At 43.0% G+C, this 508,982-nt stretch overlaps 3 protein-coding genes across 4 annotated transcripts in view; all 3 read right to left on the bottom strand.

The window, feature by feature from the left end:
* Positions 1 to 7,262, bottom strand: part of ZFPM1 (zinc finger protein, FOG family member 1) — a 157,553-nt gene extending 150,291 nt beyond the window's left edge. The window contains exon 1 of the mRNA XM_060787914.2: positions 7,074 to 7,262. Coding sequence (XP_060643897.2) covers positions 7,074 to 7,113 — 40 coding nt within the window. The 5' untranslated portion in view covers positions 7,114 to 7,262. The remainder of the gene's footprint in view (positions 1 to 7,073) is intronic.
* Positions 7,263 to 22,861: 15,599 nt separating this feature from the next.
* ZNF469 (zinc finger protein 469) lies at positions 22,862 to 278,826 on the bottom strand. 2 transcript variants are annotated; one of them, XM_060787942.2, is made up of 5 exons: positions 278,671 to 278,826; positions 205,424 to 205,485; positions 110,984 to 111,104; positions 47,567 to 47,637; positions 22,862 to 37,887 (listed from the first exon to the last, which is right to left on the bottom strand). In XM_060787942.2, the coding sequence occupies exon 5, from the start codon at positions 37,680 to 37,682 to the stop codon at positions 25,503 to 25,505; it is 12,180 nt and encodes a 4,059-aa protein (XP_060643925.2). In that variant the 5' UTR covers positions 37,683 to 37,887; positions 47,567 to 47,637; positions 110,984 to 111,104; positions 205,424 to 205,485; positions 278,671 to 278,826; the 3' UTR covers positions 22,862 to 25,502. The 2 variants fall into 2 exon arrangements, with proteins under 2 accessions (XP_060643925.2, XP_060643927.2); XM_060787944.2 differs by lacking the exons at positions 205,424 to 205,485; positions 278,671 to 278,826 and adding an exon at positions 159,158 to 159,839.
* Positions 278,827 to 287,208: 8,382 nt separating this feature from the next.
* On the bottom strand, positions 287,209 to 504,784 carry BANP (BTG3 associated nuclear protein). Its single transcript, XM_060788495.2, has 13 exons — positions 504,666 to 504,784; positions 487,209 to 487,337; positions 486,957 to 487,051; positions 485,741 to 485,940; positions 455,507 to 455,629; positions 453,898 to 454,073; positions 427,557 to 427,796; positions 403,001 to 403,168; positions 388,622 to 388,752; positions 382,724 to 382,786; positions 377,083 to 377,127; positions 296,842 to 296,985; positions 287,209 to 287,957 (listed from the first exon to the last, which is right to left on the bottom strand). Exons 2-13 carry the CDS (start codon positions 487,276 to 487,278, stop codon positions 287,886 to 287,888), a joined length of 1,527 nt encoding a protein of 508 aa, XP_060644478.1. The 5' UTR covers positions 487,279 to 487,337; positions 504,666 to 504,784; the 3' UTR covers positions 287,209 to 287,885.
* Between the last annotated feature and the right edge of the window lie 4,198 nt (positions 504,785 to 508,982).

The following is a 508,982-nucleotide window of genomic DNA, read 5'->3' as shown; positions in this document are numbered from 1 at the left end:
GGGGTGCAGTGCCTCAAGACCTTGGCCTGCGCTTAAAAACAATCGGCGCCGACAAGATTACCATCTGCCAGCTGCAAAAGGCCACCCTACTGGGATCTGCACGCATTATTCACCGATACATCACACAGGCCTAGACACTTGGGAAGTGTCCGACGTGTGATCCAATACAAGAGCCAGCAGAGTGATCTTGTTTGCTGTGGACTCATCTTGTTATGTTTCAAATAAATAGATAGATAGATAGATAGATAGATAGAGTAGTAGTAGTTGTAGTGGCACACTGGGTGCAGTACCTCAAGACCTTGGCCTGCACTTAAAAACAATCGGCGCTGACAAAAATCACCACCTACATCACACAGTCCTAGACACTTGGGAACTATCAGATGTTTGATCCAATACAACAGCCAGCAGAGTGACCTTGTTTGCTGTGTACTCATCTTGTTGTGTTTCAAATAATAATAATAATAATAATAATAATAATACAACATGAGGATTTAAAGATCAAACTGCAAAGACTCTGGCACAAGCCAGTAAAGGTGGTCCCAAAGGTGATCGGCACACTGGGTGCAGTGCCTCAAGACCTTGGCCCGCACTTAAAAACAATCTGCGCTGACAAAAATCACCACCTGTCAGCTGCAAAAGGCCACCCTGCATGCATTATTCACCGGTACATCACACAGTCCTAGACACTTGGGAAATATCAGATGTTTGATCCAATAAAACAGCCAGCAGAGTGACCTTGTCTGCTGTGTACTCATCTTGTTATGTTTCAAATAATAATAATAATAATAATAATAATAATAATAATAATAATAATAATACAACATGAGGATTTAAAGATTGAACTGCAAAGACTCTGGCACAAGCCAGTAAAGGTGGTCCCAAAGGTGATCTGCACACTGGGTGCAGTGCCTCAAGACCTTGGCCTGCACTTAAAAACAATCGGCGCTGACAAAAATCACCACCTATCAGCTGCAAAAGGTCAACCTGCATGCATTATTGCCAATACATCACACAGTCCTAGACACTTGGGAACTCTCAGATGCTTGATCCAATACAACAGCCAGCAGAGTGACCTTATTTGCTGTGTACTCATCTTGTTGTGTTTCTAATAATAATAATAATAATAATAATAATAATAATAATAATAATAATAATACAACACAATATGAGGATTTAAAGATTGAACTGCAAAGACTCTGGCACAAGCCAGTCAAGGTGGTCCCAAAGGTGATCGGCACACTGGGTGCAGTGACTCAAGACCTTGGCCTGCACTTAAAAACAATCGCCGCTGACAAAATTGCCATCTGCCAGCTGCAAAAGGCCACCCTACTGGGATTTGCACACATTATTCGACGAAGCCTCACAAAGTCCTACACACTTGGAAATGTCCGATGTCTGATCCAATACAACAGCCAGCAGTGGACTCATCTTGTTGTGTATCTAATAATAATAATAATAATAATAATAATAATAATACTACATTACACTACTAATAACAGATACATAGCCACTTTGACTCTCTTTTGTGGAGAGAAAAGGCTTTCTTTCTTTCTTTCTATTTCCCAATCTTTGCTTCTTCCCTCCTCTCACTTCCCTCCTTCCTCTCTCCTCCTCTCCTTCTCTTTATCTTCCTTTCTCTTTCATTTTCTCTTTTTCCCCTCTTTCTGCTTCCTCCCTCATACACTCATAATTCTCCCATTCCCTCTTCCTTTCCGACCCTCTTTCTCTCCCTTTCTCTTTCTCCTTCCTGTCCTCTTTTTAATTCTTTCTCTCCTTCTCTCTTCCCTTTCCTTTTTCCCTTCTTTCCTTCCTTCCCTTCTCTTTTCCCCTTCCCTCCTCCTTCTCTTTCTTTTCCTTAGTTCCATCCTTCCTTTCTTTTTCCCCCTCTTTGACATTTCTTTTCCTCACACTTTCTCTTCCTTTCCTTCTCTTTCTATCCTTTCTCTTTCCTTTTCTCTCTTTTTATTTCCTCTTTCCTTTTCCCTCATTTTCCTTCCTTCCTTCCTTTCTTCCCCCTCTTTGTCCCTTCCCTCCTCCCACTTTCTTCTTTTTCTCTTCTTTTCTTTTTGCCTTTCCCTCTTTTCCTTTCTTCCTCTTTCCTTTTCTTCCTTCCTCTATCTTCCTTTCCTTCTCTTTATCTCCCTTTCTCTTTCATTTTCTCTCTCTTTATTTCTTCTTTCCTTCTCCCTTTCTCTTTCTTTCTCCCTTCCTTTCCTCCCTCTTACTTCCTCCTCTCTTTGCCCCTTCCCTCCTCCTTCTCTTCCTTTCCTTCTCTCTTTCTCTCCCTTCTGCTTCCTTTTTCTTTTCTTTCCTCTCTTCCCTTCTCCTTTTCTCCTTCTTCCTTCCTTCTCTTTCTCTCCCTTTCTTTCTTCCTCATCTCTTTGCCCCTTTCCCTCCTCCTACATCTCTTCCTTTTCTTCTTTCTCTCCCTTCCTCTTTCTTTTTCTTTTCCTTCCTTCCTTCCTTCTCTTCTCCTTTTCTCCCTTCCTCCTCTTTCTCTCTTTCTTCCTCCACTCTTTGCCCCTTCTCTTCCTTTCCTTCTCTCTTTCTCTCCTTTTCTCTTTCTTTTCCTTCCTCTCTTCCCCTCTCCTTTTCTCCTTCTTCCTTCCTTCCACCTCTCTTTGCCCCTTCTCTTCCTTTCTTTCTCTCCCTTTCTTTCTTTTCCTTCCTTCCTTTCTCTCTTCTCCTTCTTCCTTCCTCTTCTTTCTCTCCCTTTCTTTCTTCCTCCTCTCTTTGCCCCTTCTCTTCCTTTCCTTCTCTCTTTCTCTCCCTTTCTCTTTCTTTTCCTTCCTTCCTTCCTCTCTTTTCTTCTCCTTCTTCCTTCCTCCTCTTTCTCTCGCTTTCTTTCTTCCTCCTCTCTTTGCCCCTTCTCTTTCTTTCCTTCTCTCTTTCTCTCCCTTTTCCTTCCTCTCTTCCCTTCTCCTTTTCTCCTTCTTCCTTTCTTTCTCCTGCCCCCTTCCCTCCTCCTCCTCCTTCTCCTCCTTCCGCACTGCCAGCGAGGGGAGTGAGTGAGTCAAGCGGGCGATAAGATCGCAATTTCATCCCGTCCCGACAGGGCGATCTTATCAGGAGGGGACTGGCAGAGGAAGGGAATGTTTCCAGCCTCCTTTATCTCTCCTCTCATCTTCAGCTGGGCTTCTTGCTATCACCGGTGCCATCGCAAAGCAAGGCGAGGGAAGGGGCCAGAAAGACCCCAAAGGCAGGCTGGAAAGAAAGAAAGAAAGAAAGAAAGAAAGACCCCTCCTCAAAGAGAAGGGTCCTCAGGCGGCACAGGAAGGAGGGGTGGCACCCCACAGCTGTCAATCAGATATACTCCCCTCCAAAAAAAGAGCAAAAGGAGAGCCAAACTCTCCCCTAAAGCCCTGGGTTGGGGTCTTTCCTCTCCAAGACCCCCCAACCAAAAAAGAGGACACTTATATTGAGTCTGATGGGGAGAAATAAGGAAAAAGTCATCATCTTTGGGGGGGCCCTCTTTTGGGGGTGAAAGACAAGGAAAACCATAGAAAGGAGCCCAAAATAGTTGGTGTCACCCCCTCTCCAAATTATTCAAAGCAGTAGACACTCATGGCAACAATAATATCATGGTAGGAATATAGTGCCTCTATATATCTATATGGCGTAATATAATAGTAGGAATATAGTATATGTGTGTGTTTGTGTATATATGTGTGTGTGTATCTATCTATATGGCAACAATAATATCATAGCAGGAATATAGTCTATGGGCAACAATAATAACATAGTAGGAGTATAGTATATGTATATATATATATCTATATATATGGCAACAATAATATCATAGTAGGAATATAGTGTATCTATATATATATGGCAACAATAATATCATAGCAGGAATATAGTATATGCATATATATATATATATATATATATATATATGGCAACAATAATAGCATAGTAGGAATATAGTATACGTGTATATACATGGCAACAATATCATAGTAGGAATATAGTATATGCATATATATACATGGCAACAATAATAACACAGTAGGAATATAGTATATGTATATATATATGGCAACAATAATAGCATAGTAGGAATTTAGTGTCTCTATATATATGGCAATAATAATATCACAGCAGAAATACAGTATATGCATATATATATATATATATATATATATATATATATACACATATATATATATATGGCAACAACAATATCACAGTAGGAATATAGTATACGTATATATATGGCAACAATAATAGCATAGTAGGAATATAGTATATCCATATATACATGGCAACAATAATAGCATAGTAAGAATATAGTATACGTATATATATATATATATATATATATAGCAACAATATCATAGCAGGAATATAGTGTATATATGACAACAATAATAGCATAGTAAGAATATAGTATACATATATATATAATATATATATATGACATCAATATCATAGTAGGAATATAGTATACGCATTTATATATGGCAACAATAATATCATAGTAGGAATGTAGTGTATATATATATGGCAACAATAATATTGTAGGACATATATATATATAGTAGGTGTATATCTATAATAATAACAAAATAAAATAGAATTTATAATGCAATATATCTTATCAATAAAATAATAATATAATGATATAGCGTGTATTTCTATATGGCAACAATACAATAACAGTAGGAATATAGTATGTGCGTGTATATATGTATATATTACACAAAATAAAATTGTATTAATAACACAATATAATATGATATCAATAAGATAATATGATAAACTAATAATATACAATAAATTATATATATATATATATATATATATATATATATATATATAATATATATATAATTGCAATATATGATAAAATAATAATAAAAGAATAAGCTAATGATAATAATGATCAAAATAACAGAATTTATTTATTTATTTATGACATTTATATCCCGCCCTTCTCACCCCGAAAGGAACTCAGAGCGGCTTACAAGTTATATGAACATACAATATATTATATTATTACCCTAGCACAATATTAATATTATATATTACTATATTGTATTCTACCACTATACTGCCATATTATGAGTAATACTACATGTAATATATAATATATAATTACTATATTGTATTATTACTAGTATTATATTGTGTATATAAATAATTTATATAAATAGATATAGAACTTATAATAATATAAGGATAAACATTTTACTAATACATAATAATTTATAAATTATAATATATCATATTGCAATGTACAATAATATAATGATAAGCTAATAATAATATATTATAGTAATGATCACAATAATATAATATAGAATAATTAATAAACTAGTGATAAAGTAATAATAATAATTAATTAAAAGGATAAGCTAATAAGAATATATTATAATATTGATCACAATAATATAATATATAACAATAAGGATAATAAATTATAATATTGCTCACAATAACAGAATATATAACAATAAGCTAATAATAATATATTATAATATTGATTACAATAATAGAATATATAATAATAATGATAAAGTAATAATACATTATAATAATGATCACAATAATAGAATATATAATAATAAGTTAATAATAAATTATAATAAAGATCACAATAACAGAATATGTAATAATGATAAGCTAATAATAGTAATTTATAATATTGATCACAATAATATATCTATATATATAATAACCATAACATAATATATAGTAATGATAAACTAATAGTAATATATTATATTGATCACAATAATATAATATATTATTATTAGTTTATCCTTATTATGATATATTATATTATATATATTAATAATATTATATTATTACTATATCATTATATTATATTATTATAATATATTATATTATTTTTATATTGATCACAATAATATAATATATCATACATATTAATAATATTATATTATATATAAAAATATTATATTATTAATACATCATATTATTTTATTATTATTATATTATATTATTATGATATATTATATTATTCTAATCAATATAATAATATATTACTATATTGATCACAATAATATAATATATTATTATTACTTTATCCTTATTATGATATATTATATTATTATATTATATATCTTTATATTATATTATTAATATATTATATTATTAATATTATATTATATAATATTATTAATATATTATATTATTGTGATCAACATAATAATATATTACTATATTGATCACAATAATATAATATATTATTATTAGTTTATCCTTATTATGATATATTATATATATATTTATATTATATTATTAATATAATATATTATTTTATTATTATTATATTATTATTGATATATTATTTTATTTTATTATTATTATATTATATTACTATGATATATTATATTATTGCGATCAATATAATAATATATTACTATATCGATCACAATAATACAATATATTATTAATAGTTTATCATTACTATATATTATGTTATTATTACTATATATTATTACATAGATATTATATTATTGTGATCAATATTATAAATTACTATTATTAGCTTATCATAGCTTATTATAAAGATAAGCTAATAATAATATAATATTGATCGCAATAGAATATATAAGGAGAAACTAATAATAATAATAATAATATAAATAGTGATGACAATAAAGTATTATCAAAATAATGATCATAATAATAAAAATATAGTTTATCCCAGGCCTGGGCCAACTTGGGCCCTCCAGGTGTTTTGGACTACAACTCCCACAATTCCTAACAGCCGGTAGGCTGTTAGGAATTGTGGGAGTTGTAGTCCAAAACACCTGGAGGGCCCAAGTTGGCCCAGGTCTGGGATAAACTATAATATTTTCCATTAATATAAGGAAAAACTAGTAAAAACAATAATAATAGATTACAACCAGGCTCAATAGAGACCTAAATCAGAAAGAGTCCCAATGCAGAGGTTGGGAAGAAGGGCAAAAGTAGGGAAGAGCCCTCCAAGGAGAGAGAAGAGTTTGGAGCCGAGTTTGCCTTGGGAAGCAAGGGAAGATCCTCGGGAAGGGGAGAGCCCAGCCAACCGGGGGGAAAGGAAGGGAGGCTGGCTGCCTGCTTACGTTTGATCTGCCGGGGGTTGCTCTGCTTCCTCCTGGACATCGCGGCCCCGGGCTCTCATGCCCCGCGGCTCCGCACCTTCTCTCCTCTCCTCTCCTCTCCTCCTCGTTCTCCTCCTTCTTCTCCTCCCGGGCGCTTTTTTCTCAATGGAGCCCCTCCGCCCGGACGGAGCCCAGCGTTCCAAAAGGGCGTGGCTTTGGCAGCGGGAGACTCCGCCCGCCTCCTCCACTGATAGGGCAAGGCGGTCCAGCTTCGGGCACGCCTACCGCGTGACGTAACGAAAGGGGCGGGGCGGGAAGAAGGGAAGGAAAGGAAAGGAAAGGAGGGAGTTCCCTCTCAGCTTCTCTGGGCTGTGGCGGAGATGCGGTCCGATCCCGCTCCAACTTCCACGGCTCAAGGCTTGGGGAGCTGTTGTTCCATGGGAATGCTGAGAGTTGTAGTTTCACAAGGGCTCTTACTGGGAATACTGAGAGTTAGTTTCCTAAGGGCTGTCTGGGATGTTGGGAATTGTAGTCTCACAAGGGCTCTTAGCAGGAATGCTGGGAGTTGTACTTTCACAAGGACTTTTACCTGGAACGCTGGGAGTTGTAGTTTCACAAGGGCTCTTACTGGGGATGCTGAGAGTTACAGTTTCATAAGGGATCTCTGGGATGTTGGGAGTTGTAGTTTCACAGGTACTCTTGCTGGGAATGCTGGGAGTTGTAGTTTCACAAGGGCTCTTACTGGGAATGCTGAGTGTTACAGTTTCATAAGGGATCTCTGGGATGTTGGGAGTTGTAGTTTCACAGGTACTCTTGCTGGGAATGCTGGGAGTTGTAGTTTCACAAGGGCTCTTACTGGGAATGCTGGGAGTTGTAGTTTCACAGGGGCTCTTGCCAGGAATGCTGGGAGTTGTAGTTTCACAAGGGCTCTTACTGGGGATGCTGAGAGTTACAGTTTCATAAGGGCTCTCTGGGATGTTGGGAGTTACAGTTTCACAAGGGCTCGTAGCAGGAATGCTGGGAGTTGTAGTTCCATAGCGGGGCTCTCTGATATGATGGGAGTTGTAGTTTCACAGGGACTCTTGCTGGGAATGCTGGGACTTGTAGTTCCATAAGGGGCTCTTACTGGGAATGCTGGGAGTTGTATTTTCACAAGGACTCTTGCCTGGAACACTGGGAGTTGTAGTTTCACAGGGGCTCTTGCCTGGAACACTGGGAGTTGTAGTTTCACAGGGGTTCTTGCCGGGAATGCTGGGAGTTGTAGTTTAACAAGGGCTCTTACTGGGGATGCTGAGAGTTACAGTTTCACAAGGGCTCTTAGCAGGAATGTGGGGAGTTGTAGTTCCACAGGGGGGCTCTCTGAGATGCTGGGAGTTGTAGTATCACGGAACTCATCCTGGGAATGCTGGGAAGTTACAGTTTCACAAGGGCTCTTACCGGGAATACTGGGAGTTGTAGTTTCACAAGGACTCTTACTGGGAATGCTGGGCAGTTGTAGTTCCACATGAGGCTCTCTGAGATCCTGTTTCACAGGGGTTCTTTTGGGGAATGTTGGGGAGTTGTAGTTTCACAAGGACTCTCTGAGATCCTGGGAGTTGTAGTTTCACAGGGACTCTTTCCGGGAATGTTGGGGAGTTGTAGTTTCACAAGGGTTCTTGCCGGAAATGCTGCGATTTATAGTTTCACAAGGACTGGATGCAACTACACTGTGAAGTTAATGAAGTTTGACCGCACTTCAACTGCCATGGCTCATGGCTATCAAATCCTGGGATTTATAGTTTCATAAAGGGCTTTAGCCACCTCTAGGTGCATCTACACTGTGGAATTAACACAGTTTGAACCCACTCCGACTCCCATGGCTCATAGTTATGGAATCCTGGGATTTGCAGTTTTATAAATGGCTTGAGGTGCATCTGCAGAGGAATTAATGCAGTTTGACCCCACTTTGACTCCCACTGCTCATAGCTATGGGAGATACAGTTTTCACAAGGGCTTTTAGCCTTCTCTAGGGACATCCACATTATGGAATTAATGCGGTTTTGACACTGCGTTAACCACCATGGATTAAACGTGTCTGGGAGTTGTACTTTGGCGGAGGAAAAAAATCCTTGGCTGGATCTATAGAATTGACGCAGTTTGATAGCGCCATTAACTGCCATTATTATTATGCGTGCATATATTTATTTGTACCCTGCCTTATTGTTATCTCACCAATTGAAAATATGCAAACGTCAAAACAGGTTGAAATACAAACAGTATTTAAAATGGCTCGATGCGATGGGATTGTGGGACTTATAGTTTGCCTCTTTGGCAAAGGCGGCGAAAAACCTTGCAGAACTATAACTCCCACGAGTCCTTATAATTAATTGGGTGTCAATCTGCATTTATTCATAGATCAGGTCTGGGCCAACTTGAGCCATGGTCGGCAGTTCGAATCCGGGAAGAGCGGGGTGAGCTCCCTCTGTCAGCTCTAGCTCCCCATGTGGGGACATGAAAGTTAAAGTTGCAGAGTTCAGGCCTGGGCCAACTTGGGCCCTCCAGGTGTTTTGGACTCCAACTCCCACAATTCCTAACAGCCTACCGGCTGTTAGGAATTGTGGGAGTTGTAGTCCAAAACACCTGGAGGGCCCAAATTGGCCCATCCCTGGTTTAAATTATTATTATTATTATTATTATTATTATTATTATTATGAGTGTGTCCTTATTATTATGTATTATATTATTGTGATCATTATTTTGTGAATAGATTATTAACTTATCATAATTATATATATTATTATTATTATTATTAGTGTATCCTTATTATTAAGTATTATATTATTGTGATTATTTTGAGAATAGATTATTATTAGCTTATCATAATTATATTATTATTATTATTATTATTAGTGTATCCTTATTATTATGTATTATATTATTGTGATCATTATTTTGAGAATAGATTATTATTAGCTTATCATAATTATATATTATTATTATTATTATATATTATATGGTGCAAAGTGGTGTCGAACTGCATTCATTCCGCAGTGTGGACGCCCCTTTGGCCTTTCGCACATTCCTTTGCTCACTTGCCCTGCCTCCATTTCCCCAGCGGCGTTGTCTCTTCCTCTCCTCAACTTCCCCCCTCTCTCTCCCCGCTTTTTGTGCTTCTAATATCGCCCCCTGATTAATTGGCACTAATACAAATGTACACAGCTCCATAAAAAGATGTCACTTGGCACACAATGGGACTTGCATCTGCCGGCACATTATCTCGCTTCTGCAGGCATGTAATTCAGTCCGCGGGTAGAAAGCAAGCGGGTGGCAGGAGGGAAAAGAGGGGGGGGGGGGGACACACAGAAAATTATATTTATTCTAGTGTGTTATGACAATCTCTCTGCAAACACGGCTGGAGCAAGGAGACACGCTTGCACACATGTACAGAGACATACGTGTGTGGATGCACATGCACACAATTAGCGGCCTATGCTCTGGCAGCATTATGGAATGGGGAGAATAAAACTAAACCAAATATGTGTTCAGAGGACTGCGATGTGGAAAACAAGCCCTATGAGGAGCGGCTTAAAGAGCTGGGCATGTTTAGCCTGCAGAAGAGAAGGCTGAGAAGAGACATGATAGCCTTATGTGATGGGAAGTCAAAAGGAGGACGGAGCAAGCTTGTTTTCCGCTGCTCTGGAGACTAGGACGCAATGGAACAATGGCTTCAAACTACAGGAAAGAAAGGAGATTCCACCTCCTTCAAACTTGGGCCCTCCAGGTGTTTTGGACTCCTACTCCCACAATTCCTAACAGTCTGTTAGGAATTGTGGGAGTTGGGGTCCAAAGCACCTGGAGGGTCCAAGTTGGCTCAGGCCTGGATTGCCTTTTAATTAATTATTATTATTATTATGAGTGTATCCAAAGAAGTGGCCTCCACCACACTCCAGGGCAGAGAGTTCCACTGCTGAACGGCTCTCACAGTCAGAAAGTTCTTCCTCATGTTCAGATGGAATCTCCTTTCTTGGAGATTCCATCTGAACATGAGGAAGAACTTCCTGACTGTGAGAGCCGTTCAGCAGTGGAACTCTCTGCCCTGGAGTGTGGTGGAGGCCTCTTCTTTGGAAGCTTTGGAAACAGAGGCTGGATGGCCATCTGTCAGGGGCGCTTGGAATGCAATATTACTGCTTCTTGGCAGGAAGGTGGACTGGGTTGCCCATGAGATCGCCTCCAACTCTATGGTTCTATGATTCTATGAACATGAGGAAGAACTTCCTGAGTGTGACAGCTGTTCAGCAGTGGAACTCTCTGCCCAGGACTGTAACAGAGCATGATAGCCATATGTGATGGGAAGTCATAGGGAGGAGGGAGCAAGCTTGTTTTCTGCTGCCCTGGAGACTAGTACGCAATGGAACAATGGATTCAAACTACAGGAAAGAAAGGAGATTCCACCTGAACATAAGGAAGAACTTCCTGAGTGTGACAGCTGTTCAGCAGTGGAACTCTCTGCCCAGGACTGTAGCAGAAGCTCCTTCTTTGGAGGCTTTTAAGTAGAGGCTGGAAAACTCGATCTGGAGAACGAGTCCTCTGAGGAGCGGCGTAAAGAACTGGGCATATTCAGCCTGCAGAAGAGAAGGCTGAGAGGAGGCATGATATGGGCCAGGGATCAAGATGTGATTGGAAGTCATAGGGAGGAGGGAGCAAGCTTGTTTTCCGCTGCCCTGGAGACTAGTACGCAATGGAACAATGGCTTCAAACTACAGAAAAGGAAGGAGGTTCCACCTGAACATGAGGAAGAACTTCCCGAGTGTGAGAGCCGTTCAGCAGTGGAACTCTTTGCCCAGGAGTGTAGCGGAGGCTCCTTCTTTGGAGGCTTTTAAGCAGAGGCTGGATGGCCATCTGTTGGGGGTGCTTTGAATGTGATTTTCCTGCTTCTTGGCAGAGGGTCGGGTCGTTTTATATCGCTTGAAGTCCAAAACACATGTAGGGCCAAAGTTCCTTCAGTAAATAACAACAACAACAACAATAATAATAATAATAATAATAGAGTAAATAATAATAATTATTATTATTATTATTATAACTTTATTTTTATACCCCGCCAACCATCTCCCCAAGGGGACTCAAGGCGGCTTACAAGGGACTAGCCCCAAAAATGCACCCTCAGAGGGATTTTGCAGGGAATACAGAGCAAAGTGATATCAAACTGCAGTCATTCCAAAGACTGGACACCCCCTTAGCCTTTTTTGAATCCTGCTTGACCCTTTGGACACCCATTCATTCTGTAGTAAGAATACAGTTTGTATTAAGTAATATGGCTCAATGTTATGGAATCATAATAAGGTTTCCAACGAGTTTTCTCCACCAAAGAGTACAGGTACTTTCCCAAACGACAAATCACAACTCAAGTGGCATCAATCAGGTGTGATTGCCCCGACCTTATTTTCCATCTTCATCGCTATGATACTTCATTTTGTTGATGGGAAGCTTCCCAGCGGAGTGGAAATCATCTATCGGACAGATGGCAAGCTATTTAACCTCAGCAGACTGAAAGCCAAAACCAAGGTTACAACATCTGTTACAGAACTCCAGTATGCTGATGACAACGTAGTCTGTGCACATTCAGAAGAAGACCAACAAGCTAGTTTAAACACCTTCGCAGAAGCATACAAGAAGCTTGGCCTCTCATTGAACATCGAAAACCAGCAGTCACCAGCCAACCCCTCTCCAATGCCAGAGATACAGCTTAATGGTGTAACATTAGAAAACGTTGACCATTTCCTGCTATCTTAGAATCATAGAGTTAGAAGGGACCTCATGGGCCATCCAGTCCCATCCCATTCTGCCAAGAAGCAGGAATATTGCATTCAAAGCACCCCTGACAGGTGGCCATCCAGCCTCTGTTTAAAAGCTTCCAAAGAAGGAGCCTCCACCACACTTCAGGGCAGAGAGTTCCAGTACTGAACGGCTCTCTCAGTCAGGAAGTTCTTCCTCATGTTCAGATGGAATCTCCTTTCTTGTAGTTTGAAGCCATTGTTCTGTGTCCTAGTCTCCAAGGAAGCAGAAAACAACCTTGTTCCCTCCTCCCTATGACTTCCTCTCACTTATTGATACATGGCTATAAATATGTATACATCTTGGTAGCCACCTCTGCACAAAAGTCAACATTGACACTGAAATACAACACCGCCTGAGCTCTGAAAGTGCAGCATTTTTCTGAATGAAGCAGAGAGTGTTTGAGGATCAGGGCATCCGTAGGAAGACCAAGGGGCTTGTTTATAAAGTGATGTCCTCCTAACCTGTTATATGCCTGTGAAACGCGGACTGTCTACAGGTATCACACTCAACTCCTGGAACGATTCCATCAGCACTGCCTCCCAAAAAATCATGCAAATCTCTTGGGAAGTCAGGCAGGCAAATGTCAGCATGCTGAAAGAAGAAGCAAAGACCACCAGCATTGAGGTGATGCTCTTACACCATCAATTCCACTGGATTGAAGGCCATGTTGTCTGAAAGCCCAAAGATCACCATCTCCCAAATCAGTTACTCTACTCTCAACTCAAGAACAGGAAACGCAACGTTGGTGGACAGGAAAAGAGATTTGAAGATGGGCTTAAAGCCAACTTTTAAAACTTTGATTTTAATGATGAGACTTTGATTTTAATGATGAGATGCTGAGGACTTGTACTTTATGGTTTTAATTATTTTATTGCTTTTATATGGTTAATGTTTTGACTGTATTTTATTTTGTGGGGCATTGATTGCCAACTGTAAACTGCCTCGAGTCGCCTCTGGCCTGAGAGGAACGGTACACAAATACAGGGTTAGTCAAAATGCATAGGCCAATAAGCCATGTATAGTAAATAAATAAATAAATAGTGACAGAGACACCAAAAACTAGGAATCCCTGGCCCTTGACCACTCTAACTGGAGGTCAGCTGTGACCAGCAGTGCTGTAGAATTTTAAGCAGTACAAATGGAGGGTGAAAGGGAGAAACGTGCCAAGAGGAATTCGTGTCATGCCAACCCTGACCAGGACCACCTTCCACTAGGAAACCGATATCCTCACTATGGAAGAACATGTGGGTCAAGAATAGGGCTTTACAGTCACCTACGAATCCACCACCAAGATACTAGACTTGGAGGACCATCATCCTCAGGCTAGGAGGGATCGCCTAAGTAAGTAAGGCATCAATCTGCATTAATCACTCAGTGAAGATGCACAATTGGTCTCCAAAACGTACATTATCTTGGTCCGTCCTTCTCTGGAGATCTTCTTCTCGAGCTCGGATGGACAATGCCACAGAATGGGCCAATTTGCAACAAACCACCCCACTTTTGCAGCTTTTCCCCACTGGAACAAACTCTAACTCTTCCAATTCCTAGCTTTTAATTTAATTCAGCATCCTTTCCTTCCTTCCTCCACCGCTTGACCTCTTTACGGGAGTCATGTGGTCCGCAAAACTCATTATTCCATCCTTGAAACAAGAAGTTAATTAAAAACTATATATATATATATATATATATATATATATAGTTTTGATGAGTTGGCAGCCGTCTTGGGTTTGCCAGCCTACAAAGATAGCACAAAAAGTGCCAAAGTTTTAGGAAAGAGAGATTTCGTTTGGAGTTTTCTTTGATTCAGAAGCATCTACACTATGGGATGAATGCACTTCTGACACCACTTGGAACTGCCCTGGCTCAATGGGATGGAATCATAGGAACTGGAGAAGGCCTTGCAAAATTACAACTCCCAACACTGAGCAATGGAAGTCCAAGTGGCATCAAACTGCATCCATTCTGCAGTGTGGATGCATGCAGCCAGGGAGAGGTCTCGGTGACAAATGGCAGCAAGTTTAATTGGCATCGAATGAGCCCAAATTCTTCCAAAATCGGAGCCGCAGCTGTGATTTCAGAAGAGCTTTTGCTTCTCGGCATTGAAAGCAAGCTGTTCACTTGGCTTTGGCCCGAAGCCCTCCTTCTGTTGTGTTATCCTATCCATTTATTATATTTTTCCCTCCATACATTTCGCAGCAACAGAAGGCGAGAGGAGGAAAACACAGATTGCTTCCAACTTGTCAGAGGAATAGGGCTGCATCTCCAGGCGTGGGCCAACTTGGGCCCTCCAGGTGTTTTGGACTACAACTCCCACAATTCCTAACAGACAATGTCCCCTGGGCAATGTCCTTGCAGATAGGCAATTCTCTCACACCAAAAGTGACTTGCAGTTTCTCAAGTCGCTCCTCACATGAAAAAAACAAAACAAAACAAAACACTTTAACCTACAAAGCCCTGAACGGTTTGGGATCCACCTACCTGCGTGACCACATTTCTGTCTACGAACCCACGCAATCTCTTTGATCATCCGGAGAGGCCTTGCTCTGCTTCTGCCCCCTTCACAGGTGTAATTGGTGGGGACGAAGGAGAGGGCCTTTTCTGTGGTGGCCCCTTGACTCTGGAACTCGGTTCCCAAGGATATTAGGCAAGCCCCCCATTGGCAGTCTTTAGGAGGAGCTTGAAAACATGGCAAGAGTCCTTTGTCTCACCCTGGTCATTCCACAGATATATAAACCCTTTTTCCCAGTTCCAACAGACCTCACTACCTCTGAGGATGCTTGCCATAGATGCAGACGAAACGTCAGGAGAAAATGCCTCTAGACCATGGCCATACAGCCCGAAAAAAACTACAACAACCCAGTGATTCCGGCCATGAAAGCCTTCGACAATACCTTGAAAACATGGTTCTTCCAATGTGCCTTCCCTGAATAAAAGAACAATAATTCCCTATTCTGACAAATTCTCTGCAAAATGTCCTCTGAATCACTTTATTCTATTTGTTGGGACACTCAACCCTACTTTACCCTATAGAAACCCCTGTGTACATTCATTTTACTGCTGTTCACACCCAGTGTTTTAAATGTTTAATCTATTAGATTTGGCCCTACCCACAGTGTTGGATCCTTGTGCTCTTAAAAGTTTTGTTTTATTGCTGATGTGTTATTTATAATGGTTTTGTATTGTATTTTTATTTTTTCCTTTATTTTATTGCTGTGTTAATTTACTGATGTATTGTATTGTCGAACTTGGCCTCATGTAAGCCACCCTGATTCCCCTTGGGGAGATGGTGGCGGGGTATAAATAAAGTATTATTATTATTGGGTTGTTGTAGGTTTTTTGGGGCTATATGGCCATGTTCTAGAGGCATTTTCTCCTGACGTTTCGCCTGCATCTATGGCAAGCATCCTCAGAGGTAGTGAGGTGTGTTGGAACTAGGAAAAAAGGGTTTATATTTCTGTGGAATGACCAGGGTGAGACAAAGGACTCTTGTCAGCTGGAGCTAGGTGTGAATGTTTCAACTGACCACCTTAATTAGCATTTGATGGCTTGGCAGTGCCTGGGGGAATCTTTTGTTGAGAGGTGATTAGATGTGCCTGATTGTTTACTCTCTGTTGTTTTGCTGTTGTAATTTTAGAGTTTTTTAAATATTGGTAGCCAGATTTTGTTCATTTTCATAGTTTCCCCCTTTCTGTTGAAATTGTCCACATGTTTGTGGATTTCAATGGCTTCTCTGTGTAGTCTGACGTGGTGGTTGTGAGAGTATTATTATTATTATTATTATTAACTCAATGCTATGGAAATCTGCTAAAACTACAGCTCCTTGAATTCTCTGCTAAAACTACAGCTCCTTGAATTCCATCACATTAAGCCATTGGAGTGAAAGTGGTACAAAACTGCATTGACCCTACAGTGGAGATGATGCACCCTGGTTTTGGGTTTCAAATGTAAAGGAGGTTAGGGTGCCACCTACTGGCCAGGTTCTGCAATAAGAAATAGTGATGATGATGATCATGATGATGATGATGACCCAATACAACAACCAGCAGAGTGATCTTGTTTGCTGTGCACCAATCTTATTGTGTTTCAAATAGTAGTAGTAGTTATTATTATTATTATTATTATTATTATTATTATGCACTTAAACACAATCGGCACTGACAAAATTACCATCTGCCATCTGCAGAAGGCCACCTTACTGGGATCTGCACACATTAACGCACACATTAATACATCACACTGTCCTAGACACTTGGGAAGCGTCCGACATGTGATCCAGTACAACAGCAGGCAGAGTGTCTGCTGTGGACTCATCTTGTTGTGTTTCTAATAACAACAACAACAACAACAACAACAACAACAACAATTCAGACTGACAGAGTTTTGGAGCACAAGACTCCTGATCTCACTATTGTGTTAAAAAACCAAGTATGGATCGTCGATGTTGCAATCTCAGGTGACAGCAGGATTGAAAAGTAACAACTGGAAAAGTTGACACAATATGAGGATTTAAAGATCGAACTGCAAAGACTCTGGCACAAGCCAGTCAAGATGGTCCCAGTGGTGATCGGCACACTGGGTGCAGTGCCTAAAGACCTTGGCCTGCACTTAAACACAATCGGCGCTGACAAAATGTTGGGGGTCACCACAACATGAGGAACTTTATTAAGTGGTTGCGGCATTAGGAAGGTTGAGAAACACTGCTCTACTGGCATTTTGTTTCCGGACAAGATTAAAGCAGTGCTGAGGACCTCTAAAGCCTTATATAGCTCATATCTCAGCTATTTAGCACAACATATGTCCCTATATGAACTGAACTGGGCTCTGAAATATTCAGAAGTCTCTCTCTCAGTCCCAACTGCAAAAACCAAAAATTATTGGTCGAAACTGAACCGTAATTAGTATATTTAGATTCAGGAAACAAGTTACATCAGGGCGCTGCTCCTGTCTTGAGGCCCTCACTAAAAATCAGAACAATAATATGAATAACAGGGCCTTTTTGGTGGCTGCCTGAAGACCCTGGAAAGAACGTCCTTTCCATGGAGATGAAAATTGCCCTTTCCTCACTGTCCTTTGTTAGCCCTAGGTTGAACCACCAATATTATTATTCAAAGCAAAGGATGTTTGAGTTCTTATTGCACTGCTGTCACCCTGCGTAACCATACGCCCCTTTTCTGCCCCTTTGTGCCATCTCTTTCTAGCCATTCTCCCCTCCTTAAATTTTGCAGCCAGGCCACCCTCCCATTAACACAACTGGAGTTAATCCTGCAGCCGCGCAAAGCCCTCCCGTCTCCCTCGGAATTACGGATTGTGGCGCATCCTGCAATCTCCCGAGTGTCAAAAACCGCGTCCGAAGCGCTCAGCGATAAAAGCGAAGGCTCAGCAAACTCAAGGGCTTTAGGAAGCTGAGTCTGACTGATGGACAAGGAGGTTTTTTCCTTCCTTTCTTCTCATCCTCCACCGATTCTCTTTCTCCCTCCCCAAGAAAAGTAGAAGCTCAGATCTGGGCAGATCGACGCCATTGCCTGCAAATCGCCTTATTGTGCCCAATTTCTGCCAAGGATGCTGAGCAGCAAGAGATGCAAGTCGCCAACATCAACATGGGAAAGCAGAGGGGGAGGCCGAGTTAAAATGACACTGGGAGGAACATAAGATGGATATATCCCCTGTCTGGAAATATCATCTGCTCTGCTGCTGAAAAGTCATGTCAGTGGAATCAAGAACTATATTAGTGCCGGAGTCGAACACAACCTTCTTGAATGGGTCTATTTCGAGAATAACACAAATATACATGGATTCCTTGAGTTTTGCCAGCTATCATTCCTTCTGCATCCATTCATTTTATCAAATCATAGAAACTTATAGGATTGGATCATATCATGCTATTGTCTTGCAAGTGGAAACATATTGTTATTGAAACAATATCTTCCCCACCTTGGAGCAATTGCACAACACTGGCATTTCGATGGGGTGAATTGCTGCGATTACTCTTCCACACAACCTCGCGTCCTATCTGTTGCTTCTTCACTCATTCCATTCCAACAGGTCGCAGGTTCATATCCGGGGAGAGCGCGGATGAGCTCCCTCTATCAGTTCCAGCTCCTCATGCGGGGACATGAGAGAAGCCTCCCACAAGGATGATAAAACATCAAAACATCCGGGCATCCCCTGGGCAACGTAGTTGCAAACGGCCAATTCTCTCACACCAGAAGCTACTTGCAGTTTCTCAAGTCGCTTCTGACACGACAAAAAAAAAATAAACAAACAAAACCTCATTCCATCCTTGTCATAGAATTCTAGAGTTGGAAGAGATCTTGTGGGCCATCCAGTCCAATCTCATTTTGCCAAGCAGGAAAATCGCCTTCAAATCACCCCTAACAGATGACCATCCAGCCTCTGCTTTAAAATCTCCAAAGAGCTGTTCAGCAGTAGAGAGTTCCACTGCTGAACAGCTCTCTCAAACAGTTAGGAAGTTCTTCCTCATGTTCAGGTGGAATCTCCTTCCTTTCCTGCAGTTTGAATCATTGTTCCATTGCGTCCTAGTCTCCAGGGTAGCAGAAGTCAAGCTTGCTCCCTCCTCCCTAGAACTTCCCCTCACATATTTATACATGGCCATCGTGTTTCCTTTCAGCATTCTCTTCTGAAGGCTAAACATGCTCAGAACTTTAAGCTCATAGGGCTTGTTCTCCAGACCCTTGATCCTTTGAGTTCCCTCCTCTGGACACATTCCAGCTTGTCAAATCTCCCTTCAATTGTGGTACCCAGAATTGGACACAATGTGATTCCAGATAAAGTGGTCTGACCAAGGCAGAATAGAGGAGTAGCATGACTTCCCTGGATCTAGACACTAGACTCCTATCGATGCAGGCCAAAATCCCATTGGCTTTTGTTGCCATTGCATGACATTGTTGGCTCATGTTTAACTTGTCTGCGAGGACTCCAAAATCTTTTTCACACGTACTGCTGTTGAGTCGTTGGATGTTGTCATACCATGCTATTGTCTCACTGCAATCATGTCATTTAAGCAAACTGAAACATACCATTATTGGAATGGTTTCTTCCCCTCCTTGGCGCAATTGCACAACACTGGCACTTCAATGGTGTGAATTGCTATGGTTAATCTTCCACACAGCCTCATGTCCTAGTTGTTGCTTCTTCATCCACTCATTCCATCCTTTTCATAGAATCATTGGACTTTATCACACTATACTATCATCTTGTTGCAATTGCGTTGTTTAAGCAAACTGAAACATACCATTATTGCAACTGTTCTTTCACTCCTCGGCGCAATTTCACAATGCTCACATTTTGTTGATGTGAACTCCAATTTCCGCATAGCCCTGCTTCTTATCTGTGTTTGCACAATTCAGACTGGGTTGTTTTTTTAATTATTTTTATCCTCCTCCATTTTGCCAAAAACTGCGCAGTTGCGAAGTTTTAGCATTCTCTGCTTTGCAATCGTGAGATTGTAAAAAAGGAAATCGCTACACAAGGAAAAGTGGTGGAACAAGAGCAATATTCGATTGATCAATGAGTTTTTCCAATAAGACGAGACAGAAGCCTCACCAAAAAGTGCTTTTATCCTCCCACAATTGCACTTTAGCACTTTCGCGTGATAAAGTCCTTCAATTTGGAAAGGGCCGCAAGGGCAATCTAGTTTATCCCCATTCTGCAATGCAGGAGTTCACAATTAAAGCATCCCTGAAAGATGTCCATCCAAGCTTTATTGAAAGACCCCCCCCCCCCCTCCAAAGAAGGAGAGTCTGCCACAGACCAAGGCAGCCCATGCCTTGGCTGAACACTCTTCCATCCAGACATTCTTCCTAACTACCTCTGAGGATGCTTGCCATAGATGCAGGCGAAACGTCAGGAGAAATGCCTCTAGAACATGGCCCTATAGCCCGAAAAAACCCACAAGAACCTAGTGATTCCAGCCATGAAAGCCTTTGACAATACATTCTTCCTAATGTCCAACTGGAATATTTTCTCTTAAATTTTGAATCATGTTCCAGCTTTTGGAGCAGCAAACACTCCAAAACAAGTACCTTCCATAGTTAAAGATGGCGACCCTATCACATCTCAGCTGTCTCTTCTCTTAGATAAACATGCCCTGCTCACTCTTGTCTATTTCCAGAATTTTGAGCATCTCAGGGTGCATCCACACTGTAGCATTAATGCACTTCAACACCACTTGAATGGCTATGGTCCAATGCAATATAATATAAGTAGTTGTAGTTTAATGAGGTACCAGCACTCTTGGACAAAGAAGGCTCAAGATCTTGTCAAACGACAACTCCCATGAGTCCATACTATGGGTAGATCCACAGCAGTTCAAGTGTTGTCAAACTGCATTAGCACAGTGTTGATGCGCTCCTGGAATATTCAGTATGTGCAATTCTCCTCCCTTGGTGCATTTGCATCCGCAAAGCCATATATCAGGAGCAGTGTGCCGACATCCCATTCCCAAACCCATAATAATATTTCCAGCCGCTTGCAAAAAATATAGCAGCTGTAAAAAAATAAGAAAAAAAATCCCGATGCTTCCCCGCAGCTTGTGTTTCTTTCTTCCCCCTCCCTAAATTAAGCTATACTAATTATTTTCAGCCGGCGTTATCTCGCCTCCGCAACACTCTGCGCGGGTGCGGGCTCGGAGCATTTTAAGCCGCCATAAACAAAAGAGTGGTTGGGAAAATAATTCTATCAATTAATCAAATTAATCCTGCAGTTTGAGTTACAAGCCCCAAGTGGCAGGATTCTCGCCCGCGGTTATGAGCTATCTCTGGTTGACAGTGTTTTAAATGTTATGATTGCAACAGTAATTAAAGAATATAATATACCCATCGCTTGGCGGAGGCCTCCGCGTCGCAGGATCGCAAGCACTGGCCGACGGAGGTCACGCCGAGGACGAAAGGCCCACTGACCACGGGTTTCCGGAGGCCGTTGTGTCCCATTGCAGAACCTATTGAATGCACTTGCACCCCTCTATATAAACGTCAAAGTCTGTATGTGTTTTTTGTATGTGTCTGTACAACAAAGGCTATTGAGAGGTGAAGTAGCCCTCTATGATGAATCTGGATTTGTTATTGTTAGGCAAAATATTGGTTGTTGAGAGATGATGTTGCCCTCTGTGAGGTCACTGGATTGGCTGTTGTTAGGTGAAGGATTGGCTACTGAGAGGTGAAGTGGCCCTCTGTGGTGCCACTGGATTGGCTGTTGCTAGGTGAAAGGTTGGCTGCTAGGTGAAGTGGTCCTATTGGAGGTCACTGGGTTGACTGTTGATAGGTGAAGTGGCCCTCTGTGATGTCACTGGGTTGGCTGTCGCTAGGTGAAGGTTTGTCGCTAGGTGAAGTGGCCCTCTGATTTCACTGGACTGTCTGTTGCTAGGTGAAGGATTGGTTGCAAGGTGAAGTGGCCCTTTGGGAGGTCACTGCATTGGCTATTGCTAGGTGAATATTTGGCTGTTGAGAGGTGAAGTGGCCCTCTGTGATGTCACTGCATTGGCTGTTGCTAGGTGAATATTTGGCTGTTGAGAGGTGAAGTGGCCCTCTGTGATGTCACTGCACTGGCTGTTGCTAGGTGAATATTTGGCTGTTGAGAGGTGAAGTGCCCCTCTGTGATGTCACTACATTGTCTGTTGCTAGGTGAAGTGGCCCTCTGTGGTGTCACTGGGTTAGCTGTTGCTAGGTGAAAGACTGTTACAAGGTGATGTGGCCCTCTGTGATTTCACTGGATTGTCTGTTGCCAGGTGAAGGTCTGTTGCTAGGTAAAGTGGCCCTCTGGGAGGTCCCTGGGTTGGCTGTTGCTGGGTGGGTAAGAAAGAAAAAGGAGAGAAGAAAGGAAGAAAAAAGAGAGGGGAAGGGATATGAGGGAAAGAGAAAGAGAAAGAAGGGATACAAGCAGAAGGACAGTGGCAATGGCAAGTGTATACACCAGTGTTACTTGATATCTGTACACAAGGAATTCTCAAGGTCCGTCTTTAGAATGATAAAGCCATTTAATTCCTTTTTTTAATAATAAAAAATCTGAACACACAAAACAATATTGTTTTGCAAGACACACACACGGCACAAACAAACTCAGCGCATGCCCCTTTCTCCCCTTCAGTGCATTGTCCTCTTCCTTCCCCGGGGCTTTGGAAAACCATGGCCGATTTTGCCTCCGAATCTTCCTTGTAATTTTTTTTTTTTGCACCTGAGATTCAAGATGTCACCTCTGTCCAAGACCTCAAACAAAAAACCCACTAGGTTTTTTGTTTCTCCATGCAAAATATTCACTCGGTCTCCCCTTTGCAACTCCTTTTTGTGTGTTGTGAGTGTACACATGTTTCCATTCACATTTACGAAAATAAAAATAGCACCAGTTAACTGCAGAAGGGTAAAAAGCCCGTACCAGGTCTACTTCAAATACAGTAAGAGTCGTAAGGTTTTTGAGTTGTTGTCGCTGTCGGTTTTACAAAATAATATATTACAGCTCTTTGGAACACAGTACTGTCTGGAGGGGTGGTACGAGTGGCGTTCATTAAAGATTTCCCCTGACCCACTTCTATTTATCACAGGACACTGAAACTGTACATGTGGAATGATAGAAATCTCTATAGCTTGCGTGCCAATTTGCAACTCAGAATAGATAACGGTCTTGATTTTATTACAGGTGCTGAAGTGGTGTGAGGTTTGAGAATGGACCCAGTGAAAGACAGAGCAGTCCTCAAGTCCCTTTCCTTGAAAGGCCACACACCAAAGGAGACGTTCGATAAGATGAAAGAGATTTATGGGGATGATTCCCCATCATATGATGGAGTCAAGAAGTGGCATCGTCCATTCCAATGTGGTCGGACTTCAGTGCAAACAGCTCCAACTCCAGGGCCACCCCACTCTACTATTGATCAACATACCATCCAGCAAGTGGAAGTCGCCATTTTGGAAAATCAGCGCATAACCATTCACCACCTAGGCCAAAATGTCAAAATGTGGGGTCTGTGGAAAAAAAATCACCCAAGAGCATCTTCACATGCATAAGGTATCTGCTCGCTGGGTCCTCCGGCTGCTCACACCTTTCCAGAGGCAGGAACGAGTCAAACCCTCTCAGGCTCTCTCGACAATGATGTGTCACGGAAACCAGGAGGACTTTTTCAACAGACTGATTGCACAGGGTGAAAGCTGGGTCCATCACTCTGATCCTGAGACTAAAGTCCAGTGGATGAAATGGAAGCATCCTGACTCACCGCCTCCAAAGAAGGCACGTGCCCAACTCTCGGCAGGCAAGGTCATGCTCACAGGACCAGCACGGAGTAGGATTGATAGATTTCCTAGCATAGGGGACCACAATCACTGGCGCATACTAGGCTTCAGTGCTGCCAAAATTGCAGGAGGCCATCAAAACCAAGAGACAATGCAGCATGCTCCCCAAAGGTGTCTGCCTTCTGCAAGACAATGCATCAATTCACAACTCACATTGCCCAAATGGAAGAAGCATGCTTTTTTGGCTTTGACATTCTCCTGCATCCCACCCAACCTCACACCACTGGTCTTCCACCTCTTTCCAACAAGGAAGTTATTATTGAAGGGCAAGCATTTATCAGGTGATGAGACTCTGGTTTCCAAAGTCACAACGTGGCTTTTGGAGCAATGTGTCGACTTCTACAAGCGAGGTGTTGACCGTTGCTTCAAAAGATGGGAGAAGTGTGTGTCCCGAGGTGGCACCCATGGAGAGAAGAACTGGGCCAAGTTTTATTGCTCTCAGTCCACAGGAAGTGGGTCTGGGGAAATCTTTAATCAAGCCCCTCGTAAGTTGGCACAGTTTTCTCAATGGAAAATACAAACACATTAACAATTAAAACAACAAGAAGAAGCAATGTTATTAATCTTCAAGGTGCAGTTTAGCCAAGTTAGAGGAAAGGGAGCACATAGATCTCTCTCTCTCTCTTTCTATATAAAATAAACATCACAATCCCTCTCTACAGTGGTCTAAATAATAAAAGGCGATCGCTTTCCGCACAAGGGGGGAAAACCGTGGCTTGCTCTTTAATTTAATTCCCCCCTCCACCTAAAATTGTACCATGTCTTAGGCCGCTTCCCAATTAAATGAAATCGTCCAGGATTATTTGTGCAAAATCTTCAAAAAGAGGGGGAATTAAAGAAAAAAAGGGGGGAAGGAATGCTTTCTACAGTGTGCTGCACCTTATGAATAAGACGTCTCTGGAATGAAACTGATCTCTTCAAGTACTTTGTACAAAGATAACAGAGACGCAGTTTGCAAAAAAAAAGGAAGAAGGAGGGGACCGGGATTTGTGCGTCTCCATCTAACCTCAGCACTTCTCCCATGAAAGCCTTCCCTCTTGACGCCTTCGCTCTGCCCAAAGCGATTACAGCTTTGAGTTCATGGAAATCATCCGCAACATCAAAGTTCCCGCATTTGCATGATAAATCAGGTGAATTAAAGTAGATTAGTACGACACAAAAGCAAAAAAGGGAAAAGGAAAAAAAAACTATTTCAGAGGCGGCAGTGCAAGTCCGTTTTAAGCTAGACAGAGGGAAACGACGCGAAGACAAACGAATTTAAGGCTTTGATAATTTGCGGACTCTCTTGCAAAACCCCCATGAAAGCAGCGAAAGGATCACCATAAGTCACTTTCATAAATTACTCAGAAGGATCTCTTCTTAAAGGAATTTTAAAGCTAGTTAATTTCTGCCCAAACAGTTGGCTTAGGAGATTGTTCTGGGATTCCGCCGTCCGGTAATTGTGAGAGTCAGACAGCTTAGCACCTTGGATAGCTCTCTGCCGGTGGAAATGGTGGCCCGAGGGCTCCTTGCCCAACAGCGGGTGGAAAGCTTTGCTGCCCAGGATGTCCTTCTTCCGCTTCACGTCTCCATTGGCCTTCTTTGGGAAGCAGGGCTCCAGCACCGTCTTCTTGAGCTGCCCGCCACCTGCTATGGACATCTTCAACTTAGAGGACAGTTTGTTGCAATGGGCATCCCCCCGTCGGGAAGTCAAGGCCAAGCCTTCGCCATTTGGCCACTCAGGCCTTTTGAGGTCACCATCTCCACCACCATTGTCCTGGGTCCGTGCTTTCTTCTTTTTCCCACCATCGCCTTCGATGTTCTCCCGAGAGCCGGCCTTGTGCATGGCCTTATGGTCTTTCCGCTTCTTGGGGTGAGGTTTTGCCAGTCTTTCCTGACATTTGCCCAAGTCAGAGTGGCCGAGTTTGCCCACCTCGCTTCGGACAACCTTGTTCCCTGCCTCTTTCATGCCAACACTGGAGCAATTGTCCCTTGAGTAAGCGGCAGAGATATCTCTTGTAGCTTTGTCTTTAAGATATGGGGGTTTCTTACCCTCATCTTCCTCATCCAGGGGACACTGCACACTGGATGGATTCTCACCTAGTGGGACCTTTTTTGAAGGACTCTGGTTTTGGACAGGTGATGCTATCTTGTCCTTCAGAGGCAATGCTTGGAAGGTAGCTTCAAATAAATGTGGCTTGACAACACTTTCCTGAGGTTTTGCTTCACTGGGGTTCAGGCTGACATGACACCTTGTTTTAGGCTCCTTCTTGCTCTCTAAAGCAGGAGAAAATGCAGTTGCCTTTTTGCTTACAGAGGGGCCTTCTCCATGCAGGTTCTCCCAAATCTCCATGGCATCTTCTGCATTAAAGGTGGTTTTTTCTGCTGGTTCTTTGGTGTGCTTTTCAGTGGGATGAGATAGCTTTTGTGCTGCTGCTGTTTTCTTTTGGGCTGAGCTTGTGAGATCAAGACAAACTGCATCAGAAGACTCAAAGGCAGGAGAGAGATCATCTGTGACAGTGTCTACTTTGGACTGCTGTCCTTCAGAAAGTGAAGAGGCATGTCCAAGCCCTTCTGGGTTGCTTAGTTCATCCTGGGACACAAGAGAAGCATCAGGAGGCAGATCCTCAAAGAGGAACTTCTTTGTTTCAGTCAAGAGGTTGGAAAAATTGCCCAAGAGGCCTTCTGTTTTCATTGATGTCTCAGGTGGAGATGTTGTTGTGGAGTGATGCCTACTAAGAGGTCCAAGAGGCAGTAGAGTTTCACCTTCCAGTTGGAGATCTTGGGTGCAATGCGAGGGTGAGCCAGGTGCAAGTGAGCTGTTATGGTGGCCCACCTTCTTCTTTTTGGCCAGTGGAACCTCTTCCTTGTGGGGTGCCTCCTCTTTCGCGGCCTTGTTCCCCTCCTTCGCCAAGGCCCCTGGCCGCATCACTCCTCGGAACCGGAATGTCCTGCTGCTGCCCACTAGGTGTTTCTCCATGTGCCGGTCATACTGCTCCTTCTTGGAGAAGGTGTAGTTGCAGGTGCTGCAGATGAAGGACTTCTTGATGACGTGCATGACGTCGGCACAGAGCTCGCAGGCATAGAGTGTGGTGTGCTTGATGTCCGCCTCCTCCGCCGCCCCATGCTCCTGGCTGAGATGGCTCCGGAGCTCTTTGGTCTCCTGGTAGAACATGGGACACTTGTGGCACAGGTAGATCTTCTGCAAGCTGTGAACCACCAGGTGCCGCTGGAGCTTGAAGGGCTTGGGGAACTGCTTCCCGCAGTGATGGCAGTCCCGAGAGGGGTCCTTGCATTCGGGGTGCATGGGGGCCAGCTTCGGAGTCACCTCCACTTTAGGGGCAGGGTTGGGAGAAGGGGCCGTGGGTGCTTTGGGGGAGGCAACTGGTGGCTTCGTTCTGCATGGGATTTCCAGGGAGTCCTTGTTGACCGTTGTTGCTTCTTGCCCCATGGGCTCCTTGGGGCCTTTCCTCTCCTTGCAAATCTGGACTTCTGGGTTCTTGGAGGCCTTGCTGGGCTTCCGGCACATGATGGAGTTCAAGAACTGGGCAACGGCAGGGTCCTCTTCACCAAAGCAGTCGGGCAATCCCAAGACCGACTTCTGAGCTTGGCCCTTCCGGGCAAACTGAGTGGCGTGCTCTCTGAGATGTTCGTTGTACATCCAGACGTCGGAGATCTCCTTCAGGCACATCCCACAGGCCCACAGGCCAGCCTTGTTCTTGGCATGCTTCTCCTTCAAATGGTCCCTCAGCTGCTCCCTGGAGCTGAACTTCCTCTGGACGCACATGTAGCAGGTTGGTGGCGGGGAAGGGTTGTGGCTGAGCTTGTGGAAGTCCAGCTCTCCTAATGTCAGGAACCACTGGAAGCAGACCTTGCACTTGTACTGCTTATCTTTTGACTTGAGGTTCAAGTCGCTGCGACTTTTCCCCTGCTTACCTTCTTCTAGCTTATTTTTGCTGGGCCTACCTTGGAGGACTGAGGCTGGCTTAGACCCTAAGGTGCATTCGTCATCTGTGCAACTATGATGATCTTCCCCAACACTGTAGAAGCACATCTCCCTCATCTCATATTTAGTGTTTGGTGTCTCCATATCGATGGTGTGCAATACAGGGGAGCATGGGTTTTCATTTATTCTGGTTTCATAGGGTTCTTCCTCAAGATTGGGAGGTTCTGGACTGTCTCCAACAGTTAAGTGTCCATCAGTGAGCTCCATGGATGGGTTGAGGGATGATTCATCAGCAGGAACATTGTCTCCCTTCTTCTCCAGACTGGTCCAGCTCCCCAAGCTTGGAAGATCACTTGTTGGGCTCTTCTGACACAGAAGGCTTAGCATCCCACCATTCTCCAACTCTGTGACTTCATCCCTTAGTCCAGCCATTCTTTTGGTTGATCCAGATGTGATATCACTTATCATTGGTTTGCTACTGTGACACACGTTGAGCATCAAGGCATCATCGATGTAGATGGAGTCATACTCACATGGATCCTCCCTGGTGACACAAAAAGAACTGGTTTCTCCAAGATCCGAAGCCATCCGAATGGAAAAGAGGTCCATCGTCCCTTCTGGCCTGGTGGTCACCTCTGCAATGGGTTTGGGTTTCTTGATCCTCTTTCCATACACCCGTCGGCACTTTCTGTGAGCAAACTGGTCATGCCTGGGGAAAAGCTGCGAAAACGTGAAGTCATCATCAAAAAGGTCTGGCCCCACGCTGCTCCTGTCCTGAGACTCGTTCTTTGGTGGAAACTCTTCTGTGCTCCAAGGCTGAGGATCTTCCAAACAAGGAGCTCCAGCACCGGACGCTTCTTTGAGAAAGTTCTTCTCAGTTGCTCCAACCTGACAGGGCTGTTGTGGTCCCTTGAGTGCACGTCCCAAAGGACTATTTGGATTCCTGTCTATCATCTCCTCCAAAAGGTTCTCCTTCATTTCAAGTTCTTTCCCATTTGTGCCTTCACTAGGACTGGACTCTTCCTCAGATTCTTTAGTGGACCCAGATTGACAACTCTCCTCCACACACTCTTTCCCATCTGGATCTTTTGCCTGTTTTTTTGTGTTCTCCACACCCTGAAAAAGGTTCTCCTCCATTGTTTCTTTGACAGAAGATGTCCTTTCCTCAACATCTTCCAATTCCTTGACTCTTGAAGGACAAGGCAGGGAAGTGGACTGCTCTGTGGAGATGGGACTGTCTTCCAGGTCTTCCTTGATGGTGGAAGCAGTCAAAATAAGGTCAGTGGTGCTGGGAACCACATCAGATCCAAGTGCTGGGATTTCTATCTCCAGTTGGGAATTTTGAGTCAATGTCTTTTGGTTTGTAAGTCCTTTTGCTTTGACTTTCCTTGCCTTCCCCTTTACTTTCTCCCCAGAAAAACTTTCTTGCTTTTCCATTATTGCTTCTCTTTCTTTTTCTCCTGCATTTGCTTCTTTTCTGGGGTCCAGTTCACCTTCTCTTTCTTTACTGGGACTACCTGTATTCTGGAGTTCACAAGTCGAGCCTGATGAAGCCCCATTGAGGTCACCGAGGCCTTTGTTAACAACAACCCCTTGGGTCTCTCTCTTGGGTTTCCATCTTTGATTCCTGTAGGACTTTGGGAAAGGCTGACCAGCGGCTGCTTTTGCAGTGGGAGAGTCGCATGCTTTCTCTTTGATGGAGAGCCTTCTGTTTTTCTTGCTCATTTTTAATTCTTTTTCCAAAGGAACAGGAGCTGGCAACAAGGCACCCTCCGTTTTACTCAGGTGCTTCACAGTTTTGTGTCTCATCAAGCCAGTTTTGGACCTAAAAGAGACAGAACAAATATCGCAGATCGCTGATGAGCCTTTTCCTTTCTTTGTTGTCTCTGTCCCAGTCTTAGAAATATCTCCTAGCCTTCCTCTCTGGTGCTTTTCTTGCTCCACAAAGCCAGAAGGCTCTACTGCATTCTCAGTTTGTTTATCATCTTCCTTCTCCAAATCATGACCTCCACTGTCTATGCCTCGCAAACCATTCTGTGAAATGTTCTTTTCTGTCTCTAAAATCTGGCCATCATTAAAATGACTCCCATCTTTGTTAGTTGTTTCTGGAATGTGGACTATTGACATCTCTTGGATATCAGCCTTGCTGACTTCCAACTGAGTTTGATCTGCCTGCAAATAGATTTCATCCTCCTTTTCTTCTTGGGGTTTCAATATGGACTCTGTATTTTCCTTAGGCCTTGAGTCCACAGGCAGAGCAGAATCAGCCTTGAATGGAGACTGACCAAATGCAATGACTTGATGGGATGAAGCCTGCAAAGGAATGATGGCATCCCTCAAAGGGCATGTCTCGCAATCTTCTTGGCAATTTGGTTCCTCTTCTGAACAAGGGAGATCCTTATTTTTCAAAGGCAGCACATTGGATGGCTTGTAGTGGTCCATGTGTAGTTCCATGGCTCTTTCGGTTTCTATGAGAGAAGCCAGATCAATGGAGCTTGGAGATGAAACCAAAGGCATGGTGGTGCCCTTCTGAGATCCAGGCGAGTCCAAGGTTGTATCTTTCACATGGCATGGCTGCAATGCCTGAGGTGAAGTGGTCCCATAATGCTCAGTAGTGAATGGTGGAACTCCACTTTGTTCCCTCTGCACAGGATCCCCAGCAAGAGTTTTCTCAGTATGAGGGGAGTACCTGCATGCAAGAATCTTGCTGTGAAGTTCTTCAGATGGTGGCATTTCAACCTCATTGGATGCCATGCTTTCCATATTATTTCTTTGCAAGTCCTTTGGATCCATAAGGCCAGCAGTGGAGGAGAAACAATTCAGGCATGTATTCCCAAAGGGGATGGCATGCTTCTTCTTCAGGCTATGGTCTTCTGCTAAAACTGGGGTGCTTCCTGAGCAGAATTTGGTCCCATGCTGGAGACCAGTGTCCTCAAACTCAGGAAGTTCCGTCGTCAGCTGTCCTTCTGGAGGCTCCTCTCCATTGTTTTCTGCCTGGCAGGTGTTCCCTTGACCCTCGCTGCAGCCTTTGTCCCAAGAAGGGCTGTGCACAGTGAGCATAGCCGTCAAAGCACAGTCTGTTGTTTCTTTCTCCAAAGATCCAGGGCTTTTGTGGTTCCTAAATGCCAAGGTTGCTTTTTCCGGATCTTCCTCCATCTCACCAGTAACCCGACCCCCTTGTTTTCCCTCATCCATGAGTGATGAGGTTACCCCTCGGTTGCCGAGTGGCGAAAGGTTATTGTGCTCCGGGGAAACGCCATCTGTGCAGGTATTGATGTCACCTTCCTCTGAACGCTCATCTTCGAAGTGCCGTTCCTTCTGCTCCAGCTCTCCCTCTGCAAAATCACATCCAGGGCTCTGTGTCACAGCTTTGGTGGTTGCATAGGAAATTCTTTGGTCCAAATGCCCCATTAGCTTGCCTTGTTCCCAAACAAGTTCAGGTGGATCCGGTCCCTTGGTGACACTCTCTGGTTCTTCTCCCAGTGACCTCTTCCTTTTGTCCACCATAGGGCTTCCGGTTACGTCTTCACTTTGCAAGTTGTCTTGCAATTCCTCTTTCTGTCTTGCTTGGATGTAGGTGCTTGGAAGCAGGTGGGTGGTTGAACTGAGGATGGAGAAACAGGGTGCAAGCAGGTCTTCCTCGTTGTTTTTTACTGTTCGGGCCACAAACAACTGCAGCTGCTGCAGCGGATTATCTGCCTTTTCTTGCAAAGCTGGCTCATATTCTTCTATTTTCCTATTTGTCTCCTTGGAATGAGCCAGTGCTTCAAAAGTCGAGTTTTCCCCATCATTGGCTATGTCGGGCACAGCTGGAGACTGGCAAACACTTTGGTTTTCACTCTCTGTTGCTTTTTCTGGAAGCACAGAATCATCCTGACTCTTTTGGAAGCATGCTGTGATGTCTCGCATTTTGGGTGAGTTGGATTTGGGAAAGGAAGGCCCAGTTTCATCTGATTCATCGATGCTTTGGACTCCGGAAGACAAGTCACCTTTGGCCTCCATGACCTCTAGCTCAGATTCTGATTTCGAACCTGGAAGCTGGTATGATTCCAACTTGGCAATGCTATTGAATGCTTCCTCCTTTGGCAGCAGTTCTGGAAAAGCCTCTGTCCTTGGTGGCGAAGTCACCAGAGCTTTAGGGAAGAACGTGTCAGGGCTTTGCATCAAGTGACTTGTGTAGCTTGGGACCTCCATGGCTATGCCTGGGAGGGATGAATCCAGCAAGATTTGGCCAGACGTATCCCTTAAATCCTGAAAGCCATTTCCCACAGAGATTTCACCATCCTTTAGATCTTCATGGGTTTTATCTCGGTCTCTTTTGGTGTTCAGGGGCTCCACCAAAATCAGCTCTGGAGCAGATGGTGCCAAGTGCAAAGGACCAAATGGCACTGGATGATCCCATGGGTTTGCATGGCTCCCATATTTGCCATCGAAAGAGGAAAGTAATGTTTTCTCGCTTTCAGAAGTTTCACAGCCACAGCTTTTTGCAGGAACAAGGTTCGCACTCCCAAACCCATCTTCCGTCAGGAACAGCCCCTTGTCATCACTCTCCTGGTCCAACGTCAGGGGTAAAAACTGGTGGTCAGCTTCACTCCGTTCTGTGCCAGGATGGTCTTTGGAGATTTCAGGTCCTTCTCTAGACGCCTCCTCCATGTGAAGTTTACTTGTTTGCAGCTGACTTTCCAGCTCTGTAACTAATCTTTTGATCTCCAGCTCATCATCTGAGATGCTGCTCATGAATGGCACGATGTTGTAATCCATAATCCTTTCAGGCAAAGGTGTTTGGTGGATCTCACTGAGATACTGCTTTGCAATGGGCTTTTCAACAGAGAGGCCATGAAATGGGGTGATTTCTTCCGGCAAAACGGGGGATATGTCCTCCATCAAACTCCAGTCCTTTTCATGCAGGAAGGAGGGATAGTGCTGGTCAATTTTGCCCAGAGGGTGGCCGGCACATTCAAAGGGGACATAACTGTCCTTGCTTGATGCCATGCCATCATATAAGGTGGTGTCAAACTCGGCAACAAACACCGAAGAAGAATCAAAGTTTAGAGGAGAAGACATCTTTCCTTCTTCATTCTCTACTTCATAAGGCAGGATCTCATGGTGTTTCTGCTTGAATGCAATGTCTTCATGGCAGAAATATGCATTGCCGTTCTGGGACGATTCAGCGGCAGGAGGTGGCGAAAAGAGACCTGAGGACTCATAGCTACCAGGCAATTCTTTGCAGCCATAAAACTTTTCAGCAGCATCAACAAGCATCTTTGGCCTTCCTTTTTCAACTGTCCCTGCATCACAGGAATTGCCACTGAAACATCCAATGGAAGCAATGAACTCCTGTTTCTTCAAACACTTCACGTCTACTTGCTCATAGCTGGCATTCTCCTCATTGGGGAGGCTTTGGGTCCCAATGGAGGATGGGTTGAGGAATTCTTCTGTCTGATATTTCAACGTCTCTCCATTATAGGCAGTGAATGGAGGGCAGTGAGGAGCTCCTTGTAGCCTGCATTGCTCCCTGTCTTTCCGCATTGGCTCATCACTGTCATGTCTGGTGCCCTTGAGGCATTGTTCTGTAGCTTCGGGACTGAAAGGCATTGCTGAGCCCTTGCCATGGATGGCCTTGCTGGAAGCCATCTGGAGCAGGCCTTCCTCTCCATTTAGAGCAAGGGCTGAAACATCCCTTTGGTACGCCTTGACATCTGCCAGCTGAACCTTGGGAGAGTCAACACTTTCTAAGTCTCTGGACAAGTCAGTGGACATCCTACGGCTTCTTCCTATTGCTTCTTTCTCTGGAACATCCAACAGTTTTCTCTGCTTGGAATTCTGCAGGACCCTCTTTTGCTGTTCATTTTCTGTGTCTGAATCTGCCTTCTCTGTGCTTTTGGGGCTGTCGCTGGTTTCGCTGGTCAAACTGGTGGCCTGGCAGCTGCTTGAGGAAGACCGGCTGCTCCTCCTCCTGGCTCTATCCATGCCATGCTCTGCCTTTCCAGGCTCCTTGCTTGAGGCCCTTTGCGGATCTTCTCCCCTGTCTCTTTTCAGTCCACATCTCCACACAGGCTCCTTCTCCATCTCCCTTCCTCCTCTCCCTTGCCGCTTCCGGCTGAAGCTGCTTCTCAGCCTGCCCTTCAATCTGGAGCCCAGCTTCCTCCTGCAGTGTCGTTTGGCGTATTCCACTCTTTCCTCGTCTGACTCTGAGATGTATTCGTACTCAACAAACTTACTGTTCTTGGCTTCTGGAAGCATGTGATCAGGTACACAGGGAAGAGATGTGACTTTGCTGCTCTTTGTGTGCAGTTTGTGGAGCTTGTTCTTCTGCTCCACAATCTTATGGATGAGCTCTTTGCTCCAGGTGTTGCTCCGTTGCTTCTGCTTCTTGAGCTCTTTTGTGATGGAAGTGTCAACCGGCCCAGATTCACTCCCCAGAGAAGATCCTCGAGCCTTGGATTGCTTCACCTCTGGCACAGCTTTGGCTGCCGCTTTCTTGGCAACGAAGGAATGGCTGCAGTTCTTCCTTCTTATCTTCGACTGGGCATCAACATCTTCTGTCTGGTGCTTTGCTTGGTCCATGAACCTACCAGAAGCCAACTCAGGATTTTCCCCTCCATGAATCGGAAACCAGACCTCACTTTGTTCTTGATGTCCTGATATCTTACCCTTTCCTGGGTCTCCAATAGGATGATTCTCATTTTCCTCGCTCAAGGTTTTCCCATTCTCCTCCACTTGCTTTGCTTTCAGCCCCAAAGAGAAGCCCTCCTTGGTCTTGGAAGGTGTCCCTCCGTGAGCCAGTTCTTCATCGGCAAAGACATCGATGAAGCTGCTGTCAATTTCAGGGTTATCTGATTGGTATCCCAGCCCATTCAATGCTTCGGTGATCAAACTGTCCAGCTTGGCGTCGTCGATCTCCAGGTCGGAAGCGCTCAGTGGCAAAGGGTTGGGGGCTACTCCGCTGAGCTGGTTCCCTTTGAGAAGGTCATCCTTAGCATCCCCTTTGACCTCTCCATCCACCAGGAAATCATCTCCTTTGTTTAAGGCAAGCAGTTGGGCATGGGGATCCGGAGGCAGCAGCAGACCTAGGCCAGCTTGGGTGTGTTTTACGGGCCCCGGGGCCCCATGGTGTTGCTTCCTAGTTTCCAGCCCCCGAGAAGGGTCTTTGGCTTGACTCTGGTGGAGGGTGGTGTGCGAACTGCAGAACTGCCGGTGCTCCAAGAAGGAGGAGAGGTTGCTGAAGTTTTGGTCGCACTGTTTGCAGGTCAAGAAGACATCCAGCTGGTCGAGGCTCGCACTGCTCAGGGAGCTGGCCAGGAGGTGATGCGAGGAGGAATATGGCGGCGGAGGCAGCTCGGCCTCAAAGGCCTCCAGGCAGCCTTTGAAAGCCTCCAGGCTGGGCTTGGGGAAATGTCCCTCTGCAGAAGCGCTTTTGTAAAAGAGCTCATCCTTCGAGGCTTCTGGGGAGAAGGGGAAGGGGGCAGAGCTTGGTGGCTCCATGGCTTGAAAGGGTTTGTTGCCTTCCTTTGCACCACACTGGTGGTGGAAGAAGGAGGATGGGTTCAGCGTGAAGCCCTCTTCAAAGCTATTTGGGCTGCTGGACGTCGGTGAGAGTGAGGAGCAAGTGCTGCTGCTGCTGGTGGCGTTGGGTGCGGGCGACGGGAGTGGAGATTCGCTTGGGGACACAGCCAAGGCTGACGGCGGCAACACCAAACCCGGGATAGAAGGCAGCCGAGAGGAAGCAGATGAGGGCACCCCTTGGCTGACGCTGAAGAAAATTGACTTGGTGGTCCGAGAACCATACGCAGCTGGCGACTCGTCCTTTGCCCCTTCGAAGCAAAACACATTGGCTGAGTTGCATGGCTGTGGAAGCAAATCATGCCTGGGTATGACAGCTCCTTCTCCGCTCTGTAAAGCTTTGGTGGCATAATCCGTGGGGCTCTTCTGCCCCTTCCCACCCCACTCCGAAGTCGGGAAAGGCAACTTCTGGCTGGCCAGCTTCCTTGACAGCTCAATTCGGTTCTGGCTGGGCATTGCAGAGGTGAGTTGGAGATGCTGCCAGGTCTTCTTGAGCCTTGGTTCATGGCAACCAATGGCAAGAGGACTACCTGCAGAGCTCAGGTACACAGCCGAACTTGGCTCTACAGAGGAATAAGTCTTTTTGACCCCCTCCCACGGCTGCAGGAGCCTGGGGTGGGCCTGGAGAGCTGTAGGGAGGCTCTTATCAAAAGGCAGTGATCCGACGCCATTTGCGGCTGGGTCGCCGTAGGCCTTGTTCTGAAAGTGCACTTGGGGTGGAGAGACATGTGGCGTGTTCCTTCTCAGAGTGCTCCCTGGATCCAGTATCCTTGGACTAGCTACGCTGTCTTTCGACAAGGGCTGCCTCATCCCAAGGGGCTTTGGCATACTCGAGATATGTAAACTGGGTGGGAAAATGGCTGGGTTTTCTGGGAAAGTGCTTGGGTTGGGGTCGATAGCACCAGGGGGAGAGATAGCACCGTTGTGATCAGTGGAATGTTCATGCCTCCCTTTGTAGCTAGGCAAAGGCCCATGAGTCTGCGGTGGGAGGAACTGAGGCAGAGGAGCAGCGGACACAGTGTAGGCCCGGCTCTCCAAAGCCACACCATCCCCATTGCCCAGAGCCTCCTCTTTCCAGTCCCGGGAGGAAGAATGGAAGGCAAAAGCACCATGTGAAACCACGGAAACGTCAACATAGTCCTGAGCCCGGGCCTCCCCTTGGAAAGGGTCAGTGGGCGAACTGTGCAAAGTCTGGAAGGGGTATTGGAAGGACAAGGGTCCCAGGCAGTGGGCGCTCACTTTGCCACCATCAGGGAAAGGGCACACTTTGGGAGGCAAGACCCCGCCGCTAGTACCGGGGAGGCTTTTCTCTGCCAGCGACCACGCGCTGTTCCCATTGCCCTGGAACTCCAAATAATGCCCGTTGGTGCCGTGGTTTTCATGAGGAGCACCAACCGGAGCCTGGATCTTGGCAGGTGAGGTATAGTTGCTGGAGATATGGCTTGAGGGGCTGTCGGCAAAGCCCCGGGCAAAGCCGAGCTCTTCTGAATGTTGGAGCTCCCCATCTCTTTCCGGGAGACTGGGGACATGGAAGCGGTAGCTCCCCGAAAGGTGTCCTCCGCGGCCCACTGCCTCGACTTTCTTGGGTGGAGTGACCTTCTGCTGCGGGTAGGCAATGCCGATGGTCGGGTTGGGCCTGGCACTACTGATAGTCAGCCGGTAAAGCTGCTGGTGGCCACGTTCGCCTTTGCCAGACCGCCTGTTCTTCTCCTTCCCTCGGCTCTTTCCGGTGGGAGACTGGGGGCTTCCTTTGACCGCGCCCCATGGACCCTCATTGGGAAAACGAGGCCGGTTTTGGAGAGACTTGAAGTCTATTTTGCCCGTTTGTTGGGGCCGGATCACCGCTTCCCTTTGATTGTGCAACTCTTTCTCCTTAGTAAATCTGGACCCGTTCTCGGCTCCGGCGTCCAGCAACTTGGTGTCAAATTCGGCCACTTCTTTCTTGCCGAATGGCTCAAAGGCGACCTCTTTGTCTTGGGCATCGGACCCGGCACCTTCGGTGGCAAAGGCATGCTGAGTCTCTCCCATCATGGTGCGAGGGGACAGGCCTACAAAGGACCCGCTCCCCTCGGATCATCAGCATGAAAGGTCTCCGTGCTCCACGTCATCGCGGATTGTCCTCAGGCGGCAAGGAGGGACTTCAGCCACCTGGGCAACCCCTGGATCCATCCCGGCTATGGAGCAGTCCGGACATCTGAAGCACAGCAAAGGCCCATCTCATAATCCCATGTCAGACCTGCAAAAGAGAAGAGGCAGGATATTTTTAAGGAAAGGTGGATGCTTTTGATGTGCTGACTTTATTCTTTTTTTTCCTTTTAAAAAATATTTTATTATATTTCCACATGTGCAAATTTACATAAAATACAAGGAAAAGGGATAACATTGGGGTGAATTATAGAAAAAGGGGCAAGGAATAGATTAAAAACAGAGGGGTGCTAAGAGGGTTTGAATACAGGAAAAAAGGGGGATGCTTATTTTATTCTTATCATGTCCACATCTATTTCACATTGACAGTGTTGGGGAATCGGAGTTGGGAATTATGGGATGATTCCACCATAAATATAGCAGAGTGCCAGAAGTAAACTTCATAACCAGCAGAAACTTACATGTGGTGAAACTAGGATAAGCTTCTATTCTTAGGATGGCACAGGATTGCAGTCAGAACTTTAGGTTCAAAAGTATTTATTGAAGTAAAAGAAATGCATTCTAGATCAGTGTGTCTCAACCTGGGAGTCAAGACCCCTGAGGGTCGCCAAAGACCATCAGAAAACACATATTTCTGATGGTCTTAGGAACCCCTTTGGCAGAGAATGTCTGCATGTCCTTCTCTTCCTTTTTGGAAACAGACGGCGAATCCTCCCACCAAAAGCCCTCCTCCTTCCCTCTTTCTCCTTCCATTATTTCCTTCCATCCTTACATCCTTCCTTCCTTCTCTCTTTCCTTCCTCCTTCCCTCCCTTCCCTCCTTCTCTTCCATCCTTTCATCCTTCCGCCCCTTTTGTCCTTCCTTCTCTTTTTCCTTCTCTTTTTCCTTCCTTCCTTCCTTCCTTCCTTCCTTCCTTCCTTCCTTCCAGCCTTTTCTTCCTCCATATCATCCTTCCTTCTTTCCTTCCCTCTCTCCCGCTTTCTCCTTTCATTCTTTCCTTCCACCCTTTCGCCCTTCCTTCCTTCTCTCTTTTCTTCCTCCTTCCCTTCCTTTCTTCTATCCTTCCTTTCCACCCTTTCGTCCTTCCATCCTTCTTTCTTCCCTTCCTTCTTCCCTTCCATCCTTTCATCCTTCCTTCCTTTCCTTTCCTCCCTTCTTCCTTTCCCCCCTCTTTCCCTCTTTCTCCTTCCATTCTTTCCTTCCACCCTTTCGTCCTTCCTTCCTTCTCTCTTTTCTTCCTCCTTCCCTTCCTTTCTTCTATCCTTCCTTTCCACCCTTTCGTCCTTCCATCGTTTTCTTTCCTTCCTTCTTCCCTTCCATCCTTTCATCCTTCCCTTTCATCCCTTCCTCCTTCCCCCCTCTCCTTCCCTCTTTCTCCTTCCATTCTTCCCTTCCACCCTTACGTCCTTCCTTTCTTCTCTCTTTCCTTCCTCCTTCCCTCCCTTCCATTCTTCTCTTCCATCCTTTCGTCCTTCCACCCCTTTTGTCCTTCCTTCCTCCCTTCTCTTTTTCCTTCCTCCTTCCCTTCCTTCCAGCCTTCTCTTCCTCCATTTCATCCTTCCTTCCTTCTTTCCTTCCTTCGTCCTTTCCTCTCTCCCACTTTCTCCTTCCATCCTTCCCTTCCACCCTTTTGCCTTTCCTTCCTTCTCTCCTTCCTTCCTTCCTTCCATCACGGGGCAGCAAGACCTCTTAGCAGGGAGTGCTAGCATGTGGCCCCCAAGTAAGAAAGTTTGCCCAGGCCTGACCTAAGCTGTGGAGTTAATGCGGTTTGACACCATTAAATGGAATGGGATCCTAGGAGTTGTAGTTTGATGTGACCCCAGCACTCTTTGGCAGAGAAGGCTGAATAACCTTATGAAAGTACAGCTCCTATCACCCCAAAGCTGTGGCAAAGTGATATCAAACTCCATTAAATCCACAGTGCGTTTGTACATGGAACAATGTGCCATTATGTCCAAAGTATTCTGAATTCCTGAAACAAGAACAGAAAGGCAAGCTGTTCCAGGAAGAAGAAAGCCCAGCCTCCTCAGTGAAGGTCTCCCAAATAGGGGACCCCCGCCCCACAATTCCTGACATACATCTCCAATCCCTGGCACTTCAAAGGTTATTATAAGCAATTTACCTCTGGTGGAAACCTGCTGAGGGAGGCATTCCCCAGGCCTTAGAGGATATTTTTGCATGGCAGGGGGCAGAAAAAGATGACAGGAGCTCCCCGCCCACAGCTTACTCCAGGAGGAAAGCTCTACCTGACTGGCTTTGATTGCTGTAAGCCTCGCCGGGCGGATTTCTCCCCCATGGCAACCACCTCGGGCTTCTGCTGGGACCACCCATTCCTTTGGACTTCAAGGATGATAGCTTGAAGATGCAAAAGTCTTGGAAATGTGGACATCAAAAAAGTCAATTGCCATGGTTTAATGCTATAGAACCTTTGGAGTTGCACTTTGGGGAGGCACCTGCACTACTGGGCAGAGAAGGCTAAAGACCTTGTCAAACTACAATTGCCATGATCCTATAGCATTGAGCCATGGCAGTTAAAGTGGTGCCAAACGGCATTAATCCTACAGTGTAGATGCTCCCAATGCACTGGGACTGTGGCGCAACTGGCTAGGAGTCGGAGTGAGCTTCCAACCAATTTGTGTAGCTTGCTGTCGATCTTTGCAGCCCGAAAGACAGTTGCATCTGATAAGTAGGAAATTTAGGTACCGCCTACGCGGGGAGGCTAATTTAACTAATTTACGACACCATAAAAATTTCCAGCAAGCCTGCAAAGAATGAGGAAGTACACAAATCAGTGTCACAAATGGACAGTGAAGCTACAGATCCCCTAGTGGCCAGAATACCCTCATGAAAAGCACTGGGATTGTGGCACAGCTGGCTGGGAGCCAGTTGCATTAAGATCATTACTGACCGAAAGGTCATGAGTTCGAAGCCAGCCCGGGTCGGAGTGAGCTTCCAACCAATTTGTGTAGCTTGCTTTCAACCGTTGCAGCCCGAAATACAGTTGCATCTGTCAAGTAGGAAATTTAGGTACCACCTATGCGGGGAGGCTAATTTAACTAATTTACGACACCATAAAAATCTCCAGCAAGCTTGCAAAGAATGAGGAAGTACTTCATCAGTGTCACAGATGGACGGTGAAGCTACAGCTCCCCTGGTGGCCAGAATACTCTCATGAAAAGCTGGAATATTAAACAGCCTCTGTGTGTCTGTCTATATATGTTGTGTGGCTACGGCATTGAATGTTTTCCATGTATATGTACATTGTAATCCACCCTGAGTCCCCTGTGGGGTGAGAAGGGCGGAATATAAATACTGTAAATAAGTAAATAAATAAATAAAGCCACTTTGTTGCATTTGACAATATGCCCAAGGCTGAGAATGGAAAAATAATAAACTTTCTAATATACTAATAACATGAGCAACATTCCTAGCAAAAGTTGGAACGACAATGAAATCCAGTAAGAGATCCTAAACACACACACACACACACACATACTATATACTAGCTTGCATATCCAGCGGTGCCCGGGTTATTTGAAAAAGGCATTGTTTGTTCTGCAGTGTTAAGTAACACAATTTATTAGGAAAAAGCCAGTCTTTGATTTTGTTTTTTATAAATGCTCCCATTAGAAAATACATAACGGTGTGTGTGAACTACAATTCCCAGAATCGTGGGTCAATCCTCCCCAAACCAAACCTCTATGCACAGTTGGCCATGTTGAGTGTGTGTGCCAAGTTTGGTCCAGATCTGTCGTCGCCTGAGTCCAGTGCTCTCTCTGGATAAGGGTGAACTACAACTCCCATCTGCCAAGGGCAGTCACCCCCAAATCCTGCCAGTATTTACAGTTGTCCTCAGTCTCCTAAACCCCACCAGTCTCTTCAGTTGCTGATCTATTCCTCTGTGTTTGATGTGTGCCATAGGAAAGTGTAGGAAAGAGTTAGAGAGGCAGTGGGCGGGGTCATGCAATTTCTACATAGAGAACCCTGAGATGCCCGCCTGTGTTGGAGGAAACACGTCAACTCTAGGATGAAATTCTCCCCAAATTAAAGCATTCCTTGGGTGGTGGGCTGTAATGTTTGGGGAGGACATTGGCAGCATTTGGGTTACATGTTTGTAGTGCTCGCCATAACCTGCAATGTGAGTTGAGGGAGTGCCTTTGGATGCTTCTCAGAACTATAGCTTGTTCATGGAGGCCGGAGGCTGTCTGTGTAAGCAGATACCTCCACCACATACACATTTTTGTATTGTCAAAGGCTTTCATGACTGGAATCACTGGGTGGTTGTAAGCTTTTTTGGGCTTCTACAGGCATTCTCTCCTGACGTTTCGCCTCCATCTATGGCAAGCATCCTCAGAGGTTGTGAAGTCTGTTGGAACTAGGAAAATACACATTTTTCACTGTGTAGAGATATGTGTGAGTGTGTAATGTTCCTTTTTGGGAGAAACAAAACATGTGTGTGTGTGTGTGTGTGAGTGTAATGTTCCTTTTTGGGAGAAACATAACTCAGAAACCACTGAATGGATTGACATGAAATTTTGACACAACACACCTAATAGTCCACCGAGTGTCCATCAACCCTAAAACACACACAAAAAACCAGCAGAACAGACTTTAACACCCCCCCCCCCAAATAAACTATATATAAATATACATATACATATATTCATATACATATACACATGCACACATACATACAGACACACACACACATATATGCAAGCACACATATATATGCACACAATATATGCAGATACACAAGGACACACATACACAATATAAACACAGAAATACACAAATATATATATACACACAAACACAAATATATACACATATAAACAGAATAGGCCACAGCAACAATTGGCAGGGGGTGGCTAGTGTGTGTGTGTATACACACACACACACAAAATGAAAATATATGTATGTGTGTAACTGGGGTATCTGCCTTGCAAAAATACCCAGCCAAAACCCTGCAGACAGATGTCCACCCAGCCTCTGATTCATGGAATTAGAAGGGACCACAAAGGTCATCTAGTCCACTTACACAGACAGGCTCCCACTTGTACAAGTAGCTTTAACTCCCACTACTCAGTGGACACCGAAGGTCCTCCCTCCAATGACATTACAGGTTATAGTAACTGCTATGAACATGTCCAAGAGCCCTGCCAATGTCCTCCACCAACATCAAACTGTCCACCACCCAAGTGAAGGCTTTCAAAACTGGACATTTCCATCCTAGATTTCATGTGTTTCCTCCACCACAGACATCCCAGTGTTTCTTTCTCTATCGGTGTGGAATTTGCATGGCCACGCCCACTGCCTTAACCCTTCCTACTCTTTTCTATGGCACACAGCAAACAGATCAGCAACTGAACATACTGGAGGGGTTTGGGGAAAATTCACAATGATTTATAGGAGATGTAGGTATGGGATGTATAGTCCACCTGCAATCTGGGAGAACTCTGAACTCCACCAAAGATGGACCTGGAACTACCTTGGCATACAGAGCCCTTATGACCAACAAAACATACTGGAGGTCTTTGGGGAAAATTCACCTTGATTTTGAGGGAGTTGTAGTACACCTATATCCAGAGAGCACTGTGAACCCAAACAATGATGGATCGGGACCAAACTTGGCACAGATACCTGACATGGTGAAATTTGATTACTGGAGGGGTTTTTTGGGGGGGGGGGGGGGCTGATCTTCCTTTCTGGGAGTTGTAGTTCACCATCAACCAGAGAAACCGTGACCTCCACTGGTGACGGACCTAGACCAAACTTGGCACACAGAACCCCCATGACTAACTCAACCTACTGGAGGGGTTTGAGGGGACTAACTCACCATAATGGGAGTTGTAGTTTAACCTACAGCCAGAGAACAACGTTGGGTACCCAAGCTAGTATATGTGTGTGTGTGTGTGTATACGTTTGTATATATGTATGTGTATGTATATACCATATATATATTATATATATAATATACACACACACACATACATACAGATATGGTTTTCTGTGTAAGCTCGGTTTGCATGAAACCTTTTGATTCTGGTGCAAAGTCCACTGCTTCCTGGTGGCCATTCATCCTCTTATCAACCCAATCTCAGCTTAGATCTGGTATTTCAAGGCAGATTTTCAGCAAAGTGGATATTCTCCCTCCCTTTCTTTTTCCATTTATTTTTTCTCTTCCTTTTTGTTACTGAAATACATGTAATCCGCTCCATTAAAGGAGACTGTGCACCACATCTCAAGCAGGCAGTTGGCCTTTGGACTGAGACTGGATCTACACGAACTTCAAAAGCAGTTTAACTTCACCGAACTGCACCATATGTTGCAGTTTTATGCAGCTAAACCGCACTCGATGGCTGTGTAGATGAGACCTGAGTCACCTTATGCAAACATGGGAGTCACTTAGTGTAGGAGTGCAGAACATCTTGGTTTCTGTATGTTCAAACACACAGCAGAGAAATGGGGTTGGACTAGATGACCTTTGTGATCCCTTCTAATTCCATGAATCAGAGGATGGGTGGACATCTGTCTGGAGGGTTTAGGCTGGGAATTTCTGCAAGGTAGAAATGGGGTTGGACTTGATGGCCTTTGGGGTCCCCTCCAATCTTATGATTCAGGGGCTGGGTGGACATCTGTCGGGAGGGTTTGGACTGGGTATATCACTGCATGGCAAAAATGGGGTTGGACTAGATAGCCTTTGGGATCCTTTCCAACCCTGATTCAGAGGCTGGGTGGACATCTGCCAGGAGGACTTTGGCTGGGTATTCCTGCATGGCAGAAATGTGGTTGGAATGGATGGCCTTTGGGGTCCCTTCCAGTCCTATGATTCAGAGGCTGGGTGGAAATCTGTCGGGAGGGCTTGAACTAGGCAAGGCAGAAATGGGGTTGGACTGGATGGCCTTTGGGGTCCCTTCCAACCCTATGATTCAGAGGCTGGGTGGACATCTGCCGGGAGGGCTTTGGCTGGGTATTCCTGCATGGCAGAAATGGGGTTGGACTGGATGGCCTTTGGGGTCTCTTCTAACCCTATGATTCATAGGCTAAGTGGACATCTGTTGGGAGAGCTTGGACTGGGTATTCCTGCAAGGCAGAAATCAGGTCGGACTGGATGGCCTTTGGGGTCCCTTCCAACCCTATGATTCAGAGGCTGGGTGGACATCTGTCGGGAGGGCTTGAACTGGGTATTTCTGCAAGGTAGAAATGGGGTCAGACTGGATGGCCTTTGGGATCCCTTCCAACTATGATTAAGAAGTTGGGTGGCCATCTGTTGGGAGGGCTTTGTTTGTGTATTCCTGTTTTGCAGAAATAGGGTCGGACTGGATGACCTTGAGCTTGCAAACCAAGCATAACCAGCATGACATGAAAAACATGACAGATGCTCTATTTTGTCAGCTGTATCAAATAACCGATATTTATTTCTTGGCTATTTGATACAGCTTGTTTATTTCTGCAAAAATAAACAAGCGCACCCATCTCATTAGTACTGCAGACTGTTTTTCATCTTTAATAAATGGTCAAACCATCTCTCTGGCAAATAACTGTTTCGAAATAAATCCCTTTGTGATTTATTATGATATCAGCAAATGTTCCCTTTTGTATGTACCTATTTTACAGACCTATTGCCCAAGGGTCATGCAAAAAGAGGAAAAAGTTGGAAAGATGCTGATCTGGCCAGACAGACGGAGGCCGTTTGGGGCTCTGATATTGCAACACGGGTCACCCGAGGTCACCGGCCGCCTGCTGCTTTGATGGGCCCATTCTGTCGGCCACTCCACCCCATCCCTGGATTGCTGCCGGCCAACCTGGCCTTGACAGTCTGGGATTCCTCTGTGGTTTTGCATTTGGCCGGCGGAATGAAATTCCAGCTTGATACAGGGAGAGAGAGAAAGAGAGACCCCATCAACTTCTCTTCCTCCCACGTTTCCCCAGTTGACACACGGCAGCAGCGCCTTCCTGGCACACGCAAACCGCCAGAATCGGGAAACAATGCGTCACTTGTGCGCCGCTGATGGATGGATGGACTGCCGCTCGCGTTTGTCAAGGCTTCTGGCCAAGAAGGAAACAACGGGCGCATAAAGGAGCCATTCTGGAGGAAGCCTTTCTTGAAAGGCAGAAAGGGAGACCTGAAGAACTTGCAAGCTTTGCATTTGCAGTGACCCAGATACAACAGTGCCGGAAAGCAGCCATGGATCAATGCCATGGAATTGTGGGAGTTATAGTTTTACAATATTTATTATTTATTTTATTTCGCGCACTTCTACCCCGCCCTTCTCAACCCCCGAGGGGGGACTCAGGGAGGCTTACGAAAGGCACAATTCGATGCCAACACAAACAATAAGATAAAAATAAAACATATATAAACAGTAATTAAAACAATTAAAACAATCCATTATACATTATAATCAATAAAAACCAATCTAGAGCTCAATGTTTGCCATCTCAGAGTCCGTAAATTCATTCCACATTTTCAAATCCATCCATTCTAGTCGTCGCTTGTCCTTTGTCTATCTGCCAGATTACCCAAAAGCCTGGTCCCATATCCATGTTTTTAATTGCCTCCTGAAAGAGAGGAGGGGTGTCGATGACCTAATTTCCCCGGGGAGTGAATTCCACAGGTGAGGGGCCACCACCGAGAAGGCCCTGCTCCTCGTCCCCACCAACCTCACTTGTGATAGAGATGGGGCCGAGAGCAGGGCCTCCCCAGAAGATCTTAAACTCCGAGGCGGGACGTAGAGGGAGATCCGTTCGGACAGATACGCTGGGCCGGAACCGTATAGGGTTTTGTAGGTCAAAACCAGCACTTTGAATTGTGCTCGGAACTGGATCAGCAGCCAGTGGAGCTGACATAACAGAGGGGTGGTACGCTCCCTGTATGATGCTCCGGTGAGTAATCTGGCTGCCGCCCACTAGACTAATTAAAGTTTCCGAACAGTCTTCAAAGGCAACCCCACGTAGAGTGCGTTGCAGTAATCTATTCAGGATGTAACAAGAGCGTGGACCACTGTGGCCAGATCAGACTTTCTAAGGTACGGGCGCAACTGGCGCACAAGTTTTAATATCTTAAACCTTCTTTGGTTGCATCTACACTGTGGAATGAATGCAGTTTGACTCCATTTGAAATGCCACGAATCAATGGTATGGAATCCTGGGAGTTATAGTTTTCCAAGGTTTTGAGCCTTCTCTGGGTGCATCTACATTGTGGAATGAATGCATTTTGACACCACTTGAACTGCTGTGGCTTAATGCTATAGAATCCTGGGAGTTGTGGTTTTCCAAGGTCTTGGGCCTTCATTGCGAGCATCTACACTGTGGAATGAATGAAGTTTGACACCACCTGAACTGCTATGGCATCCGGGAGTTGTAGTTTTGCAAGGTCTTGAGCCTTCACTGGACGCATCTATACCATCGAATGAATGCAGTTTGAATCCACTTGAACGGCTACAGATCAATGCATTACAATCCCGGGAGCTGCAGCTTTCCAAGGTCTTGAGCCTTCACTGGCATGCCTCAATGCTATGGAACCCTGGGACTCAAAGTTTGGTGTTAGCAACTCTTTGATAGTGAAGGCTAAAGACTCTGTAAAACTGCCATTCTCTATGATGCCATAGCATTGAGCCATAGCAGCTAAAGTAGTTCCAAACCACATTAATTCCGCAGTGTGGATGCAAGCAGGGACATGCAAGGCTCCGAAAGGAGAAGGATTTAGGCATGAGACAGGCATCCGAACCCAGAACCAGAAAGAAATCCTCACAATTTGGACTCACCTTGGAAAGCTTCCGTCACTCAGCTCCAGCTGGGTCCCAGCTTAACCCTCCACGAAAGATGGATTTCTTGGCTGCAAAGGAAAAAATATGTCAGGAATGTGTGTTTGCTTTGGCTTCGGGAGTGAAACTGGGGCATGAAAAGCACGCTTCTCCTTTCGGTGCCGGACGTGCGGGACGGGGAAGGCCAAGATGCCAATGGACAGCAGCTCCTTGGCATCCCAGTTGGCATCTCTGGGGCTTTCCATGGAGACGGGACACTCCTTAAAAGAAGCCCATCCCATTCCAAACCCATGTTATTTGGCAATCAGGCTTCTGTATCCATGGAATCTGCATCTCATTGAGTCCCATCTGTCATAGGGAATAACATCCAAGGCAGGCACGAGCCAACTTGGACCCGCCAGATGTTAGGAATTGTGGGAATTGAAATCCAAAACACCTGGAGGGCGAAAGTTTGACCATGCCTCTCTAAACCCCAATGTTTTCCGAACCCCTTCTTCTTTGGGAAGATACACCAGATCCCAAATAGTCATTTGATTTTGCAACTTACAGATTTTGCAACCATGGATTCAACCACCTGAGGCATGCAAATAGTTGTTCAAAAATCCCGCCAAACAAACCGTGTCATATTTTGCATTGCATATAATGAAATTTGGAGAGTTGGTTTGGATGGCCATCAGACTTGAGCATCTCAGTCCACTATATTTCATTTTATTTTTAATGTAATATTTCATTTTATGTTTAATGTGATATTTTGTTTCGTTTTTATTTAATATTTTTTATTTTAATATTTTATTTTATTTTACATTTAATACCTTACTTTATTCTTATTTTAATATTGTGTTTTATTTTTAATTTAATATTAATATTGTATATTATTTCTAATTTTATTTTTAATTTCATATTTTATTATATTTTACATGTAATATTTTATTTCATGTTATATTTTATATTATTTTACATTTAATATTTTATTTCATTTTATATTTTATCTTATTTTAATTTAATATTAATATTGCATTATATTTTTAATTTAATGTTTTATTTTATTTTTAATTTAATATTTTGTTTCATTTTTAATTTAACATTTTATCTTATTTGATGGGAGTCCCCGGTGGCACAGTGGGTTAAAGCGCTGAGCTGCTGAGCTTGTTGGCTGAAAGGTCGCAGGTTCGATTCCGGGGAGTGGCGTGAGCTTCTGCTGTCAGCTCTAGCTTCCACCAACCTAGCAGTTCAAAAACATGCAAATGTGAGTAGATGAATAGGTTACCAGCGGGAAGGTAACAGTGCTCCATGCAGTCATGCAGGCCACATGACCTTGGAGGTGTCTATGGACAACGCCGGCTCTTCGGCTTAGAAATGGAGATGAGCACCACACCCCAGAGTCAGACATGACTGGACTTAATGTCAGGGGACAACCTTTACCTTTTTTATCTTATTTGACATTTAATATTTTATTTTTATTTTTAAATTTAATTTTATATTTTACATAATTTTTAATTTAATATTAATATTGTATTGTATTTTTATTTTAATATTTTATTTTATTTCTAGTTTAATATTTTGTTTCATTTTAAATTTGATATTGTATTTTATTTTACATTTAATACTGTATTTTATTATTAGCTTAATATTTTATTTTATTTTTAATTTAATTTGGATGACATTTTCTCCCAGGATAGGACCCAGGTCAATTTCCAGAGACAGTTTAAAACATCTGCAATACAGTTTGCAAACAATTCAAATCACAACACAAAACAATATAAAAAAATGTTTAAAAAGCAAATGCAAAAATATTCTAAAAATCCCAATAAAAGTCCTTATTTCTCAGTGTGAAATTTATTGCATGGGGGCTTTTTTTTGAGGGACAAAAACCCCTTGGTACCAATTCACCCTTGAAACATAAGGAACAATCTGCAAACAACTGCATTTAATAGGACTTTCGGAGGGTTTCTTGAAATCCTTTGCGGGATTGAAATAAAGAGTGAGTTATTTTGACATTTATTTAAGCAATATTTATCTCTCATTTGGCTTCTAAACGCTGCCATTCGCGAAAGGAATTATCTGTTACCTAAGTAGGCCGATAAATCTTCTAAGGTACAAATATATATATATGTATCTCTGACGCTGCCAGAAAAAGGTACATTTACCAACGCTTTCTCAATTATCAGCTGCATTAATCTTAATTACTTCGGTGAAAGCGGAATCCAGCATTGGGAGCGAGCGGAATCGAAGGAGTGTCTTGTCTTTATCATTCCCTATATTTGAGATCCTTTAAAGGAGATACAAGAGCTCCCCAATGGTGGCTTGCATGACTATGAAGCAGGCATGGGCAAACTTCGGCCCTCCAGTTGTTTTGGAATTCTACTGCCACAGGCTGTTAGGAATTGTGGGAGTTGTAGTCCAAACACCTGGAAGGCCGAAGTTTGCCCATGCTTGCTAAGATGTGCCGCATCCATTTTGGACTTTAGTCTGAACTGTAAAGGAGCATTGGAAAAATATGAATTACATCACCAAACTGGTTCACTGCAACCTCCACGCATGACGGACCTTTACCAAACTTGGCACACAGACCCCCTATGATACACCACACATCCTGGTGTAGTTGGGGGATGATGGACCACAGATAATGGAAACTGCAGTACTTTCAATCACTTCAGGTCCCACGGACTAGTGTGACCCCCACCAAAGACAGATCAGGACCAAACTTGTCACATAGACACCTCATGACCCACTTTACGACCTGGTGTAGTTTGGGGGAGGACAATCCACAGATGATGGGATTTGCAGTACCTTCACTCATACTAAAGTTCATATTTCCGTGCTAGAACTGATCTCGCTGTAGAATAAATGCCATACAAAAAAGACACCACCAAAGCTCTCCCGACAGATGGCCATCCAAATTGGCTGAGGGCTGATTTAACAAGTAATTGCTCCCCATGGGCTATGTTGTACTCTGAATGCATCCTACTTGGGAATTATCTGGGTTTGGAACTACTTGAACTGCCGTGGCTCAATGCGAAGGCTTTCTGGGAGTTGCAGTTTTACATGGATTTCAGCTTTGTCTTTGTAGAAGTGCCAACACTCCTGGGAAGAGAAGCTCAAGATCCCATCAAACTACAAATCCCATGATTCCCTAGCACTGAGCCATGCATGAATTGTATAGTATAGATGCATCCCATATTAATATTTCCACTGAAGTTCGGAGCTGGTTTTGCGGTGAAAGCCCCTGTCAAATATATAGGATTCAATCCCAGATTTAAGTTCGAATCCTAACTCGTTGTGAGTGTAAAAGAATAAATTAGGGATGCATCTACGCTGCAGAACGAATGCAGTTTGGCACCACTTAACTGGCATGGGAATCATGGGAGTTGTAGTTTCTACAAGGTCTTGAGCATTCTCTGCCCAAGAGGGCTGGTGCCCTGCTAAACTACAACTCCCATAATGGCATAGCTGGGATTTGATACCCAGGAAAGCATGTCTATTGTTGTTGCTGTTGCTGTTTGTATTATTATTCTGAAGTCTTAAATCTCGCTTTCTGTCCTGTTACTTAAGCCCTCAATGCTCTCCTTATCCATTTCCACAGCAACCGAGCTACAAGAGGCCAAATGTTTGGGAGTAAAGCAAGTAGTAGAAAAGAGAAATAGGACAAACAACAACAACAACAACATTGAAAGGAGCAACAGGGATGTTAGAGAAACCAGAGCCGTGAATCCTTACGGCCACCAGCTCTATTTCAGAGGAAGGAAGTGGCATATCCACCATTGCCATATAATCCAGTTTCTTGTGTTGAAGGCTTTCATGGCTGGAATCACAGGATTGCTGTTAATTTCCCAGGCTGTCTGGCCATGCTCCAGAAGCATTCTCTCCTGACGTTTCGCCCACATCTATGGTAGGCATCCTCAGAGGTTGTGAGGTCTGTTGGAAACTAGGCAAGTGAGGTTTATATATCTGTGGAATGACTCCAGATTATCTGCTTTGAATTGGATTGTATGGCAGTGTAGATCCACCCTGAATCTACCTTGCCTAAGAAAACCCTTTAAATGAATTTAATGACTTCGCCGTAAGTTGAACAGAAGACCTCCGAAGCTTTAGGTGCTCTTACTGCCCATTACAGGGAAAACTGGCTTCAGGAAAGGCAAAAGCTGCACATCAGAAGTGTTGAACCTGATTCAGCACATAGAAGATGGTTTTGAAAGGCAGCAGATTGCAGGAGCTGTCTTTGTATATCTGTCAGCAGTTTATTACACTGTAAATCATTGCCTTCTCCTGAGGAAAACTTATAGTATCACAAAGGATTACCACCTCACCCGCTTCATAGGAAATCTGCTACAAAACAGGAGCTTTTTTGTTCAGTTCCAGGGCCAGAGAAGCAGACGGTGAAAACAGAAGAACGGCCTGCCTCAGGGAAATCTACTTGCTCCATCAATGATTAACATCTACACAAATAATCAGCCACTGCCAGAAGGGACCGAGAGTTTAATCTATGCTGACGATCATGCCATCACCACTCAAGCAGGGAGCTTGAAATGGTTGAACAGAGGCTCCCTGAAGCTTTAGGTGGTCTTATTTCCTATTACAGGGAAAACCATCTGGGCCTTCTCGGTGGTGGCCCCCCGGCTGTGGAACACCCTCCCTGTAGACATCAGACAGGCGCCCTCCCTTATGACATTCCGCAAAAGACTAAAGACATGGTTATTTGAGAAGGCGTTCGACTAAGTGCTACAACAATTGGCAATGATGACTGGAACGGAATATGGATAACGAGATTGGTTTATGATTCTACGATGAGACGGCGCGGATGATTTAGTGCAATTGTATTATTGATAGTTATGTTGATATTATTGTTGTGATATTCCCTTATTGTAAACTGTTTTTATATGTTGTACACCGCCGTGAGTCGCCCTAGGGCTGAGAACGGCGGTCAACAAATGCAGTAAATAAATAAATAAATAAATAAATAAATAAATTCCTAATTCATCTCAAATGCAGCCATGTGCTTTTCATCTTAAGAACAGACAAGCATCTCGAGCTCTGAGAAAGACCTGGGAAGGAATCTCACTGGAGCATTACAGCACACCCAAATACCTGGGAGTCACTCTAGTCTAGACTGTGCTCTGACTTACAAGAAGCACTGCTAGAGTATCAAGCAAAAAGTAAGCGCTAGAAATTATATCATACGAAAGCGGACTGGCACAACCTGGGGATCACAACCACACCAGTGTAGACATCTACCCTTGCACTTGGCTACTCTGCTGCTGAGTACGCATGCCCAGTGTGGAACACATATCACCATGCTAAAACAGTAGATGTGGCTCTTAGATGTGCCACTGGATGTCTATGCCCAACACTGCTGGAAAAACTTTACTGTTTAGCTAGTATTGCACCACCTGACATCTGTCGAGAAGTAGCAGCCAATAATGAAAGGACCAAGGTAGTGATATCTCCACCTCATCTTCTGTTTGGATACCAGTCAGCATGCCAATGCTTTAAATCAAGAAACAGCTTCCTAAGCTCTACAGAGATAATCGCAGGAACACTTCAGCAAGCGAGAGTCCAAAAGTGGCATGCTAGAGCACAGACCTCAATCAGTGGCTGACACCAAATGAGAGACTCCCTCCTGGGAACACAGAAGACAGGGTGACTTGGAAAACGCTGAACAGACTGTGCTCTGGCACCATGAGATGCAGAAACAACCTTAAGAAATGGGGCCACAAAGTGGAGTCCACGACATGTGAGTGCAGAGAAGAGCAAACTACAGACCACCAACTGCAATGCAACCTCAGCCATGCCACATGCGCAAAGGATCTCCTTACAGCAGAAGCTCTCCAAATGGCCAGCTTCTGCTCAAAGGACATTTAGTATAATGACAAGTTTTTAACTTTGTGGTTTATAAAATACATTATAACTGCAGTCTCAATTTGCTTCTGACACGATAAATAAACAAACCACAAGTCAATTTCAAGGCAAAAAAACACTGTAATGTACAAAAGATGGGAAATGAATGAGATGAACTTGATCTCTTAACTATCACATTACAAAGGGCTTAAATGTGCCCGATCCCATCTTTGTTTCCTAAGAAAACCCTACATAATTCATGAAAAATTCCCAAAGAAGACATATTTTACCCAGTATTTTACTCCTTCTTTGGAGGCTGTTAAACAGAGATTTGAATGGCCATCTCTCTGGAGTGTTTTCGCTATCTAGTCCTGCATAAGAGGAAGTTGGACTAGATGATCTCTAATGTTCCCTCTGATTCTTGCACCCATTAAAAAAGCCAGCTTCCTAAGCATTTTTGACTGTAGCTTCATTATTATCCCATTAATTATTCTGACCCAGAAATTCAATTGAGGGCATTATCAGCTTTTACAAAAATAATTTTTTCAATTAAAAATAATTATTATTATAATTTGGTTTACCAAAGCAAAGTCGGGGGCGATCAAAGAAACAGGGCAGGACCTTGTTGCTAAGTAGAACAGAAATTCCTGCAGATTCAGCATTGTTTTAATGTCCAAAGTTCACAGTTACAAGGGCTGGGCTTTATATATATTTCAACGATTTCTTTTTCATTTCTTTTCCATTTCTTTATTTAAATAAAACTATTTTATTGATAACTCACCAATTTCCCCCATTGAAATGCATAGGAGGGAATAGCCATTCACCACATGGCCAGAAGATGGCGCCAAAGTCTGGATTGAATGTCTGGCATTAAATTGCTTGGAATTGGGGGTGAATAAAATATAATTCCTCCGGTTTAAAAAGGAGATAAGAAGTTGGTGATAAATTAGGTTTGGGGGTGGAAAACCTGTCCAGTATGCAATGATCTTTTGAAGGCTTTATCTGCCTTTTAACACACCCAGAAAGGTAGACCTGCACTTAGGATGTGTCTGCACTGTCGACTTAATGCAGTTTGACACCACTTTCATGGCTATGGCTTAATGCTATGCAATCCTGGGAGGACCTAACCTCTGAGTATTCATATCCTAAGAAAATTCTATAAAATTATGGGTCGCCATAGGTCCACAGAGGACTTTAAATTAAGTGTATGTATATGTATATGTACAGTATATGTATATGTATGTGTGTGTGTGTATCTATCTATCTATCTATCTATCTATCTATCTATCTATCTATCTATCTATCTATCTATCTATCTATGAATTTGTGTTTATGTACTATGTGTGTGTATGTATATGTAAGTGTGTATATATGTGTGTGTGTATGTCCCTGCTTAGATATATATAAATATATATACACACACGTATATATATAATTTGTGTTTATATACTATGCGTGTGTATGTATATGTGTATGTGTGTATATATCCATGTTTAGCTCTCGCTATCTATATCTATATCTATATGAATGATTTGGGTTTATATACTATGTGTGCATGTCTGTGTGTATGTCTGTGTGTATGTATATGTCTGTATATATGTATGTTTGTATCCATATCCCTGGTTAGCTCTATCTATATCTATATCTATATCTATATCTATATCTATGTTGTTCATTCGTTCAGTCGTCTCCGACTCTTCGTGACCTCATGGACTAGCCCACGCCAGAGCTCCCTGTCGGCCGTTACCACCCCCAGCTCCTTCAAGGTCAGTCCAGTCACTTCAAGGATGCCATCCATCCATCTTGCCCTTGGTCGGCCCCTCTTCCTTTTGCCTTCCACTTTCCCCAGCATAATTGTCTTCTCTAGGCTTTCCTGTCTCCTCATGATGTGGCCAAAGTACTTCAACTTTGTCTCTAGTATCCTTCCCTCCAGTGAGCAGTCGGGCTTTATTTCCTGGAGGATGGACTGGTTGGATCTTCTCGCAGTCCAAGGCACTCTCAGAACTTTCCTCCAACACCACAGCTCAAAAGCATCGATCTTCCTTCGCTCAGCCTTCCCTAAGGTCCAGCTCTCACATCCGTAGGTTACTACAGGGAATACCATGGCTTTGACTAGGCGGATCTTTGTTGCCAGTCTGATGTCTCTACTCTTTACTATTTTATCGAGATTGGACATTGCTCTCCTCCCAAGAAGTAAGCGTCTTCTGATTTCCTGGCCACAGTCTGCATCTGCAGTAATCTTTGCACCTAGAAATACAAAGTCTGTCACGGCCTCCACGGTTTCTCCCTCTATTTTCCAGTTGTCAATCATTCTTGTTGCCATAATCTTGGTTTTTTTGACGTTTAGCTGCAACCCGGCTTTTGCGCTTTCTTCTTTCACCTTGATTAGAAGGCTCCTCAGCTCCTCCTCGCTTTCGGCCATCAGAGTGGTGTCATCTGCATATCTGAGGTTGTTAATGTTTCTTCCAGCAATTTTCACCCCAGCTTTGCATTCATCCAGCCCCGCACATCGCATGATGTGTTCTGCATACAAGTTAAAAAGGTTGGGTGAGAGGATGCAGCCTTGCCGTACGCCTTTCCCAATCTTGAACCAGTCTGTTGTTCCATGGTCAGTTCTTACTGTTGCTACTTGGTCCTTGTACAGATTCCTTAGGAGAGAGACAAGGTGGCTTGGGATGCCCCCTTGTCTCTCTCCTAAGGAATCTGTACAAGGATATCTATATCTACATCTATATATCTCTTTCTATATAGCTATAGCTATATGAATGATTTGTGTTGATATACTGTGTGTATATCTATCTATATATGTGTGTGTGTATCGTTTGTGGGATTAACATAACTCAAAAACCACTGGATGAATTGACACCAAATTTGGACACAATACACCTATCAGGCCAACAAGTGACCATCAATCATAAAAATATTGAAAAACATAGCGTAAGGGACTTAAAAAGCCAAAAAACAAAAATACATTACAATGCATGTGCATAACCACACAAATACACATATACACAAATATATACACACATATTATATGTTGTTGTTGTTCCTTCATTCAGTCGCCTCCGACTCTTTGTGACCTCATGGACCAGCCCACGCCAGAGCTCCCTGTCGGCCGTCACCACCCCCAGCTCCCTCAAGGTCAGTCCAGTCACTTCAAGGATGCCATCCATCCATCTTGCCCTTGGTCGGCCCCTCTTCCTTTTGCCTTCCGCTTTCCCCAGCATAATTGTCTTCTTTAGGCTTTCCTGTCTCCTCATGATGTGGCCAAAACATATTATATACATATATGCAAACACAAAACACATATACACAGACTGGGCCACAGCAACGCGTGGCAGGGGATGGCTAGTAGTATACAAACACAAATTAAATCAATATTGAATTTGAGAGCAGAAACTAAAATGTTACAGTTGGGTAAGATATTTAAAGCGTTAAAGACCGATATGAGAGACCACTGCATGCTATTTCATGTATGCAATGGACTTGCCTAAATACCTTTAAAGGAACCAAAACATTGGAAGCTAAGCAGGTTCCCCCCTGTTAGGGCTTGGATAGGATACTATCAAGACATACAATGCTATCTTTCAGGGGAAGGGAATGGCAAAAGCCCCTCTGAAGAAAGAAAACCCTATGCAATTCATGAGGTCACCATACATCTACCAGCGATTTGAAGGCATGAACACATCTGCAACCAAACCCCTCTCTCCAAAGCGCATAGCAGGGCAAAAATGTGTTTTACAAAACGTGCTTTTTGCATCTGGGATTTGCAGCTGGTTGGCAGATGCTGCGACATCCTGCTCCTCTTCAAATACATTCCCTGCAGCTGCCAAGGAAGACGGTATGGAGAAAAGCTATGCGCCAAAGCCCCCGAGGGAGTCGTAGTTTGCTGGGGCACAGAAAGAAAAAACCCTTTAAAAACTACAACTCCATTGCATTGAGAAGGAGCCGTTCAAGGGGTACCAAAATGCATTCATCACACAGTGTAGAGGCACCCTGAGTTTATCACCTCTGGCTCAGCCATTCCCATACTAAATCCGCTCTGGTTTTTAGTCCAAACTTTACTTGGTGAATACGCCTGTAATGCAGTCTTCCTCTTTTCCTACTGCACATTATTGCATTATTGTCTTTTTGCTTCTAATAGCTACATCCTTTCAAACATTATGGCCTACAACTGGTGTCAACAAATGGATCTGCACTGTAGAATTAACGCAGTTTGATAGCACTTTGGCTGTCATGGTTCAAGGCTACGGAATCCTGAGAGTTGTAGTTTAATGAGGCAAGAAAAGATAGAGATCTTGTAAAAACTACAACTCCCAGGAATCGGTAGTCTTGAATCAGGGCAATTAAAATGATGCAAAACTGCATCCATTCTTTTGTGTAGATGCTCCCTAAGGTTCTAGAGACTTGACTTTGATTCGCCACTGAACGTTGGAAACCCATTTGGTGAAACTTGGGCGAGTCACACTCTCTCAGCCCCAGAAAAGTTCACAATAGGATCACTTTAAGGTCGCCATAAGTTTAAATCCTCATATTGTGTAAGCTTATTATTATTATTATTATTATTATTTGACACATAACAAGATTAGTACACAGCAAACACGAAATAGATTTTTGGACAACCCTAATAGTTCAGATTTGTGTTTGTATGTGTGTGGAGGGGGGGGGGTGCATTTCCCTTTTGGAAACCCAACCCTGACAAAGCAAATATAATAATAATAATAATAATAATAATAATAATAGGATTTAAAGATCGAACTTCAAAGACTCTGGCACAAGCTAGTAAAGGTGGTCTCAGTGGTGATCGGCACACTGGTTGCAGTGCCTAAAGACCTTGGCCTGCACTTAAAAAGAATTGGCACTGACAACATTGCCATCTGTTAGCTGCAAAAGGCCACTCTACTTGGATCTGCACACATTATTCGTCCATACATTACACAGTCCTAGACACTTGAGAAGTGTCTGATGTGTGATCGAATATAAAAGTCAGCATAGTGATCTTGTTTGCTGTGTACTAATCTTGTTGTGTGTCAAACAATGTGTGAGAGAGCGTCGTCAGAAATGCACTCTGTACATGCTCAGGAGTCTTCCCAGTTATGTGCCCCAATGGCTAAGAGCAAACACTGGCCAGGAGAAGGCAGGCAAGCACCTCCCATCTCACTCAACAGGTGAAGATGACTTGAAGGTATACAATACTAACAATTTGGTTCTGTATATCCGTTTTTTCGGTGGATACGGAGGGTCCAGTTGAACCAAGTTGGTAAAGAAACTTGGATTAACAAAGGGTTTTGATTGGATATGACGTCTCTTTTATGACCTCCTTCATGGGGAATAACTTGAAGGCACACAACAACAAAACAACAACAACAACAACAGAGATAACAGTTACACAACCTCAATGCAGGATCGCAGCCAAGTCTCCAGGTCACTATCGGGCATCGGAAGATGGCATGCTAACCGTAATTACACTGCAATTTGTCTGCTTCTCTCTTCCTTTTCCAAAAAGGAACCCTGCACAGTCATTCTGCCGGGGCATTTTGCTCTTCTTTAGATTCAGAAGTCATGCCAAATCTTTCCTGCATAAATCTCAAGATTCCTGCATGCTCTCTCTCTTTCTAGTTGCCAATCTAGAACCCATAAAAGCCCCAAATATGCTATTATTCACCTCTTATACCATTCCAGTCCTAAATTTTGAACAGTGACTCTGGGTGTGTTTACACCAGTCATAGGCAAACTTCGGCCCTTCCTCCAGGTGTTTTGGACTGCAACCCCTTCTTACTGCCTGGGGGAATCCTTTGTTGGAAGGTAAGAAGCCAGGCAGTAAGAAGCCAGACCTTGAAACTGCTAGGCCATTAAATGCTAATCAAGGTGGCCAACTGCAACATTCACACGTGCCTCAAATGGGTTAAACCCTTGTGCTGGGAGGACTGAAGACTGACAGGTCACCGGTTCGAATACAGGGAGAGTGTGGATGAGCCCCCTCTGTCAGCTCTAGCTCTGTATGCGGGGGCCTGAGAGAACCCTCCCACAAGGATGGTAAAATATCAAAACATCCGGGTGTCCCCTGGGCAACGTTCCTGCAGACGGCCAATTCTCTCACATCAGAAGCGACTTGCAGTTTCTCAAGTCACTCCTGACACACACAAAAAACAAACAAACAAACAAAAAAAAACCTGGACTGTGGCGCAGCTGGCTGGGAGTCGGCTGCATTAAGATCACTACTGACCAAAAGGTCATGAGTTCGAAGCCAGCCCGGGTCGGAGTGAGCTCCCGACCAAAATTGTGTAGCTTGTTGTCAACCTCTGCAGCCCGAAAGACAGTTGCATCTGTCAAGTAGGAAATTTAGGTACCACTTATGTGGGGAGGCTAATTTAACTGATTTACGAGGCAACAAAAATCTCCAGGAAGTGTGCAAAAAATGAGGAAGTGACAGCTCCCCTGGTGGCCAGAAGCTGGAATGTTAAATAGCCTCTGAGTGTCTGTCTATATATGTTGTGTGTCTATGGCACTGAATGTTTGCCATGTATATGTACATTGTAATCTGCCCTGAGTCCCCTGCAGGGTGAGAAGGGCAGAATATAAATACTGTAAATAAATAATAAATAAAACAAAACAAAACCTGCCTCAAAAGAGTTCTTTCTCTCACCCTGGACATTCCACATAAAACCCATTTTCCTAGTTTCCAACAGTCCTCACAACCTCTGAGGATGCCTGCCACATATGCAGGCGAAATGTCAGGAGAGAATGCTTCTGGAACATGGCCAGCCCACCTGGAGAATTCATAGCAACCCAGTGATTCTGGCCATGAAAGCCTTCAACAATACAAATCTCAATCTCTCAGCATCAGAGGAAAGTAAAGGCAAACCAGTCTTGCCATGAAAGGGTCACCATACATTGGAAATGACTTCAAGACACACAACAACAACAACAACAACAACAACAACAGAAGCTGCAAATTAATTCTGTATCTAGGCATAAGCCTCTTTTCCAAGACACTTCCATTATATGTATGCAAATACAATATTCCAAAATCTGGTGCCAAGTGTTTTGGACACTTGATATAGCAAACATAACTCAGTTTTGCATTGAGATTTGGGTCCCAACTCCAAGATCTCCCATTACATTATGTAACAAAATTGGGAAAATGTGTTGTTTTTTGCAAAGAGCATACAATCCAATCCCATTCTACCACAAAGGAAGACACCAACAAAGCCCTTCCAACAGATGGCCATCCAGCCTCTGCTTCAAAACTTCCAGAGAAGGAAGGCACTTTTCAACTAACTCCCAGATAGTTTATATTCCACTAGAGTTGGAAGGGGCCCCCAAAGAGCATCCAGTCCAATCCTATTCTGCGACAGAGGAAGACATAATTAAAGCCCTCCCAACAGATGGCCATCCAGCCTCTTTTAAAACCTCCAGAGAAATAAAGGACCTTCAACCAACTCTGAGATAATCCATAATCCACTAAAGTTGGAAGGGTCCTCCAAAGGGCATCCAGTCCAACCCTATTCTTCCACATAGGAAGATACAACCAAAGCCCTCCAAAAAGATAGCAATCCAGCCGCTAATTTCAAAACTTCCAGAGAAGGAAGGCACTTTCAACAAACTCCCAAATAGTCTATATTCCACTATAGTTGGAAGGGTCCCCTCAAAGAGCATGCATACCAACCATATTATTCCACATTGGAAGACACCACCAAAACCCTCCCAACAGCCATCCAGCCTCTGCTGCAAAACTTCCAGAGAAGAAATGCGCTTTCAACAAACTCCCAGATAGTCCAGCCTCTGCTTTCCCATGTTTTTATGATAGAACCAATTAGGAAATGACATTTATAACCCAGGAACAAAAATAGTGTTACATAATGTTATGGATGAATCTATACATATACATACTGTATGTACTCGAGTATAAGCCTAGTTTATAACCCTCCTTTTAAGCTGAAAAGTCCCCCTTGGCTTATACTCGAGTCACAGTTATTTATTATTTTATTTTGTTATTATTATTATTATTATTATTATTTTACTCTATTATTATTATTACACTTATTATTTTACTCTAATATTATTACATTTATTATTTTAATTTATTATTGCTGTTATTACATTTATTATTTTACTCTATTATTATTGATTATTATTATTATTATTACATTTCTGATTTTACTCTATTATTATTAGAAGGATATATAAGCACATTTACACTGAAGAAGGTTAGAATAATGGTTTAATCAGAATTGGGCAATCTTATCTTAAATTACAGTTTTATGTATAGTAAATATTCAAAAACATTTAGGCTACTGAGGCCTCAATTAATGTAATGTATTGGTGTCTATTTTTATTTTGAAATTTACCAGTAATTGCTGCATTTCCCACCCTCAGCTTATACTCGAGTCAATATGTTTTTCCAGGGGTTTTTTTGGTGGTAAAATTAGGTTCCTTGGCTTATATTTGCGTCGGCTTATATTAAAGTATATACGGTATATACACACAGCTATTCCAAACACTCAAATACCCAACAGTTCTGGTTCCAAGCATTTTGGATGAAGGATGCTCAGACTGTATTAAAGTGTTGCTATCCCACTCTACATTCAAAGGTTATGAAAATATGTAATAGTATAGAGATTTTATTTTTCCCTGCAGGGTGGAATGGCAACCGCTGGAGAATTTGGGGAGTTGTCATCCCAACCAGGAAAAAGCAAACCAGTTTCCAAGTTTTAGTTATTCTTAGCTCATGGAAATGCTCCGCAGGTAGTGTCATGCGGCAGGAACCGGCTTAAATTGTCATCGGCACAGAACCTACACACATCGAGAAGGAAATGAAGGCAGCGGCCTGGTTGCAAGCCCAAAGCGAAAAGGGCAGACGGCTTCCCAAACAGAAAATGTGATGGTGGTGAGGAAATCTCTCTCCTCCTTGGTCCTCTTCTAGCCATCCACGCAACTCATCAGATTTGCAGATGGTGCCAAATTGGGAAAGAGAGCAAACTAACACGCTTAAAGACAGGATCTGGACCCAAAAGGACCTTCACAGATTTGGCCAAAACCAAAAGAATTTCAACAGGAAGAAGTGTACAGTATTATAAATGAAATGCACAGATATAAAATAAGTGGCACCAGTCTTGAAAACAGTCCATTTGAAAGAGATCATTGATCTTAGAAGACCACAACATGAACATGAGTCAACAGTGTGATGCAGCAGATTCAAAACCCAATGCGATTCTAGGCTGCATCAATAGGAGGGCATTATCTAGATGGTAGGAAGTCATAGGTGTTGGACTGGGTGGCATTTGGGATTTCCTTCCAACTCTAGTATCATATGGATGGATGGATGGATGGATGGATGGATGGGAGACTGGTGGAGTCTCCTCTGGAGGTCTTTAAGCAGAGGCTGGATGGTCATTGGTCTTGAGGGATCAGTTTGTGTTTTCCTCCCTGGCAGAAGGGAGTTGGACTGGATGGCTTTCGTCAATGTCTCTTCCAACTTTAGGATTCTAGGATTGCATAACCCAACTTCTCCATGAACCTTCTAATGACAATGAGGATGGATGGACATCTGTCAGGAGGGCTTTGGTTGTGTCTTCCTGCCTAGCAGAAGGGGTTTGGACTGGATGACCCTTGGAGTTCCCTTTCAACTCTGGTGTAATATGGATTGGATGGGAAACTAAGCAGAAGCTGAATGGCTATCTGTCAGGAGAGATCGGATTATGTTTTCCTGCCTGGCAGATGGAGGTTGAACTAGAAGGCCTTTGGGTCTCGCTTCCAACTCTGGTGTAATATGGATTGGATGGGAGACTGGTGAATCTCCTTCTCTGGAGGTTTGAAAGCAGAGGCTGGATGGCTACCTGTCAGGAGGAGTCGGATTGTGTTTTCTTGCCTGGCAGATGGGGGTTGAATGGGATGGCATTTGGGGCTCCCTTCCAACTCTAATGTAATATGGATTGGATGGAGACTGGTGGAGTCTCCTTCTCTGGAGATTTGAAAGCAGAGGCTGGATAGCTACCTGTCAGGAGGGCTTTGGTTGTGTTTTCCTGTCTGGCAGAATGGAGTTGGACTGGATGGCCTTTGGTGTTCCCTTCCAACTCTAGTGTAATGTGGATGGGATGGAAACCGGATGGAGTCTCCTTCTCTGGAGGTCTTTGAGCAAAGGCTGGATGGCCATCTGTCTCGAGGATCGGATTGTGTTTGCCTGCCTGGCAGAAGGAGATTGGACTGCATGGCTTTCGTGAAGGTCTCTCTCAATTCTAGGTTTCTAGGATTCCCTAGCCTTATTTCTCCTTCTAATGTCTATGAGACTAGATGGACATCCGTCAGGAGGGCTTGGATGGTGTTTTCCTGGCAGAATGGGGTTGGACTGGATGGCCTTCGGAGTTCCCTTCCAACTCTAATGTAATATGGATTGGACGAGAGACTGATGGAATCTCCTTCATTGGAAGTCTTTGAGCAGAGGCTCAATGGCCATCTGTTCAGAGGGCTTGGATGGCGTCTTCCTTCCTGGAAGAATGGGGTTGGACTGAATGGCTCATGGGAGTCCCTTCCAGTTTTAGTATAATATGGATTGCATGGGAGCCTGGTGGATTCTCTTTCTCTGGAGATTTTGAAGTAGAGGCTGGATGGCCATCTGCTGGGAGGCCTTGTGGTGTCATCCTGCCTGGAAAAATGGGATTAGAGTAGATGGACTTTGGGGGTCCCATCCAACTCTAGTATAATGAAGACTGCATGAAAATCTGGTGGAGAAACCTTTTCTGGAAGTTTTGAAGTAGAGACTGAATGGTCATCTGCTGGGACGGCTTGAGTGGTGGTGTCCTGCCTGGCAAAAGGCAGAAAGACTTGCACGGCCCTTCCAAACCCTGTGGTGCTATGAGTCTAACCAGTGCTTTGCACCTCAACCCACGCCAGCCAGGCTTTGCCCATCAATGCACCAAAGTGTGAACCCTCCATCCATCCGTCTAGGAAAACATTTCTCGGGGTGCGTCAACACACACTTCATAAACCAGGCCCGGGTGGAGCACACAACCCACCTTTCATAAAACCCGCTATCTCCCAACAATGGCCAGCTACAGACGGGGCCCGGCCCAACCCTCCATCCCGGCAAAGGGAAATGCTGAGGATGCCAAGGGTGTGTTTTTTTCCTCAAGTCCGCAAGGAGAGAGGCGGAGGAATAAGACCGATATTCATGGGCCAGACAAGCTGGGCCACTGTTCGGCAAGGCGGCGGCCAACCCTCCCTTGCAGCCCTGTGTATTTTTCTTCCATCCGTCAAATGAAAGAGAGAGAGAGGGAAGGAGAGAGGGAGGGAAGGAGAAAATGAAAATGGAATATTTTAGAAGGCCTTCAAAAGGGGACTGGGGAAATATTTTCCTTTTTACCGCCACCGTGAAAGGCGGAGAGAGGTATTTTCGGCACAAGGATGACTCTCTGTTCCGACGTGCCAAGCCTGACGTTAGATAATGCGGCAAAGGCGAGACACATCATTTGCAGAGTGGCCACGATGGTCAGGTCATAAGAAAAGCATGCATACAATGCAGTATTTGTAAGATGGATTTGTAAGATGGATGGATGGTCAAGTCATAAAAAAGAAAGGCATACAGTGCATTATTTGCAGGGTGGGTGCTAAAGAAAGACATGCATCCAATGCATTATTTGCATGAAGAATACTACGGTCAAGTCATAAGAAAGTCATGCATCCAATGCATTATTTTTCAGATGAATGCTAAGACATGCATCCAATGCATTGTTGGCAGGGTAGATGTTACGGTCAAGTAATAAGAAAGACATGCTTACAATGCATTATTTGCAGGGTGAATGCTACAGTTAAGTCATAAACAATGCATTATTTACCAGATGGATGCTAAGACATGCATCCAATGCATTGTTGGCAGGGTAGATGTTTCGGTCAAGTAATAAGAAAGACATGCTTACAATGCATTATTTGCAGGGTGAATGCTATGGTCAAGTCATAAGAAAAACATACATACAATGCACTATTTGTCAGGTGAATGATAAGACATGCATCCAATGCATTGTTTGCAGGGTCAATGCTATGGTCAGATCATAAGAAAGACATACATCCAATATTCATAAGAAAAACATGCATACAATGCATTATTTGCAAGGTGTATGGCTACAGTCAAGTCATAAGAAGGACATGCATACAATGCATTATTTCTCAGGTGGATGAGAAGACATGCATCCAATGCATTGTTTGCAGGGTCAATGCTATGGTCAGATTATAAGAAACACATACAGCCAATATTCATAAGAAAAACATGCATACAATGCATTATTTGCAAGGTGGATGGCTACAGTCAAGTCATAAGAAGGGCATGCATACAATGCATTATTTCTTAGGTGGATGAGAAGACATGCATCCAATGCATTGTTTGCAGGGTCAATGCTATGGTCAGATCATAAGAAAGACATACATCCAATGCATTATTTGCAGGGTGCCTTCTATGGTCAAGTCATAAGAAAAACATGCATGCAATGCATTATTTGCAAGGTGGATGCTACGGTCAAGTCATAAGAAAGGCATGCATACAATGCCTTATTTGTCAGATGGATGCTAAGACATGCATCCAATGCATTGTTTGGAGGGTGGATGCTATGGTTAAGTCATAAGAAGGACATGCATCCAATGTATTGTTTGCAGGGTGGATGCTATGGTCAGATCATAAGAAAGACATATATCCAATGCATTATTTGCAGGCTGCCTTCCATGGTGAAGTCATAAGAAAAACATGCATACAATGCATTATTTGCAAGGTGGATGCTACAGTCAAGTCATAAGAAGGTCATGCATACAATGCATTATTTCTCAGGTGGATGAGAAGACATGCATCCAATTCATAGTTTGCAGGGTGGATGCTACGGTCAAGTCATAAGAAAGGCATGCATACAATACATTATTTGTGAGATGGATGCTAAGATATGCTCCAATGCATTGTTTGGAGGTGGATGCTATGGTCAAGTCATAAGAAGGACATGAACATAATGCATTGTTTGCAGGGTGGGTGCTACGGTCAAGTCATAAGAAGGACATGCATATAATGCATTATTTGCAGGGTACCTTCTATGGTCAAGTCATAAGAAAAACATGCATACAATGCATTATTTGTAAGGTGGATGCTACGGTCAAGTCATAAGAAAGGCATACATCCAATGCATTATTTGCAGGGTGAATGCTATGGTCAAGTCATCTGAAAAACATGCATACCGTGTACTATTTTCAGGTGAATGATAAGACATGCATCCAATGCATTGTTTGCAGGGTGAATGCTACGGTCAAGTCATAAGAAAGGCATACATCCAATGCATTATTTGCAGGGTGAATGCTATGGTCAAGTCATCTGAAAAACATGCATACCGTGTACTATTTTCAGGTGAATGATAAGACATGCATCCAGTGCATTATTTATCAGGTGAATGATAAGACATGCATCCAATGCATTGTTTGCAGGGTGAATGCTACAGTCAAGTCATAAGAATGACACGCATATAATGCATTATTTGTAAGGTAGGTGCTATGGTCAGGTCATAAGAAAGACATACAATGCAGGGCCTTCTATGCTCAAGTCATCCCATTTTAGCTTAGATTCCTAAAGATGGAAAGGGCCACCCAAAGGCCATCCAGCCCAACCCCATTCTGCCATAGAGGAATACTCAATGCAAACCCTCCCAAAGGATGGCCATCCCTTTCTGCTTAGTTATCTTCAGGGAAAAGGACTCCACTGATCTCAGATTCCTTAAGTCGGTCACGAAAGAGGTCACGAAGAGTCGGAGATGACTGAACGAATGAACAACAACAACAAGTCAGAAAGGGGCACCCAAAGGGCATCCAGTCCAACCCTAATCTGCAATACAGAAATGCACAATCCAAACCCTCCCAAAGGACAGCCATCCAGTTTCTACTTAGATTCCTAAAGTTGGAAAGGGGCACCCAGAGGCCATCGGTCCAACCTCATTCTGCAATACTGGAATACACAATCCAGACCCTCCCAAAAGATAGCCATCCAGTTTCTGCTTATATACCTTCAGAGAAGAAGACTCTACTGAATTCAGATTCCTAAAGTTGGAAAGGGGCACCCAAAGGCCATCCAATCCAACTCCATTCTGTAGTACAGGAATACACAGTCCAAACCCTCCCGACAGATGGCCATCCAGTTTCTGCTTCAGAGGAGATTCCACCAGACTCCAAAGCAGCCACATATTCCACAAATGGATGATATGCTCTGCATGCAAGTTAGGGTGATAAAACGCAGTAGACAGTCCATAAAAATCCGAGCGGCGGTGCTTCCACCGATTACCATGGAAACCTCCCAACCGATGGCTTCCCCACATGTTGCCCTGCAGAGGCGGCCGTGCAAACGGGATGTTTCTGCCATTAGCTAATTGCAAGACGGCGGTCAAGTTCAGCAACGGGGGTGTCTGCAAAAAACAAAACCACTGGGGTATATCACTTTCCAGGCTTGGTCAAACCCACACAAACCAAAACCTATTGATTCGTTGAAAGCCTTTTGGATTTCCAAATCTACTTCCACCTTCAGAAATGCAACTGAACATTTCCAAAACTTATAAGGGGCACCCAAAGGCCATCTAACCTGACTCATTCTTACAGATAGGAAGACACAATCCAAGCACTCCCAACAGATGGGTGTGCAAATTGACCAAGCACTGGTTTACAAGTAATAGCTCTCTATTTATGCGGGGTAAGGTTAGCGAGACTCAGAATGCATCTACACCAGGCATGGGCAAAGTAGGCTGTTAGGAATCGTGGGAGTTGGAGTCCATAACACCTGGAGGGCCAAACTTTGCCCATGCCTGATCCACACTATAGAAATTATTATATTATTTGATACACAACAAGATTAGTTCACAATAAACAAGATTACTATACTGGCTGTTGTATTGACTCACATGTCGACACTTCCCAAGTGTCTAGAACTGTGTGATGTATCGGCAAATAATGCGTACAGATCCCAGTAGGGTGGCCTTTTGCAGCTGACAGGTCATGATTTTGTCGGCGCCGATTATTTTTAAGTGCAGGCCAAGGTCTTTAGGTTCTGCACCCAGTGTGCCGATCACCACTGGGACCACCTTTACTGGCTTGTGCCAGAGTATTTGCAGTTAGATCTTTAAATCTTCGTATTGTGTCAGCTTTTCCAGTTGTTTCTCTTCAATCCTTCTGTCGCCTGGGATTGCAACATTAATAATCCATACTTCGTTTTTTAACACAATCATGAGGTCAAGAGTCTTGTGCCCCAAAACACTGTCGGTCTGAATTCGGAAGTCGCAGAGCAGTTTGACGTGTACATTTTCTATAACTTTTTCTGGCTTGTGATCCCACCAATTCTTTGTTGCAGATGGCAGGCATGTAGCGGGGGGGGGGGGGGGTGTTGAGGGGCTTCAGCCTCCCCCCCCCCCCTGAAATTCTCACGGTGGTCCACAAAAAGGCCTTACTGCTACATTATTTAAACTGTTATGTTTATTCTTATCATGACCTGATCACCATCTATATAAATAAAAATGTAATGGCCCAATTCTATCATTGCTGGGGTTCAGAATGTTTGTGATTGTAAGTGAACTACAAATCCCAGCAACTACAACTCCCAAATGTCAAGATTCTATTTACTCCAAACTCCACCAGTGTTCACATTTGGGCATATTGAGTATTTGTGTAGAGTTTGGTCCAGATCCATCATTGTTTGAGTCCACAGTGCTCTCTGGATGTAAGTGAACTACAATTCCAAAACCAAATGACACTGCCCACCAAACCCTTCCAGTATTTTCTGTTGGTCATGGGAGAACTGTGCCAAGTTTGGTTCAATTCCATCGTTGGTGGGTTTCAGAATGCTCTTTGATTGTAGGTGAACTATAAATCCCAGCAACTACAACTCCCAAATGACAAAATCATTTTTTTAGTGAAGGACATACATTGGGTTGTTAGGTGTCTTATGTCCAAATTTGGTGTCAATTCGTCCAGTGGTTTTTGAGTTATTTTAATCCCACAAACGAACATTACATTTTTATTTATATAGATAATATTATATTATTTTAATTATATTTATTAATACCCCTTTGGCAGAGAAAGCTAAATAAAGGCCTTGTGAAACTATAACTCGTAGGATTCCATTGCACGGAGACATGGCATTTGAAGCAGTGCCAAACCGCATTAATTCGACAATGTGGATGCAACCAATCCTAGGGCAGTGCTTCAGTTTGGGCATTTTGTTCCCAGGAGAACTGAGAAAACACTTCCATTTGAAGGGAAACATCAGCTCAGTGCAAGAAATAGAAGCGGCCAGCTTGTGCTTCGGCTTTTGCTCCGGCACCCTTTAATCTTCCTCACCACAGGTTTCTAAATAGAGTTGAACATGAAGCGACCAAACCAAATACATATTTTTCAAGATAGGGATTTTCTTTTCATAGGAATGTGGACTCATAGAGTTGGAAGTGATCCCAAATGTCATCATGTCTCACTTCTCCACCAAAAGGGTATTTTTCTCCCTTTTCTCTTTTCTACAATATTTATACTGTCTGCATCTACACTGTAGAATGAACGCCGTTTAATAGCAATTGAACCACCATGGCTTAATGTTATGGAATAATGGCAGTTATAGTCTGGTGTGGGACCTTGGTCAGAGAAGTCTACAGAACTTGGAAAATGACAAATCCCAAGATTTCACAGCCTTGAACCATGGCAGTTAAAGTGGAGTCAAACTGCAGTCATTATATAGTGTCCATGCTCTGGTCTTCCCTTTCCCTTTCCAAAACAAATTATCAATTGCAATGGGAATGGTGAGAAGGCTACTGACCTTAGAAAACTATAACTTTCGTAGTATTGAACCATGGCAATTAAAGTGGGGTCAAACAGCATTCACTTTATAGTTTCCAAGCTCTAGAAACTACTTCCCATTCCAAAGCAAATATCAATTGCAATGGAAGTGGTGAGAAGGCTACAGACCTTAGAAAACTATAACTCTTATAGCTTTGAACCATGTCAGTTAAAGTGGAGTCAAACTGCAGTCATTATATAATGTCCATGCTCTGGTCTTCCATTTCCCTTTCCAAAACAAATTATCAATTGCAATGGAAATTGTGAGAAGGCTACTGACCTTAGAAAACTATAACTCTTATAGCTTTGAACCATGTCAGTTAAAGTGGAGTGAAACTGCAGTCATTATATAGTGTCCATGCTCTGGTCTTCCATTTCCCATTCCAAAACAAATTATCAATTGCAATGGAAATGGTGGGAAGGCTACTGATCTTAGAAAACTATAACTCCCATAGTATTGAACCATATCAGTTAAAGTGGGGTCAAACAGCATTCATTTTATAGTTTTCCATCTCTGGTCTTCCATTTCCTTTTCCAAAACAAATTATCAATTGTAATGGAAGTTGTGAGAAGGCTACTGACCCTAGAAAACTATAACTCCCATAGTATTGAACCATGTCAGTTAAAGTGGGGTCAAACAGCATTCATTCTATAGTTTTCCATCTCTGGTCTTCCATTTCCCTTTCCAAAACAAATTATCACTTGCAATGGAAATGGTGAGAAGGCTACAGACCTTAGAAAACTATAACTCTTATAGCTTTGAACCATGTCAGTTAAAGTGGTGTCAAACTGCATTCATTCTATAGTTTCCAAGTTCTGGTCTTCCATTTCCCTTTCCAAAACAAATTATCAATTGCAATGGAAGTGGTGAGAAGGCTACTGACCTTAGAAAACTATAACTCCCCTAGTATTGAACCATGTCAGTTAAAGTGGGGTCAAACAGCATTCATTTTATAGTTTTCCATCTCTGTCTTTCGTTTCGCATTCCAATACAAATATCCATTGCAATGGAAGGGTCGAGAAGGTTATCGACCTTGGAAAACTTTAACTCCTGGGATTCCATAGCATTGAACCATGGCAGTTAAAGTGGGGTCACACTGCATTCATTCTATAGTTTCCAAGCTCCCATCTTTCATCTCCCATTCCAATACAAATATGCATTGCAATGGAAGTGGCGAGGCGTACCTCGCCTTATTTACAACAATATCCATTGATAAACATAAGCATGCCTCTCTAAGGAAGATGTATATTATTTTCCAACCAGGCCTCAGCTTTCCAGCAGAGTGTAAATATGTTTCCTTTCTGCTCTTGTGAGTGAAATAGAAACATCAATATCCCAAAGGTAATATATCAAAGATACTATTAAAAAGCCCAATATGATGCTGGGACCCCACTGGGCTTTGGATATCAAAGGCATTGTTTACAAAAGCAATGAATGGCCAACGTGTCTGTCCTAAGGCTGAACACTGAACATATAAATGTAATGAACCACCTTCCAAAGATAATGCATTCGTCACCTTCCTAGTCTCAGTTTGGAACTGCATTATACAGCCAGTATAGACCCATATAGTGTCATTATATAGTCTACATTGACCATATCATGCAGTTTGGAATTGAATTATATGGCAATAGTGTCATCGTAAGTAAAAAAATAATAATGATGAAAGCACATAACAACAATGTAGAAAGAATGCAGTTTGATACTGCTTTTAATTGTCACAGCTCAATGGTACATAATTCTGAGATTTGTAGTTTGGTCATGGGCAGAGAAGGCTTGTAATACTACAACTCCCAGGATCCCATAAACTTTAGCCAGGGTGGTTAAAGTGGGATCAAACTTCATTCGTTCTACACTGTAGATGCACCAGGTGAAGGCAACAAACCTTGCAAAACTATAACTCCCAGGATTAAATTGCACTGAGATTTAAAGTGTGATCAAACTGCATTCATTCTACAGTGTAGATGAACACAGTGAAGGCTATAGACTTTGTAAAACTCCCAACTCCCAAGAGTTAAAGTAGGGTCAAACCGCCTTCATGCTACCCAGTGAAGGCTGCATACCTTGCAAAACTACAACCCCCAGAATCCCATAGCCTTGAGCCAGCACAGTTAAAATGGGGTCAAACTGCATTCATTCGACACTTAAGATGCACCAAGTGAAGACTACATACCTTGCAAAACTTCAACTTCCAAGAATTCAATTGCACTGAGAGTTAAAGTAGAGTCAAACCGCATACATGCTACCCAGTGAAGGCTGCACACCTTGCAAAACTACAACTCCCAGGATCCTATCGTTAAAGTGGGTTCAAACTGCATTCATTCGACACTTAGATGCACCAAGTGAAGACTACACACCTTGCAAAACTTCAACTCCCAAGATTCCATTGCACTGAGAGTTAAAGTGGGGTCAAGCTGAATTCATTCTACACTGTAGATGCACCAAGTGAAGACTATACACCTTGAAAAACTATAACTGTCAGGATTCCATTGCACTGAGAGTTAAAGTGTGCTCAAACTGCATTCATGCTACACTGTAGATGCATCGGACAGATGGGAAGCTATTTAACCTCATGACAACATCTGTTATAGAACTCCAATATACCGATGATAACGTAGTCTGTGTGCATTCAGAAGAAGACCTTCAAGCCACTCTAAACACCTTTGCAGAAGCATACGAGAACCTCGGCCTCCCATTGAACACCGAGAAAACCAAAGTGCTCTTCCAGTAAAAGGCACCAGCCAATCCCTTTGCAATGCCAGAAATACAGCTTAATGGTGTAACACTAGAAAATGTTGACTGTTTCCGCTCCCGTGGCAGCCACCTCTCCACAAAAGTCAACATTGACACTGAAATACAACACCTTCCTGAGCTCTGCGAGTGTAGCATTTTTCCAAATGAAGCAGAGCATGTTTGAGGATCAGGATATCTGTTTATAAAGGTATTGTCCTCCCAATCCTGCTATAGGCCTCCAAAACATGGACTGTCAACAGACGTCACACTCAACTCCTGGAACAATTCCATCAATGTTGCCTTCAAAAAATCCTGCAAATGTCAATGTGCTGGAAGAAACAAATGCCGCCACCATTGAAGTGATGCTCCTACACCATCCGCTGGACTGGCCACGTTGTCCAAATGCCCGATCACCATCTCCCAAAGCAGTTACTCTACTCCCAACTCAAGAACAGGAAACATAATGTTGGTGGACAGGAGAAGAGATTTAAAGATGTGTTAAAGCCAACCTTTAAAACTGTGGCATAGACACCGAGAGAGGACCTGGGAAACCCTGGCCCTTGAGCGCTCCTACTGGAGGTCAACTGTGACCAGTAGTGCTGAGGAATTCAAAGAGGCATGAATGGAAGACAAAAGGGAGAAACATGCCAAGAAAAATGCATGTCAAGCCAACCCTGATCAGTACCACCTTCCATCTGGAAAATGATGTCCTCACTGTGGGAGAACATCAAGAATAGGGCTCCACAGACACTTACGGACCCACCGCCAAGACACTGAACTTGAAGGACCATCATCCTTTCAGGCTACGAGGGATCACCTAAGGCAGTGGTTCTCAACCTTCTCAACCTTCCCCTTAATACAGTTCCTCATGTTGTGGTAACCCCCAACCATAAAATTATTTTTGTTGCTACTTCATAACTATGATTTTGCTACTGTTATGAATCGTAATGCAGGATGTATTTTATTCACTGGACCAAATTTGGCACAAATACCCAAAACACTGAAAATTGAATACTGGTGGGGTGTGGGGCTGATTTTGTCATTTGGGAGTTGTAGTTGCTGGGATTTATAGTTTATCTAGAATCAAGGAGCATTCTGAATTCCACCAACAATGGTATTGAACCAAACTTGGCACACAGAACTCCCAACAGAAAATACTGGAAGGGTTTGGTGGGTGTTGACCTTGAGTTTTGGAGTTGTCGTTCACCTACGTCCAGAGAGCACTGTAGACTCAAACGATGATGGATCTGGACCAAACTTGGCACAAATACTCAATATGCCCAAATGTGATCCCTGGTTGAGTTTGGGGGAAATAGACCTTGACATTTGGGAGTCGTAGTTCCTGGGATTTATAGTTCACCTATAATCAAAGAGCATTCTGAACCCCACCAACGACAGAATTGGGCCAAACTTCCCACAGAGAACCCCCATGACCAACAGAAAATACTGACACCTCTGACACTCCCTTGCGACCCACCCAGGGGTCCCAACCCCCAGGTTGAGAAACACTGACCTAAGGCAAGGACCTAGTGAAGTCTGCACACCTTGGAAAACTACAGCTCCCAGGAGTCACTTGCACTGAGAGTTAATGTGAGGTCAAACTGCATTCATTCTATAGTGTGGAATGATGCACTCATGGTCCGATGCTTTTAATTGTCTTTTATTATTATTATTCTGGGTATGAATGCCCTTTCCTTACCCCCTGCCATTGCTTTTGATGTGGATGGAAAACACATGTTGGGTTGCTTTCTTTCTTTTTTCTTTCCTTCCTTTCTTTCAAGGAAGACTCTTCCCCGAAGGATGCAGCTGTCCAGCCCGTGGCCAGCGAGTGTCACACACAACGCAACCACACACACACACCTTTTGCCATCCAAACAAAGAGAGATAAAGAGCTCTGTTTCCTTGCAATATGGGACGATTGTCTATTGACACAGCTGGGAAGGGGAAGAAAGGAGTCCTGGGGAAGAAGAAGCCCATGCAGACATATCCTAAGAAGGGCCAGCTGCTTTGCAAAGCGTGGGCTGAACACTGCGATGGCGGAGGAGAGGAGAGCTTCTCCTTCCTTCATCAAAAGAGGAGGCCGGAAATGAACCCCAACTCTCAAGCAGTCAAATGAGGTGAAAATGCATGAAACGGGCCAAATCAAGGAAGATCTACAGTCATTTCCCCAATCTATTGTCATTGGGTTCCATTTTCATCGTTATGGGATCCTGGGAGTTGCAGTTTTTGGTGGGGGGGGGGGTGAACTTATTGGTAAGAGAGTCAGACTTTGCAAATAAAACTCAAGCAAGATGAACCAGGGTGAGATAATCTGGATAAAGCAAAATCTGGTGAATTGTTCTTCCTGCGGTGCCCACTGGGGTCCCTTCTACACTGCTAGATAATCCTGATTATCAAAGCAGATAATCTATATCATCTGCTTTGAACAGGATTAAAGGAGTCTACACTGACATAGGGCAAGATGGATGGGCGGCATCCTTGAAGTGACTGGACTGACCTTGAAGGAGCTGGGGGTGGGGGCTGGTCCATGAGGTCACGAAGAGTCAGAGACGACTGAACGAATGAACAACACACACTGACATATAACCCAGTTCAAAGCAGATCATTGGGATTTTATATGATAGTGTAGAAGGGGCCTGGGTGTCTCCAATGCAGAGCCATTGGGTTCTACTTTCATCATTATGGCTTCATCGTATGGGATTTTGGGAGTTCTGGTTCAGGGGAGAACTTGGAACTGTTGGTCAGAGAAGCCCCTTCTACATTGCCATCTAAAATCTAGATCATTCACTTTGAACCGGATTATACAGCAGTGTAGACTCATATAATCCAGTTCAAAGTACATAATGTGGGTTATCTGCTTTGATAATCTGGATTATATGGCAGTGTAGAATGGGCCACTTGACCTTTAGGGAGTTTGCAAAGAAAACTCCCTAAAGGTCAAGTGAGGTGAACCAGGGTAAAAATACATGACCTAATCTGGATCAAGGCAATCAAAATCTACCAATTTCTACAGTGACCACTGGATTTCTCCAATGCAGAGCCACTGGGTTCTGTTTTCATTGTTATGGCTTCATCCTCTGGGATTCTTGTAGTTGTAATTTGGGGGAGAATTTTGCTCTGTTGGTCAGAAAGTCTCAACTTTCCAAAGAACACTCTGTAGGGTCAAGTGAAGTGAACTATGGTGAAAATGCATGACATAATTTGGACTTTCTAGGTTGGCCATTGGATTTCTCCAGTGCAAAGTCATTGGGTTCTACTTTAATCATTATGGTCTCACCCTATGGGATTTTGGGAGCTGCGGTTTGGGGGAGAACTTCGATCTGTACTTCCAAGCATCTTGGCAAACTTTACTTCATCATCGTCACCATAGTTTTGCTTCGTCGTCATTGTACGTATTATGCAGCTTGAAGCCACTTGAAATGCCCTGACTTAATGCTTTGTAATACCGGGAGTTGAAGTATATCTCCCTTTGGTAGAAGCCACACACTCTTAGCCTCAAATGCAGACTAAGAAAAGCCTCATAATAGGGTCTCCCCATAACTTGGGAATGACCTGAAGGCACAATGGGCCTTTTGACCAATTGTGGAAGCGACACATATTCATGCCTTGTGTTCAGTCTCTGTTTGGTGTATTTTAATATGTGTATTTATAGAATGTTTACAATGTTTGTATGATTTAATTATGCTGTAACGTGCCTTGAGCCATGAGCAGAGGCAGGTAAGAAATAACAACAACAACAACAACACAACAACAATAATGCTTTGTCATGAACAACAACAACAATAATGGTTCTCCATGATGTTTTGATACACATTTCATTGCGTGTTTGGTGCCTTGGTTCCGTCGCAAAACAACCCATTCTTCATAAGTAATTGTGACACAATTACTGTAGCACAGCTAGTTAATCACCAGCAGCAACAGATCCTACCAACTGAAAGGTTGTGAGTTCGAAGCCCGGGTCGTGGTGCACACTGGACCTTCAGCCCAGCTCACTGTCTAACTAAGCAGTTCGAAAACAGCTGTGAGTAGAGAAATTAGGCACCGCTTAAGTGGAGAGGTATTTTATGGCACAATAAAAAGGAAATACCAGAAAAATGCCAGCAATCGAAGGAAGGAGGAAGTCTGTGATCAAGGGCTCTTCATCATAGAGGATGGAGCGACGGCACGCACCTGTGGCCAGAATCAAGCACAACCTCCAGGACTCCAAAGTTGGAGAAAATGGCAACACAATACCTCTATCTCTCCACAAATGTCAATGTTGACACTGAAATACAACACCGCCTGAGCTCTGCGAGTGCAGCATTTTCCTGAATGAAGCAGAGAGTGTTTGAGGACTGGGACACTGATAGAGATACCAAGGTACTTGTTTATAAAGCGATTGTCCTCCCAAACCTGCTACACACCTGTGAAACGTGGACTCTCTATAGACACCACATTCAACTCCTGGAACAATTCCATCAGCGCTGCCTCCAAAAAATCCTGCAAATCCTAGGAAGACAGGCAGACAAATCTCAGCATGCTGGAATAAGCAAAACCCACCAGCATTGAAACGATGGTCCTACACCATCAATTCCGCTAGCCTGGCCACGTTGTCCAAATGCCCGATCACCGTCTCCCAAAGTAGTTATCTACTCCCAACTCAAGAACAGGAAACGTAATGTTGATGGACAGGAAAAGAGATTTAAAGATGATCTGAAAGCCAACCTTAAAAACTGTGGCATAGACACCAAGAACTGGGAAGCCCTGGCCCTTTAGCGTTCTAATAAGGAGGTCAGCTGTGACCAGCAGTGCTGCAGAATATGAAAAGGCACGAATGGAGGGTGAAAGGGAGAAACGTGCCAAGAGGGAGGCGCATCAAGCCTACTCTACAGGGACAACCTTCCACCTGGAAAACGATGTCCTTGCTGCGAGAGAAGATGCGGATCAAGAATAGGGCTACACAGCCACTTATGGACCCACCGCCAAGACACTACACTTGAAGGGCCATCATCCTTGGGCTACGAGGGATCACTTAAGTAAATAAAGTAAAGCATCAGTTGTCTGTCCTGTCTGTTTAACGGCACTGAATGCCTGCCATGTATGTGTTCTGTGATTCGCCCTGAGTACCCTTCAGTGTGAGAAGGGCAGAATATAAATGCTGTAAACAAATAAAATAAACACAAGTCTTAAATAAAGGACTGCATTGCAGGGATTAAACTACCCTAGTGCATGATCTCAGTAACATCTTGCATTCCAGATACGATTTGCAAAACATGTCTTTTTTTAAAAAAAAATGAATCCAGATGTTGGCCGTTGCCCTCTTGTGAAAAGGTAAGAAGAAGAATGATGGGATCGTAAGGATGAAGAGGGTGGGTGTTGGCAATGCAATAATACCCATCAATGATGACAACCAGGAAAATAAAATAAAAAGTCTCCCCTCATATGGGACACGGTGATGGGAGCTTGTTCACACTTTTCTTGTCTCATCCTTATAATACAAATCAGGTGCGCGTTGATTCCTCCAGACAGACGGAAAAGGTTAGGAAGGCAGGATATGGAGCGGAGAAGGAACATCTGGTTGCCTTGTGTCCTCCTCTCTGAAAATATGCCCCCTCAAAGCATTGGATCACCAAGAAGTTAAGACCTAGGGTGTACTATATCTTCCTAAACAGACCTGAATCTTGTGTGGTTTTAGGCCTGGTCAACAATTGGATGTGATACCATTAGTGAAGAGAGTATCTTTTGGAGAGTGACTGCTGGTTCGCATTGGAAGAAATAAGGATGCATCTACACTGCTGATTTAATGCAGTTTGACACCACTTGGACTGCCATGGCTCAATGCTATGGAATCTTGGGAGTTGAAGTTTTGCATGAAAGGAAGGAAGAAAGAAAAAGAAGGAAAGAAATTGAAAGAAAGAAGGAACAGAAAGCCTTTGACAACACGAAGGAAACGAAGTTTACAAGGTCTTGGTATCTCACCAAACTACAATTCCCAGGACACAACAGCTGTCAAAGTGATGTCTGTTCGGGAAACCTACCCAAAATATCATGCAGAGCATCCAAAACCAAACATGATACAAAAGCTGAGCATTCGGCTCGCAGCTAGCAAAGCGTGAAGTGCTGTGTGAAGTGGTTGTAAAAAATTCAGAGCTTAAGAATCCAATCTTTTTTAAAAAAATCACAAAATATTGTTCACAATAATAATAAATAACTGCATTTCTTAATAATCAAGAACTGGGTCAGAACTACTCTAACACATCCATCTCTCCTATGTTTCCAAGAGAGGGAAAAAACCAATCACTGCATCTCTCCTGACACACAAGCAGAGAGAGATCTCAAAGCACACAGCACATACTCTCTATACCAGTGGCTCTCAACCTCCCTAATGCCAGGACCCCTTACTACAGTTCCTCATGTTGTGGTGACCCCCAATCATAACATTGTTTTCATTGCTACTTCATAACTGTCATTTTGCCACTGTTATGAATTTTAATGTAAATATCTGATATGCAGGGTGTATTTTCATTCATTGGACCAAATTTGGCACAAATACCCAATACACCCAAATTGGATTACTGGCAGGGTTGGGGGAGGGGGACTGATTTTGTCATTTGGGAATTGTAGTTGATGGGATTTAGAGTTCACTTACAATCAAAGAGCATTCTGGACTCTGCCAATGATGGAATGGAACCAAACTTGGCACACGAACTCTCATGATCAACAGAAAATACTTGAAGGGTTTGGTGGGCATTGACCTTGAGTTTTGGAGTTGTACTTCACCTACATCCAGAGAACACTGTGGTCTCAAACAATGATAGATCTGGACCAAACTAGTAAACACAAATACTCAATATGCCCAAATGTGAACACTGGTGGAGTTCGGGGAAAATAGACCTTGACATTTGGGAGTTGTAGTTGCTGGGATTTATAGTTCACCTACAATCAAAGAGCATCCTGGACTCCACCAACGATGGAACTGAACCACTCTTAGCACATATAACTCCCATGACCAATGAAAAATACTGGAAGGGTTTGCTGGGCATTGACCTTCAGTTTGGGAGTTGTAGTTCATCTACATCCAGAGAGCACTGTGGACTCAAACAATGATCTGGACCAAACTTGGCACAAATACTCAATATGCCCAAATGTGAACACTGTTGGAGTTTGGGGAAAATAGAGCACAGATGAGGGAGTAGTAGTTGCTGGAATTTATAGTTCACCTACAATCAAAGAACATTCTGAACCCCACCAACGATAGAATTGGACCAAACTTCCCATACAGAAGCCCCATGCCTTGGAAGGGACTCGCTGGCGTGAGCCTCCCCCCAGGCTTGCATGCTCTCCCTCACCTGTGCATACCTGTGCTGTCATGCGCCAAGCACGCCTGCTCTCCCCTCCCCTGCTTGGAATCTCAGAAACAGCCCTCTCCTTGGCTGAGTGTCTGGCCAATTGCAGCAGAGGAGGGCTTTTGGTGGGAGGATTCACCGTCTGTTTCCAAAAAGGAAGAGAAGGATAGGCAGAGAGTTCTTCTGTCTTCTCTGCCAAAGGGTTTCCTGAGACCATCAGAAATATGTGTTTTCTGATTCTCTTTGGTGACCCCTCTGAAACTCCCTCGTGACCCCCCCCCCCCAGGTTGAGAAACACTGGCCTATACTAAACTAATTAACTGTTCCTCATTGAGGACTTGAGACTTGGGAAGTGTGGGGTTGAATTCCAACATTGTCAACTTGCATTAATTCTACAGTGTAAATGTAGAAAATCTCCACTGTCCCAATTCCTGGAAGCCTATATATCTATCTCTATCATTTTTTGGCCTGGCCGCCGTCATTGTCTGCTCGGGCTGTTTTTTTAATTTGCCGCAGGGAGGCTGCACAGAGGACCAAAAGCAGACATTCCTTTATCTCCTTGATGGGATGACAAAAGGCAAAGCCAATAAAATGTATTCTCTGGAAGGAAAAAAACAGAGCTGTAAATTTAATTTCCTCTTAAAGCATTTGCTTCCACTTAGAACTCAATGGAAAGCCCAGGACTTCTGGCGAAAGCGAAGGTCTCACTCCAACAGAGCCTCAGCCTATAGATACAGAAAGCTCTGTTTCTTGGAAATGTTGGAGGGGAAGAAAAAGAAAGAGTTGCAGGGGAAGAAGGATAAGGACGGATGTTGGAGGAATTCCGTCCCTTGTAAGCCGCCCCGAGTCCCCTAGGGGAGATGGTTGGCGGGGTATAAAAATAAAGTTGTTGTTGTTGTTATTATTATTATTATTATTATTATTATTATTATTATTCTGTTTACTTCATGCACCAAAGTGCAAACAAAGAAGGCTGTGGGTGCAGTGGTTGGAGCAGAGACTGGCAATTGGGCCGGCAAAACCACCCCAAGCCTCCCTTGCCGAAGAAAACCTTACAAAAGTAATGAAGCTGACATAAGGTGACTGGACACACACATCTGTCCAAGCTAAGCAGGGTTGACCCTGGTTAGGATTTGGATGGGAGACCGCAAATAAAAACCATGTGCTGCAGGCTCTATTTCAGAAGAAGGAAAGGGCAAAACCACCTCTGATCATTCCTTACCCAATAAAACCCCACACAATTGGGTTGTTGTGAGTTTTCCAGGCTGTATGGCCACATTCCAGAAGCATTCTCTCCTGACGTTTCTCCCACATCTATGGCAGGCATTCTCTCCTGACGTTTCTCCCACATCTATGGCAGGCATCCTCAGAGGTTGTGAGGACCTCACAACCTCTGAGGAGGCCTGCCATAGATGTGGGCAAAACGTCATGAGAGAATGCTTCTGGAACATGGCCATACAGCCTAGAAAACTCACAACAACCCAGTGATTCCGGCCATGAAAGCCTTTGACAATACACCCTTACACATCATGGGGATGTCATTCATGAACAGGTGACTTCACAGGATATTTACACACAGAGAGATTGGATTGCTGTGAGTTTTCTGGGCTGTCTGGCCATGTTCCAGAAGCATTCTCTCCTGACGTTTCACCTGCATCTATGACAGGCATCCTCAGAGGTTGTGAGGTCTGCTGGAAACTAGGAAAATTGAGTTTATTTATCTGTGGAAAATCCAGGGTGGGAGAAAGAACTTTTGTCTGTTTGAAACAAGTGTGAATGCTGCAATTGATCATCTTGATTAGCACTGAATAGCCTTCCAGCTTCAAGTCTTGGCTGCTTCCTGCCCAGGGGAATCCTTTGTTGGGAGGTGATTTGCTGGCCCTGATGGTTTCTTGTCTGGAATTCCCCCACTTTTTGAATGTTGTTTTTTCTTTACTGTTCTGATTTTAGAGTTTTTAAATCCACAAGCATGTGGACAAGTTCAACGAAAGGAGGAAACCATGAAAATGAACAAAATCTGGCTCCCAGCATTAAAAAAAAACCCCTCTAAAATCAGGACAGTAAAGAAAGAACAACACTCAAAAAATCAGGGGAATTTCAGACAAGAAAGAATAATGGCCAGCTAATACCTCCCAACAAAGGATTCCCCCAGGCAGGAAGCAGCCAAGCCTTGAAGATTTTGAATGCTAATCAATGTGATCAATTGCAGCATTTACACACCTCAAAAAGACAAGAGTTCTTTCTCCCACCCTGGACTTTCCACAGATATATACCCCCCCCCCTTGCCTAGTTTTCAACAGACCTCACAACCTTTGAGGATGCCTGCCATAGATGCAGGCAAAACGTCAAGAGAGAACATGGCCATACAGCCCGGAAAACTCACAACAACCCAATTATTCCAGCCATGAAAGTTTTTGACAACACACACTGAGATGTTTAAATACTATCTTGCCTTGGAAGTAAAGCAGGGTCAGCCTTGGTTAGTACTTGGATGGGAGTCCGGCAAAGAAAACCAAGAGATGTTGGCTATATTCTAAAGAAGGAACTGGTAAAACCTCTGAAATTCATGGGGTCAGAGAAAGGCAGAATATAAATACTGTAAATAAATAAATAGTACGCAAGGCCCTTCAAGGTGCATCTACACTGTAGAATGAATGCACTTTGACACCACTTTAGTTGCTATGGAAGTGTGGGATTTGTAGTTTGATGAATCACCAACATTTTGGCTAAGGAAATGATAGACCTTGTGAAACTATAAATCCCAGGATTCCACTGTAATGAGCCATGGCAATTTAAAGTGGTGTCAAACTGCCTTAATTCGATGATGTAGAAGCACCCTATGCCCTGCTCCAGTGGTGGATGCATCCGAAGCTGCCTTGGCCGAGATTCTGGAAGCCTTGGATAGTTCAAACACAGTAAAGAGAATCCCTTAAAATAGAAGCACTTCAAAGGACCCTCGCTTCCTACCCGATAACATCAGGAGGTGGAAGAATCAAAGGCTTCTTCTTTATTCCCGGGGGCCCCCAATCCAGGAAATAAAACAGAAATAAAACTTGCTCTCTTTATGCAGTTTTCCTGCTGCTTGCAAAGGCATCCCAGACCTTGAAGGAGCCAAGCTTCCAAAAGCAGACTCTCCCGCACATCTTGGTCAACCTTTGCCTGAAGATCATCTAGAAACATCTGGCGTTGTTGGCGGCGCTGGTTGGGCAGCATGGAATTTGTAGTGCAACACAAAGCGCTACCACTTGGCTGTTGTGGTGTGCATTGGAGTCCTTTCTGACTCATAACAACCCTAAGGCAAATCCCACACTGATGTCTGGCTAGTCAACAACTGTACAGAAAGAAGGAAGCATCTCCCCCAGTAGAAGCAGTGTTTAAAGACACACACAGGCCTTCAGTCATGTTTCAACCTAATATTTTCTTTTTCATTCCTTCCTTCTTTGTTTCCTCTGCCCTTCCTTCCCCTAATCCCTTTCCTTCCTTCCCTTCCTCTCATCCCTCTCTTCCTTCCTTCCTTCCTTCCTTCCTTCCTTCCTTCCTTCCTTCCTTCCCCCACTTCCCTAATCCTTTTTCTTCCTTCCCTTCCTCTCATCCCTTCCTTCCTTCTTTCCTTTCCTCTCTCCTTCCCTCCCCTAATCCCTTTCCTTCCCTTCCTCTCATCCCTTCCTTCCTTTTTGCCTTCTTTCCTTCCTTAATTCTTTCCCTTCCTCTTATTCTTTCCTTCCTTCTTCTCTTCTTCCCTCCCTAGGCCTTTTCTTTCCTTCCCTTCCTCTCATCCCTTCCTTTTCATTTTTTCTGCCCCCTCCCTTTCCCAACCATTTCCTCCTTCCTTCCTTCCTTCCTTCCTTCCTTCCTTCCTTCCTTCCTTCATTCTTTCTGCCCCCTCCCTTCCTTAATCATTTCCTGCATTCTCTTCCTCTTATTCCTTCTTCTTTCCTTCTTTCCTTCCTTCATTCTTTCTGCCCTCCTCCCTTCCCTAATCCTTTCCTTCCTTTCCTCTTGCTCCTTCCTTCCTCTCATCCCTTCCTTTTTTCCTTCCTTAATATTTCCTTCCTCCCTCCCCCCTCCATCCCTTCTCTAACCCTTCCTTCCTTCCACCCTTCCCTTCTCTTCCCTTCCTTTCATCCCTTCCTTCCTTCTTTCCTTCCCTAATCCTTTTTCTTCCTTCCTTCCTTAATTCTTCTTCTCCCTTTCTCCATTCTCTCTTCCTTCTCTCTAGCTCCATTCACCTTTTAACAGCAAGAAAGGGGGGTGATTTGCTTTCGTGCTAGTCCTTACAAATGTTCTTCTTTTTGGGTCAATGATTCCCAAACTCCCCCAATCCTTCTCTGGGAGCTGCAATCTCCCCCCAGGTAAAGGGAAGTGGCTTACTTTCATGCCAGCCCTGGCAGATATTCTGTGTTTGGATATCCCCAGGTAACTTCTTCAATTTCTGGCTACATGGAGAGCTGTTCAGCAGTGGAACTCTCTGCCTGGGAGTGTGGTGGAAACTCCTTCTTTGGAGTCTTTTAAACAGGTTGCATGGCCATCAGGAATGCTTTGATTGTGCTTTTCCTGCATGGCAGCGGGTTGGACTAGATGGCCCCTGGGGTCTCTTCCAAATCTAGGATTCTATGACAGGCCCTCACTAACCCCTCCAGTTAAGCTACCTAAGTCCTTCCCCTTTGCTTTTTGCCCTACTTGGAAAAGACCTCAAGCAATCCCTTGAGCCCCCGCAGAAGAAATTCTCTGAAAGGAAAGGCAGACTCCCCTCTCCTTCTGGAGCACCTCGGCTCTTTGCAGGCTTTTCCCGAGGAATCTGACCTTTGATAATGAGCAACAAATTGGAGATTTACTCTCTCTGCCCGAGCCAAAAGGATTCGTCATCCAGTACTTTGGAAACACTCCATCTCAACTTCTGCTGCAATTATATAGATCAGGTCACTAGGTGAAGGGTCTAGAAAGAGCAGGACAGAACGCATTCCCAGACTTCATAGGGATATGCCAAAATGCAGCTAGATGTGAACCCTACTGAAATGAAGGATACCTTAGAATTACACTGGATGACCTAGACATTGTCTAGAGGAGATGCATTTTATGAACGTGAGAGCCGACCATAGTATCACATTGGGAGATCTTCCCAGGGAGAGCATTTTAAATCAAACCCATGAAGAATTAAAGCTGCAAATGAAGAAGGGACAACTAGCTACAGAAGGACACAATGAAGACATTGCTCCTACAATAAGAATACTTCTCCCCATGAATGAGGATCACCATGTTTTAGGCTCAGTTTCAAAGGAGCTCTCCAAAGTGCTGAACCAAGGTCCAGGATGCAATTTTGCACCTTGGAGAGCTCCTTCATATTCAAGTATTACACTTTTGAAAGATGCCAACTGAACCTCTGTTTAAAGACCTTCAAAGCTGATGAGTTACAAGCCTCCAAGGTAGTTTATTCTACTGTATACAGCTCCAACCAGTCCATACTTCAAGAAATAAAGCCTGACTGCTCATTGAAGGGAAGAATAGTAGAGGCCAAGATGAAGTACTTTGGCCACATCATGAGAAGAAAGGAAAGCTTAGAGAAGACAATGATGCTGGGGAAAATGGAAGGAAAAAGGAAGAGGGGCCAACCAAGGGCAAGATGGATGGATGGTATCCTTGAAGTGACTGGATTGACCTTGAAGGAGCTGGGGGTGGTGACGACTGACAGGGAGCTCTGGCGTGGGCTGGTCCATGAAGTCACGAAGAGTCAGAAACGACTGAACGAATGAACAACAACAATATACAGCTCTTACAAGCAAGAAGTTCTATCTAATGTTGAGGTGAAATATATTATCCTGTATTTTGAATCATTGCTCCTTTGTGTCCCGATCTCTACACCAGATTTCTCAACTTGGGGATTGGGACCCCTGGGGGGTCGCGAGGGGGTTTCAGAGGGGTTGCCAAAGACCATTAGGAAGAATATATTTCTGATGGTATTAGGAACCTCTTTGGCAGAGAAGGCTGAAGATCTCTCTGCCTGTCCTTATCTTCCTTTTTGGAAAACGACAGCAAATCCTCCAACAAAAAGCCCTCTTCCGCTGTGATTGGCCGGTCTCTCAGTCAAGGAGAGGATTGTTTCTGAGACTCCAAGTGGGGGAGGGGAGAGCAGGCATGTTTGATGCATGGCAGTGTGGTGCGCATGTGCGGGCAAGGAAGAGCATGAAAGGCTGGAGGGAGGCTCTTGTCAGTGAGTCTCTTTATGGCACGGGGGTTCCGTGTGGGAAGTTTGGCCCAATCTATTGTTGGTAGTGTTCAGAATGCTCTTTGATTGTAGGTGAACGATAAATCCCAGCAACTACAACTCCCAAAGGTCAAGGTCTAGTTTCCCCAAACTCCACCAGTATTCAAATTTAGCATATTGAGTATTTGTGCCAAGTTTGGTCCAGATCTATCATTTTTTGATTTCACAGTAGGTGAACTACTACTCTAAAACTCAAGGTCAGTGCCCACCAAACCCTTCCAGTATTGTCTGTTGGTCATGAGAGTTCTGTGTGCCAAGTTTGGTTCCATTCCATCGTTGGTGGAGTTCAGAATACTCTTTGATTTAGGTGAACTATACATGCCAGCAACTACAACTCCAAAATGACAAAATCAATCTCTCTCTCTTCCCTCCCCCCCCCCCCCCCCATATTCAAATTTGGGTGTATGGGGTATTTGTCTAAATTTGGTCCAATGAATGAAAATACATCCTGCATAGCAGATATTTACAATTCATAACAGGAGCACAATTGCAATTATTAAGTAGCAACAAAAAATATTTTACTCTTGAGGATCACCACAACACGAGGAACTGCATTAAGGGGTCACTGCATTAAGAAGATTGAGAAACACTGCTGTAGAGCAACAGCAAACAAGCTGTGACCCCTTTAAAAATATTTAAACATGGTAACCAGGTTCCCATCTCAGCCTTTTCTTCTCCAAGCAAAACATACTCAACTCCCTAATTCTCTGCTATTATTATTATTATTATTATTATTATTATTATTATTGACACAAAAACACATTATGACACTATACATTATTATTATTATTATTATTATTATTATTAGAAACACAACAAGACTGGCTTTTGTATTGGATCACGCATCAGACACTTCCCAAATGTGTAGGTCTGTGTGATGTATCGGCGAATAATGCATGCAGATCCCAGTGGGGTGGCCTTTTGCAGTTGACGGATGGTAATTTTGCCAGCGCCAACTGTGTTAAAGTTCAGGCCAAAGCCTTTAGGCCCTGCACCCAGTGTGCCAATCACCACTGGGACCACCTTTACTGGCTTATTATTATTATATTCCCCGCTTTATCTCTCCAAAGGGGACTCAAAGCAGCTAGGTATTTATAGTTTTCAAAATCATTTGGTCACCCTCCTGACTTAGCATTATTATCTTTTCTAGTGAGCCATGTCTTCTCCAAAGTACAACAGTCCCAGTGAAGTCACTTTGGATTCTTTTAATGTGTGCCTTTACCCAAACTCCCCAAAGCGGTCTCAAAACAGTCCTAGTATCCCATTTTGAAACTACCATTCCAAATATTGACCAGGTGGATTTCCAAAGAGTTTCACAGTTGAAGGACTGATCCCAAGAAGACCCTGTGATATGTACCTACCAGTGGATCTTCATGTTGTTTTGAAAAGCTCACATTTTGGGCAGGGACATATATATCCTGCCGCCAAGTCATTTATAGGCCTTTGATGGTCAATGCTGGCACCCTGAATTGACCTCAGAAACCAATGCAGTTCTTGCAAGAATGGTGTTATACCAGGCACAGGCAACTTGGGCTCTCCAGGTGTTTTGGACTCCAACTCCCATCAATCCTAACAGCCTCAGGTCCCTTCCTTTTCCCCCTCAGCCTCTTAAGTGGCTGATGAAAAAAAGGAAAGGGCCTGAGGCTGTTAGGAATTATGGGAGTTGAAGTCCAAAACACCTGGAGGGCCCAAGTTTGTCCATGCCTGTGTTATACGGTCTCCAAAATGCACTCAGAAATTTCAGAAATGAAATTGAGGGCGTGCTCTACAAAAATCAAGCACTCCTCTTTCTACCTTTGAGTTTGACATCCATCCATGTACCTTTTATATGAAATGGCTACCAATTGAGGCTTTACTCTCAACTGGTGCCGAATCCTATCTTCGGCAACTTGGAGAGCTATTTTGAATGTCCGAATCAAGAGCTGAAAGTGGGTTCAACAGCCCACCAACATGGGATTCACAAGTTGCTGTTATTCTCTTCTAATATTATTTTCTTCTCTTTTCTTTTTCATTTTCCTGACATTTTTCCTGGGCAGGAGCAGCTCCAGGAGCAGCGAGTTGAAGCAACACCTCCATTTACGGAGGAGCTCATATGAAAAACAGATGCTTGGAATCTTGTTACAAATCGAAGCTGACAATGAGGGGAGGAGAGGGTTTAAGTGAGGAGCTTAAGGGAAGGACTACCAACGCTTGGCAATTGGCCTTCAGCACCTTCACAGGTTTCATACAAGTCATGTTTTCCATTAGATAACCGCTTCCGAAGACTTCACCTCGGGGAGTCCTGCTCCGGTTTCGTTCCACAGACGGGGTCGCCTTTTGTAACAGCTGTTTCTGATCGCAAGGAGCTGCTACCGAAATGTCTTTCCACCTTTGAGCAAACGCAGTGTCTGTTCTTTCCACCACTTTCCAGACAGCAAAGAAACAGATGGATAACGAGAAGCAGAAGAGAGGACCCTCATAAGGCATCACCTTGCCAGGACCAATGACTAGTGAGAGAGCAAGCTCTAATGCTCACTGACAATTGTTCCATGCCCAAAATCCTGTTTCGTCTTGCACTCTGCTCCAACTTCCTTGACCTTTAATGTGGTGTTTTGCGCTGTTGTGCAATGGATGGATTTCGTTCAAAGTTATGTATGTGGACTTCCACGAGTGTCGCAATTTCGCATCCTATTATGCACCAGAATACGACATCATCTTTTACTTAACATAACATCATTTACACCAGTAGTTCTCAACCTTCCTAATGCCATGACCCCTTAGTGGAGTTCCTCATGTTGTGGTGACTCCCAAACATAAGATTATTTTTGTTGCTACTCCATAACTGTTACTTTGCTACTGTTCTGAATCGGCATGTAAATATCTAATATGCAGGATGTATTTTCATTCATTGGACCAAATTTGGCACAAACACCCATTATTTGAATACTGGTGGGGTTGGGAGGGGGATTGGTTTTGTCATTTGGGAGTTGTAGTTGCTGGGATTTATTGTTAACCTACAATCAAATGGCATTCTGAACTCCACCAACGAAACTTGAACTCCCATGACCAACAGAAAATACTGGAAGGGTTTGTTGGGCACTGACCTTGAGTTTTGGAGTTGTAGTTCACCTACATCCAGAGAGCACTGTGGATTCATGATAGATCTGGACCAAACACTGGTAGAGTTTGGGAAAAATAGACCTTGATATTTAGGAGTTGTAGCTGGGATTTATAGTTCACCTACAATCTAAGAACATTCGCTTAAGTGACTGAGGGGGAAAAGAAAGGGGCCTGAATTGTGAGAGTCGAAGACCAAAACACGTGGAGGGCCCAAGTTTGTCCATGCCTAGTGTAGAGCCTTCCAATGATCTCACCAAACTTCAACTCTAGATAACATTGACCCGTGGCAGTTGAAGTGAGGTCAAACTGCATTAATTCAACTGTGCAGATGCATCTAAGTCGGCGTTTGTTATTTACACATAGGGGAGGAATTGCACTTCTTGCACAGGCCAAAATATTTGCATCATGGGCATCATGGGCACTGTCCAAAATGCCTTGCACAGGTGGACCATTTTTGCCCTTTTTCAAAGTGTTTGTGGCCCTTGTTGCCACAGCTGCCTTTTCCCACTGAGGCATGAAAGGAAGGCCAGTCCGCAGCACATCTGCCTTGCTGTTTCCATTATAAGACTACTGTCATGCTCCCCCCCCCCCCACCCACCAGATCAACACATTGTCCTAATCAGAGCCTACAGAGGAACAGATGTTTAATCCATCCCATCTGGGCTTTCTGCCTCTGCTTTTGGGTTTCTGGAAGGAGGGGAGACCTTTGCAGAGCGAGAGAGAAAGAATGAAAGAAAAGACAGCACGATGACAGGCCCCGCATGGTGGGTGGCAGGACTTCCAAGCACTCAAGGCCTGGACTCAATTCTAGGCCCAGGGAGGAATCTCAGGGCGAGAGCATGGCCTTCAACCTTACATTCATTCATTGCTGTTGCTAAATGTGTCGCTTTATGGCAACCAAACCATCATCTCTTTGTGAGATGGCACATGGGGATCTGAATTCAAATCCCTACTCAGGTATGAAAACCCATTGGATGACCCTGGGCAAGTCACACTCTCTCAGCCTCAGATTAAAAACCTATGCTAAGGCTGCATTGAAGTCACCATAAGCTGGAAACAACTTGAAGACACCTAAATGAGATGGTTTATGGTAGACATATGGCTTCTGTTGAACCCAAATCAGATCACTTCCACTCTTATTGCTTCTTCCAGGTCCAATTTACTAAAATAGGATATGAGGTAGGTAAAGCAGATCCTATTTAGCCCAACTCTTTGTGCCATTATGCCATGGTTGGTCGTCTAATATTCATTCTCTCTGGCCAAGCTTACGTTATATTATATGGTTGTTGTTCATTCGTTCAGTCGTTTTCCGACTCTTCGTGACTTCATGGACCAGTCCACGCCAGAGCTCCCTGTCAGTCGTCACCACCCCTAGCTCCATCAAGGTCAATCCAATCACTTATCTATATATATAAAAATGCTCTGTGCATAATGAGTACCTTAAAAACAGAAGAACCAATGAACGAAATGATACCAAATTTGGCAACAAAATGTCTCACAACACAAGAAGTGACCATCACTCAAAAAAATATGATTTTGTCATTTGGGAGTTGTAGTTGCCAGGATTTATCGTTCACTTACAATTAAAGAGCATTCTGAACCCCACCAACGATGGAATTGAACCAAACTTGGCACACAGTTCTCCCATGACCAACAGAAAATACTAGAAGGGTTTGGTGGGCATTGACCTTGAGTTTTGGAGTTACAGTTCACCTACATCCAGAGATCACTGTGGACTCAAACAATGATGGATCTGGAATATGCCCAAATGTGAACACTGGTGGAGTTTGGGGAAAATAGAATCTTGACATTTGGGAGTTGTAGTTGCTGGGATTTATAGTTCACCTACAATCAAAGAACATTCTGAAGCCCACCAACGATGGAATTGAACCAAACTTGGCATACAGTTCTCCCATGACCAACAGAAAATACTGGAAGGGTTTGGTGGGCAGTGTCCTTTGGTTTTGGAGTTGTAGTTCACCTACATCCAGAGATCACTGTGGACTCAAACAATGATGGCTCTGGACCAAATTCTACACGAATACTCCATATGCCCAAATGTGAACACTGGTGGAGTTAGGGGAAAATAGAATGTTGGCATTTGGGAGTTGTAGTTGCTAGGATTTATAGTTCACCTACAATCACAGAGCATTCTGAACCCCACCAATGATACAATTGGGCCAAACCTCCCACACAGAACCCCCATGTGGGCCACAGCAACGCGTGGCAGGGGGCGGCTAGTATAATATAAATACAATATAATATAATAAGCTTATATTATATTATATTGTATATATGGATAACAAGCGACAAGAGACCCTTAGGCAGACCTTGTACTTGATGGGACAAACCAATGGTTAAGCTATTCGACCAGAAATGGCAAACTAAAGCATAGGATAGTATATTTGGGCAAATTGTACATTTGTGTGAAGCTCAAAGGAGTGAATCAATGACAAATCAAATAGTATAGTATAGTATATATTATATTGCTGATAAAGAGGAAATAGTCAAGGTAGATCTCGCTTACATGGGTGCTTTGAGGTCATCTAGTTGTTCCTCTTGTTGTTTTGGATGATCCTGGCTCTGTTTTGGATGCAACCTATCAACATCACGGGTGGAAAAGACGTCCATCAAGAGCCCCGGATGAGACTTTAATTACTGCTCAACATCTGAAAGTACAACCTAGCCTTCCAAGAAAAGCAGGCAGCAAGCGAGGGGAGCTGTTCCCAGACTTAAGTGCAGCCTCCTTCTTCCTCAGGAGCCAAGTTCCCTCTACGGCAGATAGAAAATTGCCACTCTTGGTTTGGAGGGCCTTCATTCCAAGCCGGAGTAATGCTTCACTTCTTTTTGGGAACCTGCCCCACCCTGCAGATGAGAGACAGAGGAAGGCCAAAGCTACACTTTGCCTTTGCAACATGAACTCAGAGTCAAACTGTAATCCTTGGAGTCGTATTAGGACCATAAAGCCCCATGGAATGGGGTGAAGGCTTCTCTCCACCTTTGTTTTCCAAATCCCAATTCTCAGCTGCCATTATCCCATCCCAACAAGACTGGCAGAAATGATCTGAAGGGCCATGGAGAAGCGCCAAGCTCAGGTCCCGGAATCATAGAGCTGGAAGAGACCCCTAAAGGCTATCCAGTCCAACTCCTTCTGCCATTAAGTAAGACACAATCGCATTGGCCGCTTTTGCCACTACATCACACTGTGGGCTTATGTTTAGCTTGTAGAAGAATCACAGATTTCTAGAGTTGGAAAAGACACTCAATTCTATCTAGTCCAATCCCCTTCTGCCATTAAGGAAGACACAATCACATTGGCTTTTTTTGCCACTGCATCACACTGTTGACTTATGTTTAGCTTTGTAGTATGAACAGATTTCTAGAGTTGAAAGAGACCCCCCAAAGGCCATCCAGTCCAACCCTCTTCTGCCATTAAGGAAGACGCAATTGCATTGGTGCTTTTTTTTGCCGCTGCATCACACCATTAGCTTGTGTTTAGCTTGCAGTAGAATCACAGATCTCTAGAATTTGAAGAGACACCCAAGGGCCATCCAATCCAACCCTATCACGCCATCCAGAAAGACAAAATCAAAGCCCTCCCACCAGAGGCCCATCCAGCTTCCGTTTCAAAACCTCCAGAGATGGAGACTCCGCAACACATATTTCAGAGTCAAACAGCTGTTACTATCAGGATGTTTTCCCTGATGTTTAAGTGGAATCTCTTTTCCTGCAGTTTGAATCAATTGCACCATTGTGTCCCAGTCTCCAGAGCAGCAGAAAACAAGCTTCGTTTTCCTTTGCGCCCAACACTTTTACCATTGCAATGTACATTGAAGAGTTTTAAATGCTCAGCGCAAAAAAGGAGGCAAAGGGATGCAAAAAAGCACAAAATAGAAACATATCTAGATGTGAATAATATCCCATGTCTCTGGAAATATTGGGGAGTGAAGGAAAACGTAATGGGCAAAGGCAGAAATCTTATTGGCGGGGCAATGCTTTCATTTGGGCTGCCTTTTATACCCAAGGATGGCAGATGAACAAATCTGCTACTAATTAATTCTATATTTAGTAGAATGGAAGTGTATTATACTATATCCATATCTTTTAAGAGGGAAAATTCAGCAAATAATAATAATAATAATAATAATAATAATAATAATAATTTTATCGGATCGTATCCGATTTGTCAGCGATCCACTCCTTTGGGCTCCACACAAATTTACCATTTGCCATCATCATCATCATCATCATCATCTCCATGGACAGTTCCTGGGAAAAATTGAGAGCAAAACTGGCAAAGAAAAACGTGGATGTGGCTCACTAATGGAACTTGGAAAAAGGAGACAGAGGGCCTGATTCTGGCAGCCCAAGAACAAGCCATTAGAACCAATACTATCAAAGCCAGAATTGAAAAGTCATATCCCAAGTGTAGACTCTGCAAGGAAACAGAGGAAACAATAGATCACATCCTCAGCTGCTGCAAGAAGATCGCGCAGACAGACTACAAGCAGAGGCATAACACAGTTGCTCAGATGATTCATTGGAACCTGTGCCACAAATACCACCTGCCTGCGACAAAGAACCGGTGGGATCACAAGCCTGAAAATATTATAGAAAATGAACACATCAAACAACTCTGGGACTTCTGAATTCAGACTGACAAGAGTTTTGGAGCACAAGACTCCTGACCTCACAATTGTGTTAAAAAACCAAGTATAGATCGTGGATGTTGCAATCCCAGGTGACAGTAGGATTGAAGAGAAACAACTGGAAAAGCTGACACTATATGGGTTTTTAAAGATTGAACTGCAAAGACTCTGGCACAAGCCAGTCAAGGTGGTCCCAGTGGTGATTGGCACACTGGGTGCAGTGCCTAAAGACCTTGGCCTGCACTTAAACATAATCAGCACTGACTAAATTACCATCTATCAGCTGCAAAAGGCCTCCCTACTCATCATATGCATTATACGCCGATACATCACACAGTCCTAGACACTTGGGAAGTGTCAGATGTGTGATCCAATACAACAGCCAGCATACTGACCTTGTCTGCTGTGTACTAATCTTGTTATGTTTCTAAGAACAACAACAACAACAATAAATCTTTCCATATATATGAGGGCCGTTCATTAAAGATTTCCCCTGACCCACTTCTATTTATCATAGGTTGTTGAAACTGCACATGTGCAATAATAGAAGTCTCTATAGGTTACGTGCCAATTTATAACTCAGAACTGAGAACGGTCTTGATGTGACAGGTGCTGAAGTGGTATGAAGTCTGAGAATGGACCCAATGGAAGACAAAGCAGTCCTCAAGTTCCTTTCCTTGCAAGGCCGAACACCAAAGGAGATGTTTGATGAGATGGAAGACATTTTTGGTGATGATTCCTCGTCAGTTCCAATGTGGTCGGACTTCAATGCAAACAGCTCCAATTCCAGGGTGGCCCCACTCTGCTCTTGATGAATACAACAACCAGCAAGTGGAAATCGCCATTTTGGAACATCGCTCCGTCACCATTCGACACCTAACCCAAAATGTCAAGATGACTGTGGGGTCCATGGAAAAAAATCACCCAAGACCATCTTTGCATGCATAAGGTATCTGCTCGCTGGGTACCCTGGCTGCTCACACCTTTCCAGAAGCAGGAACGAGTCCAATGCTCTCAGACTCTCTTGACAATGATGTGCATGGAAACCAGGACTTTTTCAACAGATTGATCCCATACGGTGAAAGCTGGGTTCATCACTCTGATCCTGAGACTCAAGTCCAGTCGATGCCATGGTAGCATCCTGACTCACCACCTCCAAAGAAGGCACGTGCCCCACTCTCGGCAGGCAAGGTCATGCTCACAGGATTTTGGGACCAGCTAGGATGGATGGACTTCCTAGCAAAGGGTGCCATGATCACTGGGGCATATGATGCTTTCACTGCTGCGGACATTGCGGGAGGCCATCCAAACCAAGGGACAATGTGGCATGCTCACCAAAGGTGTCCTTTGCCTTCTGCAAGACAACGCACCCATTCCCAACTCATCTGTTGCCCAAATAGAAGAAGCACGCCCCTGTGGCTTTGGAAACCCCCTTCTTCACCTGACCTCACACCATCGGACTTCCACCTCTTTCCAACAAGGAAGTTATTTTTGAAGGGCAAGCATTTCTCAGGTGACAAGACTCTAATTTCCAAAATCAACATGTGGCTTTTGGAGCAACCTGTCGACTTCTACAAGGGAGGTGTTTACAGTTGTTTAAAAAGATGGAAGAAGTGTGTGTCCCAAGGTGGCACCCATGTAGCTGATGTTATTTTGAAAGCAATATTAACATGTACTGTGATTTCTATTTGGAAAAAAAAATCTGAAAAAGTAAAAATACATTAAAAAATCAAGAGCTTTGATTGCACAAATTAGTTGCTGGGTTCTATCCTCCTACAAATAGCTGTTGGGAAATAATCAGCAACACTAAGCATGAGGAAAGAGGCAGCCACTACCTAAACATAAACATAAATTCGCTCTTGGCCCCTTGCTAAGCCATTTAAGGACTCAGAAGTGGGCCGTCTCATTGCTCTTAGTCCACAGGAAGCGGATAAGGGGAATTTTTAATCAACGCCTCTTGTATATATCTTTTTAAGAGGGAAAATTCAACAAATGATGATGATGTATCTGCCAGATTGCTCAAATGCCTGGTCCCACATCCATGTTTTTAATTTCCTTCTAAAGGAAAGGAGGGATGTCAGTGATCTAATTTCCCCAGGGATTGAATTCCATAGGTGAGGGGCCACCACTGAGAAGGCCCTGCTCCTCGTCCCCGCCAACCTCACTTGTGATAGAGGCGGGGCTGAGAGCAGGGCCTCCCCAGAGGATCTTAAACTCCGAGGTGGGACGTAACTATAACTCTTATCTCTTTCTATATCTATATCTATAATATTATAATCTTTTGATAGCTACCTGGCTTCCTACACCTGCTTGCATGGCATACCAAACAGTTTTCATCCAGAGTCTTCTGCATTCTAGTAAGAAAGTTGGGCTTTTTAAAGGAATTGCTGCAAGCAGCCCAATCCTAGAGATGTTCTATCAGAGCACCATGTGGAGCGGCTCATCTGCCCGCCCTGCAATTCATTTAGCGCTTGGCAAGGAGTGGAAGCTATTTTTAAACAGGTATGTGACTCTCTCTGAAAAAAAGAAAAACCCACTTTGAAGTACAGTTCAAGGCTTTGATTGAGAGAGAGGGAGAGGATCCCAAAAAGAGAGGGAAGGAAGCCTTCGAGCAGAAAATGGAGGGATTTATTGGTTAGGAACCCAACTGAGTAAAGGTGAAAAGGAATGGTGGGAGTAAAGCCATTCTATGGTAAATTCTATGGAAATGGGCATCATCATTCTGCTCCAAGACTGGAAAAGTGAATAAACGGACCAGTTTGGGATGGCCAACCCAAGGCACTAGGCTGTCCAAAGCAAACAGCCAGATGGCAGCCCCAATTGGGTAGATAGATAGATATACTATATTTATGATATATCTATCGTAGAGTTGGAAAGGGCCCCCAAAGGCATCCAGTCCAACCCCCTTCAGTCAGGCAGGAAGATAGTCAAAGCCATCCAGCCATAGATATGATATGATAGATAGACTATAGTCTATGATATCAAATCAAATCATTTATTTCGGCCATAGACCAGCACATAGTCTATGATATATTTCATGTGTGTGTGTGTGTGTGTGTATGAATCCTAGAGTTAGAAGAGACCCCCAGGGGGCATCTAGTCCAACCGCTTTCAGCCAGGCAGGAAGCCACAGTCAAAGCCATCCAACCATGGTCATGATAGATAGACAGGATATATTTTTGGTGACCTCTCTGACACCCCCTCGTGACCACCCCCTCCTCCAGGGTCCCAACCCCCAATTTGAGAAACACTGGATTATATGAAACTTATACACACAATAGATAGATAGATAGATAGATAGATAGATAGATAGATAGATAGGCAGGCGTCCTTTGTTTGGGAGGTGTTAATGAACCTGGACCCAGAATATTATTGGAGAACACAGAAATACTGGACCACTCTGACAATCACTATGTCAGACTACACAGAGAAGCCACTGAAATCCACAATCATGCGGACAATTTCAGCAGAAAGGAGGAAACCATGAATATTAACAAAATCTGTAAATAAAGAACATTATTAAAAAACAGGGGAATTCCAGACAGCAAACAATCAAGAGCCAGTTAACACCTCTGAAACAAAGGATGCCCCCAGGTAGCAACAACCAGGCTTTGCAGCTGCAAGGCTACACAATGCTAATCAAATTGGCTAATTGCAGCACTCACACATGCTTCGAATAGACCAGGGTTCTTTCTCCCACTCTGGCCATTATTCCACAGGATTATGTGTGTGTGTATATATACACACTCTGCTTTCCTCATTTCCAACAGACTGCTGTAAAAACCTCTGGCGATGCCAGCCACAGATGCAGGAAAACGTCAGGACAGGATGCTACTGGAACATGGCCACACAGTCAAAAAATACTCATAGTGACCCATTTCCAAACATGCCCCGGTCGCCCCTTCCAAGTAATTCCCCCATTGCTTTTGACTCCTTCTAGTACATCCTTGAGTATTTAATGGTCCATAAGAGAATGCACAGCGGAAACCAAGGGGTCCCTTTGGAAGGAGAGGCGTTCCAGCAAAGCTTGGGAGGTGGGATATTCTTTTTCTTCTCTCCCCATTAAAAAAAACATAAAACTGAACAGTTCCTTCATTATCTCCCTTTCCCTCTGGCTGTGAATACAGAGGGAGATGGTTGGAGGATGAATCACATCACAAGGCGCCCCAGGGTTTGGCATTTTTAATGATCCTCGCAGGAGTTGGACGCCCACCTCCCTTTAAGAGGGACTTCCTGGGAAAGCTGAGACAGATATTTGCATCTTTGTTCTCCTGGAGGGAAGCAAAGGGATTCTCTGGTGGGCTGTGAAAAACACACCAGATTGTTTTAGAAAAAGCAACACGCTTCCTTCAGTTTCCTCTTGGATGGAAGAAATGGATCACTATGTACTTGTTTTCCTTCTCCCCCTCGACGCTCACCCACTCCCCATCCTGCAAATTGTTTGCAACGCCCTTGAGTGCATCTATAGTGTAGAATTAATGCAGAATGGGAGTGGACTGGATGGCCTTTTTGGGGTCTCTTCCAACACTAAGATTGTGTGATTCTATTCTATGGATAGCATGGGCTGCTAAAAGGACAAATAAATGGGTTAAAGAGGGCCTGGACTCTCCCTAGAAACTAAAATGACGAAGATCTTGGTTTGACCATATCATAAGGTGGCAGGATTCATTGCAAAGACAATATAACCTGTGGGTCCCCAGATGTTTTGGCCTTCAACTCCCAGAAATCCTAACAGCTGGTAAACTGGCTGGGATTTCTGGGAGTTGTAGGCCAAAACACCTGGGGACCCACAGGCTGAGAACCACTGGTTTAGAAGGAGGAAGGAAGATTGCAATATATATATTATATATACATAGGTTTCAATCGAGGAAGCCATGACTTTGCAAGACCGGAGAGGGTGCCTTGGAATTCCTTCATTCATAAAGTCACCATAGAATCATAGAATCAAAGAGTTGGAAGAGACGTCATGGGCCATCTAGTCCAACCCCATTCTGCCAAGAAGCAGGAAAATCGTATTCAAAGCACCCCGGACAGATGGCCATCCAGCCTCTGTTTAAAAGCTTCCAAAGAAGAAGCCTCCACCACACTCTGGGGCAGAGAGTTCCACTGATGAATGGCTCTCACAGTCAGGAAGTTCTTCCTAATGTTCATATGGAATCTCCTTTCTTGTAGTTTGAAGCCATTGCTCCACGTCATAGTCTCCAGGGAAGCAGAAAACAAGCTTGCTCCCTCCTCTATATGACTTCCTTTCACATATTTATACATGGGTATCATGTCTCCTCTCAGCCTTCTCTGCTTCAGGCTAAACATGCCCAACTCTTTAAGCCACTCCTCATAGGGCTTGTTCTTCACACCCTTGATCATTTTAGTCACCATATGTTGAACCACATTCCCATATTGCCACCGAGTCAGCAAATCACAGGAAATAGCAAAGGACAAGAGGAATCCTCTCACTTCTGCAGGAGTCTACCGTATACCATGCATCTGTGGACAGAGGGACCACCAAACGCAGGCGCATTGCCCAAACACGAATCCAGGAACAGGAAAGGCATTGCATACTAATGCAACCAGAGAAGTCAGCCACAGCAGAGTACTTGATGAACCAACCTGGACATAGCATATTATTTGACAACACAGAAATGCTGGACCACTCTGACAACCACCATGTCAGGCTACACAGAGAAGCCATTGAAACCCACAAGCATGTGGACAATGTCAATAGAAAGGAAGAAACCATGTAAATGAACACAATCTGGCTACCAGTATTTAAAAAACCCTCTAAAATCAGGACAGTTAATAAAAAGCAACACTCAAAACACAGGGAAATTCCAGACAAGAAACAATCAGGGCCAGCTAATCTCCTCCCAACAAAGGATTCCCCCAGGGAGGAAGCAGCCAGACCTTGAAACTGCAAGGCCATTAAATGCTAATCAAAGTGGCCAATTGCAACATTCACACCTACCTCCAACAGACGTTTTTTTCCCCCACCCTGGACATCATTCCACAGATATATATAAACTCAATTTTCCTAGTTTCCAACAGACCTCACAATCTCTGAGAATGCCTGCCATAGATATGGACGAAACATCAGGAGCGAATGCTTCTGGAACATGGCCATACAGGCCAGAAAACACACAACAACCCAGTGATTCCGGCCATGACACTCTTTGACAATACATCATAGGATTTATATTGTTTTTATATTGTTTTTATATTGTTTATACAGTTTTATACTGTTTATATTGCTGTTATTATTACATTGCTGTTAATTGCATATTTATGTTTTGATGTGGGCACCATGGGGTGCCACTTTGTTAACCGTCCTGAGTCCCTCTGCAGAGGTTGAGAAAGGACAGGATATAAAAGCCCTAAATTAATAAATAATAATAATAATAATAATAATAATAATAATAATAATAATAAATAGGAAATAAGGGGTGTTTCTCCACTGTTGAAATATTCTAGTTCAACCCCACTTGAACTGCCATGGCTCAATACTGTGGAATCCTGGGAATTGAAGAATTGTAGATATAGTAAAATCCAGTTGATTACAACCACTAAACTGGCACATAGAAGGAAAGGCCCTCCTTTAAGCATCAACATGTTTGGAGAGCAGAGGATTTCAGCACTTTGGAGAGCTCCTTTAAAGTTCAGACTAAGATATATAATAGATATACACCCTTTCCCCAATCCCTTCTGCATTTTCTGCAGAGCATGATATTTATTTATCAATGAAGTCGCCAAAGCAGTTAAGGAGAAAAGGGATCCCTTTGATACCTTACTTTTTATACAAATAGTCTCTAATAATGGGAAAGATTCCTGCAGCCAGAAAGAAAGGACAATTGGGGACCTTTATGGGCAAAAGATCTAAACAGTCTTTTGTCTGGAAAGGAAGGCCTTTCCTAGGAAAACCCAGCAGTTGGAATCAGTTGATATCCTTTCCCTTGTATCCCATTTATCAGCCTACAGCAAAGGCATCTTAAGGTCACCAGAGGACAAAAGGGGCAGTGGTTAGTTTAAACTTGAGGCTTGTTTCCTGCAGTTTGCAAGGTTTATTGAGCATCTCCTAGGACAGTGTTTCTCAACCTGGGGTCGAGACACCTGAAGGGTCACAAGGGGAATTCAGAGGAGTCGCCAAAGACCATTAGGAAGCATATATTTCTGATGGTCTTAGGAACCACTTTGGCAGAGAAGGCTGAAGACCTCTCCTCCTGTCCTTCTCTTCCTTTTTGGAAACAGACAGCGAATTCTCCCACCAAATCCCCTCCTCTGCTGTGATTGGCCAGCCTCTCAGCCAAGGGGAGGGCTGTTTCTGAGACTCCAAGCCGGGGGGGGGGGGGGGGGAGAGAGAGAGAGCAGGCGTGTTCAGCGCATGGCAGAGTGGTGCGCATGTGGGAGCGAGGGAGAGTGCATGAAGATGGAGGAAGGCTCATGCTTGCGAGTCCTTTCAAGGCATGGGGGTTCTGTGTGGGAAGTTTGGCCCGATTCAATCGTTAGTGGGGTTCAGAATGCTCTTTGATTGTAGGTGACCTATAAATCCCAGCAACTACAACTCCCAAATGTCAAGGTCTATTTTCCTCAAACTCCACCAGTGTTCACATTTGGGCATCTTGAGAATTCATGCCAAGTTTGATCCAGATCCATCATTGTTTGAGTCCACAGAGCTCTCTGGATGTAGGTGAACTACAACTCCAAAACTCAAGGTTAATGCCCACCAAACCCTTCCTGGATCTTCTGTTGGTCATGGGAGTTCTCTGTGGCAAGTTTGGTTCAATTTCATTGTTGGTGGAGTTCAGAATGTTCTTTGATTGTAGGTGATCTATACATCGCAGCAACTACAACTCCCAAATGACAAAATCAATCCTCCCCGCTCAACCCCATCAGTATTCAAATTTGGGTGTATTGGATGTTAGTGCCAAATTTGGACCAATGAATGAAAATGCATCCTGCATATCAGATATTGACGTTACGATTCATAATAGGTGCAAAATTCCAGTTATGAAGCAGCAATGAAAATAATGTCATGGTTGGGGGTCACCACAACATGAGAAATTGCACTAAGGAGTCACAGCATTAAGAAGGTTTGGAACCACTGTCCCAGGCCTTGTTTACCAAATACCAAAAAAAGGTGGTCCACTGTATGGAACTATCTTGATACAGGAGATAAAATTATACAACGTGGGCATTGCTGCATTGGCATTGTCAAAGGGGCACCCACTTCATTTACTGTTTTGCTAAAAAAAAACCCATCAATGTGAGCAAATGTTTGGCTAATGGTGGGGCATTCCCAATAACATGTTCCAAATTTTCATATGTCCCAGGCATCGGAGTTTGGAAAAATTACATTTATCGGCCAACAGTCTCAGAAATCCCGGTTATTTCAGCAAAAGAAAAGATCAGGCTCTTGCCCTTCGCAGCAAAAGCAAACTTCTGCAGTGGTTCATAGCTTGCATGAATGTCTTTTGCCATCTTCAGTGGATGTTTGATAGTGAAATGTTGCTGAATATGCAAGACCATGAGGTACCAAACCCCATCTGATCTTGGAAGCTAAGCAGGCCCAGTCCTGCTTAGCACTTAGATGGGAAACAACAAATGCTATAGGTTATATTTTAGAGCAGGGGTCCTCAAACTTTTTAAACAGAGGGCTAGGTCGCAGTCCCTCAAACTGTTGGAGGGCCAGATTATAATATGAGAAAAGCATGAATGGATTCCTATGCACACTGCACATATCTTACTTGTAGTGCAAAAACCATTTAAAACAATACAATAATTAAAATGAAGAGCAATTTTAAGAAATATAAACTTATTAGGATTATAGTTGTTGTTGTGTGCTTTCAAGTCGTTTCAGACTTAGGTTGACCCTGAGTGAGGGCCAGGTAAAAGACCTTGGAGGGCCATATCCGGCCCCTGGGCCTTAGTTTGAGGACCCCTGTTTTAGAGGAAGAAACTAGCAAAGGCACTTCTGAGTCTTTCTTGCCTAAGAAAACCCTAATAATAATAATAATAATAATAATAATAATAATAATAACACCAACTTCTCAAAGTACAGCAGACAAAGAATCAGTACACAAAAACTGCACTACAAACCAGAGCTGACAGCTGGCGCTACAAAGCACTGCAAAACTGAAGGAAAAGTTGACAGGGAGAAAACCTAGTTGCTGCACGAAAATCGCAAAAACAGACTACAAACAGAGGCACAACTCTGTGGCCCAAATGATTCATTGGAACTTATGTCCCAAGGACCACCTGCCAGTACTAAACAACTGGTAAAAGGATCATAAACCTGCAAAGGTAGTGGAAAATGAACATGCAAAAATACTGTGGGACTTTCAAATCCAGACTGACAAAGTTTTGAAACACAATACACCAGACATCATGATTGTGGAAAAGACAAAAGTTTGGATTATTGTTGTTACCATACGAGGTAACAGTTGCATTGAGGAAAAGCAATAGGAAAAACACAGCCATTATCAGGACCCAAAATCAAACTATAAAGGCTCTGGCATAAACCAGTACAGGTGGTCCCAGCGGTAATAGGCACACTGGGTACCATGCCAAAAGATCTCAGCCATCATTTGGAAAAAATACACATTGAAAAAATCACAATCTATCAACTGCAAAAGGCTACTTGACTTGGATCTGCACGCATCATTCAAAAATACATCACACAGTCCTAGACACTTGGGGAGTGTTCGACTTATGATTTTGTGATATGAAATCCAGCATATAGATCGCGTTTGCTGTGACATACTGTGTTTTTGTGTCAGTAAAATAATAGTAATTTTATTTATTTATAGGCTATCCTATCTTCCCAAGGGGACTCAGTGCAGCTATGAGTCCCTATGAAATATGTGAGGTTGCCATAATTCTACAGGTGACATGAAGGCACATGCTGGAAACCAAGCAGGGTCAACGTGGTTAGTACTTGGATGGGAGACCACCTACAAAAACACTGCAGGCTCTATTTCATATAGGAAGGCATTGCTGACCTATAGGCATAGATATTCTTAGAGCAAGTCGGGACTCAATTTTCCCTTAGACTAAACAGACCAAATCATAAGAAGGCATTTAAAGTGTTCAAAAGCTATTTGAGTGACTATTGTATTTCATGGGGTCTTTAACTAAACAGCTTAAAGGCAACATATCCCGTCTGATCTTGGATGCTAAGCAGGGCCAGTCCTGGTTAGGCAAAACCACCTCTGAGTCTTCCTTGCTCAAGAAAAACCAGAGGACTTTCAAGTCCACTAGTGACTTGAAGGCGCATAAAAGGTAAAGGTAAAGGTTTCCCCGACATTAAGGCCAGTCGTGCCTGACTCTGGGGTGTGGTGCTCATCTCCATTTCTAAGCCGAAGAGCCAGCATTGTCCGTAGACACCTCCAAGGTCATGTGGCCAGCATGACTGAATGGAGCACTGTTACTTTCCCACCGGAGCGGTACCTATTGATCTACTCACATTTGCATGTTTTCGAACTGCAAGGTTGGCAGAAGCTGGAGTTGACAGCGGAAGCTTACACCACTCCCTGGATTCGAACCTGCAACCTTTCAGTTAACAAGTTTAGCAGCTCAGTGCTTTAACCCACTGTGCCACCAGGGGCGCATATCCAAGTGCATAGGAAACACGTGTTGCCATAGATCAGGCATGGGCAAACTTCAGCCCTCCAGGTGTTTTGGACTTCAATTCCCACAATTACTAACACCTGGAATTGTGGGAGCTGAAGTCCAAAACACCTGGAAGGCCAAAGTTTGCTCATGCCTGATATAGAACCTAGGCTGCGAAAGGCAGACTGAGCTGTTGCTATTTATATTCTGCTTTATATCTCCCGAATGAAACTGAAAGCAGCTTACAACAAACCACACAATTTAAAATATGCAAATATGCAAAAACATTAAACAAATATACAAACAAATGATCTTGCAGCCCGTGCACAATGTTTGGAATAGGTTTCACCTTATTATGGTAGCTCTTTTAACTCTTGTAGATGTTTAATAGGTTTGTTTTGACTGTTTTGAAGCACCCAAATCGGGGGGAAAGGGACAAACCTTGGAGTTGTAGTTTGCCTTTTGTGGAAGAGAAAGAGTTGCAAAACTAGAATTCCCAGGGTTGCGTAGAATTTAGCATTGACAATGAAAGCAATGCCAGACTGCAACTCAGAGTCCTGGGAGTTGTAGTTTGCACTTCGAGGCGGAGAATGCAAAATAATTGCAAAAATAGATCTCCCAAGTGTGCACAGAACTGAGCATTGACAACTAAAGCAATGACAAACTGTAATTCAAGACTCCTGGGAATTTTAATATTGCACTTCAGGGCAGAGAAGGTGAAATAGTTGTGAAACTAGAACTCCCAAGGTTGCATAGAATTGAGCATTAACAACGAAAGCAATGCCAAACTGCAACTCAGAGCCCTGGGAGTTGCAGTTTGCACTTTGAGGCAGAGAAGGCAAAATAATACCAAAAATAGAACTCTCAAGGGGGCATAGAATTGAGCATTGACAACAAAAGCAATGCCAAATTGCAACTCAAGAGTCCTGAGAGTTGTAGTCTGCACTTCTGGGCAGAGAAGGCGAAATAGTTGCGAAACTAGAACTCCCAAGGTTGCATAGAATTGAGCCACGACCAGTAAAGCGATGATGGACTGCAATGCAGAGTGCTGGGAGGTGTAGTTTGCACTTCGGAGCAAAAGAGTTGCAAAACTAGACCTCCTGGGTTTGCATAGAATTGAGCCATGGCCATTAAACTGCGTTGACTCCACAGTGTGGACGTAAACAAATAGTGAAGTCAGGAAAGAGTGAAGAAAGGGTTCAAGAAAGAGTGAAGCCCCAAAGCCCCAAAGCCTCAGAGTTCTCCAGCTTAAGGCACTCAGACGTTTCCCCCTCCATGCATTGCAAAGCTGGCACTTTGGCAAACCCAGAGGCCCAAAAGCAGCCGCCGGCCTTCTTCCGTTTGTCAGAGGGTGGAAGGGAAACCCGAGTTAATTGAGGAAACAGAATCTTTCCCTCGGCCTCATAGACCCCGGCTCAGTTCCCAGCAGCAGACGTTTGGAAAATAAAATACAAAATTAATTTCTGCGGGGAGTAATTTATGACACTTTTCCAGCACACACAGAATTGCCAGAGGCCCACAGGCGAAAAAGACAACACTGCGGGAAGCACACCTGATCCACCGGAAGGCAGAAAGAAAGAAAGAAAGAAAGAAAGAAAGAAAGAAAGAAGACACCGCAAGGTCATTGCCAAAGGCTCATCAATCCACGAGTGTTTTTCTCATACATTGGACAAAAATATGACTCTTTGGGATTACAACTTCCATAATCCCCCAAACAGCAACCCTGCGAGGTAGGCAAAGAATGATTTAGGGAATTGATCTGGGTTAATAACATCACTTGGATCTCTCTTTGGGTCCATCTACACCAGTGTTTCTCAAACTTCCTAATGCCGCGACCACTTAATACAGTTCTTCATGTTGTGGTGACCCCCAAACCATAACATTATTTGTATTGTTACTTCATAACTGTAAATTTGCTACTGTTATGAATCATCATGTAAATATCTGATCTGCAGAATGTATTTTCATTCACTGGACCAAATTTGGCACAAATACCCAATACAACCAAATTTGAATTCTAGTAGGGTTGGAGGGGGGATTCATTTTGTCATTTGGGAGTTGTAGTTGCTGGGATTTATAGGTCACCTACAATCAAAGAACATTCCGAACTCCACCAACGATGGAATTGAACCAAACTTGGCACACATAACTCCCATGACCAACAGAAGATCCAGGAAGGGCTTGGTGGGCATTGACCTTGAGTTTGGGAGTTGAAGTTCACCTACAACCAGAGAGAACTGTGGACTCAAACAATGGTGGATCTGGAACAAACTTGGCACAAATCATCAATATGCCCAAATGTGGTGGAGTCTGGGGAAAATAGACCTTGACATTTGGAAGTTGTAGTTGCTGGGATTTATAGTTCACCCACAATCAATGACCATTCTGAACTCCAACAATGAGAGAATTGGGCTAAACTTAAAATCAAAGAGCATTATGAACACCACCAACGACCGAATTGGGCCAAACTTCCCACACAGAACCCCCATGATCAGCAGAAGATACTGTGTTTTCTGGTGGTCATTGGAGACCTCTCTGACACTCTCTTGCGACCCCCACGGGGGTCCCGACCCCCAGGTTGAGAAACGCTGATCTACACTGTCAAATGAATGAATGCAGCTTGACACCACTTGACACCACTCAATGTTATGGAATCCCAGGAGTTGTAGTTTTACAAGGTCTTTAGAGTTCTTTAGTTGCCTACATTGTAGAATTAATACATTTTTATTGCTCTGGCTCAATGCAATGTGATCTTGAGAGTTGTGGTTTGACGCCGAAGAGTGCTTGTATCTCCCCAAACTACAACTCCCAGGATCCGGTAGCAGTTAAAGTGGGGTCAAACTGCATTAATTATACACTGTAGATGCTCTCTATCTTTTCCCTAACAATGACACCACAATGCTGGATATGAATAAATAATACACTGAAGTAAACAGGATTTTGTAAAGAAATTAAGAATTCAACATTGCTGAGAGTGAGAGATGCTGTCCATTTAGCATTTGCTTTTATAACTCTTTTGCTAGAACACCAATTACTTTTTTCATTGACAGTAAGGCGACATATCCACTCCGGGTTTTAGTCCAAACTTTAAAGGTGCCGTGATAGAGGTTGAACTTTTTGGAGGCGAGTCAACTCTGTAGACCGGATTCGAATCCTGCACATCCTTGGACACCCATACTCTCTCAGCCTCAGAGGCCCAATGCTAACTCCATGAAAATGCCATGATATAGAGCTGAGGACGTACTACAAAACTAAAAGACAACTGCCAACATTGACTATTGAAACTATAACTCCCAAAATAGTCTACGCCTGCAGATACCATTCCCATTGCTGCACAGCTGAGTGGGAAGCAAAGCAAGAGGGAATCCTTGAATGTTGCAACCACCCTTTCCTTTCAAAAAGGAAAACAAGTCTACTATTCAAAAGAAACCTGGCAAACCGCAATAGAAGATGCAACTGGAAAGTCACTTAAAGGGATGCCTTCCTTAAAGGGGCAGGAGGCCTTTTCCTTGTCATGAGAAGATGGAAATCACGTCATGCCAGAAGTGGACTATAATTAGAGACCTTGAACTTGGATGAATCACACTCTCTCAGCCTAAAAGGAAAATGTTGTCATAAGTCAGGAACAACTTGAAGGCAATCAACAATAATAACAACAACAACATTGTCACTTCCAGCCAGTTCAGATGCAAAACTTACTGCTGAACAACAACAACAACAACACTTCCAGCCAGTTCAGATACAAAACCAACTGCAGAACAACAATAACAACATCACTTCCAGCCAGTTCAGATACAAAACCAACTGCAGAACAACAACATCACTTCCAATTAGTTCAGATGCAAAATCTACTGCAGAACAACAACAACAACACTTCCAGACAGGTGCAAAACCTACTGCAGAACAACAACGACAACATCACTTCCAGCAAGTTGAGATACAAAACCTACCTCAGAACAACAACATCACTTCCAGCCAGTTCAGATACAAAAACTACTGCAGAACAACAACAACAATAACAACACTTCCAGCCAGTTCAGATACAAAACCTATTGCAGAACTAATCCTGGCTGGCTACAATTGATCTCAAAGGCTCACTCCCACAGCTTGAATCAGACTTAATTCAAACTCATTATATCCAGGCTGACTTTATTGGGATTCACATGGAAACACACAAAAACTATGACCTCCCTGCTGTCCTAAACACCTAAAAGCAAATTGGCATCAAACCTGGTGCAGATTATACACTCGTGTCTCAAAACCGAGCACCTTCAGACATCAGAACTTCAATGGTTGTGCACTCTGTACATGCTCAGTGTAAAAGGAAGAAGAGTGTGTGGCACACTGTGGAATGAATGCAGTGTGATTTCCCTTTGACCGCCATGACTCAATGCTATGGAATCCTGGGAGTTCTAGTTTGGTGTAGCACCAGAGAAGCAAAGCCAAAGACCTTGTGAAACTACAGCTCGCAGGATTCCACAGCATTAGAGCCATGGCAGTCAAAGTGAGGCCAACGTGCATTTGGTCTGCAATGCAACCCCAACTGTGCCGAACTCCAACCAACTTTGACGCTTCCAAAGAGACTCTGTACATGCTCAGTGTAAAAGGAAGGAGAAGGGTGTTTGGCACTGTACTCTTCCGTGCTGTGGAATGAATGCAATGTGACTCCCCTTTAGAATCATAGAATCATAGAGTTGGAAGAGACCTCATGGGCCATCCAGTCCAAACCCCTGCCAAAAAGCAAGAATATTGCATTCAAAGCACCCCTGACAAATGGCCATCCAGCCTCTGTTTAAAAGCTTCCAAAGAAGGAGCTTCCATCGTCACCAAGGCTCAATCCTATGGAATCCTGGGAGTTGTAGTTCTGTGTGACACCAGAAAAACCAAACCTAAAGACCTTGTAAAACTACAGCTCGCAGGATTCCACAGCATTAGAGCCATGGCAGTCAAAGAGGGGCCAATGTGCATTCGGTCTGCAGTGCAACCCAACTGTGCCAAACTCCAACCAACTTTGTCACTTCCAAAGAGACGCAACTCAAAGGCCACCCAAAGACTTCACATGGCCCGAAGCACTTTGGAAACGGCATCTTTTGCACTCTCACTTCCAGCTATTTAATTTTAGAAAATGGTACATTCAATTATAATCCACAGTGACAACAAGCAGAATTGCCCTTCCTTTGCTCCCCTTTCCAGCATCAGTTTCCTTAGGAATCAATCCTTTGCTTAATGTCAAGAGCAAACCGATTCAAGTCCAAACACCTTGAATTAATCCTGTGCATTGATATTGTTCTGGTTCAATCCAGGAGCGGAGCTTGCAGCCAGGAAGAGGAGAAGGGTTAAAGGAAAGAGGTTAAAAGCCCGAAAGACAGAGACATGGAAAGAAAGTGAGGAGGCATCTCTCAGATCAAAGGCGGCTTTTCTGCTCAACAGATGATCAAATCTATCTTCACTGTTTTATTTTTTGCAGATGAATCCAGGAGATGCCGAGGAAAGGAGGAGGAGAAGCCATTAACTCCTTACTTTCCAAAGATTTTGCTTCCTTGGGGTCGAAAGGAGGGTTTCTGGCATCTCCAAGAACCCCCCTTTTTCCCCAAACGTCCCAAACCAAGACCCTTTTTGGTACCCGGTTTCCCCTCTCTCTTTATGCAAATCCGGACCTTAATCCATCCCAGCGGAAAGATGGATATTACCCAACTGTTTTTGTTCTTTTTTCATTTCCAAATAACTCAAATACTTCAGAGACGCATCCCTGGGGCTGGTTTTCTGCAAAAAATAAAGTCTTTTCATTTGGGTTGCAAGCGTGAATGAGAAAAGAGAAGAGGAAAAAGTTCCAGTGATTTTTTCCTCCTCCTTTGCTGCCAAAAGACTGATGCAATTCTTCTTTTTTCTTTTTCTAATGCCTATATATATATGTATGAGAAATTGTGTATGTGTGTGTATATATGTGGAAGAAGAAGAAGGAAAGGAGGAGGGAAAGTGGTAGAAAGAGAAGAGAGGAAGGAAAGAGAAAGAGAAGAAGATAGAGAAGCAAGAGTTTTGCTTTGTCTGGTTCTGTTTCCAGCATCGGAAATGATAAAGCATCACACTCACCTCATGATAGATGCGATGTGGATCCGGATTGAGTTTCTATCTAGAGGATACAAGGGGTCCTTTTTTCTCCTTTTAGAGAGAGCAGCAAAAGGCATACAATCCCAGCCGGCGGTTTAGCAATCTGTAAATGCAAAGAGAAGAACTGTTTCAAGACTGACCACAGCAAGGAGGGAGCTGCAAGGCAAGGCAAAGCAAAGCAAAGCAGCCTCCTCCTCCTTCTCCTCTTCACAGCCAACCCAGCCAGTAGCAGACAGGAGTCAAGAACGGCCTCCAAAAAGGAGCAAGAAAAGGAGCAAGAGGCAACTTTGGTCCCAGATTGACAAGGAGCAGAAGTGGTGGACACCTGGAATTGGGAGGCAGCTTCTCAGCATGTGCAGAGGGCCGGGTGGGTGACACCTGGCTGGAAACACTCAATGTGTTTTTTGAATGATAATATATTTCATTTCGTATCAAATAACAGCGTGTTACAGATTTTATTTATCGTGTCAGACGCAAATTGAGAATACTGCTATAATGTATTTTAAAAACCACAAGTTAAAAACTTGGCATGATACTAAATGTCCTTTGACAAGAAGCTGTCCACTTGGAGTGCCTCTAGTGTTGCTATAAGAAGGTCCTCCCTTGTGCATGTGGCAGGGCTCAGACTGCATTGTAGTCAATGGTCTGTGGTTTGCTCTTCTCCGCACTCGCATGTCACGAACTGCACTTTTTGGCCCCATTTCTGAAGATTGGCTCTCCGTCTCGTGGTGCCAAACTGTTCAGCGCCTTCCAAGTTGCCCAGTCATCTGTGTGCCCAGGAGGGAGCCTCTCATGCAGTATCAGCCACTGATTGAAGTTCCTGGCTTTATCCTGCCACTTATGGACTCTCGCTTGCTGAGATGTTCCTACAAGCGTCTCTATAGATTTTAGGAAGCTGTTTCTTGATTTAAGTCATTGGCATGCTGGCTGATATCCGAACAGATGATGGGCCGGAGATGTCAATGCCTTAGACCAGTGTTTCTCAACCTGGGGGTGTCAAAGGGGTCGCAAGGGGGTATCAAAGGGGTTGCCAAAGACCACCGGAAAACACAGTAATTTCTGTTGGTCAAGGGGGTTCTGTGTAGGAAGTCTGGCCCAATTCAATCGTTGGGGGGTTGAGGATGCTCTTTGATTGTAGGTGAACTATAAATCCCAGCAACTACAACTCACAAATGTCAAGGTCCATTTTCCTCAAACTCCACCAGTATTTACATTTGGGCATGTTGAGTATTCATGGCAAGTTTGGTCCAGATCCATTATTGTTTGAGTCCACAGTGTTCTCTGGATGTAGGTAAACTACAATTCCAAAACTCAAGGTCAATGCTCACTAAACTCTTCTAGTATTTCCTGTTGGTCATGGGAGTTCTGTGTACCAAGTTTGGTTCAATTCCATTGTTGGTGGAGTTCAGAATGTTCTTTGTTTGTAGGTGAACTATAAATCCCAGCAACTACAACCCCCAAATGACAAAATCAATCCCCCTCCCCCCCAAACCCACCAGTATTCAAATTTGGGCGTATTGGGTATTGGTGCCAAATTTTGTCCAGTGAATGAAAATACATCTTGCATATCAGATATTTACATTACAATTCACAACAGTAGCAAAATTACAATTATGGGGTAGCAACGGAAATAATTTATGATTTGGGGGTCACCACAACATGAGGAACTGTATTAAGGGGTTGAGAACCACTGCCTTAGACCTTTCAGTACTGGCTGCTATGGAGCCCCCGGTGGCGCAGTGGGTTAAAGCACTGTGGCAGCAGGACTGAAGACCGACAGGTTGCAGGTTCGAATCCGGGGAGAGGCGGATGAGCTCCCTGTATTAGCTCCAGCTCCTCATGCGGGGACATGAGAGAAGCCTCCCACAAGGATGATAAAACATCAAAAATCATCCAGGCGTCCCCTGGGCAACGTCCTTGCAGACAGCCAATTCTCTCACAACAGGAACGGTTGCTCCTGACACAACAACAAAAAAACCAAACTGGCTGCTATTTCCCGGTGGATATCTGATAGTGCAATACCAGCTTGTTAGGAGAGTGAGCTTATTAACAAAACACCCTCCTCATAAACGTATAGCAGAGTAACTTAATTAGCAGCAGCGTACACAGCACCCGGAGCCCAAAGTGATAAAAAGAACAAAACACACACAGAGCAATGATATCTCTTCCATAGGAGGCTATTCTTTGTAGTAAAATATGGTTGCACAATTTGAAACAAGGTTTTCATAACACAAATAAACAAATGCACAGCAGCTTTACACACAGCAGCCTTCACACTGGAGCTTTCTCACATGATGATTTTCTCATACTAAGGTTTATTAGTTTTGCCCACTGATTCTAACAGGCTTTGGCCTACTCACTCTCCTCATGCCAACACTAGCTTTGGCCCAATGACTCTCAACAGGCTTTGTACTACTCACTCTCCTCAGGGCAACACTAGCTTTGGTCCACTGACTCTAACAGGCTTCGGCCTACTCACTCTCCTCAGGGCAACACTAGCTTTGGCCCACTGACTCTAGCATGCTTTGGCCTACTCACTCTCCTCAGGGCAACACTAGCTTTGGCGCACTGACTCTAGCAGGCTTTGGCCTACTCACTCTCCTCAGGGCAACATGAGTTTTGGCCCACTGACTCTAGCATGCTTTGGCCTACTCACTCTCCTCAGGGCAACACTAGCTTTGGCTCACTGACTCTAGCAGGCTTTGGCCTACTCACTCTCCTCAGGGCAACACTAGCTTTGGCCCACTGACTCTAGCAGGCTTTGGCCTACTCACTCTCCTCAGGGCAACATGAGTTTTGGCCCACTGACTCTAGCATGCTTTGGCCTACTCACTCTCCTCAGGGCAACACTAGCTTTGGCTCACTGACTCTAGCAGGCTTTGGCCTACTCACTCTCCTCAGGGCAACACTAGCTTTGGCTCACTGACTCTAGCATGCTTTGGCCTACTCATTCTCCTCATGGCAACATGAGTTTTGGCCCACTGACTCTTAACAGACTTTGGCCTATTCACTCTCTTCACCCCGACACTAGCTTTGGTCTACTGACTCTAACAGGCTTTGGCCTACTCACTCTCCTTAGAGCAACATGAGCTTTGGTCCACTGACTCTAGCACGCTTCGGCCTACTCACTCTCCTCACACAGACACTAGCTTTGGCCCACTGACTAACAGGCTTTGGCCTACTCGCTCTCCTCAGGACGATGCCAGCTTTGGCCCACTGACTCTAGGAGGCTTCAGCTTACTTACTTTCCTCACACCGACACTAGCTTTGTCCCATTGACTCTAACAGGCTTTGACCTACTTACTCTCCTCAAGGCAACATGAGCTTTGGTCCACTGATTCCAACAGGATTCGGCCTACTCACTCTCCTCAGGATGACATGAGCTTTGGCCCATTGACTCTAGCAGGCTTCGGCCTACTCACTCTCCTCAGGATGACATGAGCTTTGGCCCACTGACTCTAGCAGGCTTCGGCCTACTCACTCTCCTCAGGATGACATGAGCTTTGGCCCATTGACTCTAGCAGGATTCGGCCTACTCACTCTCCTCAGGATGACATGAGCTTTGGCCCATTGACTCTAGCAGGCTTCGGCCTACTCACTCTCCTCAGGATGACATGAGCTTTGGCCCATTGACTCTAGCAGGCTTCGGCCTACTCACTCTCCTCAGGATGACATGAGCTTTGGCCCACTGACTCTAACAGGCTTTGGCCTACTCGCTCTCCTCAGGGCAACATTAGCTTTGGCCCACTGACTCTAACAGGCTTTGGCCTACATTCTGCCAGCCAGTTTATGTCAGATAAGCAAGACTCTAATGCAGGCATCCTCAAACTAAGGCCTGGGGGCCGGATGCGGCCCTCCAAGGTCATTTACCCGGCCCTCGCTCGGGGTCAACCTAAGTCTGAAACGACTTGAAAACACACAACAATAACAACAATCCTACCTCATGAGCCAAAAGCAGGCCCACACTTCCCATTGAGATACTAATAAGTTTATATTTGTTAAATAGTTCTTCATTTTAATTATTGTATTGTTTTTAAGTGATTTTTGCACTACAAATAAGGTATGTGATATGCATAGCAATTCATTCATGTTTTTTTCAAATTATAATCCGGCCCTCCAATAGTTTGAGAAACTGTGACCTGGCCCTCTGTTTAAAAAGTTTGTGGACCCCTGCTCTAGACCATGGCCATATAGCCCGAAAAAACCTACAACAACCCAGTGATTCCGGCCATGAAATCCTTCGACAATACATAACTATTCCAGTTTTCCATTGTCCATTTCCCCCCTCCTTCCATACTCAATTACTGCCTGTCATACTTTTGAACAATTTTTGTTCTTTTTTTATTCTGGTATCACCCATTACTCTTATTAATAGCATATCTAAATCTACCTGTAATGGTACTTTATATTACATGGGCCGAGCTTTAGCACAGTGGGTTAAATCTCCAGCTGTAGAAAATCTTGCCGACTGAAAGGTTGGCAGTTCAAATCCAGATCGGGTCAACTCCTGCTGTCAGTCCAGCTTCTGCTCACCTAACAGATCATAAACAGCAATGTGAGTAGAGAAATGGGACGAGAGACAGGGCCTTCTCGGTGGCGGCCCCCCGCCTGTTGAACGCGCTTCCAAGCAAGATACGATCAATCCCATCCCTCCTGGCTTTCAGGAAGAAAGTAAAATCGTGGCTATGGGACCAGGCTTTCGGTCAGCAGACATAAACTAGCACTTTAGTGGAAATGGATTGAAAAGGCGATTTACATGAGGATATGATTCTATTTGGTAACAAATAGAATCCCTGAGTCCCCCTTTTGGGGTAGAGAAGAGACAGGATATAAATACCAGAAATAAATAAAAATAAATACCATTTTAAACGGAGAGGTAATAAAAAGGTGCCCATAAGGACATGCCGGCAATTCGATATGGAGGAAGTCTCCAGACAACAAAGCTCCTTGGCATGGAAAATGGAGCAAACAAACACATACAATTGTAAATTGCAATTCACAATATCTATAGTACAGAAAATTTTACATTAAACAGTAACTAAACTAATTAGTAATTATTTTTATATGAAATGATGCTTATCAATATATTAAAGGCACCTAAAGACTTGAGCTTCCAGAGTGACAATATCTGTATTCCAGGAGATTCTTCATTAGTTCATGATGTCAGGAATAGTAACACAATTATTGTGAAATGAAAAGTTGTTTGTCAATATTTTTAGAATACAATGAAATTACAGCTTTCAAAATGACAATTTCTATGTTGCAGGAGATTCTTCGTCAATACATAACGTCAGGAACAATAACACAACACAACAAGATCTCCCAGGTTGTTTCTCTTGTTTCGTAATATCTTCTTTGGGTGTAATTCTTATCTATGATGCTTGAATACACTAAACCTATATAAATAAAAATGCAGTGTTCGTTTGTGGGATTATCAGACCTCAAAAACCACTGGACAAATTGACACAAAATTTGGACACAAGACACCTAACAACCCAAAGTATGTCCTTCACTCAAAAAAATGATTTTGTCATTTGGGAGTTGTAGTTGCTGGGATTTATAGTTCACCTACAATCAAAGAGCATTCTGAACCCGACCAACAATGGAACTGAGCCAAACTTGGCACACAGTTCTCCCATGACCAACAGAAAATACTGGAAGGGTTTGGTGGGCAGTGTCCTTTGGTTTTGGAGTTGTAGTTCACCTACATCCAGAGCACTGTGGACTCAAACAATGATGGATATGGACCAAACTACATGAATACTCAATATGCCCAAATGTGAACACTGGCGGAGTTTGGGCAAAATAGAATCTTGACATTTGGGAGTTGTCGTTGCTGGGATTTATAGTTCACCTACAATCACAGAGCATTCTGAACCCCACCAATGATAGAATTGGGCCTAACCTCCCCCACACAACCCCCATGTGGGCCACAGCAATGCTAGTAAGAAATACAAGGGGACAGCTAGTAAGAAATAAAGCACTATACAGATAATAGATATACTAAGATCCCCAAATTGACATGATTTTGAAAAGGTTATAAATGCACACGCAAGACTACTTATATTCTTGTGAGTAGCTAAGGGCTCTGTTGTGAATGCCTGTCTTTATCTGTAACGTTTGGGTCCACTAGGTAGGAAATAAAACAATATACAAACAATAGATATACTAAAATTCCCAAATACACCAATGTTTGAAGGGATTTTCAAAACCCTGTTAGTCACACTCCTGTGAATAGCTTAGGCTCTGTAGGGAGAGGAGTTGTGTAACGAGCAGTTACAATTGTATCAGGGTGACTCTTAAGTAAGACTGAATGTTACAGGAAAATGGAACAACAGCACCTCCTTGTGGTCGGAGTCGAGCACAGCCTCCAGATGCCGGAGATGGGAAAAGATGGGACACCCATCTGTTTATGTATTATCTGTCCTTTTTAATTGTATAACGGCATTGCATGTTTGCCGTATATGTGTCCTGTAATTGCCCTGAGTCCCCTCGGGGAGAAAGAGCAGAATATGTATAATGTATATTTATTATTATTATCATTATTATTATTATTAACTATTCTTGCCATCATTTTCATTCTCTTTTCCCAGTGGGCATTCCCACTATATGTGGGAATACTATCCTTTATTTTTTTTCCACAGTGCCAACACATTGGTTTAATACTAAGAGTCTTGGTAGTGGAACACAAGCCAACAGTGTGATTTTTTTTTTCATGTCAGAAGCGACTTGAAAAACTGTACGTTGCTTCTGGTGTGAGAGAATTGGCCGTCTGCAAGGACGTTGCCCAGGGTTCACCCAGATGTTTGATGTTTTACCATCCTTGTTAGAGGCTTCTCTCATGTCCCTGCATGGGAAGATGGGGCTGACAGTGGGAGCTCATCCGTGCTCTCCCTGAATTCGAATCTACAACCTGTCGGTCTTCAGTCCTGCTGGCATAAGGGTTTAACCCATTGCACCACGGGGGCACCGATGTAAAGCAGTGTGATGAAACAGCTTTAAAAAGTCAATGCGGTTCTAGGCTGTATCAATAGATCAAGGTCCCACTCTGTTCTGCTTTGGTCAGACCTGGAATATTAACTGTTGGGCAAGTGGGGCTTATTTAGAAAAGACCCTCCTCATAAAGGCATGGCAGAGTAACTTATTAGCAGCAGCGTAATCCAGCACCAGTAGCTTGAAGTGATAAAAAGAACAAAAACAACATTTGATCCAACCCACCGCCATGCAGAAAGACACCATCAAAGCCTTCCTAACAGACAACCATCCAAATTGGCTGAGTGCTGGTGTGCAAGGAATTACTCACTCACCATTGGCTATGCAGGGCTCAGAATACAACACCACTCTAGAATTAAGGCATCCACACTGGAGAATGGATGCAGTTTGGCACCACTTTAATTGCCCTGGTTCAATCCATGCTGGGTTTTAATCCAAACTTTGAAGGACCTCTAAGATTCTGATGCTAATGTCAAGAAAGGAGTTTCAGAGCCTCGGGAGCAGCCACCAGATGCATATTGGATCTCTCATTTTAAAGTTCAGATTAAAACCCAAAGTGGATTTAGTTCGAATTAAAACACAGAACAGAATCCAGGGAGTTGTAGTTTAACTAAGGGTCACAGCTACACTGTAACATTAATATCATTGACAGCTCTTTAACTGCCACAGTATGGAGCTTCCGGTGGCGCAGTGGGTTAAACCCTTGTGCCGGCTGGACTGAAGACCGACAGGTCACAGGTTCAAATCCTGGGGATAATGTGAATGAGCTCCCTCTGTCAGCTTCAGCTCCCCATGCGGAGACATGAGAAAAGCCTCCCACAAGGATGGTAAAACATCAAAACATCCAGGCATCCCCTGGACAACGTCCTTGAAGACGGCCAATTCTCTCCCACCAGAAGCTACTTGCAGTTTCTCAAGTCGCTCCTGACACGGAAAAAAAAACTGCCACAGTTCAATGCTATGCAATCCTGGGAATTATAGTTTGTCACTCTTTGGCAGAGAAAGGCAGAAGATTATGTAAAGCTACAACTCCCAGGGTTCCATCGCATGGAGTGATGGCATTTAAAGCAGTGTCGAACGGCATTACTTCTATGATGTAGATGCACCCAAAGGCACATAAATATGACCAAAAATTAAAACAATTTACGAGCCTTCCATGCCAAAGAGTGCCAAACTACAACTCCCAGTATTCCATAGCAATGAATCATGGTGGTTGCCAATTTTCCACCCAGCCCTGCTTTATAGGAACTTCTCCATTCGTGTCTTTCAAATTGCACAAAAATAAAGGAAAAGTGTGAAATGTACAAGTCAGAGCCTAATTTTTGGGCGGAAAAAAGGAAAAAAGAAAAGCAAAAAAGAGAGAGAAGTGGGGACATTCAAAACCCCCAAACGGAGCAATTGTGGATCCCGCTCGTATGTGAACAGATTCCTTTTCGAAATCCTGGTTATTAACGCAAACCCATAAACGTAGACAGCGATTTGTCATCTAATCTCAGACCATCAAGAGGGATTTCAATAAATGTCTTAGGATAAAGATGCCAGACAAGGAACAACCAGGGAAATGAGGGAAGGAAAAGCCGCTTTCCGTCTATATGTTTGTTTCCAAGTGCCTTTGCTTTTTGCAATTGCAAGGCAGGGTGACTTTCTTGCTCTGTTTACAATATTCCTTGTTTTGCATTTTCCCTGAGGAGCATTGCTGGGGCGTCACAACAGTAACAAACATCTCTGGACCATCCCATTTCATCTTGTAGTTCCAGGTCAATGAATGTAGGGATTGTGAATCCGTTCCGTGTTTTAGTCTGAACTAAATCCACTTTGGGTTTTAGTCTGAACTTTAAAATGAGAGATCCAATGTGCATCTGGCGGCTGCTCCCAAGCTCTGAAACTCCCTTCTTGAGATTAGCATCAGGATCTTAGAGAGGTCCTTTAAAGTTCAGACTAAAACCCAGCACAGATCCACCCATTGGGGTGCATTCGCACTGTAGATTTTGAGAGTTATAGTTAACTCACATCAAGAGAAACTGTGATCCCCACCGACAATGGACTGGGACCAAGCTTGGCACAGAGAAGCCCCGTGACCAACTGAACATACTGCAGGGGTTACTGGGAATGGACCTTGATTTTGGGAGTTATAGTTCACCTGCATCCAGAAAGCACTAAACCTAGCCAACGCCAAACTTGGCACACAGCCCCAACATGGCCAACTGTGCATACAGGCCTGGTTTGGTGGTGATTAACCTCGGATCTGGGAATTATAGTTCACTCTTATCCAGAGAGCCTTGAACTCAACTAACAATGGATCAGGACCAAACTTGGCACACAGACCCGACATGGGCAACTGCAAACACTGTCAGGGTTTGGATGTGATTGCCCTGAGAATATGGGAGTTGTAGTTCACCCTTATCCAGAGAGCCCTGAACCCAGCCGACAACAGCTCTGGACTAAACTTAAGTGCTATTAAAGCAATGCCTTCTTCTAATAACCCAGCTGATGGGTACATATTGCAAATGTAATAATACGTGGGTAAAGCTACAATGCTTAAGAGTCAGGGCAGTTCAAGTGGGGTCAAACTGCATGAATTCTGCAGTGTAGATGCACCCTCAAAGAGGTCCGACGCACCCAGAGAGATGTGGCACCTCTCTTTTTTCAAAGACATCCAATCTGGGAATCCTGCTAATGAAAGGCAAACAGTGCGCAGCTGAGTCCAGGGCCTGGTAACTCAAGAAGGGCTGGCTGCTGGATGAATGGGGCCTTTCAGCAAGGGAGCGGCACACGAGCGCAAGGAATTCCAAGACTCCCGTGCATCTCCACCAGATCCATTAACACGGAGGAGACATGGCTCTATTTTAATGAATAGGGATGAAACAACGCAAATTGAGCAATAACTGCATCCACACTCCAGACTTAATGCAGTTTTGACTCCATTTCAACTGCCATGGCTGGATGAGATGGAATCCTGAGTGCTGCATTTCGACAAACCTTCTTTTTCCCAAAAAGTACTGGTTCCTCCCAAACTACAACTCCCATCATTCCATAGCATGAAGTCGTGACAGTTCAAGTGTGTGTGCGTGTGTATAATTAAAGTGAACGTATGTATGTGGGCAGCGGCATATGTTTGTGGCAGTGTCAATGTTGACACTGAAATACAACACCGCCTGAGTTCTGCGAGTGCAGCATTTTTCCAAATGAAGCAGAGAGTGTTTGAGGACCGGGACATCCATAGGGAGACCAAGGTGCTTGCTTATAAAGCTATTGTCCTCCAACTCTGCTTTATGCCTGCGAGACGTGGACTGTCTACACACGTCACATGCAACTCCTGGAACGATTCCATCAGCGCTGCTTCTGAAAAATCCTGCAAATCCCTTGGGAAGACAAGTGGACAAACATCAGCATGCTGGAAAAAGCAGAGACCACCAGCATTGAAGCAATGGTTCTCCGTCATCAACTCCGCTGGACCGGCCATGTTGTCCGGATGCTCAACCACTGACTCCCAAAGCAGTTGCTCCACTCTGAACTCAAGAATGGAAAACGGACTGTTGGTGGGCAAGAAAAGAGGTTTAAAGATGGGCTCAAAGCCAACCTTAAAAACTGTAGCATCGACACTGAAAATGGGAAGCCCTGGCCCTTGAGCACTTCTACTGGAGGTCAGCTGTGACCAGCAGTGCTGTAGAATTTGAAGAAGCACAAATGGAGGGCGAAAGAGAGAAATGTGAAAAGAGGAAGACATATCAAGCCAACCCCAACCAGGACCACCTCCCACCTGGAAACCAATGCCCTCATGGTAGGAAAACATGCAGATCAAGAATAGGGCTCCACAGTCACCTACAGGCCCACGGCAAGTACACCGATCTTGGAAGGCAATCCTACTTGGACAATGAGGGCTCACCTAAGTAAGTAAGTGAAGTAAGTAATGTTTGTGGCAGCTTTCCAATTGGCTCCCACTGCCAAAGACCACTGTGAGCCTCACCAATGATGGATCTCGACCAAACTTGGCATACAGAACCCCCATGACTAACAGAACATACTGGAGAGGTTTGGAGTGGGGGTGGGAGACTGACCCACTTGGATGGCTATTGTAGTTCACCCTGCAGCCATAGACCACTCTCACTTTAACTGCCTTGGCTCAATGCTATAGAATCCTAAGAGTTATAGTTTGCGGGGGGGGGGGGGGGGGACGGGGACAGACACCAAGCCTCTTTGGCAGAGAAGGTTAAAGATCTTGCAAAACTACAACACCCATGAACCCACAGCTTTAAGCCATGGCAGCTAAGGTGGAATCAACTTGCATTAAATCTTTGTGTAGATGCACCCTAGGGCACAATGGAGTCATGTGTGATTTCCCTCGACTACTGAAACTTCAGTCCCATAAACATAAAAGTTACCCCTTTATTTATATATTTACTCTATTTCTAAAAATAAAAAGAAATGTATAAAAAAGCAAAATTATCCTTTGCTAAGTTAAAACCCCAAGACGAAGGAGTTAGTGATCGCCTCAATACTTGGAAAGCAATTCATCGCAAGCTTAGATGCATTTCCAAGCTCTGCTGCTTTCAGCCATGAAAGGCAACTTCATCTGTGCAAATGTCCTAATTATAAAAGAGAAAACATGGAGCAGTGATCCAAAATATGGAGTATTGCTCAGCCAAATAAGATCATGGTTATATATATTTATTTATTTATTTATTTATTCATTCATTCATTCATTCATTCCTTCATTTCTACCCCGCCCTTCTCCCACAAGGGGACTCAGGGTGGCTTTACATAAGCATCAGTGATGCTGTCAACATATACATTCAATTAAAAACAGTAAAGCTTGATTAAAACATTATAAGAATCATCAAAAAATTCATTTAACATTCAGCTAACACGCCACTAAAACCAAGATCCAGCCAAACAAATCCAATGTCGTAACATCATAATGTTCAAGTTTCCTTTCCAAGCTGCCATTGTCCTCTGGTCAATGCCTCTAGTCGAATGCCTGGTCCCACAGCCAGGTCTTCAGTTGTCTCCTGAAGGACAGGAGGGAGGTGGCCAGCCTGATGCCTTTAGGGAGGTAGTTCCACAGAGGGCCACTGCTGAGAAGGCCCTGTCTCTCTTCTCCACAAAACACATTTGCGAGAGTGGCGGGATCAAGAGCAGGGCCTCCCCTGATGATCTTAAGCTGCAAGATGGTTCATAGCAGAACATACGTTAGGACAGGTAAACTGGGCCAGAATCGTTTAGTGCTTTAAAGGTTAAAACCAGCACTTTGAATGCATGACCGCATCTCCGTATATGAACCCACACAATCTCTCCGATCATCTGGAGAGGCCCTGCTCACGATCCCACCTGCGTCGCAAGCGCGATTGGTTGGGACGAGGGACAGGACCTTCTTCATGGTGGCCCCCCAACTCTGGAACTCTCTTCCCAAGGATATCAGACAAGCCCCAACATTGGCAGTCTTTAGGAAGAGCTTGAAGACATGGTTGTTCCAGTGTGCCTTCCCAGAATAGGAAACTCCTAGCATCATGTCCCAATTGCACTTTACTAGAGATTAAGATTGTCTGCACACCACACTTATCTCCAAAAACCTATCCATCTCACCTGCCATGTTCAGCATTTTAAAATTTTAATCATTACATTTGGCCCGGCCTTAGTTTTAAATGTGTCATGGTGTTATTGTCTAATGTTTATTGCTATTGTTTTAATGTTTATTGCTTGTTTTATGAGTTTATTTATTGTTGTATTTGTTATGCTGTTGTTTTATTGATGTGTTGGGCCTCGGCCTCTTGTAAGCTGCACCGAGTCCTTCGGGAGATGTTAGCGGGTTATAAATAAAGGATTATTATTATTATTATTATTATTATTGTGCCCGGAAGCTAATCGGCAGCCAGTGAAGCTGGCGCAACAAAGGAGTGGTTCGCTCCTTGTATGCTACTCCTGTTAGCAACCTGGCTGCCGACGGTTGGACTAATTGAAGCTTCCAAGTAGTTTTCAAAGGCAGCCCCACGTAGAGAACATTGCAGTAGTCTAATCGGGGTGTAACCAGAGTGTGGACCACTGTGGCCAAATCAGACTTCCCAAGAATGGCGCAGCTGGTGCACAAGTTCCATCACAGTGCGAAATGAACCTGTTCTAAACTTGGATGGACTTCTCCAAGGTGCTGAATCTATTTGGCAGATGAGACTCAGAACCCTGGATAACATCTTCATAGGTGTGTATATAGAATCATAGAGTTGGAAGAGACCACATGGGCCATCCCTGTTGTAGTTCAGCCTTTGATTGTGCCTGCACCTGATCTCTCTGGGGATTCTGGGCCTGTTAGTCATTCTAATGACACTGGAGATTCTGGGTCTGCAGGTCAGCAGGAGAGCCAGTAAGAGATTTTAAGCCCTGAAAATGAGTGGTCTGTTTCTGAAGGCCACATTCCTGAATGACAGTTTGTTAGGGAAGCAAGGTCAGTAAGAAATCGGAGTGCAGAGGATGAAACTGAAAGTCCAGTTGGACAGACTAATGAACAGTTAGATAAGAGATTTACGTTCTGTCAACACCAAGCTTCTCGGGAGGGTTTCCAAAGGTCAAGACGTATATTAGCCAATAAGTCCTTATCGGTTTCCCAGGAGAGAAGGCATGATTTTCTCTCTATATTAGCTAGCCCAACAGATGGGCCCGTCAATCCAGGAAACGTTAGTGTTTGGGTATAGAACTGTCAAGTTAAGGGATTTCTAGTTTCATGTTCCATGTTTCCTTTTGTGCATGTCTCATGATTCCAAGTTTTGAGGACTGTTTCTGAATCTCATGTTTTGGATTTATTCTGCTTTTGTATTCCTGGTTTTTGATGCTGCTCCTGTATTATGATTTCTGTGGATTATTCTTGATACTTGGACTTTGGGTTTTTAAATACTTTTTGTTGAATTGCTTTTCATATATATTATTCAATAAACTTATTTGCTATTGTACCTTGGACTGGAGTGTGTGTTAAGTCTGATTTGGCCACAGCGGTCCACGCTCTTGTCACATCCCGAATATATTTATTTACAGTATTTATATACTGCTTTTCTCACCCCTAGGGAGACTCAAAGTGGTTTACACATAGATAATGGCAAAATTCAATGCCTTACAACTACAATAGTAAAACCACACATTAGATATAAATCATATTAAAAACAATACATCATCAAGAATCAAAACAGTCATTAAAACCATAAAACAATCTCATCAGTCGAGTCGCTGTTCCAGTCCTTGTCCCTTTAAAAAGCTGCATACATCTATTGTCCGAAGGCCTGGTCCCAGAACCATGATTTTAATTTTTTTTCTAAAAGTCAGGAGAGAGGGAGCAGATCTTACCTTCTTTGGGAGTGTGTTCCATAGGCGGGGGGCCACAGCCAAGAATAGATTACTGCAACGCACTCTATTTGGGGTTGTCTTTGAAAACTGTTCAGAAACTTCAATTAGTCCAATGGGCAGCAGCTAGATTACTTACTGGAGTGTCATACATGGAGCATACCACCCCCCTGTTGTGTCAGCTCCACTGGCTGCCAATCCAATTCCGAGCACAATTCAAAGTGCTGGTTTTGACTTATAAAACCCTATATGGCTCCGGTCCAGCGTACCTGTCCAAACGTATCTCCTTCTACGTCCCACCTCAGAGTTTATGATCTTCTGGGGAGGCCCTGCTCTCAGTCCTGCCTCTGTTCCAAACACGCCCGGCAGGGACGAGGGACAGAGCCTTCTCGGTGGTGGCCCCCCGCCTATGGAACTCACTTCCCGGGGAAATTAGGTCATCTTCATCCCTCCTCACCTTTAGAAAAAAAGTTAAAAACGTGGATGTGGGATTAGGCCTTCGGGTAATTAAGCAGACAATGACAATAACAATGTTGACAATGGCTTTGAAATGGATTATGGATAAGTTTGATGGAGCATCCAACCACTGTTTTCGGCTAATAATGGCCACTAGAGTGGTAATTCTTAGTAGATTTTAGTTGTATTGTTTTAATGTTTTTAACTATTTATAATTATTGACCTTTTTTATTATGTATATATTGAGGCATCAAATTGCTGCCAATTTAAAGCCGCACTGAGTCTCCCCCCTCCCAGGGGGGTTGAGAAGGGCAAGGTACAAATATTTGAAATAAATAAATAAAATAAATAAAGTACAGAGGCGGTTCCCACCCCCTCCCATGCAGGAAAAGCACAATCAAAGCACCTCTGACAAATGGCCATCCAGCCTCTGTTTATAAGCTTCCAAGAAAGAAGCTTCCACCAGAGGTGCATTCATTCTGCAAGGTGCATTCATTCTGCAGCTCGGATGCATTCATTCCTCAGTGCAGATTCATTCATTTAGCAGTGTAGGTGCATTCATTCTGCAGTGTGGATGCATTCATTCTTCAGTGCAGATTCATTCATTCTGCATTGCAGATTCATTCATTTGGCAGTGCAAATGCATTCATTTTGCAGGGTAGGTGCATTCATTCTGCAGTGTAGATGCATTCATTCCTCAGTGCAGATCCATTCATTCCTCAGTGCAAATTCAGTCATTCCGCAGTGCAAATTCAGTCATTCCACAGTGTAGATGCATTTATTCTGCAGTGTGGATGCATTCATTCCTCAGTGCAGATTCATTCATTCCGCAGTGCAGATTCATTCATTTGGCAGTGTAGGTGCATTCATTCCACAGTGTAGGTGCATTCATTCTGTAGTGTGGATGCATTCATTCTTCAGTGCAGATTCATTCCACAGTGTAAGTGCATTCATTCTGTAGTGTGGATGCATTCATTCTTCAGTGCAGATTCATTCATTTGGCAGTGTAGGTGCATTCATTCCACAGTGTAGGTGCATTCATTCTGCAGTGTAGATGCATTCATTCCTCAGTGCAGATCCATTCATTCCTCAGTGCAAATTCAGTCATTCTGCAGTGTAGGTGCATTCATTCCACAGTGTAGATGCATTTATTCTGCAGTGTGGATGCATTCATTCCTCAGTGCAGATTCATTCATTCTACAATGCAGTTGCATTCATTCATCAGTGCAGGTGCATACATTCCACAGTGTAGATGCATTCATTCTGCAGTGCAGGTGCATTCTGCAATGCAGATTCAGTCCTTCTACAGGGTAGATGCATTCATTCCACAGTGCAGTCATTCTGCAGCGTATATGCATTCATTCTGCAGTGCAGATTCATTCATTCTACAGTGTAGATGCATTCTTTCCTCCATATAGATGCATTCATTCTGCAATGTGGGTGCATTCATTCCTCAGTGTAGATGCATTCATTCTGCAGTGTACATACATTTATTCTGCAGTGTGGATGCATTCATTCTGTAGCATGGATGCATTCATTCTGCAGCATAGATGCATTCATTCTGTAGCATGGATGCATTCATTCTACAGTGCAGATTCATTCATTCTATAGTGTTGATGCATTCTTTCCTCCGTATAGATGCATTCATTCTGCAATGTGGGTGCATTCATTCTGTAGCGTGGATGCATTCATTCTACAGAGCAGATGCATTCATTCTGCAGTGTAGAGGCATTGATTCTACAGCGTAGAAATGCATCCCTTCTCTAAGCATTTGTTGGTCCTCCAGTGGAATTCCATAGACCTGAGCTGGAGGACCTAGACATTTTTAGAAATAGTATTTTCCCTCATTTTCTCAGGTTAATAAAATAGCATTTCCCCACTTTTATGGAGATTTTACACACCTAACCCCGGTGTGAACCATTATTATTATTATTATTAATGATATTTGTTTATGTCATGCATTTTGTATCTTGATCGAAATGCAATGGCCGCTTAATGCCCACCTCCAATGTCGGATCTCACCTAGGACAACCTTAACTCCAAATTCTGGCCTCCAAGAAGGTAGGATAGGCTTCTGTAGGCAACTGTACCCAAATGCAAAGGGAAAGCCAAACAGGATTGGATTCAGTGCAGCCAAACCCCAGAGAATCCTGTCTCCAAGGGCCAACTAACAGTCCCTTTTCCGACAAGTTCCTGCGCAGTTTACTTAAGGGCCTCCTTCGCATCTTGCATAAACGCCTCTGGAAACAAGCGCCTCCTTATGCCTCTCGCTCATATTGTGAACAACTCATTCTTTTAGCCCTCACGCCTCTGGACGCCTCTCTCTACAAACAGCACACACACATATTTCTCACTCTTATTCTAAATATATATATAATTCGCACACGCTTCAGCCCTCGGCTGAGGTATGAATAGCCACAGTGTGCCAGATAGGTTGGTTTTTCAGAAAAAATAACAGTGGCTCCCAAAAATGTTTGCAGGAAAGACAGCATTAAGGAAGGAGAGGAATAGCTTGGAGAAAAGAAAGGACCCTTCATCTTCTTTGATCCTTCCTTCCTTCCTTTTCTCCCTTCTCTCTCCTTTCTTTCCTTTCTTCCTCTTCTTTCTCTCACTTTCCTTCCTTCTCTCTCTTCCCCTCCCTCCTTTCCACTCTCCTTTCTTTCATTTTTCTTTCTTTCTCTTTCCTTCCTTCTCTTTTTCTTTCCCCTCCCTTTCCTTGCCTTCCCTCCTTTCTTTCACATTTCATTATTTCCTTCCTTTTTTTCACTTTCCTTCCTTCCCACTTCCCCATCCCTCCTTTTCTCTCTTCCATCCTTCCTTCCCTCCTTCCTTCTCCTCCCTCTCTCTCTTCTCTCTCACTCTTACTTCCTCATGTCTTTCTCTCTTCCTCCTTGTTTCCTTTCTCTACTTTCCTCCCTTCTTTCTCTTTCTCCCTTCCCCCTCCCCCTTTCTTTCCTTTCTTCCTTTACTTTCTCTCAATTTCCTTCTTTCCTTCCTTTGCTTTCTCTCAATTTCCTTCCTTTCCTTCCTTCCTCTGCTTTCTCTCAGTTTCTTTCCTTCTTTCAGTTTCTCTCAATTTCCTTCCTTCCTTCCTCCATCTGAACATGAGGAAGAACTTCCTGACTGTGAGAGCCGTTCAGCAGTGGAACTCTCTGCCCCAGAGTGTGGTGGAGGCTTCTTCTTTGGAAGCTTTTAAACAGAGGCTAGATGGCCATCTGTCAGGGGTGATTTGAATGCAATATTCCTGCTTCTTGGTAGGGGGTTGGACTGGATGGCCCATGAGGTCTCTTCCAACTCTTTGATTCTATGATTCCTCCTTCCTTCCTTCCTTCCTTCCTTCCTTCCTTCCTTCCTTCCTTCCTTCCTCTGATTTCTCTCAATTTCCCTCCTCCCATCCCAGTAAAACTCCAACTTCCAGAATTCCATCGCATTGAGTCAGGACAATGCAAAGTAGTATCAAACTGCCTTCATTCTAGTGTGTAGATACACCCAGAGCTACATACCACTTGCATGTTTTTCATGCAAAATCCCAGCTTTGCTTTCAAAGGGGAAACAGAACATGTTGCCAAAGCATTTGCTGCTTGGCTAGCAAACTATTCAAGCTACGCGTGGAAACAAGAGGCTCTTACAAGTCTACCTGCCACTCATTCCAGGCTCTGCCCTGCGGTGCCCGCTTAACACCCGCCTGAGCCGTCTAGGGCCGAAAGGGCAGGCAAACTATGGGCCCTTTGACCTCTCCAGAAGCGTGTCTCCTTTATTATTCCAAGCGTTTGTTCAAGCCAAACAAGGAGGGACAGATGGAATGGCAGATGCCCTTGGAGCGAGTGTGCAAAAGCCCTATAGAAAGGAACCTCTTGTGCAACTCGCACTCTGCAGTGAAATGCCCAGCCCAGCAGAGGAGAGATAGTGTGGCTTTGTGCAGCCAGATTTCCAAGGCGACCGGACACATAGATGCCATTCTGTGCAGCTGGCCCCAGATTGGGCGGCATAATATTTTTTTTAGCACCGGACTAAATATTTTTAACATATGCAAACATGCATGACTGAAGCCGCTCCAGAGGCCGGGACGCAGGGACAAGGTCCGCTTTCTCCTCCCAGAATGGTCAATGCTTGCATTTTCACCAAAATGCAGAGGCGGGACGGTTTCTATCTGCAGGGAAATTGCAGAAGGTGTCTTAAAAGGGTGGCTTTTGTGGCCCCATGCCTCGCAGAAAGTTGTGCCAAAAAAGGAACGAAATGCCCAGGGCATTTTGACCTGTGCCGAATGCAAAGTACACAGAGAGAGGCCAGTTTGCTGAAATGGAACAGAAAATCCCCTTGTATGCCTGTGGCTTGAGACGAACACGGATGAATCGTTCACATATACACTTGTGCATGAGGACTAGCTTTGTGGAAGGCTGCACGATTTGAACGCACAAGTCCAATTTCACAGTCCTTGGCACTGCCAGGTATTCCAAAATTATCCCATTCAGAAGACATACTTGGGGCCAAGATTCAGAAAGAACAAGGTGACTTTCCCCAACCCGTTGCTTATCTATATAAATAAAAATGTAATGTTCATTTGTGGGATTAACGTATCTCAAAAACCACTAGACGAATTGACATGAAATTTGGACAAAAGACACCTTCTAACCCAAAGAGTGGCCATCACTTAAAAAAATGATTTTGTCATTTGGGAGTTGCAGTTGCTGGGATTTATAGTTCACCTACAATCAAAGAGCATTCTGAACTCCATCAATGATGGAACTGAACCAAACGTTCAGTTCACCCATACAGGACCCCCATGACGAACAGAAAACACAAGAAGGGTTTGGTGGGTATTGACCTTGAGTTTGGGAGTTGTAGTTCACTTACGTCCAGAGAGCACTGTGGACTCAAACAATGATGGATCTGGGCCAAACTTGGCACGAATATCCCATATGCCCAAATATGAACACAGATGGAGTTTGGGGAAAATAGACCTTTCCATTTGAGAGTTGTAGTTACTGGGATGTATAGTTCACCTACAATCAAAGAGCATTCTGAACCCCACAAACGACAAAATTGGGGCAAACTTCGTACACAGAACCCCCATGACCAACAGAAAATACTTAAGGCCATTGAGTCCAATTCCCTTCACCAGGGCAAGAAAACAAAGAGCCATCCAGCCATAGATATAGATAGATATATATGATTCACACAGAGAGATGTAGTATCATAGATTTGAAAGGGACCCCTAAAGGAGGACAATTATATGTTGCATGTTCCAGAGTGGGCAAAGCAGACACTCTCCACATCAACACTGACAAAGAAACAGCAAGAAATACTGTTTACCCACAAAAGCAAAAAGATATATTAGAAACCAACACTTTCTCATTAGTTTATTTTCCAGATCACCAGACTGGACCACAGCAATGCATGGCAGGGAATGGCTAGTCAGATATATAAGATGATAAATCCCATCATTCCCAGAAATCATGGTCAATGGGGTTTTAGTTCAATTGACTTAGAAGATAGCAAGATGGAGAAGCTGCTGTATAATTCATCAGTCAACAAGGCAAAGTGAATGCAGGAATACAAACACACAGAATGGAAAAGATTGGGGCCAAATTACCCTAAAGCAGTGCTTCTCAACCTTCCTAATGCCGTGACCCCTTAATACAGTTCCTTATGTTGTGGTGACCCCCAAACATAACATTATTTTAATTGCTGTTTCATAACTGTAATTTTGCTACTGTTATGGATTACAATGTAAATATCTGATATGCAGGATGTATTTTCATTCACTGGACCAAATTTGGCACAAATATCCGATACACCCAAATATGAATACTGGTAGGTTTGGGGGAGATTGATTTTGTCATTTGGGAGTTATAGTTGCTGGGATTTATAGTTCACCTACAATCAACGAGCATTCTGAACTCCACCAACAATTGAATTGATCTAAACTTGGCACACAGAACTCCCATGACCAAGAGAAAATACTGGAAGGGTTTGGTGGGCATTGACCTTGAATTTTGGAGTTGTAGTTCACCTACATCCAGAGAGCACTGTGGACTCAAACAATGGTGGATGTCAGGTGGTGCAGTAACAGCTAAACAGTATAATTTCTGATATGCAGGATGTATTTTCTGTTACGTTATTTATTTATTTATTTATTTATTTCTTGCATTTATTGACCGCCCCTCTCAGCCCGAGGGCGACTCGGGGCGGTGAACAGCAACAAAAAGACAGTGTACAATAAATCACGACAATACAAACCAGACAAATACAACATAACATATACTTATACTAAAAATCCGCTTCGTCAAGTCCTGGGGTCATAGCCAAAATTCATAGTCCTAGTTCATTCCAGTGTCGTTTCAAGATACACTCAGTTGAAGGCCTGCTCGAAGAGCCATGTTTTCAGGCCCCTACGAAACGACATCAAGGAGGGCGCCTGTCTAACCTCAGCAGGGAGGGTGTTCCACAGCCGGGGGGCCACCACCGAGAAGGCCCGCTCTCTCGTCCCCGCCAGACGTGCCTGTGAGGCAGGCGGGACCGAGAGAAGGGCCTCCCCGGATGATCTCAAGGCCCTCGTGGGCTCGTAGGCCGAGATGCGGTCTGCAAGGTATTTTGGGCCGGAACCGTTTAGGGCTTTGTAGGATAACACCAGCACCTTAAATTGGGCCCGGTAGCGAATCGGCAGCCAGTGGAGCTGGGACAGCAGGGGCGTTGTATGCTCTCTGCGTCCTGCTCCCGTTAACAACATGGCTGCCGCGCGTTGGACTAGCTGAAGCTTCCGGGCCGTCTTCAAGGGCAGCCCCACGTAGAGAGCGTTGCAGTAGTCGAGGCGGGATGTGACCAAAGCGTGTACCACCGTGGCCAAGTCAGACTTCCCAAGATACGGGCGCAGCTGGCGCACGAGCCTAAGCTGTGCAAATGCTCCCCTGGTCACCGCTGAAACCTGAGGCTCCAGGCTCAGCGATGAGTCCAGGGTCACACCCAAGCTGCGAACCTGCGCCTTCAAGGGGAGTGCGACCCCGTCCAGCACAGGCTGTAACCCTATACCCTGTTCGGCCTTGCGACTGACCAGGAGTACCTCTGTCTTGTCTGGATTTAGTTTCAGTTTGTTCGCCCTCATCCAGACCATTACAGCGGCCAGGCACCGGTTCAGGACTTCGACGGCCTCCTTAGTAGCAGGTGGGAAGGAGTGACAGAGTTGGACGTCATCTGCGTACAGGTGACACCGCACCCCGAAACTCCGGATGATCTCACCCAGCGGCTTCATGTAGATGTTAAACAGCAAGGGGGACAAGATGGAACCCTGAGGAACGCCACAGATCAACGGCTGTGGCGTTGAACAGGAGTCCCCCAGTAACACCTTCTGAGTACGGCCCTCCAGAAATGACCGGAGCCACTGCAGAGCAGTGCCCCCAAGACCCATCTCTGCAAGGCGCCCCAGAAGAATACCGTGGTCGACGGTATCGAAGGCCGCTGAGAGGTCCAGGAGCACCAACAGGGACACACTCCCCCTGTCTAGCTCCCGGTGCAGATCATCCACTAAGGCGACCAAGACCGTCTCGGTACCATGTCCCGGTCTGAAACCAGACTGTGCCGGATCCAGATAATCCGTGTCTCTCAAGAATACCTGGAGTTGTGAGGCCACCACGCTTTCCATGACTTTGCCCAAGAAGGGAAGATTGGAAACAGGCCGAAAGTTGTCCAATTTAGTGGGGTCAAGTGATGGTTTCTTCAACAGCGGCTTTATAACAGCCTGTTTTAGGCTCGCTGGAATCTTGCCTTCCCGAAGGGAGGCATTAACCACCACCGCTACCCACTCGGCCAATCCCCCTCTGGCCTCCTTCAGAAGCCAGGATGGGCAGGGGTCTAGGATGGACGTGGTGGGTCTCATTCCTCCAAGTATCTTGTCCACATCCTCGGGTTTCACAAACTGAAAAGAATCCAACAAAACTGGACAAGCAGGTGCTTGTGTCACATCCACAGAGACTGCATCTAATGTGGCGTCCAGCCCAGAGCGGATCAAAGCGACTTTGTCTGCAAAGAACCGAGCAAATGCTTCACAGCGCGCTGCCGAATTGTCAGGGCTCCCACCTGAGATGGGGGGAGTTAAAAGACCTCTGACAACCCGGAACAACTCCGCCGGACGGTTTTTTGCAGACGCAATAGTGGCCGCAAAGAAAGTTTTCTTTGCGGCTTTTATTGCCGCGGCATATGCCCTTAAAAAGGACACAAACCGTGTTCGGTTTGACTCGCTTGGGTCCGAGCGCCACACGCTCTCTAGAACCCTCTTCCTTCGCTTCATCGCTGCCAGCTCCTCAGTAAACCAAGGGGCTGGTTTAGCTCGGTTACTTGAGAGGGGACGTTCCGGAGCGATCTTGTCAATAGCCCTGGTCATCTCCCCATTCCAGAGAGCGACCAAGGCCTCGACATGATCACCTACCGCGGTGGCGGGAAACTCCCCAAGAGCCGTCAGGAATCCATTCGGATCCATTAGCCTCCTGGGGCGGACCATCTTAATGGGTCCTCCACCCTTGCGGAGGTTAGGGGGCGCAGTGAGCCTAAACCTCCGCAGTGAGCCTAAACAGTAGCATAACAGTTATGTTATGCTACTGTTATGGATCATAATGTAAATACCTGATATGCAGGATGTGTTTTCATTCACTGGACCAAATTTGGCACAAATACAAATACACCCCAATTTGAATACTGGTGGGGTTTGGGAATTGAACCAAACTTGGCACACAGAACTCTCATGACCAAGAGAAAATACTGAAAGGGTTTGGTGGGCATTGCCCTTGAATTTTGGAGTTGTAGTTCATCTACATCCAGAGAGCACTGCGGACTCAAACAATGATGGATCTAGACCAAACTTGGCACGAATACTCAAGATGCCCAAATGTGAACACTGGTGGAGTTTGGGGAAAATAGACCTTGACATTTGGAAGTTGTAGTTGTTGGGATTTATAGTTCACATACACTCCCAAAGATCCCATAAGGAACCAGATCCATTCTGATTTTGGAGACGAAGCACAGTTCGTCCTTGGAAAGGAGCTCTATTTCACAAAAAGTTCTATTTCAGAGGGAAGAAGTAGCAAAACCACCTGTGAGTTTAACTAGAAAGGGTATCTGAAATTAATGGGATCCACAGCTGCATTCCCAAACTCAAGACCCCAAAATCTGACGGATTGCATAATAGACGAACCAACCTGCTGCTCACCAATTGAGTCCAGAAGGAGATGTTTACTCTGCCCAGTTATGCCAGGAATGCTGCATTCCGCCTCCGTCCTCCTGCCAAGATCATGTCTGTCTTTCCTGCAAGGAGAGAAGGCCTTGCTTGGCATCACTGCTCTATCAAGTTCGATACCAGCGAAGCGATGCTCCGGGTTGGTATCAGCTGCGCTCTGGGTGTCAGGTTGCCCACGTATTGCCCATCCAAACCTCTCCGGAGTGAATCAGCAAGGAGATGCTTTGGGTTTGATAAGGGCCGAGACAATCAAGGGTTTGTTGAAGAGCTGTGGCTGCCGTTCCCTGGCACAAGGTGTGTTTGCCCTTCCAAGCAAGGCAAGGCCAGGTCTACTCTAAGGGACGCCGTTTCACACCTGCATTTTCTTTTATGATAGAGCAAAAGGTTTGCCAGGAGTGTCGTGCTGAAGCCTGGCAATTATGCAGTGGAGGATTTCACCCGGTCAATTGAGTACACAAAATCATCCAAGCATGATGTGCACACAAGGGACTGATTATACGATTATACGTATTTCCTTCTATATGTATATGGGCCCTCCAGGTGTTTTGGGCTCCAACTCCCACAATTATTAACAACCCCAGGCCCTTTCCTTTCCCCCCTCAGCCCAACCTGGGGGTTCTGTATAGCCCAATACTATCGTTGATGGGTCCATAATGTTCTTTGATTATACATGAACTATAAATCCCAGCAACTGCAACTCCCATATGTCAAGGTCTATTTTCCCCAAACTCCACCAGTATTCACCTTTGGGCATATTGTATATTCATGCCGAGTTTGGTCCAGATCTATCATGAATCCTCAGTGCTCTCTGGATATAGGTGAACTACAACTCCAAAACTCAAGGTCAGTGCCCACCAAACCCTTCCAGTATTTTCTGAGGGTCGTGGGAGTTTGGGAGTTTGTGCCAAGTTTGGTTCAATTCCATCGTTGGCAGATTTCAGAATGCTCTTTGATTGCAGGTACACTATAAATCCCAGCAACTACAACTCCCAAATGACAAAATCAATAACCCTACCCCGAAGCCCATCAGTATTCAAATTTGGGCGTATTGGGTATTTGTGCCAAATTTGGTCCAGTGAATGAAAATACATCCTACATATCAGATATTTACATGGTGATTCATAACAACAGCAAAATTACAGTTATGAAGTAGCAAAGAAAATAATGTTATGGTTGGAGGTCATGACAAGATCAGGAATTGTATTAAGGGGTTGCGGCATTAGAAAGGTTGAGAAACACTGATCTAGTCCAATCTCCCAAGGATGCATCTACAAGGTTGGAGCTGCGGTTGTGCAAAGGGTTAAACCCTTGTGCCGGCTGAACTGCTGACCTGAAGGTCATCGATTCTTATCCAGGAAGTGGGGTGAGCTCCCATCTGTCAGCCCCTGCTTCTCATTAAGGGACACGAGAGAAGCCTCCCACAGGATGGTAAAACATCCAAGCGTTCCCTAGCCAACATCCTTGCAGACAACCAATTCTCTCACACCAGAAATGACTTGCAGTATATTCCCAGATACTGTTTAGCCGGTATTGCACCACCTGACATCCGCTGGGAAGTAGCAGCCAATAAAGAAAGGACCAAGCAGTGATATCCACGGCCCATCATCTGTTCGGAAATCAGCCAGCATGCCAACGCCTTAAATCACGAAATAGTTTTCTAAGATATACAGAGATACTCGCAGGAACACCTCAGCAAGCAAGAGTCCAAAAGTGGCAGGCCTCCATCCATGGCTGATACCAAATGAGAGACTCCCTCCTGGGCACACAGAAGACTGGGCAACTTGGAAAGCGCTGAACAGACTGCACTCTGGCACCACAAGATACAGAGCCAACCTTCAGAAATGGGGCCACAAAGTGGAGTCCAACACATGCGAGAATATCAAACCACAGACCTCCTACTACAATGCAACCAGAGCCCTGCCATATGCACAGTGAGGACCTTGTTATAGCAACACCAAAGGCTCTCTAGGTGGCCAGCTTCTGGTTAAAGGACATTTAGTATCATGCCAAGTTATTAACTCTGTGTTTTTAAAAAAATACATTGCAACTGTACCCTCGGTTCGCTTCTGATACGATATATAAATATCTGTTGGGAGGGCTTGGATTGTGTCTTTCTGTGGTCAGAAGTGAGTCAGACTAGACTTTCTATGTTCAAATATTGTGATTTTATATTGTCTATATTTATATTGTCTATGTTTATATTTGTTTATATTTATACTGTTTTTCATATTATATTATATTATATTATATTATATTATATTATATTATAATGTTGTTTTCTTATGTGTATATTTGCATTGTTGTATTGCTGGGCTTGGCCTCATGTAAGCCGCTCCGAGTCCCATTGGGGAGATGGTGATGGGTTATAAATTATTATTATTATTATTATTATACTGCTCTTAGGGGTCTCTTCCAATGATGGAATTTGAGTATGGTATTCTCCTTCTTTGGAGGGTTTTTTCCCCTCTTGTTCCAACTAATTGCATTAAGCATTTCCAAATAACAATAAAATAAAAACTCACATTTGGGGATAGGGATAGAAGAGAAAAGGAAAATGAAGAAAGAATAATATGGGGATAGTATAGTTGTTGTTATTAGTTAGTTACACCTTTACACATATCTTATATTTGTATCTAGATGGCTTTTGGGGGGTCTTCCAATACTAGGATTCCGAATGCGATAAAGCCTCTTTCTCTGGATGAGCATCTGTTTGGATAGCTTAGATCAGTGGTTCTCAACCTTCCTAATGCTGCGACCCCTTAATACAGTTCCTCAGGTTGTGGTGACCCCCAACCATAACATTATTTTAGTTGCTACTTCATAACTGTCGCTACTGTTATGAAACGTCATGTAAATATCTGAAATGAATGATGTATTTTCATTCACTGGACCAAATTTGACACAAATACCCAATACGCCCACATTTGAATATTGGTGGGCTTGGGAGGGATTTTTTTTTTTTTGTAATTTGGGAGTTGTAGTTTCTAGGATTTATAGTTCACCTACCATCAAAGAGCATTCAGAACTCCACCAACAATAGAATTGAACCAAACGTGGCACACAGAACTCCCCTGACCAACAGAAAGTACTGGAACGGTTTGGTGGCTATTGACCTTGAGTTTGAGAGTTGTAGTTCACTTACATCCAGAGAGCACTGTGGACACAAACAATGATGGATCTGGACCAAACTTGGCATGGATACTCAATATGCCCATACATGAACACTGGTGGAGTTTGGGAAAAATAGACCTTGACATTTGGGAGTTGTAGTTGCTGGGATTTATAGTTCACCTACAATCAGAGCGTTCTGAACCCCACCAACAATAGAACTGGGCCAAACTTTCTACACAGAATCCCCCATGACCAACAGAAAATACTATGTTTTCTGATGGTCTTCAGTGATCCCTCTGACACCCCCTCACGACCCCCTCAGGGGTCCCGACCCCCAGGTTGAGAAACACTGGCTTAGATTGTGTCTTCCTATGAAACAGAATGGGGTCAGGCTGGATGACCTTTGGAGTTCTCTTCCAAGTCTAGCATTCTATGTCGGAGCCCCAAGATATCCCTTTTTCCACTTCATGGCAGCAATCCCTGCTGGTGGGTGGCATTGCCAATGCCCATCATGCTATGATTCCTTTGCAAATAACACCCTTCTTCTCCGCCTCCTCCATCCTCATTGAAACAGCCATTCACTCCGAATGACATGTTTACTTTTCCGGCTGTCCTCAGCCACAATTTGACTGTCTGGGGCACTGGGTTGTTGTTGTGACTGTTTTCTGCCTAGCATCTCATTCATTCATTTGGCTTTTAAGTCCATTGGAGATGGAAAAGCCAAAGCTCTAATTGCCGTTTTTCACTCTCCTGTAAAGAGAAAAGAGCTCCATTCCTCCTGGGTTCCAAACACTTTGTGTCCTGCCTGCCATTCAAGGCAAGGTGGGGGTTTCTTTATATGCCAGCAAGTGACATTTACGGCACAGCAAGGATTGTTGCAAAGTCACTCTTGCATAGCACAAGCGTGGAATCTGAACAAGCCCAGAAGCAAGGGATTGCCATTCATTGCTTTGAAAGATTCCTTCCCTGGCCGGGAAGAGGAAATAAAGCTTTCCAGGCAGAGGGTTTTTGCGAGGAAAGTCCAACATCAAAGATATCCAGTACGGAGGGATGCAAATGGTTGTGTTGCTCATCCTGGGATGAATAGTTTCAGCACAATTTATTTCATAGAATCAAAGAGTTGGAAGAGACCTCATGGGCCATCCAGTCCAACCCCCTGCCAAGAAGCAGGAATATTGCATTCAAATCACCCCTGACAGATGGCCATCCAGCCTCTGTTTAAAAGCTTCCAAAGAAGGAGCCTCCACCACACTCCGGGGCAGAGAGTTCCACTGCTGAATGGCTCTCACAGTCAGGAAGTTCTTCCTCATGTTCAGATGGAATCTCCTCTCTTGTAGTTTGAAGCCATTGTTTCGTGTCCTAGTCTCCCGGGAAGCAGAAAACAAGCTTGCTCCCTCCTCCCTGTGGCTTCCTCTTACATAGTTATACATGGCTATCATATCTCCTCTCATCCTTCTCTTCTTCAAGCTAAACATGCTCAGCTCCTTAAGCAGCTCGTCATAGGGCTTGTTCTCCAGACCCTTGATCATTTTAGTCGCCCTCCTCTGGACACATTCCAGCTTGTTAATATCTCTCTTCAATTGTGGTGCCCAGAATTGAACAATATTCCAGGTGTGGTCTAACCAAAGCAGAATAGAGGGGTAGCATTACTTCCCTAGATCTAGACACTATGCTCCTATTGATGCAGGCCAAAATCCCATTGGCTTTTTTTGCTGCCACATCACATTGTTGGCTCATGTTTAACTTGTTGTCCACGAGGACTCCAAGATTTATTTATTTCAAACACTATAACCCCGCCCTTCTCATTCCCTAGGGGGACTCAGGGGGACTTCCAATTGGGAACAATTTGATGCCGCATCATAAAATACAAAGCAGCAATTATAACAGTTAAAAAACATAAACATTAAGACATAAAAATTAAAACAGTATACTTACAGTCCATTGAGCTATTACCAGTCTGGTGGTTATTTATCTAGCCATATACTATTGAGTATTTTATTTATTTATTTATTTAGGGTATTTTTACATTGCCCTTCTCTTCTGGGGGGGGGGGGGGGACTCAGGGCGGCTTCCAACTGGCACATATTCTATGTCTACAATTCAACATAGTAAAATACACAACAACAGTAATTATAATTAATTAAAACATTCAGTTAAAACAATAAAATCTACAAGAAAAAAAAGCCAGCCTGGTGACCATTGTTTCTCCGAGTTCTGTAATTAGTGAGTCCATTCAGCTTATCATAATCCGTTCCAAAGCTCTAGTCGTCATTGTCCTTGTCAGTCTGCCAGATTACCCAAAGGCCTGGTCCCATTTCCATGTTTTTAATTTCCTTCTAAAAGAGAGGAGGGATGACGATGATCTAATTTCCCCAGGGAGTGAATTCCACGGGGGGGGGGGGGGGGCAGCACCGAGAAAGCCCTGTCCCTCGTCCCCACCAGTCTCATTTGTGACAAGGGCGGGGCTGAAAGCAAGGCCTCTCCAGAAGATCTTCAATTCCTAGGCGGGACGTGGAAGGAGATACATTCGGACAGGTACGCTGGGCCGGAGCCGTATAGGGTTTTATAGGTCAACAGCAGCACTCTGAATTGTGCTCGGAACTAGATCGGCAGCCATTGGAGCTGACATAGCAGAGGGGTGGCATGCTCCCTGTATGACACTCCGGTAAGTAGTCTAGCTGCCACCCGTTGGACTAATTGAAGTTTCCGAACAGTCTTCAAAGACAACCCCACGTAGAGCGCATTGCAGTAATCTATTTGGGATGTAACAAGAACGTGGACCACTGTGGCCAGATCAGACTTCCCAAGGTACGGGCGCAGCTGGCACACAAGTTTTAACTGTGCCAAAGTTCTTCCGGCCACCACCGAGACCTGGGGTTCCAGGCTCAGTGATGAGTCCAGGATCACTCCCAAGCTGCGAACCTGCGTCTTCAGGGGTAGTGTAACCCCATCTAACACAGGCTGTAACCCTATGCCCTGCTCGGCCTTACGACTGACCAGTAGGACCTCTGAATTGTCTGGATTCAATTCCAATTTGGTAGCTCTCATCTAGCCCGACACAGCAGCCAAGCACTGGTTCAAAATGCGGACAGCCTCCTTGAGATAGCACCTCATTCCATGTCTGATTGTCCCAGTTTGGAAAGGGCAGCCCCAATTCATCCTCTGAGCTGTTTGGGATGCTTTTCAAATCATTTGGTTCCTCTCCCTTCCTCTCATTTCCTCCTTCATCCAAAGGTTCATATATTGATCCTCCCAATTCCCGATTTATAGCTCCATCCATAGATTCATCCGTAACTTCATCTTTAGTTTCATCCATTAATTTCTCCTTCGTCCTTAGCTCATCATCTCATTCTCCCTTTATAGCTCTATCCATAGCTTCATTCTCCCATTTCTCCTTTTCATCCACAGCTTCATCCTTCCATTTCCCCCTTCATAGCTTCATCATCTGCTTCATCCAAGTCACATCCTCTCAGCCTTAGGGACGGATAGTGGCAAACTTCCTCCAAACGAATCTTGTCATATTCTTTTAGATCTAGAGTGGTGTCATGGTTTGAGTGCTGGATTTGGAATCTGGGAGATCCAGGTTCAAATCACTGCTCAGCAATGGAAACTACTTGGGTTGCTTTGGGCAAGACACACTCTCTCAGCCCAAGAGTAATGGCAAACCTCATGCTAGGAAAAGACTCAGAGAGGCTTGACATAAATCAGAGCCAACTTGAAGGCACACGGCAATAAAAAGGAGTTTTAAATACAATATTTCTGAGCTAGAGCGAAGAATGGGCTCAAAAAGGAGCTACGATGCCTAGAATAAAAAGAACTAAGTGACAAGAACACAATGTTCCCCCATCTCTCTTGCAGCCAATACAGAGTAAGCCATACAGTCCTATATATTCAAGATCACTCTAATGTATGTTTTGTAATGACAAGGTTCTTTTGAACCTAAGAGTTAAGCCAACGTCAGCTTTGAAGTTGCAGCCCTCAGAAAACAATCAAGCAAACAAAACCCTGTAATTTTTTTTCGGGTTCCAAAAATTGCAGCTTTGGACCCAGAGTTCAAGTCTCTGTTTTTTGTGCCTCAATGCAAATGGATGTAAATAAACCAGGGATGGATCTTTATCAACTTTTGAAAAGCCCCCCCCCCTCTCTTTTTTGCTCCAAATCAAAATATTACTATTTAGCAATGCCTGTTTCATTCAGTGCTTGATTTATTTCCCAACCTACTTTGAAACCAATGCTTAGCAGTGAATTGTTGTGAGAAAAGCTGATGTACAACTTCAAGTTTGCACTCAAAATTCCTGAAAGAAATAAGGAAAAAGAAAGGTTTTGCTATTTCATGCAGGAATGAAATCTGTTTGGAAGGTTATTCCTGGAATTTATAAAATAAATTCTTACTTATTTGCCAGAAGAGTTTCCAGCTGTAATGAATGCTTTTCTTCCATCATCATCATCATCATCATCATCATCATATACACCACAAGATGAGTCCACAGCAAACAAGACCTCTATATTGGCTTTTGTATTGGATCCCACGTATACCACTTCCCAAGTGCGTAGGACTGTGTGATGTATCAGCAAATAATGCATGCAGATCCAAGTAGGGTGGCCTTTTGCAGCTGACAGATGGTAATGTTGTCAGCACCGATTGTTTTTAAGTGTAGGCCAAGGTCTTTAGGCACTGCACCCAGTGTGCTGATCACCACTGGGACCACTTTTACTGGCTTGTGCCAGAGTCTTTGTAGTTCTATCTTTAAATTCTCATATCGTGTCAGCTTTTCCAGTTGCTTCTCATCAATTCTGCTGTCACCTAGGATTGCAACATTGACGATCCATGCTTGTTTTTTTAACACGATTGGGAGGTCAGGAGTTTTATGCCCCAAAACTTTGTCAGTCTGAATTTGGAAGTCCCAGAGTAGTTTGACATGTACATTTTCCATAACTTTTTCCGGCTTGTGATCCTACCAGTTCTTTGTCGCAGGCAGATGGTATTTGTGGCACAAGTTCCAATGAATCATCTGAGCAACAATGTTGTGCCTCTGCTTATAGTCCATCTGCATGATCTTCTTGCAGCAGCTTAGGATATGATCTATTGTTTCACCTGCTTCTTTGCAGAGTCTACACTTGGAATCTGTCATCAACTTTTCAATTTTGGCTTGGATGGCATTGGCTCTAATGGCTTATTCTTGGGCTGCCAGAGTCAGGCTCTCCGTCTTCTTTTTCAAAGTTCCATTTGTGAGCTGCATCCATGTTTTTTTCTTTGTCAGTTTTGCTCTCAATTTTTCCCAGGAACTGTCCATGGAGAGCCTTCTTTGTTCAGTTTTCTCTTCTGCTCTGCACTGCATTTTACATTATTATTATTATTATTATTATTATTATTATTATTATTATTATGCCTCTTTTTCTCTTAGTGAGACTTCAAAAGGCCCTGGTGTTGAATCCGGCTTTTGGAGCTCAATTTACAGTGGAAGTGGCCATGAAAACATTTCAAATTAAAGGTAAACTTCTAACATGGAAATCCAATTAATCCTTCGACTCTCTGAAATGATTTTATCCAGCGTTCTCTTTCAGATCTTTTTGGCAACCAAAGCAAAAAAGGAACACTTTGTGTGTTACATAATAACCAGAGGGAAAAAAATAACACTGAACCAATTCCTCAAGAGGCTGCTCACTTCCGTTTGTCAACAAGGATTTCGGAACTCTTTCGCTGGGGTCACCATACAGGAGACAGTTTGATATGTAATGCACATTGTCTTCCAACTGATATTGACTGTAAATATTTTCCAATGCACTCAAAGAGATGCTAGGAACCAAACCCCAAAACTGCAGAGCAAAGGGTTTGACCCTGGAAAACCTTGACTTTATTCCATATTTTCTCAATCTGGGGGTCGGGGCCCCTGGGGTGTTTACAAGGGGGGTGTCAGAGGGCTCGCCAAAGACCATCAGGAAACACAGTATTTTCTGTTGGTCATGGGGGTTCTGTGTGGGAAGCTTGGCCCAATTCTATCGTTGGTGGGGTTCAGAATGCTCTTTGATTGTAGGTGAACTATAAATCCCAACAACTACAACACCCAAATGTCAAGGCCTATTTTCCCCAAACTTCACCAGTGTTCACATATTGAGGATTTGTGCCAAGTTTGGTCCAGATCCATTGATGGATGTAGCTCACCTACATCCAGTGCTCTCTGGATGTAGGTGAGCTACAGCTCTAAAACTCAAGGTCAACACCCAGCAAAACCTTCCAGTATTTTCTGTTGGTCATGGGAGTGCCAGAGTTGGTTCAATTCCATCATTGGTGGAGTTTAGAATGCTCTTTGATTTTAGGTTAACCATAAATCCCAGCAACTACAACTCCTAAATGACAAAATCAATCCCAACCCTGCCAGGATTCAAATTTGGGCATATCTGGTATTTGTGCCAAATTTGGCCGAAATCTATTGTTGGTGCGGCTCAGAATGCTCTTTGATTGTAGGTGAACTATAAATCCCAGCAACTACAACTCCCAAATGTCTATTTTCCCCAAACTCCACTGGTGTTCACATTTGGATATATTGAGCATTCGTGCCAAGTTTGGTCCAGATCCATCATTATTTGAGTCCATAGTGCTCTCTGGATGTTGGTCAACTACAACTCCCAAACTCAAGGTCAATGCCCACCAAACCCTTTCAGTATTTTCTGTGGGTCATGGGAGTTCTGTTTGGTTTAATTCCATTGTTTATTTATTTATTTACAGCTTTTATATTCCGCCCTTCTCACCCCGCAGGGGACTCAGGGCGGATTACACTGTACACATATATGGCAAACATTCAATGCCAATTTGACTTACAACATATACAGACATAGGCAGAGGCTTTTTAACTTTTTCTGGCCGCCAGGGGAGCTGTCGCTTTCATCGTTCATCTGTGACACTGATGAAGTACTTCCGCATTCCCTGCATGTTTTTGCTGGAGTCTTTTTTTTATGACCTCATAAATTAGTTAATTTAGCCTCTCCACACTTTAAGGTAGTACCTTATTTTCCTACTTGACAGATGCAATTGACTTTCGGGTTGCAAAGGTTGACAACAGGCTACACAATGGTTGGAAACCCACTCCAACCTGGGCTGGCTTCGAACTCATGACCTGTTGGTCAGAGTTATCTTAATGTAGCTGACACTCAGCCAGCTGTGCCACAATCCCGGTGGTTCAATTCCATCGTTGGTGGAGTTCAGAATGCTCTTTGATTGTAGGTGAACTATAAATCCTAGCAACTACAACTCCCAAATGACAAAATCAATTCTCCCCACAACCCCGCCAGTATTCAAATTTGGGCGTATCGGGTATTTGTGCCAAATTTGGTCCAGTGAATGAAAATATATCCTGCATATCAGACATTTACATTACGATTCATAACAGTAGAAGAATTACAGTTGTGAAGTAGCAAAGAAAATAATTGTATAGTTGGAGGTCACCACAACATGAGGTTGCAGCATTAAGGAAGTTGAGAAACACTGTTCTATTCCATGAAAAGAAAGGTGTCTGGAGGAGATGGATTATTCATTTGCTTCTCCAATCCCTGACATCCTTGATGGAGTTGTAAAATGCTGTTGCACATCCCCAAATGCCTAAAAGGTGGCGATGTTGCACTCCGAAATCCCATCCATCTGCAAAGGGGGGAAAGGGGAATTTTCGGCAGCTAACTTTGGCAACTGTGGTGCATGAATTAAACACAACTCTTATTATGTGTTTCAGCAAGCCATGTGCTTTCATCTGCCACTTGAATGCCTATGCCCCAATGTTATGCGATCCAGAGAGTTTGTATTTTGCAAGGTAACAGCCAAACTCTTTAGCCTTGTCAAATTACAACTCCCACGATTCCATAGCATTGAGCCATGGCAGCTCAAGTGGTGTCAAACAGCATGCATTCCTCAGTGTAGATGCACCCTTAAGTAATAATAACGGAGGGAGGGTTTTTTCCTGAGCTCTTGCAACGCTTCTTGCAACAGCTTTTTCTAACTATCATTGCCAATATTTCCCAGAATATTTCTGCCAGTTTGCTTTTGGACTGGCAGAATCCGGAGCCAAAAGGGTTGAAATGGAGCCAAGGTTTCTTCACATTTCGTTGGCACCCAGAAACAACCAAAAGACTGAAATAGAAATTGCAAGGGCGAATGGGTGTGAGGGTTGAAGAAAGAAAGAAAGAACGAAAGAAAGAAAGAGGAGGGAGGGAGGGAGGCAGGCGAAAAATGTTGCCAGTATGATGGATGAATGGCACCCATGTATCCCTTCTGCACAGAATGTTGTTGTTGTTGTTGTTGTTGTTATATTTATACCCCACTTTATCTCCCCAAAGGGAACTCAAAGCTGTGTGACACAAAAGCATTAGTATACAGTTTTATTTATTGTGTCAGAAGCAACTTGAGAATACAGTAAGTTAAAACTAAAGGTTTCCCCTGACATGAAGTCTAGTCATGTCTGACATGAAGTCTAGTCATGTCATCTCCATTCCTAAGCCGAAGAGCCTGCGTTGTCCGTAGACACCTCCAAGGTCATGTGGCCAGCATGACTGCATGGAGCGCCGTTACCGTCCTGTAGAAGCGGTACCTATTTATTTACTCACATTTGCATGTTTTCAAACTACTAGGTTGGCAGAAGCAGGGCATAACAGCAGGAGCTCACCCCACTCCCTGGATTCTAACAGCCAATCTTTTGGACAGCAAGTCCAGTAGCCTAGCACTTTAACCCACTGCATAACCAAAGAGCCCAGAGTTATAATGTATAAAAAGCCACAAACAAAGTTAAAAACTTGGCATTATGCTAAATGTCCTTTGAGCAGAAGCTGCACACCTGGACTGCCTCTGATGTGGCTGTGAGAAGGTCCTCCATTGTGCGTGTTGCAGGGCTCAGGTTGCATTGTAGTCAGTGGTCTGTGGTTTGTTCTTCTCTGCACTCTCATGTTGAGGATTCTACTTTGAGGCCGCATTTCTTAACGTTGGCTCTACATCTTGTGGTGCCAGAGTGCAGACTGTTCAGCGCCTTATAGGCTGTCCCACTCTTGTGTGTGCCCAGGAGGGAGTTTCTCATCCAGTCACAGCAACTGATTGAGGTTCTGCGTTTTTGCCTGCCACTTTTGGACTCTTGCCTGCTGAGGTGTTCCTGTGAGTATCTCTGTAGATCCTAGGAAGCTGTTTCTTGATTTAAGGCATTGACTTGCTGGCTGATATCCGAACAGAGGATGGACTGGAGATGTCACTGCCTTGGTCCTTTCATTGCTGGCTGCTACTTCCCGGTGGTGCAGTGGGTTAAAGCGCTGAGTTGCTGTGCTCGTTGACCGAAAGGTCATAGGTTCGAATCCGGGAAGCAGCGTGAGCTTCCGCTTTCGGCCCCAGCTTCTGCCAACCTAGCAGTTTGAAAACATGCAAATGTGAGTAGATCAATAGGTACTGCTCTGGCGGGAAGGTAACAGCACTCCATGCAGTCATGCCAGCCACATGACCTTGGAGGTGTCTACGGACAATGCCGGCTCTTTGGCTTAGAAATGGAGATGAGCACCACACCCCAGAGTCGGACATGACTGGGCTTCATGTCAGGGGAAAACCTTTACCTACTTCCCAACGGATATCAGATGGTGCAATACCAATTAAACAGTATAATTTCTCCAGTGGTGTAGAGCACAGATACCTTGTGATAATGCGGCATGTCTCATTAAGACCCACATCAACTGTTTTAATATGGTGAGATATTTTCCACACTGGGCATGTGTATTCAGCAGCAGAGTAGGAAAGTGCAAGGGACGATGTCTTCACTGTGTCTGGTTGTGATCCGCAGGTTGTGCCAGTCAGCTTTCGTATGATATTGTTTCCAGCACCCACTTTTTCCTTGTTTATAATTTAAAGTATACAAATATGCAAACATTAAAATACAATGATTTAGTCTTTATTGCTGGCTCCACATCCTATCCTGGCAAAGTTCCCTTTTGTACTACAATTCTCTCAATCCACAATCCTCCTTGTTGGACTACAACCCCTTTTGGGGCTACACTTCTCGGAGCCAGAGAATTGTGGTACACACCAGAACATTTTACAGTTCTGCACACAATGGAGAGTTCCCTTGGCCAGAGACTAACATTAAGACATTTTCTCACTAACTGGAGAATGAACGCAGCTTGACGCCACTTTAACAGACGTGGCTCCCTACTACGAAATCCTAGAGTTGTAGTTTTACATTTTCCTTATGGTCTGTCCTCATGGTCAGCCCTTGGAGACGTTTCTCTGTCTTCCAGAATCCTTCTGACTTGTTAAGAGTTCAGTATTACCCCCCAAGAGTGAGGCTCAAGGCTGCTCTGCCAGGCTGAGGGAATTCTGGGAGTTGTAGTCCTTGGAAAGCAGGCGGCACCTCTTTCGAGCAACTTTGCAAGGAGGCCCTTTGGACCATTGCCTTTCCCTTCCCTTTATTTTCTCAATTGGACAATTCCTCCCCGCATGGAAGCAGATGGGGAAGGCGGCCATCCGGTCCTACTGCGGAAAAAGGATCCAGGCAATAACTGCAAACAGAACCCGGGGAGAGATCAAGCGGGGAAGAACGGCATCAAACGTGTCACTTGGAAGAGGTTCTGAGCAACCGCCGGAGATGGAGTTCACCCTGCAGAGCAAGACGCAACGAGGACCAGATAGTCCCCATATGGTCCAAAAAAGCATCTGTGGGTTGGAAGGGTCTGGCGTTTTCGATCCTGGGGATTTGCAAGGGGATTGCACTTTCTGCAAATGCATCCACACAAATGTATCTACTACTGCAGCAGTCCTGGGAGTTGCATTTTGGTGAGGCACCATCACACTCTTGGGCAGAGAAGGATAAAGACCTTGTAAAACTAACAACACCTCCTTTGGTGCCACAGCAAAAGTGATGCAAAACTGCATTCATTCCACTGTGTGGATCAGTGGTTCTCAACCTTCTTAATGTTGCAAATCCTTAATACAATTCCTCATGTTGTGTTGACTTCCAACCATAACATTATTTTCATTACTACTTCATAACCGTAATTTTGCTACTGTTATGAATCATAATGTCAATATCTGATATGCAGGATGTATTTCCTTTCACTGGACCAAATTGGGCACAAATATCCAATACGCCCAAATTTGAATACTTGTGTGGTTGGAGGGTTGAGTTTGTCATTTGGTAGCTGTATTTGCTGGGATTTATAGTTCATCTACAATCAAAGAGCATTCTGAACTCCACCAATGATGGAATTGAACCAAACTTGGCACACAGAACTCCCATGATCAGCAGAATATATTGGAAGGGTTTGGTGTGCATTGACCTTGACTTTGGGATTTGTAGTTCGTCTACATCCAGAGAGCAGTGTAGACTCAAACATTGATTGATCTGAACCAAACTTGGTGTGAATACTCAATATGCCCAAATGTGAACACTGGTGGAGTTTGGGGAATATAGCCCTTGACATTAGGGAGTTGTAGTTGCTGGGATTTATAGTTTACCTACAATCAAAGAGCATTCTGAACTCCACCAACTATGGAATTGAAGCAAACCTTGCACACAGAACTCCCATGACAAACAGAAAATATTGGAATGGTTTGGTGGGCACTGACCTTGATTTTGGGATTTGTAGTTAACCTATATCCAGAGAGCACTGTGGATTCAAACAATGTTGGCTCTGAACCAAACTTGGTGTGAATACTCAATATGCCCAAATGTAAACACTGGTGGAGTTTGGGGAAAATAAACCTTGACATTTGGGAGTTGTAGTTGCTGGGATTTATAGTTCACCTAAAATCAAAGAGCATTCTGAACTCTACCAACGATGGAATTGAACCAAACCTGGCACACAGAACTCCCATGATCAACAGAAAATACTGTTATCTGATGGTCTTTGGTGACCCCTCTGACACCCCTTCGCAACCCCCCCCCCCCCGCCCGGGGTTCCGACCCCCAGGTTGAGAAATGCTCAAATGTAGATGCTCCCTTAGAGGGCAACCACCCTGGAACTGACTCACAGAACAGCAATGCTGGAAATGTGGAAAGCATCCCTCTGTTTTCACAATCACACACACATTTTGTTTGCTGCAGGCTGTTGGTAATGGTTGCTTAGGCCAAACCCATCGCTCTCAGACGCCTTTCCCAGCCAAAGGCTAACCAGACACCTCAAAGGGTTGCCAAGGCATGAGCCGCAGGGCATCGGTGGCTGCCTCCACCCAACAGACATGCATTCACAACTATGTTCTATCCTCTGTTTGGATTTGAGAGAGAGAGAAGCCATCAAGTGTCATTTCCTGGCAAATTTCACCTTGGATGTGAATAACACAGCCACTCAATTGCAACTGGACTTTGTCCGAAACGACACTCCGGCGGCTCGTAAAAATCCCTTCCTTTGCAATGCATTCCGGCTTTTCATAAAAAAGCTTTCCTTGTCTCCACTTTGGAAAGCAACAGAGGAGGCCTGGATTCAATACAAACCCAACGTTGCAGGACTCCAGCTGCACAGGAAGCCCAGATTTGTCTCTGGTTGCAACTACACTGTGGAATTAATGCAGTCTGACACCACTTCACCATGGCTCAGTGCAATACAGAATCATAGGAGTTGTAGTTTTGCAAGGTCTTGAGCCTTCTCTGCCAAACTACAATTCCTATCATTCCATAGCATTGAGTCATGGCAGTCAAAGTGGGTTAGAAGTGCATTAGTTCTCCAATATAGAGCCAGCCTAAAATTATTGCATTGCATTGCATCTATGGCCCCATTTAGGCCCTTCTACACTGCCATATAATCCAGATTATCTGATTTGAATTGGATTATGTGGCAGTGTAGACGCATATAATCCAGTTCAAACAGGTATTTATTTACAACATTTGTATACCGCTTTTCTCACCCCGAAGGGGACTCAAAGGTAATGTGGATTATCTACTTTCATAATCTGGATTATATGGCAGTGTAGAATGGGCCCAACACTGTCATATAATCCAGTTTCTGGATGCAGATTATCTGCTTTAAACTGGATAATATGGCAGTGTATACCCATATAATCCAGTTTAAAGATGGATTATACAGTACTCTTACACCCCTTCTACACTGTCATATAAAATCCAGATTATCCACTATGAACTGGATTATATATCAGTGTAGACTCATACAATCCAGTTTCAAGATGTATCATATGGTCATCTTAAACCCCTTCTACATTGTCATATAAAATCCAGTTTATCCACTTCGAACCGGATTATACAGTAGTGTAGATTTACATAATCCAGTTAAAAACAGTTAATGTGGATTATCTGCTTTGATAATATGGATTATATGGCAGTGTAGAAGGGGCACGACACTGTCATATAATCCAGTTTCTGGATGCAGATTATCTGCTATAAACTGGATTATATGGCAGTGTAAACTCATGTAATCCAGATTAAAAATGGATTATACGGTACTATTAAACCCCTTCTACACTGCCATATAAAATCCAGATTATTCACTTTGAACTGGATTATAGGTCAGTGTAGACTCATATAATCCAGTTTAAAGATGTACCATATGGTCATCTTAAACCCCTTCTACATTGTCATATAAAATCCAGATTATCCACTTTGAACTGGATTGTAGGTCAGTGTAGACTCATACAATCCAGTTTAAAGATGTATCATATGGTCATCTTAAACCCCTTCTACACTACCATATAAAATCCAGATTATCCACTTCGAACTGGATTATACAGTAGTGTAGACTTACATAATCCAGTTAATCCACATTAACTGTTCTTAACTGGATTATGTAAGTCTACACTACTGTATAATCCAGTTAAGAACAGTTAATGTGGATTATCTGCTTTGATAATCCTGATTATATGGCAGTGTAGCGGCCTCTCATTGCATTTATTTCCACTCACTAGACTGCTTTTGCAATTTGCTTTCTTTCAATCCTTTTTACAAAAAAAGTCATTAGAGATAACGCAACTGAAATCTTGTTATTGTTTACTCTGTACACAAAACAGCTCACTTCTGCATCTGTTTTACTGGGGAAACATTGAGTTTACCAAAACGCAGAAGAAGAAGAAGAAGAAAAAGAGGAGGAGGAGGAGGAGGAAGAGGAAGAGGAAGAGGAAGAAGAAAATGCAGACTTTTCTGCATTTTGCACCTTTTTGCAGGAAATTTGTCTCAAAGTTAGAGAAATCCCAGTAGCAATAAAGAATAGAGGCGGGATCAAGAGTGAAATGAGGCTTTCCATTGGCTAGCAGCCCTGTATAGTGATTGCTATGCCCCTGGAATGCTCAAAATCAGTGTTTCTCAACCTTCTTAATGCCACGACCCCTTAATACAGTTCTTCATGTTGGGGTGACCCCAAACCATAACATTATTTTCGTTGCTACTTCACAACTGTAGTTTTGCTGGAAGGGTTTGGTGGAAGGGTTTGGTGGGCATTGACCTTGAGTTTTGGAGTTGTAGTTCACCTACATCCATAAAGCACTGTGGATTCAAACAATGAGAGAACTGGACCAAACTTGGCAGACTACTCAATATGCCCAAATGTAAATATTGGTGAAATTTGGAGGAAATATACCTTTATATTTGGAAGTTGAGGTTGCTGGGATTTATAGTTCACCTACAATCAAAGAGCATTCTGAACTCCACCGACAATGGAATTGAACCAAACTTGGCACACAGGACTCCCACAACCAACAGAAAATACTGGAAGGGTTTGATAAGCATTGACCTTGAGTTTTGGAGTTGTAGTTCACCTACATCCAGAGAGCAGTGTGGACTCAAACAATGATGGATATGGACCAAACTTGGCACGAATACTCAATATGCCCATATGAGGATATTGGTGGAATTTGGAGGAAAAAGACCTTTATATTTGGGAGTTGCAGTTGCTGGGATTTATAGTTCACCTACAATCAAAGAGCATTCTGAACTCCACCAATGATAGAATTGGGCCAAACGTCTCACACAAGAATCCCCATGACCATCAGAAAATACTGTGTTTTCTGATGGTCTTTGGCAACCCCTCTGTCACCCCATCACGACCCCCAAGGGATCCCAACCCCCATGATGAGAAACACTGTTCTAAATACAAAGCCAAAAGACATTGAGTTTGTGACGGCAATGTATTGCTCTGAAATATTCAAAGAAAGCTGGAGTTTGTGGTGTAAAAATGTATTCTACACTCACTTAATATTTCAGATAAGGGATACGTAACCTGTACTAAGTTAATTATATTTAGGAAAACTGAGAAAATTTAGCTAAGTATTCTCTGCTGGCTTAATCCTACAAATATAATCCAATTGTGCTCCGATTGTCTGCAGAATTTGCACTTGATACATAATAATGTAGTTTTGGAAGTAACCATTCTTGCAGTGGAAGCACGTTTGTGACCACAGATACAGAATAGTTACAGATGGATTTAAGGATTTATTTGCAACTAGCCGCCCCTGCCACGTGTTGCTGTGGCCCAGTCTGTGTATATGTGTTTTGTGTGAGTATATATGTGTGTGTGTATATTTGTGTATATGTGTGTTTATGTGGTTATACGCATATGTTGTAATGTTTTTTAAAAATTTTTTGGCTTTTTTAGTCTCTTCCGCTGTGTTTTTCAGTGTTTTTGTGAGCGATGGTCACTTGTTGGCCTGATAGGTGTATTGTGTCCAAATCTGGTGTCAATTCGCCCAGTGGTTTTTGAGTTATGTTAATTCCACAAACAAACATTGCATTTTTATTTATATAGATTATTATTATTATTATTATTATTATGGAGCCCCCAGTGGCGGAGTGGGTTAAACCCCTATGCTGGCAGGACTGAAGAATGACAGGTCGCAGGTTCAAATCCGGGGAGAGCGCGGATGAGCTCCCTCTATCAGCTCCAGTTCCTCATGCGGGGACACGAGAGAAGCCTCCCACAAGGATGGTAACACATCAAAACATCTGGGCAACATCCTTGCAGACGGCCAATTCTCTCACATCAGAAGCGACTTGCAGTTTCTCAAGTCGCTCCTGACACGTCAAAAAGAAAATTTATTATTATTATTATTATTATTATTATTATTATCTTATATTTATTCATCACCACTCCTTAGCTTTGTGTCTCAATCAGGTGATAAAAACAGGATATAAAGAAATACTGTAATAATGAATAATTAGCTGGGTTGTTTTCAGTTTTCCGGGCTGTCTGGCCATATTCCAGAAGCATTCTCTCCTGACGTTTCACCTGCATCAATGGCAGACATCCTCAGAGGTTGTGAGATTCCATGTTTCTTGTAACAATTTCTCCCCGTGTTGTTGTTGTTCATTTGTTCAGTCGTCTCCGACTCTTCGTAACCTCCCCGTAGAGATGTTCAATGTATTGTTGAAGGCTTTCACAACTTCTGAGGATGCCTCAGAAGGGAATGCTTCTGGAACATGGCCATTCAGCCTGGAAAACTCACAACAACCCAGTGATTCCGGCCATGAAAGCCTTCGAGAAGTAATTAACTATTGCTAATGTAGAATACGTAATTAAAGGAAAATAAAATATTATTGTTTTGCAGAAAGTCCAAAGTTGCAAAAAAGTTAATTTTTTTGGTTTTTTAAAATCAGTATTTGTCAGGTTTCCAGATATGAAAAAAGTAAGATTCAATGTGTTGTCGAAGGCTTTCATGGCCAGGAACCACTGGGTTGCTGTGAGTTTCCCAGGCTGTATGGCCAAGTTCCAGAAGCATTCTCTCCTGATGTTTCGCCCACATCTATAGCAGGGATGCCTGCCATATATGTGAGCGAAACGTCAGGGGAGAATGCTTCTAGAACTTGGCGCCTGGAAAACTCACAACGACGCAAAGTAAGATTCGTTTAGGATATATAAAAACGGCACACTGTAGTCAATTGAAATTCTTAATTAGTTCCGTCATTCATTCCTATTAAGTTTAATCCTATCCATCAGGATATAATAATGATAATGATAATACTATTTCTATGGTTGCATACTTTGATCTGTCTTTCAAAGCAATAAAACAAGGCCCTGTCTACACTGTCATATAATACAGTTTGGAAGCTATATTATAGGGTCAGTGTAGACTTATCTGATGCAGTTTAACTGTATTTAACTAATTTATATGAGTTGCAAATTGCGGCTTCTTCTACATTGTCGTATAAAATAAAGATTGTCTCCTTCCTTCCTTCCTTCCCTCCCTCTTTTTTTCTCTTTTTTTCCTTCTCTTCCTTTCCTCTTTCCTTCCTTCTTTCACTTTTTTATTTCCTTCTCTCCTTCCTTCACTACCTTTCTTTCCTTCTCTCCTTCCCTCCTTTCCCTCTTTCAATCCCTCCTTCTCTGCTTCCTTCCTTCCTTCATAGAATCATAGAATCAAAGAGTTGGAAGAGACCTCATGGGCCATCCAGTCCAACCCCCTGCCAAGAAGCAGGAATATTGCATTCAAATCACCCCTGACAGATGGCCATCCAGTCTCTGCTTAAAAGCTTCCAAAGAAGGAGCCTCCACCACACTCCGGGGCAGAGAGTTCCACTGCTGAACGGCTCTCACAGTCAGGAAGTTCTTCCTAATGTTCACATGGAATCTCCCCTTCCTTCCTTCCTTCCTTCCTTCCTTCCTTCCTTCCTTCCTTCCATCCATCCTTCCCTCCCTCCCCCTTTCTGTGTATATGTGTTTTTGTGTGTATATATGGATATATGTGTGTATATATATTTGTATGTGTACATATGTGGTTTTGCGCATGCATTGTAATGGTTTTTTTTTGTTTTTTGGCTTTCTCAGTCCCTTTTGCTGTGTTTTTCAATGTTTTTATGAGCGATGGACACTTGTTGGCCTGAGAGGTGTCTTGAGTCCAAATTTGGTGTCAATTCGTTCAGTACTTTTTGAATTATGTTAAGCCCACAAACGAACATTACATTTTTATTTATATAGATGTAGAAATGGCCTCAAAGGGGGTTGCATTAAAAGCATTTCAACACAATTTGCAGACTTTAAAACAGAATAAAACATCAGGCTACTGGTATCTGTAATGCTGCAGAACACAAAGACATCACTGAAGCAACCAACAATAAGTAAACTCTGGAAAAGTGCAAAACTTTGCAAGTGGTGCATAGCAGAGCGCAATCCTTGCGGGAAGAGCGCAATCCTTGTGGCGCATAGCAGAGCGCACAGTTTTGTGTATGGGAGCATGCTTGTTTAATTGACACCTCGGGCGCAGGCGGAGAGGCCTGTCCAAGTGTCTACCTTTCTCTTTCGCAAGAGTCAAGGGGAAAAGGGGGAGTGAAACATCTGCCGCAAGGAAATGTCTCATCAAGGAACGCAATCTAGGAACCGTGCAGCTGAGTTTTCTTTGAAAGCGCTTCCCTTTGAAAGACGCCACATGGGACCATTTCTGGGCCAAAAGCGCACCCCGTTGAAAGGAAAACAGGGTTTCTATGGAGCAGACTCCCCATTGCTTCCAAAGGGCCTGGCACGAAAGGTTGCGCAGCTTCACCTTTTGCCAAAGATGCCAGCGTCTCCGTTAAGCAAACTCTCCAAAAATCAAAGCAATTATATTTCAGATACAAACTGAAACAAAATCAAACTTTAGCTGCAATATCAACCTGTGTTTACATTGTGTTACATTTGTCTCACTTTGTATAGTTGATTGTAACAGCTGTATTTCAATATTAGTATCAAGTCAATACAGTTTGTGGCATGGTATAGTACGGGTAGAGTGTGCATCAGGCCTATTTATCCGGCCTCAGTGCCGGTTACCAGTCTACTGTACTACATGTAACAGTACGTTGCAAGCTGTAAAGCAAAGTGGGTAATCAATTATTATTATTATTATTATTATTAATAATAAAACTTTATTTATAGACCGCTCCATCTCCCCGAGGGGACTCAGAGCGGTTCCTAGGTAACACCACAAAACATACAAAGTAAAAACAACATAATATTAACAAAACAAAAAATAGCATAAAAATTGTCGCCATAACACACATATATTAAAAGTAATCCTGCTTAATTAATTATGACTATTAATGTTATTATTACAAAAAATAGCATAAAAATTGTCGCCATAACACACATATATTAAAAGTAACCCTGCTTAATTAATGATGATTATTAATGTTATTATTACTTTTATTAATATTATTTCAATATTAATATCAAGTTAATGCACAGTATCAGCGCCTGTTAACATGGTTTACTGTATTAAATTTAAACTATTATTGGAATATAAATATCAATGTAATGCAGAGTTTGTGCAGAGTTAATGCAGATATGGTATAGTATCGGTGCCTGTTAACATGGTTTACTGTATTAAATTTAACCACGAGTTGCAAGCTGTAAGGTAAAGTCGATAATCAATTATTGATTATTAATATTACTATTATTATTTCAATATTAATATCAAATCAATACAAAGTTTATGGTATAGCATCAGTACCTGTTAACAGTCTACTGTATTAAATTTAACCGTGCATTGCAAGCCATAAGAAAAAGGGGGTAATCAATTATTCATTATTATTACTATTATTATTTCAATATCAATATCAAATAAATGCAAAGTTTGTGGTATGGTATAGGATCAGTGCTGTTAACAGTCTACTGCATTAAATTGAACCATGAATTTCAAGCTGTAATGAAAAGCAGGCTATTTTTAAAAAATTTTTTTATTATTATTATTATTATTATTATCAATAATATCAAGACAAAGCAAAGTTTGTGGCATGGTATAGTATCAGTGCCTGTCAACAGTCTACTGTATTAAATTGAAAAGTGAGTTGCAAGCCGTAAGGGAAAGTGGATAATTATTGATTGATTATAATTACAATTATTATTATTATTATTATTATTATCAATATCAAGTCAATGCAGAGTTTGTGGTATGTTATAGTTATCAGTGCCTGTTAACAGTCTACAGTATTAAATTTAACCATATGTTACAAGCCATAAGGAAAAGCGGGGAATCAATTATTCATTATTATTAAGATTATTATTACTATTATTTCAATAATATCAAGACAAAGCAAAGTTTGTGGCATAGTATAGTATCAGTACTTGTTAATAGTCTACTGTATTAAACTGAAAAGCAAATTGCAAGCTTTATGGGAAAGTGGATAATTATCTATTGATTATAATTACTATTATTATTACTATTATTATTTCAATATTAATATCAAGTCAATGCAAAGTTTGTGGTATGGTATAGTATCATTGCCTGTTAGCAGTCTACTGTATTAAATTTAACCATGTGTTGCAAGCCATAAGGAAAAGTGGGTAATCAATTATTGATTATTATTATTATTATTATTTCAATAATATCAAGACAAAGCAAAGTTTGTAGCATGGTATAGTATCAGTACCTGTTAACAGTCTACTGTATTAAATTGAAAAGCGAGTTGCAAGCCGTAAGGGAAAGCGGATCATTGTTTATTGATTATTATTATTATTATTTCAATATTAATATTAAGTCAATGCAAAGTGTGTGGTATGGTATAGTATCAATACCTGTTAGCAGTCTACTGTATTAAATTTAACCGTGCGTTGCAAGCCATAAGAAAAAGCGGGTAATCAATTATTCATTATTATTACTATTATTATTTCAATATCAATATCAAATAAATGCAAAGTTTGTGGTATGGTGTAGTATCAGTGCTTGTTAACAGTCTACTGTATTAAATTGAACCATGAAACCAGGCAATCAAGTATTGATTATTATTAATATTATTGTTACTATTATTATTATTATTATTTAAATATTAATATCAAGTCAATGCAGACTTTGTTATATGGTATAGTATCAGTGTCTGTTATCATAGACTACTGTATTATATTTAATCATGAGTTGCAAGCCGTAAGGCAAAGCAGGTAATTTATTAGTAGTAGTAGTAGTAGTAGTATCAGACAATTCATTTCTGCCCCAGATCTCAACTTCATACATGTAACACGTCTTAACATTAAAAGCGTTTCGGGTTTTCAAGACAGAATACAGATGTTAATTTCTGCAATCTGGCTGAACTCTTAGTATTTATACTTAGAGGGTAACCAACCAATTTCCTAATCAGGATTGCGGAAAAATAAAAGACACCAAAAGGAAATAATAACAGAGGATAATGAATTACCTTCCTGGTCTATTTCCTTGATGAAGCAGAAAGAGGGAATGCCCCATGGAAGTCTTTGCATCCCGATCATATCTCTTTTACCTGTAAGCAGTTAACCTTGGCATGTGCTGATATTTCCTCTCATTTTTCACTGTATGGAAACCAAAGGTGCGCCGCTTTCGGACGTCTCCAAAAATAGGTCTTTCCCCTCCAAAAAAACTGTAGAAGCAAAACTTCAAACCGGCGAGTTCTCCCTGCAATCGATTCCATAATCCACCCGGCAAGCGACTGTTCCTTCCAAGAGAGAAAGCATTTTCGCTTTCTCCAACGTTTTGTTTACAAATTTCGCCTTCCTTTTCTCTTATTCCTTGCCTTTCTTATTCCTCCCTTTAAAGACTCTTTTGGGGATGGGGGAAAGCGTTGCTGGTCCAGCACAGGGGCCTGGATCACTGGCTTGGAAAGCACCGACGTGTGGCTTTTGGAGATGCTCCATGAAGGCGAGTCCCATTTCCGGACGGGAGCCCACCTGTGCCCATCCTTGGACAGGTCCGGCCACTTCTCCGCCGCCTTTTGCAGGGAAGGAAGGCTCTCTCCGGTGTCTTCCTCGGCGGATGACTTCACCTCATTAGCATGCTTCTGATAGTTCCCTCCGACTGTCTTTCTTCCACTTTTTTCCCCCCTTCCTCCCTTCCACTGACTTTAAGGCTCTCTGCTAATCAAAATGCTGGAGCGCTTAACCGTTTCCTCGCTCCTCGAGCGAGCGAGAGACACTAAAAGCCTGCCAGAGGTAACCAGAAATCCAAAAAAGAAAGAAACAAAGTTAGTTTGCACATGGGCCAAGAGCAACACTTTCTACCAATGGGTTGCTGTGAGTTTTTCGGGCTGGCCATGGGTTGTTGTAGGTTTTTCGGGCTATATGGCCATGTTCTAGTAGCATTCTCTCCTGACGTTTTGCCTGCATCTATGGCAAGCATCCTCACAACCTCTGAGGATGCTTGCCATAGATGTAGGGTGAAACATCATGAGAGAATGCTTCTAGAACATGGCCACATAGCCCGAAAAACCTCAGACTTCACAACCTCTGAGAATGCTTGCCATGGATGCAGGCGAAACTTCAGGAAATAATGCTTCTAGAACATGGCCATATAGCCCGAAAAACCTCAGACCTTACATCCTATGAAGATGCTTGCCATAGGCAAAACGTCAGGAGAGAATGCTTCTAGAACACGGCCATATAGCCCGAAAAACTTCAGACCTCACAACCTGTGAGGATGCTTGCCAAAGATGCAGGTAAAATGTCAGGAGAGAATGCTTCTAGAACATGGCCATATTGCCCAAAAACCTCAGACCTCACAACCTCTGAGGATGCTTGCCATAGTTGTAGGCGAAACGTCAGGAGAGAATACTTCTAGAACATGGCCATATAGTCTGAAAAACCTCGGACCTCGCAACCTCTGAGGATTCTTGCCATAGATGCAGGTGAAACATCAGGAGAGAATGCTTCTAGAACATGGCCATATTTCCCGAAAACCTCAGACCTCACAACCTCTGAGGATGCTTGCCATAGATGCAGGTAAAACATAAGGAGAGAATGCTTATAGAACATGGCTGAAAATCCTCAGACCTCACAACCTCTCAGGTTGCTTACCATAGATGCAGGTGAAACGTCAGGAGAGAATGCTTCTGGAACATGGCCGAAAAACCTCAGACCTCACAACCTCTCAGGTTGCTTGCCATAGATGCAGGCGAAATGTCAGGAGAGAATGCTTCTGGAACATGGCCATATTGCCCGAAAAACCTCAGACCTCACAACCTCTTAGGATGCTTGCTACAGATGCAGGCGAAACATCAGGAGAGAATGCTTCTAGAACATGGCCATATAGCCCAAAAAACCTCTGACCTCACAACCTCTGAGGATGCTTGCCACAGATGCAGGCGAAACGTCAGGAGAAAAACCTACAACAACCCAGTGATTCCAGCAATGAAAGCCTTTGACAATACATTGTATTGTATTGTATTGTATTTATTTACTTCGCTTGTATACCGCTTTTCTCAGCCCTTAGGCGACTCAGAGCGGTTAACAACAATTCCAATATACACAGTACAAAATCATTGTATGGATATGTTCCAGTACCATTCTCTCCTGATGTTTCGCCTGCATCTGTGGCAGGCATCCTCAGAAGTTTGTGAGGTTCTACCAATGTTCAGTGGGTCACTTTTGGCACAGTGAGTTAAAGCGTTGAGCTGCTGAATGAAAGGTCGCAGGTTCAGATTCAGGGAGCGGTATGAGCTCCCACTGTTAGCCCAAGCTTCTGCCAACCTAGCAGTTCGAAAACATGCAAATGTGAGTAAATCAATAGGTAACACTCCGGCAGGGAGGTAACAGGGCTCCATGCAGTCATGCTGGCCATATGACCTAGGAGGTGTCTATGGACAACGCCAGCTCTTCAGCTTAGAAATGGAGATGAGCACCATCCCCCAGAGTCGGACACAACTGGACTTAATGTCAGGGGAAAACCTTTACCTTTACCTACCAATGTTCAAGGCCCACGGCTTAGAATTCAACAACGGTCCTTTTAAGCGAGGCCCCTTCTACACTGCCATATGAAATGCAGAGAATCTGCTTTGAATTGGATTATATGGCAGTGTAGATGCATATAATCCATTTCAATATGGATTGTCTGACTTGATAATCTGGATTATATCACAGTGTAGATCCAGCCTGAGTGGAATAAGAAGGAAGACCCCAATGAACTACTGCATACCCAAAACTGCATGTCCACTGTCTATTTTGCATTTGGGATGCAATAAGAAAGTTTGTATTTACTTTGCCATTGGCACAGAATCATTCAAGCCTTTTCTACACTGCCATACAATCCAGATTATCAAAGCATAATAATAATAATAATAATAATAATAATAATAATAACAACAACAACAACAACTACTGAGATCTGCACGCATTATTCGCCGATACATCACACAGTCCTAGACACTTGGGAAGTGTCCGACGTGTGATCCAATACAACAACCAGCATAGTGATCTTGTTTGCTGTGGACTCACTTTGTTGTGTTTCAAATAATAACAATTATTATTATTATTATTATTTCAATATTAATATCAAGTCAGTGCAGAGTTTGTGGTATGGTATAGTATCAGTGCCGGTTAACATGGTCTAATGTATTAAATTTAACCACGGGTTGCAAGCCATAAGACAAAATACCGTAGGTAATCAATTAATTATTATTATTGTTATTATTACTACTACTATTATTATTTCAATATTAATTTCAAGTCAATGCAAAATTTGTGGTATGATATAGTATCAGTGCCTGTTAACAGTGTGCTGTATTAAATTTAATCACAAGTTGCAAGCTGTAAGGCAAAGTAATAAATTTATTATTATTATTATTATTATTATTATTATTATTAGATACATAACAAGATGAGTACATATAACAAGATGAGATCATTCTGCTGGCTTTTGTATTGGATCACACGTTGGACTCTTCCCAAGTGTCTAGAACTGTGTGATGTATTGGTGAATAATGCATGCAGTCCCGAGCAGGGTGGCCTTTTGCAGCTGACAGATGGTAGTTTTGTCAGCGCCAATTGCTCTTTAGTGCAGGCCAAGGTCTTTAGGCACTGCACCCAGTGTGCCAATCAGCACTGGGACCACCTTTTCTGGCTTGTGTTAGAGTCTTTGTAGTTTGATCTTTAAATCATCATATCGTGTAAGCTATTATTATTATTATTATTATTATTATTATTATTATTATTATTTGAAACACACAAAGAACAGTAAACAAGATCACTCTGCTGGTTGTTATATTGGATCACATGTCGGAAACTTCCCAAGTGTCTAGGACTATGTGATGTATCGGCGAATAATGCATGCAAATCCCAGTAAGAAGGCCTTTTGCTGCTGACAGATGGTAATTTGGTCTGTGCCAATTGTTTTTAAGTGCAGGCCAAGGTCTTTAGGCACTGCACCCAGTATGCCGATCACCATAGGGAACCCCTTTGACTGGCTTGTGCCAGAGTCTTTGCAGTTCGATATTTAAATGTTTGTATCGTGTCAGCTTTTCCAGTTGTTTCTCTTCCTCTTGTCGCCTGGGATTGCAACATCGACAACCCATACTTGGCTTTTTATTATTACTACTAGCCATCTCCTGCCACGCGTTGCTGTGGCCCAGTCTGGTGATCTGGAAAATAAAGTAATGGCTTCTAATCTATGTAATTTCTTTCTGCTTGTGGATAAACAGTATTTCTTGTTTCTTTGTCAGTGTTTATGTGGAGAGTGTCTGGTTTGCCTACTCTGGAAAATCATTGTCCTTCTTTAGGGGTCCCTTTCAAATCTATGATATTATATCTCTCTGTGTGTGAATACTATATGTCTTATCTATATCTATGGCTGGATGGCTCTTTGTCAGGAGGGCTTTGATTAGATTTTCTTGCCCTGGTGAAGAGAGTTGGACTGGATGGCCTTAAGTATTTTCTGGGGGTTCTGTATGGGAAATTTGCCCCAGTTCTGTGTTTGTGGGGTTCAGAATGCTCTTTGATTGTAGGTGAACTATAAATCCCAGTAACTACAACTCCCAAATGTCAAGGTCTATTTCCCCCAAACTCCATCTGTGTTCATATTTGGGCATATTGAATATTTGTGCAAAGTTTGGTCCAAATCCGTCATTGTTTGAGTCTACAGTGCTCTCTGGATGTAGGTGAACTACAACTCTCAAACTCAAGGTCAATGTCCACCAAACCCTTCTAGTCTTTTCTGTTGGTTGTGGGAGCCCTGTGTGCTAAGTTTAGCCCAATTCCATCATTGGTGGAGTTCAGAATGCTCTTTGATCGTGGGTGAACTATAAATCCCAAGAACTACAACTCCCAAATGACAAAATCAAAAAATTTTGAGTGAAGGACATACATTGGGTTGTTAGGTGTATCGTGTCCAAATTTGGTGTCAATTCCCCCAGTGGTTTTTGAGTTCTGGTGGTTACACAAACGAACATTACATTTTTATTTATATAGGTTATTATTATTATTATTATTTCAATATTAATATCAAGTCAATGCAGAGATTGTATCAGTGCCTGTTAACAAGTAAGCTACGGACAAAGGAGGAAAGTGGGTGATGGTGGCGGGTATGAATAAAGATTATTATTATTAATATTATTATTATTATTATTCTACATTGGAGAATGAATTTGCTTTAACTTTCTAAAACTACAGCTCGTCTAATTGCATAACACGGAGCCATGGCAGTCAAACTGGGGCCAAACTGCATCACTTCTACAGTATAGACACATCTCTTTCTCTTTCCGTTCTCCATCAGTGTCAAATGCTCGTGATTGCTAGTGTGACTCAAAACCACCACGTAACCAAGGTGTGTGTATATATGTGTGTGTATGTGTGCCTTCTTGCACACATATGGAATTGGGCTCTCTGCCCAGAATTATCCCAACTGTGGCCAACAATACCATCCAGCCTGCATTGGAAGCATGGAGAAAACCCGCCCGATTAGGATTACAACACAAACACAGGCCATCCCAGTCTCTTATTAAATTAGCACTCCTTTGTTGCAAATGGTTTCGTTCTATAAAGAGAAAAGAAAACAGCAGAAAATAAAACACAGCCGGCCCTGGGTGGCTTTGAAAGCTGATGGAGGCCTCATGTGCCGCCAGTGAGCAAGAGGCGCAAAGGCAGAAACAGCTGCGAGGGTCGGCCAAATGCGGAGCGCTTTCGGGAGGAAGAGGAATGGGGGAAAGGGAAGGTCTCTTTGGAGAGCCTTCGTTGCGACGCAGGAGATGACCCACATATTTGACTACTGAATCACAGCTCAGCTGTGCAATGCCGAGATGCTCTGGGAGGCCAAGAGCAATCCGAAGCATAAAAGAACTCTGCGTAGAGTGCTTCTAGGACATTGAGATTGTCTGGGGAGGCCCTGCTCTCGATCCCGCCAGCATCACAAATACGTTTGACAGGGCCTTCTCAGTGGTGGCCCCTCGACTACGGAACGCCCTTCCTAGGGACATTAGATCGGCACCCTCCCTTTTAACATTCCAGAAAAAAGTCAAGACTTGGCTGCTTGAGCAAGTGTTTGAAAATGCAGTGTAACAGACATAGGAATATGGAACGACTGGATGATGAGATTGGACAACGTTTTAACTAGGAGACACAAATGATTTATGTCTTATTGATCTTGTTATGGTTTTATATTATGTTATTTTTTAAAAATTATTGACATGAGAGAAGCCTCCTCGCAGGATTGCAAGACATCCGGGCATCCCCTGGGCAACGTCTTCGTAGACGGCTGATTCTCTCACTCCAGAAGCGACCAGAAGCGACTTGCAGCATGCAAGCAAAACAACCAACGGACCTTTTCAGGACCAACCATAACAATATATTATGTTAATGTTTTTAAATGTTTAAAATGTTTTTATGGTGTTGTTGGGCATTGAATTGTTGCCTCTGTAAACCGCCTTGAGTCACCTGCAGGTTGAAAAGGGTGGTATACAAATATAGTAAACAAACAAACAAACAAACAAATTCCAGTTCTCCATCCCTTACTATGCGATGCATCTATACCAGGCTTGGGCAAACTTAGGCCCTCCAGGTGTTTTGGACTTCAACTCCCACTATTCCTTCAGGACGTGGACAACATCCTTCAGTACGTAGATGACATACTCATAGAACATGCATGGCCCAACTTGGGCCCTCCAGGTGTTTTGTACGTCAACTCCCACCATTCCTAACAGCCTCAGGCCCCTTCCTTTTCCCCCTCAGCTGCTTAATTGTCTTATTAAATTTCTTATGTATTTATTTGTCTTATATGTGGAAGACTTATAGTCTAAGCCAGATATGGTAAAACTTGGGCTCTCCAGATGTTTTGGACTTCAACTCCCACCATTCCTAACAACCTCAGCACTCAGCTTAAGTGGCTAAGGGGGAAAAGGAAGGGGCCCGAGGCTGTTAGGAATGGTGGGAGTTGAAGTCCAAAACACCCAGAGGACGCAAGTTGGCCCATGTCAGAGCTATGAGTATGTCATCCATGTACTGACGGATGTTGCCCACGTACTGAAGGAATTGTGGGAGCTGAAGTCCAAAACACCTGGATGACCCAAGTTAGCCCATGCCTATGCTATGGGTATGTCATCCACATACTGAAGGATGTTGTCCACCTACTGAAGGAATTGTGGGAACTGGTCCAAAACACCTGGAGGACCTAGGTTGGCCCATGCCTGTGCTATGAATATGCCATCCACGTACTGAAGGATGTTGTCCATGTACTGAAGGAATTGTGGGAGTTGAGGTCCAAAACACCCGGAGGACCCAAGCTAGCCCATGCCTGTGCTATGAGTATGTTGTCCATGTACTGAAGGAATTCTGGGAGTAGAAGTCCAAAACTCCCAGAGGACCCAAGTTGGCCAATGCCTGTGCTATGAGTATGTTGTCCATGTATTGAAGGAATTGTGGGAGTTGAAATCCAAAACACCTGGAGAACCTAAGTTGGCCATGTCTGTGCTATGAGTATGCTGTCCATGTACTGAAGGAATTGTGGGAGTTGAAGTCCAAAACACCTGGATGACCCAAGGTAGCCCATGCTTGTGCTATGAGTATGTCATCCATGTACTGAAGGATGTTGTCCAAGCACTGAAGGAATTGTGGGAGTTGAAATCCAAAACACTTGGAGGACCCAAGTTGGCCCATGCTTGTGCTATGAGTATGTCATCCACGTACTGAAGGATGTTGTCCAAGTACTGAAGGAATTGTGGGAGTTGAAGCCCAAAACACCTGGAGGACCCAAGTTGGCCGATGCCTGTACTATGAGTATGCTGTCCATGTACTGAAGGAATTGTGGGAGCTGAAGCCCAAAACACCTGGAGGACCCAAGTTGGCCCATGATTGTGCTATGAGTATGTTATCCACGTACTGAAGGATGTTGTCGAAGTACTGAAGGAATTGTGGGAGTTGAAGCCCAAAACACCTGGATGACCCAAGGTAGCCCATGCTTGTGCTATGAGTATGTCATCCATGTACTGAAGGATGTTGTCCAAGCACTGAAGGAATTGTGGGAGTTGAAGCCCAAAACACCTGGAGGACCCAAGTTGGCTGATGCCTGTACTATGAGTATGCTGTCCATGTACTGAAGGAATTGTGGGAGCTGAAGCCCAAAACACCTGGAGGACCCAAGTTGGCCCATGCTTGTGCTATGAGTATGTCATCCACGTACTGAAGGATGTTGTCGAAGTACTGAAGGAATTGTGGGAGTTGAAGCCCAAAACACCTGGAGGACCCAAGCTGGCCGATGCCTGTACTATGAGTATGTTGTCCACATACTGAAGGAATTGTGAGAGTTGAAATCCAAAACACTTGGAGGACCCAAGTTGGCCCATGCTTGTGCTATGAGTATGTCATCCACGTACTGAAGGATGTTGTCCACATATTGAAGGAATGGTGGTAGTTGAAGTCCAAAATACCTGGAGCTGTTTGTCCATGCCTGGTATATATAGTCCTATCTGATCTTGGGAACTAATCAGCTCTTCCTTTGTAGGTCTTTAAAGAAAGGCTGGCTATCCACCTATCAGGAGGGCTTGGATTGTGGCAAGAAGGGGGTTTGATTGAATGGCCTTTAGAGTCTCTTCCAACTCCAGACACAACACTTCTGGCATCATCAAAGTCATTGCTTTCCCTTTGAAGGCCAAACCACCATGAGCCCCACTGTGCATAGCGGGCAACAACTGTGTGTCCACCTCCTCGGTCAAGTCACATATTTTATGGCGTGTGTCAATGAGAACATTTTATAGTGTGCGTCAATGAGAATGTCTCCGCGCAACACTCTCTCAGCAGGTTTCTGTGCAAGAGAGTGAGCGAGCGAGGCTTGCATGCGCTCCAGCTGCATTTTGTGGATGGAGGCCCAAAAGCATCCTGTGGCGTAAAGCCTCCCCGGTTCCCAAGAAATCTGTCAGAGTGGAAGACCTTGTCAGCCTCACACCTGGAGGAAGGATGAATGGGAGGCACGTTTCACATATGCATGCCGCAGTATGTTGCACAAGGATGGCCAGTCCAGAAAGAGATAAGGAGCAGAAAGTCCCATGAACTCAATAATAATAATAATAATAATAATAATAATAATAATAATAATAATAATAATAATAAAGGTGACAGCAGGATTGAAGAGAAACAACTGAAAAAGCTGACACAATATGAGAATTTAAAGACGGAACTGCAAAGACTCTGGCACAAGCCAGTCAAGGTGGTCCCAGTGGTGATCGGCACACTGGGTGCAGTGCCTAAATACCTTGGCCCGCACTTAAACACAATCGGCGGTGACAAGATTACCATCTGCCACCTGCAAAAGGCCACCTTACTGGGATCTGCACGCATTATTCGCCGATACATCACACAGTCCTAGACACTTGGGAAGTGTCCAATGTGTGATCTAATACAACAGCCAGCAGAGTGTCTTCTGTGGATTCATCTTGTTGCGTATCAAATAATAATAATAATAATAATAATAATAATAATGAGAAAAAATATTATAATAATTAATAATAATTAATAATGATAATGAGAAAAAATATTATAATAATTAATAATTAATAATAATAATAATTAATAATAATTAATGAGAAAAAAACAAGCTCAATGGAGGCAATACCCTCAAGGCCATAAACTCCTGAGCCATAATTGTCATAAGATATACTGCAGGCATTATAAACTGGACGCAGGCAGAACTGGACAATTTGAACAGAAAAACAAGAAAACTCATGACCATTCATAATTCACTGCATCCTCGCAGTGATGTTGACCGGCTCTATCTGCCTAAAAGTTCTGGTGTCAGAGGACTTTTACAAGTAAAACAAGCAGCTGAAAAAGAAAAAACACGCCCTGGCGGACTATGTCAAGAAAAGCCAAGAACCTGCTTTAATTGAAGTCAATAATAGGAAACTTCTCAAAACACAGCAGACAAAGAACCAGTATAAGAAAGCTACTAGGGCTGGGCGGTTTCGTTTCGTTAATTCGTAATTCGTTAATAATTCGTTAATTTTTTCAATTACAAAATGATAACGAACCATTCTGGAGTAGTTTTTTAAAAAACCAAATTTTTAAATACGTTTTGTAAATGCTTCGTATTTCGTTATTGTATTCGTTTCGTTATTGTTTTGAGGTCATTTCGTTATTATTTCCGCATGTCTGGGGCTAGTTTAATGGTTGTTTTTTGTTTAATTAGTGAAAAAAATATATAATATCACACCAACAGTCAACAACAGAGGGAGAGGGAAGCTTCAGAAGTTTTTGGAGGTTTTTTAGCGTATTTCGCGGTCGCGTCCGCCATTAATGAATCAATTCGTTATTGTTTCGGAAATCGATTCATTAATGTTTTGTAATTTTTTTCACATTTACAAAATTTCGTAAATATCGAACTTTTTAAAAGGAAAATTTTGTAATTATTTTAAATAACGAAACACAAAACCCCCCAAAAAACGAATCGATTTTAGAAACAAATTTTTCCGTTGTTACCCAGGCCTAAAAGCTACACTACAAACCAGAGCTGACAGCTGGCACAACAAAGCATTGCAGGGGAAGTTCCTTGACAAAATTGAAGGAAAAGTGGATAAGAAGACCTGGTGATGGATCCCGGATGGAACACTGAAGGAGAGAGAAGGCCTGAGCCGTTACGCCCAGACGCTTTTAAAAAAAACCTATGATGTGCTGTTCCTTATGTCTGGGTGAACTGAGCTGGATTCCTGTTTCTAGGTCCTACAAGTTGGAGCTCAGCATGGGATTGTGTTTCAGGATCAGGGTGCTTTGAATGTGGGGAGTGATGTCAATGAGTTTCAAGATGGCAATAGTTTGGTCAGTGATCTTGATGCAGAGAATGACCAGGAGATCCCTGTTCAAAGTGTATTTTCCCATGGGAATGTCCCTGAGGGGTGTGGGGATGATGGTGTGCTTTCTGAATTGTTACCAGAAAGTTCCCATGATAGGGAACATGAAAACAGCTTGGCACCTGGCCCAGCTTCAGAAATTAAGGAGAAAATAGGTAATAAGCAAATAGATAGAGGCGAGGAGATTAGTCAAAACAGGAGAGCCGAACAGTGGCTTCAGCAGTCTGTCAGGCTCCAAGAGAAAAAGATAAGAAATTCTGTTAAAACGAAACCAATTTCTGAACACTAGAGACTTAGCTAACGAGGAGATAAAAGTCCCAAGTACAGGGAATGTAGTCAGATGAAGCATCGTTTGGAATCAAGTCAAGATCTTGTTCTTGTTCATGGAAGTTTTGCTTGGGAAATTCATGTTTTAAGTGTCTTTGTTTCATGGTTTTGATTCTTGGATCTTATGCTCTATATTCATGCCTTGGGTTCATGTTTCCTGATTCCTTGCATTTTATTTGGGAAGTTCTACCTTTGTTTTTATGGACTTTGCTGGACTATTGCCCTGGACTACTTTGTTCCTGATTATCTTCCTACCTAATTGGATTACCAATTTCTTTAAAATGTTTTTTACCTTATTGCTTATTAATTATTTTCAATCAATGGTTTGTTTTCCATCCTATGGTGTGGTGTTTAAATTCAGAGGGCTTTTCCTGTCCTGGAGTGCAACACTGCATTTCTATGGGGAGAAGATGCAATGCATGGAAATAATGTGCACTTCCACATGTTTCCGTCTACTTCAATAAGCTACTACATGTGAAATGTTTCTGTAGGCTAACCTTTGCTTACATCGCAGTTGGATACGCCTATAGCACATTGTCCAAATAAATCATTCCACGTGTCCGGCGCCCCTCGAGCAGGATGTTGACCGAATCTGGGTCCACTTTTGTCCTTATAGGAAACAGCCACTGGGATCTTCTCCCTGCATTTCCTAGAACAGCGTCCTGGCTGCCTTTGCGAGCTCAGACCTTCGTGGCCAACAATTTCGCGATAAATAAACAGGAGAGACCAAAGCCGAGATTGCACGCTCTTTGAAACTACAAAGAGGCGAGGAGGAGGGAGTTAATCAAATCATGATACCCTAGAAATAATATTTATAGTTTTAAAAATTAAAAAAAACACCTTCTGCATCAGCAGGTTAAGAGAAATGAAGGCGCAGGGCCAGGTGTATGGCGCGTCCAAACTCAATTTGTTGTTTTGCAGCTGAAGGCAGGAGACCAAGTTATAAAGGGATCCAGGAGAAAAAAGCTATGGAATCCTGGGAGTTATAGTTTTCCAAGGTCTACCAAAAAAAATGCTGGTGCTTCACCAAACTACAGCTTCTAGGATTCCAGAGCATTGAGCCGTAATGGTTAAAATGATAACAAATTGCATTAATTCTACAGTGTAAATGAAGCCTACAGTCTTAGAATCATAGAATCATAGAGTTGGAAGAGACCTCGTGGGCCATCCAGTCCAACCCCCTGCCAAGAGGCAGGAGGATTGCATTCAAAGCACTCCCAACAGATGGCCATCTAGCCTCTGTTTAAAAGCCATCACACTTCGGGTCTGAGAGTTCCACTGCTGAACAGCTCTCACAGTTAGGAAGTTCTTCCTAATGTTCAGGTGGAATCTCCTTTCCTGTAGTTTGAAGCCATTGCTCCACATCTTCATCACAATGAAGCAGGGCAGTGTTTGGTAGAGTAGAGCTCACTCTGACTCAGTTTTGAAATGAAACGGATGATTTCCCTACCTTCATCACAATGTTAAATGTATCCGTGTAACTCAATTGTACTCAGCATTCTTTCAGTAGATTTGCCATCACACTGTAATCGCTAGGCAACACCTACCATCCCTTCTCCATTGTCTTCATTGTGGGGAAAACAACTCATCTCTTTGAAATGTCAGTTGTTACGTATCTTCAATTCCAGAAGCAAGGCAGCAGGAAGGGAGGGAAGGAAAATGGTGATGAACTCCCTCCCTTCCCCCCCACCTTTACTCCTGCCCCACAGAGAAGGGTGTGAATCTTGGAAAACTATAACTCCCAGGACTGCATAGTATGGAGCTATGGTATTTAAAGTAATTTCCAACTGCATTAATTCCACAGTGTAGATGCACCCAGAGAAGGGTATGGGCCTTGAAAAAACATGACTCCCAGGACTGCATGGAGACATGGCATAACAATAACAACAACAGCGACAACAATAATAATGGCATTTAAAATGTGTCCCAACTGCATTTATTCTCCAGTGCAGATGTACCCAGAGAAAAGTATGGACCTTGGGAAAGTATAACTCCCAGAACCACATAGTATGGAGCTATGGTATTTAAAGTGGGGTCCAAGAGCATTCATTCCATAGTGCAAATGCACCAAAGGAAGGGTATGGACCTTGGGAAACAATGATTCCCAGGACTGCACACCATGGCAAAGTTAAACCTCAGTGAGCAAAAGGTAATGCTTTCCTTAAGAAAGGTAGCTTCAGTTCCTCCTACAATTTTCTCTCCCACAAACTGGATGTGAGGGTGATCTGGCTGCAACATCTGTCACCCCATTGATCGCCGGGGTTGATTCAGCTGATCTGGCTAGATGGGCAGGTGTTCCTTTCCTCCCTCCAACAAATTGGGGAAATGTTTCATTTTAAACCTGGGAGCAATGAATGCCATCACATTACAGAACAGGCCAAACATCGAGATCATTACCAAAATCCACTTCCCCACCACCTCTGATAGAATTGAACCAACCGGGGCATACAGGACTTCCATGATCAACAGATAACACTAGAAGGATTTGGTGAGCATTGACCTTGAGTTTGGGAGTTGTAGTTTACCTAAATCCAGAGACTACCAGGACTCAAATAATGATGGATCTGGACCAAACTTGGCACGAATATTCCATGTGCCCAAATATGAACATAGATGGAGTTTGGGAGAAACAGACCTTGACATTTGGGAGTTGTAGTTACTGGGATTTATAGTTCACCTATAATCAAAGAGTGTTCTGAACCCCACCAATGGTGGAATGGAGCCAAACTTCCCACACAGAACCCCCATGACCAACGGAAAATACTCAAGACCATCCCGTCCAACTCCCTTCACCAGGGCAAGAAAACATAATCAAAGCCCTCCTGACAAAGAGCCATCCAGCCATAGATATAGATATATATGATTCACACACATAGTATCATAGATTTGAAAGGGACCCCTGAAGAAGGGCAATGATATGTTGCATGTTCTAGAGTAGGCAAACCAGTCAATCTTCACATCAACACTGAGAAAGACACAGCAAGAAATACTGTTTACTCACAAGCATAAAGAAATTACATATATTAGAAACCAACACTTTCTCATTACTTTATTTTCCAGATCAACAGACTGGGCCACAGCAACACCTGGCAGGGGACAGCTAGTTTAAAATATGCAAGGGTGATTCCCACATTTTAAGTGTAGCACACAGTGAAATTTAGTAAATGTGATGAAGTGGCAGTTCTTTTTTTTATACCCCCAGCTGAAGTGTTTTTGGGACTCTATACTGAAAGAAAGAGGATTAAACATTGCCCCGGATGCAAGGTTAGCAATACTAATGGATGCCACAAAGCTGAACTCCATTCACACCAATTTCCCTAGCTCTACCTGGACTTTTGTGGACTAAAGAGTAGAAAACGTTCTTCAGTTTGGCTTTTCTTGGTTGATTGCTTCCTGGCAGATGCTTGAGCCTCATCTGCCGCTTCGTCTTTTCTTATTAAAAAAATATCTGCAGCCTTCCTTCCCTTGTTCCACCAACTCTTGCAAAGCCAAGAGCGTGTTCTTCGCCGCTGTTGGCCCAACTTTGCTCCAAAGTCACGCTTGGTTGCGTGCACATTTCATGACAGCATCACGCTTGGCTCGCTTGCGCCGAAGCCCTCGGATGACCTGTGTTGTCGAAGCCGCATCGTAGCCAATGGAGGCCATGGATCATGGAAGGCGCATCCCTCAAGGATGAAGGCCCCAACAGGCTCACCTTTGCTGCTCCCCTTTGCAAGCCACTCTCTTTTGGGATGGAAATCTGGAGGCCGGCAAGCCCAGGGCGGAAACGTCTCTTGCGGATTTTTCAAACAAGAATCAGTAAACAACTCTGAACGCTTTTCGGAGCAGACTAGGAAATCAGTCCAAGATGTCTGTGCAAAACCAGCATCTGCTAAAATAAGGAATGTCCTGCACCCGACACACAGCAGCACTGACTTTTTGATCTCAAAAGACTCGTTCCCATCAGGAGCCACATCTGCCTTATTCTGGTTGCCTTCAAAGGGCCGCTGAGTCCATGGATGGTGAATCCGTGGATACAGAAGGGCAACTATAGTTTTCTTACATAGTGGTTGGTGCACTTTAGTTTTGAGCCAGTTGGGGTCCCCAAATGTTACTGAATGACCACTCCCATCACGTCCTGTAGAATAATAGGAATTGCAAACTAAGAACACGTGTGACTCTGCAGTCACAGGAACAATCCTTCAAACTTGGAAGCATGAAACAGGAACAAAGACAAGGAACTAGAAGTTCCTCAGTAGGCTTGACTAAGACTTGGTAAGCTGGTGTCCCATTACCAGCATTGACCCTAACCCTAAACTCCACCCCTGGTCTCCTAATATGACATCGTCTGTGCGCATTCAGAAGAAGATCTACAAGCCACTGTAAACACCTTCGCAGAAGCATATGAGAAACTCAGTCTGTCATTGAACATCGAGAAAAAACCAAAGTGCTGTTCCAGCAGTCACTAGCCAACCCCTTTCCAATGCTAGAGATACAGCTTAATGGTGTAACATTAGAAAATGTTGACCATTTCCGCTATCTTGGCAGTCACCTCTCCACCAAAGTCAACATCAACACCAAAATACAACACCGCCTGAGCTCTGCGAGCACAGCATTTTTCCGAATGAAGCAGAGAGTGTTTGAGGACCGGGACATTTTTATTTATTTATTTATTTATTTATTTCATTTCATTTACTTATACCCCGCCCTTCTCACCCCGGGGGGGACTCAGGGCGGCTTACAGTGGGGGCACAATTAGATGCCCAAAACAATTTACAGCAATACAAATATAACCATCACAACAATTAATTAAAACATCAGTACATAATAAAAACATAATAAAACATAATAAAAACATAAACAATCTCACGCTCGGGTTCAGAGTCCATATGTCCATTCCATTCTAATTGTTCTTGTCTAACATCAGATCCTTCAGTTAATCTTCAGACTGGCCAAAGGCTTGATCCCAGATCCAGTCTTCAGACATCCATAGGGATACCAAGGTGCTTGTTTATAAAGCTATTGTCCTCTCAACCCTGCTATATGCCTCCGAAACATGGACTGTCTACAGACGTCACATGCAACTCCTGGAATGATTCCATCAGTGCTGCCTCCAGAAAATCCTGCAAATCTCTTGGGAAGACAGGCGGACAAACGTCAGCGTGCTGGAAGAAGCAAAGACCACCAGCATTGAAGCGATGGTCCTCTGCCATCAACTCCGCTGGACCGGCCACATTGTTCGGATGCCCAACCACCATCTACCAAAGCAGTTGCTCTACTCCGAACTAAAGAATGGAAAACGGAATGTTGGTGGGCAGGAAATGAGATTTAAAGATGGGCTCAAAGCCAACTTTAAAAACTCTGGCATAGATACTGAGAACTGGGAACCCCTAACCCTTGATCGCTTCAGCTGAAGGTCAGCTGTGACCAGCAGTGCTGCAGAATTTGAAGAGGCATGAATGGAGGGTGAAAGAGAGAAACATGCTAAGAGGAAGGTGCATCAAGCCAACCCCAACCGAGACCGCCTTCCACCTGGAAACCAATGCCCTCACTGCGGAAGAAGATGCAGATCAAGAATAGGGCTCCACAGCCACCTACGGATCCACCAGAACACTGATCCTGGAAGACTATCCTACTTGGACAATGAGGGATCGCCTAAGTAAGTAAGTAAGTAAAGTAAGTCTCCTAATATACTCATGAAATCATGCCTTTTCCCATGACTTCCTGATACAGGTCTCTTCTGTAACAAATTCTGTGACCTTCAGAGATTCTGTTGAGCAGCATGAAGTTTACAAAAACTGAATCTCCTATCAACCAGCTCATTATCTTGCAACTCATTATTCTCTCCACCTGGGATTTCAGCCTCTGAACTTGTTTCCCTCACTCATCCTGCACTTGAAAGAATTTAGGGTTCACCTACACTTCAAAAATATCAGTTTGCTACAACATTAACTTCCATTGAATCTTCGGATTTATAGTTTAGGGCGGCACCTGCCCTCTTTGGTACAAAAAGTGGAAGACTGGGACCGTGTGGCTGGGAGTCAGCTGCATTAAGATCACTAATAATAATAATAATAATAATAATAATAATAATAATAATAATAACACTTTATTTGTACTCCGCTACCATCTCCCCAAGGGACTCAGTGCGGCTTACATGAGGCCGAGCTCAAATACAACAATACAGGCAATAAACAACAATTCAAGCAATTAAAAATAAAAAACATAGACAATAAAAAATATACAACCAAAACGTCATGAGTTCAAAGCCAGCCCAGGTCAGAGTGAGCTTATGACCAATTTATCTACCTTGCTGTCGACCTTTGCAGCCCGAAAGACAGTTGCATCTGTCAAGTAGGAAATTTAGGTACCGCTTATCCGGGGAGGCAAATTTAACTAATTTACAAGGCTATAAAAATCTCCAGCAAGCTTGCAAAGAATGAGGAAGTACTTCATCAGTGTCACAAATGGACAGTGAAGCGACAGCTCCCCAGGTGGCCAGAATACCCTCATGAAAAGCTGGAATATGTGTCTGTCTATATATGTTGTCTGTCTATGGCATTGAATGTTTGCCATGTATATGAATATTGTAATCCACCCGAGTCCCCTGCGGTGTGAGAAGGGCAGAATATAAATACTGCAGATAACTAAATAAATAAAGCTACAACTCCCAAGGTACCACTGCATTGAGACAAGGCAGTTGAAGTGGTGCCAAACTAGATTATGTTTGAAGTGTAAATGCATAGAACTAGTCCTTCATGGAATAGAAAGCAAACCACATTCCTGATGGATTTTTAAAAAAATTCTGCTTCTCTTTCTTTTCCAGAAACACATCTCAAGCATCAGTCTGAGCCATTTGAAGCCTACCTGGAAAACTGTCATATTTCCCTTCAAATCTGGGCATTTCTCTTCCTTTTTTTTTCAAAAGCACACTACTGTTAAAAACAGAGAAGCAAATAATTTTATTTTATTTTCTTGCAAATCCTTCACTCAACCATTAAAAGAGCATTACCAAACAATGAGGATAGATGCACTGCCAGTGGGTGAATCATCCACCAAGCTAATAGCCAACTGGTGCTTTTCCAGTTTGCAAAAGTTGCTCTCCCAGCATCCTAAGGCTGGCTACCATTGCAGTGTTGGGAAAGCCTTCCAAACGTATTAAATAACTAGCCGTCCCCTGCCACACATTGCTGTGGCCCACATGGGGGTTCTGTGTGGGAGGTTTGGTCCAATTCTATCGTTGGTGGGGTTCAGAATGTTCTGTGATTGTAGGTTAACTATAAATCCCAGCAACTACAACTCCCAAATGTCAAGATTCTATTTCCACCAAACTCCACCAGTGTTCATATTTGGGCATATTGAGTATTTGTGTAGAGTTTGGTCCAGATCCGTCATTGTTTGAGTCCACAGTGATTTCTGGATGTAGGTGAACTACAACTCCAAAATCAAATGACACTGCCCAGTATTTTCAGTTAGTCATGGGAGAACTGTGTGCCAAGTTTGGTTCAATTCCATCGTTGGTGAGGTTCAGAATGCTCTTTGATTGTAGGTGAACTATAAATCCCAGCAACTACAACTCCCAAATGACAAAATCATTTTTTTTGAGTGAAGGACATACATTGGGTTGTTTGGTGTCTTATGTCCAAATTTGGTGCCAATTCGTCCAGTGGTTTTTGAGTTCTGTTAATCCCACAAACGAACATTACATTTTTGTTTCTATAGATCTATTAGGAAGGTGGAAATTTTAAAAAAACGGATGGCTACGGCAACTTTCAGAGTACGAGAAGGTTACTTTTTGGGCACTCACAGAAACTTTGGGTGCATCCACATTGTAGAATTGTTAAAGTTTGACATCACTTGAAATGCTATGGCATCAAGAGAGTTATGGTTTTTCAAAGCCAAAGAGGGCAGACTACAAATCCCAGGATCCCGTAGCAATGAGCCATGGAAAAGTGGTGTCAAATGGCATTAATTCCTTGGAAAAAGGATACTTGTCATTCCATAACGTTGCATGAAAACAAGGCTAAGCACCACCAAAGATCTCTGTACAAATTCAATTTAGCTCATGATTCCTCCTTGCCAACTCTCATGCGCTCTGCTTATTATATCCCTAATTGATTTAGCCATTCCTCCACATGGCATGGAAAAAAACCACAGCTCCCTAAGGTCTGGCCCAAAACAAAGGCAAATGATTCAATTACGGAGGGACTCCCCAATCCCTTTGAGAAAGTTGGCCTGGCCTCAAATTTTTGCGAGCTCGGTTCCATGTGTTCTGTCTGTATCCAGAATTAAGCCTGACTGTGTCAGCCGGGCATCTGAAAGGGAGTGGCTGCGAGTCCTTGATTTGGCACGGCCCCATTCTGAGATATGCCGTTTGTGGAATGACTGTCCAAACCTTTTTGTGAAAAGGGCCAAATTTGGTGAGATGAAAATGTGTAGGGGTTGACGCATTCAGCCTGACATTCTTTGAACGTGAGTTGCTGCGAGCTTTCTGGGCTGTCCAGCCATGTTCCAGAAGCATTCTCTCCTGACATTTCACCCACATCTATGGCAGGCATCCTCAAACATTGAGGAGTCTGTTGGAAACTAGGCAAGTGCGGTTGATATATCTGTGGATGATGTCCAGGGTGAGAGAAACAACTCTTGTCTGTTTGAGGCAGATGTGAATGTTGCCATTGGCCACCTTCATTAGAACTGAATGGCCTTGCAGCTTCAAAGCCTGGCTGCTTCCTGTCTGGGGGAATCTTTTGTTGGGAGGTGCTAGCTGGCCCTGATTGCTTGTGAGTTTCAATGGCCTCTCTGTGTAGTTTCCTGTCTGGAATTCCTGTTTTCTGAGTGTTGTTCTATAATAATCTATATAAATAAAAATATAATGTTCGTTCGTGGGATTAACAGAACTCAAAAACCACTGGATGAATTGACATGAAATTTGGACACTATACCCCTAACAGACCAAAAGGACTTAAAACCCCAAAAAAGCTAGATGCTGAAAAGCTAAATGACGATGCAGAAAAAAGGAAAGGAAGAGGGAGGGAAGGAAGGGGATAAAGAAAGAAAGAAAGAAAGAAAGAAAGAAAGAAAGAAAGAAAGAAGAAAGAAGGAAGGAAGGAAGGAAGGAAGGAAGGAAGCAAAGAGCAAAGGAAGGAAGAAAAGAGGTACAGAAGGAAGAAAGGAGAGAAAGAAAGAGGGAAAGAGAGAGGGAAAGAGAGAAGGAAGGATGGAAGCAAAGAGCAAAGGAAGGAAGAAAAGAGGTAGAGAAGGAAGAAAGGAGAGAAAGAAAGAGGGAAAGAGAGAGGGAAAGAGAAAAGGAAGGATGGAAGCAAAGAGCAAAGGAATGAAAGAAAGAGGTAGAGAAGGAAGAAAGCAGAGGAAGAGGGACCCAGAAGGCTGAGAACCCCTGTTGTAGAGTTTTTTAAATACTGGTAGCCAGATTTTGTTCATTTCCATGGTTTCCTCCTTTCTGCTGAAATTGTCCACACACTTAGTCCCATCTATGCTGCCCTATAAAAATCCAGATTATCTCTTTGAGCTGAATTATATGGCAGTGTTGACCCATATAATCCAGGTCAAAGCAGGTAATGTGGATTATCTGCTTTGATAATAATCTGGATTATACAGCAGTGTAGAAGGGACTTTAGAGAATGTCAAAGTAACCCAAGAAGAGGATAAAATCCATTGAACTGTGTAGCTGTCACGTTGCCAGGGCTCTGCCCTATTTAGGTAGAGATGAACCAAACTCCCGGTTTTATCAAACAGTTTAATTAAAACAGCACGTACTTGCTGGCTGTTTTAATAGACCAAAATATAAAACATAAAGATAGCGCTTAGCCACAGAATAAACAAAAACTGATAGCAAAAGCTACACCGTAGTCAGAGGGTCCAGTCCAGTGGTCAAACACAGAGAGTTCAATAAACAAAGTCCAGGGATCAAGAGTCAATTCCATAGTCAAAAGCCAGTCCAAAGGTTCAAGGTTCCAGAGTTCCAAGATTACAGGAGACAAGTCAGGATACCGAAAATCCAACAGACCTGGGGGAAAACCAGCAGCATCCACCACCAAAATATGACAAATACTTTTCTCCTGAAGATCAGTCCCAAGGTTAGCTCCTTATATCCAGAAACACCCAGCTGCAACCCATCTCTTGCATACCTCTACCCTTAATTGCTTTCACCCATGAACTCTTACCTACAGATTACACAACCCTTTAGAACCAAGATTTACACTAACCCTTCCATCACAAACTATCAGGTTTGCCACCACCAACCACCATCAACTATGGGACATGATACATGACAGTAGTGTATCTATGGCCTCATTCTGGGATTTATATCAAAGGGGTTCTTCTGGGGCTTTTTTTTTCTTTTTCTTTTTGTCGTGTCAGGAGCAACCGCTCCTGTTGTGAGAGAATTGGCCATCTGCAAGGACGTTGCCCAGGGGATGCCTGGATGATTTTTGATGTTTTATCATCCTTGTGGGGGGCTTCTCTCATGTTCCCGCATGAGGAGCTGGAGCTAATAGAGGGAGCTCATCCGCCTCTCCCCAGATTCGAACCTGTGACCTGTCGGTCTTCAGTCCTGTCAGCACAGTGCTTTAACCCACTGCGCCACCAGGGGCTGAGAGAGTGTGACTACTCCATGGTCACCCAATGGGTTTTCATGGCTGAATTAGAAGAAATTCTTCACCCAAATGGGACAAAGAAAATATTTGGAGGGAGGAAATTACACTCTTTAGGATTAGGGTTAATTCATCCACCCTTTAGTCCTTTGGGTATATTTGCACATTGGTTTTGCTTCCAGCCTGGCTCCTTTTGGGGAAAGCCTTTTCCCCCCTCTTTAATGCATGCATGTAGTCAAATCCTTTGGCTCCAAAAGGGCGGAATGTATGTGTTGGGATTGCATCTGCTGCGACTGCAACCGCTTGCCTTTCTGAGCCTGCGTTGCAGCAAAGTGTCTCCAAAGAGCCCTCGGCTATAGCTTTGCATTCGAACCTCTCCGGAGCACCTGCTGACTGAGAAATTCCTGCCCGGGCCTGCTGTAAAGACTGCATGCCAAGACTATGGAAAGATGGCTGTGACAACATTAACACCAAAGTCAAGCCCAAGAAAAGGGAAGCAATTGGTTTTGAGTCACAAGAAAAATCAAGGGTAGGTAGAAAATCAATGCACAGAATAAATGAAGGGAAGTATTAAAAACATTCAGGAGAGCTGATAATTTAGGGTTCTTCTTCTTGGAAACTAGGCTTTCCAGGCTTAGTACTACACAGAGAAAACTTTGCCCAGCTTGTTACTGGGGCAATCCCTCGTTGTCTGCATATGATGGCCTTCCAAGTGCTGTGCCTTGGCGGTGGATACGTAGGTGATTGTGGACCCCTATTCTTGATCCATATGTTCTTCCACAGTGAGGACATCGGTTTCCAGGTGGAAGGCGGTCCCGGTCAGAGTTGGCTTGACATGCCTTCCTCTTGGCACTTTTCTCCCCTTCAACCTCCATTCGTGCCTCTTCGAATTCAGCAGTACTGCTGGTCACAGCTGACCTCCAGTCAGAGTGCTCAAGATCCAGGGCTTCCCAGTTCTTTCTTGGTGTCTCTGCCACAGTTTTTAAGGTTGGATTTAAGCCCATCTTTCAATCTCTTTTTCTGTCCATCAACATTCCGTTTTCTGTTCTTGAGTTGGGAGTATAGTACCCGCTTTGGGAGACGGTGATCGGGCATTCGGACAACATAGCCGGTCCAGTAGAGTTGATGGCATAGGAGAATCGCTTCAATGCTGGTGGTCTCTGCTTCTTCCAGCACGCTGACATTTGTCTGCCTGTCTTCCCAAGAGATTTGCAGGATTTTTATTTTCTTTCTTTACAACACTAGGAGCTTCCAGATTTCACAGCCCTGCCTCTGTTCCCACTCTCTGATCAACTTTTGTAGGTTTGGGTTTTTTTTTCTTGGAAGATGCCTGTGTCTGAGTTGTTTTAATGTGTGGAGGTTGATGCACAGCCGATCCACACACAGTCTGAAGGTCCCCACCAATGGCATGGTGAACACAATGGTGTTTCTTAATCTGTTGCAGCTTTCTTCTGCCTTCACAGTCATTGTAACATGTACCATGTTATGTTCCGCCTGATCCGCTGCTGAAGTCTTCAGGCCTTCAGATTGTACTCGATCTGGAATGTCCCCTGCAGCCCTTCCTGGGAGTACATGACTCCGATGTTTTTTCCCACAGTGTTGCACTCCAGGACAGGAATAACCCTCTGACTTTAAAACACCACATGTTGAGTAGGGAAAACAATCCTTTTATTGAAGATAAGTAAAAGCAGCCAAGTAAATCCAATTAGGTAAGAAGATAAGCAGGAACAAATTAGTCCAAGGTAGAGTTCAGTAATGTCCAAAAACAAAGTCCACACTTCTCTAACAAAATCCCGAAGAACCAGGAAACGTTGATCCAAGGCATGAGCATGTAATCACAAGAGACAAAAAGCCAAACCAGGAAACAAGAAATCCTTAAGTATGAATCTTTCAACCAAAACTTCCATAAGACGAGGACAAGAAATTAGCAGCATTGTAAATGATGCTTCATCTGGCTATATTTTCCATGCTTGGAACTTTTAAGCCCTTCCAAGCACTCAGGAACTGGTTTCGCTTTCCTTGAGCGACCCTTATCTTTTTCTGTCGGAGCCTGACAGAACGCCGAAGGCATTGCTTGACCTGTCTGTTTTGACTAATTTCCACCCGCCTATTAGTTTCTGCAGGTGCCAAGTTGTTTTCAAGCCCCAAATCCTAGGAACTCTCTGGGAGCAATTCAGGGAGTAAACCATCATCCCTATACCCTGTAGGAACATTCTCATGGGAAATTACATTTTGAACAGGTGTCTCTATGTCATTCTCTGCATCAATATCACTGACCAAACCATTGCCATCTTGAACCTCATTTACATCATTCCCCAGGTCATCCAAAGTGCTTCCCGGGTCATCCAAAGCACCCTGATCCTGAAACACAATCACAGGCTGAACACCAACACATAGGTTCAGTGGAACAAGCAAATCCTCATCATGACAAGGTGACAATCCATTGAGGGATTGCTTTCCAGGCAGTGCTCTTGCCCTGAGATTCCTCCCCTCATCTTCTAGTTCCAAGACCTTGGAGATGCCAATCACACCCCTGTTATGACATTTGGATGGCAGTGCTGAACGGGAACTTGATTGCCAGCCCATTTCACTTCTGGAAGAAAGAGAACTAGGGAAGTTACTTTTGAAAACTGTTCAGGTTTTAGTGGAACTTTTTGATATTATTTTAATTTTAGTAAGATCTCTGTACTGGCAGATGATACATTACCAGACTTAGTCAAAATCATGGCTCACTGTGAACCCGACTGAATGAATATCGAAGGTCACATTCATAAGGCTTGCAAACATCACGGCTGTTGCTCCGGTTTTCCTGGCTTCACAGTTGCAAGGATTCCGCATTGGCAGCTCCGAAATAAGTCCCATCGTCCAGCAACCTTCTCCCAGCCTTTCATCCCCATCGCACCCATTCTCTCCAAGAATAATGGAAATAGATGAATATATATGTATATATATGATTTTCCTGACTGAAGTCCAGCCTCTGCCTTTCGCCAGGGTGTTATTAAAAAAAGCAACACTCTGTGATTATGCAAGTTCACAATGGTTCATAAAGAAGGAGATGAAGAAAGAGTGGAATTTTCTGATCTCTTCCTGGCACGGGATCCAGATTTCTTATTCGGAGTGGGAGTGATGAGAAGGAGATGGAAAGGCATTCAGCGCCAGCATTTGAGCCACGTTGTTTCTGTGCTTCTTCGAAATACATTCTGCCTTAAAGAAGTGTTCCCCCATAGTCAATGCTATGGAGTCCTGGGACTTGTAGCTTGGCAGAGATCTTATGATGTTACAGGTCCAAAAGAAAGGAATATTTCCTCTTATCGTCCACCTCAGCACTTTTGATGGCACTATTCCCAGCCCTGTCTACTTGATTGTTGCACTTTCCTTGCGCTCCCTTCAGGATGTATTGCACTCATGGAGCCTGAATCTCAGCTATGTTCTTTTCTCAGCCATATTGTTTTGATGTTTACAATTGTGATTGTTTTTATATTTTATCTGATGTTTTAATTGTTTGTGTTCTATTTGGAATTTTTGGGCTTGTCCTTTGTAAGCTGCCCCGAGTCCCCTTGGGGAGATGGTTGGTGGGGTATAAAAATAACATTGTTGTTGTTATTATTATTATTATTATTATTATTGAACAATTCTGTCTTTGGCTGACAGTGCGCTCTGCAAGTTTGCATCCACTCCAAGTCCCACCACCAAGAACAAGATGTTTCTTCTGCCATTTATTTTGACCAAAAACTCAAAGCCCTGGGAAGACTGCAAGGCCACTGAAATTGTCCTTTTTTTGGGAAACTTGAAACAATGGGACAATTCAACATGGAAGCTGGAGCCCCCAGTGGCGCAGTGGGTTAACCTTGTGCTGTCACGACTGAAGACCGATAGGTCGCAGGTTCAAATCCGGGGAGAGCACGGATGAGCTCCCTCTATCAGCTCCAGCTCCCTCTATCAGCTCCAGCTCCATCGGAACATGAGGAAGAACTTCCTAACTGTGAGAGCCGTTCAGCAGTGGAACTCTCTGCCCCGGAGCGTGGTGGAGGCTCCTTCTTTGGAAGCTTTTAAACAGAGGCTTGATGGACATCTGTCAGGGGTGCTTTGAATGCAATATTTCTGCTTCTTGGCAGAATGGGGTTGGACTGGATGGCCCATGAGGTCTCTTCCAACTCTATGATTCTATGCTGGGATATGAGAGAAGCCTCCCACACGGATAGTAAAAACATCAAAACATCCAGGCGTCCCCCGGGCAACATCCTTGTAGACGGACAATTCTCTAACACAAGAAGCGACTTACAGTTTCTCAAGTCACTCCTGACACAAAAACAAAAACATGGAAACTTGTCAGCAGTGGGTTGTTGTAGGTTTTTTGGGATGTATGGGCATGTTTTAGAAGCATTCTCTCTTGACGTTTGGCCTGCATCTATGGCAAGCATCCTCAAAGGTTGTGACAACCTCTGAGGATGCTTGCCACGGATGCAGGTGAAACGTCAGGAAAGAATGCTTCTAGAACATGACCATACACCACAAAAAACCTACAACAACACAGTGATTCCGGCCATGGAAGCCTTTAACAATACATTGCCAGCAGTGGCTTTGTTGCCAAAGAGTTGGAAGAGAGGAAAAGACCTCATTTGCTGATGTGTCATTCCATCAACACATTTCAAGCGGTAATCCTTTAGGACCATGTCTCCTTTTGACAGCCCTGTCAATCCCATCCTTTCTGAGATGCTCCAGTCACACTTTGGTAAACACAAGGTCTTGGGTCAGGCCTTCTTACGCTACGCTGCCTTTCTCCTCTTGCCATTTGCTTGGGCCCAGAGTCATCTGGGAGAGCCGCGCTTTTGCTAGTGTAAACCAATGGTAAGTGATCCCTGACTTGCCAAAGTCAGCCCGCCAAAAGAAGACTCCTTTGTGGTCGGCAAATAATACTCTAGAGTCAAGAGCGCAGGCGTTTGTGTGACTGGCAGGAAGGAGGCCAAGACACAGAAAGATGGAGGAGGAGGGGAGAAGAAGAAAAAGAAAAGGAGGAGAGAGTACTGGGAGAAAAAATAAATAAAAAGCAGAGTCAGAGAGAAGGAGGGAGAGGAGAAGGAGGAGAAAGGAGAGAAGAGATGAGAGAAAGTGGAGGAGAAAGAAGGATAGAAGAAAGGAGGAGAGAAAGAAGACAAAAGGCAGATAGGAGGAGAGAAGGAGAGGAAGAGAAAAGAAAAAGAAGGTGAAAGGAGAGAAGAGGTAGGAAGGAGAGAAGAGAAGGAAGGAGAAAGAAAAGGAGAGGAGAGAAGGAGAAAAGAAAAAGGAGAAAGGAGAGGAGAGGAGAAGAGAAGATGTGAGAGAAAAAGGTAGAAATGAGAGGAGGAGAAAGAAGATTAAGAGAGGAAGAAAGAAGAAGAACATCAGAGGAGGAGAAAGAAGAAGAAAAAAGGGAAAGGCTGAAAAGAGAAAAGAGGGGGAGGGGGAGGAGGCGAGGAAGGTCCACGGTGCTTGAATGAAGGACCTTCCTTCTCTCCCTCCCTTCCCTTCTTTCCTCCCTTTCCTTTCTTTCCTTTTCTTCTTTCCTTCTCCTTCCTTTCCTTCTTTTCCTCCTTCCCTTCCTTCCTGTCCCTCCTTCCTTTTTCCTTTCCTTTTACTTCCTCCCTCCCTCCCTTTCCTCCTTCTTTCCCTTTCTTCATTTCCTTCCCCTTCATTTCCTTCCCTCACTCCTTTTTCATCCCCCTCCTTCCTTCCCTTCCTTCCTTCCTCCTTCCTTCTCCTTCCTCCCTCCCTCCCTTCCTATCCCTCCTTCTTTCTTTTCCTTCCTTCCCTTCCTTCCCTCCCTCCCTTCCTTTTTCCTTCCTTCCTTCCTGTCCCTCCTTCCTTCCTTCTTCCTTTCCTTCTTTCTATGTAAGATATAAATACAATATTAAATGGAAGGGACAGTCAAGAAGTAACGAGAGAAGGAGGGAAAGAGGGAAGGAAGGAAGGAGAGAAGGAGGGAGGGAAAGTAGGAAAGAAAGAAAGATAGAGAAGCAAGGAAGGAGAGAAGGAAATAAAAAAAGTGAAAGGAAAAAGAGAGGGAAGGAAGGAGAGAAGGAACGAAAGATAGGGAAGGAAGGAAGGAAGGAAGGAAGGAAGGAAGGAAGGAAGGAAGGAAGGAAGGAAGGAAAGATATAACCAAAGAGCAAAGAAAGGGAGGAAAGAAACAGGTAGAGATGGAAGAAAGATGAGAGATAGGGAAAGAAAAAGAGGAAAGGGAGGAAAGAGGGAAGGGAGGAGAGAAAGAGGGAGGGAGGGTTGGCCACAGCAACGCGTAGCAGGTACAGTTAGTAAATTAATAAATGTAACCCTTTCGGTGCTTGACTCACATTTTTGTAATTAAAAATATCTAGTTAATTTCTAATATTTCTGACACCTATTGCGTGGTTTTCTTGGCCAGATTTCTTCAGAAAGTTTGGCCTTCCCTTGAGGCTGAAAGAGGATGCCTTTCCCAATGGGTTTCCACAGCTGAGCGTGCCTTCGAACCAGAGAATTGGACCAGGTGGAGCTTGGGTTTGGGGACTTCCTGGTTCTTTGGGAAAGCAACAAGGAAGGAAGACAGGAGAAGGCAGTTTTCCCTGCGCTGCACAGCTGTCAAGAGAGCCTAACAGTGAAAGCATTGGGTTCCCAATTTAGGCGATTGGAGTGACAGAATGACAAGAAATCTTGGGTGCTTTTCCTGGAGGCTGTTGAAATAACTGGCAGGAGGGAATTAAGCCATCCAAGTCAGCCTGAAGGCTGATGCCTCCCTGCTGCGGGAGATTAGTTAAGTAAAACTGACAGGATTGTTTGATTCCAAAAAAGGGAAGGAATTTTTGGCACCTTTAAGGCTACCTGAAATCCATAGATTTTACTTCTCTAGAGGTTTTCTTTCTTGAAGGTTTGCAACACAAGGCCACGTGTGTGATCTCTGACGGAGAACATGAGCAGGAGCCAAAAGAAAACACAATAGCCGAGCAAAAGGACAGGGCCAGATGTGTCACAGGTGGCCACATTGCAAGTCAATTATAACAATCTTCCCAGCACAGACTGAGAATCCTTTATCCCAGTGTTTCCCAACCTGGGGGTTGGGACCTCGGGGGGGGGGGGTCACAAGGGGGTGTCAGAGGGGTTGCCAAAGACCATCAGAAAACACAGTATTTTCAGTTGGTCATGGGGGTTCTTTGTGGGAAGTTTGGCCCAATTCTATCACTGGTGGGGTTCAGAACGCTCTTTGATTGTAGGTGAGCTATAAATCCCAGCAATTACAACTCCCAAATGTCAAGGTCTATATCCCCCAAACTCTACCAGTGTTCACATTTGGGCATATTGAGTATTCATGCCAAGTTTGGTCCAGATCCATCGTTGTTTGAGTCCACAGTGCTCTCTGGATGAAGGTGAACTCCAACTCTAAAACTCAAGGTCAGTGTCCACAAAAACCCTTCCAGTATTTTCTCTTGGTCATGGGAGTTCTGTGAAGCAAATTGGGTTCAATTGGGTTCAGAATACTCTTTGATTGCAGGCGAACTATAAATCCCAGCAACTACAACTCCCAAATGACAAAATCAAACCCCTCAACCTACCCAGTATTCAAATGTGGGCGTGTCGGGTATTTGTGCCAAATTGAGTCTAGTGAATGAAAATACATAATAATAATAATAATAATAATAATAATAATAATACTTTATTTATACCCCGCCACCATCTCCCCAAGGGACTCGGAGCAGCTTACATGAGGCCAAGCTCAACAACACATCAATAAAAACAAAAAGCAATAAAAAAAGTTAGATGCAACAGAATATATACATAAAAGCCAAGATAAAATCATGTTTATCTCAATCCGCCAGTGTGGTAAGTAGTTATTAGCTAATTGCTGAACTTATATTTGGTATAGGGTGTTAAAAGAAATGAGGGAGTGCAGTCCATCCTAAACCAATAGTAAGTGCATTGTGAGGACATATTACTGGGAATTTTCCTTATTCTGGGAAGGCACACTGGAACAACCATGTTTTCAGGCTCCTCCTAAAGACTGCCAATGTTGGGGCATGCCTGATGTCCTTGGCAAGTGAGTTACAGAGTTGGGAGGCCAGCACATCCTAAGTATCAGATATTTACATTACAATTCATAACACTAGCAAAAAGACAGTTATGAAGTAGCAACGAAAATAATTCTATGGTTGGGGGGTCAACACAAAATGAGAAACTGTATTAAGGGGGCATGGCATTAGGAAGGTTGAGAGATACTGCCTTATCCTGAAATTCAAAATATTCCATGGGATCCAATACATTCCAATGATAATGACTACAGACATTGGATCTACCACTGAAATGGGATCCACTAAATTCCAATGATAACACCACTGACATCAACTAACCACTGGTATAGAATCCACTAACTGCCAGGGGTAATGCCACCAACATAGTAGTAAACTAATCCATCCATCTATCTATCTATCTATGCATCCATCCATCCATGCTTCCATCCATCCATCTATCCATCCATCTATCTACCCATATATCTATCTACCCATATATCTATCTACCTATCTACCCATCTATCTATCTACCCATCTATCTATCTATCCATCTATCTATCTATCCATCTATCTATCTATCCATCTATCTATCTATCCGTCTATCCATCCATCCATCCATCTATCCACCTACTGAACAGACTGCACTCTGGCACCACGAGATGCAGAGCCAACCTTAAGAAATGGGGCTACAAAGTGGAATCCACAACATGTGCGTGTGGAGAAGAGCAAACCACAGAACACCTGCTGCAATGCAACCTGAGCTCTGCTACATGCACAGTGGAGGACCTCCTTGCGGCAACACCAGAGGCACTCCAAGTGGCCAGCTACTGGTCAAAGGACATTTAATCAACTACCAAACTGGCAAACTTTGTGTTTTGTCTGTTTGTTTGTTTTGTTAAAAATGTAATACAACTGTCTGGTTGCTCCAGACACGATAAATAAATAAATAAAATAAATATCCACCTACCTACCTACAAAAAAGTTTGGAATTATTACTTTTTGCAAAAGCGAGAATGAAGTAAAGGAGACACAGAGAACCTCAATAGCTACATCTTCATGCAGCAACAACTTGCTCAGACTGAGATTTGGAGCCCACCTGGAGGTTATATTTAAAGGGCCAGATAGGATCCTATTGGCTCCTTTTGGTCATCTGACCTAGGGCAAGCCAAGAGCAAGCCTACAGCTCCCTCTAGTGGGTAGACAGTGTGGTGGCATTTCAAGCCCAGCTTCCACAAGCTCTGTATGGAAAGACAAATGAATGGCACTCACACCAAAATCAAAACAATATAAATCGGGGGGGGGGGGGATGCAGAAAAATTCTGCATGGAGTCAGGAGTTAATTTAAGTGTTTTTTTACTTGTTTTACTAATTGCACTATTTTTATTTATTTGTTTATTTATTTATTTAACTTGTATACCGCTACTCCCAATTTGGCTCGGAGCGGTTTATTTAATTCTATGTTAATATTTGCACTGTGTAGGTTTTGCAATGGCTCCTGTCCTTGCCTTCTTGCAATTCCTCAGGATTCGAGGCTGCGAAGTTGCAGAGCCCAAAGGCTTGGCGGCCCTTCCTCGGGCCATGTGCTCTTTCCTCCCCGCATTCCTGGAACATCTGCTCCTCGCAGGTGTCGTGCAACAGGGAAGCGCAGGCCTGTCAATCACCTTCCCGATCACCAGAGCGATGACACGAAAGCGTTCCCCACCCTTGACAGCCTCATTTTCTACAGCACAGGAAGAGTGACTGGGAGGTGTTGCGGCCCAAATGTCCTTCAATCGACTCCCAGCACACCTGGGCCCAGGTGAGGTTCCGGCCTGATTCACTCGGTGGCTCTTTCTCCCTGAAGGGGAACTCATAAGGCAGTAAATCTTGGTATAATTCATTCCAAAACACCCAAAGATCATAAAGGCACCAAATCATCTATGATTGTGAAAGCTAAGCAGGGTCAGTCCTTGTCGGTCATTGGATGGGAGACTGCCAATGAATACTGTAGGCGACATAGTATTCATTCAGTATTCAGTATATATACATTGAAGTTAGTGGTGCAGAAACCCCATCAAAAGGACTTTACTTTTTTACCTGAAAGAGTACTGGATCTTCCAATACAACTTTATAGTCGACTTCTCCCTGACATTGACCATAGAATGACACCAGAGGTCTTTCTGCTGGACATTGACCATAGAATCACACAAGAGGACCTACAATTTATGTATGTATGTATGTATGTATGTATTTATTTATTTATTATTTTTTATTTATTTACTTTAGTTATATACCACTTTTCTCAGCCCTCAGGTGACTCAAAGCGGTGAATAACATCGATACAAAACATCATGAGACAAGTATATGGCAATTAAAAACAACTGTAACATAAATCATTAAACATCCATATAACAATCATTAGCGCCTCAACAGTAAATCAGAATCCAATCTCATCATCCATTATTCCGTATTCCTATGTTCAATTACACTGTTTAATCAAATGCTTGTTCGAACAGCCAGGTCTTCACTTTCCTCCGAAACGCCAGCAGGGAGGGGGCCGATCTGATATCTGCAGGCAGGGCGTTCCACAGCCGAGGGGCCAACACTGAGAAGGCCCTGTCTCTCGTCCCCGCCAAGCGCGCCTGTGATGCAGGCGGGACAGAGAGCAGGGCCTCCCCAGATTATCTTAGTGTCCTAGTCGGTTCATAGGAGGAGATGCGTTCGGAGAGGTAAGTAGGGCCAGAACCGTTTAGGGCTTTATAGGCTAACGCCAGCACTTTGAATTGTGCCCGGTAGCAAACTGGCAGCCAGTGGAGCTGGTGCAACAGAGGAGTCGTATGCTCCCTGAGTGCCGCTCCTGTTAGCATCCTGGCTGCCGATCATTGGACCATTTGAAGCTTCCGAGCAGTCTTCAGAGGCAACCCCATGTAGAGAGCGTTGCAGTAGTCTATACGGGATGTAACCAGAGCGTGGACTACCGTGGCCAAGTCAGACTTCCCAAGGTACCTTGGGAAGTATTTATTTATTTACTATATATTTATTTACTATATATTTCGGCAACTCAAGGCTGTTTACAGGCAACAAGTCCATACACATAATATCAAAATGCAAATAAAAACATTACATTACAATATAAAACCACAACAGAAACAATAAAAACCAACATCATTAGCATCTCCTTGTTAAAACATTGTCCAATTCCATCTAGTCATTCCATTTCCTATGTCAGTTTCTCTGCATTTGTAAACACTTTACAAATGCAGAGTAACTGACATAGGAAGAAACAACCATGTCTTAACTTTCTTCCAAAATGTTAAAAGGGAGGGAGCCAATCTGATATCCCTAGGGAGGGCGTTCCATAGCTGAGGGGCCACCACTGAGAAGGTCCTGTCCCTCATACCCACCAACCATATTTGTGATGAAGGCGGGATTGAGAGCAGGGCCTCCCCAGATGATCTTAAAGTCCTAGATGGTTCATAAGGGGAGATGCGTTTGGACAGGTAAATTGGGCCAGAACCGTTTGACATAAAAGAAGATAGTTGCTATTGCCTATACAATAGTGGACATTGACCACAGAATCACACAAGAGGACTTTCTGCTGGATGTTGAACATAGAATCACACCAGAGGACCAACAAATGCCTAGACAATAATGGACACTGAGCACAGAGCCATGCCAGAGGACTTTCTGCTGGATGTTGACCATAGAACCACAACAGAGGACCTACAAATGCCAAGAGTATGCTGTTTTATATCTGAAAGAACACCTATCTAGATCCTCCAGGTCCTTCAGTGCAACTCCAAGGCCAACTTCTTGATGTTGAACATAGAACCATCTCAGAGTCCCTCCAAATGTCAAGATAATTGTGTTTTTTTTATCTGAAGGAAGACCTATTTAAAATCTCTAGATCCTCCATAACAACTTTGGGATTCACTACTACTGAACATTGTCCACAGAATCACATGAGAGGACCTACAAATGCCCAGAGAATGATGTGGAAGGAGATAGATATCCATTACTTCTTTGCACAATGTACAGCCCAACAACAGATTGAGTCTACAGTCTAGATCAGGCATGGGCCAACTTCGGCCCTCCCTCCAGGTCTTTTGGACTTCAACTCTTATAATTCCTAACAGCCAGTTGGAATTGTGGAAGTCCAAAAGACCTGGAGGAAGACCGAAGTTGGTCCATGCCTGGTATAGATGAACCTCAGGTCATAGTTGGAGGAGCTTTCCAAGGTGCTAAAACAATTGTGGGTGATGTTCAGCACTTTGGAGAGTTCATTTCAAAGCCCAAATAGGCTCACCATGCTACTAACATGGAAGCCGCCAACCCTCAGGGACAATGAATTAAAGAGTTATCAGTGTTTTGGCCACACAAATCTATTTTCCAGCTCTGGCTCATTTGCAAGTAAGAAGCTATGGATCCTGTTGGCCTTGGACCTGCCTTTCATGAAGAATTCCTTTGCTGAAGGAATGCACCTTAGCCATGTATGAAGACCCCCGTTGACCTAGAATCATAGTTTCATAGAGTCGGAAGAGACCATATGGGCCTTCTAGTCCAACCCCCTGCCATACAGGAAAAGCACAAAGTATCCTTGACAAATATTAATCCAGTCTCTGTTTAAAAGTTTCCAAGAAAGAAGCTTCCACCTAACTCCGAGGCAGAGAGTTCCACTGCTTAACAGCTCGTACGCTCAGGAAGTTATTCCTAATGTTTAATAGAATCTCCTTTCCTGTAATTTGAACCCATTGCGCCTAGTTTCAAGGGCATCGGAGAACAAGCCTGCTCCCTCTTTCTTATGACACTCTTTAACATATTTAAACATGGTTCTCACATCTCCTCTCAACCTTCTCTTCTGCAGGATAAACAGTCTGCTGGATGTTGACCATAGAATCACCATAGAATCACACTTCTAAGATGCTCCTCAGAGGGATTATTCATGATCTCCAGACCTTTGATCCTTTTAGTTGCCCTCTTCCTATGAACCGCTTCCAGCTTAGAGTCAATCTCTCTTTTGAACTGTGGAGCGAGGAATTGGGCACATTATTCCAGGTGAGGTCTAACCAAAACCTAATACAGAGCCACCATGACTTCCCTTGATCTGGACATTAGACTCCTTTTGATGCAGCCCAAAATCCCATTGGCGTATTTAGCTGCTGCATCACATTCTCGTCTCATGTTCAACATTATCCACAGCCACAACGACACTGTGACATGCCTAGAAAAATAAATAGCTTGGTGCAAAGGGAGCAACCCAAAAGGATTCCACAAAGAAGGGGATTGTACTACTTTAACTCCACTTCCTTCAGGAGAGATAAAGCAGGGTAGATGAAAGTCAAGGTTTCCCCTTGGCATTAAGTCTAGTCATGGCCGACTCTGGGACTCTGGTGCTCATCTCCATTTCTAAGCCAAAGAGCCAGTGTTGTCCGTAGACACCTCCAAGGTCATGTAGCAAGCATGACTGCATGGAGTGCTGTTCCCTTCCTGCAGAAGCGGTACCTATTGTTCTACTCACATTTGCATATTTTTGAACTGCTAAGTTGGCAGAAGCTGGGGCTAGCAGCAGGAGCTCATACTGCTCCCTGGATTCAAACCGCCGACCTTTTGGTCAGCAAGTTCAGCAGCTCAGTGGGTTAACCCACTGTGCCACCGGGGGCTCCTAAAGCAGGGTGATGATGATGATGATGATGATGGTTGGAAGAGGGCAAGGGCAGAAGAAGGACTCAAGCTGACCTCTTGCTGAACTTTTTCAAGGGGGGAGACAAAGCCACATAGCTGCTATCTCACCTGTCATCACCGTAAACAGCAAGCGGCAAGGAGCGTTTGACAGGTTTCACCTAACTGCTTTGCAAAACTGTCAATCTCCCGAACCTTGCTGTTTTTCAACAAGGGGCTTAACGGGTAGAAAAAATAGACAGCGGGACAAGAAAAGATGTGATGGGAAGAGGCCAGGCTTCTCTCTTTATCTTGGAAGGATGTGACAGATGGAAGCCGCAGATACGTCAACAATCCTCCTCCGCCTCATCCCGATTTCTCCCAAGCTTCTGGATTTCGGGGGTCATCATGGACAAACCCCAAAGAAAAACACAGGGATCCTTCTATGGCTTGATGCAAAGCCATAGAACAGTGGTTCTCAATCTGTGCATCCCCAGGTGTTTTGGCCTACAACTCCCAGAAATCTCAGCCAATTTGCCAACTTTTAGGAATTCTGGGAGTTGAAGGCCAAAACAGTGATTGAGAACCACAGTTCTATGGTGTCCTTTTTTGTGGTCACTTCCATTTCCTTTTCGTTCTACACTGTAGGTTTAATGAAGTTGGACACCACTTGAACTCCCATGGGCCAATGCTATGGGATCCTGAGAGTTGTCATTTGGTAAGGCACCTCTACTCCTTAGTTTTATTATTATTATTATTATTATTATTATTATTATTATTATCTTTATTTGTACCCCGCTAGCATCTCCCGAAGGACTCGATGCGGCTTACAAAGGCCAAGGCCTCAAAACACAACATAACAATACACAACCTAAAGCAAATCAAAAACAGTTAAAGCAATATTAAAACAACAAGCAATAAAAACAATACACCAAGACACAATAAAACTGGGCCGGGCCAGAGTAATGGGTACAGATTAAAAGTGCTGATGTGGAAGGTGATATGTAGGATTATAGGGAAAGTGCAGTGTGCCAACAATCTTAATTTCTACTAAAGTGCTTTTGGGACTTGTTATTGGAGATTTCCTATTATGGAAAGGCACATTGGAACAGCCAGGTCTTCAAATTCTTCCTAAAGACTGCCAACGTAGAGGCCTGTCTGAGATCTTTGGGGAGGGTGTTCCAGAGTCGGGGGGCCACCACAGAAAAGGCTCTGTCTTGCGTCCCCACCAGACGCGGCTACGACACAGGCGGAATCGCAAGCAGGGCCTCTCCGGATGAACGAAGTGAGTGCGTGGGTTCCTAAATGGAGATGCAGTCACATAGGTAGGATGGTCCCAAACCGCTTAATGTTGTCAAACTACAACTCCCACATGGTGATTAATATGATTCCAAGCTACATTCATTCTACATGAATACATGAATGAACACAGCTTGAAACCACTTGAACTTTGTCCTCACAAGGACTGGAAACTTGATTCTTTTTTTCTCAAATTAAAGCCAATGGCCTCAAGAGTGTATTTTGTATTTCTTCCACACAAGACCAGAACTCACCAGTCCCCATATTTCAGCTTCCATTCATACCGTGCCATGATCTGCTTTTCATTTATTTTCCCAAAGACCCCAATTCTGTCATCTGATCTTGTTGAAATGGGTCTGGCTGATTTTGATTCTCCCTCGTCTCCATTTAAAACAGGGTTTCGGCTCCCCAAGAAACGGAATGTTAAATCCTGATATTAAAGGACGCGGAGTTAGTTTGAAAAGAAATCGAAAGCTGAACATCCCCGGAGCCAAAAGCGGATACATTTCTGGACTCTTGGAGCAAAGACCCTCCTTCTCACTTACAGGAACACACTGTGAGAATGTCTGGTAGAGGAAATGAACTTTCCTTGCATTGAAATGAAAGTTTTGCTACCAAAACAAACAACAGCAGAGAGTCAATCAGATAAGGACTCCATTGGGCTAGAGGGCACATAGCGGGGTGAAAACTCAGCTCAAGGCGTAAGTAGAAAGACAGCAGTGCGGTTCTTTGTCATGCCGGCCACCATGAATGTTCAGCTGAATTCCAAGATGTTATGGGTTCAACACAGAAGGTTGGAAGGGACCACAAAGACCATCTAGTCCAAACCTCTACTATATAGGAATACTGTATGTCTGGAACTATGGACATATGGTAAACCCCATATTTTGATGATACTTGGACCAGAAACACACAATTGAATTGCACTGGTGGACTTCAGGAGGTCCACAAACACTTCTTGGGGGAAATGCATTTCGGAGCACTGGTTGAGTAAAACAGTAGATACCGAATCCATTGATAAGGGAGTTGTCCTATACTATATAGAATCTGGGCATCCAACCTCCAATACTTATTTGGAAGCAAAGGCCACCAGCACTGAAGCGATGGTCCTCCGCCATCAACTCTGCTAGACCGGCCATGTTGTGCGGATGCCCAACCACTGTCTCCCAAAGCAGTTGCTCCATTCCAAAATCAAGAATGGAAAACAGAATGTTGAAGGACAGGAAAAGAGATTTGAAGATGGGCTCAAAGCCAATTTTAAAAACTCTGGCATAGACTCAGAGAACTGGGAAGCCCTGGCCCTTGAGCGCTCCAGTTGGAGGTCAGCTGTGACTAGTAGTGCTGTAGAATTTGAAGAGGCATGAATGGAGGGAGAAAGAGAGAAACATTCCAGGAGGAAGGCGCATCAAGCCAACCCCGACCGGGACCGCCTTCCACCTGGAAACCAATGCCCTCACTGTGGGAGAAGATGCAGATCAAGAATAGGACTCCACAGTCACCTATGGACCCACCGCCAGGGCACTACACTTGGAGGACCATCATCCTCGGACTACGAGGGATCGCCTAAGTAAGTAAGTATTTGGAAGTTCTTCTCTTTGAGGTGCCCCATTCAAATTGCTCTTGCAGGAAGGAAGTCGTTCATCCTTCCAAATATTTAAGCATGTCTTCTCTTAACCTTTTCTTCTCCAAGTGAAACACTCCAAACTCCCTAAGCTGCTCCTCAGAGGAATTCATGACTTCCAGACCTTATTGATTTCTATAGTCTTGGGTTTTTTTTCCAGATTTTGAGGAATTTTGGGTATAATATTGTGGCTTGCTTTGGTATGGAAGGAGATGCATGGAGGTTACACCATTAGTACTGAATGACACCCATGAGAAGGTTGAAGTGTTGACAGAGGAGAACAGTAGGAAGAGAAGCAGTCGTTGAGAATTAATAGTGGAGAAGGAGAAATAGAGAAGAAGAAGGGCAAAGCCATTGCCTTCGACAACACACAATGCCATTGCTTTGCAACAGTTGACATTGATGCCATAGGGGTCGCCCAACCCTGAGTAGGATCCATGTCTTGTGCAACACTAAAGAAAATGCAACTATTTGAAGCATTTGCACGTCAGTGTAGACTTCTAGTTTTAGTTTTGGCCAGTTTTTGGGGAAGGGAGCTTTAGATGATGATGGCTGTGGTGGTAGTGGTGGTGGTGATGGAAACAACGACGACAATCATTCTCATCATCATCCACATTGTTCCATCTTCAGTGTTGTCCTCATGATGTACTTTCCCCCGTCCTTAATGAAGGCCTAACCCCACCGATGGTCCTTTTTGGGCTCCTCCCTCACAAATACACTTTTTCTACTCCTTTCTCATCCAGGGTTTTATCATTTTATCTTGTGTATTTGGCCCGCCCATTGTGTTTGACTTTCTATTATGTTATTTTGCATTGTTTATTTTATCTTGTTACTTTATGTATTTTATCGTGATGTAATTTTTTGTTACTTTGTATTTTATTTTGCTGTATTGTATCTTCAGTCTTGGCCTCTTGTTAGCCACTCCGAGTCCCTTTGGGGAGATGGTGGTGGGGTATAAATAAAGTTTATTATTATGATTATTATTATTGACACAAAAGCACAGTATGTCATAGCAAACAAGATCTATATGCTGGATTTCATATCACAAAATCACAAGTCGAACCCTTCCCTTCGATCATCTGGAGAGGCCCTGCTCACAATCCCACCTGCATCACAAGCGCATTTGGTGGGGATGAGGGACAGGGCCTTTTCTGTGGTGGCCCCCCCAACTCTGGAACTCTCTCCCCAAGGACATCAGACAAGCCCCAACGTTGGCAATCTTTAGGAAGAGCCTGAAGCCCTGGCTGTTCCAGTGTGCCTTTCCAGATTAGGAAACTCCTGGCATCATGTCCCAAATGCACTTTGTTAGAGATTCAGGATTGTCTGCACATTGCACCTACCTCCAAAAAACCTCTACATACCTCCTGTCAAGTTCAGCACTTTTAAACGTTGTCCATTACATTTGGCCCAGCCTTTTAGATTTTAAATGCATCATGTGTCATTGTTTTAGTGTTTTATTGTCTTTGCTTGATATTTTATTATTTGCTTATGAGTTTTACTGTTATATTTGTATGTTACTGTTTGTTGCGGCCTTGGCCTTTGTAAGCCACATCGAGTCCTTCGGGACATTTTGCAGGGTATAAATAAAGATGATAATAATAATAATAATAATAATAATAATAATAATAATTCCCAAGCGTCTATGACTGTGTGATGTATTTTTGAATGATGCGCGCAGATCCAAGTAAGGTGGCCTTCTCATGGTGGGGGGCTTAACTGCTCCAAGGATGCTGAGAGCTGTGCTGGCGGTAGTGTAACTACCAGCAGGTCCAACCAAGACAGAGAGGTCTCAGTTGAGAAGGGGAACCAAGAGCGCCTTACCCATTCGCATTATGGAGAAACAAACCAAAACGAAGTCTATACTGGCTTGGTCGACGCCCAGGATAAAAAGGACTGTGGTGGATGCTGCTGATTTTGGACATCCATCGACAAGTGGGCTACAAAATCAAAATGCAAATGAACCATCACAGAAGCGGCAGAAATATACAATTCCAGAAAACCGCACTATTATTATTATTATTATTATTATTATTTTCATTATTAGTATTAGTTTCATTATTATTATTATTATTAGTAGTAGTAGTAGTAGTATTACAATATTTATCCAAGATTTTTTAGTATTTATTGATTAGGTCTCTGGAATGTTTGGAGAACCTCAAGGACCATACTTTGGGACAACGAAGACTTCATAAAGCTTATGAGCCATGCTTCCCCACCTCAATGCAAAGCAATAACATGGTTCCAACCTGAGCGTTTTGCTCCACTTGGACCAGACTCCTCTCCTGTTCCTCCTTAGTCATAAAAACAAGTCCAACCAACACTTGGGAGGCTTTGATCCCACCGCTTCCATGTCCAATTCGCTCCATGAATGTAGTCAATTAATACAGAGGTTACGCCGAGTTCAGGGTTGCAACCCAAGGATAACTGGCGGGGAGCGAGCCATTAACAATTTCATCAGTTTGCTCCTCGGAGGACAGCACACGTTGTGAAAAGGTATCTGGCTTCGTCGAAACTTGGCACAGTTTCCACCAAAGGCTCATTTCCCCCAGACAGACTGGGTTTTCGCTCAGGAAGGGTGAAAAAAAAGATGGAAGCTGAAATACAGAAGCCTCAATGCTTTTGACAGCCCAAGGTTCGTTTCCAGACCGTTGGACACCCGTTCTGTCACTGCCAACAGGAATTGCATCTCCAGTCAACCGGAGATTGTTCCTCCATTGGAGCCACAGGTGATTCGTGAAGACTTTTCAATTAAATAATGGCCCTCGAGGCAGAGAAAGCGAAGGAAGGGGAGGGAGGGGAGTCCATGTCAGGCCCCCAAAAAGGACCGAGGCTCCCCAACTCAAAAGGGAGTTTTGGGATTCCAGGAATGCTCAAGTCCCTGCAAGCCAGTTCAAACTTCAGGTCAATGGACCCATCAACTACGATGATGGTGCAGTTGGGAATTATGTATCCCATCCTTATTGTCTATTGCTTTGGCTAATTCTAACAAGAATAAAGTTATTCTACTCCAGAAACTTGGTTTTTGTGCCGCAAACTATATTGAATTGGTGGAGACTCGTATTATAAGGTATTCTTTGAGAAACTATATTAAAATGTGCTGCAAGGATGTCCCAAAAGAACAAAGTTTTTGCAGTTTAATAAACTTTCCCATGGTTTTTATGATAGAACCAATTAGGAAATGACATTTATAAAGCAGGAACAAAAATGGTATTACATAGTGTAATCAATCAATGGGTTTGACTCATTCTAATAGAAAAATTAACGCATTTGAGATCTGGCAAAGAGTTCTGTGGAAGGTTAAAAAGATATATAAATGTATCCAAGAGCAAATCAAGCCCAAATTCTCCCTAAATTGTGTCTGTCATATTCTGGAGAAGACATTAAGGATATTTAGGCCTAAGTAGCAATTAGTATCTAAAATCTCTGCTTTACAAGGTCTATTAATTATCCATTTCATAGGAAATCTGCTACAAAACAGGAGTGTATTTGTTTAATTCCTGGGCCAGAGAAGCAAATGGCGAAAACAGAAGAATGGTCTGCTTCAGGGGAGTGTGCTTGCTCTATTAATGTTTAATATTTACACAAATGATCAGCCACTGCCAGAAGGGACAGAGAGTTTCATCTATGCTGACGATCGTGCCATCACCACCCAAGCAGGGAGCTTTGAAATTGAACAGAAGCTCCCCAAACCTTAATCCCTATTAGAGGGAAAACCAGCTGATTCCTAAGCCAAATAAAATGCAGACATGTGCCTTTAATCTTAAGAAAAGACAAGCATCTTGAGCTGAGGATGACCTTGGATGGTATCCCACTAAAGCATTCCAGCACACCCAAATACCTGGGAGTCACTCTGGACCGTGCTCTTACCTACAAGCACTGCCTGAATATCAAGCAAAAAGTGGGTGCTAGAAAGAATATCATACAAAAGCTGACTGGCACAACCTGGGGATCACGGACAGACACAGTGAAGACACCTGCCCTTGCGTTTTGCTACTCTACTGCTGAATACGAATGCCCAGTGTGGAACACATTGTACCACGTTAAAACTGGATGTGGCTCTTAATAAGACATGCCACATTATCACAGGATGTCTATGTCCCACACTGCTGGAGAAATTATAGTATTTAGCCAGTATTGTAGCACCTGGCATCCGCCAGGAAGTACCAGGCAATAAGGAAAGGACCAAGGCATTGACATCTCCAGCCCACCCTGTTTGGATATCAGCCAGCACGCCAATGTCTTAAATCAAGAAAGAGCTTCATAAGATCTACAGAGATTCTTGCAGGAACAGCTCAGCAAGTGAGAATCCAAAAGTGGCAGGCTAAAACCCAGAAACTCCACCCATGGCTTTATTTATTTATTTATCGTGTCATCAGCAACCATACCATTGTATTACAATTCTAACAGAACAAAACATACACACAGATTAAAAAGAAAAAAAAACACACACAGATTTTGCAAACTTGGTAGTTGGTTAAATGTCCTTTGACCAGTATCTGGCCACTTGGAGTGCCTCTGGGGTTGCTGCAAGAAGGTCCTCCATGGTGCATGTGGCAGGGCTCAGGGTGCATTGCAGCAGGTGGTCAGTGGTTTGTTCTTCTCCGCACTTGCATGCCGAGGATTCCACCCTGTAGCCCCATTTCTTTAGATTGGCTCTGCATCTCGTGGTGCCAGAGCGCAGTCTGTTCAGCGCCTTCCAAGTCGCCCAGTTTTCTGTGTGCCCAGGGGGGAGTCTCTCATCTGGTATCACCCATGGATTGAGGTGCTGGGTTTGGGCCTGCCACTTTTGGACTCTCACTTGCTGAGGTGTTCCAGTGAGTGTCTCTGTTGATCTAAGAAAACTATGTCTTGATTTAAGTCATTGATGTACTGGCTGATACCCAAACAGGGGGTGAGCTGGAGATTTCTCTGCCTTGGTCCTTTCACTATCTGATACCAAATGAGAGCACACAGAAGACAGGGTGACTTGGAAGGCCTGAACTGGCTGCGCTCTGGCACCATGAGGTGCAGAGACAAATGGGGCTACAAAGTGGAGTCCACAACATGCCGGTGTGGAGAAGAGCAAACAACAGATCACTTATTACAATGCAACTTGAGCCCTGCCACATGCACAACGGAGGACCTCCTTATAGCAACACCAGAGGCACTCCAAGTGGCCAGCTTCTGGTCAAAAGACATTTAGTATAACACCAAGTTTTAACTTTGTTTGTGTTTTTGAATACATTGCGACAGTACCCATGGTTCGCTTCTGACACAACAAATAAATAAATCATTCATTCATTGCAATGGTTTGCTAATGATTCCAAAATACTGAATTTTGTAAAAACCGACAAACAAATCATAACAATTTTTTTGAGATGAGCAGTTCATTTCTCAGCCTGAAGAAGTGCACAATCTCAAACTCCAGCATTTTAGTTTAGGGGATTCTGGGCATCTGAGTCCAGCAAAGTAACTTCTTCGAGGTCAGAATGTGAGAAGAGCCAACAAATCTCTCTCTGACCAAAGCATTGCAAGCAAAGCCTTCGTTTGTTAACTCTGAGCTGTATCGAAATGTGTGTGCGTGCGTGTGTTTACGAACGAGGGAATCAAAGCCTCTGTAATCAAGTTCATCTCAGACGAGAACGGTTTGATTCCAGTATCATTAAAGTTAATCCGTAATCATGTAAACAGCCCTATTACCATCCCTGGATGCATGACTCACAAAGCTCGCAAACCGCAGCCTAATCCCTTTGCTCTCCAGAAGATCTTTCGCATACATTTGTGCCTCGGGATCATAAATCGGCCTCATATGGGGCCGAGGCGGTGAGACAATTTCCAAAGTCTTGCTTTTTAAAAAATATATTATTGGAAAAACATGCAGGCAGCAAAGGGCCGATTAAGTCACCAACGAAAATCATTAACAGCCTGATAGAACCTCCAACTTTAAGGTGCTCTTCGAATCTTAGAAGGCATTGGCATTGTAGAGTTGATGCATTTGACACCACTTGGCTCAATGTTGTGGCATCCTGAGATTTGTAGTTTTGCAAGATCTTTAGTCATCTCTAGCTCCCAGGATTCCATAGCATTAAAAGTGGCGTTTAAATGTGTCTACAGCAGCGTTTCTCAACCTGGGGGAGGGACCCCTGGGGGGGGTCACAAGGGGGTTTCAGAGGGGTCATCAAAGACCATCAGAAAACAAATATTTCTGGTGGTCTTAGGAACTCCTTTGGCAGAGAAGAAGGAAGATTCCTCTGTCTGTTCTTCTCTTCCTTTTTGGAAACAGGCGGCGAATCCTCCCACCCAAAGCCCTCCTCTGCTGTGATTGACAGATCGCTCAGCCAAGTGGAGGGCTGTTTATGAGACTCCAAGTGGGGAAGGGGGGAGAGCAGGTGTGCTCGGTGCATGGCACATGTGCCAACGTGGGAGAGCGTGTGAGGCTGAAGGATGGCTCACGCCAGGGAGTCCCTTTGAGGCATGGGGGTTCTGTGTGGGAAGCTTGGTCCAATGCTATTGTTGGTGGAGTTCAGAATGCTCTTTAATTGTAGGCAAACTATAAATCCCAGCAACTACAACTCCCAAATGACAAAATCAATCCCTCCCAATTCCACCATTATTGAAATTTGGGCATATCAAGTATTTGTGCCAAATTTGATCCAGGGAATGGAAATACATCCTGCATATCAGATATTTACATGGCGATTCATAACAGTAAAAAGTTCAGTTCCATCATTGGTGGGGTTCAGAATGCTCTTTGATTTTAAGTGAGCTATAAATCCCAGCAATTACAACTCCCAATTGACAAAATCAATGCACCCAGGGAACAATATGGAGCGCCGGTGTCATCGCCAATGAGAGTGCGTTGGATTCGTCCGCCCAAAATATCTTCGTTTCGCAGCTTTTCATTAATAATCTCATTATTTACAGGGCCCATGTGCTGCATATTAGGCTCCGTTTTCCGATATTAAAAAGAGACATCTGAGGATGGTTAGGGTGTTTGTATAGGGTCCCATCTTCAGTTTTGTGGAATTTCCTGGCTGGCATTTTGTCCCGAAAAACAGCAATCCGCAAACACTAAATTTCCAGGCAACCGACTTTCTTTCTCTCTACACACACACACACATATATATATACACTTCTTATGGAAGGAAGGAAGGAGGGAGGCGTTTGGAGACTGTTTTGGCTCAAGAATGAACCCCGGGGCTCCTTGGCTTCCCTGCAAAGCAATGGGATGAGGATGGAAAGAAATTGCTTTGGATTTGGACCGTCTGGACAGAAATAGCATTTTCACACTTCCCAAGGGTTGCTACAAGGAAATGCGCGTGCCACGCACTGCAAGGCGGCGCCTGCAAAACAAAGGGTGCACCTACACTGCAGAATTAATGCAGTTTTCAACTCGACGAAACCAGGAATGGGCAACTTGGAAGTCCCTGAACAGACTCAGAAGTGGAGTGGGCAGATCAAAAGACAACCTGGCAAATTGGCACGACCTAAAAGAATCCTCCACCTTGTGCGACTGTGGAGCAGAACGGACAACTCTGCATCTGTATGCTTGTCCACTATGCCCTGCCTCATGCACAGAGGAAGAATTGTTGGAGGCTACCGACAATGCCGTTGCTGTTGCCTGTTTTTGATCAAAAAGATACTGAGCCGCTTAAGCTCCTTTGATTTATATAAGTTTTAATACTAATTTATGTAATGCTTTCGATACAAAATAAAATAAAACTCAGAGAAGCTTAAGATATTTTAAGCGGCTGAGGGGGAAAAGGAAGGGGCCTGAGGCTGTTAGGAATTGTGGGAGTTGGAGTCCAAAACACCTGGAGGGCCAAAGTTTGCTCATGACTCGTTTAAATGCATCTTTAGAGACATGGAACAAATGGATAGATTGGCATTATTTAAAGCATTGCATATATTTTTAAAAGCTTACCATTAGAGGAGTCCATGGTTTGCAAGATTTCTTATTCCAGATTTTCATCAGCTCGGAAGCATCTGCAAAAGAAATTATAGCCTGAGCATCCCTTATCCACATAAGTAATACTCCAAAATGGTTCACCTGGGTGGCTGAGAAAGTCATACATTTCCTATTTGAGTATTTGGTATATCTAGCCGCCCCTAGTCCCCGTGGGGAGATGGTGGTGGGGTATAAATAAATAACATGTGACGTAATGTAAAATAAACCATGTGTAGTTCACATTTGATCAGCCCATACGCTGCCTTGCCGGAGAAAGAAAATACGCCACACAGGTGAACAGTAAAGAACAAGTAGTTTTACTCTAGTTAAGAACAACATATGTACAATGTGATCAGTTGCATCAGCTCACATAAGGTCATTTTATGAGAGATTTAAAATAGTCTTTATTTGCCCATGTGGACAAACTCCTTCAGCAACTCATGAAGCGAGAGCACACTCCAAATTCTGTCTCTCTCTGCTTCCCTCTTCTGCTCTTGCATAGCTCAAGCCTGAACAAAAATGTAATAGTATCCAAACGTCCCAGGCTCATCCTGCTCCCCTGGCATTGCCTGGCCAATCAGCTTCAAGCATCTTATTTTACAGTTGACACTTACACATTAATTGATTCCTTGCATGCTCCAACGAAAATTCCTAACCCTGAGCAATGGGATGAAGGATATGTGACCTGCATTACTATTATTAGTAGTAATGATTCATCAAATTTGTAATAGTTGGCAAACTATTTTTCCATTGAGGCAATCTGAGAGCAGAATCATAGTTTGTTATGCACCTGCCATATACATCTTAAATGAAGAGATATTTCAGGTGACTGTGTTGCTGAAGCCTGTAGGACCGGTTTCACTAGTTTGAGCATTGGATGACAACGCTGGAGACCTGAGTTGGCATCCCAACTCAGAGATGGGATTCACCCCTGAGCATCCATCGCTGAGTCACACTCTCTCAGCCTTAGAGGATGGAGCAACAGCACTCTCCCCCCCCCCCCCCCCGGTGGCTGGATTTCAACTACAACCTACCAAGGCGCCAAAAAGCTGGATGTTGACGCTGACACAACATACCTTCTTCTCTTCTGTCTGTCTCTGTATTGTCTATCCAAAATTGGTATTGAATGTATTGTTGAAGGCTTTCATGGCCGGAATCACTGGGTTGTTGTAGGATTTTTCGGGCTATATGGCCATGTTCTAGAGGCATTCTCTCCTGACGTTTTGCCTGCAACTATGGCAAGCATCCTCACTACTTCTGGGGATGTTTGCCATAGATGCAGGCGAAATGTTAGGAGAGAATGCCTCTAGAACATGGCCATATAGCCCGAAAAAAAAAACCTACAACCCACGGTATTGAATGTTTGCCATGTATGTGTACTGTTATCCACCCTGAGTCCCCTTGGGGTGATAGGATGGAATATAAATGAAGTGTTGTTATTATTATTATTTGAAACACCTTGTGGGCAAATCATGCCATAATTGGTCCCATTTAGGGTTTGTAAATTGGGAACAACTTGAAGACATGCAACAACATACAGTTCTTGTCTCTATTCCTCCCTAATACAACTTTCTTGTAGTTTTCTTGCCCGCTTCGGGTGCATCCATCACCAAGACACTGCACTTGGAGGACCATCATCTTCGGCCTATGAGTAAGTAAGTACTCAGATCTAAAGCCCCTTCTACACTGCTATATAAAATCCAGGTTATCTGGATTTTGAAGCAGTTCAAAGCCAAAATGGAAACTTTGATGTCCTAACACTTTTGTTTTTAAAGAAGGAATCCTAAGCAATTGTAATGGCTAAATTACAAAGAGTAATTGTGCCGGGAGGACTGAAGACCAACAGGTTGGAGGTTCGAATCTGGGGAGAGTGTCGCACCTCAGGATAGATTCCCCTTGCTCAGAACACTACACACACCAAGGCTGTAGGTTTTGTAGTTTATTAAAGAAAAGGCAAAGTCTTGAACACAAAAGGAAAGTTGCAAAGGTTCAATAGCCAAACAGAGTCTTAAATGCAAAGGCAGAGTTTCCAAAGTCCAAAGGCAAATAACATGAAGCATAATCCAGAAGCATTGATCAAACAAGATTCCATGGCAGCATGACAAAGTCCCAAAAAGCCAAGATCCAAATCAAAGTCCCAAGAAGCCAAAAGCATTGCCCAAAAGCCCAGGCAATCCAAAGAAGTTATCAGGGTGTTCGCTGAAGTTGCACTGACAAAAGGTTGCCTGCAATCAGCTCACTAAATATATTTTCCCAGCATGAAAGCATTCCTTTGACCTCTAACCTCTCTCTTGTTTGCAAGCCTTGTACTACGGCGAACCCTGAATTGCAAGCGATCCGCCCTATCTAAGTCTGCAGAACCTTCAAGGTCGAATACCTCATTATCCTGGAGCTAGGAATCGGCACCCTGAGAATCGGCAGGCAGAGCGCTCACAGGCTGGCTCAACTCCTCCACCTGCACCTGTGAAGTTTCACTAAGATCAGAAACATCTTCTAAGACAACATCCCTTCCCATGGGAAACTGGAACTCCTCGTCCTCAGCATCAACATCGTCTGTATCAACAATAGGAACATGTTCAGGAATATGAAACCCATCATCCTCTTCCTGCTCTTCCTGAGGCTCCAGCTGAGCCACAACAGGGAGTGTGGTTGAGCTCCCTCTGCCAGTTCCAGCTCCCCATGCAAGGACATGAGAAGACTCTCTCAAGATTATAAAAACATCAAAAAACATCTGGGCATCCCCTGGGCAACATCCATTGCAGATGGCCAATTCTCTCACACCAGAAGCAACTTGCAGTTTCTCAAGTCACTCCTGACATGAAAAATATTTTTTTACAAAGAGTCCATTTTTGGCCACTGCTCATTACATTCACTAGCAAATGCTTCTTTTAGTTTCAAGATTTTGAAAATGGTGGTGCACATTAGAGTCGATGCCACATGAGACTCGAATCTATACAATGTACCTTTCCAAACCCAGGCCCCAGTTGCTTGACATTGCTACCTGGCTTCAAGGAGGTACAGCTCCGCTTTGGAGTGCATCCAAAGAATGCAAGGTGTGGGTCTCTCTCGCCTCCCCCATTGCGCCTTAATTCGTTTCCCTCTCTGCAGAAATGTGCGTAATAATCAGGCAAGTCTGAGCAAAAGAGTGAGATGTCTCTTTCGCGCTCGCTTTCTCTTTCAAATGGTTGCCTCGTTGAACATGAAGCCATTCATTTCTCCAAAGGGGAGCAACCGGAATGGAAGTTCGGAACAGCTGTCGAAAATCTGAATTGCACCAACGGAGATGTGTCGTTTCCAATTCCCCCGACAAGACTCACACATCAACACCCCAAGATGCCTGCTCAGTGTCAACGTTCAGCAACCATCCATGTCCAAAAAACACTTGTATAGCACTAGGCCCCACTTTGGACATATTATTATTTGGGGGAGCTGCACCTCTGCTCAGTGCGGGATGATTGGAGTCAGAGTTCCCCAAAATACTTTTTCCAAGATTGGGGTCTACAACTCCAAATATTCCGGTTGCTAGAGTTTTGGCCCCAAAAAGACCCAGCATCCATTGAATAGCGGACCCTTGCTAGTGTTTCCAAACCAGCTTAGCAAATTGTTTTCCTGGTTTGCAACAACATTGCATTAGAATGCTTTCAATGTAAGTCACTTCGAGTCTTGTTTGTGGAGAGAAAAGCATGGTATAAAAGAGGAGGAGGAAACGAAGAAGGAGAGGAGGAAGAAGAGGAGGAGGAGAGAAAGAAGAGGGAGAGGAAAAAGAAGAGGGAGAAGAAGAAGGAGAGGATTGAGAAGGGAAAGAGGAAGGAGGGGAAGGAGGAGGAGGAGGGGAAGAGGGGGAGGAGGAAGAAAGGGGAGAAAACAAAGAAGGAGAAGAGGAAGACAAAGAGGGAGAAGGAAGATGAGGAGAAGGAGAGGGAGAAGAAGGTGAAGAAGAGGGAGAAGGAGAAGAAGGCAAAAAAGATGAAGAGTTGGAGAAGAAGGGGAAGAAGAGGGAGAAGAAAAAGAAGAGGGAGAAGAGAGAGGAGGAGAAAAAGAAGGAAAAGAAAAAGGAGTGGGAGGGGGAGAATAGGAAGAGGAAGAAGAGGGAGAAGAAGGAGGAGGAGGAGGAAAAAGGAGAAGAGGAAGAGGAAGAAAAAAGATGGAGGGAGAAGGAGGAGAAGGAGAAGAAGAAGAAAAAGGTGGAGGAGAGGGAGAAGAAGAAAAGGGAGGAGAAGAAGAGGGAGAAGGAGAAGGCAAAAATCTAGGAGGAGGAGAACAACAGATAGATGGACAGAAAATGGAAGAATCATTACTAAAGCAATACAGATTCATTTACACTATGTAGTTTGGAATAGGCTCCTTCGTTCCTATGAAACCATACTGAGATGAAGAATGAAAAGCAAATAAATGGCTCAAATTGAATCGAAAAGTTTCAGACATTGCAAAGAAATAGAAGAGTTTAAAAAGAGAAAGTGTCAGTCACTAGCAATATTGTGTGTGTGTGTGTTGTTCATGATAGATAGATAGATAGATAGATAGATAGATAGATAGATAGGGGAGAGAGATAAATTATTCTGGCCATCTACAAGTCAAGATTCCCAACCCAGTTGCTGTTGTTGAGTGCCTTCATTTCTGACTTACTACAATTGGGGTGTGTCTACACTGCTGAATTAATGCAGTTTGACACCACTTTAATGGCCGTGGCTCAATAGTCTGGAATCTTGGGATTTGTAGTTCCATAGGGTCTTTCACTGTTTCTGCTGGAGGGTGCTGCTGCCTCACCAAAGTACAACTCCCAGAATTTCACAGTACTGAGCGAGAGCCATTAAAGTAGTGTCAAACTACATTAACTCTACAATGTAGACACATACATTTTTGCTATTTTCTTTTAATGTGCATTGCAAACCGGTTTGGGTTCCACATTGGGAGCGATGCATGGCAGGGATTAAGAAAATGCAGGAATTAATGAGTCCTGTGTGGGTCTTGAGAACGAAGGCCCTGCTCTTTCAGCGAACCCAATAATCACACAATGGTTGAAGTGGTTGCAGTAGCTAAATATGACTCCAAATCAAGGAGATTGTGTTTGGCATTTCGTCTTCATCAAGGCAGACATCGTCGGCAGCCAAAGTAAACCATCAACAAATCCAGGCTGCAGAACCGACAGGATTGTAATTGTCACAAAGCTAACACGGATGCTAATAGGTTTGCTTTGCATGCCATAAAATGGAGCTTACGGTTTCTGCTTTGAATTAGAACCAAGCATTGATTTCTTTCCTCTGAAATTATGCGTCTTTTCTCCCTCATTTTTGGCGTCTCAGAGCTAATGTGATTTAATGATGTGAGTGTTGGAGAGATGGTTCTGGAGACCTGGTTGTTGCTATTATTATTATTATTATTATTATTATTCTGACACAAAAACACAGTATGTCACAGCAAGCGAGATCTATATGCTGGATTTTGTATCACAAAATCACAAGTCGAACACTTCCCAAGCATCTAGGACTGTGTGATTTTATTATTATTATTATTATTATTATTATTATTATTATTATTATTTGAAACACAACAAGATGAGTCCATAGCAAACAAGATCACTCTGCTGGGTTTTGTATTGGATCACATATTGAACACTTCCCAAGTGTCTAGAACTGTGTGATGTATCAGCGAATAATGTGTGCAGATCTAAGTAGCAGCTGACAGATGGTAATTTTGTCAGCGCTGATTGTGTTTAAGTGCAGGCCAAGATCTTTAGGCGCTGCACCCATTGTGCCGGTCACCACTGGGACCACCTTGACTGGTTTGTGCCAGAGTCTTTGCAGTTCAATCTTTAAATCCTCGAATTGTGCAGGCTTTTCCAGTTGCTTCTTGTCAGTCCTGCTGTCACCTGGGATGGCAACATCCATGCTCCAAAACTCTGTCAGTCTGAATTTGGAAGTCCCAGAATAGTTTGATTATTATTATTATTATTATTATTATTATTATTTCTATCTCACTTATCTCACCCAGAAAGACCCAAAAAAGGAGCATTTTTTATTTTTATTCCACTTCATCTCTCCCAGAAAGTGATCCAAAGAAAGCAGCTTTATTATTATTATTATTATTATTATTATTATTATTTCTATGTCACTTTATCTCTCAGAAAGAAACTCAAAACAGTTATTATTATTATTATTATTATTATCCCACTTTATCTCACCCAGAAAGACACAAAGAAAGCTGTATTATTATTATTATTATTATTATTATTATTATTATTTCTATCTCACTTATCTCACCCAGAAAGACCCAAAAAAAGGAGCATTTTTTATTTTTATCCCACTTCATCTCTCCCAGAAAGAGACCCAAAGAAAGCAGCTTTATTATTATTATTATTATTATTATTATTATTATTATTTCTATGTCACTTTATCTCTCAGAAAGAAACTCAAAACAGATATTGTTATTATTATTATTATTATTATTATTATTATTATTATTATCCCACCCAGAAAGAGACTCAAAGAAAGTAGATGTATTATTATTATTATGGTTATTATTATTATTATTAGTTCTATGTCACTTTATCTCTCAGAAAAAAACTCAAAGCAGATATATTATTATTATTATTATTATTATTAATTCCACTTTATCTCTCCCAGAAAGAGACCCAAAGAAAGCAGATTTATTATTATTATTATTAGTAGTAGTAGTATTAGTATTAGTATTAGTATTATTTCTATGTCACTTTATCTCTCAGAAAGAAACTCAAAACAGATATTATTGTTGTTATTATTATTATTATCCCACCCGGAAAGAGACTCAAAGAAAGCTGCTGTATTATTATTATGGTTATTATTATTATTAGTTCTATGTCACTTTATCTCTCAGAAAAAACTCAAAGCAGATATATTATTATTATTATTAATTCCACTTTATCTCTCTCAGAAAGACACAAAGAAAGCTGTATTATTATTATTAATATTAATAATATTTCAATCCTGTTTTATCTCTCTCAGAAAGAGATCCAAAGCATTATTATTAGCATTATCGACTCTGGCTGAGAAAGGCAGCATACAAATGCAATAAATAAATAAATAAACAAATATTATTCTTGTTATTGGAAAATGGAAATCTCCAGAACCTATTGGAGATTTTATGATCTTTAGAAAGGCATGACCTTGTTAGAAGTCATAACCTTTTAAAAAATGATGTCATAACCTCTTGGTAAAAAAAGCATGTTAACCTTTTTGGGAAATGGCATTCATGCAAGACAATTAGGTTTCTCAACTGTTGAGTTGATATCCTAAATATCACTTTGAACTGTTAGGGACAAAGGTATGCCAATGCACAAAACATATACAGTATATATTTTCAGCATCTACACAGAGATGCCATTGAAATCCACAAATATGTGGACAATTTCAACAGAAAGGAAGAAACCATGAAAATGAACAAAATCTGGCTACCAGTATTAAAAAATTCTAAAATTAAAACAGCAGAGAGAAAAACAGGCAGGGACATCTAATCACCTTTCAAGAAGAGTTTGCTCCAGGCACAGTCAGCCCAGTGTATGCTAATCAAGGTGGTCAATTGAAAAGATTCACACCTAGCCCAACTTACAAAAGCCTTTTGTCTCACCCTGGTCTTTCCACAGATATATAAACCCCCTTTTTCCCAGCTCCAGCAGACCTTACCTCTGAGGATGCTTGCCATAGATGCAGGCGAAACGTCAGGAGAAATGCCTCTAGAACATGGCCATATAGCCCGAAAAAACCCACAAGAACTGAGTGATTCCGGCCATGAAAGCCTTCGACAATACATTGTTCTTTTTTAGTTGCCCCAAAACATCTACTCTCCCTTAAAATATGTTTCCCTTTAAACCATGCCCTCAAGAGACAAAAATAAGCAGACTTCTTTAAAATAACATAGTTGGTTTACTCACAAACTTCATGAATTCAGCATATAGGTACCTTGCTTATCAGTCCAGCTACTAATATGATTTGAAGTAGTTTCTCTGTGTACATAACACAGGGCATCTTTCTTAGAATCAGCATTCCAAAATCTAAAGCATCTCTTTGCTCTCCGTCTAATAGAGTCTCTGTCTAGTCCAAAAGTCCAATGGAGTCTCTAAGCATACTGTTCCTACTGAAGTCTAAAGCATACAGTTCTAAAATGGAGTCTGAGTCCTGAACAAGCCCAGATCTAATCACATGGTCTACAGCTCCTCCCACAACAAAAGACTTAAGGAAAACTGCCAACCACATGCACACATACATAATACATTAAACAATCTGAACGACATACACAGCAAATAAGGTGTGGAGGCTCGGAGAAGAGTTTTACAAAGACAGCACTTCCATACTGTGCATGTGGTCTTTCTACTACTACAATCATTCCTGCAGCTGTCCCAGAAGGGACAGAGAGTTTCATCTATGATGATGATCGTGCCATCACTGCTCAAGCAGGGAGCTTTGAAATGGTTGAACAGAAGCTCTCTGAATTTTTAGGTGCTCTTACTGCCTATTACAGGGAAAACAACTGATTTCTAATCCATCTAAAACACAGGCATGTGCTTTTCATCTTAAGAACAAATAATCATCTCAAACTCTTGAGCATGACCTAGGAAAGAATCCCACTGAAGCATTGCAGCACACCAAAACACCTAGGAGACAGTAGGTTTTTTCGGGCTGTATGACCATGGTCTAGAGGCCTTCTCTCCTGACGTTTTGCCTGCATCTATGGCAAGCATCCTCAGAGGTAGTGAGGTCTGTTGGAACTAGGAAAAAGGGTTTATATCTCTGTGGCATGACTAGGGTGAGACAAAGGACTCTTGTCTGCTGGAGCTAGGTGTGAATGTTTCAACTGATCACCTTGATTAGCATACAATGGCCTGACTGTGCCTGGAGCAAACTTTTGTTGAGAGGTGATTAAATGTCCTTGTTTGTTTCCTCTCTGTTGTTTTGCTGTTGTAATTTTAGCGTTTTTTAATACTGCTAGCCAGATTTTGTTCATTTTCATGGTTTCCTCCTTTCTGTTGAAATTGTCCACATGCTTGTGGATTTCAGTGGCTTCTCTGTGTAGTCTGACATGGTGGTTGTGAGAGTGGTCCACCATTTCTGTGTTCTCAAACAAAATGCTGTGTCCAGGTTGGTTCATCAGGTGCCATATAGCCCGAAAAAACCTACAACAACCCAGTGATTCCAGCCATGAAAGCCTTCGACAATACCTGGGAGACACTCTGGATCGTGCTCTGACTTATAAGAAACACTGCTTGAGTATCAAGAAAAAAGTGGTCACTACAAATAGTATCATATGAAAGCTGACTGGCACAACCTGGGGATCACAACCACAGACAATGAAGGCATCTGCCCTTGCACTTTGCTACTCCGCTGCTGAGTATGCATGTCCAGTGTGGAATACATCTCACCATGTTAAAACAGTGGATGTGGCTCTCAATGAGACATGCCGCATTATCACAGGATGTCTACACCTCACAACACTGGAGAAATTATACTCTTTAGCTGGTATTGCACCACCTGACATCTGCCGGGAAGTATCAACCAACAATTATTTATTTATTTATTTATTTATTTAGTTTATTTATATACCGCTGTTCTCAGCCCGAAGGCGACTCACAGTGGTGTACAACAAACAAGACAGCAAAAATTCAATAGTACAATATAAAAACAGTTAATAACCTAACACTATGCACAATTAATAAACAATTACTACAATAACCATTCACTATCATCTCATCAACAAAAGCATAGTCCAGAATCGTCGTCCATTATCACATTCCTATGTTCATTACCAATCATTGCACTAATTATTCGAACGCCTGCTCAAATAGCCAGGTCTTCACCTTTTTGCGGAATACCATTAGAGATGGTGCTAGTCTAATGTCCGTGGGAAGGGTGTTCCACAGCCGAGGGGCCACCACCGAGAAGGCCCTATCTCTCGTCCCCGCCAGCCGTGCTTGAGAAGCAGGCGGGATCGAGAGCAGGGCCTCCCCGGAAGATCTCAAAGTCCTGGTGGGTTCATAGGCAGAGATGCGGTCAGATAGGTAGCTTGGGCCGGAACCGTTTAAGGCTTTATAGGACCAAGGCAGTGACATCTCCGGCCCATCCCCTGTTCAGATATCAGCCAGCAAGCCAATGCCTTAAATCAATAAATAGTGTTCTAAGATCTACAGAGATACTCCCAGGAACACCTCAGTAAGCAAGAGTCCAAAAGTGGCAGGCTAAAACCTGGAATCTCAAGCCGTGGCTGAGACCGGATGAGAAACTCCCCCTATTCACAGAAGACTGGGCGACTTGGAAGGTGCTGAACAGGCTGTGCTCTGGCACCACGAAATGCAGAGCCAATATTAAGAAAGTGGAGTCCACGACATGCAAGTGTGAAGAAGGGCAAACTACAGACCACTTATTACAATGGAGTCTGAGCCCTGCCACATGCATAATGGAGGACCTTCTTATAGCAAGACCAGAGGCACTCCAAGTGGCCAGCTTCTGGTCAAAGAATATTTAGTATAATGCCACTTTAAAAAAAACTTTGTGTTTTTTAAATACATTACAACTGCATCCTCGGTTCGCTTCTGATACGATAAATAAATTTCTCCCAGAAAGAGACCCAGAGAAAGCAGCTGTATCATCATCATCATCATCATCATCATCATCATTAGTTCTATATCAATTTATATCTAAGAAAGAAATGCAAAGCAGCCATATTATTAGTATTGTTATTTCTTAATAATTAATTATTACAAATATAGTTACACTCCGCCTCTGGGGAAGGCAAAAGCTGCAATAAACTAGAAAGCTAATTATAAAATAGTGATTTGTAAATATTGGTGCAAACTTTGGAGGGCTTCCATGTCAATGGAATGGTGAATCCAGTCTGGGTTTTGACTACCTTTAAATAAGCTTTCTGGGATGCTGACTCTAAAGAGAAATAGAAATTGGAAAATTGGGGTGGAATCAATGCAATCTGAATCCAGTGTACTTTCTATCAAGCAAGACAATATCATATTGCATATTTAGTAGCTCTCTTTTGCTATCCAATGTTCAGCCAATGAAGGCCATCTTTGCTTTTAAAAAGGAAGCTTTGGTCAAAAGGAAATTGCAAAAAGATTGCAATTTCCCAAAGAGAAGCAAGATGATGCCAAAGACCTTCCCTTGACAAAAGACAGACAGAATCCCATGCGAAGCAACTAGGTTTTGTTTTGTTGGAAAGCAACCAGAGCCAGCTCCAGAAATAAACTAAGATTCGGGAATTGCATTTGGTAGAATAGGAATAGCAACAACAACAATGACAACATCAATCAGCCCTGGCTGCAAGGGGGGGATTCAAGGGTCCCTTTGCATCTTCCAACTGCAAATAAGCAATGAGTCAATGCTATGCCACAGTCTATTTCGCAATGGACCCAATGCCAGATGCATCTACACTGTGAACTTTACACACTTTGATCCCACTTTAACAGCCATGACTCGATGATATGGATTCATTGGAATTTTGCAAGGTCTTGATCCAATACTGCCAATACTTTTTTCTTTTTCTTTTTTTGCAGCTGCAGATCCATAAACCTAGAGTTACAGATCCGTAAATGCTCAATGTTCAGGAATGGGATGCATTTGCAATCATGGCCTCATTGCCATCACCACAAACCTACCTTACCTTTGCAAGTAGTAAGGAACCAAGGTACGATACTGGTGCATACTTTGTTTCAGTTTCAGAAAATACAGTATCTGGAAACAGATGTTTTGTAGGATTTCCTACTAAAAATCCAAGTGCAAGGTGAAGTGGGATTTTGCAGGAATATTTGATGTTTAAATGCAATGTTAATTGTATTTTAATGACACAAATACTCTAAAATGATCAAGGATTTGGAAAACAAGCCTTATGAGGAGCGGCTTAAAGAGCTGGGCATGTTTAGCCTGAATAAGAGAAAGCTGAGAGGAGACATGATATCCATGTATAAATATGTGAGAGGAACTCATAGGGAGGAGGGAGCAAGCTTGTTTTCTGCTGCCCTGGAGACTAGGATGCAGAACAATGGGCTCAAGCTACAAGAAAGGAGATTGCATCTGAACATTAGGAAGAACTTCCTGACTGTGAGAGCCGTTCAGCAGTGGAACTCTCTGCCCCAGAATGTGGTGGAGGCTTCTTCTTTGGAGGCTTTTAAACAGAGGCTGTCAGAGGTGCTTTAGAATCACTTTGGAGGACCTAGAAAATACCTAAAGTGGGTATATTATATCAGATGTGCATAAATTTAACTATAGATACTAGTCCCATATATTAAAATAATCATTTTCTCCCAAAATAGGGAACAAATGTCAGAAACCATTTGTCCTTAGGTGCAAGGACAAAATAGTCACCTATTTACCTCCATCATCATCATCATCATCATCATCATCATCATCTGTTTACTTCCATTATTATTATTATTATTATTATTATTATTATGTTTCTTATCCACCTCTTCTGAACCATACAGCTAGAAAATAAATGCACAGTGGGAAATCACTGTTTATTATCTTTCTCTGACCATCTTAGCATTCTGCAATGGGCCGCTTGTGCATTCAATATTCCTCCTGCCCCTGAATATAAACCAGGACACAAAAATGCTTCCTTTTGAGCCTCTAATTGTTGCCTGCCTCTTTCATGCTTCAAGGGAAATCTCCTCGTTGTTGTGTCTACCTTTGATTGGAACAAAAAGTCCAAATTAGCTGCAGAAGTTCCTGATATTAATGCACCAAACAGGGGGGAAAAGAGAGAGAATGAAAAAGGCCTGGAAGGGATGAATATATTTCTGCCTGGAACTGATGCAACGACAGAAGGAAGTGTTTGACTATTTGGTGATGGAATTAAATACAGTGAAGTGCCTGGATCATATTGTTAGATAGAGTTGAATGCCATTTTTTGGGGAAAGGGTGACCTATGACATCATAACCTTTTGGAAAACCAGAATCTGCAAAGCCTTTTGGAAGCGTGACCTTTTTGGAGATTAATTGGCATTCACATCACTTGGAATAATCATAACCCTTTTTATAGAATCATAGAATTATAGAATCAAAGAGTTGGAAGAGACCTCATGGGCCATCCAGTCCAACCCCCTGCCAAGAAGCAGGAATATTGCATTCAAAGCACCCCTGACAGATGGCCATCCAGCCTCTGTTTAAAAGCCTCCAAAGAAGGAGCCTCCACCACACTCCGGGGCAGAGAGTTCCACTGCTGAACAGCTCTCACAGTCAGGAAGATCATAATTTGTAAATTATGATCTTCCTGATAAGAGCTAAAAACTTATTTGAGTGAATCTTCTCTTTAGTGGTATTTCTGCAAGGCAAACTAGGTTTCTCAGTTGTTACACTGATTATCACTTTGAATTGTTTGGAACAAAGATATGCCAATGTACAAGTATATAGCAGATCTTCTGAAATGTTATTTCAGTTGCCCAAAAACATCTACTCTCCCATAAAATATCGTTGCTTTTAAACCATGCTCTCAAGAGACAAAATAAGTAGTCTTTGTTAAAAGTAACCTAGTTAGTTATAGTTACTCTCACAAACTTTGTGTATATTTAGCATGCAGGTACATTGCATATCAGTTGAAAGTTTAAACCAATCTCAACCTTTCTAATATCCACCTATTAGGAAAGTCTCAGACTTCCTAAAGCTGCAACCCTTTAATGCAGTTACTCATGTTGTGGTGACCCCCAATCATAAAATTATTTTCATTGCTACTTCGTAACTTTCATTTTGCTACTGCTATGAATCATAATGTAAATATCTGATATGCAGGATATATTTTCATTCACTGGGCCAAATTTGGTATAAATACCTGATACAACGAAATTTGAATACTGGTGGGGTTGATTTTACCATTTGAGAGTTGTAGTTGCTGGGATTTAAAGTTCACCTACAATCAAAGAGCATTCTGAACCCCACCAACAATGGACGTGAACCAAACTTGGCACACAGAACTTCCATGACCAACAGAAAATACTGGAAGGGTTTGGTGGCTCTTTGATTGGAGGTGAACTATAAATCCCAGCAACTAAAACTCCCAAATATCAAGGTCTATTTTCCCCAAACTTCAAAAGAGTTCACATTTGGGTATATTGAGTATTTGTGCCAAGTTTGGTCCAGATCCATCAATGTTTGAGTCCACAGTGCTCTCTGGATATAGGTGAACTACAACTCCAGAACTCAAGATCAATGCCCACCAAACGCTTCCAGTATTTTCTGTTGGCCATGGGTGTTCTGTGTGCCAAGTGTGGTTCAGTTCAATTGTTGGTGGAGTTCAGAATGCTCTTTGATTGTAGGTAAACTAGAAATCCCAGCAACTACAACTCCCAAATGACAAAATCAGTTGTTCACCACCACCAACAACAACCCCAAACACACGCACAGTGACTTCTAAAATGGAGCCTCCTTCTTTGGAGGTTTTTAAACAGAGGTTGGATGGCCATCTGTCGGGGGTGGTTTGAATGCGATTTTCCTGCTTCTTGGTAGGGAGTTGGATTGGATGGCCCACGAGGTCTCATCCAACTCTATGATGGTATGATTCTTTCCCCTTCCCAGCCCTTTCCCCTTTCCTCTAACCTCCGGCCAAAGAGGCCTGTTCATTGGCAGCTTCAGAATCCCAACAGATCCATAAAAATCTCAGCTGCTTGCAGAGCATGGCCATCCATCACGCTTTTATGGTTCTGAAGCACATCCATGAAAAAGAGGAAGGAGAAGAAGGAAAAGAAGAAAGGCGAGAAGGAAAGCAAAAAGGAGATGATTAGGCTGTTAGGAACTCTTGGAGTTGAAGACCAAAGCACCTGGAGGGCCCAAGTTTGCCTGTTCTATTGCCTCCCCAAATCCTTAAAGTGGGGCTGAACTGCATTAATTCTGCAGCGGAGATGTACCACTATATGCAGCAGCAACCCTGGAAAGCTTGGGACGTTGCTTTTGTTGGTGCTGCTTTGTTTTCACTTTCTTCCTTTCCCTTGTTGGATGAGTTTTGTGATAAATGGTTCCAAATAAAATAAAATAAAATAAAATAAAAACAAGGAAGCAGGGTGCCAAACTCCCTAATCTCATTAGTCACCCATGTTACCAAATGGCCTCTTTCATAAACATGGCAGGTTACATAATGCTGTTTGCAATGCAGGGCCAGAGAGAAGCGCGCTCAGAAGGAAAATCCCACATGTCATCAGGGCAGATGATGTTGCATGGCTCTAAATCCCTAAAACAAGGCCCCATTTCCAGCAAGAGAGGGGCTTTTGTGACGCGAATGGCTCTTGGCATCCCATCCGTGACCAATGCTGAAACCTACAATGCTGCTGATGTTTTGCTTTGTTTTCTCGCTCTTTTCTCTTGGCTGCTCCCATTCCATTTTTATGAGCGGCGCAACAAAAACAAAATCATTGCTTTCCTCTGTGAGTTAATTATGCACAACCGAAGGGTTTTTATGATGTTGTTCTCAAAATAAATGTCCTGAAAAGGTTGAGAAAAAGTTTGCAAAGTGAGCAAAAAAAGGGGCAAATGGTGTCACACCTTTTCCGGACTCAGGGTGCATCAACACTGAGGAAGTAATGCAGTTTGAGACCACTTTTCACTGCTTTGTCCCAATGCCATGGAATCATAAGAGCTGCTGTTTGGGCAGAGAAGGCAAAACAGCTTGCAAAACTATACCTCCTGGGATTTCCATGGCATTGAGTTATGGCAGTTAAAATGGTGTCAAACTGCATTATTTCCATAGTATAGGTGCACACCTAGAGAAAGAGCAATGCGGGGAAAGGTAGCAGAAAAAGAGAAAACTGTAGAGACCAACAGAAATTTTGCCAGACCCTGGACAGCTCCAAAAGGCAGCATGAATGTGTCCCAAGAAGGGCCCAAAAGGATGCATAGTATATTCATTATGTATTGCAAAGCATTACATTGATTCGCATTATATTGCATTGCATTGATTTGCATTGCATTAACTTGCATTGCATTGCATTGACTTGCATTGCATTATTGCTACCGTAACTATTGCAATGATTTGTATTATATTGCATTGCATTTAATTGCATTGCGTTGCATTTATTTGCATTGCATTGACTTGCATTGATTTGCACGGCATTGTGTTGACTTGTATTGCATTAATTTGCATAGCATTGCATTGAATTGCACTGCATGGCATTTATTTGCATTGCATTGACATGCATTGATTTGCATTGCATTGTGTTGACTTGCATTGCATTGATTTCCATAGCATTGCATTGATTTGCAGTGCATTGATTTGCATTGTGTTGACTTGCATTACACTATTGCTACTGTAACTATTGCAATGATTTGTATTATATTGCATTGCACTGCATGGCATTTATTTGCATTGCATTGACTTGCATTGATTTGCACTGCATTGTGTTGACTTGCATTGCATTGATTTCCATAGCATTGCATTGATTGGCACAGCATTGCATTGATTTGCAATGCACTGATTTGCATTGCGTTACTTACATTACAGCTACTGTAAATATTGCTGGTTTGGGTAAATTTGGGCAGAAGTCGGTCATGGAATTGCACTGAAGGACCTAGAAATCCCTAAAGAATTTTTTTTTCAGTTGCATTGGAGGCAAATGCAGAAATCTTCCAATAATCTCATCTAGGAATGATAACTTGTCAATGTAAGTGTTACTTTAAGTTTCCATTTCCCCTCCAAATCCAGAGAAAATTCAAGCAAATGAATACTGTTCCAAACATGAAAGATGGACCCCGGTGGAAAACTCCCTTCCATTTCAGCAAATGTTGCTGAAGCTGCAAATTAACGAACAAATGGGGTGATTGTGACTCATTTGTCAAGTTTAACAACCGGAGGGTGGGCAGGAATCTTTCATGTCATCAAGAAAAAGGGGGGAGAAATTAAACAATTTCGTACAGTTCTTTTTAATAAAGAAAAGCAAGTTGGGCCTTGCTGAGCAAATGAGGAAAAGTAATAGATATGATGATGGTTTCATGCGATCGGCAAGCCGCAGGTGCCTCCCCTTTGTTTGCTTTGGCTGGTAATTGATCTCTCATATAGTTTGGTATCTTTCTGAAGATTGCTTAAAGGGAAGAGAAAGTTTTGGCTCAACTTTACAGATAAGATTGATCATTGCAATAACACCACGGCTCCTGCATCTGGAGGAGGGCCATATAAAAGGACATGGAGGGATGGGTTCACCCCACGGGCCTTGAGTTTGACATATGTGTCTTAGAAGGTCCTTCCTTACCAACCATGGTGACCAGACTGGAAAAGAAAGAGAGCTCCCAGCATTCCTGAATGCCATAATTTTTCTTTATAAGTGAAACATCTACATCAGCGTTTCTCAACCTGGGGGTCGGGACCCCTGGCGGGGAGGTTGCAAGGGAGTTTCAGAGGGGTCACCAAAGACCATCAGGAAACATATATTTCTGATGGTCTAAGAACCCCTTTGGCAGAGAAGGCTGAAGATCTCTCCACCTGTCCTTCTCTTCCTTTTTCGGAAATGGACAGTGAATCCTCCCACTGAAAGTCCTCCTCCACTGTCTTTCAGCTAAGGGGAGGGCTGTCTCTGAGACTTTAAGCAGGGAGGGGAGAGCACGCGTGCTCGGGGCATGGCAGCATGGTGCGCATGTGCATGCAACGGAGCGTGTGTGAGACTGGAGGGAGGACCACAGGAGCAAGTCCCTTCATAGCAGCGGCTTCTGTGTGGCAAGTTTGACCCAATTCTATTGGTGGTGTGGTTCAGAATGCTTTTTGATTTGGAGGTGAACTATAAATCCCAGCAACGACAACTCCCAAATGTCAATGTCTATTTTCCCCAAGCTCCATCAGTGTTCACATTTGGGCCAAATTTGGTCCAGATCCATCATTGTTTGGCCCAATTCTATCATTAGTGGTGTTCAGAATGGTCTCTGATTGTAGGTGAACTATAAATCCCAGAAACTACAACTCCCAAATGTCAATGTCTATTTTCCCCAAGCTCCATCAGTGTTCACATTTGGGCATACTGAGTACTGGTGCCAAATTTGGTCCAGATCCATCATTGTTTGACTCAATTCTATCATTGGTTGCATTCATAATGGTCTCTGATTGTAAGTGAACTATAAATCCCAGCAACTACAACTCCCAAATGTCAAGGTCTATTTTCCCCAAGCTCCACCAGTGTTTACATTTGGGCATACTGAGTATCGGTGCCAAATTTGGTCCAGATCCATAATTGTTTGGCCCAATTCTATCATTGGTGGGGTTCAGAATGGTCTTTGATTGTAAGTGAACTATAAATCCCAGCAACTACAACTCCCAAATGTCAATGTCTATTTTTCCCAAGCTCCACCAGTGTTCACATTTGGGCATACTGAGTATCGGTGCCAAATTTGGTCCAGAGCCATCATTGTTTGAGTCCATAGTGCTTTCTGGATGTAGGTGAACTACAACTCCAAAACCCAAGGTCAATGCCCACTAAACCCTTCCAGTATCTTCTGTTGATCATGGGAGTTCTATGTGCCAAGTTTGGTTCAATTCCATTGTTGGTGGAATTCAGAATGCTCTTTGATTGTAGGTGAACTATAAATCCCAGAAACTACATCTCCCAAATGACAAAAATCAAACCCCACCAGTATTCAAATTTGGGCGTATTGGGTATTTGTGCCAAATGTAGTCCAGTGTATGAAAATACATCCTGCATATCAGATATTTACATTGCGATTCATGACAGTAGCAAAATTACAGTTGTGAAGTAGCAACAAAAATAATGTTATGGTTGGGGGTCACCACAACATGAGGACCTGGATTAAAGGGTTGTGGGATTAGGAAGGTTGAGAAATATTGATCTACACTGTCGAATGAATGCAATTTGACACCACTTTATCTTCCGTGGCTCAATGCTATGGAATCCAAGGAGTTGTAGTTTGGTGAGCCTCCTGCACTCCTTGCTTGAGCCTTGGCAGTTTCAGGTGGCGCCAAACTGCATTCGTTCTACATTGTAGATGCACCCAAAGATCCAAGTTATGGAATCTGTCCTTGGCACCTGAAAACATCAGTTCGCTCCAGGAAGGATTGGACAAACGTTTCCAGATTTGCAATGCAAACATGACGCCATCTCAGGAACCCGTTCCTCCCTTGAGTGAGAGGTGCTGAGAGCTCTTGCGGAAAGGAGACAAATGTCCAAAAGAGAGAGAGAGATTATTCTCAGACCCAAAACAAAAACGAGTTGGCATGCCAAAACCAGACGTTTCCCCATCTTGATGTTTTACAAGAAGAGAAAAGAAGGAATTTGCAATTTAGGAGAGAGGTTGCTCATCATCGGGTAGGTTTTCCAACCCAAAAAGTAATAATGAAGGAATGTCTTTGCTGGATCGCATTGAAGGTCCGGCCATCTGTCTTCAGTGGTGGTTAGCCAATGTTTACCTCGATGGCCTTGCGGTTGAATGGCTGTACGTCGGAAGGAGAGGTCCGAGTTCGAATCTCCCCACAGAGGTTTCAAACTCACCAAGGGATCCTGCATGGAAAGATGGAACGAATATCCCCCAAATAGTCCAAAAATGATTGAAAAGATGGGAAAATCTTCAGACTTTAGGTCTGTTTAAACATTTGCATACATTTGTTGCAGATGGCATTTTCTGCACGCACACAAAAAGAACAGAAAATGATATTTCTGTGCAGGAATTGCTGCCTTTCTGTCCAAAAACACGTGTGAATTTTGCAAACAGTAAGGATGCATCCACACTGGGAAATGAATGCCGTTTGACCCAACTTTAACAGCCAAGGGAGTTGTAGTTTTGCAAGGTCTTTAGGCCCCTTTGCCAAGGAGAGCCAGGCGCTTTGTAAAACTACAACTCCCAGGATTTTGTAGCATTGAACCATAGCAGGTAAAGTAATTAATTATGCTGTAACCCGCCTCAAGTCACAAGAGAGGTGGGTAAGAAATGAAATAATAATAATAATAATAATAATAATAATAATAATATTTTACTTACACAAAAACACAATATGTCACAGCAAACGAGATCTATGTGCTGGATTTCATATCACAAAATCACAAGTTGAACACTTCCCAAGCGTCTAGGGCTGTGTGATGTATTTTCAAATGATGTGTGCAGATCCAAATAAGGTGGCCTTTATTATTATTATTATTATTATTATTATTATTATTATTATTATTATTCAGTGGGGTCAAACTGCATCCATTCTGCAGTGTATTATTATTATTATTATTATTATTATTATTATTATTATTTGAAATGCAACAAGATGAGTCCACAGCAGACAAGATCACTTTGCTGGCTGTTGTATTGGATCACACGTTGGACACTTCCTAAGTGTCTAGGACTGTGTGATGTATTGGCGAATAATACGTGCAGATCCCAGTAAGGTGGCCTTCTGCAGCTGGCAGATGGTAATTTTGTCAGTGCTCATTGTGTTTAAGTGCATGCCAAGGTCTTTAGGCACTGCACCCAGTGTGCCAATCACCACTGGGACCATCTTGACTTCTTCTTCTTCTTCTTCTTCTTATTATTATTATTATTATTATTATTCACACAAGATTAGTCCACAGCAAACAAGATCACTATATTGGCTTTTCTATTTGATCACACGTCAAACACTTCCCAAGTGTCTATTACTTCGTCACACTAGAGAATGAATCCACTTTAAATCTGGTTGATGCCTCCTGAAGAATTCTGGGGTTTGTAGTTGAGGGAGGAGCCTTTAACAGCCTCACTAAAGTACAAACCCCAGAATTCTGCAAGACACAGAAACCAGATTTAAAGTGAATCCATTCTCTAATGTGATGAAGTAGCTTGACTGTGATGTATCAACGAATAATGTGTGCAGCTCTAAGTAGGGTGGCCTTTTGCAGCTGACAGATGGTAATTTTGTCAGTGCTGATTGTGTTTAAGTGCAGGCCAAGGTCTTTAAGCAGTGCACCCAGTGTGCCGATCACCACTGAGACCACCTTTACTGGCTTGTGCCAGTCTTTTGATCTTTAAATCCTCGTATCGTGTCAGCTTTTCTAGTTGCTTCTCATCAATTCTGCTGTCACCTGAAATTGCAACATCAACAATCCATACTTTGTTTTTCCCCACAATCATGAGGTCAGGAGTCTTGTGCTCCAAAACTCTGTCAGTCTGAATTTGGAAGCCCCAGAGTAGTTTGACGTGTACATTTTCTGTAACTTTTTCCAGCTTGTGATCCCACCCGTTCTTTGTTGCAGGCAGAGAGTATTTGTGGCACAAGTTCCAATGGATCATCTGAGCAATGATGTTGTGCCTCTGCTTGTAGTCCATTTGCACGCTCATCTTGCAGCAGCTAAGGATATGACCTATTGTTTCATCTGCTTCCTTTCAGAGTCTACACTTGGAAGCTGTTGTCAACTTTTCAATTCCGGCTTGGATGGCAATGGTTGTAATGGCTTGTTCTTGGGCTGCAAGAATCAGGCCCTCCGTCTCCTTTTTCCAAGTTCAATTTGTGAGCCTTATCCATGTTTTTCCTTGTCAATTTTGCTCTCAATGTTTGCCAGGAACTGTCCATGGAGAGCTTTATTTGGCCAGTTTTCTCTTCTGCTCTGCATTTTATGGTATTCACTCTGTCCTTTGCACTTTAAGCAGTTTTCTACTCTTGACTTCCCTCATGGTTGGTTCTTGGCTGCCTTTCATATTATTATTATTATTATTATTATTATTATTATTATTACTACCCTGCTTTTTGTCTCCGCAAAGGAGACTCAAAGCAGCTGCCATTAAAAGCATTTCAACACAATTTACAACCTACACATATACGCATTTTGAAACACAATTAATAAATACAAATGTATTAAAAAGGTAATAGATAACGATGGTGGTTTCATTAGATCAACAAGCTGCAGGAGCCTCCCCGTTGTTTTCTTTGGATGATTGATTTGAATGGTTTAAACCAGGCGTGGGCCAACTTGGGCCCTCCAGGTGTTTTGGACTTCAATTCCCACAATTCCTAACAGCCTACCGGCTGTTAGGAATTGTGGGAGTTGAAGTCCAAAACACCTGGAGGGCCCAAGTTGGCCCACGCCTGGTTTAAATCCATAAAAAAACTGATTAAAACCATATTCCAAGCGAAAAGATTCAAAGAACAATATATTTATGGATTTAAGTCTTTGCTTCATGTAACGGTATATGAATTTCCCCTTAACCCTGGTTTATTTCACTTTATAAACCAGAACTGCTTGCTGTCAAAGATGGAAAATCCAAGACAAACACAACTCAATCCCGCACTGAGTATTTCCTGATGATTTTCAAGGGAAGTCGGGATGGGCAAATAGAAGAACATGTTGTGTCTGGACCAAGAGAGCTTTTTGGATGGCACCCTGCATGACCTTGCATGACGGATGGGGTTTGAATGCAATGCAACTCAGAGCAGGTCAAAGATTTGGCTCATAGCGTTTCCATCGTTTTGCAAAAACGCCGGACATTAATCAACTCATTCCGCGGTCTTTCCCTGCAGAGCATTGAAGCATTCACATTTCTTTCTTCATCTTTTTCCAATGGCATTTTCCTCATTTCTAGTGAAAGTGAGACCTTCACTACACTTTTAATTCTACAGTGTAGACAAACCCTTAGTTAAACTACAACTCCCAGGGTTCCACAGCATTGAGTCAGGGCGATCAAAGTGGTGCCAAACTGCATTAATTCTCCAGAAGACAGGAGCAGAATTCAAAACGATCTTCACAGATGAGAGAGATGATGGGCCAAAATGAATACAATGAAGTTGTTAAAAAGATTTTGGAGTCCTTGTGGACAACAAGGTAAACATGAGCCAACAATGTGATGCAGCGGCAAAAAAAGCCAATGGGATTTTGGCCTGCATCAATAGGAGTCTAGTGTCTAGATCTAGGGAAGTCATGCTCACCATGCTCTATTCCGCCTTGGTTAGACCACACCTGGAATATTGTGTCCAATTCTGGGCACCACAATTCAAGAGAGACATTGACAAGCTGGAATGTGTCCAGAGGAGGGGGACTAAATTGATCACGGGTCTGGAGAACAAGCCCTATGAGGAGTGGCTTAAAGAGCTGGGCATGAAGAAGAGAAGGCTGAGAGGAGATATGATAGCCATGTGTAAATATGTTAGGGGAAATCATAGGGAGGAGGGAGCAAGCTTGTTTTCTGCTGCACTGCAGATTAGGATGTGGAACAATGGCTTCAAACTACAAGAAAGGAGATTCCATCTGAACATGAGGAAGAACTTCCTGACTGTGACAACTGTTCAGCAGTGGAACTCTCTGCTCCAGAATGTGGTAGAGTCTCCTTCTTTGGAAGCTTTTAAACTGAGGCTGGATGGCCATCTGTCAGGGGTGCTTTGAATGCAATTTTTCTGCTTCATGGCAAAATGGGGTTGGACTGGATGGTCCATGAGGTCTCTTCCAACTCTAGGGTGCTATGATTCCAGTGTAGATGCACCCTCAGTCAAACTACAACTCCTGGGGTTCCATAGCATTCAGCCAGAGCAAGCAAAGTGGTAGGTAAAGGTAAAGTTTTTCCCCTGACATGAAGTCCAGTCGTGTCTGACTCTGGGGTATGGTGCTCACCTCCATTTCTAAGCCAAAGAGTCGGCATTCTCCACAGACACCTCCAAGTTCATGTGGCCGGCATGACTGCATGGAGCGCCGTTACCTTCCTGCTGGAGCAGTACCTATTGATCTACTCACATTTGCATGTTTTCGAATTGCTAGGTTGGCAGAAGCTGGGGCTGACAGCGGAAGCTCACACCGCTCCCCAGATTCGAACCTGCGACATTTCGGTCAACAAGCTCAGCAGCTCAGTGCTTTAACCAACGGCGCCACCGGGGGCTCCATCAAAAGTGGTACCAAACTGCATTAATTCTACAGTGTAGGTGCACCCTTTATTAAACTACAGCTCGCAGATTTCCATAGCATTGAGCCAGGGCAGTGAAAATAGTGCCAAACTGCACCAATTCTACAGTGTAGATGTATCCTAATCTGTCTGCTCTCCAGTGTTCGCCGTCCGAACTTTTGTCTCCGAAATGCGGCTGTTCTCTTCCAAATGACCGCAGACATGAGTTATGCTCTTCCCTGTCTCCATTGGGGAAGTTGTAAACTTTACACAACGTGTAAATCTCGGCATGTGAAGCCGGTTTGGACGTCAATGAGGACAGGTCACCGAAGCGTGTCATGGGTTTTGGAGCAGCGGGCCTCGCAACGGGGAGCTTCTTCCATCTGGTCCCGAGCTTCCTTCCACTGAGCGACAGATCCAGGCTCTTGGTTCCCTTCCACGTTTCAGCGGATGCGCCCAGTCCCATCTTTGGGAAATCAGTGGAAACGCCATTTCATGCCCAATCCAGAATTGGGTTCCCATAAAATTCACTTTGAGTTATGGCACCACGGCTTTGCCAGAGGAGTCAGCAAACACAATAACATCCATCCAGGCCAAAGAAAGAATATCTTAATGCGCTTCCCATCCTCTTGGCCTGTTTTTGCCAGCAGCGTTGCAAAAGTTGTACTATTTGTTCCTCCCTTTTTGCAGGACAAGGTGACCAGTTCTTCTCTTTCTTTCAGTATCCAATTTTTTTCATATTTTCTCCCATTGGCAGACGCCATCCATCCATCTGTGCGTTTTGTGTGAACGGAGCAATCGTTTGGTGTTTTTATAGCTGGGAATTGGCAGCCTGCAGCCAGGTAACCCGCTGTGTGTTGGCGGCTTCTGATTTACAGCCTTTTTTCCCATTTTTGTCCGAGTTCAACCACATTTCTGAGGACACAAGTTCACAGAAATGCGTAGGATCACAACAATGATATATTCTAGAACGCCAATGACCCCTTTCCTCCTTGCATTTTGAAAAGCAATATTGCAAGATGAGCCAAAGGCCCCCTTTTATTGAAAGCGGCCGAATGCAGAATCCCATATCCCTCCAAATTGAAACATTTGGAGTCTTTGTGTGTGTCTACACTGGAAGCGAATGCAGTTTGGCACCATTTTTAACTGCCATGGCTCAATGCTATGCAGTCCTGGGAGTTGTAGTTTCTCAATGCCTTTAGCCTTCTCTACCAAAGAGTGCTGAACTACAACTCCCAGGATTCCACAACATCAAGCCATGGCTGGAGTCAAACTGCATTAATTGCAAGCAGGGTTAAACTGCATTAATTCTACAGTGTGGCTGCACCTGAATCTAATCCAAATGGGGAGAAGAAAAAGAAAGAAAAGACGCACTTGCCATTAACGGGTCCTTTACATTCAACCTCATAAGAATCATTAGCATCACTCAGTTTTCATTCTGAAAAAATATATTTCTAAAATTCAGATTATCACCAAATTTGAAAAGCCAAGAACATGATTTGTCCATCCTTTGGAGGCTTCCCAGTAAGGAATGTGCGATCCACACACACAAAAAAGTTCGAAAGTCATTACAAAACTGGGGGATGCTTACATTTCATTTCTAAAGTACTGTCTTACACCAGAGCAGAAACACCTCTGACTTTAAACACTAACCAGCTTGGTAAAACCAGCAAGCAGTTTATTAAAGAATATAAGTAGGCAAAGCAGACAAAGGTTAGTCCATGAGCTTCGAGGCAAAACAAGATCCATAGGTATAAAAATTCATGAAACAAGCATAAGAATCCATAAAACAAGGCATGAAAAATCCAATACACAAATCAGGACTTTGGCAAAAACTTGGTACATGAAACTAAGAGCACTTGAGAGCAAAACCATCATGAAATTCCAGCGTTGACCTAACTGAGGCAGCTCTTTCCCATGAATCAATATAAGGCTTTTCCAGATCCCAGAACTGAAAGGAAAGCATTTCTCTTGACCTTACCACCAGATAAAGGTTTCTTATTTCTCTTTTCCTATAAACAAACTAATCCTAGGTTTTTAAATGCTGTATGTTATTGATATTGCTTATTGTGTATTTTTTTGTTTATTTTAACTGTTTTGTATTGAATATTTGTTATTGTTTCTGTTTATTGATGTGCTTTGGGTTTGGCCTCATGTAAGCCACACCGAGTCCCTTGGGGAGATGGCAGCAGGGTACAAATAAAGTTATTATTATTATTATTATTTATCTTAGTTCCTGAGCACTCTGTCACTGTTTACAAAAACCTTGCTTTCTATCTACACTCTCATTAACTTGACTCATTAACTTCTGCATCTGCGAAATCATCTTCAGACAGTTGCTCTGACAAAGACTGTGAAGGGCCTCTCCCAGGAATGTGACCTTGTGAATCTACCAGAGATAGCTCGTATAATCTTAACTCAGGACCAGGCAAACCCTCATTTCCATTGCCAACAGACCCAGGCCCACCATCAGGAACATCATCCTCATTCCCATCATGAACATCAGACACAATCATGTGTTGAACAGGCTGACATACAATAAGTATAGCTAGTGAAAAAATTGTTACTATAACGATAGTTATGAAATCTCATTACTATTTCATTATAGTATTTGCGCATAATTACTATAATTGGGGAAACTTCAAGAGCTCCTATCTCCCTCATTTTTAAACCTATTGAAATGAAACTTGCTACAATGGGAGACCACATTGACCACTGCTAGTCCAGCAAATCTCAGAATGTTTCCCTTATCCATGGATTTTTGAGGAAGTTTCAAAGTTTTTATAAACATTTTTTTAAAAAACTACAAGAGTGATCTCCTTGAATTTCATCTACAATGCACAAGATAACCAAGGCATGAATCCCCATAAGTTTCAGAAAGATTCACACATCGACTGATTTAGGGGATTTTTAAAAGTTTAGACAAAAACAATGTATCCCCCCCCCCCCCCAAAAAAAAAATGATAACAGCAATCCCCTTGAATGCCTGTCTTTATGACACATAATTAACCACATAATTTCAACTTAGCACATATTTTTACTATTACTTACTTACTCTAGTCCTCTTTGCAGATTCAATAATTTTATTTATTATTATTAGACTGACTATAAATAGCTGACTGTTTCAGGCCTCATTGGGGCTTTCTGGTGCATTGCTTTTTGGGAAATGTAGTTTAGGGCAGGGCCTTTTGCGTTCTCTGCCACAGGCGGCCTTCCCTTCCCAAACTACATTTCTCAGAAGGCTGTGTTCTCAGTCTTCCACCTATTAACTTTGCCAGTGCCGCCCCCAGTGCCTTTGCTTATGATGATCAAGCCAAAGAAACAATATTTGTTTTTTTAAAGCACTTGATGTTCTCTTGGCTTTATCAAAGTTGCTTAATGCTTATATACTGAAAATTAAACTAGCCTTGGGAGGCATCCGAATGTTACAGAATCTTAACGAAAATGAATGGTAAGTGTTTTGATTTCTAAATTCCATTCCCATGTTTCTAATATCAATTTGTATGCACGGATTTAAGAAATTTGATCCGAAAAACGAATTAAAAACAAACATTTGCACACCTCCATTACCAGTTCTCGATGTCTATGCCACAGTTTTAAAGGTTGGCTTTAAGCCCATCTTTAAATCTCTTTTCCTGTCTACCAATGTATTGTTTCCTGTTCTTGAGTTCGGAGTAGAGCAACTGCTTTAGGAGACAGTGACTGGGCATCCGGACAACATGGCCGGTCCAGCGAAGTTGATGATGGAAGTCCATCGCTTCAATGCTGGTGGTCTTTGCTTCTTCCAGCACGCTGACACTTGCCCGCCTGTCTTTCCAAGATATTTGCAAGTTTTTCAGAGGCAACGCTGATGGAATCGTTCCAGGAGTTGAGTGTGACATCTATAAACAGTCCACGTTTCGCAGGAGTACAGAAGGGTTGGGAGGACAATGCTTTATAAACAAGTCCCTTGGTCTCCCTATGGATGTCCCAGTCCTGAAACACTCCCTGCTTAATTCGGAAAAATACTGCACTCGCAGAGCTCAGGCAGTTTTGTATGTCAGTGTCAATGTTGACTTTTGTGCTCTTAAACTGATCAGATGATGGTCAGACCATGACAATGGAAGAATGTTTTGCTCTTCCACTCTGACTGTCCCACTGTCCACAAACTACAAGAGAGGAGATTTCAAACTACAAGAGAGGAGATTCCATCTGAACACGAGGAAGAACTTCCTGACTGTAAGAGCCGTTCAGCAGTGGAACTCTCGGAGTGTGGTGGAGGCTCCTTCTTTGGAAGCTTTTAAACAGAGGCTTGATGGACATCTGTCAGGGGTGATTTGAATGCAATATTCCTGCTTCTTGGCAGGGGGTTGGACTGGATGGCCCATGAGGTCTCTTCCAACACTTTGATTCTTTGATTCTATAATTCTATGAGAGGTGGCTGCCAAGGGAGCGGAAATGGTCAACATCTTCTAACGTTACACCATTGAGCTATATTTCTGGCATTGCAGAGGGATTGGCTGGTGACTACTGGAAGAGCACTTTGGTTTTCTCAATGTTCAATGAGAGGCCGAGCTTCTCGTATGCTTCTGCTAAGGTGTTTAGAGTGACTTGTAGATCTTCTTCTGAATGAGATTAAGCACAGACTACGTTATCATCAGCATATTGGGATTCTATAACAGCTGTTGTTGTGACCTTGGTTTTGGCTTTCAGTCTGCTAAGGTTAAATAGTCTGCCATCTGTCTGACAGATGATTTCCATGTCAGTGGGAAGTTTCCCATCAACAAGATGAAGTATCATAGCAATGAAGATGGGAAATAAGGTTGGGGTAATAACACATCCCTGTTTGACACCGGATTCCACCTTAAATGGATCACTTTGGGAGCCATTGCTGTCCAAGACTGTTGCCATCATGTCATCGTGGAAGAGCTGCAGAATGTTCACAAATTGATCAGTGCAGTTCCCATCGTCCCCAGACCAGAATGACAATGGCCTCCAATGCGCTTCATGTTTCACTCACTAGAAATGACCAAGACCAGCCTCCCTGGATCATGTGGATGTTTGGTAATACAGTCCCCATCATCCCCAAACAGGACCCTGTTTCATGAATGGGATTTCTAAGCCATGGGGAATAAGGGAATGGCATGTAAGTCAAAACACAAATGGCAACAATTACTTAGGAAGACAAAGACGTCGGTTTGGATTAGGAGAGTCCGTCTGTGTTTAGAACAATCAGAAATAAGTTACTCTTAAGAAGTTTTTAAGTGGGTCGGATCCGCATGACGGCCAGCTGGGTTTAGTCACCCTGTGGTTACATCCAATGGGTCTTGGGCCCTTTTATCTTGTGAGAACTCACTGGGTTTTCCTTCGTGTAATAAGACAATGAGACCATGAACTCAGCGACCGAGGCTGGAGTGACTCATGGAAGACCGGAAACAAAAAGTCCATTTTATTCAATGGGTTTTAGTCATTCCTGGTGCTTGGATTCATCGGAAAGTCCCAAAGGTGGTGGGTTGGAGACCATTATTCACAGCTCAGGGAGCAAAGTAAGAAGGACAAAATTCTTACGATTCCTGCACTATATAAAATGGTCCAGACTATAAAAGGGGGAAAAAGTTCAAATTATGATTTTAGATCTTTTCCCAAATGAATGCCATGTTGATCTTAGAAACCAGATCTCCAGGGGAGAAGTTCATCTTGCAAGCAAAACCAATGCACCAAATCCCTGCTGCTGAATGCAACAGAATACATAAAACCCTCCAAAGTACACTTTTATAGGAATGTGTGTATGTGTGTGTATCTATGTATGTATATACTAGCAGTCCCCTGCCACATGTTGCTGTGGCCCAGTCTGTGTTTTGTGTGTGTATATATGTGTGTATATAGGTGTATATATTTGTGCATTTGTGTGTTTATATGTGTACATGTACATTGTGTATATGTGTGTGCTTGTCTATATACATATTTGTGTGTATATATATGTATGTATGTGGATATGCAGGAGCCCCCGGTGGCGTAGTGGGTTAAAGCACTGAGCTGCTGAGCTTGTTGATCAAAAGGTCGCAGGTTCGATTCTGGGGAGCGGCGTGAGCTTCCGCTGTCAGCCCTAGCTTCTGCCAACCTAGCAGTTCGAAAACATGCAAATGTGAGTAGATCAATAGGTACCGCTCCGGCGGGAAGGTAATGGCGCTCCATGCAGTCATGCCGGCCACATGACCTTGGAGGTGTCTACGGACAATGCTGGCTCTTCGGCTTAGAAATGGAGATGAGCACCACACCCCAGAGTCAGACATGACTGGACTTAATGTCAGGGGACTACCTTTACCTTTACTATGTGGATATGTATATGTGTGTCCATGTGTATATGTATATATGTGTGTATGTATATGTATGTGTGTATATGTGTATATTTCTTTGTGTTTGTGCATATGTATACATGTGTGAGTATGAATGTGTGCATGTATATGAGTGTATATATATATATGGTGTATTTTTTGGGGTTTTAAGTCTGTTCCGCTAAAGTTTTGTGTGTGCGCGTGTGTTTATGGGTGATGGACATTCATTGGGCTGTTAGATGTATTGTGTCTAAATTTTGTGTCAATTCGTCCAGTGGCTTTTGAGTTCTGTTAATCCCACAAATGAACATTACAATTTTATTTGTATACTAGCCATCTCTTGCCACATGTTGCTGTGGCCCAGTCTGTATATATGTGTTTTGTGTGTGTATATGTGTATATATGTGGTTTTGGGCTTTTTAAGTCTCTTCCACTGTGTTTTTCAGTGTTTTTATGAGAGATGGTCACTCGTTGGACTGTTATGTGTATTATGTCCAAATTTTGGGTCAATTCGACCAGTGGTTTTTGAGTTCTGTTAATACCACAAACAAACATTACATTTTTATTTATATCGATGTGTGTGTGTGTGTAGATAGATAGATAGATAGATAGATAGATAGATAGATAGATAGATAGATAGATAATGGTTTTCCCCTGGCATTACGGCCAGTCGTGTCTGACTCTGGGGGTTGGTGCTCATCTCCACTTCTAAGCTGAAGAGGTGGCGTTGTCCATAAATACCTCCAAGGTCATATGGATGGCATGACTGCATGGAGTGCCGTTACCTTCCCACCAGAGCGGTATCTATTGCTCTACTCACATTTGCATGTTTTCGAACTGCTAGGTTGGCAGAAGCTGGGGCTAACCGCTTTCTGGTGTGGAATCATTGGCAAGGCCTTAACCTAAGCTTTGTTCACGTTTGCAGCACATCATGAGCAAAGGAAGCGTTTTGATTCCTTGGGAAGGGAAGCAAAGAGGGAAGGAAGCAAGCACAGACCACCAGAACTTTATAGGCGAAGCCCCAGTTCCCAACGCAGACTTGAAAAACAATTAAGAGGGAGGGAAACAAAGGAAAAACAACCCCTGGAAGTGGCCAATATTTTTTTTGTCTCCCACTCATGTTCCTCTCCCTCCAGACCAAGCGTGAAGATTGCGCTCAAAGAGAGGAAGCCATGACTGACCCTTTTTGGCCAGGATGCATCTCCCATGGTTTCGGAGGAGAGAGGGGGATGCTAGCAGAGGAAACCAGAAAGAAAGAAGGAAAACTTTGCCCCCAGGATCCTTTTTTGCTTGCACCCAAAGGGGCATATGCATGGTGGAATTAATGCAGTTTGACGCCACTTGGACTGCCATGGCTCGAGGCTACAGGAGTCACGAATGACATAGTTTGGACAGGTAACAGCACACTGCGATAGAGAAGGCTAACAGCTTTGTAAAAGTGCAAGTCTCGTGATTCCATAGTAAAGAACCATTGCAGTTAAAGCAAGTTCAAACTGCATTAATTCTACAGTGTAGATTCACCAATAGAAGCTGCCAATGCCTATGTTGGGTGACTAGGTTCAGTTGCAGAAGTTTAGTCTCAATGAAGAAGGAAAAATAAAATATAAATAAGAAAAGGAGGAGAAAAAAAGGAGGTGGGGAAGGAATAAGTGAGGAGGAGGAGGAGGAGGAGAAGGAAGAAAAGGAAGAAGAGGAGGAAGAGGTGTGAAAAGAAAAGAAGTGGAGGAGAAAGAAGGAGGAGGAAGAAGAGGATGAGGGGGAGGAAGAAAAGGAAGAAGAAATGGAGGAGAAAGAGGAAAAAAGGAGGAAGAAGAAGTGGAGAAGGAGGAGGAAGAAAAGGAAGAAGAGGAAGAGGAGGAAAAAGAAAAGAAGTGGAGGAGAAAAAAGAAGAAGAGGAAGAAACAGTGGAGGAAGAGCAAGAGAAGGAGGGGGAAGAAAGAGGAGAAAAAGGAAGAAGAGGTGCAAGGATGAGGAAGAAGAAGAGGAGAAGGAAGAAAAGAAGCAGTGAAGGAGGAGGAAGAGGAAGAAAAGGAAGAATAGGAAGAGGAGGAGAAAGAAAAGAAGTGGAGGAGAAAAAAAAGAAGAGGAAGAAGAAGGAAGAGGAGGAGGAAAAAGAGGAAGAAACAGTGGAGGAGGAGGAGGAGGAGGAGGAGGAGGAGGAAGGGGTAGAAGAGAAGGAGAGGGAAGAAAGAGAAGAAGAAGGAAGAAGAAGTGTAAGGACGAGGAAGAAGAGGAGGAGGAAGAAGAAAAGAAGCAGTGGAGGAGGAAAAAGAAGAGGAAAAAGGAGAAGGAAGAAAATATAAAGAAGATGAAGAAGAGAAGAAAGAAGAGGAGTAGGAAGAGAACAAGAAAAAGAAAATGAAGAACAGCAACAACAAGGTTCTTGTGGGTTTTTTCGGGCAATACAGCCATGTTCTAGAGGCATTTCTCCTGACGTTTCGCCTGCATCTATGGCAAACATCCCCAAACGGGAACGTCTCCTTCTTGCTGGGGAAATTCTAATGTTTTTCCAGGAATATCTGTGCTGTTTGTCTTCCAAACCCTCCAACTCAAACACCTCTGAAATGTGCCAAGTCGGAGCCCAGTTCCTTCCCAAGGTGCCATGGATTTGTAGTTTGGGGAGGCACCAGTGCTATTTGGCAGGGGAAAGCTTTGTAAAACTACAGCTCCCAGGAATCCATAGTACATGGGGCAGGGTAGTTAAAGTGGTGCCAAACTGCCTTCATTCTGCAGTGTATAGAAAGGGTTGGGATCCTTTCAGAGTCCCATTTGGAGACGGATCTAAGGCAATGTCTTCTTTGCCAAGAGGAGATACCCAAAGTGAATGCCGCTGCCTCATAAAAAAGGGATCTATAGCATATGTGGGGTAAACACATATCATATGTTTTTCAAAAGCCATAGAATGTTGGCAGCGTTTTCAGAGAGGTTTTGGGTTTCTCCATTACACCGAAAACAATTACAGCCATGCGATCGCTATGTTGTGAATAGGCGTGATATTAATTTGGGCACCTTGCAAGGAAAGCGATACGCATACACAGATGTGTGTGTTTGTGTGCTTTAAGGCAGTCTGCTCTTCATCTATAGCAGTCTTTCTCCACCTTCCTAATGCCGTGACCCCTTAATGCAGTTCCTCATGTTGTGCTGACCCCCAACCATAATATTATTTTCATTGCTACTTCGTAACTGTCATTTTGCTACTGTTATGAATAGTAATGAGAAGATCCGATATGCAGGAAGTGTTTTCATTCACTGGACCAAATTGGGCACAAATACCCGACATGCCCAAATTTGAATACTGGTGGGGTTGGGGGGGATTGGTTTTGTCATTTGGGAGTTGTAGTTGCTGGAATTTATAGTTCACCTACAATCAAAGAGCACTCTGAACTCTACCAACAATGGAATTGAACCAAACTTGGCACACAGAACTCCCATGAACAACAGAAAATACTGAAAGGGTTTGGTGGGCATTGGGAAATTTAGTTCACCTACATCCAGAGAGCACTATGGACTCAAAACAATGATTGATCTAGACCAAACTTGGCACGAATATTCAATATGCCCAAATGTGAACACTGGTGGAGTTTGGGGAAAATAGACCTTAACATTTGGGAGTTGTAGTTGCTGGGATTTATAGTTCACCTCCAATCAAAGAGCATTCTGAACCCCACCAATGATAGAATTGGGCCAAACAATGATATATATGGACCAAATTTGGCACCAATAATCAATATGCCCAAATGTGAACACTGGTGGAGTTTGGGGAAAATAGACCTTGACATTTGGGAGTTGTAGTTGCTGGGATTTATAGTTCACCTCCAATCAAAGAGCATTCTGAACCCCACCAATGATAGAATTGGGCCAAACAATGATATATATGGACCAAATTTGGCACCAATAATCAATATGCCCAAATGTGAACACTGGTGGAGTTTGGGGAAAATAGACCTTGACATTTGGGAGTTGTAGTTGCTGGGATTTATAGTTCACCTCCAATCAAAGAGCATTCTGAACCCCACCAATGATAGAATTGGGCCAAACAATGATATATATGGACCAAATTTGGCACCAATAATCAATATGCCCAAATGTGAACACTGGTGGAGTTTGGGGAAAATAGACCTTGACATTTGGGAGTTGTAGTTGCTGGGATTTATAGTTCACCTCCAATCAAAGAGCATTCTGAACCCCACCAATGATAGAATTGGGCCAAACAATGATATATATGGACCAAATTTGGCACCAATAATCAATATGCCCAAATGTGAACACTGGTGGAGTTTGGGGAAAATAGACCTTGACATTTGGGAGTTGTAGTTGCTGGGATTTATAGTTCACCTCCAATCAAAGAGCATTCTGAACCCCACCAATGATAGAATTGGGCCAAACAATGATATATATGGACCAAATTTGGCACCAATAATCAATATGCCCAAATGTGAACACTGGTGGAGTTTGGGGAAAATAGACCTTGACATTTGGGAGTTGTAGTTGCTGGGATTTATAGTTCACCTCCAATCAAAGAGCATTCTGAACCCCACCAATGATAGAATTGGGCCAAACAATGATATATATGGACCAAATTTGGCACCAATAATCAATATGCCCAAATGTGAACACTGGTGGAGTTTGGGGAAAATAGACCTTGACATTTGGGAGTTGTAGTTGCTGGGATTTATAGTTCACCTCCAATCAAAGAGCATTCTGAACCCCACCAACAAGACAATTGGCCCAAAATTCCCACACAGAATCCCCATGTCTTGAAGGGATTCGCTGCCGCAAGTTTCCCTCCAATTTCACATGCTCTCTCTCTCCTGCACAGACACACCATGCTGCCATGTGCCGAGCACACCTGCTTTCCCATCCCCCGATTGGAGTATCAGAAACAGCCCTCTCCTTGCTGAGTTGCCGACCAATCCCAGCAGAGCAGGGCTTTCAGAGCATCACTTCAATGCTGGTGGTCTTTGCTTTTTCCAGCACGCTGACATTAGTCTGGCTATCTTCCCAAGAGATTTGCAGGATTTTTCAGATGCAGCGCTGATGGACTCATTCCATGAGTTGCATTTGACATCTGTAGACAGTCCACATTTCGCAGGCGTAAAGCAGGGTTGGGAGGACAATCATTTTATCAACAAGCCCCTTGGTCTCCCTACGGATGTCGCAATCCTCAAACACTCTCTGCTTCATTCGGAAAAATGCTGCACTTGCAGAGTTCAGGCGGTGTTGTATTTCAGTATCAATGTTGACTTTTGTGGAGAGGTGGCTGCCAAGGGAGCGGAAATGGTCAACATTTTCTAATGTTACACCATTAAGCTGTATCTCTGGCATTGGAGAGGGATTGGCTTGTTACCGCTGGAAGAGCACTTTGGTTTTCTCGATGTCCAATGACAGGCCGAGCTTCTCGTATGCTTCTGCGAAGGTATATAGAGTGGCTTGTAGGTCTTCTTCTGAATGCACACAGATGTTGTCATCAGTATATTCTATAACAGATGTTGTTGTGACCTTGGCTTTGGCTTTCAGTCTGCTGAGGTTAAACAGCTTGCCATCTGTCCAATAGATGATTTCCTCTCCGGTGGGCTTCCCATCAACAAGATGAATTATAGAATCAAAGAATCAAAGAGTTGGAAGAGACCTCATGGGCCATCCAGTCCAACCCCCTGCCAAGAGGCAGGAATATTGCATTCAAATCACCCTGACAGATGGCCATCCAGACTCTGTTTAAAAGCTTCCAAAGAAGGAGCCTCCACCACACTCCGGGGCAGAGAGTTCCACTGCTGAACGGTTCTCACAGTCAGGAAGTTCTTCCTCATGTTCAGATGGAATCTCCTCTTGTAGTTTGACGCCATTGTTCCGCATCCTAGTCTCCAAAGAAGCAGAAAACAAGCTTGCTCCCTCCTCCCTGTGGCTTCTTCTCACATATTTATACATGGCTATCATATCTTCTCTCAGCCTTCTCTTCTTCAGGCTAAACATGCCCAGCTCCTTAAGCCGCTCCTCGTAGGGCTTGTTCTCCAGACCCTTGATCATTTTAGTCGCCCTCCTCTGGACACTCCCCTGAAGTATCATAGCGATGAAGATGGAAAATAAGGTTGGGGCAATAAGACATCCCAGTTTGTCACCTGATTCTGAAGACGATTCCATATATTTTTAGGCATATAGTGAAAAGACAGTAATAATGGGGAAAAGGTAGAATGCAGGAGGGAAAGAGGAAGACTGCGTTAAAGGTGGATTGACTTCATCAAGGAAGCTTTGGGTCCAAGTACTTTTCAACACATTCCTTTTCTTTTAAAGGGGGGATTTTCCAAGCTGAAGATGATATACTTCTCATATCATGAAAAGATAAGAATAATGGGGAAAGTGGAAGGCAGAAGGAAAAGAGAGAAAATGGATAGATGCACTCAATTATTTTCAAGCTCATTCCTCATTCAGAAAGGGATTTCCCAAACTAATGATTGTGAAACCAGCCTAAAGTGTGCACTTTTTTTTGCAGTTTAATTCAGCTGACACTTCACTTCTGGACACATCTGGAGCAAAACCACAGGAAATGAATAGCGAAGGGAGAAAGAAAGAAAGGAAAGAAGAATACGCAGACTATTAATACCACGTTGGGAGCTTGGTGTGCCTTTCGCAAGCATTTCTTCTCTCTGGTACAGAGATGAAAGCGAGGGCAACGGGACAAAAACGTAGCAGGGAAGAGACAAAACATCACCCCGTCTTATCAAAGGAGCAGAGTTGCAAACTCGTAACAGCCAGCTGCAAAGAAAGAGAAGTATACAATGAATATGGACACCCCCTCCCCCCAAAAAAGAGAAAAAGATCTATATATTTGCAGCAGCAATGGAAGGCCTTTTTGGATGCCAACTGGCAAGAGATGAGTGAGGACTCAGGATCGTTTCTGGAAACATTTCGGTTTCTCCCTCCATAATAATCCGCTTTTAATGGAGAGAGGATTGCTTCCTCCGGAGAAGAATGTGGAGAAATGCAAAACAAAGATGAAGAGCGTTTTGGGGGTTGTTTGTTTCTCATGAAAACCACAAAGTCAAAGGAGTTTTTTACCCCCTCCCCCCATATAGAAGCAAGTTGTGATCCTTGCCATCATTTCATATTTTCCGGATCCATCGCTCTCTGATCCCAATTCTATGCAACTCTGTTCAAATATGTTATATTGATGTATGGCAGTGGTTCTCAAACTGGGGTCCCCGGATGTTTTTGGCCTACAACTCCCAGAAATCCTAACAGCTGGTAAACTAGCTGGGATTTCTGGGAGTTGTAGGCCAAAAACATCCGGGGACCCCAGGTTGAGAACCACTGGTGTATGGGGAACTCATGATTTTCATAGGGTTTTCTTAGGCAAGGAACGCTCAGATGTTGTTATGCTATGTCCTTACTTATGCCAACTGCAACTGCCTTGTCTTTGAATGGAAATAAGAAGAAGTAGGCAGAGCTCCAAGGCCCAGAAGCAGAAGCAAGATCCCCATTCCACCCCAACTGCCACTGATTGGGCATCAGAGGGAGACAGAGAAGAAAAAGCAAGCACAGCTCATCCTTCTAGATCCAGAAGCATCCCGACTGCCACTGCCCTGGTTGGAAGAAGTGAAAAAGAAGAAGGTGGGACCACCGTAACTAGATCCAGAAGCAGACAAGAGGCCTTCCATCCATCCCAACTGCCATTGCCCTGGCCAAAGACGGAGGAAAATAGACCAAGGAGCAGCCTTCTCTTTGTGCCAACTGCCACTGCCCTGGCTTCGGAGATAGAGAAGAAGAGGCAGGCAAAGCTCCAAGGCTCAGAATCAGAAGCAAGATCCCCTTCTACCACAACTGCCACTGCTCAGGCATCAGAAGGAGACAGAGAAGAAAAAGCAAGCACAGCTCATCCTACTAGATCCAGAAGCATCTTGACTGTCACTGCCCTGGCTGGAGGAAACAAAGAAGGTGGGACCACCAACTGCACTGCCCTTGCCAAAGACTGAGTATAGAAGACCAAGGAGAAGTCTTCCCTCTGTGCCAACTGCCACTGCCCTGGCTTCGGAGGTAGAGAAGAAGAAGCAGGCAGAGCTCCATCATGTCTAGACCTACAAACAGACTTCCCTTTCAGCCAACTGCCACTGCCCTGGCTTCAAACAAAAAGAAGAGGTAGGCAGAGATTCAAGGTCCAGAAGCAGAGGCAAGACTCCTGTTCTATCCCAACTGCCACAGCCCTGGCATCAGAGGGAGACAGAGAAGAAAAAGCAAGCACAACTCATCATACTGGATCCAGAAGCATCCCAATTGCCACTAGAGGAGGAGAGAGGGCACCATGATTAGATCCAGAAGCAGATAAGACACCCTCCATTCATCCCAACTGCCACTGCCCTGGTCACATAGAGAGGATAGATAACCAAGAAGCAGCCTTCCCTCTGTGTCAACTGCCACTGTCGTGACTTTGGAGGGAGAGAAGAAGAGGCAGGAAGAGCTCCATCATGTCAAGATCTAGAAGCAGACTTCCATTTATGCCAACTGCCACTGCCATGGATTCAAATGGAAACAAGAGGAGGTAGTCAGAGCTCCAAGGTCCAGAAGCAGAGGCAAGACCACTGTTCCACCCCAAAAGCAAGCACACCTCATCCAGAAGCATCCCGACTGCCACTGCCTTGACCCCACTGATACATCTCCATCATGCCTAGGTGCTCCATCCCAACTGCCACTGCACTGGCCAAAAGAATAGAAGAACGGGGTGGGGCCACCATAACTAGGTTCAGAAGTAGACAAGAGGCCCTCCATCCATCCCAACTGCCATTGCCCTGGCCAAAGACTGAGGACAGAAGACCAAGGAGCAGCCTTCCCTCTGTGCCAACTGCCACTGCCCTGGCTTCAGAGGCAGAGAAGAAGAGGCAGGCAGAGCTCCACCATGTCTAGACCTACAAACAGACTTCCCTTTATGCCAATTGCCACTGCCCCGGCTTTGAACAGAAAGAAGAGGTAGACAGAGCTCTAAGAAGCACCTCCTTACTTCCCAACTGCCACTGCCCTGGCCTTGGAGGGAGAGAAGATAAAGGGCTCTCCCTCCATCCCAACTCTCGTCTCCTTTTCCTTAATTATACCATAAACCTGAAAAGCCAGGAAGTGTTTTGTTGTTCTTACCCAACTGTACTTGCCCAACTCCTTACATGGCTCACTGGAAACAGTGGAGGCAGAGACCCACGATCCCTTCAACTTTCCCATTGACTTATGACAACCACATGAAATCCATTTGATGTCTTAGGCAAGGAATCCCCAAGGTGGCTTTGTCAGTTCCTTGCTTTGAAATAAAGCCTACAGCAGCTGATATCCATTGGCGGTCTCCCATCCAAGTCCTGACCAGGGCTGACCCTGCTTACCTTCCAAGACTTGGTGTCTTTGGGGGTCTCTTGGCTGCATATAAATGCACATATATGTATCACACATTGCAATCCTACCTGACGTCACTGGCAAATCTATGGGATTGAGCTCTAAGCACATAAAACTTAAGGCGTTCTTCCTAATTTATGGCAAGACGGGCAAACCAAGCAAAGCTCTGATGAAACACCAAACGCAAACCAAATACAATCAGGTGACGAATCAAAGAGTTGAGTCAGATCTTTCTCCCTCTCCATTGAGGTTTTGTGGTCAGATTTAGCCTTTCACGTTGTGCGTTCCTTTGGATCCCCCTTCTCCCCGTCTCCCTTTTTCAGCCAGGAGGTTTCCAGTAAATTTCAGCCTGTAATCCGGGCAAAGGAGGCACATTCCCTCTTTGCAAATGGACCACTTTGCTCCCAGCAAACCTTAATCCCATGAAAATGATCTATTCCTCTCTCCGTGATGCCTTTTAAAGAACTCGGGACACTTTGAACATTATAAATAACAAGAACTGGCAGGCACCGAGGTTACTTTGGAAAGGGCAGCGGTTGCAAAATCCAGGTCCTGGGATTCTCAGCCGGTCGCTTGCCAGTCCTGAAAGTGGAAACTCCATGAACGGATGGAGCAAAAAAATGCCTCTCCACACAAACATTTCCAATGTTGCGCGGATCCAACTTTCTGGAGTGGCTCTGAGAACCTGCAGAAGCTGTTCGGTTTGGGAGCAAGAAAGGCCAGGTTTGTTCTAGTCTACTCCACCTAGGTTGTACCAACCGCAGAAGGTGAGCCAGGAAAACCAACACATTTTTGTAGCTCCAACTTCCCATTTACCAGGGTTGCTGAAATTCACGGGGTTGACAAGTGACTTGGAGGAATCATCTACAAGGCTAGAAGACCCAAAAAGCACCACAGTTGATATTGGATGCTAAGCAGGGTCAGAATCAGTTAGGACTTGGATGAGAGAACATCAATGAACTAGATATGCCATAGGGTCTATTTGGGATGCCATAGACTTCCACTTGCCAAGGTTGTGGACATGCTGAGATCGTGGCTCTCCGCTTCCACTGTCTTTCCAGTGAGCCATGCAATGGGCAGGTACAGTTGGGCAAGTACAACCAAACACTTCTTGGTCTTTCAGGTTTACGGTATAATTTAAGAAAAGGAGACGGGAATTGGGATGGAGGGAGGGCCCTTTATCGTCTCTTCCTCTAAGACCAGGGCAGTGGCAGTTGGGAAGGAAGGAGATGCTTCTGGGCCTTGGAGCTCTGCCTACCTCTTCTTCTTTCTGTTCGAAGCCAGGGCAGTGACAGTTGGCATAAAGGGAAGTCCACTTCTAGATCTAGACATGATGGAGCTCTATCTGTGTCTTCCTCACAGCTGAGAGTTGTAAAACCGGGAGTTACAGTTTTTGGGCATATGGAGTATTGGTGTGCTGTCATGCGCTGGGCCTGTAATAATTGTCTTTTGAACAGGACATGCACTTCGTGCCCAGCGGGAAGCCAGGGTGCCTTGATAGAGAGGCCCTGCGGATTTTCCTCTGGAAGAGTCTTTAGAGGCTTGAAAGGTTTAACAAAGTCCTTTATTATTGAACAAATTAAGCAAATACTTCTTCAATCTTCAATGACAATCATACAAATGACTGGTGGCTTTCTTAATCTTGTCCACAAGGGCTTTGAGAATGATTTCTTTTCTTTTAAAAGGAAAACCCTTTTTTAACCTCTCCCAGGCAATCTTCTATCTAGGCTTTGCTGATGTGGGTCCTACTACCGGTTCCAAACTACTTCTTGGATCCCGAGTAGACATACCAGTCAAGGCTTTGTAGATTCTCCAGCTGGAGTTCTTTGGGTCTGCAAAACTGTTTCCCCCGAACGCTGTAAGGCTGAGAGGCTATAGGTTCCCAGCCAGAGCTTTGGGACTATTTCTCCCCGGAAGCTGTTTCCCCCGAAGTTGTAGGAAATGAAGCTTTTCTGCAGGTGGAGCTGGTCCACGTCCTGTAGCTTAATTTCCTTCTTCAAGACTGAAATAAAAATGGCTCCCTCTCCTCCCAGGGCCCTGGGGAAAGGGGCGGAACCAAAACTTAACAATGATTGATGGGTCATTGGCCATATAATTGCAAACCAAGGGAAGTCACCTTTGCAGAATGCCTGAAACCTTGGAATGCACACAGACATTTAATAGAAAACATTTAATAGAAGGAAAATGTGCTGTACCAGCACAATTGGTGCCAAGTTTGGTCCATATTCATCATTGTTTGAGTTCACAGTGATCTCTGGATAATAGGTGAACTACAACTCCAAAACTCAAGGTCAATGCCCAACAAACCCTTCCAGTATTTTCTGTTAGTCATGAGAAATCGGTGTGCCAAATTTGGCTCAATTCCATCGTTGGTGGATTTCAGAATGCTCTTTGATTGTAGGAGAACAATCAATCCCAGCAACTACAACTCCCACATGACAAAATTAATCCCTCCAAACCTCCCGCCCAGTATTCCAATTTTGTCGTATTGGGTATTTGTGCCAAGTTAGGTCCAGTGAATGAAAATACATCCTGCATATCAGATATTTCCTATAACCCCCCAGTGGCGCAGTGGGTTAAACCCCTGTGCCGGCAGGACTGAAGACTGACAGGTCGCAGGTTCGAATCCAAAGAGAGGCGGATGAGCTCCCTCTACCAGCTCCAGCTCCTCATGCGGGGACATGAGAGAAGCCTCCCACAAGGATGATAAAACATCATATCATCTGGGCGTTCCCTGGGCAACGTCCTTGCAGACGGCCAATTCTCTCACACCAGAAGCAACTTGCAGTTTCTCAAGTCTCTCCTGACACGGCAAAAAAAAATCAGATATTTATACTGCGATTCAAAAACAGTAGCAAAATGACAGTTATGAAGTAGCAACAAAATATTTTTTTAGTTTGGGGTCACCACCAAATGAGGAACTGTATTAAGGGGTCGTGGCATTAGGAAGGTTGAGGAACACTGCTCAACGCATTGATCCAGGGCAGTTCAAGCTCAAACTGCATCAATTCTCTCATGTAGATGCAGCCAAAGAGGCCCCAGATGTGAACAATACCAAATAAGCAATAGATTGGAATGCTACAGAAAGCCATCCCTATAGATATCTATTACGAAGTCCCACCCATCTGTTTCCAATTGCCCAGATGTTGGAAATGTATACAGCCTGGAACGAACCGCGGCTAAATCTAAACCGTGTTTGCAAACCACCGTTTGGACGCGTCCGTCCCCTGCATCCAATTTGCAGCTCATTTTCCTAACGGTAATCCAATAGGCCTCCAATAAGGGGCAAGAAAGAGGTTTCGTTTGTGCCTAATGCAATTTGGGATTCAATAAGTCCTCACATGAACTGCAACAAAATTCAATTTGCGAAATAAGAAAAGAAGGGCAAAAGGAAAGGTGTTTATTTTCTCTTGGACGGGAGCAGCTTGGAAGTTTTGGTAACAGTCGCCTCTTCCTTCCAAACCCATTTGTGAAGGAGATTTTAATCTGAGCTGAAGGATCCGTGGCTGCACTCAAGCGGGATCAAGGCAAAACCTTCTGACTCGGTTGCTTTCCAAAGGAGAAGGGATTTCCCATGCAAGCCTGCCTCTGCCTTGGGGTTTTGGTAAGGCCCCTACATTTCTTGAGATGGCCATGATTCCATTTTGGCAAAATTTGCTTGAGAAGAATAAAGCAACTGCAATGGTTTATTCCCTGAGCAACCCTAAAAAGGGAGTGGAAAGAAGGCCGCAAATAGAAGAACAAACAAATTAGACTTGTTTCATGGTATTGAATGCATACAAACATAAATCTATACTGCATCCTATAAACATGCAAAAAGCAGTAGGTCTTCCACTTTTGCAAGGATTTAGGGAGCCGGAACACCGCAAAAGTGGGAAAGCAACAAATGCAACATTGCCTTTATTTTTAATAAATCCAGTGATCATCAAATCTGAAAGGGTTAAACCTGGAAATGTGGAATGCTGGCTGTATATGAATACAGAACTGAAGGAAAGGAAAGGAAAGGAAAGGAAAGGAAAGAGGTAGGGAGGAAGAGAAGAGAGTACAAGGCTGGAAGGGAGGGAGGGAATTAGAGAAGGAAGGAAAAGAATTAGGGGAAAAGGAAGGAAATTATTAGGGAGGAAGGGTAGGGAGGGAGGGAGAAAAGAAAGAAGATGGGAGGAAGAAAGGGGGAGACAAAGAAGAGATGGAAGAAGAGAAGGAGGGAGGGAAAGAATTTAAGAAAGAGGGGAAATGGGAAAGGGAGGAATAGAAGAAAGGAAGAGGATTGGAGAAATGATTAGGGAAGGAAGGGGAAGGATAGGGAGAGAAGGAAGGAAGGAAGGAAGGAAGGGGAGATGAAGGAGAGATGAAAGAACAGAAGAGGGAGGGAAGGAAGTAAAGAAAGAGGGGAAATTGAAAAGGGGGGAATAGAAGAAAGGAAGAGGATTAGGGAAATGATTAGGGAAGGAAGGAAGGAAGGAAGGAAGGAAGGAAGGAAGGAAGGAAGGAAGGGGAGATGAAGGAGAGATGACAGAATGGAAGAGGAGGGGAAAGAAGGACATAAAGAAAGAGGGAAAATGGAAAAGGGAGGAATAGAAGAACGGAAGAGAATTAAGGAAATGATTAGGGAAGGGAGAAAAGGGAGATGAAGGAAAGATGGAAGAAGAGAAGGAGGGAGTGAAGAAAGAAATGAAAAGGGAGGAATAGAAGAAGAGGATTAAGGAAGAAGAGGAAAGGAAAGGATGAGGGGAGACAGGGAAAGGATGAGGAAGGGAAGGAAGGAAGCAAAGAAAGGCAAGGGAGATGAAGAAGAGATTGGAGAAGAGAAGAAAGGAGGAAGGGGGGAGGGAAGGAAGGAAAAAAACTGGGAAGGAAGGAAGGGTTAGGGAGGAAGCAAGGAAGAAAAAAAAACCAGTATGATATGGGAATAGAAATATTTTGGGAAACCATAGATCCAGAAATAGAGCCAGCCTTGTGAATTGATTTGAGTATTTTGGAAGACCTGGCTTCGAATCCCTGCTCATCCATGAAAACCCATTGGGTGACTCTGAGCAAGTCCCACTCTCTCAGCCTCAGAGGAAGACAGTGGCCAACTTTCTCTGCAAAGCCATATAGGTTCAGTTTAGGGTCTCAACTTGGAAGCACACCACTGAGATTTGGAAGAAGCGGAGAAACCCAAAGGAAAAGAAACCCAAAGACCGACGGTTGGGGAAATCCACACTGTTTCAATATTATCTCGAGTTCAGGCTTTGGAATGCTGACCTTGTGGGTCGGATGCCGGTGCCAAGTCTTTCTGTACAAAAAGAGCCGGACTTTGAATCCAAGACACGTAACTCTCCAGAGTTCAATCTCAGCCGGAACTGCCGTCAACTCCAATGTTGTTTGCGTTGATGGTTGAAATACCAATCTGGCATCTTTGCTTTCTTTCCCAAAGAAACAACGCCTCAACACCATGTTGACTTGAGCATTCAAATATCATGGGAGAGACATCCGTCTAGCCGGTTTAATATGGAATCCATTCCAAAAAAAGCCACCCAAAAATGTCAATTTCCAGAAGCAAAAGGGCTTGTCTATCTCTCCTTTCGAATGAGCAAATGTTGGCTTTGGTTTTGTCCAAACACAGAGATATTCTCATGCAGTTTCTAACTTGACTTCCTCTGATTCTTATTTTCAACGCTGAAGAAGAGCCCACCCAACGTCTTTGCAGAAAGCTCTATCTGGCCAAGATGGAACAGTCCAAATGTCCACATCCGGAACGGTCAAAGTCCGCTATGATATTACTGAGCCACACATTATTCAACATTCCTTCCAGAATAGAAAATTTAAAAATTACGACGTCTGCATTTCTGAGGGTCCGGAAAAGTTCAACCATTCTGTACGTTTATTTGTCCTCAGTTGTAAATCAGTATTTGCTGGGAATTTGGAAAGGGTTACTCTGCATCTGTGCCTAGAAACAACAGGACATACCATTGGAAGTTCTCAAGAACTTTCGTTGGTTCTACATGATTGAACTGGACTGATATTTTTTAAAAATAATATCAATAGATACTATTCTCTAAAGAACCTCATGGCAACCAGAGCCCATTTGATCTTGGAATCTTAGCAGTGCAGTTATTATTTGGATTGGAGACCACCAAAGAATCCCAGACTAGATTTTACTGGAAAGAGCATTAGAAATAAATGTGGCTATTTGGAGAATATGTATTCTCGCCCTATTAAAACATGCAAAATGTATGGTCCCCAGAAATCAACAGATAACTTGTTTGTTGTTGTTGTTCATTTGTTCAGTTGTTTCCGACTCTTTGTGACCTCATGGACCAGCCCACGCCAGAGCTCCCTGTCTGCCTCACCACCCCCAGCTCCTTCAAGGTCAAGCCAGTCACTTCAAGGATCCCATCCATCCTTCTTGCCCTTGGTAGGCCCCTCTTCCTTTTTCCTTCCATTTTCCCCAGCATCATTGTCTTCTCTAAGCTTTCCTTTCTTCTCATGATATGACCAAAGTACTTCATCTTTGCCTCAACTATCCTTCCTTCCAATGAGCAGTCAGGCTTTATTTCCAAGTATGGACTGGTTGGACCTTCTGGCGGTCCAAGGCACTCTCAGCACTTTCCTCCAGCACCACAGTTCAAAAGCATCTCTCTTCCTTTGCTCAGCCTTCCTTATGGTCCAGCTCTCACATCCGTAGGTGACTACAGGGAATACCATGGCTTTGACTATGCGGATCTTTGTTTATTTATTTATTTATTTGCTAAACTTGTATACCGCCGTTTCTCAGCCTAGCCGGCGACTCAACGCGGTTTTCAACAACTTATAACAAACAACAGTATACAGTTTAAAAGCATAAAAACACGATCCACAATACATATATCAATAAACAATCCAATTCATCTCTTGACTAAAATCGCGATCCAGTTTCGTCGTCCAAATTGCCAGTCCTTCAATCATTACACTTATTGCACTGAGTTAATCGAACGCCTGCTCGAACATCCAGGTTTTTAGTCTTTTCCGGAAAACCATCAATGAGGGGGCTGATCTTACCTCCATGGGGAGGGCGTTCCATAGCCGCGGGGCCACCACAGAAAAGGCCCTGTCTCTCGTCCCCACCAGCCGCACCTGTGAAGCAGGCGGGATAGAGAGCAGGGCCCCCCCAGAAGATCTTAGGGTCCTGGTGGGCTGATAGGCTGAGATACGTTCGGATAGGTAAGTTGGGCCAGAACCATTTAGGGCTTTAAAGGCCAGCGACAGCACTTTGAATTGAGCCCGGTAGCAGATCGGCAGCCAGTGGAGCTGGTGCAGCAGAGGAGTTGTATGCTCCCTGCGCTCTGCTCCAGTTAGTATCATGGCTGCCGAGCGTTGGACTAATTGGAGCTTCCGGGCCGTCTTCAAAGGCAACCCCACATAGAGAGCGTTGCAGTGGTCTAAACGGGATGTAACCAGAGCGTGGACTACCGTGGCCAAGTCAGACTTCCCAAGGTACGGGCGCAGTTGGCGCACGAGTTTTAACTGTGTGAATGCTCCCCTGGTCACCGCTGAAACCTGGGGTTCCAAGCTCAACGTTGCCAGTGTGATGTCTCTACTCTTCACTATTTTATCGAGATTGGACATTGCTCTCCTCCCAAAAAGTAAGCGTCTCCTGATTTCCTGGCTGCAGTCTGCGTCTGCAGTCATCTTTGCACCTAGAAATACAAAGTCTGTCACTGCCTACACGTTTTCTCCCTCTATTTCCCAGTTGTCAATCATTTTTGTTGCCATAATCTTGGTTTTTTTGATGTTTAACTGCAACCCAACTTTTGCGCTTTCTTCTTTCACCGTGATTAGAAGGCTCCTCAGCTCCTCCTCGCTTTCAGCCACCAAAGTGGTGTCATCTGCATATCTAAGGTTGTTAATGTTTCTTCTAGAAATTTTAACTCCAGCCTTGCATTTGTCAAGCCCTGCACGTTGCATGATTTGTTCTGCATACAAGTTGAATAGGTTGGGTGAGAGCATACAACCCTGCCGTACGATAACTTGTAGGCATCAACTAAAGCTTGAGCTTTCCTCATCCAAAATGTTTGGCACCAGAAGTGTCCTTCCTATCTATTGGGGATGTGAGGTCCATTAAAATGGTTCAGAAGTTATTACAAAACTTGGGGAGGGGGGCGGCGGCATTGGTGCTTTGTTTCTAAAATGTTTCTAAAGTATACTTAGTGAAAATTTCGTTACTAATTCGTTATTGTAATTGCACATAATTGAATGATTATTTGTGTTGTATGTCAGCCTATTTAGCCTCTGATTGTGTCTAATGTTCTTGATGGGATTGGAGATGATGTTCCTGATGGTGGGCCTGGGTCTATTGGCAATGGGGATGAGGGTTCGCCTGGGCCTGAGTTAAGCTCAGCTGAAGATTCACAAGGTCACATTCCTGGGTGAGACCCATCACAGTCTTTCTCAGAGCAACTGTCTGAAGATAATTTGTCAGATGCAGAAGTTAATGACAGTCAAGTAAATGAGAGTGTAGATAGGAAGCAAGGCATTTGTAAACAGAGACAGAGTGCTCAGGCGCGAAGAAGATCAGTTCATTTGCAGGAAAAGAAAGATAAGAAACCTTTTATTTGGTGGTAAGGTCAAGAGAAATTATTTTCTTTAGGTTTTGGGATCTGGGAAAGCTTTATATTGATTCATAGGAAAGAGCTGCCTTAGTTGGGTCAACATTGGAATTGTGGGAGTTGCAGTCCAAAACACCTGGAGGGCTGAAGTTTGCCCAAACCTGTTCTTGAGCCTGCTGTGCCAAAGAATGCTGGTATTCCGCCAAACTCCTGGGATTCCTTAGCATTGTGACATGGTTATTCAAGTGGAGTCAAACTGCATTAATCCTACAGTGTAGATGTATCTTTAGTTTTGGTATTACATACTTGACTCTATCTACGAGTTGGATCTGTACCAGATTGCAATGCATTGCTGGAGCATCCAAGTGCCGAAGGGACCGCTGAAAAACATATTTGGAAGAAGACAAGTTTACAAGATTCCTCCACATTTTGGCAACATCTCATTTGAACCTCGACCAAACAGTTTTGGGTCCGGCTCAAGATTGATGCAAAGGACGAAATGCCGGAGGCGACAGCATGGCAGGAAAGAGGGAATAGTGTTGAAAAACAGGTGCCTCCTCCTCCTTTTCTGGAGTTGTCCTCGGCTGACATTTTGCGGCCGCTCGGAAATTAGGAACACATCACATAAAAATATTTGCATGACTGTCTAAGCTTCCTTCCTCGCTTTGGACTGAGGCCCTCTGCCTTCGACGGCCCAAATGAATGCTGTCAATGCGCTCCTTGTACATTTTCCCCCCTCTTGAGAAATTAAAACAACTCAGTGGCATGCCTGCATTATTTGATATTTTGTGGGTTTGGACGGGTTTTTTGTTTTGCTGTATTAAGAGGAGCAACGCGATCCTTGGAAGAGGTCAGGAAGAGGAAACGGACGGTCCGTGAGAAGTTGCAAGTGGAAACGGGGACATTTCTCCCATATTTTAAAACAAACTTCCATACCCTTCCAAGATAGTGGCCAACCGTTGCAAAAGGCTGCACGCTCCCTCTTGAATGTTGCATTCATTCGCTTTGAAATTCCTCTCGTTGGATGAGTTTTAAAGAAGAGAAGACGCATTGCTGCACTGCAAGAGCGTGCCAGCTTGTCAGTCAATGGCATTGAACATCAATTCAACGGTGCACATGTTTGGAAATAAAGTCAGTCACAATATTAGAAGCAGGAAAGGATCAGAACATTTTAATAATAATAATAATAATAATAATAATAACAACAACAACAACAACAACAACAACAACAACAACAACAACAACAACAACAATAATAATAATGGATTATTGATTCTTGCAGCCCAGGAACAAGCCATCAGAACCAATGCAATTAAGGCCAGGATCGAAAAATCAGCGGATGACCCAAAATGCAGACTGTGCAAGGAAGCTGATGAAACCATGGATCATCTCCTCAGCTGTTGCAAGAAAATGGCACAGACGGACTACACACAAAGACACAACTCTGTGGCCCAAATGATTCACTGGAACTTATGTCACAAGTACCACCTGCCAGCAGCAAAGAATTGGTGGGATCATAAACCCGCAAAAGTTGTGGGAAATGAACATGCAAAAATACTGTGGGACTTTCGAATCCAGGCTGACAAAGTTTTGGAACACAACACGCCAGACATCACGATTGTGGAAAAGAAAAAAGTCTGGATGATTGATGTCGCCATACCAGGTGACAGTCGCATTGAGGAAAAACAACAGGAAAAACTCAGCCGCTATCAAGACCTCAAAATTGGACTGCAAAGGCTCTGGCATAAACCAGTACAGGTGGTCCCAGTGGTCATTGGTGGACTGGGTGCCGTGCCAAAAGATCTCAGCCACCATTTGGAAACAATAAACATCGACAAAAATCACAATCTGTCAACCGCAAAAGGCCACCTTACTTGGATCTGCACGCATCGTTCGAAAATACACTATGAAAAATATTGTATATAAAAAGACTTTTGGTTATGTCTCCAAGATGGGTAGGAATCATACATGAAAGTATTTAAACCAAGATATCTCATGATGCATATGTAAATGGTCCAAAATCTGGGGGGAAAGTCCCCAAATATGGGACACTTCCTTGGGATATGAAACACACATGAATTCTGGGTTTGGATTTCGGTCCCATCTCCAAAATATCTCATGCTGTAGATGCAAATCTGAGAAAATTCTAAAACACATGTTATCCCAAGTATTACAGATAAGGGATATCTCAGTATTTCTCCAACGTAATACAAATGTCTGGTTGCTCCTGACACGATAAATAAAATCTACCCTCCTAATGCCGCGACCCCTTAATCCAGTTCCTCATGTTGTGGTGACCCCCAACCATTACATTATATTCGTTACTACTTCATAATGGGAATTTTGCTTCTATTATGAATCGTAATGGAAATATCTGGGTTGCAGAATGTATTTTCATTCACTGGACCAATACACACAAATCTGAATACTGGTGGGGTTGGGGAGGGGATTGATTTTGTCATTTGGGAGTTGCAGTTGTTGGGATTTATAGTTCACCTACAATGAAAGAGCATTCTGAACACCAACAGTGGAGTTGAACCAAACCTGGCACACAACTTCCATGACCAACAAAAAATACTGGAAGGGTTTGGTGAGCATTGACATTAAGTTTGAGAGTTGCAGTTCACCTATATCCAGAGGACACTGTGGACTCAAACAATGATGAATCTGGACCAAATTTGGCACAGATACTCAATTTGCCCAAATGTGAACACTGGTGGAGTTTGGGGAAAATAGACCTTGACATTTGGGAGTTGTAGTACTTGCTGGGATTTATAGTTCACTTACAATCAAAGAGCATTTTGAACCCCACCAATGATAGAATTGGGCCAAACTTCCCACACAGAAACCCCATGACCAACAGTAAATTCTGATGGTCTTTGGCAACCCTCTGACACCCCCCAGGACTCCTGACCCCCAAGTTGAGAAACACTGCGATATCTAATCTGCATTCTTGCAAACACATTTCAAGCTTGCAAAAATATGTATGTATTCCTGTGATTTGTTATGCATCTCATTCTGTACCCAAATCTCCACGACTGACTTGTGGCAGTTAAAGAGGTGCGTACAAAAAGCACTGGAACTGTGCAATTACATCTGGAATGGATGCAGACTGACACCGCTTTAACTGCCCCGGCTCTACGCTATGGAATGATGGGAGTTGTAGTTTGTACTATTTGGCAGAGAAGGCTACAACTTCCGGGATTCAATTGCATTGTGCCGTGCCACTTCAAACTGCCCCCAATTCTACAATCGAGGTGCAACCTGTTTCATGTGTTGTTGCCTTCCAAATCTCAATTGGGAATGCATTATTGACTTAGTATCCTCTAGAGCAGGCTTTGGCAAACTTTGGCCCTCCAGGTGTTTTGGACTTCAACTCCAACAATTCCTAACAGCATACCATGTTCTGGCTCCATTTGAAGCCTGCTTGCATGTCAATAAAGCACCGCCATGAGATCCGGTTGTCCTTAAGCGGCCCTATGGATGTTGCGTTCCTTTCCAAGCAGGATTCCTGAGCTGCGTTTCCCCCCCTTCGCCGGAAGATTCATATCTCCCTGGCCTGCGCTTGAAAACCATTACCGCAGAGTTGTTATTCCACCCTGTGCATATATCATACCCGGCATCTGCTTACATTTAGGCTTAGCGCTTGGAGAAGGACGAGCCGCAAGGCCCCCAAAACATTATATATTTTCGGGTTATGCCCTTTCATCCAAACGCAAGAATGAATGGGACAGACGGTGAGGGATGGAGATTGATGCCGAGAGATATGCCATTTCTGTATCCCTGGGTGCAAATTCAACGCCCAGATTGGACTTTGCTGAAACTGACATTTTCAGCATTCGGATAGAAATACCAACTCCCTTCTGGCCCTGGAGATTAGGACTCAATCTATATAAATAAAAATGTAATATTCGTTTGTGGGATTAACATAACTCAAAAACCACTGGATGAATTGACAACAAATTTGGACACAATACACCTATCAGGCCAACAAGTGACCATCACTCATAAAAACACTAAAAAGCACAGCAGAAGAGACTTAAAAAGCCCCAAAGAAAAAAACCCCATTACAACGCATACTCAAAACTACATAATACACAAATATACACATATACACATATATACACACACAAAACACATATACACAGACTGGGCCACAGCAATGCATGGCAGGGGATAGATAGTGGAGCCATAAGTTCAAATTATAGCAAAGGATATTCCATTTGAACACTAGGAAGAACTTCTTGACAGTAAGAGATGTTCAGCAGAGGAACCCTCTGCCTCAAAGTGTAGTGGATGCTCCTTCCTTGGAGGCTTTGAAACTGAGGCTGGATGGCCATCTGTCTGAATATTTTGATGGTGCTTTTCTTAAATGGCAGAGGGTTGGACTAGATGGCCTTTGGGGTCTCATCCAACTCTATGGTTCTATGATTTGGGGAGGAGACAGATTGGTAAACTGGGTATCGAAAACTCTGCTACATCCTCAGTCTATCCATCTGCAAAATGGGAACAAGGGTTCATGTCAGGAATTCATCTCCAGGATGCATCTACACTGTAGAATAGTGTAGATGGGAGTCCACCAATTTGGATGGAAGTCCACCAATATTTATTTATTTTTGGTCGTGTCAAGAGCAACCTGAGAAACTGCAAGTTGCTTCTGGTGTGAGAGAATTGGCCATCTGCAAGGACGTTGCCCAGGGGACGCCTGGATGATTTGATGTTTTATCATCCTTGTGGGAGGCTTCTCTCATGTCCCCGCATGAGGAGCTGGAGCTGATAGAGAGAGCTCATCCGCCTCTTCCCGGATTCGAACCTGCGACCTTTCGGTCTTCTGTCCTGCCGGCACAGGGGTTTAACCCACTGCGCCACCAGGGGCTCCTAGTCCACCAATGGCTACAAGGTGCTGGAATTACAGAATCCAAGAGTTGGAAGAGACCCCAAAGGCCATCCGGTCCAACCCCCTTCGGCCATACAGAAAAACACAATCAAAGCACTCCCGACAGAGGGTCAACTAGGCTCTGTTTAAAAACCTCCGGAGAAGGAATCCCCATTGGATTCCAAGCAGCAGAATGTTCCACTGTTGAACAGTTCTTACCATTAGGATTGTCAAACTGAATTACTTCTACAGTGTATATCAGGCATGGGAAAACTTCGGCCTTCTGGGTGTTTTGGACTTCAACCCCCACAATCTCTAACAGCCGGTAGAGAGCAGGTGTGTTTGGCACATGCCAGCGTAATGAGCATGTGTAGGCAATGGAGAGTGTGCAAGGCTGGAAGAAGGCTCACACTAGCAGTCCCTTCAAGGCAAGGGGGTTCTATGTGGGAAGTTTGGCCCAATTCTATCGTTGGTGAGGTTCAGAATGCTCTTTGGTTGTAGGTGAACTATAAATCCCAGCAATTACAACTCCCAAATGTCAAGGTCTATTCCCCAAACACCACCAGTAAAGTAAAGACTTTCTGTATATACTTCAGATTTCAATGTTGATGTTAAAAATACATAGTATGAGTTTACATAGGATTTGTGCTACATTACAATAGTAAAGACAAACATCATATGTGGGCATATTGAGTATTCATGCCAAGTTTGGTCCAGATCCAACATTGTTTGAATCCACAGTGTTCTCTGGATGTAGGTTAACTACAACTCCAAAATTCAAGGTCAATGCCCACCAAACCCTTCCAGTATTTTCTGTTGGCCGTGGGAGTTCTGTGTGCCAAGTGTGGTTCAATTCCATTGTTGGTGGAGTTCAGAATGCTCTTTGATTATAGGTTAACTCTAAATCCCAGCAACTACAACTCTCAAATGACAAAATAAATCCGCCCCCAACCCCACCAGTATTCAAATGTGGGCATATTGGGCATTTGTGCCAAATTTGGTCCAGTGAATTAAAATCCAGCCTGCATATCGGATATTTACATGACTATTCATAACAGTAGCAAATTTACAGTGATGAAGTAGCAACAAAAATAATGTTATGGTTTGGGGTCAACACAACATGAAGAACTGCATTAAGGGGTCACAGCATTAGGAAGGTTGAGAAACACTGTTCTAGAGAGACAGGTCTCCAAAAAGGCCCTGCTCCATGTTCCCAAAACTTGGACAGATAATCTATATTTTGCACAGACAGCCTGTATAATAGCCTATTTCAGATATACTGGACCCAACTATCTATACGTTTAATAGCTGTCACCTGTTTTGGTTTAGATGCAATGTGGGAATAAGAGCTTCGTCTTCCAGTCTCTATCCAAATACAAAAAGATTCCAGTATTTCCCAAACAAAGGACTGATGCTTTATAATGTTGGATGTCTCCAAAAATCCATTCTGCATGGATAAATTGTCAGACGACAGCTCCAGATTCCTCCTCCGCCTGCCTTCAAGGACAACCAACAGCCAAGACTTTTAATGGCCCCAAACCTTTGGCAAATCCAAGCCTAATCTGCAGCCAAGGGAACGCATTTTGTCCCCTAGGAAATCAATGCACATTCTTATATAATAAAACACATTGAAAAATCAGGAAACCGGGGGAGAGTGACAGAGGAAATGGAAGGCAAAGCGATTCCATTTCTTGGCACCAGACGGAGCTTGATCTTGTGAGAAAGGAAGAAGAGATTGGAAAGCTGGTAATAACAACAGATTGGCTTCCGTCGCCGAAAAGATAAGGAGGCCATTGGAAGGAAGGGAAAATGTTGCATGCAAATAAAAAGAAAAAGTCAATGAGTTGTATATTAAAGCTTCCCATTCAAAACCACCATTTAGAGGAGTAGATCTCCACCCTTTTGGGGGTCCTATCACTACATCATAGAGTTAAGGTACCCAAGATATCATCTAGTCCAACCCTCTTCCATAGAGGAAGGGAAGGGTATTTGGAATAGAGGAACCCATTAATTGGCAGAATCATTAGTATTAAGGAAACCTTTTGGAGAGCTTACTGGCACAACCTGGGGATCACAACCAGACACAGTGAAGACATCCACCCTTGCGCTGTGCTCCTCTGCTGCTGAGTATGCATGCCCAGTGTGGAACACATCTCACCACACTAAAACAGTGGATGTGGCTCTTAATGAGACATGCTGCATTATCACGGGGTGTCTGCGCCCTACACCACTGAAGAAACTACACTGCTTAGCTGGTATTATACCACCTGACATCCGCCGGGAAGTAGCAATCAATAGTGAAAGGACCAAGGCAGAGACATCTCCAGCTCATCCCTTGTTTGGGCATCAGCCAGCACGTCAACGACTTAAATCAAGACATAGTTTTCTAAGATCTACAGAGACACTCGCTGGAACACCCCAGCAAGCGAGAGTCCAAAAGTGGCAGGCTCAAACCCAGAACCTCAATCAATGGCTGATACCAAATGAGAGACTCCCCCCTGGGCACACAGAAGACTGGGTGACTTGGAAGGCGCTGAACAGACCGCGCTCTGGCACCACGAGATGCAGAGCCAACCTTCAGAAATGGGGCTACAAAGTGAAATCCACAACATGCGAGTGTGGAGAAGAGCAAACTACAGACAACCTGCTGCAATGCAACCTGAGCCCTGCCACATGCACAATGGAGGACCTCCTTGCGGCAACACCAGAGGCACTCCAAGTGGCCAGATACTGGTCAAAGGACATCTAATCAATTACCAAGTTGCAAACTCTGTATCTTTTGTATGTTTGTTTGTTTGTTCTGTCAAAAATGTAATACAACTGTTCAGTTGCCTGACACGATAAATAAATTTGGAGAGAGTTTGGACTCGCATCAACCTGCACCGTTACTCTGCGTCTTCATTGTGTCTGGTTGTGATCCCCAGGTTGTGCCAGTCAGCTTTTGTACAACATTATTTCTGGCACCCACTTTTTGCTTGATAGTCAAGCAGTGCTTCTTGTAAGTCAGAGCACGGTCCAGAGTAGCTTCCAGGTATTTAGGTGTGCTGCAATGCTCCGGTGGGATTCCTTCCAGGTCATCCCAGGTCATCCTCAGTCCTCGAGGTGCTTATCTGTTCTTAAGGTGAAAAGCACACATCTGCATTTTGGATAGATTAGTTTGACACCACTTTATCTATTGAGCCCCAATGCTATTGAACCATGGGAGCTGCAGTTTGGTGAGGCACCTGATGAAAGCAGTAGAAGACCTTGTCCAACTACAACTCCCAGGATTCCATAGCATTGAGCTGCAGAAGTTAAAGACGTGCCAAGCTGCATTAATTCTTCAGTGTAGATCAGGCATGGGCAAACTTTGGCCCTCCAGGTGATTTGGACTTCAACTCCCACAATTCCGAATTGTGGAAGTCAGAGGCGGCCCTAGGTAATTTTCAACGATAAACAAACAGTATTTTGCCCCCCCCCCCCCAACCAATCATTGATATATATTTTCTGTTCGTCGTGGGAGTTCTGTGTGCCATATTTGGTTCAATTCCATCATTGGTGGAGTTCAGAATACTCTTTGATTTTAGGTGAACTATACATCCCAGTAACTACACTTGCTGCACTTGCTCCTTTGCCTGGCCCGCTTTGGGTCCAGAGGCGTGCCAAAAGTCACCTCTTCTCCTGACTTTCTCCTCAGCCATTGGGACAAAGAGAGAGAGAGAGAGAGAGAGAGAGGTGGAGATGCCCACTTTTCCTGAAGGAAGGCGCAAGAACAAAGGAGGGAGCGGAGGTGGGAGATACCTCCAGCTGGAGGGGCTCTCTCTCTCTCTCTCTCTCTCTCTTGGTCCCAATGGCTGAAGAGAAAGTCAGGAGAAGAGGTGACTTTTGGTGCACACGCTGGGGTCTTCAGACACGCCTCCGGACCCAAAGCGGGCCAGGCGCGGCGGCTCCGCCCCTTGCCCCACCCGCGGATTGGGGAGAGGAGAGGAGACGGGTGGAGTGCCGGGGGATCGGGAAAGGGAGCCGGTCATGGGGAAGGGATCGAACGCGGAGAACGATTGAGCGCCGGCTCTGCTCACGCACCCGGTGGCCGGGTGGAGCAGGAACGAGAGGGGCTAGGCGAGGCTCAAGGGCTCGGCCTCTTTGGGAAGAGGATCGCCCAGCAGCGAGGCAAGACAGCCGAGGCTCCCCCCGGACTGCTAGGGCTGTTGTGAGCTGAGGGGGCGCTCCTCCAGTGGTGGTCGAGGGGCATTTACAGAGGCACCTCTGCACCCCTGGCAAAAAAAGTGTTCTGCGATCGCTTACTTTGCATAATGGATGAGCCGCCCCTGGTGGGAGTTGAAGTCCAAAACACCTGGAGGGCCAAAGTTTGCCCATGCCTGGTGTAGATGCACTTGAAAGCACTCTATTGCAAATGGGCAGAATGGAGGAAAACTTTGCTATCAAGAAATAACAACAAAGTAAGTAAAGATTTCAAAACTTGAGCATCACACTTTCCCATCTGTCCTTGAGAACTTGGAGATAGCAAGGCGCTATGCAGAATGAGAGCCAATATTTAAAAGCAGAATATAAATATGTTTGACGCAGTCCTGGATATCTCACTCACCGGGGTACAAGCGCCTCATTTATCATTTTGTGAGCTTTTAAAGGTGAGATCTTATCAAGGGATCGGTTGGCCTTGTTGGACATCTCCGCACATCAGTTGCACCAATACAATATGGATTAAGCGTGATTAATGTTTAACCAATTGGCAGCAAAAAAAAGGTGTGGATACCTGTTGCAGTTTGCTCCGTTTAAAAACACACTATTTGATGCGAAAAAACTGCAAAGTGTGAAGTCAGGCTGCATAGATACTACAGACCTGCATTTCTCAATTTTCCTAATACCGCAACTCCTTAATACAGTTCCTCCTGTTGTGGTGACCCCCGAACCATAACATTATTATTGTTGCTATTTCATAACTTATATTTTTGCTACTGTTATGAATCGTCATGTAAATATCTGATATGAAGGATGTGTTTTCATTCTCTGGAACAATTTGGGCACAAACACCCGATATGCCCAAATTTGAATACTTTGAAGGGTTGGCGGGGATTGATTTTGTCATTTAGGAGTTGTAGTTGCTGGGATGTCAAGGAGCATTCTGAACTCCACCAACAATGGAATTGAACCAAACTTGGCACACAGGACTCCCATGACCAACAGAAAATACTGGAAGGGTGTTGGTGGGCATTGACCTTGAGTTTTGGAGTTGTAGTTCACCTCTATCCAGAAAGCACTGTGGACTCAAACAATGATAGATGTGGACCAAACTTGACACAAATACTTAATATGCCCAAATGTAAACACTGGTGGAGTTTGGGGAAAATAGATCTTGGCATTTGGGATTTGTTGTTGCTGGGATTTATAGTTCACTTACAATCAAAGAGCATTCTGAACCCCACCCATGATAGAATTGGGCCAGACTTCCCACACAGAACCCCCATGTCTCGAAGGGATTCACTGGTGTGAGCCTCCCTCCATCCTCATTCATTCATTCATTCATTCATTCATTCATTCATTCATTTATTTATTTATTTATTTATTTATTTATTTACAGCTTTTATATTCCGCCCTTCTCACCCCGCAGGGGACTCAGGGCGGATTACAGTGTACACATATATGGCAAACATTCAATGCCAATTTTTGACATGCAAACATATACAGACATACACAGAGGCTATTTAACTTTTTCTGGCCGCCAGGAGAGCTGTCGCTTTCATCGTCCATCTGCGACGCTGATGAAGCACTTCCGCATTCCCCGCATGCTTCCCCGCTGGAATGCTTTGCTGGAGTCTTCTTTATGGCCTCATAAATCAGTTAATTTAGCCTCCCCACACTTTAAGGTGGTACCTTATTTTCCTACTTGACAGATGCAACTGTCTTTCGGGTTGCAAAAGTCGACAACAGGCTACACACAATTGGTTGGAAACCCACTCCAACCTGGGCTGGCTTCGAACTCATGACCTTTTGGTTAGAGTGATCTTAATGCAGCTGACACTCAGCCAACTGCGCCACAAACCTGCCACAATCTCATGCACTCTCCCTCGCTCACACATGCGCACCACGCTGCCATGCGCCGAGCACGCCTGCTCTCCCCTCCGTGCTTGGAGTCTCAGAAACAGCCCTCCCCTTGGCTGAGAGGCCAGCCAATCACAGCGGAGGAAGGCTTTTGGTGGGAGGATTTGCCGTGTGTTTCCAAAAAGGAAGAGAAGGACAGGCGGAGAGATCTTCAGCCTTCTCTGCCAAAGGGGTTCCTAAGACCATCAGAAAAATATGTTTTCTGATCATCTTTGGCGACCCCTCTGAAACCCCCTCACGATCCCCTCAGGGGTCCTGACGCCCAGATTGAGAAATGCTGCTATAAATTTAATGCAGTTTCGACACTACTTTGACGGACATAGTTCGGTGCCATGGAATTATGGGAGTTGTAGTTTTGTTGGGTCTTTAGATTTCTTTGGTAAAATACGTTGCTGCCTCACCATATTATAGCTCCCATCATTCAATAGCACTGAATCGTGGCAGTAAAAAGTGGTGTCAAACGGCACTCATTCTACAGCTTAGAAATTCCTTTTGTTGTGGGTTTTTTTTCTCTCTTCACCCTCCGGCTTTAATGATATAATATTTCATTTCCTCGGGAGGAGACGGTGCAATTGAAACCATCAAAACATTGTAATAATGATTATAAACTGTTAGGCCGCAAATCACCAGCAAACCCTCCTGTTAAAATAAACACGGGAAGCAACTGTACCATCAAGTCCAGGCCTGTTTTTAATATTCAGGAGAAGTGCTGTTGGTGCTTTGAAAATGGCAATTGCACCCCCTTTCCCTCCATCTTTTACGTATTTTGGACTCTAGATCCCATCATCCCCAAAGAACATGCCAAATTGTCAAGGGCTATGGGCTTTGAAGTTCAAAACATCTGGAGAAGAATGGTTTGGGTCCATTGTGTCTACAACTGTTGGCTAAATCATGGACATAACTACCATTGAAGAACAAGGGTGCACCTACACTGTAGAATTAATGCAGTTTTATTCCACTGCCATGGCAACTGGAATCATGGGAATTGTAGTTTTACAAGGCCTTTAGCCTTCTCTGCCAACCAGGTGACACCATCAGTGAGGACAGAACAATCCATGGTTTCATTTATCCACACCCAACAAAATATGTCCTCCGTACACATTTTCAAGATCTTCCAATTTAATTCTATGGTATCCTTGGTCCAGATGTCCTTCCATTTCATTTATCCATATGTCATCTCTAGGCATTTTCTAGATCTTCCATTGTGACTCTATAGTATCCTGGGCAGGAACTCCTTCATTTCAATAGTGTTCACTCTTATCTGTGGTTACATTTACCCAAGTCTAACACAATATGTCCTTCCTACACATTTTCTAGATCTTCCAATGTGATTCTATTGTATCCTTGTGCCAGAAGTCCTTCATTTCAATAGGGTTATCCACGATTTCATTTTTAGATCCTCCCATGTGGTTCTATAGTATCATTGGGTCAGAAGTCCTTTATTTCTGTAGGTCTTGCTCTTGTCTCCATTTCGTGTATCCATGCCTGAGAGCAATAACAATCTCTCCAGCCCAAACAAATCCTTCCAAGGAAACTCCATAAGAGGGTCTCCATAAGTTGGAAAGGGCTTGAAGGCACGCAACTACAACAAAAGCATTCCCCAGCTCTGACTTTGCATCTGTTATGGATCAGGGCAGGGAATGCTGGATTTCAATCGTACTTTGGCTTCTGTTCCAAAGTTAAAAGCGAGATCCAATTGAGGTTGGGCTGATGATGACGGCGGCAGCCAAATCCACAAACCATCCGATCAGGTTGACCAATGGAGTGATCATTCAAGGCAGGTTTGGGGCCAAACATCAGACTGAACCCTACAAATGCCCTATTTCCACTTGCTGATGATGGAGAAGAACACATTTATGCAACGGTTGAAAGGGGACCCATCAACATTCATGAGGCGGTGACCTTTCCGTCTCCACGTCTCATGAGTTATGGCTTTTCCTTTGACCACTTCCACCCATTTCTTCCCTCAAAGCAATGATTTATTTGCATCCAGCGAGGAAAAACAAATGGGATGTTTTACATATTTATATCCTAAGATAAACTGATGCTTGAGCTGATCAAAGCGAGCTCAAGATCTGGAGGCGATTATGGCGGCTATTTGCTTAGCAGAGGTCGTCTTGCACACAGAGCGGGCAAAGCAGCCTTGCTTGTGGGTTTCATAGGAAGGCCGGGGAGATGGAGAAGACCAGGTTGGATGTTAAATCGAAGGGGAAAAGTGGAGACAACCCTTCACTCTTTGAGGACCTCAAAAGCTTCAACTCAGAGAACTTTCCTTGTTGTTAACTGCTGTCAAAGTTGACTTCCAGTCATGGGGATTCCATGAATGATGTCAGAACAATCATGGCTTGAGTCTACCACCTGGAATACAGCCCTACACTTTTCCTACTGCCTTTCATCTTAAATAAACATTGAGAAAATGAAGATAGGAGGGGTGTTCATTAAAGATTTCCCCTCACCCGCTTCCTGTGGATCGAGAGCAATGCAACTTGGCCCAGTTCAAAGTCCTTCTCTCCATGGGTGTCACCTCAGGACACACACTTCTCTCATCTTTTGAACCATCAACACCTAACTCGTAGAAGTTGACAGGTTGCTCCAAAAGCCACGTTGTGACTTCGGAAACCAGAGTCTCATCACCCGAGAAATGCTTGCCCTTCAATAATAACTTCCTTGTTGGAAAGAGGCGGAAGTACAATGGTGCGAGGTCGGGTGAAGAAGGGGGATACGGGAGAACTTCAAAGCCACAGGAGCATGCTTCTTCCATTTGGGCAACATGGGCATTGTGAGCTGGAGCATTGCCTTGCAGAAGGCACCTTTGGTGAGCATGCCACATTGTCTCTTGGTTTTGATGGCTTCCCGCAATTTCCGTAGCAGTGAAGCCTAGTTGCTCCAGTGATCATGGTCCCCTGGCTGGGAAATCCATCCATCCTACTCCCTGCTGGTCCCAAAATACTGTGAGCATGACCTTGCCTGCAGAGAGTTGGGCGTGTGCCTTCTTTGGAGGCGGGATTCAGGATGCTTCCATGGCATCGACTGGACTTGAGTCTCAGGATCAGAGTGATGGACCCAGCTTTCATCCTGTGTGATCAGTCTGTGGAAAATGTCCTTCTGGTTTTCATGGCACATCATTGTCAAGAGAGCTTGAGAGCATTCAACTTGTTCCTGCTTCTGGAAAGGTGTGATCAGCCGGATACCTTACACATGTGAAGATGGTCTTAGGTGATTTTTTCCACGGACCCCACACTCATCTTGACATTTTGGGCTAGGTGGCGAATGGTTACGCAGCAATTTTCCAAAATAGCAACCTCCACTTGCTGGATGGTGTGTTCATCAATAGCAGAGTGGGGTCACCCTGGAATTGGAGCTGTTTGAATCGAAGTCCGACAACACTGGAACTGACGATGCCAGTCTTTGACTACAGCACATGATGGGGAATCATCACCATAAATCTTTTCCATCTCATCTAATGTCTTCTTTGATGTGCAGCCTTTCAAGGAAAGGAACTTAGTGACTGCTCTGTCTTCCACTGGGTCCATTCTCAAACCTCACACCACTTCAGCACCATTCCCTGTTCTGAGGCTTAAATTGGCACTAACCTATAGAGACTGATATGCCGTTTCAGTGTCCTGCAATAAATAGAAGTGGGTCAGGGGAAATCTTTAATGAACGCCCTTCATATAGTCATTTTAGCCATTCAAAGGATCTTTGTCTCACAGCAGCTTTTTGGGAAGTGCTCGTGGACACTTGTTTGCTTCACAAATGGCCCTAGGGCCACCCTGACTTGAATTTATCCATCTGGATGGCAATCTTTCTTTTTTTTCCTATTGCCTTCTATCTTAAAGAAGCACTGTGACAAAGAAGATACCGCCAGAGTGTCTTTGAAATGTAGAAGCTTTGAGAGAGATGGTGGTGGACCCTCATTTGCCTCTAGTCCAGCATTATCTCTCCTAGCCCTTATCTGTAAGGCTTCCACCCCAAAATCAGAGGTACCTAGGGTTCAAACTTGTACCTTCTGAATGCAGACTCATGGTGTCATAAGGTTGTGCTTTGAACTAATCTTGAGAAGGAACTGAATGCAAATCCAAACCTCTCTCAGGATTTGTTTGCTACACTTCACTTCCATAAAAAAGCCATATTGGTGGTAAAAATGCCGCAAGTATCTGAAAGGAGAAGAGTCCTTCTTTTGTGGATAGATTCCGGCATCTCCACATATCCAATGGCAGAGCTGAGCCTAAGTAACTAACTCTACTTAAACTACATCATGGCTGAGATAGCAGCTCCCAGTAGCTGTGCCATACGTTTGCAGATGGTAGACCTGGAAGTTGGACACCCAAACATTATATATTGCGATCGCAAACAAAGGGAATAGAAGTGAGACCTTTTGCATCTTCATCAATATTCAAATAGTACAAGCGATTCACCTGGAATCCAGTTCTGGGCACCAGAGTTCAAGAATGATATTGACAAGCTGGAATGTGGCCAGGGATGATCAAAATTCTGGAAGCCAAGCGATGCGTATGTGCCTTCAAGTGTCCTGTGACCTTATGGATTTCATGAAGTTTTCTTAGGGCAAGAAGATTCAGAGATGGTTTTCCCAGCTTCTCCTTCTGAAAAAAAGAGTCAATAGTACCTGTATGTGGTCAGGGTCTTCCATTGTTTAGCTTCTAAGAGAAAGCCATGTATGTGTGCAGGTGCCTTCAAGTCACCTGTGGACGTACACTGACCCCATGAATTCCATAGAGCTTTCTTCTGCAAGGAATCCTCAGAGGTAGCTTTGACAGTTCCTTCCTCTGGAATGGAGCCTAGAGCACCAGGCATTTGTTGGAGATCCCCATCCAAGTCCTACCAGGGTTCATCCTCTCCAACTTGACCAGAGAGGAGGCAATGTCTTCTCTGTGAAGGGTGGGCCCTTCCAGCTTGCTTTTACAACTCTGCATTCCAGGCTTCTCTGGATTTTTCCTGAAAGCAGTTTCAGTGACAGAGACCAAGACCGAGCTCCAAGGCGCCTGCAATAGGACTTTGCACCTGCAGCCTCCATTTGTATGGAGACCAAATATCCGGTCAAAGGCAGCCAACTGGCAAAGGTCGCCTTGGGTTGGAGGGGAGCCTGGCTGCAAGAAGCCGAAGATAGAGTAGAAACGTTCCAAAATGACTGGTGATTCCCTTTTTCCAAAGTGCATCCCATGCCCCCAAAAGAAGCATCAGAAGCTGATGAAACAGGTGTTATGCTCGAGGATGGAGACCAGGCACATCTATTTTGGTGATCAAACCAAAAACACAACTGTTGGGTGATTATGCAAGGCAACGGAGACTTCAGGTCTAGCTGCAAATATCTGTCGTTTTTGCATTAGCGAATCCACCGTTCACCAAAAATCCAGGAGATCTGTGCTGTGTGGCACAGTGGTTTCATGTCAGTGGTTTAGTGCATCTACACTGTTGAATTAATGTAGTTTGATACCACTTTAACTGCCATAGCCCTAAACGGTTCTGGCCCAGACTACCTGTCCGAACATATCTCCTCGTATGAACCATCACGAAACTTCAGATCATATGGGGAGGCCCTGCTCTCGATCCCACCGACATCGCAAACACAACTGGTGGGGACGAGGGACAGGGCCCTCTCATCGGTGGCCCACCACCTGTGGAATGCTCTCCTCAGAGACATCTGAGTGGCCACCTCCCTCCTATCTATGGGACCAAGCGTTCGATCAGTGAGCAGCAAGTAAAAAAAGATTTTAACACTTATGGCAAGGATTTGACCTGGACTGGATTTTGGATTCTGATTTTTAATAGGTGTGTGTTAATTAATTAAATAACATAAATAAATAGCTCAATGTTATGAAATCCTGGAATTTCTAGTTTGGTGAAGCAAAACTTGGGGAAGCTCAAACAGGGAGATGTGGCCCTGCAAATAGCCTGGATCAAAGTCATCTAAGTTCAGCGTTTTGGCTAAAGCCATTCAAATTCAGACTGAAAAACAAAGCAGATGAGCTTGAAAGGAGAGCCACAAGTTGCTGTTCGTTGTAGGAATGAATAAATGCTTGCCTCCTGGAACATTTGCAGCAGCAGCAACATATGGAGAGTGTAAAATGTGTGAATTCCAGCACACCCATAAAACCAGAAAATGTGGAGCTATGAAAAGCGAACAAGAGCTCTTTTTGCAAGTTCAAGGATCTGCCAGTTCTTTCTCCTTCTGTCTTCTGACATCTCCTGCCCCGACTGGCAAGAGTTATTGTAAGATTTTGGGGTTCCTTTGGACGCCGATTCCCAAAATGCATTCTGCAAGGCGCTTAAAACTATTGCCTTCTCTGTCAAAAAGTGCTGGTGCCTCTCCAAACTACAACTCCCAGGATTCCATAGCATGGAGCCTGGGTTGTTAAAGTGGTGTCAAACTGCATTCACTCTACATGGAATTGCTCCCAGAGATGCAGAGAATAGTTTATGGGGTTGTTTGAGCCATAAATAGCATTGTAAAAATGATCAGAATAATTATTAGTGTAGTTGTAGTAGGAGTATTAGCTGTATCTGTATCTAAACATGATACTATACTCCATGACACTACTCCTGCATCTAGACACTATACTCATGCATAAATAGGAGTCTAGTGTTTAGATTAGGGGTCCTCAAACTTTTTAAACAGAGGGCCAGGTCACAGTCCCTCAAACTGTTGGAGGGCCGGGTTATAATTTGAAAAAAACCATGAATGAATTTGTGCTGGTACGACTGTACCAGGAGCTCCAAACTCCCTTTCGTTCTTTGAGCATTTGCATGTGCTTTATCTGGGCATGCATTTTGCAGTTGGATGGTTCCTTCTAGGCTGCAGTCATGGGGCTAGCCACCTGTCTATCATCATTCAGTTTTAGTTCCACCCGTTTTTCCAGGTTTAGGAGGGAAAGGGAACCATTTTAGTTCAGTCTTACAGTTGGAAGCTCAGCTACAGGACGTGAAAGTTTTCTACCTGTAGAGAAGCTTCATTTCTTACAAAGTCCGGGGGAAAACAGTACCAAAAGCTCTGGCTGGGGAATTTACAGCCTCACAGCTTTAAGAACAGTCTCTAAAGCAGTGGTTCTCAACCTGTGGGTCCCCAGGTGTTTTGGCCTACAACTCCCAGAAATCCTAACAGCTGGTAAACTGGCTGGGATTTCTGGGAGTTGAAGGCCAAAAACATCTGGGGACCCCAGGTTGAGAACCACTGCTCTAAAGAAAGGCTTTTAAGAGAAAGAGCTTTACGGCACAACCCTTGTTGGGGTTGGAGAAACGGACCTACAACTTTCGTGGGAAAAATCCTAAGAACTCCAGCTGGAAATTCTTCAGAGCCTTGGCTGGTAGGTCTACTCGGGTACCCAAGAAGCAATTTGGAGCCAGGAGTAGGGCCCACACCAGCAAAGCTTAGAAAGCAGATTGTCCAGGGAGGGGTCAAAAAGGGTTTTCCTCGTAAAGGAAAGAAATAGTTCTCTAAGCAAGTTGCCTGTCCATTGTAGACAAGTTAAGAAACATTTGTTTGATTTGTTGAAGATCTAAGATTGTTTGTTGAAGACCTAAGCAATAATAAAGAACTTTGTTAAACTTTTAAGCTTCTAAAGACTTTGTATAGGAAAACCCATAGGGCCTCTCATCCGAGGCACCCCGGCTTCCCGCTGGGCACAAAGAGCATGTCCTGTTCAAAAGCCAATTGCTATAGGCCCAGCGCGCGACAGCACAGAATTCCTATGCACACTGCACATATCTAAAATGATCAAGGGCCTGGAGAACAAGTCCTATGAGGAGAGGCTTAAAGAGCTGGGCATATTGAGCCTGAGGAAGAGAAGCATAAGAGGAGACATGATGAGGGCCAGAGATGAGGGGAAGTCCTAGGGAGAAGGGAGCAGGTTCATTTTCTGCTGCCCTGGAGACTAGGACGCAAGGGAGCAATGGCTTCAAACTACAGGAAAAGAAAGAGATTCCACCTGAACATGAGGAAGAACTTCCTGACTGTGAGAGCTGTTCAGCAGTGGAACTCTCTGCTCTGGAGTGTGGTGGAGGCTCCTTCTTTGGAGGCTTTTAAACAGAGGCTGGATGGCCATCTGTCAGGGGTGCTCTGAATGCGATTTTCCTGCTTCTTGGCAGAATGGAGTTGGACTGGATCGCCCACCAGGTCTCTTTCAACTCTAGGATTCTATGAGCCAATAGTGTGATGCAGCAGCTTAAAAAGCCAATGGGATTGTGTCTTGCTGCATTGCAGAATTGGGGTTGGACTGGATGACCCTTGGGGCCTCTTCCAACTATAATTCTATCAAGCCCTCTCTAAAACTATTCCTATCAGGTGGAAGAAATGCATGCCAAAGCGTCAACGCAAGAATAATTCTCACCCTCTTCGTTGGTTATTATTAATGCTTATGGATCCAAAAGGTTGTCTCATAATCGCTCTCATCTGTCTCCAATTAATGGGGCATTTTCAAAGTCATTATTTATACAAAGCCCCCCACTTTGCCCACAGGCTCACACATCCCCAAGGAAGGCTCTGGTGCAATTGAGCAAAAGGGGAGAGAGAGAGAAAGCAATGATCTGGAACCCAATGATCGAACTCATCCATCATCTGCTTTGGCTTAATGGGTGTCCGCTCCAGAAATGTCAGCAAATAAGTATCTTAAAATCAGCCAGGAGAAGGAGGCAAAGGATTATGCAGAGACAGAACTGCAAAATTTCCATCCTCCCAAATCTCAAATGCGCCATCTTATCAGCGTCTAATACACAAACCGTTGATAATCGCTTGCATGGCGCATCATCATTAGCCATGCTCCTTAAAGGGATTTTGCTCCCCTCCCTGTTCCCGAGCAACACACCAATCTGATGAAATTCCCACCATGACTAAACCCATGAAACGGATTCATTCTGCCCTCTCCACATGTACACAAGCCTCGGGCAATGCATTCCTTACATAATTTTTAAAAACCCAAAAGACAACAGAAAAGCAGGAACTTAAACTTGCTTGACAGGAGGAATCGTTGGACTAAACCTGTTCCATTATATCATCTTCTGTAGATCTTTGACCTCAGTTCCAAATGAAGAACTTTGGACCAAAAGCAAGGTGTTGGCTGCTGAAGCTGAGGAACAACTGCACTGCATCCTGTCAGATCCCCAAAATCTGGAGGAAAGCAGGAGTCATAGCCATCTTGAAACCAGGCAAACACGGAATGACCCAAAAGGTATAGACCAATCTCCTTGTTGTGTCATCTTTATAAAGTTCTGGCACAACAGCAATCCGGTTTCAGGAAAGACAGAAGCTGCACATCGCAAGTATTGAACTGACTCAGCACATAGAAAAGATGTTTTTGAAAGGCAGCCAATTACATGAGCTGTCTTCATATATCTGTCAGGAGCTTATGATACTGTAAATCAGTGTTTCTCAACCTTCCTAATGCCGCGACCCCTTAATACAGTTCCTCATGTTGTGGTGACCCCCAACCATAAAATTATTTTTCTTACTACTTCCATAACTGTAATTTTGCTACTGTTATGAATCGTAATGTAAATATCTGATAAGCAGGATGTATTTTCATTCACTGGACGAAATACCCAATACGTCCAAATTTAGATACTGGTGGGGTGGGGGATTGTGGGAGTTGTAGTTGCTAGGATTTATAGTTCACCTATAATCAAAGAGTATTCTGAACTCCACCAACAATGGAATTGAACCAAACTTGGCACACAGAACTGCCACGGCCAACAGAAAATACTGGAAGGGTTTGGTGGGGATCGATCTTGAGTTTTAGAGTTGTAGCTCACCTACATCCAGAGAGCACTGTGGATTCTAGCAAGGATGGATCTGGACAAAACTTGGCACGAATACTCAATATGCCCAAATGTGAACACTGGTGGAGTTTGGGGAAGATAGACCTTGACATTTGGGTGTTGTAGCTGCTGGTATTTATAGTTCACCTACAACCAAATAACATTCTGAATCCCACCAATGAGAGAAATGAGCCAAACTTCCCACAAAGAACCCCATGTCCAACAGAAAATACTGTGTTTCTCTGATGGTCTTTGGTGACCCCTTTGACACCCCCTTGGGTCACCCCCCCAAGGGTCCCAACCCCCAGGTTGAGAAGCACTGCTGTAAATCATCACCTTCTCCTTAGAAAAAATTATAATATCACAAAGGAGTACTACCTCACCTGCTTCATAAAAAATCTGCTACAAAACAGGAGCTTTTTGTTGAGTTCCAAGACCAGAGAAGCAGATGGCGAAAACAGAAGAACAGCCTGCCTCAGGGGAGTGTGCTTGCTGCATCAGTGTTCAACATCTACAGAAATGATCAGCCAGTGTCAGAAGAGACACATTCATCTATGCTGACAATTGTGCCATCACCGCTCAAGCTTTGAAATAGTTGAACAAAAGCTCTCTGAAGCTTTAGGTGTTCTTCCTGCCTATTCCTGGGAAAACCAGCTGATTCCTCATCCATCTAAAACACAGATGTGTGCTTTTAATCTTAAGAACAGACAAGCATCTCAAGCTCTGAGGATTACCTGGTGCATTTCAGCACACCAAAATACCCAGGAGTCACTCTGGGCCATGCTTTGACTTACAAGAAGCACACCTCAGCAAATGAGAGTCCAAAAGTGGCAGACTAAAATCCAGCACCTCAAGCCATGGCTGATACCGAATGAGAGACCCCCTGGGCACACAGAAGACTGGGTGACTTGGAAGGTGCTGAACAGACTGCGCTCTGGTACCAGGAGATTTAGAGCCAACCTTAAGAAATGGGGCCACAAAGTGGAGTCCACGATATGTGAGTGTGGAGAAGAGCAAAGCACAGACCATTTACTACAATGCAACCTGAGCCCTGCCACATGCACAATGGAGGACCTTCTTATAGCAACACTAGAGGCACTTCAAGTGGCCAGCTGCTGGTCAAAGGACATTTAGTACAATGGCAAGTTTTAAAACTTTGTTTGTGTTTTTAAATACATTACAATGTACCCTCGGTTCCCTTCTGATATGATAAATACATAAGTTCAAAATCAAAGGCCACATTTAGCAGTCACTGAACAAAACCCAATAATTGAACAAGCTCCCAAAAATACATGCAAATTTCGCATCCCTAAGCATGGTTATGGTGTGCAAATAGGACAAACTTCTGGTTCAGTTTTGGTGGAGGATCTAGAGATTCCAAAAGATGGATTTACTCCATAGGGATTTACTCAAAGGCTTTCATGGCCAGAATCACTGGGTTGCTATGAGTTTTCCAGTCTGTCTGGCCATGTTCCAGAAGCATTCTCTCCTGATGTTTCACCCATAGCAGGCATCCTCAGAGGTTGTGAGGTATAATGAAAACTATAGATAGATAAATAGATAGATAGAATCATATCTATCCATCAGAGATAGAAACAAGGATAGATAGATAGATAGATAGATAGATAGATAGATAGATAGACAGACAGACAGACAGACAGACAGACAGACAGACAGACAGACAGACAGATAAGACAGACAGGCAGACAGACAGATGGTTAGATGGATGGATGGATGGATGGATGGATGGATGGATGGATGGATGGATGGATGGATGGATGGGCGGGTGGATGGATGCATAGACAGACAGACAGACAGATAGATAGATAGATAGATAGATAGATAGATAGATAGATAGATAGACAAATAGACAGACAGTGTATGATTAAGGTTCTGGAAGGATACTGACCAGCTGAAGATGTCCAGAGGAGAGTGGACAAAATAGCCAAAGGCTTGGAAGCCATGAACTTCTATAAGGCGCATCTTAGGGAAGAGATGGTCGAAAGTGGACATGGGAGTCATGTTTCAGTATTGGGAAGGATGTCTCATTGAGGAGGGAGCAAACTTGTTTTCGATTGCTCTTGACACTGGGACACAATGGAGCCATGGATTCAAATTACAGAGATGGAAATCCCACCTAAACCTTAGGAAGAACATCCTGATGGTAAGAGCTATTCAGAGTGGAATATGCTGCCAAAGAATCCAGTGGAGCCTCCATCTTGGGAGGTTTTTCAACATAAACTGATGACCATCTGTTGGGAGGGCTTGGGTTGGGTCTTCTGCCTGGCAGAAAGGGCTTGCACCGAGTGGGGTCTCTTCCAACTCCATGATTGTATGGATTTCTTACTTTCGCCAACTCTTGTGGTCGCTGTCCAGAAGGAGGCAAAAGTAACCCGCTTCTGAAAACCCAACGATGAGACAAGACAAACCATAAATCTCCTGAAGTCCATGTACCCCAAACTTATCGTTTCCACAAAGGGAGAAGAGAGGTATTTATGCTAGGAAAACATGACGGCCCTTTTAGTCTTTGTAATGGAAAACAGGCCCTTCACCAAAGCAGTGTTTTCTGTGGGCAGGGGACGGAAATTGAAAACACCATGCAAACACACACAAAAGTGCTGGTTTATGGACTCCAAAACAATCACATCTTGTGAGTGCATGTATACTGTAGAATGCATGCAGTTTGTTGTCGAAGGCTTTCATGGCCGAAATCACTGGGTGGCTGTGAGTTTTCCAGGCTGTATGGCTATGTTCTAGAAGCATTCTCTCCTAATATTTCACCCATATCTATGGCAGGCATCCTCACAGGTTGAGGGGCTGTTTCCAACAGGCCCCTCAAACTCTGAGGATGCCTGCCATAGATGTGGGCCAAATGTCATGAGATAATGCTTCTGGAACATGGCCATACACCCCTGAAAAAACACAAAACCCATGAAGACAGTTTGATGCAATCCTGGGATTCCATAGCAGTATAGATTGGTGAGGTTCCCATACTCCAGAGGACAGGAGCAGAATTCAAAACGATCTTGACAGATTAGAGAGATGATTGGCCAAAACTAACAAAATGAAGTTCAACAGTGACAAATGCAAGATACTCCACTTTGGCAGGAAAAATGAAATGCAAAGATACAGAATGGGGGACAATGCCTGGCTCGAGAGCAGTACATGTGAAAAAGATGTTGGAGTCCTCATGGACAACAAGTTAAACATGAGCCAACAATGTGATGTGGCGGCAAAAAAAGTCAATGGGATTTTGGGCTGCATCAATAGGAGCATAGTATCTGGGTCCAGGGAAGTAATGCTCCCCCTCTACTCCGCCTTGGTTAGACCACACCTGGAATATTGTGTCCAATTCTGGACACCACTATTCCAGAGAGATATTGACAAGCTGGAATGTGTCCAGAGGAGGGCAACTAAAATGATCAAGGGTCTGGAGAACAAGCCCTATGAGGAGCGGCTTAAGGAGCTGGGCATGTTTAGCCTGAAGAAGAGAAGGCTGAGAGGAGATATGATAGCCATGTATAAATATGTAAAAGGAAGCCACAGGGAGGAGGGAGCAAGCTTGTTTTCTGCTTCCTTGGAGACTAGGACGCGAAACAATGGCTTCAAACTACAAGAAAGGAGATTCCATCTGAACATGAGGAAGAACGTCCTGACTGTGAGAGCCATTCAGCAGTGGAACTCTCTGCCCCGGAGTGTGATGGAGGCTCCTTCTTTGGAAGCTTTTAAACAGAGGCTGGATGGCCATCTGTCAGGGGTGATTTGAATGCAATATTCCTTCTTGGCAGGGGGTTGGACTGGATGGCCCATGAGGTCTCTTCCAACTCTTTCTATGATTCTATGATTCTACTCTTTGGCACAGAAGGCATATATTATTATTATTATTATTATTTACTTACTTACCACATTTATATACCATCCCTCTCAGCCCAGAGGCGATTCAGAGCAGTTCTTAAGGCTTAAGAACTTACAAATCAACTCTCAGGATCCCATATCATTGAGCCATGGTAATGAAAGTGGTGTCAAACCACATTAACACTGTAGTGTAGACGCCCACCTTGGCTAAAGGCCCAAAACCCTACTTTCCAGGGAGGACGAAATATCACAGTAAGACAACAAACAGCAAGAGGATATTCCCAAAGAACAAGCCATTCCAACTCAACCCAAAAGCTTTTCATAAAACAATGAATAAAACCCAAAGCACTGCATTTCTCATTTCTCTCTGAATTCTGTCTTCTACAGATGGCAGCCCTACCTTCATTTCACCAGGTCCTTAAAGCATGTGCCTAATGTCAGTTTTGCTTCTGCCTTCACTCTGCCAGGTCTTAAAAGCCTGTTGCTGAGCCCCGGGTACCAAAACAGCTGGACTCATCATTCTCCTTCATTGCTTGCAGCTGGCTGCAGAAAGGAGCATTTGCAAAGCGGTTGGCAAGGATGGATATTGCAAAGACTGGCTTACCGGAGGAGTGTGTTGTGATGCTCGGAGTGACATCTCGGGAGATCCAGGGACCCCTGATGCTCCTTGCTTGGGCTTCCTCTGACATGGGAACTCGGCTCCAGAGCGCAAGGAGGGCCGAGGATGACGTCCGTCTCCATCCCGGCTCAGCTGGGAAGGATCAAGTTCCAAGGCAGGGATTCCCTTCCCTCCCGCCCACGGCTTAACCCTCTGCCCACCGGAAGGGACCAAGGCCCAAAGGCTCAGCGCCGGAGTCTCAGAGGCCCCGAGGAGGATGCTCTTGGCAAGGGTTAAGGCTCTGCTTCTGGAACAAACTCAGCGCTGCAAAACATAAACACAAGGCTTTTGCCTCTCTGCCTCCAGATTGCCTGTCCACTTTAGGGCCACTCCAGGAATTGTCACAGGGTTATCTGAGGAACACAGGTGGCTTGGCCAGCTCTTTCCTCTGAACAGCACCTGGGATTCCATTCCTGGGGAACCGGCTCTTCATTTTAGGCACCACTTCCAGCATCCCCCAGACAGGTACAACACCTGCGATTCCTTTGCTGTCCTATTAGGGTGAGGGAAGACTCTTCTTTGTCCTCTTTTTGTCTTTTTCCTCCACTTCTTCTCCTTTTTCTTCATCTCTTCCTCCTTCTCCTCCTCCTTTTTCCTCTACTTCTTCATATTATCTTTTTTCTTCAACTCTTCCTCCTCTACTTCTTCTCTTCTCCCACTTTCTCCTTTTCCCTCTGTTGTTGTTGTTGTTCATTCGTTCAGTCGTCTCTGACTCTTCGTGACCTCATGGACCAGCCCACGCCAAAGCTCCCTGTCGGCCGTCACCACCCCCAGCTCCTTCAAGGTCAGTCCAGTCGCTTCAAGGATGCCATCCATCCATCTTGCCCTTGGTCGGCCCCTCTTCCTTTTACCTTCTACTTGTTGTTGTTGTTGTTCATTCGTTCAGTCGTCTCCGACTCTTTGTGACCTCATGGACCAGCCCACGCCAGAGCTCCCTGTCGGCCGTCACCACCCCCAGCTCCTTCAAGGTCAGTCCAGTCGCTTCAAGGATGCCATCCATCCATCTTGCCCTTGGTCGGCCCCTCTTCCTTTTACCTTCTACTTGTTGTTGTTGTTGTTCATTTGTTCAGTCGTCTCCGACTCTTCGTGACCTCATGGACTAGCCCACGCCAGAGCTCCCTGTCGGCCGTCACCACCCCCAGCTCCTTCAAGGTCAGTCCAGTCACTTCAAGGATGCCATCCATCCATCTTGCCCTTGGTCGGCCCCTCTTCCTTTTGCCTTCCACTTTCCCCAGCATAATTGTCTTCTCTAGGCTTTCCTGTCTCCTCATGATGTGGCCAAAGTACTTCAACTTTGTCTCTAGTATCCTTCCCTCCAATGAGCAGTCGGGCTTTATTTCCTGGAGGATGGACTGACTGGATCTTCTCGCAGTCCAAGGCACTCTCAGCACTTTCCTCCAACACCACAGCTCAAAAGCATCAATCTTCCTTCGCTCAGCCTTCCCTAAGGTCCAGCTCTCACATCTGTAGGTTACTACAGGGAATACCATGGCTTTGACTACGCGGATCTTCGTTGCCAGTGTGATGTCTCTACTCTTTACTATTTTATCAAGATTGGACATTGCTCTCTTCCCAAGAAGTAAGCATCTTCTCATTTCTTGGCCGCAGTCTGCATCTGCAGTAATCTTTGCACCTAGAAATGCAAAGTCTGTCACGGCCTCCACCTTTTCCCTCTACTTCACCTCATTTTTCATCTCTTCCTCGTCCTTAATCTTGTTATCCTCTTCCTCCTTTTTCCTCAACTTCTTCATCTCCTTTTTCTTCATCTCTTCCTCCCCCTTAGTCTACTTCTCTTCCTTTCTTTTTCTTCATTTCTACCACCTCCTTCCCCCTTTATCCTCTACCTCTTCTTCTTATTCTTTTTCTTCATCTCTTCCTCCTCCTTAGTCAACTTCTCTTCCTTTCTTTTTCTTCTTCATTTCTTCCACCTCCTTCCTCCTTTATCCTCTACCTCTTCTTCTTATCCCTTTTCTTCAACTCTTTCTCCTCCTTAATCTACTCTCTTCCTTTCTTTTTTCCTTCATTTCTACCACCTCCTTCCTCCTTTATCCTCTACCTCTTCTTCTTATCCTTTTTCTTCAACTCTTCCTCCTCCTTAATCTACTTCTCTTCCTTTCTTTTTCTTCATTTCTACCACCTCCTTCCTCCTTTATCCTATATCTCTTCTTCTTATCCTTTTTCTTCAACTCTTCCTCCTCCTTAATCTACTTCCTCCTCCTCTTCCTTTCTTTTTCTTCATTTCTACCACTTCCTTCCTCCTTTATCCTCTACCTCTTCTTCTTATCCTTTTTCTTCATCTCTTTATCCTCCTTAATCTACTACTTCTCTTCCACTTCCTTTTTCTTTTTCTCCTCCTCCTTTTTCATGTTTTCATCCTCCTTACTCTTCTTCTCCTCTTCCTCCTTTACTTCTTTTTTGTCATCTCTTCATCCTCCTTGCTTTACTTCTCCTTTCTTCTTTTCCTCTAGGTCTTCTTCTTATAATTTTCCTTCACCTCTTCCTCCTCCTTATTCTACTTCTTCTCCTCTTCCACTTCCTCCCTTTTTCTCTACTTATCTTTTTCATCTCTTTATCCTCCTTAGTCTACCTCTCTTCCACTTCCTTTTGCCTCTTTTTCATCTCTTCCTCCTCTTTATTCTTCTTCTCTTCCTCCTTTTTCCTCTACTTCATCTTTTTTGTCATTTCTTCCTCCTCCTTAAGCCTACTTCTCTTTTCCCTCTTCCTTTTTCCTCTGCTTCTTCTTCTCCTTTTTCTTCATATCCTTCTCCCTTTTCTTTTCTTCTTTGTTCTTTTCCTTCTTCTGATCGCCTCTACCTGGTGTTACTAAACAGTTCTTCCTGGATTGGGGAATATTCTTCTTTTTTCATATTGCTTCTCCCAGAATCCACCAGCTACCTACATCAGTTGTTATTTTGTGGAAATCCTTCCAGGTTTGAAAGAAGACTTTCTTTCTTCTTTCCTTCCTTCCTTCCTTCCTTCCTTCCTTCCTTCCTTCCTTCCTTCCTTCCTTCCTTTATTCCAACAGCCACTCCCAGAATCCTCTGGTCTGCTGACTCAGGGCAGGCTTTTCCTTATTTTTGGATTGCCACTCCAGAAATCCTCCAGCTGGCCATTGGAAGGATAGTCCAAAAGGCACCTTTTCCCAGTCTCTGGAAGTTCTAGCCTGCAGCACACACTCTCAGCCTCAGAGGGAGGCAAAGACAAACCCCATCTGAACAAATGTTGTCAAGAAAATCCTATGACTTAGGGCCTGTCCAGACATTAGCTTTATTCTAGGAGTTTCTGCAGCAAACTGGAAGGTGGCCAAATGCCGTTCCCTATAAACACGGAAGCAATCGCTACAACTGGTAAAAAGCGTAAGATTTTCAGGTGCAGGAATATCCCGGATTTAAGCCAAAAATCCGCATCTTCGAATGTCTGTATGTTCCTGCACTCGGAAATCATGAGATTTTTAATCTAGGTTTGTTCCCGGGTTTTAGAAGTTTGTTCCTGATTGGTTGTTTCCTAAAAAGAAGGCATCACTTGTGTAGAAGGCAAAAACTTTGTTTGTATGCCAGAAACTTCATGAAACATGTGGAGGGCACGGTTTCTCTGGCCAGGACAAAGTTGTGGCCCCTTAGTCAACATTGAACTTCTCTTCACAACCAGAGCAATAAGGAACAAACATGTATAATCCAGGAATGGCACACTCTCTGCACAGATGGCCTTGCAGCTTATATAACCGAGGAACAGAACTTATACAATGATTCACATCTTCGCATGTTTACATCTTGAAGGTTTTTTTTTTTTTTAAACCTATTGAAATCTCCGGCAGAAGTCCTGTGGCAGCCAACTTGGGGGGTGCAAAATCCCATGACAAAGCACCAAGTGTGGACGACAGGCAGAAATCCCATGACCAACAGCTCTGTATCTGGACATCTTCTCAGGTCCCCCCCCCCTTTTTTTTTTTTTTTGCCCCTGACTAAAGTGCGTGATTTAGTACTGCCTGGAATCAAAGTCACCCTAAGGTAAAGGTTTCCCCTGACATTAAACCCAGTCATATCCGATTCTGAGGGTTGGTGCTCATCTCCATTTCTAAGCTGAAGAGACAGCATTGTCCGTAGACACCTCCAAGGTCATGTGGCCAGCATGACTGTATGGAGCACCATTACCTTCCCACAGCAGTGATACCTACTGATCTACTCACATTTGCATATTTTTGAACTGCAAGGTTGGAAGAAGCTGGGGCTAACGACGGGAGCACAGCACGCTCCCTGGATTCGAACCGCCAACCTTCCAATCAGCAAGTTCTGCAGCTCAGCGGTTTAATCTGCTGCTCCACCACGGCCTACCACAGAGTCCACTGCTTACCACAGAGTCGCCCTAGGGTTACTATATGTAGGAAATATCTAGGAAGATGTGATTTCTGCTCCTCCCAGTGAAATTTTCCTTCATTTCCCTACGTTTCTAGCATTGCATTTAGAAAGGGACCAAAGGAATGAAAACATTGCAAATGAGTCCTGGGTGTGAATGATTTTCAGCATTGTATTCTTTGCAATGCTAAAAATCTAGGAATTGCAGAAAAATTGTATTCAGGGGTCAGAATTGTTATTTTGGGTAGGAATGACTTCATTTCTTCTCCCGATAGCTGCACCGTCTTTGTGGTTATACTTTCATTTATAATTCTTTCACTTTCAACCACTTTGCAATTTGGAAAGACTAGCATTAATGTCTTAAATCGAATCACTTTCTCAATGAACAATTTAGGGGGAGAAAGGAAAGACAAACCTATTTTCCCCTTTCCAAATACATTTAATGATCCAGATTGTGTCTGCAATAGGGGAAAAAGTGCAAGATCTGAGAAAGAAGATGGAAAAATATGTTGGATAATTATTGGCTTCTTTGGCTTTCCGTACCTTGTTTTGCAACCTGGCTGCTTATATGGTTTTCCAATTGGTTCTCTTTTAGGGTTTGGGGCTTTACTTTTAAAAATCTGGAAGAGGTGGTTTCTGAAAGTAGCAGTTTCTCAACCAAGTGGTGGGGAATCTCTGCTCCGCCTCACCACTTATAACAGGGTCGGGCATGCAAACAATTATTCCTTTTGCCTGCCTTGAAAGGAGAGAGCCTGCTTTCCGACTGCAATTTCTCCGCATCAGCAAATAGATGCGGAGTTTCACATTTACATCATTTCGCCTGGTTGCAGGGCCTGGGTTTTCCTGGCAGGGAAGATGGAATTTCTCAAGCCATTCTTCCATCCAATTCCTTTGTTTTTGAGTCCCAAGGGCAAGTGACTGGATTCATGGTCAGGCAAGAAAAAGTGGAAGCGGGATGACAAGTCCAATCTCTTATTATGGTCAAGATTGCTCCTTAATTTATTACTAAGCCCGAGCTGGAAATGACAGAAACGTTATGACCACAACACATTCTCGTTTCCAACAAATGCTTGTAGCTCTTGGTTGCCATTTCCAATTATTTGAAGCTTGAATTCTTCTTGGAAGCCAAGATGACTCAACTGTGGCTGGATCTATACTGCCATAGCTTGATGTGGCTGGATCTACACAGCTTGGAACTGCATTATACTGCATTGGAGCCAGGCTCAGCACAGCAGGCTAAACAGCTGTGCTGCAGAAAAATCCTGCTGATCGAAAGATCAGCAGTTCGAGACCAGGTGGGGTGAGCACCCGCCGTTAGCCCCAACTCAACTGTCCACCTAGCAGGTTGAAAGCAGAAATGCGAGTAGATAAAATAGGTACCACTTTTAGCAGGGGAGGCAATAAAACAGTGGTTCTCAACCTGGGGTCCCCAGATGTTTTTGGCCTTCAACTCCCAGAAATCCTAACAGCTGGTAAACTGGCTGGGATTTCTGGGAGTTGTAGGCCAAAACACCTGGGGACCCACAGGTTGAGAACCACTGCAATAAAAGGTGCCATTAAAGCAGTGTTTCTCAACCTGTGTTGTGACATAGTTGCCAAGTTTGTTCAAACACTTATCATACCTCTGAACCAATTTTAAAATACCCTCTTCATAAAAACTTGCCACCTGCTCCGATAACCAAGAGTTCATTGTAATCAAAGAAGGGCGACCAGACGTCACGGCCATCTTTGAATTGTCGTACCCACCTTACGCACTTTGCTTTCACTCATAACAGTATCACCGTACACTTCACAAATCTGTCAATGAATTTCTGCAGCAGGCAGGTTCCTTGCTGACAAAAACCGTATCACTGAGCGAACCTCACATGCGGAGGGTGAGTTGATAGTCTTAAACATTTTTAAAGCACAGAACAGAACCGTACAGGTTAGCTACAGAGCGGAAACTGAGCACAGTTGTTCCCGAGGCATGCCGGTACACGACGCACGCGCTCGTTGCGGTATGGGCGCGAACTACCAGTGTCTACAACAAAACGGACCTTACTTTAAAAATACCCCTCGTAATATTATATTATATTGTAACCCCTGGCCTTTGATCTGTGGGGTCCCGCAAAGTTCCATTCTGTCTCCCATGCTTTTTTAACATCTACATGAAACCGCTGGGAGAGGTCATCCAGAGTTTTGGAGTTGGGTGCCATCTCTATGCAGATGACACGCAACTCTACTACTCTTTTCCACCTAATTCCAAGGAAGCCCCTTGAGTGCTGGATGAGTACCTGGCCGCTGTGGCTGTCTGGATGAGGAGGAACAAGCTGAGGATCAATCCCGACAAGACAGAGGTCCTCCTGGTCGATCGTAAACCGGATCGGGGTATAGGGTGGCAACCTGTGTTGGACGGGGTTGCACTCCCCCTGAAGTCACAGGTCCGCAGTCTGGGTGTCCTCCTGAACTCATCACTGACGCTTGAAGCTCAGGCGTTGGCGGTGGCCGGGAGGGCCTTTGCACAATTAAGACTCGTGCGCCAACTGTGACCGTACCTCTTGGAGGAGGATCTGGCCAGGCTGGTCCATGCCTTCGTCACCTCCAGATTGGACTACTGTAATGCACTCTACATGGGGCTGCCCTTGAAAACGGCCCGGAAATGTCAGTTGGTTCAATGGGCGGCTGCCAGGTTGTTAACTGGTGCTCTGGAGAGGCCCTGCTCGCGCTCCCACCTTCATTGTAGGTGTGATTGGTGGGGACGAGGGAGAGGGCCTTCTCGGTGGTGGCCCCTCGACTCTGGAACTCACTCCCCAAAGACATTAGGCATGCCTCAACTCTGGCAGTCTTTAGGAGGAGCCTGAAAACATGGTTGTTCCAGTGCGCCTTCCCAGAATAAGGAAACTCCCAGCAATATGTCCCTAAATGCACTTTATCAATGATCTAGGATTGTCTGCACGCCCTTTCCTCTCCGAAATTCTATCCTACCTTTGTGACCGCAGTTCTATTTTTTGTTTGTTTGCCCTTGCAAATCAGTCTTCGGGGGGAAAGAATATAAGGATAGTGAATATTCCTAAATTACAAACGGATAAAAATACACATTCTGGACAGAAAACATTAGCAAATAGGATAGGCAGAAAGAAGAGACAATGGTGGTTTTATCTCCTTGAAAAGAAACTGCAAAATGAAACTAAAGTGATGGTTTTTAAGCAACTTTTAATGTGAATATAAGTGATTTTAATGTTTGTATATATTTATGGTTTTATGTCCCGGCATTGAATGTTTGCCGTATATATGTTGTGCTCTGCCTTGAGTCCCCTGCAGGGTGAGAAAGACGGAACACAAATGTTTTAAATACAATAAATAAATAAAAGTGAGAGGAAGAGATTGCTTCCTGAAAAGAAGACCATCAAAAGCATTCTAGTCAGCAGTAGGTGTGGAAAAAGATCTTGGAGTCCTTGTGGACAACAAGTTAAACATGAGCCAAGAATGTCATGCAGCAGCTAAAAAAAATCCAATGAGATTTTGGCCTGCATAAATAGGAGTCTAGTGCCTAAATTCAGGGAGGTGATGCTACCCATGCTCTATTCTGCCTTGGTCACACCACACCTGGAATTCTGTTTCCAGTTCTGGGCACTACAATTGAAGGGAGATGTTTACAAGCTGGAATGTGTCCAGAAGAAGGTGACTCAAAGAATCAAGGATCTGGAGAACAAGCCCTATGAGGAACGGGTTCAAGAGCTGGGCCTGTTTAGCCTGAAGAAGAGAAGGCTGAGAGGAGACATGATGTCATGGATTATAATGTGAGGGCAAATCCTAGGGAGGAGGGAGCTTGTTTTCTGCTGCCCTGGAGACTAGGATGCAATGTAATAATGGCTTCAAACTACAGGAAAGGAGATTCCACCTGAACATTAGGAAAAACTTCCTGACTGTAAGGAGAGCTGTTCAGCAGTGGAACTCTCTCTCTGGCTCAGAGAGTGGTCGAGGGAGGCTCCTTCTTTGGAGGCTTTGAAACAGATGCTAGATGGCCATCTGTCGGGGGTGCTTTGAATGCGATTTTCCTGTTTCTTGGCAGAATGGAGTTGGACTGGATGGCCTACCAGGTCTCTTCTAATTCTATTATTCTAGACCAAAGATGGGCAAAAGAAAGACAGACTTCATAAATACACATTTATTTCTTTAGAAATGCATAATTACAGTGTTGAATAGTCTTTTCTTTCCTCTTTAGAAAAATCGTTAGTTAACGTAACAAAAAAAGGGCAAAGGTTGTGTTTGTACATGAGTGTTCTCTCTTGCAAATACTTGATAATTATACTGAAAAAAGCAGCAAAAAAGCGTAACTTGAGTGATAACAGGCTCCCCACCTCTCCCTATTCATTCCTTAAATGCATCTTTCTCTCTGTCAATATAAACATAGCAATTTTTTAAAAAATCCTTCTCTCAAATGACAAAATATACTTTCACTCTTGATTTTTTTTCTCAGTGTGTTGCTGCAAGGCAGGCAGGGAAGGGATCTACAGGGAGAGACAAAGTGGCGGGGCGTCAATTCAAAGTTCTTGTCTTTCGGCAAGATTGGTTTGAGTTTTTTTCTTCAGGAGGGACCAAACCTGTTGAGGAGTCCTTTGGTCTGGAGTGAATGGGATGCCCAGGACGCAAGGCCTTTCCTATGGCACCTGTTTGTGTGCTAGGCCCGAACCATGAAATCACTGGAGGTTGAAGGAGAGCATCTGTGTCCAGGCTGAGAAGCTACATACTTGCTTGTCTTCTTGGAATATTTAGCTGCCAAGGCATGGAGTCCATATAGCTGCTCCTCTTTGTCCTGCTGACTCTGTTTCACTGGATCTGAATGGCTCCATGGTCTATCTGCATTTCTGGCTGGATGGCTGTTGGAAGAGAATCTGGATTCTGTAGTGGAGAGAAACAGAGGAGAATAATTTAATATAGGACAGTTTAGCATCAGGAGAACCTGGAGACGGTGGACTTCAGATAACAGTCATATAACTGGAAAGGATCTCAATAGCCATCTAGTTCACAACTTCTGCCCTACAAGAAGACACAACTAAAGCACTCCCAAACAAAGGCCACACAACATCTGTATAAAGACCTCCAAGAAAGGAAGGAGGAGGCGAAGCAAGAGGGAGAGCAAGAAGAATGGGAAGTCCACCGCCCCCTATGCAGTCTATTCCAATGTTGAACCGTTCTTAGAGTCAAGAAGTGTTTCTCAAAGACCTTCTGCCTCACAAGAAGGCACAACTAAAGCACTCCCAAACAAAGGCCATCCAACATCTGTATAAAGACCTCCAAGAAGAGAAGGGGGAGAAGGAGAAGCAAGAGCAAGAGCAAGAGCAAGAAAAATGGGAAGTCCACCACCCTCCAATGCAGTCCATTTCAATGCTGAACAGTTCTTAGCGTCAAGAAGTGTTTCTTAATGGCCTTCTGCCTTACAAGAAGACACAACTAAAGCATCCCCAAACAAAGATCATCCAACATCTGTATAAAGACCTCCAAGAAGAGGAGGAGAAGCAAGAGGAAGAGCAAGCAGAATGGGAAGTCTACCACCCTCCAATGCAGTCTATTCCAATGTTGAGCAGTTCTTAGAGTCAGGAAGTGTTTCTTAATAGCCTTCTGCCTTACAAGAAGACACAACTAAAGAATCCCCAAACAAAGATCATCCAACATCTGTATAAAGACCTCCAAGAGGAGGAGGAGAAGAAGCAGCAACAGCAAGAAGAACGGGAAGTCCACCACTCTCCAATGCAATCCATTTCAATGTTGAACAGTTCTTATAGTCAAGAAGTGTGTCTTAATGGTAAAGGTGGGAATCTGTCCTTATCATTTGAACCCACCGATCCATAAGCTCGCTCTATATTTTACATGAGATTCCACCAGGTCTTTAAATGCTGCAAGACCCCGTATCTGCAGAATCTTTATTTGTAGTATCATTTACCTGCACATGGGGGGAAATGTCTCTCTAGGCCAGTGTTTCTCAACCTTGGGAGCGGGACCCTGGGGGGGGGGGTCACAAGGGGGTATCAGAGGAGTCGCCAAAGTACATCAGAAAAGACATATTTCTGGTGGTCTTAGGAACCCCTTTGGCAGAGAAGGCTGAAGATCTCTCTGCCTGTCCTTCTCTTCCTTGTTGGAAACAGATGGCGAATCCTCCCACCAAAAGCCCTCCTGCGCTGTGATTGGCCAGCCTCTCAGTCAAGGGGAGGGCTCCAAGCAGGGAGCAGGCATGCTCGGCACATGGCAGCGTGATATGCATGTGAGGTTGAGGAAGAGCGAGCATGCTGGAGGGAGGCTTGTGCCAATGAGTCCCTTCAAGGCATGTGGGTTCTGTATGGAAGTTTGGCCCAATTCTATCGTTGGTGGGGTTCAGAATGCTCTTTGATTGTCAGTGAATTATAAATCCCAACAACCACAACTACCAAATTACAAAATCAATCCCCCCAACCCCACCAGGATTCAAATTTGGGCATATCGGACAGTTGTGCCAAATTTGGCCCAGCGAATGAAAATACATCCTGCATATCAGATATTTATATTGCAATTCATAACAGTAGCAAAATTTACAGTTATGAAGTAGCAATGGAAATAATTTTATGGTTGGGGGTCAGAACAACATGGAGAACTGTATTAAGGGGTTGTGGCATTAGGAAGGTTGAGAAACACTGCTCTAGGCATTTTGTGGTTACTCTAGGCTGTTCTATGCTATGCTTCTCCCATAAGTTACCATACAGTTGGGTTGGAGTACCTAGAACAGTCCTAAAAAAGATATCTCTCTTGGAAAACTACTCTGACACCACTCTAAGATATACTGGGACTGGAAGAGAAGTGATTTAGTGGCGTTCAGTCGTATCCCTGGGGCTTTTTTCCTACAGAGATCATTCTTTTTTTGGTTAAAACTATGATAAGGATTCCCTTAGACCCTAGCATTATTTCAAGGGTTCTTCCAAGGTAAAAAGTTTGAGAAAGGTGGCTTTATGAGTGTTTGGTCCAATGGTTCGTGGCTTTAAAAGTTTTGCTTTCAAAGATAGTTCTAGAGCCCCAAGAAGAAGCCTTGCTGTTTTCCTGCCTAATATTTTTTGTATTTGTGGTAAATGATTGCTTATTAATATAGGAGGCCTCTGCCAAGTTCAAAACGGCAAGGCTTTGTTCTGCAATTAAGGTCAGGCACTTTGCAATGCGTTACTGCCTCCCTCTGTCTGTTCTCCTGCCAGTAATAACATGTTGCTACAGACTCCCAATCCTATATCCACCCCTCTTCCCTATTTTACAGGTCACTTCTCTCTGTGTGTTTAATACAGTCACCAATAAGGTCATTTGCAAGAGCCATTTGTCTGGGACTCCCCAGACACCTGGAGAAAGAATCCGCCTCAAAGGCCCAGCAAAGTTCTCTTAATGATTCCAGCATTTAGCCAGATGCAGAAGGCTTTCCAGCGGAAGCCATTTCCCCTCTTGCCGGTTTCAGCGGGGAGAAGGAAAAACAAATCCTGTGTGGTATTCCAATGTTATTACTGTAATTTAACATGTCAGGAACCATTACGACTTCTGTAAGGAAAGAATGCAATCAGCGCAGGAAAGTAAACAAGGGGGTCGGCGGAGTGGTGAGCTGGCATCTGTTCGCGCCTGGAGCAATCTCTTTCCATGCCCTGTTACAAGCCAACTCCCCCTTCGATGCCCAAATTCTGCCTCTGTGGGCATCAACTCTGGTTCTTGAGTGGATGGGTGTCAATGCCTATGAATTGCACTAGATCTGGGAAACTGGAGAAACATAAACCAACCAGACGTCTCACCATGACTGGCAGTGTTTCTCAACCTGGGGGTCGGGACCCCTGGGCGGAGCTGTGAGGGGGTGTCAGAGGGGTCGCTAAAGACCATCAGAAAACACAGTTGGTCATGGGGTTTTTGTGTGGGAAGTTTGACCCAATTCTATCTTTAGTGAGGTTTAGAATGCTCTTTGATTGTAGGTGAACTATAAATCCCAGCAACTACAACTCCCAAATGTCAAGTCTATTTTCCCCAAACTCCACCAGTGTTCACATTTGGACATATTGAGTATTCGTCCCAAGTTTGGTTGATATCCATCATTGTTTGAGTCCAAATTTCCCTCTGGAGTTTCTACAAGTCCAAAACTCAAGGTCAATGCCCACCAAACCCTTCTAGTATTTTCTGTTGGTTATGGGAGTTCTGTTTGCCAAATTTGGTTCAAGTCCATTGTTGGTGGAGTTTGAGTGTAGGAGAGCTATACATCCCAGCAACTATAACTCCCAAATGACAAAATCAATCTCCCCCAACCCTACCAGTATTCAAATTTGGGGGTATCGGATATTTGTGCCCAATTTAGTCCAGTGAATGAAAACACATCCTGCATATCAGATATTTATATGATGATTCATAACAGTAGCAAAAAGACAGTTATGAAGTAGCAATGAAAATAATTTTAAGGTTGGGGGGTCACCACAACAGGAGGAACTGTATTAAGGGGTCAAAGCACTAGGAAGGTTGAGAAACACAGGTCTATAGAATCTATGCAGCCTGACACCACCAACGCCATGAAGGAGTAGCTTCGTAAGAAGCATTTCAAGGTCCTGGAGTGGCTTAGCCAGTCTCCAGATCTCAACCGTATAGAAAACCTTTGGAGGGAGTTGAAAGTCCGTGTTGCCAGTGACAGACCCAAAACATCACTGCTCTTGAGGAGATCTGCGTGGAGGAATGGGCCAACTTACCAGCAACAGTGTGTGCCAACCTTGTGAGGACTTACAGAAAAGGTTTGACTTCTGTCTTTGCCAATAAAGGATGTATAACAAAGTACTGAGAAGAACTTTTGTTATGGACCAAATACTTATTTTCCACCATTATTTGCAAATAAATACATTAAAAATCAGACAATGTGATTTTCTGGGTGTGTTTTCTCATGTTGTCTCTCATAGTTGAGGCCTACCTATGATGTCAATTACAGGCCTCTCTCATCTTTTTAAGTGGAAAAACTTGTACAATTGGTATCTGACTAAATACTCCCCCCCCCCCCCCCCACTGTAATTATGTTGGGCCAAATGCTCGCTCCCGAACCAAGTTTTCCACTTGTTTGCAAACTGACAGGAGGGAAGGGGCTGATTGAATCCCACTAGGATTGAAGAAGAGGGTGGACAAGATGTAAAGTGTACAGAGGGCAACCAAAATGGTCTAAGGCAGTGGTTTTCAACCTGTGGGTCCCAAGGTGTTTTGGCCTACAACTTCCAGAAATCCCAGCCAGTTTATCAGCTGTTAGGATTTCTGGGAGCTGAAGGCCAAAGCACCTGGGGACCCACAGGTTGAGAAGCATTGGTCTAAGGTCTGGACACAATAAATCCCGATAAGGAGTGGCTTAGGGAGCGTAATATGTTTACCTTGGAGAAGAGAAGGTCGAGAGGGAATGTGAGAGCCATATGCAAATATTGGCAAGGATGCCATATTAAGGAGGGGGCAAGCTTGTTTTCTCGTCTCCGGAGACAAGATATAGAACAATAGGTTCAAACTGCAGAAAAAGAGATTCCACCAGAACATTAGAAAGAACTTCCTAATGGCAAGAGCTATTTAACTTTGGAATATGGTGCTTGGAAGTGTTTTGGAGTCTCTTTCTCTAGAGCTGGATGGACATCTATTGGGAGGGCTTTGCATGGGAGGAAAGCATTGAGACTGGAAAATTAATGAAAGGCCATACTTGGCATGCTCTCCCTTGAGCTTACCAAATTCATGTCACATCCTTTATTTATATTGGCTCCTTCGTTGGGTTTTGGAGATGGACTCACCAGTCGCAGCGAACCTATTTCTAACCCCATCTACATTTTTTTACACACACACCTTCCTATAAGTTTCCACATTCCTTTCAGTTTATCTGCAGTATGGTATAACCCTCTGTGGTTAACCACAATATTAAAAGCTAACACAGTGCAAAGGGTCTGAAAGAGAGCAATTCCGCTCTCGCTGCCAACCAACGATGTGGGGGAGAAATGGAGAGATTTATTGCTGGATTTCAAAACCAATGGCCAGCTCTTGTCAAAATCTGAGCAGTCAAGAAGGGGAGGATGAAGCCACAGGCAAGGTGGACACACAGACATCTCATTTTGGAGTCCAGGGAAGGCCACTTAAAGAGGAATTTGGAGAGAGGAAGAGAACTGGAAGCAGCCACCAAAGAGGTCCTCTCATGAGGTATTTTCATCTGACATCCGTCAGAAAGTAGCAGCCAGTAAAGAAAGGACCAAGGCATTGATATCTCCAGCCCATCCTCCGTTCGGATATCAGCCAGCAAGCCAATGCCTTGAATCAAGAAATAGCTTTTTAAGATCTACAGAGATATTCGCGGGAAGACCTCAGCAAGTGAGTGTCCAAAAGTGGTTGGTGAAACCCCAGAACCTCAATCAGTGGCTTTTTATTTTTTGCCGTGTCAGGAGCAAGTCGCTTCTGGTGTGAGAGAATTGGCCATCTGCAAGGATGTTGCCCAGGGCACTCCTGAATGATTTAATGTTTTTATCATCCTTGTGGGAGGCTTCTCTCATGTCCCCGCATGAGGAGCTGGAGCTGATAGAGGGAGCTCATCCGCCTCTCCCCGGATTCGAACCTGCAACCTGTCGGTCTTCAGTCCTACCGGCACAGGGGTTTAACCCACTGCACCACCGGGGGCTCAGTGGCTGAGACCGATGAGAAACTCCCTCCTGGGCACACAGAAGAGTGGACGACCTGGAAGGCATTGAACAGGCTACGCTCTGGCACCACGAGATGCAGAGCTAACCTTAAGAAATGGGGCTACAAAGTGGAGTCCACAACATGCGAGAGAGAAGAGCAACACACAGATCACTGACTACAATGCAACCAGAGCCCTGCCACATGCACAATGGCGGACCTTCCCACAGTAACATCAGAGGCACTCGAAGGGGCCAGCTTCTGCTCAAAGGAAATCTAGTATCATGCCAAGTATTTAACTTTGTGGTTTTTTAAAAATACATTATAATTGTATTCTAGATTCCCTTCTGACATGATAAATAATAATCAGACCAAGAGAAAACCCTCCTTCAAAGATCTTAAACCTTTAACTGGCTCTTATAGGAAGATATGTTTTTTCTAAGATTTAGGTCATACTGGGGTTTATAGGCAACAAATAGTACTTTGAATTCTGACCCAAAAACAGATCAGTAGCTGGTGAAGCTGTGTAATAACTGCAGCTGTATATATGAGCCCCTGGTGGTGCAGCAGGTTAAACCACTGAGCTGTCAAACTTGCTGATGGTTGGTGGTTCAAATCCAGAGAGTGGGGTGAGCTCCCACTGTTAGCCCAGTTTCTGCCAACCTAGCAGTTTGAAAACATGCAAATGTGAGTAGATCCATAAGTATGATTCCATGCAGTCATGACCTTGGAGGCGTCTATGGACGACACTGGCTCTTTGGCTCAGAAATGGAGATGAGCACCACCCCCCTGAGTCAGACACAACTACACTTAATGTCAGGGGGAAACCTTTACCATCATATATATATATATATATATATAGAGAGAGAGAGAGAGAGAGAGAGAGAGAGAGAGAGAGAGAGCCTACAAAACGTCTCAAAATGAAGAAAATATGCAAGTAAAGAGCATTCATTTCATCTATACAGACCTGGATCCAATTCTTACTCCCAAATAGAACAGATTTACCAAATGAATGGAATATACATAGTGGTTAGTGTATCCAAGTTTCCACTGGACCTTCTTCAATTGGAAGTGATAAACTGGTCATAAGATAGGCGTGTTATCTTCCACAGAAACAGACCTGACATTGTTGGACTCAGCAACAGGAAAGGCAAGGGTCCATGAATCAAGGTTTGAGTATTTAAGGAGAAATTGTATACAGAGAGCCATGGTGGTGTGGTGGTCTGGACCTTGTATGTCTTTTTCAGATCTATCTATCGATCTATGCTGCCAAGTGTTTTGCAGAGAAAGGTGCAACAGATATACCTAGTACATTCCAAGTCACCTGAACATGGTGCTGTCCCTGTCTCATTGAATTATAAATCATGTCAAGATGAACCATGTTTGCTAGCCAAACAGATGGAATGCCCTTTACCAGAGACTACACACAGAGATGCCAAATTCCCAAAAGAAGGGCCAGGAAATACGAGGCCTTTGGCATCCAGGACCTGCTCCTCTCCCCCTCAGCCCCTAGTCATACACTGCAAAGTTATAATTTAGAGAGAGAGGCACCTCGAGTTGGCAAACAAGCCAAGATGTGTGTTAAGGAAAGGGGAACCGTTCAAACTTAAATAATGGAACAGGCTGTTCTGAGCCAATGGTTGCAGCCAGGTTAGAAATAGCAGGGGCTGGGAATGGAAAAGCTGACTCCCTGACCTCTAGGAATGGAGCAATAGTGTATCAGCAACACAACAGTTAGGCCGGGTGCCCATCACTCATTGTGGGCCACAACTGGTGAGCTCATCTAGGCCGCATCAAGGTCCCAGAAAGACTGAGAAGGGGAGAGAGATGGGGTCCATATCCCTTTTGATTCCAAAGCCAAACCTTTTCCCCTCCTTGGCTAAGGAAAAGTACAGGCCGTTCTTGGGCCGGAGAGTTGCCAAGCCCCAGAGTGACTCATCTGGGGCTGACTTGGTTTTCTGGCGCTGACCCCTGGCACACTTGACCCTGACTCTGGCTCGCTTGGGGGGAGAAAGCAGCTCTGGCCATCTGGGGTGCTGAGGCTGAAACCAGAGGTGGCCACAGACTCTGGTGCAGAGCCAAAGCTGTTGGGACATCAATGGCCACTCATGGTGAGTGCATCATGGCACCATCTTCTGAACATGGGAACATGCCCTTGACTTGCACTTCTTGGAGAGCCAGACAGTAGCAGCATAGGATGAGCCAGGCACAAGCTCATCCTGTTCTTGAATCAGGCCAACAATAGAGAAACCCCATCCGACTTGGGCTGTTGTGTTGGAAACACTGGTCCAAACTCTGAAGCACATCCTCTAACTCAAATGTTCCTAACCACTGGTCCCTCAGATGCTTTGGACATCTCCAACTCCCAAATCCTCTTGACCATGAGCCACGCTGTTAGTGGTGGGACTTCTTGGAGTTGAAGACCAAAGACAGAGAACCACCATTCTAACTTATGATTATAAGAGTCATAAGTAAAACATTTAAACTTCAGATTCTAACATGGGCCTCGAAGCCACCACGTTCATGGGTGATGTCAATTTCTGGGCATTTTTATTGCATCTATCCCAAGGAATTCCTAAGTGGAAGCCACTATGTGGCTGTAAAAAGCATGGAATTTGGTTTCCGGAGATTATCAGCTTCTATAAACATACAAAAGACAACTATCTTGCACTGATGGTTGTAAAAAAAACCCTTTAAAAAGCAGAGTGGTGTCTGAAGAAATATTAGGACGCATAGAGCAGTGATCAGTGGAGGAGGCTTCCTTGTTTTTCTTGACCCTCCCTATAGTTAAGGAAACAATCAAGTTAATTTTTGCAAAATAAGCAAATATACACATGTGGTATTTTTGGGTTACAGACTCCAGAGCTCCGGTTTTACTAACATAGAATTTGGTTTCAAGCCCTGACCACAGCCCTTCAGCCTTACTTACATCATAGGCTAAGTCCACCAAGAACATATGCCTGGGGGGAGAAACTCATGGCATTGTATTGACAGGACGGAGACACTTTTACAAGAACGAAGGAGAATTACAGGCCTGGAAGGAGACAAGCGCCGGAGGATGGCACCACAGCTGCTCTGACAGCTCCCAAGCGTGATTCTCTTTAGAACAGAGGGAGGATCTACGTACTTGACTGGCGGCCGAGTGGTCCGTCACGGGGGCCAGCTGGACGTACTGGACTTGGATGTCGCTCCCTTGGAGCGGAGATCCATCAACGCCACCAGCTGCGGGGTCCGAAGAGGCAACGGCAATGAGCTGAGCCCCTTGTAGCACCTGCAGCAGGGAAACCGACAGAGAAAGAAAGAGAACAGACATAATTGCAAAGGCATCATGGAACATCTGGAAGACCACAAACAGATACAATCCCACAAAATCTCAAACAGCGATTGCATTTGACCACAAGAGCTCCCAGAAGGTTTGGGAGGGGTGTGGACAGATATGGTTTGATAGACCATCCGCCCCAGAGGAAAAATAAATTCTCCTCGGCTCTACAGGCATTCCATGCTTGGTCCTCTTAAGGTCCAAAACCCATAACTTTTTGAGATTTTGTGCAGAAATTGTAATTTCTGGGCCAGTTGTTGTCAAGGTTTTTGGATTCCCGCTCACAGAGACCTCAGTCAAGGATTCTGGGAGTCAATATCCAAAACATCTGGAGGGCCATAGATCCAGAACCAAATATCGCTGAAATGTGCAGATTCTTAAAGCAAGTTGCATCTTTCATTTGCATACACAGGGCATAATTCAACAATACTTCAACATATTCCATTAAGAACAATAAAACAATCTTATGGCACTGAAAGACCAACTCAGTCATAACCTTCAACTGGTAAAGAGGCAATACTTAATATGGAATGATTTTTTTTCTTTGCCAACTATTAGACTTGAAATAAATGCACTTGGGCCACTTGGCCGCCCTGAGTCCCCCCTCTGGGGGTGAGAAGGGCTGGGTGCAAGTATATGAAATAAATAAATTGTTGATGAGTCTTAAGTAGATCCATTGACTTGCTTGTTGGATGGAAAGTCAACCTTTAGTACAGTGGTCCTCAACCTGTGGGTCCCCAGATGTCTTGGCCTACAACTCTCAGAAATCCCAGCCAGTTTACTGGCTGTTAGGAGTTCTGGGAGTTGAAGGCCAAAACATCTGGGGACCCACAGGTTGAGAACCACTGCTTTAGTAGATTCCACTGATTCATAGAATCATAGAGATGGAAGAGACCTCGTGGCCCATCCAGTCCAACCCCATTCTGCCAAGAAGCAGGAAAATTGCATTCAAAGTACCCCTGAGAGATGGCCATCCAGCCTCTGCTTAAAGGCCTCCAAAGAAGGAGCCTCCACCACACTCCGGGGCAGAGAGTTCCACTGCTGAACAGCTCTCACAGTCAGGAAGTTCTTTCTCATGTTCAGGTGGAATCTCCTTCCCTGTAGTTTGAAGCCATTGCTCCACTGCATCCTAGTCTCCAGGGCAACAGAAAACAAGCTTGCTCCCTCCTACCTATGACTTCCCCTCACATATTTACACATGGCTATCATGTCTCTTCTCAGCCTTCTCTGCTTCAGGCTAAACATGCCCATCTCTTTAAGCCACTCCTCATAGGGCTTCGTCTCCAGACTCTTGATCATTTTTGTTCGTTGGATTCAACTCCTAACTATAATGAGAACTAATACTATGATTTAGTTCCATGCCTTCCATTGCCTCCATAAGAATCCCACTAGTTCAGTGGTTCTCAACCTGTGGGTTCCCACATGTTTTGGCTTTCAACTCCCAGAAATCCTAACAGCTGGCAAACTGGCTGGGATTTCTGGGAGTTGTAGTCCAAATCACCTGGGGACCCTCAGGCTGAGATCCACTGAGAACCATTCACAGCAAGTTTGAATAAGTTACCCACCTATTCTTATCAGAGACCACTGATAGAGTACCATTTAGCCAACGAAGCCAGGCCAATCTTGTGTTTTCATGGCCAAAGAAAACATATGAATTGCATGTTATCATAATCCTGACAATCTGAGAATGACTTTCAAAAGCAAGAATATGTAATTCCTAAAAACTCTATGGGTGATTTAATTGCACTCTAACAATAACTTTTTTCTTATTGTTTTGTGTTTTTAACTGTATCTCTTTCAATTTTTGGGTCCCATCCTGAATTCTTGTATTGGGCAAAAGGAAGGAAATAAATGAATAAATCATAATAAGGTAGCCACTCTTCTAATACGAGGAAAGTTTTGAACTGAAAATGCTGCTACTACGTGAAATATAAGCCCATAAAGTTGTTGAAATGTGCCAATTCTTTCTTTTATTCCTTTCTTTAAAAAAAAGAATCACAACCTTTAACAATTCATAAAGTCTTGGAATTTGGAATACCTTTTCGTGCAAGTCAGCATAAAGCGTTCCTAAAACAGAACTTCCTTTCTTTCCCTTTCTGTCATTACGGCTGCACTGTGTCTCAGTGAATTTCCCCAAAAAAGAAAGCCTCTCACATAAAACCTTTTGTTTCCAAGCTCTGAAAATCTTGGTCCAAACCTTGAAATAAGCGAACTGGTCAAAGACATCTGAGTAAACAGGCTTTCCCCCCCCTGCCCTTCCAGAAAAGAATGCCACAATTTTTCCATCTGACTCCATCTCTGTGGGTAAGATGCTGATTCGATCCCTTCGGCTTTTATTTAAATGCCAAAAAGACGGGCAATTATTGAAACAAGAAAGGTTGGCTTTCTTTTAAAAATATTCTCCAACCAAAGAAAACAAACTGACTAAATTCTGGGAGGAGAAAAAAGCAAGATACCTTGGTCACACCCAGACACTAGAAACGTACATTCCCAAATGATCATTGAAAGAGTCTCCTTCTTTGCGGTGCAGAGTCTTGTAAACTATCTTTGTTTAAGACACACAGATAGAACACTGGGATCAAGGGAAGATCTGGGAGATTAGGGGCCATAATGGTAAAGCTTGAAAGAGAGCAGAGAAAGGGTTCAAGGTAAGATCTGGGGGATTCGAGGTCATCATAGGTAGAAGTAAGGTACAATCAGAGTGGGGAATGTATGGTAGAAGAAAGCCTACCACAGAGACTGGAAAGCTTACGTTTTGGACTACAACACACACACAAAAACAAACCATAGGTTGTTCTAGAGCATCCAACATGATACAATGGGTCCTTGGTATCCGTTGGGGTTTGCTTCTAGGACCCCTGTGGATACCAAAATACGCAGATGCTCAAGTCCTATTATACACAATACCATAGTAAAATGGCTCCCTTTATATAAAATGACGGACAAATTAAACGAGTGATGGAGTGTTGGAGGATCTGTGAAATTGTGGGAGGCCAGGGAAGGGTTTGCCCACACATCAGTGTAAACCAGTGTTTCCCAACCTTTATTTTTACCAGAGGCTACTTTGACCAGGGACCACTTGACCAGGAACCACTCTCCACCATTGGTACTAAACGGGTTATGAATCAGTTGTTGGTCAACTTTAGATTCAGTTTGGTAATTTGGGGTGCTGATTCAGAAAACTGTATTGGATAGAGCACATCAGCTCTCGTTTCTGATACAGAACACATGCCATCCAGCAGTTCCGTCTGCTCACCCACAGAAAAACCTATTTAATAATCTATAGCTGATGTGGTAGTAGTAATCTTGTGTGAGCAGTCAGCCTCTCTCCCCCCCCCCCCCAACATCCCCGTTGCCTCGGCACTATAAGAGGGTTTCGCAAGACCAGTCGCTCTTGTTGCCATGTGGTGTCAAGGCAACGATGTAGTAATGATGAGGTCATGGATCATCTTTTCGTTCTTGAGGACCACAGATAGGTAACCACTGATGTAAACCTTGGCCCAAAGCAAAATCAAGTTCTGCTTTTCAGATTTTTCCTCTGAATATTTTCAAGCCACAGCTACTTGAACCTGTGAAAGGAGATTCCACCTGAACATTAGGAAGAACTTGCTGACTGTGAGAGTTGTTTAGCAGTGGAACTCTCTGCCCTAGAGTGTGGTGGAGGCTCCTTCTTTGGAGGCTTTTAAGCAGAGGCTGGGTGGCCATCTGTTGGGGGTGCTTTCAATGTGATTTTCCTGCTTCTTGGCAGAAGGGGGTTGGGCTGGATGGCCCACGAGGTCTCTTCCAACTTTAGGATTCTATGATTCTGTGAAAAAAAACCCCATGAAAATGGAGGGCCAACTCTATATAGTTCTCCCATGATGTAGATTCATATGAAACCGACATGCTGAACGGGCGAAATAGTTTGCTTACAGTACAAATTCCAAACTTGTTTGTAAGTAAACTGAAGATATAACAAGTGGAATGTGCAGCATGATTAATGGGTGCTCCCCCCTTCCACCTCTATCCCTGCGGGAAAATGTATTATTTATTGGCTGGGGATTCTTAAAAGATAGATCCTTGTGGTTTAGGAGATTAAGCAAACGCTCGCTGGACAAATGGAGGGAGCAGCGAAGGACATGCCTCTTCATTAAAACATTTGTCTGCGGCGCAGTTAGAGAAGCAGGGAGCAAGTTCGCCATGTACAGATTGTAATCTAATTTATTTTACAGCTACTATTCAAAACGACTGCCGCGCCTGTGGAATTATTACGGAGAAGAGATAAAAACATTGGGAGAAAAATATACTACTTTTCTCCCCAACTCATCCTTTTAGTGCCGAAGAATTTGGAAAGGGAGCCAATATAGCCTTGCAGTGTATTATTTTTAAATTGATCGAGCCAAAGCGTGGGCCAACCCAGACTCAGTCACAGCCCAGTGCATTTGGTTCCCTTCCAGTTGGCACAGGAACCTCAATTTTTCCTTATCAAATGACAGAGAGGACCTTCTGTGCGGTCCAAAGGCATCGCGAAACCAACCAGCCATACAGCCTCTAGCAGACAATGCAAACAAGAATGCAGAGAGGGGTTGAGGCTTTGAGAAGCAACAGAATTGTTGTCAGAGCTGTGCAAAACGCCTCAGTCTTTTAAACTGTATTTTTACGGGGCATTGATTAAATATGGTTGCATCACACAATGGCAGGTAACCTGCTTGTACTCAATGCCAGGTCTTCAGCAGGGAAAATGCTCCCTTCTTCCAGATTGTTTTGGATCAGAACTGGAGAGCAAATGGTTGGTGCTGTCTGCTTACAAATTCTCCATGGGTGCAGTTCTTAAACGCATTCCAGTTGGGGAAAATCACTATTATTTATAATAGGAAGCATGTTTGTCAAAGTGGCAGCTCAGTCTTTCCAAGTGTGTTGTCCTCAACCCCATTCAATGGAGGCCTTAAATCTGTCAGGACGTAATTTGCTTTACCTCCGCATAGGCGAATTTGGTGTAGACTTTCTTTCCTGGATGCCTTAGCCAAAACAAAGTGAAAACTGAAACCTGTTTAAACTCTACCAAGAGGGACAACGGAAAACCAATAATTTTGCAGAGCGCTTCCATTCTCTTGACTGTTTCCTGGCACAATGAAGGTTGCCACTCCTTGCTGCCCAAGCTTATCATCTGCTTTTAGTTTCTACATGAAGCCTTAATAGAGATTGCTTTGGTAACGTCTTACTCTCAGTACACCTGTCAATCAGAGGAAACATGAAGCCCATCATGTGATGGCTGAAGATACAAAACTAATGGAAAATGCCTATTTGGGGCAATTACGGCCAACCTGAGCCAGACCCAGCTTCTGGCAAGCCGTGATTGTTTGTATTTAAACCATATGCAGCCTTCAAGCAACAATCTTTCCTATATTGCAATCCTGATGGAGAAATTTTTTTCCATCGATGATAATAACGGAATGTGTAGTCCCTGAATGCATCCCTGACTCCGGATGTTACTAAACTTGAATTGTTGAGTTGACAGCAATCAGTCTAGGAAGCAATACTTGACATGCTGTCAACAAGCCCAAATGTTTTTATTCTATGCCATCGTTGCTTCAAATGGTGGCCTATGGAAGGAAGATACAGAATGGGGGATGCCTGGCTCAACAGCAGTACGTGTGAAAAAGATCCTGGAGTCCTGTGGGCAACAACGTAAACATGAACCAACAATGTCATGCGGCAGCAAAAAAAGCCAATGGGATTTTGACCTGCATCAACAGGAGTCTAGTGTCTAAATCCAGGGAAGTCTTGCTACCCCTCTATTCTGCCTTGGTTAGACCACACCTGGAATCACACTGTGTCCAGTTCTGGGTGCCGCAACTGAAGTGAGAGGATGACTCTAAGCTGGAATGTGTCCAGAGGAGGGTGATTCAAAGGATCAAGGGTCTGGAGAACAAGCCATATGAGAAGTGGCTTCAAGAGCTGGGCATGTTTAGCCTGCAGAAGAGAAGATGGAGAGGAGACATGATGGTCATGTATAACTATGTGAGGGGAAGTCACAGGGAGGAGCAAACTTGTTTTCCGCTACCCTGGAGACTAAGATGTGGAACAATGGCTTCAAACTACAGGAAAGGAGATTCCACCTGAACATTAGGAAGAACTTCCTGACTGTGAGAGCTGTTCAGCAGTGGAACTCTCTCTCTCTGCCCCAGAGTGTGGTGGAGGCTCCTACTTTGGAGGCTTTTAAACAGAGGCTAGATGACCATCTGTTGGGTGGGGGGGGGGGGGCTTTGAATGTGATTTTCCTGCTTCTTGGCAGAATGAGGCTAGACTGGATGGCCCACAAGGTCTCTTCCAATTCTATGGTTCTATAATTCTATGACAGTCACATATATGGGGAGATATGTTTTTGGAGTTTGGATAAATCAGATGAGAGAAAGAGGAATTCAACATCTTCTGTTTGCTTTCACTTCTGGCTGTTTCCTCAAATGAGAAGTTCTTCATGGTCCCAACAGCTTGTCTTCTGATTATTGGATTTACTACAATATCTAACAGAAAAACATGGTCCTTTAGAAAATACAGCACTGCTTCGTAAACTGGAAGACCAAATTATAGATGTATTGATTCAATTAAAAAAAACCCCATGGATTTGAAGCCATGGGTTGTTCACAATATGATTTCTTGGAGGTATCTCATATATATGATCACCATAAATTGAGGATTTACTAGATGTCAACTAGAACAGACCTGGTTGACCTAGAACAGTAAGCAAGTTTTAGGTCAACCCACTCTGTCCAAAATAAAATAATCACAATGTTCTCTTCAACGGTTAAAAAAACTCTTGAAGCAAGGCATGCTTCACATATGCAGATGATCTCAGTTAAAAACAGACCAAAAGTCAATATTAAAACAATTCAGTTTAGGGCTAAATCCAATTCCTGGTGAAATCAGAAAATGGTTTCTGCTTAATGAAGAATCATCATCAAGAAGGAGAAATGAAAAGGAAATGCAACAAGCAAACAACGAAGGACAAGAGAAAGGAAACACCATGGTGGAAATCAGGCTGTAAAACTGGCAGTGATACAAAGGCACATTTTGTAATGAATCATTGATTAAAGTAGAATTGCAGTTTTAGGGTATTATCTTGTGGCTGGAGGAAGAGTGACCTCATCTCGTTGCCTTGTCTGCAAACCATTACTGAGGCTATTCTGGGGGAAGAGCTCTGCATCCAAGTTGTATTGGTAACATCCAATTCCTCATCAGGAGACTTTGGAATGCTTTGTTTTACATTTAGTTTTACGTCTCTCAGCTCAATCACACTGCCTCAAGGTATCAAAGGTTTTCAATTCTTTTTGTTTTGATCATGGTGGTATGTGCAAAAGTTTGCATCCAGTCCCCTCTTGAAAAATGCTGAGTTTTCAACATTTCCAATGAGCCTCTTTTATAGTTAGAAATTGTAACTGAAGCACAATAGTGTTGTGTAGCAAGGCACCACATTGAAAAATACAGTGGAATCTCCTAATAATCAGATAGCCCTCCTTTGAAGGGGAAAGGTTGCTGCTAGAGCCAGCAAGGTATATTGGTTTGAGGGTTGCACTATAACTCTGGAGACCAGAGTCTGAATCCCCATAGAAAACCATTGGATGACCTTGGGCAAGTCACACAGTCTCATTCCCAAAGGAAGTCAATGGCAAACTCCCCTCTGAGCAAATCTTGCCAAGAAAGCCCTGTGATCAGTTTGCCATAGGTCAAAAAAGTCTTGAAGGCACACCACAACAACAAAATGTGATGTCAGTTGTGGTTGTTGAATGCAAACATGGAATACAGAATAGGGGATGCCTGACTCGACAGCAGTACGTATGAAAAATATCTTGGAGTCCTTGTGCACAACAAGTGAAATATGAGTCAACAATGTCATGCGGCAGCTAAAAAAGCCAATGGGATTTTGGCCTGTGTAAATAGGAGTCTAGTGCCTAGATCCAGGGAAGTCATGCTACCCATGCTCTATTTTGCCTTGGTCAGGCCACACCTGGAATACTGTGTCCAATTCTGGGCACCGCAGTTGAAGGGAGATGTTGGCTCTAAGCTGGAATGTGTCCAGAGGAAGAGGGTGACTCAAAGGATCAAGGGTCTGGAGAACAAGCCCTGTGAGGAGTGGTTGAAAAAGCTGGGCATGTTTAACCTTCAGAAGAGAAGGCTGAGAGGAGACATGATGAGGGCCATGGGTCAAGAGGTGAGAGGAAATCATAGGGAGGAGGTAGCAAGCTTGATCTCTTCTGCCCTGAAGACTAGGACGCAATGGAACGATGGCTTCAAATGACAGGAAAGGAGATTCCACCTGAACATTAGGAAGAACTTCCTAACTGTGAGAGCTGTTCAGCAGTGAAACTCTCTTCCCCAGAGTGTGGTGAACGCTCCTTCTTTGGAGACTTTTAAACAGAGGCTGGATGACTATCTGTTGGGGATGCTTTGAATGTGATTTCCCTGCTTCTTGGGCGAAGGGGGTTGGACTGGATGGCCCATGAGGACGCTTCCAACTCTATGACTCTATGATTCTATCTATATAAATAAAAATGTAATGTTCATTTGTGGGATTAACATAACTCAAAAACCACTGGGCGAATTGACACCAAATGTGGACACAATACACCTATTGGGCCAATAAGTGATCATCACTCATAAAAACACTGAAAAACACAGCGGAAGAGACTTAAAAAGCCCGAAAAAATGCATTACAATGCATGCGCAAAACCACACATATACACATATACACAAATATATATACACACACATATACACATATATACACACACAAACGCATATACTGGGCCACAGCAATGCATGGCAGGGGACAGCTAGTGACTTATATTAAGGTTATTTGAGTTTTCAAATAACCTTATTACTCCAGCATCTGCTTAGAGAGCAGTGAAAGAGTTCCTTCCTAGGAGTGTACATAACTCCCTTTCTAAGTGTATGAATTTAGAGTGGAAGATAAGAGGGGAATGAGGTTCACTTGAGTAGTGGAGAAAATCTGATATCAGCCTGATGGGAACTACAAGCCATTCTGGGTACTGGAGACTGTGTATTCCCAGACTTTTACTTCTGTTTGTAAAGTTGCTTTGCTTGGAGCCACTGCCAAAAGCTAATATGTCGGTCATAGTTCAGGCTCAATTTGGCTTAAGCAGTTAAGGAGGCTTCGCCTACTCTGGCTTCAGGAAACCTGGAGGCTTGCTCATTTAACCAGGAGGCCCTTTGCTGAACTCTCCGGCCATTACCAGAAAGGAGCCAAAGAACTGGGCTTGAAATGCAGGAGTGGCCAACAGCTTCAAGCAAAAACAGCCAAAAAGCCTTAAGAAACCACCCCTGTCCTCGTAACTTTGGGAACACACAGCATGAACCAGATGCAATGACGATTCTGCATCCTGAAAACTGTCCAAAAAAATCCATAAAATATTATTTTCTAATTGTTGTTTAGACAAGATTTGCTGAAAGGATGGGTATTCCTGCAAAGTAGATAGGCTATCTCTGGGAAAATGAGAGTCCGGATACAATTTGATTCAGAACACCCAAGACTACAAGGAACAATAATGGCCCAAACAAGTCTCCCCGCCAAGTCTGAAAAAAGCCTATGGAGTGAATAATAGGCCGTGATTCAGCCAAACTGGCCAGCTAGTGAGAAACATCTGATTATGACACCATGTAGCCAAAGTACGAGACATCGGCCAAACACAAGGTCAAGATGGATCAATTCCCACTGTGCACATTTACATGAGAGCATCTTCATCTAGACCAATAAATGTGTGTCCGGGCGGAAGGCTATCAGTCACATTGCCTCTTTAATTTGCTTCTCAAGAATCCCACACAGACTTAGGGATCCGGGTTGAGGAGCTGAAAGGCAAAAAATGTGGAAGACGCCTGCAAAAGTTTGCACAAAGTTCAAGAGGAAATAACAGTCCAACCAATTTCTGTGCAGGATCTTGATTAATTTGATCATTTTGATGGGAGGATGGAGAATTAAGGAAATCTGCCAGGCAGAACTCATTGGCTTCAAATCTGTCCATCATTTTACCAAAATCACAATGAAATGAGCCTGCATTGAGCAGAAAAAACTTTTCCCTCCATAGATCAGTTGAAGGCCTGAGTAGGAAAGCAGAGAAGAATCTTGTTGGCCTTCAACATATTTTTGGATATGGGATTATTGGGAAGCCTCTGCTAAGTTCACGTCTCTCTAAATGTTTACAGCATAGCTTGGAAGTTGAAATACAATTTTTAGATATTTCAGGAATTGTCAGATCAGATCCAGGTGTCAGTGTAGCACAATGGATTGAATGCTCAATGAGAGGAGGACTTGGTGTTCAAATGGCCGGTTAGGCACTCAAATTTCAATGAGAGACCCTGGGAAAACCATCCTCTCTCATCTTCATGGGAAGGAAACGGCAAAAGTCCAAAAGCTTGCCACCCCCCCCCCAAAAAAAAAAACCCCCAGAAGACTTGTTTTTGCATCCCCTGAAGCTGGGATTGACTTGAAGGCACACAAACAATGAATCCATGGATCAGATGAGAACTTTACCTGGAGTACTTGGGACCTCATCACATTTAGAGAATGAATCCACTTTAAATCTGGTTTCTGCCTCCTGCAGAATTCTGGGGTTTGTAGTTTAGTGACGCTGTTAAAGGCTCCTCCCTAAACTACAAACCCCAGAATTCTGCAGAAGGCAGAAACCGGATTTAAATTTGATTCATTCTCCAGTGTGATTAGGGACAGTCAAAGTGGAAGAGAAAAATATTCTTCCATTGTTATAGTCTGACCATCAACTGATCTGTTTAAGATTAGCCGTGACCTCCAACCTCCGCAAGGGTGATGGACCCATTAATATGGTCCGCCCAAGAAGGCTTATGGATCCAGAAGGACTCCTGAGGTCTCTTGGGAATCTTCCTGTCCTGGAGACTGACGATCCTGTCGACGCCCTGGTTAATCGCTACAACAGCGAGTTGGCCAAGGCGATTGACACGATCGCTCCCGAATGTCCCCTCTCGTTGCGCAGAGTCACACCAACTCCTTGGTTCACTTAGGAGCTGGCTGTGATGAAGCACTGGAGGAGGGGTCTAGAGTGCATCTGGAGGATATCTCACAACGTATCTGACCAAGCACAGGCTAAAGCCGCTATTAGTGCTTACTCCGCGGCTTTGCGAGCAGCCACAAAATCATTCTTGACTGATCGCATAGCGTCTGCAGCAAATAGACCGGGTTGTTGGGGAGCTCCTCCGGCCTCCTGAGGTGGGGGAGCTTCCTGACCACTTGGCAACTCGGTGCAACGATTTTGCGCACCATTTTGCAGGCAAAGTTGTGTTTTGGTTTTATTTTGCTATAATTTGTTGTTTGGGCTTGGCCTCATGTAAACCACCCTGAGTCCCCATTGGGGAGATGGTGGCGGGGTATAAATAAAGATGATGATGATGATGATGATGATGATTATTATTATTATTATTATTGGTCCTTAGACTTGTTTCTTGGAAAGGACAAGAAGAGTCCATCTGCCAGTCTATAGAGAGTTTTAACTTGTGGAAGTATTTGCATGTTGACTAGCAATGCATCGTCATTAAATGCAGAGATCTCAAGTTCTCAACTACCCAAAGCTCTCATCTCATCTACCCAGAACTTAGCAAGATCTTATCATGCCCTGGAGATGGAGAGCCTTCTGTTCACTTTCTATCCCATTCTGCCAACTCCCACAGTTGACACTGTCTCTTTTCTTATTGAGCGGCATCTGGGGCCTGTATTTAGAATCCACTAATAATAATTTTGTGTGATTCTTCCAAAGTCCACTAGCATAACTTGGACATAAATTCATACTTATGCAGTTCTTCAGTTTATATTCAAAACACAAGGTCCAAGCCAAATTCCACCAGGGAAAAAAAGCAGAAACAAGTAGTAAAATAAGTAAACTTTACAAATGTTTTAATTTACATCATAACTGGCAGCGGGAGTTTTCGAAAAAAGAGAGAGAAGTACAAGCAAAACAGCATGTAAAATACGGCCTTTGTAGCCAAGGTAACAAAACATTGTTCCACCAGCATCCTTGAGAAGCTGGTCGAGAGATGAAGCAGAAAAGCGAGAGCAAATGGTGATAGAAATTTCACATCAACAGAAGCACGAGACAACCACAGTCATGTTTCCTTTGTACATTCAAAAGAAAACAAAACAGACAACCTCCTCAACTTTATATAAGCAGTTAGGTCATCCGCCCAATTTGGATCTTAATCAGACAACAAACATCCCAATTGGATTGGTCATAAAGGAGAGACAAAGACATAAACATCTGCAGCTTTTCAAAGAGTCTGGTCGCCACACAAGGCAAACAAGTAGCCACTGACGTGATGGCTTATCAAATGTGCCAACAGTGCCTTAATTAAATCAGTGGAATTAATTAATGGATGCTTTGATGATCAAATTCCCTTTGTGACATTGGGGAAAGTAAAATGGGATTATTTCACTGTGTCTAGAAAGCAACGTAGTTATGCTCATTTGTGACAGAAGTGGATTCTCCTCTAATATCTTCTAGATCAGCGTTTCCCAACCTGGGGGTTGGACACCCAGGGGGGGGGTCGTGAGGGGGGTTTCAGAGGGGTCACGAAAGACCATCAGGAAACATATATTTCTGATGGTCTTAGGAACCCCTTTGGCAGAGAAGGCTGAAGATCTCTTCACCTGCCCTTCTCTTCCTTTTTGGAAACAGATGGTGAATCCTCCCCCCAAAAGCCCTCCTCCTGCTGTGATTGTAGGTTAACTATAAATTCCAGCAACTACAACTCCCAAATGTCAAGGTCTATTTTCCCCAAACTCCACTAGTGTTCATATTTGGGCATATTTATTCGTGCCAAGTTTAGTCCAGATGCATCACTGTTTGAGTCCATAGCGCTTTCTGGATGTAGGTGAACTACAACTTCCTCCTTCCCCACTCCAAAGTTGGGTTGCTGTTGCTTGATCCTTGTTTACTACTATTATGCTGTTTTGTGTCTTTTAATTTGTAACTTGCTGTTGTTTTGCTTTTAATTGTATGTTGCCTAGGCTTGGCCCCATGTAAGCCGCCCTGAGTCCCCTTGGGGAGATGGAGGCGGGGTAGAAAAATAAAGTCCCCCCCCCCCTCCTTCTCCTCCTCCTCCTCCCAAACTCAAAGTCAATGCCCACCAAACCCTTCCAGTATTTTCTGCTGGTCACTGAAGTTCTGTGTGCCAAGTTTGATTCAATTCCATCATTGGTGGAGTTCAGAATGGTCTTTGATTGTAGGTTAACTATAAATCCCACATGACAAAATCAACCAACCCAACTCCACCAAAATTCAAATTTGGGTGTATCAGGTGATGTGAAATTTCTATCACATATGTGAAGGTGAGGGAGAGCGAGCAAGGCTGGAGGGAGGCTTGTGCCAACGAGTCCCTTCAAGGCATGTGGGTTCAGTATGGGAAGTTTGGCTGAATTCTATCGTTGGTGGGGTTCAGAATGCTCTTTGATTATAGGTGAATTATAAATCCCAGCAACTACAACTCCCAAATGACAAAATCAATCCCCCCCTCCCAACCCCACCAGTATTCAAATTTTGGCATATCAGGTATTTGTGCCAAATTTGGTCCAGTGAGTGAAAATACATCCTGCATATCAGATACTCATATTACGATTCATAACAGTAGCAAAATTACAACTACGAAGCAGCAACGAAAATAATTTTATGTTTGAGGGTCACCACAACATGAGGAACTGTATTAAGGGGTCGTGGCATTAGGAAGGCTGAGGAACACTGTTCTAGATGCAAAACTGAGTTCTCAGAAGACTGTGACTATATCTCTGTAAAGATGGAGAATAATCCAACTTAATGGAGAAACAAAGACAATAAGCTGGCTCTATTTTCTACATGACATTCCCCCAGACAGATAAAGGTGCCTATCATATCAGTCTTCTCCCAGTGAAATCATTCCTCATAAGGCTTGGTTTCCATATGTTTGAAAATCTTGGTCGCCCTTCTCTTGACATGTTCTAGCTTGTCAATTTATTTGTGCATTTGTGTGTCTCAAGAACGGACTATCGAAACTATTGATACAACGAGAACAATCTTTTCCTTTGGAGTGAGAGGCTCATCTCTCCTTGCGTTTTCAGACATCCAACTGGCAATCTTATCACTTCCATTATATTTTGCTATACATTTATAGCACATCTGCTTGCTCTTGAATCGTAAGCAAAAACTTGACATGTGTGTATTATCCCCTGGTGACAACAGAATGGATGCTTCTTCCACACTGGACTTTTAAACAATCCAAACATGCAATTTTCACGTTGCATAAAGACTTAAAGCCTGAATGAACCCTCACAGGCTGTCAAATGTTTTGGCTGCATCAGACTCTAAAACGCTAAGATTACGCAGATGATGATTTCCCATTTGTGAAAGCCTTGGTAGTTGAAGACATAGTCTCTCCTTCCCACCAATCAAGTTTTCTCCAACTTGGTGCCAATAACCTGACATGTTAGCATTAAACAACGCCTTAAAAATGTGAGTTGGAACTTGGTTAAACTTCACGCTGGGAAAAGTCAAATAGAAATATTCCTGTTCTGGTAAAGATTTTAGAATATAGTGTTTTCATTGCACTGAACATAGGATCCAAAATGGCTAAGAGAAATTCGTAAAATTTATCTAGCTATGTTGGTCATACACTGGATTGATTTTTGGAGAACCCCGAAACCTATTATTTTCCCCCATTATCCCACCCTTTGGGACTCTGAACTGTTTGCTAAAGACCCACATGTTTACTACCCGTGGGACACAAGGGATTGGGTTGTTGAGTGTTTCCGGGCTTTCTGACTATGTTCCAGATGCATTCTCTCCTGACGTTTCGCCTGCATCTGTGGCAGGCATCCTCAGAGATATGTTGGAAACTAGGGAAATGGGATTTATATATCTGTGGAATATCCAGGGTGGGAGAAAGAACTTTTGTCTGTTCGAGATAGGTGTGAATGTTGCAATAGGCCAACCTGATTAGCATTTAATGGTCTAGCAGTTTTCAAGGTCTGGCTTCTTGCTACCTGGGAGAATTGTTTGTTGGGAGGTAATTAGCTGGCCCTGATTGTTTCTTGTCTGGAATTCCCCTGTTTTGAGTGTTCTTCTTTATTTACTGCTATGATTTCAGAGTTTTTAAACACTGTTTGCCAGATTTTGTTCATTTTCGTGGTTTCTTTCTTTCTGATGAAATTGTCCACACGCCTGTGGATCAATGGCTTCTCTGTATAGTCTGACATGGTAGTTGTTAACAGTAAATAAAGACCAACACTGAAAAACAGGGGAATTCCAAACAAGAAACAATCAGAGCCAGCTAATCACCTCAACACAGGATTCCTCCAGACGTTAAGAGCCAGACCTTGAAAACTGCTAGGCCATAAATGCTAATCAAGGTGGCCAACCTCAACCTCACACCTACCTCAAACAGACAAAAGTTCTTTCTCCCACTCTGGACATTCTACAGATACATAATCCCATTTTCCTAGTTTCCAACAAACCTCACAACCTCTGAGGATGCCTGCCACAGATGCAGGCAAAACGTCAGGAGAGAATGCTTCTGGAACATGGCCATACAGCGTGGGAAACACACAACAACCCAGTGATTCCAGCCATGAAAGCCTTCAACGATACACAAGGGATTGTTTATACACTATTTTTGTCCTGATTAATTAACATGAGCAACCATGTCATGGAGATCAAGATCATTTTGGCCGTGGAAATATTTCTGATCTCAGAACCATGTGTTTCCCTGCCTTTATTTCTGATTATTTGTCTGTTGCTAGACAATGAGGACTGCATAGTGTTTGTTGCAAAATCATTTTGACAAAGCGTGAAAGCTTCATGCTGCTTTAACATGAACATATGAACCATATGGACCACATTCCATAGATGGTCTCAACCAGAGAAGGCCCCCTAAATCAATGAGATTTACATCAACCCACCATTGATTTAATGGGTCTACTTTAGCTAGAAGAATCAAAAGGATTCAAGCCTGTGTCTCCAAATGAGCTCAAGTGAATGTAGGTGAGATAGGAGTCCAAGTAGGATCATACAGAGGTAACACATTTGTATATGAAAGAAGGAGCATTTTGATCAAAAGTCCTGCTCCATGGATGATGCACCCCTTGGTGGAATCGTATTGCTTTTGAATATCCAATTATATTAATTCTATTTAAAGGGATTTGTTTTCCAAAAGCATCCAAAAACATGCATCTTCCAAATAAATCTGAAGTAATGCTCAATGAAACAAAAGATGGGCCAATTGTGGAAGGCAATCCTTTTGGCTGGATCATTTGCGGAAGCCAACCTTGTTGGATGAACCATTTGTGGAAGGCAACCCTGTTGGATGAACCATTTGTGGAAACAACCCTGTTGGATGGATCATTTGTGGAAGGCAACCTTTTTGGAAGGATCATTTGTGGAAGGCAACCATGTTGGATGGAACTTTTATAGAAGGCAACCTTGTTGAATGAGCCATTTATGGAAGGCAACCTTGTGGGGTGAACTATTTGTGGAAGTCTATCCTGCTGGATGGAGCATTTGTGGAAGGCAACACTGTTGGATGGATCATTTGTGGAATGCAACCTTGTTGGCTGGATTATTTGTGGAAGGCAACACTGTTGGATTAGGCATTTGTGGACGGCAGCCTTGCTGAATGAGCCATTTGTGGAAGGCAACCTTGTGGGATGAACCATTTGTGGAAGTCTATCCTGTTGAATGGAGCATTTGTGGAAGGCAACTTTGTTGGATGGATCTTTTGTGGAAGTCAATCTTTTTTATGTGCCATTTGTGGAAGGCAAACCTGTTGGATGGAGCATTTGTGAATGGCAACATTGTTGAATGAGCCCTTTGTCGAAGGCAACCTTGAGGGATGAACCATTTATGGAAGGCAACCTTGTTGGATGAACCATTTGTGGAAGGCAACCTTGTTGGATGAGCCATTTCTCGAAGGTAACACTGTTGGATGGATCATTTGTGGATGGCAACCTTGTTGAAGGAGCTATTTGTGTAATGCAACCTTGTTGGATGGAGTATTTGTGGAAGGTAATCTTGTGGGATGGGCCATTTGTGGAAGGCAAACTTGTTTCCACAGCCAACCAGTCATTATGTGTAGCTGAAGGAGGAGATCTGGATACATAGTTCCTCTGTGACTTATCACAAGTGCGGAGAAGTTCACAGCCAATGGGGCTTTGGGCCAGTTCTTCCCGGCCTGTGGCTGACCTTGAGGCAGCCTCCTCTTTAGGGCAATATATATTTGGACACCAGTTGACAGAATGGCACATCCATATTCTTAGTCTCAGGCTAAGAGGGTCTTGCAGGCATGTTAAGTTTTCAACAAGAAGATGGTTGACGTTTTTAAGGATTTTGGAACGCGATCCAATTTATTTAAGAGAAGCAGAGAGCAATATGGAGTGTGAATTCAAAGCAGACTTCCACGAAAATTCTGGACCTGAGACTATTGTTTTCTTACTGTTCACATCTGGCTTTTCCAATGCGTTGCCAGTTCTGTAACTCAGTTGAAGACCCAACTGGGAGAATATAGGAGCAGTGTTCAACTAAAAGGAAAGGCAGGGAGTGCTACTTTGGGTTCCAAAAAGCCTTGTAAGTACAGTATTTTAGCTGAAAGAAATAGGTGTCTCTTCGCCCACATTCAGAGTCAATAAAGATAAAGGTAACACCTCCCAAAAAAGGATTCCCCTAGGCAGGAAGTAGCCAAGCTTTGAAGCTGCAAGGCTATTAAGTGCTAATCAATGTGGCCAATTGCAACATTCACATTTGCCTCAAGTAGACAAGAGTTCTTTCTCCCACCTTGGACATTATGCCACAGATATATAAACCTCATTTGCCTAGTTTCTAACAAACCTCCCAACCTCTGAGGATGCTTCTTGAACATGGCCAGACAGCCCGGAAAACTCACAGCAACCAAAGGTATTACTTTTTATGTCACAATCAGAAATGTGATTCACTGGCATTGAAACAGCAGAAATTACCTTTTCTTTTGGTATCTATACAAAAAACACAGAGAAAAGTATTTCTCGCACAATTGGAGGATTACAATCTTGATATTATCAATTAATATTATCTCAATTTTATCAATGCCTGTTTTAAAACACTTCCCTTTAAATTTGATTGGAAGCTGAACCGGGTGCCAAATTCAACAAAAACACAAAGCCAGATAAAGATCAGGAATGTATCGTTGAAGGCATTCATGGCTGGAATCACTGGTTTGTTGTGAGTTTTCTGGGCTGTATGGTCATGTTCCAGAAGCATTCTCTCCTGACATTTTGCCTACATCTATGGCAGACATCCTCAGAGGTTCTGATGTCTGTTGGAAACTAGGAAACCAGGGTTTATATATCTGTGGAATGTCCAGGGTGGGAGAAAGAACTCTTATCCATTTGAGGTAGATGTGGCCAGCTTGATTAGCATTTAATGGCTTAGCAGTTTCAAGGTGTGGCTTCTTGCTGCCTGGGGGAATCCTTTATTGAGAGATAATTAGCTGTCTCTGATTGTTTCTTGTCTGGAGTGCCCCTGTTTTTGCGTGTCGTTCTTCATTTGCTGTTATGATTTCAGAGTTTTTTTAAATATTGGTAACCAGATTTTGTTCCATTAAATGCTAATCAAGGTGGCCAATTGAAACATTCACAACTACCTCCAACAGACAAGAGTTATTTCTTGCCACCCTTGACATTCCACAGATATATAAACCCAATTTGCCTAGTTTCCAACCGACTTCATAACCTCTGAGGATGCCTTCCATAGATGTAGGCGAAATGTCAGGAGAGAATGCTGCTGGAACATGGCCATACAGTCCAAAGATTTACAACAACCCAAGATTAGGAATGCTACAGCTGGTATATTTTACATTCCCCCTTTTTTCAGCCCAAGCTGAAATTTATTCATTTACCATTTGTAAACTAACAAAGCCACTCAGAGGAAACTCCTACATATAACTAGTGATTCAAATCCCGTAAAATAGAATTTAAGTATTTCAGAGAGTAAAGAGAGGCTCTCATTTGGAGTGGATAAAATCTGTTCTTCATACAAATTACAGCACAATTAGATTTGCAACGATCATATGGTTTCTGCAACTGCCCTGGGAGTGAAAAATGCCAAGACTCTATTCGATCTTGCATGCGGTAATAAAAAGCTTTAATTTTTTTCTTCTCCAAATGCCGCAGAGAACATGTTACATCTGGATGGAAAAATCACAGAGTCATTTCAAGTTTCCAAGCTGGGAGATGATTAAGGACCCCGTGATCCATGTTGAAAATGGGTATTTGCCACAAAACTCAAGCAGACCCAAAGAAAGAGCGCTGGATGGGCACATCGGAAAGAATGTTGCCAAGGCACAGAAAAGGGTATTTGGGCATACCCTCAATCGATTGTCCTTTTCTTTCCAAATAAGAGAGACTTCCCAGAAGCCTTGCCGGGAGTAATTTTTAAAATAATTTTTTATTTTTGCCAGGCTCCTTCTTACTGGATGAATTGTGACAGTTAGGAAAGCAGATTTCATGCAATCCCAGCTTTACACAACTCCCAATTGACCTGCTCTCCAGTTACAATCTGCAGAACGTCTATATTCAATGATGGCTGTCACAGCGTATCATTATCATCATCATCACCATCCCAATTTTATCTTTTTTGAGGGCAATGTGTATCCCAAGACCTGGACTGGTTTAATAACGAGTCAATACAACTTATATTTTTGATGTGTAATAAAGAGCTGAACTGAATGCCATATAATAACCAAATGAACTTATATTGACTATTTATTGTATAATAAATACCTGAACTGAATGCCATATAAGTCAGTTCAACTTACTATATATACTTGAGTATAAGCTGACCCAAATATAAGCCGAGACACGTAATTTTACCACAAAAAACCGGGAAAATGTATTGACCCGAGTATAAGACGAGGATGGGAAATGCAGCAGCTACGGGTAAATTTCAAAACAAAAATAAATCCCAATAAAATTACATTAATCGAGGCATCCGGAGGTTAAATGTTTTTGAATATTTACATAAAACTGTAATTTAAGATAAGACTGTCCAACACTGATTATACCATTATTCTCACCTCCTTCAATATAAATGTGCTTATGTATCCTTCCAATAATAGAGTAAAATAATAAATGTAAAAATAACAGTAATAACAGTAATAAATAGAGTAAAAATAAATGTAATCATAAGAATAGTAATAAAGTAAAAGAATAAATGTAATAATAATAATAAATAGAGTAAAAGAATACATGTAATGGTAGTAATAATAGAGTAAATAATGCAAATGTATAATAACAATAATAAATAGAGTAGAAATAAATGTAATAATAAAATAGAGTAAAATAAATGTAATAATAAATAGAGTAAAAGAATAAATGTAATAATAGTAATAATAAATAGATTATTGATCAAAATCAATACAGTAAGCAAAGTTTATTGATTAGTCCACTGACCGTATCAATATTAAAAAAAAATACAAATGTACATAAATAGACAATAATCACTATCCTAAGACTCCCATAATAGTGAACTAACATGCATTCAAACTTGATTAAGTTAAAAGATAATTTAAAAATATTATCATTAAAATGCCAAGGTAAAATTTCAAAGCACAAAAATTAAAAACGAATGTTAAAACAAAGGTTAAAATAGACCAGCTATTACACAATCAATACAGTAAAAATGTAATAATAAAAATAAAGTAAAATAATAAATGTAATAACAATAATAATAAATAGAGTAAAAAAATAAATGTAATAAAATAATAACAATAATAACCGAGCAAAATAATACATAATTTTGACTTGAGTATAAGCCGAGGGAGGTTTTTTCAGCCTTAAAAAGGGTAGAAAAAGTTGGCTTATACTTGAGTATATATGGTATATTGACTATTTATTGTACAATAAATAGCTGAACTGAATGCCATATAATAACCAGTCATTTCAGCTTATACTGACTATTTATAGTATTGAATAGTTAGTAAATTGCAGCCCTTTCCCAGGTTTTATGAAGGGAGCCAATACGAACACAATCCTGCAGGAAGATTGTCTATTGCAAACCTAACCAAATAAAAGCTGTGCCAGAGCAGATGAGATTTTCCAAAAGGAACGCTATATGTTTACATTCTTGCGTGATGTTTTATTGATGCTGTTATGTTTGTGCTTTATACCGTTCGATTTGGACGTCCAGAGACCACTGCAGTGAACTGGAATGGAAATCGTATAAACATTTTAAATTAAATATAAACCTTTCTTGTTAACAAGCACCTTTGGGTTGCTTTCCTAGTTTGTTTCCTGTGAAGCATCTCTTAAACCTATTTCCCCATTGTTTCAAGGCGTATTTGATAATCGTATCATCTCCATGTGTCTCCTAACATTTCATATATTCCAAATGCATCAGCCAATCTTTAATTTCAAACTCAGCAATAACTAATATCACCAAAGAACAAGAGTCAACTTTCCTTTTTTCAACACTTAGATTGATTATATGTCACATCTATATAAATAAAAATGTAATGTTCATTTGTGGAATTAACATAACTCAAAAACCACTGGACGAATTGCCACCAAATTTGGCCACAAGACACCTACTAATGCAAGGAGTGACCATCACTAAAAAAATGAGTTTGTCATTTGGGAGTTGTAGTTGCTGGGATTTATAGACTTGTATTTATATACAAGTCTATATAGATTGTATTTATATACAATCAAAGAGCATTCTGAACTTCACCAATGATGGAATTGAATCAAACATGGAACACAGGACTCCCATGACCAACAGAAAATACTAGAAGGGTTTGATGGGCATTGATGTTGAGTTTGGGAGTTGTAGTACACCTACGTCCAGAGAGAACTGTGAACTCAAACAATGATGGATCTGGACCAAACTTGGCACGAATATTCCATATGCCCAACTAGGAACACAGATGGAGTTTGGGAGTAATAGACCTTGACATTTGGGAGTTGTAGTTACTGGGATTTATAGTTCATCTACAATCAAAGAGCATTCTGAACCCCACGAACAATAGAATTGGGGCAAACTTCCCACACAGAACTCCTATGACCAATAGAAAATACTTAAGGCCATCCAGTCCAACTCCTTTCACTAGGGCAAGAAAATGTAATCAAATACTGTTTTCCCACAAGCATAAAAGAAATGACATACATTAGAAACCAACACTTTCTCATTACTTTATTTCCCAGATCATCAGACTGGGCCACAGCAATGTGTGGCAGGGGACGGTTAGTAACAAAGATAAAAATATTAAGTGTGTGCTGCCTTCAAATTAATTTGTGCATGTTATTTTTTATGCTCCCTGAAGGTTTTGATGAGATGCATTTTTAATTTATTAATATACTTTTTGTTAATTTAATATATTCATTTATGGGTGCATATATCAAACAATTGCACTGTGCAGTAATATCTAGTTACCCGATGGATGGTAAGGAGGAATAGCAGCCCAATGCAAGGGGTTGTAAAAGTAAACAACACATAGTAAAGGGCTATAGGAAATATGTATGGTAGTAATCAACTGCCGAACTCTCTAGGAAATTCCCAGTTCATGAAAATCCTCCTTCCAGACAGAGTGTGTCATTATTACGGCTGTTCAAATTTAGGAGTATTTGACGTATGGGACGTTCTACGAGAGTTTGATATGTTTATAATACGTTTCATCTGCTTTGCTTTTGGCTCCTGCCTTCGGCTCTCAACATAAATTGATGGCTGCCCTATGGCCTGCTTCTCCTTTGAGTACATGCTCTCCGTCACCCCCTCTTCTAAATGCAGCGCAAAAGCTCTTGACACAAATCCTTAGTGGATCTCAATAGTTTTAAGAAGTGGAAGAAAAAAACCTGCGAAGCCCAACAGATCAGAAAACATAAGCATGAGTGCCTTTCTGACAAAGCTGACACGATTCTCATTTTGAAAAAGAAACAGATACAAGGTTGTCTCACACTGTATTTTGGATTTTAGCAGAGGCCATTATGGTGACAAAAGAAGGCAATGTGTCCAGAGTGGAATTTGGAGGAGTTCCTTTATGGACTACAGATTTCACCACCTCCCAGCTGGTTGGAGAAATACCGTATCTACTCAAGCAAAATATAAGGCAAGGCACCTAATTTTAACACAAAAATCTGGGAAAACTTATTGACTCAAGTATAACCCAAGGATGGGAAATGCAGCAGTTATGGGTAAATTTCAAAAATAAATAGAAAGGGGAAGTTGAAAAAGTGGGGAAATGAGGTGGAAAGAGGGTATCTGGAAAAGTAGGGCAGATTGGAGTGGGAAGGGGGCTACTGAGGAAGGGGAACGACTGAGGTGTGAAACTGGGAAAGGTTGGGATGGGAGGGGGGGCTGGAAAAGTGGGAAACACCCCAGTCTAGAAAAAGGGGGACTGGAAAGGTGGAAAGATTTGAGTGGGATGGGGGCAAGTGGAGAAATGGGAAATATTGAGGTGGGGAAAGGAGGGAAAGTGGGAAATACTGGGGTGAAAAAGAGGGGCTGGGAAACTGGGGTGGGAAAAGGGGCAAGACTGAAATGGGAAAGAGGCTGGAACTGGGGAAAGACTAGGATGGAAAGTAAGCTGGAAAAGTGGGAGATTGGGACTGGGGATAGTAAAGACTGGGGTAGAAAAACTAGTAAAAGGGAAGACTGGGGTAGGAAAGGGTGGCTGGAAAGTTGGGAAAAAACTGAGGTGGAAAGGGAGGAAGTGGAAAGAACTGAGTTGTGCCACAACATGTGGCACAACTAGCTGATAGCTAGCTGCATTAAACCACTACTGACTGAGAAGTCATGAGCTTGAAGCTAGCCCAGGTTGGAGTGAGCTTCTGGCCATTAGTCTAGCTTGCTGTCAACCTTTGCAGCCCTAAAAGACAGTTGCATCTGTCAAGTAGGAAATTTAGGTATCGCTTTATGCGGGGAAGCTAATTTAACTATTTTACGACACCATAAAAAACCTTCCAGCAGTGTGCAGAAGAACTCCATCAAAGGACTCGGTGTCACAAATGGACGGTGAAGCAGCAGTTCCCCCTGTGGCTGGAATCGAGCATAACCTCATGAAGCCAGAAAAGCTGGAATGTTAAATTGCCTCTGTTGTCTGTCTATATACGTTGTATGTCTAATTGGCATTGAATGTTTTCCGTGTATATGTGCATTGTAATCTGCCCTGAGTTCCCTGCGGGGTGAGAAGGGCGAAATATAAATATTTATTTATTTATTTATTTACTTTGCTTATATACCGCTGTTCTCAGCCCAGGGGCGACTCACAGCGGTGTACAACATAGAAAAAACAAAATTCAAGACATAGTATAAAAACAATTCTGGCCCCAGAATAATAAATAAATAAATAAATAAATAAATAAATAAATGAATAAATATAAATAAGGTGCGTGAGAGAGCAGGAGGAGGAGAAGGAGTGTTCAACAAGGATCACGGGGTCCTTAAAAAGTATTCAATGCAATATTTTACTTTAATACAATGCTACTGAACTCACTGAAATTTCACCGCTGAATTCATGAATTCATGTTTGCAGCGATGACACCTGTTCCCTTTTGCAGAAAGCCAAGGTTTAGTTACTTTCACTTCTTATGCTAAGAAATGCACAAGCTTTGTGTTGCAGGGTGGACCAAGTTGCAGACAATGTTTGCAAAGCACCCGCAATGGCATGAACCTTTGGCGACCCTTGGTATTTCTGCTCAGAGTTCAAACTTTGCCGTAGTGTTAATTCTCACCATAATACACACATTCGGTCATTTGGATAATTGTGCTTTGCTCCTAATGACATTTACTGTGTTCTTTCCAGGGGCCCACACAAAGCCGCCCTCCCACCCATGGCACGCCGTGTTGACAAAGAATGCCTTTGATTGCGGGGCCAAAGTCCCTGGCAATGGAGGCCCTCCTTGAAATGATCAGCAACCGGTGGCGTTTGGTGATGAAAGAACGGGGCTCTTGCCTTTGACATTCAAGGATTAATTGCCCTCTCAAGGCAGCCTGCATGGGATGGAGGTGGTGCAACGGGTGCCAAAGAGTTATGGAAACATTACCTGTCAAGCATGAGGAAACTTGGATGACTCAATCATTGGTGAGGATAACATGGCACACACATGATTAAGACAGTTTGCTTTTCAACTCAGAAAGCAAGAACACCAACATAAAGAAACGGAATCATTCCACTCATGGAGTTATCCACAGAACGTTTGGGAACCACTATATTCTAGGACATGGGATGGCATAGCTTTTTAGGCGTTTATAGTCGGACTTTTCAATCCATGGATTTCACCATGACTTGCAATTATTTTTAAATCACAAAAAAGCAAATCATGATTTTGCCATTTTATATAAGGGATGCTATTTTGCTGTCTAATCGAAGTATAAACAGTATATATATTTATTAAGCATTTTATTTGATGTTATTGTCTGTTTTATATGTACTTTTGCTTTATTGTAATTGTTTAGGCTTGGCCTCATGTTAGCCACTCCAAGTCCCTCTGGGGAGATGGTGGCGGGGTATAAATAAAGATGATGATGATTATTATTATTATTATTTATTCTAATCCAATGCTCACCTTTTTTGACTAAAAGATCTTCCCAAAATTAAGGTGTAATATAGTAATTACTTTTTTGGCTTTCAGGATTTTGAAAATTGATAACACATTAGACTTGAGTAATAGTAGTGTTAGTAGTAATAATAATAATAATAATAATAATAATAATAATTTAATTTCTTACCTGCCTCTCCCCAAGGCTCGAGGCAGGTTACAGAACAATTAAAACACACAAACACCACAAATACACATATTAAAATGTACCTCTATAATAGCCACACACAAAAACGTATCTCTATAAAATACATCTTAAAATACACAAAACAGAGATTAAACACACAACATGCATTTAAAATTCATGCTTAAAGAATAAATACAGGAATGTTTGTCTGATCAATCTGCAAAGGCCCCTATATAGCTTGATGAATCTGGACTGAACTTAATACACACACCCATCATGATCCAAATTGAAATGCTTGTGGTGTTGGGGGGGGGCTTATAGAGGATGATGGGAGCTGTAGTTCAGCCACATCTGGAGAGCCACGTGAATCCCACCGATGATGGAGATGGACTAAACTTGGTACACATACCCTTCATGATCCAACATAAAACAGTGGTTGGTTTTGGGAGGAGGGATGATACGGGATGGTAAGAATTAGAGACCAACCACATCTGGAGGCACATTCCAGCCAAATTTGGGGCTGATGAGAGTAGCAACTAGACCATAACTTGGGCTGATGGGAGTTACACCCCATCAGCAGTTCAATTTTATAAAAGGTCCCATTATATGGGACCGTTATTCTTTTTGTCATGGGATCATTCATAAAATCAAAAAGAAAACAATGAGTATTTTGAATAAATACTAAATGCCTAAACCTGGGAAATTGTGGGTAAAATAATAATAATAGTCATAATAATAATAAATTGAATAGAATAACTTTATTGTCATTGTACATTGTACAATGAAATTATATGCTTTTCCCAGCACACACCACAAAACAACACACCTATCCCTTCTCACTCCCACCACTACTGCACAGTCTCCAATGCCACATCAATGCGAAACCACAGAGTTCAATATAACAACAAAAACAACAACAAAACACTAATAATAATGTTAATAAACATAATCACCATTATCATCGACTGGTGCATATTTGCTTTATACAAGGGACACCAATTGGAGGATCCTCAAGTCCCATTGTGCACAATGTGATATAATGGGACCTGTGCATCCATCAATGCACGTATCTCTGAAATCCCTGGAAATGAACCCCAGTGGATACCAAGGGCTTCCTGTTCCCTGCTTCTTGGCCTAAGAGAAACACAACAGAAATAAGAAAATCCTCTCATTTGCAGCTCCTATTTCCTCCCATCCTTCAAGCCATATTTCTTTTTTATGTACCTGCTCAAGATGAGTCTTCTAGGAATCCTAAGCTAATCATCCAACCCGGTGTCTTCTCTTTCTTGGCTCAGCATTGTCCTTTTTTTAAACAAGCACTTGGAGTTGCCTCCCTGAACATTTGTGATCCTTTCCTCATTATTTTTAAATCTCAATTCAAAACATTCTTTTTTCCCCCAAAGCTTTTGGAGTTTCAGCTTAATGTTATCTTAGAATCGTGTATGTTTTGATGACATGTATTGGTCAGTTTGATTTTCATTATATTGTATTTTTAGTATTTTATAGGGGTAATTTGTTTTATGAGTATATCGTATAGTATTTACATTTTATTATTCATTCCTTCCCTCTGTGCATCTATGAGTATAGGCACATATTTCAGATTGTATGCCTTTGGCAAGACCCACTGTTTTGGGTTGTTTGACTTGTAAAGCACCATATACATTGATTGTTCTATATAAATAAACGGTAATAACAAAAATAATAATGTTTTACAATGCAATTTAAACACACTGTAAATTTTAAAAGAGTAGAATAGTTGCTCTCATTCTCTTACAACAACCTGCACCCAGTGATATTTCAGTGATTTGTGTTTTTGCCCTGTTAAACCCTGATTTGAGCCGTAAGGAGAGGTGGCTATTATTGCTGCTGTTGTTGTTGATCATAAAAAGGCCAAAAAAGGTCCTGTGCAAAAGATCCAGATCTCATATATCCAGCAGGTGGTCTGCATATTGAGAAAGCCTTTTTAAAAATACAGTCAATGTGTTGTCAAAGGCTTTCATGGCCGGAATCACTGGGTTGCTGTGAGTTTTCCTGAGGAGAGTAAGTAGGCCAAAATCTCTTAGAGTCAGTGGGCCAAAGATAAGTATCGTCCCGAGGAGTGTGAGATAAACCTCTGTATGAGGGAAGCCTCATGTGAGAAAGCTCCAGTGTGAAGGATGATGCATGTAAAGCTACTGTGTATTTGTTTTTGTGTTATGGAAACCTTGTTCTTGTAAATACTGTAACCATATTATTTTACTACAAAGAAATGCCTCCTATGAATGTTGCAATTTATCATCTTGATTGGCATTGCAAAGCCTTGCAACTTCAAGGCCTGGGTGATTTCTGCCTGGGGGAATCCTTTGTTAGGAGGTGTTAGCTGGCCCCCGGTGGTGCAGTGGGTTAAAGCACTGTGCCAGCAGGACTGAAGACCGACAGGGCGCAGGTTCGAATCCGGGGAGAGGCGGATGAGCTCCCTCTATTAGCTCCAGCTCCTCATGCGGGGACATGAGAGAAGCCTCCCACAAGTATGATAAAACATCAAAAATCATCCAGGCGTCCCCTGGGCAATGTCCTCGCAGACGGCCAATTCTCTCACAACAGGAGCAGTTGCTCCTGGCACGACAAAAAAAAAAAAAAGAAAAGAAAGAAAAAGAAAAGAAAAGCTGGCCCTGATAGTTTCATGTTTGGAATTCCCCTGTTTTCAGAGTGTTGTTCTTTATTTACTGCAGCATTCACACTTGCCTCCAACAGACAAGAGTTCTTTCTCCCACCCTGGACCTTCCACAGATTTATAAACCTCCCTTGCTTAGTTTCTAATATACTTCATAACTTCTGAGGACGACTGCCATAATTATGGGCGGAACGTGAGGAGAGAATGCTTCTGGAACATGGTCAGGCAGCCCGGAAAACTCACAGCATTGTTTGCAAAGGTTTTATGGGCTCAGCTGTCATGAAAATTTAATATGCAGATTTGATAAATGTGGATTTGCTATGTGGGAATGAATGGAATTGAATGGAAGAATAAATAATAATTTTGGAGAGACCAATTCTAAAAGACCAAGGTCTGCAATGACTAAACCCACTAGCTGGACTATAATTAAAAATTGCTAATGACAGCTGAAAAAGTAAGCTGTGATATGAACTGTGACTATGATAACAGTAATGTTTGCAAGGTTTACAATATGCAGATTTGATAAATGGGGATTTGATATGTGGGAATGAATGGAGTTGAATGGAAGAATAAATGAGTGGAGCTAATCACTTTGGAGAGACCAATGCCTGCAATGACTAAACCCGTTGGCTGGACTGGAATTAAAAGTTGCTAATGACATCTGAAAAAGCAAGCTATGATAAGAACTGTGACTATGATAACAGAAATGTTTACAATGTTAAGGAGGAAGTCAACACAAGGCTAACACCAATCAAGAAGAATCAACATCTACCAGGAGGTGAAGACTCAAGACAGGACAATTATTTACTACATCAGCAGAATATTCCTATAAAAGACTCAATCTAAGAATTCTCAAGTGTGGCAGAATGCATGAGTCTGTTCCACCCGCTATGTTCTGGTCCATGGGAAGGATAAAGATAGTGTACATATGGAGAGTGGCAAATTTGCATGGGAGCAGTCTGGTCACTTAGGCCTTCTTTCTTAAGGGAAGAGGAAGAAGTGTGTTTTGGAGTCTTCGATTTTGTGCAGGAAGTCAGGTTCTGCTGTATGGAAAACAGAGATCTGGCCCTTGGCACTGTGCTTAGGGAAAGGATGAATTTTGGAGTTTTGAAGATTTGGTATTATGGAAGTTTTGGAACTATGCGTGGCAGGAAAGCAGGATCTGGCCTAACAGTTGCTTCTCCAAGGAGGGAGAAAATAATATGATAATATTTGGATGCATGAGGATGAATGCATGTGCATGTGTGTGAATTGTGATTAAATGTAATTCTCCTTTGTTTGTTTGTTAGCCATGTAATTGTAAATCGAATCTGTATGTCTGTACGTCCAATGTCATTCTTTGTGTAAAAGTGTAAAAGTTCTGTCAAAGTTCTGATCTACCCTCTCACACTGGAAACTGCAATAAAAAGAACCTATGCTTTAAAGTTATTGAAAAGTTATTCATGACACAGCAAGTGATGGTCTTTGTGTGTTTTGGACATCAACCCTTGTTTATCCATCCATCTTTACAACAGAGGTTTGCATTTATGGATGCAAACTAGAAGTCTGCATCTGGCTCAGAAATATTATCACTAGAGATAAAGGAACATTCGTGATTTCTCTAAAGGTTATTTAAAATGCATCGTCCATAGCCACGGGGGCAAAATCCCAGACAAAGAATGTCCCTTTCCAACAAACAAGGTCAACATTTCATCAAACAAAACACACTGCAAATGATCCTGCCAGAGTTTGTAAGTTTAAGCTTGATATATATATATTTCTTAGATTTATCATCTGGTACAAAAGCAAAGTACTGGCCTTAATGCTGGTATTTCTACTATATATTTGAAAATAAATATTGTAATAGGATGGCGCCAGGATGACAAATATTTGGGACCTCTGCCTGATGAATTGCAATTGCTAGCAGGGCAGCTCACAGTGAGGGATGATGGGAGCGGCAGTCCAACAGCATCTGGAGAGCCACACGTTCCTTGGTCATGGGGAACAGACATGAGATGCTCCGGGATCAAAGCCAAGCCTCGAGCACATCTGGGCTTCCTTTGTTCTCAACTCGCAGGAAATGCAATGGATAACAGCTGAGCATGCACTGTGCATTTTTAATTTTTCTCCCAATTTTCCAAAACAGTTACCATGACGACAAATCTCTCCCAAAAGAAAAGGAAGATTCTGCAGAGACAATTCTTTGAGCCACAAGAGCAAGCTAATGGAAAAGCAGTTTCCCAAACAACTGCATTTCTGATTAAGTTGCTTTGTACATCCAGTACATTTATATAAAAATGTAATTGTCTATTTGTGAATGAGCTCAAATCTTCCAAAATACTTCACCAATTGCTTCGAAATTTGGACACAACATAGCATTCGAACAGGCAAATGTTTTCATATATTCACATAACTAATATTATATAGATGTCACACCTGTGACAGTTAAACTATGCTTGGCATCAAAACCAGCGCCATCTGCTGGCTGTCCAAGCAACACAACAGGATACGACCCCATCAGGGCTGGAGCTGCCATTACGGATCAGTGGCCTGGTTGCACCCACCAAGCCTACCTGTCTGCCTCCCTCCAGAGCAGAACTGGGAGAAGAAGAGCGGTAAAAGGATGACCAGGCAGGGAGAAAAATCCAGGCTGGGGAGAGGAGCAGGGCTTGGGCCCAGGGGAGGGAGGGAAGGAGGCAGGCAAGGAGGAAGGCCCAGCTTACCTTGCCTGCCTCCTTGCCTACCTCCTTACCTGGGCTCCTGTAACCTCACGCCCTGCCCGATCTTGTCTGGTACCTCCTCACACCCGCACCTCCAAGAAGACTGGAGGCTTAGAAGGAAGGAAAGATTGAATGATAGGAAGGGAGAGAGATGGGAGAGAAGGAAAAGAAAAGGTTTCCCCAAAACACACTGACCATTATTATATAGACCAGTATCATTGCTATTATTATCATGATTATATACACCAGTATTATAATATTATTATTATGTACATCATTATTATTTCACATGTAATGAAACAACAAAAATATTGCATACCCACAAGCATTATGAAATTACCTATATTAGAAACCACCTCTTTCTCTTTTCTTATTTTTCCATTTAACCAGACTGGGCCACAGCAACGTGTGGCCGTGTACAGCTAGTTCTATATAAGTAATGCTACCCCTCTATTCTGCTTTGGTTTTGATTTTGGCCTGCATCAATAGGAGCATAGTGTCTAGATCTAGGGAAGTAATGCTACCCCTCTATTCTGCTTCGGTTAGACCACACGTGGAATATTGTGTCCAATTCTGGGCACCACAATTCAAGAGAGATATTGACAAGCTGGAATGTGTCCCGAGGAGGGCGACTAAAATGATCAAGGGTCTGGAGAACAAGACCTATGAGGAGCGGCTGAAGGAGCTGGGCATGTTTAGCCTGAAGAAGAGAAGGCTGAGAGGAGATATGATAGCCATGTATAAATATGTGAGAGGAAGCCACAGGGAGGAGGGAGCAAGCTTGTTTTCTGCTTCCTTGGAGACTAGGACGCGGAACAATGTCTTCAAACTACAAGAGAGGAGATTCCATCTGAACATTAGGAAGAACTTCCTGACTGTGAGAGCCGTTTAGCAGTGGAACTCTCTGCCCCGGAGTGTGATGGAGGCTCCTTCTTTGGAAGCTTTTAAACAGAGGCTGGATGGCCATTTGTCAGGGGTGATTTGAATGCAATATTCCTGCTTCTTGGCAGGGGGTTGGACTGGATGACCCACGAGGTCTCTTCAAACTCTATGATTCTATGATTCTAAGTAATCACAATGCAATGTCTATGTATGGCTGGGGCAGATGCACTGGGAAGAAAGCTCACTGGAAGAGAGTCAACTCCTTCGAAATAAAGATACTATGAATAGTCAAAAAGGTAAGTAAATGGATTAGAGAGCAAATCAAGCCTGAACTTTCACCAGAAGTGAAGATGCCAACTTGAGGCTGTTGTATTTTCACCATATCATGAGAAGAGAGGGCTCACTATAGAAGACAGTAGGAAGTAGGAAGCAGTAGGAAAAGAGGAAGACTGTATTGAATGGATAGATTCAATGAAGGAAGCTTTGACTTTGTAAGACTGTTGAAGATAGACTGAGTTGGAGATCTCTCATTCAAAGGGTCAGCTTAAGTCCAAGTTGACTTCACAGCATTGAACCATAATACCTTCCTCTTGTTATATTAGCTTGGGCTCAATGCTTGTGACTCTGTGCAAATTATTTTGAGGATGTTGTACCTTTCCATGATGGGAAATATTTTAGAGAAAGATATACAGCATGTATATATTGTAAATCAATACATGACCCCTTTGTCATCACAGGCACATTTGTAAGGAGATGCTCTGCACTTGTGCTTTGTCTTCCTTGGCCCAAAGGGAGTTAACCAAGGGCAGGAAGAATGGACTGTCCCGCCTTCTGTTGGACGAGTGACCTTTTGTGCCGCCCGACATTGCGCTGCAAACTCGAAGGGATTGCCCAAGAGGGAAGGGAAGCCTTTTGAACTCCCTCTCAAAGACGAAGCGTTGTTTATTTGCCGAGATGATTGCAGCGCGAGGCTTTGGGCCAAGGGAAACACGACAATGAAACTGACCCGTCAAACCAAGGAGAGAGAGAGGATTCCAGTCTGGGCTGGGGAGGCCAGAGTGCTGGCTAAATTATGTGCGATTAAACAGGCGCCCCACGGGTGTGACAGCCCTAAACTTTCTCAGGCACTACGGACCAAGCTTGGCTGAGATAGACATGATCAGGGTGAAAGAGAAAAGGAATTTTTCAAGTTATATAGATTATTATTTCCCCCAATTATATCTACCAAGCTATTTCTCCACACAAAAAAGCATACAACATTAGGAGTAACCCAAACAAGTTTGATATGGAATGGGAGATAGATTTTCTAAGGGTTAGTTTTGTTTTGAATTCTATTAGATAGCAGAAAGGACGGACCACCAAAGTGTCAAGGCAAAAGATGCTGAGACTTCTGCGCATTTCTCCCCATTTACTCATCTTGCGTGAGTCACATGGAATGCAATGCAACCCTCCCAGGCTAGTCCCACTCTGTGAGCAGCAGATGAAACTGAATGATCGAGACACATACCATTTATCCCTCTCACAATATATGAGTAACTCTGCCTTACTAATATCAGGGACCCCAGACAGTAGGGGGACTCAATATGGGCAGTCAGGTTGCTATTAATTTTGCGGGCTTAGATATTTGTAAAAGGAAAGTTACTCTACCTATGCATTATAATCAGAACATGCCTAAGTACGAAGACCTTTGTGTTCTTTGTGCTTGCTGGGTCCCACTACAACAGTGTTTATCAATCTGGGGATTGGGACCTATGGGGGTTGCGAGGAGGTGTCAAAGGAGCCACCAAAGACCATCAGAAAACACAGTATTTTCTGTTGGTCATGAGGGCTCTGTGTGAGAAGTTTGGCCCAATTCTATCATTTGGTGGAGTTCAGAATGCTCTATGATTGTAGGTGAATCCCAGCAACTATAACTCCCAAATATCAAGGTCTTTTCCCCCCAAACTCAAATAAGTGTTCACATTTAGACATATTGAATATTTGTGCCAAGTTTGGACCAAAGCAATCATTGTTTGAGTCCACAGTGCTCTCTGGAGGTAGGTGAACTACAACTCCTAAACTCAAGGTCAATGCCCACCAAATACTTCCAATCTTTTCTCTTGTTCATGGGAGTTCCGTGTGCCAAGTATGGTTCAATTCCATCGTTGGTGGAGTTCAGAATTTTCATGGTTTCCTCCTTTGTGTTGAAATTGTCCACATGCTTGTGAATTTCAATGGCTTCTCTGTCCAAAATGCATTTCGGGACAAACTTTTTTGTCAGAAGCTTTGTTAGTTGAGATACTGAATTCCTCGTTTTGTTTTTGTTCTGGAAGAATTGAGGTCACTTTACAGTCATATTTGCTGCTCTGTGTTGAGTTTGTTCAGTAGCAAGTTCCCACATTATTAGGCAATTGTTAATACAAAAATATATTAAAATATGGATGCAGATGCTGGCAGAATTATAGCAAACTTGTCAGTGGCTTTTAAATCAAGGCGGGTTAAAGAAACTCAGGAGAATTTGAGGACTAAAACCAGTAGTATCTTGTTGCTTCCATGGGATCGTAAGGATTATTCATGTTTCCATTTAAAGGGAAGCGGGACGTTTTGCAAAGCCGCTTACCGTTGCAAGGCAAGCGATAGTGACCCAATGCTTTCGGCAAAAACATGGCAATGCCAATGGGCCAATTAATATTGACGTTGTAACAGAAATGCTGTGTAAATCAAAACTCAGCCCTAAACCGGACAGAAGGCTAGCTTGAGAAAAACTGAGGCTCCCATGAACAAAGTTTATTAAATGCATATACATTGTACTTTAAAAGTTTGTGATCAGGATTCTGTTGGGTGTCATCCCTGGAATGCACAGGTCTCTTGTGTCATCAAATTTCCAGGCCTCAATGAGTAGCTAGACTAGAGATGGGATTAGGTTGAAGGATTCTTCCCCTCACATTCCTATGCATGTTTTTCCAGAAAGGGCTTTGTCTTTACTCTTCCTCCTTGCCACTGTCTCCTCCCCTTTTGATGATGTAGCAATGGAATTCTGTGAGGGAACTTCCTTTTTAAATGTTATTGCCCTTGGCTAGCCATGTGGCCATTCGCCATATTCCAGACTTTTTCTGCCTTTTCTTTCTTCCAGTGAGGATGCATTTTGCCTCTCTGTAGGCAAAATGTAGTTGCATGGACCCTTTTTGACTATTTACCTTTCTTAGAAGAGGAGACATAGTATGCTAGAGAGCTCCAAGACCTTTTCTATCTAGAATGTATTAGCTTTACTGCAATATCTACTTTTGAACTTAAACTTCTGACTCTGAAATCCTATGCCACTCTATGGAGTGAAACCTTATCCTAGGTCACTACACATAAGTTTCTGCAGGTTATGAAGTTTACTTCTGATACTCTGCTATAATTATGGTGGAACCACCCAAACTGAGGCTTGGATAGCAATGGCTCCCAAAGTGACCTATTTAAGGTGGAATCAGGTGTCAAACAGGGATGTGTTATTGCCCCAACCTTATTTTCCAACTTCATTGCTATGATACTTCATCTTGTTGATGGGAAGCTTCCCACTGGAGTGGAAATCATCTATTGGACAGATGGCAATCTATTTAAACTTAGCAGACTGAAAGCCAAAACCAAGGTTACAACAACCTCTCCTATAGAACTCCAATATGTTGATGATAACGTTGTTAGAAGAAGACCTACAAGCCACTCTAAACACCTTCGCAGAAGCATATGAGAAGCTCAGCCTGTCATTGAACATTGAGAAAACCAAAGTGATCTTCTAGCAGTCACCAGTCAATCCCTCTCCAATGCCAGAAATACAGCTTAATGATGTAACATTAGAAAACGTTAACCATTTCTGCTACCTTGGCAGCCACCTCTCCACAAAAGTCAACATTGACACTGAAATACAACACCGCGTGAGCTCTGCGAATGCAGCATTTTTCCGAATGAAGCAGAGAGTGTTTGAGGACCGGGACATCCATAGAGATACTAAAGTGCTTGTTTATAAAGCTATTGTCCTCCCAACCCTGCTATATGCCTGTGAGACGTGGACTGTCTACAGACGTCACATGCAACTCCTAGAATGATTCCATCAGTGTTGTCTCTGAAAAATCCTGCAAATCTCTTGGGAAGACAAGCGGACAAATGTCAGCATGCTGGAAGAAGCAAAGACCACCAGCACTGAAGCCATGGTCCTCCGCCATCAACTCCGCTGGACCGGCGACATTGTCCAAATGCCCGACCACCGTCTCCCAAAGCAGTTGCTCTACTCCGAACTCAAAAATGGAAAACGTAATGTTGGTGGGCAGGAAAAGAGATTTAAAGATGGGCTCAAAGCCAACCTTAAAAACTCTGGCCATAGACACTGAAAACTGGGAAGCCCTGGCCCTTGAGCGCTCCAGCTGGAGCTCAGCTATGAGCAGCAGTGTGGTAGAACTTGAAGAGGCACGAATGGAGGGCGAAAGAGAGAAACGTGACAAGAGGAAAGTGTGTCAAGCCAACCCCGACTGGGACTGCCTTCCACCTGGAAACCAATGCCCTTACTGAGGAGAACATGCAGATCAAGAATAGGGCTCCACAGTCACCTACGGACCCACCACCACCAGTACATTGATCTTGGAAGACAATCCTACTCAGACAACAAGGGATCACCTAAGTAAGTATTTTTGAGCTGAACAGCTCAGATTCCTCAACAGATTCTCTGAACACTATTGGGGTTTGTCACTGTCAGATTGAACAGTGAATTACAAAGAGTTGAGGATGCAGAGTTTTTTGGAAGGAAGAGTTGGATTCTTCACACTCATTTAGGAATGGGAGACCAATTTTCCTGTAAAATAAATGTCTCTCTTTCGGGCAATTCCTGGCTCGTTTTAGCATGAGACTGGCTCCAAATTCATTCATCTTTCATTTCCTTCTTGCTGTTCTCTTCCTTCTAGCTGGGTAGTAAAAGCACTCTCCCACATCTTCATGGCTTGTAAATCCCGATTCTCAAACTCAAAATGCTCTTTCTCTCCAATACCTGTTGAACCTAACTAGATGTTTCTCTCTTCCTCGCTCCTGGCACGGGACTCCAATAGAGTGCAACGGAGGCAGCTCTGTACGTCATAACACCTCATATATTTTTATAGAAAGAGCAGGCGGAGTGAGGCGTCTCTCGCATTTTCAGGAGCAGGCTTTCCTTTTAATTAAAACAATCTGAAACCACGATTCGTATTTGGAGACACCAAATTGGACAATTACAATTCAAAGAAAACATAGCACAATTTCCTAAAACAAAACAAGGAAACACAACAGCCAGCTCATTCCGAGTTTGTATTGAATGACGTATCTTTCCACTAGAGCACTGTTTCTCAACCTTCCTAATGCCACGACCTCTTAATACCGTTCCTCATGTTGTGGTGACCCCCAACCATGAAATTATTTTCATTGCTACCACATAACTGTAATTTTTCTACTGTTATGAATCGTCATGTAAATATCTGATATGCAGGAAGTGTTTTCATTTACTGGACCAAATTTGGCACAAATACCCGATACAGTCAAATTTGAATACTGGTAGGGTTTGGGGGGGGGGGGGTTGATTTTGTCATTCGGGAGTTGTAGTTGCTGGGATTTATAGTTCACCTGCAATCAAAGAGCATTCTGAACTCCACCAAAGATGGAATTGAACCAAACCTGGCACACAGAACTCCCATGGCCAACAGAAAAGACTGGGAGGGTTTGGTGGGCATTCACCTTGAATGTTGGAGTTGTAGTTCATCTACATCCAAGGAGCACTTTGCACTCAATCAATGATGGACCTGAACCAAACTTGACACGAATACTCAAGATGCCCAAATGTGAACACTGGTGGAGTTTGAGGGAAAACAGACTTTGATATTTGGGAGATGTAGTTGCTGGGATTTATAGTTCACCTACAATCGAAGAGCATTCTGAACCCTACCAACGACAGAATTGGGCTAAACTTCCCACACAGAATCCCCATGCTTTAAAGATACTTGCTGACGTGAGCCTCCATCCAAACACACACACTATGTCTCGCTCGCACATGCGCACCATGTTGCCATGCACCGAGCACGCCTGCTCTCTCCTCCGTTGCTTGAAGTCTCAGGAAGAGATTCCATCTGAACTTCCAGACTGTGAGAGCCATTCAGCAGTGGAATTCTCTGCCCCGGAGTGTGGTGGAGGCTCCTTCTTTGGAGTTTTTTAAACAGAGGCTGGATAGCCACCTGTCAGGGGTGCTTTGAATGTGCTTTTCCTGCATCTTGGCAGGGGGTTGGACTGGATGGCCCATGAGGTTTCTTCCAATTCTATGATTCTAACCCTTCCCTTGGCTGAGAGGCCAGCCAATCACAGCGAAGGAGGGCTTTTGGTTGGAGGATTTGCAGTCTGTTTCCAAAAAGGAAGAGAAGGAAACGTGGAGAGATCTTCAGCCTTCTGTCATAGGGGTTCCTAAGACCATCAGAAATATATGTTTTCTGATGGTCTTTGGCAACCCCTCTAAAAACCCCTCGCACCTCCTCCCCAGGGTCCTGACTTCCAAGTTGAGAAACACTGATGTAGAGGATCTTCCCTAGTTCTTCCATAGTTGCCTTCCCAACTTTTTTTCATCCTTGTGATTTCTTGACTTTATCCTCAGTTTTGATTCATAGTTAAGACAAGGTGTAGAAACCATAGGACTGACATAATCAGCTAAAGTAAAATACATGGACAAACAAACATAATATTTCCAAAGTCACCTAAGTATTGATCTGGACCGGTGCAATGGAAACTCCTCCTGACCACTGACTTGAGTACCATCATAGGGTGCATTCATTTTGATGGAACTTCAAAAAAGTTCTCAGAAACCTGAATCTGGAACGATGTTTATTAGAGAGTTTGCCTCTGTGTCTTACAAGCTCCAACTAGTTTCCAAGACATTGTCTTCCTCCTTCTTCCCTATCTTTGGATGGGACTTATTGGTCATGGTCCAACTATCCTTAGATAAGCTTCTCAGATCTGGCACCGACTTCCCACTGACCAATCAACTTATCTGTATTCTATCTTCATCCAAGAAAGTCCCTCGGCAAGTCTCTGCGTGCTTCCCACAGTTTTTCTTCCTGCTGCCAGAGAGGAATACATTATAGGCTGAAACAGAGCCATTGCCTTGAGCTGAAACATGGATTGGACAAACTCTTGGCAACGAGTTGGAAATAGCAATCTTGGTGGGAACCATGGTGCTGACGGCTTGTTCCGATAGGCATTTCCCTCGCCCAGTGATGCAATTAGAGAGAATAATGTGATCATAAGAAAAGCCATGTTGGATCAGATCTATCTGGTCCTGCACTCTGTTTCCACAGTTCCTCGTTTGCCTAAGGAAAGCCTGCCAGCAAGATAAGAACGGAGCTGCACCCTCTATCTAGCATTTCCCAGCAGAAAAAGAGACATATTGCCTCTGATACAAGGGAATGATATATAGCTACCCCGATCAGTAAGTAACTCTGGATGGCGGCCCCATCCTTCGTGAATAAATCCTTACTTAGCTGCCATGACTCCATCTTTTGGACATGAGTTCCACTCTATAAAGTTGTATTTCACTAGGAATATATGTAGGAGCCCCCGGTGGTGCATGGGTTAAACCCTTGTGCCAGCAGGACTGAAGACTGACAGGTTGGAAGTTCAAATCTGAGGAGAGCACGGATGAGCTCCCTCTGTCAGCTCCGGCTCCCCATGTGGGGAGAAGCCGCCCACAAGGATGGTCAAACATTAAAAAAAAACATCTGGGCGCCCCCTGGGCAACGTCCTTGCAGACGGCCAATTCTCTCACACCAAAAGCAACTTGCAGTTTCTCAAGTCACTTCTGACACAAAAAAACTAGGAATATATTAATAATATGTTAATATGGAGGCCAAAGTCCAGAATCATAATGCTAGGCTTTCAGCTGGAGGTGGGAAACACCCTTTATATTGCAGAAGTTCTTGACTTCTATTCATACATATATGCATTTCTGGTGCCCCCCACTGGTACCCACATGTTTGTATCTGAAATGGGATCTGTGTGGTTATGGCAGATGATGTGGGCATTTTTGTAAAGATCTGATCCATTAGCATGTGATTTAGACACACCACAAAACTGGCTAATAACTCCTAATATTTTTGCTGAGGCATGGAAGCAAAATCTCAGACATGAAGAGGTAGATGGAAAATAGGCTTCTCTTTCCTGGGTATTTGAAAATACAAAACTAAAAGTAGAGTAAGGTAATGAAAGGAATGCTACAGCAATAGAGCAACAGGTAAAGTAAAGGTAAAGGTTTCCCCTGACATTAAGTCTAGTCATGTCTAACTTTGGGGGCGGTGCTCATCTCCATTTCTAAGTCAAAGAGCCAGCGTTGTCCGTAGACACCTCCAAGGTCATGTGGCCAGCATGACTGCATGGAGTACCGTTACCTTCCCGCAGAAGTGGTACCTATTGATCTACTCACATTTGCATGTTTTCAAACTGCTAGGTTGGCAGAAGCTGGGCCTAACAGCGGAAACTTACCCTGCTCTGCGGATTCGAACTGCCTATCTTTCAGTCAGCAAGTTCAGCAGCTCAGCAGTTTAACCCACTGCGCCATCAGGTGACCAACAGGAAAGAAGTCCAAAGAAAGAAACGACAAATTTCTTGATTAATTTGTAACAATGTGAGCCAAGGAGTGTGTAGTTTTATAACCCTGGGTTAAGTATCAGGACCAATGAGGCAGTACCCTAACAACAATAGAAAAGAGAACAAATATTCATTTATTACTAGTGTATATAACTAGTGTTGTCAGGTGTCATTGCAACCACTGCTGAAGACTTTCTCCCTTCTTTCCTTTCCTTTCTCTTTCCCCCCTTCTTTCCTTTTTTCACTTCTTTTTCTCCTTCTTTCCTTCATTAATGCCTTCCTCCCTTTCCTTCATACACCTTTCTTTCCCAGTAACCTCAGAGGGCCTCTTCACCTAGCCAATCCTTCACCTAGCAACAGCCAATCCAGTGACATCACGGAGGGCCACTTCACCTACCAACAGCCTTTGTGATTCAAACAACACATACACACACATGCATATATACTTTGACTTTTGTATAACTACTTTATTTGTCTCCCACCTGCCTCCTGATACAGGGACTTAAGACCACTATATAAAGCGCATTACATAATACAACACACACTGACTTTGGTGGTCTGGAGTAAAGTTTCTGATTTCCCATGGAGCGATCAATATATACGTCTGTACCTTTGAAGTAACCCAGCATTACGCGCCGTGTTCTCCGCTGTCTCATGATTTTATCATAATCTAAAGGATCATATATCTTTTCTTCGAGGGCCAGGCGCAGAATGCCAGAGGGGGGAGGCTTTGAGCTGCGCACGCTGCAGCGACAGATGAAAGCCCTTTGCAAAGCCCGCTCACGTTCCCCCATTTATCAAGCGGCAACCTCTCCTGGAAGGCGGCCAAAACAAACGTAAAAATTGCTCATGCGACCTGAGCAGCCGCACGCAGGGAATATTTTAGCACAACTGACGAGGCATGTTTGCACAATTTCAACCATTTCAGGAGCAGGGAGGGTAGTGGGAATGCAGAGGCAAAGCCACCCAGCATTGAAAGGGAAAAGAAATAAAAACGTGAGTGGGTCAATTTGAAAGAATGCCTTGGTTCTTAAAGGTGGCACTGTTTGAGTGTCCTTCGCCTGGAATCCCAAAATACTCCAAAAGTGTCCACCTGGGTGGCTGGGATAGGGACAACGTTGACTTTCTGATAGTTTAATGCACACAGACCTTATTTTGTATGTAAAATTACTAAAAACATTATGTAATCACCTTGTCTGTCTCCTGAGGAACCTATATAATGACCAAGTAGCAACAATAAGAACTGAGCATGGAACAACAGACTGGTTCAAGATTAGGAAAGGCGTATGGCAGGGTTGTATACTCTCACCCAACCTATTCAACTTGTATGCAGAACACATCATGCAATGTGCGGGGCTTGAAGAATATAAGGCTGGGGTTAAAATTGCTGGAAGAAACATCAACCTTAGATACGCAGATGATACCACTTTGATGGCCAAAAGCGAGGAGCAGCTGAGGTGCCTTCTAACCAAGGTGAAAGAAGAAGTGCAAAAGCTGGGTTGCAGCTAAACATAAAAAAAAACAAGATTCTGGCAACCAGACTGATTGATAACTGGCAAATAGAGAGAGAAAACGTGGAGGCAGTGACAGACTTTGTATTTCTAGGTGCAAAGATTACTGCAGATGCAGACTGCAGCCAGGAAATCAGAAGACATTTCCTTCTTGGGAGGAGAGCAATGACCAATCTCAATAAAATCGTGAAGAGAAGAGACATCACGCTGGCAATGAAGATCCACATAGTTAGAGCAATGATATTCCCCATAGTAACCTATGGATGTGAGAGCTGGACCATAAGGAAGGCTGAGTGAAGGAAGATAGATGTTTCTGAACTGTGGTGTTGGAGGAAAATTCTGAGAGTGCCTTGGACCGCGAGAAGATCCTACCAGTCCATACTTCAGGAAATAAAGCCCGACTGCTCAATGGAGGGAAGGATATTAGAGACAAAGATGAAGTACTTTGGCCACACAATGAGAAGACAGGAGACCTTGGAGAAGTCAATGATGCTGGAGAAAATGGAAGGAAAAAGGAAGAGGGGCCGACTAAGGGCAAGATGGATGGATGGTATCCTTGAAGTGACTGGCTTGACTCTGAAGGAGTTGGTGGTGGTACAGCCGACAATGAGCTGTGGCCTGGGATGGTCCAGGAGGTCATGAAGAGTCAAAAGCGACTAAACAAATAAACAACAAATTATGCATATATTTACCAACAGACTCTGCGTGTTGTGTTTATATTGTCTGCTTTAATAAGGTCAATTGACTGATCAATAAAATTGTTTCATCTGTGTCTAAAATATATACAAAACATCAGTGGAGTCCGTGTTTTGAATCTTGTTGTGTATATTTAAGTATTCCAAAATCCAGAATACAGAACACTTCTGGTTCCAAGTCAAACTACAGGAAAGGAGATTTCATCTGAACATAAGGAAGAACTTCCTAACTGTGAGAGATGTTCGGCAGTGGAACTCTTTGCCCCAGAGTGTTGTGAAGTCTCCTTCTTTGGAAGCTTTTAAACAGAGGCTGGATGGCCATCTGTCAGGGATGCTTTGAATGTGCTTTTCCTGCTTCTTGGCAGAATGGGGCTGGATTGGATGGCCCACGAGGTCTCTTCCAACTCTAGGATTCAATGATACTAAGTCTTTCACAAAACGGATCCTCAATCTGAATAGACATCTAACACCTAACACAGGTAAACATGCTTTCACTTCTCTCGAAGCATGTTAAGGCCCTCTCCAAAGTCCAGGAATATGTGCAGGGTTTTGGGTTTTTGCCAAAACAGAAACTACTTTAAGAAGAGATTAAGCTGTGACTAAAGACAGAGCCCAGCACACAGTATGTAAATGCTAGTTATCGCATTTCAGTGTACAGACAATTCTTCTGCTGAACACTTTTTGAAACAGTACCACCTTTTACCATCCGTTGAAATATTTTTTTTTGTATGGATAGAAGGATCAGTGTCACCTTAGGATCACTGTAAGCCAAAAATGGCTTTAAGGCACACAATAACAAACAACAAGGAACGGGGTCTAGAATATTTATAAACCATGGTGTGAAAGCATTAGAAAGAAAGAAAGAAAGAAAGAAAGAAAGAAAGAAAGAAAGAAAGAAAGCGCCTGCACAATGCATAAAAAGCATCAGCAATCATTGTCTATTTCTCAACCTCACTCTGTCCTGGGCCTCTTTTGGCTGGGCTTTCCCATTTAGCCAATCGACATTCAATGTGGAGTTCTTGGCCCTTTTTTTGGTAACTTCTATGGGACACTTCTTGGAAGCGGTCAGCCCTAAAGCCCTCTCACTTACACCCTTTTATAGAGATATTTTCCACTTGCCTGAGCAAAGGGAAGGGTTCCTCATGTGGGATCAATTCCCTCTCCTACCTTGGGCAATTCCAAGATTCCTGCTTTCACTTTGGCACCCCACAAAGGAATGCTTTTTATGGGGAGGAAAGTGACACGGTGTGCTGTCTATAAAATAGAGCGTATTTTCCCTGCTGTGACAATCTCCCAAAGGTCAGATATATCTGGAGGGAGGAGGAAAAACTCTCCTTAATGGCAGACTCTGCAAAACGTAAAAATCAGCCACCCATTCCCATCTGTCCTAACATTTTCCCCCTCTTTGGTTCCAGGGAATTATTTAGTGGGTAAAATGGGTTTTAAATGAGTTAGGAAAAATGGCTTTTTTCTCCATGATGCGAGGGCACCAAGTTTTAGGGTGTCAATGCTATTCTTGGCAGGGTGAAGGCAATGATAAGAAAGAAAGAAAGAAAGAAAGAAAGAAAGAAAGAAAGAAAGAAAGCTCAGATTTGAGCAGAATTGCAGGAACCTAAAGCAGGAGCTGTTTGGCATCTATGTTTCCCCTTCTCCAAAGAAAGACAACGAACGGCCACATTCCAATGTTTGAGTCCCTGCTCAATAAGATAATATATGCACAAATGTTGGGCAGCCATTCGCTTTGCTTCTTCTGTCCCTCAAAGCAGATTGAGTCACAGGTTGCCATTATCCTAAATCAGGAGTCATGGCCAATGCCTTCCAAACAAGCCTGGACACAGAACTGGAGCTTCATGATTTGTCCTTATCTGGACATTTTCTGATCTGGATGTCTGTTGTACACCTCTGGAATACCTCTGACCTTAAACACCACACCTGCTTGGTAAAATCAGCAAGCAGATTATTGTAGCATATATATAGGCAAAGCAGTAAAAATAGCAAAACCGTAGAAGTTCAAAGTCTATAAGTTTTAAAGGGAAACAAGATCCAGGGCTACATAGAAATTCATGAAACAAGGCACTTGAAACCATGAAACAAAACCATAGGAAAATCCCATAGGCAGAACTTAAGCTTGGCAAAAACTTGGTACATGTAACTCAGAGCACTTGAAAGCAAGACCATGGTAAAATAACAACATTGCCTCAACTGAGGCAGCTCACTCCCATGAATCATTATAAACCTTTTCCATAACCCAAAGCAGAAAGGAAGCATTTTTCTTAACTTTCCCACTAGATAACGGTTTGCTATCTTTCTTTTGCTGGAGATGAAGTGACTGCCTCAGTCTCTGAAAGCTCTGCCGCTGTTTACTTTGCTTACTGAAAACTTTGCTTTCTGTCCAAGGTTTCACTATCCCCCACCTCATTAACTCCTGCACCTGGCAAATCAATCTCAGCATCATTTTCAAACAGTTGCTCTGAGAAAAGCAGTGAAAGGTCTCTACCTGGAATGTGGTCTTGGAAATTTTCCTGAAACAGCTTAGGCCTGTCTTCCGAACTTAACTCAGCCCAAGCAAATTAACATCCCCAGGCCCATCATCAGGAACCCTATCCCCATTCCCATCAGGAACATTAACATGACCATCATTCCCATAATGAGAATCAACATGAACCTCAGACATAATCACAGGCTGACATACAACAGTGTCTTACAGTACACCCCGAGCCTCTTATTCAATACCTGGGCAGGGACAAAGGGGCTACAGATGACTTGCACATATCTCAGATTACCAAACTGAGATTCTGATCATCCAGATGTGCAGTTTTAATCCAAGACTGATGGACTCTATTGGTCTTCGTTCAGAGTTTTACAACAGCAGTTTTCAGCTACAGGTCCAGTTACAGCAGACAGTTTGGATAAACCTGCCACAAATCAAGTTCAAAGAACGAGGCAGTACTTAGTCTAGATATCATAGTTGAGATAAAGAGGTATGTATCCTGATGCAGTACTGCTTCAGCTCAACTGACCTGGGGAGAATTCAGCAATCTGGGAGGACTGGAGCAGACAGAATATGCCATAACTACTCCTATGGATTATCTGACTTCTGTTCATGTATGCCACACATTCTTGATGGTGACTCAGAAGATGCAGCAAACTTGTTTTCTGCACTTCAATGGCTTCAAATTTCAAGACTAGAGACTCCAATTACACGTTGTCAAGAACTCTGTGATTGTAAGCGACAATAGAAGAGACTAGCTTAGAACATGATGGACTTGCCTTTGGCTTTAAACAGAGGATAGATGGTGCAGCTGTAGGTTTGGATTACAAGGTGAATGGAATCCCTTCTGACTCTGTGTGGCATTTCTGGACCAGGACCAAGAGGCCCATCTTTCAAATGTGAGAAGTCAACATGGGAAAGCTAATTTATTTGGATGTATGGCAAGGAGGTCTCCAACAATCCAATGTTTATTGGCTTGCACACAGCAGATAAAATGCTCATATCCATCCACATGCATGTGGCAAATAGTTGTCACAAACTGACCTTCATGAGCCACAAACAAAGTTCTTCTTTCAAGTGGTGGAAATTTTCTGGAGACCCTTTTATGCCAGTCCCCAAAGAGTTCCATGAGTTAACATGCAAAAAATATCACAATTGGCTCAAAGCTAGGAAAAATGACTTTCGTGCAATGATGCTGGGTTCCCCAACAAAATATCTAGGGAGATTCTGGAAATGGTAGTACAAACAAAGTACATTTCCATGCCTTGTACCAAATTGGCTCTGGGATCATGGCACCTAGATTTGGGAGGCAACTGTTTGGAAATGGCTGAGAAGCAAAGGTTTAATTCATAGAAAAGCCTTTGGCGGTTTACTTCCTGAGCATTACTAAGAACCAGTCATACATTCCAGGGCCGTAGTGGGAACTTCATAAATATAATTTACTTTAATTCAAGGTAATCCAATTTATGGTGACATTTCGGTTTTTTATTTCTGGACAGAGATTAAGAGAGATTCGGGAGTTTTTCCTCCCCTAAAAGCAAAGAAGTAAAAACAAATTATGCCTCATTTACTGCTCCAGTGGTCACTCTAACCCTTTGGGCCAGAAAATCAGATTTATGCATTTGACTATAATGAATAAAACATCATATGCAGGCTCTTTGTCATATGCAAAGTAGTTTTTCCTGTGTCGGGAGTATTTGAAGTTAAAACCAAACCCTGTTCTCTCAATTAACTGTATATTTTGTTGTTCAAAGACATCCGTTGAAAGCAAATTTGGGATATGACATGTCTACCTGGCTCTGAATTCAAACTGCTGCAGGGCTCCATGATTGGAGAGGGCTAGTCAATTGCCCTGTTGCACTTGGGGTCAGCCCTTTGCTGACTCTATTTGGTCTAACTTACCGGATGCTTTCCTTGGAACTGGGACAGGGGGGGATTTTGGCGTCAACAAGATGAATCGGAAAAAGCACAAAATTCTGAGCAATCTTTTTGGCGTAGAGTTTGAGAGCCCTGACCCAAGCACTCATTTTGTTGGCTAGCTTATGGCCATCTAAATCACACAAACTTAATCGGAGTCAACAGCATTATGCTCAGACCATGAACATATTTATTAACTTATCCCTACTGAGTGTAATTTATTGTTATGGAGACATGAAGCCAAGGAAAAGTAGACTCTAAGGGGAAAGTCCCTGAGGGATTGGCCTCTTCTCAAGGATGCTGGAATGATCAGGAATCATATAAATTCTATTTTTATGTTTGGACCATGCAAGCATTTTGCATCGCAATACACAACTTGGGCTGCCGAAGTTCCCAGGGGACTGAATCTCAAGGGTCCCTTTGTAATGCAAACAGCAAATTCTGATTTATTTTGCTGTGGATTCACTTGGAGACCAAATGGAGCACTCTGGGGTGTGTCTTCATGATGGATGTTCATGTCATGCCTTGGTCTGGAACAAGTGGCCTTGGGGGACCGGGTGGGAGGTCAGCAGCGCATTACCTGGTAGCTGCGGCCAAAGGAAAGAACTAAAAGAATGTTTGTCAAACCAGACAGAAAACTTCAGTAAGCAGAGGCCATGGAGTGGGAAAAAGGGCTTAGATGGCACTGCTGTTCCCCATAACACACCAGGCTTGCAGGTGTTGTTGGTTGCCTCCCAATTACTATTTTCTGGTCAGCACAATTCAAGAATATGGACAATATGGAACAAATCCAGAGACGGATAACCCAAATGGTCAAAGGTCTGTAAACTATGACTCTCTCTGAAGAAGTTGGGGATGTTTAACTTGGTGAAGAGAAGGTTGAGAGAGGACATGAGAGCCATGTTTCAATATTGGAAAGGATGTCCCATTGAGGAAGGAACAAGCTTGTTTCCCTAAATGGTTCGGGTCCTGCTTATCTTAACCAGCACAAGCCCTAAAATCTGCTAGAGAGGACCTTCTCTCGCTCTCAACTCCGTCACAAGCACGGTTGGTGGGGACGAGAGAGAGGCCTTCTCGGTGGTGTCCCCCCAACTCTGGAACTCTCTCCCCAGGGAGATTAGAGTAGCCCCCACCCACCTTGTCCCCTTTTGGAAAGACCTGAAGATTTGGATGTTCCAATGTGTCTTCAAATAATGGCTCAACTACTGATCAAGTATGCCTAGCCCTCATCTTTTGGTAGGATCTCCAGCACTTTATAACCAGCCTTACAGTTTATATTGCACTAGCCTTGTCCTGCCCTATTAGCCCCAAATCTGCATATGCAAACTTTTCTTGGCGATTGATTGCTTGCTGTTCGGTTATGTTTTATGATGTCTAGATTTATTGGTTTTATTGTTTTAATATATTGGATTCTTATATTTTTTTAATTATGTTATTTTGTAACTTTATATTGGGCTTGGTCCCCATGTAAGTCGCTCCAAGTCCCTTCGGGGAGACGGAGGTGGGATATAAGAATAAAGTGGTAGTAGTAGTAGTTGTTGTTGTTATTATTATTATTATTATTATTATTATTATTATTATTATTATTCTCTAAGTACCAGGACACAATGGAGCAAGGGATTCAAATGGCAAGAAAAGAGATTCCACCTAAACATTAGGAAGAACTTCCTGAAGAACTCTTTGGCCATGGATTACGTGTGGTGAAGTCTTCTTTGGAGGATTTTCAATAGAAGCTGTTGAGAGTGCTTTGATCGTGTTTTCCTACCTTGAAAAATGGAGTTGAACTGGGTGGTTCTTTTTGTTCTTTTCCAACTCTATGATTCTATGAAATCCCCTTCTGCCTCCATCCAGCTTGGGAAGAGCTGGTTCTGGAAAGTCAGATACAGCACAGCTTGAAAACGTAAACTGTGACAGAGGATCCTGGAAGCTGTAGCCCTAAAAGTAACTTTTCCAAGCTCCGAAATAAACACTGCTATTCTGAGCAGAGCTTGGAACTATTTGGCTCTCTAAATGTCCATTCATCCCTTCATGTACTTTCTGCTTTTACAAGAAGACTGAGATTATGATAAAACAGATATAGTTAAAAACCAAGATTAAAACAGTACAAAGTCAAACCAATTAAAAGCTTCCTTTAAAACAGGTTTCAAAAAGAGGTTAGCATCCCTAATCCAGAAATCTGAAATGCTCCAAAATCATCCACATAAGAGGGTAAGATTGTGACACTTTGCTTTCCGATGGTTCAATGTACACAACGCACATTATTTTAAGTGTCTCTGAGTCTCTTTAAAAGAAAAAAGTAGTAGATAAATAAATATAATAATAATATTTTTAAATATTCTGCATAAGATTACTCCTATTACTATTAATGATTTGCAAAAGGCCACTTTGCATTCCGGGGAGAGCGAGCAAGAGAAAAGATTCAAAATAAACCAATCGCAGCCCACGAATCCAAGACAAATACGATTGTAAGAAAAAAGTCCCCGGAATGCTTTCTCCAGCCACTTTAATGGCTGCCCATGGTAGAAACAGCCGTCTCTGTTGACAAGGCAGTGGGATTTCAGCCCCAAAACCCAGCAGGCTCCTTGCTTTAGGTACACTTTAAAACGGCTTCTCGTGTGAACACCCCAGCAATCACTAATAAAATGCATTGCAGAGCTGGCTGATTTGCAAAGGGAAAATATTTGCAGAACTTTGGTGCGGCGGCTCTAACTCGAGAAAATATTTTTATAGCGAAAACATTTGAATTTCCATGGGCCGAGCTGCTGCTACTAAGGCTGGCAAAGCATGGGCCATGGCAAACAAGCTACCAGTTCCTGGGAGACATCCACAAATTCTTAGTGCCTCCTCTTGAATATAATTGCCGGAGCTTGGAAATGCTATCGCTGGAACTATATCTCCCACAATATCACAAACTAGCAAGATTTAAAGTACTTGTGTGTTCTTGATTATGTTGTGGTCTGCCTCAAACCATGGGGAAAGGCAGATAAGAAATAAAATTATTATTATTATCATCATCATCATCCGCATTGACCACACTGGGAAATATAGAGAACTGCCTAACATAAGTCATCCTAACTTAGAGAATTCCCCTAGAAACCTAGAGTGATGTTCCTGACATTCAAAAACTTTATATAAGCAATAAGCCATGTTGCCTATCACAGTATTTTTATTTTATTGCACACTCTTTTGTCTGGAGGCTAAACTATTGCCTCCAGATAAAAGAAAACAAAGAAGTTTTAATATGAGGGATTCATATGTATACGCCAGAGCAGCTGTGCTGAAAATGGCATAGCTCAGTGTTTATCAGCCTTCTTAATGCTGCGACCCAATAATAATAATAATAATAATAATAATAATAATAATAATACAAACTTTATTTATACCCCACTACCATCTCCCCAAGGGGACTCGGGGTGGCTTATATGAGGCCAAGCCCAACAACGCACCACTAACAACAAAGCAATAAGCAAATAAAACAATATAATTAATATAACTCACATATAGACAATAACATGCCATTAAAAAAACAACCTATGGCCAGGCCAGATGTAATAGATTAAAATTTTAATACAGTTCCTCATGTTGTGGTGACCCCCAATAACATTATTTTCGTTGCTACTTCATAACTGTCATTTTGCTACTGTTATGAATCGTAATGTGATATGCAGGATGTATTTTCATTCAATGGGCCAAATTGGGCACAAATATCCAATACGCCCAAATTTGAAAACTGGTGGGGTTGGGGAGGGGGTTGATTTTGTCATTTGGGAGTTGTAGTTGCTGGGATTTATAGTTCACCTACAATCAAAGAGCATTCTGAACTCCACCAGCAATGGAATTGAACCAACCTTGGCACACAGAACTCCCATGACCAAGAAAAAATTCTTGAAGGGTCTGGTCGGCATTGACCTTGAGTTTTGGAGTTGTAGTTCACCTACACCCAGAGAGCACTGTGGACTCAAACAATGATAGATATGGACCAAACTTGGCATGAATACTCAATATGCCCAAATGTGTACACTGGCGGAGTTTAGGGAAAACAGACCTTGACATTTAGGAATTGTAGTTGCTGGGATTTATAGTTCATCTATAACCAAAGAGCATTCTGAACCCCACTAACGATAGAATTGGGCCAAACTTTCCACACAGAACGCCCATGACAAACAGAAAATACTGTGTTTTCTGGTGGTCTTTGGTGACCCCTCTGACACCCCCCTCATGACCCCCCCTCCCAACCCCCAGCTTGAGAAACGCTGGCATAGCTCACTAGACACATTGGTTAATAAAAGATCCCCTAAAAGGCATCAGCTCCCATCTGATCTTGAAGCTAAACAGGCTCAGCTTCAATTAGTACTTTGATGGGAGATTGACAAGGAATCACAGGCACTCTAAGTTCTATTTCCAAGGAAGGAACTGGTAAAACCACCTCTGCAGATTCCTTGCCCTTTAAAAAACCCATTAAATGTATGCGGTCATCACAAGTCAAAGCACGTACATGCTGACTACCTTCTTTTCAAGACCTATTTGAGATCACTTGGTTGTAGGTTTTTTTTGGGCTATATGGTCATGTTCTAGAGGCATTCTCTCATGACGTTTCGCCTGCATCTATGGCAAGCATCCTCAGAGGTAGTGAAGTCTGTTGGAAACTAGGCAAATTGGGTTTATATATCTGTGAGATGTCCAGGGTACTTCAACCATCAGCTTAGATTAAGAAAGACTCTAATGTCAAAAAAGAGGACTAGAGACCTGTGAACGTAGTTCTAGGTAAGACAAGGAGGTTTCCCACATTTAATAATGCATAACCTGGATATGGCTAAACAATCTCTGTTTGTCTGGTACAGTGTTTCCCAGACTCTGGTCTACTGGGTATTTTGGACTTCAACCCCCTGAATCTCTGATCCCTTGGCCAAGGCAGTTGAGACTTCTGGGAGTTGAAGTCCAAAACACCTGGTGGACTAGTGTTTGGGAATCACTGGTCTGGTAAGTCTGTTAAGCCAGGACTGTGGCATTAAAATTGCTGGGACTGAGTGCCTTCATATCCTCTCGCAAGAGAGATCTGGCAGAGGACAGAGCTGGTGGCCACGTTCTTCTTCTCTTCTTCTCGCCTGACTCCAGCCTTGGGAAGTGACCTTGCTGCAACCTCTGGTGCTCTGTGTTAATAAATCAAAGACAACTGGACAGTTGTCAGCTGGCCACTTAAAAACCCAAACCTGCAGCTTGCTAAAAGCTAATGTTTGATATATGTATATGCATGTCCCCCTTTTCCTCCCCCTTGCCTTTGCTTATTCAGGAGTTCAACAGACCAGCTGGATCACAGACTGTCATCAAAGAAGCCTTCTACAGCCAGCCAGTAGTTGATGCCAATTGTCTAAAAATAAATGAAGAATTTGCCGCTGGGGGATAATTTTGAGGACCTTTTGCAACAGATAGTAGCTTTAACCAAAAAAAAAAATGAAGTTGGATGCTCTCGTTGAAGACCACACATTTCTTTTAAAGCAACAGTTTGTTTGCCTCAAGCAAATGAAGTCCAGAACCTGGGTAGGTAAAGATTCTCACCTTCTAAAGAACTCTATGGAAGATGCTATAGCAGAGTGGTTTGAGCATTAGACTATGACTCTGGAGACCAGGGTTGGAATCCCCAACTGGCCATGAAATCATGCTGCTGACCTTGGGCAAGTCATAGTCTCCTCTGAACAAATCTTGCAAAGACAATCCTATGACAGAGTCACCTTGAAGGCACACATCATTGTCAACAACAGAACGATTGAGTAGATCAATGACTTCCAAACTCTACTCCTGCGGTGTTTAGGACTTCAGCTAACAGAAGTTTCAGTTGCTTCAGTTGCTTTGATGTTTAAAAGCAATGCTATGGAGGAAAACTAAGATCATTGCCATTTTAAAACCTGGTAAAAATGCCTCCAATGCCAGAAACTACTGACCAATCTCACTCCTATGTCATCTATATAAAGTATATGAGAGGATACTATTAAATCGATGTTATTGAACTCCAGCTTATTGCACAAAAAGCAAGTTTCAGACCAGGGAAAAACTGTGCAGCCCAAATTCTTAATCTGACTGAGTACATCGAGGAAGGAAACGAGAAAGGTTGCATTATCAAAACAGTTTTGTCAACCTGACAGCAGCCTATGACATGGTGTAACATAGGAAAATGGTGCAGAAAGTCTACCATATTACCTGGGACTGTGACTTTAGAAAAACTGTCCAGATCCTCCTAGAAAACCGCAGCTTCTATATGGAGTTTCAAGGCAGGAAAAGTTGATGGAGGAGGCAAAAGAATAGTTGACCCCCCAAGGCAGTGTTCTTGCACCGATCTTGTTTAACATCTTCACTAATGATCAGCCACAGCCACCACTCACAAAGAGCTTGATATACACTGACGACCTTGACCTAACAACCAAGCAAAAGACTTTGAAACAGTTGAAATCCAACTTACTAATGCCTTGAAAGACCAGCTACTACCAATTGAAGCTTAACCCTGCCAAGACACAAGTATGTGCTTTCCACCTATGGAATCATGAAGCCAACAAGAAATTGAAAGTTACCTGGGAAAGTCAAGAGTTTGAACATTGTTTCCATCCTAAACATTTTGGTGTCACCTTAGGTCAAACACTAACATATAGGAAACACTACATGAATACCAAGCATAAAGAATCTTGTTTGCTGTTGTTTGTGCTTTCAAGTAGTTTCAGACTTAGATTGACCCTGAGCAAGGGCTGGGTAAATGACCTTGGAGGGCCGTATCTGGCCCCCGGGCCTTAGTTTGAGGAAATTTCCTAAACCAGGAAATTCCAATTGGATGACCCCCCTCCCCACCTCCCCACCCACACAAACACACAAGGTCTTTCTCCAGGGGCAAAACAAGAATGGGCAACTTGGAAGTCCCTGAACAGACTCTGAAGTGGACCTGGCAGATCAAAAGGCAACCTGGCAAAATGGCACTACCTAGAAGAATCCTCCACCTTGTGCGACTGTGGAACAGAACAGACAATTCCACATCGGAATGCTTCTCAGCAATGTCCTGCCTCATGTACAGAGGAAGAATTGTTTGAGGCTACAGACAACATAGCCTTGGCCTTTGTAAGCCGCATCAAGTCCTTCGGGAGATGCTAACGGGGTACAAATAAAGTTAATAATAATAATAATAATAATAATAGTCGTTGTTGTCTTTTTAGGTCAAAAGATATTTAGTCGCTTGTGCTCCTTCTGTTTTTATCAGTTTTATACTAATTTATGCAATGCTTTTGATAGGAAATATATAAATAAAAATAATTGCTTTGATCAATGGTCAGGGATTGTGGGAACTGAAGTCAAAGACAGTGGGCTAGTCTTTTCACTTAATCTATCATTCCTTTTCTTCTAAGGTCCTAGACTTCCTTTGCTTCAGCAGACTCTTTGCTAAGCTGTGGCAAGATTTATGAGTAAAAGAAAATATTCCTTTTATAGGAACAAGAAATAACGGGAGGACGGTTCCATGCGGGTTTCATTCCCTCCTAAACCAAAACAGAAGCCCTTGTATAATTACTTGGGGATTATCTCCCAACTAAATACCAGAGCAAAAATTTAAGTGATAAAGTTATACAAGAGGAAGAAGTGACATTTCCCACAGTTAGGAAAACTACATGATGGGATGATGAAGTGATAATCCTCGGTAAACAGTATGATGACAGAAAAATTGTGCCGGTTTTACCCACCCAGGGCATCTGCAGAGGGACAGATCTCCCAGTACAAAATAGATCAGAGCTACATGAGTATACAGCATTTCCATTTAAAAGGCTGGAAATTTATATTCTCCATGCTTGACTGACACCGACTGCTTACTCTCCGAAATAATGCTGGCCCGCAGACGTTCTATTTTTGTTCCCTTCTCTAACATTTGCACATAATGACTGATAACCTCAAGAAACGACCCACACTTCCCTCCAAAGTATGCCAGCAGATTCCCTCCATGAAACTCATCCAAACTGCAGATGCAAGAGGCGAGCCAAAACTGTTTTCTTTCAAGGCAAACATCAAGGCAAACTGCGCTATGTGCTCATAGAGTTGATGCTTTTCCCTCCCAATGTGCCCTTGAAAAGTACATATACTTTAATAGTAGCCTTTGAAAAACAAAGGAATCGGTCCTGCAAGTCTGCTCGGAATATTTCAAGAATCTCACATGTTTCTGTGCCTCCAAATTGTTTCCAATTTATTGTGATTTTAAAGAGGACAACCACAGGGTTTTCTTGCTATGATTTCTGCACTGAAGGCTGAGACAAAGTGGGATTTGCTTAAGGTCCTGTCAAGGGGGTTTTCATGGCCAAAGGGGCGTTCATTAAAGATTTCCCCTGACCCGCTTCCTGTGTGCGAAGAGCAATGAAACTTGGCCCAGTTCTGAGTCCTTCTCTCCATCGGTGCCACCTAGGGACTCACAGTTCTACCATTTTTTCAAGAAACTGTCAACACAAGGTGCAAATCAAGGTGATCAGCTGAAACATCCACAGCTAGCCCCAGCAAACAAAAGTCCTTTGTCTCACCCTGGTCATTCCACAGATATATAAACCAATTTTTCCTAGTTCCAACAGACCTCATTACCTCTGAGGATGCTTGCCATAGATGCAGGCGAAACGTCAGGAGAAAAATTGCCTCCAGAACATGGTCATATAGCCCGGAAAAACCTACAACAACCCATGTCAACACCTCGTTTGTAGAAGTCGAGAGGTTGCTCCACAAGCCACGTTGTGATTTCAGAAATCAGAGTCTCCTCACCTGAGAAATGCTTGCCCTTCAAAAATAACTTCCTTGTTGGAAAGAGGTGGAAGTCCGATGGTGCGAGGTCAGGTGAACTGGGGGATGCGGTCGAATTTCAAAGTCACAGAAGCATGCTTCTTCCATTTGGGCAACAGGTGAGGTGTGAACAAACAATGAGCCGTGAAGCAAAAACCGTAGTCAAAAGAAGTCCGAAGTTGAAGAAAGCTAAGTCCAAAGTTGTGAGATTCCAAACTCCATGAAGGCAGCGTCGTCATCATCAAAAGCAGTCCCAAGTCAAAGAAGGGGAAATCCGCACTCACGGGAATTCAAGCTGAGTTGTAACACGAATGATATAGCAACCTGCAGATCCAGGACCCAAGCCCAACACGAAAGCGGCAGCAACAAAACTCAAGGCACGAAACCAACACTTTGCCTACTGCAAAGTTCTACCACTTTAGTGCCTACTTTTATCTTACATCTCATCATCCGATGATGAGTCGACCTCCATCCCGTCATTAACTCCCGCAGCTGACTTTGCTTCTGCACCTGAATGCTGACGCCCATCCCTCCAACTCTTCCACCTCTTGTCAAGACTTAGCGCTCCCCACGATTCCACAGTATCACCCAATTGCCAATCCCCATCACCAGAAAACCCCGCAAACGTGTCACTAGACATTGGTTGAGTACACACATCCCGAACCTCTTGCACCTTAGACCAATCCAATGATTCACCCCCATCCCCATCACTCCCAGACCCATCATTCCCAGAGAAACCCATGAAATCCTCCTCTTCTGTGGGAGCAGTAAATATCTCCAGGATCTTCTTCCTCTGTCGCTCCTCATCTGATTCCTGCTCCCGAGTAATCCTCTTAGTTCCCCTATTCACATCCACTGTATCTCCTTCCTCCTCCTCACTCATTTCAATCTCAGAAAACCCTTAGAAGGAATCTTCATTGAAAAAGTCCTTCTGGTTTCCATGGTACATCATTGACAATAGAGACAGAGAGCGTTAGGCTCATTCCTGCTTCTAGAAAGGTGTGAGCAGCTGATGGACCCAGCGAGCCTTATGCATGTGAAGATGGTCTTGGGTGATTTTTTTTTCCATTGGAATCCACACTAATCTTGGCATTTGAGGATAGGTAGCAAATGGTTGTGCAACGATTTTCCAAAATGGCGACCTTCACTTGCTGGATGGTGTGTTCATAAAAAGCAGAGTGGGATCACCCTGGAATTGGAGCTGTTTGCACCTAAGTCCGACCACACTGGAATTGAGGATGCCAGTTCTTGACTCAGTCATCTGATGGGGAATCCTCACCATGAACCTCTTTCATCTCATCGAATATCTCCTTTAGTGTGCAGCCTTGCAAGGAAAGAAACTTTCATCTGCTCTGTCTTCCACTGGGTTCATTCTCAAACTTCTCACTACTTTAGTACCTGCCAAATCAAAACTGTTATCAATTCTGACTTGTAAATGGACACGTAACCTAGAGAGATTTATATCCTTACACCTGTGCAGTTTCAGCATCCTGTGATAAATGGAAGTGGGTCAGGGGAAATCTTTAATGAACACCTCTTGTAGTAGCCATTTTTCTCTGCAGTCTTTCACCCGCAGGAAAGTTCCGGTCTCCCATCTCATTATTTGATTAATACAGAAATAATGTGTGGGCTGGAAGCTCATCCCATATCACTCAGATCTTCATTGTATGGCTGACAATGTAAGGCCCTGAGGAACTGAGTGAACAACGCAAAACGCCCAATATAGTATCAAAGTGCACCACTCTCTGACCTCCCAACCATTAAGGCAGAAAACGGGGCCAACAGCCATCTGAGCACTCGCCTGCGCAAAAGTGTACATCCTACCAACTAATCATTTTGACTGTATCCTGGATGAACTTTCGATGCTGTCTGCGCAGCACGCCTAGTGAAATATTTCTCTCTAACCCCATTTCTTTTTTCAAGTTAGAGGAACCCTGCCCACAGCTCCACAGGTGTTAATGCAGATTTCTAAACATCCCAGCTTAATCACTACATTTGCACAACAGCATTGGAAGGCCAAGGCAGAGGAGAAGGAGAAGGAAGAGAAGAAGAAAACAAACAGGATCTTGCATATATTGCACATCAGGTTTGGGTCCTCATTTCTCTCCCTCTCTCTCTCTCTCTCAGTGGTTCCAAAAAAGAAATGATTCACACACATTGGGTCTCCCCCTCCTTTGCCTGACATTTAATGCTGAAACATTTATGGTGCCTCCCATATGAAGGCTGGATGCTCCAGCAGGCCTGCAAGCGATGGGAATTAAAAGCCACAATCACGACGGGAACGTGAATCCAATAACTCCCAGCCTGGCCAGGGGAACATGTCAGATGCTTGCGACCGCACAGTTGTCTTTGTTTATACTCTTGCACAATCGGCATAGGCTTCTATCGGCTCTGAAGCCTAATGCAGATTAATGAATAAAAGCTGCTGAAGAAGTCCCAGGCTCAAGTCTGGCTGGAGCATCAAGGTTTGGGGAGGACAACTCATTTCGATGCTGAAGCTTCCTTGGAGAAGGAGACAACAATGATAATGAATGGACTATCAGTGCACCCACTGTCCTGTCCTGGAATTTCAACTTTGTTGGCACTGTTGTGGTGGTGTGTGCTTTTGATTCATTCCCGACTTATGGTGACCCTGAATAAACCTATCACAGGTTTTTCTGGGGCTGAAAGTGTGACTCGCCCAAGGTCTCCCAATGGGCTTTATGGACCCTTCTTTCCAGAGTTGTTTTGTCCAACACTCAATCCACTCCTGGCTCTTGAAGAACAGACTAAATAAATGCAGCCACAACTTGCATTTGCTTCATCTTGGGCTGTTAACAATAGGGCCTCTTGGATGTCTCTCTTCCAAAGTGCCACCAGATGTCAAAGCTGACTCGAGGCAGACAATAATAAGAAAAGTACTTTTAAAAACAACCGTTTGTACATGCGGTTGACACAGCATAGACTCCTGAACATAGGCTTAGTTAATTGAAATAACTCCACTGGCCAACACACATTTTGGTGCCTCACAGTTAGCCCTGTTTTTTGGTACATTTGCCTGCCGATTCCTAAAAGGGCATCGGTTTTCCTCTATCAGTCCTAATTTTTGAGATACAGAACAGATGCCATCTACCACTTTTCATCTGCTCACCCATAGAAAACCACAACAAACCCTATCTAAGAAACTAGAGTTGATGTGGGCCACCCAAACCAATTTTCTGGGTTGCATTGAACCCCAGGAATAGCCCAAAAAAACCAAGAAATGTTTTGTCTGTTGAGTTGTGCAATCAATATAAAGGGAACTTGCTATCGGGAGGCTAAATCATATTGGTTAGATCCAATTAATCAAGTGTTGAATGGTGAGTCTACATGCAAGGAAATCCCATTGATCTTTTCTTATCAGAACTGACAAAAGAATTTAGGCAGATGAGTACATTTCAGTCTGATCAGGTACAGTTTTAAAGAAGACCTTTGACAAGTGACCTTTTTTGGACCACAGAGTCCCCATAACAAAAAAAAGGAACTTTTCCAAGCTCTGGTTACACATCTGTAGGGCCCAAGAAGCCATAAAGGGGCGGTGAAAGGATGATGTGAATATAAAATTACCTTTCTGAAATCAATCCCTTTTTAGAGCTATTAAATACGGAAGGTGCTAAAAACACTTTTTCAAGAAAGATTGGCTGCTCCTGGAAGGGTTCTTGATGCTGGCCTCGTATGTATTAAATTCATTTCAGAGACAAGCCCACCAGACTTCAGTATAAAGCCTATTGAGAAATGTGATTAAGTGAAACATATAATAAAGCTGGTTTGCTTCACGTTTCCTTTCAGTACTATTAAGAGGTTTAAGGGTTTTGTTCACTTTACAAATGTTTCTGAATATGGATCACGTTGCTGAATAACTGCATTTTAAATTATCAGCTATAGTTATAAATCACAGGTTTTAAATGGCTCCTTATCAGCAATAAGCATCCCAAGATGTTTGAGGTGACTGTACTGGGAACGCCATAAATACATAATATATATGCTGCCATAAAACTGCATCTCAAATCACTTCTGGGCAGAAACAATACAATTTATTCCATCATAAAAGTAATCACCTCTAGCTTACCTCTTTGCCTGTTTGCCCATATGTCTATTTACAAGTTGTAGGAAAGAACTGATTTAAAAAACAGATATCTGTTTCATCTGACATTTTCAAAATCAAGCTATCTCTGGACCAGATTTACTGGCATTATTTTAGCTTTCCATGATATCCATAGAATTCTTGTCCAGCACCACATTGCAATGAGTTGATGCGCTTGCCATCCGCTTTCTTCATTATCCAGTGTTCAAAACCATATGTATAAAATGGAAATATGATGGCATGGACAATCCCTTTCATTATTATTCAACTCTGAACTTATTCTCAAATTCATGGAAGTTCATATCTGAGGTCTGAATATTGTATTAAATTAATGTCTCAGGGAAGTGGGTTGTAATGCATGAAAGCCTGGGCGGAAAAAAAAGTAAGTTGGGACCAATTCTAGCACCATATCCCATTTTAACTTTCGTGTTTACTTTCTAGGAATCTGGGGGTCTGTACTTTAGGGAGTACTAGAGATCACTGGCATTGAAGTCTAAATTGCAAATCCCAGGAGTCCAGAGAACAGAGAGCTGAAATGGAATAAAAATAGTATATCTGTATAATGTGTCTTATGGGAGCCGTTAAGACTTTGCCTCTCCTTTCCTTCCTTTTTTATGCAGAGGAAAAGGTGTCTTTGGATACGCGAAGGAATTTGGGCGGCCTGAAAACCCATTACCAATCCCTTCCCTCGCTCTCACCCCATACATTTCCGCTCCTTACTAATGGGGTCATTAACTCCAAATGATGACCCACTCGTGGCCAAACGTCATAAAACAGCAGAGTCCCTTTACCAAGAGGTAAGTAATTATTCTAGAAATGTGGTGCCATCTTACAAGTATTCTGTATTCTCTCATTTAAAAAAAGCTTCAAGTATGGGAATGCGCCTCCCCACATCTCTCGGCAAAAGTCAAGTGGGAAACATATGGGGCCAGCCGAGCCGACACTTTATTAGAACACCCACCGAGTGGGTTGAGGAGGGGAAAAGGGCAGAATTAAAACAATCAAGCCCAGATTGCGTTTTGCGCAGACCAGATGGGGAATGGGAAAAGACGCTCTGCTTGCAGGCCTGTCTACGATAATTAGTTCTCTCTAAGGAACTCCAGGGAGATATCAGTGGAATTCCACCTTGGGGTAAGTAAGACCTTGCAATCATCTCATTCTTCCTCGCATGCAGCAGGTCGGAAAGGACGGAAGGCGTTCTCCAATGTGCTATGGGCACATACGCACTGAGAAACCACAGGTGCAATGGTATTTGGGCTAAACTGCTTAGAGAAAGAGAGCCAGAGCCACAGTTTTACCTAAATCTACTCTTGAGGAAGACAATCCATTATGATCTCAGGGCTCCATAAATTAGACATCAACTCAACTCAAACCATTGTAAAATCGAAAGCAGTTGAAAAAAAAACTACACTGAACTATGTAGCAAGATAAAACCATGAAAACATACCGTATACTCAAGTATAAGCCAACCGGAATACAATCCAAGGCACCTAATTTTACCATAAAAACTGGGAAAATGTATTGACTCGAGTATAAGGCGAGGGTGGGAAATGCAGCAGCTACTGGTCAATTTCAAAATAAAAATAGATACCAATAAAATTACATTAATAATAATAAAGAGAGTAAATAATACATGTAATAGAGTAAAATTGAGTAAAATAATGGAAATGTAATAATAACAATAATAACATTTTGTAGGTTTTTAATCTGTATTACTGTTTTAATTGTTTTATAATTTTATATGGTATGTTAATTGTTATGTGCACGATGCAGCATTGAATTTTTGCCATAGTTTGTCACCAGCCCTGAGTCCCCTTCGGAGTGAGAAGGGTGGGGTATAAATATCTATATAAATAAAAATGTAATATTCGTTTGTGGGATTAACATAACATAACATAACTCAAAAACCACGGGGCAAATTGACACCAAATTTGGACACAATATGCATATCAGGCCAACGAGTGACCATCACTCATTTAAAACACTGAAAAACACAGCAGAAGATATTTAAAAAGCCAAAAAATAAAAAAATAAAAATTACAACGCATACCCAAAAACACACATATATATACGCAAACACATGTATATACACATATACACAAATATATACACACACAAAGCACATATACACAGACTGGGCCACAGCAACGCATGGCAGGGGACAGCTAGTAGTAAATATATAAACAAATAATGATACCAATAATAGTGTAAAACAATAAATGTAATGATAAAAGAGTAAAATAAATACAATAATAACAATAACAGAGTAAAATAATAAATGTAATAATAATAATAATAATAATAGAGTGAAATAATGTAAATGTAATAATAATAATAATAATAATAATGACAACAACAGAGTAAAATAATAACTATGCTTCGAGTATAAGCTGAGGGGTGCTTTTTCAGCCTAAAAAAGGGCTGAAAAACTAGGCTTATACTCACGTATATAGGGTAAGTACAGAAACTGGATAAGAGCATTCAGACTCCCAAAGCTATGTTTTTGCTTGGCATCAGAATTATGCCAATATAGGTGTCAATCAGGCTTCCAAAAGGAAGCCTTCCCACAGCCAGGGGATTGCAGCTGAGAAGCCCCACAACATATGTACATGTGCAGTACAGCACAAGGGATATATTCCTGAACTTATTGTGAAAACAGGAAACCATAGATCAGTGAACTCTATTGAGATAAGTGACTTCTGTTAGAGGTGACCATAAAGGGATCCTCTCTACAAATTTGTCAGCATGTTCTATGGTAATGTCCAGCAAATTCATAACCTAGAATGGCGTGGAAGTTCTAGAAAATGGGCTAGAGGAAATATTTGGTTGCATTTGGGTGAAACCACAGATCCTTATACCTGATCTTGTATGGGAGTCACACTTGTATAGGAGACATGCTCCTTCAAGAAAGTCCCCAACTGATTAGGAGATAGTGGGAGGATTACAAGGAAGGAGGATGACACCTTCCAGAACGTTGACTGGTTGTACTCTGGGAGCTTTAGTCTGAATGTTACTAATCTCCGTTGATCAGCTATCCCTACTTGGCAGTTTTGGATGGGTTTCTGCTTTTTTTCATAAGAAGAAACATTGAGCCTCGCTCCAAAACTGCCTGCCGTCCATAGACAAAAGACTCCTTGCAGCTCAGGAAGGTGGAAAGGCTCCGTTTCCCAGCACATCCTGCTCTTCTCCGCAGTCTCTGGCCATCTGGACAAACAGCTGAGGACCCAAATGAATGCAGCCCTTCATTTAGGTCCCCCAAAGCGACAGGACTGCACTTCCTCGAGCTCAATCTGATCCTCAAGTTCACTCGCTTATACAACGTCAGAGTGGACTTCCTCGGGAGAAAGAGAGCTAGGCAATAAGCGTACGGAAACAATGGCTCAGGGTGAGCGAAAGTAATTTCCTAGCCAGAAGCCTGCTAATGAAGAATGGAGGAATGCAAACGTTGTGCAGATCCCTCAACCGACACTCCACCCAAACATGCCTCTTTTTACGAGGCCATAAAACTTCATGCTCATTGAAAATATTTTCATTGAGCAGAAGGCATCCCAATCTGCATAGCTTCATGAACTGGACTGTGAACAAAGGCACTGCAGCAGACCCAGAGTTGCCTCCTATATTCACAGGGTTCCTTTCCCTCTTGTGCTTGCAAAGTAGGCCCTTCCATGGCTTATGATACAGCATACCCATGTCTACCAGTTTCATCAGAACTTGCAAAAGTTTCCGAGTGGGGTTGCCATCACATCCAGAAACCCCCAAAACATTAGCCATTGTGTCTTCCAAGCTCTTGATTTGATATTCATTTGGAATGATGCAATAGCGTCCTTCTTAAAACAAAGATTCAACACTTAAGGGTTATGGGTGCTGTAATCCAAAAATGCAACTTTAGAAAGTTCTGAATTAAGTAGACATTTGGAGTTTCTTCTTTTGCTCTGAAAACAAGAACCAGTACTTGCTTCTTTCTTATGGAAAATACAGTGGAGAATAAACAACAACATTGGTATCACTGGGGTCTGTTTCCAAGACTAAAATCTCTGGATGCTCAAATCTCATTATATATAAAGATATAATAATCTGGTGTTCTAATATATAGAGTTTTCTTGTCAAGATTTCTCTACTGTCCTTGAAGGTTGACAGAAAATGATTTGGCCAATGATATCCAATGGCTTTCCATGGCTGAGCAGGAAGGCCAACTTTGGATTCACAATCGTCAAAGTGTAGGAAATAGCAACCTTCCAAGCCTCCACTAACTGTTTATAAATGTGCATAATTATGAACCTATACTGTATGTACATTTTAGTTTGCCCCTCCCACACCTCTTTGGTGTGGGAGGGGCTTCAGACACAAAACTCCATTTTTGTATACAATTTGCATCAGACCTCAGTGGAGGTGGATGCGTGTTGCTGTTTAGACTTTAGTAGAGAAGTATGACTTATGGACTTCATTTTGGACCATATCTATATGCTTAAAGGCATTGGATGTTGTGTCTGAGTGTGAAAATGAAAGTGATTCAGAAACTGACAGGCAGGGAAGGGAGGATAACATGAGCTCATCCTTAGAAGCTGGCTTAGAAAGAGATATAAGGTTACTCCTGCATGGGAAGAAATTCAGGTGCAAGCAAAGCCATTGGAAGAAGAGGCAAAAGCAGGCCTTTCAAGGTCAACGGAATGCCTTCATGTATTGCAGTCCTTAAATTAGGGAGAAAGCTGTTGCCATTTTTAGATCAAGCAATGTCACTACTGGAATGGGAAACTCCTGTCTTATTCCTGGTTATGCTCTAAACTCAAGACCCAAGATTCCTTGTCAAGTTTTGTTTCCTGCACTAAGGATTTACCTATGGATTCAAACTCTTGTTTTTTTTCCTTGTTCTCTGGATTAATGTTCAAGTTTTAACTCTTGTTTTTGGGATTTGCCTTTTGCCTATGGGATTTGCTTTTTTATATATGCTCTTGGATTTCTACTCTTTTATATGCTTAAGGTGCTTCTGGCCCTTTCTTATACGTGTTTTATCAATAAACTGTTCAATACACTGGTTTCCTGGTGAGTGCTTTGAGCAAGGTGAACTCCTGCTGTGGTGCAACATCTAACAAGGTCATGCTTTTCTTGACTAGTTGTTTTCAAAAGATGGTCTCCACATGTTCATGAAGATTCACATTTGCCAAACAGATGGGACATCATTTTTGTTACAGTAAGTTGTAAAGGATCGACACCGTGTGTGTGTGTGAGAGAGAGAGAGAGAGAAAGAAAACCTTATACTGTTAATCGTTTTGTGCAGCTGCTAATCTAGGTCAGCTAGTAAATTTGAGCCACAACTGGTGGAGTATAACTGTACATGCTTTAGAAAACAGTTCAGCTATTGCTCTGAGGAGCTTGTGCTCACAGCATTTTTGTTCAACCTTTGCACTGCTCATTTGAAGGAAGATGAAGAAGCCATGCTCTTTGCATTCTGTAATTCTTATGGTCCAGGTTGCTAACAGGAGTGGCGCTCAGGGAGCATACAATTCCTTTGTTGCGCCAGCTCCACTGGCTGCCAATCTGCTTCCGGGCACAATTCAAAGTGCTGGCTTTAGTCTATAAAGCCCTAAACTGTTTCGGTCCAACTTACCTAGCCGAACATATCTCTCCTTATGAACCATCCAGAACGCTAAGATCTTCTGGGGAGGCCCTGCTCTCGCTCCCACCTTCCTCACAGATGCATTGATGGGGACGAGGGACAGGGCCTACTCAGCGGTGGCCCCTCAACTATGGAACACCCTGCCTAGAGAGATAAGATCGGCTCCCTCCCTCCTTTCCATTCAAAGAATGGTGAAAACCTGGTTTTTAAAACAAGCATTTCCAAATATGGCATAGATATATGATATTATGGACAATCGACGTTGCAACCAGACAATGATTTGAGATGGAGATGCTTTGACAATGTTTTTAACTGCCGTGTATAATTTTTATGTTTTATAACACTGTTAGTATTTTAAAGTATCTATGATTGTTTTAATTTGTTGTATCTGCACTGGCATCGAATTGTTGCCTATTGCTAACCGCTCCAAGTTGCCCTTGGGCTGAGAGGGGCGGTATACAAATGTAGTAAATAATAAATAAATAAATAAATGAGTTTGTTGCACTGCTTATTTTGTATGCAACACTGCATACAAAATATACACGTTTTGATTCTACTGGCAAGAGTAAAGTTGTTCTGTTCTTTTTCCTCTTGCCTTTGGGCAAAGTTATTGTGTCTTTTGCATTGGACCAGACTAAATTCTGCTTAAGCGTAACAATTTTTACCTTTTCAATACATTTATGGTGCATTCAGTTCCAATAGGTTAAGGAATTTCCAATGCAAAGTACTAGAATCATGCTGGCCCTTTAAGAATTTGTGAGGGGCTTTTTCAATGAGACAAGAGAGAGATGTATTATCCTGAAAGACAGGTTCAAGTTGATGCAGTTCTAGCCAATAAATATGAGGCATATGAAGGAGAAGAGGAGAGAAACAGAGCAATACTTGAAAATAAAACCCCATAACATGGCCATACAATGAGCGAAACATCATTTCCACCACCCATCAAAGAAAGGAATGTTGTCACTTTGCCTTCTTTCGACCATAAAAAAATCCAGCAAAAGAAAGAATTAAGTAAATGAACAACAGAGAGTCAATTAATTTGATCCTAGGCATAAAGAAGAGTGCCGACTAGCCAGCTTTCCTCCCTCTCCCTCTCAAGAGAAGTGTGTTCCTCATTTGCAGAATGTTCTATTATATTTTAATTAACAATAAAGTACTTCCAGGGCCTCGTGGAAAAACAAAACAAAAATAAGGCAAACAAACAAACAAAATACAAATACCCCACAACTCAATGCCAACTGCTTTATGAGAAGTATGGGATGCCACTTTAATTGTAACAAGCTTCGGAACGTGCTGCTCAACAACGAGGGAATTACAATGAATTAGAAAACAATCAGGGTGTGTGTGTGTGTCTGTGCCTTCAAGTCGCCTGTTGAATTATATTATATGGGATAGTCTGCTGCTTATGCCATTCTCCTCTTGCCCTGTCTCTTTTGGGATTACAGCTCTTAGTATTCCCTAGGCAGCATGCCCATGATGGTTCAAGGCTTCTGGGAGCATTAGCAAAGAACCAGAAAATATGCCTGAGTTCTATTGAGAAGGCATGCAGTGAGAAGCAACAGCCAAAGAGAAGATATACCATTCATTGACTGGGAAGACATCTGTCTGTCTGTCTGTCTGCCTATCTATTTTAAGTCTTGTTTTTAACTGTTTATTCGTCTAAATGTGATTTTTTTAGTTGTGTGATGCCCAATGAAGGGAAGGGGCCAAGGTGAGGAATGAGGGAAATAAACTGTCAGTTGGAACTTTGTTGCATTCCCTAATGCATGCTTTTGAATTAAAGCCTTCCAACTTTGTGAGGCATTTCTTCGCCAGAAAGCTACAGATCTGAACATCATCACCATCATCACCATCATCATCATCACCATCATCATCATTATCATCATCATTATAATGGCCCACCACCCAAGGAATGCTTTCGTTCGGGGACTAGATTTTAGGTGTTTCCACCACCATCCCAGGGTTCCTTTATCTCTCCATTGGTGTGGAATTTGCATGACCCCCACCCACTGTCTCTTCCTTAATCCTTTCCTACCCTTTGCTATGGTACACAACAAACAGAGAGGAATTGATCAGCAACTGAACATACTGAGGGGTTTGGGGGGCTGAGTCAACAGGATGGAAATTGTAGTTCACCCTGCATCAAAGCAGAGCACTGTGACCCCCTTCATTGTGGTCCATGTCCACAATTCTGGACATGGACCACATTTGCCACACAGAACCTCCATGACCAGGTTTGGAAGGAATTGACCTTGATTTATAGGAGTTGTAGTTCACCTGCATTCAGAGACCACTGAGCCTAGCCAACGATGGATCTCGATCAAACTTAGCACACAGACCCAACATGACCAACTGTAAATACTGGCAGGGTTTGGGGGTGACTGCCTTGGCATTCCTATGTGAGTTGTAGTTCACCCTTATCCAGAGAGCACTGAACCCAGCCGACAATGGATCTGGACCACACTTGACACACAGACCCAACATGGCTAGGTGTGCACACAGGCCTGGTTTGAGGAGGATTGACCCACAGTTCTGTGAATTGTAGTTCACCCACATCATTATGTATTTTCTAATGGGAACATTCATAAAGAACAAAATCAAAGACTGTCTTTTTTCTAATAAATAGTGTTACTAATTAGCTAAATGATATTACCTAGCACCCCAAAACAAACAAAGCCTTTTTCAAATAGCTGGGTAGCCAAGCTAATAAATAAATAAATGTCCAAATTTAGAAAACAGAAGGGAATGGAACAGCCAGGAAGGAAAAGTGTAAAAAAAATATTAAAGGGTATAAGAGCTTGCAAACCAGCAAATGGGGCAGAAGGTCAGCAATTTGGGTTTCCAAATGTGGAAGTGCTGAAAAGTGCGAGGGGAGCCTTTTCATCAGATAATCGCAAATGAAGAATGTGTTGTTTTTTTAAAAAGAGAGAAAGAAAGGAATCATTTCCACAGATTAAGGATAGATTTGCCTGGGAAGATAGCTTTGTAAGTGTTGCTGGTCGGCACAGAGGACAGTTTTTATTCCTTCGAAAAAGTAATGAGATGAAGCCAAGGCAGAGGCGCTACCTTTGAAGGCAGAAGAAAATTATTTCCCCCTTCATTGTAAAAGATTACCCTGCCTTATCGCATCTCTCCTCATTCAGTTTACAGCAATATTAAAACAAGATTTGGGTGAATAAAGAATATAATATACTCCAGCGAAGGAAGAGGTTCTTTTAAAGAGCGGTAAATACTCCCGGTTGCGCGGATGGAATTTTAATGGAGCTGAGCAAAAGATGACAAAGGGATTTGTCTCTTCTGGAAAGCCCAGAGAGGATACCAAGGACTTTGCTACCCTGATACTTCATCCAGGTAAACCAACGGCAAGATAGGAGCTGTGTTTTCCCACATGGTTGTCCACATAGGTTTTCAAAGGTACATATGTGGATCCCGTCTTCATTGAAAATCCAGACATTCTCATGCTCCTGCATGACAGAAACCCAAAATAATACAGGACAGACTCACAGGTTGTCAATCAGAGCAATGGTATGACGGAGGGAAGAGAAGTAACATCTCAAATATAAACAAGTAAAATGAGATCGGGAAACATTGTCAATTGAATATAAGAAAAGAAGCCAATTGAACATTATATTCATTCAATACTATTTAGGTATTTTTAATCTGTCGGATTGGTATGTATTTTAATTGCTTATATGTTCAGATTGTTTTATATTCTAATGAGATGTGTTTTATTGTTTATCTGTGCAGCATTAAATTTTTGCCAGATTTGTAAGCTGCCTTGAGTCCCGTCCGGGGTCAAGAAAGGCAGGGTAGAAATGAAGTAAAATAAATAATAAAACATTCTTAAGGCTAATTTGGGAAATGCTTTGTTCATGGATTCCTGTACGGAAAGGAGTTGGACTGGATGGCTCTTGAGGTCTCTTCCCATTTTTGTCCAACAAGTCTACCCAGTCAATCTAAATTTACTTTTGATTTTAATCTTTGTACCATATGTTTTAATACATGCATTTTAAGGTAATGCATTTCAATGAACATGAAAATACATTACTTTAATGGTCCCTGATGGTGCAGCCGGTTAAACTGCTGAGCTGCTGAACTTGCTGACCAAAAGGTCAGCAGTTCAAATCCAGAGAGCGAGGTGAGCTCCTGCTGTTAGGCCCAGCTTCTGCCAATCTAGCAGTTCGAAAACCTGCAAGTGTGAATAGATCAATAGGTACTGCTTTGGTGGAAAGGTAACAGCGCTCCATTCAATCACGCCAGCCACATGACCCTGGAGGTGTCTATGGACAATGCTGGCTCTTTGGCTTAGAAATGGAGATGAGACTTAATATCAGGGGAAACCTTTACCTTTACTATTTTAATGTATGCATTTTAAGTTGATGGGTTTTGACTCTATTGTGCCCTGCCTTGAGCTGTTAGGAGAGGCAGGTAACAAATAATAATAATAATAATAATAATAATAATAATAATAATAATAATAGGAAAATCTGACACAATATGAGGATTTAAAGATCAAACTGCAAAGACTCTGGCACAAGCCAGTCAAAGTGGTCCCTGTGGTGATCGGCACACTGGGTGCAGTGCCGAAAGACCTTGGCCTGCACTTAAATACAATCGGCGCTGACAAAATTACCATCTGCCAGCTGCAAAAGGCCACCTTACTGGGAACTGCACGCATCACACAGTCCTAGACACTGGGGAAGTGTCCAACATGTAATTCAATACAACAGCCAGCAGAGTGATCTTGTCTGCTGTGGACTCATCTTGTTGTGTTTCAAATAATAATAATAATAATAATAATAATAATAATAATAATAAAACAGATCTACTCTAGTTATATCCAGGAAATGTATTTTAAACATTTCCAGGATACTTTCTTTCATGAAGTATGGACTACTGTAGGAAAGAACAGGAACATGAAAAGTAATTAGAAGAAAACTCTAAATAAAAATAAATAAACTGCATTTATATACCACTTTTCTCACCCCGGGGGAGTGGGGGAGGGTTCAAAGTGGTTCACAGCATAATCAATGGCAAAATTCAATGCCTCACATGTATAAATATCACATATCAAATTGGCAACAAATAACCGTAGATTAAAACCATTAAAACGATACAACTATAACAGCAATCACATATAAATATATATTGAGAATGCTAAATTCTCGTGGCAATTTTTCTGTGGTGTGCCTTGAAGTCATTTTGGACTTATGGTGACTTTAAGATGAACTTTGTTTGTTCTGAGGTGGTTTGCCTTTACCTTTGTGTACAAAACCGAAACTTGCTTAATGTCAGCTGGCAGCTTTCCATGACCAACCAGAAATTGCTTTGGAAGTTGTAGTTTGAAGAGGCACCAGCACTCTTTGGCAGAGAAGACTATAGACCAGGGTTCCATAGCAGTTAAAGTGGTATCAACTGAATTCAATCCACAGTGTAGAAGAACCCGAAGTCTCCACTGATTCAGATTTGGGAATCCTTGGTTGTCCTTCCACTTTGCTGGATTGTTCCGAGTGAACTCCATATGCTAAATGCTTAAAAATTTCCACCCCAAACTGAAAGGCAGATGCAATCTGGTTGCACATTCCTGAGCGCTTACTTGGTATAGGCCTGGCTGCTTGAACGCACTCCGATACCCGGATCCGTCCCAATTTGCTGAAGTGTCAGTCCTTCCCTTGCGCTGGAATGTATCACAGTGTTCCCCACTTACTCTTCTCATTAAAGCTGAAAGAATGCTTGCAACAGAGCCATCAAAGTTTATAACCTGCAGTTGACATTTCACATTCAACTGAGTATCACGAGCCATTATACGGCACCCAGAGCTGTTCTTCCAAAGCAATAACGGAAAGATGGTGCTTTGCGCGGCTTTGCTTGCCATGATAAATAGAGTGTAAAAGGAGTAAAAATAAAGAAACAAAAGCCCTTACTGGGCAGAAACATGAACTTTTGAGAGTCTAATATATATATTTTGAATAGGTGTAATGTAAATTAACTTTTTGTCGCTGGAACACAGGCCTATTTTTGTTCTAAAATAGAAATGGCTGGGGAGAGTTTTGTAAATGGCTTCGGAAGCTTGTAAAATGCTGGTGCTAAAGAGCAGCCTGCTCTTTCTATGGACTTTTACCACCAACTTCGGAATAAGAAAAAGGACTGCACAGATAGTTGTGATGGCTTTTTTACCATATACTTTTCCCATTACCATCACGTTTGTCAGCCAGGAATGACAAACCCGATGGAGATTTGAATCCTGGTTTCTGTGAGGCATGCAATCAAATTGCTAAACTGCAATGCCTTCTTTTTGGGGGGAAATGACGTGACCAAATTTTGGATAAAATATCCCAGATCCCTGTAGTGAACAGTAAGCTATTCTGCATATGGATTCCCAACTATGAAGTGAAATTCTGCCACTTTTAGGTCTCCTTGAAGGTGTGATAGGTCAGTCCCTGATTGTGTCTGATGTTCATGATAGGAATTATATTATGTTGATGTTCATGATGGTATTGGGGACGATCTTTCTGGTGGTGGGCTGGGTCTGTTCTGGATGAGGGTTTGCTTGGGCCTGAGTTTAGCTTAGACAAAAAGCCCCAGCTGTCCCAAGAAGATTCACAAGGCCACATTCTTGGGAGAGGCCCTTCACAGCTTTTCTCAGAACAACTGTCTGAAGATGATGTGCCAGGTGCAGGAATTAATGAGGGAGAAGATAATGAAAGCTTGGACGGAAAGCAAAGTTTTAATAAACAGGGGCAAAATCTTCAGAGGCTGAGACGATCAGTTCGTCTACAGCAAAAGAGAGATAGCAAGCCATTATCTGGTGGGAAGGTCAAGAAAAATGCTTTCCTCTCAGTTTTGGGATCTGCATGAGTCTTATAATAATTCATGGAAGAGAGTTGCCTCAGTCAGGTCAACGCTGTTATTTGATTAAGGTCTTGCTTTCAAGTGATCTGAGTTTCATGTACCAACTTTTTGCCAAGCTTACGATTTGCCTATGGGATTTTCCTGTTCTCTTGTTTCATGGATTCAAGTGCCTAGTTTCATGGATTTTTATGTACTCATGGATCTTGTTTTCCCTTGAAGCTTTTGGACTATTTGATACATTGGGGATTTTTTAAACTGTTTTTGCTATTTTTACTGCTTTGCCTACATATATTCTTCAAGAAACTGCTTGCTGATTATACCAAGCTGCTGTGGTATTTTAAGGTCAGACGTGTTCCTGCTCTGGTGTACGACAGAAGAGAAGAAAATGGGATGACGATGGTTTTAACATGTGTCAAAAAGATGATGGTATAAAACAAGTTATTTCAAGAATAAAAGAGTCAAATAGCTTTTTAGTAAGGCCAATGAAGTTTGCATTTTGCACTGTCTCGTTAAGCCTCCATCCCAAACACTTCTTTAATGCTCTTCACTTCTAATTAATATTGTAATCCCTGAAATCAAGGGTCAACTCAATAAGACCCATTTGTTGTAACGTATCAACAAACTGTCCTTTATGATGCTCCCTTTCCTGCTTTTTTTCCTCTACAAAGAATGATAACAGTTTCGGATTTCCAGCTGCGGAGCTTGCCATTCTTCATTTTGTTGTTTTCTTCCTAACGATGTTGTTTGTTTCTCCGCCTCGATTATTCAAAGCAGATGTGTGCAGATGAGAAAACAGCCTCCTCCAGTCCACTGCTATGCAGCTGCTGCCGAAGCAGAGAGCTTTGAATACACAAAACGAGAGAGTCTCTGTCCGGAATATAATGGGGACTGCTACCTTCCAAATATCGGTGTGCTCATAATAGAACATCCGCAGGAGGTAAACGAGAGCTGCGATTCGGATTTCCTCCGCTTTTCTTTCAGATTTTAGGAAGGGGTCCAAACCAAGATTTTTCCAGCAGTGCCCTCTCTTGGTCAAGAACAAATGAACAAACAAACGAAAGAAAGAAAAGAAAAGAAAAGAGATGCACAGGGGAGAGCCCATGACTTCAAAGAATTTTAGCATTTTAGGAACGTTAAAACCTTTCTACCCAACAGTAAATGCTTTATTACATATTATATAATATTATATTAAATTGAGATATAATTCCCCAAATAAATACTGTTGAACTGGCATAGATTTAAAGTACAGATCTGCCTCCATCATGGCAAGAAACCAAACATTTGGGGAAGGGGGATTAAAATTCGTTGAGCCACATTGCTTGAGTTTTGGTTTGTTTTCCTAAAGACCTTCATCAAGAAGGCATTAGTGCAAGTACCATGTTTTTTTAGAAATGAAGCCGCACAAGAGTTTGTAGGGTTGAGCTAAATTTTTGCAAGTTTCTCACTTGTTTGTATTGAAATCAGCACAAAGTCTAAGTCTAGATAATGTGTACTGTCCTTTTATATTTTGCAAAGCTGAATATTGGAGCAGCCCTATTTTAGCTATACATTTTTAATAGTTCTTTTTTAAAATAATTTTTATTAAAAGTTTTCAATTTACATAAAATGGGAGAGAAAAGGGGACTGGTTGGGGTTTGGGTAGGGAAGTGTGGGGATAGGATGGAAGAGTGGGGAAAGATGGAGATAGGAGAGTTAGGTAGTCTTCCCTTCCTCTTCATCGTGAATTTGAATCTGGAGTTTTTCAGTGTTTCTTGTTATTACTATTTCATTACTTCCAAAGAATAGATATTTCTCCCTTATTCATTTTGCTTGTTTATATTAAAATCCTCATCTTCTCTTCTTTCATATAATTGATCAATAAAGTCCAGTCTGTTCCTTTCCTAGAGTTGCTTTGTCAGTATGATAACTGTTGTGTTAGTTTGTTCATGCTCATGATTTCCACCATTTTTAGCAACCATTCCTTAGTTGTTGGAATTTCTTCTACTCTCCAATAACACAAATATACAATTTTGGCTGCCGTTGTCAGATAGTTAAAGAGGATGTCTTTATTTTTTGCTAGTTTTACATCTATGATACACAACAGAAAATATTCTGGTTTGAATTTAATTTGTTCCTGTAAGATCTTCTGGGTAGCATCATGAATTGCTTTCCAGCATTTTTTTGCTTTTGTACAGTTCCATCAAGGAGCCCTCGGTGGCACAGTCAGTGAAACCACTGAGCTGTTGAACTTGCTGACCAAAAAGTCGCAGGTTCAAATCCGGGGAGCAGCATGAGCTCCCGCTGTTAGCCCCAGCTTCTGCCAACCTAGCAGTTCTAAAACATGCAAATGTGAGTAGATCATAGCTGTTGCTCTGGTGGGAAGGTAGCGGCACTCCATGGAGTCCTGCTGGCCACATGACCTTGAAGGCACCTATGGACAAAGCTGGCTCTTTTGCTTAGAAATGGAGGTGAACAACAACCCCAGAGTCAGACACGACTGGACTTAATGTCAGAGGAAAACATTTACCTTTACCTACAATTCCACCACATATGTAAGAAAGTGCCTTTTTCCGTTTCACATTCCCAACACTTTGCATCTAAATTTTTGTCGCATTTTGCTAATTTGTCAGGGATGATGTACCAGTGGTACATCATTTTATACTAATTTTCTTTTAATTCATATGAATATGTGTATTTCAGTTTAGAATTCCAGATTTCCTCCCATTTATTCATTCCAATGGTGCGTCCTACATTTGATGTCCACTTCATCATACATTCCTTAACTATTTATTTCTCCGTTAACCATTCCAAGAGTTCTTTGTATAGCTTTGTGATTAATTTATTTTGTGTCTGCATGATTTTATCACAAAAGACTCCTCTTTCCATAAATCTTCTCTTCTTGTCAATGTTGTCATGTTCTCTTATTTGCATATATTGAAACCACGAGATATTTCTGTGGGATATATTTAATTCTTGTTTTCGTTATGAAGTTTCCATTTCTTTGTATATGAGCCATACCTTTCCTCCTGTTTCTCGTCTTTGGCATGCCTCTAACGGAGAGATCCATAAAGGGGTTTTGTTATGAAAGTTACCTTTATATCTCTCCCAGACTTTGATTAGGGCTGATCTAACAAAGTGGTTGGTATTTTTTTCCCCTTTTCCCTCTTATCATACCATAGGTATGCATGTCAGCCATGTCTGAGGTCAAAACCCTCCAATGTCAATATCAATTTTTTGAGAGTCGTCCAATCTTTTATCCAATCTAATGCACTTTATAGTTCTTTATACATATGTAATCTATGTACATACATAACAAAAACGCATAGCTAAAATAGGACTGCTCTGATCTTCAGCTCTGCAAAAGAATGAAAGCTAATGCATTTTATGCCGATTACCTTGTCAGGACGTCCCTATATGATATAAATCAAAGACGCCTTTGACGTTGTGTTTAAACCTCTGTACAACTGAATAAATATAAGGCTACAACATATATTTTAATCTCAGGTGTTATTTTAGCAAGAAAAAGTGAAGCCTGGTTGCTTTTTCTTTCTTTCTGACCCAGAGTGAGCAGCCCTGGTTGTTTCCTTACATACACTAAGCATTTTTTTGCCTTACGGTTCAGCCAACTCCGTGGTTTTTATTTTCCTTTAACGGAGGATATTTTCCCCTGATCGAATGCATGGCTGTATTTGTTCTGGATTGTTCTGGATCTCAACCAAACCTCCAATCAATCATTAGGGTCAAAATAAAAATAGGTGGGAAAAGTCTCATTCAGAGCATAGAACAAGGGCAAAGATCATGAAACAGAAATGAAGATGGTTTGAGACTTTTCCCCGAGAAGGAGCCAAGCACATTGGCCTCTTGGCTTGAGCTAATTTGAAATAAACAAGCTCTCAAAGGCATTGTGCAGTGACTGGCAGGGATATTGAGACATCCTGAGGTCCGGCGGGGATCTCCCCTCCTTCTTCCTTTTGCCTTTCCCATCAGATGTACAGATTGTCCTCCGGCAGATGCTCCCACAGCCGTTCCAGACACGGCTGTGAGGTCACTGGGACGCACACAAACACGCTCCTTTGCACTGAAATCTATGGGCAGAACATACTGGGAACAGATGAAGTAAATCCGGCTCAGTTACAAGGCAGCAAGGCCCTAAACAGTGCCCAACCCACAGCAACAAACTAGGGGCCGTATCGAGGGGAGAAAGAAGGGTGCTTCTTCCTTGGAAAGAGAGAGGCACACAGTTCTTCCTTTGGCACCTGTTTGGCAAAAGTGGTTTCCATTAGACCAGGATTTGGATAGGGAAATAGGGGTTACCATTTATCCTTCAACGACCTGCAAAATGCATGCCAAGAAGTTTGAAATCTGGGATGCAGCAAGCGAACCTGGATTGGGATAGGAAAACAGAGGTTGTCCTTTGTCCTTCAATCGTCTTGTAAAGTGAGTGCCAATTTAGGATTCCGGAGGTTTCAAACATACTGGAATTCAGATAGGGAGGACAAAGTTACTCTTTACCCTTCGAATGGCCTGCAGGATGTGTGCCAAGACCTTTGAAATTTAGGATACAGACAGTTTCAAACAGGATTTGGGTTGCTGTGAGTTTTCCGAGCAGTATGGCTATGTTCCAGAAGCATTCCCTTCTGACGTTTCTCCTGCATCTATGGCAGGCATCCTCAGCGATTGTGAGGTCTGTTGGAAACTAGGCAAGTGGGGTTTATATATCTGTGGAATCACGTCCAGGGTGGGAAAAAGAACTCTTGTCTGTTTGAGGCAGGTGTGAATGCTGAAATCGGCCACCTTGACTGGGATTTCAATAGGGAGACAGAGGTCCCTCCTTTACCCTTTAATACTACATGAAATATGTACCAAGAGCTTTGACATTTGGGATTCAGAAGGCTTCAAACAGACCGGGATTTGAAAAGGGAAACAAATTACTTTTTACCCATCCTTCAGTGCCCTGTGAAATACATGCCAAGAACTTTGAAATGTGGGTTTCTGAAAGCAAAAAAGTCAGGTTCCCTTATTTATTTATTCATTCATTCATTTATTATATTTATTTATTTACTATATTGATATACCACCATTCTCAGTCCGAAGGTGACTCAAACCATTCTCTGTTCAGTGACAGCTAGGTTTACTGAGAAAAGTACCTAGGAGCTCAAACTAAAATGAAACATATCAGAGAGCTAAGGTTATAGATTTTCATGGACATCCCTTTTATCCTCTGTGTTCACGACATGCTGTTTATGGCTTCTGGGAAGCCAAAATTTGAACATGCAAACACAGAAATGCTGGAAGATACAAAAATCTGATACAGATCATGTCATGTATTAAAAGACGTGGGTTGAGGCTGTGATACAGGAAAGAAACAATAGATAATGAGAGAAAGGTCTTGACGAGCATGCATGCAACACCTCCTTCTCCCCAGGAAGAAGCCCTGAACCCTGATCTCTGTGGGCTCAGGGTGGGATCCATCCCACTCCTGTTGGGATCCCAAGTTCGCCATTGGTATGAAGGGCTGGGAGTGGGAAGGAGAGCTGCTGGAGATGAGAGGAGAGCAAAGACAGGCAACGATGAGGAAACCTCGGGGAATCTGTACCTGCTGCCAAGAACGAAACCCTCCCATTGTTCCAAGGCCTCGCGTACCCTCCATTAGTTAAAATAGAACGTCTAATTATTTCTGCAGTTGGGTATTTCTATTAAAACGTGCACTGAAATACAAAACGTCAAGCTAATAGAACACATGTGGAGGTACAGAGAAAGAGAGAGAGTTCTTTTTGGCAGGATTTTGCTGGTTCCATGGACTATCATGCCAGAAAAACAAGACAGAAATTCAATGCAAGTACCAGGACAAAAATAAAATAAAATAAATCAAAAAGTACAGAGGGAGGGGAAGACTGAGGGAGAAAGACACACAACGGGTGACATATTGCAAGAGACACTGAGAATAACAAATATTAGGCGAGCTGGCCTTTTGGGAAACCCAGAAGAATGACATTTTATAGGTAGGACTTGACAGGAGTTTCCTGCTTTTTGTGTGATCTCATGACAATTCCGCCCTTTTTGATTTGATAAAGTGGGCTGAAATCCTCATAGTATTGAGAGGGTTGTTCTCATTATCTGGTTGTCTGACTATTGGTTTCTTTCCTACTTTGGTGGCAAGGTTGGGTTTCCCATTCTTCAAGAGTTGGTGTGCTATCTGATCTGCTTTGCTACTCTGCTGCTGAGTACGCATGCCCAGTGTGGAACACATCTCACCACACTAAAACAGTGGATGTGGCTCTTAATGAGACATGCCGCATTATCACGGGGTGTCTGCACCCTACACCACTGTTTAGCTGGTATTGTAACACCTGACATCCGCCGGGAAGTAGCAGCCAATAGTGAAAGGACCAAGGCAGTGACATCTCCAGCTCATCCCCTGTTTGGGTATCAGCCAGCACGTCAGCGACTTAAATCAAGAAATAGTTTTCTAAGATCTACAGAGACAGTCGCTGGAACACCCCAGCAAGCGAGAGTCCAAAAGTGGCAGGTTCAAACCCAGAACCTCTATCAATGGCTGATAACAAATGAGAGACTCCCCCCTGCGCACACAGAAAACTGGGTGACTTGGAAGGCACTGAACAGACTGCGCTCTGGCACCACAAGATGCAGAGCCAATCTTAAGAAATGTGGCTACCAAGTGGAATCCATGACATGCGAGTATGGAGAAGAGAAACTACAGATCATCTGCTGCGATGCAACCTGAGCCCTGCCACATGCACAATGGAGGACCTTCTTGCGGCAACACCAGAGGCACTCCAAGTGGCCAGCTATTGGTCAAAGGACACTTAATCAACTACCAAGCTTGCAAACTTTGTGGTTTGTTTGTTTGTTTGTTTGTTTGTTTGTTTGTTTGTTAAAAAATGCAATACAACTGTTTGGCTTGCTCCTGACACAATAAATAAATTGTGAGGGTACACTGATAGTTTAGCACATCATTTCTCAATGAACTATAAGCATCCTTGGTTTTAAAAAAAGTCATATTCACAGGGGAAAGATTGGGGAATAATTGTGAAATATGCCCTGGAACACAGAAAGCATGTGCAAAGTGTCCCATGATCATGAACCCTCGCTAGGTCCCCAGAGAACAGCCAAAAAACAACCATGTTAGCATTTTCTGGAGTAAATAAAAAGCAGATGTGGAAAGCCTTCCTTTCTCACAATGAAGATTAAGTCAAGCAACTGTTATCATCTCCGCATCACACGTCCCCTTTTCTGCCGAGTCTGGTGACCACATCTGGTTATGCTAACAACTGATGATAAGAAAAGGCAACATCGTTCTTGTTTAGCGCGATGCCAAGAGAGTCCAAACTCATGGAAGCGTAATGTGAAGGTATACAAGGATGTCAGATAGGCCACATTCACTTAACTTACACATTTGTCTACATGAAAACATCGTATTCTGCCCAGTCTTATGAGTCAGCGGACAGCCTGCGCATCCGAATAAGAGCAGGCAACAACAGAGCTCAATCTGAAAGTCAAGAAATGCATTCCTACCTGACCATCTTGTCCGACGTGAACCTGGTGTATCTGCAGGTTACCCTGTAAAATAAAATATACCAATTTGTATTTTAATGTCCATGTGAACCACACAGAGGGCTATATGCTTAGGCTTTTCCACAATGATAATCTGTAGAAATTCACCTGCTATTCCAAGTGGTTTGTAGTTTTTGACATACTAATTTATGCAATGCTTTTGATACGAAATAAATAAATAAAATAAGTTCCTCAAACTTTCTCAAAATTAATGGCAAACAAGCATTTGCTTTAAGCATGCTCCCTACTGTGAGCCTCCAGAGTGTACCAAGAAAGACATAATCTAATAAAATAAGTAAATGTGGTTGTGTTTTTTTCTATTTGTTTACTGAATTTACATTCCAATGTAAATTGGGATGAAAATGAACAAAATTTACATCTCAATGTAAACCCTGAAAATGATCAAAATCTGGCTACCAGTATTTTAAAAAACTCTAAAATCAGGACAGTAAATAAAGAACAACATTCTGAAAACAAGGGCATTCCAGACAGGAAACAATCAGGGCCAGCTAACACCTCCCAACAAAGGACCCCCCCAAGCAGGAATCAGCCAGGCCTCGAAGCTGTAAGGCATTGCAATGATAATCCAGGTGATTAATTGCAACATTCACATCTGCCATCAACAGACAAGAGTTCTTTCTCCCACCCTGGACCTTCCACAGATATATAAACCTCCCTTGCTTAGCTTCCAATATACCTCACAATCTCTGAGAATGCCTACCATAGATGTTGGCGAAACATCAGGAGAGAATGCTTCTGGAAAATGGCGATACAACCCGGAAAAATCACAGCAACCAACTTTCAAATATTATTTTAACTACTTATTTCTCCCCTCTCCACCTGGTTATGATGGGTCCTGATTCCTATGCACAACACGCACCATTATCCTCAGTTCTAAATAATAATTCAGATGGCCAGTACTCCGTGCGAGCCTTTGGCTATTCTGAATTCTGCATCGTATCTCCTGCAGTTACAGAGAAGCTCTCAGAATTGCAACTCTTCCAAGCAAACAGTTCGGCTGCTGTTTTATGAGGAACAACTGGCCATCTTCCTTAGTATTTCAAACTTATCTTTCCATACATAGGAGCAAGAAACTTTTTTGCTGTTTTGAATAAAGGCAGAGATCCCCAGGTTGCTAAAGCACATACCCCTATGAGAAATTCTGCACTGATGCAAAACATGGAGAGCCTTGGCACTGATTCTCTGGAAGACAAGGTCTACTTGGCATAATATTTCTTCTGAGGCAATTCTTTTAGTTATTTTCTTTGCTTGTAATGCATATATCTCACTTTTCTTGCAAGGATCTCCCAAGGATTCTCACAATTTGATGAGTTAGGTCTGGCTAAGAGAGTGACTGATTCAAGGCCTTTCCAAGGGGCTTCATGCTTCAACACAGACCAGAAACTGGGCTTCCCAAGTATAAGTTTAATATTCAAAGACAAAGTTTAATACCGGGACTGTGGCACAGCTGGCTGGGAATCAGCTGCATTAAGATCACTACTGACCGCAAGGTCATGAGTTCAAAGCCAGCCCAGGTCGGAGTGAGCTTCCAACCAAAATTGTGTGGCTTGTTGTCGACCTTAGCAGCCCGAAAGACAGTTGCATCTGTCAAGTAGGAAATTTAGGTACCACTTATGTGGGAAGGCTAATTTAACTGATTTACGAGGCCATAAAAAATCTCCAGGAAGTATGCAAAGAATGAGGAAGTACTGTTGTGACTCAGCTTGACTCTGAGTCTGAAGCTGAGCCCTGTGGGCTTTGTGAGCCAGAGTTCCTCCAAGATGATGAGGAGGAGGATGGGCTACAGATTTCTGTTCATGCTTCAGACAGGGTTGACGGTGAGGCTGCAGAAGGGAAAACAGCAAGTCAGTTATCAGGGGAAAAAATGTCAGTGAGAATGATAACGAGAATGAATTCCCACACGGCCAGGTGGAGATGTCTTTGCCTCCTTTGCCTTCTCACAGTGATCCGGTCCAGCTGCTGGACCAAGATGATAAGGAGTTAGAGAGCCTTGAAGATAACAAATTAATGAGCAGGCAAGATCGTCTGCAATTAAGGGTCCGGAGAAGCTCTCGCTTGGCAAGCAAGCGAGAAGCCAACTGTGCCAAAGGTCATCGCAATGCGTTCATGTCTGCAAAGGGTATTTAGCCTTCTCACTGACACACAGGCATTGTCAGTTCAACCTGGTTCTATCCATGCAAACTTCTATGGATTAACCTTGGCCTTAAGCAGCACGCTTCTGGCTTCCTGAGTCTGGGATTTTGGGTTCTTGTGTTCAACTGTTTTTCATGGACTATTGTTTGACCATTGCTTAAAGGATTATGTTTCATGTTTTTGCCTTTGGATCTTGGGAACTGTGTCTTTGCATTTAAGCCTTTTGTGGAACTTTGCATTTCTCATACTATGTTTTGACTTTGACTTTTCTTCAATAAACTACAAAATCTACAGCTTTGGTGTGGTGGTGTTTGAGAGCAAGATGAAAACTACCCTGAGTTGCAACAAGTACTTCATCAGTGTCACAAACGGACGGTGAAGCGACAGCTCTCCTGGTGGCCAGAAGCTGGAATGTTACATAGCCTCTGAGTATCTGTCTATATATGTTGTGTGTCTATGGCATTGAATGTTTGCCATGTATATGTACACTGTAATCCGCCCTGAGTCCCCTCCAGGGTGCAAATAAATAAATAAACAAACAGACAAACAATGCTTTTTAATTCAAGGGCAACTTCGTAGCCTCATTTCTCAACAGCAGCCTTTCCCTAAACGACTCCGGCCCTGTTTACCTCTCCAAACGTATCCTCCCCTACGAACTATCAAGATTATTAAGATCATCTGGAGAGGCCCTGCTCTCGGTCCCACCGGCCTCACAGGCGTGTCTGGTGGGGACGAGGGACAGGGCCTTCTCGGTGGTGGCCCCTCGACTCTGGAACTCTCTCCCACTGGAGATCAGAACCGCCCCTTCTATCCTGACATTCAGGAAACAGCTGAAGACGTGGTTATGGAGACAGGCATTCGATAAGTGAGCCAGATATGGATGGAGGATGATGAACAACGAGTGACGACTGACCATTGTAGTTATTGAATGTAATTGCTGTTTTAATGTTTTATTGTAAAATGAATCATTGTGTTTTTATGAACTGTATGTAATATTATGGTTGGAAACCGGCCTGAATCCCTCAAGAGAGGTAAGAAGGTCGGTATATAAAACTTTTAAATAATAATAATAATTCCCTTCTACAAAACTTCTTGGTAGAAAGAGTAGGGTAGACATTCTCCCTTTCTGCAATGTTTTAGAATGTGCTGAGCTGTAAATAAAGAAGTTTTCTTGATTCCTGGCTTTAAAACCATAGCACTTTGTTGCCCCAATATACAAATCTGTAGACGTACTTCAAATCAATGTGTCTGTCTGCCTAAAATTAGTAGAGCAACCAGATAAAGCTTTGGTTGGTACAGTGCATGGATACTCTAATGGCTCCAATATCTACTCTATCAATGCTGTCATTTCTGCCAGCCGCCATGGCTTCTCCTTTTTATCGAAAAACCCTGTGTCTTAAGCAGACAAGGACTTCATTATGGAAACCACAAAAGGCAAAAGATTCTGAATTGCCGTCACTGATTTCGGAGAAGACTCCGCGTCTAGAAACATGAAAGGCGAAATGAAGCACAGGAAGGCATTTCTCCTTAATTTGCAATTAGGCCCTTGGAAACGGGCTGAATGAAAGGGAGGGCCGGAAAGGTAACTTTCCAAAGATGGTTTGCAAACAAAGAGGGAAAATGAGTCTTCTTCTACGGACAGAGAAAGCTGCCTTTCATCGCTTCAGATGCACTTTCTGCTGCCAGCGACGATCCTCTCCGTTCCAAAGGAGCTCAAACTGGAACGGATTCAAAACCAGATGTTTTCTATCCATCCAGATGAAACATGGACCTGATCCTTCTTCCTTCAGGTCCAAGGTTACTCCCTCTGAAGTCATGGGGCGGGCAACAATCGCCGGATTCTTCCTGTGTTTCGTTAACATCTCGAGAGGCACAACCTCCAAGGAGTTGTCTTGAATGCACGCGGTTCAGGGTTTGCAAAAGGTCCTCCTTTGGACCACCGCCCCCAGAATCCCTTGAGCAAGTGTCTTCCAATCTCTGGGAAATATCATCTGCTTCCCCACAACTCCATTTTGGTTTTCAAACTGTATTTCTTCCGAGATTCTGCACTGATGCTTTTCAGCAAAAATAACCAACATTGCTGAATATGTCAGAAAGGGAAACTGCAGCATGGTTGCTCACTATAAAATATTATTCTTACGTATCTTCAAGTTGCTTCCAACTTATAATGATCCTAAGGCGCAGCACAACTATAATCAGGCTTTAATGGCAAATTTTGTTCAGAGGAAGGATGCTGTTGCATTCCTCTGAGGCTGAGAAAATGTGTATTGCCAAAGATTTTCATGGCCTGAAACACTGGGTTGTTGTGAGTTTTCTGGGCTTTCTGGCCATGTTCCAGAAGCATTCTCTCCTGACATTTCTCCCACATATATGGCAGGCATCCTCAGAGGTTGAGAGATCTGTTGGAAACTAGGAAAATAGAGTTTATATATCTGTGGAATGTCCAGGGTGGGAGAAAGAACTCTTGCCTGTTGGAGGTAGGTATGAATGTTTCAATTGGCCACCTTGATTAGCATTTAATGGCTTAGCAGTTTCAATGTCTGGCTTCTTACAGCCTGTCCTATTTATTGTTGAAGGCTTTCATGGCCAGAATCACTGGGTTGCTGTAAGTTTTTCGGGCTGTATGGCCATGTTCCAGAAGCATTCTCTCCTGCCCTTTCACCCACATCTATGGCAAGCCAAATAATAAATGTAATAAAAATACTAATAGAGTAAAATAATGGAAATGTAATAATAATAGTAATAATAGAGTGAAATAATAAATGTAATAACAATAATAATAAATAGAATAAAGTAATAAATGTAATAATAAGAAATATTGCAAAATAATAAATGTAATAATAATAATAATAATATTAATAATAAATTAAAATAATGGAAATGTAATAATAATATAGTAAAATAACAATTTTAATAACAACAATAAATGCAATAATAGTAATAATAGTAGAGCAAAATAATAAATGTAATAATAACAACAATAATAAAGGAAAATTATAAATGTAATAATAATAATAATAATAATAATAATAATAATAATAAATAGAGTAAAATAATAAATTTAATAAAAATAATTTTAAAAGAGTAAAATAATAAATAACCTTGACTCGTATATAAGGTGAGGGGGGCTTTTTCAGCCTAAGGGCTGAAAATCTTAGCTTACACTCAAGTATATATGGTAGATTGGGGTATGAAAACTGCAATACAAGATGTCATTCTTAGTTTGCTTGGAAACTAAATGGGACTGGGAGCAAATCAAGCCTTAATTCTCCGTAGAAGACAAAACCACTAAGCTAAAGTGATTATACTTTGGGGGCCCTATACGCCTTCCCTCTATTTCAATGGTGCATGCATTGATGTACAGTAGCCATACTATAATAAGCAATAATCTCTACTCCTTGGTGATGGGTTAAGTTTTGCCCAGGCAGACGGCCTCTTTCAAGCTCACCTCGCTGTCCTGCGTGATCTGCACCTGCTCTCCTTGCGGCACCTGGGCGATATGAAGGTGACCCTGTGGGATCCATAGGGTGAAAGGAAAGAAACATGAAACGTAACAGTCAGAACCAGAAGCATGACACGCGCTCAATACATCAGTTTGAAAAAAAACCTCTTGTTTCAGAATACTTGCTTCACCTATCTTTCAATGTAACTCCATTTTAAAAGCATACTGAATCCAGGGAGACAGAGGACTAATATATCCAAATCTCCTCCTTCTTAGGTTCTAGAGTTTTTCTGACTGTTTGTAGTAATAATAAGAAAAGAATGCTTAAAATACGTGTAGAGCATTCAAACTGGTCTCCTGATGCACAGCCTGGAAACCATCAACTGGGGCACAACTCAGCTCCAGGTTTCAGGGTCAAACTCTTTAGCAAAGCCCCCGTGAACCCTCTCCAAAGGAAGGAGAATAAGCCTCATTTGTAATCCTTTCCCAGGATGTGAAATATGGGATAAACTTTTGAACATATATCCCACGTCGATAGTAAGAGGTGGACCTTGGCTTTTCAGTCTATTTTCCAACATCGAAACAGATTTTTGCTCTTTTCTCCTTCCCTCAATGCACTTCAGGGTCCAAGAAATGCAAAATTCTCATTTCGTATAAAGCTGCCTCTATGGCAGGTATGGGCAAACCCAAGCTCAAGGGACGAATGTGGCCCCTCAGGCTCTTTTCTAAGGCCCTCCTCTATTTCACCAGCTTTCTTTTCTTCTTTCTTTTCTCCTCCCATCCTTCCCTTCCTTCCTTACCTCCCTCTTTTTCCTTCCCTCCTTCCTTCCCTTCCACCCTTTCATGCTTCCTTCCATGTTTCCTCCTTCGTTCCCCCCTCTTTCTCCTTCCTTCCCTTTTGTCTTTCCTTCCTTCCTTCCTTCCTTCTCCCTTCCTTCCCTCCATTATCTTCCACTCTTCCTTCTATTCTTCTCTTCCTCCCTTCTCTCTTTCCTTCTTCCTTCCATCCTTTCCTTCCTTCCTTACCTCCCTCTTTCTCCTTCCTTCTCCCTTTCCTCCCTCCCTCTCTCCTTCCTTCCTTCCTTCTCTCTTCCTTCCCTCCATTATCTTCCACCCTTCCTTCCTTCCATTCTTCTCTTCCTCCCTCCCTCCCTTCTCTCTTTCCTTCTTCCTTCCACCCTTCCCTTTTGTTTTTCCTTCTCCCTCCCTTCCCTCCATTATCTTCCACCCTTCCTTCCATTCTTCTCTTCCTCCCTACCTCCCTTCTCTTTCCATCTTCCATCCTTTCCTTTTGTCTTTCCTTCTCCCTCCCCTCCATTATCTTCCACCCTTCCTTCATTCATTCTCTTTCCTTTTGCCTTCCATCCTTTCCTTACTTTTCTGCCTCCCTCTTTCACGTTCCTTCTTTCCCTCTTTCCTCCCTCCATTCCTCTCTCCTTCTTCCTTCCTTCCTTCCCTTTTGTCTTTCTTTCCTTCTCCCTTCCCATCCTCTATTCTCTTCCACCTTTCCTTCCTTCTCTTTTCCTTTCTCCTTTCCTCCTGGGAGATGTTTAGCTGGAGGAAGAGAAATTAGAGAGGGAACATGAGAACCATGGGGGGAGGGGGGCTGACTTTCTGCTGCTTTAGAGACCAGGGCATGAGGGAGCAATGATTTCAAATGGCAGGGGAAGAGATTTAACTGATGAGATTAGGAAGAACTTCCTGGAGAGTGTCACAGGCTGCCTTGGAGTATGGTGGAGTCTCCTTCTCTGGAGGTTTTTCTGGAGAGGCTGTCTACTGTTGTGCCTCCATGCATGGCAGGGGGTTGGACTGGATGGCCCTTGGACGGCTCTTCCAGTCCGAGGATTCTAGGAATCTATATCAGGAGTAGGCAATGGTTCTCTCCCATCCACCATCTCATCCTAATCAAGACCAACTCTTTTGAGATCCAATTTTTTTACATCTTTCCTTCACCTTTTGCCTTAAGGGGAGGAAGCCAACCCCGCTCTGGCCCAAGTTTTCTAACCCATGCCTCCCCTATGGTATTCCCTCCAGGCAACTGGTAAATCTAAGGGAATTTTATTACTTGAGTGCAGCAACCAAGAATCTTTATCAAATGTACCACTGATGGTGGAGGGATTGAGTCCTCCAAATAATTAGATACAGTACTGCTAATATGAGCTACTTATTTTTTATTACTACATTTAGGAATGTAGTTTCCTAAAGCTTCATGATTATTGTGCTGATATATTTAATTCGTTTCCTGCCTTTCTTCCAATATAGGACCCAAGGCAGCTGACAGAGATAATTCTATTTTTTAAAAAAAGTTAAAATAGATGTATTATTATTATTATTATTGACATTGCAACTATTAGGTGAAAAGCACAGCAGACCTCATTAAAGGACCCTTCTGCCACTATAAGTTAGGAGCCAAAGGGCTGCATAAAATGAAACTATCCTTGCTGAGAGACAGTTGGACAGAAACCTGCAAAAATCCTAAATGTCAGCTCATGTTTTATATTTCCAGGCCTATTTGAGCTATGTCTAGGCACACGCACCATATGGAATACTACCCTACAGATGCTACTTACACAGCCTCTGCATTTGTGAGAGGAACTGCCTCTGCTCTTTGCTCTCTATTTCAACTCTATCTTGCACAAAAGGACAACGTTTCCAATGAGGTGGAATGGCAGCCCTCCAAGCGCTCTCTACTGAAGTCGTGCCAGCGGAGAATCTAGCCTGAAGAGTTTTAATTTTAAAGCATCCCTACTATACCTGGAGAACAATTTTGAGGGGAAGGAAATCAAACATACGCATCACTAGATTTAACATGAAAGAGAGAGAGCGAGAAAGAAAAGAAGGTAAAAGAAGAAAGAAGAAGATGAGGAGGAAGAGGATGGAGGGAGGAAGACAAGAAAGAGGAAAAGTGGGGGAGGAAGAAGAAGAGGAGGAAGGGGAAGAGAAAGGGGAAGAGGAGGATAAGGAGGAGAGGAAGAGGAAGAGGAAGAAAAAAGAGGATGGAGGGAGGAAGACAAAGAGGAGGAGAAGTGGAGGAGGAAGAAGAGGAGGAGGAAGGGGAAGAAGAAGGAGATTGAGAGGAAGAGAAGAGGAGGACGAAGAGAATGAGGAAGGGGAAGAGGATGGAGGGAGGAGGACAAGAGGAGGAGGAGGAGCAGGAGGAGGAGAAGGAAAGGAGGAGAAAGAAGAGGAAGATGATGGAGGGAGGAAGACAAGAAGGAGGAGACGTAGAGGAGGAACAAGAAGAAGAAGAAGGATATAAAGAGAAGGAGGAGGAGGAGAGGAAGAAGAGGAGGAGGAAGTGGAAGAGGATGGAGGGAGGAGGAGAAGGAGGAGAAGGAAAGGAAGAAAAAGAAAAGGATGGAGGAAGAAGAGAAGGAGGAAGGGAAGAGGAAGGAGATGGAGATGGAGGAGGAGAGGAGGAAGAAGAGAAGGAGAGGAGGAAGTCCATCTGAACATGAGGAAGAACTTCCTGACTGTGAGAGCCGTTCAGCAGTGGAACTCTCTGCCTCGGAGTGTGGTGGAGGCTCCCTCTTTGGAAGCTTTTAAACAGATGCTGGATGGCCAAGGGAACGAGGACGAAGAGAACGAGGAAGGGGAAGAGGATGGAGGGACGGATGGAGGAGGACAAGAGGAGGAGGAGGAGGAGGAGGAGGAGGAGGAGGAGGAGGAGGAGGAGGAGGAGGAACGGAGGAAAAAGAAGAGGAAGATGATGGATGAGGAAGACAAGAAGGAGGAGAAGTAGAGGAGGAACAAGAAGAGAAGGAAGGAGAAGAGGAAGGAGATAGAGAGGAGGAGGAGGAGAGGAAGAAGAGAATGAGGAAGTGGAAGAGGATGGAGGAGGAGAAGGAAGAGAAGGAAAGGAAGAAAAAGAAGAGGATGGAGGAAGAAGAGGAGGAGGAAGGGAAGAGGAAGGAGATGGAGATGGAGAGGAGGAGGAGAGGAGGAAGAAGAGAAGGAGGAAGGGGATGGAGGGAGGAAAAGAGGATGGAGGGAGGAAAAGAAGAGAAGGAAAGGAGGAAAAAGAAGAGGAAGGGGATGGAGGGAGGAAGACAAGAAGGAAGAGGAGAAGTGGAGAAGAAGGAAGAGGAAAGAAGATGGAGATGGAGAGGAGGAGGAGAGGAGGAGGAGGAACAGGATGGAGGAAGGAGGACAAGAAGGAGGAAGCGAAGTGGAAAAGGAAGGGGAAGAGGAAGGAGATGAAGAAGAGGAGGAGGCGGAGAGGAGAAAGAAAAGGAGGAGGAAGTTGAAGAGGATCGCGGGAGGAAGACAAGGAGGAGAAGAGGAGGAAGAGGAAGGAGGTGGGGAGAAGAAGGAAAGGAGAAAAAAAGAGGAGGAAGAGGATGGAGGGAGGACATGGAGGAGGAGGAGAAGTGGAGGAAGAAGAAGAGGAGGAAGAAGAGAAGAAGAAAGAGATGGAAAGGAGGAGGAAGAAAAGGAGGAGGAGGAGAAAGAGGGCGATGAAAAAGGAAGAAGAGGAAAAAAGAGGAGGGGAAGAAAAAGAAGAAAAAGAAAACGGCAGAGACCTCCTTGTGAATCTTAACTGGCCCTTTGCAAAGCGCGATTTTACCTGCTGGCAAACTGGCAGAGACTTTTGTTTTTTTAAAAGCCCTTTGTGTTCCTTTTCATCTGCCTGTGTATGAAAGCGAGATGAAAGATATCCCTGTGGAATCCCGTCAAAGGCCTCCCTTATATTACAACGCAGCCCCAACAATCGCCCATGCATTTCAAAAGACACACAGATCCTTCTCCTTTCAAACAGTTTCATTTCCTTTGGAAGGAAACGGTCTATTTATAGGGGGAAAGTGGCATGCGGAATGTATCAAGGCACGACAATAGGGACTGTATATAAAATTAGAGCCGCAGATCCAATCCATGTTGAGATTAGAATCTCCTTCCCTTCACAATGTTAAAGCTCTCGTTCAAAGCATTCAAAACGTGGGTGTTTTTCATAATCCGATGAGAGCTGTTTGCAAGTCAACTCAGTTTGTTGGAGGCAAGTTCTCATGCCAACATGTTTTGATATGTGTTTGGATTCAAGTTGCCTGCGGGCTTATGGTGACCCTATGGAATTCACAGGATTTTCTTAGGCAACCCACCCCTAAAAGGCAAACAGGAGCTTTAAGGGGGTGGATTTCACTGCGGGAATTCAACCCATCCACAGCTATGTACTTGTCCGTCATCCGAACAGAACTATCCAAGAAATGCTGGATTTCTCTCCGATTCATTGGTGCCAAAGAGAACTGCAAGTACTTTTGAAACTCCCGAAAAGATCAGCGGGAGAAGAATGTCTTTTCTCTACTCAACTGCACAGAACATGCTTCATTTCCATGCAACATTGCTTTTGATTTAACGAAACGAAACAAAGCCAGAGAAGCCAATGGAAGCGCTTTGAGGCCCACGTTGTAATTCGGTTTTTTAAGTAATGGCAGAAGTGTCATGCTTGACTTTTAAACTTCCTGCCTTCTGTGGGTTTTGGGGTCAAAGTGTTAACTTTGTTTTAACTTTTTTTTTTAGAGAGCGAGAAAAAAAAATAGAATTTGATGTCAGTGTTTATAAGCTTTGCTTATATACATGCATTTAAGTGGATACACATGTAAGGAATGCAGCTAACAGATGTCAAAAGACAAAAAAAAAATACTTCGGAACGTACTTTGGAAAAAATGAGGGTAAATGAATCACAAATGGATTTCCAGATTTCCAGAGCTGGAGCAAAGGGGTGGGGTGGGGGGTAATAAATGCATAATCCACTATGGAGCAAGTTCATACATCCCTAGTAATGTTCCATCAACAGAGGTGCCAAATTAAGACAGTCGCGGTGTATTTTGGAACAAGAGAAATGCCGCTTCGAAGCTGCCACTAGGTGAAAGTAAAGGAGAGAAGACACCACAAAGAATGAGGACATACCACTTGGACCTGGCCATCTTCTCCAATCTGGTGGATCTGGACTTGCTGGGCATTGGCCAGAGCGTAGTGAAGGGCCTGCGGCTGTCCGCCCTGCATTTCGTTTGGGGCCGATGTTGTGCTCTGAGTGCTCTCTGGGAAAGAGAAAAGAAAACAGTCCACATTATCAGTCTTCTATGTATATAATGAAAGTCAAAGTGTGGGTGTATATGTATGCATGAATGAATTTTATTTTAACGGTTGCAGACCAGGAGAACAAGGCATTTTTAAATCAAAATAATAATAATAATGGGTTGTTGTAGGTTTTTTCAGCCTATATGGCCATGTTCTAGAGGCATTCCCTCCTGACGTTTCACCTGCACCTATGGCAAGCATCCTCAGAGGTAGTGAGTTCTGTTGGAACAAGGAAAAAGGGTTTATATATCTGTGGAATTTTTATCGTGTCAGAAGCAAGTTGAGGGTAAAGTTAAAATGCATGTAAAAACACAGATAAAGCTTTAAAAAGAACTTGGCATGATGCTAGATTTCTTTTGACCAGAGTGCCTCTGGTGTTGCTGTGAGAAGGTCCTCCATTGTGCCTGTGGCAGGGCTTAGACTGCATTGTAGTCTTCTCTCTTCTCTGCACTCACATGTCATGGACTTCACTTTACAGCCCCACTTCTTAAGATTGGTTCTGGATGTCGTGATTCTAGAGTGCACCCTGTTCAGCGCCTTCAAAGTCACCCAGTCTTCTGTGTGCCCAGGGGGGAGTCTCTCATTTGGTATCAGCCATGGATTGAGGTTCTGGGTTTTAGCCTGCCACTTTTGGACTCTCACTTACTGAGGTGTTCCTGCGAGTGTCTCTGTCAATCTTAGGAAGCTGTCTCTTGATTTAAGGTGTTGGCATGCTGGCTGATATCCGAACATGGGATGGGCCAGAGATGTCACTGCCTTGGTCCTTTCATGTCAGGTGGTGCAATACCGGCTAAACAGTGTAATTTCTCTGGTGGTGTGGATCTTAGACATCCTGCGATGATGCAGCATGTCTCATTAAGAGCAATATCCACTATTTTAATGTGGTGAGATGTTTTCCACACTGGACATGAGCATTCAGCAGCAGAGTAGCAGGTCAACTTTCACATGATATTGTTTCTAGCAACCCACTTTTATTTATTTATTTATTTACTTACTTACTATATTTGTATACCACTCTTCTCAGCCCTCGGGCAACTCAGAGCGGTTCACAATAGCAAAATTAAATGCTTAAAACATCATAAAACAGTTAAAAATAATTAAAACAATAGCATTATAACAATAAATTAAACATCATATAACATCTCATATCGACTCATAGTTAAAATCAAGATCCAGTCTCATCATCCAATTGTTCCATATTCCTATATTCATTACACTGCCTATTCAAATGCCTGCTCAAGTCTTCACTTTCCTCTGAAATGCTAACAGGGAGGGGGCTGATCTAATTTTTGTAGGAAGGGCATTCCACAGCCGAGGGGCCACCACTGAGAAGGCCCTGTCTCTTGTCAAAGGCCCTGTCTCTCGCCAAACATACTTGTGATGCAGGCGGGATCGAGAGAAAGCCTCCCCAGATGATCATAACGTCCTAGCTGGTTCATAGGAGGAGATGCGTTCAGCCAGGTAAGTTGAGCCAGAAGTGTTTAGGTTCTTTTTGCTTGATATTCCAGCAGTGCTTCTTGTAAGTCAGAACACGGTCCAGAGTGACTCCCAAGTATTTGGGTGTGCTGCAATGCTCCAGTGGGATTCCTTCCCAGGTCATCCTCAGAGCTCGAGATGCTTGTCTGTTCTTAAGGTGGAAAGCACACATCTATGTTTTAGATGGATTAGGAATCAGCTGGTTTCTCCTATAATAGGCAGTAAGAGCACCTAAAGCTTTCAGAGAGTTTCTGTTCGACCATTTCAAATCTCCATGCTTAAGCGGGTGTCGATACTAAAATGGGTAACTTAAAACATTATCCTTTAAAATCGTCCACCATTATCCACAATCTGCCTCCTTATTTTTATAGCAGCACACAAAACTTAGCCACCCTAAGAGTGATCAATGAGTCTGTATCATCGATGAGATGTTTTAGATAGTAGTCATCAGTTCTACCAGGTATCTTTTGTACAAATGGGAGTAATAAAAACAGCTCCAATATCTCTGTGAAAGTTACAATAGTCACAGCTTAAGCTGCTAAGGGGGAAAAGGAAAGGATCTGAGTCTATTAGGAATGGTGGAAGTCCAAAACACCTAGAATTTGCCCTTGCCTGGCATATATGAAACACAGATGAATTTCAGGTTCAGACTTGAGTCCCATCGCCAAAATATTATATTTGCAAATACTGAAAGAATCTGAAATACAAAACACTTTGGATCCCAAAGGGTTTCAAATACGGATACTCAGGTTAGATGACAGAAAAAAAACAGAGAGAAAAACAATGTAGATTATTTCCAAGGCTTGGAACAGTTCCTTTTTTGGACTACACAACTCCGAAGCTCCTAGGAGTTCTACACCAAAAAAGTAAAAAGAAATTGCAAGCTATAATTATTCCATAACACAAGAATGCAATTGATCCTGAGTCTGTTGCAAAAAGAGCAAAGCAAAGCAAAACCAAGAACTGTAATAAATATTTGTTAAATTATCAAACTACAATATCTTGTAAATTGATAAAACGGAAAGTATTTCTTTTTTTTTTTTTAAACGGAAAGTATTTCTAGGGTGGGATATTTATAAATAAATTTGTATCGGCACCTCCAGCTGCACAAACTCAGGTCTCCAATGCGCTCACATAACTCGTTTCCACCAGCTGCTTTATTAACCTATAAATGCTTCCAGATTATTAATTAGATGACTTTGCCATTTGTAAAGCATTTTTACGACCCCATCCAGTCACAGGCACCACAACAATGTGCTTTTCAGTCGTCGGATTACCTTGAGCCCATCCAGTGGTGACTTCATGTTTTCCAATAAGGCCATTCAAACCCTGCTATACAGCTGGGCAGTCCCTCTGTCCAAATCCATAATTCCAAATGGGCCCATTCTTCTCTCTCCCAAATTCACAACTGGCCAGCATGACCGCATCAAGAGAGGGGGTCATGCGTCAAATTATTCTCATTTTGGAAAAACCCTGTTATTTTAAATGCCTAATTACAAAGGGTCCCCTGGTGGCGCAGTGGGTTAAACCACTGAGCTGCTGAACTTGCTGACCGAAAGATTGGTGGTTTGAATTTAGGGAGTGGGGTGAGCTCCCGCTGTTAGCTCCAGCTTCTGCCAACCTAGCAGTTCGAAAACATGCAAATGTGAGTCGATCAATAGGCAACGCTTCTGCGGGAAGGTAACAGCACTCCATGCAGTCATGCTGGCCACGTGACCTTGGAGGTGTCTACAGACAACGCCAGCTCTTCGGCTTAAAAATGGAGATGAACACCAATCCCCAGAGTTGGACACAATTATATTTCATGTCAGGGGAAACCTTTATCTTTAATTGCAAAGAACAGAGAGAGATGGCAAGGTAAAGGCTACATTCCATAGACAGGAGATTCAGAGTCTGGTGGAGTCTCCTCTGGAGGTTTTTAAGCAGAGACTGGATGGCCATCATAAGGAAATAATCCCTAGCAAAATGTCCTCAGAAGCACTTTCACTACTCATTGGATTGCTCTCCCTTCATTCCTTTTAAAACCCTCCTACCAGATAAATCCTACCTCTGTTCATGTCTAGCGTTTATGTTTTAAATTTTAACTATTACATTTGGCCCGGCCATAGGTTTTTAAATCCTTGTGTGTTATTGTTTATATGTCATTTATATTAATTGTATTGTTTTTTTTGTTTATCGCTTTTCTGTTTTATTGATGTGTTGTCGGGCTTGGTCTCGTGTAAGCCGCTCCGAGTCCCTTGGGGAAATGGTGGCGGGGTATAAATAAAGTATTATTATTATTATCTGTCAGGAGGGCTTGGATTGTGTCTTCCTGCCTGTCAGAATAGGGTTGGGCTGGATGGCCTTCGGGGGAACCCTTCTGATTCTAGGATTCTATCATTCTTTAAAGTCTCAATTGGAACCAAATAAATTCTGAATTTTCATTAAAAAGACCCCTTCTTTCCTGAAACTCCCATAATTCTAATGCATGTGTTTTGATGGCAAATCCACATTTTACGTATTTTGATAGTTATGATCCCGAAGGTACAGTCTCCAAAAGAGCGGAATAAATATAAGGAACGGATTACTTTAGCATCGCCTGAACATTTCTATCTGGATTTAGTCTTAAATGTATCAGGACTGTACATGTGGCATGCATTCATTTGGGATGTTTTTGTATTAATTGCAAAATTTATCTACATGTCAATTTCAAGACACCGTAGAATAAAGCCAACGACAGATAACAACGATATGCTTCTTTCTGTGTTCCAACTCCATTTCCTGGCAGCATGGTGTTTCCAAGAAAAGAGACTCTCCGCAGGTTTGTTTGCTGACCCCCAAAATGCCCTGTTAATCTATGGATGCTCTGGAGTAACCAGACCTCCAGCATATGACAGCAGTGCTGAAAGTTGTTTGTAATGGAGCAACACAGAGAGATTCCTATTTGTCGCTGGCCAGCTGCTCCGCTACAGATGGAGAAAAGCTATTTTTTTTACTTCCCCTGAGTTAAAGCAGGGAATGCTACAAACACAACACTCAAACAAATGCTATACATTCACAAGGGCATCTTCTGAGAAGGAAGCTTGCTTATAAACAGAGTTTCAGCATCTGGTTGAAATGTCATGGCCTCAGATAGGAAAGGGGAGGGATTGGGGAGAATCTAAATGCAAAGCCTCATGTACTGTCAGATGCACCATTAAAAGAAGGAGCAAAAAACGAAAGAAATCAAAAATCTGACATATTGCATGGCTGAGATAGTGACACTTTTGCTTCCCAGTGGTTCAAAGAACAGCTGGTCCTCTCTATTCATAAATTCTGCATCCATAGGTTCAACCATCCATGTCTTGTAGGATTTATTTTAAAATATCCCAAGGCAAACCCTGATTTTGCCATTTTACATAAGAGACACCATTTTACTACATTATTGTTTATTGTGGGATTTAAGCATCCATAGATTTTTGTATCTGCTAGAGTCCTGAAAGCAAACCTCACCCAATACCATGAAATTTTGTTTTGTGCACTATTTATTTATTTATCACGTCAGAAGCAAATCATGGGCACAGTTGTAATGTATTTAAAAACACAACCAGTAGCTGGCCACTTGGAGTACCTCTGGTGTTGCTATAAGGTCCTCCATTGTGCATGGGGCAGGACTGCACTTAAGTTGATAGTTTGTTTTGCTTTGTACTCGCATGTTATGGACTCTATTTTGTGGCCCCATTTCTTAAGGTTGACTCTGCATCTCATGCTACCAGAGTGTAATATGTTCAGCGCCTTCCAGATCGCCCAGTCTTCTGTGTGCCCAGGAGGAAGTCTCTCATTTGGTTTCAGCCATGGCTTGGGGTTCCGGGTTTTAGCCTGCCACTTTTGGACTCTTGTTTGCTGGGGTGTTCCTGCGAGTATCTCTGCTGATCTTCAAAGCTGTTTCTTGATTTCAGGCGTTGTCATACTGGCTGATATCCAAACAAAGGACGGACTGGAGATATCACTGCATTGGTCCTTTCATTATTGGCTGCTACTTCCTAGTGGATGTCAGGTGGTACAATCCTGGCTAAATAGTACAATTTCTCCAGGGGTGTAAGGTGTAGACATCCTATGATAATGTGGCATGTCTCATTAAGAGCCACATCCACTGTTTTAACATGGTGAAATGTATTCCACACTGGGCAGAGTAGCATAACGCAAAGGCAGATGTCTTCACTGTGTCTGGTTGCAATCCCCAGGTTGTGCCAGTCAGCTTCCGTATGATGTTATTTCTAACATCCACTTTTTACTTGATATTCAAGCAGTGCTTATTATAACTCAAGAGCACGGTCCAGGGTAACTCCCAGGTATTTGGGTGTGCTGCAATATTCCAGAGGGATTCCTTCCCAGGTAATCCTCAGAGCTCGAGGTGCTTGTCTGTTCTTAAGGTGGAAAGCACACGTCTGCATTTTAAATGAATTAGGAATCAGGTGAATTTGTGCACGAAATTATTAAAGATATTGTATAAAATTATCTTCAGGTTTTGTGTAAAAAGTATATCTGAAAGGAATTCCATTTTGAGATTTGTGCTTCATCCCCATGATATTTAATTATCAATACATAGATCAATTCAGGGATTCCAAAAGAAAAAAAGAAAAGAAAATACAAAACCCCAAACTCTTCTGGTCCCCCCGTGAGATAACAAAGACTCAACCTGTATTATACACTTTTTCAACATCCATAAATGTGAGCGAAATGTCAGGATATAACGCTTCTGGAACATGGCCAGACAGCCTGGAAAACACACAACAACCCAGATAGATAGACATTTAGCTGGAGTTACACTTAAGAAATGTCCCTGTTCTGACTCTCATACAAATTCAACTTAAGAATAGCCCTACAGAACCTATCTTGTTTGTAACTTGGGGACTGACCATATATGTAGATAGATAGATAGATAGATAGATAGATAGATAGATAGACAGACAGACAGACAGACAGAATTTGGCTGGAGTTACACTTTAAAAATATACCTGTTCTGACTTACATACAAATTCAACTTAAGAACAACCCTACAGAACCTCTCTTGTTTGTAACCTGGGGACTGCCTGTATATGGAAAAGATGGGGGCTTCCTCAGGTCATCTGAGGATGATAAAGTAAATATCCGCATACAACAAGAAATGCGTAAACAAGGCCATTCTTATTTTGAAACAAGTATGCTACAAGGCGTAAACCAGGCTAAGGAGATTTTCTTTCTCTGCTTCCTTCTTCAAAGAAGAAACCCTTCTAGGAAACTTTGTAAACACTTTGCAGTGTCCTATATAAACAACACAGGCCCTCTCCTGCAGACAGTTTCCTAAAAGTAGAGTTTCTTATACAAAACCAGAACGATTTGTCAGACAAAAGCAATTCATGACTGTTTCCAAAAAACGGATGGTTTTCCCCCAACTTTCCAGCTATGAAAATATGAGCATTTTTCACCCAACAGACAAAAACCTCTTGGCTGCCGCCACTTCGCTTTTTCCATCTTTACCTCTCTTTGTGGCCTCTTAAAATAACTTCGCCCTAATCCTGCAACGGTTTGCAGAGGAGCTGCTAGAACCCCATAAAATCTAAAAGTCAGAAGTTGACTTCTAAAGGCCATCTGACATTAATCGGCTGCTTTGAAACAATGGCAAACCCCACTTCTGTTTAAATGGGGGTGGGTAGTAAAAAGGGTATCGCCGTTTTCACACCTAACTTATGTAGCTGTCTTTGGCAGAAAATGAGAGTGCCAGATGGAAATTATTGATGTGGATATTTTATTTTTGTAAGAGTGATGTTTTATAAGAGGATCCATCAACAAACTGCCCCTTTGTACCTCTCCCTGGTCCATCATTTCATACTCTTCTTTTATGAGTACACTTTCTTCAATCTAACAATTTCTGCCTCTTGGTTAAATAAAGAGGCAGATTTAGCCGTAACCTAGAGATATAGCCACACAGCACCGTTACAGCAGTTTGATAACACTTTAACTGACATTGATCCATCCTGGCTGTAGGAAGTAGTCCCTTGCTGCAACAGCCCCATTGATTATCAATTCCAGACACAACTTATGGTGATGACCTCTAAAGCTCTATGCATCTTAGGCCCAGCCATCTGAAGGATCATCTCTCTCTTTAGGAGCCCATTAGAGGTCATCCAGAGAGGCCCTTCTCTCTTTCCCATCACCTTCTCTGAATATAATAAAAAATTAAAACATTGTTATACCATTAGACTTTTAGGAATTGACCAGGATGAGCTTTTAAAGCTTTGCAGTATAGAATCATAGAATCATAGAGTTGGAAGAGGCTTCGTAGGGCATCCAGTCCAACCCCATTCTGCCAAGAAGCAGGAAAATCGCTTCAAAGCACTCCTGACAGATGGCCATCCAGCCTCTGTTTGAAAGCCTCCAAAGGAGCCTCCACCACACTCTGGGGCAGAGAGAGAGAGTTCCACTGCTAAAAAGCTCTCACCGTCAGGAAGTTCTTCCTAATATATAGTTAATAAAGGTTTGTATGTTGTCATTTAATCAATCTGAAAGTTCTTCTTTTGTTGTTGTTTATTTGTCCAGTCGTTTCCGACTCTTCGTGACCTTCTGGACCAGCCCACGCCAGAGATCCCTGTTGATCTCCAGCACCCCAGCTCCTTCAAGGTCAAGCCAGGCACTTCAAGGATACCATCCCTCCACCTTGTCCTTGGTTGGCCCCTCTTCCTTTTTCCTTCCATTTTCCCAGCATCATTCTCCAAGCATTCATGTCTTCTCATTATATGGCCAAAGTACTTCATCTTTGACTCTAAGAGCCGCCGCAAACTAGGCTCCTGCGGGAGCAAACCTTGCCAGCACGTCCCTGACGTCATGAGGCTGCGCCTCTCGCCCCGCCCCTTTCTCAGCCTCTTTCTCCGTGCCAGAGTGGTTTTTCCTTTGCTAGGGCAGCATTGCCAGCGTACTCTCTCAGTTGGCAGAATTCAATGCGCTCCAAGAGCAGCTCTTTAAATAGAGTTTCAGGTGCCTTGTCAAACTGCAGATCTCAGGATTCCATACGATGGGTCCATGGCAAACATAAAAGTTGCCTGAAGATAGTATAGCTACCCCTTCCTTTGTGAAAAGGTCTCTCTTCCTTTTCTTTCCTCGGAAAACACCGTGCAATGGATCTGCTATGCTGGATGGGGATGCTGGGAGTTGCGATCCAAAAACGTTGCATTGGCAAGTCTGGGCTTTAAAAAGTAGCCAATCTTGGGGAATGCCTGTCATAGCAAGAAGGCAAACCGTGTCCAAGAGCTGAGCCCTGTTTCCTAGCTCTTTGTTTATTTTCCAAAAAAAGAAAGCTGGTCTCGGAACAGGAATCTGTCAAAAAGCGTTCCAGCAGCCTCCTGCTCGCCTGCCACCATGGTCAGGGAAAAGGCGAAACCAAAACAGACGCTGGGAAGAGAAGCCCGAAGCCTGGTTCTGGGAAGCACAGCCCAGACACCGCAATCAATACCTCCAGCACAAAAAGGCAGTGGGTTTTTTCTTCTTTTTTCTTTCCTGCCAGAAACTGCGAGGAAAGGCACTCCGCTCCAATTACTACTAGTAAATCTTGTGATAGTGGTAAACTTGCACAGCCAATTAAACGAGAACAAGCTTAATTAACATCTAGGGACAGTGGGAAAGCCAGAAAGAGGTAATGGACCGGCAAGATAGGCATGACAGGTTGTATTCTTCATACGTCTCTTTCTTCCAGCTATCATCTCTCTATCTATCCATCTAATGCCGAAATAAAGTTTTTGTTTACTTCGGTTCCATGGATTGCAGCTGCCAGCTGGGGCCAATCTTTCCCCAGTGAGAACTGGAAGTATGGAAGCATCATTCACAACTACAGTTGGCCCCTTCTATTTGCAGGTTATTCTCGGATGTCATTAAGGTGCTCTCTCTGGGAATCTCTAGGCCCTCAAGCTGACTCTCCTGTCCATCACTGAGTAAAATAGGATCTAAGGAAAATTTAGATTCCTACCTAAGAGTGAATGAGGCTCTATGGAGCAAATGAATACACTCCAGGCAGAGACTCCATTTGGCTGTGATCCAGTCCAACCATCCAGGCCACATCAAGAAAAAAGGGAGCAGGACGAACTACGTTCAATTATTATTTATGTATTTGTGGACTGGATTGCTACCAGCTCTTTTATTATCACACATCTCAGAGGCTGAGTGAGATTTTCTTTGTTTCAGCGATGATTTTCCATATCCAAACTGAGCACAGAAAATGAGCACTGTGCTACCCCACTCAGCCAATGTTCCCTTATCTTGCATATTCATTCAAAGGACAAGTTTGTTGGTCCTGAACCTAAAACATTGCGGACTGGAATGAACAGCAATATGACCAATGTTATGATGACTTTGATTATAAGGGAATGCCTTTGCTTTGAAGCATGGACCTTGACTTTCTCCAGAATCTAAAATTGATAACTTATGAGTTCCTTGTCAATTTCTATGTGTTAATCTGCTGCTGTAACCAACATCCATTTCCAAAGTAGACTAAGAAGGAAGAGGAAACTACTTCATCAACACAGGGAAAGCCTTTGCAGTAACTTCAAAAGGATTTTTTTTTTAGTGGCATTGTGTTAGGAGTTTTTCCAAGTCTTATGCCACGAATCCTAGGTCTGTTTTTCTATATTGGATTATTCAGAACTCTTTGTTGGGTATCTTAAATCTTTGGGGTGAGGGCAGAACCAACAGATGTTAAAATATCATCCTGGTCTGATGTTATAGGCACAGAATCAGAAGTCTAAGGTCCCAAGATGGAGCCTGAGGAAACCCAACTGACAATGGTATTAGGGCATAGAGAACCAATTGCCTTCTTCCATCTCCTTTGCTGGTATATATGCTGCTATTCGAGAACATCAGGAGACCCTCTGCGACCTCCCTTTAAGGTCCCTCTGCTTTAAGGAAGCCCACAAGCCAGATCTGAAGGACATAATGCTCTCCTGCTGGTCTCAAACTACATATACAAAACAAAAGGGAATCACAGAGGTCCCTGGAGAAGGCCGTAGCCTTCTGCATTCTGCAAAGATCAGGACAAATAAACCCCTCTGGAGAAACCCAAGTCTCCTCCTGAGTCTGTGGCCTTAACGCCAGCCAACTTCCTCCCAGCCACTGAAACCCAATCAGCCCAACAAAGAGCCCCTTGAAGATTGACAAAATTATTACAGCTTAAGCTTTCAAGGGCTGACTTTAAGCCTTCTCGAAGAGAGCCAAATATAGCTCAATGTGTTTGTTTCCAAGTTGCTGCAAGACTGTGCTTCTTTTGTTGCAACGGACCAACGTGGCTGCCTGTTTTGCTTGATCCACCCAAAAAAAGAAATTGAGGGGTGAAGTGGGGGAGCGTTCCTTCAAAATATGTGGATCCCGGCTCAGTTCTCAGTGTCAGTTGAGCTGCCCCCAGAAACAATCGTTATTGTAGAAAAACTGCCTGAGGTTTCCAAGTAACACATTTCAAAGCCATGGTTGACAGCTTTGTTATCATAAGCAGGAGCACCCAGGCCTCCGATCCCTTCAGAGCCGAGAAATATTGCCTACTTTCCTTGCTACCTATCAGTGAGAAAGTTGCAAGATGTATTGTTCGGTGGATATGAGAGCTTACACAGAGCTGTGACTTTTACAGGGCTGAAACTCCAAGCAAAGCTTTCCAAGCTAAGAGTGATTGCTGAAGCTACCTGAACACAGAGGCAGAATTACAGATAATTTCAGAATTATAGAGAGCACTGCCAGAAGTGACTATCATGCCATCACCGCACAAGCAGGGAGCTATGAAATGGTTGAACAGAAGCTCTCCAAAGCTTTAGGTGCTCTTACTGCCTATTTCAGGGAAAACCAGCTGATTCCTGGTACATTTAAAACACAGACGTGGCAACGAAGATCCACACAGTTAAAGCAATGGTATTCCCCATGGTAACCTATGGATGAGAGTTGGACCATCATGCAGAAGTGACTATCATGCCATCACCACTCAAGCAGGGAGCTATGAAATGGTTGAACAGAAGGAAGGCTGAGCAAAGGAAGAGAAACATTTTTGAATTGTGTTGTTGGAGGAAAGTCCTGAGAGTGCCTTGGACTGCAAGAAGATCTAACCAGTCCATACTCCATGAAATAAACCCTGGCTGTTCACTGAGGGAAGGATATTAGAGGCAAAGATGAAGTTCTTTGGCCACATAATGAGAAGACATGAAAGCTTGGAGAAAAGAATGATGCTGGGGAAAATTGAAGGAAAAAGGAAGAGGGGCCGACCAAGGGCAAGGTGGGTGGATGGCATCCTTGAAGAGACTGGCTTGACCTTGAAGGCGCTGGGAGTGTCCGAGGCTGACAGGGAGCTCTGGCGTGGGCTGGTCCAGGAAGGCACCAAGAGGCAGAAATTAAGCTGCAACGTGGTTGTGGTTTATTTGTTAACAACAACTACGTAGCAGCTTAATTTCAATAATAAAACTTACAATGCCTTTGCTATTTTGCAATGCAACATTTTCTCATTTACCACAAATCACCCAGAGACCTACCTCTCACTTTTCCTTGTATACGGTTTACAGACAAAAACAACAAAATTAAAATTTGGATGGGAAAATCCCCAACCATAGACATGGATAGCATAGACATTATACTTCTTAGCTGTCATTTTGGTGAGGCCTATCGGGTAAAGAATATAACATTTTCCATTTTTAAAAAAGCCAATTTTGTCATTCTTTGCCAATGGTAGAGCGGTTAGCATTAACCCAAACCTTCATGTGGGCAAATAAGCTTATTTCCCTTCTTTTGGGCTTCTTCCCAAGCCCCTGCTTTTAATACAGGACATACAAATGTCCCACAGCCCTGCTTTTAATATAAACATGAGCCAGAAGAATCCCAAAAGGACATTCCTTTGCCATTTGTTCTTTTTGTTTAAAGCCTATGGAGGAGAGCAAAGCTGCTCACTGAGCTTTGTGACAATAGGAACATTTCAGGATGGAAAACATGGGACATCTTTTCTGAATGGAACCAATACACAGCACAGTCTTTTTTTTCTTTCTGTTTCAAACCTTTGAGGCACCTCCACGATTTAAAAGATTTCTCATAGCTGAGTATTAATGAACTATTAGCAATACTAATTGTATTTTTCTACAAAAGGGGCCCTTCATGGGGGGAAAACCCGACCTAGCTCCCATATTTGGCACAACAGTGAGCCAAATAAAACACATCTGAATGCGCTTGTTTATTTTGCTTCTTGTTGTGTCCAAGCGCCAGGCTTTCCAAGAATTTCAGTCTTTGTTCTCCAAGAAGAGAAGCAAAGGCTAGAGAAAAGAAGTCACGGGAAAGAGCTGCAGAGCTGCACCAGGTAAAAAAGCCTGTAGTTTTTCAATCCCCGTCACTCATCTGTGTCTCTTTCTGTAGTAGAAAGTCATGTGTTTGTTATGATTTCTGTTGTACTTCACTTGTTGTTCCACAGTATTTTACTTATGTCAATAGTTACTTTCTCACTGGGTATTTTGAGCTCTCAGAAAAGGTGAGACTTTTTTCAAAACACAGCAGGGCCTATACTGTCAAAGGGGCCAGGGGTGCAAGACCCTTGTAGTAGACTTAGAAAATCCGAGAAAGAACAAAGTAGTCAAATCTGTGGAACAGAGATGAGCGCTGTATGATAGTCCAGATGTTCCTGAACTAAAGTTCCCATGAGCTCAAGCTGTAAGAACAATGGTAAGGAGATTTGTGAGATGCAGTCCAGCATCACTGAGAGCAGGGTTTCTCAACCTGGAGGTCAGGACACCTTGTAGGGTCATGAGGAGGTTTCAAAGGGGTTGCCAAAGGCCATCAGAAAAAATATATTTCTGATGGCCTTAGGGAACCCTTTGGCAGAGAAGGCTGAAGATCTCTCCACGTGTCCTTCTCTTCCTTTTTGGAAACAGAAAGCAAATCCTCCCACCAAAAGCCCTCCTCCACTGTGATTGGCTGACCTCTCAGACAAGGAGAGGACTGCTTCTGAGACTCCAAGCAGGGAGGGGAGAGTAGGCATGCTCAGTGCACGGCAGAATGGTGCGCATGTATGGGGCGAGGGAGGGCATGTGAGGCTGGAGAGTGGTTCGCACCAGAAACTCCCTTCAAGGCATGGGGATTCTGTGTGGGAAGTTTGGCCCAATTTTATCATTGGTGGGGTTCACAGCGCTCTTTGATTTTAGGTGAACTATAAATCCCAGCAACTACAACTCCCAAATATCAAGGTCTATTTTCCCCAAACTCCACCAGCGTTCACATTTGGGCATATTGAATATTTGTGCCAAGTTTGGTCTAGATCCATCATTGTCTGAGTCCACTGTGTTCTCTGGACGCAGGTGAACTACAACTCCAAAACTCAAGGTCAGTGCCTACCAAACCCTTCCAGTATTTTCTTTTGGCCATGGCAGCTCTGTGTGCCAAGTTTGGTTCAATTCCATCGTTGAAGTTCAGAATGCTCTTTGATAACTGTAAATCCCAGCAACTACAACTCGCAAATGACAAAATCCGATATTTACATTACGATTCATAATAGTAGCAAAATGACAGTTATGAGGTAGCACTGAAAATAATTTTATGATTGGGGTCACCACAACATGAGGAACAGCATGAGCCGCCCCGAGTCCCTCCTCTGGGGGTGGAGAAGGGCGGGGTAAAAATGCTTGAAATAATTGTATTAAGGGGTCGAACCATTAGGAAGGTTGAGAAACACTGACTTAGAAGGTCACACACTGCCCGGCTTGCTATTCTGCACCAGGAGGAGAAGCCTTTCCTTACCTGAGCCACTGTAGGAGGAGGAAGAGGGTGTGCGTCTTGAAAAGCTTTTGACCGCGAGGCTCTGCCCTCGTTGCTTTCGCCGCCAAGCCGTTCGACATTTGGAGTCTATGCTCTGCTTGATCCGGTACCAGTCAGACTCCGTGATGCCAAACTTATAGAAGAGGTGGCCTGTAAAGGAATGGAAATCTACCATATAAAAACCACAGTCTGGGAGCTTCAATTGGTGGCATTGCAGACCTAGAAATGCATATCCGTTTGAACCAAGTCCTACCACCTCCCTCCCACATCTATTATTCCATACATAAATGATAAGCATGGAAGCTTTGATAATGGTGTCGATGATGGTAATATTTTCATTGATTTTCTGCCTTGATCACAACAATGGGACAATGGGACTCAAGAAGCCTTCCAAACTCATATTAAAACCAGTACAGATTTGTGTGTTGGACCACAATTTTGGAGACCAGGGTTCAATTCCCCACTCAGGCATGGAAAGCGAGCACGTCACACACTCTCATCCTCACCAAACTATGTGATAAGGCCATCTTGAGGTTGCTGTATGTTGAAACTTACTTGAAAGCACACAACAGAATGTAAACCTATCAAAAACATGAATCAATATGTATGCGTTTATTTGAAAAGTTAAGACCACTGAAAAGCCTAAAGGCACTGAATGAGTCAACCAGATGTCACATTCAATTGATGCCCATGGCAGTCTGTCTTTAGAAGACCAGCTATTTGTGTGGAGAAAGAGTTGGAAAGATGTATTGTCGAAGGCTTTCATGGCCAGAATCACTGGGTTGTTGTGAGTTTTCCGGGCTATATGGCCATGTTCCAGAAGCATTATATCCTGATATTTTGCCTGCATCTGTGGCAGGCATCCTCAGATGCTCTCGACTGACGAGTGAAAGGCAAGTCTACTGAAGTTTTGGTCTTCTGAGGAAAGGAAAAGTGGGCCCAATCCTTCCAGATAACTCCATGGTGGAGCACCTGTTTGGCTGCCAAGATCCCTATTTCCACCTCTAACATCTCCAATGAGAAGAAACCCTCCCCGGCCTTAATGCAGAATGCTGCATTAAGAAAGAAGATAAATGACAAAAATGCTTTCAACGTATGCCCACAGCTTTATGTAAACCTAACTGTTTTTGAAAACAGGGTTTAGAGTTTCCCCTTAACATTAAGTCTAGTTGTGTCCAACTCTGGGGTGTGGTGTTCATCTCCATTTCTAAGTTGAAGAGCCGGCATTGTCCATAGATACCTCCAAGGTCATGTGGCCAGCATGACTACATGGAGTGCCGTTACTTTCCCACCGAAGTGGTACCTATTGATCTACTCACATTTGTATGCTTCTGAACTGCTAGATTGGTAGAAGCTGAGCCTAACAGTGGGAGCTCACCCTACTCCTCAGATTCAAACCATCGACCTTTCGGTCAGCACATTCAGCAGCTCAACAGTTTAATCCACTGTGCCACCGGGGGCTCCAGATAATAGTTCAAAGAATAAAAAGGGAAACAGCTCTGAGGTGCTGGGTGTGTTTGCTTGTCCGTTGCTTTGCCGTTGCTGTGCATGATTCTCATATAGACATCATACAGAGTCTTGGTTGTTCGATCTAATATCCTAATTGTATAGTTCTCAGTTTGTACAGATTGAGCATCCCTCATCCATAAATCTGAAATACTCCAAAATTGTCCACATGGGTGGATAAGATTGGGAGACTTCTGCTTTCCAGTGTTCCGATGTACACAAACTTTGTTTCATGCTCACAATTGTGAAAAATGTTGTGTATAACATTATCTTCAGGCTGTGTGTATAAACTGTATATAAAACATAAACAAATGCCAGGTTTAGATTTAGTTCCCATCTCCAAGATGTTGTAAATATTTGCAAAAACAGGTGATTGCAAGATCCAAAAAATCTAAAATCCAAAACACTGCTGGGCCCAAGCATTTTGGATAAAGGATATTCAACCTGTATTGCATGAATCAGAGCTAGTGTGATCAAAAACCAATATTAATGTATGCTACTGAGGGTATCAATTGATTTGTGTATCCCTCCTTCTCTCTCATGGAATCTCAGAAGCATTCTCAATGGAACACTGGATCAAAACAGAGAAAACAGTACAGCTGGGGCATTATGTGTTGGAACAGCGCAAGGGCATATTCAGGCCAAGTGGATGGCCAAGAAAATGTCAACAATCAGTCACACCTGTTGCATGGCTCTTGTTGGTGATTCAACAAAACGAGTTGGGAAGTAAGCAAGAGTAGAACTGCAGGGACGTGTTTGCTACCTGAAGTGTTGGCAGGATAAAAATATATGCCGTTCCCATGATCTGGGCAAAGAAGAGTCAGGATTGCCAACAAAACCACAGAGAGATTCCAGATGTTGCTGCAACCAGGAGGCCTGAACCAAGAAGTCCTGAAAGGAAGTCCAAGAACGGAGAGGAGGAAGAGCCAAGGGTTTTTTATATGTGCCAGTGTCGAAATGGGGTTGAGGTGGAGGAAAGCGGTCGAGGGGACTCATAAAACCTTTCAGCACTCATTCTTCAGCCCCTCCATCCCAAGGAAGCGAGGCTTCTGCGGAGGAGATGCAATTTTTATTGCCTATCTGCCCCAAACCACACTCTCATCTAATGATGACGAACATCCCAGCAGTGCATCAGCTCCAAGTGGCAAGCTGTGGAAGTATGGTTCAGTTAATGTGGGTTATTCTCTCAAAATCTTCACCTGCCTTATTCTAACCAAATTGACTTTCAGAGACTTTGCATCTTATTAAACCAATAATAATGCTCTCACATTGACAATCTATTTAAGGTTTAAATTCTGTTCACAATTCTGTGGGGACGTATTTGAAAATACCCCAGTGCTGCCCTGTGGTAACTTCTTTGAGTACTCGTTCCTTGTGGAAAAACTGAAGCCACTGACTGGTTTCTTCTATGGGAAAAATCAAAAATTCAGAACTGAACTAGAGATTTTTCCTGATACCGGGACTGTGCTCCTGGAACTTATGAATGGCTCCACCTTTATTGTTTCCTTTATTGTCACAAGAAATATAATGTGCAGATTTAATAAATTTGGATTTGATTATTTATTTATCGTGTCATCAGCAACCAGAACATTGTATTACATTTCTAACAGAACAAAACAAACAAACAGATAAAAAAACACAAATTTTTCAAACTTGGTAGTTGATTAAATGTCATTTGACAGATATCTGGCCACTTGGAGTGCCTCTGGTGTTGCCGCAAGAAGGTCCTCCATTGTGCATGTAGCAGGGCTTAGGTTGCATTGCAGCAGGTGGTCAGTGGTTTGCTCTTCTCCGCACTCGCATGTCGTGGATTCCACTTTGTAGCCCCATTTCTGAAGGTTGGCTCTGCATCTCGTGGTGCCAGAGCGCAGTCTGTTCAGCGCCTTCCAAGTCGCCCAGTCTTCTGTGTGCCCAGGAGGGAGTCTCTCATCTGGTATCACCCATGGATTGAGGTTCTGGGTTTGAGCCTGCCACTTTTGGACTCTCACTCGCTGAGGTATTCCAGCAAGTGTCTCTGTAGATCAAAGAAAACTATTTCTTGATTTAAGTTGTTGATGTGCTGGCTGATACCCAAACAAGGGATGAGCTGGAGATGTCACTGCCTTGGTCCTTTCACTATTGGCTGCAACTTCCCGGCGGATGTCAGGTGGTGCAATACCGGCTAAGCAGTGTAATTTCTCCAGTGGTGTAGGGCGCAGACACCCCGTGATAATGCGGCATGTCTCATTAAGAGCCACATCCACTGTTTTAGTGTGGTGAGATGTGTTCCACACTGGGCATGCGTACTCAGCAGCAGAGTAGCATAGCACAAGGGCAGATGTCTTCACTGTGTCTGGTTGTGATCCCCAGGTTGTGCCAGTCAGCTTTCGTATGATATTGTTTTTAGTGCCCACTTTTTGCTTGATGTTCAGGCAGTGCTTCTTGTAGGTCAGAGCAGATTTGATATGAGGGTATGGATGGAACTGAAAGGTGAATGAATGAGAGCTAATAATTTTGGAGACACCATTCTAAGGATTAAGGCCTGCCATGATTAACTGCCTGCTTGCTGGACTGTAATTAAAACCTGCTAATGAGAACCTGCCATAGTAAACTGCTGACATTGATAAGAACTGTGACAAATGATTAACTGTCGTACTTTTGGGAAAAACGTTGTTTACATCTGTTTATTAAAGACAATGGTTTATTAAATTGAGAGAAGTGTTTACATCTGTTTACATTGGTCAACATTTGCTGATCAGAAACCGGATTAACTCTAAAGGCTGTTTACGTTAGTCGAAGACAATGCTCTTCAAGTCAAACCCAGAACACAATGGTTTGTTACCTGAAGACAAACATCTATGTCAGGAGGTGAAAACTCAAGATAATTTCAAACAGGACACTTTTTTGCTACATCAGCAGCAAATTCCTGTAAAAGACACTTAATACTCAAGTGTGACAGACCACAGGAGTCTGTGGTCTGTCACACTGTGGTCTCACTCACCTCTCTGCTCCATAGAAAAGACAGAGATGGTGTATGGAGAGTGTCAGATCTGCTATGGGAAAGCAGGATTCGGTACACTTTGGACATCTTTCTCAAGGGAAGAGGAACTAATGTGCTTTGGAGTCATGATACGTTTGCAAGTAGTCAGGTTCTGCTGTATGGAAAAACAGGGATCTGATCCTTAGCATTTTGGCGTTTTAGAAGCATTTTGGCATTATGGAGGTTTTGGAAATATGTGTTGGCAGGATGCAAGGAAGCAGGGTCTGGCCTAACAGGTGTTCTTCTCCAAGGAGGGAGAGAGGATATGGAAAATATTTGTATGCATGGAGATTGATGCGTGTATATGTATGTGTGTGAATGCTGAGTGAAAATGTATTTCCCCTTCTTTTGTTTGTTTGTTAGCCAATGTAACAGTAAGTTGTTTCTGAATCCAATGTAGTTACATATAATCTGTATATCTGTATATCTAAATGTTGTTATGTAAAAGCTCTGATACCCCTTCTTTTACTGGAAAATTGCAATAAAAAGAACCTATACTTTAAAGTTATTGAAAATTATTAATAATACACAGAGTAATGCATTAATGAATAATGTGTGTGTGTATATATATATATCTGCCTATCTCACACACAAATATGTATGATCCAATTTCAACATATCAGAATTTGTAGATGGAAAGAACTGACACAGAGATTTCCACCTCAATCTTCTCCACTAATTTGTGTGTACACACAACACACACTCCATAAATATATATTTTAGAAATGTAAAAGCCTTCCTGTTACATAAGCTCTTTTCCACAGTATCGCAGAATTCCAGCTGGATGGCAAGCGCCAACTTCTGTGCCGCCAAGAAAAACTAACTGAGGAATCAACAATGAAAATTTCTCCGCTTCCAAGGGAGCTTGTGGCTTTGGAAAGGCCTGGCGTGACAGAAACCCAACGGTTTCTGTGTGAATTTTATTTACATTTTGCCGACAATGGCATGGTCAGCAGCTCCAGTTCTTGGGGGATTAACTCATTCAGAAGAGGAGAGACTATGCATAAGAGAGCGAGAAAAATGCCTCAAAAGGATGGGCTCTGCAACTTTACGGAATTCAATTTTATGAGTGTTCATGAACTCGCAACTTTCCTTGAATCATGCAATGCCTTTTCCAGATGAGCCATACATTAATTCTCACGCGAAGGAACAGCTTGCGTTCGGCAATGAAGCTGTTTTTCCTCTCTCAGTGACAACTGGGATAAAGTGATTCCAGGGATGCCTTCGGACTTCTAAACCCTCTAGGAGAAAAATCAAGTGCCAGATGCTACGTTCTGGAGAGCAAAGCAGGTTGCAAACAAATTCAGTCGCTGCTTCTTCTCTTCCCACCTGATCTCTCGCAGGAGAAGACGGGAATGGGAAGGAGAAGAGGAGGGAGAAGAAGAAAAAGAGGAGGAAGAGGGTGGATGAAGAGGAGGAAGACTAAAAAGAAGAGGAGGGGCCCATCCTACCAGAATGATATACAAGACAGCAAGAAGCAAGCAAGATGAGGACCAGTTGTATACTAAACCTTATTCATTTGTTGTAAGCCCCATTCATATATGAGCAAAAATGACAACTAGGGGAATATGTTCCTGGGCTTCACAAAAGTACACAAAACTATCGATAACAAATAGCCCTATTTGTGGCGTAATGTAAAATAAACCATGTGTAGTCAGCCCACACACTGCCTTGCCAGAGAAAGAAAATATGCCACACAGATGAACAAGTAGTTTACTCTTCGTAGTTGAAAACAACATATGTACAATGTGGTCAGTTGCATCAACTCACATAATGTCCTCTTATGAGAGATTTAAAATGACCTTTCTTTGTCCAGTAGATAAACCCCTTCAGCAGCTCATGAAGCAAGAGCACACTCCAAACTCTCTCTCTGCTTCTCTCTCTGCTGCTCCAAGAACCTGCATAGCTCAAGCCTGATCAATAATGTAACAGTATCAAAAAGTCCCAGGCTCAGCCTGCTCCGTGGGAATAACTTGACCAATCAGTTTTATGCATCTTATTTTACAGTTGACACACACACTCTGATTCCATACATGCTCCAACATTGCTGACATGATGGGCTTCTGGCCTGAGAATCTTATAGAGGTGTTCTGAATGACCCAGTAAATGCCCAAAGAGACCAGGTTTGGTTAGAAATAGATAAATTAAGACGAACCAATCCTTCAGACTTTTTTTTTGTGTGTGTCAGGAGTGACTTGAGAGACTGCAAGTAGCTTCTGGTGTGAGAGAATTGGCTGTCTGCAAGGACGTTGCTCTGAGGACGCCCGGATGTTTTGATGTTTTACTATCCTTGTGGGAGGCTTCTCTCATGTCCTCATATGATATGAAGTCCTTCAAATATTAAATTCACAGTGTAAATAAAGACCAGCGTATTTTAACTTCAAGTTCTTACTGTCAGTAACTGAGTCTTTCAAAAGGCATAGCAACCTTGCAAAACTGGAAGGAAACCCCATCCAAAAGCTGGCAAACTCCTCAGTCACTGGGGGAACAACCACCATTTTTGTTGGTTTTTCAATGAGCTTAACTGGAAATTTAGGGGGCTAGATTCAGCTGAAAGCTCTATTTTTTTAAAAGGAACTGCTTTAAAAGTGAAGACACTGACAACGACTTCAATAAATCTGTCTTGGGGGGAATCCACATCAGTCCCACATGAGGCTCAAGGGAGGGATGCGGCCAGCTCAGAACCAGCTCCCAACTGCCCAGCGCCTTTCAAGATTGTTTGTGCCGCCAAGGACATTTCACGACTTGGCTGTACAAGTGTTTCACTGTAAATAAAAAGGCAGACAGCCAGCGACTGGGTAAAGTTTCCTATATGGCAAAACCAACTGAAAAACAGCAAGTCTGTTTTCAGACTTAGATAGAGAGCTGTATGCCTTGTGAGCAAACAATGCCATAATAACACACACAGTGCCTAACTCTGGATAAATTCAAGAGAAAAGCCAGGAGAGAGCCAAAGACAGAGTTGGGACAGGAAAGCAAACAGATGCAAAAAGATGGGTCTCTGAACAGTTGTGAATGAAGAAGGCAGAGGGAGTCTGCCTGCATTCGATGGCACTTTTATTAGCACAGTTCAATGCTATGAAATCTTGGGAGTATTCGTTTATTTATTTATTTCGTTTCAGGAGCAACTTGAGAAATTGCAAGTTGCTTCTGGTGTGAGAGAATTGACCGTCTGCAAGGAGGACGCCCAGATGTTTTGATGTTTTGCCATCCTTGTGGGAGACTTCTCTCATGTTCCCACATGGAGAGCTGGAGCTGACAGAGGGAGCTCATCTGTGCCCTCCCCGGATTCGAACCTCCGACCTGTTGGTCTTCGGTCCTGCCGGCACAAGGGTTTAACCTATTGTGCCACTGGGGGCTCCTGTAGTTTAATGAGGCAGCAGTATGCCTTAGTAGAGAATTTTATTTATTTTTAATTTAAAACATTTATATTCCGCCCTTCTCATCCCGCAGGGGATTCAGGGCGGAACACAACATATATACGGCAAATATTCAATGCTGGGACATAAAACCATATGTACAAACATTAAAATCACTTACATCCACATTAAAAGTTGCTTTAAAACCATCTCAAGACACCATTTTGCCTCATTGCACTTGCCCAAGGGCTTGGTCCCACAGCGAGGTCTTCACCATCCTTCTGAAGGACAGGATGGAGGGGGCTGATCTAATATTGCCAGGAAAGGAGTTCCATAACTGGAGGGCAACCACTGAGAAGGCCCTGTCTCTCATCCCCGTCAAACGCGCCTCTGATGGTGGCAGGACCGAGAGCAGGGTCTCCCCAGAAGATCTTAGTTTCTGCAGTAGTTCGTAATGGGAGATGCGTTCAGACAGGTAAACTGGGCTTTATAGGCCAAAGCCAGCACTTTGAATTGTGCCCTGTAGCAAAAAGGCAGCCAATGGAGCTGACGTAGCATGGGAGTTGTGTGCACCCTGTATGCTGCCCCAGTTATTAACCTGGCTGCCTCTCGTTGGACTATTTGACGCTTCCGAACCGTCTACAAAGGCAACCCCACATAGAGTGCGTTGCAGTAGTCTATCCTGCAACTAAAGACTTTGCGAAACTACAATTCCTGGGCACCTTTACTCAGGGAACGTTAAATTCTGCAGGTTTCTGGTATGCTGGAGCCATCCACGCTGACATCTGTCTTTTGAGCCAGTCTCACCTCCTTCTTTATGACAAAGCTGCACTGATTTACAAAGAGCGAGTTTGAAAATCAAAGCCAGGCTCTGGAAAGTCCAGTAAGGAGAAGAAGGGGTTTGGAGAGAGGTCCAACAGCAGCAACGAAAAATTGTTTCTTTTTTATGTCCATTTTTAATGCCTTGCTTTGAAGATCTTCTTCTGATGTCTTTTGCATGTGCCGGAGCCTACAAGGCTTGGCCGGCTTAACAGCCATGCCCTTCTCCCAGCCAAGATCAAGAGGCACATCTTGCCTGGAGCTCCAAAAGGCCAGGTACAACCTGCTCTTACCCTCCTTTGCTTTATGCCTGAAACTGGAGACCCCATTCCTCACAAACTGCACTGCATGGAAACACAATGGCCAAGTTAAATCCCAGCTCCCTATGAAGCAAAGAGCTCCAAGTCACCCATACAATTCACAAACACCTGGCCAAATAGGGAGTTGGAAAAGGGGATGGGAAGAGATTTTTGCCTAGTATTCCTCTCAGTGCCTCAAAGCACTGTTGTTGTTGTTCATTCGTTCAGTCGTTTCCGAATCTTCGTGACCTCCTGGAACAGCCCATGCCAGAGCTCCCTGTCAGCCGTCACCACCCCCAGCTCCTTCAAGGTCAATTCAGTCACTTCAAGGATATCATCCATCCATCCATCTTGCCCTTGGTCGGCCCCTCTACCTTTTTCCCTCCATTTTCCCCAGCATAACTGTCTTCTCTAAGCTTTCCTTTCTTTTCATGATGTGGCCAAAGTATTTCATCTTGGCCTCTATTCCCTCCAATGAGCAGTCGGGCTTTATTTCCTGAAGTATTGACTGGTTGGATCTTCTCACTGTCCAAGGCACTCTCAGAACTTTCCTCCAGCACCACAGTTCAAAAGCATCTATCTTCTTTCACTCAGCCTTCCTTATGGTCCAGCTCTTGCATCCATAGGTGACTATAGGGAATACGATTGTTTAACCATGCGGATCTTCGTTGCCAGTGTGATGTCTCTACTCTTCACTATTTTATCGAGATTGGACATTGCTCTCCTCCCAAGAAGTAAGCATCTTCTGATTTCCTGGCTGCAGTCTGCGTCTACAGTAATCTTTGCACCTAGAAATACAAAGTCTGTCACTGCCTCTACGTTTTCTCCCTCTATTTCCCAGTTGTCAATCAGTCTGGTTGCCATAATCTTGGTTTTTTTTTTTTTATGTTTAACTGCAACCCCGCTTTTGCGCTGCCTTCTTTCACCTTGATTAGAAGGCTCTTCAGCTCCTCCTTGCTTTTGGCCATCAAAGTGGTGTCATCTGCATATCTAAGGTTGTTAATGTTTCTTCCAGCAATTTTCACCCCAGCCTTGCATTCCTCAAGCCCTGCGCATTGCATGATGTGTTCTGCATACAAGTTGAATAGGTTGGGTAAGAGTATACAACCCTGCTGTATGCCTTTCCCAATCTTGAACAAAGCACTGAGAGCCCTCCTAATGTTATTGGACTCCCAGTAGCTCAGCATTTCTCACCATTGTCAAGGAATGATAGAAATTCCAGTCCAACAACACAGAAAGGGCATTCTCTTTCCCTCCCTGGACTACTGGAACCATTCATTACTTGCCCTCCAGTTCAAAAACAGGTAGGATGCCCAGTGTCCAAAACTGGGCCACTGAAAACACAGAGGATATTCCCTAGTCATTGAAATAAGTCCAGCACAAGTCCAAACAAGGTCCAAACAACTGACACTGCTCAGTGACCTTACAACCTCTGAGGATTCTTGCCATAGATGCAGACGAAACGTCAGGAGAGATTCTAGAACATGGCCATATAGCCCAAAAAACCTACAACAACCCAGTGATTCCAGCCATGAAAGCCTTTGACAATACAACTAACCCTGCTTTTTTGAATTCCCATTAAAATCAGTGTTTCTTTTGCACCTTGAATGAACCACCAGAGTTTGGGATTCCTTGTGTGTACCTCTGCCAAACATTAGAAGCAATCCAGTAAAGAGGAAGAGGGTAATTGTCTTTCTGACTTTGCTTGATACTTGTAGCATTCGTTTGGCAGTCTAAAGCTAGGGGAAGATTTCAAGGCTGGGAATGAATTCTGTTTGTGTATGAATTTCCTTTAATTGCTAACAGTTTTCATAGCTACAGAAATAGAGAGAAATAGGTGGTACTTAGGCTTTTTTTCTTCTTTGTTTACTTCTGGACCAGGCTGTGATGCACCTAGTTAGTACCCAGCTGCATTAAATCACTACTGACTGAGAAGTCAGCCCAGATCCGAGTGCAGCCCAAAAGGCAGTTGCACCTGTCAAGTAGGAAATTTAGGTACCGCTTTATGCAGGGAGGCTAATGTAACTAATTTACGACACCATAAAAAAAACCTTCCAGCAGTGTGCGTAAGAATGAGAAAAAGGACTCGGAGTCAAAAGTGGACAGAGAAACAACAGCTCCCCCATGGCCGGAACTGAGCATACCCTCATGAAGCCAGAAAGCTGGAAAGTTAAATTGCTTCTGCGTCTGTCTATATATGCTGTCTGTCTATGGCACTGAATTTTTGCCATGTATGTGTGTATTGCAATCCGCCCTGTGGGGTGAGAAAGGTGGAATATAAATACTATAAATAAATAAATAAATAAATCTGCACCGTATAACCTTTGGGTTATCCGTTTTGTATCTGATTTTCCATTTCCACCCTCAGAGACCTCCACAGAGAGAAATGGAGACAAAATTTGCTTTCCAGTCAAAGCTAGTTTGGGTAGAATTGGTTTGGGGATCCAATTCTCCCATGACTATAGGAGATGCTGAATCCTATCAGCCTAATGCTTGCCTGTTGTATATCTTCGATTGCGTAATTTATCTATACACTATCTATCTATCCATCCATCCATCTATCTATACAAACAATAAAAGTGAAAATGTGTATGTGTGTCTGTGGCGGAGGTGTCTACTTACACAGACAGCCTCCACCTCCACAAACAGCTATAATTCCCACTGAGCAGGAGACATCCATGGCCCTCCCTCCACTGACATTGCAGGTTATTGTGAGCGCCATGAACATGTAGCCCAAATTCTGCCAACGTCCTCCCTAAACACCATACTGTTCCCCCCCCCCCCCAAGTGAAGGCTTTCATCAGGGGATAATTTCATCCTAGATGTTTGGTTTTTCTTTAAAATGGACATCCCAGGGTTCTAGTCTCTCTCTATGAGTGTGGAATTTGCATGACCCCACCCACTGCCTCTCCCTTAACCCTTTCCTACTCTTTCCTATGCGACAGACTTGAACCCAGCTGACAACGGATCTGGACCAAACTTGGCACACATGGCCAACTGCAAATCCTATCAGGGTTTGGGGGTGATTGTCCTGGGAATCTGGGAGTTGTACTTCATCCTTATCCAGAGCGTACTGAACCTAGCCAATGACGGATCTGGACCAAACTTAAGTGATATTACCTAACATCACTGGGTCCCCAAGCTAGGCAACAAGAAAGCTCATTTCATGGCAGTCCTGTATGTCAGCCTTTGACAACAAAAGATCTTGCAGTGAGGCCTGGAACGATGGTCGGTCCTGGAGCAGAAGAGCAGGTTTCTTCAGCCAAATTCCTGGGGAACCTAGGTTTAATTTCTCACATTCTTATTCCCACAAGAATAGTTTTGCTTTGATTTTCAACCCAAAAGGAAAAGAAAGAGATCTGCTGGACAAGGTGCCAAAGAGCATTTAATGAGCGCTTGATTCAAAGAAGACAGCAGCAGGTAAAACATGAGAACAGTTTCATTTCTGGTTCTGCCAACAGACTCCAAGTATTCCGTGCGTGGCTTTATGAGCCGCCAGGCTCAGAAAATGGCAGGCCTGTCTGTTTCTCCTGGCTCCATTTGGCCTCTCATTACCGTTCATCATGCGGAGGCTGTTATGCCGAACCTCGTCCCTTTCCAGATTTAACACCTGGCCCAGAGATCCTTTGTGGAAAATGGGGGAGTCGGCAATATGAGCATTAAAATTACAGTCTGCATATCACGATCATTTTTATGAGCTGTATTCTGGTTGAAGGAAGCATGCCAGAAATGTTTAGGAGTCGCTACGAGTGGCATTTAAATGAGATGGACAAAGCAGGAATGCGCGGCTGGTACCACATTCCTAGAACTGGGGGTCTCCTGATCTGAGAATGTATTCCTAGGCTCTGCCTCCAATCTGGCTATGACTTCTTCTTCTTGAAGTTTCCCAAACAAACCTAGTGGACCTGGCCAAGCGCACGGCCCAAAACTGACTCAATTGCTTTATAACGTGGCCTGGACCCTTTCCCAGCACACATGAAGCAAGCAGACCTTTTGGGGCTGAAGTAAGCTCTGCAGAATCTGAGTCTCTAGATTAAGAGACACCTTTTCGAGACTTCAGCAAATGAAGGCTGCAGGCCAAACGTCAAGAATTTACTTAGAAACCAATCCCACTGAAAATCTGATCCACATAAAGTTGTGGTTCCCAAGCTTTGGTTCTCTGCGTTTTGGACTTCAACTCCCAGAAACCCTAACCATTTTGTCCAGAAGTCTGAGAGTTGAGGTCCAAAAATGTGTGAATCACAGATGATAGAATCATAGAATCTGTTGGAGCTCAGCCTATAACTGCGTTTCAGGATCAGGGTGCTTTGGATGTGGGGAGTGATGTCAATGAGTTTCAAGATGGCAATGGTTTGGTCAATAATATTGATGCAGAGAATGACCAGGAGATCCCTGTTTAAAGTGTAGTTTCCCATGAGAATGTCCCTGATGTGTGTGGGGAGGATGGTGTGCTCCCTGAATTACTACCAGAGAGATCCCATGATTTGGAGCTTGAAAACAGCTCAGCACCAGGTGCAGAAATTAATGAGCCAATAGATAGATGGGAGGAGATTAGTCAAAACAGAAAAGCCAAACAGTGGCTTCGGCGTCCTGCCAGGCTTCAAGAAAAAAGGATAAGATACTCTCAGCTAAAGCGAAACCAATTTATGAGCGCTAGAGACATAGTTAACAAGGAGATGAAAGTCCCAAGTACAGGATATGTAATCAGATGAAGCATCGTTTAGAATCAAGTCAAGATCTTGTCCTTGTTTCATGAAAGCTCTGCTTGGAAAATTCATGTTTAAGTGCCTTTTGTTTCATGGTTTTAATTCTTGGATTCTATGATTTTATATTCATGCCTTGGATTAATGTTTCCTGATTTCTTGCATTTTGTATGGGGAATTTTGACGTTGTTTTTATGGACTTTGCTGGACTACTTTGTTCCTGCTTATCTTCTTACCGAATTGGATTTACCTATTTTTTAAAGTGCTTTTTTACTTTTCTGCTTTTTAATTATCTTCAATAAAAGTATTGTTTTCCCTACTAAACAGTGTGGTGTTTAAAATCAGAGGGCTTTCCTGTTCTGGAGTGCAACCGAATCCTAGAGTTGGAAGAGACCTGGTGGGCCATGCAGTCCATTCTGCCAAGAAGCAGGAAAATGGCATTCAAAGCACCCCCAACAGATGACCATCCAGCCTGTTTAAAAAGCCTTCAAAGAAGGAGCTTCTACCACACTCCAGGGCAAAGAGAGATTTCCATTGCTAAACAGCTCTCTTTCTCAGTTAGGAAGTTCTTCCTCATGTTCAGGTGGAATCTCTTTTCTTTTCTGTAGTTTAAAGGCATTGTTCCATTGCATCCTAGTCTCCAGGGCAGTGGAAAACAAGCTTGCTCCCGCCTCCTATTACTTCCCTTCAAATATTGATCCATGGTCTCATCATGTCTCCTCTCAGCCGTCTCTTCTGCAGGCTAAACATGTCCAGAGCTTGAAGCCGCTCCTCATAGGGCTTGTACTCCAGACCCTTGATCACTGACACATTCCAGCTTCTCAGCATCTTCCTTCAAATGTGGTGCCCAGAATTCGACACAGTATATAAAGATGCAGCCTGTTCTGTTTGGGGTCAAATAAATATTCCTGTGCCCGACCAGTGGGGTCACAGCTAATACTCAATTTCAGCACGTAATTCCTCAATTCTGGCATTACAAGGAGCAAATAGAGAGGGTCGTTTTCACAACCAGGGAAAGAACACTGAAGGGAACGTTCTGGGGGAGAAACACAACCATCCAGCAGGATTCCAATATGTTCTCCATTAAATCTGTTTGGGTGGTCTGCCTCTCCACTCTAAGCTCAACAAAGTAGAGGGATATTTCATTATTGTACGGGAGCTGCTTGAATGTCTTCTGAAGAAGGCTCATACCCCATTTCTTTGCACATTGTTTCCCTGTCTCTGTGACAGCCAGCCTCTCCACAGCGGCCTTATCTTTCACACTGTCAACACTGCAACTCAGCACCACACCGTTCAGCCTAGGAGGAATATATCCTCCTCCTCCTCCTCCTCTTTTGCGATCTTGATCTCTCAGAAGACAGGCGATGTTTTTACATCACCTGAAAATCAAATACCCAGAGATGAAGTTCATCTTGACTTAGCGGGAAAGCGCTCAAAGCTTATTTTCCTTGTTCTATTTTGATAGGTTGGTGTAATCGGCACTCCAGGTTGCAGTCATCTGTCTGTGCTACTTTAAACATTGATAGGTTCCAGATGAAACACGCCCAAACGGCAGATGAATCAGGCCGATAGCAGGTTCAACGCGCGAAGCAAGCCAGGCGTCAACGCTCGAACATCATAAAGATTATTATTAATAATAATTCCATAAAGATGTGCTTTAAAATTAGCAAATTCTTCCAGCTGCGCCAACAATGGGCGTTCTGTGCTTCTGGTGTCTGCTTCTGCCATTTTCCAGTATGATCGCCAAATGAGTTCAACCGTCTGCAAAAGAATCCAAGGCTAAGCCTTTCTTAGGTTTCCAGGTCCAGCCTAACTATTATAGCCTCCTCCCTTTTGGCCTCCAGCCATGATCCTTTTTATTGCCCGGTTATACTATTGATGGTGCATTTGGGCAGAACAATGCCTGTCTGTTTTTCCGCAGAGAAACAAACAAGTTATCCCAATTTTCTTCGATCTCAAAGCAGACATAATCTATTTCTTGATGCCACAGGTTGGGAAAGGGCTGGAGAAGTCTTATTTGTTCATTTAAGGAGATGCCCAGGTATTTCAGGCTTGGCCTAAAATTTTTAAAGGCACCAAGTCCTCTCTGATCCTGGTTATTATTTGTGTGGAAGACGGCTAACAAATACCAGGTACTGTAGGCTATATTTCAGAGAAAGAAATTAGCAAAACCACTTCTGAGGATCCCTTGCCTAGCAAAGCTCAGTTTATGGCATCGATGGTGTCACCATAAGTTGACAGGTGGCTTGAAGATTCCCATCTTTCAAGCTAGTCCAGACCAACTTGTGTACCATTAAAATAATCTGACAAAATAACAGGTGGATGACACCTTAAAAAGAGAACGGGAATGGTCCACCTTTGGTTCTCCATACGTTTTGGTTCTCCATACATTTTGGACTCTAGTTCCCAGAATCTTTCCCCATGGACCATCCTGGAAGATGTTTCTGGGAACTTGAAGTCCAAAGAAAATGGAGGACTAGAAGATTTTACTGTTGTTTATTCGTTCAGTCACGTCCAACTCTTTGTGACCTCCTGGACCAGCACACACCAGAACTTCCTGTCGGCCGTCACCACTTCCAGCTCCTTCAATGTCAAGCCAGTCCCTTCAAGGATACTATCCACCCACCTTGCCCTTGGTCTGCCCCTCTTCCTTTTTCCTTCCATTTTCTCCAACATCATTGTCTTTGCCAAACTTTCCTGTCTTCTTGTTATTTGGCCAAAGGACTGCATCTTGGCATTTCATATTCTTCCCTCCAGTGAGCAGTCGGATTTTATTTCCTGGAGGACAGACTGGTTGGATCTTCTTGCGGCTCAAGGCACTCTCAGGAATTTCCTCTAGCACCACAGTTCAAAAGCGTCTGTCTTCCTTCGCTCAGCCTTCCTTATGGTGCAGCTCTTGCATCCATAGGTTACCACGAGGAATACCATCGCTTTAACTATGCTGATCTTCATTGGCAGTGTGATGTCTCTCCTTTTCACTCTTTTATTGAGATTGGTCATTGCTCTCCCCCCAAGAAGGAAACATCTTTTGATATCCTGGCTGCAGTCTGCATCTGCAGTCATCTTTGCGCCTAGAAATACAAAGCCTGTCACTGCCTCCACGTTTTCTCCCTCTGTTTGCCAGTTATCATTCAATCTGGTTGCCATCATCTTGTTTGTTTGTTTTTAAATGTTTAACTGCATCCCAGCTTTTGTGTTTTCTTTTTTTACCTTAGTTACAAGGCTCCTCACTTTCAGCCAAAGATTTAGTCTTCTGTTAATCAAAGCTTGCTCACAACACTGAAAAAAATCACATTAGTGAAAAAAAATGCAGTAAAACACCCAACAAAGCACTAGCATAAAATCATACAGTTCCCAAGGATGGAACCACAGTTTTTCTGTGACAAAACCTTCCCAAGTCTATCCAGTTGATAAAGGAGTAGGTAGCCCATGAGATACCCCAATCTCAAAGCAAATTGCTAATCTATGAAGATATCTTTCAATATTAAAACTTCTGAGCTGCATCCATTTCAGGCACATGTTTGCAGCTGTTAATACAAAAGATCACAATGACCAAACTTATATTTTCAATCATAAAGAAACCCCTAACTGTGGCCCATCACTTTTCACCCTTCAACATAACCACCATAAGAAAACTTTTTTTTTTGTTATTGATGTTAAGAGTTACTGAAAAAGGCACGTTCTGCCCCATTTATACATAGATTGATTGATTAATTGGCCAAAGCTTTTGTTCCCACGAAGCCCTCTGCCATTACAGCAAGCGACCAAATGAAAACATGTACCTCAAAAGATAAATGGTTTTGTGGGAAGGCTTATGTAGTCTATCAAGAATTTTTAATAAGCCTATTTCCCTCCGTTTGGAAAGTGTGGCTTCGGAATACTCTATACTTTTCAAAATATTTTCTATTAAATACAGATTTGGTTGGGGGCTCTCTTCCCAGAAGGAGGGAAGGGACAAGAAACTTTCCACTGACAAGCTGAAAGAAGAGAAGAGGCTCAAAGGCGACTGGCAAACGCAGCATGTGGCTGGCATTTGACAACATCTGCGGAGCCTCCAGGCAGAAAATGAAACCAAATGAAAATGAGAATGCCCTTCTAGGAAGAGGTGCCAGCCTGACCTATATACCTCCTGGACAGTCCCAGAATTCTAGAATGATACTGGATCAAAACTCCCAGAAACCAAGGTACAGGAATTGTAGACACTAGCGTCAAAAAAGTAACTTTTGGGGGATCCAGTTACAGCAATTATAAAAGCTCCAGAAGCCCCATTTTGTTCTTCTCCTGTAAGCATGGAGAGAGAGAAGATGTTTCAAGAGGGATAGATAGCTGGGCCCTAACTTTCCTATGCATGTAGGAAAGTGATTTCAATAAAGTCCTTTGTAACTTTTAAGGCTTGTCTCTGCTCCTGTAATTGCTGAAGCTCATTTGCTCTACTGCTACACTCATGGAGCTTCTGATCTGCTAAAACTGCTGCTGCTGTTGCTGATTTACTTTTAAAATGCTTTTTCCTTTTTGAAATCACCCAAGACCTACAATTTTCCAGCAATGTCAGAGTTGCAAGTAGTGCTCAAGCTGCCTTCAGCAATGAGAGCCAACTGTTGGTTGCCTTCAGAGGTTCCTCAGAGCTTGCTACCAGGTCACTTCTGGAAGCTGGTGTTTCTACCTAACCCAGTGAGAATGGCAGAGACTCCACGTTAACAACTCAGATTCAAATCCTACTATGGCCCTTCAGAGGAAGTCACGGTTTGGATCTACAACCTTTGAAGCCTATCTTTCCAAAGTACATCTTGATGGTTCAGCTGGTAATGGCAGAGGAATAATTCTGCTAGATTAGTGGTTTCAATCCTTTTTTTGTCCAGGGACCACTCTCCAACATTAGTACCAAAAGAGTTACGAATCAGGTTTTGGTCAACTTTAGATTTGGTTTGGTTATCTGGGACACTGATTCAGAAAACTGCATTGGACACACCATATCAGCTCTAATTTCTGATACACAACATATGCCACCCAGTAGTCACCATCTGCTCACCCACAGAAAACTATATTTAATAATTTAGAACTGGTGTGGTCTATCCAATGCAATTTTCTGAATCAACACCCCAAATAACCCTAGGAACACACCTAAAAATGAAGACACCAAGAAAAAATTATTTTGGTTGGACTATTATTATCCATGGAATTGGTTAATGCTCGTGTTAAAAAAAGAAGGGGAGGGGGCTGAGGTTGAAAAAAATACAATCCCTAATGGCTTTAACAACAACAACAACAAACAAACAAACAAACAAACAAAGGCACAACTCTGTGGCCCAAATTATTCACTGGAACTTATGTCACAAGGACCACCTGCCAGCAGTAAAGAATTGGTGGGATCATAAACCTGCAAAGGTAGTGGAAAATGAACACACAAAAATATTGTGGGACTTTCGAATCCAGACTGACAAAGTTTTGGAACACAATACACCAGACATCACAATTGTGGAAAAGAAAAAAGTTTGGATTATTGATGTCGCCATACCAGGTGATAGCCGCACTGAGGAAAAAAAACAGAAAAAACTCAGACGCTATCAAGACCTCAAAATCGAACTGCAAAGGCTCTGGCATAAACCAGTACAGGTGGTCCCAGTGGTCATCAGCACACTGGGTGCCGTGCCAAAAGATGTCAGCCGGCATTTGGAAACAATAAACATTGACAAAATCACCATCTGTCAACTGCAAAATCACAATGTGTCAACTGCAACTTGGATCTGCACACATAATTCGAAAATACATCACACAGTCCTAGACGATTGGGAAGTGTTCAACTTGTGATTTTGTGATACGAAATCCAGCATATAGATCTAATTTGCTGTGACATACTGTGTTTTTGTGTCAGTAAAATAATAATAATTATTATTATTATACTATCAGCTCCAGCTCCTCATGCGGGGAAATGAGAGAAGCCTCTCACAAGGATGATAAAACATCAAAAACATCCAGGCGTCCCCTGGGCAACGTCCTTGCAGATGGCCAATTCTCTCACACCAGAAGCGACTTGCAGTTTTCAAGTCGCTCCTGACACGACAAAAACAAAAAACAAAACAGTAGGCCGCAGCCCATGGGTTGGGAACCACTCTGCTAGATCCTAGCTATCAGATATCTTGCTAAATCCTAGCAAACAAGAAACATGATCGACAAGCCCACTATGAAAGATGGCTGGTTTGCTGGACGAAACATTTGTTTGCCCATTCAGAAGTTGCATCAAGCTAGAACAAAGTTGCCTTAAGTTTGTACTGTAGGAACAAGAAAATTGAGCGAGTGACTTCCCTCTTTCTCTGAGATATGAAAGGAACCCGGAGGATTTACATTTCTCATTTCAAAATTCAGGGACATGGAATAAAGAAATACAGCGGAACAAGGAATCGATGTAGCAACATTGAGCACAACTGTGAAGAGCCCTGAGGTCTTCACATTGATTTCCTTTATCTCTTTATCGGGATTCCAGATTCACTTTCTCTTGACCACCCTCTGAATCAACCTTCTTTTCAATTAGCAAAAGGTATTGTTCAAGATCCGTCCCTAGCAGGCTAAAAACCATGAACTTTAGACATTAGAGGCATATGATGACTGTCACTATTAATTTCACAGAATGGCCACATTGCTGATGACAGTGTTTCTCAACCTGGGGGTCGGGACCCCTGGGGGGGTCGGGAAGGGGTGTCAGAGGGGTCGCCAAATACCATCAGAAAACATAGTATTTTCTGTTGGTCATGGATGTTCTGTGTAGAAAGTCTGGTCCAATTCTATCGTTGGTTGGGTTCAGAATGCTCTTTGATTGTAGGTGAACTATAAATCCCAGGAACTACAAGTCTATTTTCCCAAAAAAACCCCAATGTTCATATTTGGGCAAATTAAGTATTTGTGCCAAGTTTGGGCCAGATCTATAATTGTTGGAGTCCACAGTGCTCTCTGGATGTAGGTAAAATACAACTTCAAAACTCAAGGTCAAGGCCCACCAGACCCTTCCAGTATTTTCTGTTGGACTTCTGTGGGAGTTCTGTGTGCCAAGTTTGGTTTAATTCCATTGTTGGTGGAATTTAGAATGCTCTTTGACTGTAGATTAACTATAAATCCCAGAAACTGCAACTCCCAAATGACAAAATCACACACCCCCCAACCCCACCAGTATTCAAATTTGGGCATATTGGGTTTTTGTGCCAAATTTGGTCCAGTGAATGAAAATGCCCCCTGCATATCAGATACTTACATTATGATTCATAGCAGTAGCAAGTTTACAATTATGAAGTAATAACAAAAATAATTTTATGTTTGGGGGTCACCACAACATAAGGAACTGTATTAAGGGGTCGCGGCATAGAAAGGTTGAGAAACACTAGCTTATGAGAAGCTAAAGACAGAACACAAATGCAATAATCCCCAGGAAAATTAAGAGGACATAACTGAAGTTGGCTCTTATGTCTTCCCTCAATTGGAGCATTATTTTGCAATGCTCTCTTTCTATATATATTTTGCAGCTGCAAAAGCTGCTCTGGTCCAACATGAGCAAGATTTAGCCTTTTGAAATGATATACATGGAAAACAAACATGCAATGGGCAGGAATAGCAGCCAAAGCAGCCAGATACAGTCCCTGTATTAAGCTGAACAGAAATGGGGAATCCAATCTGCGGCTATCCCGAAGACTTGCCCAACACCTGTGCTTTGAGCTGCGGCTGTTATTCCTCCCAAGTTTTATTACTTCGATCGCTCTCTCCATCAGGAATGTGTGTTACACCTGGGCATGTTCTTTAGCAACAAGACTCGCGTGAATTCGGAGTGACACCTTACACTGGAAGCAGGGTTTGGGATGCCTCATGCACGGGAAACATAGGGAACATTACAATTCTAATTGGTCCTTCAGGAACTTAAAATAGAAGCTTAAGAAAAAACATCTGCCTGGAGGTAAGAGAAAACAAACCCACTCCCAACATCTGCAGGACTGTTAAGACCAGGATTTGATCATTTGAGGCAGTCGAACATCTTTTGTATGTAGTTTCCAGCAATTTTAGATTTGCAAAGTCAAGAACCCATTGCACAGACACCACTTTCTGACACTTTAAGGGAAACCGACGCATCGGTTGTGATGGAATCCTTGGTCTGGACTACAGCTACGCAAATGTTGGACTCATGGAGCACCCGTCACAATGAGAGAGAAAGCTGGCCTCAGATTTCCTCCTGGGAAAGTCAGAATGAAATTCCAAACTGATTTGCCATGGGACTAATGCATTTGCCAGAAAGTCAGAGCAACTGTGGGAGACAACCAGCACATTGGTCCATTAAGGGAGGATTAATCTGCAAGTCTGAATTCTATGAAACACTTGGGAAGGTTGCACAGAGCAATATAGAGGATGGATGGATTGATGGGTGAGTGCGTGTGTGTGTGGATGGATGGATGGATGGGTGGGTGGATGGATGAGTGGGTGAGTAGATAGATAGATAGATAGACCCTCCCCAATGGGAATTTAAATCTATATACATTATATATTGTTGCTGCTGTGTGCCTTCCAGTCATTTCTGATTATGTCAACCTATCATGGGGTTGTCTTGGCACACTTTGCTCAGAGGCTGAGAGAGTGTGACTTGTTCAGTGACTTCCATGAACAAAAAGAGATTTGAACCCTGATGCATCTGAAGTATCCCAGTTCAATTGTCAAACTACTACACTATGTTGGCTCTCTATTTTTCATCTCTCTCAACCATCCAAGAATACAGTGTCTTTATTTGATTTACATCCTGCTTTTCTTCCAGTGTCTGCTATCTATCTATCTATCTATCTATCTATCTATCTATACCCTGCCTTGTCAGAAATGTTGAAAATTAACTAGGTATTTTTAATTACAAAAATTTGAGTCAAGCACTGAAAGGGTTAAATTGATGCAATGACTCAGCAAAAGCTGCAGTTCAATATAAGCAGGTGTGCCTGTAGCTTAGCAGCCATCAGTCTGAGGTAAACCTCAGTGGGAGAAAAAGTCTCAGTCTGTGAGAGAAGCCTCTGTGTGAGATAGGTCTTAGTCTGTGAGAAGGCCTCAGAGTATGAGAAAGCCTGGTTGAAGAAGCTTCGGTAAGAGGAAGCTCTAGGTTGAAGGCCTCATGAGTAAAGCTCCAGTATAAAAACTGCTGTGTGTAAAAAGCTACTGTGTGAAGCTCCAGTATAAGTTAGTTGTGAGAAGAGGCTCTGTGAGAGCAAACCTGTTTATCTGCATAAGAAAAAAGCCCAGTATGGAAGCAATGAAGGAAGTATAAAGAACTTTATTTGAATTATAGAAACCTTGTTCTTGTAAATAGTCTAACCATATTATTTTACTACAAAGAAAAGCCCCCTATGGAAGAGATAATACTAGTCTCTCTGTTTTTGCTCTTTTTATCACTTTGGGCTCCTGGTGCTGGATCATGCTGCTGCTGCTAATTTACTCTGCTGTACATTTATGAGGAGAGTCTTTTCTTAAGAAGTCCACTCGCCCAACATGGCTTTCCCCCGAATCCCATGATGGGATTCAAGGCAGTTGACAATAATGTAAAACAAGATAAAAATAAAATCTTATTTTAGAAAGATTGGAAAATAACAAAACAATGTTGTTTTAAAACTGGTTTAAAAACAATTAAAACATACTTACCAACAAAGGATTTAAAAATATTGTGCACCACACAAGCACAACTACGACTCTATCATTGAATTCCATAATAAAAATATCTTTGCCATCAGCATTTAAAACAAGGTAGAAGACTGATAGGATTTATGGTGAACCAAAGCAGCCTGGGAGAGGGGTTATGTGACTTATTTCCCCCAACTCTGGTTTAATATAAATCCACTTATAGCACAAGATACAAGCTCCTAAGAGCAGGTGGGAAGTTGAGGTCCATGACGTTACCTTCTATTGCAGGCGTGTGTTGGGGTTCAGCCTGGGTGTGAACATGAAACTGATTCTCTGATTGTATTTCCTGATGCTACCGAAAATGTATTTCCTGATGCTACTGAAAATGTATTTCCTGATGCTAATGAAAATGTTGATTCTGAGGTCAGTGTAGAAGAAACTCCTGCAGGTTTGGAAAGTGAAAGTACACATTCTCATGAGAATGTTTCACTCCCTTCTAGCTCTCCAGAGAAGCTAACACCTGGGATCCTTAATGAGGATAGAAGAGGACAGATTTGCATCGCAGAGTTTGCAAAGGTCAGCCAGATTGAAAGAAAAAGAAACAAGGGCTTCAAAGCCTGGAGGCGTGTCACGGAACAGATTCCTCGGCTTTAAGTGCCTCTCGCCGGGTTGACTCTTTAGATCAGGCATAGTTTTAGACTGAGGCATTACTTTGGCAGATCTCCCGTTTCCCGTGGCCTTCATCCCAAGAGGCTTCTAGTGCTCCAAATACGGTTAGTAGATTGCTAACAGGTTCCAGGATTTTACAGTGTTGCTTTGGGTTTTTGATCTAGTTCATGGACATTTCTGATTGCTGATTTTTACTGTGGCTTTTTGACTTTGCATTTTCCTCTATTTTGTAACCATTTTTCATCAATAAAAAAGGATTATTTTTCCTACAGTCAAGTGTGGTGGATTGTTACCTTAGGGTCTTGTTTCCGGCTCTGGGTTGCAATAGCGTGAGCCAACTTTGGCCCTCCAGGTGTTTTGGGCTACAACTCCCACAATTCCTAACAGCTGGTAGGAATTATGGGAGTTGAAGCCCAAAACACCTGGAGGGCTGAAGTTGGTCCATTCATGTTCTATTGCCTTGGTTCTGCTATGTTTGATGTTCCACCCTTTGGTGGAAAGAGCATTCATAGAAGTTATAATTTCATGATTACTCACAACGGATGCCGTAAATCATAAGTGGATCTAGTTGCTTCTTCCCATGCTTCCCCTGCCCGGAAAGATTGGAAATGGCCTGGATTTCCCGGTGAAAGAGATAATCAAGGAGTGTCAGGGCCATCTTCTCCGCTGTACGGCAGTTGGTGCTGATGTGGAGCATGTCGGCTGCCGTGATGGGACATCGCACCCGCATCTCAGGGTTGTTCTCATCTCCGAGCCATGTCCCACTGGGATAATCCTCTGCAAGAGACAAAAAAGGCATTTTACATCCCGTACACTTATTTTCTAATCTGGAGAACATTTTGATCATTCGTATACCTTCCCAGGACTTCTCCTCTGATATTTTTCTGAGACTCTATTAACATACAAATAATTAACAGCATCTGTATGTATTCTTCTACTTAATATGTTTGTTAACCTTTCCCCAGAATTCTGGATCCCTAAACAGCAATCAACATAAATCAAGAATTTTAATAATTAGAAAATTAATGAAACAAGATTCTATTTTTATGAGGAAGAAGCTTAAGGTAAAGAAGGAAATGGCAGACATCAGGAAAACTTCCTATTAAAAATGCCTTGAAAATAACTGAAAACTATTACTCGTTATCTCAAATAAATTAATTTCACTCTTTGTTGTTCTATCACCTTTATAAAGTAACTTCATAAAAGCCTTGCTTCCCAAAAGGTAACTGGTTAGTAGGCATGTTTGCAAATTTTTTTCCTACCGTTTCTTTCATGTCTTCTGTTTATTTGGAAGCACAAAATGAGAAGCCCCCTCCCCACACGAAAATTTGCTCGACATGAAAGTCTGTCTACAGCCTGCTTTCATATGTAGTAGTAGTAGTAGTAGTAGTAGTAATAATAATAATAATAATAATAGTAACACTTTATTTGTACCCTGCTACCATCTCCCCAAGGGACTCGGTGCGGCTTACATGAGGCCGAGCCCAAACACAACAATACAAGCAATAATCACAACAATACAAGCAATTAAAATAAAAACATAGATAATAAACATATAACATTATCAATAAGACAACATATAATTAAAACTGTGGGAAGGCCAAATGTAAAATTAAAATTGGAAATAGTGCTGAAGCATGGATGAGAAGGGGATAGTGGTGTTTGTGGAAAGACATACGAGCAGACCTAAAATGTAAAGTGCTTTAGAGGGACAAAGTGCTATGGGATCACTATTCCAGGAAGGCACACTGGAACTTGCCTCCTCAACTTGGAAAGACAGTGTGTGTGTGTGGCGGCGCATGCAGGCAGGCAAGCCCAGAGCTCGGCTGCAGGCACACTCCGGGCCTGCCTGCAAGACCCGCCATACACAAACTCTCGGAGAGTGCAACAGGGCAAGCCGGCAGCTGAGCACTTCTTACTCTAGAGTAAGAGGCACTTGACTGTAGGTACTGGCAGGTGCTTTCCAGGCTTGCCTGCACACTCTGTCACACTCACTCTCAGAGAATGTGGTGTGCCAAGAAGGCCCAGAGTAAGAGGGACTCAGTTGCAGCTACTGGCTGCAGGCACACTACGGGCCTGCCTGCACGGCCCATCACACACAAACTCTCAGAGGGTGCGGCAGGGCGAGTCTGCAGCTGAGCATCTCTTACTCTAGAGTAAGATGCACTCAGTTGCAGGTACTAGCAGGCGTGCGCGCTTTCGGCCCCAACAGACACACACTCTTTGAGAGTGTGGCATGCCGTGCTGGCAGGCCTGGAGCACTTCTGCGTGCCTGCCAGTGCCTACAGCTGAGTGTCCCTTACTCTGTAGTAGAAACAGTAGGTGCCAGGTAAGAAGAACACACACTGGGAAGGGGAGCCAGTGAGTGGGAAGACCTCCACCCATAATGGTCCCATTTTTGGACCCGAAACAAAAGAACAAAAAACAACCCTCTCAATTTTGGAAGGCTTACAAAAAACAGATCGGGACCCCCAACAAAAGTCGGGATACAAAATGGGACAAGATTTTCCCCGAATGCATATGTCTACTGGTTACAGATAAGATTGCTTGTAAGTTAATATCCCCAAGCTCTAGCTACAAGAAAGGACCAGAGCAATACAGTCAAATTATCCATCTCCGAAACACATGTATGGCCTCTAATTCTTTGTAGCTTAAAGGCAACTAGAAGATTTCCCCTGTTGCTTTTGATACAAACCATAATCTCCTGTGGCACTGGTTTGTTTAATGTATGGTTAGTGACAACAAATCTACAGGCAGAATTACATTTGCTTTCAACTTTGTTTGGCATGTGTATCGTTTCTCAGCATTTGGGGATCCAGAATACAAAAGAAAGGAAATAGAAGTACATTTATTTTCAATTTGTGATTAGAAGTTTCTCTTTTCAAACTGTTCTTCAATTGATTTGTTGATCTGCTGCACATCAGAAAGAAATCTGACTTGGTTTTTGACTTCTTTATTGCACTGAAGAAAGTGGAGATAAGCAGAGCTTGGGAATGCTCAAGAATAGCTTGCAATAAAATAAAATAAAATGTAGGTATCGCCTTAGTCAGAAAACACAAAGGAATGAGTCTCAACAGTCATGGAAGCAGGGTTGTTGATTCAGCAAGAGCTGGGGACAACTTGGAAAGAGCAGCCCCTAAGTAATAGAGAGCGGCAAGTTACTCGATTAATTGCTTACTATGTCTATTAAGGGAATGTGCTCAGCAAAAGCCGCAGTTCCCAAATGGAAATGGATTTCCGCTTTTCTTCAGACTGACGGAAGGAGAGTCTGTGTCACTTCCGAAATATGTCATTTACCACATTGGCAGATCCAGCGTTGGAAATGAATCGTCGCACTGCATCTCCCATTGGGCTGAAGTCACCATAAGGAGCAAGATGCATATTTGATTCCATTGGTACCTAATGCTTTTATAGTGCCTACTGTTGCAAGGCAGTTCATAGCATTAAGATTAGAGCAGTGGCTCTTATGAGCTTAAGTATAGGAGTATAGTATCTAGATCAGTGGTTCTCAACATGGGGTCCCCAGATATTTTTGGCCTTCAACTCCCAGAAATCCTAACAGCTGGTAAACTGGCTGGGATTTCTGGGAGTTATAGGCCAAAAACCTCTGGGGACCCTAGGTTGAGAACCACTGATCTAGATCCAGGGAAGTCATGCTACCCCTCTATTCTGCCTTGGTTAGACCACATCTGGAATACTCTGTCCAATTCTGGGCACCACAATTGAAGGGAGATGTTGACAAGTTAGAATGTGTCCAGAGGAGAGTGACTAAAATGATCAAGGGTCTGGAGAACAAGAGCTGGGATTGTCTAGCTTTCAGAAGAGAAGGCTGAGAGGAGACATGATGGCCATGTATAAATATGTGAGGGGAAGTCACAGGGAGGAGGGAGCAAGCTTGGAAAGGAAATTCCTGACTGTGAGAGCTGTTCAGCAGTGGAACTCTGCCCTGGAGTGTGGTAGAGGCTCCTTCTTTGGAGGCTTTGAAGCAGAGGCTGGATGGGCCCCAAAACAAAACAAAACAGTCCAGCCGGGACTGTGGCACAGGTGGCGGGGAGTCAGCTGCATCAAGATCACCACTGACCGAAAGGTCATGAGTTCAAAGCCAGCCCGGGTCGGAGTGAACTCCCGACCAAAATTATGTAGCTTGTTGTTAACCTTTGCAGCCCGAAAGACAGTTGCATCTGTCAAGTAGGAAATTTAGGTACCACTTATGTGGGGAGGCTAATTTAACTGATTTATGAGGCCACAAAAATCTCCAGGAAGTATGCAAAGAATGAGGAAGTGACAGCTCCCCTGGTGGCCAGAAGCTGGAATGTTAAATAGCCTCTGAGTGTCTGTCTATATATGTTGTGTGTCTATGGCAATGAATGTTTGCCATGTATTTGTACACTGTAATCCACCCTGAGTCCCCTCCGGGGTGAGAAGGGCGGAATAGAAATACTGTAAATAAATAAATAAATAAATGGCCATCTGTCGGGGTGCTTTGAATGCGATTTTTTTGCTTCTTGGCAGAATAGGGTTGTACTGGATGGCCCACAAAGTCTCTTCCAACTCTATGATTCTATGATTCTAAGTCCTATTAGTTAGTTACTCTGAATCAGAGCAGACCCATTGAGTCAATTACTGAATTTGAACCTACCACCAGTTTCAATGAGTTCGTAGCTGGAGGTCATGTATATTTGGAGGAAACTCTCCTTCTTGGCCAACTAAATGGGATTCCCAAACAAGAATAATGCCTCTGAGGTGAACAAAGGCTCCCAAGCTGTCTATCTGCCTGTCTATCTAAGACAGGCATCCTCAAACTGCGGCCCTCCAACTGTTTGGGCATTCAACTCCCAGAAGCCCTAACAAGCTTGTTCAATTGCCAGGAATTCTAGGAGTTGAAGGCCCAAACAGCTGGAGGGCCGCAGTTTGAGGATGCCTGATCTAAGAGATCCGCAGCTTCACCTACCCGCATTTGACAAAATATGTCATCTCTATGAATTTTCTAGGTTCTCCAGGCAATTCTATGATACGCTTCCACCAGAAGGCAATGAGAGTGAGAGTTTCCATTGATGGACATTGATTGCAGCAGCTTAATGTCTCCTTTGAAATAGCAGTTGCGTAGAAAGAGAGATACCTGGAAAGGGCGATTGCTTTCATACCCTGCCAGTGGACCTCCAGGAAACATCTGCTTCAAGCTCTGCTCTACTTCCCCAGCAGATGCAAGCCACTCATTTGATTCTTTTTCCACAGGTCTTTCCTTCAAAGGCTTCAAAGCCATGCAGAGTTCAGACGGGGAGCTTCTCTAAGCCGGATGGATTTCCATGACCTCCGAAGCCGCATGCTCTGTATTTCCTGCCATTGGAGCTGGCTAAATGGCCCGCGTTCCATGAGATAAGACGCCAAGAAGCAAAAGCAATAAAAGCTTAGCCCAAAAGGCCAGCTCCGGTGCTCAGGATCACTTGTCGAACACCTCATCAGAGCCGCGCTGACGTAACTGTCGCAGGACGCGGGCTTAACTTAGGTGAACTGTGATAACACGAGACACTAAATTGAAAAGAGCTTCTCAAGTTATCCAGGAGATATTTTTACAGAAATTGCTTTAGGGAAGGAGAAATGCATTTGTCTCCGTGCAAACATTTGTAGCCAGCAAAGCGGGGATGCTGCGCTCATCTTCCTCTCTGTCTAAGAACTAAGCGATCCAATCATGTCAATTCCCCATCTGATCATTAGACTAGCTATTAAGTCTACCTTGCAGAGTCTTTAGAAATAAAAGCAACTTATTTTATTTTTATATCCCTATTTCCATTACATTTCACTCTGAAAACAATTCAAAGCCTGAAGAGCGGATGGCTGGATTCCATATCATTGTTTTCCTCGGTTTGGTCGCATTTCAAATGATGCGGATTCCCTTTTTAAAAACAATTGGCACTTTCACTTGAAGCAAGCACATACAATTTTAAGTTCAGTACCATCTTCCTTTGTGAAAATCCTTTCAGTTAAAATATTCTAAGATATTTTTTGTATTTTCCAAACTGCTTTTAATCAAGGATAACAAAACTCGCTGAGCGATGCTTTCCTTTGGGACCCTTTGTGTGGTATAAACAGGATGGGTCGTGCTGGTTTTCATCCCTCTTCTGCAAAGGGAACAAGAAGTTCATTTATTGTCAGCTGGATGGATTCATGATGGACTCCAGCCTTTTTTTAAGAGCATCAAGTTCAGCTTTAGCCTTTCACGAAATGGTACGCTGCAGCCAAAACATTTCAATGGATAGAAAGAACAAAAACAGAAACAGAGAGAGACATACATTCTCTCACTGAAGGGGGTATCATAATTATTTCCAAAACGAAAAGAAAGATGACACTGATGAAAAAAAAAGCCCAGTCTGAAACATACAAATTACTATTTAAAAAGGAATGCAGAATGCTTTTGGCTTTCTTTCCCTAAAATTTGTTTTTTTAATACAAGCATCTAATGCTACTGAATAAATGAGCTTGGTGACTGAGCCAAGTTCCAAACAGTCTCAGATTTGGAAAAGCCATTTCTAGGGAATGCCATCAACATTGCTATGATATCCGGTCCAGCTTACCTGTCCAAACTTATCTATCTAAAACCATCTAGAAATTTAAGATCATCTGGGGAGGCCCTGCCCTCGATCCCGCCTTCTTCACAGACGCGTCTGACGGAAATGAGAGACAGGACCTTCTCAGTGGTGGCCCCTCGGCTGTGGAACTCCCTCCCTAGGGATATTAGATCGGCCCCCTCCCTCCTGACCTCCCGGAAAAAAATAAAAACCTAGCTCTTTGAACAAGCTTTTGGAAATGCAGTGTAATAGACAAACACAGAATTATGTAAGTTTGAAACATGGAACAGCTTAGATGATGCTATAGGAAAGTGAGATTAACCAAAAACATATATATTTTTAATGGTTTTCGTATTGTGTTGATTTTATAATGCTGTTTTAAATGTTTTAATTGTATATTGTGGATTGTTATGGCATCAAATTGCTAACAGTTTGTAAGCCGCCTTGAGTCGCCTTTGGGCTTGCGAAAGACAGGGTAGAAATATCGTAATTATAGCAAAATTATAGCAAAATATCGTAATTATAGCAAAAATATTCTAATTATAGCAAAATCTCGCTTATCCAATGTAAACAGGCCAGCAGATAAGCGAAAATGTTGGATAATAAGAAAGGATTCAGGAAAAGCCTATTGAGCGTCAAATTACATTATGATTATACAAATTATGCACCAAAACATCATGTTTTACAACAAATCGACAGAAAAAACGTTATATAGTAATTACTGTATTTACGAATTTAGCACCAAAACATCGCAATGTATGGAAACAGCTGTGGATCCAGGCGGAAGGCAGACTGTGCTGGATAATCCTGAATGTTGGATGAGCAAAGGTTGGATAAGTGAGACTCTACTGTGTATAAAAACATAATTCTGATGGCCCACCTGATGGTCCCGATGGCATTGCATTTACACACAAGAGAGACAATTTTGGATCTTTTCAGTTAAGGGATCATGATAAAGAAGTCATGGACAAGTAGGCTTTCCTTCAGAACATAAGGGATACCTGGCAGATCAAAACAAGGCTTATCAAATCAAAACTATTTTAAAGCACCCATTTCTATATTTCATTGAGTACCTTTTGATGGGTTTTCTTGGCAGTTTTTGTCCAGAGGCTGTCTGCTTTGCCTTTCTTCTGAATAACAGAATCATAGAGTTGGAAGAGACCTCATGGGCCATTCAGTCCAACCACCTGCCAAGAAGCAGGAATATTGCATTCAAATCACCCCTGACAGATGGCCATCCAGCCTCTGTTTAAAAGCTTCCAAAGAAGGAGCCTCCACCACACTCCAGGGCAGAGAGTTCCACTGCTGAATGGCTCTCACAGTCAGGAAGTTCTTCCTAATGTTCAGATTGAATCTCCTTTCTTGTAGTTTGAAGCCATTGTTCCATTGCGTCCTAGTCTCCAGGTTAGCAGAAAAAAAGCTTGCTCCCTCCTACCTATGACTTCCTCTCACGTATTTATACATGGCTAGCATGTCTCCTCTCAGCCTTCTCTTCTGAAGACTAAACATGCCTAGCTCTTTAAGCCACTCCTCATAGGGCTTGTTCTCCAGGCCCTTCATCATTTTAGTCGCCCTCCTCTGGACACATTCCAGCTTGTCAATATCTCTCTTCAATTGTGGTGCCCTGAGTGGGACACAATATCCAGGTGTGGACTAACCAAGGCAGAACAGAGGGGTAGCATGACTTCCCTGGATCTAGACATGACACTCCTATTGATGCGGGCCAAAATCCCATTGACTTTTTTTGCCACCGCATCACATTGTTGGCTCATGTTTAACTTGTTGTCCACAAGGACTCCAAGATCTTTTTCACACGTACTGCTCTCGAGCCAGGCATTGTCCCCCATTCTGTATCTTTGCATTTCATTTTTTCTGCCTAAGTGGAGTATCTTGCATTTGTCACTGTTGAACTTCATTTTGTAAAATCTGAGGCTGAGAGAGCACAACTTACCCAAGATGGGTTTCCACGATCCACTGTTCAAGCCACTAGTCCATACTCCAATTAGTCTTAACTAAAGTAGACACACTGAATCAGTGAGACATATCTTAAAAGTCGGTGTACCAAGTTCCCATTGATTCAATGAGTCTACTTCAATCGGACAAGGAGAACGAATGAACTGAATGGCCAACATGAACAGAAAAGCTGAGCCTGAAACCGGGCTCAGACAAACCCTAGATGGGCAAGGGTCCAACTGACTTAAAACTATGGCGCCTCCTTAACGGAGAGCGCTGCTGCCTATTCATTATGGGCTTTGCAGGTCAGCCAAGGGTTGCAGCTTGGAACATGGTCTAGGAGCTTTTTCCACTCACTTTCTCCCACTGATGTCATCCTTCTCCCTGGAAGCCAGGAAGACATCATAAACACAACCCGAGGAACCTAATTTGTAAGCTATTAGCATTGCACCAAGGGATTTCTTCCATTGGATGGATGATCAAAACACCTCTATCCAGGGAATACAGGTAAGGTGCTCCAAGAGCAGACACGCAATTCTGACACGTGCACCCCTGCCAAAAATCAAAATATGTCCAAACTTTCCCCCAACAGAGACAATAAACCCCTTTACACTCCATAAAGTTCTGAGGGTCTTCTCATGCTGTCTACTTCCCAGGCCTGGTGCGCCAAGACACAGAGGTGTTTATGTAAAAGAGAACTGCACAAAAGACATTGTGTGTAGACGCTGTTCTGACTCTGGTTGTCATTACTAAGTGCTTTCTGCACTTGATGTTCCCTCCTCTTTCTCTGAAAAGATCGCTATCCATGAGCATCTTGGAAAGAAACCACCGTTGCAACCATCCCATTTATTTTTACACCATAATTATCTTGAGTAGTGCTGTCAACGGCATGCAGGCGCTAACAACATAAAAACAGCCTTGTAGTTCACCTAATTTTATTTCCAACGAGATGCTTTGTGAAAACAGGGACGCCTCTCTATTTTTACATAGTATGATTTTACATAGGATTTGAGCTACATTAGAACAGTAAAGACAAATATCACTTAAGTAAAATAACATTAAATATTAAATAACCAGAAAAATAAAATAAGGCGTAAACACTAAAATAATCTGGGAATCTGCTATTGCAACACATCCAATGAAGTGGTTGAAAACCAGTATAAAAAGAGATTAGGACTAAGTATGTTTCAGTCTACTTGGAATATAAGAGGCTCATTCCAGAAGTGTGTTTAAGAACTGGTCCAAGAGTCCAGAAGAGCCTTGACTCTTTTGTGCGGGACCCCTGGCATTGGGGTCCCGCACATCAAATACCCTGAGAAGTGCATTAAATGGACTTTAAATGAACACTAAACACATGATCCATTATATTATCATTGCTGCTGTTGTTGTTGTTGTGCTTATTTATTCCCCGCTTTTTCTCTCCACAAAGGAGACTCAAAAAACCTAACATTAACTTCTATGTATTGTCGAAGGCTTTCATAGCCAGAATCACTAGGTTGTTGTGAGTTTTCCGGGCTGCATGACACGTTCCAGAAGTATTCTCTCCTGACATTTCGCCTGCAGCTATGGCAGGCATCCTCAGAAGTTGTGAGATCTCTTGGATTGTAGGCAAGTGGGGCTTATATATCTGTGGAATGCCCAGGATAGGAGAAAGACCTCTTGTCTGCTTGAGGTGAGTGTTCCAACTGGCCACCTTGATTAGCATTTAATGGCCTAGCAGTTTCAAGGACTGGCTTCTTACTGCCTGGGGGGATCCTTTGTTGGGAGGTGATTAGCTGGCTCTGATTGATTCTTGTCTGGAATTCCCCTGTTTTTGAGTGTTGTTTTTTTATTTACTGTTATGATTGTAGAGTTTTTTTTTAATACTGGCAGACAAATTTTGTTCATTTTTATGGTTCATTTTCATGGCAGTAAGAAGTCAGACCTTGAAAGTACTAGGCCATGAAATCCTAATCAAGGTGGCCAATTGAAACATTCACACTTGCCTCAAGAGTTCTTTCTCCCACCCTGGACATTCCACAGACATATAAATCTCACTTGCCAAGTTTCCAAGAGACCTCACAACCTCTGAGGATGCCTGCCATAGATGCAGGCGAAACGTCAGGGGAGAATTTATTTTATTTTATTTAAAGCATTTATATTCCACCCTTCTCACCCCGAAGGAGACTCAGGGCGGAGCACAGCATGTATACGGCAAACATTCAATGCCAGGACACAAATTCACATACAATACATAAACATTAAAAAACATTTATCAAAATATTAAAATACACCATTTAAAACCGTCCTAGTCATCCGTGTAAAATCTAATTGGCCTGGTCATCTTTCCTATTGCCGCTTTATTGCCCTGTCCCGAAAGCTTGGTCCCACAACCAAGTTTTTACCATCCTTCTAAAAGACAGGATAGAGGGGGCCGACCTGATCTCACCAGGAAGAGAGTTCCATAGCTGGGGAGCAATCACAAAGAAGGCCCTGTCTCTCGTCCCCACCAATCATGCCTGTGACAATGGCAAGATGGAAAGCAGGGCCTCCCCAGAGGATCTTAATCTCTGCAATGGTTCATAGGGGGAGATGCGTTCGGACAGGTAATTTGGGCTTCTGGAACATGGCCATACAGCCCAGAAAACTCACAACAACCCATTAACTATTCTTTTCTTTCCTGGAAAGTGACCAGGGATAGGCAGCTACCATTTTGATCAACACTGAGTTTATATATATCATGTTATTTGCTAATCTGAATAAGGATACCGCCACAGTCATGAAAAGCACTGTGCTACTTGTAAAAGGAATCACTCTCCACTCTTATTTTTCTCTTAACTCGCCTGAGTGTTCGCCACGCATAAGGCACGCACAGGCCCTTCCGTGATTCCCAACCAGGCTCCGCTTCCAAGTTCTACTGTAACCCTGGCTGCTCATCCATTCGACATATTATCTTTGGCCAAGACAAATGGATTTGCTGGTGACTTAATTGTTTTTTTCCTTACATTATGGGAGAAGATTTATGAAACTGACAAAACGATCAAGAAAACAAATCCAAGGAAAATGATCTCAACCGCTTGGAAACTGGGAACAAGAATTATTTTGGCAAAACAATATCACCCAAAGGGCTTGCAACATATGGAACCAGTTATCACCAAAAGTCCACTGGAAGGAGCACCAGATCACCCCTGGGACCAGGCGATGCATTTGCGGGAGACACATCAAGGACACACAGAGGAAGAGTCAGGAAAACAACAAGAGAGAGAGGCGCGCAGGGATCCACTCGTGATCTCCAGCTCCAACGTTCCCTTAGGCCCTATAAACAAGTCTCAGATGACAGAAGGATGAAATAGAGAAGAGTGGGGTGAGGAGGAACGAAGGCAAAAGTGATTTGGAGGAGACACGCTCCCAGTAAAATAAATCTCGCTTAGGAAAAACAATTAGCCATTATTTTCCCCTATGTACCATTCTACTAATTCACCATCTATAAGGAGATTTGCACAAAGACGGCGGCTCCTTGGTGGCCAATAATTGCGTCCAAGGAAATGGAAGCGTGATGTAAGCAATTCTCGGATAACCAAGCGCTCAACTGTTGCTCTGCTGTAATAGGCTTCTGTTTGGCAAAAGTTATTTACCTCGTGCAAAAGCACTGAGAGGTTCCCCACTGGCTGAAACATCAGCTTTATTAATGGTTTATGCAACACTTGGTGATAATAAAGATTTGGGGGACTCTGATCTGGTAGCCCATTCCTTCTGTACCAGACATACCTCTGATACAGACTAAGCATGTGGACAATTTTGACAGAAAGAAAGAAACCATGAAAATGAACAAAATCTGGCTCCCAGTATTAAAAAAACTCTAAAATTGTAAGAGTAAATAAATAACAACACTCAAAAACAGGGGAATTCTAGAGAAGAAACAATCAGGACCAGCTAATCACCTCCCAACAAAGGATTCCCCCAGGCAGTAAGAAGCAAGACCTTGAAACTGCTAGGCCATTAAATGCTAATCAAGGTGGCCAACTGAAACATGCACACCTGTCTCAGGCAGACAATAATTCTTTCTCCCACCTTGGATACTTCACAAATATATAAACCCCATTTTCCTAATTTCTAACAGACCTCACAACCTCTAAAGATGCCTGCCATAGATGCAGGCAAAATGTCAGGAGAGAATGCTTCTGGAACATGGCCACACAGCCCAGAAAACTCACAACAATCCAGACCTCACAACCTCTGAGGATGCCTGCCATAGATGCAGGCGAAACGTCAGGAGAGAATGCTTCTGAAACAGCCCGGAAAACTCACAACTCATACCTCTGTCAATTTTTTGTATTCAGCTACATTTACATTTTTTAAAACCAGTTATGTCTTTGTTGAACTGTGTTTAATGTTGAACAACAGGGATATAAAAAAGCAGGATATAAATAAAATAAATAATAAAATAAATATATTATCACCATGGATGCATCTTCTTGGCTAAAATTATTGTCCTGAGACAGAGGCAGATTATATGTCAAATTAATACATGAAATAATCATGCAAAATGACTCTAATGCAGTCCCTTGACTGGCAAGGGAGGCATTATGAAGATCAGGGGTCAGCTTTCCACCTACACTTTCAAGAACTGTTTTCCTTGGATAGCTTTTCTTTTGAAATCCAATTAATCTCAACTAGAGCTGAAGCATTGATTCCGTTCAGTAAAGTACAGTACAGCCTCATTATCCATAGATTCAGTGTCCATAGTTTTACTTCCAGTGCAATTTCATGGGATGTTTACAGCCGAACTACAGTCAAAATACAGTCAAGACCAAACAGGGCATAGGGTTACAGCCTGTGCTGGATGGGTTACATTCCCCCTGAAGACACAGGTTCACAGCTTGGGAGTTCTCCTGGACTCATCGCTGAGCTTGGAAACCCAGGTCTTGGTGGTGGACAGGGAACCATTCACACAATTAAAACTTGTGTACTAACTACGTCCGTACCTTGGGACGACAGACTTGGCCATGATAGTCCACACTATAGTTACATCCCTAATAGACTATTCAATGTACTCTGCGTGGGGTTGCCTTTGAAGACTGTTCAAAAGCTTCAAATACGAGAGGCAGCCAGGTTGATCACCAGAGCGGCATACAGCGAGCATACAACCCCCTGTTGCGTCAGCATTACTGGCTGCCAGTTCGCTACCGAGCACAAATCAAAGTGCTATCTTTAGACTATAAAGCCCCAAACCAGTGGTTCTCAACCTGGGGTCTCTAGATGTTTTTGGCCTACAACTCCCAGAAATCCCTGCCAGTTAACCAGCTGTTAGGATTTCTGGGAGTTGAAGGCCAAAAACATCTGGGAACCCCAGGTTGAGAACCACTGCCCTAAATGGTTCCAGCCTAGCTTACCTGTCCAAATGGATCTCACTCTATGAACCACCTAGAAGACTAAGATCATCAGGGGAGGCCCTGGTCTTGGTCCCGCCACCTGCACAGACACATCTGGTGGGAACGAGGGACAGGGCCTTCTCGGTGGTGGCCCCAAGGCTGAGGAACTTTTCGCCGTGCCAAAAGATCTCAGCCAGCATTTGGAAACCATAAACATTGACAAAATCACGATCTTTCAACTGCAAAAGGCCACCTTACTTGGATCTGCACGCATCATTGGAAAATACATCACACAGTCCTAGACGCTTAGGATTCGACTTGTGATTTTGTGATACGAAATCTAGCATATAGATCTCGTTTGCTATGACATACTGTGTTTTTGTGTCAGAAATAATAATAATAATAATAATAGAGCAAATAATAAATGTAATAATAATAATAATAATAATAATAATAATAACCCAGTACAATAATAAATAACTTTGACTCAAGTATAAGCTGAGGGGGGTTTTCCAGCTTTAAAAAGGGCTGAAAAACTAGGCTTATACTCGAGTATATACAGGAAATGAAATAAATATGTAATAAAATATGGTTTTGGTGATTACTCTTGGTTTCAGGTACCTATGTGGAGTCTTGGAACAGATCCCCTGCTGATATAATAGTTTTGTACCAAATATAATGACTGTGCAGGTACAGCTGTACCAGGAGCTCCAATTTTGTTTGCTTTGCATTGAATGTTGCAGTCCTAAGTTTCAGGGACTCTGCAGATAGGTGGCTTCTTTTGGCTGCAATCATAGGGCAAGCCACCTGTCAATTATAGTTAGGTTCCCTGGTCCCACCCCTTTTGGGTTTTTGGAGGGAATAGGAGCCTTTTTGGGTCAGTCCACACAGAGAAGCCTTTCGCACAGGACATAAAACGAAGAGCTCCTGAAAGCTTCGTCTTCTACGGCTTGGCCTGGGAGATATACAGCCTTCAGCTTGGCCGGGGTTATACAGCCCACAGCTTGGCCGAGGATCATACAGCCTTACAGCTCCTTTGCTGAGGGACTTCAGCCAGCCATCACTGAAACCTGAACTCCTTCTTTTCCCCTGGAAGTCTACAAAGCTCTGCTTGGTAAGGGTCACTCGCGGAAGCCAGAAGCAGTTGGTTCCGGGTGTAGGGGCTCCACGCCAACAGAGGCAAAGACAGACTGCCCAGATTAGAAGTTAAGGATTTCCCCATTAGTTAATTACAGTTATGAAGATAGTGCCTTTTCCCAGTGAACAAGATTGCAAGAGCCAATAGACTGTTAAGAAAGCTTTAAAGTACCTGTTTGTTTACACCAATAAAGAACTTTGTTGAACCTTTAAGCAATCTAAAGACTCTGTTTGGGGAAATCCAAAAGCCTTTAATCTGAGGCAGCCCCGGCGTCCTGTTGGGCACACAGAAGTTCTGTCTACAGTTTTATGCAGAGGCCCAGCGTGCAACAGCACAATGACTATATGTCGTCCTCATAGACAAGTCGAATGTGGTTTTCATGCCCAAAATTACAGAATTTGTTATGACCTGTGGATAAGAATGCAACAAACAAATCTTTTTCCTCTTGTTTCCACAAACCTTGGTCCCACTCTGCCGTCTGTGTGAGAGGGAAGCAAAATGTAAAAGTGGCCGTGACTGCAACAGGAATATTTTCTTCCTTTGCAAACAAATAGTAAGATTCCCTACAGATGGATCTTTCAATTGCACAATACTACTTTCACACACGTATGCTTTATAACAGTGAGTTCTGTCATTCGTAGCGTCTGGAAGCCATCTGGGGCTCCAACGCCACCACTTAATGGACTCAACAAAGGTGACCAAGTTTATCCCCACAAAGGCTAATAACTTTTCTTAATTTATTGACATTTTTGCTGATTTCTTTTTTGAAAATGTTTCGATCGATCTGCCTTGGCTTATTTTGAGGAATAGGAGGGAGACCTAAATGAATACTTGAAAGCTTGCAGCAGCCTCTACGAGAGAAAACTATTCATTCTCTAAAATGGAAAAAGAAGGTACTCCAAATCTGAAGTTGGATATTAAGACACAAAGGGTTATCTGAGGAGGGCACCTGCTGCTTAGGAAAACCTATCATGCCATCTTGCGCTTCAATGTAACTGGAAATAATTTGTCCATATAAGAGACCATGCCAATATGTCAAAATCCATATGTACCCCAGCTGGTAGTTATTCTGGAAGCCCATCTGGGGTACATTTGATTGGTGGAAAGTATCACAAGCACCGTTGCCGTTCTCTCCCCACCGCCACACATTTCAGAAAACTGGATAGGACCAATGACGCCTCTCTCCAAGATGAAATATTAAGCTGTAGCTCTTTTAGTCTGTTAATGTTTCAAAACTAAACAAGCTAGAAGTTACTTTTATTGATGAAACAGGTTGCGTTTTCTGCTTCAGGGGAATGCCATTCTCTCATCAATCTAAGGGTCTGGAGTTTCTGAAAGCAAGGAACATTAACGGAAAAGTAATGACTAACATAAAGAGTAAAGCAGCAGGTTCTTTTATTTATTTATTTTGCATAAAAAGTGAGTTGAGAACCTGAAAGTCGCTTCTGGTGTGAGAAAATTAGTTGTCTGCTGTCTGTTACCATCCATGTGGGAGGCTCCTCTCATGTCCCCACATGGGAAGCTGGAGTTGACAGACAGGAGCTCACTCCACGACTTGAGAAACCGCAAGTTGCTTCTGGTTTAAGAGAATTGGCCATCTGCAAGGATGTTGCCCAGGGGACGTTGCCCAGATGTGCTACCATCCTTGTGGGAGGTTTCTCTCATGTCCCCGCATGGGAAGCGGGAGCTGACAGACAGAAGTTCACCCTGCAACTTGAGAAACTGCAAGTCACTTCTGGTGTGAGAGAATTGGCCGTCAGCAAGGACGTTGCCCAGGGGACATTGCCCAGATGTGCTACCATCCTTGTGGGAGGTTTCTCTCACATCCACGCATGGGAAGCTGAAGCTGACAGACAGAAGCTCACCCCACGACTTGAGAACCCACAAGTCACTTCTGGTGTGAGAGAATTGGCCATCTGCAAGGACGTTGCCCAGGGGACGTTGCCCAGATGTGTTAGCACCCTGTGGGAGGCTTCCCTCGTGTCCCCACATGGGAAGCTGGAGCTGGCTCACCTCGTCTTGCAGATTCAAACCGCTGACCTTCAGGTCAGCAGTTCAGCCAGCAAAAGGGTTTAACCCATTGCGCCACCATGGTTCCTAGGTTATTTATGAAAGGCAATAAATAAATGACTGCCATGGTTTAGTTTCTAAATTCTGTAATATGTATAACTTCCAAACCACATGAAACTTTTCTTAGGTCTGCTCCTGTCTTCTTTGGAGTTTGTATTTCTCGAATTCCTATTCTGATAGTCGGATACACACAAATAAGTCCAAAAGGGCCTGTTAATGTAGTCTAATTCATGTGCATACTTTTGTGAAGTCCTCATCTGGATTCCTGACACTCTCACAAACCAATGAGTTTGCAACGAAAAGGACACATGGATAAAGAGGCTCCTTAGCTACCATTTCCTGTTCCAAATTTCTGCAACATATGCATCAGCATATGCATCTATCCCAATACACATACATATGCCTATTCATATTAATTGTGGCCAACAGTAAAAAAATATCCCCATGCTCCAGCTTGAACTTTGGTTTCTCTAGAGTATTGAAAAATGTTATCTCGCTGCAAAAATCCTGACTGTTTATTCTGTTGTGATCCACCAAAACCTCCGAGAAGCCGAGCCTCTATCTGCGCTGATAAACCTTGGGATGACAGAACACTCTGCTGAAATATTTGACAGGTTCTGCTATAACTTGTAAGAATTATTTGCCTAAAAAACAAACATTTACACTAAAATAAAAATGCCTGTATAAGCAAAGAAAAAGCAAGTTTCCAAGGAACGGCGAAAGCAGATGGGAGCCCTTTGCCGCACATGGAAACGGTTAAGAAATATCTGTCAGTTTTCAAAGACCTTTCCTTCGAAGGAATAAAAAAGGTGGCTCTTAAAGAACACTTAATAGTTAATTTGAAAGTTGTTCTAACCATTACTGGTGTCACTTTCTTGAAAGCACTTCAGAGGATGCGGATGTGCAATTGTTTGGTTTTCCACCATAGAAATACTAGCACAGGTACCATTTCTCTGAACTGTGGTCTTCCACTTTGGCCTACATACTCCCGTGAGGTGATCTCACCTGGCTAAAGCCTGTGTTCTTTAAAATGCATCATAATATCTCTTACGATAGAATCCTAGAGCTGGAAGAGACCTGGTGGGTCATCCAGCCCAACCCCATTCTGCAAGAAGCAGGAAAATTGCATTCAAAGCACTCCTGCCATCTCTATGCAGATGACACCCAACTCCCCTACTCATTTCCACCAGACTCCAAGGAAGCCCCAAGGATACTGGACCAGTGCCTGGCTGCTGTGATGAACTGGATGAGGAGGAACAAACTGAGGATCAATCTTGACAAGACAGGAGTCCTCCAGGTCAGTCGCCTGTCTGGTTGGGGTAATGGGTGGCAACCTGTGCTGGACAGGGTTGCACTCCCCCGGAAGTCACAGGTCCGCAGTTGGGGGTTCTCCTGGACTCAGCGCTGACACTTGAAGCACAGGTGTCGGCGGTGGCCGGAAGAACCTTCGCACAATTAAAACTTGTGCTCCAACTGCAACCATACCTCGTGAAGTTTGACTTGACTATGGTGGTCCAAGCCTTAGTTACCTCTAGACTGGACTAGAGTCCCAGTTGGGGAGATGGTGTTGGTGTATAAATAAAGATGATGATGATGATGATGATGATGATTATTATTATTATTATTATTATGACCATCCAGCCTCGGCTTCAAAGCCTCCAAAGAAGGAGCCTCCACCACACTCAGAGGCAGAGAGTTCCACTGCTGAACAGCTCTCTCTCACAGTCAGGAAGTCCTTCCTAATGTTCAGGTGGAATCTCCTTTCCTGTAGTTTGAAGCCATTGCTCCATTGCATCCTAGTCTCCAGGGCAGCAGAAAACAAGCCTGCTCCCTCCTCCCTATGACTTCCCCTCACAAATTTATTCATGGCCATTATGTCTCCTCTCAGCCTTCTCTTCTGCATGTCCAACACTTGAAGCCACTCCTCGTAGGGCTTGTTCTCCAGACCCTTGATCATTTTAGCTGCCCTCCTCTGGACACATTCCAGCTTAGAGTCAACATCTTCCTTCAATTATCCATTATGTCAGAAAAAGTACCAAGACACATTCTTGTTGGAAAGACCCCAAAGCAAGCGATAGCCTTTATACCAGGGGTTGCTAAGGCCCGAGGGCCAAATATGGCCCTCCAAGGTCATTTACCCGGCCCTCGCTCAGGGTCAACCTAAGTCTGAAACGACTTGAAAGCACACAACAACAACAATTCATATATATATATATATATATATATATATATATATATATATATATATATGCCAATTATCTATACTCATAATAAAAGTGCAAAATGTGTATGGGTGCATGTGGCAGAGGTGTCTACTTACACAGACAGCCTCCTGTCTCCACAAACAGGCTATAGTTCCATGTGCCAATAAGCCTCCAAAGGCACTCCCTCCACTGACATTGCAGGTTAGAGCAAGAGCCATGGACATGTAGCCCAAACACTGCCAATGTCCTCCCCAAAAACTCTACTGCCCACCACCCAAGGAATGCTTTCATTTGGGGAGAATTTCATCCTAGATTTGACGTGTTTCCTCCACCACAGGCAGGCATCCCAAGGTTCTTATGTGGTATTTGCATGACCCCGCCCACTGTCTCTCCCTTAACCCTGTCCTACCCTTTCCTATGACACAGAGGACTTGATCTGCAACTGAACAGACTAGAGGGGTTTGAGGGACTGAATCAACATAATGGAAGTTGTAGTTCACCCTGCATCAAAGAAGAGCACTCTGACCCCCCTCGATAATGGACCTGGACCACATTTTGCATACTGAACCCCCATGACCAGGTTTGGGGAAATTGACCTTGATTTATAGGAGTTGTAGTTCACCTACAACCAGAGAGCACTGTGAACCCAGCCAATAACGGATCTGGACCAAACTTGGCACACAGACCCAACGTGGCCAACTGTGCATACTGGCAGGGTTTGGGCGTGATTGTCCTGGGAATCTGGAAGTTTGAGTTCACCCTTATCTAGAGAACACTGAACCCAGCTGATACCGGATCTGGACCACACTTGGCACACAGACCCAACGTGGCCAACTTTGAATAATGGCAGGCTTTGGGAAGGATTGACCCACGATTCTGGGAATTGTAGTTCACCCATATCCTTATGCATTTTCATAAAAATAAAAGGAAAGACTGGCTTTTTTCTAATAAATACCGTTACACATTAGGTTAAAGGGGTAAAGATTTTCCTCTGATATTAAGTCCAGTCGTGTCCGACTCTGGGGGTTGGTGCTCATCTTCATTTCTAAGCCAAAGGGCCAGCATTGTCCGTAGACACCTCCAAAGTCATGTGACTGGCATGACTGCATGGAGTGCCATTACCTTCCCGCCAGAGCAGTATCTATTGATCTACTCAAATTTGCATGTTTTCGAACTGCTAGGTTGACAGAAGCTGGGTGGACGCTCATGCCGCTCCCCAGATACGATCCTGCAAACTTTCGGTCAACAACTTTAGCAGCTCAGCGGTTTAACCCACTGCGCCTACCGTTACACATTACCAAACTGATATTACCAGACTCTGAAAAACAAACAATGCCTTTCGCAAATAACCCAGGCACTGCCGGAACCCCAAGCTAGTAATTAAAATAAAAACACTTTTATTTTCTAACATTACACACCAAAAACCCATTTACTTCGAAATCAGACTGAAGGCAACAGAATTTCCTTCTAAGCAGGGGGAGGGACGACGGCATGCAATTTGGAAAAACCACATCCAACATTTTCCTTGAAGCGGCAGGATACAAATGTATTAAATAAATAAAATTAAGAATGAATTAGGAAGGAAGTGGAGGCTACAAATGGAAGCACACAGAAATTATATAATGTTATGTTAAGGCACCGAGCTGCCCCGTGCCTGAGGAAATCCTGCGGTCAAAGCAGCAGGACCTGAAGGTTGACGGGGCTGGTCGGAAAACATTAATATACTGACATCATTTCACGGGTCTGGAAGAGGTGAAGAAAGTGACCTACTTATCGGTAAAATACTACAGCTCTCGCCCCCACGCAATGGGCATTGCACACAAATGAGAAAGATGTCGGTTCAGTTGACACAGAGCTCCCTCTACAGTACTGAAAGGCACTCATACAATATTTCTCCAAAAAGGAAGGAAGGAAGGAAGGAAGGAAGGAAGATTGGTTTACTCAGAAGTGGGTTGCTTCTGCCTTCTTCTGAGGCCGAGAGAGTGTAACTTGGTCAGGATCGCCCAATGGTTTACATGACTCAGCAGAACTTTGATCTTTGTTCTCCAGAGTCCTGGTCCAGTATTGAAATCACTGCACCATGTTTGCAATATATGAATGCGTTGGGGATGAAGGGTATTGAGTCAAAATGACATCAGAAAGCCCTGCAAGATGTTGTTTTAGGAAGGAAACAAAGGACAGTTCAGAATTTGGAAATGTCACATGTCTTGGATCACAATTCAATACAATACAAAACTTTATTATGGTCACTGACCAGCACAAAGTGGGGTGCAAGTGCCCTGGGAAGGGAAGCACACTACCAGCCTCTACTACTGCCAACAGAAAGATCTTATAACCGAGCCAAGTGGACCCCGCACCTGAACCAAAAAATAACTGATCCACTGGCCACAGCTTTTGAACCTTCACTCCTCTCTGACATCAGCTGAAACAACCAGCACAGAAAGATCTTATAACCGAGCCAAGTGGACCCCGCACCTGAACCAAAAAATAACTGATCCACTGGCCACAGCTTTTGAACCTTCACTCCTCTCTGACATCAGCTGAAACAACCAGCACAGTCATGGAAAGCTACAAAAACATCATTCAAGAGCTTCAGAGACAGAGCAAACAACACAAAGCGGAAACAACAACATTAACAACAAATAAAATAAATAAGTAAAATAAAATACCAACCTGGACACAGCATTTTATTTGAGAACACAGAAATGCTGGAATACTCTCACAACCACCATGTCAGATTACACAGAAAAGCCATTGAAATCCATAAGTATGTGGACAATTTCAACAGAAAGAAGGAAACTGTGAAAATGAACAAAATCTGGCTACCAGTATTAAAAAAATTCTAAAATTACAACATTACAACAACAGAGAGGAAACAAACAAGGACATATAATCACCTCTCAACAAAAGTTTGCTCCAGGCACTATCAGGCCATTATATGCTAATCAAGGTGGTCAGTTTAAACATTCACACCTAGCTCCAGCAGACAAGAGTCCTTTGTCCCACCCTTGTCATTCCACAGATATATAAACCCTTTTTCCTAGTTCCAACAGACCTCACTACCTCTGAGGATGCTTGCCATAGATGCAGGCGAAACATCAGGAGAGAATGCCTCTAGACCTTAGCCATATAACCCGAAAAAACCTACAACAACCTAGTGATTCTGGCCATGAAAGCCTTCGACAATATGTCTTTTGATTTCCTGGCTGCACTCTGCGTCTGCTGTAATCTTTGCACTTAGAAATACAAAGTCTGTCACTGCCTCCACGTTTTCTCCCTCTATTTGCCAGTTATCAATCAGTCTGGTTGCCATCATCTTGGTTTTTTATGTTTAGCTGCAACCCAGCTTTTGCCCTTTCTTCTTTCACCTTGGTTAGAAGACTCCTCAACTCCTCCTCGCTTTCGGCCATCAAAGTGGTATCATCTGCATATCTAAGGTTAATGTTTCTTCCAGCAATTTTCATCCCAGCCTTGGATTCATCAAGCCCTGCACATTGCATGATGTGTTCTGCATACAAGTTGAATAGGTTGGGTGAGAGTATACAACCCTGCCATACGTGTTTCCCAATCTTCAACCAGTCTGTTGTTCCATGGTCAGTTCTTACTGTTGCTACTTGGTCCTTATACAGATTCTTCAGGAGACAGACAAGGTGATTTGGTGTCCCTGTCCCACCAAGAACTTGCCACAATTTATGATGATCCACACAGTCCAAGGCTTTAGAATAGTCAATTAAACAGAAATAGATGTTTTTCTGAAACTCCCTGCCTTTCTCCATTATCCAGTGGATATTGGCCATTTGGTTTCTCATTCCTCTGCAGTTTCAAAAGCCAGCTTGTAAATTTGGCAACTCTCTCTCCATGTATTGCAGAGTCTTCCTTGCAGGATCTTGAGCATTACCTTACCGGCATGTAAAATAAGTGCCACTGTACAAAAGTTTGAGCAGTCTTTAGCATTTCCCTTTTTTGGTGTGGGGATATAAGTTGATAAAAGTTGAATGAAAATACATCCTGCATATCAGATATTTACACGACAACTCATAACAGGAGCAAGATTACAATTATGAAGTAGCTCCGAACATAATTTGATGTTTGGGGGTCACCACAACCTCAGGAAGTTGCAGCATTAGGGTTGAGAACCACTGATCTAGCCACTCCTCCTTGAGAAACCTCTTGCAACAAGCACCATAAAGCATAGTATAAATGTTAAAAAGCAATTTGACAGGGAACTACTATATTTCCCTTCTCTTCCCCAGTAGAGCAAAGCCACTTCTTGTCCTCCGAAGCCGGAAGCGCAAGGGTGGGACTGAGGCAATGGCCAGAGGGTAATTCGTGCTACAAATCCTCATTCCCCAAGCCTCCATAAATCTCGGCAAGAGGTTTTACTGGATGGGTCTCCCAAAAGGCAGTTTTCACCAGTCTTTATATATACAAGGATCCTATAAAAAGGCCAACATCTGTCTGCATTGAAGGTCTGCTGCCAAAGAATGGTGTTGAAAAGGTCAGACTGCGACAACCTCTTCTTACCCCATTAGAAACGGCTTCACTTAAATAAACAGTCAAGAGGATTACTCAAAATTATTGCCTTCTCTGATATTTATATTGGTGGGAGAACATTTTAAAAGTTGCCTGCTAGTTAGAAAATTTGACCGCAACACACAAAATGTTTCGGTTCTCACGGGGAGCGGGAAGACCCCATTCATATCTCAACTTTTCTGCAAAGGATGCAATTTCAAGATGTGTGCACAAAAAACAGAATTATTTCTAATAAAAAATCATCATTTCTGAGGTTTTATAAAAAGCACTCCACAAATTAAATGAAAACAAAGGAGTTTAACTTTGAAAGTTCTGCCTCTTTACTGAAGAGAAAGGGAGAAAATTTAAAAAATTGGATTCAGCTTTGAGCAAAAAATAAAAAAAAGACATCTCAATGGAGCTGCTGGAGTTTTATAGCCTTCGAATATACACAAATTTACACCTTGGCTTCACGCAAATGCTACAAGAAGACAAAGTGATGACGCTGTGAGAAAGTCTCCTACTCTCTAAGAGATAAACAGTTCTGCTTGGAGCATTAAAATACCTCAGGGTACGTGATGACAATGTTAACACCATGCACTTTGGACAAATGCATTGCCTAACCCTGCTTGAGATCAAAATGAAGGATGCAAATAAAAAGCACAAAGCACACATTTAGGGAGTCAAGCCTTATGAGGAGTGGCTTAGGGAGCTGCGTATGTTTACTTTGGAGAAGAGAAGGCTGAGAGGGGACAGGACAGGGATGTTTAAATATGAGAATGGGTGTCCTATTGAGGAGGAATGGGCAAGTTTGTCGTCTGCTGCTCTAGAGACTGGGACACAACAGAGCAATTGGTTCAAATGTCAGAAAAGCAATCCGACCTAAACGTTAGGAAGAACTTCCTGGTGGTAAGAGCTTTTTAACAGTCGAATATGATGTCCAAGAGTCCAATTAAATCTCCTTCTCTGGAAGTCTTTAAACAAAGTTGGATGGTCATCTGTTCAGAGGGTTTTGATCGTATTATTCTCCATAGCTGGATGGGGCTGGACTGAATGGCTTTTGTGGTTTCTTCCAACTCTACAAAGCTAGGGCTTACAATTATTTGACAAGCAAACCAAGAAGATGTCCCTAGAAACAGTTTCGCCGTGTGTTGTTGAAGGCTTTCATGGCCAGAATCACTGGGTTGCTCTGAGTTTTCCAGGCTGTATGGCCATATTCCAGAAGCATTCTCTCCTGATGTTTCACCCACATATATGGCACAACATCAGAGGTTGTGAGGTCTGTTGGAAACTAGGCAAGTGAGGTTTATACATCTGTGGAATGTCCAGGGTGGGAGAAAGAACTCTTGTCTATTGGAGCCAAGTGTGAATGTTGCAATTGGCCACCTTGATTAGCATGTAATGGCCTTGTAGCTTCAAAGCCTGGTTACTTGTTGCCTGGGGGAATCCTTTGTTGGGAGGTGTTAGCTGGCCCTGATTGGTTCTTGTCTGGAATTCCCCTGTTTTTGAGTATTGCTCTTTATTTACTGTTCTGATTTTAGAGTTGTTGTTTTTTTTTTTGAAGCATGTGGACAATTTCAACGAAAGGAAGAAACCATGAAAATGAACAAAATCTGGCTCCCAGAATTTAAAAAAACTCGAAAATCAAGACAGTAAATAGAGAGCAACTCTTTAAAAGCAGGGGAAATAGTAGCTTTACACACAGTAACCTTCACACTGGAGCTTTCTCACACGAGGCTTCTCTCACACAGAGGTTTTCCTCACACTCCTCAGGAGGACAGCAGCTTTGGCCCACTGACTCTAACAGGCTTCAGCCTACTAATTTTTTCAGTGCTCGACTCACACTTTTGTTATCAAAAATACCCAGTTAATTTTTAATATTTCTGACATTTCCATCCATCTGTGGCTCAATTGATAGTTGCACCTATTTTCAATTTTGAAATATATATGAGCACAACATGCAACTCACAGAAGGGAGGATTATTAGAGACATATTCCAAATGGTTGCATTCCAGAAACGCTGATTATTTTTTCTTTCTTTCTTTCTGAGATTTGAGGAGCAGAACTGAGAGGTTTGTTGGTTTTTTGGAAACGGAGAAAATGCTGACAAGGCTATCTTATAAACAATGCATTTTATGGGAATTTCCTGTTTCCAAAAATTATTGTTTAGAGTTACTAAAGTCAGTGTTTACTTTCCAAAGGGCTCCACATTAATCGAAGGGCATAATGAATTGCAGGAGGGAGCATGCGGGTACATTATGTTGCTTCCTAAAGGGATGGAGTTGTTTTCACAGGGCTGCCTTTCAACTCCGAGGCGCAACCGCAGAATTAGGTCACCGTTCTGAAAGCCTGACATACATACACACATACATTTGAAATTGAAATCAAGTGCTCTTGATCTGTGCGACTTCCAGTGTCTCTTGGCAAAAAGAATTCTGTCCTGGATGTGGCCAGGAATGCAAAGAGTGTTTGGACCCATAAGAAGAAGTAATGAAAGAAAGCTGGACACTGAAGTAGGAAATTGCTTTTAGGAGGCTGAGTTACTACTACCATCTGCTGCCGAAAGCAGTGCTTGGGTGACGCTAAACCACAGCTGAGAGGACCATTTTGTGGGTTTTTAGAAAGCTGTCCAATTCCTATCACTCTTTAGTTCAGGAGGGGGGTAACTGGGGGGGGGGGGTTGGGCCAGATTGGCATGTCAAAGCTCTAAGAGTCACTAATATTAAAAAATCAGGGAATGGCTCAAAACTTTTGCATTGCAACTGCACTGTCCAAAATTGTTGGTGAGCTAATTGCGCTGTCTGAACTCAAAGGGCAGTAAAGGTTTTCCTAAGGGCAACAAAGCCTTGGAAATACAGTTGAAAACATACTTCTCTCTTTAGAGGGGAGTACCAAAAATACAGTATGCTACTGCCTAGCAAGCACATAAATTTCAAGCTTCAAAAGTCTTATCTCTAATAAAATATTTTTGGAATTGAAAGTTCTGGAAATCCTCAAAATGGTATTGAGTCCACCCAGCCTGCAAGTGCAAATATTATTGTGGTATCGACCCTCAAACCAAATTTAGCCCAACACTTGGCTTACCTTCAGCATTCAGCGTGATGAGAGTCACATTATTCCCGATGTTTTGGCTTCCTAACTGACCGCTGTTGGAAACCGAGTCGCTGGCTTCGGAGCCACTCTCCCCGTCTTCATTGTGACTGTCGTCATGCCCCGGGACTTTCACCACAATTGTGTTTTGCCTCCTCCCAGGCACAGCGCTGGGGAGTTTGGGAGAAGAGAGAACACATTCACTTATGAATTGGGAAGAGGGAAACATTTGATCAATTTGGGCCTGCTGTTAAAGACTTAAGCTGATCTTCAGGTGTGTTTACGTAGGTGTGTTTCACAGTTCAGATGTGTTTCACAGGGGATGGCAAAGGTATTTTGGAATACAACTCCCAGAGTCCATCATCCAGCATGGCCACTGAAATTGTACAATTACATTTTCCAAGCTCTGAACTTGCTATATACTTCATGATGACAGCAACATGCTATATACCCTATATATAGGTATATATATGCTATATATGTGCTATATATAACATGCTATATAACCCTATAGACTACTGCAATGCTCTCTACGTGGGGCTGCCTTTGAAGACTGTTCAAAAGCTTCAACTGGTCCAACGGACAGCAGCCAGATTGTTAACAGGAATGGCACTCAGGGAGCGCACAACTCCTCTGTTGCGCCAGCTCCACTGGCTGCCAGTTTGCCTCCGGGCACAATGCAAATATTTTTTTCCACAGATTCAGTTATCCATTACCAAGAAAATGGAAGAGTTTTAGGCATCTCTCAGTCCTCTAACGCAAACCCCATACTCTCCCTAATTGCTTTGTTTGTTGTGCTGTTGTATCACTTTCTGTTCACATTTCAAGAAGGAGTTTCCACACTTCTCCGCAAAATGGCAACATAACATCACTTCTTGCCACCACCTTGAGAAAGACGGTAAACACAGGTATTTGGACTTGAGTTGGGTTCGAAGGAATGCCACCTGTGTTGATAGGAGGAAGAGACTATAATAGTGTTGGGTTTCATCCCTGATGGCACAAGTCTCCAGCTCTCATAGATAGACTGAGGGACTTCTCCCCAATTTTCTTTAGCTAGTTGATTTTAAGAAGGGGTTAAGAAGGGGAGTTGTCTTGCTCATCTTTGCATGGCACTATCTCCTCCCCTTTTGAATACCTAGGAATGTGATCTCTTTAGGGAAAAATATCTTCCTCTTTTAAAGGTGGCCTGTCTCCATTTTCTGGCCTCTTCTCCTTTTGTCTTCTCTAGAGTGAAGAGGCATCTTGCCATTGTCTAAGGCAAGATGTAGTAGATATAGTTACTTTTATTATTTTTCCTTTTTCCTTTTCCTTAGAAGGAAAAGAACATAGCTCAGTGAAGCTAGTCAGCTCCAAGAACCTTTCCTATCTAGAATGGATTACTTTTATCTTTAATAAATATATTATTTTTGATCCTATGAGTTGTGGATCTGCAGTCCTGTTCCATCCTACTGAATGGAAACTAATCCTTGCTCACTGCATGTAAGTTTCTGCTGCTTGTGAACTGTGCATCCTGCACTCTGCTATATTTTTGGTGGAATCACCCCAGAGAGGGTTATTTTTGAGCCTAACAGCTCTTGATTCCCAACATATAGTTGTTACTAACCTGCTCAGGATATTGTCCAGTGAATCTGTTGTTCTGTTCAATGGCTCTTCCTGTCCGACCATCTTGGCTACAATGGAGTTCTGGCGGTCGTTGTTGAGTATCACTGTTGTCTGTGGAACAACGCTGCAAAGACAATAAAGTAGAAAGAGAAATAACAGAATGCAAAAAACTGAAATGCTCTTCCACCATTCATTAATCCACTTTTGGAATTTTAATCTGTTCTTCCATGAAAAGCATTATTGGCATAGATGTGTTGGGTCCCCTCCCCTCTCCACATTTTTTTTCTTTTTTGGTTTCAAGGCTGTTTACTTATGTATCATACACGAAAGCTTGTAATCCATCATATTAGGATATTTGTACCATTCCAAGAACTCGTAATTCTTTCAAGGAGCTGACTGCTCCAGTGGAATTATGTAATGCTCTTTGACCTTTAGCAGAATTATGATTTTCCCCCTTCTAATCGACTCAGAGTATACAGAAGGAGAAGAACAAGGCGGATAGCCCCAAAATCTGACAATGCCTCACATTCCTACAGAGATAATGTATGTTCTCCTCCCAATAAAAATAAAAAAGGAACACAAGTTATGGGGCTGTTTTATGAGCAGAAAAGGGAGAGTGAGGAGAAGATGAAGATAAGTATTTGCAAGACTTGATAAAGACGTATACAATTATGTATGGTTTGCAGAATGCAGATAAGGAGAAGCTTTTCTCTTTTTCTCTCTAGAAAGAGAGGGGCGATCTGGAACAAGTCCAGATGAAACTAAGATGGTGAAAGGTCTGGAAACCAAAGAAGAACAATTTAAGGAATGGAGCGTCGAGAAGGTTAGAAGATGGTATGGTAGACATCTGGAAATATTTTAAGAGAGGCAATGTGGAAGATGATGCAAGCTTGTTTTCTATTGTCCAGAGATTTAGACAAACCAATGGACTGAAATTGCAAGAAAAGAGATTCCACCTAAACATTAGGAAGAACTTCCCACCAGTAAGAGTTGTACACTTTAGCTTGGATGAAAAATAACATAAGTAGTACATCATAGGCTTGTGTAATTTGACTGAAGTGTGATCCATTTCTGTTATCTGAATTTCAGCAGACCAGCGGATCTGTTTTTTGCAAACCTTCCAAAAGTTGCCATTGTCTGAAAAGCCATTTTCAATCTGTAGCCAAAAAATGTGGCAAGATTTGGCCCATTGGCTGCAATTAGGGGGTTTCCTGGGCTCCCCTTCCTGTCATTTTTAGGACTATTTGGATGAAAATGGCCACACTTGGAGGACACATCTACCACTGTTAGCTCACCAAGTTTCATAATGTTTGGGTCATCCCCTGAGTTTTAGGAATTTCTTTTCTTTCTAGAAACGGGCTGCCTCCAAAGATGGTGGGTTCGTCTTCTTTGGAGGTCTTTAAACAGGAACTGTATGACCTTCTATAGGACATGTTTTAATTGTACTTTCCTGCATAGCATGGGGTTGGTCTCAATGTCCCATGAAGCCTGTTCCAACTAAGATCCAAGCAAAATTCTAGGATCCTTGCTAATGTTCAATGATAGGAGAATAAGTACTATGTTGTAAGTTTTTTGGGCTGTATGGCCATGTTCCAGAAGCATTCTCTCCTGATGTTTCACCTGCATCTACGGCAGGTATCCTCAGAAGTTGTTAGGTCATCCTCAGAGATTGTGATGAGACCTCGCAACCTCTGAGGGTGCCTGACATAGATGCAAGCAAAACGTCAGGAGAGAATGCTTCTGGAACATGGCCATACAGCCCGGAAAACCCACAACCAACTAGTGATTTTGGCCACGAAAGCCTTCGACAATGCAATAAATACTATGTTTGTTCACACAATGCGGAATTAATCTTGTAATACATGGTCTCAAGGCAAAGTGATGGCTGATAACCTGGAAGGTTTAAAAAGGGATGTAGAGCCATCCCTCAACATTTGCAGTTTTGACATTGGTGGATTCACGGATTTGATGTCATTTACAGGAATCTCTAGGTCCTCCAGTATGCCTTGATGGGGTGACTCAATGGTCAACGCCCTCCAGTCATGCTGGAAGAAGACCTAACGATCTCTAAAGAGAACACTTCTCAAGGAATCTACAGTGTGATTCTATAGAAGTTGATCATAAAGATGTGCTGGAAGTCCTAGCAATTAGAGGTGTTCTCTCAGGTTGTAAACAAAAGCTATTTTTTATTTGTGTTTTTCTTTTTTCACAAGTGTCCTGTGCCTTTAACCCAAGAGAATGCGAAGGGCTGTCTGTAGAGTCATTCATGGAGGCTGAGGACATTGGTGTAGGATATATCACATGCGATTCCAGGGATGGCATCTCTCTCTCTCTCTCTCTCTCTCAATTACAGGAGAATGTAAGAGAGAGACTGTTGTTGAACTCATGTCTTGCTGGTACATTTCCTGCAGGCAACTGGTTGGTCACTGTGCGAACAGGATGTCAGACAAGATAGGCCTTGATTTTGAACCAGCTGGACTCTTTTGATAATTTTAGCTTCGGGAAATATCAGATAAAGAACATGCAACCTGTGCTGTCAAGTAATCCACAGCTTGCTCTCTTAAAACGATGTTTCTGCATTCTGTAGGCACTTCTGCTAAAGGTCAGCTCTGCTTCTGCATCTGTTTGTATGCGTATCAAACGCCCCGCTCCAATTCAAATGGCGCAAAGGGACCCACAATGGAGAGCATCCTAATCTGGACTGCTTCATGTCTTTCCAAAACCCTTTTAGGTGCCTGAAATTCCCCCAAACCTCCCATCAGACGCTTTACGGCCCTTCTTCTGGATGTCCGATTCTTTTATCGCCCACATCCTTCCATTTCAATAAACTCGGAATGCCTGTTTTAAAAAGTGTCACTTACCAAGACTGTGATTTTAATGAACACTCTGAATAATTAATTGCAGCCATAGAGATAAATGCAATAAAATTAAGCTTCCGTTTATGGACACCTCGGGCTTTTGCTCATTCTGGAGTTTCCTTTGAATAGAGAAAACCTTTTAAAAATGAAAATTGATATAAAATGGGAAAGTCCTCCTTAAAAAAAAGAAAGAACTAATTCATTTTTTTGTAGACGGTTTTAAAGTGTGCCTGATGGCATTTAATTAACTTAAAACAACTTAAAAATGAAAGGAGAAGAAATGCCCTGATATAAGCCATTAGTAATTAATTTAACGAACGCAAAGGGTTCTGGTTCTTCAGCACTGCGGAGGATAGGACTCTCTGCTCAGTGCCCCTTGTATCCCCCCTTCCCCAAAAAACAACTTTCGCGTTCCCTTCCCAAAGCGACACTGAATTAGGCCACACGTATCTTCTTCCAGCTCAATAAAATATCCTGGCAAAAAAGGCACTTCAAACTGACTGGAGCTACGTGCATGATGCATGCGCTCACAGCTTCATCTGTACAACGAAGAAGTGCCAAGATTCAAGCCGTTATATGTCGAAGCCCCGTGAAGAGATGAACTTCTAAATGTGGCCATTGATACGGCATGTGCTGGATTCATTAAGAAACCTGGAGGAAAAAACCTTGCCATTGAAATGGCTCTTCACATCGAGCGCATGAATACACTATTCAAAAGGAGAGAGGCAGCAGGAGCTAGTGAGATGCAGAAGGTGTGCTTGGCCACTGTACTTTGCTGCAGGTGTCTGTACTTTTCTGTTATTTTTCTACAGGTGAGAGAAGGCTGTGAGTACAGAGATAATATTTCCAGCACAGGGTCTCTCACTGATGTGTCTTCAATAATGTGGTGGAATGAAAATCACGTGTAGTTCACATCTTTACTAATCCACACACTGAGAAACAATATGCCATGCAGATGATCAGTAAAGAATAAGATGTTTACTCTTTGTTATGCAGAGCTACATATATATAGTCATGAGAACAGTTGTACTGACTCATACAATGTCTTTGAGAGAAATTCGAATGGTCCTTAGATGTTAATGTGAAGGACTGTCTTCCAGCAGCCCAGAAGCAAAAACTACAAAACTGTCTTGGCAAGCTCCTGCACAGAAAACGTAAAACATGTAACTGTTGCCAAAACTCTCAGGCTCAGCTAGCCTCTGGGCATGGTGGCCCAACCAATCAGCTTTGTACCTTGTATTTTTCAGTTAACACTTACATGCTCAAACAAATAAAACACATGCTCTATGGAAAGGCAACTGGATCCTCAACAAGGTGGTTCAGGTGTAATGTTCTATCATAGTTCAATGTCCCCACAGAAGAGGCAATAGGTCTGGGTTCCCATCTTCTCTTTGGTTCTTTTGTGGCAGTTACTTGGATGCCGCTCCCATATGAGGTAGATCATAGGTCCTCAAACTAAGGTCCGGGGGTCGGATGTGGCCCTCCAAGGTCATTTACCCGGCCCTCGCTCAGGGTCAACCTAAGTCTGAAATTACTTGAAAGCACACAACATCAGCCAAAAGCAGGCCCACACTTCCTATTGAAATACTAATAAATTTATATATATTTAAAAATGTTCTTCATTTTAATCATTGTATTGTTTTTAAATGGTTTTTGCACTACAAATAAGATATGTGCAGTGTACATAGGAATTCATTTATGTTTTATTCAAATTATAATCTGGCCCTTTGTTTAAAAAGTTTGAGGACCCCTGAGGTAGATAATTATTTTCTTCATTCGTTACACATGTTTCCAACAAGATTTTTCTTCATTGCAATGTTTAAAGGAAACAATAGTTTGCCCAAAAACAAGCAGCCCATTTTGCAGCATCTTTGCAAGTCATTGATATTTTCCAGCACAAAAACAAAGTACAACAAAGTAACTTGTATTCTAAATGTGAATCCAAAATAAACTCCCTGGATATTAAACAGAATCATTCACACAGTTAAGGGTTGACAGAAAGAATGCCTACCAATCATACTATATTTTCCTGCAAGGAACAGCCTCAATGAAACTGTTTCCCTTCACATCTAAACAGATCACAAACCAACCATAAATTAAAATCTGAGCAAGCAAACAATCACCTCTCTTCTGCTATCAAAGAATTAGATTAAAGGCCAATTGCAAATGGTGTCACATCTTAATTATTTGGGTACTTATTTGATTTATATCCTACTTTTCTCCCAAATTGAGACTCACAGAAACCTTAAATGAGACTTAGATCTGCTTTCAGAGCATGTTTCAGTATTCAAGATTAAGAGAAAGCTTTCCCAAAAAAATCTATTAACCTGAGATTTTTCTTTCTGTCAATATCCAAATAAGAACAACAATCAGAGCCAGCTAAATCACCTCCCAACAGACAGTAACCAGCCAGACCTTGAAACTGCTAGGCCATTAAATGCTAATCAAAGTAGCCAACTGCAGTATTCACACCTACCTCAAACAGTCAAGAGTTCTTTCTACCACTCTGGACATTCCACAGATAAATAAACCCAATTTTCCTAGTTTCCAACAGACCTCACAACTTCTGAGGATGTCTGCCATAGATGCAGGCGAAACGTCAGGGGAGAATACTTCTGGAACATGGCCATACAGCCCAGAAAACTCACAACAACCCCATGATACTGGCTATGAAAGCCTTCGACAATACAACAAGAATAATAATAATAGTAATACAAGTTATTTGTAACCCGCTGTACCTTCCCAAAGGGACTCAGGGTGGCTTCCAACATGATAACTGGCAAACATTCAATGCCTATATGAACAGAAGAAGGAGAGAAAGAAGGACATAACATCTGATTCCAAAAGAATCTCTCTTCTGGGATTGCAGATCACAGACATTCAGAATTAGCCGCAATGCCATCCCAATAGTGTGGGAACATAAAAATAACAGGCATATTTTGAAGACAATAAACCTGAAGAGTCACTTAAGTTATTAATAAAGCAAGAGGTTCAGGGTGTTTTTGTTTTTTTCAGGCAGTCATAACATTGGCCTCTGTTTGGAGGGGAGGAAAGACCCGTCTGTATTTGGCAAACAAGCTTCTGCCAGAGGCGAGTTTTAACATGGAAAAGCGTAATGTGTGACTCACAGCCCTTCGGTTGTGGCTTTTTTGGCCCATAATCCGTCTCTCCTCCAGAAGACGGCCAATAAAACAAGAAGAGGGCTTTTTGCGCTCTCCAAATGGCAGCTTCATTGAAAAGATTTTAACAGTCTGGCAGGAAAAGTAAAGAAAGGTGGGCGGGAGGAAATGACATTTCACCTCCCGCAAGGTAAAGCCTTCAAAGATATGATGGAAAAACTCATGCAGGGCAAACAGTCGATTCTTGCAGAATAGAAGCCTATTTATAGAACTGGATAAAGCAGTTGGGAGATTTCAAGGACTGGGCTTGAAACGGGTTCTGTCTTCTCTTATGACAATAATGCACCAAAGGGTGTTTATCATGTCAACTGTTTATCATGTCAAAGATTAACTAGGAAGTCATAAAGAGGAAGGGGAAATGTTGTTTTCTGCTGCCCTGGAGACTAGGATGCGATGGAACAATGGCTTCAAACTAAAGGAAAGAAAGGAGATTCCACCTGAACATGAGGAAGAACTTCCTGACTGGGAGAGACAGAGAGAGAGAGCTGTTCATCAGTGGAACTCTCTGCCTCAGAGCATGGTGGAGGCTCCTTCTTTGGAGGCTTTTAAACAGAGGATGAATGGCCATTTTTCAGGGGTGCTTTGAATGCGATTTTCCTGTTTCTTGGCAGAATGGGGTTGGACTGGATGGCCCATAAGGTCTCTTCAATCTATATAAATAAAACTGTAATGTTCATTTGTGGGATTAACATAACTCAAAAACCACTGAACCAATTGACACCAAATTTGGACACAATACACCTATCAGGCCAACAAGTGACCATCACTCATAAAAACATTGGAAAACACAGCAGAAGAGACTTAAAAAGTCAAAAAACAAAAATTACATTACAACGCATATGCAAAACTACACACGCACGCACACACATATGCAAACACACATATACACACACAAAACACATATACACAGACTGGGCCACAGCAACGCATAGCAGGGGACAGCTAGTTATTATTATTATTATTATTATTATTATTATTATTAATATTATTAATATTCTGCCCTATCTCCCCAAGGGGACTCAGGGCGGATCACAGTACACATACACGGCAAACATTCAATGCCATTCTGGACAGACAGGACAGAGACAAGACAGAACAGAAAGGAGGTATGTTGTGTCAATGTCCAGGTTTTTTTGGGGGGGGCGCCTTGGAGGTTGTGCTCGAATTCAGCCACAAGTGGGTGCTGTTGCCCCATCCTCTATGACAAAGAGCCATCAGGACTTCTTCCTTTTGGTCGTCGGGCATTTTCTGATCTTTTTCTTTTATGGTGTCGTAAAATACCTCCCCTGCTTGTTTAGCGGTGCCTAATTTCTCCACTTTCGGCTCTAAGCTATTTTTGAACTACTTAGGTAAACAGTGAGCTGGGCTGACAGTCAGTAGCTCGCACCGACCCAGGGCTTCAAACTGGCAACCTTTCGGTTGGTAGACCTTATCACTGCTGATGATTTACCAGCTGTGCTAAAGCCCAGCTAAATCCTTCCAACTCAAGGATTCTAGGATTCTATGTTAGGCAGATCACTTTGTCACTTGTCCTACAAATAGGAATGAATTTGCAGATTTGTGGCATCCTTCTAAATATATGTATCACCAGATGGTGCAGAGATAGATAGATGCTGGATGGATAAATGATAGACAGATATAGTACCAGAGAATGCCATTCAGCCCTACCACTTCCAGTGGGCTTCTAGAGAAAGCCAAGTTTGCTGCTTGTGAGTTTGTTGAATGGCAAGTGATACCTGTTTATATTCCCTCCTCTGCACAGGCATCGAAGGTACAAAACCATCTCCAGTTTTTAATCCGGAACCCAAATATGGACACCTATTCTCACTCCACTTTTCGCCCAGAAATAAAAAGTCCCACAGAGGGAAAAGCAAAGCAAATATAATACAGTTGGCTCTCCACATTTTTAGGTTGACTTTTGCGGATGTGATGAAAATATTCTCTTTAAGAAGATCTAAGCTCTCTGGTGTGACACTAGAGAGCCTAGAAAATCCTAAAAAATTGTTATCTCATGATAGCCATTTAAAATTTGCATTTTTCCACTTTCACAGGGATCCTGTGCCCCTAACCTGTGTGAATGTGGAGGGCTGACTGTAGCAGCAAAAAGCAAAGGAGACAACTTCAATGGAAAGACCCTTTTAAAGGTGAATGGCAAACATCTCTAAAACCCCACATTTACATCTCCATGGAATCCTTAATTCCACACCTAGAAACTTCTCTTTGGATTACTAGAGTCTGGAGCACCAGGACGACAAGCCAGACACTCTAATAATAATGCCTTCTGTGGTGGTGATGATGGTGTCCTTTACAGTCGGAAGCCATGTTAAAACATGCCAGACGTCCGCCCAAGGTGACTCACAGACTTGTAAGATTTATGAAGCTGTGGTCAATTCTGCAAAACTGAACAGCCAAAAAAGACCAGCATTTATTCAAACTGCTTAAACATTCTAAGTATGTTTTTCTCCCTGATTTTTTTTTTAAAAAAACCTTCAACTCAGTTCTGCTGCAAACTTGTGGCTTTCTCAAAGCTACAGAAGACATTTATGTTGGGGTTTAGGTCCCCAGCCCTTGCTCTACAAAGACCCCCTTTGAATGCACAGACATGGAGACGGGGGTGATTTACTGGTTTCAAATCCAACCTCACCAACCAAACTTGGGGGGGGGGGCTGTTTAAACAAAGTCTGTCATGGTTTGTTCTGCCTCCGGGGAAGTCACTGAATACAGAGACTCATAATGCAGAGGCATTCCTAAAAAAAAGGGAGAGGACACGTTGCACAGCAAAAGGTCTCTTTATAGACCAATCATTGGTCCAAAGCTTCAATAACTCAGAGATCCCAAAAGTAGGGAAATGAAGCTTGGGTCAGCACATACTTTGCAATACCTGGAAATCCGTCCTGCTTACTTGTGCATTCCTTTTATGGGGGTCTGTTATTGTAAAACACAAACAAAAGGGACCTTTTGTAAAGCCTTACATCAGTGTTTCTCAACCTGGAGATCAGGACCCCTAAGGGGTCAAGAGGGGTTTTCAGAGGGGTCACCAAAGACAATCAGAAAACATATATATCTGATGGTCTTAGGAACCCCTTGGGCAGAGAAGGATAAAGATCTCTCCGCCTGTCCTTCTCTTCCTTTTTGGAAACAGACAGGGAATCCTCCCACGAAAAGCCCTCCTCCACTGTGATTGGCTGGCCTCTCAGCCAAGGGGAGGGCTGTTGCTCAGACTCCATGTGGGGAGGGGAGAGTAGGCGTGCTTGGTACATGGCAACGAGGTGTGCATGTACAGGTGAGGGAGAGTGTGCGAGACTGGAAAGAGGCTCGCACTGTCAAGTCCTTTCAAAGCAGGGGGGTTCTGTGTGGGAAGTATGGCCCAATTCTCTCGTTGTTGGGGTTCAGAATGCTCTTTGATTGTAGGTGAACTATAAATACCAGCAACTACAACTCCCAAATGTCAAGGTCTATTTTCCCCAAACTCCACCAGTGTTCACATTTGGGCATATTGAGTATTCGTGCCAAGTTTGGTCTAGCTTCATCGTTGTTTGAGTCCACAGTGCTCTCTGGATGTAGGTGAACTACAACACCAAAACTCAAGGTCAATGTACACTAAACCCTTCCAGTATTTTCTGTTGGTCGTGGGAGTTCTGTGTGTCAAGTTTGGTTCAATTCCATCGTTGGTAGAGTTCAGAATGCCCTTTGATTGTAGGTGAACTATAAATCCCAGTAACTACAACTCCCAAATGACAAAATCAATCCCCCTCCAACCCACCAGTATTCAAATGTGGGCATATCGGGTATTTGTGCCCAATTTGGTCCTGTGAATGAAAATATATCCTGTACATCAAATATTTACATGACTATTCATAACAGTATCAAAATTACAATTATGAAGTAGCAACAAAAATAATTTGATGGCTGTGGGTCACCATAACATGAGGAGCTGTATTAAGGGAGTGCAGCAGAAGGAAGGTTGAGAAACACTGCCTTACATGGTATTTCAAGATGTCTTTGGTGGCAGATCCAGTCTATAGAACTGGCAAAAAAAAATCATATAATTGTCCTTCCATATTTGAGGCACTGACTTTTGAAAATGCGATTATTCACAGATTTGATTAAAAGGTTCTCTTTAGGAATTTCTAGCGCTTCCAGTGCAACCTTCTGCCAGAAATTGATCACAGGATTGCTTTGGAGGATTGAGATTCCTAAAAAGATCACCTCTTTGTGTCTCTTGCTAGAGAGAAAAAGCAGGATATTATTAGTCTTATTGTTATTCTTATTTCTAGGTCCTCCAGTGCACTTCTACAGTCAATGTGTGTCAGATGTTGACCACAGAGTTGTACTGGAAGACCTAGAATTTCTGAGAGAGGTAAACAAATAGCAATTTTATTTGCAATTTTTCACTTTCACTGCAAATGTAGAAGAACGGTTGTAAACCCAAAGCCTTTCGCATCACACCATTATACTACCATGGCTCTCTCCTATGGAATCATGCTGCTTGTGGTTTGATGAGGATTATTAATGTATCATTATTCTTTCTGTTTGAAAAAAATAGGTTGGGAGAAAAAAAAGAGAGAAGATTGAGAACCCACAAGGAGACAAACTAATGGCAACATCCCAAACTCTTCTTTGTTGGAAGTGAAGCCAACCCACCTTTTTTCATCTTTGGAGCTCTGCTTAATTTCCTTAATTTCTCCCAAATGAATTGAGAAGGATCCAGAAATTAACAGCCTTCACAAGGTTATATTTAACTCTCCTAAAGCATGCAAGCGTTTATGTTGCGGGCGAGGACATTCTTTTTCCACCAGACATGTGCTCCATATTGAGGCTCATGTGGCGGGTGATAAACCATCAGGCTTATTTATGACTCAAGATGTTTTCTGTATACAAGGAGTTTTGCCTATCCATTCTTTCCCATCGCAGCATTACCTACAAGCTTCTCTTTCAGCTTTAAAAAATAAAATAAATAAAAGGACACTCGAAGTGTCATGTGGCGTGATTTATAGGCGCATTATATGGAAGGTGGCTTTTAAAGCTTGAACTGTCAAACCCAATCCCCAAGAGCAAAGGCAAGACTTGCCAAGTATTTTCAGTTCTTCTCAGTGCCAAAGATTTGGCTTGATATATAACACTTTTCTGCCCCCTTCTGTTTACTGTTAAACAGAGCTAAGAAAATATCACACTGCTCTTCCAGTTGGTGGCAAAGTAAATCTATTAAGACCAACTAAGACCTTTAGAAGAACCAGAAGAATTTGGTAAATGATGATCACAGACAACTCTCCCTTTTACTTGGATTACAATCCTTTGGAAACTCTTGATGCAAAGGAAGTCAGAGAAATGACACGAATTCCCCAGGAACAATGAGACTTGGAGATAAAGTTTCAAGGGGTTGTTGTTGTTTATGCGTTCCGTTGCTTCCAACTCTTCGTGACCTCCTGGACCAGCCCACGCCAGAGCTCCCTGCCGTCCATGGCCACCTGCAGCTTCTTCAAGGTCAAGCTACTCCCTTCAAGGAAACCATCCACCCACCTTGCCCTTGGTTGGCATCTCTTCCTCTTTCCTCCCATTTTCCTCAGCATCATTGTCTTCTCCAAGCTTTTCTGTCTTCTCATTATGTGGCCAAAGGACTTCGTCTTTGCCTCTAATATTCTTCCTTCCAGTGTGCAATTGGGCTTTCTTTCCTGAAGTATAGACTGGTTGGCTCTTCTCACGGTCCAAGGCATTCTCAGAATTTTCCTCCAACACCACAGTTCAAAAGCGTCTGTCCTCCTTTACTCTACCTTCCTTATGGTCCAGCTCTTGCACCCATGGATTACTATGCAGATCTTCATTGCCAGTGTGATGTCTCTACTCTTCACTATCTTATTGAGATTGGTCATTGCTCTCCTCCCAAGAAGTAAAGTCTTCTGATTTCCTGGCCGCAGTCTGCGTCTGCAATCATCTTTGCACCTAGAAACACAAAGTCTGCCACTGCCTCCACGTTTTCTCCCTCTAGTTGCCAGTTATCAATCAGTCTGGTTGCCATCATCTTGGTTTTTATGATGTTTCACTGCAGCCCAACTTTTGCACTTTCTTCTTTCACCTTGATAAGAAGGCACCTCAGCTCCTCCTCGCTGTCAGCCATCAAAGTGGTATCATCTGCATATCTAAGGTTGTTAATATTTCTTCCAGGAGTACATGCCCCAATATAACAAACCAGCCAAACATCTTGCAATATAAAAAAATATGCAATGAATATTGTTTTGAAGCATATGGAACTGAAATCACAATGTAAACTAACAGGGCCACTAGTTCTCTTCAAAGCACAAGCAAAGAAAGAGGCTATTATAGATACATGACATTTGTACCCTGTTAAATGCTCAATGTATTATCTATGAGTCTATAAAATGATCCAAAGATTTCAAAATTAGGTGCAACAACACTGAAGCATAAAATATACACAAATGGACAAACAATCTTTATATGGTCCATGAAACCTTCAACATGCACCCAAAACTATAAATCAATTGTTTTGAAATGTTAGCGTTGTTTAATTGCTTCTTTTATAAGTTGTCTTGGCTCTCACTCTAAAAGAAAAGCAATATAAAAAACCAGCACACAAACAAGTCACTTTAAACACGAGTTGATAGCAAAATATAATGGAATGCTGCATAATTTGCAGACAGACTTTTCTTTCCCTTCCAAAAATAGTATTTCCCAACCATCTGACACTGTACATATCTATCATCATAGGGAGACAGTATTGGAAATGACTTCCTGGTCTCCCATGGTTTATTATCCATTGTAAAAATCTTCCCAGTAAAAAATCAGCCACAACGTGACCATTGCCCTATTAAATTAGTCATTCAGCCTGCAATGGAGAAATCTGGAAAAACACATATCTGCTTGAGATGGTCACAGAAGGAAACACACAACTGACATGCTCTAAATCCTAGAAGTTACAGACATGTTGGCTGGCCCCACTTTGGAATAAAATCTTGGAGGGCAACCTGGGGGATATGGAGGGCTACCAAGAGATGGCGAATTTCCTGAAAGCCCAAGTTAAATCAGATGCCCCTAAGGCAATTGCAAAATGTAAGTTGACTTGACACAAAGTGCAGGAACATTAAAAAGGAATTTGAGTAGTGGGCCCAAAGAATGGGTTCAACAATTCACATTCCAGATTTCTTAAAATACTGCCTCAACTCGTACAAAGCATTACTGAATGAATAGACTTCCTTTCCGGACACAGACTATCAACTTTCTTGGCTTCAACCTGCAAGGATATGTGTTGTCCTTTGAGAACCTGAAAACAGGTATAAATCGATGCTAGCCCAACCAATTTTCTTCCTTAGAGGACTATGTCAAAGAGCCCATCCTTCCAAAGGAATGGGTTCAGTAATCCTTCTGTTTTGTGAAGGCGAAACCTTTGTTAGGGCATGTAAAAATCAGTTGCAGAGTGTGTTAACTGAAAATACAAAGTACGAAGCTGATTAGTTGGGCCACGTCTAAGAAGCTAGCTGAGCCTGGGAGTTTTGGCAACAGTTACATATTTAGGCTTTAGCTGTGCACAAGCTTGCAGATAGAGAGAGAGAGTTCTTGCTTCTTGCTGCTGGAAGAAGATCACCCACATGGATACCTAAATACCATTTCTCTCTCAAAAAGTACATTGTGTGAGTCAACACAGCTGTTCTCATGATGATACATATATTGCTCTGCATTACATCCAATAAACTTCTTGTTCTTTATTGATAATCTCCATGGCATATTTTCTTTCTCTGGCAAGACAGTGTGTGGACTGGTAAAACGTGAACTACATGTGATTTTCATTCCGCCACAACCTTTTCTAGCCCCTCGTTTTAGCATGTGTTATGTCTGACTGCTTGGAAGGGAACAAAATCCTCCAAATGCAACATTCAATCTCAAATGTCCTCCCTTTGATGCTTTTACAGCCCGTCCCTTCTGGTTAGGGTTATCACCTTGTTAATTTTTTTGTTCTTTGTAAATCTTTTTATGAACTTTTTGGCTTGCGGAGATTTTGAGATTTTTACAAGATCTTCTCACCGTAATCTCCTGCAACATGAAGCTTCTTATTGTTCTTTGCCCAAGAGACGTGATTAAGAATTCAGAGGTGCTCGCTTCGGGTCCCCCTCCCGCCCCAAGCTACATATGAAAACTAGTGAATTCTATTTGATCTCATCATCTATCTATCAATTGCCTGAAGTGCTCAACTCGAGACAGAGAAGGCTTCAACAATTTAAAAACAAACAACTCATTAGAAACCGTTTAGCTAATAGCAGCTGGTTTTGGAAACATCAAGTGGATGTGGTTCACATCTCGGTCAGTTCGAGAAAGTTTGACAAATCTAATTCCGCAATCTGTTTGCATGAATAATTGTGCTCCTTTCTCAGCCCTATAAGCTGTGTTGGCTTGAGGCGGCTATTCTTAATTCTGTAAACTGACCTTGAGAAACTCAACACCAAACCCGCATATTGGAAGAAGCTACGTTTTTCCAAGAATCGTAAGACGTGGACATTGCATTACAGAGCGCTTGGCTCTTTCACCTCAAAGAGCAAGAAATGCAAAATTCCAGGGAGGAGAAGCACTGAAAAAGCTGCGGAATTTAAGGAGGCAATTCCCCCTTTGTTTCATCAAGGCTGACAATCTTTATCAGGGATGTTACTTTGGGCAAGTTACCATATGAATCAGGTCTCAACAGGTATATGGCAAACAACTGCATGTTCCCATCTAAACAGTATCTATTGGATCATTCGTCATACAGTTGTCTCTCTATATTTGCGGGGTTGACTTTTTCAGATTTTATTATTCATATTTCTGATTTAAAACTTCTCTTTAGGAATCTCTAGGTCCTCCAGAACAACCAGATAGTCAATTTCTTCTGGGAAACACCTTTCTGGGAATGTCTAGGTCCTCTAGTGCAATTCTGTGGTCAATTTCTTCTGGAGAACACCTTTCTATTCTAGCAATCTCTAGGTCCTCTAGTGCAATTCTGAGGCCATTTCCTAGTGCAAGGTGATCATGGAGTCATCCTGGAGGTCCAGACCTAGAGTTTCCTAGGGAGGTGATGTCTTGGGTTACTACTGATTGATTAAACTGTTTTCTCTAAGAATCTCAAACTTCTGCAATGCAGCTTTATAGTCACTTTCTGCTGGAGCATCAAGCTGGAAGACCTAGAAGTAGTCAGGAGGAACACCTTTCTAGGAGTCTCCAGGTCTTCCAGTATTATTCTATGATGAATTCCCTGCAGAAGTTGACCACAACATCCTGATGGGGATTAATCTCCTAAGGAGATTAAAAAATAGTGGCTTTCAATTCATGCTTTTTCCATTTTCATGAATCACAGAATGTAGTTGGGTCATACAGTCCAAACCGCTGCCCTGTAGGAAAAGCACAAGCAAAGCAACCCTAAAAGATGGCTATCCAGCCTCTGTTAAGCGTACTGCATCCTCAACACTGGCAAATGTGGACTGATAGTACTGAGTCAAACCATGGTTCATCTAATACCGTAAAGTCTGCACTGATTGGTAGCAAGTTTTCAGGACTCCCACCTTAAAAACAGGCCTGCTGGATCAGACCAAAAGCCATCCTACTCCAGAATGATTACTTAACTTAGATTTAAAGCAAAATAATAATGTCCTCTGGCAGAACAATACAGAATGCAACTATACACAAATAATGTTCCAAATGCCACAAGATAAGAAGGATGAACTAAAGATGGTTTCCCACCCAACCCATTTATCACAGAAAGACCCCATCTGTATGCCTTAGACTCAGGAGGAGGGGTAAGAAGGGGAAAGAATGCAGATGTAAACCAAAACGTTTGTGAGGAAAGCATATTATTGAGTGAATTATCACATCTGCTCCCCTAAGTGTAGGAAATAGAGGATTACCACAGACCCTAGAGAGGAAGCCATCGGAGTTTGGTGATTAAAACTGACAAAACCATTTTTTCCTTTTCAGAAACACTTGGCCAAGGCTGTGCGGTAGTTTATTGTAATCAATGAACATCTTTACAATTCAACTATAAAGAAAAGAACGAGCTTCGCTGCTGACAGCCAGAATATAGTCCTGCTAATGTATTGGTGCTGATGGCAAATGTATATATGTATGACTTAATTACTTTCCCCTTAGGGGTCTACATTTCCATTAATTCCATTTATTGGGTCTATATTTTCATTTTTATTTGTGTGCAGTGTTCCTAAGGGCGATATACACAGCCACAATAATTTTCCTGTGTGTTACTGAATTATAATAACTATAATAATTCCATTCTCTGTAGCTTGTTTGGAAACCTTTCCCCTGATTTCTCTGATGTACATTTAAAAAAAAAGAGTATGTGTGTGTCCAGAGCCAAAACGCATTCCAGCTGGCTTAACAGAGACACAGGGTAGGCTGCATCCCATTTATCAAAAGGTAACACTCCCCAATCCCTTGGATCTGAAGTACGAGTCACACCTCGTATCACTCAACTACACCTACAAAACACACACACACACCAAGGCCTCTTACAGTTACAAACAGCCCATTTCCATCACAACCCGTTACTGTGCAAATTCATGACCAACCTCAAATGAAGGAGAATGGAGGAGAGAGGTGAGCGAAAGGAGCCAAGAACAAAACTTGAAGTAACTGGGGGTTCGGTTTTGGAACTCACTGTAATTCTTGGAACTCCCAAGACTTTATTTAGTACCAAACACGGATATGTTACTGCTATAAGAGAATCTTGATTGTGTTCAATGATGGTCCACAAGAGAGAAGCATTTCAGATCAAGACTCCATTGACAGCCAAGAACAGAACTGGGCCCCAAAACAACTACAGTCATCCCACCACATTTGTGGTTTTGACATTTATGGATCTGGTAAATTTGATAAAATATTGACTTCAAAGGAATCTTTAGTTCCTCCAAGGTGATTCTATAGTCAACATCCTTTGGTCGTGCTTTAGGACTAGAGCAGGGCTATCTAAACATTTCATGTTGGTGATACACCATTTTCATGCACCATGTATCATTTTGTGACACAGTGATTCAATTTCACTAGCAAACCAGAGGTTAAACCAACCCTCTTCTGAGATAAGGACACACACGCACATTGTATAACAAAATGTATGGGGACACAACATATCTCATGAAAATATTTCATTTATATTTTTAAAAATAAATTATTTATTGCTTATTTCACACCGAATCAGAGGGTTCTCGTTACATTAGTGCGACACACTTACGCACTGCGGCTGCCACAAAAATATGACACACAGTTTGGAAAGCTCTATAATAAAGATTTCTAGAGCAGTGGTTCTCAACTTTTTTAATGCCATGACCCCTAAATAAAGTTCCTCATGTTGTGGTGACACCAAACCATATTTTCGTTGCTATTTCATAACTATAATTTTGCTACTGTTATAAATCGTAATGTAAATATTTGATATGCAGGATGTATTTTCATTGTTACAAATTGAACATAATTACAGCATAGTGATTGATCACAAAAAGTATGGACAATGGATGATGGGATTTGTAGTACCTCCAACCAATTCGTCTCTGGCTTCCACAGACCACTGAGACCCCCAGTAGACCTGGAACAACTTGGGACACAGATCCCCAGTGACTAATAGAAAATACTGGAAGGTGCTGGGAGTAATTGACAGTGATTTATGGGTGATGTAGTTCACCTACATACAGAGAGCACTGTGAACCCAAACGACTGTGCATTTGGACCAAACTTGGCATAAATATTCAGTATGCCCAAATTTTAACACTGGTGGAGTTGAGGAAAATAGATCTTGACATTTGGGAGTTGCAGTTGATGGGGTTTATAATAAACCTACAAACAAAGAGCACTCTGAACTCCACCAACGATGGAATTGAACCAAACTTGGCATACAGAACTCCCATGACCAACAAAAAATACTGGAGAGGTTTGGGCAAAATAGACCTCGGCATTTGGGAGCTGCTGGGATAGTTCCCCTCCCATCAAAGAGCATTCTGAACTCCAACAATGGAACTGAACCAAATTTGGCACACAGAACTTCCATGACCAACAGAAAATACTGGAGAGGTTTGGGGAAAATAAACCTTGGCATTTGGGAGCTGGTGGGATGTATAGTTCCCCTCCCATCAAAGAGCATTCTGAACTCCAACAACAATGGAATTGAACCAAACATGGAATTGAACCAAACCATGACCAACAGAAAACACTGAAGAGGTTTGGGGAAGATATGCTGTGAACCCCAACACCGATGGATCTGGACCAAACTTGGTATACATACCTGATACACAGACACTGGAGGGCTTTGGGGGGAACCGACCTTTGTTTCTGGGAATTGTAATTCACCCACAAACAAACTGACCTCCAGTGATGATGAGGAGCTCGGCAGGAGGCGAGGGCTGGGAGGCAAAGGCTTCCTGAACAGCCAACCCATGTGGGAGCCCTCCTCCTGGCTCGGCAACTCCTGAGCTCAGGTTCACGGGAGCCTTTGCAGCCCTGCAAGCCAGTCTTCTTCCCACGCACGCCTTTACCTCTAAGATCCTTCTCCTGACTCCCCACAGCCCTGTGGGAAGAGCAGGAGGAGGAGCCGACCAGGAGTGCCTAGCTGTTTGGCTGGCACAGGGGATCAACAGCCATTTTGGAGGGGGCGGGGCCAACCAAGGTGGCTTCGCAACCCCCTGAAAATGGCCCAACGACCCCCCGGGAGTCGCGACCCCCAGGTTGAGAACTGCCATTCTAGACTCTCTACGTTCTCCAATGCGATTCTATAGTCAGATTCCATCAGAATTCAATCACAGAGGCATGCTGGAAGGCTTAGAACTTCCTAGAGAGGTGCTCTTTCTCAGATAAAAATTGATATTTCGTTTATTCATTATTTTTTATTTTTTGGTCCTGCACTCCTCACTCCAGCAACTGTAAGTGGACCGTAAGTTGACTCTAATTTTATTTGTATCATCTGTGGCCTGCAACCCAATTGCACTCCAAAGAAAGACAGATTTCTCAAGGGTCAGGCATGTAACCGGGGGGGGGGGGGGGGCTTGGGGGGCTTCAGCCCCCCCCCCCCTGAAATTCTCATGGTGGTCCGTGAAAAGGCCTTACTAGTACATTATTTAAACTGTTATGTTTATTCATATCATGATCTGATCACCATGCTCAATATATCCCATCTGCATGGGGGTATTGGGACAACGATAGAAAAGGTTTGCTAGGCTAGACCCTCTTTCGCTCAAACTTTTCCCAGCCTTAACCTCAGGGTTAGGCAGCAAGGGAGACCAAAGGAGGAAACCTTCCACCAAACAATCTTAACAAACACATTTTCACCTTACAAAATGTTTTGGACAAGTCAAAAAGCCCCTCCATCTCGTTAGGTTGGTAACCTTTGGCTCTAAAGAGACAGCAGAGTTAGCCCAACCAGGCCCATGTCTAGTTCAGCCCATAAATCTGGTCTGGTGTTTATTATGGCAGAACACAAGGTCTCTGATGCAGAGCCCAGTGATCCACTGAGTCCAAAGCTGAAACATGCACAGGCTCCAATTGAGAAATGTGCTGGCAAGCCTTAAAAGAATGGACGCAATAGTCTCATCTCTCTAACCTCATCAAGAAAGAGATGAACTTTCCTTGTTCTTAATTCATGTCCAGATTAACAGAAGCAGTCAGGGGGCAGAGAAGCAACGAGAAGGATCTGCAGCAGTCTTTTGAGTCCCACATATGAATGTGAAATGTATTTATGTAGAAAGTACAAAGCCTATTTGAAATGCAGCTTGGTCAACTGAAGTCTTCAAAATGCAAGCCAACTGTACATATGGACCTAGCTGCATGGTTCTTTGGATCATGCTGGGAAATAAGCCCCAAAGCTTTATTGTAGACGTTGCATGCTATACATTTCCCAATACACAGCAACAGAATCACTGCTGAGAATATGCCGGAAGAGGCTTTCCAAGTCTTTCAGCATCTTTATGCTCATGCTGGTGCTCCACTTTTGTGGGTTTAACCTTTGTTTTATTTGCAGATTTGTTTAATATGGTGTGTCAAGGAAGCTCCAGGCCCTCTAGTGCAACTCTGTAGTCAACTTCCAGCAAAAGTTGATCATAATTTATTTATTATTTATTATTTATTTACATCGCTTATATCCTACCCATATTAGCCCACAGGCGACTCAGGGCGGTCTACATATCGGCACAATTCGATGCCATCAGTACAATACAACAGCAAAAACAATTAAGTGCATTTAGACAAAAAAGACAGTGCAATCTATAATATAAATCTGTAAGGGGCGTCGTACGGAGCCGTATAACTCCACAACCCCCCAACGAAACTGAACCAGAATTGCCATGCCCCTAGGACAACCCACTCGGTACAAACTAATGTACTCCAAATTTAAAAAAAAACACCACAACAACGACAAAAACACCGCAAAACAACTGAACATGCGCACTGGCGCAAACTCCCCGGCACGCGCGCACGCACGGCCCCTCCCCCCCTCCCCCCGCGCGGCACACACGAGGAGGGAAGGAGTGAGTCACGGAGGAAAAGGGTGGGGCGAAGGGAGGAGGCGTGTCTTCAAATTCGCCCCCTCCCTTCTCCCCACCCCTTCCCTCCCTGAGTCACTCCTTCCCTCCTCCCACCCCCTCCGGAAAGACACGCCCCCTCCCTTCGCCCCACCCCTTTCCTTCCAGGAGTCAATCAGCAAGAGAAGAGGTGGGGCGAAGGGAGGGGGCGTGTCTTTCCGGAGGGGGGGGAGGAGGGAAGGAGTGACTCAGGGAGGGAAGGGGTGGGGAGAAGGGAGGGGGCGACTTGGAAGACAACAATGATGGATCCGGACCAAAGCATTCAATACACCCTAATATCCACACAGATGGAGTTTGAGGGAAATAGACCTTGACATTTGGGAGTTGTAGTCACTGGGATTCAGAGTTTACCAAAACTCAAAGAGCATCCTGAACCCCACCAACGACAGAATTGGGGCAAACATGCCACACTGAACCCCCATGACCAACAGAAGATACTCAAGTTTACACACAAGCATAAAGAAGGGGGAGGACGGAGGGATGCCAGAGAGAGAGAGAGAGAAAGAGGGGAAAGGAAGGAGTGTGAGAGAGAGAAAGAGGGAAAGAGGGCGAGTGAAGGAAGGAAGAGAGGCCAGGCACAGACTTCAAAACTCTTACTAAAAGCCACAGCAACGCGTGGCAGGGCACAGCTAGTAACAATTTAAAAAGAGCTATATCCTCTCATTCCAATCCTCATCCGTTTCATCGTCTTGGCCGTTCCTGGGTCATTCTCCATCTCAAGCTTGACTATCTATTCTGGGGTTCCAAATGCTTGCTCAAAGAGCCAGGTTTTTTCTTTCTTCCGAAAAGTTAGGAGGGAGGGGGCTGATCTAATATTCCTAGGCAGGGAGTTCCACAGCTGAGGGGCCACCACAGAGAAGGCCCTGTCCTTCGTCCCCGCCAAGCATGCTTGCGAAGCAGACGGGATCAAGAGCAGGGCTTCCTCAGATGATCTTAACTTCCTGGAGGGTTCGTAGGAAGAGATGCGTTCGGATAGGTAGGCTGGGCTGGAACCGTTTAGGGCTTTATAGGCTAAAGCCAGCACTTTGAATTGAGCCCGGTAGCAAACTGGCAGCCAGTGGAGCTGGCGCAGCAGAGGAGTTGTGTGCTCCCTGAGCGCCGCTCCTGTTAGCAACCTGGCTGCCGCACGCTGGACCATTTGAAGCTTCCGGGCCGTCTTCAAAGGCAACCCCACGTAGAGCGCGTTGCAGTAATCTATGCGGGATGTAACCAGAACGTGGACTACAGTGGCCAAGTCAGATTTCCCAAGGTACGGGCGCAGCTGGCGCACAAGTTTTAGTTGTGCAAATGATCATAAGAGTCACAATGAGCAGCATTTCTCAACCTGGGGTAGGAACCCCTGGGGGGGGGGGGTAGGAACCCCTGGGGGTCATGAGGGGGTTGTCAGAAGGGTAGCCAAAGACCATCAGAAAATTTTCTGAGTATTTTCTGTTGGTCATGGAGGTTCTGTGTGGGAAGTTTGGCCCAATTCTATTGTCAGTGAGGTGCAGAATGCTCTTCGATTGTATAAATCCTAGCAACTACAATTCCTAAATATCAAGCTCTATTTTCCCCAAACTCCACCAACGTTCACATTTGGGCATATTTAGGATTCGTGCCAAGTCTGGTCCAGATCCATCATTGTTTCAGTCCATAGTGCTCTCTGGATGTAGGTGAACTACAACCCCCAAACTCAAGGTCAATGCCCACCAGTATTTTCTGTTGTCATGGGAGTTCTCTCTGCTAAAATTGATTCAATTCCATCGTTGGTGAGGTTCAGAATGCTCTTTGATTGTAGGTGAACTATAAATCCCAGCAACTACAACTCCCAAATATCAATGTCTATTTTCCTCAAACTCCACCAGTGTTCACATTTGGGCACATTGGATATTTGTGCCAAGTTTGGTCCAGATCCATCATTGTTTAAGACCACAGTGCTCTATGGATATAGGTGAACTACAACTCCAAAAGTCATGGTCAATGCCCACCACACCCTTCCAGTATTTTCTGTTGGTCATGGGAGCTCTGTGTGCCAAGTTTGGTTCAATTCCATCGTTGGTGGAGTTCAGAATGCCCTTTGATTGTAGGTGAACTATAAATCCCAGCAACTACAACTCCCAAGTGACAAAAACAACCCCCCCCCCCAACCTCACCAGTAGTCAAATTTGGGTGTATCAGGTATTTGTGCCCAATTTGGTCCAGTGAATGAAAATACATCCTCCATATCAATTATTTACATTATAACTCATAACGGTAGCAACATTACAGTTATGAAGTAGCAACGTAAAAAAATATGGTTGGGGGTCACCACAAGATGAGGAATAGTATTATGGGGTCATGGCGTTAGGAAGTTTGAGAAACACTGACCTAGAGATTCCTACAGGGGCGTTCTTTCGCATAAAAGAAATAGCATATTTAAATTAGTGGTTCTTCTACTTTCACAGGAGTCTGATATCCTAAACTTTTGAGAAAATTCCAAGCCTACTAGATGGGAAGTAAACAAGGAGAGCCTGAATTCTTAGAGCAGGGGAGCAAATGGCACAAGGGATAGATTCATCACAAGCTATTACTATTCTAATCGTCGTCATCATCATCAGGCAGGGCTACCCAGTCAATTTTAAAGTGTAAATTCTAACTTGCATTTTATTGGTGTTGGAATCAGTGTTCTGTGTGTTTTTCAGTATATGCTTTTTAACAGTGTTGTGCGCATCTGATGTAAACATGGTGTACCCTGCCTTGAGGCGAAAGGAGCAACAAATAAATTTATTATTATTATTATTAACACTAGTTCTACTTTTATACTCTGTGTGACATTGCAAATTAAATTCAGATAGCAATAGTATTCAGCTCTAAAAACAAAAAATATCAGAGTTCAATCCCTATCATTATGGAGATTAGAACTGCCCCATCTTTCCTGACATTTAGAAAGCTGGTGAAAACTTGGCTCTGGAATTTAGCATTTGATGAGTGAGTCAATAATTCTTGCCCACACGGACGGATGGTGATGAATTATGATTTCATTTGACGACTTGGCCTTACGTATTTATATGACTGCTTTTAATGTATTTTATGTATTAGTGTATTATGGAGTGTGATGTTTTAACTATTGTTTGTGAATCTTTGTTGTAAACCGGCCTGAGTCCCTATCCGGAGGTCGAGAAGACCGATATATAAAAGTTCTAAATAAATAAAATAAAATAAAATAAATTATCAGAAAGTGGCTCCTATATCATCTCCTGCCAATGGACCAAGTCACAATAAAGCTGCAGTTATCATTTGCATTGGGGAAGCCAAGCTTTTCCTCTGTTATGAATTCAGCTCCCAGAAAACCAAACTATTCCAGAGTAACCGAAAAAGGAAGCCAGTCTGAGCTTGCAGCTATGGACAAGTCTACAGAGCGACCACCAAACACAAATCAAGGAATATGAAAGGCACTGCAGACTAATTCAACCAAAAAAGTCAGTCTTAAGAGAGCACCTGATGAACCAACCTGGAAATATTTGAAAACACAGAAATGCTGGACCACTCTGACCACCACGTCAGATTACACAGGGAAACCAGTGCAATCCACAAGCATGTGGAAAAATTCAACAGAAAGGAGGAAACCCTGAAAATGAACAAAATCTGACTACCAATATTTAAAAAACCTCTCAATATAGTAAATAAAAAACAACTCTGAAAACAGGGGAATTCCAGAAGGAAACTATCAGGGCCAGCTAATCACTTCCCAAAAAGGACTCCCCCCAGGTAGGAAGCAGCAAGACTTTAAAGCTGCAAGGCCACTCAATGCTAATCAATGTGGCCAATTGCAACATTCACACTTGCCTCAAACAAACAAGAGTTTTTTCTCCCACCTTGAGCATTCCACAAACATATAAACCTCACTTGCCTGGTTTCCAACAGTCCTCACAACTTCTGAGGATGCCTGCCATAGATGTGGGCGAAATGTAAGGAGAGAATGCTTCTGGAACATAGCCATACAGCCCGGAAAACTCACAATAACCCAGTATGAGCATTCCTTAATGTCTGCCAAACCCCCTCAGGCTAGTGAGGAGTGACATAAGACGCCTCTTACTTGTATTTCACAAATCTAGACAGCAAAAGAAATATGGCCGACATATGGAAGATAAAGGCCTCACTGGAGTGAAAATCCCAAGCCAGTTTTGCTTTAAACCCAGGGGGCAAAGACATTTAGTAAGTCATACAAATCTAATTAAAGGCTCTTAAAGATAAGCCAAGTGATAACAACCTTCTCCTGATCTTTTCCTTACCTACAGCATTTTGACTTTCTCTTATGGAAGTTGATATTTATGGGAACCAATAAAAGCAGCAAGGCTCTTTTTGCTGACGTTTAACGAGAGACAGCAGCACTGTTCATCACTGGCACATAACGCACATGTCATCCTCCATCCATCCGCAGGGAAAAAGTTTTCAAAAAAGGGACTCCCCCTCCCTCAGGTGAGAGACAAGCTGCTAAACTGCCTTGGAATGCTTTCTCAAAGGGCCCCCAAGGCTTCTTCCCAGGTTAAAATACAACTTCAGGATGCAAGCTAAAACTATCAAAGAGGTCTTGGATTCTGTTTGATAAAAAGAGATGACGGGTGACAATCTCTGGATGGGATTGCAAGCAAGTTATCTGGCTGAAGAAACCGCTTTTAAAGTAGATATTTTGCTGAAGGACTGAAGAATATGCACTTTCCTAAAGAAGGTTGTCATATAAATAACTGCCTGTTACGAGTATATCATGGATAGGATGGCTGACCTAAATTCTGTTTCCCTTAGACAGGAAAGATGAATTTCTTTACAATTGAAGGGTTTACGCTCAAGTAACAATGCAGAAACCCCAGACTGCAGAATATTTAGTTCTATGGGAGGCAAAATGGCTGCTGTGTCGGCCTGGATGAGGGCGAACCGATTGAAACTTAATCCAGCCAAGACAAAGGTACTCCTGGTCAGTCAAAAGGCCGAACAGGGGATAGGGTTACAGCCTGTGCTAGACGGGGTTACACTCCCCCTGAAGACACAGGCTCGCAGTCTGGGAGTGATCCTGGATCACCGCTGAGCCTTGAACCCCAGGTCTTGGCGGTGGCTGGAAGAGCTTCTGCACAATTAAAACTTGTGCGCCAGCTGCGCCCATTCCTTGGAAAGTCTGACTTGGCCACGGTGGTCCACGCTCTGGTTACATCCTGAATAGACTACTGCAACACTCTCTACGTGGGGCTGCCTTTGAAAACTTCTTGGAAGCTTCAATTAGTCCAATGGTCAGCAGCCATGTTGTTAACTGAATCAGCGTACAGGGAGCGTACTACCGCTCTGTTGCGTCAGCTCCAGTGGCTGTCAATTGGTTTTAACCTTTAAAGCCCTGAACGGTTCTGGCCCAGATTACTTGTCCAAACGTATCTCCTGCTATGAACCATCACGAAGCTTAAGATCGTCAGGAGAGGCCCTGCTCTCGATCCCACCACTCTCGCAAATGCGGTTGGTGGGGATGAGAGATGCGGCCTTCTTGGCAGTGCCCCCCGTCTGTGGAACTCCCTCCCTAAGGACATCAGGTTAGCCACCTCCCTCCTGTCCTGTAGAAGACAACTGAAGACCTGGCTGTCGCAACTCGGGATAGATTCACCTTTCTCAGAACAACATCACACACCAAGGCTGTAGGTTTTGTAGTTTTTTTGAAGAAAAACAAAATCACAAATGTAGAAATAAGGTTGCAAAAGTTCAATAGCCAAAACAGAGTCTCAATTGCAAAAGCAGAGTATCCAAGGTCCAAAGGCAAATAACATGAAGTATTATCCACAAGTATTGGTCAAACAAGAATCCATGGCAGCCTGACAGAGTCCCCAGAAACCAAGATCAAAACCAATGTCCCAAAGAGCCAAAAGCTTTTCCAAAAAGCCGAGGCAATTTCAGAGAAGTTGACAGGGTGTAAGCAAAGTTGCACTGAAAAAGGATTGACTTCAATCAGATTGTTAAATACGCTTTCCTAGCATGAAAGCATTACATTGACCTCAAACTTCCCATTTGTTAGCAAGCCGAGCACTTCGGAGTAACCTTAATTGCAAACAGTCCTCCCTAATCAAATCCCCATCACCTTCAAGGCCGAATAACTCATTATCCTGGGACTGGCCAGCCTGGGAATCGACAGGCACTGAGCTCACAGATGGAGCAGTCGACTCCTCCACCTGCAGCTGTGAAGTTTCACTCAAATCATGACCATCTAAAACAACATTCCTTTCTCTGGGAAACAGAAATGCCATCTCTTCTTCAGCATCAATACTGTCTGCCTCAACAAAAGGGACATGTTCAGAAATCTGTAACCCATCATCCTCGTCGTCCTGAGGAAACTCAAGCTCAGAAAGCTCAGGCTCAGACTGAGCCACAACACTGGCTCTGCAGCCAAGCATTTGATTAGATAATAATGACAATAGGAAAGGATTTTGGGTTGCGACACTGGATTTCCCGGTTTGATTTTTATTTTACTGGCATTTTAATATTATCTGGTAAATGAATTTATTGGCTGATGTGTTTGATGTTTTAAGATGATTTTACTGTTTTACTGTATTTTTTGATGTATATGTTGTAAGCGTCGTTGATGCCTATGTGAGGCCACTCTGAGTTTCCTTGTGGGGAGAAGGGCGGGATAGAAATGTATGAAATAAATAAATAAATAAATAAATAAAATCCCTTGGCAATCTCTAGAGGTAAGAAAAAAAGATTATGGACACCACTTCCATAAAATTGCTGCAGGCTGAAAGCTTAGACTGATAGAATTGAGAAAACCAGGACTGCACCAAACCTTGTCTTGAAGCATTTAAACATTTTTAAAATAAGCTAGGATTTGAACTCTACACTAATGAAATCAACTAAATATTACTGTTAATGAAAAGACATGTTTCAAAACTGGGCATCAGAGAGGCACCATTTTGGAAAGAAACCAAGGACGACGAAGCCATCCAGGACAGCATTAAGGCAAAAGGCTGGTGCCAAATCAGATACAAGAGGGATTTATATGCCCACAAAAGCTGTTCTGTGCTTCGGATGTGCAAGGCTGTCATTACAGAGTCAAGAGAGAACAGCTCCTTTCAGTATGCATCCAGGGCACCTGCAATATTGAGATCACTTTCTAGCAGCACATACCGGGGGAAATATTCAGCAACGTGCAGGAAGCCTGCCAATAAATGTCTCTCTCACACACACATAAACACACACAAGCACATACAAATATTATTTAGGTTATGGATACAATAAAGTGAAAAGGAACCACTCAAGTGAAGGTTTTTGTAAAAAAAAAAACCTCACAAGGAAAAAAAATCGAGTAATTGTTTTGTCAAAGCAAGGTTGGTTGCATGCTACAAGATGTTTCTGGTGTGACAGAATCAGCCATCTACGAAGATATTGCCCAGGGGATGCCCAGGTGTGTTACGATCCTGCAGGGAGGCTTCTCTCATGTCCAATCATGCCCTCACCACAAAAGCAGGGAGCTTTGAAATGGCTGAACAGAAGCTCTCCAAACGTTTAGGTGCTCTTACTGCCCCTTACAGGGAAAACCAGGTGATCCCTAATCCATCTAAAGAGCACCTCGAGCTCTGAGGATTACCTGAGAAGGAATCCCACTGGAAGTACACCCAAATACCTGGGAGTCACTCTAGACCATGTTCTGACTTATAAGAAGCACTGCTTGAATATCAAGCAAAAATGGGTGCTAGAAATAATATCATACGAAAGATGACTGGCACAACCTGGGAATCACAACCAGAGACAGAGAAGACATCTGCCTTTGCGCTTGGCTACTCTGCTGCTGAATACACTGTGGAATACTACATTAAAACAGTGGATTTGGCTCTTAATGAGACATATCGCATTATCACAGGATGTCTATGCCCAACACCACTGGAGAAATTATACTGTTTAGCCAGTATTGCACCACCTGATATCCATCAGGAAGTAGCAGCCAATCAATAATGAAAGGACCAAGGCAGTAACATTTCTGGCCCATCCTCTGTTTGGATATCAGACAGCATGCCAACGGCCTAAATTGAGAAACAGCTTCCTAAGATCTACAGGGATACTCACAGGAACACCTCAGAAAGCGAGAATCCAAAAGTGGCAGACTAAAACCTAGCACCTTAATTAGTGTCTGAGACCAGATGAGAAATTCCCTCCTGGGCACACAGAAGATTGGGTGACTTGGAAAGTGCTGAACAGGCTGCACTCTGGCACCATGAGATGCAGAGCCAACCTTAAGAAATGGGGCTACAAAGTGGAGCCCACAACATGCGAGTGCGGAGAAGAGCAAACCACAGACCACCTGCTACAATGCAGCCTAAACCCCATCACATGCACAAAGGAGGATCTTCTCACAACACCAGGAGCACTCCAAGTGGCCAGCTTCTGGTCAAAGGACATTTAGCATCATGCCAAGTTTTCAAACTTTATGTTTTTAAATACATGACAACTGTACCCTCAACTCGCTTCTGACACGATAAATAGGCCTGGTCAATCCATGGTTCTAAATGGTTTAAAAATACTTACAAAACTAAAGTTCTGATGGTGCAAATTTCAGAACTCCAACAAAACTCTCTAAATTTCATTATAAATGGCAGTTCCTAATTGGTTCTATCATAAAAATCACCAAAAATGAAATAATAATTAAATTTTGAAAGTTTTATTAGAGTTCTGAAATTTTCACTACCAGAACTTTAGTTTTGTAAGTACTTTCGAACCATTTAGGACCATGGATTGCCCAGGCCTAATAAATAAACCAAATCAAGGGGAATGCTGTTTTCTGCACCAAAAATGCCTTTTTTTTGCACATAGACCTTATTACGAAAGTTTTCATCAGTCCAGGATTTTTCTCATCAGAGCTGGCTAATCATCAAAAAATGTGTCTCTCAGGCATTTTTCACATATTTTGAAATATTACTTCTATTCTCAGATCCCCAAAACACTTCATTTAAAGAACCAAAATAGTGTTTGATTATTCTGATGGACACAGTTACAAACATCCAGCTTACAAATGACTCATAGTTACAAATAGGAAGTGAGAGAAATCTACCCCTTGGAGGGAAAGTAATTCACTCGTAGAAGTGTTATTATCAGCGAGAAAGGGAGTCTCCATTGAAGATTTATCACCAATCCTTGTTTCCACAACAAGCCCATTATTTCAAAATCCAATTCTCACAGGGACAGAAAGTGAGGGGAAATCTTCTGAACAGGGGTACAGGCAGCAAAGGAAACTCCGCAGGGGTGTTAACCCTTCCCTATGGTATCCAAAACTGAAAGATATATATTTTGGCTGGAGTTACACTTTAAAAATGTACATGTTCTGACTTACATAAAAATTCAGTTTATGAACAACCCTACAGAACCCATTTTGTTCATAACTTGGGGACTGCCTGTGCAAGAGTATATAGGGTACTCTTTAAAAAAAAAAAGCTTACGACTGCAGTTCTGCTGAAAGACTGTGGTACTGTTATGAAAAACCACAAAAATGACAGCAAAACAAGAACAAGTTAAAACCAAAAGGAAACCGGCCCACAGCCCAATTCAAGGCGATGTGTTCATTTCTAGCAAAGCAACTTCCATCAAGACCAACCTAGTCCTCATTCTAAACTGCAGGACAAACCTTGGGCATTTAACCATCTTTAACCATCTTCGCAGAATGTGGCCTTACCATCTCACTTTGTTGCACGTTTGGGTGGCGCCCAGCGGGGATCCAGCCACCATGGGGACCTGGATGGGGCTGTGCTGTTTGTTCATGACGAGGTCCAGCTTCTCCTCCAGCGACTTGCAAGTGGCGTCCAGGGCCAGAAGTTTGGCTTCGATGCTGTCCAGGCGCAGGCATATGGTCTGATTGATGGAGTACAAGAAGGACTGGGGAGGAGAGACATCCAGGTAAAGAAGAGCTCTTTCAAGACTCATCTATCATCAAATAACACCAAGCGCTCTCTAAAATGAAATTTACCAGTTATTCTAGCTTGCTTTTTTTGCAAAACAGCCCTATGATATGTTTTAAATTAAGCTATTTCAAAAGCCTGGAATGCTTTCCGAAACAAATTGCAGCCATGAGAATTATTTTGAAGCAACTCAAATGTACTTATCTACCTCTTTTCTGAAATTATTGTATTCAGAGCAATTCGCTTTTTGAAATCACTGAAGAGTAGTGGGGGGAGGGGGAGGCTTAAAATTTAAATTATATAAACAATCAGGGCCAGCTAACACCTCTTAACAAAGGACTCCCCAGGCAGTAAACAGCCAGTCCTTGAATCTGCAAGGTCATTCAATGTGGCCAATTGCTACATTCACACCTGCCTCAAGCAGACAAGAGCTCTTTCCCCCACCCTGGACTTTCCACAGATACATAAACCCCTCTTGCCTAGTTTTCATCAGATCTCACAACCTCTGAGGATGCCTGCCATAGATCTAGGCAAAAAGTCAAGAGAGAATGCTTCTGGAACATGGCCACACAGCCAGGAAAACTCACAGCAACCCAGTGATTCTGGTCATGAAAGCCTTGGATAACACAGAAATTATATTGTTTTAATTTCCTCTTAATTTCCTTTTAAAAGTATCTGGTGTGCCCTCTGGTGGACTGAAGTTAAAACTGAGCCAAAGTCAGCAGAAACCATGAAAGACGAAATCTAGTTACTGAAAAGCTCATCACAAAACTATATTGCTCAAGATAATCGACAAATAACTAAGCTGAATGTTTCCTCCAACTTTATATGCAAGGGTCCTCCAAAACCAGTATGTAACACATATTGTCTTTCCCAAGCCAAGTTAACCAATCTATGTCCCAACAACCCGGAGAATACTTTACAACACAACAGAGCACTGCCTTATCATTCCAGAACAAGCAACAACAAAAACAAAATATCAACAGCGGCCACCTTAATGGAGGGGTCTTGGCAATTGATTTCTATCCGCTGACGTTTTAAAGGTGGATCTACATCTTCATCTGTCACTTCATGGTTTTCCAGCACCACTGTGAAGCAAAAACAAAGCAAACAATTCTCAAAATTTCTATAAATGACATCTATGTATCGGCAACAATGCACATTGTGAAGCGCACATACAGAATCATAAAGGTAGCATTAAACTTTGAACTGTTCTTTGTGCTGTGTATCCCTCCAAACACATACCTGGGTGATCTGGGTTCAAGTCCTCCACCGCAATCTGAACCACATCCGCTAAGTCTTGTTCTGTCATCATTCAGAAACAGGCCGCAGGGTTTGAACGAAAGAGATCTGTTAATTCATGCAGTTCGGATCCTGCAAAACACCATAAAGGAAAGTTAGAGTCACTCTAGGTCTGTACCATGTATGTTTTCTTGTTCAAAAAAAGTCATGTTCCCAAGTTTAGGTAAAGAATGCATTCAAAGCATTTATGAGATTTTTTTAAAAAAATGCTAATTTTTAAAAGTCCTAATGGAACCCTCTAAACCTTCATCTAATTATGTGAGTATCCCTTGGGATAAGAAATGTTTTGGATTTTGGAATTTCTGTATTTGCATGCATTCATACATGCATGCATGCATGCATACACACACACAATATGAAACATGGAGCCCTCGGTGGCACAGTTAAAGAGCTGAGCTACTGAAATTGCTAACCAAAAGGTCGCCTGTTCAAATCTGGGGAGTGAGCTCATGCTGTTAAGCCCAGCTTATGCCAACCTAGCAGTTCAAAAACATGCAAAATGTGAGTATATCAATAGGTACAGCTCCAGTGGGAAAGTAATGGCAGTCCATGCAGTCATGCCAGTGGCCACATGACCTTGGAGGTGTCTATGGAAATGGAGATGAGCACCAACTCCCTGAGTCGGACATGACTGGACTTAATGTCAATGGAAAACCTTTACCTTTACCTTACATAATGAAAAAGATTTGAGATGAAACCCAAATCTGAACATGAAAAGCATTTATGTTACATAGATACCTTGTACACACAACCTGAAGGCAATATAATACACTGTATTTTATATAGTTTTGCACATAAAACAAAGTTTGTAAACACTGAACTCTCAGAAAACAAAGGTGTTGCTCTCTCCGGCACCCAGGTGGACAATATTGTGTTTTGGAAGATTTCAGATTAGGGAAACGCAAGCTGTTTATGGGCAGAATCTAGCCAGGGTTTTGTTTTTTGAGCTGCAAATGATTTCAAACAAAATAAAGCACACTGATGTTTAAGTTGGACTAACTCGTGTGCTGCTTTTAGCATATTAACTTTTGTCTGACTTTTGGGTTTCAGCTCACTCAGAGCTTTCACAATCAATTTATCTATATATACATGAGGAGTGATGCGTCTTATAGGATCACTTTGTCAATGCAAAATTAGATTTGGAAGCTTCCCTGGTTAGAATTAAATCAGGCTTCAGTCTCCAGAGTTTCCACAATTCGGCTCCTGCAAGATTTAATTCCAATCCAGTTCGAGGGCCAAATATTTTTCCAACGGCATCCCTCTGGAGTTCCCTGTCAGGGATTGTTAGATGTCTATTGAAGGGAAATGCCTCACATCCAAAAGCAGAATTAAAACCACTGAAGCAATTCACATCTGCATTTTCCACAGTTTGAGAATGGAGGGGATTGAGAGATTTAATAGGGTGGGGGACATGCACACAAGGAGATGCAGAATGCCTTTTTTAAACTACCTGGAACAAAAAAAAAATTGGCAAGATAAATCTGGTTTGCCAGTGGAAATGGCAACCCATCTGAATCACTGAAGAAATGCCAGCTAAATACTGTACAATGGTTTCCTCCATTCCCCTGCTTTTGCCCAAATGTAAAATCACAATTAAAAGAGGCAGGTGGACTACAACTTGCAGGCAGACACATACACACCAAAGCATCACTCAGACCACTGGACCAGCCAAGGCAGCAACTGTTTGTTCAATATGTATGGATGGATGTATTCTAAATTCATCCAAATGAAGACACTACACGGCATCAGAGCTGTTTACTCAAAACATTTCCCTGCCAAGAGAGATTCATTTGAAATTCGGAAAACTATTATGACTGCATTCAAGGTGGCAATGTGCCCAAGCGGCCTGGCAAGGGCTTTCGGGCATGTGGTTGCCATTTCGATCCTTTTGGCAAATCAGGTTTGCCGTTTCTCAGAAGTCCTGGGAAACAGCCAGTGCTAACATAGTAAAACAGCTGTGCAAGGATTACAGTTTCATAATGTCACTAAAAGCAAGTGCGATTTGAAAAGCCCTGCCCTGCCTTTGCAAAGAGATTCATCTTTCGGTGTGAAGAAAAGCATAAAACAAAGTCAAGTCCACTGTCTCATCCATTCTACTGTCCCACAAAGAAAAGCAAAATTGCAGAGATGAAAACAATACAGCTTTGAAATATCTGTATTTTACAACCACAATTCAGTAGGTTGCCATAAGTCCACAATGATATAAAATTTTCACAGTACATACTTCATGTGTCAAATATTTCTTAAATAATTTCTTCATTTTTGAGTTTAGGGTCTGACCGTCCTAGATGTTTATGTCGTGTATTTTAAAATATACTGAAATGTTGTTTGTTGACATTCATGTCTTCTGCCTACCCTGCATTCTAGCCCATCCAAGGCCTTTTCCAGATCTCTGGATGCCACTGGATAATTTTTTTAGAAAACATGCAAAGCCCAGATTCAACTGTGTGAATAATGCTTTATGGAACCCCTTAGTCAACAAAGAGGTTAGCATATTATCGTCTCTGCAGAGACAAGATACAGGCAGATCTCTGTCAAGTCGTGCTGGATCTTTATCGGACTCAGGAATCCATGTTGCATCCTGCCAGGGAAGAGGAATTTCGACTAGTCTCCTACATTTCCTCTTTTGTTTTTAAAGATAGTTGAGAACCTTCCCTCATATGAAGCTTATTACAGAACTCCATATAAAGCTAGCTGGCTAGCTCTGCTTCTTTTTCATTTTATTCTGGGGTATTTTCCATGGCAGGTACCTTCTGCATATTTTTGTACATACATGCAATGCCTCTAATCTGAATACAGATATTCTTGCAGAACGTTTGTGCTCCCCTTATTCCAGCTCTATTTGCAGCGGAACCTAAGGAAATAAAACCAGCCCAGCTGGAAGGAGATCAGAGCTTGGAAAAGTTACTTTTTTGGACTACAATTCCTAGAATAGAACAGCCTTCCCAAACAGATAGCCAAGTCAGTGGCCTGGCTGCCTGCAAGATGCGGGAACTTGATGCCCAAAAAGTTAACTTGCCAAAGTTAATTTTTGATCACAAAGTCCAGCTTCCACAGACATCAACCTTTGGAAAACTCCATGAGTGGCATGAAGATAATAGTGTAACCTTGACGTTTTAAAAAGCCCTATATAGGCTATGTCCATATTATTTCCCTTTCCAACCTGGTTGTATTTTGAGATTTGCCAGGAAGATACATCTGATGGCTTATTTTTATTGTGCTTTTTTAAAAGGGGGGATTCCGTTTTTAACAAGTTATATTTTTATTATTTAATCAGCTTTTTAACTTCTGTATTTTGTGATGTTTTACTATGAATGTATATTATTTCTTGTAACCTATATTGAGTCTTGATCTGGGGAAAAGGAGGAAGTACGGTGATGACAATGACAATAATAATAATAATAATAATAATAATAATAATAATAATAATAATAATAGCAGAAGATTGGACAGCTCAGGACGGTTGGGAGCATACTTGATGCAGAAATGCAATGGGATGTGTAGTTCATCTTCTTCTAATATTGCTTGCTCACCTGTATGCAATTTCATGCACCAAAGTGCCAAAAAGCCATCATTCCCAATATTTGTCTTACTTAAATGTGGTTCAGCTCACACCAACGCAGACAACTATTTTGGGATACTTCCTGAAACAGTCTGAAGATACTACATGCCTTTCTTAGCCATGCAAAGTTTTGTTTGTTTAATAGCATGAAAGGCCTATTCCTGTCTTTTCATAGTAAGACGATTTTAAGTATTGGTTTGGTTTATCCGTTCCACGTTCAACTGGGTACCACATGTGAACAAATCTCAAGTCTTTTTCTTTCCCCCAAATTCCTAAAAGCTTGCTCGAGGCTTTAAGACACACATACTTTCCAAACTCTGTTCCAAGGCCACAAAAATATAACTTCTTATCCTTTACGCTTTTATCAAGGTGTTTGCTTTTCATTTAATGAAAAGTGAAAATTATTTCGACTCCGTCAAGTGTTAAAGGCCAAATGAATTGGATCAGAGGTGATTTGCAAGCTGTCGGTTCCATTTTTTACTGGCACATCAATCCTCAAAACATATTTAACTTGAAAATAAGGCCCACTTATTGAAAAAGAATTGGCTCCAAAACAAAGCTGCTTTGGATCACAGTTTAAGGACGAGACCCAAATCTCGAAAACTGCTTGAAATCTACAACTGACTTCATCTGAGTGTCATGTCACACGTCTCCTTTGACATCTCCAGTTGGAACATTTTGCAGAAATAAATGACGGCTTATATATTAGGTTGGGGAAAATTCAGCAAATCTCAGGGTGTTGTCTCTTTTGCCTGTTTGAAAAAAAAATGAAAAAATTGTGGATTGTTCCCACATTAACTCAATTGGCAATCTTTAACCCAAATCCTAGACAATGGGGACGTACTTCTGAGAAAACATGAACCATCTGACAAAAACTGAATGAAGTTCTCCAGGTCTTCTGTTATTTTTGTAGCAAACACCAAAAAGTCAGGAATTTTGGTGTGTCCTTTGGAACTGATATTTTTGTCATTAAGAATAAAACCAAGTTGCTCAGACACCTAAAAATGTCAACATTTTTCCCTTTCTCCATAAAGCAGGCTTGTCTATGGCATCTAGGAACCAAAAATTATGTTTCAATTCCAAATTGGGAACCAACTTTGTCCAGGAATTAATTCCACTTTGAAAACAAAACCATCCAAACATTTGTAAAAGATAAAACCAAACCATCTCAACATTGTCTTCCAGGAATTTCAGCGACTGAATCCAAAAATCTGTACTTGGGAGTATGAAAGCTGTCACCATTGTTCTCCAACATACAAAATGAAGGAAACACTCATTAAATTGGGACACCTGTCAAGACATAAGGAAGTGTTTTCTTCCAGTATTGAAAGGGTATTTACTTGGAAGTATCGTTCTTGGCTCTTCTAGTGCCTTCCGAACCAATTTGCTTTTCTCGCAGATGTTTGTGGTACTGTAGTAATTCACTGTACCAATACAAATACTTTGGAAAAAGCTGGACCAAGAGCAAGCCCCATTTCACAGGAGAGTAGAATGAATCCAGCAGAAAAGTAAAAAGTTATTCATGTTCTCATACAGAGTTGTCATGGTAATTTCATACATTGCTTTTTCTTCTTCAGGCCCCAAATGGCAGCCAAGGCCTCCATCCTTTAGTAGCCCGCTGGCACTGACTCTAACTCTGACATGAGCAGGGAACAAGGCTCTTTGACAGCGACCCGTTCTAGCTTTATAAACCCAAAGCTTGGCTCAAGGCTCCAGAGCCCCTGGCAGCTAGATCTGAGTCCTTCAAGGCCGGACCATCACTCCATAACCAATTACCTCATATGTCAGCTTATTGCAAGGCTGATTAATAAGGCTAACATAATAAAAAGCAGCCTTTTCCTCAGAGAAGGTCAACCGCAGTTGTGAGCCAATTCTCCCAGGGCCTTCCTGCGCCACTTTGAAGGCCGGAGTAATTAATCAAGATACAAAATCTCAGGAGGATGCTAATTAGAAAGAAAAAGAGAGGTACAAAGAGAGTCCACGTGTGCTTAAGGCCGCTGCTCTTCTCATTCTTCTTCTAGTTCTAACAGGTACATTACAATGGCTTGCAACAAGTTAGAAATATCCCAAGCTTTTGATCATGCAAAAACTGAGCACCATGCATTTAGTATCCAAAAACCATTAGGATCTTCTGCTTTATTCATCCACTGGTCATAAACTGCATTGGCTTTCTTTCTTTTTTCTTTCTGTTCATCATGGCAATCCCTCCTGAATATTGGAGACTGTCAGAATTGGAGATGATCTTGAAAATGTTAGTATGTTTAGCTTTATTTGTCTGTTAATCATAGACCCTATTGCATTTAGTTTTTCTGTCCCTTCTAAACGTTGGTCTTCCAATTCTCAATTACAATACTGTACATTCTTGCAAATATGAGTCGACAAAAAGTTCTAGCTCATTTAAAAAAAAACCTGCCTAGTACAGACCATGGATCAGCATCTGTTCCCAAGACCTCCAACACTCTTTAGACATTTCCATTTATAGGAAAGAGTAAAGGGCTCCATAAACCAAAGGGATACTCAAAAAGAAGCAATCAATATTTCCTTTACCTTGGATACATGTAACCTATAGAGATGTTAAGTTACCCAAATGTAATTCCCAAGAAAGCTTTCCTCTAAGCAAACAGCCCAATATCCCACACAGCAATTATCTCAGTGGCAAATGTATTAAGATCTCCTAAACGGGACACTAGATCTATGGCTAATGTTTCAGGCAACTAGCACAGTACTGTTGTTATGTGTCTCCAAGGCAATTGTAATTCTTACCTCGCAGTTTTCTTGGCCAGGTTTGTTCAGAGGGGGTTTGCCTTGGCCTTCTTCTGGGGCTGAGATAATCTGACTTACCAAAAGGCTTTCCATAGAAAAGCTGGAATTCAAACCCTGGTTTCTAGAGTTGCAGTTCAATGCTCAAACCACAACACAAGTACAAACTAGTCCTTTTTCCTGGCATTTGCAGACTCAGGTAACTGTCCTGCATTTACAGACTCAGGTAACTTAGTCCTTTTTCCTGGCATTTGCAGACTCAGGTAACTGTCCTGCAAATGACAAGGGAAATTACAGCATCCGGCCCAGTGAATAAGATGGTTTCCAGATGTTGATGGACTGCAACTCCCATCATGCCAGGCCAATGCTGGCTGGAGTTCATCCTACAATATTTGAAGGGCTGACCACTCCCCAAACCTGATTTCATCAACCGAAGAGCATCCTCTACTTTCCCCTTTTTGGGGGAGGACAATTAAGTCCAAAACTATAACGATTGTATGGGTTTAGAGTTCAGCACACAAAGACAGGAATGACTTGACTTTTAGGACTCCACTTCACTTTAGAGCCATCTAAAATAGTCCCAAGGACTATATGCAGTAACGTTTTTAAGGCTCACCTACATTTCCAAGGGACTGTTTCAAATACGGTGCAAACCATCTGCCTAACCTTTTTTTACCCGGAGTTAATAAGCAGGACAGAGAAGAGGCATGCCGAAGGACATGCTCCAGTCCTCAACACACCTAGAATGAGTGAGCGTCATTGCACACGCCAAGAATCACATATGAGTAAAGACGGATTGCAAGAGTCACACTTGAACTCCATTCACTTATTGTGACAATTCAGACAGGGCAGCCCAAGGGACCGAAACCACTTGCTCCAAGGACAGCCCTTGATCGCCTGTAATCCGCTTCAGGGAATCCAGACACAGATTACGGTGTAACTATGCCAAACGGACTTGATTGACGCTGTCAAAACAAATTACACAGCAGAACAGTTCCGAGTTTAAATATTTATTTTAAGCGAAGGTTGTGTTTTCAATATCCTTCAGGAGATTTCCAGCAGTTTTCAAACAAAATGGGGGGGGGGGGGTCAAAATCCCACAAAAGAAAAGGTATTTGTAGGCAAATTAATATCGCATGACAGAAAAAGGAACTTCAAGGGGTAGAGCGCCACCTGGTGAAGAAGGAACATTTGCACATACATCATTTCTACGTCTGCTGAGCAGCAAAAATAGTGAAAGAACCAGGTGAATTTTGCTTTAGGTTTACTTTTCCAGATCAAAATAATAACAATGGAATGATGTACAATATGAGCTCCGTATCTGAAGGGGATATATTCCCAGACTTCACTTGAATATGCAAATGCACAGAAAAAAACTCTATTGAAATTAAAGACTTCTGGCCCAAGAGTTCCATAGAATTGAGCCGATATGGGAGTTGTACCATATTATTGAGAACAGAACGCAGCAGTGAAAAAATGGCAACAGGAAAGATATATTTTGACCCATAACAGGACAAGGAGGAACAGAGGAGGAGAGGAATAGCTTCAGACATTTTTCAGAAGTGGCTGCACATCATAGGAATAAAGGAATCTGTCTTAAAAGGGAATGAAGTAATGGCCTGTCTGCCCCAAGATCAGGGCGAGAGCCCTATTTCCCCCATAATCTGACCTGACCCTTTTCAACCTGGGATAAAACCTGGGATATTTTGCATGCAAATCATGTAGTCTTGTCACTAAGATGTCATCTTTCCCCAAATCCTTTTTGCAAACTGTTCAACACTGACATCTCTCCATGATGTACATAATGACATCACTGTCCTTTTAAAAGCTTCACATCACTGTCCTTTTAAAACTACAGATAGGACATTTGGGATCCAGCAGGTCCATACTATAAAATAAAATCAGAGATATTGTCCTTGAGGCATTTAATTTCATTTAATCCATCTCTTCCGGCAAGCCTACTCAGTCAACTGTCAATCTTGAGTTTTCATTTACATTCTGTTGCTACTATAAGTCAATACTGTATCAATGTTTGGTGCAAGTTTTTATATTTTTGTATTTTTATCCATATAATTTATTGTATATATTTTATATGCATATGTTTTTGACTTTGTTGTGCCCCGCCTTGAGCCGTCATAATAAAAATTATTATGTATTGTCGAAGGCTTTCATGGCTGGAATCACTCAGTTCTTGTGGGTTTTTTCGGGCTATATGGCCATGTTCTAGAGGCATTTCTCCTGACATTTCGCCTGCATCTATGGCAAGCATGCTCAGAGGTGAGACCTCACCTCTGAGGATGCTTGCCATAGATGCAGGCGAAACGTCAGGAGAAATGCCTCTAGAACATGGCCATATAGCCCGAAAAAACCCACAAGAACTGAGTGAAAAATTATTATGTTATTATTAATTTAACTTATATCAACAATAAGGTATGCTTAGAACAAGTACTGCGTCTGTCCTAAATATATGCTGCCTCAGAGTTCTGCCTTTTCTTCAAAAGGCAAAACCTAACATGACAACAAATGCGTACATTTATATAAACAGTTCTGGTTTGGCCACAAACGAATGCAGCTGTAGAGTATTAAATGTACTTTATATATTTCGTACGTGATGTTTCTTTGCATTACATGCAAGATGAAGAAAAGGCATCCAGGTCCGAGAACGGGAGGTTCCAACATATATGCAATGCACAATTTCTAAATAGGCGAAACAGCCTTTTAACCACCTTTATGGAAATGTTTGACTCTTGCTGGATCAAAGGATGGGTAATCTTCTCTATTCATGGGAAACTGGGAAGTAAATAATTTACTAAGAATAGATACTATACAAATGCTATTTACAGTAAATGTTTTGGAGATGGTCGCAACATTCTGTTACATCTGTGACCCATAAAGCTGATAGACTGACTGTTTTTCAAAAATTTTCATCAAGCGGGTTTGTGCTATTTGCTTTGCTGCTACTTAAGTTTGTTTTGTTTATAAACGTCGCTGTACATCACGTCACAACTGCTATCTGTTTTTTAAATTGAGAACCAGGGCCAAGCTTTGTTGGGCCTTGCTGCAGGAGAGACCCTGGGGCTAAAGCATTTGTTACCCAGCTTTTGTGTCTTGCTTGGCCCTGGGCTTATTATTATTGTTATTATTATTATTATTACCTTTATTTGTACCCCGCTAGCATCCCCGAAGGACTCGATGCGGCTTACAAAGGCCAAGGCCTCAATAAAACAACAATATAACAGATACACATAAACCATAAAACAAATCAAAACATGAAGCAATAACAGAAAACAGTAAAAACTGTACACATCGCGCAATAAAACTAAGGCCAGGCCAAGTGTTAAGGGTACAGATTAAAAAGTGCTGAGTATGCTAAATGAAATATAAGGATGTTTGGGTAAGTGCAGTGTGCGGACAATCTTAAAATCTCTAATAAAGTGCTTCTGGACGTGTTGCTGGAGTTTCCTATTCTGGCCTTCAAGCTCTTCCTAAAGACTGCCAACATAGGGGCTTGTCTGATGTCCCTGGGAAGGGAGTTCCAGAGTCGGGGGGCTACCACAGAGAAGGCCCTGTCCCTCGTCCCCACCAACCGCGCTTGCGACGCAGGTGGGATCGTGAGCAGGGTCTCTCCGGATGAGCGAAGGGAGCGTGCAGGTTCATAAACGGAGATGCGGTCACGCAGGTAGGCAGGTCCCAAACCGTTTAGGGCTTTGTAGGTGAACACCTGCACCTTGAATTGGGACTGGAAAATGAACGGCAGCCAATGGAGCTCCTTAAAGAGGAGGGTTGACCTCTCTCTGTAAGGAGCACCAGTTAACATCCTGGCCGCCGCCCGTTGGACTAACTGAAATTTCCGAGCCGTTTTCAAGGGCAGCCCCACGTAGAGCGCATTACAGTAATCCAGTCTAGAGGTAAGGCAAGGCATGGACCACCCCAGCCAGAACAGCCTTCATGAGGTAAGGTCGCAGTTGGCGCACGAGTCTCAGTTGTGCAAAAGCCCTCCCGGACACCGCCGACACCTGAGCCTCAAGCGTAAGTGATGAATCCAAGAGGACTCCCAAACTGCGGGCCTGTGACTTCAGGGGGAGTGTAACCCCGTCCAGCACAGGTTGCCACCCTATACCCCGATCTGGTTTTCGATCAACCTAGAGGCCTGGGAGAGCTAGGTCTGACCTAGAGGCCTGGGAGAGCTTTATTGGGCCCTGCTGCAGGAGAGACCCTGGGGCCAGAGCATTTGTTATCCAGCTTTGCTGGCCTGCCCGGCCCAGGGCTTACACATGAGGGACCTGAAGCCACCCTCTCATTCCACCTTAGAGCATTCCTGCACTTTAAGGTCTTGTTGTTTAAATTGTGGCACCTGTACCCTAATCCTTTAGCCTTCTAGACTAGCACCTTATATCTCCTTACCCCATGGTAATAATGCATAAGACCACTTTTACTAGCAGGCTTTTGTTTGCTAGTTTGGGGGGGGGGGGTGCTTGGGAAACTATGTTTTAATCTGTTTTATTGCATAAATTTCTATGTTATATTTATTATTTGTATGTATAATAAGGCATTTAATTTTGCCAAAATCTGTAAGCCACTCTGAGTCCCCTTCGGGGGGAGGAGAGCGGGGTATAAATACAGCAAGCAAATAAATAAACCATCATCCAGTGGAGGAAATCTTTTCCATTAATTTATTTGCGGTGTTGGTGTATAGTCACAAATAAAATGCATCTTTTTTTAAACAACTGGCTTATCACTCATCCCATTAAGACTTATTTGGGAAGCAATCTTGTCCCTCACACACAAATCAAAGAGGGACATGCCATCAGGGAATACATTTTGGAATGAAAACTCCCACCATCCCCCATCCAGCATAGCTAAGCAACTTTTTCAAGTTGTGAGAAACACTGTTAAATATATTTGGATCTAAATTCAAAGGTGAGTTCCCATCCAAAGTAGATCCAATGAAGCAATGGGATTTACGTAAGAATTAGACTTGAAGGCACATAATCTAACGGTATCTATAATACAGGCAGTCCCCAAGTTAAAGGGTTGTTCTTAAGTTGAATTTGCATGTAAGGCGGAACAGGTAAATTTTTTGAGTGTAACTCTAGCTTTGGATAGCACAGGGAAGGGTGAACACTCCTGCAACATTTGTTTTGCTGTTTGTGCTTCTATTCAGAACATTTCACGTCACATTCTGTCCCTGTGATCACTGGATTTTGAAAAATTTGGCTTGTTGTGGAAACATGGATTGGGGCTAAAGCAAGGGTCCTCAAACTTTTTAAACAGAGAGCCAGGTCACAGTCCCTCAAACTGTTGGAGGGCCGGATTATAATTTGAAAAAAACATGAATGAATTCCTATGCATGCTGCACATATCTTATTTGTAGTGCAAAGAAGCACTTTAAAACAATACAATAATTGAAATGAATAACAATTTTAACAAATATAAACTTATTAGTATTTCAATGGGAAGTGTGGGCCTGCTTTTGGTTGTTGTTGTGTGCTTTCAAGTCGTTTCAGACTTAGGTTGACCCTGAGCGAGGGCTGGGTAAATGACCTTGGAGGGCCGTATCTGACCCCTGGGCTTTAGTTTGAGGACCCCTGAGCTAAAGCTTCAGTGGAGACATCTTTTCTCTATGATAATAACTCTTTCAGAAGGGAATTTCCCTTCCAAGGGGAGATTTCCTTTCACTTTGTGTTGTCTCACACCCCTTAACTGAGTTGTTTACAAGTCAGATGTTCCTAACTTGGGGACTGCCTGTAAAGTGAAACATACATGTATGTATGTATGTACGTATATATGTACCTACCTATCAATGTTTGTACGTATTTTCCAAGATGGTGCCAGTTCCAGAGAGAACTGTAACTCCCACCAACAACAGATCTGGAGCAAACTTGGCACACAGACCCCACATGACCAATAAAACATGCTTTGGGGGGGGGGGCGACCAAGCATGATGGGAATTATAGTTCTCCACACATCCAGAGATCACTATACACCCCACCAACGATGGATCTGGACCACACTTGGCACACATACCCAAATGACCAACTTTTAAGTGCTGGCAGGGTCTGGAGAGGTTTTTTTGTTTTTGTTTCGGGAGCAACATGAGAAACTGCAAGTCACTTCTGGTGTTCATTGCACCACCCATCATATGGAGCCCCCAGTGGTGCAATGGGTTAAATCCTTGTGCCGGCAGGACTGCTGACTGACAGGTCAGCTGTTCGAATCCGGAGAGAGCAGGTACAGCTCCCTCTGTCAGTTCCAGCTCCCCATGCAGGGACATCAGAGAAGCCTCTCACAAGAATGGTAAAGCATCAAACATTCGAGCGTCCCCTGGGCAATGTCCTTGCAGATGGCCAATTCTCTCACTCCAGAAGCAACTTCCAGTTTCTCAAGTCACTCCTGACATAAAAAAAAAAACAGCATGATGGGAGTTGTAGTTCTCCCACAATCAAGGAGCATTGTGAACCCCACCAACGATGGATCTGGACCAAACTTGACATGCATACCCAACTTAGCAATTTTGAATACTGCTGGGGTTTGGAGGGAAACCCTTGAACTTTGGGAATTATTGTTCACCCACATCCAGAGAGCCCTGTGATTTCCGTCAACAACAGATGTCATCTAAACTTGGCAAGCATACCCAACACAGCCAACTTTTGATTACTGACCAAGTTTGGGAGGAAATGATCTTGAATTTTGGAAGTTACATATCACTCACATCCAGAGAGCATTGTAAACCCAACTGACAATGGATGCGGATCAAACTTGCCACACGTACCCATTATGGCCAACTTTAACTATTGCTGTGGTTGGGAAACAATGATGGAAGATGATGGGAGTTGTAGTTTACCCACATTATTATGCATTTTCTAATAGGTCCATTCTTAAAATCCAGTCCAATCAATGAATAATTCTTATGTTTATTCTTACAAAAGACCAAACCCAGGCATCACTGGGTATCCAAGTTAGTAATAAATAATAATGACAGAATTTCAATTATGGGGGAACTGCAAGATCAAAATGAAATAACAAAACAAGAAGAATATTAGTGAGTGACACAACAGGTAAGTTTTTCTGTGTTGCAACAAGGAATAAAAACTAGTACTTTCTATAAATGTTAATGACTACTGAGAACAGGTTACAGGTGAAGCTACTTTAACCAAGAATCCGAAATGCTCGAAAATCTGAAATGGTCCTCATGGGCGGCTGAGACAGAAGCAACTTCTACTTTCAGATGATTCAATGTACACAAAGAATGAAATTAATTTTTAAAAATTACAGCAAGCCAAAAAAATTATTAGGCATAAAATTAGGTTCACTTTCCATTTGTAAAGTGCATATAAAATACAAAATAATTTCATGTTTAGACATGAGCCCCAACTCCCAAACTTCTCATTGAGAAAGTAAGAAACAAGAATTGGAATACAACGCATACCTCAATACATACACTACTTTCCTTCACAACTGAGATAACTGTGGGAAATAAATAAATATGAAACTAATGGTGAGTTAAAACCTGAATTGTTTTTATTGGGACTGGTGGAGGACCAATCAGGGAAGAAATATAAGACCGCTGCAGTTAGAACAGACATGGGCAAACTTTCTAACTTGGGGGCCACATGGTGGGCTGGAGCAGGGTGGGCAGGCCAGGAAGGAAGCGGTTCTCCCCAAGTCCCTTCTCTGTCCTTTCCTCCTCTTCCTCTTCTCTTTTGGAGACAGAAAGTGAAAGAAAGAAACTCCTAATAAATAATCCTAGAATTCTAGAGCTGGAAGAGACCCCCAAGGGCCATCCAGTACAACCCCCTGCCATGCAGGAAGGCACAATCAAAGCACTCCCAATAGACAGTCCCTGCAGAAACACCTCCAAAGAAGGAGACTCCACCAAACTCCCAGGCAGCCTAGGCCACTCTCCAACAGCTCTTACTCTCAGGAAGTTCTTCCTAATCTTTTCAGTCAAATCTCTTTCCCTGCCATTTGAAATGATTGCTCCCTCAGTTTTGCCCCTCCTTCTTCTCAATGGGACACCCTTTTAAATCCTGAAAACATGGTTCTCATGTTCCCTCTCTACCTTCTTCCGGCTAAATACCCTCCAGGAGCAAAGGAAGAAGAAAAAAGAGAAGGGAGGAAGAGAAGGATGGGAGGAAGGAAAGGTGGAAGAGAATGGAGGAAGGGAGGGAGGGAGGGAGGGAGGGAAGACAAAAGGGACAGAAGGAAGGAAGGAAGGAAAGAAGGAAGGAAGGAGAAAGAGAGGGAAGAGGGAAGGAAGGAAGAACGAAAGCGTGGAAGGGAAGGGAAGATGGAGGGAGAAAGTATTTATATACATTTTATATATATATAATAGCTTTTATATAATATATATAAATCACTATGTAACTGGAATTGCTTTATAAGATATTATGTGTGTGTAAAAAACACTATGTAACATAGGAATTGTTTTATAAGATATAAAACATATATCACTATGTAACACAGGAATTGTTTTATAACATATATATGTTATAGTGTTTTATATTATATATATATATAATATAGGTAAAGGTAAAGGTAGTCCCCTGACATTAAGTCCAATCATGTGTGGTGCTCATCTCCATTTCTAAACCGAAGAGCCAGCGCTGTCCGTAGACACCTCCAAGGTCATGTGGCCGGCATGACTGCATGAAGCACTGTTACCTTCCTGCCGGAGCGGTACCTATTGATCTACTCACATTTGCATGTTTTCGAACTGCTAGGTTGGCAGAAGCTAGGGCTGACAGCGGAAGCTCACGCCGCTCCCCAGAATCGAACCTGCGACCTTTCGATCAACAAGTTCAGCAGCTCAGTGCTTTAACCCACTGCGACACACGTTATAGTGTTTCATATTATATAAATATATATTATAGCATTATATATATGTGTGTGTGCTTGTTATTATTATTATTATTATTATTATTATAGTGATAGAATTGGATTTCATCCCAAACTGAAGCACTTTGACCCATCTGCTAAGCTGTTCCCAACTGCTCTTTGTGCAGGATTCTCACACAAATCACAACCTTAAAGACAAGGAGTCCAATCCTCCTTAACCTGAATTATCTTCTTCTCTATCCAGGATTCTCATGATTTTTCTTTGGATCACAACTTTTAACTCACAAATAAGACAAGATCTCGTTTTGCATGGGTTGTCATTTAACATTAAGACCCAGACATGTGATTTGAACAAAGTTTGGACAGGAAGTCTGAAATATTCTCGACCTTTATCCTCCAGATGTTTTTGGACTTCAATTGCAAGAAATGTTAACTATTGGTGATGTTGGTAGGCGCTTCTGGGAGCTGAAGTCCAAAATATATTGAGATATATTACCACCAACTGCCGCTCTGGGCCAGAGTGAAGAGAGGGAAGGCCAGGGGACAGTTCCATCTTGTCTCCTGTGTTATGCTAGTAATATAATATACTATATTGTATATACATATAATATTTACAATATTATAATGCAATACAATATAATACTACTAATAATATAATATAATTATATATTTTATATTACATGTAATATTACTAATAATATTACAATATAATGGTATAGTACAATATAGTAATATATAATACTGATATTGTACTATGCTAACAATATAATATATCAGTGGTTTTCAACCTTCTTAATGTCATGACCCCTTAATACAGTTTCTCATGTTGTGGTGACCCCCAAGCATAAAATTGTTATTGCTACTTCATATCTGCAACTTTGCTACTGCTATTATGTAAATATATGATATGCAGGATGTATTTTCATTCACTGGAGCAAATTTGAATACTGGTGGGGTTGGGGGGATTGATTTTGTCATTTGGGAGTTGTAGTTGCTAGGATTTATAGTTCACCTACAATCAAAGAGCTTTATGAACTCCACCAACAATGGAATTGAAACAAACTTGGCACATATAACTCCCATGACCAAGAGAAAATACTGGAAGGGTTTCGTGGGCATTGACCTTGAGTTTTGGAGGTGTAGTTCACCTACATCCAGAGTCCTCTGTGGACTCATAGAATCATAGAATCAAAGAGTTGGAAGAGATCTCATGGGCCATCCAGTCCAACCCCCCGCCAAGAAGCAGGAATATTGCATTCAAATTACCCCTGACAGATGGCCATCCAGCCTCTGTTTAAAAGCTTCCAAAGAAGGAGCCTCCACCACACTCCGGGGCAGAGAGTTCCACTGCTGAACGGCTCTCACAGTCAGGAAGTTCTTCCTCATGTTCAGATGGAATCTCCTCTCTTGTAGTTTGAAGCTCAAACATGGATTGATCTGGACAAAACATGAATACCGAATATGCCCAAATATGAACACTGGTGGAGTTTGGGGAAAATAGACGTTGACATTTGCGAGTTGTAGTTGCTGGGATTCATAGTTCACCTACAATCAGAGAATTATGAACCACACCAATGATAGAATTGGGTGAAACTTCCCACACAGAACCCCCATGACCAACAGAAAATGCTGATGGTCTTTGGCGACCCCTCTGAAACCCCCTTGCGACCCCCCCCCCCGCCAGGGGTCCCGACCCCCAGGTTGAGAACCACTGTAATATATTGTATGCATATATATAGCCGGTCTGATGTAGGAAAGATTGGGATATAAAAGTTTTAAATAAATAATATATCTTGTAAGCCGCTCTGAGTCCCCTTTGGGGTGTGAAGGATGGCATATAAATGTTGTAAATAAATAAATAAGTAAATAATAAATAGAAGGTAATTTTATACAATGCTTTGACTAATGTCGTCCGCCAGAAAGAATCTACACCGAAAAGTTAACCCAGTTTGAACTACAACTTGAATGGGAAAGGCTCGAGGCTTTCATTCCACTTTGTAGAAGTCCATCACCCCAACCCCAGCCCTAAGGGGGCGGGGCCATTGGAGCCAAGCCACGCCCCCTCATAAGCCCCGCCCACCCGCTCCCCCCCCCCTCTCTTTTCGGCCTAGTCTTTCTGAGGGAGAAAACCGGGCCTTTGCGGCGGTTCCGGCGCCGTGAGGAGAAACCCCGCCAGAGGAGGAGGCCCCGACCCGGCAGCTCCATCCTCAGCCGCCCGCCGCAGGAAGAAGCGAGGTTACCGTTTGCCTGGCCGAATTCTCGTGGTGTTTGGGAAATCGGGTGGCTCTGTGCGATAATGGCGTCCTTCCTCGCGAGAGATCCTCCAAGGAGAAAGCGACTGCGCAGGCGCACAGGCAAAGGGCGCGCGCGCTCGCTCTGCCTCCCTCCGCTGGGCTTCTCCTGGCGCAGGCGCAGTGGAAGCCTCCCACCACTCGCAGTCCCAGTGGTATGCCGGCCGCCGGACTACGGCTCCCAGAGAGCTTTGCGCGAAGGGTTGCTTCTTCGCGCCTTCTGGGGGTTGTAGGGCGAGAGAGGGAGGGCGCAGTGCGCGCTGGGAATTGAAGTCCTTAAACCCAAAGAGTGGCTCAGGCTTGCATCTTGACATTGCAACTGCAAGTGTTCCTCCAGATACAGCAAATACAGTACACACACACACATACACACACACACACATATATATATGTAAATATAATATTATACATACATATTATAATATATATACACAATGTATGTTATAATCTATATATATATATTATACATACATATTATAATATATAGAGAGAGTGTGTATATATTATACATACAAATTATAATATATATATAGAGAGAGTGTGTATTATACATACATATTATAATATATATATACATAATGTATGTTATAATCTATATATATATAATATTATAAATACATATTATAATATATAGAGAGAGTGTGTGTATATATTATACATACATATATATATACGTAATGTATGTTATAATCTATATATATACACACATACATACATATAATATATAGAGAGAGGGTGTGTATATATTTACATACATATATACATAATGTATGTTATAATTTATATATATAATATTATAAATACATATTATAATATATATAGAGTGTGTGTATATATATATATATTATATATATACACATAATGTATGTTATAATCTATATATATATACATATTATACATACATATAATATATAGAGAGAGTGTGTGTGTATATATATAATATTATAACATATATATACATAATGCCAGATGTTCAAGCTGGGTTTAGAAAAGGCAGAGGAACGAGAGACCAGATTGCCAATATCCGCTGGAGAATGGAGAAAGGCAAGGAGTTTCAGAAAAACATCTACTTCTGCTTCATTGACTACTCTAAAGCCTTTGACTGTGTGGATCATAATAAATTGTGGCAAGTTCTTAGTGGGATAGGCATACCAAGCCACCTTGTCTCTCTCCTGAGGAATCCGTACAAGGACCAAGTAGCAACAGTCAGAACTGACCACGGAACAACAGACTGGTTCAAGATTGGGAAAGGCGTACGGCAAGGCTGCATACTCTCACCCAACCTTTTTAACTTGTATGCAGAACACATCATGCGAGAATGTGCGGAGCTTGAGGAATCCAAAGCTGGGGTGAAAATTGCTGGAAGAAACATTAACAACCTCAGATATGCAGATGACACCACTCTGATGGCCGAAAGCGAGGAGGAGCTGAGGAGCCTTCTAATCAAGGTGAAAGAAAAAAGCGCAAAAGCCGGATTGCAGCTAAACGTCAAAAAAACCAAGATTATGGCAACAAGAATGATTGACAACTGGGAAATAGAGGGAGAAACCGTGGAGGCCGTGACAGACTTTGTATTTCTAGGTGCAAAGATTACTGCAGATGCAGACTGTGGCCAGGAAATCAGAAGACGCTTACTTCTTGGGAGGAGAGCAATGTCCAGTCTCGACAAAATAGTAAAGAGTAGAGACATCAGACTGGCAACAAAGATCCGCCTAGTCAAAGCCATGGTCTTCCCTGTAGTAACCTACGGATGTGAGAGCTGGACCTTAGGGAAGGCTGAGCGAAGGAAGATCGATGCTTTTGAGCTGTGGTGTTGGAGGAAAGTTCTGAGAGTGCCTTGGACTGCGAGAAGATCCAACCAGTCCATCCTCCAGGAAATAAAGCCTGACTGCTCACTGGAGGGAAAGATACTAGAGACAAAATTGAAATACTTTGGCCACATCATGAGGAGACAGGAAAGCCTAGAGAAGACAATTATGCTGGGGAAAGTGGAAGGCAAAAGGAAGAGGGGCCGACCAAGGGCAAGATGGATGGATGGCATCCTTGAAGTGACCGGACTGACCTTGAGGGAGCTGGGGGTGGTGACGGCCGACAGGGAGCTCTGGCGTGGGCTGGTCCATGAGGTCACGAAGAGTCGGAGACGACTGAACGAATGAACAACAACAACAACATGTTATAATCTATATTATATATAGATTATTTATATAAAATATAATATATATTATGTTATATAGGTATTATATTCAATAATATATTATACTATATATAAATTAAGTTATTTTAAAATTTATCATATATTATAATATAATGTATATTGTAATCTATATTATATATACAATATATAAAGTATAATATATGTTATGTTATAAAGGTATATATAAAGGTAAAGGTTGTCCCCTAACATTAAGTCCAGTCATGTCTGATTCTGGGGTGTGGTGCTCATCTCCATTACTAAACCGAAGATCTGTTGTCCATAGACACCTCCAAGGTCATGTGGCCAGCATGATTGCACGGAGCACCATTACCTTCCCGCCGGAGCAGTACCTATTGATCTACTCACATTTGCATGTTTTGAAAGTGCTAGGTTGGCAGAAGCAAGGGCTGACAGTGGAAGCTCACGCCGCTCCCCGGAATCAAACCTGCGACCTTTCGGTCAACAAGCTCAGCAGCTCAGTGCTTTAACCCACTGCACCACCGAGGGCCCATAGGTATATATATAAAATAATATATTATACTATATTTAAATTATTTTATTTAAAAATGTATCATATCATATAATATATATTATAATATATATAAATAATATGTTTTATATTATATTATATTATATTATATATATATATATATATAGACACACACACACGCACATGTTTGTTTGCATGCTGCAAGTCGCTTCTGGTTGCTTCTGGAGTGACAGAATCAGTTGTCTACGAAGATTTTGCCCAGGGGATGCCCAGATGTCTTGCAATCCTGCAAGGAGGCTTCTTTCATGTCCCCCTTAGAAAAATAGTTTTCTAAGATCTACATAGACACTCGCTGGAACACCCCAGCAAGCAAGAGTCCAAAAGTGGCAGGCTCAAACCCAGAACCTCAATTGTGAGGGCTCTCATTTGGCTGATACCAAATGAGAGACTCCCTCCTGGGCAGACAGAAAACTGGGCGACTTGGAAGGCGCTGAACAGACTGCGCTCTGGCACCACGAGATGCAAAGCCAACCTCAAGAAATGGGGCCACAAAGTGGAATCCACGACATGCGAGTGTGGAGAAGAGCAAACCACTGACTACCTGCTGCAATGCAACCTGAGCCCTGCCACATGCACAATGGAGGACCTCCTTGCGGCAACACCAGAGGCACTCCAAGCGGCCAGATACTGGTCAAAGGACATTTAATCAACTACCAAGCTTGCAAACTCTGTTTTGTCTGTTTGTTAAAAATTTGTTTAAAATGTAATACAATTGTCTGGTTGATACTGACACGATAAATAAATAAAATAAATAAATAACATGTTTGTTTCTTCTGTCAATGCTGTGTTATGATGGGATATTTTTTCTTGAATCAAAATAAAACGCACCATAGTAAACATCGTTTTTCTTCCTTGTTCATTTATATGCAGCCATCAAAGTTCATGGTACTTTATAAATCAAAAAACTAAATATACTTAGTATTTAGATAAGACCACTTTTAAAGAAGAACATCTGCACTGCCCTGGCTCGGTGATCTAGAATTCTGGGAGTTGTAGTTAGGTCAGGCACCAGCCAGCCCTCTTTGGCAGGGAAGACTGAAGACCTTGCCAAACTACAAATCTCAGGATCCCATAGCATTGAGCCCTCGTGGTTCAAGTGGATTCAAACTGCAGGACGGAACCGGAGTCCCATCCACACTGTCATATAATGCAATTTTAAATGGCAGTATATGACCAGTATAGGCACATATAATGCAATTCAAACTATATTGTATGGATTTGTGTTGATCATATCATGGCATTCCAAACTTCACTGTATGGATTGTCGAAGCCTTTCATGGCTGGAATCACTAGGTTCTTGTGGGTTTTTTTGGGCTAAGGGCCATGTTCTAGAGGCATTTCTCCTGACGTTTCGCCTGCATCTATGGCAAGCATCCTCACAACCTCTGAGGATGCTTGCCATAGATGCAGGCGAAACGTCAGGAGAAATGCCACTAAAACATGGCCCTATAGCCCGAAAAAACCCACAAGAACCTTCACTGTATGGCTTTACGTTGACCATATAATGCAATTTCAGAGTGCA

The sequence above is a fragment of the Anolis sagrei genome, chromosome 8 (assembly GCF_037176765.1).
Source record: "Anolis sagrei isolate rAnoSag1 chromosome 8, rAnoSag1.mat, whole genome shotgun sequence".
In the NCBI taxonomy this organism is placed as follows: Eukaryota; Metazoa; Chordata; class Lepidosauria; order Squamata; family Dactyloidae; genus Anolis; species Anolis sagrei.
This window is presented reverse-complemented; position numbering and strand designations above follow the sequence as displayed.

Bases quoted from the DNA above. Each gene is read 5' to 3' on its own strand.
- ZNF469 (XM_060787942.2), bottom strand. From the start codon at position 37,682: ATGATGGGAGAGACTCAGCATGCCTTTGCCACCGAAGGTGCCGGGTCC.
- BANP (XM_060788495.2), bottom strand. From the start codon at position 487,278: ATGATGACAGAACAAGACTTAGCGGATGTGGTTCAGATTGCGGTGGAG. The intron at 455,630-485,740 runs GTAAGGCCACAT...TTGTCTTTGCAG, and splicing joins ACGTGCAACAAAGTGAGATG to CGTTGTTCCACAGACAACAG. The intron at 427,797-453,897 runs GTAAGCCAAGTG...TGTCTCTTGCAG, and splicing joins CATCACGCTGAATGCTGAAG to AGGATTATCCCAGTGGGACA.